The sequence below is a fragment of the Uranotaenia lowii genome, chromosome 2 (assembly GCF_029784155.1).
Source record: "Uranotaenia lowii strain MFRU-FL chromosome 2, ASM2978415v1, whole genome shotgun sequence".
NCBI lineage: Eukaryota > Metazoa > Arthropoda > Insecta > Diptera > Culicidae > Uranotaenia > Uranotaenia lowii.
The window spans coordinates 236,452,532-236,975,310 of record NC_073692.1 but is presented as its reverse complement, the minus strand read 5'-3'; the positions used below and the strand labels follow the sequence as shown (position 1 = coordinate 236,975,310).

The following is a 522,779-nucleotide window of genomic DNA, read 5'->3' as shown; positions in this document are numbered from 1 at the left end:
TTTTTTTATTGTTACATTATACGTCTAGTAGCATCATCCTCCGAACAAAGTACATTATGTATAAGCGTGCGTGAATTGTTTGTATTCTACAAACAGACCTAGATTATTTTGTTATTGCTTTGTTTGATGAATCTACGACTCACCTGACTTCATCGAATTGAATTCGCTGCTAGATTCCCCGGCAAAAAACGCACATCTTGCCCTGATTAATGGTGCTCATACTGCCTCAGGGGGGGTTCTCATTATGCCTCCACAGTGGTTGGTTTTCAGCTTTTGGCAAAATTTTTTAAAATGCATTTTTTAACGTTTTCATCTAGTTTTTCACGTTTCAGCCCGTTAGGGAATAGGCTTTTTAAGTGTCTGAACACGAAACAATAATGTAACCTCCATATTATAGCTATGTTCTATGGTTAAATAAGCGTTTTCCTTAAGGTGGCCATTATGCCCCCCTGATGGTCCCCTATCTCCCAGGCGTTTGACAAGGAGATGATAAAAAATCAGCCAAAATCAAGAGATTCGAAAAAGCCTTGTCAGTGGTAGCCAGGAGCAGTCAATTTTGTTACGAAGTTCTGGAGTATTTTCTAAGTAGAGAAAATTACATCAAATGATGCATCCTGAAAGTTTTTGTCTGTTTTGTTAACTATTACGAGACCATATTTATTTTTATTTTTGTAATATTCCGTCTCACGACATAACTTGAAGAACAAAGGGCCCTATTATATAAAACGACTCTAGTCACTGTCGAGTCGAGCGAAATGTCGTATCACGGTGAAACTGATCGAATTAAAACACCGGATCGAAGCAAACTTGGCTCGGTAAACCGTGACAGCTGAATCACGAACTTTCAAGCAGTCGACTCAGTCGAGCTACTTGCCTGAAATTCAACTCGACTCGACTACTGTAATACCAAAATGGCTCACTCGAGTAAAATGACTCGTGGCTCGTCTTATGTAATAGGGTAGATGGGATGAATCATCCAATAGTATGAAAATCCCTGAAAAAAAAACTATGTAATGGGCCCCATAATTCCTAAAACTCACTCGGTCCATAGAAACCGTTCTCCAATTTCTCGGAAATTTCACATTCGCCAGATCACGCTCCACTTGGTCTAACCACCTCGCTCGTTGCGCCGCTGCTCATCTTGTTCCTATCGGATTCGTACACTCAGAAAACTACTATTATGTATGCCATAAGATTCTCTTATGAAGTGGCGCCGTAAGAAAAATTTATGAAATTCATAAGATTGTCTTATGACGCGAATGAATTCTGAAGATGAACGCCTACTTCAATGAGAGGTTGTTGCTTTTCATAAGAGACTCTTATGGAAACACTAAATCACTTTATAATAAGAAAAATTCTAGTTATTTCATGCTGAAAACATTCACTTTATTGTTTGCCAAATTTGTTTAAAACTAAATTCTTCATGGTCACCATCAGCAGGGCATCAACAGACGGCTCCATCAAAGTTTTTTTTTGCCGCATCTTAATCTTCGACCTTTAGTTTTTTGGCAATCAGCTTGCTGAAAAGTAAAGAAATAATGTATTTTTGTTTACTAATATATTAAAAGTTCATTCCAAAAACATCAAATCGGACTTACCATTCCGGGGATAGCAATAACATTTTACATTGAAGGAAAACTATAATAACTATGAACTGGCGATTGTTTCGTACTGTTAGATGATGAAAAAAACTGATGCTATGAATGAATATGTTCATTATTTTTTCACAATGCCGTTTCTTCTATTTTTCATAAGAACATCGTATGAAAATTGAAAGAATTTCATATGACTCTTATGAAACATTATTTTACACTCTAAAAAGCGGTTCATAAGATGCATCTTATGAAAATTATAATAAGAATTTGCCTGAGTGTAGCGTAAACCTGTTTTGCAGGACAGTCGTCCGGCATTCTCGTAACATGTCCTGCCCAGCGTATCCGGCCAGCCTTCACCACCTTCTGGATACTGGGTTCGCCTTAGAGTCGCGCGAGCTCGTGGTTCATCCTTCGCCTCTATAATCCGTTCTCCTGCACGCCGCCAAAGATGACTCTTAACACTCGTCGTTCAAATTCTCTGAGTGTACGCAGGTCCTCCTCGAGTAATATCCATGTCTCGTTCCCGTAGAGAACAACCGGTCTAATGAGCGTCATTTACAGGTTTGAGGTTACACATCGTGCGAGGGCTAAGTCTTCACGACCGCAGTTGCTTGTGGAGTCCATAGTAGGCACGACTTTCGCTGATCATTCGCCGGCGGATCTCACGGCTCGTGTCATTGTTTGCGGTCACCAGTAAGCCGAGATAGACAAAGTCTTCGACTATCTCACGCTCGTCGCCGTCGATCGTGTCCTTGTTATTACTGGACAAGCGGGTTCGTTCGGTCTCGGATCCGCAGGCCAGCATGTACTTTGTCTTGGACGTATTAATCATCAACCCAATCCTTCCTGCTTCGCGTTTCAGTTTGCGGTCTCCTCCACCGCCGCATATGATCTGTCGATTTTAGAACATATTTCCTCGAAAAAAAAATATGTTACACTATAAAAATTTTATCCGAAAAACTTTTCGTTATTATTTGTTGGCCACGAATACGTTGAATTCCGAAGATGGTGATTAGCTTCCTAAAATACCTCCTAACATCTTTAAAATGGCAAGCTACATTTGTATTATGAAGTATTTAGTAACAAAACAGGAAATTTATCTTGATTCAGGAGCCAAGTTTTAAACTAAAAACTTCAATTTGGACCAAATTTGCAAGAATCCGATTTCAGTTGCAATTTTTTAATCTCTTATTTTACTTTATAGAATTTGATTAATTTTCATTGATGGTTAAAATTTCTAAATTTGCCCAAAATCTGCTAGATTAGCTCATTTGATTTGAGCATTAAATAAGTTTCCCGTTTTTTAAAGCCTTTGATTTCTTAAAGAAAAATTTTATTTGATTCTATTGTGTTGTGAGCCTACTGTGATTCAACTGAATCAAAGCAATCGAAAGATTCCTTTTAATTCAACCACGGTAAATGAAAAGTTGATATACCGGTATTTCGATAGCAACTTACTACCTTCTTCAGTGAGCGTTTTCGACAAATCGAAAACCCTCACTGAAGAAGGTTATAAGTTGCTATCGAAATACCGGTATATGAACTTTTCATTTACCGTGGTTGAATTAAAAGGAATCTTTCGGTTGCTTTGATTCACTTATTTGATGCTCAAATCAACTCTTGAGTCTAAAATCGATTCCAAAAACTTAATCCATCGAATATTAAAACAAATTGTTATAAGTAAAGAATAAAATTTTGCACTAAAAGATACTAAATTTATAGAATTTACAGTTGTTTATGAGATATAAAATGCCGAATTTTGGTGTTTCTCGGATGAGATTTTTAAGGTACTTAATATGTTAACCCTTCATTTCATGATTTTTGGTTTATGATTACTTTAGTTGATTCCTAAACAGCAACTTGGAAAATCAGCTCCGTAGAGATTGAGATTGATAGAGTTTGACATACAAACACTAAAAGAACGCCGTGAATATGCAATGGTTTCATTTGTAAACGATATTGTTTCGCAGCGTATTGACTCAAAAGAAATTCTATCAAAATTAAACTTTTATGCACCTTCTCGGCAACTCCGAAATCGAAATTTATTTTTCATTAATCACTATCGCACAAACTACGCGAAAAACGGGCCAATAAATCGCATGATGGCCTCTTACAATCAACACTGCGAAACCATTGACTTTACAATGTCTCGGCAAAAACTCAAACAATATTTTAATCGAAGAAATCTAAACTCTTAAGGAGAAATTGTAAAGCAGACACTGCTTAAACTAAGCTTGCCAGATTGCCCGGTTTTATCCGGGTTTGCCAGGATATTTGATGCAAAATTTCGAGAAAGTCCGGTCCGGCCCGGTTGCCCGGAAATCGTAAAAAAAGTCCGGATATTGCCCGGATTTTTTCACAATTTTCACAAAGAAACCAAAAAAAATCAAAGTTTTTGAGTGAGTTTCAGCAAAATCGATTAACGGTATGGAAATTTTCAACGGTTGTTTCAAATAATTTCGCTGATTTACTTTTATAAACCTTTAAATATTTAAGTGTTCAAAAAGTTGTTGGAAATCTGCAATTACATTAACAAAATATCAATTTCAATTTTTTTTGCATTTTTTCTTTGCTTTTGTATATGATAACACCTGAATTTTACCCGGTTTTTGCCCGGTTTATGGATTTGAAAAATTGAAATCCTTGCCCGGATTTTGCCAGGTTTTTTTGAAAAAATGCCCGGAATTGCTAGGCCCGGATGGGAATGGAAAAAATTCTGGCAACCTTAGCTTAGACCTATTCTTAAGGAAATGCACATGTATCCAACTAGTCTACGTTACGATTGACGAATAAATAAATAAATAGATTGTTCACCCGAAAATTGATCCAGCAATCCCAATACCAACAAAAACTACTCCAACGGAATAGGAAGCGCATTTCGTTAAGCTTACCACTTACCAGTTAAAAATGTAAATGTTGGAATTCCGTATCTCATGGCTGTCATCGAAATGAACTCTTATGTTCTTGATGAAAAAGTTGGAGTTTTATTTAGAAGACTACTTATTTGCTGGGGGGTTAATTTTACACACTCTACAGCACTATTCCTGGTCACTTTTTTATCGGATGTATCTTGTATGGGTGTTTCGGTTAGATATAACAACTCCAATAAGCGCATCACGTTTTGCTGTTCCCAACCAAAAGATTTAAAAAAAAACAACATTCGATACCAGATTGTAAAGTTGGAAAAGGACATTAGGGTTAGTGATTGGTGATTGTTTTTTTTTTGCACTATGTATCTATCAGTTATATTTCAGAAAATGGTTAAGGTGCAGATAAAGGTTAACATTGAACCCAACTCTTTTTGGTGTACCGTCGTCGGGCACACATTGATTGCTTTTATTTTAGAAATGAACAAATTACTCACTCCTTGACTGGAATACATATTTACGGCAACAATCACACACATATATTTATCTCAATGAACGCATGAAACTCTACCTTATTAGTTTTGGGCTTCAACCTGTATTGTTTCAACTGCAATTATCTGAACGAATTTGAACGAAATTGCTCAAAATATGGATAGTGTCGCGAAAAAAAAATATTTTCACAAAACTTATTTCTAAGAAAAGATGAAACTTATGACAAAGCATAATCCCTGTTTACCGACCAAAGGAAAAATAAGAGTGGTTGTACCTACGATGTATTGTTATTTGATGATGAGCAATATTTTGAGTAATGGAAAATGGTTTATTTATGCATACCAAACCGACCTTAGCAATCAAAACAATAATGGGTTGGGAAAATTAGGAAACAGATTGAAGAAAAACCATGAATAAGGATACCGAAAGTAAGGGAAATTAGTTCATGTTGTGGAGCGAATGACGCAAACTAGTGAAGATGATGTATCGAATAGTTTCAGAATGAAAACATGAATCAGCACTGAATGTTCGCTCTATAAGCTACAGTCAAACCAAAAAAACAAATAGGATTTTTATGGATCGAAGTCATATCACATTTTTTTTCCTTTAAAGATAAACTTCCGATGACTACGGTATCTAGCTTGATCAGGCGATTGATTTGCCATCAATGCGATTCATGTTCTCATTTTAATAAATTGCGAACAAAAAATAAAGATTTTCCTACTATACATCAACTTTATTATTCGTGAATCTCGATGTTCATAATAAAAGATACCGATGAAATACTAAAAAGCCAAACATAAGAAACGTTTGGCGTTTTAGTATTTCATCAGTTTCTAAGCCAATCTTTATTGAGAAGTTATTGAATGAAAAAAGTTTCCAAGTTTTCTTGATAGACAGATTAATTTTTGGTTTATTTTTAAAGGCAGCTAAATATACTCTCTGGAGCCATAGAACGAAAGTTCAAAATATCATTGTAGAAAAAGCGACGTTCATTCCTACACAAATATTTATCAGTGTCATTCCTAAAACATATTCTCGTTTAATAAATTTAAAAAATAGCAAATGTACTTACAAACAAGAATTACTTAGTTCTACCGATACATAAACCAATAGTTTCAAGAGAAATTTTACTTGCCTTTTCATCAGGAAAAATAGTTTTAAAAAAATCATAAGTGAATACTCACTATTAAATTAAATATGGAATATTTGTGTACTTACGCGCTCAAAGAGTCAGTTATTTTTTATACTTAGATAAATAGGAATCAATTTTCAGTAAGTCTACTTTGAAAACGATGGTGTAGATACGTTACGGATGATATGGGAGGGAGCTACTATTACATGTTTTCTTCTCACTCTGTTTTTGATGTTAAATACTACCAATGAAAAGACCCTAATGAAAATGAAAACCGTCACCGAAAAACTTGTTTAACAAATACTGTCACCAGTTGCAACCAGAATGAAAAGTTAATCCACTTATCTTCGTTTCTCATAAGGAACTGAAAGATTATTAAAAAAAACAGTGATGAGAAAACCTCGATACCAACTCACATACATCAGTTTTGAAACTTAAAAACTTTTCTAATTGCGATTGATCGATTTAATTGTTCATTGATTGGACATATCGGAATCTATCAGAATCATCAAATCTGCTCGGTCTCGTTAGATGATAAACATTTAACTCCTGGGAAAAGAACGCTAGCTAAATGATCGTAAACTCCGTGAAGAATGACGGTTGATGTAATTTCACGAATTTACAAATGATATAAATTTAAAATTTTTAAAACTTTAATCTGCACAATAAAGGACTGATTCAAAGATCTTATCATTCTCTTTCGAACAAAAAAAAAATTGACCACAATTACACACAGTCACGCACAATGAAAGCTTCTGGACCATAACAGAACGAATTTTGTGTTTATTTATCGAAATACGATTGCAGTTGTCCTGAATGTGTCTTTTTTTCACGCTAAAACTCAACATGCATTTAAAATTTTCAAAATAAATATAATAAAAACTGACATGAAACAATGAAAAAAGGCCAATACACCGAAATGTGCACCATTGGAAAAATTGGTGGAGCAAACTAAGCTGTAATCCAATTTATCTGAGTGACTTTACTTTCGCATTTTATTCAATTGTGAATCTGCCAAAAACCTGAATACTACATTTGATTGAAACTGTAAACTTCAACTATCCCTTAAAACTTTCAGATTCTGCCAAAATTTTTTGGAAGATACGATAATAAAAATTTCCTACGCGCCCGGATGGGAATGGAAAAAATTCTGGCAACCTTAGCTTAGACCTATTCTTAAGGAAATGCACATGTATCCAACTAGTCTACGTTACGATTGACGAATAAATAAATAAATAGATTGTTCACCCGAAAATTGATCCAGCAATCCCAATACCAACAAAAACTACTCCAACGGAATAGGAAGCGCATTTCGTTAAGCTTACCACTTACCAGTTAAAAATGTAAATGTTGGAATTCCGTATCTCATGGCTGTCATCGAAATGAACTCTTATGTTCTTGATGAAAAAGTTGGAGTTTTATTTAGAAGACTACTTATTTGCTGGGGGGTTAATTTTACACACTCTACAGCACTATTCCTGGTCACTTTTTTATCGGATGTATCTTGTATGGGTGTTTCGGTTAGATATAACAACTCCAATAAGCGCATCACGTTTTGCTGTTCCCAACCAAAAGATTTAAAAAAAAAACAACATTCGATACCAGATTGTAAAGTTGGAAAAGGACATTAGGGTTAGTGATTGGTGATTGTTTTTTTTTTGCACTATGTATCTATCAGTTATATTTCAGAAAATGGTTAAGGTGCAGATAAAGGTTAACATTGAACCCAACTCTTTTTGGTGTACCGTCGTCGGGCACACATTGATTGCTTTTATTTTAGAAATGAACAAATTACTCACTCCTTGACTGGAATACATATTTACGGCAACAATCACACACATATATTTATCTCAATGAACGCATGAAACTCTACCTTATTAGTTTTGGGCTTCAACCTGTATTGTTTCAACTGCAATTATCTGAACGAATTTGAACGAAATTGCTCAAAATATGGATAGTGTCGCGAAAAAAAAATATTTTCACAAAACTTATTTCTAAGAAAAGATGAAACTTATGACAAAGCATAATCCCTGTTTACCGACCAAAGGAAAAATAAGAGTGGTTGTACCTACGATGTATTGTTATTTGATGATGAGCAATATTTTGAGTAATGGAAAATGGTTTATTTATGCATACCAAACCGACCTTAGCAATCAAAACAATAATGGGTTGGGAAAATTAGGAAACAGATTGAAGAAAAACCATGAATAAGGATACCGAAAGTAAGGGAAATTAGTTCATGTTGTGGAGCGAATGACGCAAACTAGTGAAGATGATGTATCGAATAGTTTCAGAATGAAAACATGAATCAGCACTGAATGTTCGCTCTATAAGCTACAGTCAAACCAAAAAAACAAATAGGATTTTTATGGATCGAAGTCATATCACATTTTTTTTCCTTTAAAGATAAACTTCCGATGACTACGGTATCTAGCTTGATCAGGCGATTGATTTGCCATCAATGCGATTCATGTTCTCATTTTAATAAATTGCGAACAAAAAATAAAGATTTTCCTACTATACATCAACTTTATTATTCGTGAATCTCGATTTGAAAAAAAAAACTAAATACGTAACTTTTACAAGAAAGAAGGAAATAAATTTTAACCTTTTCGGTAAATATCTGTAATTTTTTTTTGAAGAAAAAAAAACAGAAATCAACAATGCCGAAATTGAAAAAAATAAAACAGCATCATTATGTTCATTCTGTACAAACTTAATAGGTAGTAGAGCCATTCAATAAATCATCTTGCAGTGGAAAATAAAAAAAAAACACTGTCCTCTTTTGAGCTCTGATGCTGGAATAATTTTAGAAAATTTATTATTTAATTGACCTTTAGATAGAATACACTGGACATAGTGAGATCAATTGATCCATAACCTATTTTGTTGATTAGCCAAGAAAGCGGTCTCTCCGCGGCAGGGATGAAAAGTCCAACAGCCCTTTGGAAGTTTTTTGTACTTTGTTCCCGAGGGTTGCCTCCGAATGCCATTCATCGAAATACTTGCTGAACAAAACAGAAAATAATACAAAGACATGTACTCTATGTATAAAAAAGAAGATAATTATATCAAACAAACCACCGTGAACCTCCGCCACATTGAAACAAGGCAACAATCGGTAAGTGTACTAAGTTATCAGCATAATTATTATAAAGTATATCATGAACAAAAAACCGGGCTGTGAAGCTTTTAGGCCATCACCTGCTGACCCCAAAGGGTAGTCAGCAAGGGACTTTTCAGTCAACAAACTTAATGTGACACATGCTTGGTACATTGGAATGCGACATTCAAGTGATCTAAATAAGAAAAACTTCTTTAAGAAAACCCATAACCACAAGTAGCATGTTGTTTCTCTAAAATCCAATGACTTCGATGTGTCGCCTGCGTTTTGCATTTGACCAGTGATCCTTGCACGTTCCCGATCTTATGAGGTACGCCTCACATGAACCGGAACTTTGACCAGCTGGCTTAGAACGCAAGGGAAACCAAAGAATTTCTTCAATTTCCAACATCAAGTTTGTGATAGGTTCAATATCACCTGCCGGGAGCTGGACATACACTTTCGCGCCACACCTAGCACTTGAACCGAGCTAAGTAATGAAGAGTTGTTTTTAGTTTCGAGGGTTAGACCTAATCAACGTGCTACTGCTCGATTGGTGTTCCTTCGAATATGCGCGGAGAAATTATAACGAAGTATAGACGAGTAGAAGAAATTCAAAAAGGGTACTTATCGGTTCGATCGCTCTCCCTATCGGGTGGATTATTCACGCTACTAACGACACGTGTGGGATTTGTGGGAGTTTTGTTTTAGTTAACCTTGAGCCAATGACGCTCTTGCTTATCTTGAAGAAGTAAAAATAAAGAAAAAGTAAAAGAAAACATAGTTGTAGACAGATTAAGTTGAAGCATATTGGTGACGTTAGGCTTAAGGAAGGTACGGATACAAATGCATGTTTCTTTTGGAACACGAGAACTGCTTTTCGGAATGAGTACTGACGAGGCATAGCTGGGAGTACACACTATTAAAATCATTCAGCAAAATACAAATTCTGGAAAGGGCTCCAGAGAATCAAGTATGGAACATTTGAAACAACTGAAATCAGCCTTAATAAAAGATACCGATGAAATACTAAAAAGCCAAACATAAGAAACGTTTGGCGTTTTAGTATTTCATCAGTTTCTAAGCCAATCTTTATTGAGAAGTTATTGAATGAAAAAAGTTTCCAAGTTTTCTTGATAGACAGATTAATTTTTGGTTTATTTTTAAAGGCAGCTAAATATACTCTCTGGAGCCATAGAACGAAAGTTCAAAATATCATTGTAGAAAAAGCGACGTTCATTCCTACACAAATATTTATCAGTGTCATTCCTAAAACATATTCTCGTTTAATAAATTTAAAAAATAGCAAATGTACTTACAAACAAGAATTACTTAGTTCTACCGATACATAAACCAATAGTTTCAAGAGAAATTTTACTTGCCTTTTCATCAGGAAAAATAGTTTTAAAAAAATCATAAGTGAATACTCACTATTAAATTAAATATGGAATATTTGTGTACTTACGCGCTCAAAGAGTCAGTTATTTTTTATACTTAGATAAATAGGAATCAATTTTCAGTAAGTCTACTTTGAAAACGATGGTGTAGATACGTTACGGATGATATGGGAGGGAGCTACTATTACATGTTTTCTTCTCACTCTGTTTTTGATGTTAAATACTACCAATGAAAAGACCCTAATGAAAATGAAAACCGTCACCGAAAAACTTGTTTAACAAATACTGTCACCAGTTGCAACCAGAATGAAAAGTTAATCCACTTATCTTCGTTTCTCATAAGGAACTGAAAGATTATTAAAAAAAACAGTGATGAGAAAACCTCGATACCAACTCACATACATCAGTTTTGAAACTTAAAAACTTTTCTAATTGCGATTGATCGATTTAATTGTTCATTGATTGGACATATCGGAATCTATCAGAATCATCAAATCTGCTCGGTCTCGTTAGATGATAAACATTTAACTCCTGGGAAAAGAACGCTAGCTAAATGATCGTAAACTCCGTGAAGAATGACGGTTGATGTAATTTCACGAATTTACAAATGATATAAATTTAAAATTTTTAAAACTTTAATCTGCACAATAAAGGACTGATTCAAAGATCTTATCATTCTCTTTCGAACAAAAAAAAAATTGACCACAATTACACACAGTCACGCACAATGAAAGCTTCTGGACCATAACAGAACGAATTTTGTGTTTATTTATCGAAATACGATTGCAGTTGTCCTGAATGTGTCTTTTTTTCACGCTAAAACTCAACATGCATTTAAAATTTTCAAAATAAATATAATAAAAACTGACATGAAACAATGAAAAAAGGCCAATACACCGAAATGTGCACCATTGGAAAAATTGGTGGAGCAAACTAAGCTGTAATCCAATTTATCTGAGTGACTTTACTTTCGCATTTTATTCAATTGTGAATCTGCCAAAAACCTGAATACTACATTTGATTGAAACTGTAAACTTCAACTATCCCTTAAAACTTTCAGATTCTGCCAAAATTTTTTGGAAGATACGATAATAAAAATTTCCTACGCGTATGCCGAAGTACTTTGAATACTAAGAAAACTAGAAAATTCAATCGGCTTCCAAATCGAGCAAGAATTGTAAATCTAATGGTCGTTGGTTAATTTGGGACAACTTTAACGATGGAAAAATGAAATTTAAGAGCCCCTTACCTTACAGTCGAATGTGTTTTGTTTTGTCAAGTTCATGAGAGCTGTTCTGTTTGGATATAATCATGAATATACACAAGTAATTGTAAAGATGGCATTCAGTGCATAAAACGAAGTGTACCTACTGTTTCGAAGGGTTTTTTTTACTGTTCTAGGTTGATACCTATTTGCGAATATTATCTGAAGGGATCAATCTCGCACAGCAACATAGTTCGGGAATTTATGGTTCAACTGGAATAGTTCCTCTGTTCGAACGAAACGTATAATAGAACGAAAATGAAGATGCGGTTATTGGTCTGGTTCATTGATAATCTGTCGGCCGCTTACACCTAAGATAAGAACGGTTAGTAATCGTACGTGTGTGGATGCATAATTATGCTCTTGTGAGTTTGTTACCAGTTTTACATATGAGCCAAATACAAAGCTACCCTAACATTTCTTAGAACAACTTTCTCATCGTGGATTACAATTTATGATTTGAGTAACGTGTGCTTCTCTACAGGAATTGAAAACGAATCTGAACAATTCTCTCCTATATAATTTCTACAGTTTGAAGTTCAACCTCACAAGAATTAGCGTTTGAAAAGATGTCCAAAATTGCAGATCGAAGAAAAATATGGGTGGCACTGACAGTAAACTATTGAGCAACTAACAATTTCTCCATGGTCTCGCCATATTTTTCTTCATGGTATTTGTTTTTGAAATTTCCCTATAATGAATTATGTTACCTTAGTTGTTTGCTTTACAATATCTGAAAGCTTGCGCTTTACACCTTTAAATCTTCTTCATATTATCCTAGAAAGGAGAAAAAAGAGGGATAGAAATCTCCCTGCTACAGTACGATCATACAAACGGCACGCAAAAATAGTGAAAGCTTTTTTGTTTTCTTTATAGGTAGGTAATACGTTTAAAGAGTGAAATTTTGATGACATACCCAACAAATTGGTAGCAACGTTTGTGTGTTTCCGAGTATGGGTTTTTTATCTCTTGCGGTGCAGCGCTGCAGGTTTCTCGGATGAGCGAAACCGGAGTGCGTCCAGCTACTCGTCCTATCAGTGATAGCAGCAGTTGTAGCCATATCATTTGTGATACTAGGAAATCATTGCTTATTTGTTCGCTCATAGTTTCGTGACGCGATGTAATTAGACGAAAACGACACAACCTGTCGGATATATAATGTGTACGGCTATGATTAACGACAATCATCATTGGCTGCCTCTACGAAATAGAAAACAAGAAACTACTTTCGACCAAAGGTTGTAATATCGGTTTTTGATTTGATGGTTATTTTGGAAACTAATAATTACTTGGTTTTGTGTACTTGTTTTCAATTTTAGCTTAGTAGAATGACTCCAATAATATTCCAAACAGAAACTATACATTTAACCATTCTTATTTGACCGAATGATTGAAGTAATGTAAAGCGGCATTGAAATAACTATTTCGTCCAAAATAATCATCGATCCTATGTAATTACATGAAGTTTTGAACTAAACCAATTATCCTGTAAGCTCTATTCATGGTCGATACAACTTTAATGTTTTTTTTTAATCCTGAAGTGAATAAATTAAAATTGTCAAGTCTCAGCTTGGCACGCGCAGTTATTTTTGTTGCCGTTAACATTATGGCCGAAATGATGTGACATTTGAATTCCACGCAGGGGTTATCTTACAAACTAGTCCAATAATATCAATATCTAGTGCACTTGATAACTATAATGTATCCATAAATTCTCTTGGTTCTGCAGAAAGAAAAAGCTTAGATATGAGGCGCACCTCAAAAACAACCGAAAATCTATAAATTACACTTTAAGGCCCTACGAGTCTCCTATAGATTACTTTTTTTTTCATATGGTACACCAATTACGTGGTACAACTACATTGATAAGTTACTAAAGAAGAATAAAAAATTGCCACTTGCTTGTTGTAGTAGTAGTAGTAGTTGAAGAAGTGTATGAGAGGCGTCGCCTTCGGTTCACGCCATGGAAGTCCGTCCATCTGTTCCTATGATAGCGAGGATCGACTCTCCTCAAGGAAACAGCAACGGCATGGCAAAGTTCAGCAGAGTTCCCGGACCGGTCTGTAGCACCAATGCAGTTGGATGTGCAGTCGATAGAATCGGTGATGGTTGTGGTGCTGCCGCTAAAGCTGGTGTCTGTGGTGCTGCTTGGGCCAGTGTTGCCAGACTGGCCGCCGGTGTTGGTGCTGGCGGTGCTAAAAGACTCTGCTGAATTGATCACCGGAACCGGGGCGGCAACATTCCCAACATCGGGGGTCCCGGCAGCATCATGCTCATCCCCGGAACGCCCGGAATTTGCGTTATTAGACCACCTGGGCGATAGATTTGGCGAATTGTTTGTTTTTTTTTTTGTATCGTTTCATCAAACATCGCAGGGTCACGACAGAAAGACAGAGAGAAAGAAGGAAGAGAAAACAGAACATAGCTATTATTAGCGCGCTGGACAAAAGAATAACTTCGTTTAGCTCGTGGGCGACAAAGCAAACGAATGTGGTCTTATCCAAATTATTTCAATCAAGTCAATACTAAGTTTATTTTTCACAATATAAACTGTAAAATGGACCGGTTGGCATCTCAAAATATAATTATTTGTAATAGGTACTTGATATATAGATACGATCATAGAACAAAAGAAAGGTAAATGGTATACTTAAATAACTAGAGAAAGGGATATACATAATGCAAATAAGGAGATTGTACAGGGCAAGGAAGAGTATCAAATGATAACAGGAAATGGGAAAAGACTAGTACATATCATTATTAGTACAGAATACATATCAAAAGTAAAATATAATGAAAATTATGAATTATCTAAAGGTACAAGGTGTGATAATAACGGTTAGTATGAAAAAAAGTGACACAATTGAGCAATCACGTGAGCACACACACAGAAACACGATATGGTTGTTTTTTTTTTAATTTGTTACTCGAACAGCAAAACAGCAGTGAAATGTTCAACATTACGTATAGGATATATTTAAACAGTGTTACACAAACGGGTTTCGAAAACACATGCCATATTTAGAACTAGAGATAAAGGTACAACAAAATTCAAACAACGAGTAAATAGCGAGGCAACTGGAGAATACTTATTGGAATGGCAACGCTGCTGAAAGTAGTGGTAAAAAGAGTAACAATGTCTTTGAGATTAGAGATTGGTCGCGCAGGAAGATGCCTTTGAATGTATTTAATTTTTTTTATTTATGAATTTCGTATTTCCGTTTATGACCTGCATCATACTGAAACTACTAATTAGGGTGTGTGTCAATTTTGAACTTTTTTTCGAATTTAAAAATTTCTGGGGTTGGAAAAGTTTAGCTTTCTTTGTCAAAATACACTGGATTCTTGGAAATGAGTACAGATAAGTATTGTTGAAAACGCAGATTTCAGTGGTGGAATCGAGTTATCTTTATTCATGTTTCGGCAGTCTAGTCATTACATAACTAAATACACAATTTAATAGCGATTGCTATTGTCTCACTCTCCACGTATCATCTTCCCTTACCGGGAAAGTACTCATTTCGGAATGAGTACTTTGATACTCTTACCCAGAATATCTGGTAACACTGTTGTGTTACCACGAACCCCATTTGAATAGTCTCGCTTAACCGTGTAATGATGTAAACATTTGTACCGCGTTTATCATCATCACCTGTCATCAGCAATCATTGATCCATTGTTCTCGATTGCGAATTCGACATAGCAAGAAGAACCAAAACAAACAATGTTTTTGTTCTGCCCGTGAACGCAGAAGTCTGCTGATGTTTTGGACACCGGAGGAAACCGTAAGTTTCAACAAGTATAAATGTATAATTGGCATTACTGCTCTCGACGCACTCTCTCCTTTTTCTTCAAACTCTACACACTTTATTCTCTCTCACTCTCTTACGATTTTTTTAACGATTATCTCGAAAGAAGCAGGTCCTAGACATCCCCGCTTTTTTTAAACCACTTCTGAGTGGTCAACCAAGTTGACCATTTTACTCGAAATGAGCTATGCTTTTGTCCGGTTGTTTCGATACCAGTGGTTGTATTTGGTTGAGAATGAATTGAACAATCTTCTCTCGCTCAACGCTTTACTCGAAAGCAAAGAATGCTTTGAGGCAGCGAAAACCGTAGCAAAGCAACCGAATGTTGAGAGAGTTCGTTCAATCAGCGAATGAATAGTGTCTCTCGGAGCAGATCCTCCTCATCAGGGGAGGTTTGAATGAATGTATAGAGTAAGGTGGGGTAAAAGTACGAGTCGGGTAAAACTACGTTTTAAGATTATCACAAAATGAGAACAGCAAAATTCAAAACTCTGGCGTGGATTGACAATGATTTGGATTGCCTACATCCAGAAATAAATTTTTCGTAGAAGTTGAAAATACTCCGAAAAATGAGGTAAAGTAGCATTTTTGCATAAAGGATGTAATTTTTAAAATAACGGCAAACATGTTTGAGCAATCAAAGTTTTGGCTTTCAATGAAAGTGTTAATGTGTCTATTTTATTGTTTTCAACAACTATTGAATGCCGAAGAAAGAATTTCATTAATGTGTCTCTGTTTTGCACTATAAATTATAAATCAAAAGTGTAGGGAATGAGGAGTTGGCATTAAATAATAAACACATTTCGGTTTTATCGTTTTGAATTCAGTAATAATTACGTGAAATTGATTACTTGTAGCTCCTCTTATTGAGTAACATTTCAGTTGATGTAGTATTACATGTAAATGGGTAATGTATTCTGACCTTGTATCAATTTACCCAGTTGCGGGAAAATATAGCGAGAGCGTGTAATAGAATTGAATGTGATTCAGTTAAGCAATTTTGTGAGTAACAGTCGCGTTCTAATTTGTTTCGATATTTTTAAATAAAAGATAGTGCTAAATACGCGCATGGTCACTACAAAAAGAAACCTTAAAAGGGCAATAAAAGTACGAACTGCAATTGGGGCAAAAGTACGAATGATATGCAGTTTTAATTTTTTTTTAAATGCACTGGAAACATCAGCGTATATTTTTGTACCTACAAAAATCAGCTCGCGCAAAAAATTTTGCTGAAATACGACGAGGACTGGATTTGTAAACCAGATGAATATGGACAACCAGTGGAGAACTCCAAATTCGCTTATATTGCTCGCCTTTGTATATGATTTGTATCAGAAATGATCACAGAAGCTGCTGCTGTAGGCAAAGATTGATATAAAATAATTTTCCTCTCAACTTCATGCAGAAATGTGGAATTTTGAATGATCGTACTTTTACCCCACATCATTCGAACTTTTGCCCCAGAGGTGGGGTAAGAGTACGTTTCGATAGCAGTTAAGCATTTTCGTTACTGCTATCAAATGCGTCGATCGATTATCTTCGTAATTTTTAAGAAGAGAGATAAAAGTCTAAGGAATCAAATGCTGCTCTTGGTTTTTTGGAAAAACATCTGCAAAATTTTCTAAAAATAGGATAGCACTAAGGTCGTACTTTTACCCCACCATACTCTAAGCATCGTCTCTTGTATTGCAATGCGATGCCTCGGAGCGTGTTTTTTGAATGCCTCTGATAAGATCACTGTTCTATACGTACACAACAATCGTTAAAAAAAAAGAATCCAGTGTAAATGTGTATTATTTTTCCAGATAAAAAAAAGATTGATTAGCGGGTTTATATTAAACATGTCAATGTTTTCTTCAAATGCGGTGCAAATTGAATTATATGGAGCATTTTTCAAAAATTACTTTGGCTTTAAAATGTTTGAAAAGATGAATCTGCATTTAATTGTCTATCCTAAGCAAAAAAAAATAGTAGCCAGATGACATGGTTCAAATAACCAGATTATATGGTTTTGCAACTTGAGTATGGATGAAATCAGGAGTTTTTAGGCTATTCAATTAAAAAAACAAACAACATTCAAAGACATCTCGGGCGGAGACTGAAAATTGAACTTTTTAATTTAATTTGAAAGATGCGATTCCCTTAACCATACTGATCCAAAAAGGCGATAAAATGATACCAAAACAAAAAGTGTAACAAATTAAAACTAATAATAAACTAAAGTTCAATACCCAGTAGTTGCAATAGAAATTAAAATCACATTACACCACCAGTTAAAGTACGGCATTGTGAAACAAAACAAAATACTTAAATTAAAAACAAAACTAAAATGAAATATATAAAAAATGCAACTTACGTTGGGAGAGAGAAAACACACAGCAATAATATGTAGATAACTTCAACTAACCTTTGATGGTGGGCTAGTTTTTATTAATTGGTTTTTGCTCATGAAAAGGGTTTGGATTTTTTTTTGGAAAACGTTTCTATCAAGTAGAACAGAGACAATTGTTGGCCAAGTTCGATTCCTATTGGTTTTTCACGTTACTAGCAGTAGCCTTTGTTTGGATGAAATTCTATTCATTAAAAAAAGTTGCTCTATGGATGTTAGAAGTTGCTGTAGGATTTTTTTAAGCATCATTTGATTCAAATATTTCAAGTGTTATGATAACAATGTGGAACGAATAGAATGAATGAAAATACATGGGTAACACAACAAGCAAAAACATCAATGTTTATATAATACAGTGAAAGAATTCTTATGTTTAAAAAAGAGTATGTTCATAAAGGTTTGATTAGTAACCACACCAAAACCAGAGTTTAAACAAATGTGCAGGTATTCGTATTAATAAAAAAATAAAAAGAAACTAATTTAATGATTGTTTTAAGTCAACGGTTTTAACGGCTTCCTGTTATGTTATTACATACTCGAGAGTACGAACTCAAGAGAAAATTACATTTTACTGTGCGGTTAGTACTATTTAAAAAAAACCTGTGCCAGTACTAAGATGACCAAACAATTAAAATTAGACTCCGGAATGTTAACTACAGACTGACTGAATGAAAGAACTTATTCGAAAATAGAAAACCCAACTTATCACCACCGAACAACATGACCAAGATATAATGTATGTAGATTGGTACCGTCGACACTACGCGTTAAAACAGAATTGCGCCAGTTTAGTCAATGATAATCTTGTTCTGTACTCACCATTCAAACTAAAATTAAGAAAAAAGACGAAATAAACAAAGTTTAAATATGAAACTGAGCAGACAGGAGAACGGAAAATGAGGTGGATTCGAACTGTTGACTGCGTTTTTAATAGATTTTTTTTACTAGCTCTTAAATTTGAGTAAGTAGAATAACAAAATTTGTGAGTTTGGCTTTTATAAGTTAAATAAGAAACGTATATTTAGAATTAAATAATTCAGTTGTTATATTATTATAGTCTGGTTTGTTCGATGCTAGGCTCAAAGAAGAGTCATAACCTTCAGCAGATTTTTCAGTGTGATGGGGGCTTGAATCAAACATACGATCAGTGTAACATTTCACTCAATGTGGGTAGAAGATACTGGAAAATTGGTAAGGCGAAAACACAGAAATGAACTGAGGTGGCGTTGCAACCTAGGATAAGAGAGCAAGAAAAGACCTATCGCCTCGAGTTCCGTGTAGGGTAAAATTGACCTAACGCTCCTTTTTTCAACTCACAACATAGGTTCACAACATAGTTCGATTCTATGAACTTAAAGTTAAGTTCCCTTTTTCCTCCTTGTGATTGTTTAAAACGGAGTTCGAACTGCTAACTCAAAACTGATCCCTTTTTATCCTTCGGCGAGGGAGCAAAGCTGAGTTCGACCTTATGAACTTAAAAGTTGTACTCTCTTTGTTGGACTGAAAACACTTAGCGAGTTCACTTCGAACCGGAACAGCAACCAACGAACACGTCGCAAAATTTTGTCGTTCCGGAACAATTACCGGAAGCCCATGAAGGAACGCCATAATGAAATGTCCGCCGTTATCAGCGTAAAATTGTGTCGGCAGATAGAAACGCACCATATGCGTGCCTCGGGTAAGTTCGACGAAGTAATCTGATATAGATGCTGGCTAGGATACGCTTTAGCATTATTATTTAGTACTTGTCGTCATTTCGTCTTGAGTGTGTAGTCAATCCTACCAATAGAGTGGAAAAGAAGCCAAAGATGCGTGTTTAACTTTAAGAGTGTAAGCTGTCAAAGGAAAACACATGAAAAACGTAAACAAGGAGGAAATAAAACAAAATAGTACAGCGATAAAATTCACCATAGTGGTCATATCAACTCTTATTCACAACTCCTATCTCAACCTCCCCTCGGTGCCGGCTGGGATGCGAGTAACCTAAGCGGAGATCGGGTACCCAACCTCGGTGGATGCTTTAGTCGCATGCAGACTGAGAAGGTGGCCGCACGCGTCTGTTCCCCAGATCAGGGCGGCGTGCAACAAAAACCGAGCGTTTGTTCTCCAGGTCAGGGGCGGCTCAAACAGCGTCTGTCTCGCAGCGAGCGGCTGAATTTATGAAATGCGGCTACCGCCAGCTAAGTTCAAGAGAGCAGCCCCATCGCGGGATAGGGACCTTAGGCTAACAACCTACTGCTGCCGATTTATAAAATTGATACGGAATCCGAAAGAAATGACCGAGCCGCCTCAAGCTAGAAATTCTGGGACTGGGCGAAGTCCGTTGGCTTAACACTGTAGAACACAAGCCACAGTCTGGGCAAGCCCTGCTTTACTCTAACATACGAGGAGAACATGCTACTTGGGAACGAGGAGTTGGTTTCCTGTTGAGCCCGCAGATCAATGCGACCCTCATTAGGTGGGAACCGATAAACGAAAGAATAATCGTAGCCAGATTCAGAACACGGATAGAAACCTTCCGATTGTCCAGTGTTATGCGCCAAAAAAACGTTGCCGATTTGCAGGAGAAAGAACAGTTTTCAAGTCAACTGAACAGCGTGGGTGAGGAAATTCCAAAGGGTGACATTCAAATCCACTTTAACGCAAAAATTGGCTACGAAAATCAGGACCTTGAGCGCATCATGGGGCGCCATGGTTTAGGACAGATGAGCGAAAACAGAGAGCTGTTTGTAGAATTTTATGGTAACAACAACATGGTGATCAGTGGATCGCTCTTCCCCCATAGACCAGTACATAAGGTCACTTGGGTATCCCGATGGTCGAACAGAAAATCAAATTGACCACATCTGCATCAGCCGAAAATGGAGAAGGAGCATTCTTGATGTCACAAACGAAGCGCAGATTGCATCTCACCATCACCTCGTTCTTGGCAAGATACGACTGCGAGTCGCGCGTGACCAGCGGCGCGAAGAGAAAATTGGGTGTCGATACGACGTCCGCCGGTTGGAGAATCCAGAGGTGAAAAGGGCATACGTTGAACAGCTAGAGTCCCGAGCCTCGGAATTGCCGACAGACGGAACATTCGAAGAATCAAGAATGCCTTTTTCACGACGAGCCATGATACTCTTGGTAAAGTTTGTGGAAGAAGAAGTGAATGGATGTCGGATGAAACTTGGAGGATGGTCGATGATCGGAGAAAGGCGAAAGCCGAAATTGAGCAGGCATGTACCGGGTCAGCCGAAGCAGCCGCCCGCTTACGATGTTCGGAACTGGAAAACGCAGTTAAACGAGCTTGTAGACGAGACAAGAGAGCCTGGACAAATTCACTAGCCGAAAGGAAGAAAGAGTCGGTTTTTTTTTTTTGGTAACGAAGAACGATGCACCTAGTCGAGTCAAGTAACTTTTGGTACATCGAAATCTTTGATAATGGAGGAGAAAATGTGGTCAACTAAAATTAATATTAAAATGTGCGGATCATACCACAAATGAGATGTCAATCACCAGAAAATTGCGAAAGTCAGAAAGCATTTTTTTTCTCGGGATCTAGAATTTAAATTGAAGGAACAATAATAAGTGTCGGTCGTTAACGAGGAGAGTCGAATTAGTGTGACAGTAGAGTGTCCTAGCAAAGACCGAAGACGATTCGGAGGGAGACCTTGTTGCCTAACGGCTACGAAATCGTAAAGAAGTTCGTCGAGAAGGTCTTTAAAAGTATGTCCGCGCAGTTTTTCTCATATTTCATACAATTTCCTCCTTGAGTCATGCTCAAGCGGAGCTCTCGACAATATATCGCTTTAGATTAACATAATAAAACAATTTCAAAGCAGAGGAAACCGTAAAAAATGTGTTCTAAAAATGATAAATATGAGTGTGATATGATGCCCTGACACACGCACATGAGAAAAAAACACAGCTTTCGAAAATCTCGTATTAAAATACATGCAACGCAATCTACCAATTAAGTATGGGCTTTATTCGTTTAAATATTTATCATACATGAGTAATATTTTATTTGGTACCTTGCTTTTAGAGTGTAAGAGTTATTATGCCACAGTGATGTAGAATCTTGCTCTTTGCTGGCGCTTTCACTATTCAGCGAACGAAATGAAAACAATTTACAAATAGTCGGCATACCGTTTTGTTTTGCCATGATGGATATCCGCGTGAGTATTTACCAATTCATTTGCCCAAAGTTGTTAAAGCTGAAGTTAGAATTCCAAACTTTAATACATATACCAAACTCGTGGTAAAACACAAATTGAAACGTGAATAGGGTGTTAGAAAACCGTACTAAGTAAGAAGAAAACCATCTATACGAGCACATTATAAAAGGTTTCAAAAATTTAAAAGTGCAATAACGAGAAGTTCAAATAAGACAAAACAACACTCACGCAACAAACTTTTATTTTCTAAATCTGAATAGTAAGATAAAAGTCCCAAACGACCAAACCAAATTTGGCCTATCAACAAAACCAATCGCGAAAAGCAAACTTATGGACTGACGTCCAATGAAAATCAAAATGTAATAATAGAGCGAATATCAAATGTAAACTATATGTAAAAAAACTCACATGGCTGCAACAAATGGAGTCGATTGAGATGTTGATTTTCGTGAAATGACAGTCATACACGCACGCACGCACGCTTCTGCCGATCTCAACCAATCACTTTGTTTGTTATAGTTCGCCAAAAATCCTGATTTTTTTGTTTTCCAAATTCTAGTCTTTTTTGGCCAAATATCGAAAGGAAGCAAAATTTTGATTTGGAACAGCAAAACGAAGTCGAAAAGCATGTTTTTGACAGATTTAATTTGAAATTAATTGCATATTTCCTTATCAAGTACCACACTTTGAATGGTGGGATATATATTAAAAGATTAATATGTATTCATCACGGTTACAGTTTTTTCTTGTATGTAGATTTAATTATTCACTTTTATGGTTGACAGAAGTTCCCCTCACAGATGGACGTGAAAAGGTTGAAAGATTTTCTCAAATAATTCCTATGGAGGAAAGACAAATAGAAGAGAAATGCATGTAAATAGCAGTAGACCTTAGGGATCAACGGAATATCTCACACATACACTTAGCAACAACAAAGATTTGAAGAGTCAACCAATCAGTTAGATTTTTTTTAACAGATTAAAAACACTAGTTAGCTGTGCTTATGATATCAAACTAAAGTTTATGTAGGTATAATGAATGTTTGAAAGATGAACTCTAACACATTGTGTTGCCTCTAATCTAATTTTATATATAAGAAATTGGATTTATTCAAATACTGTTGTCATTGTCGCATGTGAACTGAGATAGGGAACTCCGTACGCGTCTGTTCTCCATGTCAGGGGCGGCGTCAACTAAGTCCTGGTGGTTATAGGGACTCAAAACAGCAACATCACGACGATCCTCCTGCGAGATAGTGGGGTTAACTGCAGATGCAGAAGCGCGTGATCAGGTGGTGGCCGATTGACTTCTGAACGTGCCTTCAACATCATCATCATCAGCGTACACAACCCTCAGATTGAAGCGAATTAAGCTGGAACGTGAATACGACTGCTGCTCAAAACATGGGGCCCTATTACATAAAACTCCATTCACTGTCGAGCCGAGCGAAATGTCGTAAGGAGTGTTCATTTTATAAAACGGACACCTAGACGATAAAAAGTTGACGTTTAACCCCAAATTTGATGAAACTGGTTTCATCGTGTATAAAAGTTTGTTGACAAAGCACTGAAATATTTTTTTTGTGAGAAAGCGACTGGATTTCGTAAAATGGGATGAATTTATAAAGAAACCCGTGTTTTTATAATTCAAAAGTACTGCTCAGATGGACTATCGTGTAGAAATACTGCAAAGCTTGTGAAACGATCGAAGTCTGCGGTTTATCAAATCATCAGGAAGTTTGGAGAGCACCATACTCTTGAAGATTTGCCAAGATCCGAAACCAGAGAGCCCACAGTGAATCCACAAATCGAGAAGAAATATGTTAAGATTTTGTTGTCACATTAACACAACTCTGTTCGAAGATTTGCCAAGAAACTGAAAATTTTCGTTGGGACCGTCCGAAACATAAAACGAAGAAACCACATTAAGACCTACAGGAAGCAGAGACATCCTAAATAAACAGAGCGCGGAACGGCACGAACGAGCGAAGCAGCTATGTCGGAGACTGGATACGATTTTGAAGAAGCAAAGTAACCGTTGCGTTTTGATGGACGATGAAACTTATTGCAAACTGGACACAGCCGCTTTTCCTGGGCCGCAATTTTCCAACGCAATTGTTGGTAAGGAGGTACCTCATGATAAGCGATCCATTAAAATCGAAAAGTTTGCCAAAAAGTGCTTGTTTGGCAAGCTATCTGCTCTTGCGGAGAAAGAAGTTCGCCATATTTCACAACAGGTACCATCAATGGTGAAAATTATCGTAAGGAATGCATCGAAAAACGCCTTGTTCCTCTTTATCGTCATCATACAACCCCACCATTGTTCTGGCCTGACCTTGCTTCCACACACTACGCTTCAGCTACTCTCAAACTACTGAAATCTTTTAAGATATGTTTTGTTGAGAAAGAGGACAATCCGCCAAATTGTCCTGAGCTGCGCCCGGTAGAGCGTTACTGGGCAATCATCAAACGCAATCTTCGGGAGGATGGTAGAGGAGCACAGTCCATCGACGAGTTCAGGAAAATGTGGACAAAAGCCAGCCGAAAAGTCAAGCCGGAAACTGTAAAGAGGCTTATGAGGGGAGTTCGAGGAAAAGTTTACCAATTTTATCTTGAAAACTTTTGGCTAAATTTCTCACTTTCATCTTGTTCTGGATTAGTTGTGTAATGTTAAACAGAAAACTCTATGTAATTTGGTCAACAAATGAATATAACATCGTCAAAAAAAATGTCCGTCTTATAAAATGAACACTCCTTATTACGGTAGTCGAGTGAAATTGATTGAATTAATTTGAGTACTCGAATGACGACTATCATGTTCAAATTTTTCGCAGTCGACTCAGTCAACTATTTGACTGAAGTTTGAATCGACTCGACTACTGTAATATCAAAATGGTTCACTCGAGTAAAATGACTCGTGATTCGTCTTATGTAATAAGGCCCATGATATCAAGATTGTCGTCGGAGATGTTAACGCTCAGGTCGGCCAGGAGGAGAAATTTAAACCGACAATTGGAAGGTTCAGTACGGACCAGCTGACCAACGAAAACGGCCTCATACTTATAGGGCCCTATTTCATTATACGAGTCACGAGTAATTTTACTCGAGCGAGCCATTTTGGTATTACAGTACTCGAGTCGGGTAGCTCGACTGAGTCGACTGCGAAAAAATTCTACCACCTGCCAACGAATGGCCGCACGTAGTACCGTTTTCAAGCAACGCCTCCCACACAAGTACACATGGAGATCACCGTACCGAACGCAACCAAAGATCGACCACGTTTTGATAGACAGCCGGCACTTCTCGGACATCGTCGACGTCAGATCCTGTCGAGACACAAAACATCGAGTCAGACCACTATCTTATGATAGTGAAGATGCGCCCAAAACTCTCCGTAGTGAATAACATACGAATCCGACGAACGCTTCGGTTAAACATCGCACAACAGAAGCAACCTGAGGTCGCGGCTGCCTACGCGCAATCGTTGAAGCAGCGCTGCCGACAGAGGGCGAGCTTGGCGAAGCTTTTCTCGAGGACTATTGGGACACCGTCAAGACAGCTATCACAAGCGTTGCGAGCGACGGAACGACTGGTTTGACGAGGAGTGTAGGAGAGTGATGGATGAAGAGAACGCCGCGCGGACGGCAGTAGTGCAAACAAGAACCCGTGGAACTGACAGAGGAAGAAGCAGCGATTCCAAATTTTCCAGAAGAAAAGCGCCTTCTGGAGGAGGAGCTGGATGAGCTTGAACAACCAGAGGTATGAAGTATTCATCGAATCCCATGTAAATCGAAAACCAAAGATGGAACGCACATCTGATGAACTTTTCTGCACGCTTGGTGAATTCTGCCGCACACTTGGTGAATTTTGCTTACACTTGATGAATTCTGTCGCACATCTGATGAATTTTGCTGCACATCTGGTTAATTTCTGCCTGTTTCAGCACACACTTCAGTGTGCTACCAATGTGCTTTCTTCACGTTCAAATCCTTCATATCTCTGGAAGCAACTGCATCATTCCCAAAAACCCGAAAGTACTGGCGCATCCCGCAAAGGCTTTGTGTTGCAAGCCGAAATGTGCTAAGATAAGGACGGAGGCAGCACTACGATGAACACCTGAACGGCGCACATGCAGAAGACCAAGGCGGTAGGAGAATGTACAAGCCGCATACGGCACAATCGACCGTGACGAGCTATGGAAAGTCATGGACGATAACGGCTTTCCCAGGAGCTGATTAGACTTATGAAGGCAACAATGGATAGAACGCAGTGCTGTGTGCGGATTTCGGGTGAATTGTCCAATTCATTCGAATCGCGCAAGGGACTTCGACAAGGCTATAGTTATCCTGCATGATATTCAAAGTGGCTCTAGAAGGTGTTATTCGCAGAGTGGTGGGCAAAATGCGGGGCACGATTTTTGTCAGATCCAGTCAACTATCTGCTTTGCCGACGACATTGACGCTGATTCCGCATGTCCAAGGATAACAAGGTCACGATAGTAGCAACGTGCTGGTGATAATCCAAGACATTGGATCTTATTCTACGCCGCGCATGATTTTTTTTCCGGGATTTATTCATCCCAAGCCGCGCATGATGATAGTTGAGTCACCCGAGTGAATCCATTCCAGGAGTCTCTTCAGGTGAGCAACGTTACTTCGGATGGACTTTGGGAATGAAACTCTGTCACTTCACTTACACCGACCTTAGACCAGTTGTTCTCTACGGGCACGAGACGTGGATATTTCTCGGGGAGGACCTGCGCACACTTTGAGTATTTTAGCGACGAGCGAACCATCTTTGGCTGCGTGCAGGAGAACGGAGTGTGGAGGCAAAAGATCAACCACGACCCCGCGCGACTCTACGGCGAACCCAGTACCCAGAAGGATATGAAGGCTGGACGGATAAGCTGTGCAGGACATGTTGCGAGAATGCCGGACACCTGTCCTGCAAAACAGGCGTTCGCTGTGCTCGGATTCAGCGGAACGAGACGAGCAGGGCGCAACGAGCGAGGTGGATAGACCAAGGGGAGCGTGATCTGGCGAATGTGGGATGTCCGAGATATTGGAGAACGGTTGGACCGAGGGAATTGTTGGAATTATGTTCATCAAGTTATGTCATGAAACGGAAAACAATGTAATTAAAAAATAAATAAAATGGGCAAAAATTTAAAGACGGTACTGCGGGGAAGTGCAAACGATAACATTCCTCTGTTGAAAAATATATAAAATATTTCTACTATTAGAGAGCAAGTTCACTCGTGTTGGGGTAAAGTGGTAGAAATTTTGACACTTGTAGCACATTTTGAAGATTTTACTAAGAGAAAATGTTTTCAAGATGCTTGGCAGTCATTTTTTTTACAATTAGACCAAATTTACGTGTTTGAAGTTGTAGGCCCGCATATGACCTCAAACGTCGATAAAAAAAAACACAGCGGTTCTTCAACTGAACACAAAAACCCCGAGAAAAACTTAGGATATAAGTTAAGGCCTGTCGAGTCGTAGCAAGAGATTTTTGAGTGAATTCCGGTAGAATAAGAAATGTAACGAGGATCGTTCATGGATTTTGGCAAACAAGAAAAGACAAATGCAACAATTTGGGTAATTGTTCATCACACGGTTATATATATGTATATTCAAACAAATGATTTTTTTTATAATGTTGCTGTAGGACTACATACAGAGTTTGATGGAGCTTTACTTTAGTACTAAGGTAGAAAATAGTCTACCGTTTAAAAATGGCAAAAAGACAGAACAAAAGTAATGGATAAATAGCAGCTAGAAAGGACAAACACACTGTAAGTCAAATGAGAGGATGTTAAATACAGACCTAAAAGCTTTAAATCAGACAAAAAATTAACAGAAGGTTACCGGACTTGTTTTAATATATCATTAAGTAAAACTGTTCTTACATCACTATGGCATAATGTGCATAATCAATCGGAATGCGGATCAATCGAAATGGAACATATAGGTACTAAGATCTAGGTAAATAAGATGCGAAGGTGTTATTGGTATATTGAGTGAAAATAAACTGTTCAATTGTTAAAACCATTTTTGTAAGTCAACTGTTAGATGAGACAGTGCGCGATGGTAGCAGATATCTTTTCAACGGAATAAAAAAAATAAAACTTACATCGGTTTAGTGTGTGACACAGATAGGTGTATTTTGAAGAGTGTTTTGTGTAGGTGTTTCTTTATCGATTAATTTTATCAAATAAAAAAAACTAAACTGAAACATAACTCGCGATGAGTATGATTGTACAGTTGTTGAGACTACACGTGTACAAGAAAGAGATAAAACTACACACGAGGCAGATGGTTGTTGTTTTGTGCGAATCTTGACATGTGTTGTTCTATTGGATTGCAGTTGGTAGGTCTCTTTTCTAGTGCCTACTAATTTAATGAAACGATTTACTTGTCTGGCGCGCTCATTGGTCTATATTACAAATCCTACATTGTATATCATTATCTTTTCATGTCTTTTGTTACACTTTTAAAACGGGAAAATGTGGAAATAAAAATATATAGAATGTAAAATATTTAATAAACCTTAATAAGATAGAAATGTGAGAATTTTTTTCAAGTCGAGCTCCATTCGCGCGTGTATCGGTTTATTTTCATGTTGGTAAAAACAACAGGCGAAAGGTGTGAAAAAGTCTATCTTCGATAGTACCGGGGGTTGTACCTACCTGGACCAAGACCCATCTGTGGAGGACCAGGGCGCAGAAGGTTGCCACCTATCAGCTGGGCCCCAGGGGGAAGAGCCAAACCCTGCCTCATCATTGGAGGCATTAACTGCATGGGAGGATTTAACGACATTGGTACCTGAAAAAGAAGGAAAAATACTCAGACTTTTATATCTACTGTCCTATACAAAAATTCATCCTGTCGTCATTAATTTGTTTTGGAGGTTTGAATAACTGCTGTACTGTTAAAGGAGGGCGTCTATACTGCCGCTCATAGCAAGTCCGTCCCATTTGCGTTTTTGTCATTTTTCAGTTTATCGCTGGAATCACTTTAATTTTATCTGTAGTTACAATAGAAAATTTTGTTTTCAGCACTTTGTTCTGATGAACATTGAAAAAAACCCCAAGTCATTTTGTCCCATTGCACAAATGATCGCAAGTCGGTCCCATATGGCTTAAATCATCGCATGTCGGTCCCACTGCCATAAGGGCCTAGCAAAAGATTTTTAACAGAATTAAAACGAAAAAACAAACCTTATAAAGCGAAAAACTTTAGATTGCCGTTGCAGTGACAGATTCTGGTGATTACTTTGATTAAAAACGCATACCAGTGGCGAATTTTCGATGGAACATTTTACGATTTTTCATTGCCGTTTTTCTCAATTCAACAAAAACGCAAATGGGACGAACTTGCTATGAGCGGCAGTATATCTCTCCCTAACTATTGTTATGCAAACGACATGCAATTTAATCTAAAACTCAAAAATCCCGTACAAATCCCGATCTCGAAAACCTTTTCCAAATTAAATAGACACAATCCCTACTCTAACTTTTACCCAGAAAAAATCAATACTCACCATTCCTATTGGTACGCCGGGTCGGGCTGCGGCAGCGGAAGCAGCCGCCGCATTGGCTGCCTGAAACCGCTGGATCATTGCCGCTCGGTTCAGCTCTTCCATCTGCTTCTGGTGGTGGTTGGCGGCAGCAGCTTGCGCGTGCGCTATCACAGCGGCTTGCTGAAAACAAAACATACGATGATGCTAGATAGAAACGAACGAAATTTCACGCAGAAAGTTGTTTAGGCGATAGTTTTTATTAATTTCTGGTTGATGTGTTTCTTTATGTTTTAACATAAAATAAAGGGAATTGGAAATGAAAGGCTTCAGCAAATAAAAAGCAAAATTTTCTGAGACGAAATAAAAACGGTACGAGATGGCGATTGAATTTTGAATATTGGAAAGTCTTCAACGTTTGAAAAATTTTCGCAGTAGATTTTTTTCAGAATAATTTTTAAGATAAAAAAATTGTCAAACATGTAGTTGAATTATAACAATGTGACTACTAGCTGCGGCCTAGAATTTCTTTGATTTCGTTAGGTTACGCCAATTTTGTTTGGTTCTTAACATTTTCATTTAAGCCTTCTGAAACTATACCTTAAAGTGTCTCCTTGTTTGGCATAAAGTCATTTAGCATCAAGCCGTTTGGCATAAAAGTCGTTTGGCATAAAGTCGTTTGACATAAAGCCGTTTGGCATAATCGCCGTTTGGCAACATGGTCGTTTGGTGTAATGGCCGTTTGGCATAAAATAAATGATGGATCGAAATTTCGAGTTAGCCTCCTCACGCTTCGCGTTCGAACTAAAATGAAGTTAGGGGGTAAGCTCTGGGTAAACCTAGAAACACGGGGCCTTCCTAGGGATTTGAAAATCGGTAAATTGAAAAAAAAACTTATGTATTTTAATTTTTAGCAACATTTTATGTTACCTTATGAATTTTTATATTTTTATGCCAAAGAGCCATTATGCCAAATAACAACTATTCCAAATGGCCATTATGCCAAATGACCATTATGCCAAATGATTTTATGCCAAACGACGTTATGCCAAACGGCTTTATGTCAAATGACTTTAGGCCAAACGGCGTAGGACCAACGAACACGAAAGACATCAGTTGGGCCAAACTCGTGGATAACTAGGTTGCCTCTGCTAATAAACGGAAACGCTTTAAAATTTACATCTAGATGTTTTTCAAAATTTAAGATTTTAAAATTCATTTCTCAGATTTAAGATTTTGGATTTCAATTTCCGGATTTTAGCCCAAGGTTGCCGAAATCACAGAAAATTCTATAACTTCACATAATTTAGAAAAAAAAAATCATCACAGAATCTGTGTCATGGAACCCAGAAATTGAAAAACTTTGAAAGATTTAAATTATTTTAAATTTTATACGTGGTTTTTTTATTATTTTTTTTTTCATAACAATATAAATTTTGGATTTTTTCTAATTTTGAATTTCAAAAAATATGATAAGATTGGTATTGTCAACTGATTTTTCTAAGAAAAATCTAGGGGTAAAATCACACAAAGCTAGAATTTATTTTCGCGGAAACACAGAATTTTTTTTTTTGGTAATCTTGTTTTAGCTAATAATTTAGTTTTCGATTAAAAAATCAAATTCAAGTTCAACATTTCGATTTGAGATTCAGATCTCAACTTCCAATTTCAGATTTCAGGTTGTTTCAATTTTCAAATTAATAATTCAAACGACAGATTTCAGATTACAATTTGAATTGAAATGACTTAACTTCCAGAATAAAATTTACAATTCAGATTCAAATAAGAGAATCAGATTTGAAATTCAAGGTTCCTGATTAATGATTTTCAATTAAGATTTTAGATCCAAATTTAAGACCTCGAGAATCTTAATTAAAAATAAAAAAAAATATTCCCGACATTTTCATGCAAGTATCTCCATCTCTAGAATTTTAGATTTTGATTTCAAAGAAGATTGGAGATTCGTATTTTATTCTCGGTAATTCTCGTGCAGATTCGATGTTTCTAGATTTTTTTGCCGAACACCCATGCAGGAAAAATGCTACTTTAGACTTTCTACGAACGTACTAAAACAATAAATTGACAAATCAAATTATTCCATCAAAATGGAACCTAAAAATGTTCAACGATACCATTATGATAACACGCACCAAATAAATGTTTTCATCAACAGGAATTACAGTTAGATTACAAGTTTTTGAACAAACAAAATTGGAATACTAAGTACTTTGAACAATCAAAAAAGAGTATCATTTGGCATTACACTCGTGAAAAATTCATCTCGAAACTCACCTCATGGGGCGATAGCAACCGGCTGTCCTTGCCGGGGAAGCTGGTCACGATCGAGTTTGTCCCACTGGCCGCAGCCGCCGATGAAAGCGCCTTCAGTTGCGCCTGTTGCTGTTGTTGCTGTGCCGCGGCTGCTGCTGCGGCCACTGCAGCTGCCGTATTTTGCTGCTGCCGTTCCTGCTGCTTCTGGTGTAGTAGCTGTTGCGTTGCTAGGCTGATTTTTTTCTGGTAATGTGGTTTGCGGGCACGAATTTCCTCCAAGCTGAGATCTTCAGGCGGATGCACAATCTTGGATGTCGTACCAGTGGCGGGTATCACAGTCGAAGATTTGGACGCATCACCGCCGGCGGCCGCGTTTGCAGCTGCATTCGCTGCATTGGTCGTCGGGGGCGCACTAATCGTCGCACTACTGTTGAATTTGAAAGATGTAGGGGTTAAGGGACGATTGAAGATTGGGTGGCAAGTATCATTACCTGTAGGCTGGGAAGGTGGCTTTATTGATTGCGGGATTTGCAGATATCGTCGTCGCCGATGCCGCTGCTGCCGGAAACAGTGGCCTCGGTCCACCCATCATCGGCGGCATCATAGGCATACCCGGAGGAACCATGTAAGGCATCGCTGCCATCATTGGGTTCATTCCGTAGGGTTGTAAATGCGGGGGCATCATGTTCTGCATAACCATGCCCTGTGCAACAGGACCTGTAAAAAAAAAGAAATCAGTAAAATGCGTCCTATCAGCAGTAACGCAATCGCACATACCATCTGGTTTCGGTTTCTTGCTAACCGGTTCGTCGTCTTCCGAATCCGATCGTTGACCGCCGCCTCCACCGCCACCATTCTTTTGCCGTTCGTGCTCCCGAATATCATCCGGCGGGATACCCTCCATACCGTAGATTTCGATCTCTATGTTGGACCGGTTCGGTAGCGAGTTTGGCACCTTGTCGATCGATTCCTTGTGTACCTGCATACAGTGAATCGAGAGGCCCGGTCCGGTGTAGAGTTTCTTGTGACAGATGTGGCATTTGAAATGCTTCGCCTTCTGGTGTTGAACCAGAATTTTCTCATCGTCAAACTCCCGGTTGCAGTACCTGGTTGAATTTTGGAATAAAGGGAAGCACGCATGCGCCGGTGCGGGTTCAAATAGCTAAGGAAAATTTATGATTGAAGATTCGGATATTACGCTTCGAGTAAGTTTCAAAGAAAAATGTTCTTGATTGTTCGGGAGTAAGTTTTGAACTGAGGTGAAAAAAATGCAGGATTGTCCTTCTTCTGTTTCAAGGATTGCTTAGCTCCATTTTTGAAAGGCATGTATGTAGATAGTGTGCATACATCATGGTTTTCAACTAAACGATGTACCTACAGAGTTTTGCATTTTAATATGATGTCGTGGACTGACAGTGAAAATTAAATAGTTTTTATTAAGTGAAATAAACAAAATATGACTTTAAACTGTTAGTCTAATCTCTTAGCTTTTGCAGTCTTCGACAATTTGTTTTAAGTACAATTTTGAGAAACGTAGTTTCTCAAACATGAATCAAAATATGTAACAAAAAACCTTCTAAAAGAAGTTTTTAATCTTATTTTTGGTGGCAATAAAAGAATTTTTAAATATTCTAGAAAAATAGGTAGGGGGAAGTCGTCTACTACCGGACACTTAAGGTTTTACAGCAATAACTTCAAAAATAGATTTTTTTAAATATTGGTGTCTCTACTGATTTTAAGAGTATCAATATTATGATCACTTAACTATATTAGAAAAAAATAAATTTACAACATATTCATGTGGTAAGAGAAATCATTTTATGTTAGTTTTCACTCAGTTCCAAAAGTGTTGTCTATGGCCGGACACTACGAATTACTTTACCAAAGTTGTCACCAATGGCACAAAAACGTAGCAAAATGACTGAAATTACTTGCACAGGTCTTGTGAGTATGTGTTACCAAACGTTCTATGAAGCCAGTCATAAAAGTTATTTTGACAAACCAGAATGAAACATTTGTTTCGAAAAAACTAGAGAAAAATTGTCTATGACCGGACAGCAAAATTTAAGTTTCTCACAGGACCAAAATAGTTTCGTTATAGAATCCTTATCTTCTGCTAACCATTTGAGGGTGCTATAGAAATGAAAAAATGAAAGTTTCAAGTTGAAATCATCTATAATTTTGAATAGTTTCTTGTCCGGTCATAGACAACATTTTAGTGTCCGGTCATAGAAGAATCGCATTTTTTTAAATTTTCCTAATAATTCCTTTGAACTCCCGTTCTATTATCTTATATCTACTGTAGTCGAAAGATAACCAATCAATGATGTCGTTCATGTGCAGTTCAAATTTTACAAGCCGAAAACACTGACCACAATACAAATGCAAAGTTTAGGCGATCCTCTCCGTACTACTAGGCAAAAGCTTTAGATGCCTATTATTGGTTTACGTTTTCAGATTGGATTACCATATTTCTAACACCATATCAGGCTACTATTTACTTTATTTTCATGGTGTTAAAACATTATTCGGAAATTGTGTTTTCGAGAAATCTATGTTGTCCGGCCATAGACGACTTCCCCCTATTTGTTGAAATGTATAAAAAACATATTTTTTCTGGACTGCATTAGAATGTAAAATACAATCTTTTCGATAAAATGCATAAAAATAGTCGTACTCCGGACAAAATTGGACAGTTCGCATTTTGTGGTAATTTTAAAAACAAATTCACATTTGCGAACAAAGTACACGAGCAAAATGGTCAAGTTTTAGCTAATAATTTTCCTAAGAACTTCAAATTATACATTTGTGAGGTTGGATGTGGTAAAATTCCTTCAAAAATTAAGATAACAATGATTTACTATCGAAAATTCCGGCATAAATGTTAAATTTGAATTAAACAATAAAAATGATCAAGATTAGGCTTTAAAATTAACTAACAACATTGTAGAAAATAAATTTTTTTTTTTTTTTTTTTTTTTTTTTTTTTTTCATGCGGCAGCTTTATGAGAAATCACACGGCCCTTTTGAGGCCAAAATTACTCACCGCGGGGGAAAGCTAGGTAAATGAAATGGGTAGGATTGGGAGGAGACCGCAATACACCGGGCGGATTAAGAATGTGTCTCATTTAAACTCCGGTTGCTCTCTGACAAGTCAAACCCTGGCGAACCTGGGCTGGGCTTGCCAATGAGCCGTATTGCGAGCGGGGGTATTTTATATCAGTTGTATAATGTGTAAATGTGTAACACTGTGTCATGTGAAGTGAGCAACAAATAGTAGCTTTGGTTTGGTTTGTTTGCTGGATTCGACGTGATATTAAGTAGTATTGTGTCGTCTGAAGTGAGCAACAAATAATAGCCTTTGTAGGGCTGAGTTTTGTTGTCACAGTGAGTAATATTGTGTCATGTGAAGTGAGCAATGTTTGAATTTTGTTGTCACAGTGAGTAGTATTGTGTCATGTGAAGTGAGCAACAAATAGTAGCCTTTGTAGGGCTGAGTTTTGTTGTCACGGTGAGTAATATTGTGTCATGTGAAGTGAGCAACAAATAGTAGCCTTTGTAGGGCTGAGTTTTGTTGTCACAGTGAGTAATATTGTGTCATGTGAAGTGAGCAACAAATAGTAGCCTTTGTAGGGCTGAGTTTTGTTGTCACGGTGAGTATTATTGTGTCATGTGAAGTGAGCAACAAATAGTAGCCTTTGTAGGGCTGAGTTTTGTTGTCACAGTGAGTAGTATTGTGCCATCTGAAGTGCGCAATGTTTGAATTTTGTTGTCACACTGAAAAGTATTGTATCGTGTAAAGTGAGCAACAAATAATAGCCTTTGTAGGGCTGAGTTTTGTTGTCACAGTGAGTAATATTGTGTCATGTGAAGTGAGCAATGTTTGAATTTTGTTGTCACAGTGAGTAGTATTGTGTCATGTGAAGTGAGCAACAAATAGTAGCCTTTATAGGGCCGAGTTTTGTTGTCACAGTGAGTAGTATTGTGTCATGTGAAGTGAGCAACAAATAGTAGCCTTTGTAGGACTGAGGTTTGTTGTCACAGTGAATAGTGTTATGTTGGGCCCTACCTGTCACCTAACCTTACTCGATTCAAAAACTTTGAGCCCATGATAGTTTTCTCTTGAGATTAGCATAGATTGGCGAATAAAAATATTTACAAATGAGTAAGTCTTTAGAGATTCAAAACAAATGTGTAGCTACTCTGTAATTATATTAACAGCTTGGATACCATAAAACAGAATCTCCATTAAAAGGTGTTTAACACTGCAGCAATTGTAAAAAAATCTACGTTACACAAATAATAAAATAATTGATAAATAACCAAGCAAGACCATACTACTAATGACAATGCTGTTCCTCTAAAGCATCATCGCTAACTCTGAACATCTTCTCAGAACAACTTCCCTCAATCTGTTTCGGTTGAAAGAAATAACACTTCTATTTTTAATTTCCAATATTATCTTCCTGGACTGCCTTTATATTATTGTTTTTCAAAATCGTAACATCTTTCTTCGACTACCTTAATTGAATTTCAAGCCTAACCGAACAATAGACGAATCTACCAAAAAGCGTTGAAACGAGAAAGAATTATTGTTAACAGGAAACTGTCCAAAAAGCATTCTGATCCAATGAGCCTCTAGTTCTTGTAAAATGCTTGATTTAAGAATAATCCTTCGAAATTCATAAACCGCAAATGCACACTTACTAGAGCATTGGGGAGACGAATACTACTTACTACCTTTACCTTGTCTAGTAACACATTGAACAGTTATTAACCCGTGACCCATTACAGACTAGGATACGGGGACACATCTGGACCTACAGAATACCGGACCTGAAATATAACACTTTATTAAACAAATTGTATGAAAAATTATATCAGGTCAAACAATCAATACTGATCGGACCATATTGAACACTGGTAAGACGTTTGTTTAAAGCCGTGGGGCCAACACGTAGGTTCCGTTTCACTGGCGTTCATCAGTGATCCGTTCGTGTTCGCAAGATCTGGTGTGATACTATCACTATTCGATTCTTTAAGATCTTGCGCGACAAGGCATACCCATTTATATCAAAGTGATATAAATGAGCCTCTTACCATGCCCACGGAACATTGTAGAAAATAAATGTAAATAAATGTGTATCCTCGATGATATTTTCTTTCGAAGACAGAATGTATTTTTGAGTTGAGTAAAGAAAGTTACAATTAAATCATCCAACAATATATTCACCATTGTTTCAATATGATTTTTGAATTTAAAACGCACATTACTTTTGTAGGACTAGAACTATTTCTATACCTAAATCTGAGAGAACGAAAATTTTGTTCGTATTTTGTTTGCAAATTTAAAAAAAAGTTGTTCTTTTCCCTTCGATCGATTTTTTCCTGTATAGTGCGTTGGATAGGGGAGCCCCGAGTCTTGAGTTTGAGCTAATTGCTTTTAAAGTTTTTTGTCATTTTTTTTTGGAAATTAAAATCTAAAAATTATTTACAATTTTTTTTTAAACACATTTGGCATCATTAACTGCAAATTGAACATTTTGCAACTTAACCCCCTCGACGGCTTGTTGAGATAATACTTAACAGGTAAACAAAATGTAGTATCCAAAAATTCCAAAAAATATTAACGAATTAAGACATTAACATTAAAACCAACAATTTCTCTTATTTCTTAAGCTAAGTCATTAACATATCCCACATAAAAGCCACGGCTGAAACGGAATGTAAAACATTTTATCGATTTTCTAACTTGCAGCTGCGGCTAAGTGATAAGCCTTACCCCTCGGATTATATAATACAAATTAGTGACCCATATATTATGTTGATGCTACGCTACTATAATTTGTAGTAATAACTAAAACTAAAAATTAACTAAAAAATTTTTGTAAAAGGATACCAGCACCAGGGCTTGGACGCCTTCTTCTTTTTGCGACCCATTGGATTGGAATCTGCTACTCGCTGCTGCTGCTGACGGGTTTCCTCTTCTTCTTCTTCTCGACTGCTGCAGGTAAATTACCCGACGAATGGGCAAGGTCTCACGAAAAATTAATGAATGCACTCCCTCGGTGGAAAAATTGGACCTGTGCACCGGAAAACACCACCCGGCTAAAACTAACACCGAAAATCTATTGCCAGTTCGCCAGCGCAACGAATGCGACACAATTCGGGCACTAAAATGATCGATTTCGTAGGTTTATAGGCGAAATTAATCGATTGTACACTGCAAACTTTTGAATTTTACGACTCGCGGACCATGGAAGAAAAATGGAGACGGATCGGCGTGTTGCTTTGGCATTTGAAAGGCGACTTAAGGCAATTGCAGGCAGCTGTCAAATGGAACAGGGTGGTCCAGCGCTAAGCTAGTCGAAAACAGATGGCGCAAAATGTTAACTGAGAAAAAAAACCCAAGGAAATTGCACCCATTTAGCGTACTCTTTTAAGACTTGTCATGACACTGTCCTCTTTTTCGATCGAGAAATGGGCGTACTCTTCTTGTTGTGGAATTTTATCAATTAATGTACTCTTTTTTTGTTGAAAGCTTACAGCTTACAACAAATTACTTCAAAATTTTGTTTTAATGATCAGAGATACATTGTTAGTCGATATAAACGATTGTATATCGATTGGCATAAAGTCATTTGGCATAAAGCCGTTTGGCATAACGCCGTTTGGCATAAAAGTCGTTTGGCATAAAAGTCTTTTGGCATAAAGTCGTTTGGCATTATGGCCGTTTATAGGACCGTTAGTGAGCGCGATAATCGCCTTTGAGTATGCAAACAGAAATCAATATGCACAAAATTTGAGAAAAGTACAAGAATTTTTAAAAGAACATTCTTTATTGTCATGTAATAGCGTGTTCGATTATTATCAGAGGCAACCTAGTAATCCACGAGTTTTGCCCTAAACGCTGCCATTGTTTTGTGTTTTAATTCAAAAGTCCACTAGTTTTGCCCGAGATTTGAACCCTCAAACAGCCACCCGTAGAAGTTGTCAGTGTTTGGGGTGCATCGTCCCGGGTGACGATTTTGTTTGTTTATTCAGAAAAAGTTTGTCCCCGTGCCAGTGGAGAAAACGAAAACGGAATAAGTCTAGGGATACCATACGTACTCTTTTAAGAGTACATGTACTCTTTTTCAAGTGAAAAATGGGCGTACTCTTCTTTTTGTGAAATTTTACCAAATGTACTCTTTTTTGTTGAAAGACATTTGATCAGAAGAACCAACGTATTTCTTCCAATTTATGAAGTCGTTTTACATCTTATGCAAACACTACGAAAGAAATACAGCCTACAACAAATTTCTTTAACGTTTTTTTTTAAATAAACATGCATTTTTAATCGTTATAAACAGTGAGCGCGATAAGCGCCTTTGAGTATGCAAACATTCAACATTCGATGTACAAGAATATTTTGAAAGAAAATATATCTCGCGTGAGCTTTCATACGTCGTATGAAACATCTTAAGAATTCTCAGAAAACCGCTACAAAAGTTATCAAAACAACTTAATTTGTACTTTACATTTAGAATATCATTCGTCTCGCATCACTCGAGGAAGACGGTAGTGTTTTTTCCGCTAGTGTATCGCGAAACAAGTTCTATATATATTAGTTTGGTTGCCATCTAAATCTGTTACCGGACAAATCCGGAGTGAAGTGCCGTTACCAGGTAACAAAGTGATTGTTCGCGTTATCGAAATCAGTGACGAGTGAAAGTTTTCATCATACTCCAACTGGCTGAATCAGTGATCGTCCTCACAACAGAAGACAATAGGCTGGGCAGTTGTTCACACTTGCAGCCAGCAAGGGGAAACAATACACCACGTTTTGGTTGGACAGCAGACCGACACACGGCGGGTTTAAAAAAGTATTTTTCCGATAAAAAAATCGGTTTTTTTTTATTGATTTTTTTTTTTCGCTTCGTTCTTCCTTTTTTGATTTCGTTTTTATTTTTATTTTATTTTATTTAATTTTTTACCTTTTCACTTTTTACTTTTTATTATCTTCTAATCAAATCTCTGGTTTTGTTCTTCGCTTGAGCCCATTAATTCGGAAAGATACTGGTTAATGGATGACGACGGCGAGGCAGGTAAGGATCCCCCCTTTCGAGAGGATCTTTCCGAAGGGAATGTTTCCGAGAAACTAGTCCTCGGAAATGAGGACCATCCGTATACACCTATGTATATATCAGATACCGAAGATATTCCCTCTCCTTCTCACCAACCCTGTGCATTATCTATTTCGCCGGAACCCTTCATATTCGGCAAAACCCCTTCCCCCTCAAATAACGAGATTTCTTCACCAACCCCAAGCTCACCACAATTAGACTGTACTCCTGTAAAATTACAGAAAGTTACCCCTTCTCCCTCAAGTAATAATGAAGAGACCAAATCTGCCCCTCGCCGTCGGGTTTACCAAAATGAATCGACGGGACCCTGGGTAGTCTATTTCCGGTCCAAATCAAAACCTCTTAATACCATTTCGATTTCCCGAGACCTCGACCGATCGTACTCTTCCGTAGTCAGCTACCAGCCGATGAGTCGGAACAAAATGCGCGTTGTTGTTGGTAGCTTGAAGGAAGCAAACGCCATTGCTTGTGACGAGAGATTTACGATCGAGTATCGCGTTTACGTTCCCGCTCGTGACGTGGAAATCGACGGAGTGGTAACCGAAGAGGGTTTGACCGTCGATGACCTAATGGAATCAGGGGTTGGCCGATTCAAGGATCCTGCTCTTCCAACGGTCAAGGTGTTGGACGCGCGACAATTAAAATCAGCATTTGGCGAGGGGGAAAAACGAAAGTTTTCCCTGTCGAACTCTTTTCGGGTTACCTTTTCCGGCACTGCACTTCCTGATTACGTTGCGATCGGGAAGGTTCGTCTACCTGTGAGACTTTATGTGCCTTCGGTCATGTTCTGCCAGAAGTGCAAGCAGTTGGATCATACGGCCGCCTACTGCTGCAATCAGGCACGCTGCTCTAAGTGCGGGGAGAAGCATGAGGAAGCTTCGTGTACAACACCAGCAGCAAACAGGTGTTTATATTGCACTGGGGAAGCATCTCATGCTCTCTCGGCGTGTCCGAAGTACATATCGCGCCGGGAAAAAATCAAGACTTCTTTGAAAAATCGTGTAAAAATGTCCTATAGAGACATGGTTCTGAAGTCTTTGCCAATCGTCTCAGAGAATCAGTTTAACCTTCTAAGTGACCATGAGTCCGAAGGGGAGGATCCATGTGAAGGAACATCAACTGAGCCATTTTCAAAAAATAATGTTTCACAGGCTCCAAAAAGGAAACGCATCACTAAAACCCAAACCAGAGTAGCTGCCAGCAAACTTAATACTAAAAGAAATCCTCAGAGTGGAAATAGTAATTCTAACCCTCCTATTCAAAGTCCTCCGGGTTTTAATCCGTCCCCGAAGGACTTTCCTCCACTTTCTGGGAAGTCAAAACCCCAGGCTTTCCTTCAGAATTCAGGCCCATCAGTAGCTAACAGGAATGCAACAATTCCCAGAGAAACTGCATCTGATCCATCGTCAAATGGTTTTCCCAGCTTTTCGGCTGATGGTAAGATGAAATTCTCGGAAATTGTTGCGTTCATCCTGGACTTTTTCAGTGTACCAGCAGGATGGAGGACTATGGTTAATATGTTTGTACCCCTTTTGAGAGAATTCTTGAAAAAGAAAGCTCTCACAATGACCCTCATCGCAGAAGCAATTTCTTTCGATGGATAATTCATCCAATGAGGGGAGAGAAATTGTTTCTGTATTGCAATGGAACTGCAGAAGTATTTTACCAAAATTAGACCCATTTAAAATATTGGTACACAATTTGAATTGTGAAGTGTTCGCCTTATGCGAAACTTGGCTCTCTCCAAACGTAGATTTCCCCTTCCATAGCCACAACATAATTCGCCTGGATCGTGATGGGCAAAGAGGGGGCGGCGTTCTTTTGGGGATCAAGAAATGCCACTCTTTCTATCGTATTCCACTACAACCATCTCCAGGTATTGAAGTCGTTAGTTGCCAAGCTAGAATAAAAGGTCAAGACCTTTGTCTAGCCTCGGTTTATATTCCGCCATCTTCAAGCGTTAGCCGGAACCAATTGGCGAATATTATTTCACTTCTGCCAGAACCCCGGCTAGTTCTGGGAGATTTTAACTCCCATGGCGTGGGCTGGGGTAGCTCACGTGATGATGAACGTGCTAACATTATTTATGAGCTGTGCGACGACTTCAACATGACTGTCTTAAACAATGGGGATGTGACTCGAATTAATGGATCCCAATCACAGCATAGTATTTTAGACCTTTCTTTAGCTTCTTCCTCTCTGAGTTTGGATTGTACGTGGAAGGTAATCCAAGACCCTCAGGGAAGCGATCATTTGCCTATCAATATTTCTATCATCAGTGGTCGTAGTCCACTCGAAGAAATCAATATTCCTTATGACCTCACAAGGAATATAGATTGGAAAAAGTATGCATCGGATGTCATTGAAGCCATCGACTCAACAGACGAACTGTCTCCGGAGGCAGAGTACAGTTTTATTTCTGGAACAATTGTGGACTGTGCAATCGGAGCACAGGTCAGACGGAATGAAAGCTCGACGATACAGAAACGGCCTCCCACTCCGTGGTGGGATGGAGATTGCCCACGCGCGCGAGGAGAAAAGTGCAAGGCGTTTGTTGAGTTTCGCAGAACCGGATTGCCAGAGAAGTTCCAACGTTACTTGGCCTTGGAACGCAAGTTCAAGAACTTGATCAGGGGCAAGAAACGGGGGTACTGGCGGCGATTTGTGGATGGGTTATCTCGAGAAACGTCTTTGCACACGCTTTGGAGAACGGCACGAAACATGCGAAATCACACTCCTTCGAACGAAACTGAAGAAAGTTCAAATCGATGGCTGATACAGTTCGCGAAAAAGGTCTGCCCGGACGCAGCACCAGCTCAGAAACACTATCGGGATACAGAGAATAGTTCCGAAACGGAGGATCAATTCTCGATGGTCGAACTTTCACTTGCGCTCTGGTCTTGCAACAATTCAGCTCCCGGACTGGACAGAATCAAATTCAACTTGTTGAAGAATCTGCCAGATACCGCTAAGAAACGCTTGTTGAATTTATTCAATAAGTGTTTGGAGCTGAACATTGTTCCGTATGACTGGAGACAAGTGAAAGTCATCGCCATCCAAAAACCGGGAAAACCAGTTTCTGATTACAACTCGTATAGGCCGATTGCAATGCTCTCGTGTCTCCGGAAATTGCTCGAAAAAATGATTCTCTTTCGGCTGGATAAATGGGTTGAATCAAACAACCTGTTGTCAAGTACACAATTTGGATTCCGTAGGGGCAAGGGTACGAACGACTGTCTAGCATTACTTTCATCAGACATTCAATTGGCGTTTGCCCAAAAAGAGCAGATGGGGGCAGTATTTCTGGACATCAAAGGGGCATTCGATTCGGTGTCCATAGAAGTGCTATCTAGTAATCTTAACTCTTGCGGACTTTCACCAATTTTGAACAATTTTCTGTATAACCTGTTGTCTGAAAAAATCATGCATTTTAGCCATGGAGAAACCAAAGTTGAACGAATTAGTTACATGGGTCTACCCCAAGGCTCATGTTTAAGCCCCCTGCTATACAACTTTTATGTCCGAGAAATCGATGCTTGTATGGCACAAAATTGCACGCTAAGACAGCTTGCGGATGACTGTGTTGTTCATATCACAGGTAAAAAAGGCACCCAAATTAAACCTCCGTTACAAGAAACTCTTAATAATTTATCATATTGGGCCAGGAATCTAGGCATCGAGTTTTCGCCTAGTAAAACCGAGTTAGTAGTTTTTTCAAGGAAGCATTCCCCTCCTCAAATAGAGCTCCTTATGATGGGTAGAACTCTAACTCAATCTCTTAGTTTTAAATATTTGGGTGTCTGGTTCGACTCTAAATGCCTCTGGGGAAAACATATTAGGTACTTGACTCAAAAATGCCAAAAGAGAATCAATTTTCTTCGAACGATTACTGGAACCTGGTGGGGTGCTCATCCACAGGACCTCATCAGGTTATACCAAACAACGATACTGTCGGTCATAGAATACGGAAGCTTTTGCTTTGAGTCCGCCGCGAAAACTCACTTGATCAAACTAAAACGAATACAGTATCGTTGTTTGCGTATTGCCATGGGTTGTATGCAGTCGACACATACGATGAGTCTCGAAGTACTGGCGGGAGTCATGCCGTTGAAATATCGGTTCTTCGATTTATCGCTACGTTTCCTAATTCGAAGTGAAACTATGAATCCTTTGGTGATAGAAAATTTGGAGAGACTTATGAATATTAATCCGCAAGTAAAATATGTAAATAATTATAAAACTTTTAGTCAATTAGAAATAAATCCTTCTTTATTAAATTCGGACACGAGTCACTTTTACCCGAGTAGCAGTTCCTTGATAAGATTCGATCTGTCCATGACCGCTGACATCCGTGGAATACCAGATCACGTCCGACCCAACATTATTCCTTCAATCTTTGCTTCAAAAGTACGTGAAATTGATCCTATAAAAATGTTCTTTACTGATGGTTCTAGAATCGACAACGCGACTGGCTTCGCAGTGTATAATGAGGGCTTTGAAGCTTCGTTCAAGCTTCGAGAGCCATGCTCCGTTTACACTGCTGAGCTAGCCGCTATTTATTGCACCTTGGAACACATTCGCACACTGCCCGTAGACCACTATTTCATCTATTCGGATAGTCTCAGCTCCGTTGAGGCGATTCGATCGATGAAACTGATGAAGCGCTCTTCCCATTTCTTGCAGGAAATTTCTGGGATATTGGGCGCTCTGATCGAAAATTCGTATAGAATTACCTTAGCTTGGATCCCGTCTCATTGTCTTATACAAGGCAATGAGAAGGCGGACTCATTGGCTAAGGTGGGCGCGTTACAAGGTGAAATCTTTGAGAGGATTATAACTTACAATGAATACTTTTCAATACCTCGCACTTTAGCGATTAACGCTTGGCAGTCTAGCTGGGACAATGGCACAAAGGGACGTTGGCTCCATACGATTATCCCTAAGGTTCCGACGAAGGCATGGTTTAAGCATTTTAACTTGAGTCGCGACTTCATTCGCGTGATTTCTCGGCTCATGTCAAATCACTGCTGGCTTGACGCGCACTTGTTTCGTATTAATCTCGCTGCAACCAATGTTTGCGTTTGTGGGGATGGCTACCACGACATTGATCATGTTGTATGGACGTGTGAAAGGTATGGTCAAACGGGGCTTGGCTACTGGATACCATTAGGGCCCGAGGTAGACTACCTGGTGTTCCAATTCGAGACATTTTGGCAAACTTAGATTTTGGATATTTGTTCCCAATTTACAAATATCTCAAGCTGTCTGACTTGGTCGTTTAGTCCGCTTATCCACGTAAACTCTCCCCTTGTGTGTTCTTCATTTAATGTCTGTTTTGTTTATTTATTAGTACCACCTCTCATCCAACGGGTTCGACACATTCCTAAAGGCTGGCCAGAAGATCGGAAACTGATACCAACCGTAGCTACCGAAACCACAGCTACAGGAGGCCACCACCGGACCCTAATGGAAAACTGATATTTAAGAATAACCCCTATAAATCCCTTCCTTTTCCCCTGTTTAAAGTTTTTTTTTTTTTTAACTGTTGAGTCGCCGCGACTATTACGGCCCCCCTCCCTACTAACCTAGTGAAACGAATACACTCGGCACATTGAAACTTTGTAAAAGTAAAAGGCCTTTAATAAACTAGTTTTAAATAATAAAAAAATAATAATAATAAATTTAGAATATATTGTTCAGGCTACAAATGTTCTAAATGGAAAGAAATTGTGACTACTTTATGTCCGTTTTTAAACTTTTTTTGTAATAAAACAGTTTGTTTACATTTTGTTTCGTACGACTTAATGAAAGCTCACGCGAGATATAAAAGCCATGCAAGTCACATAACTTTCAATTGAGACATTAACAGTATTTGATTAAATTGAAATATCTCGGTGCCACCTCCCGATAGCACGAATATGTACAGTAGAACCCCGTTGATCCGAGTTCCGGTTATCAAAGCCTTCGCGTTATCGGAGCCACCATTTTTATCCAAAATCCGTGTAAAAATGTGTTTTATCATCGCGATATATTGTCATGTTATTGAATTGACGTCTCTGGAAAGTTTAATATCTAAACTTGTCAGAAACGTCGATAAAATAGAAAAATAAAATGCATGTACACTGAAAATCGAAAATACCCAAACTTGAGAACTGCCACCCGCCAAACCTAAGTTCAAGATTGACAACTTGAGTTTGTGAAAAAAACACAGCTTGCCAATAAGCCAAACTTGTCCTTCAAGCGAAGAACTGTTTTTTTGGGGGGTTTTTGGTTGTAAGCGCATCTGATTCTGTTACCTCCATCGTGGCAGATTTAGGTTTGGGGGGTAAGTTCAAAGCGAAGAACTGTTTTTTTTGGGGGATAACTTTTATTCCCGCTTCATTCGCAGAAAGTCTCACATATACGATGATGTAGCTGCCTCTCTCAACAACTCTCCGGTGGTCGAGCGGTTAGCATCCTGAGATGGTAATCGCAAAGCCATTGCAGGTATGGGTGTGATTCCTGTACCTGGCGATATTTTTTTTTATTTTGATTTCCATTTTATTGTGGTATCAGATTTTGGGGGATGAGTTCTCCTTTAAAAGCTTAACTTTGTGCTATGCCACCAATAGCCAAACCTGTAGGGAGGGAGTTTCATTCGCGTTGGCGGGGAAAGTTCTCAAGTTTGGGTATTTTCGAGGTTCAGTGTAAGTACCGAGTTATGCGCCTGGGTGATATGCAATAGCTGAGCAAAAGAGTTTGTCAATGTACACTGCCGGCCAAAAGTTTGGGATCACTCGCTAAAAAACATGCAAATTTTGATCGTTCATATCTCAGCCGTCTAAGGACATATGGCAAATCTTCTGATCACATTTGAAAGATAATGAGCAATAGCTATCTCTGAGGTATTTTGCCCATAAATAATGTTTTAGTTTTGCATCTAAAGCTTAACCTAAAGTTAGAACATTTTCGAAAAATAGCACTCAATATTCAAAGCCAATCATCTCGCGATAGGGTGAACCAAATTTCAAAATTTGAGTTGCATTAGAATCCTTATTCTATACTCTCAAAACACAATTAAAAAATTTTGAGCAAATATTTAAGAATGTATTTTTAATTAATAAAATAGACACTTAAGTTATCGTCCAAAAGTTTGGGATCACCCCTCAGTATGGGGTATCGGCCAAAAACATGTAAATTTATCTCATTCATATCTTTCTCCTCCAACAGCGAATTGCAGATCTGAAGGGTGCATTTGAAGGCTTAGAAATTGTTGTTTTTTCATAAATTCATAAAAAAATTATATTTTAAAGTGATAACCATAAAAAATAACCTGAAATTAATTGTTTCTAAGCTTTCAAATGCACCCTCCATATCTATTGTTCTAAGCTTTCAAATGCACCCTCCATATCTGCAATACGATGTTAGATGAGAAAGATATGAATGAAATAAATTTGCATGTTTTTAAAAGAATGATCCCAAACTTTTGACCGATACACCATACTAGGGGTCATGGCCGTAGGAACGGGGGGGGGGGGTTTTGGGGGTTAAACCCACCCCATGAAGGTCGAAAAATGCCAAGTGAAACATTTTTTCACAAAACATAAAATTTGAAATTTCTAATCAAATTTTGATGAACAATTAAAATAATTCAAGAGTAACAATAGTGGAACAATCCCGACTCCAAATTCTCGAAATCTCATTTCAGGACCACAATTCTACAACAGTTTTTCAAAAAACTTCTCACTTGTTGATATAAATTGAGTTCCAAATATTGAATCCCAATAAAGTTAGATTAAGCTTAACATATTGTTCGGTTTTTGACCAGATTTTGTCACTCTTTTTGCAAAATCAAACAAAAATTTCAATTGAGTCCTTAGAATTATGCATCTTGCGTCCAAATAATTTTTTTTAAACAAATTTTGTCAAAACAAACATAAAAGATTTTTTGGAAGCCTTATTATATTGTTCTGAATCGGCTGATGTGTTTATAAAAAATAATAACAGTTTTCCATGTGTTTTTCTTCTTGATTTTAATGGAATTATGGATGGAATGGATATTTGCCAGCATATTGGCCGGATTTTTGGGAAAATTTTGAAACAATATGCCCTAATTTCGCAAGGTTTTAGGATAAAATTTCCTGGATTTCCCCAGCCCGGATACTTGCGGAAAAATATCTATTCAGTAAGTATCCAGTTTATTGTTCTTCATTTTCAGTTTAGATCATCATTGGTATAGAATAATGCTTCGAACCTTGGTGTTGAATTTCAATCTAAAATGTGATTAATTTTCCATACTCGAAACTCAAAATTTCGGAATATGAAAAAAAAATTAAAATTCAAACCATTTTTAAGATTTGGATCTGAAATTTTTAACCTGAAACATGAGAAAGTTTCGTGAGTCCATAATTGACAAATGTGAAACGATTTTATTATTCACAATTTTAATTAAATTTACAAGTTCAATTACGAATAAATATTTAAAAAAATCATATTGGAAACCGTAAATTCAGAATCAAATTGACGATTTCTAGTTAAGGGTTCTGATACAAATTTCGCTTTTTGGTTCCAAATTTAAAGGATTTCTTATCTAGAATTTAGATTAAGATTTTGAGTTCAAAATGCAGAATTCAGACTTGGAACTAAAATCCAAGGTTTGTATTCAGAATTAGACCAAATTTAAGTTTTATAATCAATATTAAAATATCAATGTTGAAATTTCATTAAGGATTCAAATTGATGGAGATCGCAGTTTCATAACTTTGTTCATCAAAATATTAAATTCAATCAAAGCCTGTTCGAAACACAAACCTGGCGAAAATCACATATAAAAAGTTAGATCTGGATTCGTTTATAAGAAATTGTTTTTTTTTAATATTTAGTTTTTAAGTTTTAAAACTTGAATTACAGAATTTAAATTATCAAATATAAAATAAAAAAAGATAATCTTTAAACTTGTTTTTCATTTCCAGATAAAAATTCAGCTGGAAATTTTAGTTAAAATTATTTACATATATTGCAGATGCTTCAAAATACATGGCTCTGTCTAAATTCTTAAATTTTAATCGGTTTTACAAGAGAAGAAAATAAACCTTATTTGGAACGTAAACCTATTTTTTTACTGTTATTTCTTAATATGTGAAACATTTTCATCCATGCTTAAAATGGTTATTCTTGTGGTTCGAAAGAATTAGCTGGCTAATGTGAGTGAGTAAAAAAAGGGTTTTTTTTTGCTAAATGAAGCGTTCAAAATCCTTTTTTTGTTCCGATTATAGTCGTTTCTACATCATTCTGCTACAGTTCCTCTTCAGCCTCGAGCGAGGTCGGTCGCTTTTCGTAATCGGTCCTCGCAAGCCAAAGGCTATAGCATTTTTTCGAACTAGAACGGTGTGAAGTGAGAAAGCGGTGCGATGAGTCCATCGCCGGGTGAACCCCCAGATAGGACTATACCAGAATGGATGGATCCCATAACTTGAATGGACGCTTACAATACATCACATTGAAAGCAGCAGACGGACACAATCTTCCGCAAAACCCTTTTATCATCGGGAGATCTGTGGAAAAAACGGGAAAAATTGAAGGATTCTACGAGACGAAGAACAGCTGGTATGTCATCAAATCAAGAAACAAAAAACAGATTAGCGTACTGGAAAAGTTGACAAATTTGACCGATGGTACGCCGATCGTTATCGGACGCCATCCGAGTTTGAATCAGCGAAAATGTGTAGTGACATGTCGGGAAGTGGACCAAATGAACGAAAAAGATCTTCTTACTGAGTTGTCGTCGCAAAATGTGATCGACGTACGTTGGATCACAAAAAAAAAACTCCCAGTGCAGTTGTTGGAACTTCCACATTGATTTCACTCAGGCAAATTCTTATTACAATTTTCATAAGATGCATCTTATGAACCGCTATTTAGAGTGTAAAATTGTTTTTCATAAGAGTCTTATGAAATTCTTTCAATTCTCATACGAAGTTCTTATGAACAATAGAAGAAACGGCATTGTGAAAAAATGATGAACACATTCATTCCATCAGTCATGCATTTCGTAGTCGTCAGAATCACTCGACCATTTGTAAAGTTACTGCTTTTACTGAATACTTTTATGTGATTTTATTCTTCTAAATGGTAAGTTTGGGTTGAAATTTATTTTTAGTTGAAAATATTTGTAAGCTCAATGGGAAAATTTTATGTTTTATTTACTTTTCAGCTTGGTTACCGGCAAAAAGCGCGAAGTCGAAGGTCCGAGGCGCAATACAACTTTTTTTATGGAACCGGGTGTTGAAAGGCAGCTGATTGTCACCATAATACCATAATGTTTTTTCATACGAATGAAGCAGAAAATAAAATAAAACGAAAAATAATCTTGAATTATTTTAATTTTATGCGACATTTCTTTTCCCATAAGAGTATCTTATGAAAAGCAACAAACCCTCATTGGAACCGGTGTTCATCCTTTGAGTTCATTCCATCATAAGACAATCTTATGAATTTCATTGTTTTTTCTTATGGCGCCACTTCATAAGAGAATCTTATGGCCTACATAATAGGATTTTTCTGAGTGTTTGACCATAAACGGGACGGTAATACCGGAATTTTTTAACTTTGGATTCCTCCGAGTACGGACTAGACTATATTATCCGTTGCCATTGCTTTGCAGAAATTGCTTAAAGTACGGGCACACCAAAAAAAAAGTGCGAGAGTCCCCTCTCGTGCAGCAAATGCAGTTCTTCAAATCACGACAGTCAATCCTGTAAGAATCATCCGTTTTGCGGAAACTGCCAGAAAGAAGGTCACTCTCCGATCAATAGGTCATGCCCAATCTGGATTGCCGAAACTACAGCAATTAAAATCAGTATCGAACGTAATATGCCGATTGTAGCTGCTCGTAAATTGATTCAACAAACCAGCAGCCCAACAACATTTGCCAATGTAGTCAAGGTCGACAAAAACCAACCGAGTTCAGTAGACAATAGACAAGCGCCACCACCAACCGAAACCAAACAGAAGGAAGAAAAAACACAGCAGCAGCAGCCAACACAACAGAAGCGTACTAATCAACCAACTACTCACCTCAAACCAGCCTCTCCTCCAGGGAAACGGATTACTCCTCAACCCTCACCGGCACAATCATCGGATGAGGGAGATGACCGCGGAAACGCAAAAGGATCCCCCAGTACCCTACCAAGGGAACAGTTAATTTTAAAATCCCCCATTCCTTCCCAACGCTCTCTTCTCTCTCCTTACCCCTTCCAACCTCTCCCTAGTCTTAAGAAAACCCCTGACCCTCGGCCCACTAAACTTATACCAAAAAGTAAATGGCCTAAAAAACATAAATTATAAAAAAAAATCATTCTGCTACTCGCGACTTTTCAACGTTGCAGTTGGCGCACCAGTCATTGAAAAACTTATCTGGAACAACTGTGTTCGATAATTACTCTTGGGCTCGAACTCACGGACATCAGCTCAGGGGGCAACTGATTTACTAATTGAGCTATATCACAAGTCCCCATATTTTTTAAAGCTTCAAGGAAAAAAATCGGCAACTCCTAGGACTTATTTCCAAAAATGTATAGCTCTTAATGCTAAATAACTTTAACCTTAAAAATTTGTACTTTATACATATACATATTTCACTTGTGTATACATTGTTCAAGCAAATATGTTATAAGAAAAAAATTGTCACCAAAACCCCCCCCATGAGCCGGTTCTTCCTACGGCCCTGCTAGGGGTGATCCCAAACTTTTGGACGATAACTTAAGTGTCCATTTTATTAATTAATAGTACATTCTTAAATTTTTGCACACAATTTTTTGATTGTGTTTTGAGAAGTATAGAATAAGGATTCTAATGCAACTCAAGCCATTAACAGTATTTGATTAAATCTCGGTATCACCTCAAATAGCACGAAATATGTACAGAAGAACCCCGCTTATCCGAGCTCTGGTTTTCCGAGCTTCCACGTTATCTGAGCCATTATGTTTATCCAAAATGCATGTAAAATGTGTTTCATCATCGCGTCATATTGTAAAGCTATAGAATTGATCTTTTGGCAAGTTCAAAATCTAAATTTTGATTAAATAGAAAAATAAAACCATGTTAGAACCCAGCTATATGCAACACTAATGCAAAAGGATAAAGTTTGTCAATATATTTCTTTAATCCGAAGTTTCACTCATCCGAGGGGGTCCCTACCCCGACTACCTCAAGTAAACGGGGTTCTACTGTACAACCGTTTGCATACCATTCGGGAGCAAAGCTCGATAGATGTATGGATCTTATGTCAACATGATGGCTGGGATAACACGGGAGCTCAGAAAAACTTGAGTTGGGATAAGCGGGGTTCTACTGTTAAACGTTTCTTCTGACTTTTTGGATAAATGATCTCAATTTACCCGCGTGATATGGTAACCCTAGTGTAGCATAATAGAAAAAGTTTGAGTACAAGCATTTGAGTACAATGCAGGCTTATAATATTTAGGAGTGGGATTTTATAACTTTTATGTGACGCATAAAAAAGTTATAATCTTGAATTCTAGTCAGGGTCAGGAAACTAGTCAGGTCGTTGTTCAATGGAGCAAGTTGAAATCAGTCCAAACCAATCCAGCTCGGCAGCAGGATTCGTTTCGACCTGGTAGAAATCGGTCGAAGTCAATTGAAAAAAGAGACAGGTGATAAACTGTCAATCCATTTCTACACTCAGAAAAATACTATTATGTATGCCATAAGATTCTCTTATGAAGTGGCGCCATAAGAAAAATTAATGAAATTCATAAGATTGTCTCATGACGCGAATGAATTCTGAAGATGAACGCCTACTTCAATGAGAGGTTGTTGCTTTTCATAAGAGATTCTTATGGAAACAGTAAATCACTTTCTAATAATGGCTTGTGATATAGCTCAGTTGGCAAGTCTGTTGTCTCCTGAGCCGATGTCCGTGAGTTCGAGCCCAAGAGTAAACATCGAACACAGTTGTACCGGATAAGTTTTTCAATGACGATCCGCCAACTGCAACGTTGATAAGGTCGCGAAAGCCATAGAGATGGTAAAACGACTATAATCGAAACAAAAAAAAAAACAAACTTTCTAATAAGAAAAATTCTCGATATTTCATGCTGAAAACATTCACTTTATTGTTTGCCAAATTTGTTTAAAATTAAATCCTTCATGGTCACCATCAGCAGCGCATCAGCAGACGGCTCCATCAAAGTTTTATTTGCCGCATCTTAATCTTCGACCTTTCGTTTTTTGCCGATCAGCTTGCTGAAAAGTAAACAAATAATGTATTTTAGTTTACTAATATATTCAACGTTCATACCAAAAACATCAAATCGAACTTACCATTCCGGAGATAACAATAACATTTAACATTGAAGGAAAACTACAATAACTATGAACTGGCGATTGCTTCGTACTGTTAGATGATGAAAAAAAAACTGATGCTATGAATGAATGTGTTCATCATTTTTTCACAATGCCGTTTCTTCTATTTTTCATAAGAACATCGTATGAAAATTGAAAGAATTTCATAAGACTCTTATGAAAAATTAGTTTGGACGCAAAAAAGTGGTTCATAAGATGTATCTTATGAAATTTATAATAAGATTTCCTCTGAGTGTACTTGTTTCGACTCGTTTCGACCAGACTCCATTGAACAGACTAAAAATACATTGGCAAACCCTATACCTACATAGTCCTATTTGCCGTCAGTTGTAACACGGAGTTAGCTCAGTGGGTGGGGATTTGGGAAAGGTAAATAAATGGGAACTCAGGGTCGTTTTATGATGCAACGCGACACTTTCTTTCCGCGGAACTCGCTGCAGAGGAATCCAATGGGAATCGAACCAACCAGGGTCGTAAGCATGGGTGATTACCTCTCATGCTAGCAACCAGTCCAAACTATGAGAAATTTAAAACCGAGGCGGGCAAAGCATATAATTTCGTGAATGGAAATGTTAGAGTGAATGATGGAGGGAACGATTTCCGATAAGGTGTAAAATAACTAAGTATTCCAGTAAAGTATTCTGCCTGATTTACAATTTTACATAATGTGGGGGGGTTTTATTTTAACAAAATCTTTCAAGAGTGACGTCACATTTTTGGTATACTCGCGGTTAATTTTTGTGTGTACGGAACTTGTCTGGAGCTGCCACACCGTTAGCTAGATCGGTGTATAATAGTGATGTACTGAACAGCCAGGCGGAATTCACAACAGGCGGCTTTCCGGCGTCCCGGAAAGGCCTGGAACTTAAGAATTGTGATTCCGGCGTCGTACTACCGGATTATCCTTCACGATAGCCTCGTATTCGCCCGACAAGGTTATGTGGTGAGCCTCGTCTTCGTGGAGAACCTCGCAATGGCAAAAACTAGGTGATGTATCGGACCTAGTGCCACCAGATGGCCTCAGTCGATAGTCTGCCGACAAGGTTAGGTTGTGTTGTTTTTCTGTCTGGTAGATTTTGCGTATTTAGATGTCGTCGTGCGGTTGTAGTTTGGGAACACTGAAAATCGAAAATACCCAAACTTGAGAACTGCCACCCGCCAAACCTAAGTGTAAGATTGACAACTTAAGTTTGTGAAAAAATCACAGCTTGCCAATACGCCAAACTTGTCCTTCAAGCGGAGAACTGTTTTTTTGGGGGGTTTTTGTTGTAAGCGCATCTTATTCTGTTACCTCCATCGTGGCAGATTTCGGTTTGGGGGGTAAGTTCAAAGCGAAGAACTGTTTTTTTTGGGGGATAACTTTTATTCCCGCTTCATTCGCAGAAAGTTTCACATATACGATGATGTAGCTGCCTCTCTCAACAACTCTTCAGTGGTCGAGCGGTTAGCATCCTGAGATGGTAATCGCAGAGCCATTGCAGGTATGGGTGTGATTCCCGTACCTGCAGTAATTTTTTTTATTTTGATTTCCATTTTATTGCGGTATCAGATTTTGGGGGATGAGTTCTCCTTTAAAAGCTTAACTATGGGTTATGCCGCCAATAGCCAAACCTGTAGGGAGGGAGTTTCATTCGGGTTGGCGGGGAAAGTTCTCAAGTTTGGGTATTTTTGAGGTTCAGTGAAGTAGCTGCAGAATAAGCCAACGAAACAAGAAAAGGCCCTCTTGGACCTGCCAAAAAGGGTTATACTACCAGTGACATCCAAGTTTACATAGTCCACGTGTTTTACAAATTGAGTTTTTTGTTGTTGTTCAGTTATTTACCTTTTCTTTGTTGTTTTTTTTTGTTTAGTTCGGTTCACACTTTATCTGTTCTTGTAACAATTTCTTACTCTATAACAATAATTACATTTAAGTTTTAACATGTGCTTTTACACTATGTTTTCGTTTACTAACCGTACTTATATTTTTAAAACCGCGCACCGTACTACTTTTTGTATTTTTGTAATAGGTTTTTGTTTTGTACTTTTAGCTCTAGAATAGATAGGAATAATTTAATTACTTTACACCACAACATTTTAAACAAACAAAATTACATGAACTACAGACGACGCGCACTTCTTACTCCTAACGAGATCACAGACAGAAATAACATGCTTTAAATTGCCGATATTCGATAGACCTTGATTTTTGGCCGACGCCCATACACGCTCATTTTTATATAACCATTTATGGTTCTTAAATAACCATTTTATGATATTTACTTCAAAACCGTCAATATGGTTATTTTTCAACAATTTTCCTAGAAAGAATTTTAACCATTTTGGTAGTTTTCGAGTATAAGCCAGAAAATGGTTGAATAATTTGATATCGCCATTTTGAAAGCGGTAATTGCAGCCGGACGCCCATTAAGCAATTTTTTTTTCTTCCGCGGAACAGCATCCAGTTTCCAGAAAAATCGGTTCTCGGTGGAAACTTCGGAGATGGAGAAAGGTAAGTGATTTCTTTCAATTATACGTCGATCTCAAGATCATAAGCAAAAAATTTTTCAGGATACCGATTGGATGACGCCGGTTTAGGCACGGCAGATACACCAACAACATTCAATAGGATGAGGATTCACCCACCGGTCCATCGTTACCAGCCACAGCTAATCGAAGTAAGGAATTGTGTTTGAAACCATCCGGAAGGAGCTGGAACGGGCCGGAATGTATGAAAAACATCACCAGCGAGTCGAAGTTTATTCGCAAGACCCGCCTCCTCCACCCTCACCCCGTTAAGGATAGCAGACTAGTGATTATTGTATTCACCATTCCGCAGAGCTCGTTTCAATTCATCCATCCCGGTAGCGCTCGTGAGGAATTTTAATTTTGCTATCAGGTGATTCGGCTGCTGTTGGCGCTTGCTTAAAGCAAGATGCCAGTCATAATTTATTTAAAAAACTATCAAACTATTATAATGGGTCATAGTTTATAAGTATTATCATAATGTACAAGAAATAAAATTATTTTCCAGATGACTCTTGTTGTTTCTAAATTCCTTCGATAATTGTAATCAATTTTACAAATCGCACAAAACAGCTCTTACGGTTAAAAAATAACCATTTTTCAATTTCTACGATAATCTTCCTTACGGTTAAAAAATAACCATATTTCTAGTTCTCCCCGAAAAGTCATTTTATGGGTTCTCATGGAGAACTCATAAAATGACATTTCCCGGGAAAACGTCAAAAATGGTTATTTTTGAAACATATATGGTTTAATAGTTTCTAGCGTGTACATACGGCAAATTTACATGGTGCGTCGTTCTCTGGGTGCCCACACTTCCCCATGACGGCCCTGGTTGAGCACGACGCCCCTGGATTTCTCTGAGAAAGAGAGTGCCTGTCAGAGGTGCCAGGTCGTTTTGTCAAAAATCAGGACACCGCGAAGAAAAAATCAGGATTTTTCAGGACACCCCCAAATGGCTGAAAACAAAATGCAGTTCTGCTTAGATTGCATAACTAGAGGCGAAATATAGGTGCTGAAGACGCCTCGAATTATGCAACTGAAGCGAGAATAACCTTGGCTGGCCTGCAGTTAATATCGAAAAACCCCATTTTAATGTAATTTGAATCAAAGAATCTCATTGGTTCAACTGGTTAAACTATTTTATTTAAGATTTGTTTGATTTTCTCATCATTTAACAATAAATTTAGTTATGTTTTGGATATTTTTCAAAAATCAGGACTAATCAGGACATTTTAAGGGTCATTTTTCAAAAATCAGGACAATTCAAGCGTTTTTGAAAAATCAGGACGGTCTCTCAAAAATCAGGACAAATCCTGATAAATCAGGACACCTGACACCCCTGGTGCCTGTGCGGAATGACAGATGATTTGGGTGAAGTGGGGTGAAGTTAGCCCTTCTGTTGGGAGGATTTGTTTTTGTTTTTCCTTAAAGGACAGGGATGATCTGATTTTGTGGCGGAGCCACACAAAAACATGTAACAGACGGTTACACAGTAGTATTCGTGTCATAATTCAGGGCTTTGCACAATTTTCCCGTATGTTTGAAAACCGTACCGCTATTAACGCGCCAGCACTACATTTTACTTGGGTAGTCCGGACTCCCGACTTGCGCAAGACTTTCGACAAAGAAAAGTGAAGTACTAGAATGTCGGAAGTCTGTGTTTTGTTGCCAGTTAACCAGCGATGTTTCTAAAAAAAATTTTAAAATTCACAATATTAAGCCTACCCCATTCTGAACACTTTTTTATTTTGGGAACATGACCCTGAAAAACGAACGTGTTCGTCGAACGACTGCTCGATTTTCGCACTAGAATTTCTAGTGATTAATTGTCCCGTTCTCGTCCATACACGCCAGTGGGAAGCCAGTTAATGTGCGTGCGAAATGTCATAAACAACTCTATTCTTTTGCTCCATATCATTCAGGCGCATAGCTCGGTTCATACATGGATTTTATTTTTCTATTTAATCAACGTAATCAACGTGGCAACTTTAGATTTTAAACTTCCCAAAAACGTCAGTTTAATAGCTTAACTATATATCGCGATGATAAAACACTTTTTTACATGGATTTAGGATAAAAATATTTCGCATTATCAGAGGGCTTGTGATATAGCTCAGTTGGCAAGTCAGCTGATTCCTGAGCAAATGTCCGTGAGTTCAAGCCCAAGAATAAACATCGATCATAGTTGTACCGGATAAGTTTTTCAATGACTGTTCGACAGGTACATCGTTGATATAAGTCGCGAATGACTTAAAGGCTGATGTCATGCTGAAACAACTAGCAACGCAACGCAACGCAACGTTCCAATAAGATTGCGTTGCAACGCATTGGTATGTCATGCTGGCGCGACCTGTCACTTTGAAATTCCCTACAAATCATCACTTCTCTACATCTGATAATGCTTTGAATCGTCTCCTTTCTTTCGGGAGCCATCAAAAACTCATCAAATCACGACCCGGATTGCAAGAATGCCGAAATTTGAACAGACAAAATTCCTTGTTTTTTTGCCGGAACTAAGGATTCATGAAAATTTCATGAAATTCATGAATTCATGAAACAAGTTCGGACAGATCTTCGTACTATTGTGCTTAAAACCCGGAATCACTGCTTCAAATCGAGAAAAAACAATATTCCTATTGGATTTCCTACTAGTCGCGATACAAAACACATTGGCATCAGATTGGTCGCGCAATACAAAGCGACCAGTATGACAGGTCTGCGCGATTTCCATGGAGATCAAATGAGAGCTGGTTAGTCGTGTGAACGTTACGTTGTAGGTCGCGTTGCTAGTTGCTTCAGCATGACATCAGCCAAAGATGTTAAAACGACTATTTTCGAAACAAAAAAAAAGTGCTATCTGAAGTGGCACCGAAATATTTCAATTAAATCAAATACTGTTAATATCTTGGAGGTTATGTGACTTACATGACAATCATATTTTTTTGGAATATACTATTGTATTGTACTAATTGTATTATACCTAAATTGTATGCGTATTGATAACTGATTGCATACTCAAGGGCGCTCATCGCGTTCACTGTTCATAGCGACTAAAAATGCATGATTATTAAAACAAAATGTTAAAGTAATTTGTCGTAAGCTGTATTCCTTTCGTAGTCATTTCATAACTGTAGGGATGAGATGAAGAATATACAGAAAAAAAATCAAATTTAATTAGGAATAAAATAAAATAATAGTTGTATTCGGCAACACTGTAGATGAATAAAATAAAATAAATTTCTATGAGAACATTTGCTATTTTGGCAGCACTTGACAAACAAACAAAACAAAGTCAGTCATTGATCTATTCTTGCGAGCGACAGACGTGTTAAAGTGAATCTCTGAATTGAGATTTGAAAATCACGACACGACAATAACGTGTGAAACAACTTCATAAAATGAAAGAAATTCGTTGATTTTTCTGATCAAATGTCTCAGTAAAAAAAGAGTACATTTGAAAAAATTACACAAAAAGAAGAGTACACCGATTTCTCGATCGTAAAAGAGTGCATGTACTCTTGCAAGAGTACGTATGCTATCTCTACGCTAGATGCACACTTTATCGTAACGTTAATTCGATTCTACGACCGAAATATTGAATATTTTACCAACCTATTGATATAAAACTTATATTTTAAGGGTTTCTTGATTTACACCTGAATACAGAATCTTAACTTGGAAACCGAATTTTGAACTCTGAAACTGAAAAGTCGTCATTGATGTTTTTAATCCGAATGATTATTTTGAATATTTGTTTGGAGCATAAAGTGTGATAAAGTTTTATCAGTGATAAAGTCTCAGTTTAAGCGAGTTTTTAACTCTTTCTTTTTTCAGGAGCGGAATTCTCAATCTAGTTTCTCTATAACGATTCACAATACGAGTTCATCATGAAAATCTCAATCATTGCACAGTGGTGTAGAACATAAATCTAGCTGTACGCAATTAACAACGCCCAGGGATGAAGAGATAGACAGTCTTCAGCAACATTGTTCAGTTTTACATGGAACATATTCCAATATCAAAATTTTTTCCTAGGGGTCCACCGATAGCGAAATAAAAATGCTAACATTTTCGTTCTTCAAATTAGGACTTTGATGTCTTCGACAAAGTTGTTTATCTGATCAAAATACATAAGTTTGTTGAATATGCCAAAGTCACCCTCAGGAGTTACAGTCAAAGTAAAAACATCTCTTAAAAAACAGTTTTTTGAACTGACACGTTGCAGATTGGATAAAATGGTTCGCTGCCTTTGAAACAAAGTTGAAAAAAGTCACGATCTACATCTGGGTTTAGAAGTTGCTGAAGCCCTATAGAAAGCATTAAGTGTATTTTATTGGCAATTTTTGAAGGCTCGTCCATCGAAAAGTGCACATTTTCGCAACACCCCCTTTTTGTGATTATTTTGACGTAGAATTACGTCTTACGGCAACACAATAGGGGTACAAATTGAAATTCGCGAACGGATCTCGCGTCACGAAAAACGCCTCTTTAACGGACATCTCTTCCAAAGATCATTTCGAGATGGTTGTGTGCTGGTACACCAAAACCATTAAAGCGCAAATACGAATTGGTATAAGAAAATTTATAAATATACCTGCCGCGAAAATCAATTGGCAAGTAGTGTTACATTTCAGAGTTCTAGACGTGTGATTCCGAAATAGAATCCAAACGCTTTTAGGTTCGGAGATAAAGAACCTGGTGCTGGCAGCCAACATGACAAGACGTTGGAGAAGCGCAACGAGTCGCCTCTCCATATGGTTTTTTTTTGGATCTTAACCATGGCCATTACCTCCTTCTAGAAAGCGGTATACTTTTGCCCAGCATTAAGCACATGAGAGGCATTCTTCCCTAGAATAGTTGGTGCACTTATTACCTACACAACTGGCTAAAAGTTTGGAAACACCCTTTCAAATCATGAAATTTTTGCGGCCATATCTTTGCCAACTTATAACACGTTGCATATATTTTCTTCGTTTGTATTTGGGAAAAAATATATTTAGCATTAGCTCTACAGATCCGCAATTACCCGTAAGATGACAAAGTTATGATAAAAAAAAAATTCCAGGTATTTTTAGTTCAGACATTTTGGTAATTTTTTCTGGAACATAATCAATCTTTAATTGAAGTATTTATGACAAATTTTCTAGACAAAATTTAAATAAATATCAAACAATAAGCTTAATAGATAAGCGATACGCTGTTTAACAAACAGATTAAATAAAATAACAATTTTTTAAAGACCGATCCCAAATTTTTGGCAGATACACCATACTGCGAGGTGCACCCAAACTTTTGACCGATAACTTATGTAGCTATTTGATAGTTTGAATTCCAAGTCAATTTATTGCTCAAAATTTAACAAATGTGTTTCTTGATAAGTGTGTTTACATGTTTTAGAAGGGGGTATCCCTAACTTTTGGCCGGCAGTGTACTTTCAATTGACCTTGAAGAAAAACCAACAGATCAAAGCAAGCTTTTGTTCGTTGATACTCTGCAGGTGTGTCCACCCTTTTTTTCGTTATTTTGCTTTGCACTATGCCTACATTTTGCGTTCGCTATGATATGTTCGGCATATAAAATGAAAATTTGAGCAAATTCGGTTAGTTGCTCAGCAACTTTTGAACAAAAAACATGTAAGTTTGCTCGAGCTTGGCTTTATCGCTTATTCGATAGTGTAGCAATACTTAGGATGTTGACGCTGGAGCTGGCGCTTTTACATGTTGCAGTATTAGGGCTAGCTCACACAAGATGACAGTTGGTCTCGAGACGGTCTCTTATTTTATTCGGGACATCCTGAGATTGTCTCATGTTTCCAACAACAACAAACAACAAAGTTCGTCTCATCATAAACATCACTGTTCAAGTTGCCTAGTGTGGATTAGGCGTTAAGGTAGGCTTGCCAGATACTTTCAGAAAAAAGCGGGACATTTGACGACAAAAAAGCGGGACACAGCCGAAAAAAGCGGGACATTTTGAAAACTTCAAAAAAGCTTAATTGTATTTTGAAACCTATACGAATACCATCAGACAAAGTTGTTCATAGGAGGTATACAAGTTTTTTTTAACGCGGATTGATTTTGCTCAGTTTTTCATTCATGACTTCTAACGTTTTTTTGCCATAAACACGATAATTTTCCACGGTTGTCGCAAATTAACACGTTATTTAAGAGAAATATTTCAAGACAGGCTTGTGAACGTCGGATTTGATATCGCAAAAAAACCTTTGTGTGATAAAAAATATATTTCAAAACTGTTTTTGAAATTTGAAAACTTAAGATAACTTCCATCATTGTATACTTTGGACAATCGAGTCAAAAAAGGTGGTGTATGGCAATTAAACTAAGATTCTGTGGAAAAACTAAGATCTATAATCATTTGAAAGCAACCTCAACAATATATTCTTCAAACCAAAATTGTTTACATTGCATTGGTTGAACGTGCTTTAAGAACAAGAGTACATGATCTTTTTTCAATTGAGAAACGGGTGTACTCACGTTTTTTGAAAATTTCACTAAATATACTCTTTTTTATGAAATTAATTTGCGGCTTTATCGGTGAGGGTTAAAGAGTTGAAATGAAAGACGGATAGAATATCAGAAGAAAATTCTAAGGTGGTGAAAAGAGCGAAGAGCATTTGAAATAGAAGCTTGACCACATTTTAAATTCTTTGTCCCACACTCTTTTTTTATTCAAAGACATTTAGCAGGGAACAAACTTAAATCAGCCCTAGAAAATTATGCACCGCATATTTACAATACAAACTAACAAAGCTTTTCAATCAGTTAAACTTAACAGCTTATCTACTTAAAAATCCAGTTTTCATGAAGGCCTCTTCCAGACATTGAACTTAACTGTGAAGCCAATAACTGCCTATAAGTAAAGTATTTGTAGAAAAATTAAAGGAATTGCCTGAAAGTTTGTTTTGCCAGGTTTTTTTTGCCAGGAATTTACCACTTTGTGGCATTCTTTCCTAGTCCCAATTCTGCCAGGTTGGAAATGAACGCATCGAACAAAACAATATTCAACATTCTTTTGGAACGAAATATTTTTTTCATATTTAGTGTTGTTTTAAGCATAAAACCATAAACTACTGTCCTTTATAATAGTCAAATTGGAAATATATGGCCCTTGACTTTTCTTTGTTTGGTAAACTGTTCCTTACTCTTTTAAAAAATGATCTCCACGTATCTACTCTTTTTGTGTTGACCAAAATCTTTCAAAAAGTTTTCTATGAAAAAAGCGGGACATTTTGAGTAAAAAGCGGGACGGCGGGACATTCAACAAAAATGCGGGACATGTCCCGCTTTTGCAGGACGGATGGCAACCCTACGTTAAGGTGTTAAGGCTGACTAGAAACGCCACTTACGATAACAAGGAGAAATTAGGTGAACTAGAATTAGAAAAACTTATGAAAGGTACGAAAAAACCGTAATTCTACGTAATTCTTGTGGTTGTGTCTTATATACAACCTCTTTAACTTTTTTATGATAAGTGGAACCATTTCCATTTGAAATTAGCAGGGAAATCGGTAGGAAAAACTTCCGAAACTTTTAATGTTCTGTTGAAATTTTTGTTGTTTTAACGTAATCTTTCCTCTTATGGAAACTTTATGCCGTTTGACAGAGAACATTTCCTAGAATCTATTCACATAAAAAATATGCAAATACAACAAACTTTTTGGAGTTAATGTAATTGAGATGAGTTAGCATGTGTCGAATACTTATGTCCATCTGCTTCATGAATACTTCAAGTGAAGATTGATTATTTCCCGATCACTTTTACCAAGATTTAAAAAAAAATCCTGGAATTTTTTCGCCTTAAGCACTGTCATCTTACGAGTTCTTGCGAATTTGTTGGGCTTAATAAATATTTTTTGACAATAACATATGAAGAAAAGATATGCAATGTATCATAAATTTGGTGAGATATGGCCATCGAAAATTGTTTCCAAACTTTTGGCCGGCAGTGTAGGTACACCAACTGCTCTAGGGAAGCAAACAGCAGCGCACACATAATTTTTGGTCGCTCCATCCGGCCAATGGCCAATAATTTAATGAAACCGAGACGGCGCAATCCTTGCTCTTTTATAACTTCGCATCTAGGGTAAATGTACCCGACCTTGGCACCTAAGGCATGGTATACCCTTTTTTTCGACATTCCTACCTTCCTGTTGAGTGCACCATATAACATCCTTTGAAGAATTTACTTGCTAACTTGCTTAGAGTTCAACAAAAATATGTTTTCTCTATGGAACTTTCATTAATGTGAGTAAAATGTATGCAAAGTACTAACTGCGGTGCTCCAATTACTTGGCCGCCGTTCCAATTGTTTGCCGTTTCGATGATCCGATTCTTGGCCACCAGCAATGTGCATTAGATCTTTACCGACAATGCTCATTTGACAGTTAACAGAATCGTTGACTATTCTGAGTATAAGGCCACTGACAGAATGACGTCAGCTGAGCGTAAAGTTCTATTCGAAGATGGAACACCGGGCGCCACTCATACAACAAAAAGGCTTTTGAAAACATTGATGAAATTTGGTTGAAAGGGAAGCACAAAATAAGCTTTCATTTCAAAAAGTCGGAAGTCCAGAAATTCCGCAATGCGATTGCAACACATGGGGTTATTTTCACTACCAAACAACTGTCTTCATATTGTGGAGTTTGGCTTCATAAAGTAAGAAATTAAAAATTCCTTGAATGGTATTTTGAAATTTTGCCCTTTTGAATTTGTTAGCTGAGATTATGAGCTTCTAGCAAGAGCCATCTCGAATGCCCGGGGCGTTGCGCAGTGGTTTGAATAGAAGTTAGAATGTAAACCTTGCTAAAACATTTTTTTAATTCGACTCACATCTAATATTTTAAGGAATAATTGGTAAGAAAACGATATTTTCCTGAACTTCCAACTTCTGTTTCCAAGAAAAAGAAATTAGAACAAATAACCAAAAAATTAAATCTGATTATATGGTTCCCAAGCGATAGAAAAAGATTCCAAAACTCAATTAATTATGTATTTTATATACTAAAGTCATAAATTGCCATTGATCTAACAGTTTTTAGGTAAGAAAAACATCTTAAGTCTTGTGAGTTGCTTAATTTCACTTAATTTTTTTTTTTATTTCGAACCACTGTGTTCTGAACCACGTGACTTTTGCTCGGCAGACTGCAATGCAAATGTTGTTCGCACGCACACCAATGTACCTTCGATTCATGGTTCCCAAATAGCGATTTTTGCATTTTCAATGCTTGGATATGACTTTTAGTTAGTCGAATCTTTTATGTTCTCCAACTTATTTCGAAGCTTAAGTTGATAGAAACAATCTTATCATACAATCCAATTAGTATTTATGAAAACATTTGTGCGTAGTTTTAAACGAATTTTTAGGGAAAACATCAGCCCAAAAATACCTCTTTAATGAACATGTATTTTTTCCAGCTTCCAACACTGGTGGTGTATTTCGATTGAAGTTGCATGCCAAGAAAAGGAACAAAATTAGTTTTAAATTTGTATTCAACACCTAAATAAATATTCATTCTTTTGTCTTTCTAGTATTTTTAGATTTTTTGCCGTGTTTAACTGTAGGCATGAGTATTTATAGCAAATTTTTGAAATGAATGTCCGCGTTTGAAATCGCATGGGAATTTAACAGTTACACTAGAAAGGTGAGTTTATCTGATTTTCATACGGTGATTTCCAACATAATTGCCTCGGATGCAGATCGAAAAAAAATAACTACTTCAATAAAGTACAAACAATCAAAAAATTCGGTATGCACAGATTTGAAACAAATTATTCTCTTCGCAATGAAAATATATTCAAAATTTTTTAGCTCAATTTGGACCTAAATAAACATGAAAAGACATGTTGGCATGCCAAGAAAAGGACCATGCCAAAATAGGGCTCACTTACCCTAGTGCAGTTTGGGTCGACTGTCGGGGTTTTTTTCGCTTGGGTGTTTTGCGCACCAATTTGTATTTGTGTTTTATTAGTATTGGTGTACCAACACATAGCCGACCCAAAATGATGTACGGAAAAGATGTCTGGTAAAGAGGCGTTTTTCGTGACGCGAGATTCGTTCGCGAATTTCAATGTGCCCCCCTATAGTGTTGCCGTAAGACATAATTCTACGTCAAAAAAAATTTTTTAACGTAGGTATTGCTCTATTAACACATTCTACATCTTCGGCAAAAATATATCTTCAGCAAAAAAAATAAACGGAATATTAGGGCAGGTATTAAAATCAGAGTGACACTGATTGTGTATTTAGAAAGATAATTTTTACATTTTCACGATTGCTTGCATTTGGGTGTTTTTCTTGTAGATCAACAACGATCAGTAGTTTAAAGAAAACTTATACGTTGCGATTCTAGGAAAAAACAAATCCAAGTTGATGAATTGACACCTTAATTAATTAACGATTTTTCCAAAAATATATGCAATCTCGTCTAGCAAATTGAAATAACACAGAACTTTAAGAAAAAAACGCTGCTAATACTTTCTACTATTACCCGCATAATCAAATATCATACCCGTTATCGTTGATATTATTCTGATCTGATTCCACGAATAGTGACTATTCCAGTAATCTTCCTTAAATCTTCTACTTTTTACCTAACTTTATATTTTTCATGCGTCTTCGCTTGAAATGATAAAAAAATATTTTTGAAAGATACGAGTAATAATCTTTCAAATAAAACTCGAAGTGTGTCCTCACTGTCAACTTAGGAAAAAAAAAATGGCGTGCGCGACTTTAGTTTGTAAGCCCGTGCGTTTACGAATAATCTTCTAAACTTCGCCAAGCAAACCAAGAATGGCCATAACAGCGATTAAAATAAGCGCACCGAGGTTCACCGCCACGCAAGCGCTAAAGGTAAGTGGAAAAGCTTTTTTGATTGCCTTAAATTTTATTTTTCCAACTCTCCTATACAGCTCATCAAAGTACAGCAGATGACAGAACAAACTCCACCATCCGGCCGACATACACCGGAGCGGTTGCAGTGCCCAACGTAGGAGCGGCAGCAGCTGTGGTCTGTCTGTGAGAAATTGGAAACACAATTTAGGAGATGGCATAGGCAGCGAATTTCCGGATTTTGCGGCAGCGAAGGAAAAGTAGTTCTTCTGAAAACGCTGTAAGTATCCAGTTTTATTTCGACTTCGCTCCAATCCCCTAAGATTTTTGAATTTTAAACAGTGGCGGATCTCACCAGGAAACAGTTTATTCTCCCACGGCGAAAGCGCACCAGGCGCGGCAATTTATGTCGATGGCTAATGAACGGAATTCAATTAGCATCGAGAATCACACGCGGAAACAGGAAATTTTACGCAGCTCTCTAGGTAGGTTACACCATTCCTTATCGGTTAAATGGTTTTAAGATTTTTCTTTGTTTTGCAGGTTGAGCCTGTGGTTACGAAGGATCCCGGGTTAAAAGCATAATGCCAGCAGACGTAGCAACAACAACCATCACCACATCACCAACAGTAGCAGAAATATCATCACTATCTCTCGTCCAGCTCCTCAGCCGTCACTGATCGTATCACCTTGACCACCACAACCGGCAACAGCAGCACCAATCCAAAAGCAGTCATACGCCGGAAGCGTTTCTCGCATCACCCCATCTGTTATAAGTTGTAATTTTTTTTATCTCCCACGGCGGAAATGGCTCAGTTTTCGATCCGGATGCGAAAAACTTAAAAAAGGTTCCATGAAATCGGCAAGGTATGTTTCTAGTTTCTTTTTATAAGAATACAATAAAAATACTTTTATTTGAACATAGGAATCCAACGAGCGAATGAGCCGCAACCCAATCAATATCTGTGGATTGGAGGCAACATTGGAGAAGGTTATCTGGCCACGGATTCATCGGAACAACTGAGCCAAAGTTTGCTGAAAGAATCTCGGGAACGCCTACAGTAGGATTCTGAGCTGCAAGAGCGTATAAGCGATCATAAAAAATACCAATTTCTGCTGTCATTGAAGCAAAGGTGTTGCTGAGTTAAATGAAATGTGTCACTCCGTGCGAGGAGTAGTCATCGTTTGGTCGCATTCTTGCTTGTTTGCCCATTGAATCCCGGTTGGGGGGAATAATAACCTTGAGAACGCAGTTCAGCGTTACTGATCTTGTAGCAGCTTTAGCTGCATATTCCGGTACCTTTTCGGAAATTATGCAGTTGGACGTCGGTCAACATCGCCTGATGGCGCACCTAACCACTCAGTGGAAAGAAAAATTCGGATTATGTAACTATTTTAGGGTAAGGTATCAATCACAATAAGTACATTATTCCAGTATTTTATAACAAAACTTTTTTTTTGCAGATGGTAACATATTACCTACTTCAACCAGGGTGAAGATAACGAATCCTACTTGGATGTGGTCATGGAAATTTTCAATGTAGGACTGAGTACCCGAACGTAGAAAAAGACATACCATTAACAGTCCTAATTCTGTGCATTTTGGAAGATTTTTCTTCATTCATAAGTTTATTTACTAAGGCATTTTACTTTGATAGTTAAATTTTGTCATTCCATTATACCGCTCTATTTATTTATTTATTCCGCCAAACAGTGTAGGCTACATATATATAATAACTTAAACCTAGAGATTACAATGTTCAAATAAGCTTAATAATAATAATTTTTCTTTACATTTACAAAGTCAGGTTCTTCGGTGCCTGTTACCGTAAAAACCTTTTTTCAGCTGCTGTTTTGACATAGTTAAGTCTATATTCTCATAATGTTTATTATAACTATACATTAAACAATTAACAGGACTATATTTTCCATAATCAGTTCGAGTAGAGGTTATAATGAAAAGATTTCTTGTTCTTAAATGACGGCAAGGACAATAAAAGTTTAATTGATTTAGTAGATAAGCAGACTGAACGCGCTGATTAATTATGTCGTTTACAAAACAGATTGCAGCAAACTCTCTTCTTACACTTAATGTTTCCATGTTTATAAGCAGGCAACGTGATTCATAGCTAGGTAATTGGTTCTGAGACCATCCTAAATTTCGTAAAGCGAATAGAACAAATTGTTTCTGGACTGATTCCAAACGGTTTTTATGTAAAATTTGAAAAGGTGACCACACAACGCTACAATACTCAAGAATAGATCTAACATAAGCTGTGTACAATGTTTTTATTGTGTATGGGTCTTTAAAATTATAACTGAAACGTTTTATAAATGCTAACATACCGTTTGATTTCTGGATTATTGAGTTATAGTGATCTACAAAGGTAAGTTTTGAGTCCAATATAACTCCAAGGTCTCTAATCTTGTTGACTCTCTCGACAGGATCATCTCCCAATTTGACAATTTCAAATGACTGACATTTTCTTCTGGTAAATACAATATTTGAACATTTTGCCACGTTAAGTTTGAGCAGACTTTTAATGCACCATTTGTTAAATACATTAACTTCGTTTTGAAAGATTCTAAAGTCTTCTTCGCTATTCACTTTCATATAAAGTTTCATATCATCAGCATAAATTAGCACATTTGACTGCTTGAGAAGACAAGTTATATCATTTACGTATAAAATAAATAATAAGGGGCCGAGATGGGAGCCTTGAGGCACACCAGAAGTAACGGAGATACTTTTTGAAAGTGAACCATTAAATCTAACAACTTGTGAGCGGTTCGTTAAATAGGACCTTATCCATTTCAGTAGGTGTGAACTGAAACCCTGTTTATTTAATTTAAAAATTAACATGGGGATGTCAATTCTGTCAAAAGCTTTACTGAAGTCCGTGTATAAAGCCTGTACAGAATTACCGCGATCCATACAGCTAATATTATAGGTAACAAACTCGAGTAAATTAGTGGCTGTAGATCTTCCTTTAACAAATCCATGTTGCTTTTCAGTAATGAGTGTTTTAATTTGGTTATATATTTTTGCATTCACTATAGCTTCGAAAAGTTTTGGTATGCACGATAAAATGGCTATGCCCCTGTAATTGTTTATGTCAGATTTTTTTCCTGACTTGAATATGGGTACAAGAAATGATTCTTTCCATACTTGAGGAAAAACACCTGATTTCAATGAAGAGTTAAATAGAAAAAACAATGGCATACTCAGTTCATTTACTAGATTTTTTAAAAGAAGTGGAGGAATTCCATCAGGCCCGGGCCCTTTAGTGCTGTCTAAGGAAGAAATGGTTTTACATATTTCTTCAAAGGAAATTGATTCTACTACAGTAAGTACCGTTGAATCAGAGAGATTCTTTTCTGTGATTATAAAGAGGAGGAATCGTTATTGTCCTGGTGACTCAAATGCTAGCATTCAAACTGTTTTTATGGAAAGGAAAAAGGACCCCTGAGGGATCAATTCCAAGATCTGTTTTCCGTCAGCATCTTAGAATATCTTAAACAAGATATTTTTCTAATATTAATAACAATAATACCTTACTATACCATTTATAAATTTACCTTAAAATGGAAGGAATGTAGTCTAACAATCTGCTTGTTCGATTGAATAACTTTTATGTAGCAAATAGAGAAATATGTGTTGAAGTAAGAAAATTCGCAGTATTTGGACCTGCGAGGAATTAGGGCCTATAACAGCAAAAAATGTAATTATAAATGCCATACTAGAATTAATAAAATAATATTTAATGAATTTTAGCACGAATCGTTTTCTTTTGCAATATAAATCGTAAAAAGATCTATTAAAGATACATTGTGTCGTTCTAAATATTGAAATGGATGATTTAACAACGATTACATCTATCGTTTTGCTACAAATTTCATTAGAAAAAAGCAAAAAAAATGAATGGTTACTCTACTTAACGACCGGTTCGCTGTATCGTAAAGTGCGTCCAAACGATTCCATGTCATGGAAAAAAGACTACCTTAATCGTACATCAATAATCCTCAACTATAAAGCTAATCTTTCATGTGTCTTAGGAAAAAGATAATGGAAATCGTTATTGTATAATGCTGATTCATGCGGGTAGTCAAATATAAAGTGAGTAGATTCCTCTGTCAACCGAGAAGAATTTTACGTGTGTTTGAAATAACAATTTCTATAGCATGAGGTTTATCTTGGTTTAATATTCACGAATAATAATTTCGATTTGCTTTTGTATTTTTGGAACTCCCATATTTCGTCGGAATCCAAGTTTTACAACTTCGATCGATTTTTTGTTAATATTTTTTGCCCCTGAAATTATGCAGCAGTTCAAAGATTTTTTTCGAATTTAAGCATGGGTGATGTATATCGTTCGTAGAGAGATCTGGCGTGATCACCAGATGTTTCGGAGACTCGCAAACGAAAATCGGGCCTTTCTGATCCGGGTTTCGATGTCTTTCCTGGTACCACCATCAGGCGTTATCTGGCTACCAAGATACTGGAAGTACTCCACTTTCTCAACTTGTTGCCCAGCTACCATGAAACTGGAGGGATTTCCTGTGTTGATCACCATCGACTTGGTCTTTCTGATATTGACTTTGAGACCTGCTGTTTGCCCATCGAGCATAACAGAGCTGCTGCTTTTCGAACACTGCTGAAAATCAATAACACCAATATCAACTAGCAGTTTTGTTCAATATCAAGTGAAGCATCAGGATGCCAGAGGCAGCAAGCAGCGGGAAGATGACACGATGTTATTGCATGTTACATTGTACATGACACGATATTATTGCATGTTACATGTGACATTATGTTGCTTGATCAGGTTATGTTGCTAGGTCAGATTATGTGGCATGGTCAGATTATATCATAAGGTCGAATTTTGTCACATGGTCAGATTATGTTAAGCGGGCCACAGACTACACCACATTTGTACAAATGAGATGGAATTCGATGAAATTCTGTCGCTGTGAATACGATTTGTATCGTGTATGGCACTGTTTGAATGACCGCACAAATCGTTTGAGTGAAATCGGTCCGGATCGAATTTTTTTGTACAAGCAACCTTCTGTGGCATGGTGTATGGTGCTGCTTGTACAAAACTCAGCTCAGGCCATTTACTCAGCTCCAGCCGGGGTGGAGAGGGTTTTTGTTGTTGCTGTTGCTGTTTCCGCCAGCAATCGTTTGTGTTCGCGTGAAATATGTTCGTATCGTGTGTGGGCGAGTGTACACAGAAAAAAAATCTGAATCCTTAAAAGCACTGAAATTGAAAACCCCTAAAATTACATGACATAGAACGCGATTTCATACTGTAAATTTCCGTCACTTATGATGCTTCTTTTTATTTACATCATATGTGATGTAATTTTAAAGATTGTTTCGTAGTGCGAAATATTACATGCCGCAGAAAATAACATGTTACAGAAAATTACAAAAACTGAATCCTTAACAACTCTGAATATTGAAGAATTGAATCTTACATGACACGGAACACGATTTTCTATTATAAATTTGAAATGATTGAATCCTTGACAGCACTCAAAATGAAAAAAAAAACAAACACGAAAGCAAGTCGTAAGTTTTTTTACCTGTCGGATGTTTGTGCTGCCGTGTTGTTTGATTGTGCGTTCATTGTGGAATGGTAAGTTTTTAGAATAAGTGGTTAGATAAAGCCAAATATGCTTCAAACAATTTGTTTTCATTCTAACAAATTCTAACGTAAAGTCCCTTCCGGGAAAGGCCGCCAGATGGAAATGGTGACGATCGTAGCCATGGTTGGCAAAAGTGGCAGATAAAAAAAGTGGCAAAAGTGGCAGGCAATTTCAAATGTCGGGCCAGGTATTGTGGAGGTTAAAAAAATTTCTAAGGTTTAAAAACGTTGGGTTTAAAATAAATGTAATCTGGTGTGTACAAAAAGATTGTTTTTTTATTGAGAGATCTTCTTTGAATCATATTACTAGAAAGTAAACAAAAAAAAATCCAATTGGAACGTTCTTTTAATTCAGTGGTGTAAACATTACATCACTTTTAAATTACACGTCTGCAAATTTTACAGGCGTGTAATATCCAACTTGCACTGAAAATTCCGTCATATATGATGCTTCTTTTTATTTACATCATATGTGATGTGATTTTACAGATTTTTTTGGTAGTGTGTAGAATCAAACAATCGTCGTGGAATCATCGAATTGGCTCAAGCCATTTGTGTTTAGTCCAGAGATGTTAAAATCGTGAGTCTACATACTCGCACTTTGCCCTTCTTTGCAGAACGATTTTATGCTTATGCTTATGCTTATGCTTATGCTTATGCTTATGATACATACACAGCCAGAACTTGTCTGCATCCCGGTGAGCCGTAAAAGTACATTTACGACTCATCTTTACAAGGCCGGGCCCACTGTGCTGTATTGGACGCAGAGACAACTGGAACACAGGGAGGAAGAAACGTGGACAACAGTACCATACGTTTCCATGGTTATAAAAATACAATTTCGTTAACGTTGGGAGCACATAGCTAAAATTTAATGTGCTCCTTGGTGTTGGTTACTGGAGTTACCGTCTTCAGTGGCTGGAAATGAGGTTTTTGTGCACAGAAAATCAAAACTATGTAAAATAAATCTTTTTTTTTTCGGTAATTTTAAAGATTCTAAAATTTACATTCAGTTAAATAGGTTTTCAAATAATAATCAATGCCATTAAGAGTTTAGATTTTCTGTGCCCCATCATCTCTGATCTTTGATCTTGGTTATAGCGCCTTTTCTCGCTCTTGAAACGAAATTTGAAAGAATAGGGAATAATGATTAGTGCTATCACTAAACTTTTCAAAATGAACGGTTTCGAAAAGTTTAGTGGTGAAAAGAAGAAGTTTTTCATCAATTTATTTTACCTTTCAATAGTCTGCAAGGATCAACATTTCTTTTTTTACATAACATTATTCGTATGCGTATGCTATTCAACCTTGTTTAAAACTGATGACTGGAAAATAGTTTCATAAAATCAGCAATTATTGGGTTTACCAATCAAAAATCACAACTTCAAATTCGAAGAATATTATTGAGGTAAAAAAAAAATAGAACATTATATTGTCATCTATATGGTATCTTCGTCGTATGTGTACTTTCTTTTATTAAGTAAGATATTCATTTAAATAGCATTTTAACTCTGAATATTGAAAACCTAAACAAATGCTTACCAAGATAATCTTCCTGGGATTTTTCGAATGTGGAAAAAATCATTTAAACAAAATACTTAGCTTTGGATGCGCAAAGGCAACCGAACAGCAAACTGCATCCCATCAAGGCAAGCCGGTTAGCAAGCATGACAAAACAGGCACCATAAAACCAAGACGACGACAGCACAACATGATTTTGAATTAACGATCCGATACAATTTTTTTTCCGGATTTGCAAAAACTGATTCAAATGCTCCTTGACTTAAATTTTAAAACTAACGGAATAATAAGACTTCCCTGAACACTTCTCGGATAGTCATTAACAATTTCCAATCATTACAAAAGTTCAGGAAAACAAACAAACCGCTTCGATTGGCCTCGCAAGCCCTCAATCGCTTTCATTTTTTTCATTTTGGGGAAAATCACTTCGAACTATTCTTCAGTACTGCCGCCTCAGTAAACTTTTTAAATTCTTCTTTATTTCGGAACACTATTTCGCCGATTACAAAATAGAGGGATAAAAACCGAACAACAGCGGAAAACACGAAGAACACAAAACCCACATTTCTATAAACCCAGCACGAGCCCATAATCATAGCATTTCCAGTGAATTTGAAATAAAACATATATCCTGCTAGGTAGTATTTCCTCGCTAACACGAAAAACTTTCTGAATTTATCGAATCTCACTCCTACAATAAACAAAATTTGAAAATTTTCGTTTTCCTCGGACACTCAAACGCTAAAATTAGCACAGGCGAAAAAAAAAACACGACCGCACTCGACCCCTTCTTTGCAGAACGATTTTATTTCGTTAAACTCAAACTGCAATGATGCTCAGTGTTACCACATCCAAATCTGTACCGCTCATCGAAAAAATCTTTTTCATCTGTACCGAAAACTCAAAAATCTGTACCGAAGAAAACTAAACTCTGCATTGAACGTGTTGATATGTGAAGATTTTGTTTCCTTATTTTTAATCTTAAAACATATAGATACTTTAAAAAACTGACATTAAAAATATTTTTCATAACAAACACTTCCTAATGTTCATGATGTTTAAACATAGTTTTATTAAAACGATTTTTGAGCGTCATATTTAATACGAAATTATTCGATCCGCCATTATATCTTAAATAACTTTTCGTTCTACGGATAGCGTCCAATGTGTCAACATTCAGACGATTACGAACTTTGGTTTTATTGGCATTTACTTTCCACAAAATACGCTCAACCACTGCTGACGGGTTGGGGAGAGATATTTAATAATTTGTCGCAGATTTGGAAATCTAATTGTTCCATCGTGTACTTCCCAGTAAGGAACTCCTATCGTCAGAATAATAAAGGCTAACTTTTGACTTATTTTCTATACAGTTTTAAATATACTTGTTTAAAGCAAAATGTAGAAACTTTTTTCAGTTTTTGAAAGTCAAAAATCTGTACAAATCTTTACCAAATTTTAGAAATCTGTCATCTGTACGTACAGATTCTGTACCAAAAAATGAGCTCATAAATCTGTAACTGTCTAGATAAATCTGTACATGTGGCAACCATGCGTCCGCGTCCCCGTGTTGTTTTCCCTTTCTCTGAGAAATTTGTGCTTGAGAATCTATCGTTCGGCGAAGGATGGGACTTACAATCATAGATGCCACACCTACCGATTTTTCGGTATTCATACCGATTTTTGGGCAAATTTTTATCCAAGAATCGGTATATACCGAATACCGATTTTTGACAAAACATACCGATTTCATACCGATTTTTGAGATTTTGATACAAAATGTAAAATAAAATTCAGTGTAAGTGAGACTATCGAAATTATTGGGTTTCTGTTCAATTGAAGACGACCTAATCATATTGTTTGGTGTCAGCTTAGTAAGAAACACTTGAAGCTTTTATGATAAGTGCACATTTTTCAATATTTCAATCGAAACTCTCAAATTTTAAAGGAAAGAAGTACAGACCCCGTTCGATTTTGGCAGCATGCCCCAACATTTTGTGTTGCCAAAATCGAATGTTGCCAAAATCGAACGTTTTTTTTTCTTAATTTTTTTCTTTCATTTTTACAGAATAACTATTTTTATTATCGTTAATGTTAGTTTTAGTCAATTTCCGACAGTTTTTAGTCATTTTTTTATCATTTTTTTTTCATGTTTTACCAACTGTCAAAATCCATTCCTACTTGTTTCGACCTATTTCAACCTGTTTCGACTAACTTCCATTGAACACACATATCAATCGGACAACGTATGACGGGCGTGTCTAAAAGTGATAGATACAAGGGAACGGGAAACGAGCGAGAGAAGGGTGCGAGGAATGTGAACTCGGTTCGTCAGGCAACGATCGCTCGTGTGCATTCGTGTACGGTAAGCTTCGTTCTGTTGTTTTGTTGGTGTGATTTTATTCCTGCGAGGCATGGAAAACATAAATGCAGAACTGCCCGCATGGAACAGTATCATACAGTAACGATTCCCATTATCTTTTTCCCGAGACACCCAAAAGATTCCCTTTATAGTTTTTGGATTATTAATGAACGATTGAACAAATCGTTTTTTCATCAAATGGAATCGTTTAGACACAAATAACGATACAGGGAACGGGTTGTTAAGTAAAAAAACGATTCATTTTTTTGCTTTTTTCTAGATGAAAAATGTAGGAAAACGATGAACGATAGATATAATCGTTATCATATCGTACGTTTTATGTGCATGGGACGCTACATTGTATCTTCAAAAGATCTTTCTACGACCAAAAATGAAAAAGCAGACGATTCATGTTGCAATTTCTAAAAAAATACATTATTTATTCAAAAATGGTAAACATGGATTATAATATAAAATATATGAACCTATATTCATCTAAATTGCCTTTATAATGACCATTTTACATCAAGCTTTTTGTGGAAAGATTTATGCTGAGGGTTATGTTCAGCGTTCGCCTGCAAAACATTGAAACGAATTAATATATAAGAAAAAGTTACAAAAATCGATCATATTACCATCAATTAAGGCATCCATCCATCAATCAAAAATAGTTCCTATATTGATCCAAGACGGCTGAAAAATTAAAAGAAACCTTTATAAAAAAAAAAAATTTACACTAACTAGATTTTTGGAAAATCTATAAGATTTTCCATTTAAATTGTTGATTTCTCATTTAAATTAAAGTTTGAATACTTTTTTATTTTAGAACTCAATACTAAATCTTCGTCAGAATTTTTAAAAGAAAAGAAGGGTAGGTGATCGAGTTCAGAAAAGTTAATAGGTATATTATTTAAGTATTCAATTCAATTTATCATGATTTCTGTTTGAAAGTATTGTTCTCTAACTTGAGTTCAAATTTTAATTTTCAATTTCGAGAAATAAAAAAAAAAACAACATTTTCATGGCTTGGTTAAAAGAATTGTTAGAGTAATAAGTTTCCCAGAGTTTTTGGACAGATAATGTAATTTATAATAAAGATTGAGAATTCATTCCAAATTGGTGATTCTGGTAATGGTCAATTATTTAAAATTACTTATCCTGGCTCTTAATTAGATTGCTTATTCAAGATCCCTTTTTTTATTCTAAAAAGTTTTCTTAGTGCTTAAAGCACCTTAAAGTTCGTATTCTGCATAATTCTTTTTTTTTCATAATTCATTTGTGTTGAAGATTGATCATAAATTCTAGAAACACATTCAAAAATTTTCTAATGTGTTCTCGAATATTTATAAAACTATTTAAAAGTTTTCCACCTACCTCGTTGGAAAATATATTATTTCAAACGGCTACCAGCACAAAATTTATCTCGGCCTTGATTTGAGCCTACGGTTCCGTATTTTCTTCTTGCTTAGGTCAAATTTCAGATTTTTTTTTCAGCGGATGCTTTTAAACTCGAGAGTCGGGACCATCTTCAACTTCCGTGTGTTTTCTTTTTCTTCGACATATTTATACAGTGCATGTTACAGGTTCCTTCCAGGCTAACTTATCTTGCTCTGAAAAAAATGGAAATGAGCATAAAATATGAAATGAAAAGCCAGACTTACCCAACGTAAAAGACGGTTTAGAAGACCTGGCACATAATCGGAGTCGGTTGCTTCTATGGATCTTCCCGAAAAATTTGATCCCCTGGTTTCGGTTTAAACAAGTCCAGCACCTATGGAGATATGTTGTAATTTGTGGGAAAAGTACATAATTGTATTCAATAAAACGCCAGACTTACCCAATAACGTCGCATGAGGCGGTGAAGATTCGACACATTACTGGGACCGGTTCCTGCCGACCGATTTCGTTGCTTGTTTTTCTTACGGGAGGCCTGCTTAAGCCGTGAAACAATAATTATTTGGCCTTTTTCCGAAATAATTTGACCTCCTGGGTGCAGATCCTGCAACTGTAGGGCCATTTTGACCGTTTACCGTCAACTCCAGACTGGCCTTTCCTTTCTTTAGGTTCCCCGAGCGCACCAGTATCGGTTCCGTCGCGTCGACTTTTAAAAAAGTTTTTTTTCTTTTTTTTCTTCTAGCGACCACACATGATACACTCAAGTACAGATAAACTCAATATGGTTTTTAAGATCATTCAATTTATCTTCCATAAATAATTTTTATCAATTCTAGCAAAGACGCATTAAGAATCGAAAAATTTGTGAAAAATAAAAGTATTAAAGGACGATAACACAAATATTCACCATACATGTAATCAGAACAGAATCGTTCTAAAGATTCAGTGTACAGTTTTTGATTATGCGGGTGTACTCTTCGTTTTGTGTGCAATCACGTAATGATTGGAACGAAGATCAATTCAATCTGCACACAACAAGTTAAACTCGGAAAAAATCAGCCGAATGATTCTTTCCGAAGCGAGTTTACACACCGCTGGTTTAGTCTATGGCCCGCTTTATATGAACAAATGATGTTGCATAGCCAAATTTTTACCTCATGGTCGTTTGCATCTCATGTCGCATGCCACACGTGCAATGTCTTATAATTCATGTAGAAACGGACAAATGTGATCATTCATCGGCCAGTTCCAATAGACTACAAACGTAATACAAACAATACATACTAGAGAGAAATTTCGTAATTTTAATATATCGCCACACATTAGTAGGCCAAGCGTGGTTCGCTCAGGAGGTTGCAACCTTATAGAAGCCGTGTGGAGAACATTTCTCAGATTTAAGCTTTGGACGTAGAATTACGTCTTGCGCAACACTATAGGGGGACAAATTGAAATTTGAGAACGAATCTCGCGTCACGAAAATAACTTCATTATCGCACATCACATCTAAAGGATTATGTCGTCATCCATCACCAAGCAAAAATTAAAAAAAAAAAAAGAAAAAAAATACGGAAGCCCGCCTCTTGATGGATTTTTATTTCCCCTGCCTACTAAAAGGTATAAAAGAAAATGCTCGTCGGTCAAATTGGTTTCATTCTCTGTGGTCGATTATGTTGCATGGTTGGATTATGTCACACGGTCGGATTATGTCGCATGGTCCGATTATGTTGCATGATCCGATTATGTTGCATGATCGGATTTTGTTACATGGTCGATTTATGTCACATGGTCGATTATGTTGCACGGTTGGATTATGTCACATAGTCCGATTATGTAGCATGACCGGATTATGTCACATGGTCCGATTATGTTGCATGATCGGATTATGTTGCATGATCGGATTATGTCACATGGTCCGATTATGTTGCATGATCGGATTATGTCGCATGTTCGGATTATGTCACATAGTCCGATTATGTTGTATGGTCGGATTTTGTCACATAGTCCGATTATGTTGCATGGCCGGATTATGTCACATGGTCGATTATGTCGCATGGTCGGATTGTCACATGGTCGATTATGTTGCATGTTCGGATTGTGTCACATGGTCGGATTATGTCACATGGTCGAGATTATATTGCATATTCAGATTGTGTTACATGGTCCGATTATGTCACATGGACTGCTTGCTCAGATTATTTCTGGTGATAAGTTTACGTCACATGGCTAAATTCTGTTATATGTTTGAAATTTGTCAGTCATATATTGCCATTTTTACACTGTCATATGTTGGTCATTTCGGGAAAAACACCATAAGTTCTATTATTGAAGAAAAGAATTGCGTAATTCTACATTAAGCGTTCGTAGCTTAATTACTACCTCTTCCACTTTTTTTTTATCAGATTTAAGCTTACTTTTTCAATGCTATCAAGGAAAACAAAGCTGAAATCTGATAAAAAAAAGCTGAATAACGAGATTCACTAACACATAGCAATAGTATAAGGTTACATGGGTTTTGGTTCGCTTCACAAGCGGAAATTTGCTTAACTCTACCCCCTCATTTTCACCATCTTTAATTTCTTCTAACTTCATACCCGTCTGAAAATTTTCATAATCCTAAGATGTTCTTACTGAAAAGAACTTTTTTTTTATTTGCGTGAATTATAATTTTATATAAAAAAATGCTATTGCACCTGCTCACACCTCTGACGAGTGCGTCTGTCTGCGACACGTCTGCCATCAACAGCAATGTATTATATTTTAGCCAGCATGTCTGACCATCGTGCTAGAGCGCCAGCTCGAAAAGTGCAGGAAAATGAGCGGCCAGTCAGCCAGCATTTAAAAGCTAACAAGCACCGACAAAAAAAATTTGCTCGAGAAAAAGAGAGAAACGGGAGCAATCAAATTTTATTCAATCGTCTCTCTCGTTTTTCTGGCCACAGACCAGGCCAGGACGTTTTTGGCATTCAAGAGTACAGGTAAAGTACCGGAGCAGTTCGAGTTAGAATGTGCATTGTCGAGGAATCGTTTCGAGTTGGAACGACCGGAAGCTAGATAACGGATGGTTTTAGGAAGGATTATGTTTGTTCGGCGGAGTTAAATTAGTGCAATAATGGTGCAAGTAAAAGGGTTAGTTACCGCATGTTGAGAAAATTGATTCTCTCAGCAAAACGATAGAATTGCGCAAAAATATCGATTTGCAAAGTGTTGCCATCTCACTCAGGCTGGCAGTGGTCCTCGCGCGCACTCACACTAGCGTAGGTGGTGCGGATTGGCGGTGTCTGTCGCGAGTCGCGAGCGAGTCCCAGTCAATGTGTGATTGTTTTGTCTAGCCAGTCGACGTGTACCGATAGGGCCGTCTCGCGATAAAGTCGCGATCCAATATTGCGGCTGCTGCTGATGGTCGAGAGGAAGTGCCAGTGTGTTGGTGTGCTGGTGCGAGACCGATCAACCGCGATTTTCCTCGATGTGGTGGTGCGCGTAAATACATCGCTTAGCATAATATAGCGAAAAATTCTCTTTTGAAAAGGTTCATCACTCGGCAGACATGTTTTGTTAGACAAACGTGAAGGTTCTGTTTTGTGTCGCGCGCGCGAGATAGTTCGTTCTCACTGGTTTGGGATTATAGTTGCTGGACGGTGATCTAGACGACGAGCAAGCAAGCAAGAAAGAGACAGTGGGTCGGTCCGGGTGAAGAACGTGAAGCAGAATCAGCAGCAGCAGAAGGCAGCGCGTAGAGAAGAAGTCGTGTGAGTGTGGGGTGTGGAACACAGAGCAGAGCAGTGCGACACGGGGAATTATCCGCGGAACCGAATGGCAAATAGAGGAAACGGCAACCAAGAAAAATCGCAAATGAACGGTTCGCGACGACAGAAAATAGACACGATGCAGTGATTTTCGGATTTCGTCGAATTCGGTGAAAACAAGGTGTCACGTTGTTTGTTGTATTGATTGGATGGTTTTTTGGTTGTTAATATCGCCAAACGCAGACCACGGAGCCAGTGTCTTCGAAGTGACCACAATCAAGATTCGAGAGAAACAACATCCCTAGAGGCGGGGTGACGGAAGAAAAAAAAAGTATGATCCATAGCAAAAATGGCCTCGGCGGCTGAACAGTTTGCACCCGATTTAGATTTAGTTTAATACAATCCCCCTGAAGTTGTTTGTCACTGCTGTGATGGGTGTCTCCTTTTGCCATTTACGCGGGGTCAGGTTTGTCACAGAAGTTAACGCAAACGAGTGACCATCGAGCCCCGAAAAAACAGCCGAATATAAGTGTTAAACATTGGAGACGCTAGGAGCGCGAGGGAGAGTTACAAATATAAATAAAACGTTGCGTAAGTGCAGCACTTCTCTGCCTTCTCCATCCACATACTATATCCATCGTTGCTTCCATCGATCTACCAACCGCGAAGCTTCGAGCATCGTCAGTCACACCGTGCTTTTGTGTGTTTTCGAGTTTGGGACCACCATCGGTCGTTCGTTCGTGGGTTTTTTTTTTTCGGCAGGGTTATTTTTTATTTCGTCGACCCGTACCGAACCAGCGAACGTGAAATGGACTCTTCCTCAGCGGACTAAGAAGAGCGCATATCGACGGAAACGCAGAAATCGCATCGCAAAAACGGCGAGACGTTTGTGACTATCAAGACGACGACGACGATGAACGTACGAGAGCGTCACTGTGTGCAGAAAAGTAGAGAAAGCAAAAATTGAAGTAATTTTAGTGCCAATTAAAATTAAAAGTTTGCGAGCCGAGGCGCGTCCGCAGCCAGAGAGCGCAGATGGTGGAGACCGTGTAGAAGAAAGATACACACAGATAGATAGCCAGATAGAGAGAGCGAGCGAGAGTGAGGGGAAAGATTCTTGGCACATGGTTTCCGCTGGCTCGCCGCGCCTGCCTGGCAAGCAGCAGCTCGGTTCGCTCTCGTGGTGTCGGTCGTGTTGTCTAGTCTAGACTTGATAAATTTTTCGCAGATGCATCCTCCTATGGGCTAGTGCACTTACTTACTTCTGGTTACTGTGTTGCGTTGCGTTGCGGTACGATTAAGGTACAGGCACAGCATCCTTCCTCGTATCCGTGTGCGCCGCCGTGTGATCGGTACGGATCCGTCGTCGTCGTGGGAATGTGGTTGCCACTGCTGTGCGTCAACCGCCCGTCAACATCGTGTGTGCATCTCGCGGAATGTTCTACACTGCTGCTGGCGGCCAATTTTTGGCACACCACTTCGCTACGCTAAGTAAGCTAATGTGAACCGGAGAAAAGATGACGATGCACCAGTGAATTCGAGCTGAGAACAGGTGCAGGTGATTAGTTTCGAATAGGAAGTTGGATTCCAACCAGGGCGCTGCAAATTCTGATTGGAGGGCTAGTGATTGTTTTCTCTTTCGCTCGGTTGGTTGGGTTGGAAAGCCCAAGGAAGGAAGTGTGTCTGATTGTAAAGCAAAGGTTGTGTCACTACTGGTGGGTGCAGTAGTTGTGCGAATCTTATCGGAAAACGAAAATAATTGGTGTGCAAATAATCTTTGAAATGTGAAGGGTTGCAAGGAAAATAACCGCAATCGAGTGATACAAGTGTTGTACACATAGTCTGGGTCAAGTAGATCATTCGTGTTGTGTTTATCCTGATCAGAATGTTGTGAATACTAGCGCCTTGGATAATTGAAGGCAACAGGGGTTGGATATGGCCTGTAGTCGCTATGAAGGAATCCGAATGTTGAAATAAAAATAGAGTGAAAACAAGCTGTGAAGAGAGAGAAAAAGAAAAATATTAAGGAGTCTATTTATACTCAACAAGCGTGCTGTTGTTGCGTCCAATAGCGATAACCATTTGAGCAATTTTCGCAAGCTGATAACAAAAAAAAACGTCACAAATATGACAGAATACGTGCCACCACAGCTGATCACAGTACTGAAGACCTATCAGGACAATGCACCGAAAGGCTTGCACGGCCCCGGGCTGTCTTTGGTCCACCCTGGAAAGAGTGGCCAACGACCAGAATCCCCCGATCATGACTCCGACGAAGGTTTGATAGTGCAACCGATCACAGGACCCCTTCCTATGCCAGCACATCCCATAATGACCACACCGGATCCGGACTGCGGTGTAGTTCAGCTGACAATGCTGGAAGGGAAGAAGATCGGATGCTTTTTGCTAGGCGGCGAAATGCGGCTCTGTCTGCCACAGATATTCAACAATATCTTGATGGACTTCTCGGTCGAACAGATCAATCGAAGTATTCAAGAGCTAATGATCTATCTGTACAACTGCACCGATCAGCAGCTACAGGAGTTCAAACGAGCCAACATTATTCCGGACACGGCCAAAACATGCGGATTGATTACGCGAACAAACGCCGAAAGGCTGTGCAGTTACATGCTCCATCAGGCAGATGGCACTCGAAGTCGGAAGGGCGCGACTTCATTTCGAGTGTATCACCGCTGTTTCGGGAAGTGTGAGGGTATCTTCACCTTCGAACTGTACTCGTACAAGGAACCGGCCTGTATCGAGTGCTGCGAGTGCCAGGGAATGTTCTCACCGCAAAAATTCGTTTGCCATCAGCATGATCGACAGGAAAATCGAACCTGCCACTGGGGCTTCAATTCGAGCAACTGGCGGGCCTACATACACGTGGCACTGGACGAGGAGAATCGGGAGGCGTACGCCAAGCTGTTGGAGGACATCTGGAACCGGGAACGCGACACCGAGATGGAGCTGGAATATTGGCTCGCTAAACGAAAGGTAAGCTTTTGTTTTCTTCTATTCTTACTATAGCATAAACAGTGAGGAATCTTAAATTCGAAGATGTTTAAAAAAAGGTTATTGCAATTGAACGTCTTTCACCAGTTTCACTTTCACTGATGCACTATCACGATCAACTTCCCGAATCAGATTGCATCAGACAGGAATTTCTCAATAGGGAGACTGTGCTAGCTGAATCTTCTATTTAATATGAATTTATAAAACTGGAAGTTAGTTATTGTATCTGAACACTGAATTAATAATAACTAATTCTTTTAATTTGTTGTATGGTTCATACACTTTAAGTGTTGAAAAGCTAAAAATGGGTGGGCCGCTAAAAAAATTAAAAATAAGACATTAAAACTGCTTTAAAAAGTGGCATAGCATACCTTGGCACACACACACCACATTAGCCAACGGAAGTAAAAGTATCGTTTATTTGGCTTCCGGCATTCCCTGCAAATGTCCTGTAAAAAAGTTGTACACTAAAAATTAAATGTCTCGTAATTTGTGTTTTCGACCTGTAAAATTACGGTAAATGTACAGGACATTTGCGTAATTTTACAGGAAATAATTTTTGCTGTGTGGAATCATGAAAAACAAAACAAAATTAAAATTATTTTCTGCACCTAAATTTATGCACTACTCATTTGTTCAAAGTAACTGTAAAAAATCTGTTCCAATTTTCACCATTTTGCAGTAATAATTTTTGAAGTCTCGATCGAATAGATTTTGTATTCCAATAGAAGTTTGAGACAAAGTGTTTAATTTGTATTCAAACCTGAATTCTTGCAATGGAATATGTTTCAAAATTTTAAAATCGGAATCTGAGTACCCATTTTGTTGAATTGTTTCAAATTATAATGTTGTATTCTGTGTTAAATTAAGCAGGAATTTGCTTGTTTTGCTGTTAGAAACATAAGTTAAGGTCTTTCTAGTTTTTGCACTTTAAACACTTCTTATAAAAAGTTCCCACTCTAAATGCAAATCATTTTTCTGAGCGAAGAATCCTAGTTTACCAGGGTAGCAAGCGATTCGGGAAAGCTGGAAAATAACCTGGAATTTCAAATCAAAACCGGGAATATTATTTATGAATTATTTATTCCAGTATATTAATCTACAAATTCATAAAACTCATTAATTTCATCATGTCGAAACTTTTTCTCAGAAACTTTACAAACCATAATCGTTTATTTCAAAATTGTTAAGCATTCGGGAAGAGCGGGAAGACGTCGGGAATAAAATGCCGGGAAATCTCGGGAGTTTTATAAAAAAAAAAATATCTTTTAACACAGCGAATACATTTGTCGAGCAAAGAATCGTCGTAGACAAATTTCTCGACCATAAACTTTTTTAAGCTCACGCATTCTGTACACTGCAGTGAATGTGAAAATTTATTTTTAATCAAATAAACTTTTCACAACTGTGAAGTTTTAATACGTTAAGTCTTGGTAATTACCTTTTATAGCGTAAATATTTAAAGATTTAGTACCGTTGTGCATTTTCTTTACGAATATCTGAAAAAATTGACCTTAAAAACCTGAGTGAAGAATTAAGTGTAAGGAATTCAAAAAATTCATAATGCTGCGACTTTATGCTTCTGATGTGAATTCCTACGTTGAAATCAGACAGTTTTCGATTGAATCCACATCTTGAAAACTAAGATTTAAGCTTTATATCTATCTATATTCTATACGTGTCCAGAATTAATGATGTTCGAATCTGCTTCAGGAGTTCATTTTTTCAGAAAAACACGTTATTTTGAATCGAAATTTGGAAAAATAGCAGAAATCTAAGAAACTCATTTAAACTGGTGGAGTTATTTTGAAGAGTCCGAAAAATTATGGATTTAATTTGACGAAAAAAATGGATTGTTTTTTTCAGCTGTTTTCAATTGAGTTTAAGGTACCTTTAGCAAAATTAAAAAATAATCAACCATACTTATAGGTTTTTATTTGATTGATTAAACATTAAAAAAAACAAACAAACAAAAAAAACAAAAATATACCCCTCTGTCAGCCTTCCCCATATACCTACTGACGAAAGTTCCTACTAAAGTCACTGATAGTACCACCACTGATCATACTGACTGGACACTTAGAACAAAAATTCGATCATTTTTTGGCTATTTTTTTTCGTCAAATTCAGCAGGTTCGCAATACCGACGGCAGGTGGCGAACCTACCATTTTTCCGATACAAATGGCCTGTAGGAAAAATGTACCTGTTCAGCCCGATTTTATCTGCCCGAATTGCCTATTTTTTTCGAAAGTTGGGTGAAACTTTCTAACTGGGATAGCATTTCTTCAAATCGATCGATGCGCACTCTGGAATCGATATTGCGTACTGTTGGAAAAATTATCCAAAAAGCGAAATCGAGTGTCCAGTCAGTATGGTCAGTGGTACCACAATCACCACCATCAAGTGGCAACAGCGCCACCTACAAGTCAGAAATTCGCCAAAAGTAGTTCAGATCGTCGATGTTTATATATGGTAGTTAGGACTTTCTCCAAATGACGGCGTGCTTGATATGTCGCCTTGTTTTTTGAAGAATGAGGTATATTGGTTTTATTAATATATTTGGTTTTACGGACTCCCCGGATTCAATGGTACGTTTAGCCGCGGTCATTTGTTCGTCAGTCCATGTTTGTCTTTGCGTTTTCCTGACATAAGCTCGTGACATCTGGAAAGTTAAAATGAAAATAAACACTTTCTATTTTACCATTCTCCATGGGGTGTCCATTTTACCCGCACTATATGTTTTTTTGAAAACAGTTAAATTTAACAAAAAAAATATTGAAAAAAAAAACACTTACCTTAGATGATATCTGTTGATAAGTACTCTGAGCACAGATATTTGTACAAAAAACTCGGCGGAAAGGCGTTTAACACTTTAAAAAATGTTAGTTGTTGTAGGCCGAAAACAACATCACCACCTGGAAAGTGCACGTGTATTTTGTTTTTGTTTATTATTTTCAGTGTTTGACAGCTCTGTGTTCCATAGGGTTTCTCTAATAGCCTCTAGTGATTCTGTGATAGGGTGGCCATAAAGTTTGCACTACTTTATAAAGAAATAAGTAAGATTTCAGTAAGTTCAGATTTTTACCACCCTTGTCCATTTTACCCACACTTCCCCTAACAATTTTCGGTTAAGGTTAGGACAACTAGAATTATTTTCTTACCGTATTACCATCACCGTATTCTGAATAATCATTGATTCTCAATGTTAAACTAAAAAAAAATAAAGTCCCGTCATACTATTACGTTCAATTTGTATAAAAAATATCTTCATTTCTGGTAAGAAAATCCTATAAGCATATTTATTCGCGCATTTTGAAACAGAAAAAACCTTAAAATCTAAATCGGGAAAACCGGGAATTTGAAAATGGAAACTTGCTGGTCATCCTGGTTTACTGTACTCTGAGTTAAGAATTTAACAAATGATAGAAAAGTTGTTTTTTTTTTATAAATAAAACCAAATTGAAATGAATTGAATTTTCAACACTCCAGTATGAAATAAAAAAATCGTTTTCACACATGATGTCTGATTTTCAATCAATGATTTTTTTTACGCTCAAAAATTAGGTACTTAATCATATCTTTATTTTTATTAAAGTTAGTATTAAAGTTAGTATTCTATAGATAAAGGATTTTTTTTTCTGAAATGTTGTCTACTGTATGATTTAAAATTTTGAGGTAAACCACGAAGTTTTTTTTCCATTTCCATCCACATTTCGTGTGAAAATGTGATTCTTTTGAAAACGAGAAATCTTATATAAGTGAAAATGTTATAACCAACGTCAAAAGGGAATTGGTTTCTGAAATTCATATTTCATAGAATGAACTCAATTGTTTTAATGTTTTAATGCCATTATCGTTAAAATGTCATCAATATCAAAATACCGGTGAAGAACTTTATTTTGTTGAAAGGTTAATTTAACCCTTCATTGCATTTTTTCCTTAAAAAAAAAGCATTTCATTACAAAATGCAACAAAATACAAAGCAAAAATTCACCTTTAAATCTCGTTTCCATATGCTGGAATATAATTTTTTTGCATCTCGCGCTTGTTAATTTCAAAATTTCATCCATCCAAACATTACCCATGCAACCAAAAGTCCCATATCTACTTAAACTCGTGCCTCCAGAGTTCGAATTTCGCTGAACAAAGGTTCCAAAGGCAGTTGGTACCGAATTTTCTCGAATGTGAGCACCAAAGTCATAAAAGGTTCCTCAAATAGCCTTTTTGTGACATGGCATTCCCAATACTCAGTATTAAAGTTGCAAATAGGGCCTCAAGTAGCCTTCTATGGACTTGAAGTTATAAAAAAATCCTCAAATAGCCTTTTTGTGATATGTCAATTGCATCCACGTAGTATAAAAGTTACAAATTTGGTCTCAAATAGCCTTCTGTGGACTTCAAGTTCCAAGAAGATCCTCAATTAGCCATCCATACTATAAAAGTTACAAATTAGGTCTCAAATAGCCTACTGTAGACTTCAAGTTCCAAGAAGTTCCTTAATTAGCCACTTTTGTGACATGTCAATCGCATCATTCAGAATATAAGTTACAAATTGGGTCTCAAATAGCCTTCTATGGATTTGAAGTTCCAAAAAGATCCTCGAATAGCCTTTTTTGTGACATGTCAATCGCATCCACACAGTATAAAAGTTAAAAATTAGGTCTCAAATAGCCTTCTATGGACTCGAAGTTTCAAAAAATTCCACAAATAGCATTTTTTAGATATGTCCGCCATTTCATGAACATGAATTGTAAACGAACATCACAAAAGGACATATTAATAATTTTTTGGAGCTTGCAAATTTATCACACATTGAAAGTCAGTTGAATTCATTAATTAAATATCAAGATAAACTCAAGGATTTGTATAATTTTTGCCTAACAGTTATAAACATAGAATTCCAATTTGTTAGACCGATATTATTTTAACGGATGTTTGATTTATATGCCGTCTCGTAATGTTTCTGAGTGATACTCACCATGCGTCTTTGCTGCTGGCCGCTGGCTGCCCTTGCGGGTATTCTAGGAAAGCTTATTACCACTTCAAATTTTAGCTGTTGGTATGGCAACATCAAGGTGTGGTGGGGGGTTTAACCCCCCCATGAAGATTTTTTCCAAGTAAAATTCTCACCGTAGTAACGGAAAATTACTTGATCTTAAATGTAATTGAAAATAAGTGTCAACAAGTGAGTCAGAAATTTTTCTCGCCTCCGGCGAAATTTAGTCTTATATTACCCTTGGCTTGAAACATTTCGATCTACGATACTATTTGACGTTTGCGAATTGAAACTAACTTTGATTCTGAATTGTAATTCAATTAATCTTTTGTACAGGAACTCAAAACTTGACATACAAAAACCCTACTTCTTTTCAGAATGTGTTTTCATGAGGAATTGTAACGATATAAGAACAGAGTTTGAGACGAACCATTTTTTTTAATTTAAAAATCGATTTTTATTACAAATGTTATGCTTATATGAAATATTCTTCATGAAACCAATTTAAGACTATATTTTATTTTGCGTTTTTTGCTTCTCTAAATGCTCTAAAAAACTCTTTAGCATCAATACTAAAAGTGCTCGACCAAGTTTGATAAAAGATTCGAGTTCAAGACGCTAAATTGTACCAAATCAATCATTAAAACAAACACCAAAATGCTGTTGCTTGGAGTCAATTAAATTATGTTTAAACTTATGGTGAAACGTGGTTATGAAATAAAAACCTTCTGAAATGTTTTAAAACACTTATATTTTTCATTTTAACACACGCCACAAACGTGGCAAAGTGTCTTCAGTTAAAAAAAATATTTTGTTTAAATTTTCAAATAAATTTACCAAATATTAAAGTACAGCTTTTTTTTCAATTCTTTAATTACTTGCGAATTTTTTTAGTCAAATTATTTAAATTTTAAAAATCATTTATAACAAATCTGTCTTAATTTTTAATTCTGAATTTTTGTGCACTTGACACATAAGCCCTAAAATCTAAATTTTTAATAAGAAAAACTAAGTTTCAACCTTCTGTTCTTTCCAGGACTTAATATTTCAATTGAATTTCATATTTGAAACCAGCGATTGAAAATTTAAAAATTTATCATTAATTTTTTTTACATAAAATCGTGTTTTATGAATCGATAATGACTTTTAAATTAATCTTAAAAAGTTTAAAAAAATCGAAGTAGCAACCTTAAACTTAATTTTAATGCGAAATGTTAACTAACTTTGTACTTGCTTTGTTCTTTCAATATTTACAACAAAACTTGAAACTCCTTATTTTTCATTTTTTATCAGTTTTCATTGATTATTTGCTAAATTACACATTTACACATTTCCCAATATTTTCTTGTCAGTATAATTGAACTTGAAGTTATTATTTTGAATTTAAAAAATGAACTTTTCAAGCCGTTTATTTTGACCACTGGAGGATTTTTTTTATAAAAAAGTTTTTTGCTCTGACTTCTATCACTGGCACTTTTCAAATAATAATAGATAAATATATTCTTCTTTTAATCAAATTAAATTAAGCCATCGACCATTGAATAAATTCTCCAAAGTTCAAAATTGATTTTTTTTCATCTATCGAAAATTCACATTTTAAATCGCGATTTTAAAGTTTTTGTTCAAATTCAAAATTCTATAGCGGAATTTTTTAACCAAAACTTCAGTTGAAAATAAAGAAAATAATTTAAATAAAGATGATTAAAAATTTACAATTACTATCATTTTTCTATTTTGATTATTTTAAATTTACTTAGAAATTCTTTTAAAACAAATTTCTAGTTCAGAATAAAGAACATCATTTTGAAAAAAATCATCTTACCGAAAATTTTAAACTTTCAATATGATTTTTAAATTTGTTTTTTTGATCAATCCAGTTTGTGTGGTTATCATTAGTGAGAAACGACGTTAAAAATTCCTTTCCTTTTTATTGTTTATTTTTGGTATTGTTGTTATTTTTAGCTAAATTTGAATTTTGAACCCCCTCCCCCATGGACGGGCCCTTCGCACGGGCCTGATGCGTTATGACATTACAAAATTAAAAAAAAAACAAAAAAAAAGCTCAATTTTTTCATTTTATCTTTCATAAACAAAGTTTGTTCTAACTTACCCCTTTTTCTAAGTAGGGTAAAACTCGCATGTTTTAGTAATTTTAAAAATAACTAATAGAACCAAGAATTTTTCTGACAACGTAAATTTGATGCAATTTTTTTTAAACTGCGAGTATCCAAAGTCTATGTGTTCACAGATAAGATAACGCTAAACTCGCTCGAATCGTGGAAGTTTATCTATGTTAGATTACGAAATTTCCCGAGCATAATTATGTGACCAAAAGACAGGTTACATGCTGCGCAGAATTGTTTTCGTCTTCAGGTTTAACCTGACAAATTTATTTCCACCATCACATTCTCTTCACTAGTCCTACGCATCATCATAATAATTATACCAACCTTGAAACGTATCATCATGTTCCGGTGCATCCTCCCCGTTTTGGTTATGTTGATACGTATCTCTCGAGGGCTCATGCATCGGTAATAAACAACCACTTGGTATAGCTGGTGTACCATGACGTAACATATAATAGCTCCCTTTTTGGTTAAGGTTTCGTGTTGGTATGTACGTAGGTTTCTTACATGATGTCCGCCTCTTTATCCTTTGTTCTACGTATGTAGATACGTACGTTTGAGGATGAAAAAAGGCTCCCAAAAAGTCACGGTTATACGATAAAATTGCACACAGCGACTGGACTTGGGCTGAAACTAACCTGGCCCGGACTGGACTGGACAGGACACAGACAAACCCCCAACTCAAGTTTTTGTGGGTCGACGGACGGACAGACCGTCCTCGTTTTGGGTAACCGGACCAGCACGATGAAAGTAACGTCAAGAGCATAACCACCTTCAGTGCCCTCGTTCGTTGTGTTCTCGTTCTCGTCCTCGTTGCAGCATTTGCAATCCCCCGGTGGAACGTGTAGACATACACCTGAGACCGAAAAGCCTAACGCAAAACAATCATCGGCGACCAAGATGCGATGGGAACCAAACTGGGTTCAGCTCAACCCGGTAGTGTGTAGGTAGGAACCTATCCATGTATCTCTGTGTGCATGGTGATGCCCTGCCGCGCTTTTGGCCGAACGAATTTGGTCGCGCGGGGACGAAAGAACAGCAAAACGGATCGAGACGGAACAAAAAATGCCAGAACCAGAATATTCAGAACAAAAGGGAAAAGAACGTAATGGTAATGGTCATTATAATCACATAAGTATACACACAGATAGGGTAAAACGGGTCTTATAGCTTTATCCTCTTTTGCTCGGGGAGCAGCCAGAACTCCGGTTTTCCGAGGCTCTCGGGAAAGGAGTGTTCCGCAAGCAACCCGTCGTAAGTCCTCGTGGACGTCCTCAGCGTCGCGTGTTGGACCCTCTGCATTTTCCCCGTTCGCGAACTGTCGTTGCTTCATGTACTTGTGAAATCTTCCTTGCTGCGAGTGTGATGTGAATCTAGAACCAAAAAGGAAATAAGAACCGAAACAACAGTCACTTTTTTTCTACCAACAACGAGAAAAAGTGCAATAAGTATTCTCGCAAACAGCGATGTCTTGTTTTTTTCAGGTTCTTATTGCGCGGAGCCATCGATGGTTGTTAGAGCCCGAATGATTGTGAGGATGGCGATAAAAAGTTAGGCAAAGTTTTTTCCCGATGCCCGGCTTAATGTTGACGCTCGATCCGTGGATTTAACGAAGAGATACCTAATGGAATGGTGAATCTTGGCGCTTTTGTTATCTTCAGAACTTAGAATTTCAGAAAAAAAAATTGTCTACAGTGCATTTTACGGAGATTTTTAGGGCTCAATTTATTTTGTCTATTGAATCCGACCAAAGCGAAACTAATTTTGTCTCTAAAACCGTATGGTAGCTATAAAACTTTGTTTTGAAACATCGTATAGTTTTTTTTAAATCTTGTCAACACATTTATAAAAACAACCATAAAGGTATGAGTACTTTTAGAGACCAACTAAGAAATCCAAAAAAAAAACGGTATGACTATCACATTTACCCTCACGGTAATATTTGTAGCTGAGTTTATTACCCATTACCCATTTTGCACAAGGAATTTTTACGTAACTCTCTTGCAGAAGCTTTGATGAAACTTAGAAATAATTTTCCATTTAAGTTAGTTAAAAAAGGGTCTGAAGTAAGCATTAACCTTTGGAATAAATCTTGTAAGTCTGCCAGACGATTAAACTTTCTTGAATGATGTTCACGATAACTAGTTCTAGGCTTTTCAAACAAATAGAAGACGTTGATAAATGTATAGAATTTCTTGTCAAACCTTAGCAGATAAACTAAGAAGTTTTGTTACTTATAGTAGTAAGCTAGTTTTTATATTATATAGTTTATGTTACGATTTTTCTACTACAAATGTTTCTTTAATAAGATCAAAAAGCATTTTACTAGTTTCCCTGCTAATTTCAAATGGAAATGGTTCTACTTATCATCGAAAATAGTCACAAAAAGGGGGTGTTGCGAAAATGTGCACTTTTCGATGGACGAGCCTTCCTAAATTGCCAATAAAATACACTAAATGATTTCTATAGGGCTTCAGCAACTTCTAAACCCATTATAATGTATGAGACAATTGTAGATCGTGGTTTGTTACAACGTTGTTTCAAAGACAGCAAACCATTTTATCCAATCTACAAAGGTTCAAAAAACTGTTTTTTCAAGAGATTTTTTTACTTTGACTGTAACTTCGGAGGGCGATGGGATAGGACTTTGGCATATGCAACAAACTTATGTATTTTGATCAGATAAACATCTTTGTCGAAGACATCAAAGCCCCAATTTGAAAAACAATAAAGTTAGCATTTTTATCTCGCTATCGATGGACTCCTCGGCAAAAATTTTAATATTTGAATATGTTCCATGTAAAACTGAACAATGTTGCTGAAGACACCAAATGTCTATCTATTCATCCCTGGGCGCTATTAATTTCGTACAGCTAGATTTTTTATCTTAATGTTTTCCGGGCTAGGATTCGCACATAGATAGATTTTAACTTAAACAATAACTTGGAGACTCGGTTGCAAACGAAAAAGCTTCAAATTTGTAAATTAAAAATTCTTAAAATGAGAAATACTTACATAATGTTATTAAATTTTTCTGGTACAAACCAAGTTTTCTTACATTTTCTGACAAGATTGATACAAAGTCTTCTGATTGTTGTCAATCATCTTGTATTTTTCGAATGGTTGAAAATGTAACTGTCAACAAAAACAACCAATGACTACTTTGGTGAAATGCAAAACTGCAAAACTGAAAAGCATGCTTTCGTTGAGTGCAACGTTAAGATTTGATGAAAAGCGTCACAAATATGTAACTGTATCTGAGCGTCGTTATTTTTTTTCTTTTCAACCGAGAATACAAATATATAAACAAATAAAATACATTTTTGAATTGGCTAATATTAATATTTGGAGCGAGAAGATTTTAATTCTTCTCTCCAAGAACGGAATCTTAAACCCTTTTCGTGTTCTTGAACAATTTCTTCTTGCCGGTGGTTGAAATACAGGCTAGGGCTCCGCTAGTCTGGTGTTAAAAAAATCAGTAGTGTTTTTCACTTTGAGGTTTTGTATGAGCTATATTTGACTGAATAAAAGTCAAAGAGTCGATAATGCAGATCTTCTCATCTGCTGAAAGCAGTGTTAAGGCAGACGTTCCTTCTTATGATTAATAAACGAATAAGGGAAAATTGTATCATCCCTTTGCTTAACACCTCCTATAGAAATGTTTTTCCTAATCAGCCGCAGAAAAACAATTCCTGTGCAGCTGAGTTGTTTACGGTGTTGACGGGCGGCGGTGTTGCGGTTGCGCCAGCTGGGCTGTAAAGGAATGTAAATTAACATTGAAAAAAAAAGAAGCGCCGCCGCCGTCGCCGTCCGGGCCAACAAATTGCAAATATCGATAGGCACCGATACTGTTTGCCGACGTCTACCTGTGCACTCTGTTCTGTAGGCTGTTTTGTTTAAACGCGATATCAGCAGCGGCAATCTTGATAAAAATAAAAGCAATCAATACCTACGCTAGCATCTCCAAGGGATTGTTTGACACTGTGTATGTACCTTTGCATATTTTTTTGTTGACAGTGCAATCGATGATTAAAGTGAGTGACTACAAACTTTTCTACTGAATAGATTGAAAAGCAACGTCCGTCGTTCAGGATTGTAGTTGTTGAAAAAGAAAACAAAAACAGTTTTCAAACTTTCTAGGCGAAAATTGGAAACTTAAATTTTCATTAATATAATTAAACGTTGATTCCGATTGTTCACTTCAGATTCTAATCCCAGATATATGATCTGGGATTAGAATCTGAGGTGAGCAATCGGATTCAACGTTTAATTATTTTAATGAAAATTTAAGTTTCCAGTTTTCGCCTAGAACATTGTACATTTCTCTATACCTGTAAACAGCCTTTCAGTGTATATGTAAGCTTTTTAGTCGATTGAATGGCTTACTTAAGAACAACTTTTCAAAACAATCGACATCTTAATGCTTTTTAATTGCTTTAATAGACCACTAGAAGTAAAATGAGGTTTTGTATACGAATAACAATTTAATATTTTTGGGGCTACTTTAGGTTCAGTAAAGCTCCAATCCTGCCGTAGATTACGAAGAACGAAGTTCGTTCGGTAAACCTTTCAATTTTGTCATCTACAAATAATTTGCTCCGCAACCAGAACTTTTAAACGATGATGTGTTATCGTGTTATTTACAAAGCTGAAATTTGATTGAAATTTAGAAAATTTAGGGAATCGTTTACTTGCGCTTTTGAAATAACCACTAATATGTATGGAGAAATGTTTAAAATTGATGAGCCTTCTGTTAACCTTCTATTTCATGATTTTTTATTTAAAATCATTTCAATCAGTTAGAAATTATATGTAGACTAGAGAACCTGTATTAGAAGAAAATTGCAACATCTGAATGCTTAGCTTAAAATAACATACCTATCTGGCCATATCGCCAAAACCATGGATCGGAAGTCCTCAGCACTGTTCTCTGGCTCTTCGTTCAAGCTTTAAAGTGAACTAAATTTCAGTTAATTCGGTTCCGGGTGGATTGCAACACACGGCATGAAGGACTTGAATTTTGTTAAAATTCCGTTTGTTTTCTAACTACGAACATGAGCTACCTAACAGTGAAAAAAGATGTACCTAATCATAACTTCATATGACGAGCTTGTCCCTTTATTTAATTTAAAAGACATACACCGTCTTAGCCGATTTAGGCTTTACAGACTGAATTAATGACGTGGACAACTTAAGATTAACATTTAACACCCAGTACCGAGATGGGAATCGAACCCATGCCATCAGTGGATCAGCGATTACCGTCCTACCACGCTAACCACTCTACCACCGAGACGTATATTTACATTTTCTTTTCGTTTTTTCCAGTTGGGGGAAAATCTACTGCGATCATTTAGTTGATCTCTTGTGGTTTAACCCCATTTTTTTCTTGGTTTATAAATGAAATTTGCAGCTGTGTATATAATTATGTATATTCCTCACAAACTTAAATACTTTTTCAAGGTTCTGTATTTAATTTGTTCACCACTTCCGTGCTATAAATTCGTTAAATTGGTCCCAAAAAAAAAGTTGAAATTTTTTAATCTGTTTGTTCAACTTTTAATCAATGAAAATCCAAAACAGCCTTTTTCAAAGGTGATGGAAAGTATCACAGAAAAATTAGATACAAAAAAAAACATAAGCCGTAAGCATCATGAAATTTTCGAAAAAGATACAACGGCTCATCGACAGGTCTTGAGCCCGCAATTTCTGCTTCAGTACAACGGCGCGCTAGCCAATTACACCAAAGGTGAACGTGACGAAATTGGCTCCAATATGTGTACATGTCGAGCTCCATCGGATTGCTGGATCTTCTATCAATACACTCCATGTATATCTCGCATACAGAGATGCCAATGTGCCTGATTTTTCAGGATTTGCCTGAATTTCCAAGGCTCAGCCTGACAACCTGATAAGCCATTGAATTTCCCTAATTTTTATAGTAAGCCTGGTTTTGCCTGATTTTTGCCTGATTTTTGCGAATGTGTTGCAGAATGGGTGCATTAGATACCATTGCTGAAGTGAAAATGTGAGTCGACAACCAAAGAAAGGCTATCACTTTGAGCGAAATTTCCGTTACTTTGACGTATTATTATTTTTATTTCATCAGTCCCTGAATATTTGAAAAAAATGTTGGCAACCCTGCTTGCATGTATTCTTTGCCCACTATCTCTCTATTGCTTCTCTAGCGGCAAACCCGAAGCAATCGACCATGTGCGTGCTCGGCTAAAATCCCGAGTCGATCGGATCAGGGTTCCCAAATTTTTTTCCCAAATTCAAGGAGCTTGAAAATAAAAATCAGGAAAAATCTAGCTAGCATGAAATGATCGTGTTGAGTGCAGTTTTTGGTCACCGTTGTAAATTTTTGTGATACTGATACACAGTATTTATTGTTCATAATTCTTTTAAATCTGCACATGGTCACTGTCACTTCTACCTTTGAACGCGATATTTTTTGTTTTCATGCCTTTTATTCATCTTTTCTATCAAAGATTGACCAGCTATCACACGTTTATCTGACGAAATATAGCATTTTTCAAATATGTGGTATGTGATTCAGCAGTTAAATTTACTTTTTTGGACCTGTTTAATTTCAACTATAATATTTGAGATACTTATCAAAGTATTTTGCAAATAATCTTCATAGTAGATCGCGCGAAGTTAAGCATCAATGTGGCAGATTTCAAAAGTTTTGAAGCAAAAGATACGCAAGAATAGTTTTATAAACTTGAAACAAAATTCCGTTTTCTATAGGAATATAAAAGAATGTTTGCATACGGCAATCATATTTTCCAGTCATTTAATTTTGATAAAAAGTACATTTGTCTGAGTTTCAAACTTTGAAACTCAAACAAATCATTTATTCCGTTACTATACTAACTATTTTGTACATTATGCAATTGAATGATTGTTGGGCGAAAACATTATATGTTTTTACGTTAAACGTCTAGCTTTTGTTGTTCTTGGAATTGATTTTAATTGTAGTACTGTTACATATAAGTTCACATAGAAATTCGAAATGTGAAGACTCACATAAAGGTGTGATAACACAAGGTAACAAAATTCAAGTTTCCCGAGGTGCCAAAAATTTGAAAAGAGGGTTTGACTTATTTGCAGGTGCAATCCAAATATGCAATTGTTTTTTTTCTACCAGCTCAGGTTTTCGAAATAACTTTTGTAAGTGAGTAAAAATTCATTTGAAAACTTGGTGCATATTTGTCGCCAAACTGTAGAATAAACATGATTTTCAAAATCAAAGTTTCTACGCAACTACCCACTTTTCCGAATACTGAAATCAATTTTGACTTTGAAGTTATGACAAAAGATTCGAGTTCAGGACGCCAAAATCTTCTAAAACCAGTTTTAAAACAAATGTACCTAAAAATGCTACATCGTCCATAGAAGATTTGAATCCAACAGAATGTGAAGTGATTGAGTTCCAGGTTGGAGTGAAGACGAGAAAGCATTGCATTTCTATTGAGTTTTGAACGGATCTGTACAAAGTTCTGCTTACTGAAACATTCAATTATCGGTAAAAACAAAAAAAAAAAAACAATCAAAATCAGGCGTATTTCCGAAAATCAGGGAAAAACGAGGCTTATAAGGTTAACAGGATCCAGGAGTGGCAAACAGAAGAAAAAAAAACAAAAAAGGGGCTGAAATGACAAATTGATCTGATTAAATCACCGACCAGTGAGCAGGCACCATATTTTGTTTCATTAGAATGACCATTCTTATAACTTTTTCAAGTCGTTGAGAGAGTTTTGCGTTGGATAAGTTTACAAGTTTTACCAAACTGAGCATGCCTCATCTATGGAACAAAAGCTTTATTAATTTTGTTTGGTTCCGGCACGAATTTTTATCATAAACGATTACAAATCTTTTCATAAAGTGCTCATTTTTTTTTTTACGAGAAGTATAAAATGCTGCAGCTGCATTTCTATTTGTCTGACCTAGATCAGGATGGACTTTCAAAAATCAGGCAAATCCTGAAAAATCAGGCACATTGGCATCACTGGTGGTGATAGAGAAACAACAGAGATACCCATGAGGGTCCAAGAAAAGCAAAAGAGAAATTCTACTTCACTTTCAAATTTTTCCATTTTTGAATACATTTTGATGATTGAGTGAGGTTATTCAAGAATAACAATCACGACTCTAAACCAATGTCAAAATTTCGAAATAAAATCCCAGGTTCAGAATTCTGCTACAGTTTTTCGAAATTTTCTTAAATCGATGAAAATTAAGTTCTGAATTTAATATTTCATTTCAGAGGTTCTAGTTCCTTACAATAAAAATAAAATTTGTATTTTTACATTTGGGATTCTTTGTCCAATTGAGGATCCTTGACTTTCAGCTCGAATCATCATTAGATATTTTAAATTAAAAGTTGTTTTAAAATTCTGGCTACAATTTCGTTTTCCACTTCATTCCATATATGATAATTTTTTTTATTTGTGACACTTTACCAACGTTTTGGCATTCGTGTCAAATATGATAAAAATGATTTTCGAAACTTATATGAACTTTCAATATTTAGACAAAAAAATTCAGAATATGAAAAAAAAAACCATCCTGAGTTTTCGTTCCATTTTTTCGGTGGTTTAAAATTCCCCCCCCCTCTGAGGCGGTTCTTCCTAAGGCCCTGGCTTGACATGTACGCATACTGGAGCCTATTTCGTCACGTCCACCGTGGTGTGATTGGCTAAACGCCTTTGTACTGAATTGAGCCGTTGTATCTTTTTAGAAAAATCCATAATATTGGGTTGCGTTTTTTTTTTCGGTATCTCATGTTTCTTTAATACTTTCCATCACCCTTGAAAATGTGATATTTTTCAAGCTTTTTATCTCGTTTTGTGATGAGTAATTCCTGGGTTTTGTCCAAATGTGCCTGGATTTTTGGTCGAAATTTTGGAATCAAATGTCCGCATTTTGCTAGGTTTTTAGATAAAATAGCCCGCATTTGTCTGGCCCGGGTACATGGTGAAACAATTCCGGCAACCTTTATATAAATATTATAACTTTTTAACCATTTTTAGCCGAAACATTGATAATCTAGTTGAATGAAGGTATCTCGTTAGAAAATCTCAGACCCAGTATCAAGATTTTGATTTTGGTTTAAACATAGGATGTGCTGGAAGATAGGAAAAATTATTTTGATTAGAAATCGTAAACCAAGACAGAATTAAATTTTTTCTCAGCATTCTGGCTGAGAAAAAAATGCATTTCAAGAAACATTTTTCAGATGATCATAATTTCGTCCCAAATCTCCAACAAAGTAATTGTTCATATGTTAAGTATGGTTTCAAGGATAGACATCGTGACCTCTAAAGCTTTACAAATATGTTCAGCCTTCATTCTACATACTTTTTCCTCAACCCAAAAACGTGGACACCGTTTCGGTCTTATCACTGAACTTGTGCCGTTTACGATAGCAAAAAAAAAATGGTCTGCTAAAGTGGCGGCTAAGCAAGTGAACTGGACAGACATTGGAACCTATCGTGTTTGGTTATCAGATTTGAGAAAAAACCCCATTCACAACAAACCCACGAGACGATAAGAAGGCCTCTTACAGCTTAGCTAAACTCAGGGCACTTGTATAATTGTTTTGTGAATTCTGGAATCATCTGTTGACTCCCTGGAAAGCGCCCCAGTCTGGAAATGATAACAGCAACGTGTAAGTACATACCTAGTCTGGCAAAATAAAATTAAACCAACAACAACCGCTGCTGTCCCGGGGCAGGTTTATTCGTTTGATCTACTGGCGACGACGACAACGCGTCCCTGTTTGTTGTTTATTGTTTATTATTGGTCGCGCCAACTCTTTCGAGAGATGATGACCAATACTCGGGTAATCCACTGATAAGGGGCGAGCAAACCTTTGTTCGTGTTACATCAGGGGATAGTAAATTTTTAATCTTTTTTTCATTCATTTAAAAAGACGAAGTCCATTTCAGGATGAATCCTGGATTGGAGAGCCGTAATTCCGCGAGGGAATTGGTGAGTGTTTTTTGGTATATTTGTAACCCCCTAGTATGGAATTTATTCACCATACAAACGTACAAACACGCGCACTCGTCGCGCTAATCAGTAAGGTCAAACGTAAACAGTCTCGCGTATTTTTGTTATCAGTCCACTGTATAGCAATAATATTTCTCGTGTACGTAGATATTTTAATGGAAATTTTTTGTTCTTTTTTTGTTTAACGTCACAGCATCCAATGCTCTAAGTATAATATTGAAGAATTTTTATATTTTTTTTTCTAAAAAATTTAAGTTAGTCTCTACAATTAATAACACTCGCTCCGGCTTCATTTCTATAATCTCTGCAACCTAGTTGTTGTCAGTGTTGTTCTGTAAATTCAGAGCTAGGGAGTAGAACCCCTTTTTTGGATTAGATTGTTCGAGGACTCTTTCTGGCTTTCGCAGACTGACTCTTGCGATGATGAGTGCAGTGCATGGCAAGTTACCTACCATTTTATGTTCGGTGCGCCTGTACAGTTTACCGGATGGTGTCTCGAGGGGTGGTTGGAAGGGTGAGTTTTCTAGCCTAGATGTTCCAGCTAGCTAGTTGGTCTGGCTGATGGTCGATTTGCGTCAGAATGCAAAAAAAAAAAACACTACCGAAGAAAAGCTGTGAAATGATTGTATTTAGTTTGGCTGAAGTGCTCAAGCACTCATACACATAGAATCCACGCACCCATACTTGAACGAAAATCCCCTTCGCCATGTACGTAGGTACCGACAGTTTATTGCGAAGGTCGTGTAAATATGTTTGTTGTGTCATGGAAGCAAAACACCCCTGGTTCCGTCGTTCGATTCCTCCAGCTCCAGCTAGACTGGTTCCTCAGCCAGCTCGATGATCCCGCAAATCCATAACAGTCTGGCGATGGAAATGCAGTTGTGCGATTCATTGAGTGTTTAGAATTAGGGTAATGCAGTAAGGCACTTCCAACCACGCTAGCTAGGGGAAGCGTGTTTTGAATTTTTATAGAAACAGTCTTCTTTGATATCACTTGATTGAAAGTGTTTAGAACTGAATTCCTATTTTAATGTTTTTTGTACACAAATTTGATTAAATAATGATAGTTAGTAACAAGTAATACGAAATAAACTTCTCACAAATAAGTTTACGTAATGTTATAGCACTGATAAGCTGATATAACTCCCCCTGCGTAGGAGAAAATTATTGAGCGCCAACTAGCTCATCATTCCCGAAGCTTCGTTTCCCGATCATGTAATGATACCAATTACTAAATTTCGATTTTTTCGGAAATCATTTAATTTTCAATTGACAATTCGAAAATATTTTTCATGAAGAGTTATGTAACTTAGTTAGTTTAAATTTTAGTTTCAATGTATTGGATCAATTTCATTCTTATTGAAGGAGACTGTATGATCTTTTGAAAATTTTAACCGAAGGGGAAATTTGAAGAAATTTCAGATGATTTTAAAAAAAACTCTAATAAAATGCCTAGATTAAATCGTTCCCCAGAAGATTCTTTTTTAAAAAACTGTGATATTTTTCCTCAATAAGATGAAAAACATTTTCGCATTAAAAATCTTTAAATCTATGATTTTTATACATTTGCAAAAATAATTTCTTAAAAAATGTTAAACATTAATTTCAATTCTATCATGAAATTAATTTTTTGCAATTTTACTATCCTAATAACTGGAATCGTTTTTTTTTTATTTGAAGAGTTGATTTCAGGTACGTTTCAAATTTGTTTCCTCAAATTTCAAAGCTCAATGAATTTAGAACATTTTAACCATCGGGACCTTTTTTTTTTTTTTTTTTTCATATGTGATGAAAGAAATTAGAGAAACATGAACTATCAAAGAACGAAAGAACATAAGCCGTAAATATCATGAAAATTTCGAAAAAGATACAACGGCTCACCGACAGGACTTGAACCTGCAATCTCCGCTTCGGTACAACGGCGCGTTAGCCAATTCCACCACGGTGAACGTGATGGAACCGGCGAACACGAGCAATCGAGCTCTGCCGATCAACTGCTGGACCTTCTATCGAAACACCATGTATATCCCGCATGTGATATTTGCCTCTATTGATCTCTCTTGTTTCTCTAACCCCACCCATCGACTCGGGATTTTAGCCGAGCGAGCACATAGAAGGTCCAGCAGTTGATCGGCAGAGCTCGATTGCTCGTGTTCGCCGGTTCCATCACGTTCACCGTGGTGGAATTGGCTAACGCGCCGTTGTACCGAAGCGGAGATTGCAGGTTCAAGTCCTGTCGGTGAGCCGTTGTATCTTTTTCGAAATTTTCATGATATTTACGGCTTATGTTCTTTCGTTCTTTGATAGTTCATGTTTCTCTAATTTCTTTCATCACATATGAAAATGTGATCATTTTCAGGTACAAAGATGTACCAAGCGATTTCATAACATCAGTATTGACCTTTTTTTTACTCTGGAAGGAAGACATAACACAAATTGAACACCATAGCAACTTGTAATTTTCAACGCAGAAAAATTGAAGCAGGCTAAAAATGCTTGGTAGATGATGAAGTTTCTTTTTTTTTCTACGTGTCATTAGAACACGTGGATTAATTTTCGAATGCTAGCGCTATCACTACCAGTGAATTAATTACTAACTTAACAGTTAAAACACGAACCTAAGGTTGGTGGAAATGTGGTGCAGTGAACTTGAACAATTACAATTTTTCACCACCGCTCATTGAACTTGCGAGCACTTTATTACGCAAATCATGACACCAACCAAGGATGCTCATTCTGGAGTGAGATTTAAAATGTGGATAATAGAAAAAAAAATTCGCTTGATATAAGAATGTTCAGTTTTTAAACACTTCGCTTAAATTTTGTTTCTAAAACATCAATATTGAAAAAAAATTAATAAAAATAAAAATTTTCAATTTCAAATATTATTCTGCTAGTACCATTCCAATATATCCACGGTGCGATGGCAGCTAGCTAGATCGAGCGAGAACCACAGACTAGAACTTCTCGGGTATTTTATGTCTGAGCTGTAAAAAAAATGTTGGAGAGGTTGTATATAATACTCAACCACAAGGTTTTCGCAGAACTACGACATCTTTCAATTTCAAGAAAACTTTTTAAATTTTTAATTAAGAGTTTGTTATTTTTGATTCATTTTGCCTTTCATATACATTTTTTTTTGAAAGTTTGTATCAATTAGGACTCGAAGATTTAACAATAAGTGAATTATAAGTTATTCTAATTCTCGCAAGTGGCGTTTCTAATGAACATTAATCCCTTTACACTGCAACATGTTAACCAATTAAGCGCCAGTTCCAGCGCCAACCTCCTAAGCAATGCTATAATTTTGCAAAAGCGATAAAGCCAAGCCCGAGTTGACCTTGCACGTCTTTAGTTAAAAAGTTGCAGAGTAACTGATCAAATTCACTCAAATTTTTATTTTATATGCCGAAAATACCAAATCGTACGCAAAATGAAGTATGATTTATGAAGTATCGACGAACAAAAGCTTGCTTTGATCCGTTAGTTTTTCTCCCGGGTCAAATGAAAGTAAACTGCCTGCCGAAAGTTTGGAATCACCCTTTCAAAAACATGAAACCACACTTAAAAAAACACTTTTTTTTTCCAAATTTAGGGATAAATTACCTTGTTCTTAAAAAAAATTAAAATAGCTGCTTAAGTTATCGGCTAAAGTTCGGGATAACTCCGCAGTAAGGTGTATCAACCTAAAGTTTGTCTTCAAAAAACATGTAATTTTATTTCATCTGTGTCTCTGTTTTCAAACAACGTAGCGCTTATCTGTTAAGCTTATTTGAAACCTTATTAATTGTTAATATTTAGTTGAATTTTTTTCGTCATACTTCGAGAAAGCTTCAATTTAAAATTGATTATTTTCCGATAAGTTTTAATAAAATGTCTGAATGTTGAAAAAATGCCTGGAAATTTGTTTTGACCAAAACTTTGTCCTCTTAAGAGTTATTGCGGATTTGTTGGCTGGAATATATTATTAGGTCACTGATTTTTTAACCTTTCTAAGCCTCTAACTGTTCTTACTTTTCTAAGCCGCCGACCGTGGCCTAGAGAATAGCTTCTAAGCCAGAGGTCATGAGATCGAGTCTCGGTCATAAAGTGTTACTGAGATCATATATGTGTGTGTTTTCCTTTGATTTTTTTTAAACATTGCAGGAATAAAAAACTTTAAAACATTATATTTTGAACCATTTGAGTATTCATTTTTAAGTTCTTTTACATTGATAGTGAATGAATTTTGAAGTTTTGTATTCCAATCTGAATTCATCATCTCAATTATTTATTATTAATCCGTCTTATGAATCTAAATTGAAATATGAATTTTGAATTTTAATCTGATTCTGGGTTTTCAATTTTGAATAGCTGTTTTGGAGTGTCTTTTAAAAAACTAAGCTCGAGAACATCGAATCAGAATATGAAACAAAAACTGAGGTAGAATACTTTTAATTTTCATTTTGTCATCTTCGGAAAATAATTATTTCGAAAATATTGAAAACGCATCTGCGCTTAGTAAAACATGAAACAAATGTTGCATGGAATGAAAATCTAAATTTTAATAATGGTCCGAACTTAAAATGACGAATACTGAACGGCCGTTGGAAGAATAATTGACAGATGTAACATTCTAAAATTTTCTACTTTTTGGTGTTTACACAGCAAGAAAAAATCGTGTAAATTTAGATCGAAAACGATGCACGAAAACGGAACATCGATTTCGATGTAAAATTCTATCACGGTATATTTTTTTCGACGATGTAATTTTTGAGGCGTGTAAATTTAGATCGAAATCAATGCACGAGATTGAATCACAAAAGCCGTCGTGTAAAAATACACAGGGATGTACATTTTAAAATTTATCATCGTAAATATTGATATTTTTTCTAAATATTAAGGTTTTTGCTTTTGTCTTGAATAAATACACCGCATGTATCATTTTTAATTCACATTTATTTCCAAAACTGAACATAAAAAAACCATTCGGAAAGCGCCAGGCTGGAATTGTTGTTGCATCCAATGATTCCCAGCACGGGGATGTTTTTCGAATCAGCATGATCAGTATCCTCGAATGGTTCCGGAAATCATAATTTTTCGGTCAGTATCCTGCACACTTGAATTGTTCTGACAAAAGTTTCTTCGGATAATCACTGGCCGGATATCAGCCGCTGCGAAAAATCTGACCTTGCTGTAATGGAGAGAAAACTAATCAGTTCAACCATATTCTTCATTTCACGTCTCATAAACTTACTACTTTAAGGACTCTTAAAGTGCTTCTGTAGCTACGCCTTTGAAGTTTGAATGACTCGTTTCCGAATAAAGGCACAATTTAAATATTTGCATTCAATTTTAAATCAAACAGATATAATTTTACACTGTTTGTGATATACATTTCATTGACCGGTTGATTTTTGCGTGATGCAGTGTAAAATTAAATCAAAACAGTTTATTTCTATTCAATTTCGGAAAATCGACTAATATTACATCGAAAGAAGTTTAAAATTACATCTTTTTGTAATTACACTCAAGACAAAATAGATCACTCGTGTTTTAGATTCCGTGTACTTTTAGAAATTTTTTGCTGTGTAGAGGACATATTTCAAGTTTTTTGTTTGCCGTTCTTTGATAGAAAAATCAAATTCAATGAAAATTATGCTTCCAGCGGCGGTGAACCGAATCCAAAATACAATTTTGATTAGAGTAGAAAACCTAGCTTTTCCTGGACCGTCAAAATTCAATGAATTTTTCTTGGTGGTGAAGAATAATGTGGTCTATAACTCTTCTGAACATCGCAAAGAAAGCGCTTTTAAGGGAAAAAGTTGCTCTATCAAAAACTTTTTATGTTTTTCTAAAATTAAAAACGAAAAACAAATGTTTTTGTGTGAATGATGTATCCTAATTAGACTATTGTAACAAAGCTCATGTAGAACTATACGACTGGGCAGTTTAACAAACAAAGAAAGGTTTTACAAAATTGAATTTCGGTTACGTATCTGAAGAGCAATACACACAAATGTATTATAATAAATAACTGCTTCTCATTAAGTTTTATCAATATATACAGCAATTTTTTTATTGCTGGAAACCAGCACAATTTTGCTGGTTTTTTTCCCGCTGGTTCCAGCAAAATTTCCAGCAAAATGAATAGTTGGAAACGATCAGCAAACTCAATTGCTGGATAACCGGCAATCTGAAAAATGTGCAAATACTTGGTTCAAATTAATTTGTTTTTATTGCTATATTTTTCCCAAAAAAGGAATATCTGCATTGTTTTGTTTCATTTATTCATTTTATTTATTCCAAACTATAGTTGAAGCACACTTTTTTTTTTCTAATTTACATGTTTTTCAGCGGCTGCAAATTCGATCCCTGATTTTGCTCTGGCGCACAAGCAGCTGCATTTGGTCATTCTCGGGTCATTATTACGAATTGATTATTCTGAAAAATATGAAAATTTTTTCAGTCGTATTGTAAATTTTAAGCAAAAGGATCTACTTACAGATCAGTTCGCCTCAAAATGTTGACTTTTTCATAAGAAATCACCAAACTGACCGATACTACATTTTTACGATCATACGAAAATAACAAGTCACCGATTTGACAGACCGATTGCTGATTTTCCAGCAATTCGCATCGTTTGCTGGAAATACCAGCAAAATAAATAATGTTAGCTGGTTTCCAGCAAAATTTTGGATTTCTGATCATTTCCAGCAAAATGTTTGCTGGAAATTGAGGCAAAAAATGACTGTGTACACCTTAATTATTTGTTTATCGCAGGGGGATGGCATCCTTATTCTTTGTCATTGAATTTGACAACCATCAAAATTACGGGCCCACGATTTTGAGGTCTTATAACAAACCTAAAATTTGGCTGTCAAGGAACCGGACTCAATGTAAATCAATTAAAGGTGGGAAATCTACACTGAAAAAAAATGTTTATATGATTTTCAAAAAAAAATTTTTATTAGAAGAACTTTTTTCCGTTAAATATGCAAAAGTTGCAATGTATGGACGAATTGTAGGCAGAATGCCTACCCGAATTTCGGGATGGCAGTTTTTGGGAAATCGAGTTTTAGTTTTTAAAATGAATTTTTCTCAATGTAGGATTTTAACATTTTTTGTCATTTTTTTTTTTCTAAAAATTCAATCGTTTTTTTCTAAAACTCTCCCGTAGACCACATTTGTGTAAGAATTGTAACTTTAGAGCTAAAAATTTTCATAAAAAATTGACCTCAAAAGTTTGACCCTTTTCAAATGTTGTTCTAGATCTTTTTTGGGAAAACTAAGTATGCCAAGTGCTTCAACTACGTGAGGATTATACACATTAAAGTTTCATTTAATTCTGAGAGGGTCATGTCAGATACTGTGAAGAGTTAACGCAAAATCCGTCAATTCCTTCTTATTAAAAATGATAAAAAAAATCATCTATCAGGGATCGTTCTTTAAGTTTCGGTTTTCTTTAATGGATCGACCCTTAAACTGTTGAATTGGATCAATCATGTAGGTCTTTATCAATTTTCAATTCTGATATGCTTTCTCCTAGAATATACATTTTCAACGATATGCTGGAAATAATTTTACAAAAATAAATTAACTTATCTTGAAGAAAAGTATATAAAAATCTTTAAAACCGTTTTTCTCGATTCGTTGTTTTCACATATGGGGCAGTCTTGCCGGTAGTGGCAACTTGGGAGAAACTCAAATTAGGGCCATTTTCAATAACGATGGAGTGAACTGATTATGCACAATACCTGTAATAAACGCTAAAAGATTTTTGATGGGAAAATACCAATCCCAACTGTTTTTAAATTTACAACATTCCATGATTAAAATCCAGAATCCGAAAATTGCTAAATCAAAGCAATCGAATGATTGGAAACCTTCGATTGCTTTGATTCAGTAGAATTACACAACACATATTAGAGAGAAAACGTGAACGCAAAAACATAATTTTGCATTTCAATTCAGATGTGTCAGCATCAGAGGCATGATTTTGAACTAGACAGTACAATGATCATTTTTGGGGGCTTCTCCACCCGGCTATTGATCAACAACGTAACACACTTACGACATAGCTGAATCAGATTTTGTTTTGCAAAGCAATTTTCGAATGTTCACCTAATTCCAGACGCCATCACCGTCGTTGATTACATTTCTACGTGCCGAAAGACATACGTTCAGCAAATGATCATTCCGTAGGTAGGTACCTTACGTTCATCGATCGACCTAGCGAGAATTGCAGGTTATACCGCTTTCCGCACCTCAGCACACTCGTGGCGGTTCCCCATGTGCGTGCCTGTGTGTTTGTATGCGCATCGAGTATAAATATTTTTGTTATTATTTGCTGAAATGCTGTTGCAAAAATAGCCTTTTCCCCCATTTGCGATCGCGCGAAACATTCAGCGTATAGAGGATCAACCACAACGATTTCCTCCTTCTTCTACTCTTTCTCCCTAGCGCTGTACCCCTTCATCGACTTTCCGCGATGGGAGGTGTTTGTAATTTGAACTCTTGAGAAGCGCGGCTTCGAATTTTCACTATAAGCGACTGCGAGACGATTCGAGACGAGACGGACAGCTTATAGGTACTAATAAGCCGTATCGGTTGTTCGGACTGACATGGCCTAGTCGCGTAGTCGAGGACCGCGACTTTGCGCTAGCGACTCTGCCTGCATCGCTGGTAGACAATGTGTTTATTAATCCCGTTGTCAGAATGATTTAATGCAACGTGCATGGCGACGACGACGCTGGCCCGCTGAAGAAGACCTCCCTCTCTCGGTTGAGGTGATGACGGCCTGGTGAGTAGCGCAGCGGCTTGAGGGAACAAATTGTACCTATCCAATATGTACCTTACCCTATGACATGTGTGTGACAAGTGACTCTTCTCTACATATTTAGTGTCTCGCTCGAAACTAATGACAACTGCGATGACGAGCTGGCGATGAGGTGCTAAGATCGTTGACTTTTGCACGCACGAAGAACACTGCACTTGCCTGTCGCCATGGCTGCATTTGTTGTGTTTTTGGGTTGGAAAATTTACATTAATATTTTTTTATTTGACGACCTTTTTCATTTGGCTATTTCTTCAACAGCTCATTGTCTTAGATTTTAAAAAAAGTTGTAGCTGAATCCCCATACCGGAGTTTTCGTCAGCGCGGGCAACATTCACTGGCAAAATTTCATATTGAGCAGACATCTATCAAACATCTTCCACCTGTCGGAACCAGTACAACAGAAAGAGTTGCCGATTACCGAGTTGTTTGCAGAATTGATATGACAAAGGGGGATGGCATCCCTATCCTTTGTCATTGATAGTTGTCAAATATTTGGGGCCCAACATTTTTGGGCCTCAAACAAACCTGACATTTGGCTGTCAAGGATACGAACTAAATGTCAAATGCTTGATAGCGCACTAACACAACAATCATTCTGGTTCTTCATTGGTTGAAATTTTGACTTTTTCATCTCTGTACTGCTTTGAGAGGAAAGCACCTTAAACGTCTCTTCCAACGGATAGAAAAGAGGGAAAGATTCTTGCTCGCCTGAAAAACCTTGATATGACATTATTCATCATCTTTGGTTGCCAAATTTCGGATTTCAACTGCATCGACAAAACCTTTCGACGGTTGCTGTTTTTCATTTCAACAGCAACACACTTGAAAATGACTTAAAATAACCAAACTGTTATCATCGAAGGTCAAAAGATCAAGTAGTAGTCGTAAGGCCGACCCAAGTAACCATAAGCACTAATGACCTGTCAAAACGCTATCCAAAAACAGCTTTAGAGCTTCTCTGCTCTCTCTAAGCTATATGAGCTAGATTTGGCGAAATTGGAAGCTATCACAAAATCACTTGACAGATTGTCACCAAATTTTGTTCACGAGCACATTATACTTCTAGGTAGCTCACTGAAAATTTCATCAATTTTTATTCTTACATTCAAAGGTTATTCACAAACCAAAGTGTTGCATTCAGTAAGGAGTGTAGGTATTCGAAAAAAATGCATCACTCTGTTTTGTGAATAACTTTTGAATGCATGGATGTAAATTGATGAAATTTTCAGTGAAGTTACCCGGTAATGTGATGTTTACATATTCAAATATTTGTGATGTTCTGTGGTTTTAGAGATAGCGTCCAATAAAGAAGATTTTCGACTACAATTTTTGGGCTACAAGTGCGGCATCTATATTACATACTATGTGTTCAGTCCGACAAGCGGACTGAGAATGGACGCGAGAGTGCCGCACCGAGAGAGCACGACGGCTGCTCTCACTGGAAGCGAGATGGAATGTTCTAGGCGGTTCCATATGGCGCGAGCACATACTTGTGTGCTTGCTCGTCAGCCTATTTAAGGGCGCATTCTTTATGCGCCTAGGAGTCATTCGTTATTAAACCGCCAAACCGTGAAGATCGGCGGAAGTGTAAATAGTGCAAAGTTGTATATAAAATGTAAATAGTAGAAAAGTAAAAAGAGAAATAAATAGTGTGTAAGCCGATACTATTGCTTCCTTTCTCCGTTGCTTCGCTCCGACGCCTTGCTCCCGGGTCCAGCTGCCACAATCGGCTCTTTTCAGAGCCCTCCATCTGAAAGAGTTTGGATCTTGGTCAACTAGGCGACCGAGATCCCCCCCCGAGCCTTGGCCGCCAGGCAGCGTCAAGAAGACCTGCCTCCAATGATGGGGCAACCATGCGTGGTTGTCTCTCAAGGTCCAATCCCACGAGGGGAACGGGCCATCAGTGGTTGTTTTCCCAAGCGCTCACATCGACGCGGCCTTGGCCTCCAGGTACAGTCCGAGGACTTGCCTCCACTGGTGAGACAGCCACCAGGGGTTGTCTAGGAGAGGCTCACTCCCACGAGGGGAATGAGTCCCACCAGTGGTCGTTTTGCCAAGCGCCGCACCCACAGTCCACCAATGGCTTTTCATGGCCAAAACACTATGAACCATCTTTTTCAGGCGGTTTTTGATTACGTTTGTTGTTTCCTTAAGCTTGACCTTCAATATAACTAAAATGTTTGAATTTAGTCGAAGTTAGAACAAATAATGATTGTTCTTCTGTCCTTGTCGGCACAAAAACAGCGTATTTGACTTTTTATCACTCCACCATCGTTTTTGCGCACGATTCCAGATCTAACTTAATCAGAGTATAAACTTTGTGCGACCTTTTTAAGTGCTTTGCAGAGAAAACGGTCATATTTGTAGGAAGTCTACTTTGTATTTTTTTTTCAGCCATTCATCGTGTCAATCGTTATGAAGTACTGAGGAATTTGCAGTTTACATAGATCGTTAGCCTACTCAAGTGCTAGAAATAATTTTTCCATTTTTTTTCACTTCGTTTATCTCCAGAAAATACAGGTGAGACTTGTCAACGAAAAGTTTCTGGTTGGAAACCTGCCAGGTGACCGCTAAAGAGTTCGTTTTGCTGTCCATTACGAAATTTTTCAAAATATCTCCCCACAAGCAGTCCAAATATTTTGTGCACGATTTGAGCACCGTATTTTGTTTATTTTACCGGTGGGTAGCTTTTCTACCTGTCAGGCCCATGTGTAAGTCAGCTAGACGAACCTCTCAGAAAAAAAAAGACTTTTTATTACTTCCTATATTCATATTTTCGGATTGAGCTTGAAAAAACTCTCTCACATTCCTCTCACATCATGGAATAAAGAATCTTCACTGTTTTTCAAATTTTAGCTCACTATTGGGTCCTCTAAGACTTCTTAAACAATTTACCATGTGAACTTTAATCGAATAGCTGATTTAGAGCTGTTTTTAGGCCTCCCACTGGGACTTTTACGGATTTTTCTCGATCCTGCCCAAAAAGTTTTGTTCATGAGCTTCAGTATTGGACGCTATCTCAAAAACCACTTGCCAGATAGTCACCAAATTTTGTACACGTACACATTACATTAGGTAGCTTTACTGAAAATTTCATTAATCCATGCATTCGAAAGTTATTTACTGATTAAAATGTTGCTTATTTTTCGGCTTCTTAGAGCAAGTTCACTGGTATTGGGAAAAAGTTGTATAAATTTTGTCACTTTTTGCACATTTTGAAAAGTTTTCCATGCAAAAACATTTTCAAGATCTACGGCCTTCAAGTTTTTTAACAACACGTATTGTAGTTTCGCTTGCTCTGATGCAATAGCAATATTTCTATCACATACGGCAGAAATAAAACCAGCGATGTACCAAAATACAACGCCCAAAGATCTTGAAAACATTTTTGCATGGCAAAATTTTCAAAATGTCGAAATTTCTACCACTTTGTCCCAACACCAATGAACCTGCTCTTAGCAAAGAACAACAGTAGTAAAAATCATTCGTTTTGATTTTCAAAGAAATGTGACTGACTAAGCCGTTAACAATTAAAAAATTCAAAATATTAAACATCCAGTCGCAAATCAATATCCAGAAATCATAATTATTCAACATACCTTTTATTTCTAAGAAAACAGCGAATTGATTTATGCAAGAATTATTTTCGATTGAATTATGTGTTTTCCAAGTACTCAAAAGCTTATTGTTTGACAGCCTACTCAGATTTATTGCTGCATTTATAATTTTACCGGGGTTCAATTTCTCAAAAGCCACGAGCCCAAGAGTTTGATGATCTTGACGGACGGAGTGCGCTTTTTGGTTTTCGCGAAAAAGTGATGCCACACCGCCGCCACCGCAACACTTAACACATTCCACGCTTTCCCGCTATGAAGGTCCGCGCCGCCGTCTCGTTTGCCATTCGCCGTACGTTGCTGCTCGGCTAATTTGCGATGCGATGCAATGCGCAATAATTCTTTCCATTCAGCCCGCAGCAGACCACACACTCGATCTACTATTTTAAAATTTGGCTCAAACCAGCTAAACAAATAACCCCATTGACAATCCGGACCACTCCACGTGTGCATATGTTTTGGCAAAAGATTCACGGTCACGACGAAGCTGATGATGATGACGAAGGCGAAGGCGAAGACGACGACAACAACAACGTCGACGGCCGACCGACCGTTTTCGACGTTTTTGTGGTAGTTGTGTGGAATTTAAGGCCCCACATCTCCCTCTTTTCCCATTCCTCGGAGTTACTCCCTCTTGACAGCAGGATTTCCCATCCACCGATTTCCACGAAAGTCAAAAATACAAGAGAATAAGATTATCGAAAAAAACTAAAACGACCAAAAAATGAGCAAATTTATTCATAGAATTGTGTGGCCGTAAAAGAGAGGCAATGTTTGATAAAATAAACCCGAAAAAAATGTGTACCGAAAAATAAAGAAAACTAAAAAAGCATTAACCGGTTGTGGGCAACCGAAGCGTGTAGCGAAGATGAATAAAGCGACGAAAAAAAATCGCCACCAAATTCGCATTTGGCGAACGTTGCCTGTTAGTGGTGTAGGTTTATTCAAGTTTTTTTTCTACTCTTTGTTATCTTTCAAATAAACGAGGAATAGGTAATGTATCGTAATGCTGCCGCGATGTGAGTTTCGACGTCGTCGTTTTGGTTCCACTCACGACACGGCGGAACGTTTTTGCAAATTCACGCAGACAAGCGACCAAACTTTTCTGGATATCATTTCTTGGACAATACATGAAGGCATTCGAGTCAATTTTGTTTTAGCAAAGGCTTTTGAATGACCGATTCTGTGTGTGTTTTTTTTGTTGATTTTGCTCCTGCTTTGACAATCTGCTTCTCATGAATCGCAGGCTGTGTTTGACGATGTTTGGCAGCCAAGACGGTTGTTGAGATTTACATTCGACAGTGCTGTATGGAGCGAAGTTCACCAAACGGGAATATATCGTTTATATCGTTTTGAAAATTTCGTAACACTCCTCATTTTTATGATCAGTTATACGAGATGAAACATACCTACTACCTTTCCTTAATCCTTAAGCTAAAATGCCAGAGCTTTAGCGAGATCTGTGTTATCTCGAAACACATTTATGGCTAAAAATCGACTTTCCGGACTTAGCCGTTTTTCGAACAATCGGCCGCTGCCATCGATTGCCACACTAATCCACGTACATGTCCCAACAAACATTTTAGTTGATTGAAAACGACAAAAGTTTAAAGAAGTTATAGTGCAGCCAATAGGCCTTCTTTCAGTCAGATTGCTTATTAATCCTAATCCTCTACTGAGTGTCAATATGACACTATTGGAAGTTTGGCGACTTGTTACTTTATTCGGGTGCATCTAAATAATACAATTTCTTGGGGGACTGAGTTCTTGGAATCTATAATTTTGCATCATTACTTGTTTTTTATGGATGCACCCTGAAATCCATTAAAAGCTCTAATCAGACTTTGACTCTCAATTTGACACTTTTTGCTTAAACAGCTATATCTCGCTTGTTTTTCAATAGTTTTTTACAAAATTTATAGTTTTGGAATCCTCGTAATATGATTCTCAGGCATTTTCACCTGCAATGCTTCAATTTTCCGTTATTCAAAGTCTAAGAAAACAAAACCGAAAAAACATACTACGGAAAAAGGACTGTAGATAAGCAACGGAATACTAAAAAATCACTTAGTGTCCAAAAAAGCTGAAGTTAGAAGTTATACGTTGCATATAAAGGTATATTTAAAAAAATATAAATTTAAATCATGATCACAAAAAATGTAAAAAAGTGTTGTAAAACCGTACTTTTTAATCAATGAAATTGTTTAAGTCATATTAGACAAATTTTGAAAAGTATTAAAATGTTGACGGAACTCAGCAATTTTTGCATTTTTTTATTATCAAAATACGATACACCGAGTTTTTGACGAATTTTCAAAGGTAGCTGTTTTTCCTGTTTTTGGAACCTTTTGTCAACCTGCAATTTTTTCAGATTTTCTTGCACATAAATTCATCTTTGCGCTGGATTTTGTGAATATTTACGCAAGATTTTCTCAATCAATTTATATTCATCAGAAAGAATATTTCATATCAATTCTAGTGGTGCAATAACATTAGCGCTGCTATACTTCAAACATATATCATAAATGTAAAATTAGACGTAAATCCAGGAAATTTAAGCGGACGCTTGCGATTTTGTCTGTTTTCGCTCACCCGTCGCTTTTGAAATTAGACAAAGTTAGGCAGGTTCAGCGTTTTTGGCGCAGATAGAAAGGAGTGTTCAATGACAAAATACTCAAATAGTACGGACCAACCACCTTATGATTTAGTCGTTTTTGCCGCCCAGTCCCACCCAATTTCGGAACGAACAAGCAGCAATGCTGCATCCGCTCAAGTAAATTTTAACTCATCTTTAATTGTCCCTGGCCATTCCTTCCGTGCGGCTGAATCTTTTCGAGGCTCTGACTCAGAGTCGATCATCTTTCAAAAACGAAATACTTTTTGCGCTAAAAATTCATAAAAATCCTGTTGTTCAAGTCTATTTTTGCAATAATGAGCGCTGTGTTCAAGGGTCTGAAGCAACTGTCAAATCATAAACAAACGGACCGTATGAACTTTTTGGTACCAAAACAATCTCTCATTGGAACAACAAAACTTCTCCGAATCTGTCATCAGAATAATGAAGATCTCTGACACTTTCATTGAAATTTGAATCCGAGTCTTCCATCAGAATATCCAAACAAAATTCTAGTCTTTCATTGCAATAACCAGAAATTTTTACTGTTTATCATACTCTCTATATATTATTTTTATTTTCTCTTTGTACTTTGTCACATGATTTCACTTCTTAATATTCATGTTCTATCTTCTATCGTTTCTCATTTTCTCTAGTCAAGTGCTTAGCTTTCCTCTTCACGACAATCTTTCTTCTCTCTCTTTTATTGATCTTTTTTCGACTTCTTTTGTCTTCTTTCATCTTGTTTTCTAAATTCACTTTAAAAATAATCTTCTCTTTATAACATAGAGTGCTTATCAATTGCTGTTTAGTTTGATCTCATTCAAGTCAATTCCAATTCGGGTCATTTGATTCGGGATATAAAAAAAAGAAAATCAGGGTCTTTACCTGAAATTCAATAAGTGCAAGTATTCAATAAATATAAGTAATACAAGTTATCCAGAATATTTATTAATATTTATCATTTGAATTTTTTATCGAAGTGAAATCTTCTGAATAATGAATAATAAGGAGTCTTTTAATCTCAATGTTATCAGTCGATATCTCAATATTCACTGTATTGTGTTGTGAGCCTAATTGGTTGAATGATTCAACTAAATCAAAGCAATCGAAAGAATTCCTTTTAATTTAAATTTAAATGAAAAGTTCAGATACCGGTATTTCGATAGCAACTTACTATCTTCTTCAGTGAGCGTTATCTGAACTTTTCATTTACCGTGGTTGAATTAAAAGGAATCTTTTGATTGCTTTGATTCAGTCAATCTAAATATCAATCGAAAACAAACCGATTTTTTAATCGAAATATCAAAACTTGTCCGAGAATGGAATATCTAAATTTATTCCAAGAATTACGCAATCCATCCGAGTCTTTCATCGGATTATCAACTCCTATCCGAGTCTCGAATGGGAAAACGGAAAGTGTTCGAAGCCTTCCATCAAATTTTTTTTATCAGAATATGACTTTATTTGCCCACCGGTGATTAATTATAGGATATGTTTTCAGCTTTTGAAATATCAGAATAAATTCCGAATCTTTCATCGAAATTGACTGTTATCCGAGTCTTTCATCGAACCATAAATTTCCATCTTTTATCTTCAGAGTCGTTCATCGGAGATTCATTGAGTCTTCATTTCAATGTTTTTCCAAAACAATCCGAGTCTTTCATCGGAATAACAAATCTTATCTGAATCTTTCATCAGAATAATCAAGTTTTCCGAGTTTTTCATCGGAATATCGAAACCAAATCTGAGTTTTTCATCGGAAGAACAAGATGAATCAAAGTCTTTCATCGGAATGACTAGAAGCAATCCTAGTCTTTCATCGGAATTTGAAATATTCATCGAAAACGAGTCTTTCATCTGAATAATAAAATGAAGTAGAATCTTTCATCCGAATAACCAGACATATAATACGAATATTTCATCGGAATATGGAACATGTGTTCTGAATTTCCATCAAAATGTTAACATTTCTTTTTCTAAATCGATTCAATCGATAGAAATCTTACTGCTAAACCACAAGAACATTTATATTCCAAAAAAATACACTCGAACACTTACGAACTGCGCCATTGTCGTACTTTTGATTATTTTTTCAGATACGTTTCCAAATTTCTAGGATTTCTTTTTCTTTTCATCAAAATTTAATACCACCTTTAATCACAACATTCGTTTACAGACTGGCGAATCATTTGCGATTATTTTTCCATCATTTACTGACCAGGATTGCCAACATTTTTTTTAACCAGGGAACTGATGAAATAAAAATCAGGCAAAATCAGGCTACGTTAAAGTAACGGAAATTTCGCTCATAGTGATGTCCTTTTTTGGTCATGGCTTCTCATTTTCAATCTAATATGTGTTGTGAGCCTACTTGGTTGAATAATTCTACTGAACCAAAGCATCAAAGCAATCGAAAGATTCCTTTTAATTCCACTTTTTAAAAAAGAATTCAAGGGAATTTTTCGATTGCTTTGATTAAGCCACATTTCCACTTCAGCAATGGTGCCTAATCCGGTTCCTTACTATCCATTTTTCATCACATTCGCCAAAATCAGGCAAAATCAGGCATATTTTAAAAAATCAGGCAAATTCAATGGCTTAACAGGTTATCAGGCTGAGCCTCGAAAAATCAGGCACATTGGCATCTCTGTCACTGACGCTATCATAGCTCTCACTTTTTCATTGTACTTCTCACTTTAAACAAATCTATGTCCGATGACATAGTGAGAGCGATGCGATGCGAATTAGCGAACGCGATCAATGCGAGCTCAAGCGGCGGAACAAACTGACATCTGCTTTGCCGCGTTGAGTACGTCAGGTTTAAGCGAATCACATACATTTTCATCAAATGTAGTTCACCGCTTTGAATCGCATTCGCCGCATCGCATCGCAACGCATTCAGTATGTCGTCGGCCTATGTCAAGTTCCCACACGTTTAACTGGTTCTGGTATTATTTTCGTAGAATATATTCACCAGATTTCACACTTATGAACTTTGATGAACTTTTATCAGCGTTCCATGCCAGTTGCCTAATGTAATTTATCTAATATCTCAAGAATTGCACTATATTATCGGTGAGATATCACATAAATCTTAGATATTAGATAGCCTGCTTGTTAAAACATTGATTAACTCGAACTAGTGCAAACCGAAAATCTCTATAATAAAGATATTTTCAAAAATGATTAACTCTATTTTAATAAGTATAAGACGCCTTCCGACGGTTCTCATCTACAACTAACCGGAAGGACCTGTGACTAGGTATATCTCAGTTCTAGTGAATAGATTCGACTAGAGTGGAGAGTGCAAGAACAACGTAAAAAATACCCTGCGTGACCGTGAAGCAAGATCTGATATAACTACGGTTTTGAACCTGTTCAATGAGCGAACAGGTTATGAAACATTGGTTTTTTTTCCTTTCTGCCAGCAAGGGCAGCTGGGAAGAATTGCAAAACCAATCCGATCGGCCAGCACCAGCACCCATTATTATTTGTGGAAGCGATGTCACGCGCGCGCCCCAGCTAAAGAAACCTCGAGGTCGGAAATGATGGGATCGCAAGCAAGAAGAAATCTGCGCCATGAAGACGACAAAAAGTGCGATCTTGACACCGTGGCCACTCGTCGTTGTTCTCCTTTGCACCGCTTAGCCAGACCTTGATTTTCCTCCCAACAGCAAGGTCTCCGGCAAACCGATAAACGAAGGGGCTTGTGGTATCGGTAGTCTACCCCGGACCAAAGCACAGCACAGGTAAAGTTTGACTTAGCCATTCTGCCACGATCGACCTCTTCGAACCCCTCCTCCTCACCAAGTCAATCGCGTAGAGAATGAAGGTGATCCTGCAGAAACAAAATAAAGTAGAAAAACGCCGCATGCGCTTCGCCGCGATCGTGATCATGTTCAGCATGCTCTCCGAATGCCCTGGGTCTCCGTCTTCGTTGTCGCAACACTCCGGCGGTTCGAATCTACCACACCAAAAAGTTCGAAGAAGAATGGAAACAAAAACAAAACCCCTGCTTGTGGTGTATGTGGTGGGCATTAGGGAGGATCAAAGTTGGATCAATGACTTTTATCGCAAGATTTTAAAAAATAACTGGGAACTCTACTGTAAAACAAACAACTCTGTGACGTTTTTCATCGTTTGTTTATAACCGAACCGAACTGCACCAAGAACGATAAAAAGAACTTGAATCACCCTAATATGCTTGTATCAGGAATACCAAAAAAAAAACCTTCCAACATCACCAAACCGAAACTCCACAGCCTAAGTGAAGCAGCAAGAAGTCGAACCGACAAAAGTGTAACCAACCAGCAAACAAAACGCGAATGAACGAATAAACGCGACAGCGACAGGTCAAAGACTTTTTGGCAAAGCCGCGCGCACGGATTCGCGGTTGCGCTTCGAAACGATGACAGCGATTGTGTGCGCCGCTGCTGGAGAGATTGTCTACTACTTCTAGCTCTCTTTGGAGATCTTGACTGATGTGGAGGTTAAAATGGTTAAAATAGTGTTTTGGACTTATCATAACTGTTTACTGACAAAGTGGATCAACTTGAACTGCAGTTTAAGTCGATATTAATCATTTTCAGAACGAAAGTAGTCAACTAGATTCAGATTCCGGATTATCCAGATTTCAGATTCAGATTTCAGATTCAGATTCAGATTTCAGAGCCAAATTTCAGATTGAAATTTCAGATTCGGATTTCAAATTCAGATTTCAGATTCAGATTCAGATTTCAGATTCAGATTTCAGATTCAGATTTCAGATTCAGATTTCAGATTCAGATTTCAGATTCAGATTTCAGATTCAGATTTCAGATTCAGATTTCAGATTCAGATTTCAGATTCAGATTTCAGATTCAGATTTCAGATTCAGATTTCAGATTCAGATTTCAGATTCAGATTTCAGATTCAGATTTCAGATTCAGATTTCAGATTCAGATTTCAGATTCAGATTTCAGATTCAGATTTCAGATTCAGATTTTAGATTCAGATTTCAGATTCAGATTTCAGATTCAGATTTCAGATTCAGATTTCAGATTCAGATTTCAGATTCAGATTTCAGATTCAGATTTCAGATTCAGATTTCAGATTCAGATTTCAGATTCAGATTTCAGATTCAGATTTCAGATTCAGATTTCAGATTCAGATTTCAGATTCAGATTTCAGATTCAGATTTCAGATTCAGATTTCAGATTCAGATTTCAGATTCAGATTTCAGATTCAGATTTCAGATTCCGATTTCAGATTCAGATTTCAGATTCAGATTTCAGATTCAGATTTCAGATTCAGATTTCAGATTCAGATTTCAGATTCAGATTTCAGATTCAGATTTCAGATTCAGATTTCAGATTCAGATTTCAGATTCAGATTTCAGATTCAGATTTCAGATTCAGATTTCAGATTCAGATTTCAGATTCAGATTTCAGATTCAGATTTCAGATTCAGATTTCAGATTCAGATTTCAGATTCAGATTTCAGATTCAGATTTCAGATTCAGATTTCAGATTCAGATTTCAGATTCAGATTTCAGATTCAGATTTCAGATTCAGATTTCAGATTCAGATTTCAGATTCAGATTTCAGATTCAGATTCAGATTTCAGATTCAGATTTCAGATTCAGATTTTAGATTCAGATTTCAGATTCAGATTTCAGATTCAGATTTCAGATTCAGATTTCAGATTCAGATTTCAGATTCAGATTTCAGATTCAGATTTCAGATTCAGATTTCAGATTCAGATTTCAGATTCAGATTTCAGATTCAGATTTCAGATTCAGATTTCAGATTCAGATTTCAGATTCAGATTTCAGATTCAGATTTCAGATTCAGATTTCAGATTCAGATTTCAGATTCAGATTTCAGATTCAGATTTCAGATTCAGATTTCAGATTCAGATTTCAGATTCAGATTTTAGATTCAGATTTCAGATTCAGATTTCAGATTCAGATTTCAGATTCAGATTTCAGATTCAGATTTCAGATTCAGATTTCAGATTCAGATTTCAGATTCAGATTTCAGATTCAGATTTCAGATTCAGATTTCAGATTCAGATTTCAGATTCAGATTTCAGATTCAGATTTCAGATTCAGATTTCAGATTTCAGATTTCAGATTCAGATTTCAGATTCAGATTTCAGATTCAGATTTCAGATTCAGATTTCAGATTCAGATTTCAGATTCAGATTTCAGATTCAGATTTCAGATTCAGATTTCAGATTCAGATTTCAGATTCAGATTTCAGATTCAGATTTCAGATTCAGATTTCAGATTCAGATTTCAGATTCAGATTTCAGATTCAGATTTCAGATTCAGATTTCAGATTCAGATTTCAGATTCAGATTTCAGATTCAGATTTCAGATTCAGATTTCAGATTCAGATTTCAGATTCAGATTTCAGATTCAGATTTCAGATTCAGATTTCAGATTCAGATTTCAGATTCAGATTTCAGATTCAGATTTCAGATTCAGATTTCAGATTCAGATTTCAGATTCAGATTTCAGATTCAGATTTCAGATTCAGATTTCAGATTCAGATTTCAGATTCAGATTTCAGATTCAGATTTCAGATTCAGATTTCAGATTCAGATTCAGATTTCAGATTCAGATTTCAGATTCAGATTTCAGATTCAGATTTCAGATTCAGATTTCAGATTCAGATTTCAGATTCAGATTTCAGATTCAGATTTCAGATTCAGATTTCAGATTCAGATTTCAGATTCAGATTTCAGATTCAGATTTCAGATTCAGATTTCAGATTCAGATTTCAGATTCAGATTTCAGATTCAGATTTCAGATTCAGATTTCAGATTCAGATTTCAGATTCAGATTTCAGATTCAGATTTCAGATTCAGATTTCAGATTCAGATTTTAGATTCAGATTTCAGATTCAGATTTCAGATTCAGATTTCAGATTCAGATTTCAGATTCAGATTTCAGATTCAGATTTCAGATTCAGATTTCAGATTCCGATTTCAGATTCCGATTTCAGATTCCGATTTCAGATTCAGATTTCAGATTCAGATTTCAGATTCAGATTTCAGATTCAGATTTCAGATTCAGATTTCAGATTCAGATTTCAGATTCAGATTTCAGATTCAGGTTTCAGATTTAGGATTATTGGAAATGAGTCCATCAGGAAAGGTAAAATTCACAGAGTCTCCTGTAGCATAGTCGGTAATGTGTTGGCTTAGAAAGCCGGAGATTGTGGTTTAAAATCCTGTACAGTGCAGTCAGTAATTTTTTGGACATTTTTCGAATAGAGTTTTTTAATTTTCTTTAACTTGTCTGACAATCTAACCTCTCTTGATAAACTCATTTCCGATTAAAAAAAAAATACTAGGACTTGACTTGTCCCTCGATCGTCGACTTGAAAGAGATTTAGTTTCAATTTCCCTGATTCCAACACAGACATCAAACCCGTAGCAAAACAATGGAAATCGTCCTCATATTTTTCAATGGAGCCGTCCAAATCATAAGCCAAACACACCATCATCGCATAAACGACCCACTTATCAGGCCGAAATGCCGAACGTTGCGAAAATCGATCGAATTTCGCACATTTCTGTTGTTATTTTCGTTTGCTTCCATCTGTTTTGCATGGTAAACAGGAAAAAAGTGCCACGCAGGCCCGGCTTTATGCGCGTTGTTGTATGGCAGAAGTGGAAGATAAAAAAAAATAGCTAAACGAACACAAAAGTTCAGCGATCGGTTTCTGCCGACGACGATCGCCGCCTTCGTCTCGCCTCGTCGCCCTCTTTCTTCTACACAATGCTCACACGAGCACGTCGAGGCGAGGCGCGCAACTCGCGCGATCAGTAGATGAAAAAAAACTAGTACACTCACGCGCACGTTCGCATACGCAATGTTTGTAAACTAAAAATGTAGGTACGCAAACCTAAGGCAGGCAGACAAGGGGGTGATTCCAGTTTTATTTTCGGACAGGGCTAAGAGAAGGCGACGGGGTTGGTTCGGCGAGGGCCCTAAATGAGAGTGACCTCTACCTATGATGAAGGGATTCCTCGTCCACCTGATTGTGCCGATGATTTAAGCTGAACGAAAGTGAAATGGAAACCTTCTCGCCGTTTCTACCATCTTCGAGAACCGTCGAGAATTATTCCTAGTTGGTATGAGAATTGGACTGCTCAACTGCTGATAGATGGACGTGCGCGTCAAGTTTAGACAAAACAACGCCATTTGGAGGATTTGTGTTTCCGAGTCTCCATTTCAACCGTTTCTAATTTCGTCTGGTAGGAATTTTTGATGTGTCTACTAAATCATTGCCAATGGTTGAAGAAACTACAAACTCTTGTGAGCATTAGTCATTTTTTTATATCTAATTATGTATGTCTTCAGCTTTCGCTTATCATCAGATAGAATGTATAGATCATGTTGGCCATGCTTCACTGTCAGTTTTTCGTAAATTTCAAAAATGTCGTCGAACGAAAAAGAGCGTCGTGAATTTCGAGAATCCGGAGGTCACATCGGGACATCGGTAAGATGTTGGGAATCGTCCAATCCACGGTCAGCAGAGTACTAAAACGATACTTCGAGAACCTAACCATCGACCGGAAGATGAAGAACGGCAAAAATGGATGCTCCGTCAGTGAAAAAGTTCACAAGCGTGTAGTTAAGCAGTTTAGACGTGATCCGAGAAGTTCGGTCCGGGTTGTCGCCAAAAAGCTGAATTTGTCAAGTTCATTCGTCCAGCGGACCAAGCAGCGGGAGGGACTGCGTACATACAAGGTTCAGAAGGCTCCTAACCACAACGAAAGGCAACACATGTTGGGGAAGACGGGAGCCCGGAAGCTGTACACCGGAATGCTGACGACGAAAATGGACGACGAAACCTACGTCAAAGCGAACTTTCGTCAGCTGTCGGACCGTTCGTTCTTCACCGCAGAGGACAAGTTCAGCGTTCCGGAGGAGATTCGCAAGCAGAAACTATCCACTATTCGCAAGCAGAAATTATTCAAGTTTGCCAAAAAGTACATGGTGTGGCAACCGATCTGCTCTTGCGGATGCCCCCTGCCCCCTTCGTGACGACCGGCGCGGTTAACGGGCAGGTTTAGCTTAAAGAGTGCTTACAGAAGCGCTTACTACCAATATTGAAGCAGCACGAGGGCTCGACCATTTTCTGACCGGATCTCGCTTCGTGCCACTATTCGAAGGACGTGTTGGAGTGGTACGATGCCAACGGGGTCACCTTCATGCCAAAGGAAATGAACCCGCCCTACGAGCCGGAGCTTCGCCCAATAGAAAAATATTGGGCGATTATGAAGCATGCCCTCCGGAAGAACCCAAAAGTTGTCAAATCAGAGGGGGACTTCTAGAGAAAATGGATTTCTGTTAAAAAAAACTACAACCTGACGTTGTACAGAGCCTTATGGACGGGGTAAAGAGGAAGGTGCGAGCATCCGGGTTTGGGCTCGAAGTATGAATAAAAAGAAAATGCCAAAAGTTGTTCAATAGTTTTTATTTTACTGTCTAAAATTTTCAAAAGAATCGGTCTACTGGGCGAATTTCTACATCGTTTTTTCAGTGATGCAATTTGATGTGACACACCCTTTACGTGTCATATACATTATAGAATCATCGCATAGAACTCGAAAAACAGCATTTACCTCCAAAAGTGGAGGCATGCTTTTAACTTCTGGCTTAAGCGATAAGAATTATACAAATTGGACGATATTCAAAAGACATACACCGTCTTAGCCGATTTAGGCTTTACAGACTGAATAAATGACGATGACAACTTAAGATTAACATTTATACCCAGTACCGAGATGGGAATCGAACCCATGCCATCAGTGGATCTGCGATTACCGTCTTACCACGCTAACCACTCGACCACCGAGACGTACAGTTGCGTTCAAAAAAGAATGAAATCGCATGAAGCTGCGCACCCACTTCCAACTTTGACAAGCTGCCATTTCTCTCTCGGTATATATTTTTTCATGAAAACTTCACACAATCTAGTTCAACTATCCAACTAACACTCCACAAAATTTGAATTCTTTTCAATGACGAGAAACAAAAATACAGCTTTTCCCGTAAAAAAGGAAAATTTGGAGTTGCTTCACTAAATATGCTGTATCTTTGACAATTTTCATCGAAAAGTCTTGAAATTTTGCCCAAAGATGTAAAAATATTTGATCTAATATCAGGCCAAGTTTCGTCAAAATCGATGAACGTGATCAAAAATGGTGCCGAGTTGAAGATAAGGTTCATTATCGCCTAGCAGACGATTTCATTCTTTTTTGGACGGTTGTTTGTATGGAAAACATCGTAATCCATGTATTCTTGGTTTTTTCTTCCACAAAGTCAACATTTATTACAAAGAATGTTGTAAATTGATAGGAACTTCATCCTTGCTTTGTTTAGAAATAGAAATTGTTCCAACAGAGCTGGTATTGAAACAAAAGAGCGAATAGAATACTCGCTTAAATTGTGGATCAAATTTGTTTATCGGTATAATTAGCAGGTCATTTCTTTAACTCTGTTTTTCTTAATTTGAACCCTGTTGAAATATTTTCTCTTTCGAAATAAAGTACGAATGTAGTTGTAAGCAATTTACAACATTCTTTGTGATAACTTTTGGTTTTGTGTAAGAAAAAACCAAGAATACATGGATTACGATGTTTTCCATACAAATATCCGTCCAAAAAAGAATGAAATCGTCTGCTGGGCGATAATGAACCTTATTTTCAATCCGGCACCATTTTTGATCACGTTCATCGATTTTGACGAAACTTGGCCTGATATTAGATCAAATATTTTTACATCTTTGGGCAAAATTTCAAGATTTTTTAATGAAAATTGTCAAAGATACAGCATATTTAGTGAAGCAACTCCAAATTTCCCTTTTTTACGGGAAAAGCTGTATCTTTGTTTCTCGCCATTGAAAAGAATTCAAATTTTGTGGAGTGTTAGTTGGATAGTTTAACTAGATTGTGTGAAGTTTTCATGAAAAAATATAAACCGAGAGAGAAATGGCAGCTTGTCAAAGCTGGAAGAGGGTGCGCAGCTTCATGCGATTTCATTCTTTTTTGAACGCAACTGTACATGGCGGACTTTTTATCATATCCGGTTGATACCGACTTTAAGTAATGATTTGACGATCGTTTATTTATTTCATAAGAATTGCGATTCTCATTAACATTGTAAACGATTTGAGCTATCATTACTAATGCGATTTTATGTTTACTGGGACAGTTGCCAAGGTATGAAACTCAATGGATTTTTATGCAGTACCTGCTCAGTAAATTTTTGCGCTCATCCGAGATTCTTGAGATTCTCAGACAAATCAACAATTTAAAAAAAAACCTTTGAAAACAAATACAAAACAGTAGTTTTACAAAGTTCTACATTGACTACAATGTTTGTTAGTAACGCCTAGAAAATTGTTCCCCAGATGTCGAGGAACGTCCCACCTGCTAGCGAAAATAAAGTGTGAACAAAAACTAGAATATACCGTACTAAACAGTTCAAAGCACTCTGCTCCGGTCAACGAGTGAATGAGTGAGGGAAGCCTCTACATTGCTGGAATCTACTAAGCAACCCTGGCCAGGCCACGCGGAGCGGAACTTTGGGGGGCGGTTCTGGTAGCCGACAACAGAAACAATCCTCATTTCCAAGTTCAGCAATAGTGTGTTTTTTTATTTGCCGCTCCTGCTACACACCCACCGAGCAGCACTGCTTAGAGGGAAAGAGCGCTATATAATTTGCCTTTCCACACCACCGTCTACTATCCACTTCAGCGATGCAATTGACTTGTGATGAGCTCGCGTCGGTTCGCGAAAAAGTTCCACCCAACATGGCAGGGAGGCGGTGCGACGTCGTCGGATGATGTCGGCAGAGCGGGCGGAAGTTACGTCCAGACGCGGCAAGTTCAAACTAAGTACATATATGAATCAGCTTTCAATTCACTGCACAAAACTATCATTGTCTATGCAGGAATGAGAAATGCATTGCGGACCGCGAACAAATGAAACAGAGGCTTGATAAAAAAAAAAAAAAAAAAACATTACGCTGCATCGCTGCAGCTGCAAAACTCGCTCTACACCAAATGCCGACACACATTTGCCAAACAACCGACCAACCACCGATATGTGCAGCTATTGACTCTTCGCTGGAAAATTTCGCGAACGAGTGATACGTTTTGTGCATATCAAACATAATGTACCTACCTACTAAACACAATGTCCATTGTACCCCGATGGTCAAAACAACAACACTTTTTTCAATCGAATTAGGCCCGGGGCGGGAGGAATTGTAGAGATAGATGACACCAAGGGTAAAAGCATGTTAGTTGCACTTCTGGATATGGTTCCGTTGAACCAAACAAACGTTAGGTACATACTGGTGTCACAAACTTACAGCGATAATTCCATATCCCAGAAATAACTGAGCAATAATTTGTATTTAACTTATTTGAGATTCTCTGCAAACATTTGAGTGAGTAAAAAATGCTATACATTTTAATTTTGCTAACACTAAACTGACAAGCCGAACCGGCTTAAAGACAGCTCATTTGTAGAGTGTAGCACAAAACCTACCGTTCGTAAAAGTTCCCTAAGTGTCACAACTGGAAGCAGACATAACGTCCTTGCGCATCGCATTAACTGTTTACAAAACGCGTCTCGTAAGTCTGCGTACGAGTTTTGCCGGGTTTGTTTAGGCATTCCAAGCAATCCTGTAATGTAAAAATAAAGGCAAAAATGGTCGGAACTTGACAAATTTCAAAACATTTCCTACCCGGCCCAATTTGAATAAGACCGGACATGAATGAGCGCATACAGTCTGGGTTGTGTTTTTTCTTCTTCTGTTGAGTCCGTACAAAAACAAAACAATGGCGATGATCGTGGATATGGGAGACAAACAGACGCCTAGACAACTCCGTTGTAGCTCTAAACTAAGTTGAAGATGTGCGAAAGAAAAAGTCTCTTTTTTAATCAAAGTAAACTGAAGGAAAAACTTATCTTCATACTTTTTGGTGTTATCTGTTTTCGTGAAAAATTTGATTAAAAGTCACTAAATCATCAATTTATATATAGCGATTTTTTATGAGCAAAGTTAACGATCTTCGAAATTAACTCTTTCCTTCACATGGGAGGACAGATAACCCACAACTTTGCGGCAGCTCGAATTCAATCTGGGTAACTGGAATCATTTCACACTACACACAAAATTTTCGAGGCCGGAATTTAACAAAATTTTGCTTAAATTTGACCAGCTAGAAATTTAGCAATAATTTTTCACTAAAATTTTAGCTAACCAGAGAAAAAGTTAGCCGCCGCAATTTTTACTCAAATTTCTAGCAAAATCCGAAAAATAAACAACCGCCCAGAATTTTTATTTTCAAAATTTATATTTTTCTTTTCGAAACACAGGGAGGTTGTCAGATTTAAAATAAGAAAACACTGATGCTTTCACCTTTCACTTTAATTTATTTTCTGGATTTACACTTGTCCACCAGCATTGTGAAAACTTTTTCGAACTTTGTCAATAAATACTTTTTTTCTGGCGCCTGGATCGGGTTGTTCCGGATGTAAGTAGGTTGACCGTTCGTTTCCGGATGTTTCCATCTTCGACCAACATTAAGCATGTTCCTCTTTCGGAGACTTGGCAACCTCTTAATGAATCCCCGGCTTTGGTGTTGTATTCGCTGGGAGCGCCATCCTGGTAAAAATGGAAAATTTACATATGAAAAAACTCAAAAAGTTTGTTTGCGTCTAGATTGCTCTTTACCTGTTTGCTTTCCAGTATAGATTCGCTTGGCCATCGTCCGCTTGGTCACCAAAATCACCGCTGGCACCAAATTTCCATAACCGAACTTATGTTTTCTTTCCGGCGGTAAAGGCGGCTGTTATTCAAAAGAAAAGCGGCAAAAAAAATAGCTTTTACTCAAATCAAGCAAATTTAGCTTTTTGCTAACTCTAAAGTAAAAAAATAATTTTGCTAACGGGAAGTAACAGCGAATTTTTGCTAAGTGGAGCCTCGAAAGTTTTATGTGTAAGATTTAATAATTAAATACTGGAAAGGTTCAGCAAACCATATTTTTGCTGGAAACCAGCTAACATGATTCAGTTTGCTGGCTTTTCCAGCAAATGATCCGTATTGCTGAAAAATTTCCAACAATTGACCCATGCTGCTTGAGAAGCAGTAATCTAGCTGTCAGATTTGGAACTGGATTTGGAGTACAAAAATACGAAAAGATGATTCGCGAGTAGGCCTTGGCCTAGTGTGGTAGCGTTTATTTTCTTCTGGATGTTTTTTTATTTGCGTGTTTTTGTGAGCAGGAAATTTATTAATTTGGAAAAGTTTTGAAAGTTTTTGTTATTAGGAAAAAAATAATGTCAAAATAATAATAATAGATTCCAGTATAAAATAAGAGATCGATCGTTTCTCTTGAGCGTTTTGTTTTTGTTTCTGAAGTGTAATAGCCACCTTTTCGGAAGTTCGGAAATTGTGAACCAAAACACAACTGTGACTAAGCTAAGTATTTTCCAAGTACTTAGAAAAAACTATGATTTTCTAAATTAATAAATATTATTTGCGGATTTGCGGGGATTTGCGGAGGGACTGGACAGGTCATCAAGCGATCAGAAACTTATATAAAATGGATTGTGGGTTCAAGCCAGCCGGCGTATCTTGGCAAATTTGGAATCATTGTGTAATGGTAAAGGTAAAAGTAAAGGTTTCTTGGGTTCCTTTTCATGATTCTTTATTTGTTTTGAACAGTTGAAAGGAAGTAAGATGAGTCAAACCTGTCCCGAGCCAGTGGTAACGGACCGCTTGGTTGTGCTGCAATTATGGTTGATGAGTTAAGCATGAACAATATTTGAATGAGCAATCGAAATATCCCGTATAGTCGACGGCAAAGTTTCCGAAAAAAGCTGTGTTTTTGTGTAAAAAAAATCTGCTTTTCTGTGATTTAACCAAAAATTTTATAACGGTTTCTGTGGTGGAAAATAACATTAATTTCTTTGAAAAATCATGAAAACTGATTCTTTCTTTCATTTTACTTGCACAGTAAACGAAAATTACCGAGATCGGTAATTTTTTTTACCGAAATCCTAACATGTGTAAATCGTTACACTGTTCGGTAATTTTTTCGGTAAAAAACAAACGAACATCGGTAAATCGATTCTACATTTACCGATGTTCGTTTATTTTTTACCGAAAAAATTACCGAACAGTTTAACGATTTACACATGTTAGGATTTCGGTAAAAAAACTACCGAACTCGGTAATTTTCGTTTACTGTGTGGGGAAAATCAATAAACATAACAAATTTTATCATGTTTTTCCAACAGAAAGTTCAGAATCCATTTATTTATGTTGACATAAAAGTTGTTATTTTGGAAATACGTACAAAATTTTAAAAAAAACTGTGAAATCTGTGATTGTTTCTTAAATTCTGTGTTCTGTGAAACAGAATTTGTGATGAAAAGTGCCCAGTTTTCGAAAAGGTGTAAACGTATATGAACTCATCAACAATTAAACTAATGCCTCTATCAAAAAGACGGGTTTAATTTATTTCTAGATAATTGCAACAAGAGTTACTTTTACTGGACAGAGTTTCACTTCCTTTATTTAGTACTGTTTTTACTTATTGAATTTTTTCGGTGAGTGAAACAACTTTATTCAATTTACTTAACATTTTGGGTTACTTTTCATCACCCATCATCAGATGTTTCCCAGAGTAACCCGAAATCATACGTAAATTTAAAAAAATAGATGATTCACTCACCGAAAAAAGTCTCTAGACATCTCAAAGCAGGTTACTTTCAAGTAGCACTTTTGCATCCCGTTGTCCAAAATTTATCATATCACATTGGTTCAAAACGATCGTTGGAAATTTTACACAAGTTTCGTAGGCTAGCTTGTACGTCTGTTCTCTGTGCTATCAGCCACTGGTAGGTCAAACATACATACATACATACATACAAGTTGAAACTTAAAAACTGAAAGTTCAAAGAGTTTGGCGTTGTCCAATAGAAATACTCATTTGAAGCAAATCATTCGGTAAGTAGATTGGCAAATTTTAGAAGATTGACCATTTTTTCATTTTTTTACAAACACAATCAATATCTTTTCCTGGCTGGACCAGCCGCTGATAGATACATGAAGAGCATGAGATTTGTTCAAGATTTTGTACAACCCCAATTGTATTTTGAATTCATTATTCAAATTAAATCAAATATATAAAAATGGAGGCATTTTCTTCGTAACACCATCACGTATAAACGGACGGTCGGAATGAAGCGAAATTTGGTATCCGAGGGTTTTTTGGGTCAGAGATGGTTTTTTGTACAATAGTTTCGAGAATTTCACTTTTTATAGAAGGGGGTTCCCCTTACAAAATCAACTTCAAATGGGACACAAGCCGTTCAATTTTGTTACGAATTCCATAAAAATCGATTCTCGAGCGCGATGAAGTTAAGGACGTGTAGATGAATTAAAAGTTTTATTACGATTTATTTATTTAAAGGTAAAACGAAGTTTACCGGGTCAGCTAGTATTTCATACAAAAGCATGCTGAACTTCTTCATTTTGAAAAACATGAATACCAGTACAGTGAAACTAATTAATATGAACTGTTTTTCCAGCAATTAAGTTGACTGGTCTTTCAAGCAATCCATATTGCTAAAAACTGGCTGGAAAGTCAACAGCAAACCAAAATTTTGCTGGTTTCAAGCAATTCAAAATTTGCTGTGTACGCTAGACTGAGCTGTTATGGGATGGAATGATTTTTCCAACATTTTTTTCCAACGCGACTCCACACATGGGGTAAATGGACATGTACATACACTGCCTCTAAGAAACATAGAATGAAAATTTTAATATGCTAAATCAGGCATGTCAAACTGGGGGTTCGCGGGCCGCATGCGGCCCGCGTCCTAGTTCAATGCGGCCCGCGTAGCCCCGTCTTAAATTGTCACAAAAAATACACCACTGATTTTTATGTAAAATATTACTGAAAAAAAAACTAAAGCTGAATGTACCGATTCAACTGATTTTGGCTGCGGCCCTCTACGTCATAGAAAATTTTTAATGCGGCCCGCACACCTAAACGAGTTTGACATGCCTGTGCTAAATGAAGGGAAAATTTCTGGAAGGAAACCAGTTATTAAAACATGAGCACCCAAAATGGTTTTTATCAGTTGAATAAAGACAAGGTTAGATTTTAATAGAAACACTAGAACACTAGATGAATAATTATAAGAGTAGGAACATTTGCAATTCCAAAAATGTTTAGCATTGATATCGTTCCTATAAGTTGTTTTATAAATTAATCTGATTCCTTTCTTATCTTTTCTTTACAGGTAATGGATAACAAAATACTACGCGAATCCCACAGTTTAGTTTTAAGGTAAAGGTAATTGTTTGGTTTCAAAACTAAAAAATCATATATCAAACGAATGTATATCAGAACACTCCACAATATTGATATAAAATTCATTATGATCTGCCCAAAGCATCATTTGCCGCAGCACAGATTATCTTCCGCTCGATTTAGCTCTAGCTACCGAAGTACTCGCACAATTCCATTCCAATTGTTGAACCCAAACCCAAAGTCATCTACTAAATCCGAGAGATGTTAATCTATTTTGCCCAGCGGCAAGTTGCAGTTGTGGCGAGTTTTGTGATGCTGATGCTGCTGATGATACTGATGCAAACGGCAGGCAAAAGTACCTCAAGTTAAAACAGAAGCTGCGACTGAAATGGCAGGATCATTAAATAGAGGAAACCCTTTTGTGGATATGGGCTACCCAGCCTAGCTAGAGCTTTGCGAAACTGAACGCAATCGTGGCGCGGTTTGTTTTTTTTTTTTCGGATGGTAGCGGAATGTTAGTGGTATGCGCAATCGGCAGAAGGTGGAGGAAAGTGGAAGGATCGCCCAAAGTGTAAGGCAAATAGAGATGTACTATCTCGGAATTGCGCGTCCCCACCGGCTTCAATCCTAGCCACGGAATGATTCCGCCATCCACCAGGGTGTTCGTTCGCTCAATGTGGGAAGAGGAAAAACGGAGAAAAAAGCTGGGTAGCAAACTTTGCGTGACTTGTTTGAGATGTAGAAATAGTCATGCCATGCTGCGACGCGGCATTCTATTCCTACAACACAACTCAGATGAGAGGAACATTAAAGGGCTTGCATTTAAGCCGCCTCCGTACAGCTGTAAGTAGTAGACAGGCCGACATAGGACATACAAGTATGGCCCGCGAATGTGACTTTGGTCAATCAGTCTCAAACACACTACTTTTATAGATGTTAATTGCAATTAATTAATATTGACAATCTACGTTTCAAGTGAGTTTTACAAGGGGGTGCCGAGAGCAATAAATCTTGCTCAAGTATACTTTGTATGTTTCCCGTTTTAATGTTTGGCTGGCAACCGAATTTTAATTGTTGGTCTACAACAGACATTGGAGTCTCTGTCGAAGGGTGATGTATTGCATCGATCACCTTGTCAAGGCGACGAGGAAATTTTTTTGGACGAATCTCGATAAATTGAGAAGTCGCTCATTCGATTCTTGATTGAATAAAAAGGATTCATTGTAATCACAAGAATAATTCCAGAAAAACAATTTGAAACTTTGGAATACTATTGCAGGCTGAAAATTGAAAACTGTTAATTATCAAATTCTCTCCTAGCTTCAGGTGCGACTCGAACTCAGGAAATTTTCCGCTGATTAACTTTGTCGAAGATCGTTAATTCGTATCTTATTAGACAAAAAAGTTATTAGATACTTAACAGGGGTATGACTTTTGGAATTGATAAACAATAAAATCAAAAGACACCACTGCTGGCTGTCTTGCGAGGTATTGCATGACTACTTTTCATGCAATACTGCGAGGGGCACAAGCAGTGATGTCAATTAAATTTATTGTTTATCAATGCCAAAAGACATATGTACCTCTGTTAAACAGCTAATATTTTTTTTTGTATAATAAGATACGAATCTACGATCTTTGACAAAATTGTTCAGCGGAGAATTTCCTTTGAAGAATTTATAAATTGGCACAAACACCATAAGTGGGCTCGGTTGCACAGAAGAAACAAAAATGATGTTGATTTTTTAGTACAAAATATTCAATTTTCCCATACAAACTAAAAAGTCCAAATTTACTGATGTAAACGTTACTTAAAAATTCTGCAAAAAATCATGGATGAGCTTTGGACCAAAACGAAGCATTTAAGACCCCAGGGTTTGAGAAATTCAAAAATGACCCCTAATCGACTCAGTCTAATGTTCAATGACCGTGAGTACAACATTCAAGGTCAAAAGACATTTTTCAATTCAAGGCGTGTGTACAATGTTATTTAAAATTTGAAGTAATTGTAATGCTCTACATTAAATCTAGACATTCTAATATCTGTATAATTGACATGATTTATGCCTCGGATATCAATAAAAATCTTTCGTAGCTTAAGAATATAGTGTTTTAAATTGGCATTTGAAGATGCCTATTTGAAACACTTACTAACGGGTGCTACCAAAAAAATACTATCAGAAAAAGGAAAATAATAAAACAATTGAAGCAAAAACAAGAAACTATTATGAAGAGATTAACCACCGTAATTTTTGTTTGTTACTTTGATTTATCGGCCTAGCGGTGAAAAGTGATGTCCTTTTTAGTAGGGACATCTAAAGATTATGAAATTTTTATATAGATGGATAGAAGGTTAGAAGAAATGAAAGATGGTGAAAAATGAGCGGGTAGAATTTGTCTAGAAGCATTACCATCACATACCAAATTTTTGTTCCTCACGAGCCTACTACTATGAAGTGGTAGATACAGATAGAGTTGCATCTACCACCACACATTAGTAGGCTTAGCGTGGTCCGCCCCACAAGCGAGAACTTGTAGTGCGGACGAACAAAAAGATGGTATGTGATCGCTCAGATAAGCTCCCTTTAACTCAGAAACGCATCTATCGATGTTTAAGTCTTCTCAGTTTGTTATCTTCGCATTCGTTACATGCGGGGTTTGCATGCGAAACGGTACGGTTCGTCCGCACTACAAGTTCTCGCTTGTGGGGCGGACCACGCTAAGCCTACTAATGTGTGGTGGTAGATGCAACTCTATCTGTATCTACCACTTCATAGTAGTAGGCTCGTGAGGAACAAAAATTTGGTATGTGATGGTAATGCTTCTAGACAAATTCTACCCGCTCATTTTTCACCATCTTTCATTTCTTCTAACCTTCTATCCATCTATATAAAAATTTCATAATCTTTAGATGTCCATACTAAAAAGGACATCACTTTTCACCGCTAGGCCGATAAATCAAAGTAACAAACAAGAAACTATTTTCGACAAATCTGGAGATTGCCTTCGGCCGTATCCAACGACAGAAAACTTTGCACGGCCTTCCATAGAGCATCTCTGATCGTCATTTTTTTTCTTGTTTTCGCAGTTTATCTTTGCTGATAAGTTCATTCATTTTGAATTTATTTGTAGAATAAAACAAAAAACAGCTCGTTTTCACCATTTTTTAATTTTTCTAACTTTCTATCCGTCTATTACACTTTTTCTTAATTTAGAAATGTTCTTACTAAAACGGACATCACTTTCCATCGATAAGGCTGAAAAACTCTGTAACAAACAAAAACAAACAAACAAACACTTTTGTGGAAAATTCATAAAATATCCAAAGCGACGAAAATGACAGCTATAAAAAAAAACCAAAATAAGATAAATGAAAAATAAAAAAAAGGGTAAAATAGACAAAAAAATGTTAAAATTAACAAAAATGACAAAATTTCAAAAAAATACAAAAATGTCAAAATGGTCAAAACACAAAGTAGGCATCCGCATTTTTTTTTCATGAATTTGTGTGAGTTGTGATTCCTTTTTGCTGCCTCTTCTAAAATATTACTATGCCAAGAAAATTAGTATTAGTATAAGGCCTAACAATTTTTTTTTCCTAATAATTCCTTAAATCACCAATAAGCAAGTTTAACAAATCTGACAGATTTAAAATAATTCAATTATTAACCCTTTCATGCATGACTTTAAAAAAAAAATGAGAATAGCTATTATTGTGTCAGTGAAATAATATCATTTTAATTCGAATAACACAACTGAACAGGTTTAAAGCCGTTATTTTGAGTCTTATAAAAATTTGGTCCATCAAAGTTGAAAAATAATTTTTAAATTTGTTAATTATCTTTAAACGATTTTGCAAATTTTCCAAACATCGTTCATCAGATGCAGAAAGATGTTTGTGATTGATTAAGATCAAAACATTTGTTAGAATTTCCAAATTTTAAGAAATAATGACGATTTTCTAAAAACTATTTTTTCCAAAAAAAAAATAAAATAAAATAAATTTGATTTTTGCAATTTTTTTGCATACATTTTTCGATATCTCATACAAACATGAAAATATCGTGATAAAAATATCATAGGTTAATTTCTTTTAATTTCAAAAATATGTTTTGTGAACACAAAGCTCAAAAATTTTCACGTATTTCTAAGATATTTGAATTTTAAATAGTGTTGTTTCAATTGAAATTTGAAAAGTGACCTTAAACCTAATGCGCTCTCGAGTGTCAATGTGACACTATTGGAAGTTTGGCGGCTTGTAATTTTATTCGGGTGCATCCGAATAAAATTAATTTCTTCGGGACCCTCAATGAATTCTTGGAATCTATAATTTTGCATCATTACTTTTTTATAGACGCACCCTGAAAGCCCAGGAAAAAACTCCCTTATCAGATGAGTATCAATTTGACACTCTTCGCTTGAATCCGCTATACCTCTCTTGTAGGGGGAAGTGTTCCTAAATGCGCATGTTAGGTAATATGCGCATACAGCCGATTGACGATATGGCTAGAGATTCATCATATCTAATCAGTGCAGTTTGAGGGTAGTACACTTTTAACACATGGCATGAAAAAATTAAATTGTTATATAAAGTCGAAAAAATTTGAAAATTCAAACAAGATTTTTGTCAGTTTTGATATAATATATTGAATTTTAATTATCGTGCGTACAGATTCTGTGAACAAAAATTTTAATGGTTTTTCTTTCTTATTCATCTAGAAATCGGAAATTCAACAAATTGAAGCTTTTGGCAAAGTTGTAGATGATAAGATATTGGAATACGAGACAGGTTCTGAATGCCAATATCAAGGCAGGTTAAATGCCTATATCAAGAAAAATAGATTATTCTTATAAATTTTTTACTTCCTATCATTTAAACATTAAATCTACGCTCAAATCACGATCTTACAGCGAAAAAAGAAGAACTTTATACTGATCCGATAAAAATACAATATGAACAAAATATTACCATGAAATATGGCCATATGGCATACTTAACTATATTTCATGCAAAAGAACTAGTGATGTAAAAAATTTCACCAAAATTTCAGCATTGACGTATGCTTAACATCCGTTTCTACCATTTTCAATTAAATAATTTCAAAATATTGCGAGTGTAAATGAAATATAGCTTAAAACATAAATGTGCGCATTTAGCCCGCCGGTTTCGGAAATCGGCTATTTTGACTTCTTTTATTATAAAATTATTTTCACAAAAACTGTAAGAGATTTTAACAGAAAATTTGCTCTTACGTATAGAAAACAGATGTCCGCTCATGTGCATATAGTTTTCAGGCTCCTATCTATCGGAATATGGGAGAAAATGAGTGTTTTCCTTAATATGCGCATATAACTCGCCTCTCCCCTACATCCAATCAATTTTTACAAAATTCATAGTTCGGGAAATATCGAAAAATCCGAAAAATACGCTTCGGATAAAAGACTGTAGCTAGCACTTAGTGTCCAAGAAACCTGAAGTTAGAAGCTAAACGTTGAAAAAAATGCAAACAAAAAGTTCGAAAACCAGGAACAATTGAAAATTTGTCAAAAATTTTGTGTTTCGTATTTTGAAGATATTAAGATATGCGTCGAATAACGTAAGCTTTTCAATTCTTTTTTCAAAATGTTTTTACCGTAACAAAATCAATTTTCACAGTTCAATCAAAGAAAAGTACGGTTACACAACTTTTTAATTTGTTTTGTGGTCATTATCTTAAAAAAATTCAAAAAATTATATACTAATGTGCAACAAACAGCTTATAACTTCAGCTTTCTTGGATATTAAGTAAATTTTTTTTTGAAGCATTCTGTAGTTGATCTACATTTTTGACTTTGAATCACGAAAAATTGAATTGTGTGAAGTGAAAAATGTCTGTTAAACATTTTTAAGTATATTACGAGGTTTCCAAAACTATAAATTTTTATAAAAATCGATTGAGAAACAAGAGAAGTATAGCGGTTGAAAGGCATAAGTGTCAAATTGACACTCAAGGTCTTATTATGGAGTTTTTTTTCCTGGCCTAACAGGGTGCGTCCATATAAAAGGTAATGATGCAAAGTTAAAGATTTTAAGAATTGTTGAACTTACGATTTTCGGATCCTCCAGAGTAACACGTATTCCGGCAGAAGAAGATTCTTCTGCACACGACGAACCAAAACACATTGTTTTGGTTTTTTTTTTTTTTTTTTTTTTTTTTTAAAAACGAACACAAACACATACAGGATCTCAATGAAACATGATGTTTCCTCGAAGAGATTCCTTTTTACTTAACTCTAAAGCGTACATTTTTCGAGGATATGATGGCTAGCATCTTCCAAATGCTAAAACCACCAACCCACCGAAAGTGTACTATGTATGCCGTGACCGGGATTCGATCTCATACCCCCTGGCTTAGAAGACTTGAAGGCTATCCTCTACGCCACGGGCGGCGGCTAAAATGTTGTTGTTGGTTCTCTGTTTGTTTTGGTCAATTCATCTATTGAGAACAATAGCGATTGATCATTGATGATTGCTGATGACAGGTGATGATTATAAACGCGGTACAAATGTTTACATCATCACACGGTTAGGCGAGAATACTCCCAGGATCCGCACCCGTATATATTGGGTGATGCTGATAGCCGAGAGGGTTACTCTCGTGCTTTTGTTGTGCGCTATTATTAGCAGTTATGAGCTGATCCATGCGTCCTCTGACCCCCAGCGCAGAGGATCGTCAGAGCAGCGGCCACGAGATCCTCCAGGTCAGCCAGAAGGTGTCACTGGAGTTCGAGGCTGGGATCTCGGGTTCCGAGAGGGTTACTCTCGATGCCGACACAAGCCGCGCTGCGGTAAGCAGCGTGAGCTCATTTCCGACGGCCGGGAGGAGGACTCTCGGGATCTCTAATCAGGATTAGTCAGGTCCGAATGCTCCAGATGGAGGATTAGCCCGGATCGGAGATTGGAAGAAGCTGTTTGCCGAGAGGGTTACTCTCGTGGTGTGTAGCTACGCTGCGATCAGTACGCGTAAGCTCATCCAAGCTTACAGAACGATTTTCCTGTGTCTTTGGAGGAGATGTTTTGGGCGACGGTCAGTTGCCAGATACTATAGCATTGCATTGGATCCAGATGGGTCGCATGCAGCTGAACGTTGCCCTCCGGTTTTATGGAGCGCTCGAAGTTTTGAATCAACGGAGCGGAAAGCCATGAAGCTGCAAGTCGAGAGGATTATTCTCGTGCTTAGTAGCTGCGCTGCGGTTAGCATGCACGAGCTTGTTTTCGACAAATGGTTGATGTTTCGGGTGCTTCGGAGGAGATGGTTTCGGCGACCGTTAGTCGCTAGCACAGTCAACCAGTTCTTTCTGCGGATTCCAGCCTAGAGTGCAGATTCTCGAAGTCATCGCGAAATGAAGGCTTTAAGAGCGAGGCACGCGAAGCTGTTCAGCATTCTCAATTAACGAATTGAGGGGAGGTGTTGAGCTTACGATTTTCGGATCCTCCAGAGTAACACGTATTCCGGCAGAAGAAGATTCTTCTGCACGCGACGAACCAAAACACATTGTTTTGGTTCTCTGTTTGTTTGGTCAATTCGTCTGTTGAGAACAATAGCGATTGATCATTGATGATTGCTGATGACAGGTGATGATTATAAACGCGGTACAAATGTTTACATCATCACACGGTTAGGCGGGAATACTCGAATTGGGTTTATGGTGACACAACAGTGTTGCCAGATATTCTAGGTAAGAATATCAAAGTACTCATTGAGAAATGAGTACTTTCCCGGTTAGGGAATATAAGAATTGGAAAGTGACAATTCGCTACCGCTAATTAATATAGTTGTATTCTACTGACCTCACAGACGAAACATGAATAAAGATAACTCTATTCCACCACTGAAACCTGCGTTTTCAACAAGAATTGATTGAGGGTCTTCGAAGATTTTTTTTCAATTTTGAAGCAGCCGAATAAAGTTACAAGCCACCAAACTTTCAATATTGTTATATTGACACTCAAAAGCAGATTAAGGTTAAGGTGGCCTTTATGCCCTTATCTCCCCTAAATCAGGAAAACGATTTTTTTTTTATTTTAAAACTTTGTTGGAAAAAAGCGGGACACTTTGAGTTTAGAGCGGAACATTTTTGAAAAAAGCGGGAAATGTCCCGCATTTGCTATTTCGGAGTTAAGTTTCGATTACCTACACATTTCTACACTGACAGGTTCATTGACTGGGATAGGAATTTTTCTCGCTCAATCACAGTGGAATGTTTGGGAACATTTTTTTTTTCAAAAATCAGGGACTGATGATCAGTGATGAAATAACAATCTGGACACGTCAAACTAACGGAAATTTCACTTAAAGTGTTGACCTTTTTTTTGGTCGTCGCTCCACATTTTCACTTCAGTAGTGGTATCTAATGCAGTCCTGACTACTCATTTTTCAACACATTTGCAAAAAAACATCAGGTTAAATCAGGCTTATTTTAAAAAATCAGGGAAATCCAATGACTGATCAGGTTGTCAGACTGAACCTCGAAGAATCAGACAAGTCCTGAATAATCAGGCTCATTGGCATCTCTGCTCACAACACGCATGTAAATTATGTTGAAGCACAACCCGAAATGTTTTTGGTATTCTGTCAACGAGAAGCGAAGGGAAACTGGATTCATAACGGAGATATTTCTGGGCGAACATAAATCGTCTTATTTGGAACAGACATGTAATCTTTTTGCTGAATATTTCGCCAGCGTTTTCGTAGGCCACTTCCACTAAAATTGCAGGAGCCCTACCCTACGTTCCTAGCAACATGCTTAATATAACAAGAATATTTTCTCGGGGGATGAAATTAAAGAAGCAATATCAAAGCTTAAACCGTCTTCAGCTGTAGAACCTGATGGAATTCCGTATAATATTTTGAAAAATTGTGTTGAGGCTATGTTGAAGCCACTGTCAGTTGTCTTCAGCCTCAGTGGTTCTCAGTGGTAAATTTCCAAGCTCTTGGAAGAAGTCGTTTATTTTTCCGGTTCACTGGAAAAGCAATAAGCACGGCAAAACGAATTACCAAGGAATAACTTATCTCTGTGTCTGTTCTAAGCTGCTGGAAATCCTGGTGTCACAGAGATTTTTTTAATGCCGCTAAATCGTACATTTCTGTTGATCAACACGGATTTTAGCCGGGACGTTCGACGAACACGAACTTATTGGAGTTCTCTTCATTCTGCATTCGCAATATAGAAAAAAGGTGGTCAGGTTGACACAGTGTATACTGATCTTAAGGCTGCCTTTGATTGTATTAACCACCGCTTGCTCCCCGCAAAACAACGACATCTCGGACTCGGAGAAGGACTCATTCTTTGGTTTGAATCGTTCTTGACGTATCGTTCTCTCACTGTCCATCTCAGAAATGCTGAGTCCCGTGTGTTCCAGAATAACTCAGGAGTACCACAAGGAAGCAACATCGGACCGCTTCTATTCTGCGCTTATGACAACGACGTAACATGCGCTCTTCCATCGGGGTGTAGAATGTTGTATGCTGATGACCTGAAAATTTATCGGAAAATTGAAAGCTACAGCGACTGCTTGGAATTGCAGTAAATGTTATAAATTGCTGGAGTGGTGTAATTTGAATCGCTTATCTAATGGTCAGTAAGGCGAAATGTAACGTGAAAGCTTAACACGGAAAAGGATTCCTCTGACTTGGAATCACACTCTTCAAGATTCCGCACTTGAACAAATTTCCGTTGTGAAGGACCTAGGTGTGCTTCTGGGTTCCAAAATAACTTTTGAAAACCAATTGAATCATGTTGTAGTAAAAGCAAAAAAGATTTTGGGATTTATTCGGTGCACCACTAAGGAATTCACAATCCACGTTGCCTACGAACTCTTTATTAACGTTTAGTTCGCTCGCACCTTGAATCAGCGGCTTTCTTCTGGTGCCCCATCCACGATACCTGAGTCAATAGAATCGAATCCATGCATTCAAAATTTACCCGCTTAGCATATCGAATTTGCCCCTGGCCGGTTTTGGAAGAATCTCCCACGTACTTGCAACGAGGTTCCTGGTTTAATCTGGATAGCCTCGCTGACCGACGTGAATACCTGAAGACGGCGTTAGTTGGAAAGTTGCTATTCGGTGCAATCGATGCACCAAACATCTTTGCGAGAATTGATTTCAACGTGGTGCCTACTTAGACAACTGAGAACGTGAGAATCTCTCCAGCTTGGTTTTCATCGAACGGTTTATGGTCAGAACGAACCTATTCGTGACATGTGTGAAGTGTTCAATGATGTATATAGTGATTTGATTTTATTTGTCCAGTTATACGTTTGTTAACCGCTTACGAGCTACAATAAGTTAATTTTTGTTTTGTATACCTACCGTTTTTAAGTTAGATCTTAGTACCTATTGCTTCTATTTTGTAGATGCATTATTGCTAGTTTTTGCTTACTGATTATTGTTGTACCGTTCATGAAATCTTCATAGATGGGTTTTTGCCTAGTTCTTTTCCCATCACATCCATTTAGAGACAAACAAAGAACTACAACTCCTCAAATGGTGTTTTGTATGTTTCATAACCTAAAATTCAATTCAATAACAGGATTCAATGTGCTTTTTAGAACACCTTACTTCCGGTGAAGTTAGTTTAGACGAGGGCGACGCCAGATGTTTTGCGCTCAGGTGGAAGTGTCAGATATTTGGCAAATCCCATCAAAACAACAGCAAAATTGTCTAACTAAAACCGTCCTAAGACAGCACTCATAAATTCTATTGATCCAGGATCTTTCCGAGCCATCACTTCGGCGCGGGATTAAAGCAAGATTTATGGCTCAACCCTGGACTGGACAGGATTTAGCATTGAATCAAAATGCTGGGTGCCACCTGGCCATTGCATTCGTCGGATGATGGGATGCATTGTATTCAAAAAACAGAACACCGATCGATATTCTTTTAGCCTGTAACGTAGTTTGGTCTCGTTTTTCATCTGCCCTGGCTCTTGTTAGTTTATTTTTTTTTTTTTGGTACACTTGCTGTCCAGAGCATCCCGAGCTGGCTGCTCCACCACTAGACGATTGCCGGCAACAACGAATCATCGCAAAGCATAACTAAATATATGTATGTGTACATTTTATGTACATGCTGCTACACAATCGCATAGAACGGTAACCAGAACACAGCTCAGTTTAGTGCAGAATGAGAGTTGGAGCAGCAAAAAAAACGAAATCTTCTAGACATCACCCAGCAGTTGGGCTACAACAAGTTCAAAAACATCATCACCGACACAATTTTGCAGCATGCAGCATGGAGTGAAGATGGGAAAAAGCGGTAAAGGGTTTGGTGGGTGGGTGACTGTGAATAGAAGTGGGTGGAGGTGGGCGGGGGCTGTCGTCAGCATAACCAGCTGCAGCATTAGTTGTTGTTGCTGGAGAGAAAGAAGAAGGGAGGGTGCAGTCAGTAGTGTAGTGGGTACTTGTATGCCACTAGTATGTAGTGTAGAGAGATGCATCGACAACTAAGGAACAACTGGGTGTGCTGAGCTGCTGTGCTGTGTGTGATGGGGCATTATGTGCATCATGTGCATCGTTTTTCTTCTACTTCTTCTCCCAAAAGGGAGACGTCGTCGTCGTTCTGCCTTCAAACGCCCATCATCCAACCGGACCCACCCAAACTGAACCAGAACCCGACCAGACCAGACCCAACCAAATGCAATGCAATGTCATGACGTTGTTGTTTTGCTTGGGAAAGGGAGACGTCCTACAGCAACCATGCCATGCAATGACTGTCTTCTTGTCTTGCCTCTCGGTCGGCCATTTATGCATCTTCTTCTGGGGCAGCAGAACGTCTGGCTGAAGTTCTCTCTCTCTCTGGTGGTGCACTTGCATCTTTTAGCTGCATTATGATCATACTTTTTTTTTGTTTTTGGGAAGAAAGGGGAGAAAACGACTTTGATCATGGTGCAGAACCCGGCTTGAAAAAAGTTTATCTCGGAACCGCCACCTCCTCTCCTCCATCATTCGTTCACTTAGCAGTGCAATTGTGGGGCGGTCTTGTATCCGAGAGAGGTCATTGCTTATCAGTTTTAGAATCAATTAGAACTATGTTCGTATATTGGGTTATTCAGATCCATATTTGAAATTGAGATTCAGTTACATTAACGACAGGGAGTTAGAGTAAATCGAAATCAATGTGAATTATAAAATATGCATAAGCATTAAATTCATTAGATTGGCTCAATTATATAAGTTTCAAGCATTTAATAAAATAATTATTTTTTTTACCGCTCATAGCTACCAAAATTGAGCCAATCAAATAAATTTAATTTAAGATTAATTTAAAATGAGAATAAAAAAAAAATACAAAAATAACCATTTAATTTTGGCAACATTCGATTTTGGAACAAAAAATTCACGGGCGTGTTGTCACAATCGAACTGGGTTCCCGCATAATCAAAAACTGTATCACAAACAGTCCATACGATACATCTACGGCTCCAGAAAACGTGATGATCTCTGTAAACGTAGCTATTATACTAAACTTTTAATTCGTCAACGATCAGAACGGAACATGAACGTTTATGTTAAAAAGTGATGGTATCTGAAAAGGTGAATAAATGGTACTAACGATTTACTCCAAATTTATCAGAATCGTAAAACTGATCACGAACCGTTATCCGTAGCGTTCATGCCTTACTGCCACACTCACATAAAAAATGACTGAAAGGCTGATTATAGATGCCAGTTGATTAAAAAAACGAAACTCAGCACACATTTATGAATATATTTTTTTAGAGTTTTCAGCTCACTCATAGGAATCAATCAATTAAGTGAAATCTATGGATAAAAAATATTATACAAATAACAAAAAATAAACTCAAATTTAACAAAATACCTATTCGATAACGAATACAAATGGATGTCGTTGAAATTGATCTATAATTCAAGTTTTTATCAAAACGCCTGCAGAATCTAAATCTTAGATTAAACTCAGGCCGATGACATATCGCATTCACCGCATCGCATCGCATCGTGTTCACTATGTCATCGGCCATAGTGAGAGCGATGAGGTGCTTATTTACGGACGTAGCCAATGCAAACTCGAGCGGTGGAACAAATTGACATCTGCTTCGCCGCGTTGAGTATGTCAGGTTTAAGCGATTCACATACATTTTCTTCAAATATGGTTCACCGCATTCAATCGTATTCGCCACCTCGTATCGCATCGCACTCGCACTATGTCATCGGTCTCAGAATTTTTTTCAAGCAATTGTCATTCTAAAACTACAATTAAAAACTTTTGAAATAAAATCTCAAATAATAAAATACGCAGTGCTGGCACCACTGCCAATAGCTGTCAAATATGAAGAAAAAGAAAAATAAAACGCGGAGTAAAAGTTTTTCGCGATTTATGGGAAAAAAACTTTTAAAATAAAATTAAAAAGGATAAAAATCGGTAAGTTACATTTAAAAACATAAAAAACTCCACCATTCTTTATTAGTTTATGTTTTCTTTGCAGAAACCCGCAACTATGGCCTCCAATTGCCGATTTTTTAGAGCCACCTGGAGCTCAGGGATAGGGACCGCAATCATCTTCCAAAAATCATCGGCTGCCGTTCGATCCGGGCAGAAAAACCATCGGAACTGGTACTGGTTAGCTGCAATCTTAACGAACAAGCGCATTCCGAGTTCCCCAGCCGTAGGGACCTATCAGTACAGTGTGCTGGGTGCGGCCAGTCAAGATTTTGGCACAATTGGTCATTTTCGTAGGATGTTCGGAATAATGCCGTTACCAACTTATTATTACGCAAGCGGTGATTTAATGAAAGATGAATAAAAAGCTGTGCGTGAAATATAAAATAAAATAATATGCAAATAGTGAAAAGAAATTGTTTTTTTTAATCAAATCTTGAAACACCACACATATTTGTGTATGTGTGCGTGATCTATTCACGCACGGTTCCAAATACCGTTTTTGTAACGTTTTGTTAAATCCTTTCATAATTGTTACTGTAAATGTTTAGATAAAAGAGAACTTTAAGAAAAACTTTAGCAATAACTGTTTGATGCACTAAAAACGTTTCTACAAGTGATTTTTGTACGTTATCTCAACTTTTTGTGGAATAGTTACTCCATATAAGTGTTTTAACAGTTTTTAACAATTACATAACCTAACGACATATTAAAAATACTGTGAATTCGGAATTCACGGTTTAACCAATGTATTTCACAGTTTGAATAATCGTTTGCTAAAAGTTTTTTTACGCCTCATCAAATCGTCGTTTGACTATTTGAGAAATCGTTTGGATACAATACTTATTTATGCGGGTAGTTATACATACTTTTTATTTTTATTTTTATTATTTCTAAGTCGTATTTTTCTAAGTACAGTGTAATACACTGGTAAATTTCATGTATTTAACTCGAATAAAGTGATTTATATTAAACCATTATTGTTTTAACCATCTGCAGCATTATGAAAAAAACAGAACATTTTTTTGTTATTTGCAATAATGTTGATAACCTCTAGCTTAGAAAATTATGCAAATTGAATCGAATTTTTTTTTCAATAATTTTACTTGGTTAAGAAGTACAATACAGAATTAGGCTAAATAGATATGAATACCATATACCGACCCCGTTCGTTTTGGCAACATTCGATTTTGGCAACATCCGACGACATTACCATATAGTTTTTGCTATAACAGGATCAATATAATTTAGACAAACAACATAAATACCTTTAAACTACTGATAAACTGATAAAACTATGCACCACATTTTCATCAACCAAAGGTTCGTGTCTTAACTGCTTGGTAAGTGATTAATAAACTGGAAGTGATGGCGCTAACATTCAAAAATTACTCCACGTGTTCTAATGACACGTAGAAAAATATATAGAAATTTCATTATCTACCAAGCATTTTTAGCCTGCTTAAATTTTTCTGCATGCAAAAGTATAAGTTGCTATGGTGTTCAATTTGTGTTATGTTTCCCTCCCAGTGAAAAAATGTTCCGATTGTTGAAATGTACTAGATTCACTGAACTATGAAATTTGAGGAACAAAATTTGAAACGTGTCTACCTATGAAAATCAATTCTTCATATTTAAAAAATACTATTTCAATTAAAAGGATAGTGAAATTTAATAAATAATATCATAATATAAATGAAATTAAAGTTTAACAGTTTGTAAGAATTAATTTTAGCAAATGAATAAAAGTTATAAATTAAAATACTTTCAAATCAAAATGTTCTTTATCTTATTAAGGAAAAAATCGCAGTTCTTTAAAAAAAGATCTTCTGGTGAACGATTTAGTGTAGGTATTTAATTAGAGAATATACATTTAAGATCATCTGAAATTTCTTCGGATTTTCCTTTTGAATAAAATTTTCAAAAGATCATACACTTTTCTTGAATAAGAATTTAATTGATCCGAACTAAAATTGAATCTAAAATTTAAACTAACTGAGTTACATAGCTCTTCATGGAAAATATTTTCGAATTGTCAAATGAAAATTGAATGATTTATGAAAAAATCGAAATCTAGCTATTGGTATCATTACATGATCGGGAAACGAAGTTTAAGGAATGATGAGCTTGTTGGCGCCAGGAGCTCTGGGCGATGAAAAAATTTCTCCTACGCAGGGGGAGTTATATCAGCTTATCAGTGTTTAAACGTTCTCGAATGTTGATTAAATATAACAATAATAACAGGAAATTAAAAAAAGCATTCAAAAATTACGAGATACATAAAAAAAATCGAAAAACTAAAAAAATACAAACAAAACAATAGAAATGACAAAAAATATCAACAAAAAAATGCAAAAATGACCGAAATAACAAATTCGATAAATATATCAAACATTCTAAACATAGCAAAAACAGTTCTAAATGTGTCTGAAATATGATAAAAAATAACAAAAAATGGCTAAAAATTATCAAAAAATTAAAAAAAAAACCGTTCGATTATGGCACGGATCGATTTTGGCAACACAAAATATTCGAGCGTGTTGCCAAATACGAAAGGGGCCTGTATCTATAATATCGTTTGAAAATGAGTGGGGTTATAATCTCAATTTTTTTATTTTTCCCTGGATCCCGGGAATTCTCGAAAAGGGAAGATTTTCCAATTTCCGGGAACGTAAAAATGGCCGGGAAATGGACATTCAAATGCTTCAAATGGTTGCGAATATCTAGTCCCTAAAAACAAAAAATAAAACAATAGACTAACACTTCCACATTAAAAAGGCAAGTTTGCAATTTGTAAGGACGTAAGTAAGTTTTCAAGTGGCCAAGCGCTACGAAACTCATATTAATTTTCATATGATTATTATGATTGTGAATTTGTCAAACTTGGATGTGGAGTTGAGAGATCCAATCTTTATGAAAATAATTAAATTTTTTTTTGCAACGAGGTACATGCTATAAATTTAAAAAAACTAATAGGTACATCCCAACGAGCATAAATCACCATAAATTCGTTTCCTATTATTATAAAATTTTATAAAAGTGAGTCTACATTACGTCAAATTGACTTCAACATATTGTGAATTCAAATAAATTTTTTTGGAAACGTCGCTGGTGAACTGACAGCTGAACATAGACTTCCGGCGATCTAGTAGTCCTTTGTCGGAAGTTCGGACTTCCGAAGTAAATTTTTTACTATTGTGTGCGTCTTATGTCAAAAGAACTGTACTGAACTAAATTTGTTCATGCAATCTAATAAAAATTGGAGGATTCGATTTCTCAAATAATATATATTATCACTGTACGTAAATTATAGAAAAAGTAGAAAAAAACGGAAGGCATCCATGATCAGAGGTGCCAGGTGTCCTGATTTTTCAGAATTTGTCTTGATTTTCGAGAGATCGATCTGATTTTTCAATAAAAATTAATAAAAAACGATGCAAAAAAAACTGATGAATTAGAATAAATTGCACGAAATCTTGTATGTAACAAAATTTCATACCTTATCATTGCACAAAACCTATCAATCAAGAATTTTTTTTTATCGAGAAATTCAAAAAAATCAAGAATACAAATGGTGACAAAACTCCCATCTTCCACAATTTGATTTTTGCTCTTGTAATCTTTCGGATATTTGATATTTTTTTCGAAATTTCCATAAAATACTTAAAACTTTATTTATTTCCTCATTCGAGATTTTTGGAAATTACCAAAGGGGGTGGGTGGTGGGGGGAGTGGTGGGTTAACAAACGAAGAAATTGTTATTTGTTGCAGCCTAAGTGGTGTCCGGAAAAATCCTGATTTTTTTTTCTTCATGGTGTCCTCATTTTTAACAAAAGCATCTGGCATCCCTTTCCCTGATCAACACTTTTTGCGTTGTCCAACAAAGGTGCAAGATGTTTTTTGTCAAAAATCAGGACACTGCGAAGAAAAAAATCGGAAATTTTCAGAACACCACTAGATTGCAAAAACAAAGGTTAAATACAGGTGCTGTAAACGCCTTTCTATATGCAACAAAAGTGAGCATCTTCTTGGTTGGACTACAGTTCATATTGAAAAGCATCATATGAATGTTATCGAAACCGAAGATTACCATCCGTTAAATAGGTTTAAATATTTTATTATAGATTTATTTGATGTTATCGTATCTTAATAACAAATTCGATTCTCATTCAGATGTTTTTTTTTTGAAAATCAGGACAATTCAAGACATCTTGATGATCAATTTTTGAAAATCAGAACAATTTGTGAGTTTTTTAAAAATCAGAACGGTACTTCGAAAATCAGGTAAGCTGTATGCATGAGACTGTGTATTTATGGGATGAATAAACCCAAGTGGCCTAAAATCCCTGATTAAAATCAAAACAAGCAGAAAGTCAGAACAAAAATCCTTAAAAATCTGGACACCTGGCACCTCTGACAAAGCTCTGGAAAAATTCACATTGTAATACTTCCATTTCTGTCGCCAGATAACGCTATTCGTGTCTCCTGTTTTCCCGTTAAGTGTTGAATATCAGTTAAAGTATATCTGATTCAATCATCCTCATTTCAAATTCAAATTTAAGCTCACTGTTAGATACACAAATAACACCCGACGTATTATCTACAGGTTACGACGCTCAGCTTTTTAACTAACGGAAAACGCATTAAAATTACCTCCAATAACGCTCTGGTATCATTATAAATGCGAAATTTTATTAGTGTTCTGATTAATTCCGTTTTATCGATCACGAATTCCAAAGGCTTGAACATTTAGAAAACTACTCTAATTAAATAATTCAGAATACATACGAACATTTTACTTTTCAAAAAGCAAATGAAATCAGTAAAAGTTTAAGATCAGAAAATGTTTGCCAAAACTGAACAATAACAAAAAAGTGTTTGAAATTTTGAAAATTTTTAAAACTTTGAAGACAATTTTTATGATACTTGATAGTAATGTTTTTAGTAAGTCATAAAGTTTACAAAAAACTTCAAAAATGCAACCTTATAATAATCTGTTTTGGAAGGATGGATTTCTTTTGTTCAGTATTACAAAATTATTCTATGATAAGAACTTACTATCAGATTCAAGAAATTCAATATGTCTCGCGTGAGCTTTCATTACGTCGTATGAAACGAAATGTATACTAACAGTTTAATTATATAAAAAAAACAAAAACTGACATAAATTAGTCGCAACTGTTTTCCATTTAGAATATCTGTATTCTGGACAACATGTTCTATATGTGAGATACAAATTTTGAAGTTGTCTTGATAACTTTGGCAACAGTTTTCTGTGAATTCGTAAGATATCCCACACGACGTAGTTGAAGCTCACGTGAGATGTTTTCATTTAAAAATTTTTTCAATCACTCATTTAAGAATCTAAATTTTGGTGTTGTGAATACGAGTGATTAGCTTGATGATTTTTTTTCATTGTTGAGAATAATTGATTAAAGATTATTGATACTTGAAAAGTTAGTGATCAAATTTTAGATTTAAAATATGTCAGCACCTTGTTGTTAACAACACTGCTTAAAACCATTATGATATTTTAAAAATTATTTCAACCATAAATATTCTTTTTACTTACTAAATATTGAAGAGTGTATCTACTTTTTTATGAAACGAATATAAGTTATAACAACGTTCACTTTGTCACAACCGTATTTTTCCAGTTTGACTGAGAATTTTGAACATGAGCTATAAACCTTTTTAAAATATTCATTCATTCCTTAAACGATTAAAAGGTTTAAATCTCAACACTCAAGTTAATCGAAGGGTTTTGTTACCGAAGTTAAAAATTTTTGCTCAGCAAATCTTTAAGTCCTGCCCATGATGAAATACATCATTTTTAAGAAACTAGAGAAAAGATACTTAGCTCTAGGTTTTGTTCGGATTTCCTACAACTTTGTCTAGACCTTCTTTAACTTTCCTACAACTTTTCATTCTGGAGCTTTTCGTACGCGTTCTTAATTTCTCTCTTTATGGTAGTCACAGGATACTTGGGATTCGTCCTTTTTCATCAGCATTTTTCTCTGCTAGCTTCCAAAATTCACGTCTTTGAGCAACGCGCATCTAAAAGGAGGCATCCTTTTCTCCCAAGATTCGACCAAATTAAATCACATACACTTTTTAACAATTCAACATTTTTTCATTCAGTTCTTGAAATTGTTCATCCCCGAAAACACGTCTGCCACTTAAAGGCACAGCCTACCGAGTCGAAAAGAATCTATTTTTTTTTCAAAGTCTCTTGTTTTGAAACTGAATGGGCGATGGAATAGAGAAGTTATTCTTCCTCTCCTTAACAGCGTTGCCAGATTGAAAACCGCTCAAATCCGTAGATTTGACGATAATTGAAAAATGTACCGATTTTCGCAAAATCAAACTTGATGACCTTTTTTTTGGTCGTCAGTAGTGAACCTTCATATAAGAGAAGCGACATCTGATCCCTCTTAAAATAAAATATGTGGCAACATCGCCGAAATCTTGTACAAAAAAATCCTCAGCACTGTTTTCTGGCTCAATGTTCAAGCTCTAAAGTGAACGCTCCTTCAATCCCACAAAACAACATTGAACTCGATGCCCGAAGGATCGCGATGAACGGTATGAATGACTTGAATTTCGTTAAAAATCAGTTAGTTTTTTGACTAGGAACACGATTCACCAAAGCATTGAAAAAAAATGCACCTAATCATAAATTCATATGACCAGCTTTGAAATTATCTGATTAAACTATAACAACAATCACAATAGCTTCCTTGGTTGAGTTTTCAATAAGAAAGGTAAAAGCTCTGCTCGGATCGATTGGAATCGATTTTGACAGTTCTTTTGCTCGATTGGAATTTTGTGTTTCAGATGTCACTTCTCTTATATACAGGTTCACTAGTCGTCAGGAAGAATTTTCATTTATCCGCAGAATCCCTTGAATTTTATCGATAATCCGTAGGAAATGCTGAAACCCCGTAGATTTCGAGCAACGATCCGTAGCTCCGTGTAAAGTCTCAAAATCCGAAGATCTGGCAAGGCTGCTCCTTACGAAAAACGGATAAGATCTGTCAAAAGTTGGGTGAAATTTTAGCTGCATCTTACCTGCACTAATGCAAAACCATCACCCAAATATGGCAGCGCCTCCATAGTCTATTATCAACTTACTCGATAATGTTGTACTATGACGAATTGAAATTAATTGAATTATTATGATTTTTAACAATTTGACGAGTTTGCAAATTTAATAAAAACTTTTTCCACTCTGTTTTTATCCATTTTGTTGAAAAACTCGTCATTGAAATAAATGATAAACTTTTAAGTAAAGAGGTATTTTTTTAGTTTCGAAAATTTAATTTATTCTAGACCTTTGAAAAATAATTATAATAAAAACTGATAACGTTAATAACATTTTATTTGAAATTAATGCGATATTCGTTCTGATCATAAATTTATCATTTTACCTGACTGAACACTTCAATTTATTAATGCAGGTTCCCAATTAATTCATCCTGATTTTTGATTTTTGTATTTATAATCCTGAAACTTCGAAATTTGGCCAAGAAGTCTGGAAGCCTAATTCTGAACTGTTAGTAAGTCACTTTTATTTTTGAAGAATAATTGACAATATTGGTTTCAATAAATAAAAAGACAAATGAAGGCAACGTGTTACAATAAATAGATATTGGACACCGTGTCCATAATAATTTTAAGCAGCAAACTGAGTTTTAGTTTTTTATGCAAAAAATTGACCTCAGATTAATTTTAAAACGCGAACAGTTTCAGGTAAAATTAACGTTTCGTTTTTCTTAGAGTGCTTTGAGTCTTAGGATGGAGTACACTGTGTACTCGATTCGACGAGGAGTTTTGGATTAAATTTTATCCAAAATAAGCAGTTTTCCCGTCGCATCGTAAAAAATGCACTTATATTTTCGGTCTTAGCGAGTGTTTTTTTTTGCCAAAAGAGTTGATTGAGTTCCGCCGAAAATAATATTTTTCAGATTTTTAATCCATGGTGCAATTTTGATTTTCATCGCTTGACGATTTATAAATTTTATTTTTCACGTTGTTTATCTGTTCTAAAACTTGGGTGACAATCAACAGTTAGATTTTTTAACGAAACATTATTTTTTGAAGGAATTATTGAACTTGGAATTTAAATTTAATTTCAATTTCATTTTATCATGCAGCATGATTTGGTTACCAATTTTTAGGGAGGAAGGCTATTTTTACACGTTTTCATTGTTATATTTCTAAACTTATTACAGTCCTGAAATATTGGTTTTGGATTCATTTTTTTATCAGCATTAAATTCCTGTCCCAAAACCTGATCTTTAGGAGTCTTTCCGTGAAACGAAAGGTAACACAGTTTTTGTCTTAGATTTTGCGAACGAAGTCGTCTCGAGAGCACCATACATAGAGCAAATCTTGGGAGATGTAAGAGTTACATGGCATGGGGAGGACCCCTCCAACATTCTGCTGCGGCAATATTAACAACCGTGTGTAGACAAAACATTGAGCCGGGCAGAACTTCATGTGAGTAGTTAGTTCTTTGCATGGGTCTCCGTTTTTCTTTTCTCGGCTTTACCGGTTCCCTATTTATGAAAGTACCTATCTTTGGATAGATTTTGGTTCATTCAGTTTTTTTTTGTTAATCCGTCGTTTCAACTGATTTGCACAGAGCAACAAGGATGGGGTCCCCTGTATGCAGTTTCTCGTGTTTGCTGGGACGCTGTTAGAAGAACTTTTTTTTCAAGAGTGAGTGAAAAAATGGTGAATGATAGAAGATGAGGTGGAACTATACAAAACTTGAAGAAAAATTATAACATGCACCGGCTTCCATCAGCACAAACGGTATCTCGACGAAGGGGTTTTCTCAAGAGCGTTCGCTTGCGATTGCTACATTTTGAAAGAAGGTAGATACCTATAAGAGTGTTGTTGGGTGTTGATCGTTTCAGATCAAATTTATTTGAAGGACACTATGAAAATGAAAAACTGTTAAAATTAAGGAAATATACCAATATTTTTATGTAAAATGTGTTTGTCAATTTTTTAAAATTTAGGCTAGCTCTAACAATAAAAGTCTATGTCTGATAAAGCAACACCTGTTTTAGTTGTTTTACAAATGGAATTGAATTACATTTCTGGATACAATGTCTGCTGGATCAGCTTTAACAGTGATGTCATCTGTGACGTCATCTCCCTCGTCATCACCTTCGTAAAAAGGTAGCTAAATAGCAAACGACACTAGCACAATATTCGAATCGACTAGACGTGACAATCAATTATTCGGTCGGCTCCCTTTCGAGTTCTCGCTCCGTAAAAGCTGTATAAGAATGCGACATGAAGGTACACATTCTGGCTAAGCTTACAGACAGCTCTAACAGGCGCTTCTCGACCGATTCAGGGTTTGGGGAGACGTAAGCAACAATCTTAACTGAACGTTTGAAATCGGCTTCAGGAGGGTGAAACACGAGAGGTGTTATTTATTGTCTATCTCGTAGATCAATTGTCGCGACTCGCGACTACTTATTCAAGGGAAGGCAGGAGCATTTCTTCCAACCTAGTGAAATTCGCTTTATTTGTGCTGCTCTTCTCCCCCTTTTTCAGTCAGCCAGTCAGTCAGTCTTGAAGAGTGTCGGCGCTTCACAAAGTCAGGTCGGTTTTGCGGTTTGCGGGGCAATAGATGGCGACAACTACTAGGAAGGTACATAAAGACCAACTTCAAACCATCAATCTGCTTCGAGAATGCCAAAAATAGTGCTCGAAGGCTGCATTCTCGTGCGGCAATTAACATTCCGTTTCGATCATTCGATTCGGACTGACTTTTGGAGCCGCTTTGCAACGTTTGAAAAAAGTTCATTGAATCCTGTTCATACAGATTCCGCATTAGGTCCTTCAAAGTTTATTGAAATGGAAATTGATCATTATCAGGATTTTCCTTTGAGAACCTTAGCCAGATAGTTAGCTCCAGATTTACAAAGCTACAAATATGTCAACATAAAACTACTAGTTTTATAAGCTCTTTAAACCTATAGAAGTTTCGGCAAAACTTTGTCAATCGCAACTTCTGTTTTATAAAGCAAAATTAGAAAAATATTGTACAATCTTAAACCGTTAAAACACTATAAAGGTAGATTAATAAGAACACATTAAACAATGTTTTATCAAACAGAATTAAAACACAGGAGTCGCAAAACAACAAACAGTTCAGCCCATAAGGTATCCCACGAAAACAAACCATTGGTTTTTTTTTGCTGAAAACTAGCAAAATTCTCCCGGTTTTTGTCACGTTGACCCATCTGTAAAATTGCTAAAAAAAACAGCAAACATTAATGCTGATTGCAGCAATTCGAATCAGCAAGCCAGATTGATGGAACCAGCTTTTTCTTTCAAAACAATTGATTGATATTTCAATTCAAAATTAAATATTGAATACTGGCTGTGTATAAAATAAGCAATACATAACCATGTTCTATAATTTCTCAATTCATGATTATTTTCAATATTCGAACACCGGCTCTTGGGTGACATCTTCGTGCCAAAGCGTTGATCTTCCGCCACCTGAAAAAAGTTTTGATTAGTATGTTTCATGAAATATCTTTTCTTGATCACTCTTGACTTCATGTTTGGTTGCTAGATTAAATAGTATAATAAAAATAATTGTATTAGTCTAACCAAAAGTCGTAAAGTAGAGCCTCACATTGCTTCAGCGTGCGAAAACAAACAGACTCCAATTTGACAACTCGATTGCTGATTTTTCAGCAAACTGAAATAATTGCTGGAAAGTTCAGCATTTTACAAGAACAAGAACACTACCGAATGCTGAAAAATCAGCAATTAGAAATCTGATTACTGGTTTCCAGCCAAAATTTGGATTGCTGAACGTTTCTAGCAATTGAATTTTCCTGTGCATGTTTTTACGTGATCTGGTATAATTTCCATTATAAAGCTCAGTTCTTTTGAAAATAGATCACTTTCATTTGGTGATTCAAACTAACAGATTTCCGAGATATTTGTGTTTCTTCAGGAAAGGCAGCAGACGTTTATTCAAACACTCTTTCACGTAAATTTCTTGGTTGACAGTCCCGGAAGCTAAGAAAATGCTGCTTTTCAAGCCATAGGTACAGATGGCTTGCCAAACCAGATATTTCTTCGCGAACTTTGACAGTTTCATGTGCTTGAAAATATCTGATACCTTTCCCTTCCTTTTGCCGTATATAACTAATGTCCCGGAAGCTGCTTGTAGTCGGCTTTGACTTAAGTTTCGTCGTCCATTACCACGCAGCCAAACTTTGTCAGCATGGTCGTGTACAGCCTCCGGGATCGCACTTTGGCCGTCGAATGGTGTTTATCATCGCGATTTGGAGTCACTACCTTCTTGTTAGTCAATAGTCCGGCTCGTTTTTTTTTGGCTCGATGCACGGTTGTAGACGATACACCCAGCTTATTTGCGGCATCTCGGAGAGAGAGGTTAGGGTTTCGCTTGAAACTACCGGCAACTCTCTTTGTCGTCTCAGCTGCTTCCAGTTTTCGATTTCCCCCCGATCCAGACTTCCTGGCTGTCGACAAACGTTCCCCAAACACTTTAATTACATTTGTAACGGTTGATTTGGCAATTTTTAGCGATTTTGCCAGCTTTGCGTGTGTAGCTCGAATTTTCGCGATGCGCGAACAAAATTTTGATACGCTGCTCTTCTTCCTTGGACGGCATTTTGACAACTGAAGAGTGAATTCCAAAATCAAAATAGGAGCAACATTCTACCCACACACACCTTCAAAATTAGGGGTGTTCAGATTTTTTAAATGCAAAATTGAAAGAAATGCGTCAAGTTGATATTGACCAAATTTTGACCGTATCACCCTTTATACCACAGTGATAAATAATAGTTAGAAAAACATTTTTTTTTGAAAATCACTCTCTTTCAAGCGTCAGATTTTGTATTTTTATCAAATTTTATTGACTAAAGTTACCTTTTTTGAACGTATATTTAATTTTTCCTTATTTAAAATTTTTCTCTAAGACCGAAGTTTTTTTCGCTACAAACGATGAAATTTCTGTTTTTTTACTTACGGAGTTTGAGATTAGACGTTGAGAAAAGTGGTCGATTACAAAATAAGCAAATTTCTCAAAAGTTCCAGATCTCAATCGTAATTTCTTGAATCCCGGATAAATTTCCCCGCTATTTGCCTTAGAAAAATCACCATCAATAACCTGAGCGGGTGACTAAATAAAGATTAGTTACTTTATCGCCTTAGGAAGGGTTTCACATTCTATCGAAAGCTTATCTATATTCTTCTCTCTCTTAATAGCCGCCACCAATGGCTTCCCATTTATCTTATTAAAAAAGTAATTTCTTTTCTAACAAACAGTTTTTTAACAGTTTTTTAAATTTAAGTTTTGAATAAGTTCATTGCATTGAGATGTAAAGCATGTTTGTTTAAATCACAGAAAAAATCACAATTTCGCATTTGAAATTTTTACAGGTTTCGACGAAAAATCAGAACTTTGCAGATTTTAAAACATATTTCGTCAAAAATTACATTATACATTTTATAATTACTATACATTGCATGGATTTTCTAAATTCAATTAAGTTACCACTGGGATGGTATTTCTTAAGCTAATCTAACTTTGATAATGTGGATTGCTAGTTTTAAAGTAAAGTGACTCAATTTAGCCTTGTTTGTTTGATCTCTCTATGCAATATCCGAAAATAGTTGTTCGAGACTTTTTCATTCAAATAGAGATATTGTTTCTATCGACAACTCATGTCGAGTCATGTCTATAAGAATCTCATTTCGATCATGTCGAAAAGACCCTTTATATTGAAGAACGAACAGAGTTATTTTGTTAATGGTTTTTTGCCAGTATTTTAGCAACGGCTTAGAAATGCCTGTAATAATTTGTACCCTTTCAAATTTTTTGTTTGTTCTTCCGTCCCGGTTTCATGTATTGTGAATGTGAAAGTGATAGTTGTGCTAGTGCTAGTAACCTAACAATGTTTTTGCAAATAATAATATTACACTTTTGTTGTAAAAAGAACACAATAAATGCTCAAAACGCTTGAAAAAATTTAACCATTTATATAATTGTGAGTCAAATGCATATTTATCCAGAAAATAGAAGGAAGTACGGATTTTTTAACAACACAAATGACAGCTTTACACGATCAGCCGAATAAAAGCTGACAATAAATACGGCACATTTAAGTCCCTGATGACGATCCTATATGGATTGTAACATTGGAACGTTAAATAAATAGTCGTTTTTTGCTATTTGAACAGATTGAAAGCCAAAATATCACCTTAAGTACATTCAAACTCCAGTTTTGACTTTTACTTCAGCATTTAAGAAAACAGGGGGCATCTTCAATCCATTCGAAGCAATGACTCCGGTAGAATTCTTGGTAGTTTACTTGAATTTTATGTACATTCTTCGAAGAGAGGTGATACCGATCTGAGCGTGAATTGGACATCAGATCAACCGAAAAAAGTTTCTCGTCTGAGAATACCACGATCAGCTGCTTCTTCTTTATCTTAGACGATATTGTTTCGAGCACTCAAGTCGCAGTGCTTTAATTCTTTTTGTTATCAAATAGCACTGTGCTCATGCCTTTGATGATTGATAAGTCGTTTTTGATCAACCATTGCATGGAAAAATTCGAGATATTCGCGTCCTTATAAGCCCAAGCAATCAAACAACCTAATGAAGAAAATTAGTCCTGAATCCAGATTTATTGATTATATGCCCTTTTGTGATGTTCGTTCACATTTCAAATTTATGAAATGGCGGTCATGTCTCAAAGAAGGCTATTTGAGGAACTTTTTGGAACTTCGAGTCTATAGAAGCCTATTTAAGACCTAATTTGTAACTTTTATACTGAATGGATGCGATTGACATGTCACAAAAAAGACTATTCAAAGAACTTTTTGGAAATTCAAGTCCATAGAAAGCTATTTCAGACCCAATTTGTAACTTTTATACTGAATGGATGCGATTGACATATCACAATAAAGGCTATTTGAGAAACTTTTTGGAACTTAGAAAACTATTTGAGGACCTATTTGTAACTTTAATACTGAGTGATGCGTTTGCCGTTTCACAAAAAGGCTATTCGAGGAAACTTTTGTAACATTCATGCTAACACTCGAGAAAACTCGGTACCAATTCCCTTTGAAACCTTTGTTTAGCGAAATTCGAACTTTGAAGGCTCGAGTATTTTTGGTACGAGAATAAAAAGAGAATACTTTTGGTTGCTTGGGTAGACAGCCTCCAGATTGATCCTACTGGATTCCGCTTCACTTTCATCTTGACCGATTTTACCACTTTTACAGTCCGTGCAGACTGTGGTTTTCCACTACTCGGCTTCCGTGGACATGGCCCATCATCTAAATGGCATCCTATAGCTGCCGAAATTTGCTTGGGAGATATTTGGGCGAGGAAAAACTAATCACTACCTCCTTTGTGTTCATCTTTCCGAAATAACGTATACTGTACTATTTACTGATTTGTTTACGTTAATTGACATAAGAAGGTTACAGCTCGCCAAAATAAAAAAAAGTTCGAATTTTTTTATAGGTCATACTGCAATATTTTCAAGAAAACTGTGTCAGCTGGAAAAATCTAAAAAATCTAACCTGGGATGCGATCGAGTTCGAGTTCGAGATCGAGCAGATTTAAGTTTTATGGTAAAGCGATTATTGAAGCGCAATTTACAATTTACAAATTACAATTATCATATAAGAAGTTCTATTGAAGTTGCCTAACTAATATATCTTTGTCAAAATAGGAATACATACATATTAGAACTCAGAGTCAGAAGGTAATGTATAATACACATAGTTTGTTCAACAGACCATTTCTCTCAGTAGAACTTTCGCAGAACTATATCTTCCCACCTAGTCAGTCTCTTCTAGATTGTCATATGTGGGTCAATCAGTAGTGCGAGCGCTATAGTCTTTCCAGGAATAGAGTCTTCATTTCCGTCCTTGGCGTGTCAAAACTATGTCATTCATAGCCAGGCCATGGCACGGCGCTCGAAGGCGGCTCCGTACACATCATTATCGTCATCATCATCAACAACATCACATGTGATATCTCTCATATTAAGCTAATCATCACGTTAGTCGGACCTTAACGATCTCCGAACGAGTAAGTTCACTTTCCCCTTCTCACCCCCCGCGGGGATATAGTGGTTTTGCGTTATCACCACCTCGATGAATGCGAACGCATATTTTATACGTACAGTTACTGCTACTGTTGGAATATTTCGACCCCAGGCTTTTGCCTAAGTACCCCGGATTGTTGCTTACCAATTCTAATCTTTCCGGTCCAATCCCTTCGGGTGGATGATCGTCACTAAGTGATGCACGCGATCGATCTTTAACAGGGCTCGGAACTGCATTCTATAAATCTTAGTCCTAAATAGTGCCGGCGAAATCAGCAATTTATGAATCGCGAGCCCAAGTAGAAGTGATCTATTTGAATCCGCGGCTGAACTTGTCTCATTTAGCCGGTACACTGGTACATACCTACCTATTATAAGCCGCCGAGTTCCTCCAGGTCCGGCGATTTGAATCGATCCGTAGTAGGTATGCATTCAACAGCTTTAGCTGTTGTGAAATGAGATAAAAAAAACATCGACGAACAGAATCCGATCCTCGGCACAGGACCACGCTGGGGAAACCTATATTTATTTAAACGACGACCGACGACGGGTACATATTCGTCATTATATTTATGATTAGTTGCAATTATTATAATTATTGTGTGTTGGTGGATTTTAAGATCAACCCGACGTAGATATCTCTGCTCTGCGGCGGAACAAATGCGGAAGGTTAGTTCTTCTTGGCAGGCAGTTCTACACCGCAAATCTCTTTCAAGAGCTACATGAACGACCATAGAGACAGATCATTCGGTCTTCGTCGTCATCATCCGGAGGCTTGCGGCTGCTTAGCTTGGGACTCTAGCGCGCCGAACTTGATGAGGTCTGGTCTCGCAACTTGTTACCATTAATGTTTGTTGGAGCGGCCGGAGATACACTCGGCCAGATAAGCACACCGGACTAGCTAGCGCAAAACCCCGTCATCTAAAGCAGCAGCAGCAGCTAGACGGACGGAAAAACGAGGAATAAAATTGTGAGCGGAAAGAAATTGGAAGTTGAAAAAAACATGTGTCTGAATAAATAGGTATTATTTGATTGAATTCTGCGAAATCGTCATTCACATCGATATAATTGGAGTGCAGTGCTCTCCGTGGTCCACTGGACTGGACTGGTCACAAACATCCTCGGCTGCACCGGAACATCAGAATGGACGAACGGGCGAAAAGACGGAAGCGGATGATTGAGAGGGGAAGAAGCGAGAAACTAATGAAGGGTGCAAGGGTCTCGGGACTGTTTGAGTTGAGTTTTTCCTGCTACGCTGTACCCACTATGTAGTATGTTTGTATGTATTTCTAAGTGGGTGATTTGAGGCGATCAATCGCTGCTTGTTGGGAAAAATGTTGGAAGGAACTGGGAGCGGCGCTTGCAAATTATATGTGCTGACAGTTATCGACCGATTGCAACATACTGGCAATTGACACGATTTCGTTTGCCTGGGAAGGTGGATTGATTTTGATTTGGTTTTTGAGCTGTTAGTAAACAGACGGCAGGGAAGGTTTGGAGGAGTTGAATGTTTGAGGCGTTTAATGTTTGGAAGTATACCTAGAGGAAACTTTCAGAATGAATTGAAAGTAAATTTAAAGAAAATTTTAGTTTGAAATGCCGTTGAAATTTATTGATGTAAAAATCAATTACATTATGACACAATTTATTAATTCCGCTTTTAAGTAAAAAGTCGAAAGAAAAGTGAGGTTTTCTTTTCTGTAAATACAGAAAATATTTCCGAATGCTGTCTCAGGAAGTCTAGACCAGTTTAAAATCTTTATTTATGCACTGTATATAAGCGTATTTCCCACTGCCCACTGGCCTCTGAGTTAGTTTTGAAATTTAAAAAAAAAATTCTACCGATAGGAACTATCGAAAAGCGTCCCTTAAAAAACTATTTGCTAAGAACACTGAACTCACGGATTTCAAATCGCGTAGTGTCTTTTCCAGATAACTCGTGTGTTTCTCAATAACAAACCTCATAACAAAACGCTGACGCTTATGATTACGTGTATCGATTCCGATATTAATTATCCAGGTGCTAGAAATAATTCAACAGTGTTGAAAACGCAGGTTTCATAGGTGGAATAGAGTTGTCTTTACTCATTGTAGCCGCCACTGACCGATCCCTTACTGGCGTACGACTTAAGCGCCACTCCGTTAGGAGATCGTACGCCACGGTTTAATATGCCCGGTGAGACTCCGCTGAGGGCGAGTCCATAAATTGTCCTTAAAAGTGGTTAAGGATCGGATCAGATAGGGCTCTCCAAATAGCTAACCCAAAATGCGACGAAACTAACACATGACGAAATTGCTACCAATCAACATAAAATCCTTAGAACGCCTCAGTTATAGATCGCCCATACCTGGCAATCTCATCACTGAGCTAACGACCTCCCATTCCCCGATTGTAAAGGACAGCTTATTTGCGCATGAACCCCCAGGTCCTCCCCAGAATGGTCAAATTCTTCAATCAATAATTAAAGGAAATCATGGGATACTTTTACAATTTACAAATTTTATTTCCTACGGCATTCGAAATTATGGCATATTTAAACTAGCTAATCCTACTTGCGTGCAACTTCTAAGAAAACGCCTAAAGGTATCCCTATAATCGTGCGTGCTTTGGCGACAAGCTTATAGCAACATAGCTTGTCACGCCCGGGCTTTTATGTTTTCCAGAGGGGTTTCCCTAAACAAAAGCACGGGAATTTCGACCTCACTTCTGGCTTTACATCGGTGACGGGACTATGTTAACCGTCGGCTAGCATAAAACATAAATCGACATGGGTCTTAAATATGGACGACCCCTTTGTCGATCATTAAAGCTCTCCAATTAGAATGGACTCACCGAATGCTGCGATCCTGTTCCTCGCTGGTCGGAGATGAGAGCTGTTGGCGATGTTGAATGATGACTCCTTAGCGGTGATGAGTCATCATGCTCTCGGAATGCTGGCTGGCGAGTATTCGGCGACCTCGATGGCGATTTTGACGACCACCGACGATGTTAGGTGCTGGCTGGTTATTTAGCGCCCGCTGAAGGTGTTGGCCAACGTTCAGCGATGATGAAACTCGACAAACGAGTTGTCAAGTGTCGTTTGACCTGCGGTCAAAGGTCGACGACCGCCGCTGTGCTGCTTAGCACCGACCTTGAACGGCTGCTGGGTCGGTTTATGATTGGCTGCACACAACGATTGGCCCACGCGGCCACGTGGAGCTCCCGTCGCTCCCCCAAGACGTTATGGTGACGAAACGTCTCGCTTCCGACGGATTCGGGCGTCGGGTGTCCTCGGCGTGGCGGGAAAACTTAAGCAGCGGATTGCTGCGTGGTCCAGGATTGGTCCCGCTGGGGAAAGATATGTGCCTGCTTTGGCACAGACAAATTAAGCAACGCACATGTAAGCACGAATACGAAGCACAATTACCTTTTCGACTATATCGTCACGCAAGAGCTAACTTTCTTGGCACGCACTTTCCTAAACTAAATATGCACCTAGTCTAATGGGAAACAAAACTAATTAAATTATTGACCGAAAATTCTGACCACACTATATTACTAAAAGTCGGACTCAGACAGTCACGGCCCACGCGCACTTCCACTGCCAATCACGCTCAAGGAACGTTTGATCGTCTCCTTGAGCTCTCAGTACAGGGAAAGCGACCTTGCTACAAACGCCCTCGGCGGAAGTTCATAATCCCTGAGAGTTCTATGAGATTATCTCAAGAGATAAGAATTTCGGCTATGCATTAGAATCGCAGTAGCTAATTGGTTCTAACTCAAACAATTCAACACCTCGCGGGAGAATGTATGAACGTCTCCTCAGCGTGTCGAACCGCATTGCTCAAACCGTCGATCGCGCGAATCGATATTATGTTCGAGATCGATCGAGGGGCGGACAAACTGGGCCTACTTTAAGGCGGAGAGTAAATGTGTAATTTTCGAACATGCGGACTGCTACATCATGTTTCGTCAGTCTAGTTATTTCATAACTACACAATTCATAAGTGATTGCTATTGCCTCACTCTTCACTTATCATCTTCACTAAACGGGAAAGTACTCATTTCTGAATGAGTACTTGATATTCTTACCCAGAATATCGGGCAACACTATTGTGTTACTAAATACGGACTCAATTTGAGTAGTCTCACTTAACCGTGTGATGATGTAAACATTTGTACCGCGTTTATCATCATCACCTGTCATCAGCAATCATTTGTTATTTGTTATTTGTTTATTTTCATCAACAGATCACATATTGATCCAAATGATAAGTTAAAAATTAAAAATTAAAGACAAACTACAATTACACGGAATTTACCCTATACTATACTTAAAGCACTAAGGTTTTTTTTCGGAATAATTCCCTCGAAACGTCAAAATCAAAATGGTCGGAGAAGCGGTTAAACGTCCTTATTGCACCAATTAGCGCTGTATTAGCTCCGTAGTTATTCTGTCGGAGAGGAGCAAAGAGCTGAAGATTACGATTCCTCAAGCCACGGGATCGCACGCTGAGTTGGAGTGCTTCTAGCAGTGCAGGGCAGTCGATTCTAGACGAAAGCAGATCGGCAACAATAGAGGCCCGTGTTGCGGTCCGGCGGGCCTGCTGCGTGTCGATGTCGATAAGGCGGCAGCGGCTTTCGTAGCTGGGGAGTCGGAACGGGTCATGCCAGTTCAGGTTCCGGAGAGCGAAGCGCAAAAAACGCCTCTGGATGGCCTCGATACGCTCCGAGCCATTCTGGTAGTAGGGGCACCATACAGCCGAGGCATATTCGAGGGACGATCGAACCAAGCTGCAGTAAAGACTCTTGAGGCAATAAATATCCTTAAAGTCTTTTGTCATGCGGAATAAAAGACCCAGGCATCTGGAAGCTTTATCGACGATGTAGTTTGTGTGGATCTTGAAATCCAGCCGTTCGTCCAGGATCACACCAAGGTCTTTCATATGCTCAACTCGTACAATTGCCTCATGTCCAAAAAATAATCAGCCGATACCGGTAGCCGCTTGCGTGAAAACGAAATTACCGTACATTTGTTGCGATTCAAGGGAAGGCAATTGACATCACACCAGGCGGCGAAGATGTTAAACTGGCTCTGTAATACGTTGACATCTTCGGGGCTGTTGATGGATTGAAACAATTTCAAGTCGTCGGCAGACGCCAGTTTTGGTCCATCGAGAAGCAACAGCACGTCGTTGAAGTAGATATTGAAGGAATATGATGGGCCCTAGGTGGCTCCCTTGAGGTACTCCAGAAGAGGCACGGAATTGATTGGAAAATGATTCACCTGATCGTACAATAAGTTTCCATCCTACCAGGTAGCTATGGAACCATTCCAGTAAAGAGCCGCAAATACCGATACGATCTAGTTTGGCTATGGCTATTTTGTGGTTTACCTTGTCGAAAGCTGCGGCCAGGTCGGTGTAGATTACGTCGGTTTGAGATCCCATGGCAAAACTGTCTTGCACGGAAGATGTGAACGTCAACAGGTTTGTTGTCGTAGAGCTTTTGGGCATGAATCCATGTTGTTCGTTAGAGAAATAAAAATTGCAATACGAGAAAAATTGATCTAATACAACCAGCTCAAACAGTTTGGCGATCGCACATAGGGCAGAAATACCGCGATAATTGTTAACGTTCCTCCTGTCACCTTTTTTGTAGATCGGAAACATGTAAGCCTCTTTACAAATGGAAGGGAAAGTGGATTCCGAGAGAGATGATTGGAAGATTCGTTTTATAGGAGTCAGCATATGTGATATATAGCGTTTTAGAAAAGTCGCTGGAATGCCATCCGGACCTGCAGTAACACTGGATTTCAGCTTAGCAGTCGCCTTCAGGATGGTATCGTCATCGATTACGATGTGATGAAAGGAAGTGCTCTGACGTGGGACGTTACTAGCCGCCATAGTCAACTGGTCCGTGGATATTGAACCAGAATCAAAAGTACTACGGAATTTGTCAGCGAAGAGGTTACAAATATCAAGGTCCGAGGTCGCCGACTTGTCTTCCAAAAACATGTAGGACGGTAAGCCCGATTCTTTCCATTGGTTCTTAATGTACTGCCAAAACGATTTGGGTCTAGTTTTAAAACCACGCTGAATCCGGATAAGGTAGCCCTGGTAACAACGCGTGCATACTTTTTTATAAGCTGCGTTAAGTTTGCGATACTGGTTTTTGGCGTGGAGAGACTTGTGCCTCAAGTAGTAGCGGAGGGCTTTGTTCTTGAGTGCTTTCATTGATATATTGTTCTCGATTAGGTATTGGACAAAGATGTTAAAGGATGCTGGAGGAACAAATAGGAAACCGTAAGTTTCAACAAACATATTTCACATTAAGTATTTCACTAAATCGCAGAGCCGGATTAAGCCATCGGGGGGCCCGGGGCAATTTTTCTCGGGGGGCCCCTATGATTCCATTTTTTTTTCAAATGTTATCCCAGAAAAAACAAAACATTTCAAATGTGTAAAAGAACTGGAGATGAGTTCAGTATACTGTCTTCAAATAGCCATGTTGTCTACATTGAAGATAATTTTTGTACCTTCAAATAAAAGTTGTTAATTAATCACGTGCAAACATCGTGGAAGAGTTTAGAAATTTAAAAAATGAATGCTCTGATATTAGCTGAAAATGCAAAATTTATATCTCATTTTTGTTTCATCAGGAAATATTTACCTCATGACAATTGGGAAGTATAATGAAGATTTAAAACATAGAATACAAAATTCAAAAAAAAACTAAATAACTAAACTCAAATTCCGTAGAGATACAAATATAAGAGTTTAAGAATTAAAAAATAAAAATCAGGTTATATTTCGAACTACAATTCAGAGTCTCAAATCTAAATCATAATTTTGAATAAAGTTTTGAGAAAAAAGTATGAATTAAGTTTCAAAAAAAAGATTCAAAGATACAAGCAGAGCCAAAGCAGAAATTTCACCACATGTGAACTTCAATATTATATCTTTGAAACACAAAAAAATGTTTAGGAATATTTTTATGACTACATATAATTCTCATCAGATAATACAAAAAATTATCAAATAGTTATTCTAAATGTGGCAAAAATTTAATTGGATGCCCTCAAAGCTCAAGGGGTATAAGCAAGGTTGCCGAAATTACAGAAAAATCAATAATTCCATAGAATTTGGAGAAAATTTTCATGACAGAATCCGTGTCACAGAACACAGATTTTTGAAAATATTCACAGATTTTCTGAATTTTGTACGAATTTCCAAAATTACAAATTTTATGTCAACATACCGTCAAACGGGGCATCATGCAACAGCGGGGTTCGATGCAACATTTATATAACACTACATTGAATAAATTTTTAATTTATTGTATTGTAAAAAAGTTATCTTTTAATGATAACAAAATGATGATGACATAATTTCTCGCATCTTAAGCTAGTTGTCTTAAGTTTTTTCTTTTTATGTAAAATTTGAAAAATCGAGCAATAAATGTACAAATTTTAACATTTTTTGATGCCGAAAAAAACTTTACCCAGTATGACGGATCGGCTTGATAAAATTACCTACAAACTTTTTACAGGTTTCCTCATGTTATACCAACATTGTTGGTGTAAAAATATTTTTCGAACAATCACCCATTTTTTTAAATAAATATTTTTAATATTCAGTTAGGTGTCTGGGGTTAAATGCAACAAAATGCAAATCAAAGAAATATCTTGTAAATCCCGTTTCCATGTGTTCGGAATATGAATGTTTTGCATCACGCGTTTGTAAACATTTAAATTTCATTCATCCAAACATTTATTTTTATGATTTCAGCTTTTAGAATTTTTCGTAGTATTATTTAACCCCTAAATGTATGCAGCATACTTATTTTCAGAAAAAATGTGAAAATTTGTTTTTACAGACCCAAAAACTACTGCAATTGGTGTTGTCATGCTTAATGGTCTTTAAGACATCACAAATATATGAAAAACTATGAATTTTCGTACGTGTTCATAAGATGTTTCATTAAAAACAAAGTTTGTTGCAAGTTACCCCATTTTCTAAGGAGGGTGAAAATTGCATGTTTTTAGAAAATTAAAAATAACTGAAGAAACCAATAATTTTTTTAACTACGCCAATTTGATGCCCCAGCATCCTTAAAACTTTTGATGCATAAAGGGTACGATTAGCTGTGAACATAAGTTTTTTAGAAGCTATTGAAGTTGAAAATTGTTGCATGTTGCCCCAGTTGACGGTAAGTTTTAGATTTTCAACTTTGTTTTGGCCTAATCATGCTAAGATTGATAATGTTAGTTAATTTTTCTTAAGTAAAATGTGAAAAAGTCCCGTTTCTTTATGAATTTTCAAAGAAATTTATGCTGTTTCCATCACAGAAAAACATCACAGAATTTTCGGGTAAAATCACAGAAAGTCAGAATTTTATTTCGCAAAAACACAGAATTTTTTTCGGCAACCTTGGGTATAAGTGCAAAAATGATCGATTGAAAATAAAATCGGAATAAAGATGAAATGTTTAAATCACAGAATCAGTTATCATTGAAAAAAGGAAAAAAAAAACAAAGATCTTGAGTTCTCAAATTCAGAAAAACCTTGAAACTGAACTTCAGTAACTGAAAAACGATACAAGACTTGAAAATTGCAATGATTTGAATCTGGATAAAGATATTATTAAAAACATAGAAACATTCATATTAAATAAGAAAATTAGTCAATGATATTGGCAATTCAACTATTAAATCGTTTTTATGATTATTTTTAATGATCATTTAAAAAATGATATACTGAATTTAGGATGTTTATTTAAGTAGCTGATAAAATTTTGGGTTAAATCAGTTTAAAATGTTCCAATACGAATTTTAAGTCTAAGGCAGAATTTGGGATGGAAATTTAATAAAGAAACTCTGTACTGTTGATCGGTCCAATTAAAGCAACTACAGTTTTTAAGCATTTATTTTCAAAAATAGAAAGGGAAACGGTTTAGAATTTGCAAACCAACGGAAAATTCAATAATAATGATTTAAAAGTAAAAAATTATAATAATACCCGGTATTAACCCGGATACTGCCCGGGTAAAATTCTGAATTGTTTATCTAAAGCTTCTCTGTTCTCTTATGGCACTGTGAGCTAACATGTTTCGATAAAAAAAATGAAAATTGGAGGTGTTTTGCCTCATATTCTTCTTATTTTTTCTAATTTGGTTTACAATGTTTTTGTCCAGGTTTTGAGTTCAAAATTTTAAAATTCAATACCAAAATTTTGATATTCTCAGCCTGAAAAATGTGGGAGAACTTCTTCATTATTTACTCTAGGGGGCCCCCTTTATTTGAAAAACTTTTCTGGATATTATTTCATGGAGTTGTTGTATTTCAAGTTTTCATTCCGATTTTCTAGTTTTGATTTCTAGTTCTAATTTTGATTGAAGTAGTATGATTTAAGTAATGTAAAACTTTTTTCTTTCGGGGGGCCCCACTGAGCCGGGGGGCCCGGGGCAATTGCCCCTTTTGCCCCCCCCTTAATCCGGCCTTGCTAAATCGTAAGAAGAAAAAATCAATCCTACGAAGTTACAACTTATGTTGTGAAAACTGCATGGTTGATTTTCAATAAACTACAGGTAGTTCATTATTTATTTATCTAGGTGAAGAAATTTCCGTATTTGAAAATATTTATTTTTTTGAATTGTTTTTTACCCTCACATATATCAAATTGGATCTAGTAGTGTTAAAGATATTGAATTGTTAGTAAAAAACCAAAAAAATCTGCTTTAAATGTTGTTGCCAATAACTAGCTAAAGGCTCCACCTCTAAAATCAACTTTGCATCTCTCTAATTTAGCTATCAGTAGCCTATGAACCATGTTTAGCTAAATAGCCTTACAGTATTACTGAATTCATTTTAATAAGAATGCTGAATGAATAAAATGTGCACTCAAATTTCACATGAGAGACATAAATGTACCAACTATATAAGTATGGGAGAGTGGGGAATCATGGGCCACTTTTTTTCGTTGTTCCATAACTTCTTTATTAGAAAAGATAAAATGAAAATAAAAAATAGTATGGTTTTCTACATTTTCAAGGTATCATAAGGTATTTTTTTTTAAATTTTAATAAGTTGTTTTCCCCAAATTCTGACTGTTTGAAAAAAAGCAATATTTTTTGGATTTTAAAAAATGGTGGGGAATCGTGGGCCACCAAATCCAAATTGACCAAATAACATGCACAGTTTATAAGTTGACCCAAAACTGTGATTTCCTAATTCATTTCGTTATTTAAAGGCAATTTCAGATGATGAAATAAAAAAGAGAGCTGTGTATGATCGCATAGATTCCAAAACCTGGTTCGCAAACGCTTTGGCAAAATTTCTTATAAAGAATGGACAAAATATTTTTCGTAACTCTTCGTTTGGCATAAGAAAACTGTGCGGATAGGTGAAACGTATTATAAGTTCTGAATGTGTATAAAAACATAAAAATATAGGTGATTCAAGATGTGTGGCCCACGATTCCCCACAAGCTATGATTTGCAAATTGGTTGCGTTTGTGTGACTTATTGATGTTTCATCAAAAATTCCTTTTCCACGTGAAAGATCATGACAAAATTAATATATAAGCGTATGAGCATATTTTTGTTATGAACTTTAGGTTCCCCATCGATGAAATTAGCGGGTGTTTTTTAAATTATGTAAGTAAATTTTTCTAACTTTTTTTAGCTTGATAAATGAAAGAAGCAGATGATGCGTATTTCAGTCAACAACATATAGGAATATATGCTCACGCAAAGCGACGACGATAACAGTTGGTTTGAGATTTTTATCTCAACACACATCTGAGATATTAAAAGTGGCCCACGTTTCCCCATGGCCCACGATACCCCACTCTCCCCTATTTTTTCTCAAAGCCAACTGAGCTGACAGCTGAGAAATACTGCATAGCTGGATCAACTTCACGTGATTGCTGATTTAAAATTATTGAAAAAAATATTTTTAATCAACGATAGACAATACAGATTAAATATCAGGTTCCGTGTGAAGCTGTAATCAAAGGATTCAAAACGACTATGAAATTTGTTGGAATTTCATTTCAAGAATGTTTTACTGTTTCTATTCCTTCCACTGATGTTTTTTCTTCAAATTTGGAAACCATGTTTAAGAACTTAAGATTTATTTTTAACATTTACTTATGACATTTTAAACACTTAGTAAACTAGTGAATATAAATAAATTTTTAAACCAAACGTTGACCACAATTTTCATCCATATTGATAGGTGAGAGTAGGGTATCATGAACCACTGTTTCTCTTTGCTCCATAACTTCTTCATTATAAAAGGTACAATGAGAAAGATAAATATTATGGTTTTCTACATTCTACATTAAAATATGAGGGGAATTGTAGACCACCAAATCCAAAATGACCTAATAACAAACAAAGTTGATAAGTTGACCCAAAACGGTAATTTCCTTATTCATTTACTTGTTTTCAGGCAATTTTGATTGAGGAAGTAAGTAAGAGAGTTGTGTATGATCGAATAGTTTGAAAACCTGGCTCACTAACGTTTTGGAAAAAATCCTTATAAAAGGTTTTTTTTTCTCACCTTTTTTCAGTTATTTTTATAAAATAACTGTTATCATTATCAAACACGTTATTTTTGGTCAATTTTCGACCATTTGTAGTCATTTCTAAATTTTTTCAACATGTTTTTGAAGCATTTTCCACTTTTCTTGTTTTAATCATAATGTTTGTTTTTATTTGTCATATATGCTGTTTTTGTCGTTATATGTTAGAGCAGTTTTCCTGTTAAAATCTCTAACAGTTTTTGTGAAAATAATTTTATAATAAAAGAAGTCAAATAGTCGATTTCCGAAACCGGACGAGCTAAATGCGTATATTTATATTTTTATCTTTAAATCAGTTCCACTTGTCCACTTGTAAATATATTTTGTCAAATCTTTCCATACACAGCAAATTTTTTTTGCTGGAAACCAGCAAAATTTTGCTGGTTTTTGTCCCGCTGACTTTCCAGCAAAATTTCCAGCTATTTGAATTGCTGGAAAAATCAGCAAACATTAGTGCTGGATTCCAGCAATTCAAATAGCTGGAAATCAGAAATCCAGATTGCTGGAAACTAGCTATTTCTTTCAAAACATTCGACTGTATTTGGTGTCAAATTTATATTTCAATTCGAAATTAAGTATTGAATACTGGCTGTGCCTAGGATGAGCAATAAATAAGAATTATTGCCTTTTTGCAATTTTTTAGGTATTTATTTCCAATACTATACATTTTTTTAAAAATATAGCAGCACCGGCTCTGCTCTGGGGTGGAAGGTTTGTGAGAAAGTGTTGACCACCTGAAATAGAGTTTTTATTAGTACAGACCCTATCGTTTTTGGCAACATTCGATTTTGGCAACATTCGATTTTGGCAACATCCGATTTTGGCACATGTGCCAAAATCGAACGGTTTTTAGAAACAACATTACCTTTTAGTTTTCGTTATAACAGGAACAATTTAATTCAGACAAATACCACTAATACGTTTTTATGTTCTGAAATGGTGATAAAATGCAACAATAAAAACAAAAGTTTTTTAATAAAATTATTTAGTACTAAAAAATGACAAAAAGATGAAAAATTCAAAAAGTTAAAAAAAAAATCCAAACAAAAGACTAAAAATGATTAAAAACAACTAAAAAATGATAAAGAACGACAAAAACAGCAAATACGACAAATGAAAACAAACATTATAAACAAAACAAGAAAAGTGCAAAATGCATCAAAAACATGAGGAAAAAATCAAAAATGACTAGAAATGGTTGGAAATTGACTAAAAATAACGTTTTTGATAATAATATAAGTTATTTCGTAAAAATAACTGATAAAATAGTTGAGGAAAAAAACCGTTCGATTTTGGCAACACAAAATGTACGAGCGTGTTGCCAAAATCGAACGGGGTCTGTATCTTTCATGAAATATCTACCTATCCAATGAAAACTCACCCTTGACTTGATGTCTGCAGACCATGGTTGCTATAATATAAAGGAAAATAAGAATTATTGATTGATCTATTCAAAGTTCGTGAAATAAATTCTCACCTTTTTCTGCGTACGAAAACAAACAGACTCCGGATTCCAAACGATTTGACAACTCGATCAACTAGATCAGTTGCTGGAAAGTCCAGCAATTTGAAATTCGATTGCTGGGTTTTCAGCAAAAATGACAAGAACACAACCGAATGCTGAAAAATCCAGCAATCAGAAAACCGATTGCTGGTTTCCAGCAAAAAATTGGATTGCTGAACATTTCCAGCATTTTTTTTTTGCTGGAAATCGAGGCAAAAATTTACTGTGTACACAGCAAATTTTTCTTGCTGGAAACCAGCAAAATTTTGCTGGTTTTGTCCCGCTGACTTTCCAGCAAAATTTCCAGCTATTTGAATTGCTGAAAACGATCAGCAAACTCAATTGCTGGAAATACAGCAAACTCTTCTTCAAACCTTTGATTATAAGTGACAGCAAACTCAATTGCTGGAAACCAGTTATCTCAATTGCTGGAAATAAGAATTTTTTTTCAAAAAACAACCGGAAATTGGGATTCTAAATTAGATTGTTGATTTCAATATCAGCACTAAACCCTCAAGGCAGTCATATTTATAATCAGAAATTGGTATGTTCATTTTTCTTGAGCTTCATTTATTCAAATTTTGAAAACCAAATTAAATAACATCTGGGTTGGCCACTTTTGGTCAATTTTTGGACATAATGCTCCATCTGAAATAAAAATAAACTGATTAGTTTCTTTATGAAATTCTATATCTCTTCAAAAAACTTTCCTTTGGTTTAAATACTTCATCGCTAAAATATGGAAGGAAATGAAATTCGATGTCTCAATCGTTGCATAATCGAGAAACAAACAAACACTTTTCGCGGGCAACGAAAAATAACTAGCACAAACAAAAACAAAATCGAGTTTGACAGGCCGTTTGCTGGTTTTTCAGCAATGAAGATCAAGCGCTGGAAAAATCAGCAAAAAGGAGAATGTTTGCTGGTTTCCAGCAAAAGTTTGGCTTGCTGAACTTTTCCAGCAATTTCTTTTGCTGGAAATCGAAGCAAAAATTTACTGTGTACTTTATCTTACAAGAGAACTTCAAGAATAATTGTAACGAAAACAGTTTGATGACCAGAATAGGTTTTCCACGAGCGTTTTTTGGACATAATCTCAACTGTTGCAAAACAGTTGTTCCATATAATTGTTTTAACAGTTTTTAACAATAACATATCTTAACGACATATTTAAAATTCTGTGAATTCAGAATTTACGATTCAAGCAATTTATTTCACAGTTTGAATAAAGGTTTGCTAAAGATTTTTTACGGAATTTTTGGTTACAATCCTCGTTTATGCTCTCGATTCAGATCTCGCCTGGAGAGGGCAATTGAGATCGAAGGTGGACACATCGAGTGATTGTTTTCTAATATATTTATATGTACGACTGAATGAAGAAGGTATTTGATTCATGTATATAGAATTGCGTTTTTAATTCTTACTTACAGATTTTCGCATTTCTATGCATCAGTCTGTAAAGGTCTTATAAATTCAAAGTTTCCAAGGCTTAAACTGCAGAATACGATACATTTTTTGTTTTTTTTTCTAGATATTCAAAATTAATTCTATTTTTTATTTATCCAGTAAATATTCCGTCTCACGACATAACTTCATGAACATCATTCCTCCAACTAACTCGGTCCATGGCAACCGTTTTCTAATTTCTCGGGAACTCCACATTCGCCAGATCACGCTCCACTTGATCTAACTACATCTCTCGTTACGCTCCTGCTCGTCTGGAGCCTACCAGATTCGAAGCGAACCCTTGTTTTTTAGGACAGTCGTCCAGCATTCTTAAATCATTAATAAGTTTTTATGAAATTTGGTTTCCAGCAGAGCACTTTTTCCAGAAAGATAAGGGTTTTGAACTACTATCGGCTCCACAAAATCTATTGAATATTCTAGCACAACTGCATCCAGTAGCAACCGCAAAGGGAATGAAATCATCCAATAGGTAGGTGTGGAAATTTCCGCTTGATCGAAACTTTACGGTTTTGCAAACTGGTGCAAAATTGCGCCACAAAGGTAGGTACAATGTCGGTTTAATTTATACGACAATTGGTTATCAGATCGTATCGGCACCTTCCTCTAGTCAAAAAGTCATTGTTTTCCGTATCTCAGAGGAGGTGTGGCCAAAAGGCTTGTGCCGTGAATTAGATCTTTGGCGAGTACTTGGAACACAACAAGGCGGCCCGGGAACATTCAAACAATCCAGCCTGCGGGCCTAAATAGCAGTAAGCTTTAACTATCTCTCAAACGGCAGCGGAACAAATCTCCACGAATTTGCTGTAGAAAATCGTGCGCCACACTTCTAACAAACCAACAACCCATGTTGACCAGTTTTGATTATCGTCAGCCCCAGTGGGTCCTTAGGCACGCTTCGTAAATCTAACTGCAACCCCAGTTGAGTCAGACTTTCCTGTATGCTTTGCACTAACAGAAGGCAGCGGCAACTTCATTAGCACGCTACTCCCTTAGGGCTAATGATCACGGATCGATCGGATCGACGCGACGCCGGACCAGATGAACATCAAAGTTATTGTTTCTTACAACTATTTCGTTCAACTTGAGCCTCACAGACTGAATTAGCATACCTACTTAGTACGGTTTGGTAGCTCAGCGCTTGGACTGGAGCTGCATTCTGGGGCACTGCTTTCCAGTTTGAAGATCGCATCTCGGCACCACGAACGATTCATGACTCAATTAATTACTGACTTATTTGTTTGCTTAAGCCGATTGCTGATTATCATCGCAGCAACAAGCAGCTCAGTGAACTAGCAAATACACCTCTATTAATCACACTAATTTACCACACTGCAATCGTGCCTACCAAAATAGAATGCTCGCATTAAATTCCGAATTGTGACCGGCTTAAACCAGCTCAAGCGTTACATTATCATTCATATCTAGACGTTCAATAAAAATAGTTGGATTTCTTTCCGTTTTCAGCACTTGAAGTGCTCGTATCGCGCAAACCGGTAGAAAATTGCTTAGCAACATACAAACATCTGAACTTGGGCTGCACATTTTTGCAAATAAGTCTACCGGTAGCAATCGATTGATAGATCTGTTTATGTTTTCGACGCACTTTGGTTTGCTGCTGTAATAGCTGTCAGGCAGGTGACTTGTGAAGAATCAATTCTACCTACTCTGGGCTGACTGGAGCGGCTGTGGTGGTTTTATGGCGAGACCAGCTGACAGGTTTGTAGAGTCGGTTTGCGAAAGAAAAAACAAGAATGACATAGACGACGCCCGTGTTGAAATTTCAATTGATTTTACAACTAAACTGAATAGTGGTTTGGCATAGGTAAAACAAAAAAAAAAATTAACATTCTGCTGAAATAATGCGAGATTTCTAAACAAATATTAGTCGGAATATCGAAAGCTTCTGAGCATAAGTTAGGCTAATTGCTTCACAAGTAATTCCGAAGAATGCGACTGATTTTTAATCCTCATTTACCTTTTTTATAATAATTAAAATTTTTGCTAAGCAGGGTGAACAAAATTATGCTTGTTTTAAGTGATGCCTTTCTAGACGTTGCCCAAAGTAAATTCTTGTTTTCGGTTTTCAGTGTGTGAAAAAGATCCTTTCTAAATTGTACTGGAAACAAAAAAAAATCTTCCAATCAAAACCTGGCATCGCCATTTTCCAGCTTCATCATCAATCATTGCGGTTCGGAATCAGCAAATTTCCATATAATCAAATAGAAAACGGATTAGCATGCCGCCTTAATGATGGCGAACATGCTATCAATTCGCACTCATCACAAACCGGCGACGGACGGCTCCTGGAACTGCGGCAGTTTTCCTGCTAGTTTCCTCTGCATATTTTCCCGGACCCAGCCAGACATCTACGCAAATTAATTCATCCGACGCAGTCGACGACGATGACGATGGCGACGCGGTGCTCTGATAATGATCGATGCGCTACCGAACTGTGTGGTGTGGCTAGCGAGCTACTAGTTATACATACTTAGTCAGTTCCTCTGCTGATGCGGTGTGGAACTACACACAACACAACACTAGTCGGTTCCGATCCGAGATACTTATAAAAAATAATCCAGGAATAATTATGACCCGGCCCTCTCTCATTTGTGCATTTGCGATGTGAGTCGTCGGCCTACTGCCATTCAGTCAGCCAGCAACCAATACACAACAACGAGCGACTTCTGGAAGCAGCGATCCATCAGGAAGGGATCGGAAAAAACACAACAGTGAGCAAAAACACAACTCCAGCCAAGCAGCAGGAAGGTGCCATCGTCGGATCGGATCGGATAATGAGGCGGCACTTTGTATGCAGATAAGGTGCATAGTTGCTTATAGATACTAGCTATAGCTCGGGCGTCCGTTCACAAATATGCATGGGCTAGGCATCCGTAAATATAATTTGTACGCGCCTAGCGCGGTAACGATGATGAGAGAACACACGCCGGGATCTGGATCATCAGTACCTATTTAGGTACTAGGACTGTGCTGCGTGGTGCGTGACGTAGCGCACATGAAACATCAAAGAAAACCGAATCGGCCTTGAAAATTGTTGCAGAGATCAGAATCTCTGAATTGTTATTTAACCCTTCATATCATGATATTTTATTTTTCCTTAAAAATCATGTTTAACAGTTGGAAGTGATGAGTACATCAAGAAAAAAAAAATTGAAATAAAGTATGTACGATTTTTCACTTTTTTCATACATTATTTGTAGCTAATTTGTTACTTTATGAAACGAAGAGTTAACCGGCCTTGAATTGGTGGTATTCCCAAGCAACCTAAAGTCCTATAAACAGGTACAAAAAAGGTTACTCAGTCCCATCATTAATGTGAAGTACGTTCTACGCAGCTCAAAATTAATGTTCTTATTAAAACTTTCAAGTTCCAAAACATGGCTTGATGATCTTCTCTTCAGCTTCCAGTGGCCTTTTAACCGGGCCTTTTATCTCAATTGCACACTTGGAATCGGTTCAAATCACCTTCTCTTGGTGATTTACTGTGTTCAGTACATGGTGCCGCCATGATGCCACGTGCCGTATTCCAAACTCGACAAATTGCTCAATTGCCTCTTTTCTACATTTCCTACATATATCGCATCAGAATGATCACTCAAGTTTCAAATTGCTTATTGAAAAAAAAACTGGCCCGGCTTGGGGATCGAACCACGACCTTCGTAGTGAGAATCAATCGCGCTACCACAAGACCACGCCTAGATGTTGTTCTAACTGAAACTAAAACTCGAAGTAGTGATTTGATTTTTAAAGCACCTAAATGCACTTTTTGTGACTTAATAAATCCCGTTTTGAGCACTTTTGTGCCCTTTATGTGACTTAAGTCCCTTACAACGTACATATAAATCACTTTTTTATTTCTAGTTCATTTATGAGTACATATAGTTCACGTTTAGGAATTGGACAAAACAAGTCACATACAACGTACATATTAATCACTTTTACAACTTTCAAGTTCATTAATGAGTACATAAAGTTCACTAAAGGGAATTGGGCAGTGTATTCTCTTTGTCAGCCAATATGTTATTTTCAATGCCTTCATCTAAGTAAATATGTCACTTTTGATTGCTTGGGGGATTAGTTGTCTTCTGGAATCCTGATTGTACTAATCACATCACTTCAACTTTCACACCTCGTTTAGAAAAAAATTAAAACGTACAAGCACGATGTCCATGGAGAAAAAAGACCGAAACTATTCTATGTTCGGAATTTCAAAGCCGGTGCCTTCGGAAAATCACCCATTTATTCATTTGGAGGCGGAATACGGAACGGGAATGAATTTTTTTCTTACTGGGTAAGAGCTAAAATAACACAAAAAATCCTTGAAAATTGTCATAAACAACCCAAAATCGACTTCTAAACATATGGGTCCGACTGTAGTTTTTAGAGCAAAGTTCAAAAGCAAAATAACACAAAAAAATTAGCGAAGGTTTTAGTTGCTAACATTGTATGAATGAGAGACCGCCAATTCAACATAAAATATGAAATCGACAAGTCGACCGCGTTTCTCGGGCCCTAATGTGCTGAGTTATGAATAAATGGCAATAAAAGTAAATTATCGTTTTGAGAAAACACATCTCGAGTGAGACTCACAGTGCCAGTCATCGCAGAATCAGCCAGCGCCAGCTAGATCGTTTTGATGTCACTTCTCGTCGCCCGTCGCCGGCACGTCATGACAACAACAACTAGCTGCTGCCTGCAGATAATGTCAACTCTCTGTGTGTGGTGTGTGGCAATAGTTCTGGTTTGTTTTTGTTGTTGTTTAATGAAACTACACACGAAAACATGGAAGCAACCCTTTGCCTATGTATAATAATCGTTGCTCGGAGTTGCACTTGCCTACTGCCGTTATTTGTTTAGGGTTACTGCGTTTTTTTTTCACTAGTCAGTTGCACTTTGGATTTACGGTGATAGGACTTTTTCGGTCTGTGTTTCCTTTAATAGGTCACTTTTAGGATGACCGACTTTGAAGTTGAGTCATATAGAAAACGTATGATGAATATTTTATTTGAGTTATAATACATTTCTAAATTTAGGCAAAGCATTTCAGTAAGGTCACTTTACCCCATAAATACACAAACAATCTGTGTGGAGCGCTTTGCCTGGGGTCATTACAGCCAGCCAATATCTGGTGGAAGCGCTCGAACTCGGATCTGGATGGCCGTGTGTACAGACGGCGCGCGGCGGCAGATTTATGATCCATGTATTCTAGCAAATATGTCTTGACGGCGCGGCGGCTGCTTCTTTGTGGCCCCACTACTGCCGTTTAGCCGTATTTGCCAGACTGCGCTTCCATAGGCTTTTGTGAAACGAACAACGATGTGTCAACATGGCGACATGAGGCCGCTTTATGTCTATCACGACGCGACGCGACGGACGATGATATGACGTTGTTGTTGTCGTCCTGGACTGGAGTTGGTTTGTGCAGTGGTCTCGTGAGTGAGATATGTTCCGCTGTGGATATTTCGGAATTGCCGCTCTGATGACAAACTTGAAACATTGGCCACAACTTTGAGGCTGCCCGGCGCTCATTGGGAAATGGAACCGAGTTCCGTCATGTTAGGAAATCTTGCGGAATTTGCGATGCTCAGATCGCGCACATAAAACATCGTCACGATTGCTGGAAACAGATTTATGAAACATTGAAAACCGTTGTGTATGATGCTTTTCCGGGACTGAATTGATTCGTGGATTAGAGATTGCTTCATTGACGATAGGAATGCATATCGCGATTTATTAGGCTTATCTGATTGATAAATGTGGATTTTGTCACAAAGGGGTCATAAAGTATCCATTGATCAGCTACCGGAACTTGACAGCTTTCAGTTTCTAGTTACAAAATATGGAGTTTGGACTATGCTAGACTCAAGTTATAGGCGGTGACTTATTCGAACTCACGATAAATGATTTATCAACAACGTATTAAATAACTAATGTTTACTTCAAAATTCTTCTGATGTACACTGACAAATCATTTCACACTTTAGTGTGTCAAATTTCACACATTTTGGAAATAAGTAGACCAACACATTAAATGTGTGAAGGTACCGCTGCACACTAATGGGAAATACCGCTTAAGGAAACGAAATCTGTGCGTTTCACACATTATGCAAAAAGCGTTTAAAACAGGAAAATGTGTGAATATCACAAAACAGTTCAATGTAGGTAAACGGGAGATGATAGTGAAACTTATTTTCATTCATTTGGATATTGAAACAACATGATTTGAAATCCAATTTTTTGTTTTATTAATTCTCGCACATTTTCAGTAATTATTTAATTTAAGTGCTGCGGGGGGAGCAATTCCATGAGCTTTTTCTAACAGCCAGAACAAGCCGGCGATACCAGGCCGGATCTGAAAGAGAAATTCATGCATTAGTCGATTTAATTTCAAAATTGCAGGTGCTGTGCGGGTTTACTTGCCATTGTTCTATCATGACTTGAAGCGACTTTAGGGATGATTGCTGCTTGGCTCGCGCATGACTGTTTGTGATTTCACACACTTTTTCCTTAATCCGCGAATTCGTATAATGTGTAAATTTCAAACTTGCATGGTGTGTGAAAACCACACTCGAGTTTGACAGCTCCATATATTTGCAGATAATGTGTGAAACTATTTTGCAAAATGTGTGAAATGGTTTATCAGTGTAGGTTTTCCAAAAACTATGTTTTTTTTTTAAATAAATACTGCTCAAGCTCAACTTTCATATTGATGATAATATTTCAATTAATTTTCAACTTTTCCCTAAAATTCACGTCACTTTTTTTTTTCTCGTTTCAGGTAACAATATGTTTGCAGATCTCACCAAATCAATACGTCGTTCGAAGGTAAAATAAACATAAATTTTAAGTCCTTAGCACACGTGTCATACCCATCTGAAACAACTAGGCAACTAGTATTGGTTCCAAATTTAAACAGAATGTATGCAATCTTCAGAAAAGGGTTAGGCTTAATAGCGGCACATTATCCAAACAAACGGGAAAATGTGTTTAAGCACTGTATTTGAAAAACAATCCAACACTTTCATTTGTGAATAATTTTTTAACGGATGGATGAAAACTGATGAAATTTCCAGTGATACTATCTAGTTATGTAATGTTCACATGTGCAAAATTTTATGGCGATCTGCCTAGTAGTGTTTGAGATTGCGTCTAATGAATAAGTTTATTAACTAAAATGTTTGGGCAACATATGCGCCATCTATGTTGCACTACCGTTTTTCTAAATCAAGGTTAATTTTGTTGACTTTCTTCGTTCCCTGGGGTTTGACCTTCAAATAGCTCAAATTTTTCTATTTTTTCCAAGCTATTACAAGTTTAGCAGATTGTCCACCTTCTGCAAAAGAAAACAACATGATTAACTTTTTATTACTCCATCACAGTTTTTGCTTAATGGCATTAATTCAGATCCAGTCAAAACAGAGTATTAACTTCAAGAAACCTTTGAAATTATCATGGGAGGAAACAGGTCGCTTTTGTAGTTATTTCTGGTATATGTTAATTTTGGAAATCGTCAGCCAAATTTTGAACTAGATATATATTAACGCGCCAGCACACATTTTACTTCGTAAGTCCGGACTTCTCACTTCCAAAAGACTTCTGACAAAGAAAAGTGAAGTACTAGATTGTCGATAGTCTGTGTTTTGTTGCCAGTTCACCAGCGACGTTTCTAAAAAAACTACTAAAATTCACAATATACTTTTTTATTTTTCATCTGGTTCTTCACCGCAACATTCAGGCGAGGCTTTTTCATGAAAAATTTCTGACAGGAGATCCGCCAGATGCCCACAAGAAAGTTCGTATCGATTTTTCTTCACGAAATTTTCCAAAATTTTACCCCGTATCATTTTGCGCACGATTTAACCACCGCATTTTGTTTGTATTATTGGTGGACTGCGTTCATTCATCACAAAGACACGATGTTGGTCTATTTTTTTTTTTTTTTTTGGACGAATCAAATAGAAAAATTTACCTGCTTAACCATTTCTCCAATTGAAAGGTTTAGATGGCACCTTGTTAAACCTCTAACTTCCCTTAGTGTAATCTTTAACTTTTTTCGAATTACTTCTATAAAACGGCCGATTTTTTTAGTTAAACTGGCCTTAGACTCAACTACCATCTGGTTATGCCAAAACTTGTTTGTATTTCCATCTTGTTAAATTAATTTAATTTTTTACCAAGATATGTTTTGTCATATTTAAATTGAAATTGCACACTACGAAAAAAAATCTGTAAAATCACATCACATGTGATGTAAATAAAAAGAAGCATCATATATGACGGAATTTTCAGTCCTTGTTGGAAATTACATGTCATTAAAATTTTGCTACGTGTAAAATAAAAATTGATGTAAAATTTAGAAACGTGTAAAACAAAAATGATGTTAATTATAAAATCACTGAATATTGGAAGAAAAAATTTCCAATAGGATTTTTTTTTGTTTCATTTATTGTTATTTTGATTTAATAGTGGAATTTTCTCACTTCTTAATAAAAAATGAAATCTTTCTATAATTATTCATTTTATTAAATGGCAATTTATTTATCTCATATATATTTTTTGTTAGAAGTATTGTCAATTGCATGAATTTTTAGACTATTGAGAGAATCTGACTTGACAGATAACAATTCCGCACTCACTAACACCATCACATTCTTTGTATAAACTATCATGTGCTAAAAGTTGAAAAGGGACTATATGAAAAAAGGACCAACATCAGAGTTCAGCTACTTCAAATTATTTCTACCAAAAAATCAACTTTCATACGCACCGTTGCCGTCTTTAACAAACTGCGCAGATAGACTCCCGTGCAAATAATTTGCGCGTAGTAAAATCTGCTCACAGACCTAAACATAGACAATGACACATATCGATATTCTTTACATCTTTGGATAAAATTGAATTAAAAACAATTGCGACTGGTGTGTCAGTAAAAATTGTCAGTGAATCCATAATTTTTGGCTAATTTTTCAGTGATTCGAAAAACGCCCGAATAATGCATGATTTATTCCACTTACATTCTTGTACCCGAATGTACAGGATGCATTCTGTTTTCTGTTCGTTTCTTTTCATTTGTTGATCGGTCAATTTTCGTTAATAAACTCCTTGGTTCGCATTTCGTAATAATTTTCGCCAAAACAATAACGATTATGCCGTTTAGAAATGTGATTCGAAAATCAGAAGCGAGCAACGGCTAATTTGAAAAACTGACACGGGTTGTCTACGTGTGCGTCAGTGCGAAAATATTTCTGCGTGGAAATTATTTGCACAGGAGTCTAAATAGGTGCAATTTCCGCAATAACATTTTTACTTTTATTTTCTTCCCTGAAGTATCGGATCCAAAATTGTCGCTTCTAAAACTCCATTCATGCTTCTCGAAGATCTCCAGGAACCAGCAAGATCGATTAACTTAATCGTGGAAAAACTGTTTTAATAAAATACTCTTGTGCACGATTTGACGCAACAATTTGTTGACATTTATGTGTGCCTGTTTTCGACAGTCTGCATTTTTACATGACATCATCGCGTTCAGTGTATTGTAATATTAATTAAATTCGAATCCAATGTCCTATAACATTCCATGTCGTGTAATTTTAAGAAATTTCTATTTCAGTGCTGTTAAGAATTTTATGTGTCCAGAAAAATGTAGGAAAATTACATCACATATGATGTAACGAAAAAGAAGCATCACATATGATGGAATTTTCAGTGTGAGTTGAATATTACACGTCTGTAAACTTCAACAGACGTGTAAATATGAAAGACATGTAAAATATGTAAGACGTGTAATATTTAATTCGCACTGAAAATTCCGTCACACATGATGCTTCTTTTTATTTACATTATATGTGATGTAAATTTACATCAAATAATCGCGTTCCATGTCAAGTAATGTTTGTGTCATTAGAATTCAGTGCTGTTAAGGGTTCAACTTTTTTTATTTTGTAAATTTACATTAATAAATCGCGTTCCACGTCATGTAATGATAAAGGTTTTCTATTTCAGTGTTGTTAAGGATTCAGATTTTTTTTCTGTGTGTATCAGGTCTCACATTTTTAACGAGAAAAGGACCTTCAATACAATAAATCTTCTCTTTGTGCCGAATAAATAATAAATAAATAATAATAATGAATAAACCTACTTGGTTTAAAATCCCTGAGAAAAAAGGAAAAAAAAAAAAAATTGTACCGAAACTTGCTTGTGTTATAACTTTGATAAAAAATGTTGAAAATTTCTCGCGTTTTGTCGTGTTTCTTTTGAGCGAACTACCACTTAAAAATTGTTCGACTTGTGTCGTGTTTCATACCTTCTCTTGTTGAAAATGGACCGGTTTTTGAATAAAGTCAATCATTTTGTTTGCGTAACAACTTTCTTTTGCTACAATTTACATAAAAAACTCATATACAGTTTTTAAGTCTTGTCACAAATAACAACGACTTTGAATAAGAAATTCGCCTTTTTGAGATTAGAGGGTTTTTTGCTATCTTAGCATGTTCAAAATAAATTTTAAAAATGGAATGTCTGAAATGTTGCTAAATTTAAAAGGGACTTTGTGAAAAAAAAAAATGGATGGAGGAGGCACTTTTAATAATATTGAAAAAGAATCTCCTATTATAATTTAAATGCAAAAGAAATAAAGCTGAACTTTTCATTGTAAACAGAAAAAAAATCAAGTAAAACGTCCGCCATTATCCTTATTTTATCATAAATTTATAACTTAATTCTGATTCGCGAGTAGGCTTTGGCCGAGAGTGGTTCCTTTCCTTACTCCATTTTTTTTCTTTGACGTGTTTTTGTTAAGAGGGAAATTATTGATTGAAACAAATAGTCAAATTTTGAAAAAAAAATTTCTTGCCAGGAAAAGAATAACGGCAAAGTGTTATAGTAGATTCCGTTGCCAAAATAACAAACGTGGCCATAGACATTTATTTTATTTTATTTATCTTCAGTGTTGTCGAATGTTGTATTATTATTTTATTTTATTTTTCATTAAATTTGATTCATTTTCTGCATATCCTTCATCTCATTTCTAAATTCTTTCTCACCTCTATTCTCAACTAAAACTTTTTAGGCACTGACTTTTGTTTTTTTTTCTCTAAAACAAAATTTCATTTACCAAATATTCTAATTTTTTTTCCATATTCCACATCTTTATTCTCCAGCTTTATCCTTCAGCTAATCTCTACATTCCTTTCCCACTCTATTCTCAATATAATCTTTTATTTCCAGACTTTAAATTTTTCTCAAATACAAAAGTTTATATTCCAAATATTCCTCATCTCAATTCTACATTCCAATCTCAGCCAAAGCTTTTCAAATCTTGTAATTTTATTTAATTTCGGCATATTTTCATCCAACCCGAAAATATTCATAAGAAAAGCCTTCCTAATCTGTGCTTTTTCATGTCGCTCTGTTTTTGTTTACCAGAGCCGAAAAAATCCAATAGCTTTCTCAAACTGAGCTTTTCTAGTCACTCTGTTTCTGTTTACGATTGCTGGAGTAATTCGATAGTGTTCTTAAAAATAGCCTTCCAAACCAGAAGGCCAATTCAAAACTAACAATCAGCAGCAGGAGCCTTATTAATCTGAACTTCCTTAGCCAATTCCGTCTTTTTTTACTGGAAGGCCAAATCGAATCAGACAATCAGCAGCAGTCGCCTTAAAAATCTGCGCTTTCTAAGCCAATTCCGTCTGTATCCACTGGGAATCCAAACCCAAACAAACAAACAGTCTTAAACACTGCGCCTCTAAGGCCATTCCGTTTTGTTTCCCACCGGAAAGCAAAATTATCACAAGCAATCAGCAGCAGCAGCCTTAAAAATCTGCTCTTCCTAAGCCCATTCAGTCTTTTTCGACCGGATGGTAAAATCAAAGCGAACAATCAGCCGCAACAGTCCTAAAAATCTGCGCTTCTAAAGCTTATTCCGTTTTTATCCACCGGAAAGCAAAATCATTACAAACAATCAGCAACAGCAGCCTTAATAATCTAGGCTTCCTTAGCCATTTTCGTTTTTTTTCACCGGAAGGCCAAACAAAAACAAACAATTAGCAGCAGCATTATTAAAAATCTGTGCTTCCAAAGCCAATTCCATCGTTTTCCACCGGAAGACCAAATTAACACACAAAATCAGCAGAAGCAGCCTTGAAAATCTATACTTCCCAAACCAATTCCGTCTTTTTTTTTTTCACCGGAAGGCCAAATCAAAGCAAACAATCAGCAGAAGCTCAACAACAGTCTTGAAAATCTGAGCTTCCAAAGCCAATTCCGTCTTTTTCCAGTGGCCGTATCAGGAACAATTTTGTTCGTAGAAGTAATCTTTAAAGTTGTGCTTCCTGTGCCAATCCGCCTTGCAACACCGGAGGCCGAATCAAAAACATTTTTGTATCGTAGCAGCAGCCTTAACAATCTGTGCTCACTGTGCCAATCCATCTTTCTACAGGAGGCCGAATCAAAAAAAAATTTTTTGTGGCAGCAGCCTTAAATCTGCGCTCACAAGTTTTTGTTTTTTTTTGTTTTGCCTAGTGTTGCCCAAGGTTCTTAGATACACTAGGTTCTCCGACTTTCACAGTAAGTAGGCGAGGAGTGAGCGGGGCTCTCAATGAGTTTGTTTATTTTTTGCTCAGCTTTTCTGTGGTTTGTTGGTAAACAAACTTCATGAGTTCCGTATAGTTGCATAGCCTACATAGCCAAAATGGCTGAATCGGGAATTCGTTATTCGGGAACACCTCCTGAATATATACCCACCTTGGTGTTGCCAAAATAACAAAAGTTGCCATAGACATTTATTTTGATTAATTTATCTTCAGTGTTGCCGAATGTTTTTTCTGCATATCCTTCAACTCATTTCTACAGTTCTCTTTAGCGTTTTGTTTTTGTTTCATTCATCGCTTTTTCGGAAGAAGTAAAGTTTGGGAGGTTTTTGAATGGCTATGCATTTTTGAACGGTTTTAGAAAAAAATATATTTTACTGGTGTTTAAAAAATAGCAGCGCAGAGTTAAAACTAGCATTAAAATAAAAATTTCAAAATCCGTTGAGATGTTCAACAATGTTAAAACAAAAACATTTTTCTTTTTATCAAAGTCTTGATACTGTGCAACATCTGTTGTAGTAAAATGATTGTTATATTTATTCAGTTCGAAAGATTTGATATCAATCTCTTAGTCTATGTGATCATAAAAATCTTCAAACTGAAATTCCAACTTGAACGCAATTCTTAGAAAAAATATATTAAAAAATTTAATTTTTACAGGTTGGAAGCATCATGCGTAGAATTTAGTGGCGCTGCAATTTTTTCGCACACCACTGTACATTTGTAGTTTGAAACTTCTCTATTCAAGCAGAGATTCAATTACACGCCTACGTCTAAATTTTATTTTTTTTCCGCATATTATAATAAATTTTTGAGTAACATAAAACTGCAATGTCCTTAAAATAAACATAAAGATGTTTCAAATACAGTTCACGGTTTTTTATCACTTTGCTTTGCTCTTGATTTGCTTAAATAACACTCAAAGATCGAATAAAAATCGTTGAAGCTTCATTTGTGTATTCCATAAATCACGTGATCAGTTGGATTGATTTATAGTTGATCAGTAAAATTTTTATAGCTTTCCATAATGAAACATCGAACCTATATTATTATTCTGGATTCTGTAAGTATTGTTGAGATTAATTCCAAGATTTCTTTTTGAAATTAAAGTTATATTGTCGCCAACATATTTTTTACAGAAAGTTTAAGCTCTTTTAGCCCTCTAAAGCTGTCGGGTCGATATGACGTTCCAATCGTCGTTCCAATAACGTAAATTCAAAGCAGCTTGATCATTATTCCAGTATACTGAAGTACTGAGATTTTTTAGAGACCAATTATGCTCTATGAAAATTATAATCCAATCAATGAGAAAGAACTTAAATTTGAGCTTAGAAAATCGTTTCATTGCGAAAGGAGATACAGAAAATCAAAGACAAAATTTGATGTCTACCTTTTTTTCTACTAGAAATCTGGGATAAAGGTCAAAATGTTCATCGGACCCTCACATATTTATACATCGTCAGAAAGATGTATTCTTAAAAATTCCAAAAATCAAAGAAATACTATAATACCGCAAAGCTGTGAGAAATTAAAATTTAAAAATTGAATTGTTTTTGGGACTTTTTTCATTCGGTACCAACAACAGATAACCTGGTGAAACAAATTACTTCATTTTGAAATATTGAAAAAACTAGAATAAATTACCTACACAATGAATCTAATATCATTAAAATCGGTCAACATTTCGGCCACGATTTGTGGGAACGACAAGAAACCTCAAGTTAAATTTCCCCGAAACGAATATTAAATATTCGCAAAATTTTTGTGAACTGCTTTGAAGGGTTAATCAAGAATCGATGATTTCGGAATCATAACAAAAAATTTCCTAATGCTTATAGATCATATTTGCTTCTGTGTAATGGTTGCGTCTTGAAAAGAGATTTTTCCGATAGGCAACACAATTTTGTGGTGGCCCCGGAATTCCTGGGATCACGAGAAGTTCTCGATACGAGAGTTTACTAAAGTGGGCGAATTCGTCGAACGAATCATTGACGATATCAAGATCTTTTTCTGCCGCGCTGGAAAATAATCTACATCGCAGAGCGTGTACCTTCTCAGTTCAAGACTCAACACTCGTAGGAGGATGCCCACTACCGTAAAGTTGGTTTGCAAAATTGGACACGTGTTCGCTTTTTCTATTTTTTTTTCTAATAATGTTTACAGTTGGTTGGATAAACAGTAACGTGGAAAAGGTAATCAACCAAGGGTCAAAACTATACTTTAGGTTCCACAAGTTAAAGTGAAGATTGTAATAAAAAGTTTCAGGTTATAATTTGATACTCAAAACTTATATTTAATTGTATTCCTGTCCGTTAGTGTTCTGAACAACTTTGTCCAAGAATGGGGGCTGCGTGCGTTCTCTTCCGTCCAACAACAGCATCAACAGAACAGCTGCATCACAAATCGAGAGCTGCGCTCGGTCAAGATTAATGGCACTAAACAGAATATTATTTCCAATTAATATCAAGAACAATTAGTCGGGGCGGCGACAGCGAGCGTTACATTAATTTGTACACAACGTATGTACGTTCGTTACGTATTTAGAACTCTACTAAATGCGAGGAGGGTTGTAGTTGAGAGTGTGACAAGACAAAGGCCAACCCGGGGCGGACATTTTTTGTTGCTATTATTGCCCGACAACAGGCATCGCCATCGTGTAACTACACACATAGATAAGGGTAGAAGGGAATGATGGTAGTATCTAGAGTTATCTATCCAGATCTGAGAGTTGGAGTGGGCAATTTCTAATGTAGATCACCGGAACATCTGAGAGCGAGTTTTAATCGACCCGGTCTTGTGGCTTATATAACACTTGCCTTTCCATTTGCAAGATTAATTGTCTGGAATTCAATGTATAATTTTAAAATGGAAGGTTGTATGTAAACTTGAATACCAAAGTTATCTAATAGTAGTTTGTTGTGCTGAAAATGAAACTATCATATGATCGCCCGTTTGCAGCAAAAATCAAAAATGTAATCTCCTCAAACACGGGAGAGGAAATAAATTCATGACGAAAAAGCAACAACATCATCAACAACACCACGGCGGCCCATATAAACGGCCGCTAATGTCACATCGAATAAAATGCTGCATTTATGTTTGCGGCAGACCAAGTCTCTGGTGGCGGCCGGTGGTTCTCAACAAGCTATTGGAATACCTTAATCCTACAGATAGGTTTAAACAGGTCCGCGATGTATTTAACAATGCAAGGTTTCTTAGGAAGAAAAGTTTCGAAGAGATGACAGACCATCTATGGCTAAAGCTTATCGGATTTTACACAAAAACCGGCTTTATACACCAACAGATTCATCTAACTGAGGGCTTGGCATTGCTCCATTTTGTTTGGTCTTAATCTTACCATAACGGAAAAAACTAATTATTTTCCATGTTTCAAAACTTGAACTTTGCATTACAAATGATAAAATATTAAAATCAGTGGAAACCTTATAGGTTAAATTTATTCTTTTTTCGTGCTTTTTCAATTGAGAACCTACAATAATCAGCCGAATTTGAATGAATCGAATGAGTAAATTTAATGCTTTGAGCTTTATGTTTCTCTAAATAATCTTAATCTGGGGGAACTTTGATCACTTTTCTCAATCATTTTTTTAATATTTTCGAAATGGTTCCTTTTTCGTAGAACTGAAAATATTATACCACTTACTGTTGTAAGGAGTATAAATGCTTGCAAATTTTCAAACGTTTCGGACTAGCTACAGTTGAATGTTTGACAAAGATCTCGTTTTTTTAAATGTTTGACAACCTACCTAATTTTTCAAACCTTTTTCAAACCATAGTATTACTCAAGACGAATTGGTAATGCCATTCAACTACCAAAGCCTGATAATATTAGTTCGAATGAGTTGTTGTTTTCCTTGAAAAAAAAACTTCACATTTTCAAACACCAACGTTTACATAAAAAAAGCGTTCATGGAGACGTGAAATATGGAAAGTTTCAAAGAAATTTTAACTAGGTACCTTCAAAATTAACAAAATTTGAGTTGTATGGAACTTTCTTGTTATGTTTGTACAAGAGAGTGGCAGAATTTCGAAAACCAACCATATACATTTTAAAGATTGGCCAAAAACAGACCTGTGGAAAATTTCAGCTCAACTTCCCATTTTTTACCCTCACGAATGATTAAAGGGGCGTCAAAGAAGATCGGTAAAATCGAAATTTTTATTTTGATGTCAAATGACATAAAACGTCGAAATCTAGTGTTATCCTGGAAAAAAAAAATGATTTAAAATCGAGACTCTGAAACTTCTAGGATGTCAATAATCATCTAATAGGAGATCGAAGGAAATCGAGAAAATCGATTTTTTTAAAATTTTGATGCCAAAAGAGGCCCTTCTTGTAGCCAAAGTGGTATGAGTACATAACAGTTTATTTCGGAAAAGCACGCCCTAAAGTTTTTGTGTATGGCCACTTGCACTGTTTTTTCGATAGTTTTTGTTTTTTCGTTCAAACATAAATGTATGTGAATAAAATTAAAAAAAATAGTATGAAAATAGCAAAGTTTTTTTTTATATAATTGAGATGGATTAAGATGGACCCCAGAGAGTCGATTTTTGGCTAAAAATTTTGTTTCGAGATAACACCAGATTTAGATGTTTTATATCTTCTATCCTGATTTCCTTTGGTCCCCCTCTTAGGAGATTTTAAGAGTAAAAAATCGAAAATTTTAACGCTTTGAAGCACCCCTAAATCAAGTCCGATGAGCTGAAATTTTTCCTACGTCAGTTTTTTGGCCAATCTACAAAATGTATATGGTCGTTTTCGAAATTCAATCACGACATTTTTGTCATAAATCTATTTCCACGCTAAAGTATTATAAATATCTATTGTATTTTAAAATTCATCATTACACATCTAAGTGCATGGTTATTTTTCTGTACAGGTTTAGAACTAAGTTCGTCCTTCCAAAACCGTTATTGTCGGTATTGAGAAAATACCTTGAGGATATCAGTTTGTAACTTTAGCAGAGGCCCCCAAAAAAGATGATTTCTTCTATGTCCTCTAAGAAATTCAAAAAAATTGTTAACGTGTATTACCTTTTTTGAAGACATACTCATAATGCAAAGACCGTAAAGTTTCTTGTAAAATTCTATATGGTTTATTTGATAACTTATACCTAATCGATGTATTTTCCTCAATGTTTAATCGATATGGTTAATTCATAGACAGATCTTTATTGAGGTCATTAAATTTTCCTGAATTCGGAGCTGAAGAAAAATGAAATAATTTTCTTTCTTACTAATTACAAGTTCAATAAACATCGAAACGCTAACGTAATAACTTCATTAGAATTGATAAAATATTTTCCTTCCTTAAGGATAAACTGGTGAACCTGCGTTATTAAACTGAAATCCTGGATGCAAGATATTCTGAAGTTCTATATTTGTTCAAAATACCAAATAGAAAAAATAACTTAAAACACAATAATCTGCGTCATTCATTCATTGTAATTCAAGACGCCTAAGTGTTTCGAAAAATCGTCATATATTTTACAGTTTTAATTTTTGTTTACCATTGCTGAGACAACTTTAATTTTTACACTTTTTGTAATCACGTAGAAGAAAATATAAAAACTGCAGACCTTATCTTCTTTTTTTTTATTAGGGGCATTTTAACCTAACTTCGCTAAACTAACCTCAATAACGGTATTACCGGTCAAAACTTCACGTGAAGTCAATCATTTCCTTCTAAGTGCATGAATTTTACCAGCATACGTGTTTGTTTTAGGCCTTCGGATTCGACAATTTCGTTTTTTATGGACACCAAGTTTTACTTACACATTCGTAGCTGGAACATGGAAGTATCCGCTTTAAACTTAGGGGGCATCCATAAATTACGTACCGCTATTAGGGGGGGGAGGAGGTAAGATCGAGCGTTACGAATTGTGACATATGGGAGGGGGGGAGGTATGCTCATCGTTACGTAACGATTTTTTCCTTAAAATTTTCAGTTCAATCGCAGCTATTTTTATGTCATGCAAATTTTGCAGAATGATATGCAAACCCAAATCATTTTAAAATCTGTAAACTGATTGGAACTGGATTGTTACCTTTCCTCTTCAAAGATTCTGAGATAGACTCCTTAAAATGTGTATTGAGTATCCGTGAAATAACCGTTGGAAAACATTCACCCCCAAGAACTCAATTCAACATAAAAACGGTAATTTTTCCATTTTTTCTCAATTGATTTAAAAAAATCAATTTTGACTATTCCGGCGAATATTCCTAATTGGAGTATATGTTGCATGACATGTTATGCTCCTTGAACAAAATAAAGTAAACAAGGTACATCATTAGTTAACAAGCACAGAGAAACTCGTAATAAGACAATCAATTTATTTTATCTGAGAGCTATCATCAATGAGTACTAAGAAGCAATTTGGATAGATATTATTTCCGAGTCGAAGAACGTTGAAAAACTTTATGTTAAAATCTTTTTTTACCTTCGAAAATCATTTTCATAAGATGAGAAGATGGGGGGGGGGTAATTATCAGTGTTACGTAATTTTCATAGGGGGGTACGTCAAATCGTTACGATTTGTGACGTACGGGAGGGAGGGGGTAAAAAAAGTGCATTTTTGCGTTACGTAATTTATGGATGCCGCCTTACACACCAAAAAATGTATCTATATTTGATGTGTGAAAATTAGATATCAATTGAAATTTATTCCTAGAATGATGTAAAATTATGTGCAAAAACGCAATTCTATGGTGAAAGATATCAGTGAGTAAGAGCACCTGCAACGGTTCAGGCGTAAATATTGGTTTTAAGTGTACCAGTTTTAGCACAATTTGAAATTTTTGAATCGACTAAAACACCCACTCCCCACCACCGGTGTATGAGTAAATTTAAAACGGAAACACTTTCATTGCAGACACTCAATTATTGAGAAGAGAAAACCTTTTTTATTAGAAAAATTGCATAAGTTTTGAGTTTCACGGTTAATTGTCTTAAAACTAATTCTACGAATATTCTTTTTGACAGAACAATGATTTCAACTATTCTACCAGGATTTCATTAATTTAAAAGCAAAAATGACTACACAACGAGGAAAAAAGGTCAATTGAAACAATTCTTCAATTAATTCAATCAAATTGCTTTGAATCAATGGAATAAGGTTTTGTTAAAATGAAATGAAAAAGTAATTTTTTTTACAAGTTATTGCTGACATTGATAAAGGAAATGAGAAATGTTTATCCCAAAGTCAAAGGAAATTTTCCTTTGAGTTGTCGACATTTTTGTTTGACAAAAACTTGTTTCCCTTGTAAATTTATGTATGGATACAGAAAAATATGCTTATATTGACGAAAACTCCGAGCAATCTATACGAAACTAAAAATCTCTCAATATCTCAAATAAAACAAAAATTATAGAACAAACAATAAACATTTATTTTACCTCATCGAAAAAGTATTAAAATTTTCTTTTCGTATATTTTTTTCAAATTTTAGAACGCTGACTGGATTCACTAATTCTTTTTATTTAATTATTTATATTAAATCGAGAATAATGTGACATCTATTATTTATACTTGATATGGTTTTTATTACCATCTATTCTCAATTTATGTTACGTATAGGCTGGTTGAAGCGAAAAAAAAACATTCAAAAAATATCTCAAAAACAAACTATTATCACACCCAATGTTACCCAAACATGTGTGAAAGAAATCATTGTTGGCTAAAATTTTCTCACCGTGAACTAAATCGGTCTGTCGTATAATTTGAAATCCTGTTCCAAATTTGCATGAATTTGGAACAAAGGCGTATAACTGTTGGGAATTTTGAAATCGATAACTGTGCTAAAACAGCAATTTACGCCACCGGTGCCAGCCGGACTGTTTTAGCGTGGTCGAAAACCGTGTTTTACATCTACCGTTGGGACAGCCCTAAAAGTTGACTGAAATTTTGGTTTTGTTTGCAAGATCATTTTTTTCGGAGTCACGAAGCTGAGAAATTCAACAACCGTGTGTAGAGTAAGTTCCACAAAAAGTTGTTTGTTGTCAAAAATGCTGCCCACTCGGAATTTAAGATATGTCATTTAATTTCAATTCAATTGTTGGTTGAGGAAATTTCAAAAAATGTTTTTTTCAGGAACACCTAACCCCTGCGTGAAGCACTGTAGAGAGATTTTTATGTAAATATGATGAAAAATGCAATATTTTCAAAAGACTTTTAAATATAGAAAAAAATATTTTGCTATAGTTTGCTGGAATAATTCCTTGATTTCTGTTTCTGTGTCAAAGTTTGACTAAACTCATTCCAAAAGAAAAGTAATGTTTTTTTCATAATTAATTAAAATATGCCTTCGAATATAAGTCTTTGAAAATTTATGGCTTCAAGCATTTGTGTCTTTATCGTGGGTAATTTTTCGTCTGATGTGATGTTCAAGCTTTGTGCATCCAATTTGAAATAAATTTACACCAAAAATAAAATGTGTAGAAAATAGTTTTAAAATTCATAAGCTGTATACATTGTTTTAGATAATTATTTGAAATTTTTTCTTGTCGATCAATTTTACACCCTTATGATCAATGAGTTTTTGTTGCATTGAGTTCAATAAATTGTAACGATGCCGTCATTGCTTAGAGGATAGCGTTCAAATCTTCTGAGGCAGAGATCATGAGATCGACTCTTGGTCACAGTATACATAGTACTATTTCTGTGTGCTGTTTTTTAGCATTTGTAGGAAGCCAGCCATCATATCCTTAAAAGATGTACGCCTAGAGTTAAGTGAATTAGATCTCTTCAAAGAAACATGAAGTTTCACCTATATGAGTGTGTTCGTTTAAAAAAAATGTAGATTGTTAGGAATCTGGAAACTGCTAAACATTACTGCGTTAAACGGCAGAATATAGGTTTAGTTTAAACGTCGGTATGATCAAATAATTTGAGTTAAAACCTCATTATGGATTATTTAGCGAACTCATGCATGACTGTTTCGTACATCAGATAACTGATCGATTTAATACAAATACAAATGATTGTTTTCAAGTGACAGAGGAATACTTAACTTAGATAGGGGGAGCATTCTGTTTTCTATATATTGGAGTAATTATTAAGTTGAAATCTCCCTCAGTTTTCGAGAAAACGATTTTTATTATAGTTGTCTGAATTGCCAAACCTCAAATCGTGCTGGCTAAATGTGCCTATCTTTGTTTTAAGCAAAGTTTCAGTTTCTCTGTCATTATTATCGTATGATTTCATTGAAGATACTAGAATCTTATAACTTTTATACGACGAAGGTATAGTTTTTCTTATAAAATTATACCTTCGCCGTCTATGTCTTTTATAATTTTATGAAATAAAACAAAAGTTAGGGTGGCCATATTACGGAATCAGTTCATCTATTAGAAAAACCTTATCAAATCTGTTTTGAGATTATCAATTTTCTCTTAAGATGTTGATTAGAGCTCAGATTCGTAGTTCCAATAATAAAAATCATAAATGTATTCTATTTAGCCTGTTTCATTTTGGATAGAGACATTTTACAAACATGATGGAGACATGCAGAATCACTTTCTTATTCCACCTTCTAATGATTTTAATTATCACGAATTACGAAGGTTTAATACCTTCGTAAAAGCTTGATTTGTTTCACTTTTTAAGATAATTTGAACCACCCCAGTTTTTTTTTGGGTTTGATTACGTATAAATTTTACAAGTCTAAATATTACATCAAAACCAAGTATGAATTTTAATATGTGTTGTTTTTAAATTTGTAAACTTAGGCAGTGTCTTGTTAACTTTCTTGGAAACTTACCGAAAAATTAAAGTCTAAATATGAAAGTTAAATTGTGGTGGATTCAGATTTGTGTAAAAATAACCAAAACTAAAAACATGAAACTTTTGTTTCATTATTATTAAACGTTACGCTCACAAACCGTGAGTATTGAGAAATTTCAAGTAGGTATTTGAATTATATCTTTTTTTTTAGTACTTATTCACTTCTAGCTCTTCAGCACAGAATAATAACTGAAAATCCCTTCGTTTCAATCAACAAGAATATTGAGCACAAGATTTTTCGATGCTTGGTTAATCGTTATTGAATATTGCTCTAAAATTACTAAGAAAAGGAAAATAATAAAATCAATCATTTTTCACAGGATTTTGCTGTTTTAAGGGCACATTTATATTTACCGTGTTAAATCAACACAGACATCATTAGACTTCCGAAGTAACATTTCAACTACAAGGTTCAGTTTCACAAGTGACTAATAAAAAATCGTTGTTAATAGGATAACGAGCATAGCGGGGTGTTATGAAGCGTTTCTCTCCTTGGACATCCACATGTAACTTTTCTTCCAGTCACATCGTACAGGCTACTGAAATTGAGAACCCCTGGCGCTTCCGTAATGCACCAAAAAGTTGCAAACGGGCAACGAGCTGTGCTGATCTCGTTTTCCTTTCGGTTGCAAATATTTTCCCGCGTTTACGCGCCACTGAGCATTATCACAGAGAGAGCAACTGCGAGAGCCGGACCGGAATCCCCGGCACAGCAGCATCGCTGAGGGTTCTCGCCTGTCAACCGATAGAACCGGTGCCAAAAAACCGCCGTCGTTGTTTGTGTGCCCGATGACCTCTTTTTAAGTCAGTAGTGAATCCTCAGAATGGTGCTCCACCATAGGGAGGTACCTACATACGTTTCTCCTTCACCTTGTTGGCGACCTCCAGAGGGTTTCCTCCTCTCTCGTTTCCTCTCAGCAAACGAGGCAATTCCGTCTGCACCTTCGGGGGAGTTCCGTCCGAGTCGAAATCTCCCCGAAGACCGACTGTCTGACCAGCTTTTCCGATGAGACTGTATAGCAAAAGGGATGAGATGTGATATATTGGATTTTCATCCGAATTTCCACTCCGCTAAGCCTGTTCCGCTCTTCTCGTTAGCCACAGATGATGCAGGCAGACGACATGTAGAACGTAGAGTTCTGAAATGGGGCCGTTCGGTCTATTTTAAAAGCCCCGCCTAGGCTCCCCGCTTGAGCACAGAGACATACGACTCGGTCCGGTCGTCCGCATGTCGTTAGTTCAGGAGTGAGACGCCCCGTGGATATTTTATACAAGGATTTTCTTGTTTTCGTTAACCGATTCGTTTGGTCGATGATGCCAACAACGAGACGTTGATGGTCGAGCCGGGTCAGTTTCGGTGCGCGCGGGAAATTGTGCAGTTTTTCTGCAACTGCATCCCCGAGAATGTGGCACGGTTGAAAAATTTTCCACACGTTTGCTGCCTGCACTCACACTCGGACTCGATTGGTGGCGATTTCGGCAGTACACACGTATTTGGTTCAAGGTTGCAGATACAATCGGAGCTGTCCGATGATTTATGGCGACTTTTATCTGGAAACCATTCTTATGAAAGGGCAGTGGAAAAGTTTCCGTGTGATTGTATAGGAATTAGGGAGCCACAAAGCAAGATTTCAACTAACAATGTTGATGTAAAAATCAGGAACCAGGATAGTCAATTATATATTTTAGCGGTAGTTACTTTCCCGACTCAAATGGCATTTTTGGGAAAAAACGCTGTAGACTTACCCATTGATATTTTTTCATAACTTTTTTTGAAAATTTCTAGCGATGGGATCAAAAGTTACGTGAGATACAATATTTCAAGCATGAACCTAAAAATGCGATTTCTATAGAATTTGAGACGAATGTTTCCATAGGAAAATCATATTTTATGTTCAACAACCAGTAAATCTATTTCAATTGAAATCTCAATTCAATATCGTGAGATTTTGATTTCAATTGATCATTTATTCCATTTTTTCTTTTCTTTATTCCTTTATTCAGTCATTTCCGACTGATTTGTGGATGGAAAAATTTTGTTCTCAGGAATCGTCCAAAATTCTATAGAAATCGCATTTTTAGGTAGGTACTAGCTGATCCCATACGAACTCCGTTTCGCTTGTATGTAACTTGGAATATGTCATGAACAGTTTGCATGAAAGTCAATTGCCAAGCATTTTCCAGATGCACTTTTGAATTCACTGTTAAGTAATAATTGCAAAAAATATTGGACGATCATTCTGTCTGTCGTCTGCTACTAAATCAGAAATCAGGAATCAATTGACCGTGCCAAAAAAAAACCGTGTATAAATTTCGACCCAATCGTTACATAACAACGCAATTATTGCCAAAAAGTTAAACCCTTTTCGGTGGCTTCTTATACAATATTTGATATCTGAAATCGATTGCCCTTCCCTCAAAACTCTCGTGTGCCAATTTTCAAAGCAAACTGTTGCATAATAACGTCAATATTGCAAAAAACCGTGAACAATTAATCTATATGTACGACCCATTTCGTCGACCCCTGGCAAAATATTTGACATTTGAAATCGATTGCCTGTCCCTGAAAACTACCGTGTGCAAATTTTCATCCCAATCCGATGTATAATATCAACGATATAGCAAAAATATTGAAAGGTTAATATGGACGACCCCCTTTGCCGGCCCGTACACTGAATTTAATACCTGAAATCCATTACTCGTCTCTCAAAACTCTCGTGTACCAATTTTCATCTGAATCCGATGTATAATAACGACAATATCGAATCAACAGTGAATAGTTAATATGGACGACCCCTTTGGTCGACCCCTGATTTTAGTTTGGATAAGTGCAATCAGTTTTTTGTCCCCAATAACTCCTACGTGCAAATTTTCATCCCAATCCGATGTATAAAAACGTCAATATCACTAAGACACTGAAAATTTCATATGGACGACCCCTTTCGCCGGCATCTTACATTGAATTTGATACCTCAAATCGATTGCACGTCACTCAAAACTATCGCGTACCGATTTTCATTTAAATACGATGTATAATAACGTCAATATCGCAAAAACAGCGAACAGTTAATATGGACGACCCCTTTGGACGATCCCTTACAAATAATTTGACATCTGAATTCGATTTATCGTCTTTCAAAACACTCATGTGCAAATTTTCGACACGATCCGACAAAAAATAACGTCAATATCGCGAAAACAATATTTGTCTTCTATGGACGACCCCCTTCAGAAGGGGTCATCCGAAAATCTGAAAACATTTTTCATCCTTCCTGGTACTAATGAGCATCCATGCCAAATTTCAGACCTCTAGCTCTTAAGACGGCTGAGTCTATAGAGGACAAACAAACAAACAAACAAACAAACAAACAAACAAACAAACAAACAAACAAACAAACAAACAAACAAACAAACAAACAAACAAACATACAGAAATTGCTTTTTATATATATAGATTAGACTGCCCCAAATTTGTATGGGAAATTCAAAACCTGTAAAATGTTATGCGCTGCAGGCTAAAAATGATCCTAGGCCTAGTACAAGATCTCATGCCAAATTTGGGCCAGATCGGATCACGGGAAGGGGTCGCTCAACGAGCCTGAAGTTTGTATGAGATTTTGGGACATTTTGTTCGAGAGAAACATGAAAAACCTGTTTTTTATGAATAACTTTAGTTCCCGTCGGCCGATTTCTTTCAAAAACGGTTTTTCTTAAAGCCTAAAATATGACAAATATTTCATCCGAAGACTGCATATCGATAAGAGTTAAGATAAAAAAGTTATTAGGTTTCAAAAATGGGCCAACTTTTTTAAGGATGGTATTCATCACTGTTAATAAGTCGGGGCGGACGAACATATTGACGCCTCATTAACAGTGATGAATACCACCGTTAAAAAAATTAGCCCATTTTTGAAACCTAATAACTTTTTTATCTTAACTCTTATCGATATGCAGTCTTCGGATGAAATATTTGTCATATTTTAGGCTTTAAGAAAAACCGTTTTTGAAAGAAATCGGCCGACGGGAACTAAAGTTATTCATGAAAAACTGTTTTTTCATGTTTCTCTCGAACAAAATGTTCCAAAATCTCATACAAACTTCAGGCTCGTTGAGCGACCCCTTCCCGTGATCCGATCTGGCCCAAATTTGGCATGAGATCTTGTACTAGGCCTAGGATCAATATTAGCCTGCAGCGCATAAGATTTTCAAAAGTCAGGTCATTTGGGGCACTCTAATATAGATATAATACAATACTGTATTGTACAATACTTAACCAAACTCATGAACAGTACAACTTTCTGATGATTTATTTGAAAACTTATTTTTTATAGCCCAAACATTTGATATTCAAATGTAAGAGCTCTCCTATCGTTTTCGCTATTTATTTCAGAACAAAATAACACTCAGGCAGCATCCCTTTTAAACAAAAATGGAAAAGATCGATCCTTTTGCTTCGATTTTTTTGTCGGATCAATTCTAGAACCGGTCAGCTGAATCGATCTTTTCCAGAAGATTGAACAATTCTAGTTCTGAGAATAGAAGTTCTGGTTTAAATGAAACCAAAGGAACAGCCCAGTTAGAACACATAAAGGGTGACAAAAATTAATTGAAAATCAAGCGCGCAGCTTATGTGCAGCTCTGACATCATCTGTTTGTTGTATGTACGTAAATAAAGTTGGAGCCCATGCTCATGATGAATACGGCGGCAACATGTCTGTCATCATTTGTCATAACTTGGCATTTCGCATGCCGAAGATGAAAACCGAAGGCAGCAACAGAACGGGGCCTATTGTGCATAGAAGCTGGCAAAAAAACATGGAACCAACATATTCCAGTGAACTTCAAAACCACTGCACTACTGCCAGCTGCCAGCGGTCGTCGGTCATTCACGGTGGTCCGTTATGCAGCTCGGGCAATGATGGAGCCGTTCAAATCCACCAAGCCCGTTGACAATCCGTTAACTGCCCTTTTGGTTTTTTGTTGTTGTGTCTGATTATGAAGAACGGCTCTCGTTTCTACGGTTTTTGCTGAAGACAAGAAACAAACCGCCCCTCCCCACATCGAAAGTCGGCGAACAAATCGACCTCGAATCTACGTATGTGCGGCGCGGTATCTCGGAGGTTCACTTTGTACTTAGTTCTGATGACTAAATAGAGGTGTGCAATCTTTTCTGCATATTGTAGGTTAGGTTTGTATATGACGCATGACCGTTGTTTGCGTGTTCGCGGACATGTGTCCAAATGGGACACGAATGGACAGATCTCGGATACCTACTCTTGGCAAGTTGGCAAGTGCATCGGGCGCTGCTCATAGGTAGGTAATAAATCTGAATTTAGCGCTCTCGGCTCCGACCGATCAGATGGATGGTTGAGATGGTTGCTTCTAAATGAACTTTTGGTTGGAGAGCTGCGCTGCTGCCCGCTTGTGGCCTATCAGCAACCGGGCGGCTTAACTACAGCCAAGCATGCCATCGGGAACCATTTGTTAATGGATGACAGTGATTGGCGGTGACGAGATACACATACAGATTTTTTTTGCATCTCTCAACCCATCACCATCTGTGTGTGACTGCAAATTGTTGGTTTTATGCAGAACAAACGGTATCTAATGAGACTGCTAATGGTGGCAAATTTAAAACGGTAAATTTTCCGAAAGCCCGCAACAACACTTAATCCTCATGGACGTTTGCTAGCAAATCGTAGAATCCAGACTTGTTTTTAAGGCAAATTCCAGAAGATGTGTTGGTTTTAATCTGGCAAAAAATGTCTCTCAGCAGTTTACAGGACAGTTTTGTTTAAGAATGTTAATTATCCTATAATTAACTGCATGATAGTCGTGTGAGAAGTTTAACCTATACAAATTTATATTGATCACTCAAATTAAGTATCACTTTCGGTTTGAGCTCTCATAATTTTTTTTGAATAATCGCTATTGAGTTTCTTGACGTCCAATACTTGGGACAGGCAACGTTCAATATTCATTAAGAAAAAGAATACACATATAAGGGTAAGAGTCACAGTCATAGCGTATTAAAACTCGTGGGATATGCTCGAATTGATTCTGCATCTACCAGAAGGTCACTTGAATGCTTTAGAAAACTCCCAAAGAAGTCGTACAGAAACTAAAATTTGCATAAGCAACTCGACTAAAAATATTTCTGATTTTGTTAAATATCGATCGATATTTTATGACTTTTGTTTCGTTAGATTGCAAATGCTTAAAACGTTTTTCAAAATTCAGCTCCCAGACATAGTTCAAGTTTCATGGAAAAATGATATTCCTCCCATTGAAAATATTTCGAACATGTGCAGCCTGAGGGCTACCTCATGCTGTAGTGAATAGTGAAAAACGACTGGAAAGCTCATAGATTTGAACATCAAATGTACATGACATAACCTAATAAATTAATTTTTTTTGTACCTATATACTGCCGTTCTAAGCAAGAATTTTCACTTTTTTTGCTGGAAACGGTCTCTTTTAGTGTTAATTTTCGAATAAAAACACAAACAAGTATACTTTGTTCTGAACTTATACGAAATTTTCATCAAGGTGGTTGTCTCTATGTTTATAGTTCTACGCAAGAATGTCACACTAGAGAAAATTCTATGAAAAATGCAAATTTCATAAAAAAATTGTCTTAAGATGAGTTCAAACTGTTGAATTTAATGTTATTCCAATGTATTTCTCAAATTACGGTTTAGCATGAGTTTTTGGGAAAAAATCAACTACGCAAGCTTTAAAAATGATAGAAAAATTGTAGCCGTGTGACAGTTTTTCGTAGAACTAACATCGGCATGCGTTCTGATTCTACGCAAAAGTGTCACACGGAGCATTTTTGTCTCTAATTTGCTTTTTTTTTTTTTTTGTAGGAAATGTAATTCTTTTGGCAGAAAATATTGTAAAATGATTAACTTGAACTATTCACTACGAAAAAAATTGGAATGATAGCTGATATTTCAATAGCGTTTTTCTCGTTTGCACGTTTTTCCACTTGGGACAATCTTGCTAAGAACGGCAGTATAGGTATTATAAATTTAAAAAGCTAATACATCTCTTACGAGCACAAATCAACATAAATCCTTCTTCTATTTACGTATCATAAAATTAAATAGAAACGATTCTGACTTGCGCCAAATTGGCTTGACATAAATCCATCGATGGACTGAATCAAAGCAATCGAAAAATTTCTTTTAATTCAACCACAGTAAATGAAAAGTTAGGTAGCGGTATTTCGATAGCAACTTTCGATTGCTTTGATTCAGTTGAATCATTCAACCAAGTAGGCTCACAAAACAATAGAGCATCGATTGACTATTATTTGTGTCTTATATTAAATGAATTATGCTAAATGAATGTGCCAGTAATGAAAATTTGAAATTAAATCTGATTTCTCAAATATTTTTTTTTATCATTGTACGTAAACTGAAGAAAAAGTGATGAAAATCTATTCGAGCACAGCAGTTTCTGCGATTGTCCAACAGAGATGCCAGGTTGTATTGTCAAATACAGGGTTTGATTGATCTTTCAGGACTTCACTAGATTGCATAAACAAAGAATAAACAACAAAAGTGAGCATCTTCTTGGCTGGACTGCAGTTTATATCGAAAAGTACCATTTTTATTTCATCTGAACCGAAGATTACCATTGGTTAAATGGGTAACTATTTATTGCAGATTCGTTGGATTTTCTCATAACTTAACAACAAATGCGATCCTTATTGAGATTTTTAAATCAGGACAATTCAGGACATTCTAAAAACAATGTTTCAATAATAAGGACAATTCGAAAATTTTTCAAAACGGTCTGCGAAAATAAGGACAAATTTTGAAAAATCTAGACATCTCGTATCTTTGATCAAAGCTTTAAAAAAATCCCAGTGTAATACTTTCATTTCTGTCGCCAGATAGCGCTACTCGTGGCTTCCGTTTTCCCGTTAAGTGGTGTATATGTAAGGTTGGCAGATTGCCCGATTTTATCCGGGTTTGCCCGGATATTTAATACAAAATTTGGGAAAGTCCGGCTTAGCCTTAGTGCCTGGATTTTATTGAAAAAAGGACGAATTTTGCCCGAATTTATTTACTTTATTTGGCAAATAAAAAAAATTGTGTTGTAAAAATGTTCCCTTTATGCGTCAAAAAAAATTTTTTTTGAGTAAGTTTACAAAAATAATCATAGAAGTTTTTTTGAAGCCTTATATACGATTTAAATTCTGTCGATAAATTTTGATGAAAAAGTAATTTTTTGGTATTTTTTCTTGATTTTTGTAGAATAATTTTTGGGTTTTGTCCAAATTTGTCCGAATTAGCCCACATTTTTGGACGTCAATTTTGAAAAAAAATGCCCGGATTTTGCAAAGTTTTTTATAATAAATTGCCGGGCTGCGTGCTGAAAAAATTCCAAAGCATATCTGGTTTCGTGCTATTTTCTTAGATGTCGATCAATCCAAAATTTCATACACTTCACAAGAGGTTTTTATCGAATTCGATTCCCAGATGCTGTGTTGAAGTAGAATTTAAAACACTGTCATTCCTTTTTTCCGATGATTAGTTCATCTAGAGCAGTGGTATTCAAAGTTTTTCCATTCACCGCCCCCTTTCGCAAAATTTTTAAGCTTAAGGCCCTCTTCGTCAAATTTGTAGAAAATCTTTCAAAAATGATAATGTGGATCTTTGAAAAACCATTAGCTTTAGCCTTATGTTGTTGTAAGACTTTTAACTCAAAAATCATTCAAATTTTTATCAGCCCAAGAGGTAGGGAGTGTTTTAAGTGTAAAAATGGTCGATTTTGATTTAATAATATCAAACGATTCGTCACATTTCAAACTATCTTTTGTGATTTTTCCGATTTTCGGTTTTTTTACATACTTTTTCGTTCGAAAGAAACATGAAAAATAATATTTTTAAAATATGTATGGAAAATGGCTAATCATAATAATTTAAAAGTGTGTTTTCCCGAAACTAGCTTTTTTGCACTTATACTCTTTTGGTTTCGAGGGCCTCATAATGTTTCAAACCTCAAGTAAACTTTTCATTCTAGGTAAATTTTCCTGGACAATTACTTAAACTGATTGATTAGTTTGTTTTGAAATCGAATCATATATCTTAAAATATTCATCGTTAATTCGCATTATCGAATACAAATTGACTGAATACAAGTTAACTGTCAAACCGGTGAAATAACGTAAAAAATACTATAATTTTTTGATATCTGAATAAAAGTCAGTTTTAAAGTTTTGAAGCATTCACGGGTCTTAAAGTTTAAATTAGATTCTAGTAATTGAATTCAGGCAATTTTAGTATTAACCGAATAGATTAAAAGTTTATCCGTGGAAAATGGCAAAATTGTTTTTTATTCGATTGAAATAAAGATAAACAAATAAAATATAAAATAAAAATTCTCTTACAAAAAATATTTTTTTCGAAGGTTTTATCTGCTACGGATTTTTTGAGATAACATTTGAAAGATTATCAAGCATTGCAATCTTTAATTTAACTCTTTAGAATAACCCAAAATAATCATATAAAACAAGATCAACATGTAGAGCGTATACAAAATCTGTGATAATTTAAAAAATATTTAAGCTTGCCGCTTATTTTAACCTTGAACCTGATGTTTAGTTCTGTAACGTAATTTCAATGTTTTGCATCGAACATACTCGTTATTTGAAATCTACGTTGTTCCGTGATTCGTGAAAATGTGGATTACAATCTCACCGCCCCCTTGAGTCCTTCCAACGCCCCCCAAATTTACGAATTGAGCTCACCGCCCCCAAGGGGGCGGTAGGAACCACTTTGAAAACCACTGATCTAGAGCATTGTTTTTGGATTTTTTCATTGGGTTTCCACATGGAAATTTTTTTCTTCAAAATTTCTCCGATCATGCATGAAAACGCGTCCACTCTGAACCGGCCAACGCCTACTTTTCCATGTTTGCAATAATTTTCAATAGATATGAAAAATGAATCCTTCTTATCTTGAAATTTATTACATGAACAAAATAAATTGAAACATTGCAATTGGTGGACGCTTTTGACACGTGAACTTATTTATCCACAGAAACAACGGGTCTCTAATCCTCACTTGTAACACATTTAGAGCTCACATATTTCTAAGCTAATGCCCCCACCCGAGTGGGTACATGGATCGAAACGGCTGTATGTTGGCCACCCTCCTGCTGGTTTCCCGGCGTTAAGTATCGAATCGCGAAGGAAATGAAACGTGTAATTAATATAAATTTAATACCGAATAAATTATTACCATATAGACATTTCCCGGACATTGAAAATTGTGGTGTCGAGCTGCTGCAAATTCTGCTTTGCTGCATTCAACCAATCTATAACAACAACAACAACAACAACGACAACAGTGGTTCAAGTTCCTCGAGTCGACAACGACAAGTTGTTCTCAGGTGTAATTGCAAAACGGTGTGCATTCCGCATGATTTTCCTTAAATACCTACCTATTTAATGCCATAATTTATTTTTAATTTGACACCAAGTGGAAGTTTGTTAATCGAGCGGCAGGAAAACTTGACACTTTTCAAAGGTGCTGCTGCTTTACAAAGTTTAGCATGTGGCACCGCTGCCTGCCTGCTGTTTGTCTCTAATCTCTGGGTGGCGCGGCAAAGTGCTGTCCCTCTCTTTTCCTCCGTTAGATTGGTTAGGTTAAGTGTATTTAGTAGCTCCGTTTAGCTATTGTTTACGAGCTGCAAACAAAACCGAAACCAACCTCCACCCACTCACATCTTCTCGACACCCACCTCTTACCCAGCCGCGCGATTAAAAGCGGAAAATTGGGTGCCAATTTATTACCATCCGAGCGCATTGGATCGGATTCTAGGGCTATGTTGATACACATAAACAAACTGCATTTCTGACCTTGGCAAAGAAATCGAATCGAACCAAGCCTCCGTCTCTCGCCCACTCTTTGCCATGATGCTTCCCCCAAGTGCAACTACAGCTGCTGCAGTCGTGAATCTAGTACGTGGGGCGTGTGCGAGAGAGATAGTTGCCGTTGATGATGACGGACGGACAGACGGCAGTGCTGCTGATGGTATTGGTTGGTGCAAAACGTGAATCTGAACCGGCCGACCCAAGATGGAGACGACGCGAGACGCCCACGCGACTTTTTTTTTATAACTAGGTAGACATAAATTAAAACAAAAACGCGCTCACACCCGTTTACCTGATTGAATATCGTTTGTTTTATTTATATTAGTTCCGATGCAAATGCCCAGCGGCATTTGTTGGTGTTTTTTTCTGTCGTTGAGCCGTTTGATAGATACTGTTACGTAACTTGCAAAGGTGATATCGGAAATATGCGGGGTTGTATTTGGAGTTATTAACGGATGATAATCGTCAGATTATTTTATTTTTGAATTAGCACATCGTGTTTTAAAATTGTATGGAGCAAGAAACTTTTGCATATTAATTCATCTAGAAAATTCAATTAAGCTTGAAATAAAATATCTTTAAAGTTTTTGATTTTGTACATTTTAGCTAATATGAGTAAAAGCTTATTATTTCCTTGAAGATGGTATAAAAAAAACAAAGTTATTGGCTATACAAAGAAGCTATTTGGGATTTTTCACTCCCATCATACTGTTAACTTGCTACTTATTAACAGAAAGAGGTCCTCAAAACATAAATTTTGAAAAACTTTATATGTACATCACAAAATATCAGTTTTACGTGAAAAAAATGGTTTCTGGTGTATTCAAATAAAATAACGCAAGAAAAAGTATGAATCATACAAAGTTTTATTTTATTAGAACTTTAGTAGATCTCTGGTGATTTTTAAAAGACAAATGTTGTTTTCCCATAAAATATTTTTCATACAAAATCGTTGCGCTTAATCAAGACTATATGTATGAATAATTTCCAAATTTACAGACATTTTTTTGGGCTGTCAAAACCCTCAAAAAAGTAATAGAAGGTGTAAAAATTATGTATTTGAAATTTTCCGTACAAATCTTGAAGCGATATTGGTTTTAGACCGCTGCAAAAATTGTCTTTTGCTTCTGTATGTATTTTCGATACCTTTTGGGTCACCTAGTTCAGAGTAAAATTTTAGAAGATTTGGTTGATTTCTAATAAGCGCAACGCGTTTCAATTTTGTGTGGGAGATTAATCATTCAGGAAATTCGAATAAGCTTCAAGTTTATCTTCAATTATTGGTTTTGCCTGTTCATAATCTTGAATCTGTGCTATATATTAGATAAGTATTTCATGAAAAAGTTATAACCATTTGGAATAAAAAAAAATCCGATAACATTGTCAAGTATTTTTAAAATGGCGGCCTTCGCTAGCTAGATATACACCCAAAATAATCCGCACGTCGTGGCTACGTGAAAAACTACATAATTTTTTATCCAATTGATTTTCACGTAGCTTCGACCAATATAACAGGTGAACGCACCTCAATAAGAATTCGTACTTTATGAAATTCAGCTACAACTTATGTGAATTTCAAGTGAGTTCGATACGATGTGAAGACGAAAAATACATAAAATAATTTTAGTTTGGAAATGAAATTGGGGTTGATTTTGTTAATGCTTTTTGTTGATTTTAATGAAAGACTTAAAAGTTTTATTCAATATAATTTATTTTTACTATATTCTTCAAACAAAACACATCCATTTAGCTGATAATTCGATTTCCTATAGCTCTCACGGCCCAGTTTACTTTGGTTTCCAAAATCCTGAAAAAGGAAAAACTTATTTAAATTATAACTAAAAAATTTAGAAATGATAAATAACTCACCATTTTCGATGCGTCCACAATACCCTCTGGCATTCGTTCCAGCATGCACGAAGCTCTTCCTTCTCGATGTGCCGGAACTTCTCTTGTCGTGCCACTTTTGACCTGAGGGAAAGTATATATTTTCTTTCAGCGGGGGTCTAATTTTTTTTGCTTTGACTTACCCTTTTCTTTCGATCTACATGGGCGTGAAAATTTCAGCATAAGTACGTTGGTAAGGTTCCAAAAAAAAACACGGAATTACAGAAAAAAACCCAATGTTTAAAACTCAAACAAAGCTCAACAAGCTGATTGATGCCAACTCTTTTCTCAAAAGAATTTACAACCAAACGTTTGAGAAAATTCCACAATTGATTTCAGAAGACTTAGACTTTACGTGAAATTCATGAGGAAAAAATTAGTCACTCTGGATTTATGTAGAATCGATGGGTTGCATAAAAAGCTCAGTCTACGTGAAAAACACCGTAGAGTTTATTTTCAAATTATTTTTGGTGTAGAGCTTCAAACAGTGTTTCATGAAATGTTTTCTCCAAGGTTCTATGAATTAAACAAACTGATTTGCTATGCAAAGCAATTTTTGGGATTCTTATTTTTATCTTACCGTTAAACGGTTTCAAATTAGAAATAAATAGCCAAAATTTAAAAAAATGTATTAAAAAATAGATTGAAAAAACCTCACATTGAACTTGTACCCCAGATAATATATTCGATGCTATATAAAAACCATTTTTTCAAAATAAATTTTTGTAACGTGTTTGACTGCTTATTTAAAAGCCGCCCGTAGGATGAGAATCAAAAATTGCCAATAAGTGTTTTGATTTATACAACCTTGCAGGCCCGTGCGAAGGACCCGTTCATGGGGGGGGGGTTTCGATATTCAAATTTAGCTAATAATAATAATAATACCAAAAATACACAGCTAACAAGAAAATGAATTCATAACAATTTTCTTACTCATAATTATCACACAAACTCAAAAAATAAAAAATTTTACTGATAAAAAAAAATCAAAATTTCCAAAACAAATCACAATGAAAGTTTCAAATCAATGATATTTTCGGGAAGTCAATGATAAACTTTCAAAATGATATTCTTTAGGCTGAACTAGAAATTTGCTTCAAAATAATTCTTAAGCAGTTTAGTTTTCAAATTTGAAATAAATATTGCCATAACAAAGACTAAAAAAAATTTGAATCCTTAAAATAAATTTCAGATCAGGTAAAACATTAACCATGACAAATTGTTAGGAAAGTGATAATAATTGTTATTTACCTTAATTTATCTTAATTGACATTTCTTTTCTTCATTTTCAACTGAAGGGTTGATTGAAAAATTCCGCTGTAGTGTTTTGAATTTGGAAAAAAACTAATCGCGATTTTAAATGTGAATCAAGTTTATGGTTTTAGAATAAAAAAATTCAAAATTTAAAAACATAGACAAACTTATCGAAAATATTTCTTAAAATTTAAATAGCTTGTCTTGATAATTAGATAAATTTATTTCAAAATTTAAATAAACTGTACTATGAAATTTGGTAAAATAATTTGAAAATTTAAAAAAAAATGAAGTTGAAAATGATGGAGTTTTTAACATAAAAGAAGAATTTTTTTTACAATAAACACGACTTACCATGATACAAACTTATTTATAGAATTTAATTGATAACTCAAGGGAACAGAATTTTAGTGCTTATGTTTTAAAGTTTGATTTGGTAGATTTTAGCGTCCTGAACTCGAGTCTTTTGTCAAATTTGAACTAGCACATTTAGTTTTGATTATATGAACTTTAAGAATGTGTCAGTTTTGAGTGAAATCAATCATTGATAACTATTTAACTACCAAACCTACATTTAAGAAGAAATCCGATTCTGATTTCGTTTATTATATTTCATTCAAAAAAGAAATAATATTTTGATGATGAAGATGATTCATGTTCTAAAAAAGTAATATTAAACAGTTTTTAAAATTTGGGAAAGATATCATTACAAGAAATTTTGACATTATTGTCAGAACCAAATTCCATTTGGTTTAAAACTTCTTTACAAATTCTTTAAATGAGAAAAAGTAAACAAATAGAAAACTTCTATAACTTTTATCGCAGAACTCAGTGACTTGAAGTCTTGATGAAAGTCGATGATTGGTCCAAATCTTTTATTTCAAAATGTTATGTTTTTGTTTTCAAGTTTTACTTTCTTAGATAATTGTTACCAGTTTTTAAAAGTTATTTCAATAACAAAAGCTGATATAAAAATAGCATATTTTGATTCAGGGCACTCAAATTAGTTAAAATAACGTTTTTAATTTTTGGGATGCTCAAATATGATGCTGAAAAAAACAAAAACAATATAAAATTGAGACTGAAATCAAAAATAGTTTATATAAAGATTCCCTACTCTTATGAAAACCGGGAGACAAAAAAAAATAAGCGCCACCATCAAATATGACGGCAGAAATCCAACTAAAACACAGCAAAGAAAACTTATGTAAAACAGTTTTTATCACACGGTGGGACATATGTACTCAATTGAGAGTTTTTAAGCACAGCAATCGAAACCCCCATTTCTTTAGTGTCATAAATGAGGGTGTAGATTATTTCATGCGCAGCGCACAAAATGGGACTGCACACTACTCTAGCCAGTAACTAAAAATAGTTGAAAGATGAATTTTGAACTGGTCTCAGAGTTTAAAACCTCCTTTAATCAAATTTAAACATTGTGAACGTTAATGTTTTCATTATTATATCAACTGATTGAGTTTAAGTTTTTTCACAATAGATGATACTGAATGCGGTTAGCTCAATTTTACTGAGTCAGTAGTGTTTGATTCTTCAAAATTTAATCAAATTACGTTAGAGTGTATTTTGAATAATTTTAAATTGATTGAAAACATTTCAGAGTGCATCATGATCTGCACGCTACGATCATTAAACACAATTTGTGAGAAATGTTAACCTTTTCCGTCAGTAGGTGGTGCTGATGTTTGTAGAAAGAATGTCTTTTGGAATTTATATGAAAAATGTAAAGAGCTGGGTATCTTTATATCTACTATCTTTGCTGAAATTGGTTTCTTGAACAAAATTTCATTCAGCACAACATTTTTAAAGACATAAATGATTCTATTTCAATCAAATTTTTAGTAATAAGGTAAAGTGTATTAGATTTAAGATTTTTTTTGCTAATTCTGTGAGAGTAAAACGCTTGTTACATGGTTTCCAACTTGTCGATATATAAGATTAGTGTTCGATTGATTAATTTTGATGTTAAAATGGTTCGTTTCAAACTCTGTTCTTGTTTAGTTACACTTCTACACTAAAGACGAGCTAGGGTTCTTGTCATTCAAGTTAATAGTTTCAATACAAAAGATTCATCGAAATTTACAATTAAAAATTAGTATCAATTCATGAACGTCGTATAGTGTCGTAAAATTAAATGTCTAGTCTTGAGATCCAAGAGTAAATTCCGCCAAATTTCTGAACTGCGTGTTATCACTAATTTTTAAACACCTTTTAATGTGTATTTTTTCGATACTACGGTCAAAAATTTTACTATGAAAAAATCTCCATGGGGGGGTTAAACCCCTAAAACCCCCCCCCCCCCCCCCCCGTTCGCACGGCCTTGCAACCTTGGCAAACACATTTTATTAAATATTTTTAAAGCTTTAGCCAGCAAAGCCTGCCATTTTTAAACACTTTTCAATGGATTCAGACTTTTTTCAAAATGATTATAACTTTTTTTCGAAATACTTATCGCGTATAAACGAAAACGCGATCAGAGGAAACCTAGTTTTCCACCGGTTTTGCCCTGACTGCAGTGGTTGTGCTCGTTTATCAGAGTTCAAGTAGGCTTTGCTGTGTAAGGACGTCAAAATTATCGCTCCCTGTAAAAAAAAGTTTTTTTCCGAGGTATGAAAAAAGTATTTAAAAAAAAGATTAAAAGATCATCAAATCCAACTGATTATAACTACGAAGAAAACATTATTATGAAGTGCGCTGTAGTGTAGCTTATTGGAAAATCTCGTGAATATTTCAGTCACTGGAAAGATTTGAGAAGGGATTTTAGAAGCCCCGGTGCCAACATTCAAAGATTCAAATCAATACAATTCCCGATAAGTTATTTATAAATAACTCAAAATGATGATTCTTTTTCTAAACTAGATATATTAGGTCAATATTTTCAAAATACAGAATACGAATGCGAATAGAAATTTCGAATAAAAACAGAATTTAAAGCTTTGGGCCTAAATATGAGTGCAAAGAAATAGAATACATAATAGCACCAGATTTAAAAAGAAATTAAACCGGATTTTTAAAATAAATTTCAGATCAGGACAGTAATTACCCATGATTAAAAATTGTCTAGCAAAATGATAATATTTCTAAATTTTTAACCATATTTATATTAATTTTCTTCATTTTCAATTGAAGGATTGATTGGAAAATTCGATTAAATTGATTTTTTTTCGTAACTTCTTTATTAATCATTGATTTGAAATTTGTAACTTTGAAATATTTTTCAGTTTTTATAAAAAAAATGCAAAAATTTCCTAAATGAATTTTCAACTGTTTTCAAATGTTATTCCGAAAACGATAGCTGATAGAATTTTGGTCAGATAAGTGCCCCTAAATTAGTCCACATCATGAATTAATAGTACTTACAGGTTGATGTATTAAAAAGTTTTTCAGGATGTTTCTCTATGCCCCTATCATAGCTTTGTGACAGTTTCCACTAGAAACTTTCCAGGCGTCAGACCTCCATTCGTTTTAATTTCGATCCAAAATCAAACAATTTCAAGCCAGCGAACGGACTTTATAAGGGACTGGTTCACTCAAGATGCAATCGACCGACGACCACCACCGGTCGTAAAGGTTTCCCGAACCTATTCGGGGACGTTTGTTGAACGATTAATTTTCATATAGATTGGAATATCTGCCCACCACATCCGTGTGCTGACGTTTCTGCGCTAGCCGTTATTGGTTATGTGTCAGCGTCAGCCAGCCAGCAGTCAGCATGTCCCCGCTTCGATAACCCTTTCATTCCCTTTCCCCTGTTTTGGTCCTTTATAAAACTTTTTTTCACTAAACAACATAAATTTGGTAGTAGTAGCTGATGAAGGTTCTTGTTCAGTTGTCATATTTTTCCATAAGAATGACGTTGAAGGGTTAACAATTCGCCAGTTGTCTACTGATGATATGTGGTTCAAAGACGACGACGGAAATGATGGCATAGCGGCTACAAGCGACGGATGACGATTGGCCGTGCCTGATACACGGGAACCGACTGCGGTTTCTCAGAAAACCGAAACAACAGACTGGTTATAGGCTAAAGGCGAGTAGACATCCAGGCCGATTGAATGGAAGAGAGACAGATTGTGCGAAACCGCGCCGGTATTGCACTTTTCCAAATGAGTCCTGCCTCTTGCCTTTTGCGGCGGCGTTCGGCGTTCGGCGGATGGCGAACTTTGAAAGCGCTTTGTCACTAGCCGACAGGCGGCGCGGCCTCCAGTGAGCTGCAACAGACCCCTCTGAATATGCGAACGAGAGAACGTCGTCGAAGGTACTGAACTGTGCCTGTTTGAGCCGAATTTGCATTTTAATAATCCATGCAGCAATCACATCATAGTAAAACGATCTCCAGAGACGATTGAAACGGTTATTTGTTATTTGAGCTGTTTTTGCAGTCGGAACATTTATTAAGATGAGGCAGAAAAAGGTGCCGCAACCACCACGCCGGCGTCTCCGCAATCAGTCGATTGACACCTCCAGCGTTTTTATTTTCCCAGGGCATGGCAGCGAAATGAGATGTCAATATCAATGAATCGATTTACTGATTTGAACTTGAATGAAATGTTATGATGTTATGTTTATAGGCTGAAATATATGTTGTGAAGATTCTCGTTGCATCAATAACATGAATCATACTAAGGAATTTAGGAAGAAGTATTCTTGTAAGTGCCTGCACCTTTTAGAAGTTATAAATTTAAACAGATTAAAGCTTTAAGAAACGGTATAAATAATTAAATATTATAATAAGAGAGGTTTATGAATTTCCATATAACGCAGGTTAGAAGCCTCTTAAAAGAAAGAAAACAATCTTTTTCTTGTTTCAAGCAAATTTGATGTAGGTATTGATAAAGGTATTTGTTATCTGAATAATTCCTAGAAAAATACTCCCAAAACAACAAAACGCAAACAAGTCAATGTAATCTTGGCGTTATTTTCAAGAGCACCGCTATGAAAATTGGGGAAAGCTTTTCACAAAAAAAACCTTTTTTAAAGGTTATGAATGCGGAACTTAGTATTATTTTTGTGAATACTTAGTTGAATATTTTTGCCTTAATCAGTGTTATCTTTAGATGTTAGTTAGTTTATAACTTATTTCTGTACACGAGCTCCTAACCCACAATCGAAATCCAATCATTGATAAAACGGCAAAATTTTTGCGCATTCGGACAAAACTCTAAGGCAACCCTCAATTTTTCGTAAAAAAAATTAAGCACCAGAATTTTTTTTTCAACGGTTTTATTTTGAAACCAATTTCAGTCTCAATTTTATTTTGTATTTTTTGTTCTTCTACTCAACATTCAAACTGGTTTTGATAAATTACACAATTTTGTGACATGGTATTCACATTTTTTTGAGGTGCCATGAACTTAAGAGCTTTTGGTCTCCTGAAACTTAGGAAAATAGGTAAAAAATATTTAAAAAAAAACTCTGCACTTTTCTGACAAAACTATAAAACATCCCAAAAAAATGTAAAAATAAGGGGTTTTATCAACTTTCTCTAAGACCCCAAGAAGTTTTTTTATTTGTTCACTTTCCAATTCTGGGACATGATAGATTTGAACAACTTTTGAAAGAATTATTAACTAAATTGAATTTAAGATATTTCAAAATGCAAAAATCAAATCATTTTGCAGACTTCAACAAATTCGTTATGTGAAATAAAATCTTTTTTTTTTATTTCTTCAGTTATGCCAGAAAAAATAAATATTTCAAAACTGTAGAATATTACTTTTTTGATCTCGCAGCATCATCATCATCATCATCATCAAAATATTATTCCTAAATATAATAAACAATTTCAGAATATTTTTTAATTAGATTGGTTAGTTAAGCAGTTATCAATTTAACTAAAAACTAATTCATTTTTAATCTTAGAAGCTTCATATTATAATTAATAATTTAATTTAACAACCTTATCAATGAAATTTATCATATTTTAGAAGGCTTATTTTAAGATTTCAGGCAAATAGAAAGTTCGGAAAAATGAGAAATGAAAGAATAGAATTTGTTACGAAGCATTTTCATCAAATGTTATGTTTTTTTCGTCATGGAATGAATTTTTATTTTCATAATTTTGAAATGTTCTTATTGAAACAACATAACGTTTACCGATAAGGCGATAAATTGAATTTACATTGTATTCCAATTTTCAAATAAATTTTCGGAACTAATTTTTTTTTAAATTTTTTTTGGTTGACGTAAGCTTTAAATTTTAAACTATAATTGCGCTTGAATATTGATAAACGATTCGCTTATTTTTATTGTTTGTTATTGTATTATGAATTCTACTTTTTGGAATCGATTATGACGTAATAAATATAAATATCTAACTTTTGTAGCCTTTCATTCTAGTAACTGGAATTATGAATATAATTTTTTTCTGTGCCTTTGATCACTGGCACTCTCGAAATATTTTTTTTGTTTATTTTTACCAGTTTCATAAAATACCCGTTTAAATGTCAAAGAAGTTTTAAATAAAAATTAATCTAAAATTTATTCAAAAGCCTAAATCGAAACGTTTCGCAGTTTCAGCAGATTTGTTCTATAAATTCTATTCTTTTATAACGAATACTCATAAACTTAGTTATGTCAAAAATGTAGATGTTATCTTATAACTTTCCTTAAAAATAACAAAACTAAATTTTCTTTTAAGTTCTGTATCTTTAAAAAATGCATATCAAGATAAGATATGAATCCTTGATTGATTATAATTTGAAAAGAATTATAGTTTGAAAAGAAAACTTTGTATCAGTACTTTATTCTGATGAACATTGAAAAAAAAAACCCCAGGTTATATGACTTAAATTAGAACTGAAACGAAAAACTAAACCTTATAAAGCGAATAATTTTCGATTCCTGTTACTGTGGCAGATTCTGTCGAATCGACAGTGTCGATTACTTTGGATGAAAAAGCATTCAAGTGACGAATTTTCGTTGGGCCGTTTTGCGATTTTTCATTGCCGTTTTTCTCTTTTCAACAAAAACGCAATTGGAAAAGACTTGATATGAGCGGAGTATATTTCTATGTATGAAGTTCACTGAAGTTGCCCAGTTCAATTATAGTTGGCCATGAGAAAAATGGGGGTAATACACAACGTAAAATATTTCTGGAACGATCTAAATTTATGAAAATAAAGAATTTTCTCTTTTGTTCGTTAAATTTGAGAGGAATTAACATCATCAATGATATACCTGATGATATGTAAAACATGTCATTTAATAGATGTCCGAAAGTTTATGGCTTCATACGTTTTTGTCTTTCTGTAGTGTAATTTTATGTCAAAAGTAATGCTTCAAATCTGTTCATCTAATTTGACGTTATTTTACACAAAAAAAAATTATTTCTGTTTTCCAACTTGTTTCTTTTGATGAAATTTGTACATAAGTTTTACCTAAATTAATTTCAATCAGAAAACATCGCTTTACTTGAATGGTACGACGAATGGTTTCAGAAATTTTTGTCATTAAAACTTCAGGATAAATAATGAAAACAAGATTTATCAGATAAAAAGTGCATCTCGCGAACAACTAAATGTAATTAATCCTTACAGGCTAAGGGATTATCACACAGAGGTATTGATAATTATCAGAGGAATCAGAGGAATTATAATTATTTTTGTAAACCTTATCATTTTATAGTTATAACATGAATAACTTGGAAGAATTAAACACAAAATTAAAACAAAGAAGTGCCTTTATCAGAAGATATTTTATGTTAATCCCCCTTTCAACAAGCGAAATCTTAAAAGTGCTTGGGCTTGCAAGCTCCACCATCGATGGACCGGAAAACAATAAAGTCCATCAATGCACTCACGCATTTATTTATTATGCTAAAGATGTAAGATACATATTTTTCTATGCCATCGACCGCCGCGTAAAATTTCTAGAAGCGGTACCAACACATAAACAAACCCAGCTGGGGTCGGTTCGACATGGAAAGTAATGTTCTGTTGTTCAATTTATAGGCTTTCCCCCTTTTATGCATTTATGTATGTACTTATATTCCCCGTTTCGTGTTCCGGGGGCAGATCATTGTCATCAAGCAACGAGCAGCAAAAATATAGGTGCACGTGTAATGCGTGAACACGAGCGGCCCTCGACAATGTACTTATGTAGGCACCGCACTATTGATGCATTCGTGCTGATTGGCACAAATATTTGTATGGCCCCCACCTTAAAGAACCTAGCACAGAATGTACAATATATTTAATGTTCCAGATCAACATAAAAGTTTTCATGGAAAATGACTCAATTTTTCAAGAATTTTTCCCGTAAAGATGGTTTAAGAAGAGAAAAACCATTCTCATAAAGTCGTATTCATAAAACATAATATTAAAAAAAATAGGAATTGTTCCCATCAAGTCCCTCACAAGAGCCTGGTTTAAGCCACTAACTAATCTGGATGCCCTTCTCCCCTATGCATAACTTATATTCGCATATATTTACGACGATGCACCGTATCCAATTGCATCTCATTTTTTTGTGCGATGCAGAAAAAAAGAGATGCATTTGGTAAACGACGACATCAACTCAACTCAACGCTAGCTAGCTAGCTAGCGAACCGCCAAGGGGGAAAACCCTAGCGCTTGATGAAGTCTTGTTCGACAATGTTCTACATCGTTCTAGCATGGTATAACTTCGAAACGGGGCGGCGTGACTTGGAGATGGGGATACCACGTGGATCCCATTCCCCATATGCACAGGTAGTAATTCAAAGCTAAGCTTCAAGCTTCTTCCTTGCAGGAGGGGTCTTAAGCGCATTTGTGCTGAGGAAAAAATTAAAACTATAATGTTTTCCCGTCCCACTACTAGTTAAAATACTCTGTTTTATGTAGAAGGCATCGAAGCGAATCTAGGTGATGGTTTGGTTTAACAAGTTCTTAAAAGATTTATTGTGTTTTCATCAAAATAATTCACTCAATCGTCAGCCTTCGCAAAGAAAACTGTTCTATGAAGCGTAAATTGGAAAAAAAAATGCATTTATATAAAACCTTAACTGACCTTAAAATGATTCCACACTGAGTTCAGCAAATTTTAAATTAGCACAGCGTGGAGTCATTTGTGTTTTTCATGCTATGTAAGCTGTTCGAAAAGAAAATGCAATGTGAAAAAAAATTTAAAAATATATTTACAGATACTTACTCAACCTAAAGGGTGATACGGTCAAAATTTGGTCAAGGGAAAACGCGTGTAAATCGGTGAAATCGTTTATTTAAAAAATCAATTTAAATTTCTTTTTCAAGTTAAATTAGCATAAAATTCAGGAAAAATATTCAGTTAGGCTTCCGCTTTTCCAAATCCGAATTGCCGGGCCTTACGCTTAACCTCTGCCATCAGATTTTGTACAGTTACCTTGTCCATCTTCTTCGCCGCAGAAAGCCAGTTTGCCTTGAGCTGTTCGTTCTTAGCAGTTTTTTTGGTCTTCTTTAGGTTCCGCTTGACAATAGTCCAGTATTTCTCAATTGGGCGGAGCTCTGACGTGTTGGGAGGGTTCTTGTCCTTGGGAACCACCTGCACGTTGTTGGTGGCGTACCACTCCATGGCCTTTTTACCGTAACGGCAAGATGCCAAATCCGGCCAAAACAGTACGGAACAACCGTGTTCTTCAAGAAAGGCAGCAGACGTTTATTCAAACACTCTTTCACGTAAATTTCTTGGTTGACAGTCTCGGAAGCTATGAAAATGCTGCTTTTCAAGCCACAGGTACAGATGGCTTGCCAAACCAGATATTTCTTCGCGAACTTTGACAGTTTCATGTGCTTGAAAGTATTTGCTACCTTTCCCCTTCCTTTTGCCGTATAAAACTCCTGTCTTGGAAGCTGCTTGTAGTCGGCTTTGACGTAGGTTTCATCGTCCATTACAAGGCAGTCAAACTTCGTCAGCATCGTCGTGTACAGCCTCCGTGATCGCGCTTTGGCTGTCGTATTTTGTTTATCATCGCGATTTGGAGTCACTACCTTCTTGTAAGTCGATAGTCCGGCTCATTTTTTGACTCGATGCACGGTTGTAGACGATACACCCAGCTTATTTGCAGCATCTCGGAAAGAGAGAGGTTAGGGTTTCGCTCGAAACTACCGGCAACTCTCTTTGTCGTCTCAGCGGCTTCCAGCTTTCGATTTCCAACGATCCAGACTTCCTGACTGTCGACAAACGTTCCCCAAACACTTTAATTACATTTGTAACGGTTGATTTGGCAACTTTTAGCGATTTTGCCAGCTTTGCGTGCGAGTAGCTCGGATTTCCGCGATGCGCGAGCAAAATTTTGATACGCTGCTCTTCTTCCTTGGACGGCATTTTGACAACTGAAGAGTGAATTCCAAAATCAAAATAGGAGCGACATTCTACACACACACACCTCAAAAATGAGGGGTATTCCGGTTTTTTAAATGCAAAATTGAAAGAAATACGTCAAGTTGATATTGACCATATTTTGACCGTATCACCCTTTACGTTGTTTATTTCGAACCAATCACGGAGTGCATTCATACCATGCCAAGAGGGGCCCCAGGCAAGGCTGCCGAAATCATAGAAACATCAGTATTATCATAGAATTTTAAGAAAAAAATCGTCACAGAATCCATGTCACAGATCACAGAATTTTAACATTTTCACAGAATTTACAGATTTTCTAAATTTTGTACAGATTTCCCAAATTATATCTTCTTTTGTCACTGTTGACACTTTATTTCTGACTCTTATTCATGCAAATGAAAACACGGTAACGATAATTGACAAAAACCGTCACAGAATTTTAGATTCAAACACAGAATTCCAGTTCTTTTTTGTCAAAAACACAGGATTTTTCGCCAACCGGATCGTAGTTGATATCAAGCTTAAGCTCAATATATTTTTCGAATTGTTGTCATTGTTTCCCAACCCTAAGCTTCTCTGAGCTGTATGTAGCATTCGACAACTGTTTGTCAAGTAGGTTTCATTTGTTTGGATAGTCGGATTAACATAATTTAAATCATTCTGTGCAAAAAGTAAGTTAAACTAATAATTGGTTTTGGTTTTATGTCGATTTAAGTAAACCCCGTCTAAAGGCGGATTTGGGCACTAGAGGGTCAATTAACACTCTCCTTTGTACTAAGGTTCAAATAGGGGCAACTAGAATGCTATCACGATTCTCATTCAGATCCTGGTCTTGTAGAGATACAAATTGAATATATGAATGTTCCCAAAAAACTGTTCCCATTTTTATTAAAAGAAGTAATTATAGAATAAATTAACGACTGTTCACGCTGAAACACCCTAAAAATAGTGTTCTGAAAATTCATGTACTACTGTAGTAGTTTTATAGCAGCATTGAGATGAGCTTTTTGTATTGTACTATCATTTGCATTGTTTAGTAAATAAGCGATAGGAGAGAGTCTCCACAATTTAGGCTCTCTTAGGTAGATTATTTTGAGACTCTAATAAATCTGCCTCTTGGCTCTTAACCACCGCACGGGACGGTCGTACTCATTACAGTCCGCGTGTTTTATATTTTTATCCGAGCCCGTCTAAGTACGTGAAAGTCGTCAAGTGTCCGTTGTGCTTTTCTGTGGCCACCTCACTAGCCCCTCGAGCTAGTCGAGGATTTTGAACATTCATAAGTGGTCCTTCGAGCCGGATGTGATCTAGTTGTCCGGAAGTACAGTTTTGTGCTAGTGAAGTGACCTCAGAAAACGCGGAACTTGGACGTTCACCCGCGAAAGAGCATCGGAACGATTTTCCGATCACAAAATGGTGGACTTGTGAACAACGTGTTCTGGACAATGGAACATTGTGTCTGCGGAACAATTGTGGCTTGTTCCTTGAAAATTGCGAACAATTTGTGCGATCAATGTGATCCGAAAAAAAAATCTTAACTAATAAACGAACTATAAATGCAAAAATAAAAACCCGATCCATGTGCATGAACTTTGAGCGATCGGTACAGTTGAGTGGAAATTGGAATTTGGAACTTAACCCTCGATCACAAGTGCATGAACGATCGAGTTATTCGGAGCAGTTCCTAAGAAAAAGTGCAACAAAAGAAATAAGAAGCGGTTTGCATGGTGCAGTAGAGTGGATGACGTTCTGTGCAGGTCGAAAGAGCTCGAGAGAATTTGCCATTTTGATGCCAGTTTGATCCCCCACGAGGCTGGATTGCTGGATATGTATGTATGATATGCCAGCATGATTTGATGTTTTCAGGGTCGGTCATAAAACGGTGGAATCGTTGATTGGAAGTCAGGTAAGATCGTGCAAGTGGGTGCGTTGTTTCTGGAAGTTTAGTAGAAAATTGAATTTTTGAGCATTTTTCCTTTTTCGCAATGGCGGCTGAGAAAAAGATCCAGGTGATGTCTTATTACCGTATGATAGACTCCATTGAGTCACGAGCGGAAAAATTGCTTTTATTTGTGCGTTCTTTTGATACCGAGAAGCAGGAAAGTTCACTTCTCGAAGACAAGCTTGAGTCGATCGATCAGATGCGTTCTTTATTGCATGAAACTGAGGTTAAATTATATGGGGTTATTAAGGAGGATGAGGTTGGGTCCCTGCAGATGACGATTGAGAAAATTGAAGATTTGTTTGATGATATCCGCCACCGAGTTCGAAAGATTATCCGGGAAATCGATCCTCCCAAGCCGATAAGTGCCCCAGCAGCGGTCAATTCAACACAACACTCCCATACAAAATTGCCAGATATTCCCCTTCCCCGATTTAATGGCCAATTGGAAGACTGGCTAACATTTAAGTCCCAATTTAATTCATTGATTAAGCGTCGTGAGAGTTTGTCAGAAAGTGAGAAATTATTTTACTTAAAAGCTGCCATCCAAGATGGTTCAGCCCGTCATGTCCAGTCCTCCGAAGACAATTTCTCATCACTGTGGAAGGCATTGTGTTCGGAGTTTGAGAATAAGCGATTGTTGGTAGATAGGCATATTGCTCAGCTGTTTCATCTGAAACCTTTAGTTCGTGAGTCTGGATCCGCATTACGAACTTTACTGAGTGACGTTACTCGTAACATTAGAGCTTTGGCTAATCTTGAGCTAAAATTAGAACCTTTATCAGAACAGTTTTTGGTTTTTCTGGTATGCGCGCGATTGGATACCCGCACCAGAAAGGATTTCGAGCTTCAGTTTACTGATCATTCCTTGCCATCTTGGGAGAAACTTCTCGAGTACCTACAGTCTAGATGTAGATGCCTAGAGAGCATAGACCAGGATAAACAAGAGGTTCAAAGCTCAAGCATTCGAGGAAGATTCGGGCACAATGAGCGAAGTGGGTCACACTCATCTAAGGTTTTAGCAATCAATACCGGCAGGTCATATGGTAACCCTGTTTGTTTTGCATGTAAGGGGAATCATTATTTGAGCAACTGCGAAGACTATCTGAAGCTACAATTACGCGATCGTATCTCGAAGGTGCGCAGTCTTGGATTGTGCATGAACTGTTTTAGTAACCGACACCATGTTAGAGACTGCAAGGGGAGCTCCTGCAAGAAATGTGGAGGCCGTCACCACACTACGTTGCATGAAAACAATGCTAACCAGCCAACTCAACCAACACCTACCCCGCGTAGGACCCCTGAGATGCCTACAACTTCCTCAAATGCGCTAGTAGCTTCCGTTGCATGTACTAATTCGCAGCCAAAACAGTACATTCTCTATACCGCAGTTTGCATGATAGAAGACGAGTTTGGAAATTTGATCAGTTGTCGTGTTTTGCTCGACAGTGGGTCGATGCATAATTTAATATCCACGCGTGTGGTAAACGCGTTGCGCTTGCGAAAGACGAAGGTGAACATGTCCGTTGTGTGGGGCTGAAGATTGACTATTCCAGCAGAACAATAACTATCGATTACTCATTCACCATTGAGCACATCATAGCGCCCCTCATCAATCGATAAACACTCTACAAACTCTCCAACGACATCTCTTCCTCTCCCCCACGTCTACGCACGTCCTCCCACGTCAGTCCAGTCGTGTTCTCGCTCCACGTCCGAAACGACGCGTCACAGTGCATTCATAGTGTTAAGCGGAATCGATTCCTTCCGCAGGTTCCGAACTTGCGCAAGGTAAGTAACAGGAATCTCCCGTTTAATTACTCGGCCGTAACCTGGCGCCACATTTGGCGATCCTGCCAGGAGCTGTTCATTTTTTGGGAACAGAAAAGTTTTAATCCAATGTACATGGCCGAGAGAATCTGTTATTTTAATGTTCTATACGGCAGCCATTTTGAAAAACGTGTGAGATCGAATTCCTTTAATAAATCGTTTTTTTAAACGCTGCTGGATATCAGATTAATTCTAATGCATGAAATGATTCGAAGTGATTTTCAATTTTGTGGAATTTTTTTGTGCTACTTTTTAAATTTATTTTTCAGAAACACATTGACATTGTAGGATTACTTGCTCTAACCACCATTTTGCTGAGGCTGCCCCCTTTTTTTTTTTCTTAAGTGATATATCTCCTTGTGAGATTTCTAACGATGTTACCGTTCAACCACGATTTCACGATGACTTTTATTAAAGTGTGGCTGGTGGTGCTGGTCTGGTCACCTGGTGCATGGCACGACAGGGACCAGTTAAAAAAAATGCAATGAAAATTTTGTGTGTGACACGACTGAGAATTTCGTCGATTTAAAAAAACAAACAACTCTTGAGAACAGATGAAGCGCGACGTAGTTCTTCGCTAGTTAAAAAATGTTGCTACAAAAGATTTCATGTCCGGCGCGATGCATATTGACAATGTGATTGTAGAAACTGACGCGTTGCAGACTTCCGTCAGTGGTTGGGCTTCCTCCTGATTTACTTGAGGATGTGATTTAGAATCTGACGCGATGCAGACTTCCGTCAGCGATTTGGCGCGATGCAGACTTCCGCCTGGTTTTATTGAAGATTTGATTTCAGAAACTGACGCGCTGCAGACTTCCGTCAGCGATTTGGCGCGATGCAGACTTCCGCCTGGCTGTACTGATGATTTGGTTTAGAAACTGACGCGATGCAGACTTCCGTCAGCGATTTGGCGCGATGCAGACTTCCGCCTGGTTTCATTGAAGATTTGATTTAAGAAACTGACGCGATGCAGACTTCCGTCAGCAATTTGGCGCGATGCAGACTTCCGCCTGACTGTACTGATGATTTGGTTTAGAAACTGACGCGATGCAGACTTCCGTCAGCGATTTGGCGCGATGCAGGCTTCCGCCTGGTATCATTAATGATCGGATACAAGTAACTGACGCGATGCAGACTTCCGTCAGCAATTTGGCGCGATGCAGACTTCCGCCTGGCTTTACTGATGATTTTATTTAGAAACTGACGCGATGCAGACTTCCGTCAGCGATTTGGCGCGATGCAGACTTCCGCCTGATTATGTTGATTCGATTTAATAAACTGACGCTATGCAGACTTCCGTCAGCACTTTTAAGCGATGCTGACTTCCGCCTGGTTATATTGATGCCGTAATTGTGGAATCTGACGCGATTCAGAATTCCGTCAGCGTTTTGGCGATTTAAGATTCGTTTTTAAAAACTGATACAATACAGACTTGTCAATAGTTTGGCAAATACTGGCCGGTTGAAATGATGATAAGATTGCAAAATCTTATGCCATACAGACTTCCGTCAGTAGTTCAACGAGAAACTTACTTCCGTATGAATTGTTTGTTTTGGATATTTTGGTTCGGCTGATAACCGACAGAATGCAAATTAACGCCTGCATTTTCACGCGATACTCACATTCACCGGGATGTATTGAGAATTCGTAGGCTCCTGACGGCAGAAGATTTCCACACATAAAATTGAATAGAATCAGAATCAGAATAGAAAATCAGACTGAATATCAAAAGGGAACTTGTGAAAGCTAAGAGAGCCCCTATTGATGAGCGATCAAATTATTGTTCTAATAGTAATTAAAATAAGCTTCGTGAGATATAAACATTTGTTAAGAAAAGTAGAAGAATTTAATTGGATAGCCGCCGAGAATGGCCACGGCGTGTTCTTCGAATTTACATAGTGTCCTTGGCGCACAGTTTGTTACGTAATACACGATTTATTATTACATTTCGCAATTATTTAATAGCATTACACAATCCTTATTATTTATTTATTTACACGCGATCCTTAAAAGTAGTAATATTGGTGGTACTGGCGAATTGCAATGTTTTACTCTTAAGGTTAGAGTTGTGAGTTATTTAAATTTCATTTGAAAACAGAAAGTACAAATATGTTTCAAGGACGACGAAAGAAACAGTCGCTGATCTCCAATAAACTTGAACGGACTTAAGCCAACAGAGGAAAATAAATTAAAATAGAAAAGATAGAACATGATAAAAAAATGATAAATAGTCTAGATTACTATCGCCTATTTGCACAGTATAGCACCTTACAGCTTGAACAAATTAAGGATTTGGCAGACCTGCAAATCAGTAATGTAATGGCGCACCATTTTTTTTTCCTTTTCAAAATCACTGATCATAATTTTTTCGTGTGTACGTGTGCAAGCAAAATTCTGATATTCCTCCCCCAAAAAAACTAGCTTTCAATGTTTGTGCTTAGGGTAAGCACAGGCACGAACTTAAAACTATGGGCAAACATCAAGATCGCTCGGACAAAGCCTAGCGTCGAATGCATCGAGTATGACCAAAATGAGAGTTCATGAACCATAGAGAATCATATTAGGAACGAACATCAATGAGCCTAACCCACAATATGGTTAACGAATTGCAGAAATATTGAGGCTGGGATACTTAAGCTTGTTATGTGCAGTATAATTATTATTAAAAATATGAAGAAATCCAGTTGAAAGATGAAGCAATGTTTTAAGAAGTTGCAAGATGTGCTAATGTTGCTATGTGGTTCAATCGCTTGACGAATATAACATCTCTATATTTGTTACTGGAGACAAGATAGAATTGATAATCGATATAACATAAGACTTGCAGGATAAGCAGTAGGACATGAACCAAAAGCTAATGATGGTAAGAGAATCAAGCGATGTTTATAACTGATCAACAATTCCTCCAACAAACTAAAAAAAGTAAAGTTGAAAGTCACGTGCTACCATTTGTGTCGTCCAAAACAATCTTATTTAAATGAAAAATATCAATAAGTGCGTTTGGTTGTTGTAAATTATTACAATGCCAGTCCTATAGCTTCAATTAGCACCCCAATAGCCTTATTATCAATAGCGTTCACAAACATGGTGAGGCGATTCGTTACATTTGAAATACTCTTCAAACTCACAGGTTGAATGGACAACCGATTATTGAGATAGGAATCAACGATGACTTTTTTTTAAAGATGCAATCCTTCGACCGGTAATTAAAAAAATGGGTTAGCTTGGTATTTGTTGAAATTTGAAACACACAGACATAAACTCCAAAATCTAAGTGTACCCTCTTCTTGCTGAACGTGATTGTGTTTTTGTAGAAAGTAGATTAACGATTTTGTCGTAATATACTGACAAAAGGCGATGCAAAAACGTATAACGGTTTTTTTTTTTTTTTTTAATTTCGTACGCAGCATGGCACTCGGAGTAGTTTCATATCTTCATTAGCAAGCTACTTAAGCTTGAGTTAAATTTTGTTTTTTTTTTTCAAAAGTGCGACAATGTCATTCTTACACAACAAGGTTGGGTCTGAAAATGCATGATCGAATAATAATTGGTCCCTAATTAAGTCAGTCAAAAAAAAAAACTAGTCCAGTAGAAGTCGCGACAAACGCCCAAAAATGTAGTGGTTCCATGTTGAAGTTCAGTTGATAGCATGCAACTCAATATTACACACGATTTTTTTTCTAACCTGAGTTTTTTTTTGCTTCAAGTATCCTAAACATTCTTTCATTAGCTAGTAGATTGTTCAAGGCACAAAAAAAAAACGTGCTACATGATTTACGTTTACTTTCTTATATAAGGAAGTTTTTCAGCATACAACCGCATTTTTCTGAAAGACCATGGCATCATAAACTTGATCTTACAAACACCGAAACGCGAACTCTCAACCGAATCATGGCCGGGCACGATTACAGTAAATATTGGCTTCACAAGATGCGACTAGCAGACAGCCCAAACTGCGAACAATGTGATCAACCTGAAACCGCAGAACACATTATCTTGAATTGCAACCTATACAACGACCTTCGAAAACAATTCAACTTCGATGGCAAATTCAACAACATTTCAGACTTACTCAAGACAAAAGAAACATTGCTTTTAAAAGAAATTGTAGAATTCCTTAAACTCTCAAAGATGAACTTGTAAAACTATTAGCAAATCTTCCTAACAAAACAAAACTCTGTCCGATAACGTAACAACCGAACAAATATAGAACACCGCTGGATATATGGTCATTGTCACCAATCCATTCGTGGATTTCCACAATCCACAACTAAAAAGAAGAAGAAGAAGAAGAAGAAAATGTTGAGAATACCTAGCAGTAGCACCATTCATAACCTTCGATTGAGAGGTACAAATGAAAACCTATTTTATCACGATAGAATCGTTAGATCATTTCAGAAAGTTAAGAAAAGCACATATGTAGATTAGGTGATCAACTTTAAACAAAGCTTATCAATGACCTCTGCTATTATGATGATTGCATAAGATATGACAATTACATTGAACATGTTTCAGTCGAAAGTTCTAAGTGCCGCGTTTGAGGCATATGGCTTGATAGATGAGAATTTGCTGTATGTTTTCTTATGATTAACAGTTGTTGTCGTAAGTCTCTTTTCTGTAACAATGGTTAACTTCATTGAATGTTTTCGCGATAGCCCTCACTCCAGACTAAATGCAACATCTAAGATGTAGACACCATACTAACCGCGACAGCGAGAATGTACTACACTCTAAGCCGCTACAACCCAAAACAAAGTTGTAATGCCGCAAAATCGGATGAAACTGGCTCCCGACGAAAATAAGTTTGGGTGGGTTTTCCCAAACTTGAGAATGAAGCCCTATTCTCACACCCCAAAATCGAGAATGCCCATTTGGAGGAAAAACGATATATTTTTACTGGAAGAATAAAGGGAAAAAGATAACGAAAAATAAGAAAAAAATATTCATTATTGAACGAATTTTTATTGAATTCTGCAATTGCACAAAATTAAAAATTACAATTACGATTGAAATGACCAAATTTAGATTTTATCATTTTCAGCTTCCCGGATCAGAAAGATGTTTCGTTTTATGTAAAACTACTGATCTTAGGTGGGATAGACCCGTCGGTTCCGGAAAAGTACCTCAGTGTTAAACTCGAACGATTCCTTTTTATAATTTGCTCTAGCTTCATGGCTTTTGGTTATTCTTTGGTCATTCATTAATGGAAAAACTGCTTTTGCCCGGGTGAACAACACCATCCTGCCTGTCCGAACAACCGGACACCCTTGAGAGTTATCAGCTGCTGCCTGTTGTGCTTGCCCGGAAGACCCAATAACACCGCATCGGTTTCCGGTTTATTCAGTTTTGGCAAAAGTAGCATCAGCATTACAGCTAGCTACAGCTATGAAACTAAAAGACAATACTGAAATAAATTAACCTGATTAATTCTGGATTGATGACATGAATTAAAAATTTTCTCACCGTTTTCAGTCGCAAACAACAACACCATATAAAATCACCAACAAACAAAAATTACGTTTTTTGGGGCATCAAGTTCAAGCTATGAACTTTATTTTGGACACCCCAAAATCAAGAAAGCCGACTGAACTTCGTTTTGGTGTGGTGGCGTTCTCAATTTTGGGTTATTTATGTTCTGCGTGTATGCGACCGAAATATTTTATTCAGTCCCCTAAGGAATCAAATTGGTGATTACCTTTGAAGACTCAGCACGTTAAGCATCTAGTATTTCGAATCTTTTCAGCAGTCAGTCCAGTTATCTTTGTAAAGACGTTATGTCACCAAACAGCACCAAGAAATCGAATGAGAGAGCCTATTCACCGCAGGAATGATCCAGTGTCAATCGCACTTCTGCAAGAGCCTGTAAGCTGGAAATGCAGTATCCTCAGAATATCGAATATGCTATCGTTCCGGCACTTGGTTAACCAATATGACTAATCACCAAAAAAATAATGCAGGAACATGAACAGCAAGAATGCTATGCAATTTGATTCCGGTTGTTCAAATTTGAGACAGGTAAACTATTTGCTTGTTTAGTCTGCTTGATTCGTTTTAGTTTATCTTACACGCTCCAGGTGAATTACTCAAAAAAACTCAATAAATCACCTAGATTCCAGAAGCACTTATGAAAAAGGTGTATTAATGTTCGTGTGTTGGAGGAAAAAAATTATGTCGTCAATTTTTTTTTCATTTTTGAATTTGATTTACAAGAACATTGCGATCGAGCATTGGGGGAACATATGACCCTGACGATGAAGTTTTTTTTTAACTTTTTTTTCGAGAGTGAAAGGGAGTTGTGGGGCTGAAGATTGACTATTCCAGCAGAACAATAACTATCGATTACTCATTCACCATTGAGCACATCATAGCGCCCCTCATCAATCGATAAACACTCTACAAACTCTCCAACGACATCTCTTCCTCTCCCCCACGTCTACGCACGTCCTCCCACGTCAGTCCAGTCGTGTTCTCGCTCCACGTCCGAAACGACGCGTCACAGTGCATTCATAGTGTTAAGCGGAATCGATTCCTTCCGCAGGTTCCGAACTTGCGCAAGGTAAGTAACAGGAATCTCCCGTTTAATTACTCGGCCGTAACCTGGCGCCACACGTTGAAGGTATTTCCGGTGCACCTAAGATGATTTCAAGTCAGGTCAAAGTAAAGATCCATTCCACCTACAAGTCAGACTTCACCTACAGCACAGAATGTTTGGTCATGAGCAAAATTACAGGAAACTTGCCAATCAATTCGTTCAATATTGATCCTGGGCAAATTCCGTCAGAGATGGTACTCGCAGATCCGTGGTTTAGTCAATCACGAAGAATTGATATGCTTCTTGGAACACAAGTGTTCCATGAAATGTTTACTGGGCAAACCCATACCATAATTGAAAATCCTCCTTGTTGGTGCGAAGAAACCGTTTTTGGTTGGGTAGTAGGTGGTGCTATTGAAAGACCAGAAGTTGATCGAACGATCTCTAATGTCTGTAAGATCGTTACGAATGAGGCGTTGAGCGAGCAAATTAGTAGATTTTGGGAAGCCGAGTCCATTCATGAGCCTCGAATGTTGACTCAAGACGAAAGAGCCGCAGAGCAAAGTTTTTCCGATACTTGCTGCCGATTGGAAAATGGTCGCTATGAAGTAGGTCTGCCATTGAGACCCAGTATAAAGGAATTAGGTGACAGTCAAACGATAGCTTTGCGTAGATTTATACAGACAGAAAAACGACTGATTCACGACCAAGATCTTTACGACCAGTACCGAGAATTCATGTATGATTATGAAACCCAGGGCCATATGATTAAATGTGACACCAATTGCTCAGAAGGATATTTTCTGCCACACCATGCGGTGCTTAACTTGGCAAGCACCACGACGAAGACGCGTGTCGTTTTTGATGCGTCTGCAGCAGCTTCAAGGGGAGGTTCCCTGAATGATCACCTTTACGTTGGCCCTACCATTCAGCCCAAGCTCGCCGAAATCGTGCTACGATTTCGGGTGCCCAAGATTGTATTTACGGCAGATATTACGCAGATGTTCAGGCAAATTAGAATCCGAGCAGAAGATCAGAAGTACCAACAGATATTTTGGCGTCGCCAGCCGAACGAATCTTTAGAGGTGTTCCACTTGACGACAGTAACGTATGGGACAGCCTGTGCGCCTTTTCTGGCTACAAGAACGCTTGAACAGCTTTGCATGGATGAGAAGGAGCGTTTCCCCTTAGCGTCGAAGGCGGGAACCGAAGATGTCTACATGGATGACATCTTGAGTGGAGCGGACACATTAGAAGATGCCCTGAACCTGCAGACTCAATTCGTGCAAATGACCCAGGCCGGTGGGTTCAATCTCCACAAGTGGACGTCGAATCATCCCGAATTATTGAGGCAAATTGATAGTACCGAACACGAAAGAGCGTTTTTCGAAGATGAGAAAACCACAAGAACTTTGGGTTTAACCTGGCAACCCAGAAAGGACGTATTTTTGACCAGATTGCACGAAATTGAATTCCACCTGGGACAGACGACAAAAAGAACCATATATTCTGACATCGCCAAGCTTTACGACCCACTGGGACTGCTGGGTCCGTTGATTTTCGCTGCGAAAGTACGAATGCAGAAAATATGGCAACTGAACGTAGACTGGGATGAAATATTGGCACGAAACGACGCTGAAATCTGGGAGGTTTTCCGTAACCAGTTGAAAGAGATGGGTGAAATAGTTGTTCCTCGTTGTGTTTTTCCCCATTCGAACCCGCAATCTGTTGAATTGCATGGATTTTGTGACGCCTCCAGTCTGGGATATGGAGCTTGCGTCTATGTTAGATCTTGTGATATGACCAACTGTAAAATTTCCCTCCTTACCTCAAAATCTCGAATCGCACCCTTAAAGAACGCTAAACTCACGATACCGCGATTAGAGCTAAGCGGTGCGCTTGTACTTGCACGATTGATTTCCAATATAACGCACAACCTTAAGATTTCATTTTCCAGAATCATCCTCTGGTCCGATTCCACCACAGCACTGTCCTGGATAAAGACCGATCCTAGCCGACTCAAAACCTACGTAAGCAACCGCGTCATCGAGATACAAGAGTTGGCTAAAGGCATTGAGTGGAGATACGTGGGGACGCATGACAATCCAGCAGATGTAATATCTCGAGGATTGTTACCTTCCGAGATACGAGATTGCGAAATCTGGTGGTCAGGCCCAAACTTCCTGTACCACGACGAAGATGATTGGCCTAAAAGATTTCAGCACATCCCGACCGAGCAACTTCCGGAAACGAAAAACCCAAGCATGAGCCTCACAGTTACTGACCCTCCTGCCATGTTTTACCTGTTTGCGACGGAGAACAACTTTAGAAAAATGCAGCGAATAATGGGATTAGTTCTACGATACATCGACCACATACGACCCAAGAAAGACAGACAGCATCGATACGGCGTCCTACGTATTCCAGAGCTACAGCGAGCGACGGTTGCATTGGCCAGTATTGCGCAACAAGAGACATTCCCCAACGAATTCAGCTGCCTCGACGCCGGAAAGGTAATTCACAGTAAAAGTAAACTAATCAGCTTATCTGTGTTTTTAGATCGATCAGAATATGTTCTGCGAGTGGGGGGTCGAATTCGTCACGCACAACTGCCCGAAAGTCAGAAGCATCCTATTATTCTGCCAGCCATGCACTGTTTCACTCACGCCGTGATTCGTGCGTATCACGTTGAGATGTTGCATGCCGCTCAACAGCTTCTACTTTGCGGATTACGCCATCAATTTTGGATTCTGCATGGCCGCAGTACGGTGCGAAGGGTTATTCGCCGGTGTGTCACTTGCATGAAAGCAAAACCGGTAGGAATGCAGCAGAAAATGGGTGACCTACCCTTTGCGCGATTGGAAGGTGTGCATGCATTCTACAACACTGGGGTAGATTTTGCCGGACCGATCTATCTGCGACAGCATAACAAGCGTGGGACTGTTTCGTACAAAGCATATGTGGCCGTCTTTGTATGCTTTGCTACACGTGCGATCCATCTAGAGCTAGTGGGCGATTTGACAGCGGATTCCTTCATCGCCGCACTACACCGATTTGTGTCCCGTCGGAGCAAGTGTGCCAGATTGTTCTCCGACAACGGTCTCAACTTTGTGGGCAGCCGCTCAAAGTTACGAGAAATGTACGACCTGTTTCAGTCCCAGCTCCTGAAAGATAAATTGAACGACTTTTGTTCGAAATCAGCCATCGAATGGAACATGATCCCACCAAACGCCCCACACTTTGGCGGATTGTGGGAGGCCGGTGTGCGCTCTGCCAAGTACCACCTCAAGCGCATCACTGGAACAGCGAACATGAACTTCGAAGAATACACTACAGTGTTGGCCCGCATCGAAGCGCTGCTCAACTCGCGGCCTATCACTCCGCTGCCCGAGGACCCACAAGATTTGCGACCTCTGACTCCTGGTCATTTCTTGGTCGGCCGCCCTCTGACAGACATCGCACAACCGAGACTGGTCGAACGCAAGGAATCAACACTATCCCGCTGGCAACGTTATTCGGAAATGGTCCAACATTTCTGGGATCGTTGGTCTCATGATTACATCACGACGCTACAGAACCGCAACAAGTGGCATGTGCGGTACCCCGTGAAAGCTGGTCAACTGGTCATCATTCGAGAAGACAACGTGCCGACAACAGCGTGGCGTCTCGGCAGAATTGAAACGGCTATTCCTGGACCCGATGGTTTGGTGCGCGTCGCAGATGTGCGTATTGCTGATGGGTCCAAAGGCACCAAGATATTCCGACGTCCGATAGCCAAACTGTGCCTGCTGCCAATCGAGGACAACGAGGTAGAACCTGAACACGACTCCGAAGACGGCAACGAGAATTCCGAAGATAAGAGAAGTGATTGAAATTTTCTATTTCAATGGGGGCAGCATGTTCACGCTGAAACACCCTAAAAATAGTGTTCTGAAAATTCATGTACTACTGTAGTAGTTTTATAGCAGCATTGAGATGAGCTTTTTGTATTGTACTATCATTTGCATTGTTTAGTAAATAAGCGATAGGAGAGAGTCTCCACAATTTAGGCTCTCTTAGGTAGATTATTTTGAGACTCTAATAAATCTGCCTCTTGGCTCTTAACCACCGCACGGGACGGTCGTACTCATTACAGTCCGCGTGTTTTATATTTTTATCCGAGCCCGTCTAAGTACGTGAAAGTCGTCAAGTGTCCGTTGTGCTTTTCTGTGGCCACCTCACTAGCCCCTCGAGCTAGTCGAGGATTTTGAACATTCAACGACATTAGAGAATATCTTTCAAAGCTCACAAGAAGATCCTTTCAAATGAAAGAAAGTCAAATCACTTTATAAATTATATACTTGATAAATTTTCCTAAACCCTTCAAATTTTTTTTTTATCAAGGACATTAGAGTGGTCCAAAAAGGGGGTATGTTTCCGAATTCGAACCTTGAGAGCTAAAATTAATCCTAGGCCCAGCAGAAAGCTCAATGTCAATTTTAAGCTCAATAGGTCAAATATTAGGAGGCACTCAACGACGGCTTTTATTGCAATTTGACTCGATTTGTTCTCGTGAATCTGAAAAAATTACTGCTTCGACTCTAACTTGAACAATTGCTAATGGATCGTTCATCATTTTTTTCTAAAGCTAAAGATTTTTTTGTTTAAGCACATAGTAACTTTTTTTTGTCGCTCATGCCACTTTATTGTCTTCAATGCATTTATGTAGAATCGTTTAAAGAACTTCTTAGCCAAAATTTTTGTCAGTCTCCAATTGCTAAATTAAAAAGCGAAAGATTGATTTTTAAAGATTGGTTTGAACAAACCAAGTAACATTCTCATAAGATCTAGAGCTTATTTCTTTTAATTTTGCATTCAAAAACCTGAACACCCCTTATTTTGAAGGTGTGTGTGTGTAGAATGTTGCTCCTATTTTGATTTTGGAATTCACTCTTCATGTATGTATGTATGTATGTATGTAGTTGAACCCACCAGTGCTAGTGGCTGATAGGTCTTTCGACCCGAGGCAGTACGGGAAGTCTCGATCGCGCTTTCAAATACTGTTCATGCTTAACTCATCAACAATCATTGCAGCACGACCAAGGGGTCCGTTACCACTGGTTTGGGACAGGTTTGACTCATCTCACTCCCTGAAAACTGTTCGAAACAAAGAAAGAATCCTGAAAAGGAGCTTAAGTAGCCTAATCAAGATTCGAAATTTGCCGAGATACTCCGGCTGGCTTGAACCCACAATCCATTGTATATCAGTTTTCCGCTCGTTTGATGCCCTGTCCAACCCCCCACTAATCCCCTTTAATAGAGTTAAGCTATTTTGATTGTAGGAGTATAGTATAAGAAAAGTCGCACATTTTTAACATCTTACCTCGTACCATTTTAAAAGGATACTAGAACGTCTTCAATGAAAGGGTACTTCTTTTTCTCCCTAAATGGCTTCAAATTTTCAATCTTTGAACTGATTCGCTTCCAAAAAATCCATAAATTCCATTTGAGTTTTGATCATTTCTTCAATCAAATGATACCTTGAACAAAATTATATTGGTTATTACTGAATTTTCCTGTTATATTAATATTTTCTCAAAATACAATTAAGAGAAATAAAATTAAAAAAATGGAAAGTTATTTTTTTAAATATTTGAAACGTTTTGATAGAAATGAAGTGAAATTTAGTGAAATTATAACCATTATTTTAACACTTCGACTACCCCAAAGACCATTTTCTCGATGAAAATCTAATTGAGTTTATAATATCACATAAAAAGTTGAAATTAGAGAAAGTTTCATATTTGTTTGCACTAGTTTTGGTTTAAAACAAACTCTTCCTTATTTGTTAATAATTGAACAAAAGTTAACAAAATATAGATAAGATAAAATAAAATAAAAATAAAAAAGTTTGAAATTTATTTTAAGCTTAAAATCAAACAAATTTATTTATTTGATGAATTTTTCAACTTCTCTCTAATGTCTGTCTGTTCTAGAAGCTTTTCATTCTTCCAACTTAAAAAAATCTTTGAAGTGTCTTAGAATATGCACACAAATTTTAATGGAAGTTCATAACGAAACATAAATTCAAAAAATCTCTATCGCTCCAGTTCTGCAAAATCTAAATCAATGAACTAATTCACTTCATTGATCTAGAACCAAAAATAAAAACACCAAAAGAACTCGTTGTCGATCTGAAAAGAAGCAGAAGTTAAAGTTAAAGGGAATACTTAGCTTTAAGACTATCAAATGGATTTTGCTTGAAGCTCGAATAATCCTTCGGGTACCCATCGTCTATTTGACCTATGCTGTAGCTAGCTCCCTTGTACCGGTGTACTACAATCTGCTGAAAGGGAGCTTCCTAATCTCCACTGTTCGATTCTCGCACACTCGATGATCTTCCGCTTGACGACCGACGTACACTCTTGGAGCGGAAGTCCGTGCCGGATGACTCGGAACAACTCTTGGACAGAAATTGCTTGTTCCATTTAATGTCTTCTACACCGACCTGAATAGGATTACTCTGGATTTTGACATTTTTATATTAAAAATTTCAATTGGAATTTAACTAAATTAAGAGCGTGAAAAAAAGACGTCATTCTCCAGTCGATGACTACTTCGATCATTTTGGAATGCACTCTTCAGTTGTCAAAATGCCGTCCAAGGAAGAAGAGCAGCGTATCAAACGCATTCAGCGCATCGCGAAAATCCGAGCTACTCGCACGCAAAGCTGGCAAAATCGCTAAAAGTTGCCAAATCAACCGTTACAAATGTAATTAATGTGTTTGGGGAACGTTTGTCGACAGCCAGGAAGTCTGGATCGGGGGAAAATCGAAACCCGGAAGCCGCTGAGACGACAAAGAGAGTTGTCGGTAGTTTCAAGCGAAACCCTAACCTCTCTCTCCGAGATGCCGCAAATAAGCTGGGTGTATCGTCTACAACCGTGCATAGAGCCAAAAAACGAGCCGGACTATCGACATCCAAGAAGGTAGTGACTCCAAATCGCGATTATAAACAAAATACGATGGCCAAAGCGCGATCCCGGAGGCTGTACACGACGAGGCTGACGAAGTTTGACTGTAGTATAGGAATCATTGTCCATGTTCAAGCTCATAATTTGAAACTATAATGAGAATACGAGATAAGCATCTCTGATCAACACCCAATATCTGAATCCGGCATCAAGTTTCAGAGTCATGATCAGAAGTCGATAAGATCCGAAATAAAGAACCGAGATCAGGATCCAGGATCAGGTCAGATTCAGAATCAGGGACCGAATTGACTACAGAATCAGGGTCCAAGATTAACACCAGGAATTAAATACAGGCTCAGGATCGAAATCTAGAACAGGGTCCAGGATATAAATTGGAATGACGGTTCAAAATCATGATGAGGATTGAGGTTCAAGCAAAATCCAGAATCAGATTAATGATCCGAGATCATTGTGCAGGATCCAAATCTTAGATCAGGTACCGCTATCTGAATGCGGGATCAAGATTCAGGCGCCAGGAACTGAAGCCATAATTCAAACCTAGATCTTGGATTACGATCAGGTTAGGTAAAGTTCCGGGATCAAGATGAAAATGAGAATCCAGAATCGTAATCTCACATCAGAATCTGAGACCGTGTTCCGTAATTCTGATCCAGGATTAGGAATACCATTAGAGTTCATTAAATATCAGGATCAGAATCCACGGCCCATGATCTAGGATCAGGATTTAAATCACAATCCATTTGTAGGACCAGGGTTCAGGATCAAGAATCAGAATCAGGATTTGTAACAGAGTCCAGAATGAAAACCCGAGAAAGGATCTTGAATCAGGATCAGAGAATCGTGGATCTGGAAATAGTACGAATAAAACAGAACGAGATCAGAATAAGCATAAGAATCGGAATCTGGATCAGGTTTATGATCAGGGACTTTCTTTAGTTTCTGATTAGGTTGAAAATCTTGGTTAGACCAAAAATCGGGATCAGGTTCTGAAACAGAATCAGTATCAGTTTCAGAATATGGCTCCGGAACCTAATCCTGATCCTTTTGTAAACAGTTAAGAAGTTGTGTGACACAATCTGAAGGTAATAACAGAAATTTTCAGCAAAAGCAATATTTTTCAAATTCTTAGGATGAATTTTAAATTGGTATTGGTATTCTTGAATTTTGAACCTTAGCGTGAATTGTTGCCACAAGGAAAAGTAGGCGATGGTTTACTGGGATCGCACGTGTTTTCGTTCGCTCCATCGCAGTGAAAATTATATTTTTGAAGTTTAAGGAGTTTATTATTGTAAAGTAGTGGTTTTTTCTTGAATAAGTTGATAATGCAAAGTGATCAATAATTGCATGTTACATTGTTTGTGCCCGACCCGATTCTCCATCGATTTCGTCAAGCAGGTGACATCGTTGGATGATTCGCTACAAGAGGAAACACACTTGCTACTTCAACAATCGGCGAGTTCGTTTCATTATTCTTTTTCATCATTTATTCTGAACTGAACTGTTGTTGCAATCCGGGAGTTTTTACCTGAAAATTCTCAGGAGCCTTCTCACCGGATGTTGACAAGATTTGACTGTGTATGTATCATAAGCATAAGTATAGGCATTGTGAATTGTTGCCACAAGTATAAGTTTTTTCACCTGATTCCCGGATTTCCGCTATATTCCAAATTTTTTTTTTAAATGAACCCATTTTGAATCTAACACCAAAGTTATAATCTTCTCATGCTGGAAAAATTGGCATAAAAAGATTACTTTACGTGAAAAAACCAGCACTGGTGAAATTGGAGTTGTAAAAATTTGCTCATAAATCATATGACAGAACTTCCGTTTGAGTTTACTATATTAGACAAAAATATATAATTTTGTACTCAGGGACTCTTTAAATTAATCTAAAACATTCATAACTGGTTCAGATGATGGATATCCATCGACGTTTTTAATTAAATGCAAAATAAATGAGGGTTTTACAGAAAACTTTTTTCTCGCCCCTCGAAGACTTAATATGGCTCTTCTTTTCCATGAAAAAAAGAGAAAAAAAACTTGCTTTCTATCTACACAAAGGTGATTCACATAATGGGAACTGTTACAACTTTAATGAAGGCAACTGATTAGAGAAATCGGATAATCCTATCTTATCCAACGGAGGTATAACATCACGATAAGCCTACTTCCGAAGAAGGCGCTTAGGCACAAAAAAAGTGAACATCTCAATTTAAAATCCAATCTGATCCAAGCTGATATCGACATGTTTGAACCTAGGACCAGCTCTGTGATTAGCACAGTTTCGATACACACCTACGCAAATAACGATCGGCTTCGAGCATAATTTTCGATAAAACGCCTCCCCTCTTTTCAATTGCTAAGCCGCTAAAAGAAACATAATCCAATAATGTTTGGTAAACTCACTCATTCAAATGCATGCGTTTGTGCCCTTTCATTCAGAGTATAATGCATCTTTTACTCAGGGCGTGTTTGTATGTGAGCACATTCTGCTCGGATTCAATTCCGATTTACACTGTTTTGAGGAAGGTATACAAAAAAAACCGTCGATCGCTTCGTGAAAAATCAGCGGATCCAACAAACAATTTAGCCGCATGACTGAGAATCGAAAAGCGCACTCATCGACTATGGACAAACGGCAAAAAGGTTTCAATGAGCCCCTTCCTAAACCCAAACAATCTTGTTGTGGCGTTGCTTATCGGTTAAGCCGCCCCGGTGTGAATTCCGATCGATATGAATTGTAGCAAACCTGAACGAACAAATGTGAATTCGAATGACTCTATAATTTGTAGTTAGGGACTCTGCAGCGGCGGCACCTCTCTTGCTTGGTGATCGCGGCGTTTGTTAAACCTAACTATTGAAGAGATCACTGCATATCGGCGTCGTCGTTTGTTGCCGAGTTGCAACTGTTGTTGGAAAGCGTGTATGCAAATGTAATTGACCGTTACCACTCTAATTACCTCGCGATTAAGGCTATAATCTTTGGCTGGGAACGGATTTATTTTTAGAAACCGTTGCGAGTAGGTTAGATTAATCATCATCATTATCATTAATACACCACACCTGAATGGGGGAGGCAACTTATGCGTGTAATTCGGTCATTTCTGTTACTTTCTTTGATTTACGCATCGTTAACATTTTATCATGATGATTCACCGGAAAGACCTTCGGCTAGTTCCGATTAGCTTTTACAACGTTTGAATTGTTCATCGACAGAAAAACTTCAAAATAACTATGTCAAAAAGCTATGCTAATGTGCCACGCACGATATTTTTTTTCTCGTTTCATACAACGAAATTTTATAATAACAACCGTCAGACAATACCCTTGAAAAATACCTCCAAAAAATTTCGAAACGTGGAACATTTCGAAAAAAAAAACAATTCGACGGAACAATAGCGAAAAAATTTCGTATTCTTTTTATTTTGAATTGTAATTTTTTTTTTTAAGTGTAAGGGGGCTTGTGATATAGCTCAGTTGGCAAGTCAGTTGCTACCTGAGCCGATGGCCGTGAGTTCGAGCCCAAGAGTAAACAACGATCACAGTTGTACCGGATAAGTTTTTTTTAAAGACTTTTCGCCAACTGCATCGTTGATATAAGCACGGATGACATAAAGATGTTAAAACGAATATAATCGATAGTGAATTTTTTTTAGTTTTCGATAACTTTTCAGGCAAAAGTTTCTGTTGAAGGTCAGTGCATTCAAAAAGGAATATTATCTTCTTTTTTCCTCGCACTATAACCAACACCGACCTCAATCGCAAGTTGGTTCCATTGAATCAATTTAGACCGAGTGCTTATTTTCATGAATTGAACCTCTCTATCGGTTGGGATCAGTTTTTTCTGTCTTGTTAGAGGTGGCCTCTCCTTGGTTTTTTCTCTTCCAGTTTCCATCTTGCATCTGCTTCTATTTGTCACCGGGTGGCGGGCGAGGGTTGAGCAGAATTCAAGTGATAAGCTTTTGTCTTTTTATCGAGTGTATCTTTCAAGGGGATGGCAAAAACTAGAAACATATGTTCATCACCGCAGTGCTTTGAGCTTCACATAAGAGAGAAGAATATTCAAATTTGTCCCCCCACAGTTTAACCTAGATACTAATTGAATTCTCTTGTTCTGCTTTCTTTCTTTCGTTCCAGGTATGGCATCTATCTGCGGATTTTGAACTCTGAACCGGAGACGACACATATTGGAATCGGAATTTCTCTGACCGACCACCTAGTTGAGTAAGATGGGGTACGGTTGGGATTTGCTATTCAATTGAATTAGTAGTTTATTTTATGCTATCTTTCCTAAATATGGGATTTCGTTTTATTTTTTTTAAAGAATGAATGTCACTTATTGCAAACCAAGAAGGTACTGGTCATGATTTATTATAAGACACATCGCGGTCCCATTAATTTTTGTAACGTTAGATAAAAAATATATGTTATCATCTTTGAGAGTGCCATAAAGGAATATACATATAACCTATTAAATATAAATTAAATATAATAACGTAAATTTTCAAATATGCTGAAAGTTTGAGAATTTTCTTTCAGATTTTGATTTATGTTGTGATACCAGGTGTTTTACACGCCCACTTTAAAACTAACAGGCAGTTATTTGTGCTGACTGACTGATGAAATTGTTAAGCATTTAAGTGTTGATGCAATTATTTCATTAGAACAGGTGTGAAATAGCATTTACTGAGAACATAATTTTATTGCGAAAACTATCCAATAATATACTCAATGATACAATTTTAATTTAGGTTTTAAAATAGTCTATGAAAATGCAGATTAAGTAAAATGAGAAAAACAGCAACTTTTCAAAACTCATCTGAAATCTGTGTTTCAACTTTGACCCTCATCCGTACCAGAAACTTTTACCCGTTACAGTCCCTGGAGTGTCAATTTGACACTCCTAACTAAAACCGCTGTATCTCTCTTTCTTCTCGATTTGTATAGAATTTATATTATACTCAGCTACAATAATTCATTTTTCCGTTGTTTGAAGTTAAAGGAAAAAAAATCCTATACATGCTTCAGAAAAAAACTCTTAGATCAGCTACAAAATGCTCGAAAATTTCACTTAGTGTCCAAGTAAGCAGAAGTTATATTTCTTGAATTATTTTTTTCAAGATCACGACCACCAAAAATGTAAAAAAGTGGTGTAAAACCCGTACTTCTCAATCAATGAACCGTGAAAATTTTTTAGGCACAGTAGATAAATTTTGGAAAGTGTAGTTATTTGAAGTTATTTGACACATTTAGGCATCTTTAGATTCTCATAATACAAAACACAGAGTTTTGACGAATTTCAAACGTAGCTGTTTTTTTTAAACTTTTTGTATAATTGCAATTTCTATTTCTTTTTCTTTGCACTGGATTTTATAAATTGGCAATTTTATACCGGTTCTAGTTAATAGCATAAGCGCATACTTCACAAAAAACATTTCAAAGCTTATCTACAGATGCTTTCCCGAAGCATGTATCGGATTTTTTTAGACTTTGAATAACGGAAAGTTGATGTGTTTAGCTGAATATTGCCTTAGAAACGTAACACTATAAGTGTTTTACAAATTGCAAATAACACACGACGCATTACAGGACACGACACTTAACGTTTTTACTAACGGAAAAAGGAATTAAATTTACCTTTTTTGTCGACCGGTTTCGGGCTCGATGTTGCCCATCTACAGGACGATGTCCGACTGACTAGATGAAGGAAAAACACTAATACATGTTCATACTATCCAATAGTATTCGTCGAAGGGTGGTCGGTTTGCTTGCTTTGTGTGCGCTTTGCGTACACATTTTTTTAACTTAACCTTATCCCAATTTATACGGTGATCAAATTCTGACGCGTGGGCGTCTACACTGGATTCGTTGCTCCTGCTGTTATCTACTGCGTTTTTGTGCTCTTTAATTCTGGTTCGAAATTTCCGTCTGGTTTGACCAATATAGACGGCCGGGCAGTTTTGACATGGAATCTCATAAATTCCAGATCTCTCTTCCGGTGGCACTTTGTCTTTTAGAGAAACCAGTCGATCTTTCAAAGTGTTAGAACTTTTGTAAGCCACCTTCAGACCATGTTTGGAGAGAATCTTACGGATACTATTTGTCAGTGGAGGGTGGTACGGCAGGCTGACTCTTTGGGATTCATCTCTTTCTGGTTTGAATGTGGTTCCTTTTTCCGTTAGTAAAAACGTTAAGTGTCGTGTCCTGTAATGCGTCGTGTGTTATTTGTGTAGCATAAGTTTTTACGTTTAGCACAACCATTAAAATGAGTGTTTTACAAATTGGTTGAGAAATAATAGAAGTATGGCGGTTTTAAGCGAGCAGTGTCAAATTTACATTCAATAACTGATTTGGGAGTTTTTTTAAGAATTGGTAGGCTGTGACCGATCGAAGATGACACGTTTTTTTGTAGAATTTAAAATGTTTCAAAATGTAAATTATTTCATGTATTTCATGCAGTTAGTGCTAAGAATATTGTTTCATAAGAAGTGATAAAGTGACTGCAGTTTCAACAGGATACCTTCGTTACCCTCCTCCTAAAGTTGGAGAAGCAGCGTTTCCAGGAGGCCTATCACAGGACAGCGATGGAGTTTTCCATGGCCCTTATTCTGCGCCGCGCGTGACGTGATGATAGTCGAGTCACCCAAGTCACTCTATTCTAGCAGTCGGTTCAGGTGAGGATCGTCACTTCGGATGAACTTTGTGAGTTCTTACCCTATTCTCGTAGTCACCGTGGGTGAGAATTGTCGCATTCGGGTGACGATTTTAGGTGACAATTGTCGGTACCTTTTCAGGTGGTGACGAGATAGAAATTCAATGAAAAATTTATGGAACAAGGAATAATTTGGCTCTAAATGTTCAACAATATTAAAGAATGACCATTTTAAAAACAATTTTCACGAACAAATCTAGAATCGCTGAACTAATTCGGCAATCGGTGAGGATTGTCGTTACCTTTTCAGGTGGTGACGAAATAGAAATTTAACAGAAAATTTATGTACGTGGGAATGAAAGGCCCTTAATAGTTAAATTAAATTGTTAACACTAATTAATTAAGTATAAAACGTTTTATTGAAAAGTCTTTTAAAAATTTGGAAGAAATTGCAAAAAGCTTCTCGGACACTAACACCGATAGCAGATTGTGAGGCAGCTCTCCCTCGAGGAACCGGACCGGCTTCAGCGACAGCTACGGATCCAGCAGGAATGTGTTCGGATCGGCGAGGGTCATCACTATACACTTCATGGCATCCTCCCGGGCATAGCTGGTAATTTCGTCCGTGTACTTTCCGAGCAGCTCGATCATGACCTTCGAGGCCAGCTCACTGTTTGTTTCCTCGAGGGGAATTGATAAAATAATCAGTTTAATGTTGTTTAGGGTAAAAACTTGTTGTTGATGCGAATAATAGCACTTTTTCTGGGATCGCAAAAACTTTTTTGGTGAAATTGAAGGTCATCCAACGAATTTCACGCGAACAGCATTTTTAGCAGCTTGTAGCACAAAACGAAAACCACTTTACTTACCTGATCACACTTTGGAATTTGGCCTCGAATCCGCTTCTTTATGTACCGATTGGTTCGGGCGACATATTCGGGTCTTCGATTTTCACATTCGATGGTTCCTCCTTCGGTGCAGGTTCCGGACTCATCCTTTGATAATGCACTTGGACCACACCATTTGGCCCCGTTTTTTGTCAAGCAGCTTGCCATTGCCGTACAATTCGATTGTGGCCTTTTAAAACCCGGAATTCCAACTCGTTTTTTTGAAAATTGATTCGGAAAATCCGAAGCGCGACCAAAATCAAAACAAAACAGAACAAGTTTGGCCATTTTGATAGATGTGTTCATTCAGTCACTCACATATGAATGAACCTCTGTCACTTTACCCATATCGACTCCGGGAATAAGGTGACAAATCTCACGGTGACTCCGAGGTGAGGTGACAATCATCACGCCACGCGCGGCGCAGAATAAGGGCCCATATCTCTTGTACATCGGAGATCGGGGTTTGATAATATTTTGGTGAGTTCGTTCCTTTGTGGGTTTTCTTATTTTTGAAAACTCACTTTTCTCTCAACTTAGAATTGTGAATCAGAAAGTGATTTTTAACCCAATACCACAGACAAACAGACAGGACACTCTAAAGAAAAATCAATTCATTTTTCGCAAGAAGGATAGCACTGCCATCTGCTGGCGATATTGCAATTAGAAATTTGGCGTTTACGTAAGAATGTAATCAACCTATTTATTTGTCTGTGCTAATACTATTCTGAAGGAAATCTTTGTTAGGAAAAAAATCTTTAGTACAACGTGATTCAAGAATACTTAACAGAATACTTTTTTCTATTTCACCTAGCTTTTGGATTAAGTCTCCTAATTATTTGGGAATATTATGATTAAATTTTCAATCTTTAAAAATTCAATCCCGAAAAAAAATATTTCAACGTACTTAACATCACAATAAAAATATTTTCTTGTTAATTTACTTTATGCATAAATAATCACGCCATTTTAAATGAAAAAAGCATTTAGTTAACCAACTCGAATTATTTTTTTGTGTTTTTTTTTCTGAAATCTGAAAGTCAAGAGGAGATTCATTTTTCAGTTTTGTCAAATAATTGGAAAAAAACACATTAAGTAAACACACACTTTTATCTGTGTTTTGGTCAATATAAATATTCATATTGACCAAAACACAGATAAAAGTGTAAGTTTACTTAATATGATTTTTTCCAAACTATCACTGATGAACGGGAAGTTCATAATTTTCAAGATAAATCAATGGAATTGAAGAGATCAGATTACGAACGATACAAATAATTTTTATTTTGATTTTTAAAGTGTTTGACACTGGCAGGAAACTTCAATGATTGAATCTTTAAAAATACTCAAAATTTTGACAAATTTAAATTAATTTCTACGTCCATGTATCCATTGCAGATGTATTTTTTTTTGTTAAATTTGTTCTATAAAAATTGAGTTTTACAAGAATTTAATTTGAAACTGATTCAAATTCGCTAAAATAATGAAATTTTGATTTTTTTTATCAAAATTGCTTTACCTAAAAACCGAGAAAAATAGAAATTTCTATTAAAAAAATTAGAGAAATGAGAAATGAGAAATGTGATAATGAGGAAAAAGTTTGAGATATTCATAACAGGAATTAAGGGGTTTCTTTGAATAGTTAAAAATCCCTAATATTTGTTGAAGGTATATTTTTATTTAAAATAAAATATTCAATTCGATACGACGTCCGCCGGTTGGAGAATCCAGAGGTGAAAAGGGCATACGTTGAACAGCTAGAATCCCGAGCCTCGGAATTGCCAACAGACGGAACAGTCGAAGAACAGTGGTGTGGAATCAAGAATGCTTTTATCACGACGAGCCATGGTACTCTTGGTAAAGTGTGTGGAAGAAGAAGTGAATGGATGTCGGATGAAACTTGGAGGATGGTCGATGATCGGAGAAAGGCGAAAGTCGGAATTGAGCAGGCATGTACCGGGTCAGCCAAAGCAGCCGCCCGCTTACGATATGCGGAGCTGGAAAAGGCAGTTAAACGAGCTTGTAGACGAGACAAGAGAGCCTGGACAAACTCCCTAGCCGAAGAGGGAGAAAGAGCCGCCGCCAATGGAGATATCCGATTACTTTATGACATTTCTCGCCGCCTCAGTGGTGCAAGGACAGATGCAAGAATGCCGCTGAAAGACCGAGCAGGTCAGTTATTGACCGATCGAACAGATCAGCTCAAACGATGGACTGAGCACTTCGAACAACTCTTCCGAGTCACGAATAGCGATGGCCAACAGAATCCGCAGCTCGAAGCGCCAACAGTAAGTCGCATAAATGGCGTCAACTCGGAAGCGCCTTCGCTGGCTGAAATAGAAGCGGTAATCAAGAACATGAAATCCAACAAAGCACCTGGGATCGATTGCATCCCTGCTGAAATGCTGAAAGCCGACCCTGCCCTGTCAGCACAAATGTTGCACCGTCTCTTCGCCGACATCTGGGATACTGCAACATTCCCGGCCGACTGGATGCAGGGTATCCTCGTAAAGGTCCCGAAGAAAGGAGACCTGACAGAGTGCGGTAACTGGCGAGGCATAACGTTGATCTGTACAACCCTCAAAGTACTCTGCAAAGTGATCCTGAACAGGATCCAGGAGAAAATCGGCGCTACACTCCGACGGCAACAAGCTGGATTCCGATCCGGACGATCATGTGTGGACCACATCACAACGCTACGAATCATACTGGAACAAATCAACGAATTCCAGGACTCTCTTCTGCTGGTGTTCGTTGATTTCGAAAAAGCATTCGACCGACTTAACCATGAAAACATCTGGGCGGCTCTAAGGCGACGAGGGGTCCCAGAGAAACTAGTCCATCTCATCGAAGCACAATACGAGGCATTTTCATGCAAGGTCTTGCACGATGGTGTCTTGTCCGAACCAATCCCGGTAACTGCTGGAGTGAGACAAGGATGTATTTTATCACCGCTACTTTTTCTCATCGTAATGGATGAGATTCTGACTGGATCGATCGACTGTGCACCGAACCGAGGATTGCCGTGGAATCCTACAACAATGGAGCAACTGAACGACCTTGACCTGGCTGACGATATTGTTTTGCTCGCCCAAACACAACCGGATATGCAGAGCAAACTCGACGACCTCACCGAAAGTTCCAAGGCAGCAGGTCTCAAAGTCAATGTCGGAAAGACCAAGTCTATGGAGATCAACACAGCAAATCCCTCCAGTTTCATGGTAGCTGGGCAACAAGTGGAGAAAGTGGAGTGCTTCCAGTATCTTGGTAGCCAGATAACGCCTGATGGTGGTACCAGGAAAGACATCGAAACCCGGATCAGAAAGGCCCGATTTGCGTTTGCGAGTCTCCGAAACATCTGGCGGTCACGCCAGATCTCTCTACGAACAAAAATCCGAATCTTCAACTCAAACGTCAAATCCGTATTGCTGTACGGGTGCGAAACTTGGTGCACATATGCGGTGACGACGCGAAAACTGCAAGTATTTGTAAACCGCTGCCTGCGGAATATCATCCGCGCTTGGTGGCCTGGCAACTGGATCTCGAATGAGGAACTACATCGCCGGTGTCATCAAAGGGCGCTAGAAATCGAGATTCGGGAACGTAAGTGGAGATGGATTGGGCACACACTGCGAAAAGATGAAAACGAGATTTGCAGAGAAGCGCTAGATTGGAATCCAGAAGGTCATCGAAGAAGAGGCAGACCCAGAAACTCGTGGCGGCGAAGCCTAGCCGCTGAAATCCGAACTGTCGACGAGAATCTTGACTGGGACCAGGTGAAGACGCTGGCTCCGGATCGTCAACAGTGGAGGTCTTTTACAACGGCCCTATGCACCGGTGGATCGGCGCGGGATCATTAAGTAAGTTAAGTAAGTAAGATTTTTTTGTCGAAAAATCTTACTTTTTAATGGTATTCTAGACCAAGGTCCAATGAAGGGTACAAGTCCAGTACCAACACAGGAACAGTAGGTCCAAAGTAGGAAATTTTGATCATCCATATCTTTGTAAATCTGTCAAAAATGGCAAAACCGAAGATGAAAATTCTCATTGAAACTTGCAGATAACACCATTAACTACGAATGGGGTTTCTAAAAACCACAAAACACTAGTCCATGTAGGAGAATAACATGGGTTTATATAAATCACCGCTTGAAGGGTCCAAAGTAGGGCATTTGCTATTTGCTTTTCCATGAATTTCCCATACTAAATGTTTAAAAAAAACATAATTCAAAGGATTTGTAAATGTTTACACTTAGTGCAAAACTTCTTGCTATCTTTTAAGTATTCATCCTTTGACTTAAAACCTTCATTTAAGTGACCGTTAAAATTTATTACAGTGTTGCCAGAATTAATTATGATTTTATTTGTGGAAATTTTTCCCATTTTTTCATAATTTTTTCAAGGCATTTTAGTTTTGCCTCAGAGTTATCCGATTTCAGTGAATTTTTGTACAGTTTCCTGTTTTGATTAATGGATCAATTTAGGGGATGGAAGCAGCAAAATTTTGGCTTCTGAGAATATCCATATAGTTAAGGACTACTTAAGTGTTCGCATAAAAAAGCACGAGCAAGAATTTCATGAGAATTTTTATTAACTCTTAATCAATTAACAAAATTTTATAAATAAGCATTTTGGGAAAATTATGTTCAAAGGTTTTACACATTAAATTTAATATTGCGGCTCAATTTAAAAAAAAAAGTTCAAGAATCATTAAATAAAAGAAAATTGCAAATCATATTCAAAATAAAATGAAGAATTCCGAATTTCAGAAGTTGACGTAAATTCTGAATTTTAACTATTGCCAAGTGAAAAATTTATGCATACGATGGCTAAGTAGTGACCGTTTTTGAAAAATAGTTTCCTCTAAATTTAATTACGTAGCTTAAAATTCTTAAATGTATAAAAGATGAATGGTTAAAAAATCCAAACTCATCACTTTGAGTAGATTAACGAACGTTTGTTGGTGTAATTCGACCCAACGAATAGAAAGTTAAAATAAGTTAAAGAAAGGTTGCCAGGTTGCCCGGTGTGCTCTGACATTTAATACAAAATTTGACAAAAGTCCAGTCGCCTGAATTTCATTTAAAACAGCCTGGATCTTGCCCGGATTTATTCACTTTTTTTTGCCAAAACAATACAAAAAAAACAAATTGTGTTGTATTTTTTTTTATTTGTGCGTCCAAACGAAATTCTTTGATCAAGTTTCATAAAAATATTCATGAAATGTATTTTGAAAGCCTAAAATACTTTTTATAAAATGCTGATGAGTTATGATGGAAAAAAAATCAGTTCAGTTGAGCAATTCCTGGGTTTTTACCAAATTGGGCCGGATATTGCCCGGATTTTTGGTCGACAATTTTGAAATCAAATGCTCGGATTTTGCCAGGGATTTAGATAAAATAGGATTTATCTGGCCTGAATATGTGCTGCGATAATTCTGGCAGCCAGATGAAGATTTTGTAGAGATTTGTGATTGATGAACGATACAGATTAAACTAGTTAAGGTTAAGTACCCAAAGAGGTACCGAAATATCTGACATTGCAAATTAATACAAACCTTGAAGGATTATCAATTTTGAGTAAGTTTTTATTGAGTTTTATTTTTGAATATACATTTGTATCTAGCACAAATTTCAGAAGACGGTATTCGATTTTCATCATTTCAATTGGAACGTGTTATCTAACAGTTGAGTACTTTGACTTCATACATAAAATTAGCACGATTTTTTTTTTTAATTTGGCTCAATTATATTAGTTTCAAACAGTAAAAAAGAGAATTTATTCGTTTTATTACAGTTTAAACCTTACATAAATGAGCCAAATAAGAAAAATTATGCTAATATTATGTTATACATTACTTTGATCAGTTTGGAATAAAAAAAATTAAAGGTGACAAAAAAACCGTTTGATTTTGGCAACACAAAATTTACGAGCGTGTTGCCAAAATCGAATGAGGTTTGTAAATCAAGGTTGCTGAAATCACAGAAAAACCTGTAATTTCACTGCATTTTGAGCAAATTTTCATCCCAGAATCTCACAGAACACAGAATTTGAAATATTCGCAGATTTCACAGAATTTTTAAATTTTGAATGGATATCCAAAATCATAATTTTGTTGACCAATATAAATTGAGGATTTTTTATTTTGAATTAGGGAAATATGATAAGATTGGTAATGTTTATTAACTTTTCCCATCTAAAATGTTAAAAAGACCCAATTTATTAACATGAATTTTCAATGAAATCAAAAGCCATAGCATCACGGAAAACCATCCTTGATTTTTTTGGGTAATATCACAGAAAATCTGATTTTTTTTTCTCAAAAACACAGAATTTTTTTCGGCAACCTTGGTCTGTATCTTTTTTATTACACAGCTAGCCGCAGCGGCGGCAACATTAACAATGACTTTTAGTTTCTGTAGATGGTTGAAAATAAATAAGAAGACCGAAACGTAAACAACGTTACATAATTGAATCACCGAGAAAAATCGATCCAATAAACAAGAAGAGGAGATGATTATCAAACTCAATGATACAGTGATTTCAATAATATGAATAATTTTTTATTTGATTTTTTTTTTCAAAAGTCTCACAATGAAACCATGGATCTTAAAAAATTAAATTCTGAAAATAACTACATTGATTAAAACCTTGGTTATTATGACCAAAATCGTTCCAAAAATAATTATTATTTTGACTTTATTTCAAATAACATATTATAATCAAACGAATTAACATGCTATTAGGATATTTGTCATTGAGGGATTTTTGAAGGTTTTCTTTTCGATTCTAACAAAACCTTACCAGGGCCCTTAAAAAATAAGTCGCAATTAGGGTAAATGATCTTGAGCGGAACTAATTGGCTCAATTCGACGCAACTCGGAACAGTTGACCAAGCGGTATGGATAGGGGTTATATCCGAACGAAATTGTTTTTAGTTCAGTGGATAGATCTTGGTTTCTGCTTTCTAATGATGATTTGTAGAATAGTTTAGAGTAAACCCTGATCACTGTAGAGCTGTTTTACTGAAGAAAGAATTCTGATCTTGAGCGGAACCACGCTGATCTTGAGCGGAACTAAAATATGATCTTGAGCGGAACCATTTTGTACTGTCAACATCTTTGTGCTGCTATCATTCCAAATCTTTGTGTAACTATGAAAACTTCGATTAAATATCATCTTTTAAGATTTTAAAGTTCAAAAATTTATGTTTTTACATAAATAACAAAAACTTAGCCTTCCAAAGTTGTTCTCAAAATATCCGTTCAAATTTATTTCTTACTTTAAAAAAAATCACTTTGATTCACTGTATCTTATTTTGAAAGAATAGATTCTCTAGACTCAAATTTTAGTGTTTTAAAATAAGGTTCGTTAGTGTATTTGAGTGATTATTTGAATGTGCGTGTTTAGGGTCATATTGCCCCGAACAACTTTTGAATGTTACGACAAAGTCAGTAATACAAGGGAAGATGCCTTAAATTACAGATGTTGCAAATAAAACTGTACATTGCTCTAAATCAAAGTGTTTTGAGAAAAAATTCTGATTTTTTGTACTTTTTTCTCAAAACTCAGTGATGGATTTCGGTGATGCTAATTTCTTTAATTTAATTGAAAATTTTTGATAAATTGCTTCTTTTTTATATTTTAGTTGGGAAAACTCAGTTAACATTGAAATTCTTATCAAAATTTCCTAATTCATAGTAAGAAATCTTAATAATTTTGGAAATCTATTCAAAATTCTAAAATTCTGTGAAATCTGTGAATATTTCATATTTCTGTGTTCAGTGGCACAGATTCTGTGATAAAAATTTGCTCAAAATTCTATGAAATTTCAGATTTTTCTTTGATTTCAGCATTCTTGCTCGAAACAACTTATTCATAGAACAAAGTTTATAATAAATTCCAGTTTCTTAGGAATCACGATAAAATTAATTCATATTTAAAAAAATATATGGAAAGCATTTAGCTCAATAGATAAAATACTTATTTCCAAAACCGATTTCCATGAGTCTAAACATCAAACAGTAGGGAATCAGATAGGTTTTCAACCAGGCCACCAATTGAATCGTTAAGTATTATAAAATAGCTAACCAGATGTGCTTTGCAACACATTTTAGAACTGGAAGAATTTGTGTTAAAAATAATTTGAATTTTTGTTTATTAGTATATCGTTTGCTATTGGAATTTCAACATCAATGATCAAGAACTTCCTCTTCAATCGCATGCTTCTTGGAGATCGAATAGTAATGGCTATGGAGATTGATTTTCATTCAGGAATAATGATTTTACTTTATTAGCTTCATTAGTTCTCGAATAATGCCAAAAAATGTGTATGAAAGCCTTCCTCCACCTGACCATCGTCCTTCTGAAAGAAAGAATCGAAAACATTTCCTGTACTCCAATAAATTTAACATTTTGAGTGCCTGGTTTGGTACGCTGTGACACCAATTAAATAAATTTTTAGTTTTATTCGAGCTTAATTTTATATTTTTTCTGTCCCTAAAGCTGATATAATAAGAAAAATAGAAGGGTGTTGCTTACATTCAGGGGTAAAACCTGCGTGTGAGACATAAGGCATAAGGCCGCGAACCTAGCGGTTTTTTTCGGAAGCTGTAGTTCCACTCAAGATCAAAGATGGTTCCGCTCAAGATCATATTTTACTTTTAAAAACTAAGCGATTAATTGATATTTCAATGGAAAACTTGTTACAAAAACCCGAATAATGCTTTTTAAAGAATATTTCTACCATTTTAATCATTGAGAATCAGTTTATAGCGGCCAAGAGTTATATAAATTGACGTTCAAAGTCAGCATAGATTGGTGAAAATTGCAGCAGAAAAGCGTATGTTTTTAAAGCTTTTAATAACGTTATTTCATTCCATAAATTTTAGCAAAAATGACAAAGATTGTATGAAAAGATCTTAAAAAAGTGTTTTATGAACATCTCGATAAGATTCATAAATAACCATTGCCTAGATCTTAGGAAAAGTAAATGGTTCCGCTCAAGATCAGATTTCGACTAGTTCCGCTCAAGATCATTTACCCTACTTGGCTACAACATCTTAATAAACGGCTCACAGATGAAGCTCGTCGTAAATATTCCAAAATGTTATAATTGTACCCTTTTTTCACACCGCTTGGCAAGCAAAAAAAACCAAAATACATCGCTTAAGACCAAAATGAACAGGAGGATTATGTTTCCTTTTTTCGTCTTTTCAAATCGCAATGCGTGAATGATTTTCATTAAACGACATCCCGTCCGTCGCCCGATGGGACACCAAACGCAAAATGTTGTCCCCTCGCGGATTTTTATTTTACTAGAGTGTGTCAATTTTAAATATCTGTTATCTCAAAACGCGGTCTTATTTTTTATTTTTGATTTTTTTTAAATTATCACTTCTTAGAGCAAGTTCACTGGTGTTGGGAAATAGTGGTAGAAATTTTAACATTTTGAAAATTTTACCCTGCAAAAATGTTTTCAAGATCTTTGGACGTTTTATTTTTTTACAGCCCTGTTTCTATTTCTGCCGTATGCGATAGAAATATTGCTATTTTTGCATCACAGCATGCGAAAATACAACTCGTGTTGCAGAAAAAATTGAAGGCCACAGATCTTGATAATGTTTTTGCATGACAAAATTTTTAAAATATGCAAAAAGTGACGAAATTTCTACCACTTTTTCCCAACACCAGTGAACTTGCTCTTAGTGTCTAAACTTCTAAATGGTATTTTTTTTGTTTAATTTTTTTCTTTTGGAAAATTCATCGACATTTACTTTTGAACCAACTTACGCGCTTCCCGAAACTCTAAGAACGAAGTAGTCCTTGACATATTCCACCACAATCCCAGTGCTTGGGAGTTGACGAATTGAATGTCATCAATTCATCCTCAACCCCTAAGATTTTCGGAAAAGGTTTCCCATTCCTGAGAATGTGATTTCCTTGAATCAATAATAACTGCAGCTCACTTACTTCCTCAATGAATGGGAGCCTCTCTCAATATGATGGAACGATGTTTTTCCCGTATTGATCAGTTGGGCCTTTGGGAATTCGCTGATCCGTGGAAGGTCTTTTGTTGTTTCCTCGGAAAAGAAAATCGCTTCTTGGTGAAGCACAATTTCACTCATTCATTCATTGAGTATTTCCTTCATTCATTGACACCTTGATTGAGTGAAGCGATGCACGACGGGATTTGGTGCTGCGTAAAAATATTGTGATGGAATACAATGGAACGCATTAGGTACTTCAACAAGTGACAGAGGGAAATTGTACCTACCAAAAACATTTGAGATTATCTTCAATGATTTGTTGAATGAAATGTTTTTTTAACATCGATGAAACTCATTGTATTCAACTAGCAAAAAGTAAGTAATTCATGAATTCTTAAATTACAAACAAGAAAAAAATGACGTGATTTCGGTATATTTGTCCTTAAAACTCTTCTCATTCCCCAAAACCCCTACTTCAAGCGATAGTTCCAAATCAATGAACCAGCAAGCAAGTAAGCATGTTTTTCAGCCCGACAAGGCGGCCAATGTTTCCCATAAGATATCCCCAATTTGGGGCCAGGATTCTTGGCATCAGGTTATGGCTCCCGCAGAAGCGGGAAAGTGATTTCCAAGGCGCCTGTTGTCTGTCGCCTCTGTTGTGTTTTCCACACAGTCTGGAACTTTTCTTCCACCCAGTTGCTCAAGACAGTTGCTTTTTGCCGCTACTTGATACAGAAATCCGGGAAGCTGGAGCTTCCGGATTGACGGAGTAACGCACTGATTAGTAGCGGTTCCAACTGTTTCCCAATCCCATGGTACAATTTTATTGGTAGATAATAACAGGAAAAACTGTTTCTCATTAAGTAACCCCGGACAATAAGCATTCAATTGGTTATCGAAATCTGTCAGCACTCTTAATATTCCACCCTGTGGAAAGACTGGTAGGGCGTCGTTCTACGCAGCCATTTTTTTGGTTGGGAAATGCGTGCTCCCTGTTACAAAGACGGCACAACAACAGAAAAAATACCCCAAGGCGACACCAAACTCGAATCGGGAAAAATCGATACTTTGTCCCCAAATATAATCGCCTTGAAATGGGAACAAAACAGGCATATTGGAATAACCAGCTTGAAGGAATAGGAAGGAATGTCGCCTTTTTTTGGTTCGATTTGCGTTGGAAACGCGAGAGGGTTTTTTTTCTATTGATTCCCTTAAAATTATTCGAAATATTACCACAGCTTAAATTATAATTTTCTTCTTGCACTTAACTTTCCTTAACAAATGAACTTTTTTTTTAAATATTTCAATTTCTTTCCAGAGCATTCCGAGTGACTAAAAAGCACCTGGAACATTTTCAAATGATAAGTGCTATTCTTAATCCAGGTGTTATAGAAACACAATTAAGACTGACAAAGCTCTAGCATCATGGTTTGATGGTTTCTGAGCCGATTGATGATAAACAATCAAGCCAGCAAACAATCGATTGTTTTTATACATTATGTATTTATTTGAATGTCTACAATATTTAAGACCGAATTCTTATTTCGTCTCACTTCTCCTTCCACATTTTAACCCGAAGGGGGGGAAATAAAGTTTTAAAATTTCCATATTCCAGAATATTTCAATTTCAAGTGCAAAAAGCAAACCATGAACGCTGGTATATCTGTACCATAGTCGGTATTGCATTGTCTTCCGTGTTAAATTGACACCGTGCTGTTGAGGAGTTGCGGAGCCGCATGAGCATACTCTTCCGTTGAGGTTGGATGGTTTTGATCCTCACTAGCTTACACAAACACTAAACTGGCTCTAATTTATTCGGTCCGTGCGATAGCTTAAACTTTTGATCGATTCAGATCCTTTCCGCTACTGATCGGCTACATAAGATGCTTCAGTTCGACGGCCGATTTTATGGAAAACCTAAAAGAAACCATATGTTTGTAATTTTAAAAATAAATCAGTAATTCAGCACTATTTGAATTACCTTACCTGCTGTATCCTTTATTTTGAATAAATTTCACCAGGCCTCCCTTTTGTGGGGCGGCAGCTGTCCTTCAACCAGCGAAAATTCCGGAGAAATTGACAACAAATGGGACGAAAGCAGCAAACCAAAACAAACTTTCGGTTGCTATGTCTTTCGACGCTGCATTGTGATGCGAAAATCGTCGGGTGCGTCACTCCAGTGTTTTAGTACTTAACGACAGCGTTGACAGGTGACGCGACGCGACGTCTGACGTGGTATTGTGCGGGCGCCTTTATGCTCGAAGTGTAGCACACTAGCGGCAATTGAAAAAACGATATATCTCGTATTTGATCCACAATGTGTCAATAACACTAAAAAAACTCTATAAACTTCAGTGGTTGTTTAAACATTCCAAACAAAAGAAAAACAATTAAACGTCATCAACCCTAAAGGCGCATAAAACAGAACTCTCACTTTTATTTTTACAATCATTCACATTCAAGTATTTTTTCAGTTTTTTTTCTTTTCGATTTTAATAAGGTGAAACATCTAGATTTCGACTGGCATTGATTAATTGTAGAGTGTCCATTTACGCGTTCCCGGGAATAGGGAAATCTGACAATCCCTTTCCCGGGACTTCTCGGGATCCCGGGAAAGAGAGAAATTAAAGATTTTTACACTCTATTGCATACGAAACCTCATCTATATAATATTTTTAAAATATTTAGTCAGTAGTATAGCAATAAATTTTAAAACTTTTAGCAATTATAAAATCCAAGACCCAAAAACAAAGTACTTTAACTGACAAACTTCACTGCAAAAATTTAAAATAATTGAGAAAGAATTTTTACTATCGATAGAAGTTAGTTTAGCTAGACTTCAAGTTATTCATCAAATCTCGTTAATTTTCAGATCACTATCCTTTTGTTTCGAAATATGTTATTCCTTTTCCGATGATTTTGCTACTTTCAACAGTTTGCGAAACGGAAATTTTAAAATGATGAGTGTTGCAAAATAGAACATTCAGATTCTTTTCGTAGCGTATCCTTATTGGAGCTAATTGGTTCAATAGATTCTTTATCGTTTTTCACTTTCACACTCAGTTGTCGAACGGAAAAACTTTTTTTTCCAAATTCGGTTTTTAGAAGAATAAAATGTTTAAGTCTAACCCATATATCAAGGTAGAACGTAGAACCACGTAGAATCGTGTAAATTGTTAGTAATTCAGCATTTTTCATTGGCCTTGATAATTCCTCTGATTTTTAGCGTTTCCCGTGATTTGGGATTTCCCGATTTTTTTTTATTTCCCGGGAATTCCCGGTCGAAATCCCGGGTATGACACTTTAGTTAATTGTGGCATTTAGGCTATGGAATTTTGTTCCGCCTGACTAAATAAATTGTTATTCCTAATGTTTATTTATCTTTTGCATGGGCTAAAAATGATCTTTTAGGTACCCCAAACTTCCAAAATTCACTCCCTAGAACTTTAAATAGGATTAAAATCTGGTCACTCCGTCAACTGGTCACTAAACAACACACATCAAAAGAAATTTTCCTCTTGGAAAATCCTCCCAAAGTCTTCTAGAGGACATCAATTTCGGCATTATTTTGTTGAAAGATAAACTTCAAGAATAATATCCTTAACTTTTCTCAAATTTCCATGAAATATGACTTTGAATTTGCATAGATTGAACCGCTTTTGACCCGGTACTCGAAGTGGAAGACTGAAATAAAATGGCAGATTTTTAAACAGGTTGTTAAGACACGCGTTGAAGAGTTTCTTCATTGTAGAATACAGGGCGAACACGAAATTTTTGCAACACCGAAAATGTCATGCCAATTTTCTTATAATGCTTGAAATTAAACCAAAATTTTAGGGTAGTATCATACATATATTTTCTTAAAAAATCAAAAGAAAAGTCCTTACAGTGTCATCCGGTACTAGTCTCTCAGTTTTTTTTCCATTTTCATAACATGTCGTTTAAAATGTATAGAGACTCGGTAGGCTGTGGAAGAACAAAGCGGACGCGTTTTATTCTGACAGTAAAAACTGCAATTCCGAAAATTGAAAATTTATAAAGTTTGTAAAAAATTATTGAAGACCGAAGCTTTATTGATTAGAATTTTCTGAAGAAGCGAACCCGATAGTCTCCCCAATATCAGCTGATCCATCTCAGTCAAGAATTTTCGACACCTGGAAGAAATGGTCAAGAGTCGGCCCTCCGTGAGTGCAAGCAACGGAAAACATCAGGAGGAAATCCAATTGATTTATTGATCGAGTTATCTTCATCACCAAATCCCCAAAAAGCTAAGTACACTTTTATTCAAAACATGAATACTTAATAAAATTTCCATATGTTGGTTTTCCTTTTTAATCTTGTGTAGAGGATGGTAGTATTTGATCCATTCACTTAATTTTTTCCTCTCCAACCTATTTTTTTCATATGGTACAAAATGAAATGCTTATTAAATGAAGAACAGTAATTTAAAATAAATTTTCATACAAGCTCATATTTCAAAAATATTAATAAAGTGTGAAAAAATAAAGTGTGCAAAAAATAAAGCACATGAGGTTTAAAATTATAGTTCGAACTTTCCATTTAAATTGTGTTTTTTTCGTATTTCAAGTTCTTTTGCTGCCTGAAAGGTAGCTAAAAATTGATTAAGTTGGAGTAAAAAGCGTTAGGAAGTTTAACTCTATGTATCTTCGTTACGATAGCTAATCTACCAAAAATTGTACATCCTAGATTTCTTTTTTCAAATTTTCATTTGGTTTTTATTGATAGGGAGAACTGTTTTTTTTTCTCCTAACATTTAAAGAATCATTTAACACAATCTAGTATTGCTTTTATTTGAGGAATTGGATATACTTTTTTTCCTTAAAACACAAGTTTTTTTGAGCTGTTAATTGTTTGTTCTAAAAGGCTAAAAATTTTGGAATGTAACTCAAAATGCATACAAGGTGTTCAGAAAAATAGTAGTTTGATGTAGTGTTTCTAGTTTTGTAGTAACACGTAGCGATGGTTTTGCACAATCAGCGCAAAAAGTTTTTGGAGTTTAAATGGCAAATATGGAGTTTAAATATAGTTTGTTGATTTAAAGATCAAATTCAGATAGTTTTGTGTCATGAAATTGATAACAGTCCTCGGCCGGAAGCGTAGCAGGAAAAACCGATCGTATTAAGTGTAGTACGACCATTTTGGATTCTTTTGATATTAATGATTAATGAAAATATTGAGGCTAGTTAGAATATTGTACTATTAATTTTCAAATAGTAAGCAAAGGTTTTCAAAAAATATCTAATAATACCCCAACACTTGCTAAAGTACATTTTCAAGAATATGATGTGTCAATTTTATAAAATTTGATCAATCAACGTTAGATGCTTGTTTTGAAAATTTATAGTACAAACATTTATTAGGGAAAATAGTAAGGGGTTTATAGTAAATTTTAACATAAATATTGCGAATTTTCTAGCAGGCCCTGCAATTTTGATGGGATCGTTTTAGATATATTTCATGTTTATTTAAAATATTTCGGTAGGTATATAACATTAAAATATCAATGCATTTGACTAAAATTACGTCAAATTTAATTTTTTTAAAAATTTTTGTTTATCAGCCTCAATGGTAGAGCTAGATGTTTCAGTAGGAAACTTTAGGAGAATAGGAGGTGTAGGACGAAATCATCACCCGCATCACCCGCAATGCTGGCCAAGCATCTCCCAGGGTTTACCTTTCCCAATTACCTGTTACAAACCTCCCCACGTTTATGGGTGGATCGTAGAGATCTCTGCATCTACTTGTTAAATAAACGTGAGTCACTTAAGTGACTAACATTCCTTCCCCTTTTACCCACACAGTCCGCAGGGTTCGGTCAGGGCACCTTCAACATTCTGTGGGGACTGGTTTTTCAGTTTAAGAGATTAAATAATCTAAGGCAACGAACTGAAAGACTTCAGTTTCTATTGAAACTACAGGTTGGAAAGTGTAACATCATCTCAAAAGAGAAGGTTGTACAATTTAAAAAAACTGTAATTTCATAAAACGGAGAGTTGCTGAGTAGCGCCAACCGAAGTTTTAGGCGACTGTTCATGCGAATGCGAATGCGAATGCGAATGTCGTTTAAAATGTATAGAATTGGCTTCACACCACTTCAGGAAACTTTCAGAATAGTGGCATGATGAAAAATCTGGCCAAAATAGCGGAGCTTCGTCGTGCAGCTGCGAGAACGGCAAAAGGCGCTTCTCGAAGCACTCAGATTTGTAGATCTCGCCATTCACTGTGTCCTTTGGCACAAAAGGCTCACTCCTTAGTCCGCAAGAGCAAATGGCCTGCCAAACGAGATATTTGGAGGCGAACTTCGTTGAACTTGGTTGAATGGTGAAAGTTGAACATTATTCCCAACTGCCGGTGTGACAGGTCAGGAAATTTCAGGTGTTTGGAAAAAATTTGTCCTCTCGAAAAGTCAGCAAAATTTGGTTGATTTTAACCCAATGGTCAAAAGATATGCCCTGTTGAATGTGTCGCAATAATTTCGTGTTCGCGCTTTAACATTAAAATGTTCTTCCTACAATCCTGGCAATTTCCGGGCAAATTTGTGGAAAACTTAGTCATGGTTTTAATAAAATTCAGTTAGAAAATCACTTCTAAACGAATCATGAGATTTAGAAATGAAATTTAAAGCCTCCAAAAAACCATTCATGTTCGTTTTTCTAGAAGGTGCTCAAAAAATGAAGTTTTTGGACGACGAAACCTATAACTATGAAATTTAATTTGAGTTTTTTATTTGATTTTGTCAATAAAGGGAATAAATCCGAGTGAAACCGGGCAATCTGGTAAGCTTATTGTAGGATTCATACAACGATAGAAAATTAGGTGAAATTCTAAAAGATGTTCCTAAATTTTTTTTCGTTTTTAACATTGTTGACATTTCAACATGCCAACAAGCTCAGCTGGCAAGTCAGTTGCTTGTTGAGCCGATGTCCATGAGTTTGAGCTCAAGAGTAAACATCGAAGTTGAATCGGGTAAGTTTTCAATAACTGTCAACGTTGATATAAAGTTGCAAATGACATAAAGATGTAAAAACAGCTATAATCGAATAAACAAAAAATTAGAAGATTTTTTTTTTTAAATTCATGCCTATAAGGCTGATGATTATGAACCTTTTGCAAAAATGAGAATTTTTCATAATTCTAAACTCGTGAGTCGATTTCGAATTCGTAACTGTACATTGACTGATGCAAACAGAGTCCAAGTCACGCGGTTCCCCATCATCTCTCGTGACACCAAACAGACGACTTAGTAGTCAAAAGGCCCGAGAGACAGCACATCGCATTGCAAATTTATTCTAAATAATTGCGATATGATGCTGCAGCGCAGCCGGCGAGGTGATAAGAAGAGTTATTCATTTCGGTATTCGTATAACTTATCAGCTTTCTATGACGTGCTTGTCACTCGATCGTCGTTGAAGTCGTTGCTTGAACGCGCTGAACTGACCTACCCGGAGAAGATCGCCTGTGGCTGCCGGCAGGCAGATGACGATCATGATGAGTGTGATCGCTGCTGGCTGGCCGACCAACCGGCCGGAGTTGAGCGTTGTGCTGATTTGATTGACAGCTAGTGCTAGTACGTATTGCGGAGATTCCTATCGCATAGTTGAGCGGTCTAATGTGCGTGTTGCTTTTGCATGTCTTTTGTCGGTTTTTTTTCTCCTGCTATCCGTCAAACGTACGTATTATAAATTGATATCGCGAGGTTCGTGATATCAATCGGTTGTATCTGTCTTCTAAGAATAATTATAATCTAGAAAAGGGGGATCCAGGAATATTTGTTTTCGCAGGCAATTACCCCTGCTCGTCATTTTTACGTTCAAATCTTGAGGATGTCTGTCCTCACCCGAAAGGTCCTGGCGCGAAAAAGTTTCTGAATTGTTGCTATGCGCCAGCACGAGAGTGAAGAAACCACACAAACACGTCTCACCCCAACGCCGAATCACTTCGTTGGTCGCTGACGATGGGAACAGAAAAACAACAACCAGCTCAGGGGTTGAATTTCCTTTGTTCGCGGTCACACTTTTGCCACGAAAAACCAACAACTCGACGAACGCATCCCCGTACACGACGACGACGCCGTCGACGTCGTCAACAACAACAACGACGACGACGCCATACCCACACCCATCATCCATTGGCGGTGCCACTCGGTACACCAACTTTCATTCAATAAACTTGATGAGTCGTTCCAATGTCACGATGTCAGTGACACTCTGACAGATTCCGAGGAGCACGGAGAGATAGGGCTACGTTATTTTATCATCAAGCTTCCAAACACGCCACAATTTGTTGGTAATGGTAATGGAAATATAGTTTTTAGAAACGTTTTCATCCTTCCCCAACAGAAGCTGGAAGAGTAGGTGGAGATTTCCTATAATTTCATATCCCGAACCACCCTTATACAGGCCAACATCCCTGGGGGTGTCAAAATTCGTCATGTCAAACTGTCTGAGATTGACGGATTTTATCTTTTGGCAGTGTTTGCCTTCTAAAATACATCACCTCTGGGTAGAAGGAGAGAAAACGTAGGCCGAACAATTGTCGAAAACAAAAAAAAAGAGAGCAACTAACGAGAAAGTGACCATCAGCATCATCATCCCCCTTACTCGGTGTTGTTTTATAAGCCAAGTTCAGTTAGCGTGTGGTTGTAGGTACTTTACGTTCTGAATCAACTTCATCATCGTCAACAGCGCCACGATGGGGTATGATATCCTTTCATAAAACGACGTACGGATGATGGTTTTGTTTTTCCCTTTTTTATTATTGCAAAGACACAGCATCTTCCCAAACTGCGTCATTTTTACCGGAAACAAATTGCTTCTGGTAACCAGGGATTGCAGTGTGGTTTTACGTTTCACCACACGTCCAAGCGTGTGGAATGGAAGTTTTTTTGCAGTGTCTGTTTTAAAAGCTTACAATTTGTGAAATAATAAATTTTATTAAACATGTTTAAAAAGGTGTTGTGTGAAAAAGATGTTTTTGCAGAAAAATCTAGGAAAAAATACGCCTGAAGGTAGGCTACAAAATACATCGATTTCACGTTTCCGATTCATATGTCGTATTGCAATTTCGAATTTATGTTTAGATTTATGATTCATATTATAGATTCTGATATGAAATCACTAGAAAACTATTCAAAATCTTTAGTTGTCAAATTTTTGCATTAAAAAGTTTATTTGTGAATTTTATCACATTCTATTAACTTTTCTGGGTAGAAAAACTTTGCTGGTTTGATTCAAGGCTGGTTTTATTCTGCTGTGTCATCGATTGGAAGAAAAAATCAAGATGACAAAGGACTGATCTAATCTAATTCAGCTTTCTTGTTCGAGGCAAGAAAATGGAACAAGGAGTGTCAAAAATATCTCATCATTTCCATTACTATTCATTCCAAATGTTCTTAGGGTGATTCTACCGGAATATGTCACGTCAAAAGTCACGGATCAATACGTGTTTTTCAGCATCTATATCTATGTTTTATTGACATTAACTTAAACTGCTTTATTCGAAATGAGTTCATCAAGAAAGGATAGATTGAGAAAAAAGTTAGAGAAAATTAAAAACTTTTTATTTGGAAAAAATTACTGGCTGCACTACGCTGGATTTGAACCCGCAATCTTGCACAGTGACGAATCAATTCTCCCTGCCCGGGCAAGATTGAAGCTCTGCCCCAAATTTACTGGGTATACTACAGACTCCTATAGTATGGTCTGTAATGCGTTGGCCTAGAAAGCCGGTGATTGCGATTTCAAATCCAACACAGTGCAGTCAGTAATTTTTTCGACATTTTCAAAATATTTTTTTTCTCATTTTTTTTAACTTCTCTGTTAATCCAACCTTTCATGATGGAGTCATTTTCAATTTAGGATCAACGTATGTTCATATTTTTATTCTTTAACCAATTTTATTTTTAAAAAAATAAGCAAACGATCCACCCTAGCCATAATTTACCCAAAGTACAATTGAAGGACATGGGCCACTGACAGTTACATCTCCGGGGGTCACGTGGGGGTTAGCTTACTTACATAGAGTCGGGCAGTAGCAGCAGCCATCTGGGGTTTGATGTAATTCGGTCATTGCTATAGAATGGACCGTCACAAATCGTGAATGGAGCTGGAGTTGGTGGGTGGCTCCCGATGAAAACTCGTTCCATCCATCCATGGTAGTGGAGCTCGGGACCTTTTTTTCCTGTTGATGCTCGAAGCACACCAACTTAATGGGTCAGCGGTCGAAAATCTCATAATGGTTTAAAAATAAATTCTATGATCACTCCGCCCCAAATACTTAGAATGGGTAGCAGTTCTGGTCGGATCGTTAACCCCAAAAGTAACTTGTTAAGTAACAATTTTTGTAATAATTTAAAAACTATGTATGGAAACTGCCTCAAGAAAAAAATAATGGCAATCATGAAATAATTCTGTAAATATAAAAATTTTGTTAAAAAAATTTAAAAAAAAACAATTATTTTTTCCTGTCATATTTTGATTTCCTTATTGATCAGATCCTGACTCTAAAACATGAATCTGAATCTGAATATTTCGTAGTATTTTCCACCAGAAATTCACTTAGATATTTGAAAAGTTAAATATATTAACTGAAAAATAACTTCCTTCCAATATGGAGTAAACTCGTCGAATAAATTCGACTTGAATGTAGAAAAAAGTGTATTTCCAAATTTTTTATCTGTTTTCAGCATATTAAGTAAATTTGATTCACTAATCAAGATAACAAACTGTACATTTTACTTTGATTGGACAACTCTAAGGCGACCCTCAAATACCTTGAAGTAAAGTGAAGTAAAATGAAGATTTTAAGTCTCGAAACAAGTTTCTAGCAGATGACAGGTAAATGTGAACTGTGCGAAAAAAGTTATAGGTCTTTTCGGTTTAAATTTTTCAAAACATTTGGTATGGGAATAAACGAAACTATCCGAAACTTTTTTCGCTTGATTCTTAGTTCTTGAAAGTTGCGAAAAAATTGCATAAATAATTATTGATTATAATCAACGAACGACACTAAGTTCAGATTTACCAGCACTGATACAAAATTTTTAATGATTGATACGAATCGAGAAGAAAAGAAGGTTAAAAGTTGATAGTTGATTTGTTAAGTACCGTCAACTAGGGCATCATGCAACACTTTTCAACTTCAATGACTCCTAAAACTTTAATGTTCACAGATTATCATACCACTTGTTCATCAAAAGTTTACAGGTTGATGGATTATCTAATTGACGTAGTCTGAAAAATAGTTCGTTTCGCCAGTTATTTTCAAAATAATAAAAACTTGCGATTTTCACCTTACTAAGAAAAGGGGTCGGTTGCAACAAACATTGTTTTTAATGAAAAATCGAATGAAAACGATTGAAAATTTATATTTTGATATATTTGTGAAGTCAACAGGCCTGTAGTACCAATTGCAGTAATTTTAGGTTTTGTTCGTATTAAATTTTTCATTTTTATTGCCAAAAATGTTTTTAAAGAAAAAGCATAAGAGTTCTGCATACATTAAGGAGTAAAATATACTACAAAAGGCTTCAACTAGTTGAAATCATAAAAATTGATGTTTGAATGGATGAAATTTTTGAAATTAACAAACGCGTGATGCAAAACAATCATATTTCAGAGAGTTTTAAATATTCAGTTAGGCTCCCGCTTCTCCAAATCCGCATTGCCGAGCCTTACGCTTAACCCCTGCCATCAGATTTTGTACAGCCACCTTGTCCACCTTCTTCGCCGCAGAAAGCCAGTTTGCCTTGAACTGCTGCTCGTCCTTAGCAGTTTTTTTTTGTCTTTTTTAGGTTCCGCTTGGCAATAGCCCAGTATTTTTCAATTGGGCGGAGCTCTGACGTGTTGGGAGGGTTCTTGTCCTTGGGAACCACCTGCACGTTGTTGGCGGCGTACCACTCCATGGCCTTTTTACCGTAATGGCAAGATGCCAAATCCACCCAATACAGTACGGAACAACCGTGTTTCTTCAGGAAAGGTAGCAGACGTTTATTCAAACCCTATTTCACGTAAATTTCTTGGTCGACAGTCCCGGAAGCTAAGAAAATGCTGCTTTTCAAGCCACATGTACAGATGACTTGCCAAACCAGATATTTCTTCGCAAACTTAGACAGTTTCATGTGCTTGAAAATATCTGCTACCTTTCCCCTTTCTTTTGCCGTATAAAACTCCTGTCCCGGAAGCTGCTTGTAGTCGGCTTTGACGTAGGTTTCGTCGTCCATTACCACGCAGTCAAACTTCGTCAGCATCGTCGTGTACAGCCTCATCATCGTGATTTGGAGCCACTACCTTCTTGTAAGTCGATAGTTCGGCTCGTTTTTTGGCTCGATGCACGGTTCTAGACGATACAACCAGCTGATTTGTGGCATCTCGGAGAGAGGGAGGTTAGGGTTTCGCTTGAAACTACCGGCAACTCTCTTTGTCGTCTCAGCTGCTTCCGGTTTTCGATTTCCCCCCGATCCAGACTTCCTGGCTGTCGACAAACGTTCCTCAAACACTTTAATTACATTTTTAACGGTTTATTTGGCAACTTTTAATAGTTGTCGTACCTAGAAACTTCGGCGTTCTTATCTGGTAGGTTTGTTAATCTACTGCTGCACAACCACGTTAAAACCCCAACATGGCCAGGAGCAAAGATCGCCAATGCTTCTAAATCTTTTAAATTCCCGAGATTGGAAAATCTCGAGTCAGACCTTTTACCCAGCTAACTTAAAGGCAAAGATAATAGATATAAAGATACCCAGCTCATAAAATTTTTCATTTAAATTTCAGCAGACATTCTTTCTACAAACAGCAGCACCACCCATTGACGGAAAAGGTCAACATTTCTCACAAATTGTGTTTAAGGATCGTAGCGTGTACAAAAATGACGTTTACTCAAGATGAACCCTGATATGTTTTCAATCAGTTTAAATTTAAAAAGTTCACAAACTTCTTAAAAATGTTTGAGTTTCGATTCCCTCAATATGAACACATTTTCGCGGTGAAAATCGAGGGAATCGTAATTAATTCACTTTAGGATAAGCTTGCCAGATACTTTCAGATAAAAGCGGGACACTTAAGAAATAAAAAAATAAAACTTAATTGTTTTGTCAAACCCATACGTATACCATCAGTCAAAGTTATTCAATGTTTTTTTAAACGTGAATTGATTTTGCTTAGTTTTTCTTACATGACTTTCATTTACACAGTTTTTTGCAATAACCAGGGTTATTTTCCACGGTTTTCGCAAATCAACACGTTATGTAAGATAAACATTTCAAGATCTGCATGTAAACGGCGGATTTAATTTCGCGTATAAAAACTTTATGTAATAACAAATTTATGTCAAATTCGTTGAAAATCTTTGAAAACTCCAGAAATCTGCCTTCAATTTATACTTTGGAAAATTTAGTCGAATTATGCAGAGTATGGCAAATTAACTAAGATTCTGTCGAATAACTAAGAACCAAAAATCATTTGGAAGCAAATTAAACTATATTTTCTTCAAATTTAAGTTATTTATATTGCATTGGTTGAACGTGTTTCAAGAACGCTTAACTGAATCAGAATCTTACTGTAACTGTAGGGTGAATCAGTATTGTTTTACGTACACTCTGAAAAATGTATGTTTATTTTGAGAAAAAAGATGTATTCGAATGATTTTTTGTGTTGAACCAATGAATCGAAATTTGATTTTTTTTCCATTAAAAGTCAAAGAACTTGGAAGAAATTTTCCATGAAAAAAGTGGGACATTTACAAAAATGCGGGACATGTCCAGCTTTTGCGGGACGTATGGCAACCGTGCTTCAGGAGGTTTTTAACTCTGATACCAGTTCAAAATTCATCTTTTAACTACTCCGCTTCGATTCCATTATGTTAAAAAAAATTGATTGGTTTTTTAGATATTGGCTAAATAAGATTTTTCATTTTAACCTTGAGGGGTAACGCGTTAAATTTGTACATAACAATTCGAAACGTTGAACTAAAATCAAGATCTGAATTTAACTACACATTATGATGTATGATAGAAACCGCTGGACCAAATTATATAAATATTTTTTGATTTCCTGAAGTGTCATGTTTAATTTAGAAAAACATTATTAAATCAATAATTCTGAAAATCAGGCTGAAATTTAAAATTCTAAATCAAGAGCGTTGCATTGAAAATAGGATTTTGTGCAATCTTTTTCAGTCACAAAAAATGTATTTAGACAAAAAATATACTGAAAATTATGCTAAATATTGATCTGACATGTCGCACAAGTGCAAACATGAGTTGTTGTTAAAGTCGCTTTTGATTGTTGTGTAGAAAAACTCTCAATTGAGTACACGTTTCCCATCGTGTGATAAATACTGCTATACATGAGTTTTTCTGCTAACAGTGTTCACTGTAAGCACTGTATTTGATGGTGGCGCTTATTTTATTTGTCTCCCCGCTTTGAAAATCTCAAAAATCTTGGTTTAAAAACATTTTTGCTAATGGGAATGCTTCAGATAGGTTCAAATTAGTTTTCGCGTATAAATTTGCCCACAAGTTCATTATATGGCAAGTTAAATTGTATATGGTAAATGATCTTGAGTGAACTAAGCAAAAACTGATCTTGAGTAGAACAATTTACTTTTCTTTAAATTTAAGCAATGGTTATTTATTAATCTCGTCAAAATGTTGAAAAATAACTTTTCTAAGAAACTTTCATACAAATTTCGTCATTTTTGCTTTGAATAATTAAATAATATGATAGATATTATTAGTTCATTGAAAAATGCGCTTTTCTGCAGCTATTTTCACCAATCTATGCTGACTTTGAACGTTAGTTTATGTAGCTCTTGACTGGCATTATTTGGGTTTTTGCAACAAGTTTTCCGGCAAAATATTAATCAATCACGTGTTTTATAAAATTAAAATATGATCAACCGTTAGGTGCGCTGCCTTATGCATAATGTGTAAGTGTAAGTTATATCTAACACGCAGTTTTGCCCCTTAATGTATGCAGCATAAAAAGTTTGAAAATATCAAGACCACTTTGAATATTAATCTGAAAGAAAAGCGTAGAGGACAACATAGAAAAGAAACAGTAGGTATTATCCTTTTACTAGGAATACCAACTTGGCAATTAGATTTGGAAAGCCGCCGATTCATCGAAGCAAAAATAAGACAAGCAGCTGATCTCATCTAAATTGAACACTTCAAAACCTTGAGCGAACAGAAGAAGGAATTTATTGTTGTTCAATGCAAATTTTGTATTATTATAATCTTTACTTAAATGCAACAAAAAATATGAGGTATTTGTTTTTTTAATGATCAGAATTAAAATTCTTATATACTAAAGAGCTGAATTTTGAAGAAAAAAAAAACTAAATTTTGATTTTTGAAAATCGGTCTTTTCAAAATAAGATACAACAAAGCAACTTTAAAATTGGATGTCTTTTAGTAAGTAAAAAATAAATATGGAAATTTTTTTTGAGCAACTTTAAAAAGTTGAGTTTTTGTTACGTAAAAACATTAGTATTTAAACTTAAAAAGTTTTAAAGATGATATTTAATTGCAATTTTCACAGTCACACAAAGAAAATCATTGAGACAAGTTAAATATGTTGACAGTACAAAATTATTTGAATTCTTTCTTCAGAAAAATGGCTCAAGAGTTATTAAGATTTGCTCTTATAAATTCTACAAATCATCATTAGAAAGCAGAAACCTTCATAGATCAATCCGCTGAACTAAAAAAATGTAAGGGTTTAACCCATACAATAACCGCTTGAACAACCGTTCCGAGTTGCGTCGAATTGAACCAAGTTGTTCCACTCAAATACATTTACCTATTTGACAATTGTTAATTTGGCTGTTGGATGAAGACAAAAGTTTTCATCACTGGAGCAACCATGTATGGAAGAGTTTACAAGGAGTAATATTTATCTTCAGAAGATAGTTTTGTCATTTATCCAGTCACACGAAGGCTCCGTATAGTTCTGGTCCGATCTAGCTATGTACCACGGAACCCGGGATAAATTGGAATATTCAGTACCCGCAAAAGAGTCTTGATGTTTTTGAAAAAGTATTAATCCACCATACCATAGTTTTGTTCCATCGAAAGAAGTCCAGCGAAAATTTAAAAAACCTGGCAAATCAATCAAAAACATCATCAGATATGGCGAGGTAGTGGAAAAAATGGCCGATACGGTTTATGTTGCCACTGTGCAGAAATTGATGGAAGGTATTTTCCCAAAAGGTCGAAAATTCATCAAAATAACAACAATTTTTTTGTATTTTTCCCTAAAAGTTTTTTAAAAACCATACAAAAACATATTCTCACCAATCCTCATATAGAAATCTGAAATTGTATGCGACCCAATACTAAGTGGTAAAAGCCTTATTTGTCCTCCTGTCCGGTTTTAGCAGATAACTGGAAATTTATCTGCCTAAATCGGACAGGGGCACAAATACATTTTTCAGCAAAATAATGACTCGAAAGTAACAGAAATGTAATTCTCTTTGAATGTTATTTATGATAAGAATCAAAGGAAGGGGCTCCAATTATAGTTATCCAAATATTCCAATTTATGAGAAAAACACTGGAAAACAATAACAAGGTGGTCAAAATATCTATCTGGTCCAAAATAAGTCCGTTACCCTAATCTGTGTTATCATAAAAGGATATTCGGTAGCATTGTACAATCTAATGGAGTGATGGAATGAAAACTCTTTCAATACATTGAAAGTTTGACACGTGCATGGCAAACCCATCAGTTGACATTCACAAAAGTATCGATATACTGTATCGTTATCCTTTTCGATACCGAAAGGAGATTAGTTTTTGCCCGAGATTCTTGTGTTGTTCACCTTCATCAACACGAACAATGGAACGGACATTTTATTTCCAGCAGGTTGTCAATCCTGTATACAAAAGCAGAATGTCGGATATCGGAAAGGATGTGGTAATCTGAAGAAGCAGAGGTTTGAGATAAAAGTTACTGTCTCTAATTTGATGTTCTTTAAATTCTTATCGTTCTCAACACATAAGAGATGAAAGTGCTGCCGAATCTCGGTGATGGTATTGCATTAGTGCAAGTGTGATGCAGCTAAACTTTCACGTAACTTTTGACAGATCTTACGGGTTTTTGTTAAGGAGAGAAACAACTTTTCGATTTTTTCGCCCATTAAGGATCGCGGTGAAATTTGAGCAGGGAAACACCAAAATTCTTTATACTATATTTCAGAAACCACTGGAGAAAATGCTACAATTTCAGTATCGTTTAGCAACCGAAAGTGTTGTTTTCAATCAAGTCCAATATAATTTCATTATTAAATTTGAAACATTATGTTATGCTTCTAAATCCAGCACACTTGCGGGAAGCAAAAAAACGAGATATCTCGTATTTGATCCGCAATGCGATAATAGGAAATTCATTAAAAATAATCTTAGTAAAAAAGATATCGGTAAACTTTGTGTATTTAGTTTTTAGTGTTTTAAAAGAAATTACAAAACCAAACGTTAAGAATTGGATTTCTGTCAAAAGTTTGTATGCGAGTCCTAGACTCTAGGACACAATTCTATTGCACAAAATAAGATCTATTTATGTTGCTTCGACATTTGTTTGCCCATATATTGAGCTCTTAAAGCATAAATCAGAAATCCCTGGGATTAAGTCCCCTCCTCCTATCTTGAGCGAAACACCTGGCATTTTCCTTCCCACAAATGTACACCTTGAAGGAGCGAAGGTTTTGCTGATCCAATTAACGTTAATCGAGTTCGACTTTCCACCAGTAAAGTTTATTCAAACCAACCACAGTATATTGGTGGAAGTACGTTCCTAGATACACCTACAACAAAGAGTAGAATCCCGGGTCGCCTCCGGCGGTTCAAAGCGGAAATGCCCAGTCTGATCCGACAAACTGTGATCCTAATGCTTTATTCATGTTCTTGTGTGCTCGGCATTGGCTTCCATTTTTTTCTCATTCGTGTTTGTTTTCTCTTTCATTTCAGGTAACGTTCGAACGACGAAACATTCAAATGTGTTTATAACGAAATCGTAAGTTATGTACCCGAGACAATCCCACTGTGGGGTAGTGGGATAGAATTTGGGAACAGGTATTTATGTTCAACAGTAACAGAAGAGGTCAAAATAACTTTCCTACTATAGTACTGTCTCTGGGTGATCGATTGGTACAGATTCGCAGTAACTGTGAGTAGAAGTTTTGTGGTTAAATTCATTTTTTTTTTCTAAAATGCTAGTCCAACATTCGTTGCAAATGTCCTAATTTGAGGTAGGAACGGATGGGGGGAGGCGGGATTGGAGGGGAGGAGATATTCACCTCCCCCCCTCCTTCACGAGATTTCATGACGCATTACTCTTAGTTGAAAATTTTCGATTCAGAACCAGATTTAGACTTTCAGGTCAATCAAAAATCATATATTTATTACAATATATTCATATCCAAAATTTTGAAATCAAATTTCAGCGAAAAAAGTCATCGATTGCAAATTTTTAATGAAAAACAGAAGTGTATTTGAATTCCAGAAAATCAGATTACTTTTATTGAAAAATTGAATTCTGAATTACTTTCAGGGATCAAATATGTCTGCTCATACGCTTAGAAACATTTATTGAAATTTCAATTTGAAATTCAATTGAAATGAAAAAATCAATTTCGAGTGGTTTTACCGGCATTTTTAGTTCCATATTGGCAAATAAAAAAGAAGTAAACTCCCACCAATTTCGCTCTGCCAGGAAATTGATATAAGCGCCCAGTGTCACTTTCCCTTCGTTCGACTGATTACATTTCACTTTCCGACAGGAAGATTGGAATTTCATATCGATGTCATATCAATACATTCACTCGATTGCAACATTGGGAGACTGACTTGTAGGCTGAATGACTGCCTGACTGACTGATTGACTGACTATCTGCCAGGAAGCAGCGGCCTGACTTTCCAGAAGGTTGGTACATTTATTCGGAAGGTTTATTTTCCTTCGCCTTGTCTTGAAGAGCAGGTGAATTCGACAAAATGTCACTCAAAATCGATCCCGTGGCGCAGTCACATGATGTTTTACTTTTGCTGCTCGTTTTGTTTTCGTGGGATGAACGAACGAAAATTCTCCCCGAAAAGTAACATCCAGTAAAATCACCCTCCAGCTAGATAAAACCTAAAGAGGTACCTACGAGAAACTTTTTACCATCATCGTCAAGGTGCATCCAAATCGGTTAGCGCTCTGTTTTTGGGGGAAGGGAATTTAGCAAGTGACGAGGGAGGAGGTGGATTTTCCTACCAGACAATGCTCCGAAACTGGGTTGTCCGATCACATTCTGGAACCCAGTTTCGCTCCTGTCAAGTGTGGTCTGAGGAGGGGAGAACTTGCTCGATTCATGCAACTCGTAAGCTTACCTTCAAAAACAATGTTGTAGGTAACAACATCTGTCATGGCCCAGAACAGCAGAAAGTTCAGACGGGACAGGACAGGAATATTTGCCATGGGGTTGTATTTTTTTTGTTTTGTGAGTGAGCTTGAGGGTTGTGCATGACCCAGTTAATGCAATGTTATAGGTCACGAAAGAAACGTTACACTGCCTTCTGCTCCAGGCCATTCGTAGAAGTATGGAAATTTCCTCACATTTGCTTTATGATGACAGTAATCGTTTTCGAAATTCATGCTCAATAAGGATTTGAGCATGCTTTATGTAACATTTTAATTTACATATTCATTATACATTATAATAAAATTCACAAAATAATAATCAAAAATGGGAGAAAAACAAATTTTAAAAAAATAGTGGCTCCAGAGAGTGCCGAATATTGTGGCCCAAAATTATACAATGTCTGGGATTTTGGGAGCTCAAGCTTCAAATGATAGCTTAGGGTGTAAGAAACAATATTTTATATGGCGGCGACTCAGAAAAATGATGTTTAGAGGTCGCACTGGTTCGATTTTTGGAAAAAGGCCATTTTTTCGACATTTTGTCCTAATAGCATTATTAGATCTTGAAAAAGTGTCAAACATGTGTCTCTAATATTTTTTAAATTTTCTTCATAATGTAAGTTTTAAACTAAAAATTTATTGGGACTGTTTTGGACTCTCAATTTGTAGGTAAGATTTTTTAAATTACGCAATACTAAGAATTTTTGTGAAAAGAAATTTTATAATTCACGTTCTCCGATTTCTGGAGACCAATTCTGGTAAGCACAATAAAAACACCAGAGTATAACACGTTTTAGCAGCCATCAAAAAGCAAAACTCATTCTCATCGTTCTCGGGCGATTAAAACACGCATGAATCGCTTTCTTCTATTCCACTTTTTTATACTTCTAAAATCCGATTATCTTGAAACATTAAGCTTCATGTTTATCAATCATCTATGGTCGTTTTGGAAACTTATCAAAATTAAAATCACACTGATGAGCCTCTTAACTATTGTTTGATCTGTTTAACACGCCAAACGTGACCGTAAATTACGACAAAACTTTCAACAAGAAACTCTTTTGATTTTCATCTTAATCACACAACTTATTACACTTGCGTACGTGAGCGTTATTCTTGACAAAAGACGTGAGTCCAATTCAAATTTTTCGCCTTTTTAAACCACTGTTATGGAAAAATTTCTTCAAAATTTGTGAAACGCGAAGCTTAAAACTTTAAACGTCATGTCTTAAGCACGGATTACTTCGATCTCATCACCTCTATCCCGGTCCTATTTCTAATAAAGATTGCTTCATTTAGAATTGGAACAAACATTTGCTCATATTGTGGCGCTCCTGGTGGACGGATTTGAAAGTTCTTGGCGCCCACCCTGGATTTTTCAGCTTCACGTATGGATTTTTGAAATTCCGCAAATCGATTGTACTTCGTAAACAATCAACATGGAAACCAAAAGAAGGGAAAAAATGTGCACAGTTACTAAGATAATCCAGTCTATTGTGGTATGCACCTATGCTAGCAACACAGCTAAAATTGCCCAGAAATACCGCATGGCGTGTTATCAAACGGTATAAGGAAACATTGACGACTATGCGAAGAAGGGAAGATAGGGATACTATCTAAATATATAGAAATGTTCTTTCATGACTTAGGAGGGGACATATTACAATAGACCAACTAACAGGTCGCAAAAAAAGGTACCCAAAAAAATCGGAAGCCTCAAGCCAATCGTCGCGGTCGGTAAGATTTTGAAGACGATTATGAGGAATTTCAATCTGTCGGACCGTGATTTGGTTAGAAAATTCGGTACCGTGAGGAGAATTCGCCTCCGGGAAGGAATCAAGTCGTATCGAGCTAGCAAACAGCCAAATCGGACCATAAAACAGAATAGTGTGGCCAAAATCCGTGCTCGAAAGCTACACGACCAGGCGCTGACCAAGTTCGACGGGTGTCTTCTGATGGACGATGAAACCTATGTCAAGACTGACTTCGGGCAAATCCCAAGTCAAAATTTCACTCAGCAACGGTTCGAGGGGATTTGGCAGGGCATTTGCAGCCCAGGCAAAAAAAAAACGAAAGCTTTCGTTACAAGTAAGACAATGACGTCGGAACTTTACCAAAAAAAAGTGTTCGAAAACGAATTTTGCCGTTCATTCAATTCCACGACTATCCCGTAATGGCCACATTTGGTAAGCTGTCATTACAACAAAGTCGTTCAAGAATGGTATGCAAAGAAAGGGGTCCAGTTTGTTCCGATAAACCTTGAGAAATACTGGGCAATTATGAAGACGAGAGTCAAGGCAAAAGGAAAGGTTGCAAAAGACTTCAATCAGACCTGGTTGAATAAGATAGCTTTAACGATGGACGAAGAAAATATGCGTATGAAGAAAACGTTACATTTGTATTAAGAATGATCTTGAATTCAATTATAAATTACTGAAGTACAGGCAATTGTTTTTGTTCGAATTCTATCTGAAGCAGTGCAGGCTTTAAATAATGAGATGTCACGGGGTTGCTCTTTTGCTCTTTTCAACATCTCTAAATTCTAAACTTTTCTCTCCACCTTTATGAATTTTCAATTCTGATATTCTTCGGATAAATCTTGAAATTTGGTCCAAAGATGTCAAAATGTTTGATCTAGCACTCGGCAAAATTTCGTCAAAATCGATTAACGCGATCAAAAATGGTGCCGGTTTGAAAATGAAGTTCATTATTGTCCAACAGCCGATTTAATTCTTTTTTTTTGCGGATGATTGTATGGAAAACATGGTTATGAATGTTTTCTTGATTTTTCTCTTACAAAACAACAGTTTATTACAAAAAGTGATGTCATATGATAGAAATTTCATTCCTGCTTCGTTTGGAAATAGATTTTTTTTTTCAACATAACTGGTATTTAAGCGAAAAAACGGATATAATACTCGCTTTAATTGTGTATCAAATTTGTTTATCAGTGCAGGTAAACCCTGTTCTTCTTATTTTAACTCTGTTGAAACATTTTCTGATTACAAGGATTTCAATACAAACATCCGTCCAAAAAAGAATAAAATCGCCTGTTGTGAAGCAATTCCGAATTTCTCTTTTTTACGGGAATAGCTGTTTCTTTGTTTCCAGTCATTGCTAAGACTTTAAATTTGGTCAAACGTTAGTTGGATTGTTGGTTTCAACTGTGTGAAAATTTTATTAAAAAAATGTCAACCGTGAGAGAAATGACAGCTTGTTGACAGTTGGAAGAGGCTGCGCAACGCAGTTTCATTCTTTTTTTAACGCAACTGTATCTTCCATCAAAAAGAATTGATTGAAAAATACGAGAAAACTGCACCGCAGATGAGAATTACTTCGTTTCAGTGATATTGTTTCATGTTTCACTCATTATGTCTTTTATCAATTAAAATGCATGCAGTCACCCCATGTTAGAGCAAGTTCACTGGTGTTGGAAAAAGTGGTAGAAATTTCGTCCCTTTTTGCACATTTAGAAAATTTTGCCATGCAAAAACATTTTCAAGATCTGTCGCCTTCAAGTTTTTTTACAACACGTGTTGTATTTTCGCATGCTGTGATGCAAAAACAGCAATATTTCTATCACATACGACTGAAATAGAAACAGTACTGTAAAAAAATACAACACCCAGAGATCTTGAAAACATTTTTGCATGGTAAAATTTTCATTCTTTTTTGTCAAAATTTCTACCATTTTTTCCCAACACCAGTGAACTTGCTCTTATGCTATGTTATGGAAACACATCAGCCATATGATTGTAGGAAATTCTACTTAATAGAAATACGACGAAGATGGCGCAATTCTAGTAATCTAGTAATCACATTTTAAGGATTTTTTTTAAATACAACCAGATTCTTGTTTTATTTTTATCAAAATATCCCATTTTTTCAAGATTTATTATTTATTTCAGGGATTCACATCAATTCTCTCTAAAAAGATAATTTTCGCTATGTTGAATACGTTTTTCTACATAGAATGAAGCTGTCCCACTTTAGCATTTCAAATAATTTGTGCTGGAGTTGAATACATTTTTTTTAATTCCGATTCACCACCACATCAGTAGTAATCCCATGTTAAGGTAGTTTTAAGCTGCAAAAAAATCCTAATTATAATATATAATGTGAAATTTAAATAACGAAAATTTTCTATTATTCTTTGTCCTACTTCGTCCTTCTGTAACCATTTACCGGAATAAGTTGAAAGCCTCGAAGTTGTCAGACTCCATGTGTCTATAAACGATCAGTTCGCATACAAAATTTTACAAAACATTCATCGAAACAAAAGAGATCTTAATTGAGATGCATGGACTTAGAGCACGATTCCCGTTAAAGATTTTCTTCCATCATGGGCATGTTTTCCTATATCTTACTCATTCGATATTAGTAGTCCCATGTAAAACAAACTGGGCGTCCAAAAATACGCCATAAATTTACGGACTACACCCAACAAACCCAGCCAAGCAAAACAAAATGCCACGTCGATATACGCATTCGATGCGGGTACACAAAATTTCTCGATTGAAACCAGCAGCAGCTCTCGGAACAGCCTACACACGGAAACAAAAAGAAAATGGGAAAAACAGAAAACGACGACGACGGCCTACAATTTCCGGCACCGGCATCGGTTTGGGTTGGGTCCTCTCTCTTCGTATTCCCAAAATGCCTCGCCCTGAAAGAGCACCCTCGAATCCTGGGGATATCATGTAATTCCTTCACACTTCAGGCCCTGCATGCCGGCCGTTTTCGTCTTCGTTCGTCGTCTCAGTTTTATGTATTTACGCATTTCGGTCCGTGCTCTTTGGCCTTTAGATCCGTACAGACACAAGGCACCTAGCACCGAAAATTCGGATCCCAGTCCTTTCCCGGTCCAATGCCACTTGGAAAAAATCGTAATTCCTCCCATCCTCGTTTCGATCCTCCGAAAACTGAACGCAAACATTATAACTTCGACTGCGCTTCATATATATAGCATCTCCTTAACGCCTTTATTTACGAGATGGTCTGTCTGGTACGGCTCCAATTTCGGATCCGGCGGCGCCCCCAGTCAGTCTTCCCCACTTCCACATCACCACAGACCATCCGCCACCCACCACCTACCATCATCATCGTCATCGTTGGATCCCGTAGCACCCAAACGAGGCCTAGGGTTCTATCCTTCTAAGTAAATTCTACCCTGAAACTGACGAACGAACGAACCAAAACGTAGCGAAGGTATTAACATGAAAATCGTTCCTTCTGCTGCCGGATACACATTTAGGACTAGGACTTTTTGTGTGGCGCAGTCTGGCACAGCCGAAATTTTCTACCCCATCCCAAGCCGCCGGAAGGTCGCCACCCACTTTGCCGCCCCCTGAAAAAAGCCGGTGTAGTGGTAGTGCCAGGGCGGCCGGAAGTTTTCATTCCGTATTGTAGGTCCTACGTGTTCGTGATGATGATTGGATTCGTCTGGCGTAGGAAGGTACGGAAGTGAGAAAGAGCGTGCGAGGTAGAGAATGAGAGCGAATTTTTCACGCCTCTCAGAATGTTCTAGAACGTTGGAAAAGTCATGTGTAAGGTTCGGTATTTAGCTTACATCAGGAAATATAAACAAATTATCCTTTTGTTTTACAAATACGTGCTTAAACTATAAATTTTTTTAGACTGAGTAATAAACTTGTATAAGAATCAGACAAAATAACGTTTGACGTTTACCATATTGCATGCTTCCAGTATCATTGTCGATCTTTTTGGTGCATATTTGGTATTCATGCATATTTGGATTTGAAAAAATTTCAAAAATTGATCAATAATTAGAACATTAATATCTAGTGTAGAAACGATCATTTTGAAAGAGTGAGAGGGTGGAGAGGTGCTGCACACTACCCCTTCTCCTTCACTTGGATCTCATTGAATTAAATCAGAGCTTTTTGAAAAAAAAAACATAATTAGAAAAGAAATCAAAACTTTTCCAAACCAGTTTCCATAACAATTTATTTCAATACCCTTTGATGAAACTTCAATCTGCGAATCTAAATATTAACACTAGAAAGACCGCACCAGTCAAAATGACTGGTTGGACACTTTGTTTGTTGAATATCTTTTAAACACTACGCTCTAAAAATTCGCAAAAAATACGACTTTTCGTGAATTTTGAATTTTTACAAAACTGTGTATTTTTTATTTCACCAGCTCTTTTAATCAGCGAGAAAAAATTCGCCATGGACACTCGGACCGTGACCAGTCAAAATGACTGGTAAAATTCACAACTCTATAACTCAAACAAGATAATTTTTTTTCGCTTGCTTTTGGTTTCATTTGCAATCTACACTCAAGACAATGAGCGCTAGTTGATTTATGGTGGGTAGAATTGTGTCATTCGTTATGAAATTATTGATTTTCGATGCGAAGTCATGAAAATTTGTAGAAAAAGTTCTCGGATTGACCGCTGTATGGCGCTTCAAGCACTTTATTTGGCGAAATTTCATCAAGATTTGTAAAAGTTATGTTAGATTTAATACATGTCCATTCGAGAAATCGAGTAGTTTTAGGTGATAAATATGTTTTATACTAAACAAGAATGAGTAAAATAATTATGAACTGTGTGCTCATTTATTCAAATTTGAAGACACCATCTATGAAACTGAATAATTTAAATGATATTTCAACATAGGTGCACGGAATATTTTTTATATGTTGGTTATCAACCATGGGTGCACGGATTCACCGCAGTTTCTGCCCAAGTATGTATTCACATGCTATCTTAGATTATTAGGTTCGACAAATTTCCAATGGAAGTTCACTTACAGGTATTCCGGCACCCGTGTATATACATGGCCAGCTGGCAACGGATTGAACATTCTTATTATAAGAGGAAACAAATCTTACCTGTTGGCAACTTATGGGGTACCGCTACCGCGAATCAAACCCAGTACGCCTGATATACCTAGACCAGACTCGCGCCAGCCTATCTGATAGACCACATCGGCGCTAAGATATTTCAACATGGGTGCACGGATTGGCTGGAAATTCGCCGTTGAAAATTATATAGATAGTATAATAGTTTTCAACTTGCTTCAGAACACAAAATATTTTTGAGTTAGATATGATAGGTATTTGAAATGCAATATTGATCAATCAAAAAACTTTTAAGGAAAACCAAATCAATGTTGATTCATTATTTTTATTTTCACTGTTTTCCGTCGCACGACATAACTTGATGCATATAATTGCTAAAATTCACTCGATCTATGGTAACCGTTTTCCAATTTCTTGGATATTGATCAGATCTTATCAGATAAATATACGATTGCAAAAACCTGTTTTTAAATAATAAATAGATAAATTTATTTTTTCGAGATATGATTAAAATATTTTTTTCCAGGAATGAAAAAACGTTACTTAAAATAAAAATCGTTATTTAAATCATTATGTCTCAACATGAAAGACATGGTTTCGATTTTGGTTTAGTTAAGATTTATAAAAATGCTTTTTTAAAAATTTGCAAAAAGTCCAATATTCGATTCAAACGCAGTGAATCTGTGCACCCATAGTGAAAAACCATGTATTTAACACAATTTTTCATTTGAATCTATAAAAGTCTTTATTCTTTACCTTTAGCATGCAAAAAAAAGATTTTGGATGAATGGCGGTGAATCCGTGCTTCCATGGTGAATTGTTCTACTTATAGAAAAAGTTTGCTTCAAAACCTACAATATCAGGCATAATTTATAGGCAACGTTTTGAAAAATTTCAGAGCGGTGGATGCTAGAAAATATCTACTAAAACAAAATTGAAATGAAACCGTGCACCCATGGTCAATACCCATAGTCATCTAACATGATTTAATAATTAAATTGATAATGTGTTTTAATTTTTTGATAATTATTTAAAATATTCATTTTATGACATACACGCATTCGTCAACTATGCGATAATAAGTTGATTCCGTGCACCCATGGTGAAAAAATAAAGTCTGCTTCATTTAATATTGGAACAAATTCTTTTGCTCATTGTGGCGCTCCTAGTGGACGGATTTGGAAACTTTTTTCACCCACGTGTCGGGAAATTCATTACCTTTCACCATGTATTTATGTCATAACACCAAACGATAGCATTTTGTAAACAACCGCCATGGAAGCCGAACGGAGAGATCAAATTGTGCACAGTTTTCTTGAAAATCCATTGTTGTCGGCATCGAAGCTAGCTAAACAGCTTAAAATGCCCAGAAATACCGTATGGCGTGTTATCAAGCAGTACAAGGAAACATTGACGACGGCTCGGAAGCCGCATTCGAAGCGTCGGAGTGGAACTGTCGACCGGAAACTGCGTGGGAAAGTCATCAAGGCCGTCAAGAGGAATCCCAATCTTTCAGACCGCGATTTGGCCAATAAGTTCCAGGCCGCTCACAGTACGGTGCGACGAATTCGTCTCCGGGAAGGAATAAGGTCATTCCGAGCCAGCAAACAGCCAAATCGGACGCTGAAGCAGAACAATGTGGCCAGAATCCGTGCTCGAAAGCTGTACGACCAAGTGCTGAACAAGTTCGACGGATGTAAAGTCTGCTTCATTTAATATTGGAACACAAACAATTGCGTGTATTTCAGTCATTTATTAACGAATTCATAATTTGTTTTGCATACAAATGTAGCATTTTCTTTACTCTTTCATAAAAAAAAATTAAAAAAATTATTCATTGCTGTTTCGAAGAAATTCTCGTACTCGTACTCGTAAGAAAACTGTGCACAATTTGATCTCTCCGTTCGGCTTCCATGGCGGTTGTTTACAAAATGCTATCGTTTGGTGTTATGACATAAATACATGGTGAAAGGTAATGAATTTCCCGACACGTGGGTGAAAAAAGTTTCCAAATCCGTCCACTAGGAGCGCCACAATGAGCAAAAGAATTTGTTCCAATATTAAATGAAGCAGACTTTATACAAATCCACACCGCTAAACCGATCAGCCTGAAATTTGGCACAGTTAGGTGTTTGGACCATGGTAAGGTTTTAGTAATAGTTTTGAGCCCCTCCCACCTGAGAAAAGGGACCCTCCCATGCAACTTTCGTTTTTTTTTCACACGAACCAAAAGTCATGGCACCCATTTTGCCAACCGATTTTCGTTTCCCTTGGCGGGTTTGTTTTCACCATCACCAAGGGATGGGCATTAGAAACGCAAACGACCATCCAGAGTTCACGTGTACTGGATAGCTAATCAAAGCCTGCTGATGATAGAAAAATTCATTGCGAAATTTTGGGCGGGCTTTTTTCTTTCTACTGTTCGTAGCACGGGTCACAAGCACGTGGTTCTTGGATGAAATAATGAGCCTACATTATGGATGAAAAAATACCACTCGCATGTTACGAATATATTGATGAAAACAGTGGTTTTCAAAGTGGTGCTTACTGCTCCTGGAGGGTATTGAGAGTCTACAAGAATACGCAGTATGTAATGTAAATGCAATGATTCATCTTCATAATGAATTGACTTCTTCTGCTGAATAGCTATTTGAACGGAATGCTGAAAACTAATGACCGTTTTTTATAAATTTCAGCTTCTAAAAACCAACCATTTTCATATTATTGGAAATCCTCATAGAGAAAGAAAAAGTTTTCGAATTCAGAGTTATAAGCTGAAGGCTGCGAATTCATAGCTTTGATAGCCGTCAAGGAATGTAAATGGGGGAGTAAAAAATTGTACATGCATTATCTAAAAAAAAAACAAATCCAACGCATGAAACTTTATGTAATAAAATCTGAGGTTTTAGATTTATACCATTCAATTTTATTGGTAAAAATTCATTAAAAAAAAACCTAAATCGAATGATACGTAAGAGATGTTAAATTGTCAACTCTTCAAGTCTTTTCAATAATGAATGGGATAATTGTGTCCAAGAATAGGCAAATTGAAATAGATCTCAGATTTTTCATACCATTATAAAATGAAATCTTATGTTTTGAATTTGTCTTGGTACATCTTCATACCTGAACATGATCACATTTTCAAAGGTAATGGGAAGTATTAGAGAAACATGAAGTGCGGACAAGCGGAAATTGCGAGTTCAAGTTCTTTACGGTGAGCCGTTGAATGTTTTTCGAGAAATTTATTATATTTACGGCTTATGTTCTTACTTTCTTTGATATCTCATGTTTCTCTAATATTTCCCATCACCTTTGAAAGTTATAAAATGAACGATTTTGGTTCCTAGACGATTTGTGTTTGATAATTTCAAAAAACTTTTAGTGGATCTTTCAACATTCAGGAAAAAGTATCATAAAACAGTATCACATACAATTCGAGACATTCAAAGTGAGTCTTCAACAAGGTTCAGAAGTCTATTTAGAAATTTCTAAGTAAATCAAACGTGAATATACTATTGTACGGGGAGATCATCTATCTTGAAATGTAGTATAAACTCCAGAAGAGATTTTCATTAGATGGGAAAGGGGAAAGATAAAAAATAACAGTTTTAATATTGGAAGATAAAAAATACGGCCAAATCTATTAAATCTCCATAAAAAAGGGTGGGTTAACATGTTTTTCGTGATAGGATGAATAAGCATACATAGGAAATTGTCACTTCATAACTATGAGTTTTTCAATATTATGCAAACGATAAACGCAGTTAATAATCTCAATCAAAGCTTTAAAAAGATTTACATAATTTACAAAGTTAACTTGACCAAACATGGGTCAAACTTTTTATGATTATGAATACGAAGCTTCTATAATTTCTAGAAGTCAACGACTGATTTTGATTAATATTTTAAATGAACCCGAGCAAGGCCGGATAAAATCAGCTAGTAATTCCTAAAATTCACTCGGTCCATGGCAACCGTTCTCCAATTTCTCGGGCACCCCACGTTCACCAGATCACGCTCCACTTGGTCTAACCACCTCGCTCGTTGCGCCCCCGCTCGTCTTGTTCCTACCGGATTCGTAGCCAACACCTGTTTTGCAGGACAGTCGTCCGGCATTCTCGCAACATGTCCCGCCCAGCGGCATGTGAAGGCAGGCCTTCACCACCTTCTGGATACTGGGTTCGGTTTGTGGTTCATCCTTCGTCTCCACACTCCGTTCTCCTGTACGCCGCCAAAGATGGTTCTTAGCACTCGTCGCTCGAATACTTCGAGTGTACGCAGGTCCTCCTCGAGCAGTATCCATGTCTCGTGCCCGTAGAGAAGAACCAGTCTAATGAGCGTCATATACAGGTTACACTTCGTGCGAGGGCTAAGTCTTCTCGACCGCAGTTGCTTGTGGAGTCCATAGATGGCACGACTTCCACTGATAATTCGCCTCCGTATCTCACGGCTGGTGTCATTGTCTGCGGTCACCAGTGAGCCGAGATAGACAAAGTCTTCGACTATCTCCAGCTCGTCGCCGTCGATCGTGACCTTGTTATTACTGGACAAGCGGGTTCGGTCGGTCTCGGATCCGCAGGCCAGCATGTACTTCGTCTTGGACGTATTAATCATCAACCCAATCCTTCCTGCTTCGCGTTTCAGTTTGCGGTAGATCTCTTACACCGCCGCAGATGATCTGCCGACTATATCAATGTCATCGGCAAAGCAGATAAGTTGACTGGATCTGTTGAAAATCGTGCCCCGCATTTCGCCCACCGCTCGTCGAATAACACCTTCTAGCGCCACGTTGAACATCATGCAGGATAGACCATCACCTTGTCGAAGCCCCCTCGATTCGAATGATATATTCGAATGAACTCGACAATTCACCCGAGATCCGCACACAGCACTGCGTTCCATCCATCGTCGCCTTGATCAGTCTGATCAGCTTCCCGGAAAAGCCGTTCTCGTCCATGATTTTCCATAGCTCGTTACGGTCGATCGTGTCGTATGCGGCTTTGAAGTCGATGAATAGATGGTGCGTAGGGACTTGGTGTTCCCAGCATTTTTGGAGGATTTGCCGTAATGTAAATATCTGGTCAGTCGTTGACCGTCCCTCCATGAAGCCGGCCTGATGACTTCCCACGAATCTGTTTGCTTGTGGCGTTAGGCGGCGGAGTAGGATTCGGGACAACACTTTGTAGGCGGCGTTGAGGACAGTGATCGCTCGGTAGTTCTCACAGTCCAATTTGTCGCCCTTCTTGTAGATGGGGCATATTACCCCCTCCTTCCACTCCTCCGGTAACTGTGTAGGCACATTTCAGCTTGCGGCACGAAGCCTTTGCAGGATGCGTTCAGTTTCTGATAGAACTTTCGTGTTTTTTGGGAACGATGCAGCTGCTTCAGCTCCTCGAGCTCCTCCTCCTCCAGGCGGCGCTTTTTCTTCTGGAAAATTCGGACTTGCTGCCTCTTCCGCTGTCGGTGATTTTCCACATTTCGACGGGTGCCTCTTTGTACTACTGCCGCTCGCGCGGCATTCTCTTTGACCATCACCCTCCTACTCTCCTCGTCGAACCAGTCGTTCCGTCGAGTTCGTTCCACATAACCGATGACGTTCTCCGCGGCACTGTTGAAGGCTGTCTTGATGGTATCCCAACAGTCCTCGAGAGGGGCTTCGTCAAGCTCGCCCTTTGCCGGCAGCGCTGCTTCGACCGATTGCGCGTAGTCTGCCGCGATCTCGGATTGCTTCAGTCGTGCGATTTTAAACCGAGGCAGTCGCCGGTTTCGTGTGTTGTTCACTACGGAGAGTTTTGAGCGCATCTTCACCATCACCAGATAATGATCTGACTTGATATTGGCGCTCCGACAGGAACTGACGTCGATGATGCCGAGAAGTGACGGCTGTCGATCAAAACGTGGTCGATCTGTGATTGCGTTTGGTACGGTGATCTCCAGGTGTACTTGTGTAGGAGGCGGTGCTGGAAAAAGGTACTACGTACGGCCATTCGTTTGGAGGCGGCGAAATCTATAAGTCTGAGGCCGTTTTCGTTGGTCAGCTGGTGCGCACTGAACCTTCCAATTGTCGGTTTGAATTCCTCCTCCTGGCCGACCTGAGCATTAAAATCCCCGATGACGGTCTTGATATCATGTTTTGGGCAACGGTCGTATTCACGCTCCAGCTGCGCGTAAAATTCGTCTTTGTCGTCACCGGTACTTTCGATGTGAGGGCTGTGCACGTTGATGATGCTGATGTTGAAGAACCGGCCCTTGATTCTCAACCGGCACATTCTTGAGTTGATCGGCCACCACCCGATCACGCGCTTTTGCATCTTTCCTATCATTATAAAAGCTGTTCTAAGCTCGTGTGTGTTGCCGCAGCTCTGGTAGATGGCACGACCATCTGGGTACGTTCGTACCGTGGAGTCCTTCCAGCATACCGCTACGATGTCGAATTTGCGGCTCCTCAATTCGTCGGAGATTTCGTGGGTACTGCCCACAAAATTTAGAGATCGGCAGTTCCATGTTCCAAGTTTCCAATCGCTAGTCCCTTTTCGTCGCGTGGGTCTTTGCCGATTTCCATCCGGAATTTGTTGTTCGTTGCTCGTTGCTTATGTTTTTTGTAGTCACGGGCTCGCAAGTTCCGCAGCTAACCCCACTATCTCGCAGCAGGACCGTCGTGATGTTGCTGTTTTGGGTCCCGAAGCTCCCTAACTCCCTAACTCAGTCTGCTTGCGACCAAAGCATCCACCATATTCCCTCGAAATACTCTACCGTGAAAATAACAATAAAGCTCCATCATTTTTGAGCTATTTTTGTCGTTTTTTTAGTTTTTTGTTTGTATTTGTTATTTTATGAAATTTTCTTCATTTAGGTCATTTTTGAGTACCTACTTAATATTTGTTTTTTTTTTGTATTCTACCCATATTTAAGAACATAAAATGTATAAATGGTGCTTGTGTAACTTATATCGATCCTGTATAACGCATCAAAAGTTTTAAAGTTAATGGGACTTCAAATTGATATAGTCAGAAAAATATTGGTTTCACTAACTATTTTTGATTTTCTCAAAACATGCGATTTTATCTCTTTCTCAGGAAAAGGGGTCACTTGAAAGAAACTTTGTTTTTAACTGAAAATCAAAAGTAAACGTTTGAAAATATATAGTTTTTGATAAATGTTTGAAGCCAAAACGCATAAAACACTATTTGAGGCCCTTAGAGCCAAAGGGGTATAAGTGACAAAATGGTCGATTTTGGGGTAATGATGCCAAACGATTTTTTTCAAATGTCGAACTAAATTTGGTAATTTTTTTCAGATTCTTTGTATTTTATTTATATACATTTAAGTTTGAGAGAAAAATACAAATTTTCGAAAAATATATTGAAAATGGCCAAACTTGAACCTGTATGCACTTATACCCCTTTGGCTCCAAGGTCCTCATATGCAATAATTTTGTGTTATTATGTTTGTGTTTGTGTTATTAGAGTGTTTGTGTTATTAGAGTTGTAACATGGAAATACTATGCTCTAAAATACTCTAAATACAGATCGGACATTTGCATGTTCCAGACTTTCCTACTTCTAAGTTTCTTTACTTAAGTGATATATCTCCTACAAAACAAACCAAATGATTTCAGTGACCGTTATTTGAACACCCGGTTGATTGAATTAAAGCAAATTGGCTTTAAATAAATCCTCAAATTATGCCAACCTAATTATACCGCTTCGCTCATTGCAGATAAAACATGCAAACCATTTGCACCAGAGCAAAATTCAGTGATCCCTGATGATAGATCCTGTAGAAGCAACGACATTCATTCGCCTAGGAGTTGCCCTAGTTTCGCTTCGTTTTTTTTCATCTCTCGTTCATTCCATCAAGAGCAGACTTTGCAACCTCCCATCCTCCTCTCCTCACCGAAACCACCGTCATCATCACTGCCACCAACATCATCGTAGGACCAAGGTACACAACAACCTTCCATACAAAGTTTTATTTTGCCACTGTCCTGTAAATAAACCACCGCACACAATACGATCTAACGACGAGGAATGGGGGGATGATATAATAGGTTAGGTGGGAAAAACTGGGCTAGCATGCTGGCAACCCATTTGGGTGGGATGTCTGGCTTTTGGCTGGAAATTTCAGGACGCTCTTGATTTTCCACAATGATGGTTCTGATGACGGTCACTGACGATGATGATGATGATGTTGATGACGGACGGATAACGACGAAGACATTGATACAGAACCACAAGTTGAGCGCGTGTCGGTATTTGTGTTACTCAGCTACTGAATTGAGTGGGGGAGATGAGCGTGGAAAAACCCTCTCGCTCTGGGAGAATTTTTCATTTTTCAGTGTATGGGAATTTTTGTCCCATCAGACATTGTCAACAGACCCGAGTAACCGACTTCTGTGCCATGTGGTGTGCCCGACGACTGTGTCATGTGCGTCATTCGCAAGAAAAACGTGCATGTCCCTAAACAAGATTGTTCCCTGGATGGGGTCAACTAGAGAGAGAGGGAGAAAAGCTAGCTAAGAATTGGCGTGGACATTAGATTATGTTTTTTTTTCTTATCTTTGTATAGAATCAAAGGGTTATGATTTTATGATTTAAGCAACTATAAAAATTTGAAAATTCATACAAGGTTTTGATACTTTTTGATGTAATATTATGACTTATAAAAATTATACGTTGAGAAGCTTAAAACAATAACATGGATGGTTTTTGTTTCTTATTCGAATGAACATAAAAAGTAAAACAAATTTAAGCTTTTATGAATGTTTCATAATGATTAGAAAGTGGAATAAGAGAGTGTTTTTATGCCTTTATCAAGTTTGTATAATGCCTCTGTCCTAAAATACCAGATTAAAAAGAATAAATATATGATTTTTATCATTAAAACTTCAAATCTAAGCTCTAATTAACATCTTAATAGAGAATTGCAGATATCAAAAAAAATTTGATGAAATTTTTCTTATGGATGAACTGCCTCTATAATATGGAAACCCTAACTTTTGTTTTATTTCATAAAAATATCAAAACCATAGATTTTTATAAGATTTCAGCTTTGTCGTATGAAAGTTATCAGTTTCTAGCAATTTCATTGAAACTATTACGGCTATTTTGTTAGAAAAACAGAAATGTTGCTCAAAACATAAATAGGCGCATTTAGCCCGCACGGTTTGAGGTTCGGCTTTTTAGACAACAGTTATAATAAAATCGTTTTCTAGAAAACTGAAGGAGATTTCAAAATAAAAAGTAAGTGCCCCAAATGAACCGACTTTTGAGAAAGTTATGCGTTGTAGGCTAATATCAGCTAGTGCAAGGTTCCATGCCGAATTTGAGTCAGATCGAATCACGGGAAGGGGTCGCTCATCGAGCCTAAAGTTTGTATGGTATTTTGAGACATTCTGTTCGGGAGGAACATGAAAAATCAGTTTTTTATCAATAATTCTGGTCAACTTCGGTCGGTTTCTGTTAAATACGGGCTGAAGCCTAATGATGACAAATATTTCATCCGAAAACTGCATTTAGATTAGAGTTAACATAAAAAGTTATTTGGCTTCAAAATAGGCCGACATTTTTAAGGATGATATTCATCATTGTTAATACCATTTCGTCAAATCATGAGTAATGACCGATTTCGATCGTTTTTGTTGCGTTAGATAGTAAAATCTCTGATTTTTCAAATATTTGTTTGTGAATAATATTCACGTGTTAGTTCGCAGAGAAGTCCAGGCGAAACTTTAGGGGGGAAAATTAAATTACTTGATCCCCTTTTCTTGTTTTCATCAAAAATATAGTGAAAATTACACCCCAAAACCCCAATTTCGCTGTAAAATGCGCATAAGTCAAATATGATGATTATGAACGACTTTTGTTAACCAAAAACTTAATTGTTGAGCATAAATTTTTGACAATTTTTCATTAAATTACATAGCTACAGCGGCTAAGGAACATGACTTTCAGTACATTTTCGGTTGCAGTTTTTGCACACTTCAACAATTTTTTTCCATAATTTGGAAACATTTTAGACTGACTCAAGGCTTCATTTCTATACAATTCTTGTTAAAATGGTTTCATATTTAACTGAAATAACTCAACTTATACGAAAAGTAAATATTGTACATATTTGTACGTCTTTAGTCGATGTTTATGTTTCAGCTCTTCTACCTAACTAACAAAAGATTTTTTTTTATTCAATCCAAAATGGTTGTAACAATCAGATCCACCAAATCGAAAAAAACATGGACCAAGGATTTCTAATGCATCCAAATTGTGAATTTTTCGGAAAATAGTTCCATTGACAGTTTTCTTTCGTTTCTAAGATTCTCCTAGCGATAGCATTTTTTGTATCAAGAATGAAGGTTTCATCGTTTTATTGGCTGTTGATTAAAAAAAAGTATTTTATTCGGGTAAGAGTCAATTGTGTTGATGTTTGGAATTCCTGATTCGACAAATTTATTACGTTCAAATGAATCGATCAATCTGCTACCGAGCGTGCTTCCTAAATTAAAAAAATCTCAGTTATTTGTGAAACAATTTTAACAAGAATTGTAAAGAAATATAGCCTAACCTTGAGTCAGTCTTGAATTGTATCCAAATGTGATAAAATGATTGAAGTGTGTAAAACTGCAACCGAAAAAGTACTGAAAGTCATGTTACTTAGCCCCTGGTTATGCTATTTAAGGAAAAACTGTCAAAAATTCTTCCTCAACGATGAAGTTTTTGGGTTAGCAAAATTCGTTCAAATTTAACTTAGGGACATTTTATAGCAAAAAACGGGGTTTTGGGGTGAAATTCCTCGAACTATCGCGTAAATATTATGCACAACCAAATATTTGAAAAATCAGAGATTTTACAATCTAACGCAACAAAAACGATCGAGATCGGTCAAGATTTGACGAAATGGCATGCATTTCAAATTGAGTGTTCCGGTCGGGATGGTCGAACATTTTAACATCTGGTGGTAAAAAGTGGTTTATATCATTCTTAAAAATGTCAGCCTATTTTTGAAACTTTTTTATATCATCTCTAATCGAAATGCAAATTTCGGATGAAATATTTTTCATAGTTTACGAAAAACTATATTCAAAAGAAATCGGCCAGAGGGGACCAGAGTTATTGACAAAAAACTGGATTTTCATGTCCATCCCGAACAAAATGTCTCAAAATCTCATACTAACTTCAGACTCGTTGAGCGACCCCTTCCTGTGGTCTGATCTAGCCCAATATCGGCATGGAACCTTGTGCTAGGCCTAGGATCAATGTTAGCCTAGAGCGCATAAGATTCCACTGGTTTAGAATTTTCCATTCAAATTTGGGGCACTCTACTGTACATGCAAGTATAGTTTTTGTACATATATTCGATGTAATATTTGATGAAATCAGTATTCGGCTTAATAGGCACATTTAGCCTGCTTCTCCCCTTCCGATTTGATACTATCAATTTAAAAGAGCTATTTTTACCTTACCTTTTACGAGTACTGCCCAATGGCATTTCGTGGCAAAAACACTTTTCAAAATTGTTAAATTTTAATCTAAATTATCTTGCCATTTCTCATAAATGTTTAAAATCTGGCTTTAGGAAAATATAATTTAATTTTTTTTTCAACGATGATTCAATAATTTGATTTTCATTGTGAAGTAAGAAAATCAGAGGGAAAACTCAAAGTTTTTTTTGCAAATCTTAATCATTTTTCATGATTTTTTACATATGAATGTAGATCGATGTTAATTTGTAAATATTATTAAATTTTTTTAGTACTGTTTTAATACTCTCTTTTTTGGTTTGGATTTTGGGTATTTTTTTTTAGACTCGAATTAGATCTGTTTCGACTTCTGACACTGAATTATGGATCAAATTTTGAGTTACAAAGTTACCTATTTTATGTTCAAAACTCTGTTTACCATCTAAGCATGATAGAAAGAAGAGGAGTTTTTCTTACGTTTCCATAGTTTCCAATTGTTTTTTATTTTCAATGAAGAAATTTTCATGGAATCACATAGCTGATACCATTCTATTCTCAAACTAACTAATCTCATTCTTAACATTTTAATAAAAATATCTCATAAATCAATTTAGGGTTCTTCTTCTAATTAGGTACAAATAAGACGTTCTCGTGATGTAACCATAAATATGCAATGGAATGTTTCATCACATTTCGTTTATTTGTTTGAAGTATATCAAAATTTGTACCGCCATATCGTTGAATATAATTTTTCTTAAGTATAATATGCCATTCTATTTCGAAGCCTTCAGAAACCGGTCATGATTATTTTGTTGAATTAAAGATTTTTGTGTGATTAATACATATATCCGGGCTTTTTTCAACAATATTCGGGCAACAACGGAAAATCTGGCAAGCTCTGGGTAGATCTGCTTGAAAAATTTCGAAGTTGCCTTAATTGTGAAGCAAAAAAGACTTTTTTTTGGCAATATGCGCCTTACCGGCTTATTTCGTTTTTTTTTTCACCCCAAAAGGAAGATCAACAATCACATCCAAGTATTCATTTCACTGATGCCAAGTGAAGAGTACAGTGGCTATGAAAAAGGGCGTTAAAAATTCCTGCATAAAGATGGATGAGCATCAGTAAGCCTTGATTGCTTTTGGCGCCTTCCTTTGTTGGGTAATTTGAATGAAAAAAAAAACATGGAAATCGGTTGCCATGACTTTTATTTGATACGAATAAAAACTAGAAATTAATTATCAATTCCACGAAAATATTTTCGAAATCCGTCCTGTTCTGTTCTTCGCGAAGACTAACACAACAACAACAAAAATTGCACGCAAATTTATCGTGTACGTACATATTCAATTACTCCATTTTTACCACCACCATTTTCGTTTTACCTTTCACTTAATAAATCGTAGGAAAACATTTAACTTCATCATCACGTCTTTAACTACTTAGTGCTCGTAAATCAATACTATGTAAATAAATAATGCTCGTAAATCAATGTTCATGAAAATCGTCATAAAATTGTTCGAACTGTGGCCCCTTTCAAGTTAATTTCGCATTGGAGCCCCCCTTCCATAAAAAGTGAGATTCTCGAGGCTATACAAACCATCTCTGACCCAAAAAACCCTCGATTAGCAAATTTCACTTCATTTGGACCGTCCGTTCATACGTGATGATATTACAAAGAAAACGCTTCCATTTTTTTTATAAGATAAGAAGATAATTTTTTTTTATATCCAGATAAAAGTTCTTGCCAATGATCCAGGATTTGATTCATAAGAAAAAGTAACAGAGGAAAAAAGTGGATAAAGTTTTTCATTCGAATTGCAAACCAACTTCAAATTCTTCCCAGCTTTAAATGTATGTTATTGTCCTGGGCTGATACGTTCACTAAAATTCAAATATGAGTTGTTAACTTTAAACACGCCCCAACTTTCACCAATACCGTGCCAAAAGGATAACAACTTTGTATTCGAAGAGCGGCGATGAGCACCAGAGAGGAAGTTCACGAAATAGACTTGTGTGTTGTGTTGTGACATGTGATGGTGGAGCACGACATAGCTTACCGTCTAGAGCAGCCAGCACAGCAGTGATGTCCTAACGAAACAGCCGGATGCCGATGATGTGGCAAACGACGAAGAGAAGCAAGAAGAAGAACAGCCGTTGGAGCAGCCATGATGAATGAGTGAGATGGAATTTCTGACAGTGGCAGACAGGCAGAATCCGAATGAAAATTTTCAGAGGGATGATGATGATGGGGGGGGCTTTTGGTGTGGTGGCGTCAATCGGATTCGACTGGCTGGGGGATGTGGCAAGAGGACGATGGGGATGTTCAGCAGGGGCCAAGGCGACACCGTAGCCATCGTCGTCGTCGTTGTCGGCGTCGGGAATCGAGAAAAAAGAGATGTCGTCGGGACGGCCTGGCGCGATTATGTGTGTTTGCGCGTAAAATCAATAGTTGTCGACGACGGCCGGACGGCGAGGAAGAATCAAGACGACTCGCCCTGTAGGCGCCTAGCTTGTTACACTTGTTGTTGTTGCTGCTGCTGCTTTTTTTATTGCTGGGCTGTACGAGGTTTTGATATTGGTACAATATATCGAATCCTGACTCTTTCTGCCAATATTCATCTGCTATCTACTATCTTATTCACTCCCACGTGAAATGTCACCGATGAAATGAAAAACAATCCTCAACGCACCAAACGAGTGAAATTTCAAGCACAAACAATCCTTTCTCCGTTCTCAATCATCCCCCCTTTCCGCAGGGCAAAACCTGATAACCATCTCACCGGACCGACGCTTTTCTTCGACTTTTCCAGGAAAAAAGGTTACGGACCATCTCACGGAGCAAAAACAAGCTGCTGATGATGAGGGTGTGAAACGGGTATATTTTTTTTGTCTTCCCTATCCACCATTTTTGTCGTCCTGATTGACTGTCTTTCGGATGTTTGGGCTACGTTCTGGTGCTGGCTTGGAGGACGTTTAGCCGCTGCCTGGCTGGCCCAAATACTGGCTAATCCAATTAGGCCCACCAAATTGGAACAATTTCCTGATTGTACACGTGGGATGAGTTAACACTTGCACAAATTATTATTGGTCGTCCCAATACTGCCAAAGGATTTTGTGTGAAAAAGCGCTTATGTCAATTTGCACCTGATCCCGCAGCTGTTCATTCATGCACGTTATAAATTTTTCCATTATTTGGCAGCGACAAAGTTATTCAATTGTAAAAATTATTATTTGCAATAATTAAACGAATTGGGAATTCATAAAGTTCATATTAAATAATTAATTATATTAAAAATTTAAAGTTCGATTGTCGATTTACAAAAAAAACCTGAATTTTCTTACCTATATTAAATTTTAACTAAACCAATTCAAGACCATTAAAAAGATATCCTAAGCTGAGGTTTTTGATTTAAATTTTGTATGTAATCAAATTACAAATTCATAAATACGAACATAATAAGACACCTCATTCAGACTCCAAATTCACACTCAAAACCCAAATTCAGGGTCCAGATTCATAAATAATGAACCGAAAAAGAAAGATGTGTTTTAAACTTTCGTGATCAAGTTCTGCATGGCTGTAGTCAATATATTTTTGGCAGTTTTTATTGACGAATATGTTGTATATCATATTCGAAATTTAAAAACTTTCATTGATAATTATATGTTAAACGATTTCAAGTTTGTGTTTAAGATTATGTATACAAGAAAATCTCATTATAAGGTTGCAATACAATTTTTCTTGTATTTTATATAATTTTTGTACATTCGATTCTCTGACATTATCTAATTCACAAATTCGATATACATATTTTTGGTGAATACTTTTCCAATTTTCTCGAAGGTGTTTAACATTATCGTGATAGTTTGCTAATCAAAAACTGATTTAAGGCAATTCAATATGTTTCAGTTTCTCTGGAAATTCCACATTTTATTGCTAAGGGAGAACTGAAGTAGGCTTTGACAGAACAGGACGAAGATTTTTTTTCTCGAGTGTGTCAAAATTCTTGTTCTGAGAAAAGTTTTCTTTTAAAAATTGCACATTATTTATTATTGCTACAAGATGAAGAAATGTGATATTAATCAGTTGAAAGTGATTTGGTGTGATCTGATAAATTGCCTAGCTTAGATGGGGCTCGGACTACGCCTTCCGGACCACCCAAAGTATATTTCTCGATCAAACTGAGGTCCGGCCAGTGGATGAAGTCCGGTTTAGTGGATAAAATTGTTTTAATTTATAATGTATAATTCAGTTCAAAATTAAATTTAATTTCTATTTTATTTATTAAATGCTTTATAGCAACTCACGAAAAATTTAACCAAGAATATTCTGCCCCCCCTCACTTTCAAAGCAACTTGCATGCAAGATCACGCTAGAAAAAGCTTCTTTATTCTCTCTTCTCTCTCTCTCTCTTCTCTCTTCTCTCTTCTCTCTTCTCTCTCTTCTCTCTTCTCTCTTCTCTCTCTCTCTCTTCTCTCTTCTCTCTTCTCTCTTCTCTCTCTTCTCTCTTCTCTCTTCTCTCTTCTCTCTTCTCTCTTCTCTCTTCTCTCTCTCTTCTCTCTTCTCTCTTCTCTCTTCTCTCTGATCTCTTTCAGCTAAATTCACGGCTAATGAAGCTTTTTCATTTAACTGCAGTGGTGTAAGTTCTTTTGTCATATCATTATTCAATACTTTAGCAATTCAAGATTATGATATTTTGACCCCATTTCACTCAGAGAGACTTACTTTTCAAAAAAAGCTTTGATTCTATACATATTTATTACTGTTTTTTTCTGTTTCATTACTGTTTTAATGTTCGATGAATGAAGAATGTGTGGAAGAGAAAATCAAATGTATCCACTTATTAAACCTCTTCATAAATAATTTTTGGCTTGGGTCACCAAGCATCAGTTAGCGCAACGCGTATCAATTTTGTGCGGAAATTTGTATGGAAGAAAACATTTTAAATCATCCAAATAATTCAGATGAGGTTGAAATGAAATATGTCTGAAATTTTTTGTTTTGACTATTCTTAAGCTTCATTTTATGCTTACATGACAGCATCTTAGCATTTCATAATAGAATCAGAATCCATTGAAAGTATTTGAAAATACTTTGCTTGCTAGAGCTTTTGATAATTTCATGAAATGTTTTTCTATAGGTTTTATAAATCAATAAATTTCTTGGCTATGCAAAGCAGTTTTTGGAGATCTTTTATTCTCATCCTACGGTTAGACAGCTTTCAAATAAGCAGTCAGAAACGCTAAAATATAAAAAAAAAATATAATACCGATTATCTTTTCTTGGGTACAAGTTAAGTTTGAGCTTTGTTCACATGAATTGTGCTGCAAGAATCAAGAAATATTTTTCTCCAAAGCTATATTTTTAAACTTTAAGTCCATCTCTGACGATTTTTTAAAGAAAAATTTTGTTTTCTCATACAATTTTCCATACAAAATTGAAACTCATTCAGGACTGGATGGATTCGCTTTTTTGGCAGAAAAAAAAACAACCAAAAAAGTTATAGGTGTAAAAATTAAAGAATTTGAAATTTCCATACAAAGCTTACAGCCATACAAAGCTCCTTTTTACAAAATTTTTTACCTCGGCCAATCACAGAATAGCAACCATCATTGGCAATGTGGATCTCGTTATTCTGAGCCATGCCTGAGATAATCGAATTCGAAATTATTCAACATAGATTATGAATAGATACGAAAATTTAAATGTGGGATGTAGACTGAAGTGTATTAATATCTATGTTCATCAACATTCCGTAAAATTTCTAAAACATATAAAAATAGTTTCAAGTTCAATGATTTATGGCGGATGTAAGTAGTCAATCTAAACTTAATTCAACATTTTATTGTTAAGGTTTCGTTTCAAATATTAACGTACTTATACTACACAACTCATCAATAGAAACTTTATTGTTAAAAAATTTCTCGCGAATGATCACATTCTCGCGATAACATTGAATTTTAGTACAAATCCATTTTCTGAACCAGTTTTACTAAACAGCTATTATTGCAGTGGAGCAAATTCAATAAAAAATCAGCAAATACAGCACCTCTTCCGGATATGTAGGTCAGAGTACATGCCATTACAGAAGGAAAAACTGCCATTCATCAAAATTCTACGAATGGAAACAAAGCATTTGCCCTCGATGCCGCCGGAATGATTAAAAATTAAACAACCAGGACTTCCGCCGCCCACCAATTGCTTCTGATTGCTGGTAGGGAAAGTTATTTAGAGGGGTGGTACTCATGATAATTTCACGCCCGTTTCCCCTCAAGACTTCCAATATTCCGCTTGTGCGCCCCAAAATGACAAGGTAAATATCCATACCGAAACACCACTCACACAATGTATAGGATGAAGGTATCTAGACAAGTCAGGTCCTGCCTTGGAAACATTTTTGTGCATCGTCGGGTGAAACGTCGATTTGGAAAATCATTCCCGGCTCGACACGAGAGCGTCAATTGTAGGCTGCCAGCAACAATGTTTACCCGGAGTAAATATTCAGCCCTGCCGGCCATGTTTCCGCGTCATTCGTCCTTCCTTATTCACTCGATCGTTTTATTTTGAAATAACGCGGAAAGGGGGTTGGAAAACGACTATCATTTAAGGTAAAGCCTGGATCTACTATATTCAATGATTTGTTTCTGTTATTACTGCGAAAACCAAGGGAAACGAAGAAGAGCGGAAAACATTCGAGTCAGTCAGTCAGCCAGTCAGTCATTCAGTTATTGAGTCAGGTCAATCTGTCTGTCCATTCAGACGCTCAATTTAGTCATGCGATATACGAGTTCGATAGACAGCTTAGGTAGGTTTGTTGGTCACGTTAGACCCAGTGAGAGAGAGAAAATTCACTATGTTGAATTCTGAATTGATAGGAAAAGTGTTATGTTTTCAATGTTGAACTTCTTTCTCAAAGTAGGTTCTACAGCATTGAAATGTTTCAGAATTGGAAACTTAACATTTTTGTTAGTGAAAACCGAATGTTAATCAATAATTGTTGCAGGTAATAGCTGAAATTTTGTTGTTTTTAATTTTAGTTCTGTTGGATTGAAACATTTTCTTTTTCTGAACAAAGCAGTAACAAGGTTTCTTTCAATGTACAGTTTTTTTTTACAACAATATTTATTGCTGCATAAACGAGTATTTTGACTAATTTTTTTAATAAATTTTTATCTCAATTTGTCCGATTTGATTCTGGAAAGGAAAACTTAATGTGTGATCTAGACCGTGGTTGCGGGGAACACATCTGTATTTTAACCAGTAATTTTTGTTTGTTTCGATTATAGTCGTTTTATCATCTTTATGTCATTCGCGACTTATATCAACGATGTAGTAGGCGAACAGTCATTGAAAAATTTATCCGGCACAACTGTGACCGATGTTTACTCTTGGGCTTGAACTCACGGAAATCAGTAAAAATCTGTTATTCTGAATAAGACCCAAAAAATGTTTATTTACAGTGATTTGTGATTTCAGCAACCTTACAGTGAAGTTATATTGATAAATCTAATGATTTACATGATGATATTGATAGATTTTTGACAAAGGTACAAATTAAGGCACATTAGCATGTCTTTCAGTTTAAATGTTGTTAAATCCAGAGCATAAATTTTTCAAACATAATAGTTGACGTAGTTGCTGATTTTCCTTCACCATCACGTTTCAGATCTCATTTGACTACCTGTCATGCTTCAAGGGACTGGAAAAGCTTGACTATCGTCATGGATTTCTATTCTTGTGACCCATGTTATTTTTCAAATGACGGTCGTCAAGCAAGATGACGGCGTCGGTTGAAAGCATTTGTGTGTGATTCGAAAAAAATTCGAGTATATGGATTGCTTGTTGGACTAACTGCCAGTGTCGAGGACAAATCCCAAGTAACACAGATTATGCCAACTAGCATTAGGAAGTTTTATTATGGTTTAATTATGGCATTTTTTTGTGCAGCTCGTTTTATGGCGGTTTTATTATGGTCATGCAGAATGCTTATAATTTTTTTTCGACCATATGTTTTTAGATGGTTTTGAAAACGCTAATAAAACTTTTATTAAACATGCTGTTTTAGTTATTTTGAAAGAGTTGTGAATGCTTTTTTTAAACTATAATAAAACACAAACCTAGAAGTTTGCTCCAAGCTTTCTTTTGCATGTTCTATAATAGCACTCAGTGCATGATTATTAAACCGCCATAAAACTTAGTGACAGTTCTCGATCAAGATGTCAAAACATGACACGCTCAGATTAGATAGCACATATTTGAATTGGAACTCCCATTTTTACACATTTTTGGTAAGTTATGCGTGTTGGTTTTGAGTTAAAATAAAAAAATACATCTTTGAAAACTTGAAATCACCGAAAGTCTTTACAATATGAGTATTGAGTGAACGGGCCCAAATAGTAGGAAAAAAATTGTAGCTTGACGCCATCATTAATTCAAGATGGCGGCTTCCGCTTTTATTTTCAAAGCTGTAAATTACTGAAAATATCGTGAAACCTTCACAATATGGTTATTAGGTGAAAGTAATAAACGAGTAGAAGTCAAATTTCGTTGCCCGTCGCCATCTTAAATCCAAGATGGCGGCTACCACTCAACTTGAAAATACTGTAAATGACTGAAAATCGCATAAAACCTATATTATAGGGGTATAAGTTGAAAGAAATCAACCGGTAGAAGTTGAATTTCGCTATCTGACGCCATCTTGAAATCCAAGATGGTGGCTTCCGCTAAACTTTAAAATGTAGTAAATGACTTAAAATGACATGAAACCCAGGTGGTAGTGGGTGGAATGGCTTAACGAGTAGAAGTCGAGTATTGCTATCTTACGCCATCTTGAAATCCAAGATGGCAGCTTTCTATAAACTTTAAAAATGCTATAAATCATTGAATATCGCATGAAACCTCCAAAATATGGGTGTTTGTCAATTGGGACAAGCTATAAAAAGTTTATTTTTGCATTCTGTCGCTATCTTGAAATCCAAGATGGTGGCTTCAGCTGAAATTAAAAAAATGTAAATGAATGAAAATAGCATGAAACTTCCAAATATATTGTATTGGGTGCTAAGGCTAAATGATAGACGTCAAATATCTCTTTTCGCGTTTCTCTGAAAATCTGTAAGTGACTGAAAAAACCACCACAATACAGACCCCATTCGTTTTTGGCAACATCGAATTTGGCACATGTGCCTAAATCAGACGGTAAACAGAAACAACATAACCTTATAGTTTTCGCTAGAATAAGACCAATACAATTTAAACATAATAGCATGATAGGAATAATAGAATTACATAAATGGCAAAAAAATCAAAAACTATAAACAAAACAAGAAAAGTGCTAAATGCATTAGAAACATAATGAAAAAATAATAAAAGTGATTTAAAATTATCTAAATTGTCTTAAAATAGTAGTTTTAATGTAGTATTACGTGAAAAAAGTTGTGTTCAAGCGATTTTCATTGATTAACAATATTTTAAATTCAGTGGAAGCTGCCATCTTGGATTTCAAGATGGCGTCGGAATTAAAAAAATCGACTTCTAGTTTAGCCCTTTCACCCAATACCCGTATAGTGGTGGTTTAATGCGACTTTTTGTCATTGTCAGCATTAAAAGTTGAGCGGATGCCGCCATCTTGGATTTCAAGATGGCGTCTGATAGCTAAATTCAACTTCTACTCCTTTAGCCCTTTCACCCGATACCCATTTTGTTGGGGTTTCATGCGATTTCAAGTCATTTACACCATTTTAAAGTTCAGCGGAAGCCGCCATCTTGGATTTCAAGATGGCGTCAGACAACGAAATTTGACTTCAACTCATGATTTATTCCACGGGTCATTCAAAACCAATCCCTTTTCATTCAAAAAGTCTGTCCTCATTTACTGTACTAATGATTAACAACTCAGAAATGAGGAACTCAACACGCAGCGAAAAAGTTTTTTATTTCAAAGGAAAGTGCCGCAAAAACAAAGGATTTTTTCCTTTGGTTTTGGGACAAATAAAAATTCTTTTGGTTCAAAAGCATTTTCCTTTGTTTCAAAGAATTTTTCTTTTGAAAAATCTTTGAATCAAAATCTTAATACTTTGAAACAAAAAACAGTTTCATTTGATACAAAGTTGTTTTCGTTCGCTACAATGTTATTTAGATTTAGATTCAAAAAGATTGGTTCATTGAACCATTTTCCATTTATTCCAATTGGAGGACATATTTCCTGTTGTTTTGAAATTTCTATTAGGAATTTCAAAAAATAAAAAGAATGAAATTTATATGTTAAATTTATTTTTATTTACAACAGATGAACACTTGGCCACAAACTAGTTCACTAAAATCGATCCGGTCCAAATTTTTGGCGACCTGACCGCTGGATTTGGAGCGGTGTCATCGTGCGCAGTTTTCATCTCGGTTGAGGCATCCACGGAAACCATCCTTCGGCTCTGGTTCTGTAAAAACGCAATCACTTATAGAAAATCTTCGATATTCACTCTTTAATTAACATACTTACCATACTTCATCCTGAATCCTTCCAATATAGCTAACTCTGACCTACATATTCACAAGACCGGCCAAACTTTATTCGATTTTCCGGTTTTGTATTCTTCTTGCAAGGCAAATCAAAATATCTTTTGAATCAAAGGCTGAAGTTTTTATTTAAAGGAATCATTTCTTCAAGTTAAAAACATTTTCCTTTGGTTCAAAAAAAGTTGACTTTGTTTTAAAAGAAATAAGCTCAATTAACATTTATTTAGAATCAAAGTATTTGCTTAAATTCAAAATCCAAAAATATTTAGTTCAAAGAATTAATTCTTTGTTTCAAAAAATATTTTTTTGAATCAAAAACTAAAGTTTTTGGTTCAAATAAAACAGGAGTTAGATTCAAAAAAATGAATGTTTTGAAACAAAATCATTTTTGTTTTGGTTCAAAAGCCTAGTTTTCTCTGCGTGAACCTTAGCGTGTAATTGGTTGGCTTGCGAGAGAAACGTCAAATCGTAGCTTTTTTTGGGGTCATCATTAAACCATAATAAAACTATGAATTGACTCACGCCATGTTGGTTGCAAAATCGAAGGGCACAAAATGACGCCATGTTGATGGATTCACAATTCAAACATTGGAAAATATTTTTTCAGGCCTTTTTCCATCAATTCCATCATGATTGACCATCAGATTTAACGAGGCGCATTTATTTTAAGATACTATTTCATATACATTTTACCTTAAATCTTGACTGGCAGTAGAAAAGAAGCTCAATATATGGTTAAAACATTGGTTTTTTTAGCTATTAATTTTACCAGATCATATCTGAATAATGCAATCATCATTCATCAACCATTATGATTGCTGGAAAAAATAAAAAAAAAACTCCGAGAACTGACAGAACCGAAAAAAAAACAAAAATTTCTAACATGTTTTATAATAGCTTTTTAAAAGCTTTGGTGACCAATATTGATGACCAACAATTATATGTCTTGATGACGTTTCTAGGGTAGGGCCAAATAGCCTGATTTTGGCTTTATTAGAGTCCAGGTGATGTTATAGAATGCGCTTTAGCTTTTTATGAAGATTAATGCGATAGTCCAAACGATATTTTGCTGACCATAATAAAGCTAAAATTGTTACTTGGGATGAAATTCAGATTTAAATAATACTAAACATTTTGAAAGGCTAAATAAAAAGCACAAAATAAAAGCTATGATTTTTCCGACGCTTCATTTGACTGAAGGTTGAGGCAAGTTTGTTGGCTTGGTTACTCATTTGAAGGCGTCTGTTTTGAATGCGACTGCTTTTATTTTTTCATAGTCACAGTTTTTTGACTGACGACGATGACTTTTCTACGCTCTGGCTTAAATCTATTGCGGTATGAATTTTGAGTTTTTTATGCCATTACTTTGCAATTATAGGACATTTTTTCATGAATTTCGCTTTTGGAAAAATTCGGGTTTTACCGTTTCTACCGGTTTTTGTCGAATACAAAAACCATAATACCGGATTTGAAAAAAAAACGGTAAAACCAACTACCTACCCTAGTTCTTACCTTTTTTTTCATATAGACAGGTTTTCATTTCCAAAATATCCTAATTTTTGAATATCAAAAAGAAATGGCAATAAAAATAACACCTGAACCACCTTAAACTATTCAAATGGAAAAGAAAAAATAAACTTTCGCTGCAGACAAACAGACAGGGCACTCCATTTCCATTCTTCGAAAAACTCCAGAGTTTTTGTGTGCGGAAAAAGTAAACCTACATACAAAACCCTCAGCAAATTAACCTCGATGAAATATCCCGCGGGAATACCACAAAAGATCAGCAAAAATTGCGGAAGTGCGTTTTGCCGCCGCCCTTGGCCTAGAGGATAGCGTTCAAGTCTTCTAAGCCAAAGGTCATGAGATCGAATCCCGGTCACGGCATACAGAGTACACATTATGTGGGTTGATGGTTTTAGCATTTGCAAGATGCTAGCCATCATATCCTCGAAAGATGTACGCTTAGTGTTAAGTTAAAGTAATCTCTCCGAAGAAACGTCAAATTTCATTGAGATCCTACATAGGATGTGTTTGTGTTCGTTTAAAAAAACAGAGATAGGATTCCTGAGGAGGATAGATCCTGAATTTACGAAAGTCCATGCAGCAGTTGCCCGGCTATTTATATTGGTCAAACTCGCCGTAAATTCAAAGTCCGTCTCAAAGAACACAAAAATGCCGTTGACAATGGGAGGATAAATGAATCGAGTGTTGCCGCCCACACAACAGAGTTTGACCATTCCATTGATTGGAAAAAGGTCAAATTTAGGAAGTTTGTACGAAAAACATCACATCTGAATGCTTGGAAGTCGATGTTCATCAGTACCGCCGAAAAACCGTTGATGAACGAAGATGATCCGCCGATCATTTCACCTCTCTTCAACCTGATCAACCAAAAATCCGCATGAATCCAATTGCGTTCGACGAATACTTCATCAAGTATGAAACTGGAGCTGTAATTATCCTTTGTGTAATCAGTCGGACATCGTCCTGTAGATGGGCAACATCGAGCCCGAAAACGGTCGACAAAAAGGTAACTTTATATCCATTTTGCATAAAGTAAGAACGTTATGTGTCGTGTCCTGTAATACGTCGTGTGTTATATGTAGGGAGAGTGGGGATACTTGATCCCTTTTTCTTATTTTCACCATATCTTTTTGGAAAAATTTAGCAACTCGCACTCTTTTACATTTTCTGACAGCGTGTAACTTCAAGTTTCTATGCTCCTAAAATTAGAACGATACTTGAACCCATAGATGAACTAGAAGCATTTTCGTGGGAGTAAAAAAATTGCGGTATTTTTGAAGTTAGGGGAGACTTGATCCTTTATTCAGGAAGCCCTAATCCATGGAAAAAATCTAACAAAACCCCAAGATTTTTCGAATTGGTGGTTTTAGATCCCATTTTCATGTTCTGCAAGCACAACCTCTCCAACGACCAGCATGGATTTATGCCTCAACGCTCAACTACAACTAACTTACTAACCTTTACCTCGTACGTGCATGAAAGTTTTGCAAAGAAATCCCAAACTGATGCCATCTATACCGATCTGTCTGCCGCATTCGACAAGGTGAACCATGATATTGCCATCGGAAAGCTCGCGCGTTTAGGATTTTGTGGATCTCTCATCCGCAGTTACCTTACGGGACGTAAATTGACAGTTCGTACGGGTAACTGTTTTTCCAGGCAGTTCTCAGCTTCATCAGGCGTGCCTCAGGGAAGTCACTTAGGGCCGTTAGTATTCCTAATTTACTTCAACGACGTGCTGCAACTCCTCGATGGACCAAAATTGGCGTATGCCGACGACTTGAAACTGTACTACTCTATCAATGGCTCCGAGGATGTGAACTTCCTGCAGAACCAGTTTAACCTCTTTGCCTCCTGGTGTGATGCCAATCGCCTACCTTTAAACCGTGATAAATGTGTAGTAGGGTGATTTGCCAATCGTTGTCCCCTAACCCATTGTTGCACAGCATGACTTAAATTGTCAATATTTCAGCTGTTTTTCAACTTTTCCTCAAAAATAATACCGAATCGTGTAATTCGGAATGTTTTCTGATGAAATGAGGCTTTTGTGATATTTTCTGCTGGTAAGTGTGTATCTTACGACAGTTTTGATTTTCCTTGTTTTTTTTCGCGCGGTTTCTGTGCTAATTGTTAACAAAAACCTTAACATTCCTTCTACGGCAAATAAGGTTTTACGTCAGAACAAAACATTTTTCGTATCAGTTTTCTATACGAAACGTTTGTTTGACAATTTTAACACCATGATTTTGAAAAAAAATTATGATTCATACTTAAGCAGAAAATATGTTGGATCGTGCAACAATTGGACCGCTCAATCTCCTCCTGCCCCATTGTTGTACATAATTCCGCTGTAAAATTTGTTTGGAAATTTCAAATTTATTAATTCGTAAACCTCCAATAACTTTGTTTGGTTGTTTTTACAGCTAAAAATAGCAATAAAAATTTTGGAAACGATTGATTAAGTCGTGAATTATAACAACGTGTTTTGAATTAGTAAGGAGGCTTGTACGGAAAATCCAAATTTTCATTCAAAAACCATCAGAGATGTACTGAAAGTTAAAAAAACATATATTTGTAAATTTAAAATATTTCTTGGTTCTTGCAATACATTGCATGTGAACAAAAACTAAACCTATCTTGTACCCTAGAAATGATATTCGTTGTAATACAAGAAATTCAAAATAGATAAATATTTTTTTTAAATTTTAGTGTTTTGACAGCTAATTTCAAAACTGGTTGACCGGATGAAAATAAGAATCGCATTATACTGCTTTGCATAGCTAATAAGTTTGATGATTTAAAACTTTCGCAAAAACATGTCATGAAATTATTGAAAGCTTCAGAAAGCAATTCCTGCAATTTTACAATACTTTTCAATGGATCACAAATTTTTATTTCGAAATGCTTATTACTTTTTTCATGAAATACTTTGCTTCTTCTCATGCTGGCAAACAATTTATCTTAAGAATGGGAAAAATCAATAATTTCAACCAAAATTCATTTCGAACTTATTTGAAATTCTTGTATATGCGAAAAGTTCTTCTTGCATACAAATTGTCATACAAAATTGAACACGTTCATTGACTACATGCAACTAAAACAACTCGAATTGTCTATTGATATGGCATGTTTTTTTTCTGAATAAGTGGATATTTACGTCCACTTAGAATTTTCACATTTTTTGCCCGCAATTTTCATTTTCAATAATTAATTCTTTAATTCAAAGACACTTTATATATCCATAAGTACATTTTTTCTACAATATTAAAAATGAAGTTTTGACCATTTACTCAACATTTTATGTAAAGAATCTAAAAGCTGTTCTGAAAAAAAAATTGTTTCTCTAATTTCGTGACGACAAATCTAAAAGAATTTTATTCCATGTCAACAGCGATCCCCTTGATATTGTTATGAATATTGTCAAAATATTGCACAGGAGGAAAACTACGACCCTTAATCCCAAAAACTAGAAGTCGAAGGTTGGAAGACCCGAAATATTACTTATCTGACGTGCAATTTTCTCAGGAATTCGAATCTGCTGTCGAGTTGCCGTCACTGGAGACATCTATGTGAAGCTTTATTTGGCCCTTATCATCCAGAAAAATAAACAGTCATAGCTTTGTAAAACTTAATTTAATCCAAAACAGTTTTTCAGCCGGAAAACTCTTGGGAAGCATTTCTCTGTGATGTGATTGTTTCCTGATGAAGATTGATGAAATGCTACAGAGGTTATATTAATTACAAATAAACCCACTTATATTAAAAAGATATTCTAATCAATTAGCTTTTCGAATTTCTTCAATTCAAAATTCGAATTCAAAATTCTAATACAAAATTGTATATCATGAGCATAAATCAGTCAAACGATCTGAAACTTTGGGCGTGGTTGTGTCCATTTTCAAGTTTTCAATTGAGATTCATTATGTAAAAATCGATCGACTTCCAAGTGAGTCCTTCCCGAGCAGATTTTAATGGCAAAATTATAGCAAATTTTGCTATCACGCCCTGAGAGTTGAATTTGCTCTCATTTTGCTTGACATAAGGTGGTACACAGCAAAAATGAGAGCACAAATTTTCATACTTGGTTAGCAAAGTGATACCAAATTTTGCTAAAACTGAGACCTTAACTACACCTCGTTTCTCGAGAGCTTGGAGAGCACAATGATGTCAATATAGGGCATCACATATTTTCCAAGGATAGCAAAATTTGACATCATTATGCTGTCAAATCTTTTGAAAAAATGTGGTGTAAATCAAGTCTCAGTTTTAGAAAAATGTGGCATCACGTTGCTAACGAAGCACGAAAAATTTGTTTTCATTTTTGCTGTGTACCACCTTATGTCAAGCAAAATGAGAGCTAATTTGACTTTCAAGGCGTGATAGCAGAATTTGCTATAATACCATACTATTTTTCTCGGGTTTAAATTTCTTTTGTCGCTATTCAAAATTCCTAGTTTACCTCGTTTAATATTCGCCTTCACTTATGCAATCTTAAGATACCATGCGATTTGCATGGCAGAGATATTCATAACATGTGCATTGCATTATAAGGCCATTGTAACGCCGCAATGTATGCAATAAAGATGACATATTTTTCACCACTGAATCTCATATTTGGATTAGCACATATGATAACACAATTTAATAACTGAACAGAAAAAAATATATATTCTTAACATTAAAATAACGGTGATTTCTTTTTATCATTGAAAAACTTTCCATTCAAACAATTTGGGAGATGTTCATCTCCCAACAGTTTAAACTAATCAAGTCGAAACCTCGAAACCCCATATCTTTTGGTGTAGATTTTTGTACGAGAGCAATTTGAAATGTAAAAATATTCACATAACTGGAGAAAAAGGTTGTTTTGTTGTTTTATTTGTCATTTTATATCAGAAAACGCTTTAAAATCTTATTGTAACGTCGTGAAGTAAAGTATGAAACATTTGATCAGTTTCTAGTGTTCCCCGCTTTTTTGTGTAAAGAATAATCTTGAGTATTTTGCTATGAAAGTTTGCAAAACTGAAATCGAAATCCTAACAAAATCACTGATAAAACTAAATGATGTCATGCTGAATAATCAGATAATCAAGATCATCTTATTGTGGTTTTGATTATAGGGTGTTTGATCAATATTAATGAAAATTGTAATTGGATTGGAAGCTTGCTTGATAATGCTGCATCATCGCGAAAACATCTGAACACATCTTTTGAAATAGTAGCAGAATCTCGATTGCCAATACACAAAATCATCGATAAAAATATAATAACTAAGGGGGCGAAGAATGAAGAATGATATACTAAGACTTTAGAGCGCAAAGCTTCAATGAACCAATTATCTTAAAAACTAAACTTACCGATTGGTCGCAAATTGAAAGTCCACGTCCATGCTGATTGCTTGGTTTCCAACATCAACACGTCACAGCTCTGGAAATCCAAAGAAGGTGAAGTGCCTCGTTACTAGACCAATCTCCCGGAAAAGTGCCCCGTCAACTCGAAAAGGATAGCACCATAATCGACCGGGACCAAGGTCAGCAAGAAATCCATCACTATCAAGTTGCTCATCTGCCAGCTGCCATCCGATTTGGTTCGAGAACTGCCGCATAGTTTTGAGCTGAAGTTTGGTTGAATGCTTTGAAAGTATCAACCTTTCTTCGTTCATCCGAATTTCTTTCAAAGTTCCATTGCAGTGCATTGTCCAATCCATTCTGTTGGCCCTTTAGTTTGACTGCCCAGGTCGATAAACTTGCTGTGACCGCACTTCCGCTTTCGCTGATAATTTCTTTTTCCTAAAAGTACAAATGTAGTCTCCAGATTGGAATGGAAATAATAAGGAAACCATACTCACTTGACGGAAGCTGATTAAAAAATTTCACGTCACAACGCAAACGACGAGAAAAACAATCCGTGTCCAGTAGGTTTGTAGCGGTGAAACTGCAACGGAAGATGGTTCTAAAACAATGTAAACAATCATACTGAAATTTTGTTTACATGATTTGCGTCCAAGAGTGGATCGGTGACTGCGACTGAATGTCTATATCGTTTTGCACCGTTTCGCATCGCATTCAATGTGACGAGATACGATGTGGAACGACAGACGCTTGCCGCAGTTCTTATGCATTTCCGTAGCGATTTTTTTATGGGATTTCCATAATTTGGAATGATTTATCCCCAATATATTTCCATTTCCAAAGGGTATTTTCCAGTGTTGAATCATGTTCGTCATTTCACATCGCATTGCTCTCAATACATCATCGACCTTCCATATATATAGATGTTGCGCAGTGTAGTTTGATAAACGTTAAAAACTTCGTCAAACTTTCCAAATTTGAAAAAATGCGATTTTTGAAAAAAATATTTTTGAAGTTTTGTTTCAACTAATGTTTTAATGTTTTTCCAGAGGTCGTCCATATTAATTATGTTTCCACTGTTTCTAGCAATATTGATGTTATTATTCAATAGATTGCTTTTCATAGACTCGCCATTGAAAAGCTGGTTCACATGGGTCTTCCCCCTTGGATGACCGAATGGCTTCAATCGTATTTGACCGATCGAAGAGCGTTTGTCAAGATCAATACATCACGTTCGCGTATTTTTTACTTGACCTCAGGTGTCCCGCAAGGCAGTATTCTAGGCCCTTTGATATTTGTTCTTTTTGTGAACGATCTGGCTTTCCGTCTGAAATCCTGTATGCTGCTATATGCTGATGATCTTAAGATCTACAAAATAATCTCATCGGTTCTAGATTGCCACGCTCTTCAATCTGACATCGACGAGCTTCTCCTGTGGTGCTTGGAAAATGGGATGCAGCTGAACATAAAAAAATGCAAGTCCATAATTTTTAGTCGCCGTCAGTCCAATGTCTGCTTCGAGTACAGTATCAACGGTATCAGCATCGATCAAGTCAGCTCCATGAACGATCTGGGCGTCATCGTAGATAAAAAACTAACGTTCAGCGACCATATCAGTGCCATCACAGCGAAGGCTTTCTCTGTTCTTGGATTCGTGAGGCGCAATTCACAATCTTTTCAGGATGTATACACTCTTAAAGCTGTGTACTGTTCCTTGGTGAGAAGTGTATTGGAGTACGCCGCTTGCGTGTGGGCTCCTTACCATACATCTTGGAGTCTTCGAATCGAAAGAGTGCAGCGATCATTCATTCGTTACGCTCTCAGGTCACTTCCGTGGAACGACCCCATCAATCTTCCGGATTATGAGAGTCGGTGCGTGTTGATCAATTTAGAAACCCTCTCTTCCAGACGTGTAAAACTAAAACGGCTTTTTGTGTTTGATCTGGTTACCGGCAACGTGGATTGTGCAGCTCTACTTAATGAAGTATGCTTTCTTGCACCATCCAGACATCTACGAGGAAGGCAACTTTTAGCGCTAGGCATGCACCGCACTACTTACGGACAGAATAATCCTCTGACCAGCTGTTTTCAGTGTTTTAATGTTGTGAACAATTTGTTTGATTTTACTGTTTAAGATCAGTCTGTAGGAAATTTGAATCCAAGACGGTGTGTGAAATAAATAAAAATTTGCACACGGGAGTTTTAAGGGACGGGCAATCGATTTCAGATATCAAAGATTGTGTAAGAGGCCACCGAAATGGGTTTAACTTTTTGGCAATAATTGCGTTGTTATGCAACGATCGAGTTGAAAAATTATACACGGGGTTTTTAATGGACGGTCAATTGATTCCTGATTTCAAATTTAGTAGCAGACGACAGAAAAATCGAGAATTTTTAATCATCCATTTTCTATTTAAATAAACTATTGAAATTTTATAAAATCAGGAAGACCAGTCCAAAAATAAATATTTTGCCATTTTTTTTAATTATTAAAGGGTCCTCTCGGTTTTGGCACTCAATGGTACTCACATTTACTGGATCAGTAAAGTTTCCAAAAGCATCACAAATATGTTTTCACCTTCTTTAATGTTATTCAACTACACAACAACAACAATACAAATTATATAATTTAGTATAATTTCAAATACATTACAAATAATTTCAAATACATTTAAAACAAGAGACAAATGAAAAAGAAAAATTTTTATAAATATTATGAATAAAAATTAAGATGCTAAGTCTGAATAGAACAAGATAACATAGAATATGGTCACGGATTTTTAAAAACAGAACAGTTTTGAGAATAACGTCTTAATTGTAACGTAAGAATTTGTAAAAAGTTTTTTTGGATAAATAAAAAATGTATTAAACAGATTCAAGCTGACGTTAGAAAATTTGCCGAATAATATTTTCGTAAATATAATTTTACTTTGGTTTTCTAAAACAATTTGAGGATACCTTAACGATGCCAAGTTTTGCTATCATCGCAAATTTTACACAAAGTTATGCCACCAGTTTTATCATTAAACCTTACTTTAAATTATGCTTGCTAATAATACATTCTTTACCACGTTATGCTTCAATTTTCATTTAAAATTTGTGTTTCACCAAATTAAATATGATTCGATGATAAATAAGTTTGCTATTGGGTTATATACAGCAAACTATGCTATAAATTTTGTCTCGGGTTTATAATGTGTAAGAAAAAATTGACACCTGATTTATGCCTCGTTTTGCTTTCAATTTAATTCTATACCAATTTTTGCTGACGGTTTGCTGTTGATACCAAAATGTGGCTTCAGTTTGCTGTCAAATAAAAATATATGAAAGCTTAATTATGCCTTAATTTGCTCTCGTACAAAACTTAACATAAAAAAAATGCTATCAGTTTGCTGTTGACACCTTATGATGGTCTCAGTTTGCTATCAATTTGGGCATCAAAGTCTGCTCGGGTTAAACATTTGTTTTATAAAATCGCATCTTCTTCATAAGGGTAGAAGGGGGCAAAACAGATCACGTTCTCTAATCTTTTCACCTGTTAATAGCCACTTAAAAATTAAGCATTAAATATCTTTCAGTTCATTCTATGGGATTTTAAAGACATAAAATTTTATGTTGGTAGGACATATAAAAAAAAGGCTCAACACTGGGCAAATTATGTTATTTAACCTCCACTCAAATGGCTTTGGGTAAATAAAGAGGTGGGTTTAAGTTTCTGAGAAAACTTCACATGTGATAGATGCTATTCCAGACACTCAAACCGGCGGCTTTGTGTTTTTTTTTGGCCCGAATTGGAATTGGAAAGTGCATTGGACTGTTTATATGGAACACCCCCCCCCTCCCCCTCATAAGGGGCCGTCTAAAAATTAGATTGCATTTGAACTAGAAGTTCTCATAATAAGCTTCCGTAACAAATATCAGCCTATTCGACCTCATGGTGACTGATTTTCAAAATGTGCAACCATTGGAAAAAATCGGACAACATTATGCACGACGCAAAATTTGCCTGTGCAACTATTGGGCAAAGACAAGCTGTTTTAAATGATTTTTTAAATTTTTATGTCACTTTTTTCAAACACTTGAACCTTTGGATCTTGTTGACCAATCCTGTATGAGTGCATCGACAAAAAAAATCGAGTGAATTTGGTTGAAATGACTAAAATACAGCATAAACACCAAAATCATGTGCTTAGCTGTGCAACGATTGGCAAATCACCCTAATACCATTTTCCCGCAAACGACGCCCGCTCTCAGCCGTTTATTTCCTTGGAAACGATGCAATCTCTCGAGCTCAACACGTGAAAGATCTTGGTGTGATCCTCGACGCGCGGCTGGATTTTAAGAATCACACCAACTATATCGTTGACAAAGCCTCCAGAAGCCTGGGTCTTCTTTTCCGCATGACGAAGGACTTTAAGGACATCTACTGCCTGAAGAGACTTTACTGCAGTCTGGTTCGATCGATCCTCGAATATGCTTCTGCGGTTTGGTGCCCATATTATCAAAACGGCTCTGATCGCATCGAAGCCATCCAACGACGTTTTTTGAGGTATGCCCTTCGACATTTAAACTGGCAAGACCCTTTTCGACTTCCCAGCTACGAAAGCCGCTGCCGCCTGATCGACATCGACACGCTGCAAGCCCGCAGGACCGCCACTCGTGCTTCTTTCGTCGCTGATCTGCTTTCATCAAGAATCGACTCTCCTGCACTTTTGTTAGTTCTTCCACTTAGCGTCCGACCTCGTGGTTTGAGGAATCGGGATCTTCAGCTCTTCGTTCCTGTTAGACTAAACAATTACGGGGCCAACTCTGCAATAATTGGTGTCATCAAGACTTTTAACCGCTTCTCAGAACATTTTGATTTTGACGTTTCGAAGGTTTTATTCCGAAGAAGAATTCTTAGTGTTCTAAGTTCAGTGTAGATTTGTATTTGTTTTTAGTTTTTAATTTTAAAATATCATTTGGATCAATATATGATCTGTTGATTTAATAATAAATAAATAAATAAATAAATAAATAAATAAACCCTTATGACATTGCATACTTACGGGCACAATTTTTTATAAGCAAGAGAAAATCAATTATTTTAGCCCTTTTCTTCAGATAATTGATGGATGAATATTAGCTATTGGATAAATATTAGTAATCTAGTAATCAGTAATGACCATGATACATTGAGAAGAAGAATATACCAGGATCATTTGTACCCATATATTAGGGATCAATTGTACCCAAAATCAACATTTTAGAAAACTTTTTCTGAAAAAAGTTGGGAGTTTACCATCGCTTTGAAAATATTGTATTTTGAAGTTCATTTTACACTCAAAAGATTGATGTATTGGAATAAATATTTTTGTTATAATATTTCCATGTTAGGAACATTTTAAAATGATGAAAAAAGATCTTCAAGTCACATTTTGTGAAATTTTTCAAACAAAGTTTAATAACCCAAAAACTTATTTTGTTAAAATTTTTTGAGCTTCAACTATTGCTGTTTTCTCCCCTATATTCTCCCCTATAGTTAAAATTCTTACGTAAGAACAAATCATTTGAAAATGAGATAAATTTATTGTGCCCTAAATCAAGTGTATTCTTTCAATTTCAATATCCATCCAATTTCCGACTGAGAAGGATTTATCTGATTTGCTCCACATATAATTTCAAACATTTTCAATATAAATTTAATAAAAAAAAGCACATGAAACAAAACCTAATAAAAGATTCAAGACTTCAATTGCTATTACTGTAATTTATTCATGTTTTATGGATTTTGATGATGTCGTGATACTCTCAGAAGGGAGCAGCATTGAGCGTATAAAAAGGATTTTTAATAAGTTACGTGGGTGTGGTTAAAGTCTATTAAAGAAGCTTAAATGCGCTCCAAGTTGTATCTTAACTAGATTATCATCAGAACGGGCAGTGCTATTGAGATCTAAAGATATCTTAGAGAGTTGTCCAGTGTATATAACATTACTTGATAGTTTTCCACAAAAAATTGTATACGCTTTCACAATCGGTGTTGAATAGAATGATTGATAAATGGGACATCGTCTTTGTGTAAAACGCAGGTTTCAGTGGTAGAATACAGCTATCTTTATTTATGTTTCGTCAGTCTAGTCATTACATAATAACACAATTCATCAGCGATTGCTATTGTCTCACTCTCCACTTATCATCTTCTCTATCCGGGAAAGTACTCATTTCTGAATGAGTAATCTGATAAATCCACTCATCCTTATCTACCAACTCGGTAGTGTTACTGCTAACCACAATATAAGTTAGCAACGGGTTGCGTGTACGATGATGACATTTGTACCAGTTGTACCGTGTACATCATCATCAACCTATTGTTCTCAGCAATCATCAATTGTGGACAAAAATTAACAAAACAAACAATGTTTTGGTTCCGCTTGGCAGCAGAAGTCTGCTGCAGTTTAAGGCCAGACTAATACAAACAAGACTCTCTATAGAAAATTCTAATCCATTTTTTCGCATAATTCCACTCAATTTATTGCACTGCCATCTGGTATCGACATTGCCCCTAACGAATGAAATCTTCAAAAATTGTCGAAGTAGCCATGGAAAATATTGATCAGTCAAAAAATAAACATACAAAAACTCGAAGAGGAAAATCTTCAAAATCGTTCGATTTTTGAAACTTAATCGTGTCCGTCGCCGATATTGCCAGTAATCTCATTTCGTGAAAGCGGAACATCCCCGGAAGTACGCAGCTAAAGGAGACATAAAGGAGGTCCAAAATAGTAAATAACTTACGTTTCCACTGGTCAAATTTTTTTTGTTGGTTTTTAGTTGGAGAAGATAGTATTCTTGACGAGACGCCTGGATGCGACGAAAGAAGCGCGGTAGCACCCACCCATGACTGGTCGATTCTATCGCTTCCTTCTAGGACCCGGTAAACATGAATCGGCAGAGAGGTAACTCAAATCGACAGAGAGATCGTATCGATCTCTCTAACGATTTTGCATCATCTGATCGGCAGAGAGGAACACACCATACGCGTGCCTTGGGTGAATGCCACGAAATAATCTAAGACACGCCCTCCAGAGAAACACACGAAAACATTCCGAATCGTGTTTGTAAATTTCTCTTCGAGAAGCGCGTGTGCCTGCCTGCGAAGTCGACTGCTACGATTGAAAGCACGCATATAAAAAAAACACGGCCACACCGTACGAGAGTACGATTCAAACTGATTTCGCATGTACGCATTCGTATTCGTTGCCTCTAGGTATCTCGGCAGGAAAAACCGAATGAGAATATTTGCGTTCTTGGAGTGTCGCCGAAATTAACCGTTTTATTCTAAGTTCGGTGACTCAACTCTCAATTTTTTGCATGCTCTGTCGATTTTTGAGAGGACGCGCTTACTGGGGATGAGCTTTCAAATCAGCGCGCACCTGGAGCTTAGGTAAAGGTCGGGCTAAATTATCAAGCCTCTCGTATAGTGCGGTGTTATGCACACAATGCTGAACGGTCGATTTTTTTTTGGTTCACACAGAAATAGTCTGTGGTTAAAGGATGCTGGAGGAACGAATAGAAAACCGTAAGTTTCAACAGTCCTGATAACGTAAAAGCTGATATGTACATGCTTTTCGCAATAAAATGTGTAATTAACATATTCTCAGCAACCTCAACAATATTACACCTCTTCGAAGAAGTAGATTCAATGACAAGGTGAGCATCACCATCAACTCGAAGTTTAAAGCTACAGTATATGCATGTCGTCGTCGCTGTCAATGGCGCCACATCAAAAGTCTTATTGGCGCCGGAAGTTGGCAACTTTACGCCGCCGTCCAGAGAAAGCAGCACGGCTGCACTTTTAACCTTAAGCTGGTATGCCGTAGGAGAATGTATATAATTGCACATGATTGCAATGAAAATGCATGTAAACATCGGTCAGTAAACTATAACATTCATTCATAAAACTGGCGAGAATGAATGGATGCAAGGTGTTGAAACTCCACAAATAGAATTCTCACTGTGTCGTTTGGATTTTTGTTTGGCAAATAAACACGTCGTGTTATAGGATACAAAATATGTGTTGAAAATTATTTAAGTTTAATGCGCTTATTCCAGTATTTGATCCTTCCATTGGAGACAATGGCTGGTTTCGAGTCAAAATAAGGACAATTTGTATCATGATGGGATTTTTTCTTTAAAACAAAAAAATCCAAGAAAAATGTAATCCAGCAAACACGTGCCGGCACCTTCAGCTCCTCGATTAAAGTTTGCAATATATATTGGATCATTAAGTGCAATTTCCTATTACAAGCAAACGATAATGATGGCTATCATCGGAACCGGCTGCCTCTTTCCTTTCTGTGCTGCTGAACTACTTACTGCGTATACTTTAAATAAATCTAAATTATGCACAACATCTCGGCCCTGGAAAAGTGCATCCATCGGAAGAGTGATGAGCTGGATCTATCTGCGCGGTGCGAACCAAAGTGGACGACGATTATTACCAAGCGCCATTTATACGATTTACACCTCCCAGCTTTCCCGAAACTGTTGACGAAGATAGCGTTCATATTGTAGGTTGGTGAGTTTCAGCTGAATAAAGGCAAAAAATATTCTTCACTTATTGATAAAACGGCCACTCTGTTACATTACAATGGAATGGTAGGTTACTTAGAAAATTCTTATAATTGTTCGGGATTTGACCAGATCGAACTTAACGCCATCAGCATTTTTTTTTGAGTCACTTAAGTTTAATGTATTTTATATATTTTCAACAACTTAGACGAAATATGTAAAACTAAACGATCAGAACCAATAATTTATAATCCAAGAAACATATCTCAGTGAACTATTTAAGTTTTTTCGCTCTCGCATTAGAATAACATTGGTTTCAAAAATTTTAGTTTATTTTTTTCATGCCACATTTCTTCAGTTTGCCCTTAACTATTGCCCAATATTTCTCGATGGGACGAAAATCTGGACAGTTTGGTGGATTGATACTTTTTTCAACAAAATCGATCTTGTTCTCCTTACACCACTTAACGACATCCCGGCTTTAGTGGCAGCTTGCCAGGCCCGGCCAGAACTTCACCGGACCTTTGTGGGACTGAATGAATGGCAAAACCCTCTTCTAAAGACATTCTTCTTTGTAAACATTTCCATTCATTGTGTCCCCAGTGATGAAAATCTTAGTCTCTTCCCACAACTACAGACCCCTTGCCAAATCATCAACTTACGAGCAAATTTATCTGCGAAAACAAACTTGAATCTACCCGCAACATTCCCTTTACGCTTCGCAAGGTAAAATTTGTTACCGGGTATTTGTACAAAATCCATTTTGACGTAAGTTTCGTCGTCCATCAAAATGCATCCGATGTACTTGGTCAACACTTTCTCGTACAACTTCCTTGCCCTGGTTTTGGCAACCAGGTTTTTTTTTCAGCGTCCTGTTGGGGTGTTTGTTGCATGATACGACCGCAAGCCTTCTCGCAAACAAATTCGTCGAGCTGTACTGTGGTTCGTCTTGAACTTTTTCGCCAAATCACGCAAGGAGATTCCAGGATTATTGTGAACTGATCGAATTACCTTTGCACGCAGCTTCCGGTTATATGTTCCACTTTTACGCCTGGTTTGTTTTGCTCGATCCACCGTAAAGGTCTCCCGGTAACGTTGCAGCACCGAATTTACAGCCTATTTTGGATATTTCAGGAATTTCGCGATCTTTACCCTCGTCCACGTCGGTTTATCTACGTGAGTGTGCAGAATTTTCTCTCGCCTTTCGCGTTCCATCGTCGATAACTTTTGACTGACTGCTTCAATCTTGATGAAATTTTCACCACTAAGTAAACAAACCATCCGGATCAAAACACTGTCAATAGATTCGCGATGTGACAACAAGGGGAACTGCAGTAAATGAAAAGATGCGACCAGATTCTATGTGAAACAGACTTTATGATTAAAATGTATAAAATTTACCATCGGTCTAAGTCGCGGGCAGTTAGGACTCTTAATCCTTCATCGATAGATCCGTTTCTGAGTTAAAGGGAGCTTATCTGAGCTACCACATAGCATGGGTGACTACACACATCTTGCATTGGCTGATACAAGAGGTAAAACTGATAATCATAACCAACACGGGATGCCAAAATAAGTACCTGGATTCAGTACTTATTTCAAGTGTTACTTTTGAAAATCAGTGTGGTACCATATTGCACACCGCGGCAAGTCAATGTAATCATGGTAGGGATGTTCTGTAACAGCAAAACAAACTCTTTAGGTGCAGAGAACTCATACGACCCATAGCTTATCTGAGCTACCACATATCATCTTTTTTTTCGTTCGCACTGCAAGTTTTGCTCTTGTGGGGCAAACCACGCTTGGCCTACTAATGTGTGGTGATGGATGCAACTCTATCTGTATCTACCACTTCATAGTAGTTGGCCCGTGCTGAACAAAAATATGATATGTAATCATAATGCTTCTAAATTAATTCTATCCGCTCATTTCACCATCATTCCTTCTAACTTCCCAAGCAACCAAATGTCTCGTTAAAGAGGTCAAACACAGCTTAATCAGCGTAATCAATGTACTGAAGATCGTTTTATTCAGCCCAAAATTTAAGTTCTTATTGAAACTTGCGTGATCTGCCACCTGATTTCCTTCAAATTAGTTTGAATCTGATTGCACTTTTTGTATGCATAGGTTTGATGATTGCTAAAACTACAAAACTCAAATATGAATAAAATATTTGAATTAACATACGATTATCAGTTTTAATTGAGCTCATCCATGGGTGTCATCAAATCATGAGAGTTGTGGACGATTTCTGTAAGTAGTTACTCAAAAGAGAACATAATTCCATTAGCACCCAGATAATTTCCCTTGAAAAAAAAATAGCCCGCACCAGTGCATCCCTGCGTGCGGCCATTTGTGTTCCTAGGTAATTCCGTGTTATGTGTTCCATGTAAGTTTTGTAATTGCAATCGGAAGGTTTCATTGACTTGTTGCACACTACCTATATGTATGTAAGTAACGACGACGAAACGGTAGCCTTTGAAGTCGTCCGACAACAATCAGCCAGACATTCCTCCTTCCTCACTTCGCCTTGCTGGGCTAGGTGATCGCAAACAATGTCATTTTAGCACACACTAATTACATATTCCAGTCGAATACGACCGACAAGCCCTTCTTTTCCGATCCAGAGATTCATTCACGAACGAAAGGCCGGTTTTGTACGAATGGCTCATTTGCATTTGCATCATATGCATCTTCTGTATACCTAGCTACTTGTACGTTTGATGACTCAATTGTATTGTTCCTATTTTGCAATTCTTAACTATCGTTTTATTGCATGGAGATCATAATGTACATGCTCAAATTTAAATGCTCGTTTGGTTTAAACTAAAGTTTATAGTGAGTCATCACACTAATTTAAAAAAAGTAATCTGTTCCATAAAATGAAAAATGAAAAAAAACGTAGAATTATTTTTAAAATTAAAGCCTCAAATAATTTCTAACAATACCATCTCCCCACGAGTCTCAATTTCAATGTTCCATCGGGGGGTTTCGTTCCCCTCATCGGATTCTAAAAGAAATCCGTCAGCACCCTTTAACATTTATATGTCAACAGATCCAAAAGTAGAGCAAAAAACTTCCACTAATTGTATGTCCTTTTTGTACCTCTCCCTTCTTTCAGGTATGGACGATTTTGCCGAGTTAAAATTCTGATTACGGAAACATCAACATTCACCAGGTAATCTTGAAAATAGGAGGAGACTGACACCAACAATGGACCATTTCTTGATGACGGGAGAAAGTCTCCCTCTCCGGATTAAAACCTAAGAAAAAGACTTTTTATCCCCCCATTTTTTTAAACTTATCCCCAAGGCTTCTCAAACGGCAAAAGAGGGAAAAATATAGGTAAGGCTAAAACGTACTTCAAAGCTCAGGTTGGCAAGTTGAGGAAAGCCAGTTTCAAGAAAAAATGTGCCACCGCACACAAACGTTCGCGAAAAATCCCTGCACTCCCTGAAACCCGGTTGATATCTTTGGAGTAGGTGTAAGAAGTAATCAGAAATTGCATCCTTTCTATTTTTCAAGACACCCTCGGGGATGAAAAATGTTTTAAAAAATGCAACAAAAATACCTTGGCTTCTTGAAGCTTGTAGATATGCACCTAGTGCATAGCGACCATTGAATGGATGAAATGCATTCATTCTGAAACACGTCTTCAAAATGAAGTGGTCGAAGTCGAGAAAAATACTGCTACCTATATGTTAAGAGAGTAGGGGGATAATCCCAAGAGCGAATGATGGCACTTGTAAAATGGAGAAACTTGATTTTTTTTCGTTTGCAGCTATAAAACGAAAGCTTTTTGTTTTCCTAGCTCCCTCTAGTGATGAATATTGTAAGAAAAAAAATTAAGAGCGATTTTTGAAGATAGGATAGATCCAAATTTCCAAAACTTCTACCCTACTTAAATTTCATAATAAATATTTTTTTTCTTTAATTTTCTAAATTCATTGCATAAGAGTTGTGAAACTTGAGTTGTTGAGATTTCCCTTTGAGATCAAAATGAAACTTTGAAGAGTATTTTTTCAACGAATAAATTACCTATAATTGATATTTTATCTCTGAAACCAGCTTGGCATTTTTCAGCAAGACATTATAATTTTAAGCCGCTAGTCAAAACAACTTAATAGCTTACTTTATTTCGAGTCACTAACAGCTTACTCAAGGTCAACAGGTTAAAAAAAGGAACGAGCAGATGTGGATAAAAACATCCAAAAACCTTTTTTTAATAAACGCCGTAAAATTATTTTCATCACATAAATTAGAGCCAGAGACGATTTCAGAAATACTGTCCATTTTAATATTACGAAAGATCATGAAATGTTAATTATTTTCAGTTTATTGTACTTCTGTGATCTGTGCTTTGATTTGGAAAATATTTGGAAAATTTACCAAAATTAACAGTGTCATTTGAAACTTAAAAAAAATGCAAAATAACTAATCTACAGGAGAAATAATTTGAGCAAAAAGTAAACTTTTATAATATTTATAGTTATTCACAACTTTCAATGTGATCTTTACTTATTGTTGAGCATAAAAAATATCATACTCGTTTTTCGCTAACACAGGTATACAAAATAAACTTTTTTCCGTGTTGCTTTGAATATTTTATTACGCTGAATCCAAATACTCAATTTCGAGTTCTTAATAGCTCTTACTTCTAACCCAAACATCCTGTTTTTTTTGCGTATCTGGGCTGGACAATTTCGGGCATTTTTTTTTTGGTGAAAAACTTGGCATTAACTGTTAACATTAACTATTCCATCTCAAACTTTCCAATCCAAAAACGTAATATTGCAGCAAATCTGAGCAAAATCCGAGCATAATTTGAAGAAATGAAACATGAAATGAATATCATTTTCCATCGAAGCACATCATCAGAGTTCAAATCATGTGAAAAGCTCCAATATTTTTTCTTTTTTATTTTGTTGTTTCTAACTCTTAAAGAACTCGTTTTCGAATACAAAAATCAATACTTTACCACACTCTATTTAAGTTTTTTGTTTAGTATTGCAAAAAATATCAATAAATCTAGGCAGTTTTCCACAAAAACCGGGCATTTGGACCGGGCCGAACTTGTCTTGAAAATTTCACTAAATATCCAGGGACGCCCAAGTAGAACTGGGAATTCTGGAATTCTTATTTTAACCATCAAGAAATGCACTCTAAGAAAAAATTGCAAATATTTTGAACAATCCTACAATGCTTTTATGGTTTCTTAATGATTTTTTTTTCGTCAAGGAACAGTTTTCTTTCGAAGACCACTAGTTCAGTATTTGGCTTTCCGATGAAAGTTACAGAAGTTTTGTTTATAGAAATATATAGGAATTTATGTGAATTGAAAAAAGAGATCGTCATTATTTTCAACGGAAAAGTTTAAAAGTTTGCCAGATTTGTTCAATAAATTTTTGTGTGTTAAATTGCTCGATATCAAAACCCAGAAACAACCTCCGTAATGCTTAAAATTATGATGAGTTCGTGCATTAAAAATTTGTAAAATTTGTGATTTTTTAAACCATCGTAATGGACCTGAATGATAAAAAAAGGTCCTAAATAAAAAAAAAAACCATCGTAAAAAAAATCATCGTATTCACAATTTACCGCAAGATTTGAGGACGTTAAATTCATTGAAAATCAGTTTGTATAACATAAGCACCATAAATGCTGTTCCTTTGTGTTAATTGTTTAATTCAGAATCTGAATGCTGCATTTTGAACCTAAATACAAATTTTTTATTCCTAATTTGAAAATTGATTTCTTAACCTAAGTTCCAAACAAAAATTCCCAATAATTATGAACCGAACAGACATAGTCCTTAACTAGAAATCTCTTATTTGAATTTTGAACTTTTGATTTTCTATATGATTTTTTTTCCTAAATTATTTATTTGTAGCTCAACGGGTTAATCCGAATGAAAATTCCGAATGATGAAACTCTGATATTTCATTTCTGGATCACCATTATGTTCCGTCAACAAGTTTCAATTCTTCACAGGGCCGTAGGAAGAATCGGCTCATGGGGGGGGTTTTGATGACAATTTTTTTCCTTTAATATTTGTGCTTGAACAATGCATACACAAGTGAAAAAATGTACCCTACTAAGTACAAATGGTTCAAGTTAAAGTTATTTTGCATTAAAAGTTTTGAAAATTAGTCCTAGCAGATATTTTTTTAAATGAAGCTTTTAAAAATATAGGTAGTTGCCAAGTAAATCAGTTGCCTTCTGAGCTGATGTCCGTGAGTTTGAGCCCAAGAGTAAACATTGAACACAGTTGTCCCAGAACTCCCAGATAAGTGATAAAAGTCACGAGTAGCGCAATGATATCGAAACGATTATCATAATCGAAATAAAAAAAAAGGATTTTGAACGCTTCATTTAGAACAAAAACTTTTTTATTTACTTACATTAGGGAGCTAATTCTTTTGAATCAAAAGCATAACCATTTTAAGCAGGGCTGAAAATGTATCAAATATTCAGCAATAAAAGTAAAAAGTAAGGTTTACTGTTCAAATAAGGTTATTTTCTACTTTTGTAAACTCGATTTTAATTTAACATTTTAGTTAGAACCTGTGATTTTAAAGCATGAAGAATCTGCAATAAATGTAAATAATGTTAAATAAATTTCCAGCTGAATTTTTACCTGAGGATAAAAAACAAGTTAAACAATTATCATTAATTTTTTTTAATATTTCATAATTATAATCCTGTGATCCCGTAAAAATTTAAATCTAGATATTAAAAAAAAACAGATTCTTTGAAATGAATCCAGATCTAATTTTTTATGTGTGATTTTCATCAGGTTTGTGTTTCCAAACTGACTTTAATTGAATTTTTTTTAAACCAAGAATTAAAGTTATGAAACTGCGATCTCTTCCAATTTGAATACTTAATGAAATTTAAACATTGATATTTTAATATTGAATATAAAACTTAAATTTGAGCTAAATCTGGATACAAACCTGGAATACTATTTCCTAGTCTGAATTCAGCATTTTGAACCAAAAATCGAAACCTTAATCTAAATTCCAGATAACAAATCCCATGAATTTGAAACCAAAAAGCGAAATTTGTATCAGAATCCTTAACCAGAAATCTTTTATTTGATTCTGAATTTATGGTTTTCAATATGATTTTATTCAATAATTTATTCGAAATTGAACGTGTAAATTTAAATAACATATTGAATGATGAAATTGCTTCACATTTTTCAATTCTGAACTTTCTTATGTTTCAACTTTGCATAAAAATTAAGGATAAATATTTCAGACCCAAACCCAAACCCCATATTCTGAAATTTAAAAATTCATCATATTTTAGATTGAAATGCATCACCAAGGTTCAAAGAAGGATTCTTTACCAAAATGAAAATAAAGAACAATAAACTGGATACTTACTTGATTTTTTTCAGCAAGTATCCGGGCTGGGCAAATCCAGGCAATTTTATTTAAAAATTTTGCGAAATTAGGGCATATTGTTTCATAATTTTCTCAAAAAGCCGGCCAATATGCAGGCGAATTTCGGAATTATTTCATTTAAATACAAAAAAAAACTCGTGGAAAACTGTTTTCATTTAATTGAACCACATCAGCCGATTCAGAATCATATTTAAGGTTTCCAATAAATCGTTTATGTATATTTTGACAAAATTCGTTTAAAAAAATATTTGGATGCAAGATAAATAACGCTTATGACTCAATTGAAATTTTCGTTTGATTTTGCAAATAGACTGAGCAATTTTGTTCAAAATCCGGATAATCTGATAAGCTTAGTCTAACTTCATTGAGATTCAATATTTGGGACTGAATTATCATTTTTTTATTATCAACAATTGAGAAATTTTTTGAAAAATAGATGTAAATTGTGGACCTGGAATGAGATTTTGAGTCGATATTATTATACTATAGTTACTCATGAATCATTTAAGTTGTTCATCAAAATCTGATTAGATATATCAAATTTGTCTTGGAATTTTTAGACCTTCATGGGGGGGGTTTAACCCCCAAAACCCCCCCCGTTCCTACGGCCATGATTCTTCATAAGAATTAAAATTTAAAAAATTCAAATCCAAATCTTAAAAATGGTTTGTTATTTCAAATATTTTCTTTTAATATTCCGGAATTACCAACATGGAAAATAAATTTATTTTAGTTTTGAATACAAAACCAAGATTCGAATCAGGATTTTCTTTCAATGATGAACCGAACTTAAAATCAAGAATAATAAACTGGATACAGATTGCACAATCCATTCACAGGCAACAAATTTCGATTTAAAAAAATGGATCCAGAACGTCGAGAATTGTTTTAACCTAAGTTCACCAGATATTTTTCGCACTTATCCGGTCAGGGCGAATACGGGCTATTTTATATAAAAACCTTGCAAAATCCGAGCAATCGATTTCAAAGTTCAAACAAAAATCTGGGCAATATCAAGGCAAATTTGGGAACTCTGCAATAAAAATCAAGAAGAAGAATACTATAAAAAAAAATTTTCAAAAAAACACATCAGTCAGTTTATTTGGATAAACTTGGCTCCAAAAATTGTTTTGGACGCAAAATATATAATTGGAAACGGCAATTTAAACGGCAATCTAATCATATAGAAAAATTCGATATCGGGACGAGGAACTGTACCCAAAACTCATGCACCAATTTCTATTGTCAATAACTTTTAATAGCCTCTTTCGAGTATAATCTTCAAATATCTATCAACAAGTGAATAACTTTTAATAGCCTTTGTCGAGTATAATCTTTAAATACCTATCAACAAGTGAGACATTTTTTGAATAACTGGTTTACATAAGTCAAAAAATTATGTTCCAAAGAATGATCGCACTATTGATGAAATGCCTTCCATCAGGTTCTGCACAGCAACTCATGGATGCTGCCTTCCATTGTTTCTCGAATTCTCCCATGTTCTGAGCAACTATCCCCTCTTTCCTTAAGATCTTCTTCACAATCGGCCAGTATCGTTCAAACTGTCGGAGATCTGGTCAGTTTGATGGATTGAGGTTTTTCTCGACGAATTGGATGTTATTATCTGAAAACCACTGCAGTACAGGCTTGGCGTAATGTGCAGACGTCAAATCCGACAAGAAGAGAGGGAAAATTGACGCTTTTTATAGAAGAGCAGCAATGTTTTTTTTTTCAAGCATTCATCTTTGTAAACTTGAACATTTATTGAACCTTTTGTGAAGAAAATACTTGACAATAGAACACAGAGGCACAAGAGTAGCTTGCCATACTAAAACCTTCTGCCCAAATTTGTCCATCGCAATTGTGCAATCGGCATCATCCACCTCCTCGTCCGTCGATTTGTGGCCTGGGAAGCTTTCCTTAATCCTGTTTGACGTAGGTTTCGTCGTCCATTGAGATGCACCTGTTACTGTTGTTCAGAATCCGTTCGTAAAGTTTCCGTGCCATTGTTTTTGCTAGAATTTTTTCCTCTATTGATTTTTAGATACCTTCCGCTTCTTGTACGTCTTCAAGAAGTTTCTGGCCTAGATTCACTGTATCATCAAAATGCTGGTTTTGAACTTTTTAGCTCGATCACGCGTTGATACCGATCGCTTACGTTTGATATGAGTGACTACTTTAGCAGCCAACTGAGGCTGGTTGGAACCAGGTCTTCTTCCGGATCTAGGCAGATCCTATAAGGAGGACTCGTTGCCATAATTGTCGATGATATTTTTCACACTTGTGTACTTTGAACTGTTTTTCGGTGCACCAAGTGTGCAGAAATTTCTTTCTACTTTCAAGGTCAACACGAACCATAGCGAGGATGAAAAAACTAATCCGAAAAAACTGATTGCAATACATTTTTTCAGCATGTAAACAAACTTTTACTTGTATGTACACACAGGAAAAAATTCACCCATTTAAACTAATTTAAAAAAATGCTTATGACTTTTCGATATAGTTCTTATTATACTTTTGGAATGTAAGCAGTGGTGTGTTCGCCATATGGATTACATGAACGTGGCCGGTATCATGATAAGTTTATTTTGAGTAAGAGATTTCTGAAAACTGTACAAAGATATAGCGTTGCTTGTACCAAGCAATTTTCGGGTTTGTTCGAGCTTATTACAACCTATAACTCTCTGAATAGAATTAAACTAAAATTTCAACATAAAACCTCAAAAGAAGCTCTTAAGTTAAACCCTACATACCTATCGCCTCATAAAGTAGCTAATTTTGATAAATGCCTGGGGATATCTACGAATTTTGTCCGAAATCAACTTTCCTGATGACAACATTTCTCCCAATTTAGGCAAGACTAAAGCCTTCATCTAAAAGAATTAAATAAACTTGTGAAAAGATATTGAAACACCATTCCGTTGGAATAACATTCCTAAAAGATTTGAAATGCAGATTTCAAAGTCCATAATAATTGAAAAATAAAAAAAAAAGTTGAATCCTAGATGTGTCAATTCTATGGCTTCAATGCTTCTAAGCAGCATTGCTTCGTACGCTTAGTCCATATAATTGGCCGCGAAAACAGAACCTCCCGCATCAAAGCTGTTTAGAAGTCACTGTACTGTACTTTTGCGCGTTGATTTCTGATATTGAGCACACCTGAGATTTCACATCCTTCATTCCGACTGTCAGCTTTTGTTTGCTCAGCAGCCTGCAGTCAGTGCTCTGCTGTTGAGGATATGAAGAAAGGAAAAAAATCCTCTAAAATGCTTATTTCGCATTGGCCGTGTGGTTCTTCCATGTGGCAATGCGGGAATGTGTTTGCTGAGGTGCCCTTACTCAGCTATGCCCCGGGTCAATGCAACACCTCAACACCTCAAAGCTGTCTACGTATAGCCACGCTGTGGTGAAGCCACCTTTTGGCCACCCTCTTGGGGTGCAAAAATTTATCGCTAGTCATACATACGTAAAAGTGTTGGCTGAAGGCAACAAACGGTGGCATTCTCCGGGTTGTGTTGTTGTTGTTGTGTTGTGGTTCCATTCCATTCCATGCAGCCAGCCAGGAGGGACCGAAGCATGATTTATTATTCACCACAAAACCAACCTTCTTTCTTCTTCTTCCTCGGTGCAGAAATAATCCACACTACTGACCGACATTCCTTGGACCGCGGACAAAGTCCGACCGACTGAACGACCTGGCTGCAATATATCGATTGCATCATTTACAGACGACGACAGTATGCCACACTGCACGGTGGAGTATTGCACCATCATCATCGTCGAAGGAGACCAAAGGGGGTTCGGTTCTGGGCACCTCAGCAACAGCATTGGTTATTTGGAGTGGGCAACCGACCTCTGACACCCATGCCAGGACAGTTGGACGAGTCGACATTAGAGGAGGCGCTCCAGCTTAAGGAAAGCAACAGTAAAAAACGACGACTCGGGCTCGGGTGCCTGTCACTTGGCAAGTAGTCTGGAATCAGAACAGGATAATATGGCTATAGAAAAGTAGAGCCATATAGCCAATTTATTCAGTTCGTCGTTGTAACCTGAATCTTGGACAGTTAGCCGGTCAGGGTTTTTTTTTGTTTTCTAATCCCACTGGAAGGTCTCTGTATTTACATGTCGACTGGCCGAGACAGATAGAGGGACCAAATTGAAGGAATATTGGCTTCGAAGGATTATTGAAATTAGAACAGTTGCTGATACTTTTTACAGTTGGATTCAGATATCGTAGCTTTCATTTCAAAGGTTGAATAAAGATGAGCTTTATTTTTAAATTTTTTTTCTTCTTTGTATAATTTGTTTTCAAAGTTTCAAACATTTTCTAGCTTTATTATCTTGACGGATGCCACTTTCGTGAAAAAAATTAAGTTGATTCATAATACACGCGTTTCAAGAGTACATACGAAATCCAATTTTATACCAAGAAAATGGCGTGCGATTGTCCAAAAATTGGTAACTAAAACGACGCAAATTCACATGATTGTTTCAACTGTGTTTAGTCAATTGAAATTCAAAAAGATTTATAATCTAATGTTAAAAACAAAATTTACTGCTTGCTATGAAAAGTTGGTATCATTTTCATGATCCCTCAACATATAAAAAAGTGACGCTTTTCTTTACCAGCTTGTCATTCCAATTTTTAATGGGAACAGAAATCTGGAATTGTTATTAATTTTTTAAAGATGATTACAAATTCTGGTCTTAGATTCATATGACACATTGGGAGTTTAAACATTTGTATGATAATGTGATTATTAAAAATTTTATAATCAATGTCATAACGTTAGGAATTCAAAGCTATAAATGTACAATTTTCAATATTTTCAATATTTTACATTAACTGTTTGAAATATCTGCTAAGAATTCAAGTTCAAGTAGACGTTGCCTTGCAAGGACTTCAAAATTTACGCTCCGTGATTTTTTTTTTTTTTCAAACCAAATTGAAAAAATGACAAGATTGACAAAATTGATAAAATTGACCAAATTGACAAAATAGACAAAATTGACAAAATTGACAAAATTGACAAAATTGACAAAATTGACAAAATTGACAAAATTGACAAAATTGACAAAATTGACAAAATTGACAAAATTGACAAAATTGACAAAATTGACAAAATTGACAAAATTGACAAAATTGACAAAATTGACAAAATTGACAAAATTGACAAAATTGACAAAATTGACAAAATTGACAAAATTGACCAAATTGACAAAATTGACAAAATTGACAAAAATGACAAAATTGACAAAATTAACAAAATTGACAAAATTGACAAAACTGACAAAATTGACAAAGTTGAAAATTTTGACATAATTGAAAAAATTGATAGAATTGACAAAATTGACAAAATAAACAAAATTGAAAAAATTGACAAAATAATTAAAATTGACAACATTTACAAAAGTGACAAAATAAACCAAATTAACCAAATTGACATAATTCACAATATTGACAATGTTGACAAAATTGAAAAAATTGACCAAATTGACAAAATAAAGAAAATTGAGAAAATTGGCAAAATTGTCAAAATCGTCAAAATTGTTAAAATTGTCAAAATTGTCAAAATTTTCAAAATTGCCAAAATTGTCAAAATTGTCAAAATTGTCAAAATTGTCAAAATTGTCAAAATTGTCAACATTGTCAAAATTGTCAAAATTGTCAAAATTGTCAAAATTGTCAAAATTGGGGACCGTTCACTAATTACGTAAGCACGATTTAGAAAATTTTCAACCCTCCCTCCCCCCCTGGTAAGACAAAGTAAGATTTTTCGAAACCCCCCCTCCCCCCCTAGTAAGATCTTACGTTTTTAATTCCATATAAAAATTGACACGATTTTTTCAAAAACCAGCTAAAAAAAATTAAAAATGTGTCATCCATGCTTCAAAGCAGAGCACTTTTTAAGTAAAACTTAATAACTGCATTTGAAAAGCATAATTTATACAAAACAACAGATGAAATGTCTTAAACGATTACAGAAAACATTAAATTTTAAGGACATAGTATGTTCGGGGCTATAATAATTTTCAATAAATTTCCACAATCGAATAAACATTAAAAAAAACTAATTTCCGATTTGAAAACAAGTGAGACATCAGGTTAGCACAAGGTACAAAAAAAAATGTTTTGTTTTGGAACTTAAAATCATAAAAATCCTTAAAAACATATTATTCTGTACTACTAGAATTGGTGCGAAAATGTTTAACGACAATTAAATTGCTAATTAACCTAAAAGCTGAGATTCACTTCAGCGAAAAGCGATAAAATTTTACGATTTTTTTTTTTTGGAGAATAGTTTGTAAAATTTAGAGTTGGTAGTGGCTTAGTTGGTATCACTGAAAAAACTGTCTAGAAAGTTATTATCTAAAAACCCCCATATCGGTTTTCAAAGACTTCTACTTGATGAAGTCATTTTCAAAATAAAATGTTTTCAAATCGTGGTGTAAGAACGCACCATTTCCCTTTTTGTTTCTAAAAATATCTCAATTTAAAAGATTGTTATGATGAAAAGCGAATAGCGACGATCTTTTTTAAATAATGTGATTCAGTGTTTCTGGTGACATGTTGGTTTGAATTGAATATTAATTTTAAAGAACCAGCAACTTTTTTATTAATTAAAAGAGATTAAAATATTAATAACATAACATCAAAAATTACCAACAAATAGGTAGTGAGAAATAAAGATAAAACCTGAGTAATATGGTTTCGTATGGCTGTGACAAATTATCAATGTAACATTCTTACGTAAGATTTTTGGAAACCCCCCCTACCCCCCTAGTAAGAGATCGTAAGCAAATAAGAAACCCCCCCACCCCCCCTATGTGCTTACGTAATTAGTGAACGGCCCCTTGTCAAAATTGTCAAAATTGTCAAAATTGTCAAAATTGTCAAAATTGTCAAAATTGTCACAATTGTCAAAATTTTCAAAATTGCCAAAATTGTCAAAATTGTCAAAATTGTCAAAATTGTCAAAATTGTCAAAATTGTCAAAATTGTCAAAATTGTCAAAATTTTATAAAATTGTCAAAATTGTCAAAATTGTCAAAATTGTCAAAATTTTCAAAATTGTCAATATTGTCAAAATTGTCAAAATTGTCAAAATTGTCAATATTTTCAAAATTGTCAAAATTGTCAAAATTGTCAAAATTGTCAAAATTGTCAAAATTGTCAAAATTGTCAAAATTGTCAAAATTGTCAAAATTGTCAAAATTGTCAAAATTGTCAAAATTGTCAAAATTGTCAAAATTGTCAAAATTGACAAAATTGACAAAATTTCAAAATTGTCACAATTGTCAAAATTGTCAATATTCTCAAAATTGCCAAAATTGTCAAAATGGTCAAAATTTTCAAAATTGTCAAAATTGTCAAAATTGTCAAAATTGCCAAAATTGTCAAAATTGTCAAAATTGTCAAAATTGTCAAAATTGTCAAAAATGTCAAAATTGTCAAAGTTGTCAAAATTGTCAAAATTGTCAAAATTGTCAAAATTGTCAAAATTGTCAAAATTGTCAAAATTGTCAAAATTGTCAAAATTGTCAAAATTGTCAAAATTGTCAAAATTGTCAAAATTGTCAAAATTGTCAAAATTGTCAAAATTGTCAAAATTGGCAAAATTGTCAAAATTGGCAAAATTGGCAAAATTGTCAAAATTGTGAAAATTGTGAAAATTGTCAAAATTTTGAAAATTGTCAAAATTTTCAAAATTGTCAAAATTGTCAAAATTGTCAGAATTGTCAAAATGTCCAAATTGTCAAAATTGTCAAAATTGTCAAAATTGTCAAAATTGTAAAAATTGTCAAAATTGTCAAAATAATCAAAATTGTCAAAATTGTCAAAATTGTCAAAATTGTCAAAATTGTCAAATTTGTCAACATTGTCAAAATTTTTATAAATTGTCAAATTTGTCAAAATTGTCAAAAAAAATTGTCAAAATTGTCAAAATTGTCAAAATTGTCAAAATTGTCAAAATTGTCAAAACTGTCAAAATTGTCAAAATTCTCAAAATTGTCAAAATTGTCGAAATTGTCAAAATTGTCAAAATTGTCAAAATTGTCGAATTGTCAAAATTTTCAAAATTGTCAAAATTGACAAAATTTTCAAAATTTTCAAAATTTTCGAAGTTGTGAAAATTGTCAAAATTGACAAAATCGTCAAAATTTTCAAAAATGACAATAAATTGTTTCATTTATTTTTTTTACTTCATTCATTTAAAAGTAATGCTGTGTTATTTTAATGATTGAAAATATATTTGCGTTGTTCGAATAAGAATGCTTAGAAATGCAAAAATAATCTAGACAGATTGTGAATAAATGTAACAAATATGATGCTCATTTCTGGTTTTCTGGCTGTTTAGACCAAATCATTACGGAATATCAAAAGTGTTTATTTCAGCAAATTCTTACCTTATAGATCTATTGAAATTGTTACTAAAGCTTACAGTCACGAGTTCCATTCATGAGCGGACAAAAGTGAGCCAATCAATCGAGAAGGGGGCTTGAGTGTATAAATCGGTATGGTAAATTATTGCCAACCAATCTGCAAGGTGCAGAACACGTTCCCTTACGAAAATTACACCTTGAATAGGAATGGCACTGGCGTATATTCCTAATGAAATGACCATTTAAGCCTAGCAGCTTCAGCCCTCTACTAACTAAACCAGTGACACTAGAATTTATGACTGAGAAATAATTAAAATATTTTCCTCGTGAGAGTAAGACCGTCGATCGTTGATTGGCTGATCGATCGATCGATTGATCTATCTATCCTGTATCGACTGTTACAAAACCAACTAAAACAGAAAGGGATCGTGAAGGTATGGCCGATTTACGTACCAATTAGTTGAGGGATTTGCATTGAGCGTATAATAGGTTGTGCTGCTGATGTTTAGTTGATGATGCTGGAGTTAAGATTTGAATACAGTTAAATGGGTCTTAAAGGGATCCTACGAAACGTTCGTTTTGAAAAAAAATGATAGTTTAAAATGTGAATGGAAATTTAAGCCAATACTAGTCGATAAAGATTCAAGAAAAAATATCCAACTAGAATTGATATCTGCACAATAAAATTGAAGAATTCAATTAACGACGCCGCGCTGATTTGTTGACCCCGTTTGTTCTTCAATTACCACCCTGAACATGAATCGCTTAGTGTTTTAACACCCACCCTGAAACCGGTCAAAACAACAACAATCATTGCTTAATGTCTACATTATGTTGTACCAGGTAAACAAAGCTTATTTCCGGTTTAAACCCCATTGAACAATATGCTACTTATAGCAGTTCGATCATGTAAGGGGGCGGGGTCGATAAGTGAAATTTACAATCAATTAGAGTCCACGCATGATTGAGTACATTTATCGGTTGATTCATTGGCGGAGCATGAACATAAAAACCCTGTTCATCGGCGAGCATGGCTGAAATTTATTCAATGTTAGAACAGAATTTCCGATACATTGTTTAAGCGTTTGCTTTCTTTGAATTTGTTGTTTTTTTTAACGGTTGAAAATTCCTTTAAACAAAGCGATTTAAGAACAAAAGTTAATTTTAAAACTATTTATGAACTCTCGTTTCTTTTAATTTGCCAGATCAATCAGATGATCAGGGAAAATTCTCATCATATGTAGAGATACGAAAGAATTCATTGATCTGGGCATCATGAAGGGGCTTCAGTAGTGCACCGAAGTGAAGTGACCGGACTGAACGCCATGAACTTAATTTCGAGAAAATTGAGTTCATAATCAAAAAGAAGGTTTGAAGAACCTCTTAGCTGATTGAAACTATGATTTCAAAGTAGGTAGTCGATGATTCCTCTGCATTCAGCCACACACAAATACTGTGGCTGAATTCAAAGGAATAATCGACTACTTTGAAGTCATAATTGAGTTGAAAGTTCACAGCTCTACAAATCGCTACCATTTCATACGTTACCTATCTTATTTTATCATTTTATCAACAAATTTAGACTCTTTTATAGGCATTAAGGCTATACTGGTTGATAATTGATACCTAGTCTAGTAGCTAATTGGATTTTAATAACGATATGTTTACACTCAGTTCCTTCTGATCGAACCAAAATGTTGAAAAATCTGGAAACCTTTACAATTTGTTCTAAACTTAGAAGCCTACTAAAAGGCGCTTTGTAGGCGAACACAACGAGTGTGACTGATGCTCGAAAAATTGCATTTTTCGTTGAGCCAGAGTAAACCGAGCCATACAAATTCCCGCCTTTCTAAATGAGAAGTATTTTAGATTTTAACTTACCGGTTGTGTTCTAAAAGATGATAAGCATCTTCTTTAATCATTAAACGTTAAAAATCTCACCAATCCATGAGGAGATTTGGAAAATAAAATTCAAAGGACTCAGTTTGGTCTGGCTGAACAAAAATTTAAACAAATACTGAGGATCCGCAAAAATTAATTTTTGGCCACGAGAGCGTAGCTCATCATTAAAATAATCAGTTTTAGATAAGGTTTAGGCCGAACAACAATTTTGAATCGAAAAACGGAACGAATTGCATATTATTCAAAGAGAAACCAATTTTCTTGAGCAAAACGTTCTTTTTATTTTTCTCTTTAAGGTGGCTCTCTGTTCACTTTAGCGCAAAGCATTTTTGCAATTTCCACTACCTGCAACATTGATTTTTTTTTCATAAAACCTTTAAAAATTGAAAAAATGTCTTGATTTTCACAAAGCAGGTAGTTTAACATGTTTTGTATCCGCTGCAATAAATAACTCATTTTTTCAATTTGGCGTTCAGTTCGGTCTGGTCGAATCCCGACCATACCACAATGGGGCATCTCCATGCTCCATGCGCCGCGCGTGACGTGATGATTGTCACCTCACTTCGGAGTCACCGTGAGATTTGTCACCATATTCCCGGAGTCGATCCGGGTTAAATGACAGAGGTTCATTCTAGGCGAGCGACCGAATGACACATCTGTCAAAATGGTAGAAATTGTTCTGTTTTGATTAGTTTTTGCTCGCGATTCGAATTTTCTGTCCTGATTTTTGAAGTTGTTAGTGAGAATTCCGGTGCGTGAAAGACCACCAATGGGTTATATGGTGACAGCAAGGAACATAGAAGAAAAAAAAGCATTTTTATGCCCTCAAGAGTAAACCCCTGAATCCGGAACCTGCGGAAACAAACGCACAATTGACGGCTGCTGCTGCTTTAATCAACCAGTGCACAAAAGGCTAATTAAAGTAAATTAAATTGTTTTTTTTTTATTAAAGCATTGAACCAAATGAAAGAAGCGAATTCAATTGATTTTTATATGACTGGTTATTTTTCTTATAACCTCCCAGGAAATTCATTTTTGTTTAAATGTTCTGACTTGTCGCTTATTGATACCGGTAAACCTCACCTGTATCCTTCACTTGAATTCCACATTATGAAAAATATTAGCATGGCATATTATCATTCAAAAGTGAAAATAAAATTAAAAGTACTAATATTTGATTTTCAAAGTTTTCGTCATTTCATCGTTTTAATGTTTCGCAAATCAAATTTCAATTAAAACTGAATTTTGGATTTCATTAGGAGATCATACTTTCCATTCAGTATTGCAATTCAAATAACATATTTTAGATAGCAAAGGAAAATGTCAAATTTAATAAATTTGTTTCATTTTGTTTAAAAAACCATCATTTATTAGTATAATTAACTATTTAGAACCTAACATTCTGATTTACATTAATTTTCGATTAAATTCCTTTCTCGTCACCACCTGAAAAGGTACCGACAATGTTCACCTAAAACGTCACCTGAATGCGACGATTCTCACTCACGGTGACTACGAGAATAGGGTAAGAACTCTCAAAGTTCATCCGAAGTGACGTTCCTCGCCTGAACCGACTACTGGTATAGAGTGACTTGGGTGACTCGACTATCATCACGTCACGCGCGGCGCAGAATAAGGGCCAAACATTAATTTATATAGGGTAACGGACCTATTTTGGACCGCTTTGGGAAGTGGCTATGCTATTTTCTGAAATAAAAAAGCATATGTGACAATTTTCGACTGCTTTATCCGTTCATTAAGAAGATCAAGGATTTTTCTATCGAAAAATATAGTCGTTTGTAGCAATGTAACAAGATTTAAGCCTAAAACACGTTTCTTCAATCATTACTCTGGTCAGTATTTTGGACCACCAGGTTTCTATTTTGGACCACCCTTTGGACCTATTTTGGACCACCCTTAAACTAAATAAGTTTTTTTCTAAATTTTGCCATATTTCGACAGCGATTGATGCGCAATTATACGAATTATTCAGAAAATTTTGTCTTTTCTTATTGTTATAGGCTAGCCAAGTTTTGTTTGTTCGAATATGATAAAATGTTATGAAAATTCAGACAGCACACTGAAATCTCGACGAAATTTATTCAGCAGTGTTCAATACTGGCCAGTTGGCTGATCTTTAGGCTCAATTTTCAGAACGCAAATCTCCTTCAGGCGACCCAATTATAAGTTGAGAAAGTCTGACACAAGGGATTTAAATCAAGAGAGAATTCTTTGCATTTGGAGTGGTAATGATCAAAATTCCACAACTGCTTCACAAATTGCAACAATTTGCAACAATTAGCACATTTTCACTCTTTCTGAGCACTGGTTTCTCTCATTTGGACTCAAACCTTCTGATTTTCTCTAACAAATTGCCACAAATTCAATCATTGGATGCACAATTTGTGTGATCATTGACGAATTTTCTCCCTTCATTTAAGTTCCCCGGTTTGACATCATGAACTTTGCGACATCAATTAATGCATTTTGACTTCCAAAACCGTAGTGGATTTGGTTTGGCTTCAGTTCTGTAGATAGTTTCAAAAAGATAAATATGTGCGAGATTTCTTTTTAGCCATCTAAAAGCCAGATTTTTTCCCAAAAAATCAGTTTAAAGTTTGGTACTAACTTTGTTCTAGGATAAAACATATCTTTGGAGTAATTTTCCAACAGTTTTTTTTTAAATTGCATAACCACAGGGGCTGAAAAACTAGATTTTTCGTACTTTATCGCTTTTAAAATTTACACATTTCAACCACCTTTTCCCAAGTTTTGAAACATATATAGCTATAATTGAATATATTATTTGATAAAATTGTTCTAATATTAACTGAGATATTTCAACTGTTACAAAAATTAAACTCGTTGCATATTTGCCGATTTGTTGCCGTTTTTTCCAAACCCCTCCTTTAGACGGATTTTATACTTCGTTTCTTCTACCTACCCAAGTTTTTTTCCTCGAAAATCATTCCTGACTGCACTCATTTCACTGGCAATCCTAAATGGTTCAAACTTTTATACCAAACTTTCAATAATTTTTCATGAAGCATAAAAAACAATGACTTAATAAATAAAATTATTGCAAGTCCAAGTTTTCATGTTTTGAGGTTTCTTTATGCTGTAGCTTTTACCAACTGCTTATCAAACAGTTGCCACTGATGAAGATTTTTAGATTCGTGATTCAAAACAAAGTGCACAAAAAGTAAGTTAAAACTATGATAGGCTTGGTTTTATGTCGATTAAAATGAACCTCGTCTAATGGCTTTGGCGAGTCTATTAAATAAAATTATGCTTAAATTCCAAATTTTATTCATAATGAGTGATTGAAATAGTGTGCATAATTCTTCCATATCGTCGTACAATGTCTCATTACGTTCATGAACATTTAACAGCAAGTTTAATACCCAGGTCATCAAGTTTAATACCCAGGGGTGGTCCAAAATAAGTCCCTAAGGAATAAGATAGGACCTATGTTCGACATGGGTCAAATTGCTATTAAAAACAGTTATTTTGCTTTTCGAGCTTGCAAAATAGTTTTCACGTGTTTTATCATAGCTGTGAACATATTTGTATTTGTAAAATTCATCAAAGCTATGGAGCAAACCTCTTGAAAGTTGACTCCAATAATGGTACGTCCTCCTGAAATGGCCCTGATTCGGTCCAACTGTGAAAAATCAAAACTTTATTTTCAATTTTCTCTCCGTTAACAGCTTACTTAAATAAAATTTTAGATGTGATTAGAATCATAAGAAGTAGCTTTAACTATATTTGTTCACAATTTTTATGAATAACATGATTTATGAGAGGAATATTGGCAAAAAGCTACAAAGTGGTCCAAAATATGTACCCGGTCCAAAATAAGTCCGTTACCCTATATATAGAACTCATTTAAAAAAATGAAAAATTTCTTTCAATATTTAATACAAGTTAGTTATCATATTTTACCATAACTTGTTGGCATATTCAATCAATTATCCAACTATGTCAAAATTTAAATGTGCATCGATTTTCAATGAAAATCTCTTGAAAATATTTCGAGTTTTGTCATATTTTTGATTATATTGTATGGAAGCCCCCCTTTACAGAAACTAAAAACGCCTGATAATATTTTCAATCAATTCATTTCCTCATTATTACATTAATCTTATATTTTTGCTAAATTTGATCAAAATAGTTTCAAAATTGTTCGAGTTCCGTCACGTTTTATATGGATTTTATATGTTACTTAATATAACATTGTCTTGATGTATACGGCTGTTCGAAACCATTTGATATTTTTTTTTATCGTTGATGCAAATGAGCCGAATTTCCTAAAAATGAAAAATGATGAAATCATATTCGAAGCTATAGGTTTGCTAAAATGTAAAAAAAAACCAATAGCTTTGAACATAATTTCATAATTTTTAATTTTCAGGAAATTCGGCTTTTTAATTTTGGTAGTACTTACAAGTCAAAAAAAAACAGATGAGGTCCAAAATCAGTTTCTTACTTTTTAAAATGAATACAAATTGAACGTCAATTGAGGAAAACATTGACTACTTGATGAGATAGAAGGTTGTGATATTGCAACACACGACGTATTCGCATTGTGTACATAATTTAGATGTATAATTGCAACAGAAATCTCTAATACTAAATACATCATCTCCAGAAATGACATCGTCCATCGTTACATCTTTTTTTTTTGCTGTGTACCGTTTCCAGTGTATGTATTAACCCATGGCTTCTTAATTTCTTTGTCATTCTCACAAATTAATAAGGTATCCCTTCATAATGGCGCATTACACTTGCACTTCCGCATGTGGAGAATTTCGAAGCATTCTGCGCTTGCGTTTGAGATCGTTTTTGTTGAGATGAGAGCTTTTCCGACCTTTCTGGGCTTTCTATCCACAGTCAGATGCTCTTAGGGCCTTTTTTTAAACCGGACACTGTAGAATTAGCGAATTCTCGCTTTTCCTCAATGTCGCAATGTGCTCTTTCGAAAACATTTTGAAAATTTTTGTGCATTGAATCAACTGACAGCATTTAAACAATAAACATCAATGTATTTGTGCGTCTATTGATTTTACTCAATTTTCAAAAATTATCAGTGTGGGCCGATTGTAAATTTAAAAAAAAATCCTTTGGGGTAGAATTTTTAATCTGTATTTAAACTGGAGGGAGTAGCATCTCTATTAATGTTAAACAGTTTCAATGAAATTTGATGGCCGTGCATCGTATCACGAATGCGCATTTCGCTCTTAGTTCTCCTATAGTCAGGTAATCAAAATAGTATTGATATGCTTTTATCATAAATATGGTGTGACTAAGTATGATGAAAGACTGAAGCATTAAACCTAAATAATGATTTCGATAGAGGTCATAGAAGCCGATTTTTCCAATCGTTGAGATAGGTTAGGATAAGTCTTAAATATTTTTTAAAATAAGCGCTCTACGCCTACTAATCCTCCCATGGATGAGAGATCATAACTACAAACAGCTACTAAGTATTTACAAGCCCCGCAACAGTCGGCTGCCCATCGAATGATGATTGATTTCCGACGGGGGATGTATCGTTTAGGCTCCAATTCAATTGTCATTAGCGCACCACACAGGTGTGTGGCGGCAGCGGAATCAAGCCAAGCGCCAAACCAAGCACCAAGAACCCATCCCCGCACACATGGCATGGCACGCATCGCAAAGCCTCCTCGTCAAAAAGGCCCTTGAGCGTGGAAATTGCTTCTGATGTTGATGTTTTGTTTTGGGTTGCATGCATTTTACACGCCGCTAGATCACACACAAACAACAGTTGTAGGTAGGTAAGTATACCAACTGGTTAAAATGGCAAACAAGAAGTCTTCGGCGGATCGAGGCTTCGAGGAGTGGAAGGGATGAAAATGATGATGATGATGATTGGTGGCTGGGATTAGTGGCACCAGAGGGGCGGACACGAGGCGCGTTAGAGCGAAAAATTAGCCATCGGATATGCGACCACTTGTTTGCTGCGCGTGTTTCAGTGCGCATGCGAATTTTCCTTTGCGCTTTCCGAAGTGAGCCACATTTCGGGTAAACATATTTGCGTGAGTAACCGACCGTGGGAAGGAAACTTTGTAGAACATTATTGGAAATCAATTAATTACCCATTAATCAAGGGGCCGCTGCGGGTAATTAATCTCTTTTTGAAGTTTTGCGTCACGTTTGAGTTCCAGTACAAGCGGTTGCTGCTTGTTGGTGCATATACGCAAATACGAGCGGACTTGTTCGTTGCTGACACTGCGCGCAGGTTCTGGTGATCTAACTAGGTCACTGAGAGCGCATCTTCAGTAGGTTTCAGCTGATCCAACCACCATTTAATTCGCTAGGAGAGACATTGGAAGTGTCTTGGCGGGGGCGATCTACGACTACCGGTAAAACGATTTTCGAACATCGGCGGCATTAATATAAACCGACAATAAAACATATTTATTGCATTTTAAATTTATTAATCCTGTCGATCAAGGACTACATGCAAGTGAGTTATGCACGATAGATCGCATGGAGCTTAAATAATTTAATACTTCTTTTATCCATCTCCTAAAGATACATACATAAGCGGCACCACTCCTATAAAAATGGTGTTCACGTTTTGTAATGAAGCTTAGCCACATTATCGATTATCCCAATACAAGTAGGGCTACGCAAGTGGTTTAATTGGACATAAAGTAGTTTAATTGGACATAACAAATAAAATTGCAATTATAACAAACCTGAGTTATTGGGGTTTATTTTAAACGATGAATGTTACGCAAACAAAGTCATTCTCTCTAGCAATACAATTGTAACAAGGCTGTTTTTTTTCCTTGAAGCGTTTTAAGGTCGTTATTTTGTATCGATTTTTTTTCATAATAATCGAATTTTCAGTTTTAGTTTTCACAAATGTTTTAACGTTCATACTGGTTTCTTTTTTGCGAAGCATTCATAGCTCAGATTGATTGATAACTAAAATTTTAAAAACTGAAATACTTTTCTCACAATTTTAAATATTCTCTTTAAATATTTCTCTAATTTAAGAAACTATCTCATATTTATAAACATTTATAAACATTAACGGGGGGGGGGTGATTTCATAACATCAGTATTGATTTCAACAGAGCAACTTCTTCCTGTGTAACTGGTGTGCTCGGAACCTTGAGCTGCACTGATTGCTTCTTCATCTGACCGTAAGTTGTGGCAAACTCGAAGCAATCGACCATGTTCTCGCTCGGCTAAAATCCCGAGTCGATGGGTGGTGAACAGCGTTGCCAACATTTTTTTTTTCGAAAAATTAAAACACATTATCAGTCTAATTATAAAATCATGTTAGATGGCTATAGGTATTGACCATGGGTGCACGGTTTCATTTCAATTTTGTTTTAGTAGATATTTTCTAGCATCCATCGCTCTGAAATTTTTCAACTTGTTGCCTATAAATTATACCTGATATTGTAGATTTTGAAGCATACTTTTTGTATAAGTAGAGCAATTCACCATGGGTGAACGGATTCACCGCCATTTATCCAAAATCAATTTTTTTGCATGCTAAAGGTAAAGAATAAAGACTTTTATAGATTCAAATGAAAAATTGTGATAAATACATGGTTTTTCACCATGGGTGCACGGATTCACTGCGTTTTAATCAAATATTGGACTTTTTGCAAATTTTTAAAAAGCATTTTTACAATTCTTAACTTAACCAAAGTCGAAACCATGTCTTTCATGTTGAGACATAATGATTTAAATAACGATTTTTATTTTAAGTAACGTTTTTTCATTCCTGGAAAAAAAAATATTTTAATTATATCTTGAAATTATAAATTTATTTATTTATTTAAAAAAATGTTTTTTTCAATCGTATATTTATCTGATAAGATCTGATCAACATCCAAGAAATTGGAAAACGGTTACCATGGACCGAATGAATTTTAGGAATTATATGCATCAAGTAATGTCGTGCGACGGAAAACAGTGAAAATAAAAATAATGAATCAACATTGTCAAATGTATACGTTGATTTGTTTTTTTCTTAAAAGTTTTTTGATTGATCAATATTGCATTTCAAATACCTACCATATCTAACTCAAAAATATTTTGTGCTCTGAAGCAAGTTGAAAACTATTTCTTTCGATATAATTTACAACGGCGAATTTACAGCCAATCCGTGCACCCATGTTGAAATATCTTAACGCCAATGTGGTCTATCAGATAGGCTGGCGCGAGTCTGGTCTAGGTATGCCAGGCGTACTGGGTTCGATTCCCGGTATCGGCAAGAAAACACTTGGGTTCAAATCCCATAAGTTGCCGACAGGTAAGATGTGTTTCCTCTTATAATAAGAATGTTCAATAAGAATGTTCAATCAGTTGCCAGCTGGTCAGGTATATACACGGGTGCCGGAATACCTGTAAGTGAACTTCCATTGGATGTTTGTCGAACCTAATAATCTAAGAATGCATGTGAATACATACTTGGGCAGAAACTGCGGTGAATCCGTGCACCCATGGTGGATAACCAACATATAAAAAATATTCCGTGCACCCATGTTGAAATATCATTTAAATTATTCAGCTATGAAGATGTCTTCAAATTTGAATAAATGAGTACACAATTCATAATTATTTGACTCATTCTATTATAGTATGAAACATATTTATCACCTAAAACTACTCGATTTCTCGAATGTACATGTATTAAAACTATCATAACTTTTACAAATCTTGATGAAATTTCGCCAAATTTTGACAGAAAGTTTGACTATAGTTGAGCAACAAAACGGACTAAAGAAAATGGGAGTCAAGTGCTTGACTTGCCACACAGCGGTCAATCCCAGAACTTTTTCTACAAATTTTTATGACTTCGCATCGAAAATCAATGATTTCATTACGAATGACACACTCCTGCCCACCATAAATCAACTAAGGCTCATTGTCTTGAATGTAGATTGCAAATGAAACCAAAAGCAAGCGAAAAAAAATTATCTTGTTTGAGTTATAGGGTTTTGAATTTTACCAGTCATTTTGACTGGTCACGGTTCGAGTGTCCATGGCGAAATTTTCCTCGCTTTTTAAAAGAGCTAGTGAAATAAAAAATACACAGCTTTGTAGAGATTCAAAATTCATGAAAATTCGTATTTTTTGCGAATTTTTAGAGCGTAGTGTTCAAAAGATATTCAACAAACAAAGGGTCCAACCAGTCATTTTGACTGGTGCGGTCTTTCTAGTGTTAAATAAGAATTAACGGGAATATTTCGATTGCTTTGATTCAGCCACATTTTCACTTTTTCTCTTCAGCTATGGTACCTACTTTAGTTCCTCACTAACTACCCATTTTTCATGACATTCGCAAAAATCGGGCATATTTTCAAAAATCAGGGAAATTCAATGGCTTTTCAGGTTGTCAGGCAGAGCCTCAAAAAATCAGGCACATTGGCATCTCTGGTGGTGATACAGAAACAAGAGAGATCAATAGTGGAAAGATCACATGCGGGATATACATGGTGTTTCGATAAAAGGTTCAGCAGTTGGTCGGCAGAGCTCGATTGGCGATGGGCGCGCTCGAAATCCCAGTATACGGTTTCTCATGTGTTAAACAGAGAAAGCAATTTCCTTCACTCCAATTTCACTCCGAGTAGCTATCATTCTTATGGGAATCTGTGTAAGAGTAAAGAGCAAGCTTTATTCTTTTTAGATGGCCCAAGCCCAATTGCTCGTGTTCGCCGATTTCATCATGTTCACCGTGGTGAAATTGGCTAACGCGCCGTTGTAATGAATCGGAGATTGCAGGTTCAAGTCCTGCCGGTGAGCCGTTGAATCTTTTTCGAAAAATTCATGATATTTACGGCTTATGTTCTTTCGTTCTTTGATTCCTCGTATTTCTTTAATTCTTTCCATCGCCTACGAAAATGCGATATTTACATTATTACGCAATGAGTTGGAATGAAAGTTTGCGCACAGGATTTTTTAAGAGACGGAAATCGATTGCAGGTATCAGATTTTGTGTAACAGCCCGGCAAAAGGGGTTGTACATTTTAACAGTTCAATTGGTTCAATGATTTAGCAGTAGTTCGTTGTTATGCAACGGATCCAGACGAAAGTTCAAACACAAGGGACGGTCAATTGATTTCTAAATTAGAATTAGTAGCAGACGGCAGAAAAAGATGTAAGCTGTTTTGATTTTTCAATATTTTTGCAATAATTGCGTGATTTTGTATAGAATCAAGACGAAATTTCATACACGGGATTTTTTTTTGGAACGGGCTGATTCCTGATTTCAAATTTAGTATTTTGCAATAGAAACACTTTTCGTCCGGGTGAAGTAGGCGATGACTTGTTGGTATCGCACGTGTTTTTTTTCGCTCCGCCACGGTGAAAATTTAATTTTTGAAGTAGTTTGTAATGTGAAATGGAAAATTCTGAAATCGTTAATTGGTTTATGAAGATACGTGAGGTGATCCTCCGCATTTTCCGGGGATAGCAGGGGTTTTGTTTCTATTGCCATCTACCATTTCAACTCAAAAAGTAAAATTCCGGAAACATGTTCAGACATAGTAATGATGTGTTGGGATAACTATTATCCTTTAAAACAAGTAGCTGGTAAGGAAGTGAGAAACGCATAAGAAAGCGCTTGAAACCGTCGTACAAATACGGGGATTCTTCAAATTATGTTGCACATTAGAGCAAACGCACCAATAAGTGAGTATACGCGGCCCGGTTTTGCTCATTTCAGCGGACCGGTTTTGGGATACACACTCTTTCGCGCACCGGGCGGAAGCATTGATAATTTTTAAATTTAGCATTGCACTGAGAAAACTTTTGCAGAAAATCTTGATAACAAATTAAAACGGACCGAGTAAATTTTCGGAGCCGTGAGTTTTTCAATTTCGCATGCGGTGATTTGGTGGTCAGTGGTAAAGTTCTTTCTATCTTGCGATTACTGGCGGCGGTTCGACTGTTGGAATATTTATAATTTAAATAATGGAAGAGTTGGTGAGTTAAAATTTTACATATAAGAACAGCAAAAGAACGATAACTTAAGTGCAGTTATTTTAATTATATAAATTGAGTAAAGTTTTTTTTCAAAAGAAATGTTGAGGTTAAAGAAAATGGCGGCTCAAAAAAGGAAAATTCTAGTTTTTGGGGCAAATCCTTTGTTCATTCGCTCTATTTTCCTTTGCCTTTGCGTCAAAAGTTTGGCTTATTAAGGGACTGGATTCCGCTGGGGTTAGCTACTATCCATGACCTTTTAGTTAACATCCTGTGAAAACATGCCGCGTACAACATCACCAGGGGCAAGCAGCTTCAATCGACAAGCAAACGGGTCCGGTGGCGGGTGCAGCCGGATCTGCACCGGATAAAATGCGAAACTTCCAAGTACCGGATTGAAATCTTCGCCACCGAGCCACGGTAGCTGCCGCGAAGATTTCGATCCATGAAGCGGAATTATGCGGAAATCGCGATGGGTATCGAAGCTTCGGTTCGTCAGAATCAATCAAGTGGATCAGTGGATTTCACACACCCGAGAAGATCGACAATATGGATAAAGATTACGCCGGAAACTTATGTATTGGCGGAAGAGTGTGGAATAATGTTGCTGCTGTACATCGTTCTGCTGACCAAGGGTCTGGAGAGCGTTTTAAGCGAAGTAACTGATACATGGGATCTATGGCTACGGTAGCCTGGCGTTGATCAATCTCATGTTGACGGGACATGCAGTCCCGTACGTTTGAGACAACGAGCAGGACGTTGAAAGATTGAAGTTGAAGTGTTGTAAGCCAGCAGTCGAATATAGGGTTGATCGCCCTGATGGAACGCACGCAATATTCGGACGGACCACTGATTCGTGAAATGCGGGATAAGTGGAAATTTGAAATTGAACTGCAAAATTCAGGAAAAAGGTAGTTCCTCTAAAAATTGAATTTTTAGCTGCTCAGTTCTTATATTTCAGTGCCTTGGTATGCTCCAAAATATCTGATAAATTGTGAATTTTACACTCAATCCATGTTCTTAAAAATTAAACTCAAACTTCGAGCCCCTTCAAAAATTAAAATTCAATCCAGTGGTTACCAAGCTGGTGAATATAAGACAATTTCCCATTTGATTATTTTGCAATCTTAAATATTTTAATTCGAGTTTTTTAATTTCAGTCAAGGAATAGCTTCACAAAAATTCAGATCATTGGTCTATTAGATTAGTTTAAGAGATTACGGTTATCTTGTACTAAATTTGTTTTAGTATTGTTTAAAAAAAGATCTGTTTTAAATTGGTAAAATTTATACATATGTATAATAAAATATCATTATAAATTGGAATTTCGATTAAGAGTCAGTATCTGCATTAGGATTGTTCGATCTTTTAAGCAGATTTTCAAGAGTTTGGATCGTAAGTAGGATGACGATTTAAGATTGCTTCTAAAGAACCGTACGTTTCAGTTTCTTTTTTCGTTTTGTGGTCTTAGTTCTTGTCGAAAGTTAACTGATCCGATAAAAATAATGGCACAACTATAACAAATCTACCTATATAACCATGTAATTTCACTTCTAGTTCACACTATAGTGCTATCTTTCACTGGATCTTTCACTGGATGCTTTTTTCACTTTTTCGGCTCAGGCACTAGAAAATCTCCGCCGTCTGATCGACCCTCACAGTGGGGTTTCTTCTGACCGTCCGCTTCAGCCGACTTCCAAATGCAAATTGACTCCCCGGGTCTAATAGGATAACGCGGACTAAAAACAGCAGAAGAAAAAACGGTTCTTGTTTTACCTCGGCTGATGATGTTTTTTATAATTGATGCTGCCCTTCTCATGCCGCAGCCGACTCAAAAAAGAAATACTTATCACTTATTCCTCCTCCTCCTTCCGTTTCTTCAAGGTTTTGCTTTTGCAGCGAATCCTTGGGCCTTCTCTCACCGACTGAATTTTTACCTATTCCGGCCGTGTTCCTCAAAGTTAACAGATTTCGCAAACCGTTTAGACTATTCGAACGCGTACCATTTTGCAAATTTCTCTGGCAATGAAATGTTAACAAACTCTACACGCTGAAAGTCGTTTGTTTAACTCAGCATTAAACGGTAGAATTTTTTCAGTGCATGTTTTGTCACGCCCCTTTCTAGTGAGCGAATTTGGTGATTTTGTCGGTCCCGACGGCAACGGCCCTATTTTTCTCACCCTCATACTAACCCCCGGTGCGGTATGAAAGTGATCAAACTCGTGAGCATTTTCACTTTGCTCGCGATTGCTGCGGATGCCCTTAAAACCAGATTTTCTTAGCTAAAGTAGAATCAGTCAGTGGTAAGATTTTGAACAATATGATTTTTTCCTTCGTTATCATTCGTTACTATGACAACACATTTTAATTGTTCGGGATATTGTGTCAGTTATAGTCACAAACTGTAACCATGACTGACACTGGTTCGCTATTGAATAATGTTGAAATTTAATCTCAAAGGAAGATTATTTTTATCAAAATTAATTTTTACAAACTCATTTTTTATAAGAAGGGGTAGCAAAACACACCGGGTCAGCTAGCCCTTAATAAATCATCATTTTTTTTGTTTCTAAGATTTCGGATTTTCAATCCGGATTCCGGATTTTTAATCCTGATTCACGCATTTTATTTTCATGCCGAATGCAGATTGAATTAGCGATCATTAGTTCTATTTCTAAATCTAAAATGTTAATCATGTTGATTTGTATTGAAAGAAGTATTTTTGGATTCGTATTTCTGTATGCTGATTATACCGTTCAAGTATTAACCTTTATAGTGTCTTGTCTGAAGTATAAATTTCAGGGTTATTTTTCGGAATATTGGAAAATGATTAAATTTTGGATTTTTCCTGTAAATAGAAAGTTTCCGACTTTTTTCTCACTTCTATTGATTTAATCATCTAAAAGTAGAGAACTTTCATTTATGTAAATTCAGCAATAAATCAATTGTGAAGGATACACCCAACCTTTTGCAAATACAGTCCCCGAAAAATGAATCCAGCACTATTTTTATAAATCTAAATACTATTTAATCTTTCAAGATAGATCTTGATACCCAGCGCCAATCATGTCTAAGCCAATTCTGTAAAAATCCTTCTAAAATATTAAACCAACATTTATTTCCTATTCACTCTTACAATGAAATGTAACGACAACGAGTGTTGCTAGCATTTCCGTAATTCATCGGCATTGTTTATCTAAACAGAGTTTGCTACATTTACTTCATTGATAAAACCGACATTTTTCACACGAACTGCTCCTTGTTGTTAGTTGATTGGTAAGCAAAAATGTTTTTCAAAAACAAACTAGACGTGTCAATTAATTGCCGCAGCTTGGGAAGTATAGTCAACCATTCTAGCGTTGAGCTACTTACATATAGAAAGTAAGTTTGTTTTGTTTAAACCATTTTAAAACACGAAACCGAGCGACATAGCAAAATTTTGCAACAACTTGGGCGCCTTCAGACTTCTGTCAGCAACATTTTGATTTCTTTAATTGTTGACGATTCTGTTATGTTTTTTTTCCTTTTATTGCGTTTTCTCTCAATGAACGGTGGAAATATCGTGTCAATAAATATCATTATTTTATCAAGCCTTTTATTTTAGTTCCAGTTACCCTATTCAATAAACTTATCAACCTTCCACCTCAGCTCATCAACTTTGATGCATCCACCTACACACGACCTGAAGACGACTACGCAAGGCCGCCGGTCGGCCAGAAGCGTTTTTTTTCTGGCGTTCGAGAAAGTTTTGTTTTCAAATGTTCTGTTTATGATTCTACTTTGAAAACAAGACACAGTTGGGCTTGGAAAAAAAACTTCCCTCGTTGACTTTTGTTATTTAAATCTAGCTGTAGCTATCAATTTGTGTACAGCTCTTGTTTGTTTGTTTTTAGAGCTTGTTCTTGTTAGTCATTTTTATCTCAATCTACCTTGCCGTATAGTTTTTAGAAAGTTCTAAATTTAATCATCACATTAATTATATTATTATATGTTGCTGCTTTAAATTTGGATTTAAAAAATGACTAATGAACAAACAGTAGATTTCATCAATTTTTATTGAGAATTTCAATCCTGAGAGAAAAAACTTGAAGCAATACTTGTTGTTCGATTACATGAAAACATCTGAGCGTAATTACTTTCATGATGACTGTTATTTAATATAATTTGAAATTCAAACAGTGAACTTTACCCAAAACATCGGTTTGCTTCAAACATACAGTTAAGGTTCTTACACCTTTAAAAGCCACCAAAGGTGAATTTGATCGAGTTCATCGTGGCAAGCAACTAAGAAATATTATTTCGCAGAATCCAATTACCACCCGTAATGACTGCCGATCGAATTGAATGGGTTCATTCACAATTCATCGACATGTTTCCCAACCTCTCGAATGGAGGTAGGCACCTTCCTTCATAGATTATAAACTCCTAATAACCTACCCCTGCCCTGCAGGAGCTCAGGTTCAAAGTGGCTTTACCACACTCAGGTCTCAGATTTGCTACGGAACCCCAATCAAGACAACACCTCGGTTGATCATCGCCGAGCGGAGTTGCAATTTGCCAAGTTGCTTGCTTGCTTGCAATTCATACGTGCCATTTATTCTATTGGGTATTATATGCACCCAGTAGTATTTCCGATTGCAACCTGGTTAGAATGAAGGATTGCATCCTAATAGCCTGACGAGCTAAGAAGACATTGATCGCGCAACTATATAAATATAGTAAGAGTAGGAGCTAGAGCTAGACTCAAGTCTCCCGCCAAGTTGCGTATCGAGCATCGTCGATAGATCAGTAGAACCTACATAGGCATATCTAGAGATTGACCCGGAGACCCACAGGTGGATGATAAATTATCGATTCGATGAAGCCACGACGACTGCCGCTGCTGCTCAGTCGATTTTGTTCAGCGGCATCAGTTGATATTTGTACAAATTTGTTTCGACAAATTACACTAGTCATAGACAGTGTATTAAGGTTTCAGATACAACATCGAGTGATTGCTGATTGGCGTATTAGGCTGCGGTAGAGTAGGGGAAAGGTTTCCTAAATGGGCCTATCGGGTTAAATGACCCTACGGCTGTTTGATGAAATGGCTGACTAGACAGCTTATCTGACCAATGCATTTTGAGGGTGATACGCTTAGAACATAAGGCAAGAAAGAATGTTATGAATTTACAAACCCAAAAAAATTTAAAAAATCATACAAGGTTTCGATACATTTTGATGTAATATTTTGACTTTTAAAAATTATACGTAAAGAAGCTTAAAAAAAACTAGGATGGTTTTTGTTTCTTACTCAAATGAACTTAAGAAATTAAACATATTTCAGCTTTTGTGGAGGTTTAATAATGATTATGTAGTGGAATAATAGAGTGTTTTTGTATGCCCCCATCATGTTCGTAAAATGCCTCCATCGTAAAATAACAGGTTAAATAGAATAAATAAATGATTTTTATCATTGAACTGTCAAATCTAAGCTCTGAATAACATCTTAAGAGAGAATTGAAGATCTAAAAACAGATTTGATAAAGTTTTTCTCTTGGATGAACTGCCTCCATAGTATGGCAACCCTAACTTTTGTTTTATTCTATAAAATTATAATATACATAGATTTTTAGAAAACTTCAGCTTTGTCGTACGAAAATTATTACTTTCTTGCAGTTTCAATGAAATTATACGGAAATATTGTCCAAAAACAGAAATTTTGTTTAAAACATAAATAGGCGCATTTAGCCCGCACGGTTTGAGGTTCGGCATTTTAGACAACACTTTTAATAAAATCATTTTCTTGGAAACAGAAGAAAATTTTAACATAAAAATTACTCCAATGTATAGAAAACAGATGCCTGCACACGTATATATAGTTTTTGTACACAAATTCGATGTGATATTTGATTAAATCAGTGTTCTGCTTAATAGGCGCATATAGCCCGCTCCTCCCCTACACTTAAAGCTAGCAAGATTTATAGCGCGTGTGGCAGAAAAAAATAGGATCACGTTCTATGGTTGAGGTGAGGCGGCTACATTAAACTCGGTCGGTAATTTGAATATTGGTTCTTGCAACTTAGTAGGTACTCCTCTCTCGTGAAGATAGTTTAACTCGAATATGGTTGAAAAAAAACTTTTAAATATCATATCATCGATTTTTTTTTTTTTGACATACCGTCAACTGCAACACATTTCTACTTACATAGCTTCTTAAAACGTTATATCAACAAATAATCATGCCATTTTTCATACCATACCAGTTTTAGGGTTAAGGGACTTCAATTTGACAAAGTCAGAATGATTATTAGTATCACCAGTTATTTTCAATTTTCTAAAAACATGAAATTTTCACCTTTCTCAGAAAAAAAACTTGCAACCAAATTTGTTCTAATGAAAAATCTATTGAAAATGTTTGAAAATTTATATTTTTTTTAAATTTGTGATGAAATAACGCAGAAAACATCATTAAATTTTACAGTAATTGTTGGTATTTTCAAATTAAAATTTCTGACAAAAGTGATTGTTTTAATAATAATAATAATTCATTTTTATTCGTGTAACATAAGATACAATCTTTTTAAAGTGTTACAGTTGGGTTGGTATTATATAATTTCAATCTCAATGTTTCTGATGCACTTGTTGGAAAAAAAACTGACGGTTTGTTGGAAAAAAAACGGTGGTTGGTTTTGGTTGTTTTAGCTGCTACAAATAACAATAAAAATTTAGGAAACAATTCATTCTGAACTAGCGCAACGAGTTTAAATTTTGTATTGAAATTTGTTTGGGATAACAAAATTTTTCATTCAAAAATCTCCAGAGATGTAGGGTAGGTAAGTGCATAACGAGCACCCGGGGCATAGTGAACACTCCTCTTTTCTACAAAAGTACGCATATAAATAAATTTTCATGAAGAATAGTTTCGTACTTCCTATAGTATTAATTTTTCACCAAAGAAGAAATCTCCATATCATCTTTACAGAAATATTTGAACAAAAACATCTAGGTCTTCAAGTGACGAAAATATTATAATTTTCAAGCACCAGGAAATAAGCTTTTATGATCTTTGAATCATCTTAATCTATAATGTACGCACTGCAACATGATATTCCTCAATTTTCAAAATCATTTTTTTTTTATTTTTCACTAAACTCAATTTTAAAACACGTTTTTACTTAATTTGTTGACTGGCGGGGAACAGAGCACTATTAATCGGGGCACGATGGGCGTTTTCTGTAGTAGCATATAAGAGCGAATTCAACTCGTTGTATTCAACTGAATGATAGATCTACAGCTTCACCAGTTTACATCTGACGATTTGGTCTATTGGTAAGATGTCGGAGAGGTTATCAGAGGACTCGAGTTCAATTCCTGTTCCAGGAGATTTTTTTTTCTTTTACCATTCATGATCGATTATTTTGATTGTTGCATTATATGGCTAGGACCATCTTGGCAGGTGATGCAATGCACCAAAAATATAATGTATGAGTGTGTGAATTGTTTTTATTCTACAAACAGTCATACATTATTTTAGTATTGCTTTGTTTTATAGATCTACGCCTCACCGCTGAAAAAATATCACCTGGGACAGGAATTGGATTCGAGTCTACTGATTACATCTCCGATATCTCCGATCCAATAGGCCAAATCTTAAGATGAAACAAGTTAAGCTGTCGCTCACCGCGCTCCGATTAATCTTGCTTATACTGCCCCAGTGGGGGTTCTCATTATGTCCCTACAGTGCTACAGTGACTGGTTTTCAGCTTTCAGCAAAAAAATTAAAAATGCATTTTTAAACGTTTTTATCTACTTTTTCAAGTATCAGCTAGTTAGGAAATAGACTTTTTAAGTGTCTGAACACGAAACAATGATGTAAGTCACATATTAAAGCTGTTTTGTATGGCTAAATGAGCGTCTTCCTTAAGGTAGCCATTATGCCCTTATCTCCCCTACTAATCTGTGTTTAGGTTATTTGATTTGAGCAAAACTATAGGTTTTAAATTTCTTTAGAAAAAAAAAACTTCTTCTATGCTTAAATCAAGTGAGATAAATCTACCCAACTATTGAGCAAATTGGGTGGTGTTTTCCATCGATAAAAATTGTAAATCAAATTTTCAAAAATAAATGAGGTTCTAATTTTACGGTGCAAATTGGATTCTTGCAACTTGATCCAAATTAAAAATTCAAGTTAGTGATAAGGCGCAATATTAAAAAGTTCCACCTCTTATAATCCAGGAAAAAGTTAAAATAATTGGACAATATAGGATGTTCGGACGCAAGTCTTAAAAAAGATATGTTGTCTGGTCAACAGTCTGGAACGAACTCATTTATTTCTCTTTTAAAACAAAATAACCAATATCCCTTTATTTATTTTTTTTAAAGACATACACCGTCTTAGCTGATTTAGGCTTTGCATACTGAATAAATGACGTAGACAACTTAAGATTAACATTTAACACCCAGTACCGAGATGGGAATCGAACCCATGTCATCAGTGGACCAGCGATTACCGTCTTACCACGCTAACCAGTCGACCACCGAGTCGTACCTACTATAGGATAGGCATAGGGGAGAATGAGGATACTTGATCCCTGAGGATACTTGATTCCTTCGCTATATCTCGAAACAGGAATGTCTTACAAATATCAAATGTTCTAGAAAAATGTGCCAATTAGAACAAAACAACAATGCTGTTATCTCAACCAATTTTAAAAATTTTATTTTTCGAGTTATTAAGCTTTGTTTGAAAAAATTCAATAAAATGGAATTTGAAGAGTCCAAAAAGATATATTTTTCTTCTAAATGGATCGTGATCATTGGTTATCATAAAATTACTTATATCTGTTCAATAATCAATGTTATCCATTAATATTCTGTTAAAAAGGACTAAAATACTGTAATTATCTAAAAAATAGAAAATTGCGCCTTAAAGTATGCAATGACTTCAGGGTAGTAGACAAGCTTTTAGAATCTCTTTGTCTGATACTTACAAGCTGTGAAATGAGAACTTATATGGCAAAAAATAATCAAATGACCTTTTATCATCATATTTTACTAGATTTTTGCTTAGGGTCAGGGAACCCTGAATTAGGGATCAAGTTTTTTAAGTAAAGGATCAAGTCTTCTGTAACTTTAAAAATATCACTTTTTTTTCGTGTCACGAAAATGCTTCTATTTATCTACGGGTTTATGTGAAAATTCATAAGACGGCGAGTAGCTTTTTTAAAAAGTTCCAATGAAAATAAGGAAAATGGATCAAGTATCTCCATTCTCCCCTATACACGATAAATCGTATGTATCATATTTGGGTGGCTACTACTACCCCTCGTCCCTTAAGAATCGTTTCACATTGATGTTTTTAATCTAGCTCTTACAACAGATTATGACGATGATTTTAGAATCTATTTGATTTACATGAAGCAAAACTCGAATCGTCGATCAACCTGAAAAAGAAAAACTTGCTTTCTGCGAACAAAAAATCAGTTTATTCATTTAGCTAATCATTTTTAAAAATGAATTTTTAGTTTGTTTCTTCATAATAAAATTAAGGATTCTTCTTCCTATCTTTCACAGATAACAAATTAAATCATTCCTCCATAAGTAATTTTCCGGTAATAATATAATCAGTGCAGTAAAGAAACAGGATAAAATCTACAAAATCCTCTCTTGAACAAAATGCAAAAATAATACAATAAACCGCGAAAATTACGAGAAACTTTAATTTATCGGCCTTAGCGGTGAAAAGCGATGTCCTTTTTAGTAGGGACATCTAAAGATTATGACATTTTTCATCGCTAAGGCCGATAAATTAAAGTAAAAAATTTAAATTACGGTGGTCAATCTCTTCATAAAATTACGAGAAACTATCACGAGCAAATCCAAAGCTTTTTTAGAAACAATCTCACTTTTTTGGTGTTCAATGAAGCAGCAACAAAAGCAGCCTAGTATACCTCGTTTTCTGGCTTAAATAAAGTAAATTATAAATTGTTTTTCCTTTAAATGCACTTTCCGCACTTTCCTGGTAGAGTAAAAAAAAAATACGGTGATCAAAAACCTTCGATGAAAAATATATCACGTGGCCACAGACCGCAAAGGGAAGTGAATGATCTAAAAGTGAAATGAGGTTTTCCAATTTACTAAAAAAAATCTTTTTTTTTACTTCATCGAATAAAATTCTGCTTTCGCTCGCATAAAAGTTCCACAAAAATGTTCAAATTAAAAAAAATTCAAAAGGAACTACAGCTCCTTTGAACATTAAAAGGACACAAACAAATTCGACTTTCAAGATCATCAGTCAATGATCTCCTGCTGTTTGAATTCCTTAACGAAATCATGATATTTTAAAAACTAAACTCATTTCTAGACCGAATCTGAATCTGAATTTTGAACATGAATTCAAAATTTGAATTTTTAACATAATTCAAAATTTGAATTTTCAACATGAAATCAAAATTTGAATTTTGAACATAAAATCAAAATTTGAGTTTTGAACATGAGTTCAAAATTTGAATTTTCAATTCCAATACGATCTCAGAGATGTACAAAACGATTTGTGTATCAAAATGTATCAAAAGTTTGGAATTTTTAAATATGAACCAAAAAGTGAAACTTGGTTCACTTTGGTTCAGGGTTCTAAAACAAGACATCTTTTATTTAAATTAATATGTTTTTGGTTGAAATCTGAAATCATTGTTTAAATTTTCTTTTATTTTTAATCTGACTTGTAAATCCAATTGAAAAAATTAATTTCGAATGATCAATCTGATTCCGAGTTATTAATTCTAGATAGCCAATTAGTAACTCTTAAAGTAGATATTTTTCATAAGAATTGAGTTTAGAATTTCGTATCTGAATGGGTCAGGATGATTTCCAATCTTCTTTTTTTCATATTCGGCAGAGGTCGGCATTAAAACGCTATTCGATAATTAGTCCGCTACATTTTTGTTCACTTATTTATTTTTTAACTTAATTTTGGGAGAACTTACGGATAAACAAACTACATCATCTTGTGGTGAATAACATTTATCAGCAATCTTGGTCGAATAATTACCCCTTGTGGAGTTTGTTTATCCGTTACTTCACCAGAAATCTCGTGAGAAAATATATTTGTCAGCAAAAAAGTAGCGGACTAATAAGCGATTAGCGATTTAACGCCAGACACCTGAAAAAAGCATGTATCAGCATTCTTTCTTGACTGATTGCTTTTGGTGGAGTTTATTTATCAGCTAGCATTAAATTTTGGTGAAAAAATATGTGAAAACAAAAATTATTTAACAAAAATGGAACAGGCAAATTAGTGATTAGCGTTTTAATGCCGAACACCTACATATATTCGGAATACATATATTCGGTAAACTATTATCTAAATATTGAAAATGCATATTAGATTAGATTCCAAAATTATGAATCAAAATGCCAAACATTCTAAAAATATGGAACCAAAACCTCTGAATCAAGTAAAAATACCTCATTTCAAATAAAATATTCCAGGATTTCTACCAATAAGTGAAATATTTTTGAAAATTGTAGCAGAATTCTGAACCTCGGATTAGTTTAAGAAGTGTTAGCATAAGTTTTGAATAAAAATTATTACTTTCGAATAACCTTACTCAATCGTTCAAATTTGATTGGGAATTAAAAATCTTGAGTGTAGATAAGAATTCGGTTCGCTTTCTTTTTCTGGACCCTCATGGGGGATTTGAACTTTTAGACATGGTTATCGGCAACCAGATCATAAATTCGGAGAAGTATTTCTTAAACAGGCTTTATTTTTCAGCATTCTAATATTGGAAATATATTGGAAACATAATGGAAAGAACAGTCAGTCCAATCCCAATTTCGGATGAATGACAATGCAAATAACAAAAATGACAAAAATGACAAAAATAACAAAAATTTCAAAAATGACAAAAATTACAAAAATTTTAAAAATTACAAAAATTACATAAATGACAAAAATTACAAAAATGACTAAAATTACAAAAATTACAAAAATTTCAAAAATTACAAAAATTACGAAAATTACAAAAATTACAAAAATTAAAAAAATTTACAAAAATTCCAAACTTTACAAAAAATACAAAAATTACTAAAATTACAAAAATTTCAAAAATTACAAATAAAGACAAAAATGACAAAAATGGTTTTTCATTCAGAACTTCTAACTAGAAACTTTTATCGAATTTATTGTCCAAATCGCCTGATTAATTAAATTGAATATCAAATTTCAATCACAGTCATTATTAAATAAGGAATCCATTCAGTCAGGTTGCGATAGCTCCGATAACCTAGCTGCTGCGCGAGGGATGCAATATTTATTAGATATCGTTACTTACCATTATAATTACCGGCTTTAATCTAGGCAGGCGGGGCAGGCGTCTGCCAGGTGCCGCTTTGATGGAAATGCAGCTGAGCAAAGAATGTTAAAAAATTAATACCAATCAATAACCGTTCTGCTGTTAGTTCACAATACCCCTGATGGACGACGATAATGATGGGTTCATCAAGGGCCCGGTTCTGCTCCCCCGGGGAAGAGAGAGAGAGTTGAAATTGACTCATGGCAGCGGACGTGAAACCTGTGAAGAACCGGGGAAAGCATTTCCAGTTTCTGGTATCCGACTCTAAGGTCTATGCAAAACCCGAGTGCTGCAGAAGCTCTAGTTTCTGTTGGTGTGTTTTTCTTCCGGGAAAAACTGTCGAGAGAATCAATTTAAACATAATCATCATTAATCATCGAAACTTTTTCGAGGGCTTGTTTTCGACGGTTTCTGTTGGCTGCATTAGAGTTCTCGTAAAAAGTGCGTTTTTTCTTTAAGGATAGAAAAACCATCCACCAAAATATTTCCCCATAAAAATCTGAAGAAAATAAACTCTATTATTGTTAAATCATCTCTTATGTGTATTTTTTCACTAGAAAACAACCCTAATAATTTTCTTTCATTTTATCTTTTCAGGTAAAAACAACAACTTGGAATTCATGCTCATTCTGGTGTGAAATGCTAAAGGTATTTATATTTTTGAAAAAAAAAACAATGAAATCGAAATGAGACCAAAAAAATTAAATTAAAACAAAACAGATTGATGGATAACGTGCTGCTTTTAAACTTACCCTTTTTCTGATGTTAAAACGATTTTATTAGAAACTGAAGGGAAACTTAATTGAAACTAAATTTAAATTGAATTCAAACAAAATGAAAACAAAACGAGAAAGAAAAATTGAATATTGGAAGCAAATTTAAAGTGAAGTAGCTACAAGCTTAAGGTCAACTGAACAGTGAGTGAATTGTAAGTTAAATGTAGGCTAAATTGAACTAAACTCAGTACATTAGTCATTTATTTTGTATTTTACTATAAATTATGAACGTTCTCCGAAAATCTAAATTTAATTGATTTATTGAGCAATCGGCTTTAATTGTGACTCTTAGCATCCATCAATCCAGCTCCTTCCGTGGACTGATTGAGTAACACGTTTGTGCACGTCACGTCATTGTGACAACCCGTGCTGCATGCATGGCTGGCATCTCGTGTGCCCCTTAAATGGATCGATATGAATGCATTAAATGCACTCGAGTGCCTCGTTTGAACTTCCCGCGCGCCAGATGCAGAAATCCGATGCAATATAATACGTCTGACTGGCGGATGGTGGTCCGGCCACCAAAAGGAGTGTTCGACAGTCAACGGCTAATTCACAACACCCACACCTCAAGTCAAGTCGGGGTTGGTTGATATTGTTCCGCGCTGATCTGCTTGGAGTAATGAGAAGAGGAACGTTAGCTTAACCCGAAAGCTCCTCTCCCTCGCCGAAGCCATGTAAATGAGCTTCTTAATTAGCATGGCAGCACCCAGTTCCCATTCATTCGGCCATCGCATCCACCGGGGGTTGCTGGAGTGCCATTTGATCAAATCAATGTCTCTATCAAACAAGGTCATCTGGTATAGTATCGCGGCCCAAGTATTGGACCCTCAACATAGAGTAGGGAAAATGTCACCCATAGACGCGGCTCGTCCAAGATTGACAGATTTTAAGGTTTAACTCTCCTACGACTCGTCGTGGGAGGGAAATTATTGTTTCTTTACAGCGTGACGGGCAAACTTGTTATAGCTAAACTGATTACCTATGAAGAATTTAATAAAATTACCATGATTTCAAAAAAGAATCTTATTAGAACAATAACTCAGGAAACAATTCATAACCGGAACCAAAACATCATCAACATTAATGTCCTCAATATCGAAATCAATAACTATAATTAGTGATGAAATTATTAAATCCCCATGAACGATTAAAATATAAATAAAAAAACATTGAAATGGTTGAATATATTCGGATTTTAAACCCACTGTTCACTGATTTATATTTTTGAAGTGGTATCCGATTTCATCGCTCTTCCCAAACCGTTTTGCTACCTGAAAAATGCATTTGCATTTTGTTGTTAAGTACGATTCGTCCGTACGCCGACATGCATACGTATGAGCATCTGTTTGACGGAATCCGCTCCGGGGAGTTCTGGTTGACTCGGTGGCACCCACAGACACCGTTTATTTCTTAAATCCCGTCTCTTCCTCTAAATCCGCAGCAGTCTTCTCGATGGCTTAAAAACTCGCAAGAGATTCGTGGGGGTGTTGCAATCTCGTGGATATACTTTCAGTTGCATCCGCGAAGTCGTACCAAGTCACCAAGAGGTGCGCGCTTGACGAGTAGATCTTGACTCCCAGATAGATGGAGATAGATTGTGGTTTGCACTGAGCTAATAACGCTGCGGACATGTGTTACCGATTGCTAATGCTCGCTCAAGTTGAACCGCACAAGTTGGCAGGAGCAGCACCGTGATGTAGATTTTTTATAGATTAGGGACGTCGTCTAGGGTGTGGATATCTAGAAAACTAATATTTTATTTTCAATTCTACTAAACTTTTTTATTCTTGATTGATCAAAATTTGAAAAAATAAATGTTTTCATAAGAGTTGTACAAGTTATCATAACTTAGTTCAATTCAGGACAAAGAATCTTTGATCTCGATCCTGGCAACACTTAACTACAAACAAACAACATGAATAGATAATCTAGTTATTCAATCAAAATTTCCAACGATTAGAACCAGCAATACTCAATACTTAAATTTTTGTTTAAATTCTAAAGCTTTTACCCAGTCTTTTATATATGATGTTCTAGCTGGATTCCTTTCCAAAACAAATATTGACATTAAGAAGTTTGAAATTTATAAGTTTGAGTGAACTCAATCATGATGAACTAACCACGGGGATGCAGTTCACTTCAACCCGTGTGAGGCACATCTCTCAGATTTAAGCTTTTTTTCTCAGATTTAACCGTTTTTTCTCAGATATAAGTTTTTTTTTCTCTGAATTAAGCTTTTTTTCTCCAATGCTCTTAAGGCAAAAATAGATTAAATCTGAGGGAAAAAAGCTTAAAAACGAGATTCACAGTTAACAAAAAGATGTTGGTCGCACGATACACAGAAAAATCTCATTGCATTGCATCCCCGTGGAACTAACAAACCAGCATGGGAAACACAAATTTATTTTGAATCTATTCATCACCTTCAACTCAATCGAGAATTAAGTTTTTGCCTAGATGTTTTAGTTTTGGAAATTAAATTTAGCATACAAAGCTTGCAAGTATTTTTTGCCTCAAGAACTTTTGTGCAAGGTTTTTTGCTTCCTCTGGCTTGTATTCAAGCTTTCATTTATTGTTTCAAACTTTTTCAATTCTCGAAAAGTTTAGGTACACAACCAACCGAGGAGATTCGAAGCTTGACCAATAAAAACTTTCGAATCAAATGAAGGCACAAAAAATAACATTTTTATCACTCTAGATATAATAATTTTTATTGATTTCAAGTGATAGAAAATTGTAGAAATTGCAAATTGACAAAAAGTCACTTTTCAAAGTTTTTCTACTACGACTGAAACAATTATGAACCATAATGGTTAAAAAGAACGTTTTTCACATTTTTGCGGTTGATCTTAACATTAAAAAAAAAAATTGGTTGCTTGTCCACAAGTATCAAAGATTAAGCAAACTAGCGTTTGAAAGATTTATTATGGTTTTATTTCAGCATTTTACATGCAGAAAGTTTTATGATTGTTTTATTATAGTCATGGAAAATGCTTAGATTCTTGATTCAAACTTTTTTTTCAGGTAGTTCTGATATAACTTATACTGTTAAGTTGTTTAGAAATAGTTACGAATGCTCTATTTAAACTCCAACAAAACATAAACTAAGAAGTTTGTTCCAATCTTTTTAACATGTTTTATAAAGGCACGCAGTGCTTGATTTTAAAACCGTAATAAAATTTGGCAACAGTTTTCGAACAAGACGCCAAAGCAGGATACACTCAGGCTGTATTATTTGAATTGAAATTCCCATTTTACACATTTTTGATAGGTCATGTGTGTTATTCTTGATTTAAATAAAAAGAATATATGAAAATTTATGTAAAGCTGTAAAATACTTAACAATATTTCTACAATATAAGTATTCAGTGAAAGGGCCCAACAAGTGTAAAGTCTGTTTCACATAGAATCTGGTCGCATCTTTTCATTTACTGCAGCGCCCCTAGATGTCACCTCGCGAATCTATTGTCAGTGTTTTGATTCGGATGGTTTGTTTACTTACTGGTGAAAATTTCATCAAGATTGAAGCAGTCAGTCAAAAGTTTTCGACGATGGAACGCGAAAGGCGAGAGAAAATTCTGCACACTCACGTAGAGAAACCGACGTGGTCAGGGGTAAAGATCGCGAAATTCCTGAATAATCCAAAATCGACTGTAAATTCGGTGCTGCAACGTTACCGGGAGACCCTTACGGTGGATCGAGCAAAGAAAACCAGGCGTAAAAGTGGAACATATGACCGGAAGCTGCGAGCAAAGGTAATTCGATCAGTTCACAATAATCCTGGAATCTCCTTGCGTGATTTGGCGAAAAACTTCAAGACGAACCCCAGTACAGCTCGACGAATTTGTTTGCGAGAAGGCTTGCGGTCGTATCATGCAAGCAAACACCCCAACAGGACGCTGAAACAAAACCTGGTTGCCAAAACCAGGGCAAGGAAGTTGTACGAGAAAGTGTTGACCAAGTACAACGGATGCATTTTGATAGACGACGAAACTTATGTCAAAATGGATTTTGGACAAATACCCGGTAACAAATTTCACCTTGCGAAGCGTAAAAGGAATGTTGCGGGTAGATTCAAGTTTGTTTTCGCAGATAAATTTGCTCGTAAGTTGATGATTTGGCAAGGGATCTGTAGTTGTGCGAAGATTCCAAGATTTTCATCACTGGGGACACAATGAATGGAAATGTTTACAAAGAAGAATGTCTTCAGAAGAGGGTTTTGCCATTCGTTCGATCCCATAAAGGTCCGGTGAAATTCTGGCCGGCCCTGGCAAGCTGCCACTACAGCCGGGATGTCGTTAAGTGGTATAAGGAGAACAATATCGATTTTGTTGAAAGAAGTATCAATCCACCAAACTGTCCGGTATTTCGTCCCATCGAGAAATATTGGGCAATAGTTAAGGGAAAACTGAAGAAATGTGGCAGAACCATGAAAAAAACCCGCTCAAATGGAAAAGTGGTGAAACAAGATGGCGAATGAGGTTACCAGCAGTACTGTGCAGAAAATGATGGGTGGTATCACAAAAAAAGTTCGAAAATTCATCCGAAAAGCTGATGAATGATTTTGGTATATTTTTTTCCTTAAAGTGCAATAAAACCCCTACAAATTGACATTTTTAATTTTGTTGTACGTTATTTCTTTGAGGAGAAATGATCTTTTTTTAACCGACCAGATGCTATGTGATGGCGGCTTCCGCTTTTCTTTTCAAAGCATTAAGTGACTGAAAATGTCATGAAACATCCACAATGTTAGTATTAGGTGAAAGGGCTAAACGAGTTGAAGTCGAATATCGTTGTTCGACGCCATCTTGAAATCCAAGATGGTGGCATCCGCATAACTAGAAAATGCTGTAAATCACAGAAATATGATGAGCCTTCGCCAAAGTTTTTCAGCGGAAATTTTCTTTTAGAGAATTTATATATTGGCCCAAAAACCATTAGCAGGCTCGGTCAAACAGAAGAAACAAAAATGATGATGATTTTTCAGTACAACATATTCAATTTTCTCATACAAACCTAAAAGTTCAAATTTAGTCATGTAAACGTTACTTAAAAATTCTGCAAAAAATCATGGATGAGTTTTGAGCCAAAACGAAGCTTTTAAAACGCCTGGGTTTGAGAAATCCAAAAATTACCCCAAATCGACTCAGTCTAATGCTATAGCTCTATCGAAGTTGGGCTGACCATAATAAAGCTAAAATTGTTACTTGGTCAGTCTTTTCCGAGGCATGTTTTTTTCGGATTTTTTGTTGCTCAGACTTAGACTTTTCGTTATTCGAGGAAAACTGAAGTGTTTTAGATTAATATTATCTAGAAATCATATTTCAGTTACGTTACGAGGTTTCTAAAACTATAAATTTCATTCAAATTGTTTGAGAAACAAGAGAGATATAGCAATTTCAAGCAAGGAGTATCATATTGACCTTAATTAAAAAATCAGACCAACTCATCAACTGAGACGATTTAGTTAGATACGTACAGTACCGTTCATAATTGTATAGAAAATGGAAGCACGCGCACTGTCACTTCGAATTTGAACTTCCATAACTTTTTACTCTGATAATATTTTTTGATCAAATTTTCTGCGTTAGATAGATCAACTATCACACTATTATATCACACAATTTGAGCTTTCTGGAGTTTGTGTGGCCTGAGATACAGTAATTCTACGAAAATCGGACTTTTCAGACTTTTCTCATTCAAACTGCAATATCTCAGAAACTACGCTACATTTTTTATTGAAATTTTGCAGAGTGATTGTTGAAATGTAAAGCTAGCATGTCTGAAGTTTTTGAGAAGTTTTATCGATGGGATCAAAAGTTACGCGAGCTACAATATTTCAGGCATGAACCTAGAAATGCGATTTCTATAGAATTATGGACGATTCATGAGAACAAAATCGTTTCATCCACAAATCAGTCAAAAAAGTTCTGGCAAAAGCAATGAAGGAAAGAAAAAATGGAATTAAAGATCTATTTGTGTTTTAAAATCAGAATCTCGCGATATTGTTTTGATTTTTTGGTTGGAATAGATTTACTGGTTGTTAAACATAAAATAGGACTTTCCTATGGAAACATTCGTCCATAATTCTATAGAAATTGCATTTCTAGGTTCATGCCTGAAATATTGTACACAGCGTAACTTTTGATCCCATCGATCGAACTTTTCATAAACTTCAGACATGATAGCTTTACATTTCAACAATCACTCTGCAAAATTTTAACAAAAAACGTATTGTAGTTTCTGAGATATTGCAGTTTGAATGAGAAAAGACCAAAAAGTCCGATTTTCGTAGAATTACTGTATCTCACGCCACACAAACTCCAGAAAGCTCAAATTGTGTGATATAATAGTGTGATAGTTGATCTATCTAACGCAGAAAATTTGATCAAAAAATATTATCAGAGTAAAAAGCTATGGAAGTTCAAAGTCGAAGTGACAGTGCCCGTGCTTCCAATTTCTATACAATTATGAACGGTACTGTACATTGGATCCTCTTTATTCTGGCCTCTACTGTCGTGTATACATGTTACAATTTTATGTGTGTTTCGATTTTTAACTCCTAGTTCTGGTGGAAACGCATGGTATTTCGTTCCTTAGACGGTGTGGTCGATCGTGATTTTCCCCATATAAATGATTTGAATTTTCCGTGTGGGGGTGGAAATGGGCTACTTTTCCGGCTCGCCAGTCCAAAACAATTCGATTGCACGTTCAAAAATTCCATAGGACGAAATTTGCAAATTGCAACTCAAGCGGCTATAGTTGCATGCCGTTCAGAATAATGTTATGTAGGTACATAACAATTGCTAACGAATAAGGTTGGCCATGGGTGAGTACTCACGTTTGTTGCTTATTCAGATGGGGGTTTTGGAGAAATCTAATCCCTCATTTTTGACTCCTCGGCGGTTAAACGCCGTCGCAATCTCCTAGTGGTGTGCTGGTGCAGGGCGAACGGCTGATGAAATGTTCATGCAGGTAACTATGGCTGAACGCGTGGTTGGATCTAATGTGATCCCATGCGTTCAGCGAAACTTTTTGCCAAGGTTCTCCCGGCTTCCACTGCTGGCTGAAGAACTTACAAAATCCGATGATTACGGTTACGTGTAGAAGAGCAATTACCATACGCGACGTCGTACGCACTCTGGGAATGATGTTTCGATCCCGGCGGGTTTCCTTGTCGTCTTGGCAGGGTTTTCAGCTTGACTCGGTGGGATGAACTTCTGCGACGGGCTGTAGCGGTGAGGTTGTAGTGGGCGCCTCAAATCTGTCGCAGTAATAGTGGGTGGTTCTTATCGTGTGACATTGCACAAGCGTTTTCTCACCTTACCTATCAGAATATGCACCTTTTCTCGGCTTTAAAAAGCTTATCAACAATATAATTCCTTGTACTTTTTAGCCTTAGTGTAAGCTACGCGTAAAACAAAAAAAGAGACTGATTAATAACCGAAACACTGGTCCACGGATCACAGACACTGGACTCTAAAATTACCCCGCGAATCGAACGGTCTTCACCCAACTGAACTACAAGATAAAGTGATTCAGGAAGTCGCATTTGGAATCCGCCTTCTTGAATCTAGTTCAACTTTGTACCGGAGCTACCCGATACGAAGACCTAATCGGGAAGTTAAACCAATAACTCTCTTATCCGCGAATTTACAATGCAGCCTAGTCTTCCCCTTCCAAACCCGAGTTCAAAGACCAAACCATTTCTCTTCCAAACTTAGGTGCACAAAAGCATCCCGATAGAGGTCATTCACCTGATGCACAACAAGTTTGCAGTCGGTGATCATCGGGAAGATGACTCTCTAAGCCATATTTTCTACTCCAAAAATGTGTCGGGTGATCGAATAAATCTACAGGCGCGCTTTTGATGTTAATGATGATCAAATTAATGATTATTTTAGGGCGGTACCTGGCAGGAGGATTTATTCGCTCAACTTCCTTCATTGTTTTTACTCTTCGTAATCATTTTTTGAATTCTATGTTTTAATCGAAGGTAATTTATAAATGATTAAATTTAATATTATTGTTTCATTTTATTTAGTTTCTAATTGGCTCTTAATTAATTAATTTAAAAGTTTTAAAGGAATTTCTGTGGTTGGTTTTACAAGTAAATAGTGTACCCGTTACAACCTCTCTAGCAGAAGCTTTGAAGAAACTAAGAAATAATTTTCTATTTAAGCTCGCTATCCTCTCCAGCAAGTCCAGATTGCCTGAAAACACCACTGCCAAAGCATGGGTAGCCATCACGTCTACCAAGTATAATCCACAGCCACGTCTGGTCGCCATGATCATCGCCACCGTGCGATTCATAAGACACATAGGCAGGCCTCCGAGAACGAATGCAATGAAATGAGTTTCCTTACTACCATCATAGATCTGATGGTTTTGGCAAATCTTGCACGTCCTGTGTTCTCTCTGATCTGTGAATAGTTCAACTTCATACGTAGGTATGTAGGTACATGAGGTGATATGGTGTAGGGCTTACGTGTGCCGAAATGTTGCAAGGGGGATCACAACTCAGATAGGTTGGTTGATTGGTAAGCAGCTTGCTAGGAATAATCGTCATCAGTAGTGTGGCAAGAATAAGCCACGAGGCACATACTTTAATAACGGTTACAGGGTCAATTGAAAGTAAAATTGATCTTGGTTGCAATTTATGCAATGCAATGATCACTTTTTGTGTGAAGCGGTGACTTGACAATTATGTTCCAAAGTACCTACTTGACAAGCCCGTGTGGACGGACATACTTTATTGTATCGACATGACAGAATTTACGGCAGGTTTGTGGACAATAATGAATGCATGGCGATATAAATTAAGCTTAGGGAGGATTCTTAATTTATTCAAAGCTTTAAAGAAATCTCCTCATTAAGCAGTCCTAAAATATTGATTTAGAAGTAAATAACATAATATATAATTGAATTTAATCCACCAGTTTTCGCTAGGAAAAAGTTATGTTTGTTGGAAAACGCAGCTGATCCAAATGCAACAATCAATGACAGTCGGCTTCAGAATTTTAAACCCAGAACGCTGCTACAACAACATCTGGTTCATGTAAACAAAAATATATTCAAAGTGTCAATCTGCTAACCATGAATATGCATGCACACAAATCCGTAACGAATTTTGTGCTGACCTCTTGGACCAAGAAACAGGAAGGGCCCGCGTGGCCAATTCAAAAGCATTCGGCCCGGTAGAATGTTAATGGCCTATTGAGCAAAACTTGCGACCGTCCATTCGGCGTTGATCCACACGACGACCAACCATTGACGACGACGATGACGACGACGACGATGCTCATTATTCATGCTTCGCACGGATAAAACGCGGATTGAACCCAATCACCCCCAACTTCGGATTCAACCGTTGTAGGTATAGCGGCTACACGTGAACATGCACAGGTGAACGAACATACGGGCCAGGCAAAAGACCGAAGGAGTGTCCACGGGACGAGATCCGTTCTCTCATCTAAGCGCCTGTCATTGAGCCACACTTGAAAAGCCTCGCGTGTATGCGGAAAATGCATTTTGCAATCGATTAAAATAATCCAGCGCCATCGCTGCCGCCGCCGCCGAAGCATTCAGTAGCTGGTTGCAATCGTTTGTTTGGTGGGTAGTTGGAGGTTTTGGACTCTGAATAAGTTTTGGCGCGGGGGTACGTACCTCTAACTATTCGCGCGTGCCATTGCAACTGAAAGGTCAACTCAGATGCATGTTGGCCGTCTGATCTGAGACAGATTAATTTCTGTTTCTGGGGGAAGACGTGGGATTTCGAAATGATTAATTTTATTTTTTTCTACTGGATTAAAAGGGACATCGGTTGCAGTATTCAGCAATTGTTAAAGAATATATGAATAACTAAAAACATTCAAAAGGGTTCTCTAGCAAGGTTTTTGTACCCGACCGGAAGAGAAAAACAAGATTATATCAACATGAAATATTTTGATATTTAGTATTTTCATATCAAAATGAGATATAATTGAGAACGCGTAGGATGTTAAAATATCTCAAATTTAAACAAAAAGTCCATTCAAGAATAACTGAATCAAGGCCGTGCGAACAGGGGGGTTTTAGAGGTTTAACCTAGGGTTACCATATCTTGCAATGCCAAAACGAATACATTGAGAAAAAATTGTAAAGACAAACGCCATTTATTCAAAAAACATGATGTTTTAGGTTATTGAATAACCGCCAATTCATTGCAAAATACATAACTTACATGACAAATAAATACTTAGAATTTTAAGTTGAATTATTCAAAGTTTTCGAGTATATGCTGAGAAAGCACACCAAAGTTGATAAAAAAACTGCATTTCACAAAATGGTTTTTTTGAATAAATTTTACGATTGCTTTAAAATATTTTTGCTGATTCTTGTTGTTGTTGTTGTTATGCATATTGTCTACTGTACGGAAGTTTATTGCATACTTAAAAGCGCTTATTTTGAACGAAAAATTTCGATTGAAATCGTGAATGTACTCGTGATTCCCTCCATTGGTATCTATCCTTCAAAACATTCAACATAAGAAGCAAAACTGAAATGTTATGCAACGAATGCATAAAAAGTTGATCTCTTATTTATAAGGATACAATATTTATGTAGCGGAAGAAATAAGTTAATTTACATTAGAAAGTTTTTATCAATATAATTAAGCGGATTATATAAGAAAGTTTTATTTAATTCCTTTTGCAAAAGAAGAGTACATTTGGCTTGTCTCCGGCGGAATTTAACATTAAATCATCCTAGAATTGCGACATTTAATTTTACGACACTATATGACGATCACAAATTTCTGATTGTAAATTTCGATTTACAATTCAATTAACGGGCTTGTGATATAGCTCAGTTGGCAAGTCTGTTGTCTCCTGAGCCGATGTCCGCGAGTTCGAGCCCAAGAGTAAACATCGAACACAGTTGTACCGGATAAGTTTTTCAATAACGATCCGCCAACTGCAACGTTGATAAAGTCGCGAATGCCATAATGATGGTAAAACGACTATAATCGAAACAAAAAAAAAATTCAATTAACCTTTTGTGTTAAAACTCTAAACTTGACATACAAAACCCCTACCTCGTCTTTAGAATGGATTTTGATTAAGAAGTGTAACTAAACAAGAATGGAGTTTGAAAAGAACGATTTTAACTTCAATATTAGTTCATCAAATATCATGTAACAGGTATTTACTTCTCACGATGGTCATCAGAATTAGCAAACCAAATCTAAAATCTAATATCCTCTACTACTCTACTTATTACTTAAAATGATTTGAAAAAAAATTGTCTGTGTCATGACAAATATTATGCTGATATGAAATATTCTTCATTAAACCTATTTCAGCTTCAATTATTTTTTTCCCTTGTTCTTCTCAATGCTCAAAACTCAATCACTTTTAAAAAGGTTTTGATACCCAAGGCTACAACATTTACATATTTCCAAGGTGCAATAAATTTAATACGTAATTTTGACTAATTTGGGTGCCCTGAAATATGCAATAGCTTTTGAAAATAGATTAAAATTATTTAAGAACGTTTTGCGCGTTCTTGACAAAACTGTAAAATAAAAACATATTATTCTAAATAAAAGATTTGAACGAATGTGACATCTTTCGTTAAGACCTGGGGGAGAAAGACTGAATAAAAAAAGGAAAAAATCTTTCAAACGTCAAATTTCTCTCATCAATCTACCGACCAGTGCGAAGGTTCAAAATTTTACTTTCTTATTTAGTGATTTTGAATAAAACTTGTTTGATGCTGAAAAGCACATGTTCTGAATAAAACAATGATTTAATTAGGTTGTGTTTTGCTCTGAAAAATTCTTGCATGATCAGGAGTATTGAGTCGCTCAAATTTCGATAAAGTTTTGAAGCTGTTGAATATAAATGGTTTGATTAATGGTTGTTCTGAAAAAAAGCTAAATCTTAATTTAGCACCTAAACAACTGAGTTACATGACTCGCAACACGAAACTGATCATCTAAAGTTAAAACTTGAACGATTACAAATCTTTTCAACATTTGCTGGCTTTTTGCCGAACAGTAAAAAAACGATACAGAAAACGATACAGCAAATTTCAGTCTTCTTCCCCCAGGTTAAAACATCATGTAAATCTGAGTTCCGCGAACAAAAAGTTATAGAGTTTTTCTTTTTGTTTTTTTTTGCCTCGTTTAACGAATTTTTAAATAAGTTTTAAATCAAATAGATTTTAGATAATTTTAAGCATAAATCTAATCGTTTAACAGGTTTCCAGAAATTTGCTAAATGAAAACAAGTTTTTTTTAACTTACTGCAGGAATGTCAAGAATAATTTTACCAAAGCTTCTTTCCAATTTTTTTTAAACTGATGGTTTTAACTTTTTAGATCATTCATCATCATAAAAATATTATTTCTCAATTGAATGAAGTATAATAAACAAAACCAGAATCAGATTTTTTCTTAAATGTAGGTTTGATAGTTAATCAGTTACCAAATTGATTGATTTCACTAAAAACTGACACGTTTTAAAACTCCAAATCACCTAAACTAAATGTGATACCTAGTCCAAATTTGACAAAAGATTCGAGTTCAAGACGCTTAAATCTACCAAATCAATCAATGAAACATGTGCACCAAAATGCTTCACCCTTGACTTATCAATTAAATTTATTTAAAAAAAAAATCCGTCTTAAATGGTGAAAAACTTATCATTTTATCCTTCATATTTTATTCTAATTTTCAAATAATTTTCTGAATTTTCTGGAACAGTTTTTTCAAATTTTTGAGTAAATTTATCGAATTTTTAAGTCAAACTTTTTAAATTTTTAGAAATATTTTTGATAACTTCAAGTATATTTTTCAATTCGGAATTTTGGGTGTCCTAAAAATATAAACCTTTAATTTTTATCATTATCAAAAATTCACATTTCATTCCACGATTATTTTTTTTATTCAAAAAACTACAGCGGAATTTTCCAATCAACCCTTCCGGTGAAATTGAAGAAAAGAAATGTAAATTACGATGAATAAAGATAAATAACAACTATTATTACTTTCCTTATAATTTATCATGGTAAATTTTTTGACCTGATCTGACATTCATTTTCTTAACTTTTCTTAAATCTGTGTTTTGAGAATATTTATTTCAAATTTTGAAACTAGACTGCTAAGAAATCAACAAAGCAAATTTCTAGTTCAGAATAAGAAACATAATTTCGAAAATTGTATCAATTACTTACCGAAAATATCATTGATTTGAAACTTTCATAGTGTTTGTTTTGCAAGTTTTGATCTATTTTAATAGAACAATTTATTATTTTTGGAGTTTGTGTGATAATTATGAGTATGAAAATTATGTTAGAAATCCATTTCCTCATTAATAGTGTATTTTTGGTATTGCTTTTGTATTCAATTTAATTTGAATTTTCGATTTAGTTAAAAACTCATCCATGATTTTTGCAGAATTGATAGTAAGGTTTACATAAGTAGATCACGAGGCACCAGTGGTGATGTCAATTGAATTTATTGTTTTTAAATGCTAAAAGACATACCCCTGTTAAACAGCTAATAACTATTTTGCGTAGTAAGATACGAAGTAACGATCTTATGAAAATAAAACTAATTTCAAAAACAACATGAAATAAATTAAAATAAAACCATTCTGATAAAGTGTCTAAAATGTAAAAAAAAACAAGAAATAAATGACAAAAAAAGTCTGATATAAGAAAAGAAGCTGTATTAGGCTCAAATGAATAATTTTGTATTTTTTTTTAGTTTTACAATTTTTGGTACATTTTATTATACCTGTATCCTTAATCATTCATGCTATTTTTGAAATTTTTATCATATTTGTTATTGTTGTCACTTTTGTCAATTTTGTCGTTTATCTACTTTTTTGTGTTTGTCATTTTAGAAATTTTTGTCGTTTTTTTAGCTAAATTTTTCATGACTTGTAGTATTTTCCTATTTTTGTTATCTCATATGTCATTTTTGTCATTTTTGTAATTTTTGTAATTTTTGTCATTTTTGTCTTTTTTGTCATTTTTGTCATTTTTGTCATTTTTGTCATTTTTGTCATTTTCGTCATTTTCGTCATTTTCGTCATTTTTGTCATTTTTGTCATTTTTGTCATTTTTGTCATTTTTGTCATTTTTGTCATTTTTGTCATTTTTGTCATTTTTGTCATTTTTGTCATTTTTGTCATTTTTGTCATTTTTGTCATTTTTGTCATTTTTGTCATTTTTTGTCTTTTTTGTCATTTTTGTCATTTTTTGTCTTTTTTGTCATTTTTGTCATTTTTGTCATTTTTGTCTTTTTTGTCATTTTTGACATTTTTGTCATTTTTGCCATTTTTGCCATTTTTGTCAGTTTCGTCATTTTTGTCATTTTTGTCATTTTTGTCATTTTTGTCATTTTTGTCATTTTTGTCATTTTTGTCATTTTTGTCATTTTTGTCATTTTTGTCATTTTTGTCATTTTTGTCATTTTTGTCATTTTTGTCATTTTTGTCATTTTTGTCATTTTTGTCATTTTTGTCATTTTTGTCATTTTTGTCATTTTTGTCATTTTTGTCATTTTTGTCATTTTTGTCATTTTTGTCATTTTTGTCATTTTTGTAATTTTTGTCATTTTCGTCATTTTCGTCATTTTTGTGATTTTTGTCATTTTTGTCATTTTCGTCATTTTTGTCATTTTTGTCATTTTTTGTCTTTTTTGTCATTTTTGTCTTTTTTGTCATTTTTGACATTTTTGTCATTTTTGCCATTTTTGTCAGTTTCGTCATTTTTGTCATTTTTGTCTTTTTTGTCATTTTTGTCACTTTTGTCATTTTTTTCATTTTTGTCATTTTTGTCATTTTTGTCAGTTTTTGTATTTGGATTTCATTTTCAAACAATTCTGTCACCAAGTGAGGGTGCGATTTTCGGCATTCAAATTTGTTTGTGGGTGTATGAGCCATAGAAAATAGTCTTCACAGTTTTCTACTTAATTGGGTAATATAGGTACTTCGCTGAATATGGATGCGAATAGCTGCGAAGGTCTCATCTAGCGTTTAACTGATGATATAACAGAAAATCTTTAGCAGTGGAGTTTTATTACTTAATGAACGCGTAATAAAAAATTTATCAGAAGATTAATAAATTGAGGAAAAAGTAAAACCAATTTCTTTTTCAATCTATATTTATCTGTTTTTTTCTTTTGTTTTCGTAGATTTTTTTTATTGATATCAAAATGATCATCACTTATCAATTAGTACAATATATCACCTCTCCAAAATTGATTATCAGAAAGCAATATATACTAACAATAAGTTTTATTTTTATTACAGGTAGTAACTATTGATCGTCCGGTATGTATAAAGTATGCAGGCATGAAAATCAAAGTTATTAAAAGAACATTTCGTAAGTGGAAACAATTACTTCAAAATAGATTACCTACGTATTATTGAATCGTAGAGTTTTGTTCAATATTTACTGTATAATAAAAGGCGTTGTTCTAAATTTGATTTGTTATCTCCAAACCTGGAATTCAAATACAATTTTTGTAGCCTGACGTGAAATTTAAAATCTGTTTAATGGTAGTTCGGAAGAATGCAACTTGCTAAACACAAAACAATGTTAAAAATATTAAACGACAAAATAATAAATTGTTGAGTACAAAAGAAACATGTGCAAGCTCATCTCTGCTCACAAATACCTAGTTTTCCAAATAACGCACTTTACAGCTCATCAGCTTCTAAAGTTCAACAATAATATGCGTCTGGTCCCGAGGACAAATTATTGAAAGTAACGAAAGGGTACATGAACGGAAAATTGTCATTTCATCCATTTGGCAGTCCAGTCCCGCGTCAAGTGTTTGCTCCGGGCGTCGATGACGATTGAGACTGGCAACAAATCTTTAGCACTATCAAAGCACCAAGCACCATGCCATGCTGCCATTCATTCGGTTGGGGGAGGGCTTGCAGCTCGATTGTTCAATTTAGTGGCGATAAAATTCGCAAGTTAACGACTTTATTTCAATGCTAAATCCGTGGAACGGGTGAGTCTCGTCAGGAACCGAGCGATTTGTTCAGAGTAGTTGTACCTACTTATTTATGGCAATTTTTTTAAAACTATTTTAACTCTTAAATCATTTGATATTTTTGGTTAGCCATCCCAATTTGAAATTTTATTTTGAAATTTAACTCTAAGTTCTACTTTCGACTTCCAATCATAGTTCTCAATTTCGAATCATGAGAATAAGTTAATCCAGTTTTTGAACAATGATCATGCGATTTTTTTTTTTAACATTATCCTATAATCTCGACCGGACTGGTTAAGCCAAACCAGAAAACAATAAAAACTATCCTCATACCTTACCCTGAGTCTGCCGATCGGAATTGAATTCGAGTTCATGTCAACTTTTGTCCGGTTGCGCCTTTCGTCGTTGCTGCTGCTGCTGTCAATGCTGTATGGGTTTGGAAGTGTAGTTGAGCTGAAGTAAACCGAATAACGACATTCTGAATGAAGCAATTTGGGAGAAAATTTATCTGCCAACTATTGACTTGACAGCGATGAATGGACCAGCTTCGTTCTGAGTAGAGGTTGCTGACCGATGACGCTCTAGAGCAGCTCATTGTTGGATAAAGCTATTGCGGATTTTATAGAAATTCTCTGGCACTTTACAGCTAACCGCAAATATGGCATAATCTCACGAAAACTGTTGTCTCTGGGTGGCCAATGGAGATTAAATGTAATCTACGTGGGCAACTTGCGTCCCATAAATTTTACAAGTATTATTAAATGTCATTTTGAATCGATACTAAAAATAGAATTCGTTTCCTTGTGCAGAAAATTTTGTAGGTTTACAATAAATGGTGTACCCTTTAGAACTTCAAGCAGTAATTGACTTTAAAATATCTTGAAAGTTAATTGAAACTTATTGAACTTTGTTTGCCGAAGCAAATTTATTCGTTTGCATAGATCCCATCAACGAAACGATCTAATCTCAATCAACCCATAAATTGTAGGCACCGTTTGATACAAAGTTTTAAAGCCAATTGATCCTACTTGTGGTCCTAGTCTCTTTTTTAGACTAGTCTAGTGCCATGGAAAAGATTTTTCCTACGAGTACTGAACTGCTGTGGGCTCCGTTCCTCATCGATCGGTGGGACTTGGTCATTATTCAACCGGTCGTTTATGTATATGGGGCAGAATAAATGAAATTGCAGCATCAAGGAGTGGCAAAACTAATGAACAAACGAAGCAAAGAATCTTATTCTAAATAGCATCACTACACCCAAAATAATTTTCACTTAAAAAATAAGTGACATCGGTAGTAAATTCTCGCCATACGTAATTTCATTTGAATTTTAAGTGATGGGTCAAGTGAATTCACTTAAGTGACCGGTCCAGTGAATTACACTATGACGTTCGAGTGAAATTTATCTGAATGTCTAAGTAAGTTTCTAGTTAATTATCTCTCGCGTTTTTAAATAAAAGAACATTTATAGAACACCACTTCGATTTCAAATACTTACATTACGCTTTCGCCATAAATTTATTGATCGGAAAATTCCATCGTAATCCCAAGGCAGATCGGTTACTGCGGATAGTACGACTTCTAAATCTTCCCTGCTGCAAACCAGAAAATCTGTCCAGTTCAACCCACAAACTGGAACATGATAACACCTTTAAATAACTTTTTCTTACATCACGTTTAACACAAACTACCGCCAAAATTGCCTAGTAAAGAATTGGGAAAATCCAAATCAAGCATAAGCTCTAAACGCTGCTCTTTAGAATTTGCCATTTTGAACTCTGAAAATAAACACAACTACAACCCGACATTCACTTGAAATTCAAGTGATGGGGAAGTGAATAGTTTTTCTCACTTCAAATTCAAGTGACGACTGAAGTGAATGTGGATAAATTCACTTGAAATTTAAGTGACTGCCAAGTGAAATCTATATGTCGCACTTGAATGGAAGAAAATCACTGGATCCTTGTTTTTAAGTGAAAAATCATGTGTATTTTAAGAGTGAATTTGGGTTCAGTGTACTGCAAGGATTGTATTTTTTTTATTTTCGGATACTCAAACCGAACATAAAAGAGAACTTTTATTAAATACTAACTTTTTTTACACGGTCTTCCTCGGGTTAACATGAAATAAAAATCAAAATAAATCGTTTGGCTTTTCAAAATTTTGGAAGCTTTGTATTCATCATTTTAAAAAATTTGGCCCATGTTTGACCATGATAGTTTTGAAAGTTTTGTTAGTCTTTTGAAAGGTTTGATAGGAATTATTTCTCGCGTGAGCTTTCATTACGTCGTATGAAACATTTTAAGAATTCACGACCAGAAAACTGCTGCATAAGCTATCAAAACCACTTTAAAATTCATATCTGACGTATAGAAAATGTTGTCCAGACTACAAATATTCTAAATGGAAAAAAGTTGCAACTATTTTATGTCAGTTATGTATTTATATATAAACAAACAGTTTCATTCTGTTTGTTTATATTTTGTTTCATACGACTTAATGAAAGCTCCAGCAAAATTTATAAATTTTATCATTTTGTATTTAGTTTGAATTGAAATTTAACATGAATGCTTATCCATCTTTTTACGATAACATTTTTGTGCAGTTCCGCTTCCGCAGCTGAACGAGAGGCGCGCGTCCTTCCTCAGTGACAGCGTTGCCAGATCTAAAGATTTTAAGCATATCTACGGAGTTTCGGATCCATGTTCGAAATCTACGGATTTTCATCATTTCCTACGGATTTTCTACGGATTATCGAAAAAATTAAAGGGATTCTGCGGGTTCATGAAAATTGTGCTTGACGACCGAAAAAAGGGTCATCATGTTTCATTTTGCCAAAATTAGTACATTTTCTTGATTTTTGTCAAACTTACGGACTCGGTTTGCAATCTGGTAACGCTACTCAGTGAACGTTGTTTGCTAACTGACGACCACTCAGCCGTCGTGTGTGTGCGTGCTGTAAGGATGATGGAGGGAGATTGCCGACTCGGAAAGGCCTATCAGCCGAGATAGAGTCGTGCTCTCAATTTTCGACTGCACATCTCCCTCCTACACAAAAATGAAAAAAAAACAGAAACAACTATTTGCAAAATTTAAAACTGATAATGCGCAAACACACGGATATTTCATTTCTTTTCATCGATCCTTATCCAAACAACTTTTTTAACGGCAGTTAACATTTTCTTATGTGCTTATTCATGTCAATTATTATTATTATTATTATTATTAATTTAATTTAGGACATTTTACCAACTTTTGGCATTCGTGTCCGAATACTTATTCATGTCAATATTTCAATCTTTTGTTATCAGAGCTGTTGTCAGCTAAGCTAATGACTCCCAGTAAATCTTTTGTTTGAATGCCTACCCTGAATCAGTTAATTTTCATCGAAGTTTGAGTAAACTGACGAATGTTTCTAATCTACTTAGAAGCAAACTTGCTCGAATCACTCAAATATCATAGTAGATATTGTTTATTACTTGTGACATTAGAGAACTTTCTTCAATTCTTGGATCAGATTTCTAGAACCTCTTTCACATGTATCTTATTCCAACCAAATCGCTACTAGTATCAGACCTCCGTAATACGTAGATCAAGCTGAGGCATGCATCGTCGGGATGCTTATTTTTCTTCTTTAATGACTGACCAAAGAATTTCCAACGTCACTTCATCCTCAAAAAGCTAATTAAATGATTCCATTACATTTGTATTTTCTCACTACTACTATGCATACTTAGAGAATGTACTCTCTAACAGAGTATTATCGGAAATATCTTTTCTTCAACTCAATGAATCTCGAAACGAGAAATGCCCTCTCAATCATTGTGGAACGTTGACAAAAGAGAGTTATACGACTTCAGCAGTCTCGATTTGTCATTCCAGTCTTTCCGAACTGAACCACACGAAAAGGTTATCCAAATAGAATTTTGTTTACTCGACATCTTGCTCCAGACAAATTTCAATTTAATCCCGAACCAATTCGCTATCAAATCTACTTTTTGTACTGGACAGTTCCAACTGGCGCTTTCAAACCAACGTTTTTATATTTAAATTACGCTTTCTTTAAGGTGTGAACCTTCATGCTGGTCACACTGATGGTCATGCTGGACACTCTTCTAGTTGGTCCTCCTGATCCAACTTACTTACTTACTTAATGATCCCGCGCCGATCCTCCGGTGCATAGGGCCGTGGTAAAAGACCTCCACTGTTGACGATCTGGAGCCAGCGTCTTCACTTGGTCCCAGTCAAGATTCTCGTCGACAGTTCGGATTTCAGCGGCTAGGCTTCGCCGCCACGAGTTTCTGGGTCTGCCTCTTCTTCGATGCCCTTCTGGATTCCAATCTAGCGCCTTTCTGCAAATCTCGTTTTCTTATCTTCGCAGCGTGTGCCCAATCCATCTCCACTTACGTTCCCGAATCTCGATTTCTAGCGCCCTTTGATGACACCGGCGATGTAATTCCTCATTCGAGATCCAGTTGCCAGGCCACCAAGCGCGGATGATATTCCGCAGGCAGCGGTTTACAAATACTTGCAGTCTTCGCGTCGTCACCGCATATGTGCACCAAGTTTCGCACCCATACAGCAATACGGATTTGACGTTTGAGTTGAAGATTCGGATTTTCGTTCGTAGAGAAATCTGGCGTGACCGCCAGATGTTTCGGAGACTCGCAAACGCAAATCGGGCCTTTCTGATCCGGGTTTCGATGTCTTTTCTGGTACCACCATCAGGCGTTATCCGGCTACCAAGATACTGGAAGCACTCCACTTTCTCAACTTGCTGCCCAGCTACCATGAAACTGGAGGGATTTCCTGTGTTGATCTCCATCGACTTGGTCTTTCCGACATCGACTTTGAGACCTGCTGCCTTGGAACTTTCGGTGAGGTCGTCGAGTTTGCTCTGCATATCTGGTTGTGTTTGGGCGAGCAAAACAATATCGTCAGCCAGGTCAAGGTCGTTCAGTTGCTCCATTGTTGAAGGATTCCATGTGGTCCACACATGATCGTCCGGATCGGAATCCAGCTTGTTGCCGTCGGAGTGTAGCGTCGATTTTCTCCTGGATCCTGTTCAGGATCACTTTGCAGAGTACTTTGAGGGTTGTACAGATCAACGTTATGCCTCGCCAGTTACCGCACTCTGTCAGGTCTCCTTTCTTCGGGACCTTTACGAGGATACCCTGCATCCAGTCGGCCGGGAATGTTGCAGTATCCCAGATGTCAGCGAAAAGACGGTGCAACATTTGTGCTGATAGGGCAGGGTCGGCTTTCAGCATTTCAGCAGGGATGCAATCGATCCCAGGTGCTTTGTTGGAATTCATGTTTTTGATTGCCGCTTCTATTTCAGACAGCGAGGGCGCTTCCGAGTTGACGCCATTTATGCGACTTACTGTTGGCGCTTCGAGCTGCGGGTTTTGTTGGCCATCGCTATTCGTGACTCGGAAGAGTTGTTCGAAGTGCTCAGTCCATCGTTTGAGCTGATCTGTTCGATCGGTCAATAACTGACCTGCTCGGTCTTTCAGCGGCATTCTTGCATTAGTCCTTGCACCACTGAGGCGGCGAGAAATGTCATAAAGTAATCGGATATCTCCATTGGCGGCGGCTCTTTCTCCCTCTTCGGATAGGGATCCAACGTTAACTCATAAAATGAACCTACAGAACACTCTTCATGATGGTCCCCCCGATCCAACGAAAATTCATAAAGTGAACCTACAGAACACTCTCCATGTTGGTCCTCCCGATCCAATGTAAATTCTTAAAGTGAACCTATAGAACACTCTTCATGTTGATACCCCCGATCCAACGTAAGTTCATAAAATGAACCTTCAAAACACTCTTCAAGTTGGTCCTTTCTGATCCAATGAAAACTCAGAGTGAACGTTCAGAACACTTTCCATGTTGGTCCTCCCGATCCAACGCAAATTCATAAAGTGAACCTTCAAAGCACTCTCCGTGTTGGTCCTCCCGATCCAACACAAACTCTGGAAGTGATCCAACAGAACACTCTTCATTTTGATCCTCCCAATCCAATGTAAACTCATAAACTGAACCTACAGAACACTCTCCGTGTTGGTCCTCCTGATCCAACGTAGATTCAACTGATCCAACGTTAAACTTCAGAATACTCTTCATGTTGGTCCTCCCGATCCAACATAAACTCATAAAGTGAACCTGTAGAACACTCGTCGTGTTGGTCCTCCTGATCCTACGTAAATTCATAAAGTGAACCTTCAGAACACTCTTCATGATGGTCCTCCTGATGCAACGTAAACTCATAAAGTGAACCTTCAGAACGCTTTTCGTGTTGGTCCTCCCGATCCAACGCAAACTCATAAAGTTATCCTACAGAACACTCTTCATGTTGGTCCTCCCGATCTCACGTAAATTCATAAAGTGAACCTTCAGAAAACTTTTCATGTTTGTCCTCCCGATCTAACGTAAATTCATAAAGTGAACCTTTAGAACAATCTTCATACTGGTCTTCCCGATCCAACGTAAATTCATAGAGTGAACCTTCAGAACACTCTTCATGTTGGTCCTCCCGATCCAACGTAAATTCATAAATTGAACCTTCAGAACACTCTTCACGTTGGTCCTTCTGATGCAATGTAAACTCAGAGTGAACGTTCAAAACATTTTCCATGTTGGTCCTCCCAATCCAACGTAAATTCATAAAGTGAACCTTCAGAGCACTCTTCATGTTGCTCCTCCCGATCCAACGCAAACTCATCAAGTTGTCCTACAGAACACACTTCATGTTGGTCCTCCTAATCCAACGTAAATTCATAAAATGAACCTGCAGAACACTCTTCATGTTGGTCCTTCCGATCCAACGTGAACTCAGAGTGAACGTTCAGAACACTCTTTATTTTGTTCCTCCCGATCCAACGTAAGTTCATGAAATGAACCTTCAGAACACTCTTCATCATGGTAAAAGGATGAACATTTACTGATTTTTTCTTCAGTCTTGTTCACTCCCCAACGAAACTTTAAGTGATTCTCTCATTAAAATCAAAATTCCATAAAGATAGAATACTTAAGATTTGGATTATATCATAATTCATTTTTAACATTTAATTTCTCTAGCTACCGTACGCTTAAATCGCTAAGTGATGAACACTAAACTCAATTGATATTACTGCTTGTGCCCCGCGAATTATTGCATAAAGAGTAGTTATGAAATACCTCACTAGGCACCCACCAGTGATGTCAATTGAATTTAGTGTTTATCAGTGCCAAAAGACATACCCCTGTTAAACAGCTAATAACTTTGTTGTTCAATAAGATACGAAGTTACGGTCTTGGACAAAGTGGTTTAGCCGAAAATTTCGTTTAGAGAATTTATAAATTGGCACAAAAACTATTAGCAGGCTCGATTCCACAGGAGAAACAAAAACGATGATGATGTTCCAGTACAAAATATTAATTTTTTTTCCATACAAACCTAAAAATTCAAATTTACTCGTCTAAACGTTACTTTAAAATTCTTCAAAAAATCATGGATAATTTTTGAACCAAAATAAAACTTTTTAGATCCCAGCGTTTGAGAAATTCAAAAATGACCCCGAATCGACTCAGTCTAATCTATGAATTTCGTTAAATAATGAATAAATTTTTATAAATTCCGAACATGGATCATAATAGCTTTATTTTACAAGAATTGTGCACCTAATAGGCAACAAGAGAGTTTTAAGTTAAAGTCCTTTTTTTCTGCACACTCAGGTTCTTTAGACGCAAATTGACATTTATAAGAAACACTGGCTGATTTCCGCAATTGCACGCTTAACGAAATTTGAAGTTTTATGTAGCCTATTATTGGATATGTACTCTGTGACTATTCAAACTATTCAGCAAAAATAAGCTCAATACAAACTAACCTTTTTCCAAGACCTCTCAGTCGAAGTCCCGGTCTCCGTCGATGCATAGTCATACCACAGAGAACAGACGTACAAGCTAGCCCACGAAACTTGTGTAAAAATCCCAACACCCTTTTTGATTTTGTGTGAGTTTATATGATTACGCTTTTTCGAAAACTGGGCACTTTAAAGTTGATTTGTGACTTTTGAACGGCGCAATAGATGGCACTGTTTGTAGTCGATTTCTAGTGTAGTTTTTTGGTGAAAGCATTTGAAATTTTACACACTTTTTGACGATTTTTTGTTCGAGCTTGTACGTCTGTTCTCTATGGTCATACTTTGCAAAATACATCAATCGGAAGCAATTGAAAGAGGGAACCTCACCGCAGAATCTATTCAATCATCTTAATTAAGTTAGCTAGGGTGCTGTTTCTATCTGTCTGACTCTAGTTATGTATCTAGCTAGAAGGCTCTCTCGGCAGGAGGGCCTGACTAAAGCAAGAGTGTAGTGATACCGATCGGTTGGTATAATTAGCTTTTCCTAGATCGCAGTCGAAGATTGAAATTCTAATAAGACCTGGCTGGCTCGGCTAATTCAGGAGCAGTGTGAGATAGATAGGGCATCGGTTCTATGCTCTAACTAAATGCAATTGGTGTTTTTTGTTTTGCTACAATGTCTCGAGTTAATCTCGTTCGTAGGCTCATGAAATATTTATGAAAAATCGATCACGATTGATAGATCAACTCCTGGGCAGAATGAATCCAGTTCAGATTGAAAAAAAAATTTAGATAAACTTAGCGAAACGCTATTAATTCTTTTATAATCTTTCGGGGTACAGTTGTTTGGTTAATGCCATGTTTTTTCCGAGGAAATTAGGTACAGCCTATAAAAACTGCGATGTGGATTAGTAAAATAAAAGGTTTGCAATATTAATTAAATTTGACCAGATAATATAACTCGAAAGCGAATTTGTAAATGTATTCCTACAGATTTGGACTAATCTCAAAATGCACATACTGGGGCAGGAGTGGCTCAAGTTGGTTTACTGGAATTGCAGCCACACACACGATAAACGAAACGGTCTGGAATGTGGGGGCGTGATGGTAATAATTTAATAATAGAACCACAAACCACCGACCTGCATCGGGTCTTGTCGGGGTGTCAAAGTAAAAGTGTGGCAGCTAAGTGCATGCAAACATATGCATGATGATACATGTACCCAGGTAACCTGCCTATTTAGTGAGGGTGCAGTTTTTCCGGTGCCGGAATTGGAATTGCAGCACCTGAATCCATAAATCTTCGACCGAAATGCAAAATAGCTAGGAGGGAGTGTGTAAGGAAAACGTGTGAAAACCCGTGGGAAAAAGCAGTTTGAAGAAAGTCAACCTCCAGGAAAAATGTGATGCTTTGGCTTCGATTATGCGAGTATGAGGTTTGAGTCAAGGGATTGGTGTTTTTTTAGTTATAAGATGGGTAGAATCAGTAATTTGTAAAGTTATTGACACATTCACTACATTTGACTGATGATGATACGATATCCAGTTGTATATGAAACCTTGTAACGTTGAATCCGCACTAAAGCTTAAACAAAAAATGCTTGAAAAATAATAACTTGTTCTCAAAATAAAATGAACTGAGTTACGTTTATTTGTCTTAACTATTGAATAATTCAAGCCATTAAAATTCGATAAGTAAAAAACGAAATTCTTTTCTCATATTTACCACGCACGGCATTTACTTCGCTTAAAATACTCGTTGACCAAAAGTGTCCAAAGTCAGCTAGAAATTAATTAGTTTCAACTAGCCAAACCATTAATTTTGAGGTTTGTAGCCACATATCCTTGGACTTGGACTTGCCACAGCCTCTTTCAAGTCACATCCAAAATGCGCGATCAATATGGGGGCGTAACTGCATCATAGACGTATACGTAGTGCAGCAAAACCACAGGGAATGATCAGTCAGAGTCTCTCAGCGGGTACGCAGCGCAACAATTCGATCCGATTCGATCCCAGGCGTACTTGTGTACTCATTGACTAGGTACCTACCTAGTAGGTACGTATGGTTTCAATTAAAGTCACCGAGCTGTCGGTACTCGTGAAGATCGAAGTTTATTACTGGCAACACCGCGTGCGGTCTTCGCCGTTGAATGGGTGTTGATGATCGCCATCAGGAATGGCCTAATGACGTTTGGCGCGGTGGGATCGAACCCCAACCATTTGGTTTCTTAGGATCGCGTACCTCACTATAAGTGTTGTCCTTTTCGCGTGGAGATCGACTCCTGTTGTGGGTACGATGTTCTTTACATAATAAATTTTTATTTATTAGGAAACAACTAGACGAACCAATGAATGACCGAAGAATGTTTACGGGGTGGTTTGATCCGAAAATTGCACAAAAAATGCGCGATGTGGGCGTTTGGAATTGATTCTGAACCCTAACGAAATTATTAACCGGGTATGGCGAGCGAAAAAGGTGAGCAAGCTCATTTTTTATGCGCTTGTTTAATATTATTAGCTTTTCTCGACGTCTGAAGAGGAGATTAAAAATCGATAATGACTTTGTTACGATTCATTTGTGTGTCTATAATTTTCGTTACCATTTTTAGATGAAAAAAACATTAACCAGTTTTCAGAATCAATCGTTTATCCATGGTTCAAAAGCACATGAGAAAAAAATGTTATGTTATGAATTGATCATAAATTTCTGATAAATGGTCTGTAAATGGAATTAAAAAAGATATGACAAAACTGACAAAACTGACAAAAATGACAAAAATGACAAAAGTGACAAAAATAACAAAAATGACAAAAATGACAAAAATGACAAAAATGACAAAAATGACAAAAATGACAAAAATGACAAAAATGACAAAAATGACAAAAATGACAAAAATGACAAAAATGACAAAAATGATAAAAATGACAAAAATGACAAAAATGACAAAAATGACAAAAATGACAAAAATGACAAAAATGACAAAAATGACAAAAATGACAAAAATGACAAAAATGACAAAAATGACAAAAATGACAAAAATGAAAAAATGACAAAAATTAGAAAAATGACAAAAATGACAAAAATTAAAAAATATCACAAAAATGACGAAAATGACAAAAATGACATAGATTACAAAAATGACAAAAATGACATTGTTTACAAAAATGACAAAAATGACAAAAATGACAAAAATGACAAAAATGACAAAAATGACAAAAATGACAAAAATGACATAAATGACAGAAATGACAAAAATGACAAAGTTTGAAAATTTTACAAAATTTATAAAATTTACAAAATTTACAAAATTTTCAAAATTTACAAAATTTACAAAATTTACAAAATTTACAAAATTTACAAAATTTACAAAATTTACAAAATTTACAAAATTTACAAAATTTACAAAATTTACAAAATTTACAAAATTTACAAAATGACAAAAACTTACAAAATTCACAAAATTTACATCATCTACAAAATTAACAAAATTTACAAAATTGACAAAACATACAAAATTTAAAAAATATCCAAAATTTACAAAATTTACAAAATTTACAAAATTTACAAAATTTACAAAATTTACAAAATTTGCAAAATTTACAAAATTTACAAAATTTACAAAATTTAAAAAATTTACAAAATATAAAATTTACAAAATTTTCAAAAATTTACAAAATTTACAAAATTTACAAAATTTACAAAATTTACAAAATTTACCAAGTTAACAAAGTTAACAAAATTCACAAAATTTACAAAATTTACAAAATTTACAAAATTTACAATATTTACAAAATTTTCAAAATTTTCAAAATTTTCAAAATTTTCAAAATTTACAAAATTGATAAAATTTACAAAATTTACAAAGTTTAAAAAATTTACAAAATTTACAAAATTTACAAATTTTACAAAATTTACAAAATTTAAAAAATTTACAAAATTTACAAAATTTACAAAATTTACAAAATTTACAAAATTTACAAAATTTACAAAATTTACAAAATTTACAAAATTTACAAAATTTACAAAATTTACAAAATTTACAAAATTTACAAAATTTACAAAATTTACAAAATTTACAAAATTTACAAAATTTACAAAATTTACAAAATTTACAAAATTTACAAAATTTACAAAATTTACAAAATTTACAAAATTTAAAATTAACAATATAAACCAAATTTACAAAATTTACAAAATTTACAAAATTTACAAAATTTACAAAATTTACAAAATTTACAAAATTTTCAAAATTTACAAAATTTACAAAATCGAATAATTTACAAAATTAACAAAATTTTCAAAATTTACAAAATTTACCAAATTTTTAAAATTTAAATTTTTTACAAAATTCACTAAATTAACAAAATTTACAAAGTTTACAAAATTTATATTATTTACAAAATTTACAAAATTTACAAAATTTACAAAATTTACAAAATTTACAAAATTTACAAAATTTTCAAAATTTACAAAATTTACAAAATTTACAAAATCGAATAATTTAAAAATTTACAAAATTTACAAAATTTACAAAATTTACAAAATTTACAAAATTTACAAAATTTACAAAATTTACAAAATTTACAAAATTTACAAAATTTACAAAATTAACAAAATTAACAAAATTTACAAAATTTAGAAAATTTACAAAATTAACAAAATTTACAAAATTTACAAAATTTACAAAATTTACAAAATTTACAAAATTTACAAAATTTACAAAATTTACAAAATTTACAAAATTTACAAAATTTACAAAATTTACAAAATTTACAAAATTTACAAAATTTACAAAATTTACAAAATTTACAAAATTTACAAAATTTACAAAATTTACAAAATTAACAAAATTTACAAAATTTACAAAATTTACAAAATTTACAAAATTTACAAAATTTACAAAATTTACAAAATTTACAAAATTTACAAAATTTACAAAATTTACAAAATTCAAAAAATTTACAAAATTTACAAAATCTACAATATAAACCAAATTTACAAAATTTACAAAATTTACAAAATCGAATAATTTTCAAAATTTACAAAATTTTCAAAATTTAAAAAATTTACCAAATTTTTAAAATTTACAAAATTTACAAAATTTACTAAATTTACAAAATTAACAAAGTTTACAAAATTTACAAAATTTATATTATTTACAAAATTTACAAAATTTACAAAATTTACAAAATTTACAAAATTTACAAAATTTACAAAATTTACAAAATTTACAAAATTTACAAAATTTACAAAATTTACAAAATTTACAAAATTTACAAAATTTACAAAATTTACAAAATTTACAAAATTTACGAAATTTACAAAATTTACAAAATTTACAAAATTTACAAAATCGAATAATTTACAAAATTTACAGAATTTACAAAATTTACAAAATTTACAAAATTTACAAAATTTACAAAATTTACAAAATTTACAAAATTTACAAAATTTACAAAATTTACAAAATTAACAAAATTTAGAAAAATTACAAAATTTACAAAATTTAGAAAATTTACAAAATTTACAAAATTTACAAAATTTACAAAATTTACAAAATTTACAAAATTTACAAAATTTACAAAATTTACAAAATTAACAAAATTAACAAAATTTACAAAATTCACAAAATTTACAATATAAACCAAATTTACAAAATTTACAAAATTTACAAAATTTACAAAATTTACAAAATTTACAAAATTTACAAAATTTACAAAATTTACAAAATTTACAAAATTTACAAAATTTACAAAATTTACAAAATTCACAAAATTTACAAAATTTACAATATAAACCAAATTTACAAAATTTACAAAATGTACAAAATTTACAAAATCGAATAATTTACAAAATTTACAAAATTTTCAAAATTTAAAAAATTTACCAAATTTTTAAAATTTACAAAATTTACAAAATTCACTAAATTTACAAAATTTACAAAGTTTCCAAAATTTATATTATTTACAAAATTTACAAAATTTACAAAATTTACAAAATTTACAATATTTACAAAATTTACAAAATTTACAAAATTTACAAAATTTTCAAAATTTAAAAAATTTTCAATATTTACAAAATCGAATAATTTACAAAATTTACAATATTTACAAAATCGAATAATTTACAAAATTTACAAAATTTACAAAATTTACAAAATTTACAAAATTTACAAAATTTACAAAATTTACAAAATTTACAAAATTTACAAAATTTACAAAATTTACAAAATTTTCAAAATTTACAAAATTTACAAAATTTACAAAGTTTACAAAATTTACAAAATTTAAAATTTACAAAATTTACAAAATTTACAAAATTAACAAAATTTACAAAATTTACAAAATTTACAAAATTTACAATATAAACCAAATTTTTCAAAATTTACAAAATTTACAAAATTTACAAAATTTACAAAATTTACAAAATTTACAAAATTTACAAAATTTACAAAATATACAAAACTTAAAATTTAAAAAATTTGCAAAATTTACAAAATTTACAAAATTTACAAAATTTACAAAATTTACAAAATTTACAAAATTTACAAAATTTACAAAATTTACAAAATTTACAAAATTTACGAAATTTACAAAATATACAAAATTTACAAAATCTACAAAATTTACAAAATTTACAAAATTTACAAAATTTACTAAATTTACAAAATTTAAAAAATTTACAAAATTTACAAAATTTACAAAATTTACAAAATTTACAAAATTTACAAAATTTACAAAATTTACAAAATTTACAAAATTTACAATATAAACCAAATTTACAAAATTTACAAAATTTACAAAATTTACAAAATTTACAAAATTTACAAAATTTACAAAATTTACAAAATTTACAAAATTTACAAAATTTACAAAATTTTCAAAATTTACAAAATTTACAAAATCGAATAATTTACAAAATTTTCAAAATTTACAAAATTTACCAAATTTTTAAAATTTACAAAATTTACAAAATTTACAAAATTTACAAAGTTTACAAAATTTACAAAATTTATATTATTTACAAAATTTACAAAATTTACAAAATTTACAAAACTTACAAAATTTACAAAATTTCCAAAATTTACAAAATTTACAAAATTTACAAAATTTTCAATATTTACAAAATTTTTGAAATTTACAAAATTTACAAAATTTACAAAATTTGCAAAATTTACAAAATCTATAAAATTTACAAAATTTTCGCATTTTACAAAATTTACAAAATTTACAAAATAAACCAAATTTACAAAATTTACAAAATTTACAAAATTTAAAAAATTTACAAAATTTACAAAATTTACAAAATTTACAAAATTTACAAAATTTACAAAATTTACAAAATTTACAAAATTTACAAAATTTACAAAATTTACAAAATTTACAAAATTTACAAAATTTATAAAATTTACAAAATTTACAAAATTTACAAAATTTACAAAATTTACAAAATTTACAAAATTTACAAAATTTACAAAATTTACAAAATTTACAAAATTTACAAAATTTACAAAATTTACAAAATTTACAAAATTTACAAAATTTACAAAATTTACAAAATTTACAAAATTTACAAAATTTACAAAATTTACAAAATTTACAAAATTTATGAAATTTACAAAATTTACAAATTCCGATCGGGAATTCCCGGGAATCAAAATATTCCGGAAATTCCCGAATCCCGGAAAACGATCGTATATCCCAGGAATTCCCGAACCGAATAATTTTGCTAAACCTGCTGCTGATGATGTAGATTAATAAACACATATGCTGTACATTAGCCTCTAAAACTCATATCTTCAACTTAAAAACTGATTTCAGACAATAACAAAACGATGAAAATTCGACTTTGAACGAGAAATAGGGATATTCTCTATCACAGGGTTTTCAAATGTGTGAATTTGAATTGAAAATTAACGAAATTTGGATTTTTTTTTTCGAGTTTAAAAAATAACCTCGTCTCCCCTACAAAAAAAATAATCTAAAAGAAATATTTTACAAAATTCGGAAAGCATGATACAAACTGTAATCTAACAAACTGTGTTGATGATCGTTTCATCGAAAAAAAAATTATCTTAAAAGCGAAAAGAAAATGAAATTTCTCAAAATTTTGTCATTTATATCTTAAGTGTCATTATGTTTATTCTAGTCATTTAAAAACCATTTTGGTCATTTTTTATGTTCGTTCTCTTTTTTCGTTTTCTTGATATTTAGGTTTGTTACGTTTGCTTTATATTTATTTTTGTAAATTTCCATGCATGCCTTTATTGAAAATGCATTGCAATATTAAAATAAAAATTAACTTGACGAGCTAAATCTATTTCTTGGATTTTATAGTCGTGCTTGCCTCGAACTCCTTTTTTATTAAATTCTAGACCCTGTATTTTTATTGTAAATGCTCTTTTTAATTTCATCTTTATAATTATTGAGAATTTCTTAAAAAATTGAGGTTTATCTATTAGAGATAGATATTGTTTTTTGGTAATGATGAAAAAATGTTGATCTACAACGTTGATTAGTTGCGAAAAATGAACTGTGTAATTTCTTATCTGATCAATGAATTGTACATAATTGATATTCAATGACCATTTAACATTTCAAATGAAATGGTATAAATAGAAAGAAATTACGCTCCTCAATTCAGTGCGCATTTGTTTCTAGATTTCGAACCAAGTTACAAAGTTTGTTTTATTTCTTTTACAAGACCAAACACTACAACTTCTGACAGTTGATCGATTCTCGAGGGAAGCTAGACATGGTAATAATTTTTGTACAACGGCCTATAAAAATGGCGCAGAATTTATGTGTCATCCCGAAACGCACTCCGTCTTCGAAGGTTTGATCACACTTTATAATGTCGCCTCAATAAAATACACAAACGACAAGTTTGAGCGCCCTTACTTCACTTCGTCCGTCGACTTCCTCGACTGAGCTGTATGTTTGTTCGTATGACGAGTTCGGGATCAAGAAAACGAAGAAAAAAAAGAATTACACACAGTCCAGCAGCATCTTTCAACAACAAACCCCATTAAATTACACGGAATCTCCTCCACAATGCGCGACATCCACAACGCAGCGCGGAGACAAAATTCTTGGCGGGAGTCCGCACGAAATATGGCTTTCTAAAATTAATTTACTTTCCGCGTTTCTTGAGGAAGAGCGCAGCAAAAGACAAAGTTGGGCTGAAGATCTGTTTTCTGTACCAAGATCTGTGTATTCATCTTCTGCTGAGCTGAGTAAACGTGTGGCATTCGCCGGACAAAAAGTACCTACTCCTACTCCTAAGTAATTCGGATGGATAGGATCTCGGTGATCTTTGGGTTGGCCTGGTCACTTGTTCGCTTGCTTGCAGATTGTGGTGGTGGCCTAGAAGTAAGTAGCAATGGCTGCGAGCATTAGCAGTTGACATGCCAATGGACAAGATCTACGATTGCCCACACCGAAATTGTTATTACAGCTGTCATCCCACGGCACGGTTGCCTAAACCAGGACAGAAGGCAGGACAGATCTCTCGCGAATGTGTCGCCTTCGTCGCACATTGGATAAATGGGCCTTTCCGTGAACAAAAATATTGCTACTTACCTCTTCCTGGCCAAAAGATTTCGCACCGCGAGTAGATCAGCCAGGGGTGGTCGCTAGGATATTTAAACTTTAAGAGCTAAATTTTACGATTATAATCCAATTTTGTTCAACGAAAAACTTTATCGTTGAGAAAATTTTGTTTGATCATTCAAAAGAAACATTGCATAACCACAAGAGCTAAGAAACAGGTTTTCGGTTATAGTTTTTACACACTTCAACAATTTTAAAATATACAAAATTCTCGCAAAAAAATTTACAAACAACTAATATTTCTTTTTATTTTTGAAGCATGTAATAAATTAATCAAATAAGCAATTTTAAACAAATAAAACACATATACACATTGTTTAAATCAAGCAACAATAAAACGATATTAACCATCATAACCGATATAAGAAAAGCAATAAATAAGAGAATCTGAAAACATCAAAAACCGTGAATGGACCTTTTTTGGAGAAAATTTTTTTTTGTGAACATCAGAAACCTTTAGCTATTAGTCAGTCTTAAAAAGATTCCAAATTTAGGGACTATAATCGTTAAAGTGTGTAAACCTTCAACGATATTTTTCTGCGAATAGCTATCGTATACTTGACAAAACATTCGAAAGACACTTAGAATATATTCTATGAACTGCCTCACGTCCGGGACTATTAATAACGTTTTTCAAATTTTCATCACCTAAAGACTTTTTTTTCACAGTTATTGTTACATATTTCATAACTGAATTATTAGCTTTTAAGATAAAGCTACTTGAAGCAAAACGTATTTAAAAATTGTTTTCAGCCCAGGAGCGGTTCTATAGATACCGCTGGGCATCATGCACCAGCAGTGTTAGATGCAACATTTGTATACCACAACACTTATTAATAATTAATTTTTTTATTCGTGTAACATAAGATACAATCTTTTTTAAGTGTTACAGTTGGGTTGGTGTTATATAAATTCAATCTCAATGTTTCTGATGCACTTTCATATCTAACTAAAAATCATTAATTGCTACCGTATTACTGCAAATCTTGATAGTGTAGCTTTCTTGAATTCCGATTTCGATATAATGGATTATATTTGGGTAGAAAGATTATTCCAGTTCGATATGCCTCTTATTAGAAACGAATTGTTGTGATAGACAGAACTATGAGGTGGAATAACAATATCAATAGTTCTAGAATTTCTTACAGGAACGAAAAGTTGTTTAATGTTATTCTCATCTACTCTAGTTACTATTCTATGGACTATATTGTATGATCTATATTCATAAAAGCTATGGAATGGGCGGGCAGCCAATCAGTTTTATTTGAAGATGGGAAACACTTGAAAATCTTGATAATCTATAAACATAACAAAACAATGGATGAATTTAGTTTTTGAACAGTTTCAGTTTAGTTTCAATATCGAGATGTTTTGTGGTCAGGTTAAGCTTTTTCAGAGTTCCATAGATTTTGCTACATTTTTTATCAACTTGTTTTTTCCACGACAGTTCATGGTCGAAGACAATGACAAGGTTTTCAGCATGATTGGTGGAATCAATTTGAGAGTTAGTCAAATTAAGTCCTGGATATTCTGAAGTTCTATGCAATTTATTAAATGGCATAGAACTTCAGAATATCCTAAACTTAATTTGGCTTACTCTGAAATGGTTTACACCGATTATTTTGACATTATATATTTTTTTAATAAAATGTAATAAAGTTATCTTTGTATGATAACAACATGCCCATGACACAGTTTCTCACATCGTGAGATAGTTTTTTGGAAGGGATTGATTCTCATAGAAAATTTAAAAAAATCGAGAAATAGATGAACTTTTTTTCATTTCTCGATGCCGTAAAAAACTATAGGGGAGAGTGAGGATACTTGATCCCTTTTTCTTATTTTCACCATATCTTTTTGGAAAAATTTAGCAACTCGCCGTCTTTGACATTTTCTGACAGCTTGTAACTTCAAATTTCTATGCTCCAAAAATTAGAACGATTCTTGAACCCGTTGATGAACTAGAAGCATTTTCGTGAAAGTAAAAAAATTGCGATTTTTCTGAAGTTAGGGGAGACTTGATCCCCTATTGAAGGAAACTTGATATTTTATTCAGGTAGCCCTAATCCTTGTATAAAAATCAAACAAAACCCCAAGATAGAATGTTAATTGACTATTTTGGTCATGTTTGTTTTCATTTCACAATTTATAGCAGACATAAGAAGTAAATTCTATCACTTTGTCTCAACGCTAATTACATTGTATACTTCAAGGCGCCATTTTTTTATAATTAAGAGAAAATTAATTATTTTTGCTCTTTTCTTCAGACAATTGTTTAATAAATATTAGTTTTGGATAAATATTAGTAATTTCGTAATCAGCAATCATAACGATCAATTCAGAAGAAGAATATGCCGTTTGGAGGGGGATCAATTGTACCCTACTCTAGGGGATCAATTGTACCCATAATCAACATTTTAGAAAACTTTTTCTGAAAAAAGTTGAGAGTTTTCCATTGCTTTGAAAATATGGCATTATGAAGTTCATTTTACGCTCGAACTATTGATACATTGGAACAAATACTTTTTTCATAATTTTCCCATGTAAGGAACATATTAAAGTGATGAAAAAAGATCTTCAAGTTACATTTTGTGAAATTTTTCAAACAAAGTTCAATTACTCAAACAATTATTTTGTTAAAAATTTTCAAACTACAAACATTGTTATTTTGCTCATTTTGGCACATTTTTCTAGAACATTTGATCTTTGTAAGACATTCCAGTTTCGAGATATAGCTAAGGAATCAAGTATCCTCATTCTCCCCTACCCAGTATGACAAATTAGCTTGATTATATAACCTACAAGCTTTATTTTGCTTTCATTATCTTATAGTAACACTGTTGGTGTTAATATATTTTTCGGACAATCATCAATTTTTTTTTAAATAACTATTTTTATAATTCAGTTACCAGTCTGAGCTAAAATGCATCAAAATACAGTTAAAAGATTTTCCTTTTAAATCTCGTTTCCATATGCTGGAATTTGATTGTTTTGCACCACGTGTTTGTTTATTTTAAAATTTCATCCATCCAAACAATATTTTTTTATAATTTCATCTATTAGAATTTTTTGTAGTTTTTTTACCCTTAAATGTAGACAGCACCTTTATGTACTGCAGCACCTGTGATCTCAATAAATTGTATTTTTCAATAATCATCAACTATGTTTTATCTAGAGCTACATTTTTTTTAATTCTCACTGTAGATATTTAATCTTAAGCTACGGATATCCAATACACAACTATGATGTAGGTTTATAAATTCCAATTTTGATTCCAAATGCTATTTGATTACAAATCAAGTTCTTAATCGCAATTTCAATTCTCAATTTTGAATTGAAATCTGAATCCAACGGATAGTTTTCAATAAATTTTAATCGAATGGAAAATTCAATCAGAATAAAAATTACTTTCTGTGAGTTTTTAATTTTTTATGTCGATAAAATAAAAGCTTGTTAATTTGAATACAAAATTAGATTTAAAAACATTTGAAATAATAAATTTGAATTGAGTTCCCGATTCTCAATAAAAATATGAATTAAGTTTCATCGTGATTTTGTATTTTATTTTTCAATCAGAATAAGGGTGTGAATTCGAATCTGGAATATGAAACATAATAGTAATATCGGTTTTTATATATTTTGTATGTTCAAAATTTTTATTTCAGATCAAATTTAGATTTCAAATCCAATTTTTGTTAGTAACTATTGTTGGTTTGTTGGCTTTTATGTCTAGCGATAAAACTTGTATAATAGGATGTTTCCATTTGTCTTCTTGTGTTATCATTAACTCTCCCAAGCATATGGTGATTGGTTAAGATTGCATTTAAATAATTTTAAAAACATTTTCATTTATTTATATCTAAGCATGAAATATTCTGTAACCTAAAATTTCTGGTGAAATTTATAGAGGAGTCGTCGCTTTGTGTAAGCATGTTTTTCTATATGTTGTTGACTTATATACGTATCATACACCGAAAAAATTCTTCACATGAGCGCTACGTGAAAATGTACATGGATTTTTGCCACCATGAAAATCACGTGAAACCTACGTGAATTTCAGGTAGCAAACAGAGCTCGCGTTGCAAGCAGAGTTCACGTAAAGTTCATGTGAGTTGTAGGTGAATTCCATATGGAGCGTACGTGTATTTGATTTCTTCTGCTACATGCATTTCACGTAGTTTTCATTAAAATATTTAATATAGGGAGTTTCTTCAAATGTTTTAAATAATTTTTTTAAGTTTGCGGGAATTTTTTATTATCATGAATAAATGATAAATTAAACACGATCATCACAAAACTTTAAATTTCCACTTTCAAACTAACTAAACTTCACTTCACTTCACCATCGTCTCGAAAATGTCATTTGGTGTGTCCCTTTAGTGGTCGTCCTGGCTGCTCCAGTTCCAATTCTGTAAAAATAACAAATGTTCTGAGAAGAAACAAACACATAACAAAGTTTTTATTACTTACAAAAATTCAGCTTCTCCATCACCCAGAATTTTTTTATCTGTCAGCAGCAACTGTGGGATCCACGCCATATTGTGCTGACTATTTTTTCACATCGATTTTACTTTAATGAGCCATTGAGATTTACGTGAAAACACATAGAATGCACCCGACCCAACTATATTTGGCGGATCACTGGATTTTCACGTAAATCGGATGTGTTTTTGTTTTGGAAACAAACGGCTTTGTGAATTTCACGTAAATATCAAGTGATTTTTTATTAGCTTCTAAGTGCTTCACGTAAATCGAGCAAAAATTCACGTAATGAGCGCCTACGTGAAAATATAGGTGAATTTAACGTTTCCTTTTCGGCTGAGTGTATGCTTCTTTTATTTAAGGGGGCATCCATAAATTACGTAACGCTCCTAGGGGGGGGAGGGAGTAAGCTCGAGCGTTACGAATTGTGACATAGGGGAGGGGGGGAGGTATGCTCATCGTTACGTAACGATTTTTTCCTTAAAAATTTCAGTTTACTTAATCGCAGCTATTTTGATGTCATGCCGCAGAATGATAAACCTACCATAATTTGCTTAAAATTTGTAGGCTTCAACATGATTGAAACTGGTTTGTAACTTTTCCCCTTTAAAGATTCTGACATTCAATTTATTTTATCAAAGAGTTATCATCAATGAGTACTATGAAGCGATTTGGATAGATATAAATTCCGTTTTGTAAAACGTTTAAAAAAATCATGTTAATTTTTTTTATCTTAGAAAATCTGTATTTAAAAACATGAGAAGATGGGAGGGAGGGGGGGTAATTATCAGCGTTACGTAATTTTCGAAGGGGGGTACGTCGAAGCGTTACGATTTGTGACATACGGGGGGGAGGGGGTCAAAAAAGTGCATTTTTTGCGTTACGTAATTTATGGATGCCGCCTAACTAGCCTAGAAAAATTTACTTACATAATTAAACAATCACCAATTGCATCCATGGGAGACCTAAATTACATAACAAAAATATGCTCATACGCTTATGATCTTAGTTTTGTCATGTTCTTCCACGTGGAGAAGGAATTTTGATGAAACATCAATAAGTCACACCAACGCAACCAATTTGCAAATCATAGCTCGTGGGGAATCTTGGTCCACCTATATTTTGGTGTTTTTATATACATTCAGAACTTAAAATACGTTTTTTCCTACAATTCCCTTTTTTCTTTCCTCATCTGAAATTGCTTCAAAATAACTAAATGAATTATAAAATTTTATTTTTAAGTCAACTTATAAATTTTGAACATTAACTAGTCAATTTGGATTTGGCGGTCCACCTTTTCCCAAAATTTTTCAAATTCCAAAAAAAATACTTTTTTTAAAACAGTCAGAACTCGGGAAATTAATGTATTTAAAAAGTAACAAAAATGTCTAATGATACCTTAAAAATGTAAAAAACGTTTCCAATTTTTTCATCTTTTGTAATAAAAAAGTTATGAAGCAAAGAAAAAAAAATGACCCATGATACCCCACTTTCTCCTACGAAATAGCATTAAATCATAAGCGCGCCTCAAAGAAAATCAAGGTTGACCACATTTCAAGCATTTTTTATTTAAAAAATAATAATTTCAGGAACATATTAGTTTGCTCAAATGATATTTTTTTTTTCATTCAAATTTCCTATACAAAAAATAGTACTGCAAAAAATGTCAATTTCAATTAACGTATTATAAGAGTTTTAAGACAGCTTGAATCACAGCTTCGTTTGACGTTTCTATAAATGGAATACAAGCTCATGATGGATTTATCCATTTTTGAGTAAGAGAAGTTTGTCGTAATAAATGAGAACATTTCGATTTTTTGCTTGGCAAAAGGCATTCATGCAACTATTTGTTTTGTTTCCTTTTGACTATGAGGATGGTCATTTATCTTTAAATAACAAGTATGTATTGTTATCAAATAACCACAGACTGTTTTGGAATAGATCATTTTCTGTCATCGAAAACCTGGCCTCAAAGCTAAATAATAAGGATTCGTATTTTCATCGTTTTAAGAAGATTTACCGTAGTCAGTGTTAGTATTTGCTTTTTATGTTTTTTTTTTGTAGAAACTAGCGAAACGTGGACCAAATAATGTTTCAATTTTATTTTTTGTTTTGGGTTTTCAGTTAAGTTAAGTGCTAAAACTCAGAGGAAGAATGACCCTGCGTGGTTAAACTCCTCAATAAATAAATAAGAATTTCTTCTTCTTCTTCTTCTTCATGATTTTTGGTTCGAAACGTTTTTTATACAGGGTGGGGCAGAGTGGACTCCCTGATTTGATCGGTTAACTGTATAAAAACCACATAATATTATTAAAAAAGCTTTTAAATTCTGAATTCTACATGTAATACCATTTTTTTATTAAGTTTTAAAAACGATATCGTCCAGGTGACGGCTTTGACGAGCGATGCACATATTCACATTCTGTCGCACTTGTGTGTGATCCATTTCCTTTTGGTTTTTAGCATCAGGAACACTATCATGACGATTCAAACCAAATCGTATACGAAATGCACTGTGGATAGCCTCCACACTATCCTTATTTTTGAAGAACGTTTCGACTTCAAAACCACGATGCTTGCCAGTGCACGGCATGGTGACTAATAAAAATGGCGTCTTTCCCCCTACCACATGAAATCACTCCGACTCCGCTATCCCGCGCGCGCGCTCTTCAGCGGCTGATTGAAACTAGGGAGTCCATTCTACCCCACCCTGTAGTTTAGTTAAATAAATGACTTACGTTTAGTTTCCTTCTGCCTTATCTGTGTTCGCAACTTTGGTAGCACGTGTTTTGTATGCTTCGTGCAGCACGTGAGCTGGGAAGATTAGTTTAGGTTAGGTTACATTGGAACTATGCTACTGTTTAAATTTACCTGATTGGTAGTACATATAACGGTTATGGTTTAGAGAATGTGCATACCACTTACAACTGCTTGTAGCTAATCTAACTGACCAAATTAGGAAACTAGAATTTACAGACAATATTTGCTTAAACGATTCACAATTTTACCTCGGCACATAATTCACTTGCACACTTGCTCTACTTCTGGTTTTTCGTTTGTCAGACCTGCGGTTACTTTGATCACACTTCGTGATTCGAATTCTGATGGACGGCAAGTGCCAAGGTGGCTATTAGTGAAAGGTGCTTCACTCCGGATGGTTGTGACGCCATCACTCAAAATCCTTTCAAAACAGGTTTTGCTATCTCAAAAAGAGGTAAAAAAATTTTAAGCGTTTATATGTACGTTCTTCTCGATATTCAAATCATCTGTCACTTAGTTTTATCATGCCTATATCCTCTGTTCCAATAAAACAGTTTTTCAACTTGGCTTGAACGCTAGTTTTAAAAGAGCATTGAATGCTTTATTGAAAATGGTACCAAAGCCCTAATGAAAACAGGAAAGTATATGTTTTATGCAATACTTTTGCAACTTTTTTTACAACACTCTTAAAATAGAGTTTAATCAAGTTTTAGCAAAACTTCCAGAACTTTTTTAAAACACACAATAAATGAAGCATTTCCTATGTTACAATAAAACAGTTTTAAAAATTGGACTCAATGGAAAAGTCTTCATAAAACAATCATAAAACTCAAAACAGCCAGTTGGCTCAATCTGTGTTACTTGGGAAACCCAGTGATAAAATTACATTGAGATTATAGACTACTAGCCGTACTAAACACATTTGAAATCACATAAAACATCTATAATAATTGTAGCCTCGTATCTAAAATAAATCATTGGCATTAAGCGTTTTAGTTGATGTTAACCGTTTAACAAGTGAGAAAATTTTGAAAACTTGTATCGAAATTCTTGTCTGAGATGAGTTTTTGAGGCTTTTATCTTGAATGTGAACCCGATTAGAAGAGAAAAACCAAATTATTTCAAGATGAGATATTTTGATATTCAATTTTTTCCTAACTGGGTGAGTTATAATTTAGTACTCGTAAGATGTCAAAAAATTTCAAATTATATCAACAAGTTCACACAACCATAATCAAATAATATCAACCGCTGTAATAATTTAAACAAAATTATAACTCAGTCAGAGATAGTATATATTGACTACAAATCTTATGAGAATCGAACTCATCACTTTTCCAATCCCATCCCATTCTACCAGCTGCGTGTCTTTGCCTACTGCTCTACCTGAGCTTGTTAGGAAGTGGATGTTTATTTTCCTACTTATACTTCATAGGCCGATGCAGGCTGCTTGTTTAGGGACGTTCTTCAAGTGCGCAAAGACAGGCAGCCATTTTGAAAAAAACCTAAACAACAAATCTCATATCAAAACTATAACTGGATCAGATATAAATATCTCGCTGAGATTGGTTTGAGTAACGATTTTGATATGCTCTTCTGATCGGGAACTCATATTATAATTTTCGAATCACAAATTTTGATTAAGAATTTTCAGTAGAACATCTCATGAGACGTTCATGAACCTTCATGGGGTAACTCTCAAAACTCCCCCGTTGCTACGGCCATGACATACGCCTATTGTCGCAATCCCGATCGTCTTAAACGTGTATTCAGTGTTTATGTATAATGAATACTTTTCGGTTCAAGTAAGTGTTAAAACTTTGTTTAGTTATTTCGCATACATCCGACCCCTAGTGCCAGCCCTGGTCTAACCGGTAGCTCGGTGACCATTTCTAGTAGCAATAATTCGCCTGCTCGTGCTACAACAATATTAATTTATGGGGCAATTCTTCTTCGGTGTCGGACTGTGCGAACTTAAATCTGTTCAACGATAGGTATGGCGAATTCCTTCTGCTGCAAGATCGCTGAACGAATAAACGTAAACGGACAAACACAACAAACAACGAATGGGCGCGTAATTGATGGACATCATTATCCTGGTTCAATTGCGAATAAATTTCGAAATAATCTGTCGCCTGATGAGTTGAGTTGGTGGTTTTTTTTCTGCGCAAACCGTTTACGAAAGAAGAACGCTTTGGTGCAGTTTTGATCTTTCTCTCTGGAGGAGTCAATGGAGGTTTTGATCGTTGGAAGGGTATTATTATTTCCTAATGATATCTTTGTATTTCTTTTTTCAATAATTGGCCATTCATCATAGCTCTATAAATGACTGACGAATACTCAAGGTCATCAACCAGGAGAAAACCTTAATGAAATCCGGTAATTTAATGCTCTCACACACATTCTCCATTGTTGATCCCCTTTTTGCGGTGAAAATATCTACCGATTAGAAGCTGAGTGAGAGCAGTCAGCGAAGGGTCGCAACATTGTTGCATGGAAAAGAGCCAAGCATCTGGTAAATTTATTTGTCCATCAATTATGTCTTTGTGATGCAAAGTCTGGGTAATGCCGATGAATGTCACGAGTTCGAGAATATATTCTTATGAATCGAATCCTTTCATTCGCGTGAGAAGGTCACACATTTGCGTTTCCGCGAAAAAACAGAAGCTTGAATTCTTGAATCAAAGGCTTGGAATTAAATTTAAGTAGATCAGACAATATTGAAGACGTTTTTTCTTCAATTTCGTTGAACGTTTGAAAAACTAGAAACTCGTTATACGGCAATTTGTTTTTTGCCCAAAACGAAAGAACGAGTAGAATCCCAGAATTTATTTCATTTGTTTTTGATCACCGAAGCATAACTTCTCGGCTAACGTTCAGTCAGCAGAAGCATTAGGTTTCATTTGCACTCTATAAAAGTAGCACTTGGCAAGAGCGCATTCCAGTCAGTGAGCTCTCTGGCTGGGTACGACCTCACATCATCCCCCCTATATTGGTTCAAATCCTGACATGTACCGAAGTATCAACCCATTCCAGTTCCATCCGATTTAAGTGCCAGTTTTATGGGATTTTTATTCCACCCGGCATCGGCCACAAATCGATTCCGAGAGCGAATCACCGAGCTAGACCGGGCGGACATTCTGCTAGCTTACTTAACGGAGGACACTAGCTGACTGTCATCTGGTCCAGTCCGGTGATGACATTTCGGGCACCCACCGTAAAACAGTCACAACACCGAGGGCCCATAAAGTTCCGGGATCCAGACGTGTGCTGCTGAACTCGAAATCTATAAAATGAAGCCCGATTTAAAGTCTTTCTATCTATTGGGTGCATTGAACAAATCTGAATATTTTGTGCATAAATTTACCCAACAATTGTACATTTTATTCCAAGCGTTTGAATTCCGGTTCCACTTTGTTTTAGATTTCGATTCAAGAGCAACAAACTTATTTCTGGCCGAAAAGTTCATTTAAAGAGTTATCATTAAGATTAAAATAAAGAATTGGACTCACATTGCTTATTCAGAATACAGATTCAGATTCAGATTTCAGATTCAGATTTCAGATTCAGATTTCAGATTCAGATTTCAGATTCAGATTTCAGATTCAGATTTCAGATTCAGATTTCAGATTCAGATTTCAGATTCAGATTTCAGATTCAGATTTCAGATTCAGATTTCAGATTCAGATTTCAGATTCAGATTTCAGATTCAGATTTCAGATTCAGATTTCAGATTCAGATTTCAGATTCAGATTTCAGATTCAGATTTCAGATTCAGATTTCAGATTCAGATTTCAGATTCAGATTTCAGATTCAGATTTCAGATTCAGATTTCAGATTCAGATTTCAGATTCAGATTTCAGATTCAGATTTCAGATTCAGATTTCAGATTCAGTTTTCAGATTCAGATTTCAGATTCAGATTTCAGATTCAGATTTCAGATTCAGATTTCAGATTCAGATTTCAGATTCAGATTTCAGATTCAGATTTCAGATTCAGATTTCAGATTCAGATTTCAGATTCAGATTTCAGATTCAGATTTCAGATTCGGATTTCAGATTCAGATTTCAGATTCAGATTTCAGATTCAGATTTTAGATTCAGATTTCAGATTCAGATTTCAGATTCAGATTTCAGATTCAGATTCAGATTTCAGATTCAGATTTCAGATTCAGATTTCAGATTCAGATTTCAGATTCAGATTTCAGATTCAGATTTCAGATTCAGATTTCAGATTCAGATTTCAGATTCAGATTTCAGATTCAGATTTCAGATTCAGATTTCAGATTCAGATTTCAGATTTCAGATTCAGATTTCAGATTCAGATTTCAGATTCAGATTTCAGATTCAGATTTCAGATTCAGATTTCAGATTCAGATTTCAGATTCAGATTTCAGATTCAGATTTCAGATTCAGATTTCAGATTCAGATTTCAAATTCAGATTTCAGATTCAGATTTCAGATTCAGATTTCAGATTCAGATTTCAGATTCAGATTTCAGATTCAGATTTCAGATTCAGATTTCAGATTCAGATTTCAGATTCAGATTTCAGATTCAGATTTCAGATTCAGATTTCAGATTCAGATTTCAGATTCAGATTTCAGATTCAGATTTCAGATTCAGATTTCAGATTCAGATTTCAGATTCAGATTTCAGATTCAGATTCCAGATTCAGATTTCAGATTCAGATTTCAGATTCAGATTTCAGATTCAGATTTCAGATTCAGATTTCAGATTCAGATTTCAGATTCAGATTTCAGATTCAGATTTCAGATTCAGATTTCAGATTCAGATTTCAGATTCAGATTTCAGATTCAGATTTCAGATTCAGATTTCAGATTCAGAATTTAAGTTTAGATTCAGATTTCAGATTCAGATTTCAGATTTCAGATTTCAGACTTCAGATTCAGATTTCAGATTCAGATTTCAGATTTCAGATTGAGATTTCAAGGATTTTTAGAAGGCAAGTCAGTTTCCTCATGAAACGATGTTCGCGAGTTCATCGAGCACAGTTGTACCTTTTAAGTTTTTCAATAACTGTCTGCCAATTGCAATGTTGACATACAGTTGCAAATGCTTTAAAGTTGGTTTTGTTTCAAATTCTAGAATACAAGGCTTATTATTTTCATTCTAGCTTTTAAATTTTATATTCAGATTCAAGTTCCTCATGGATCGTCTGAACTTTTATCTACTTCTCGTTTCGATTTGGAATATTATTTTCAACGCCCATATATGATTATGACGATGAATAATTGAAAAGGATCTGAAAACTTTGATAACGATGCCAACTACCGGTTTGTCCAACCTAATTGCCCAGAGCTTCCGTATAATGGTTCTTTCATGACCTTCCAGAAATAAACAGTCCTTTCGCCTTAAGCTCAGCATAAAGTCAGTCAGAACTGACTTTTATTCTTCTGCTTCGTTTGCGCTTCCTCGAACAAGAGTCCTCAAATTATTATTCCTGAACAGGGGATCTTGATCTCGTTGGGAAGGTTCCGCAAAAGTATGACAAGCTGCTCGAAATGTGTGCAAACAGCCCGTAGAATAGCTGCTGATGGGCAGCAATCAAGTAAAATTATACAGATTTGTCAAAATAGCTGGACCAGTTCCAGGTTTTAAATTGTGTCGGTTTCAAAGGAAGGAGGATGCAACATTGTATACCGAGCAAGAAAAAAGGCTCTAAACCAAAACGGGAATATCATATCTGCTAAAACAACAACAGCAACACACACTGATGGCCACCGGATCGTGTTTTTACAAAAACAACAACCAGCCCGGAAGGGCCATTTTAATGCTCACTCTCAGTCGATCTGACAGTCCGAGTCAGTCAGTCAGTCAGTCAGCAAGTCAACCCGGTTGGCTTGCCGGATTCTGATCTGATTGCCCGGGCCTTCGCTCGTTAGAAAGAAGTTAAAATGGTACCAACATAAAAAAAATCCATCCAGCATCCCGCTTTTTATCCTGGGGCCTGCCGGCCGTTTGAAACGTTGAGCGAACTGGAACCCATCAGATACAGATCGGGGGATACAGTTTACACTTTGTTAATGGGCGTATTTTATCGACCGAACACAATGTTAGTTACCCACCTTGCCGATGCAGGGTTTGTGACATTTGCGATGCAGTTTGCTCAAGCCTTCATGTCTATTAGATGTAGTCAGATGTGAGTGGTTCCGCAGAATGGCTTAATAGCCCTATGCAATTATGGGTGCTAAATTGTAACTAGGGAGGTGTCACTCACATATAATGCTAGGCGGTTCTGTTCATACTAGAAATCAATAAACTAAGAGAGATTTAAATCAATTTTACTCCGATTTTTTTTCAAAAAAGTATTAGCCTGAAGTACATTCAAAAAGGTCACACAACGGATTCCAATAAAGTGAAAGTTATGTTTATTAAGTTTTTGTCTGAATCCTCACAAAGAAGGTACGGTCAATACTTTTTATTTTTTTTGCTCCTGAGTTTATGCATCACCTTCATGCTTTAAATTTAAAGGCTGCCACCAAGGAATATTTCAAGAAGGTAGTGCCAAGGCAGCCCTGCTTTAGCATTGGTGCAGACTGTGTCGTCACAATTACGAAAAATCTGTTAATTTACTAGGAAGTTAGCCTATTTTGTTGATAATTTGGAGAATTTGCTGGAAATTTTCCACTTTGAAAACATGTTATTCTGGAAGGATTCTTGCTCTTCAAGATCGGTACAAAAAAGTTGGATTTTCGACTAATTTTTATACAAAATAGACCATCGAAGTTCGAAAAAATGGCTGATTTTTCCTACTCAAGTTTAAAAACCTTTAAAATTGTGTCAAGTTCTTGCGAGTGGAATTTAAAATTGTTGAAATTGTAAAAATTTATAAGGTACGGCAGAAATGCGGTTTATCGCCGCCCAGCGCAGTGGAACTTAATCACAACCCGTAGGGGAGGAGCGGGCTATATGCGCCTATTAAGCAGAACACTGATTTAATCAAATATCTCATCGAATATATGTACAAAAACTATATACACGTGTGCAGGCATCTGTTTTCTTTGCATTGGAGTAATTCTTATGTTGAAATTTTCTTCTGTTTCTAAGAAAATGATTTTATTATAAGTGTTGTCTAAAATGCCGAACCTCAAACCGTGCGGGCTAAATGGGCCTATTTATGTTTTGAACAAAATTTCTGTTTTTTGGCAATATTTCTGTATAATTTCATTGAAACTGCTAGAAATTAATAATTTCCGTACGACAAAGCTGAAGTTTTAATAAAAATCTTTGTATATTATAATTTTATGGAATAAAACAAAAGTTAGGGTTGCCATACTATGGAGGCAGTTCATCCATGAGAAAAACTTTATCAAATCTGTTTTTAGATCTTCAATTCTCTCTTAAGATGTTATTCAGAGCTAAAATTTGAAGGTTCAATGATAAAAATCATTTATTTATTATATTTAACCTGTTATTTGAGGATGGAGGCATTTTACAAACATGATGGGGGCATACAAAAACACTCTTTTATTCCACTATATAATCATTTTTGAACATCCACAAAAGCTGAAATATGTATAATTTCTTAAGTTCATTTGAGTAAGAAACAAAAACCATCCTAGTTTTTGTTTTAAGCTTCTTTACGTATAATTTTTAAAAGTCGAAATATTACATCAAAATGTATCAAAACCTTGTATGATTTTTTAAATTTTTTTGAGTTTGAAAATTCATAAAACTCTTTCTTGCCTTATGTTCCAAGCGTATCACCCTCAAAATGGATTGGTCAGATAAGCTGTCTAGTCAGCCATTTCATCAAACAGCCGTAGGGTCATTTAACCCGATAGGCCCATTTAGGAAACCTTTCCCCTACCATTTGTGGTACTAGCAACGTCTGCGGAATTTTATTTATTTATTGGATCCTGTGCTTCAGCCTATCTTTACTAGTCTTAACATTTTTTTTTTAGAATAAGCTAACTTAAATCTATTTTTGATTTGTTCTCTGGACATTTCAAGCTTAATTACATTACGTAAATAAAATGTTTAACAATACAGCAACAAATCGAAATAAAATGAAATAAAATCATGTGATGGCTAAAACGGAAAATGATAACCTCAAAATGAAATGTCAACGCGACGCGACGCCCAACGGACTATTGTACACCCGCCTTTACTCGATTACGAACGTTGTGGTGGAAAAAGTTTTTACTGAACAGAAATATAGCCGATGGATCAAACAATGTTCTAAGTGATGTTTTAAAAAATAGAAGTTTGAATGATCGCATTATTATTATTGTAAGGTCTTTCAATTCAACGAGTTTTTTTCATTATTGAGCCATAATTGCTATTTATCACAATCAGTGGGATGAAACTAACTACAAAGAACAGACATCGGGCCTCGAACTAAACTACGTCGAATCCTTGTGTAAGAATTTGAATTGTCGGCTATTTTAAAACCGTTAAAGTTGACCTGATTTCGCGCCACCTCCATGATGTAGGGTCAGCTAATATCGATTTTAATGTGTAAAAAAATGTCAGCGTGTGAAAAATTAAACAATTGTTTGCTGCACGCTGCTTTTTTGGTACTCAAAATTGAGTTTGACCGTGCATGTGTTTCAAAACATAGTTTGATTCTATGAAATTTAAGTTGAATTCAATTTTTCTTCTTGCGATGGTTTGAAACGTAATCTCATTTGTGCCATTTTTGCCGAACTGCATTTTGGGATGCTGCAAATAAAGGAATAAAAAAAGTTCAAATTGGAGTTCGGTTGTCGAACTTAGTTTTGAGTATGCCTGTTAAATAAAAGTCAGTTTTGCAATTGTCCAGTCAAAATAAAAGTTAAGCTCTTAAATTGTGCTGTTCACATTTTGAGCAATGGAGGCATAATAGCAATAGAAAGATTGCTTTTAATTCAACTACGGTTGCTTTACTACAGTTTTATTCAATGAAGTACGCCCAAAACACCTTTTGGAGTAAGTAACTGTAATGATTTTGTTATTTTCACAGAAATTTCACTAATGTGTATCGTTAAACTTGCTGTGCTGATAGTCTAAGTACAGTAAGCCTGGGTAAAGATATTTAAACTTTATAAGAGAACTGTTTTATTTTCCTATTTTTTAAAACCATGCAGTATCAAAAAATAATTTATCATAATCAATCAATGAGATGGTTTAAACTAAACCTGGGTTTTTGTAATAATTGATGTAGTGATAAATTACTGGCTCACGTATAGCTAACAACAAATGTTGATCACTACATATAAATACCATATAATTATCTATAACCGAAAATTTAAAGCAAAATACACTGACTGCATGAGTTTTTGTCCATTTGGAATCACCAACATTTTATCAATATTTTTAGAATTTAAAATGTAATATTTATGTTTACTGATAGTAAAAACCCAGCACAAATAATCAACTTAACTTGTTTATACGGAGAATTGCGACTGCAAAGCTCGAAATTCAACTTCCAATCCAGCCACAACATTGATTGAACAATATGGGGCCAATACTGAGAGATAGCGAAAAAAGTGAGATTGAAATAAGATATGCATTTTTTGAAATCATGATGCAATTCGATAAAGAAATTAGAAATTTGTTCTCACAAAAATGTGTAACTGTGCCATATATAACACTGGCCTGCTTTGATATGAGCTATAAATATAAATTTCTGAACGTGTCTAAAAAATGAAAAAAATATGTGTACTCTGAGCGACATCTAATATATGTTTGGCAACCTACGATTTTGATTTGAAACTGCGGTTGGTATTTTTACACACGGTTTAAGTTCCAGCCCGAACTCTGTTCTCTGTGCTGGTGAGTTCACAACCAGAGTTACTGAAGAATGTTCGAGCCATAGGTGTCATGAGATCGATTATAGGTCCTCATCATCAATTACTTTGAAATCGTATGCTTCAAATATAAATAGATTTTTTAAGTGTATGTTGAAAAAAGTTTAATATGCTTAAATATTATGCATAGTTGATAAGGAATTATGAAGCAGTCAATTGGAAAATTTAGGAAAAACTGGTCAAAAAATCGTCACTTCTCATTGAAAAATATACATGACGTTTAGAAATTTCAAAAATTTAAAATGTTCAAGAATAAAAAAAAATCCAAAATTTTATAGTTTTATACTGAATTACTTTTAAAAATGTCGACTTAGCATACTGAACTTTCACTGAAACTTATTTCTCAATCCCAAAATGTATTTTGATAACTGTTCACTGTTTCTGAAACTGTATTATTATATTTAAGAGGAGAAATCACCGTGAATTTGTTTTATGAACTGTATTATTATATATTTATATGTTTTTATAAATGAATTGAAGTCCATGCAGAATCCCAATACAATGATTTATTCCCACTCTAGATTTAAATATTGGATCTGATTCATTGGTAAATTAAAAATCAAAGTACAAGTTTGGATTTCGAGATAGATGATGTTTTTTTTCTGTTATTCTAAAAAAAATCTTTGATAAAAACGCATTGTATGAGTATTTGATTTTAAATTTATTGATTTTTTGGTGAAAATAGTTCCTGAATTTTCCCAATTTCTCTGAAGACGTAAAAACTCAACCGTAAATATACAAACTGGACGATTATTTATTTATTGTACAATCCAATTTCCAAATTAATGTATTACTCATTTAAATCATGCATAAATTTTTCTGTTTCGTATTTCAACCTTTCTTAGGTATTGTTCAAAGCTTTAAAACTAAACAGATCAGAATGCGTATGTAATGACTTCTAAATGAGTTTATACACTCATTTCCACTAGCTAGCACTAGCTGAAGCTAATCACATCATTTAAGGCAATGATTATTTAGAACCCCGGCACTTCATTTCGGTGATATCTACATTCCTAAGGTTTATGTTTATGTTTATTTGGTAACAAATCAACGGATCACATGTTGATACCAATGATTAAATGGATACAAAACAAAATAATAATAATTATAAAAAAAGTTTACACAAACTACCTAGACCTGAACGCTATTAAAATTTTTCTCCTAAATGAATCCCTCGATGTTCCGAAATCAAAGTGTTCAGAGACGTCCTGATCACACCGATCAATGCACTATTTGCTCCGTAGTTGTTTTGACGAAGGGGAGTGTAGAGCTGTAAAATCCGGTTCCGTAGTCCTTAAGGTCGGACACTAATGTCGATTGATTCCAGAAGCGAAGGACAGTCAATTTTCGATGTTAAGATGTCGGAGACAACAAGGCCCTTGTGACTACTCGACGAGCTTGTAACGTGTCTAGGCCAATAAAGCCGCAGCGGTTCTCGTAGCTTGGAAGGTGGAACGGATCAGACCAGTTCAAATGGCGTAAAGCATACCGCATGAAACGTCGTTGCAATGCTTCGATCCGATCAGCGCCATTCTGATAGAAGGGGCTCCAAACTGCCGATGCATATTCCAGGATGGAGCGAACGAGGCTGCAGTAGAGGCTTTTCAAGCAGTATACATCTCTGAAGTCCTTCGTCACGCGGAAAATAAAGCCTAAACATCGAGAAGCTTTATTCACTATATAGTTTGTATGTGTCTTGAAGTCAAGTTTTTGATCAAGAATCACACCTTAATCCTTGATGTGGTTCACACGAGCAATTAAGTGGTCTGAAAGGAAATAATCGGCGGAAATGGGATGCCTTTTGCGCGAAAAAGTTATGACGGAACATTTATTGCGGTTCAACGCCAGGCAGTTGTTGTTGCACCAGGTAGCGAAAAGGTCGAATTGTCTTTGTAGTGAAGCAGTGTCTTCGGGGCCTTTGATTGCCTGAAACAATTTCAGATCAACAGCGTAGGCGAGTTTTGGTCCGTCAAGCAGTAGAAGAGCGTCATTAAAATAAATAAGGAACACAATCGGTCCTAGATGGCTCCCTTGTGGAACCCCGGAAGTAGCAGGGAGTTGTCTGGAATACGAATCCTCAGTCCGAACGGTCAGTTTTCTTCCAATCAGGTAGCTACGGAACCAGTTCAATAGGCAACCGCAGATTCCAAGACGTTCGAGTTTTGCAATAGCAATTTCATGATTAACCTTGTCAAAGGCGGCGGACAGATCTGTGTAGATTGTATTCCGTCCGGGCCCGAGGAAGGGAGTTTTTTATTTTAGCAGTCGCCTTCAAAATGGTTTCCTCTTCTATGGCAATGTTGTGTAGAGAAAAGTTCAAGGAAGAGACATTTCTTACAGCGTTTACTATTTGATCTGCAGAGATTGGTTCATTAGCGAAAACACTAGAAAATTTTTTAGCGAGCAAATTACAAATATCAAGGTCCGAACAAGCCGTCTCGCCATCCAGGAACATATAAGTTGGTAGTCCAGACTCATTTCGCTGATCCTTGACATGTTTCCAAAACGATTTGGGACGTTTCTTGAAGTTACGTTGCAGTCGCGTCAGATAGTTCCTATAGCATCGGCTGCTAGCTTTTTTATACGCAGAATTAAGTTTACGGTAATTGTCTTTAGCGTCTTGTGATTTGTTCCTATTATAATTGCGGAAGGCTTTGCATTTTAAAGTTTTCATCTGGCGTAATTCTTTGGTGATCCAGGGAGCTCTTGAATTTTCATTCACCAAACGTTTCGGAACATGACGATCAATAATGTAATTAATGACATGTGAAAAAGTTTCAGCCGCGGCATTGGGATCAGAAAGTGTAAGCTCGGATTCCCAGTCTACAGAGTCTAACACATCAGAGATAGCTTGAAAGTCAGCGTTTTTATAATCGAGAAAGAATGCAGCTGGGTTTCTAGAAGAAATGTCCAAACCGGAAACTTCAATCGAGATGAGCAAAGCTGGATGATGACGAACCAATTTGACCAAAGGCACAGAAGCTAATTCAATTGTCGGCATTCTAATTTCTTCATTCACGGAACATAGATCCAGCATACGTCCGTTTTCATTCTCGACGCTATTGATCTGACGGAGAGTGGATGTGCTTAAGGAGTCAAAAATAATTTCGGAAATTGCCGAAAATGAGGAACGAGCTGGGTCAGGATACAAAAATCCGCCTTGAGAGGGACACCATTTGATACCCGGTAAATTGAAATCACCAATGATTGATATGTCGTCTTCAGGTGAGGCAAGCGACATGACTTTGGTGAGGCAGCTGGAAAACGAATCGGTAATACTCACATCTCGTGTACGATCCGGAGGGATATAGACCACACACACAAAGAGCTTCCGGTTACCGAGATCGATGCGGACCCACACAGTTTCCAGATCATCCCAGGAATTGTCGTAGATAGACACAGCTTGCAGAGTTGATTTGATGGCCAGTAAAACTCCGCCTCCGGTTGACTTCAGACTGTTACTGGGGCCACGATCGCAACGAAACACGACATAGTCAGAACTAAATACCTGACTGGTGAAGGTCCTGGCGTTCAGCCATGTTTCGGTTAGGGCAATAACATCATAGCAGCAGCAGGAAGTGGCCAACAAATACTCATTAACGCAAGAGTTAATGCCACCGACATTTTGGTAGAAAATGCTAATATAGTCAAGCCGTCCAGAAGGCATAATGGGAAGTTGTTCGCTGGAAGGTAAAATTCCATCACCAAGCGGAAAACTAATCGGAACTGTGTACTTGCCTGCGGAGGCAGGCTGGAGAACCACGTCACCACAATCGATCTCAGGGCCGGGACGACTGCTGACGGTGGCTGGAATCAGCGCGACTGAGTCGATGGGTGTCCCCTGAACCCAAAAGCCTGATTCGTTACGTCCCGGTGTAGTTAACCCAGTAGAGATGGTGATTTTTACTCCCGACACGTGGATATTCAAAACTTTGGCAGCGTTGTATTGGTAATGAAAAGAACTACTTTCCTTTTTTGTTTAGATTTTTAAGTTAACGTGTATTTAAGATATTTACGATGTAAAAAGACATGGTAAAAATAATTTTGCACAATCACCTTGGAAATTCTTCATTGTCTGATTGAAAACTCACAATCCGTTGATTTTTTCTGTTTTTTTTTTTGGTCCGAATGGTTGAGTATAAGCCATTCTATGATGCTCCCGAAGTTCAAACCAAGCATCGGAGTGGGGACCTTGATCTCAAATATGTATGGGTAAAAAGACTATGGTTATTGTGAATAACTGAATGCAGACCCCTAAACTATGCAGCAAATCCGTTTCCGGCAGTCAAAAAGTGTAGCCTGACCAGTGGGCACCCAGCAAATACTATACCTAATAGTGAGCAGTTCCATGGATCGCAGTCTGTGCAACAGGATTTACGCAATGTGACAGATGTGTTCTGATGAACAAACAAATTTATGGTAGAACCGAATTTAAGAGGTCAAATTCATCGACATGCCTGTTGATGAAAAGGTTCCAACCAGATTCCAGTTGGTTTTTTCAGGTGAAATGGTGTAAAATATCATGATTTTGCAAAGGTTCTGCTTCTGTGGTAAAAAAATAGATCAATACATGACTGAAAATAGTGTGCGAAGATAAAAAAGAGATTTTATGATAAAGCAAGTGTATTTTTTATAATCGAAGATAATTTTTTTTATATATATTTTTATATTCAATATGATATTAATACCTCCATTTCCTTCATAGAAAGTTTTTGGAACAAATCAATAGTTTTTTTTAAATACACACGTTTGTAACTGCCCGGATTCTAAATGATCATAGCCTTGGTACCTACTAGTACACATCTAAGTATTTCGCGTCATTCAATTCTTCTCAGACTCCCCATGGAGAAAGTGTGGTTCCAAATCGGGATTTCAAAACCAAACCATTTAAATCAGAGAAAATTCTTCACCATTAGGTATGTATAGTGAATGGTGTAGCAGAATGCTGGAGAAAATCGCTAGACAACGGCTACCCTATGTAGGGTGTTTGTGTCATGTCTCGGCATTAATTTCATACAGGCTGATCCCCTGGTCTTATAAAAACTCAATCAAATTCTTCAACACACACACATGAGTCCCCCTACCTTCACGGTTGTTCATTCATGAATGATTTCCAATAAACGGCCGAGGGGTAAAGGAATGTTCCTCCCCGAAACAGATTTATTCCGCTCAATGCTAGAGCAGAGGATTAACAAATAGTTCGTCTAGCAGACTTTTTTTTGGCTTTCTTCTCGCTGATTGACAGTAGCCAACTAATTTATGCACTCTCGGATTTTTTTGCCGGGAAGAACAACAGTGACAGGGTCTGGGGTGGCAGGATTCAGACCCGCTATTCATATTCAAAAATATCTCGGAGGAATGGCTTTGGGGTGGAGAACGCTAGAAATCAAAAGAAAAGAGTACGGAGGTACTGCGCAAAAAGTTTAAGGTTGTTTTATTGGGTTTTGGTGACATATTGTAGATGGCTGCTGAACCCTGTGTCTCATGTAAAAAAAAGTAGTGCGGAGACTGAGGAATAAAAAAGATCTATAAGATTTCGAAAATCATTTGCATAAATTTAGATTGGCAATAAAAAATTCGGACGTGTGTCAAAATTGGGAAGGGCTTTGTCGGGGGGTTGCGGTTTGTTATTAGAACTGATTGATTGGGATCAGTTTGGAACAAAAAGGAACAATCCAGCTACTGTTTGATTCGACTGAAGTTTTAAAAAAGTGTTTCATCAAATAAGACCTGGCTGAGCCGTTTCAATTAAAGAAATTACAAAAAAATCAGACCTGGTCAAACCATATATTGGAGAAAAAAATGTTATTTTCACTTGAATATGGTCACTAATTCTCAAAGTTCAAGTCTCATCATGAGTTTAGATTTGGGAGTATGAATTCGGATACCAAAAACCCTCCATCAGAAATCATTGTTTAATCAAATTTTTCTGGGTTTGTAAATAACTTAATTTTTTTCTCTTTCTTTTCAGGTAATTTGCAATTGTCCTTTCTTAAGACTGCATAATTGATTCGCCGTAAGTATGTGAAAATTTCTATTCACGTTGCAAAATACTTGTATAGTAAGTATAAGTTCTCGACATTTTATTATTACATCAATTAATTTGATTCATAAACTTGGCGTGTTCTGCACAAGTCTGTTACTTAATAATTATTCGATCTGAAATCATTTTAACTTAAATGTTTTCATAGTTTTTTTACGGTTTTAGGTCAAATGATATGTTCCATTTTGAGATAGAGTTTTATAAAACCTTTACTAAAGCTGGCTTGCTATTTTACAAAATCATTACAACTTTAGGAAAAATATGAATATACTCATGAAAATTCCTACCAGACAAGTGATTCCAAACCTGAATTTTTCCTCAAGTAACATTAACAATTTGAAATACACTAGGATCCGCTCATTTTGCTGCTCAACTGATGCATAGATTCAGGGGTTAAAGCAATGCCAAAAATATTTCAATAATTATTATCGAAAGTCCTGCAACAATAAGAGGAGCGCTTTCTGTAGTTTCAACTTTTTACTGCTAACTAATATCAGTACTACACTCAGAAGAAATCTTATTCTAAATTTCATAAGACACGTTTTATGGACCCCTTTTTTGAGTCCAAAATAATTGTTCATAAGAGTCTTGTGAAACTTAATTTCATATGAGGTTCTTTTAAAAGACAGAAGAAACTGCAGTGCGAAGATAAAATGAACACATTCATTCAAAGACAGAAAAAAGCTTCCTAAGCATTTGAGAAAAGTAATCCACTAAGTGTTCGTGGCATTGATTTTTCAATAATATGTTTATTTTTCAAATTGTATTATTTTCATGAATGTCAATAATATGTTGAAAATATTTACAAACTTTGAATTTTTGTCCACTCTCCAGCTTACTGGCTGACAAAAAACGAAAGACCCATGGACATGGCTTTTTAAAAAAACAATCTTATGAAATTTCATTATCATTAGAACAAATCACAAAATTATCTTATAAAAAAAACAAAACGTCCTCTTTCAAAGAGGTGTGCATCCTGAAAGTTCATTTCAGTTATAGATAATCTTATGATTTTCATTATTTTTTCTTATGACGCCACTTCATAAGAGAATCTTATGGTATACATATTAGTATTTTTCTGAGTGTAAGAAAAAAAGAACAAATTTTGATGATATATTATTGATTTATACTCAAATTTAAAAAATCATGAAAAATTATTAAGATTGGCGAAGAAAACTTTTGAGTTTCATTTAGGATTTTTTTCTTCAACATCACAATGCAAATCAAATCATTGAATCAACGTTAAAAAAAATTAAATTTAATATTCCTGAAACCAAATTTTGAACATTGATGAGAGAAAACAAGAAAATTCAGAATAAAATTTTACAATTTTGAATTTAATTTCATATTTCTCATTTACAAAATATCAATTCGACGATCCGAAATTTTTACTGAATCTTAAAACGAGTATTTTAATTTTAAAAATGTGAGTTAAAGGAAGAAATATAAATGCTATAATTCTCTACTTAATTTGTAGTTTTCAATGGTTTTTTTGTTGCGAATCAGATTTCGATGAATAATTTTAATTTTCTAATTTTCGTTATTCAATACTTAAGCATTACATTTTGAAAAATACTATAAAATGTAAATTTAAAAGCTGATCATAGAATTCAAAGTAGATCATCAAATGCATTTCAGAAATTTAGCAAGTTTAACGAGAAACAGAATGTAACATGGAAATTTAAAAAAAATATTTTAAGCATAAAGAAGCCACGAAATCTCGTACCATGAAAAGTGTTGTTTGTAAACACTGCAAATAGTGATGTGGCATGTCTGCAAATTTAGTAAAAGGTGAAGAATACTTGTAAAATCATTTTAAAGATAAAAGAGAAAAGCAATTGTTTAAAACTGCTTTTATTGGCTATAACATTATTACGATGATTTTCGCCCCTGGAGATAGGCACTGTCGTGATTTTACGATAAAATCTGCGCTTCCTAAGCCATACCGCTATTTACACCGGAAGGCCATAAAAATAAACAATCAACAGCAGCAGCCTTAAAAATCTGCGCTTCTTAAGCCAATTTCGTCTTTCTCCACCGGAAGGCCAAATCAAAACAAACAATCATAGCAGCAGATTTGAAACCTACGCTTTCGAATCTCCTCGTCTTATTAACCAGAGAAACAATTAATCAGAGCAGCAGCCTTAATAATCCGCGCTTTTCCATTCTTTCCATCTTATTTACTGGAGGAACAAACAATGAAAGCAGCAGCCTTAACAATGTGCGCTTTCTATACTCTCCGTTTTATTTACCGGAGCCGGAGACGGAGAGGATGGAGAAGCGCAGATTGTTAAGGCTGCTGCTTTGATTGTTCGTTCCTCCGGTAAATAAGACGGAGAGACTAGAAAACGCAGATTGTCAAGGCTGCTGCTCTGATTGTTTGTTCTTCCGGTAAATAAGACGGAGAGGATGGAAAAGCGCAGATTGTTAAGGCTGCTGCTCTGATTGTTTGTTTCTCCGATAAAAAAGACGGAGAGATTCGGAAGCCCAGGTTTCAAGGCTGCTGCTATGATTGTTTGTTTTTATTTGGCATGTCGGTGGAACATGTCAGAATGGGCTTAGGAAGCGCAGATTTTTATGGCTTCTGCTGTCGATTATTTATTTTTATTTGGCCTTCCGGTGAAAAAAAAAAGACGGAATTGGTTTAGGAAGCGTTGATTTGTAAGGCTGCTGCTGATTGTTTTGATTTGGCCTTTTGGTTGGGAAAGCTGTTTCTAAGAATACATTCGGATTATTCCGGCTCAGGTAAACAGAGACAGAGCGTCAAGAAAAGCACAGTTTGGGAAGGCTGTTGCTAAGAATGTTTTCGGATTGTTCCGTTTCTGGTGAACAAAGAAAAAGCGACAGGAAAAGCACCGTTTGAGAAGTCTGTTGCTAAGAATGTTTTCGGATCGGATGAAAAATATACAGAAAATAAATAAAATTTAATGATTTGAAAAGCTTATGCTGAGAATGGAATGTAGAATTGAGATGAAGGATTTTTGAAAAATAATATTTTGTATTAGAGAAAAACAAAAGCAGTAAATAGAAGATTCTATTTAGAATAGAGGTGAGCAGGAATGTAGAGATGTAGATACGCAGGAATTAATAAAAAAGTAGGATGGCGAATAAAGCTCTGGAATATGGAATAAAGATGATGGGTATTTGGTGAATAAAATTTTGTTTTAGAAACAAAAACAAAAGTCGATTCGTTAAAAGTTTCAATTGAGAACAGAGGTGAGAAGGAATGTAGAGATAAAATGAAGGATCCCAGCAACCATTTTTGCAGCTATAATTCTATGCTGTTTTGATATATGTTCCATATACATAGTAGAATGATCGTATGAAAGTTAAAAAACAGCATTCACATACCAAAGTGAAGGCAATATACATACATATATTTCATTTCTTTCTAAAACGACGAAAACTACATCAATTGGACGTTATCCGACACCTTATTCGTACCTATCGAAAGAATGCAAGAGAACGCAAGATTTTGCTCTCGTAGCCTTCAAATTGTTGCCAGCGACCATATTTTCCTGTTCTCTCATTGGTCAATATAACTCAATTCCCATCTGGTTTTTAGCCACTACTGGTTACAGTTAGAACAAGATTTTTTCACTTGAATCATATTCGATTTAAACTGACTTCTGACGACATTTTATACGATCTTTTCACTATGCAGTTGGAATTGCGATTCTCATCACCTAGTTAACGCACATTCAACATTTTGACAGCATATTGTTGCCTGTTGAAAGTACTATCAGACCTATTTTTTTCACAATTATAAATTTATGTGTTTCTGAGATATTTACGATGCAAGAGAAAAAGAAAAAAATTACTTTGCACAGTTTCCTTTAAAATCCATCATTTTCAAATTGATAGCTGACAAAACCGTTGATTATTCAAAGAATTATTGTGTAAAAGTAGTGGAAAAGTATGCAAACGCTGTCAAAAATGTCCACTAAGTTCAAATCAAGCATTGGATAGAAGCACATGATCGGCAATTGCGGTTTAGGGTCATCAGGGAAGTCAAGGTTCATACCAGAATTTTTAATTTTTAATAAGCAAAAAACTAAGTGTAGATCGTTAAAAAAAATTCTCTAAAAACCCGAAAGTGTTGCCTAGTTATTAGTCATTCAAATCTAACCTCAAACAACAAGTTTTTGCTCGTTCCATAGCTCATAAGCTGGATGAACGAAGCCGACACTATGAGACAGATGATTTCTGATGGACGACAAAACTTATGAAAAACCCTATTTCAAACAAATTCCAGTGTTTGAATCCCACAACATGTCTGCTCGTGGTAAGGTCCTTAGCAGATTACAGTTTGTATTTGCTGATCGTTTTGTAGAAAATATAATGATTTTCCAAAATTCTGTTCCTGTAGAAAAGTACAACCCACCCACTAAATTGCCCTTAGTTTCTTCAAAAGAGAAGTATTGGACCAAAAACGAGCAGAAATTGAAGAAGGAGGATGCACCCACCTAAAAAAACAGATTAGACGAAGTCTAAGTTGGAAAAACTGATCAATATCATGACTGAAAAAAGTGTGAGCCGGACGATAGGAGATACCATGAATAAAGTAAACGTTTTGCACACAAAAACTGATAAATATTTTTTTTGATATTTTTCATGAATTATCATAAGATTACCTTTATTTCCTCCATAGAAAGTATTTCGATCAAACGAATAGTTTTTGAGATACACGCATTAGTAATTGTCCCATTTCTAAATGCACTAAGCTTTATGTATGTGTTCGTTAAAAAAAAAACACTGAAGACAAAGTTGATCTTTTCTTGTAAGTAATAGACGTGTCTGATTGAATCTTCGATTTAAGAATCGTAAAATCACGACATGACAATAAACATTTCTTCGAATATATTTGAAGATGATTACAGGGAAAGCAATAAACATAAAATATCTACGAAGCGAAAAAACAATGCATTGATCCATGTTCAATATGATGGAAGCTGAAATGAACGTATTCCTTGATTAATACGCTACACAGTAAACGAAAATTACCGAGTTCGGTAATTTTTTTACCGAAATCCTAACATGTGTAAATCGTTAAACTGTTCGGTAATTTTTTCGGTAAAAAATAAACGAACATCGGTAAATGAAGAATCGATTTACCGATGTTCGTTTATTTTTTACCGAAAAAATTACCGAACAGTTTAACGATTTACACATGTTATGATTTCGGTAAAAAAATTACCGAACTCGGTAATTTTCGTTTACTGTGTATTGTTCCTCCTCCACTTGGAAGCTAAGAAAATAGATGTTTAAAATTGAAATTAACAAATCCGATCTACTTTTTTTCCCTTTGTTTGAGTTAAGGCCCACCTAATACCCAAGCAACCAAAAGTTTCGTTAAAAAGGTCGAACACAGCTTAATCAGCGTAATCAATGTGCTGAAGTTCCTTTTATTCAGCCCAAAATTTAAGTTCTTATTGAAGCTTTGAAGTTCCGTTACAGATTTGAACGGCCTTCTATTCAGCCTACAAGTAAACGTTTAATCAGCGAAAACAAAAAATAATTCTCCTCTCCTCTCTTACTTTGTTCACCACCAGCCCATGTGGCGCTGCCGGTTTCTCGGCATCCATCTTTATTCCTCCCATCACCTTCCTCAATTGATCCTACTTAATTACTTTTTTTTAACTTTGTTCGATACATGCTAGCACGCACGCCAGTTCTGCTAGACAATTATTTGATTCACTTACTCAAGCAATAAAACTACCTAATGGAAAAAATTAGTCCTGGTACCAGATTTGAACCCGATCCTCCGAGATGATAGCCAAACACGCTGCCACGACGCCACGCCTAGATGTTGCCTTACCGGCAGCTAAAATTCGAAGTGGTTATAAACTTCCTAGATTACCAGCAAGGGCAGCCAGCGGCCAGCAGCAAAGACGCACACGGAAAAATCGAGTTATGCATAAAATGTATTGCGATTACACCTTCAGAATAACTTATCGGTTGTTGTTCAAAATTTGTATATTCCCAATTCAATTTTGGGTAACTTTGGATTGCCGATATACAAATCTGAGCTAAAACTCGTTTATTCAGCTCTGTATAAAAAGTTAGCTGTTGTTGGAATTATGTAGAAAGGGGATGTCAAAACTATTCGCACGGCGCCATCGAAAAGTTAGCTGCTCATATTTTTTTAAATTTGGCAATTGATAGCCGGAAAAATCATTGTTTGGATGATTTATTCGTTGGCTTAATAATTTATTTCGGGCCCTTGTTCGTGTTTGCATCGAAAATTGTTAACGAAATGGTGGTAAGTAAAATTGAAAACATCAATCGTATGCGGAGGAAAACATATACAAAAGTATTCAAACTGTTCCGCCTCTAAATAGTTTTCTTTTTAGATGTTCAGCTGGCAAACTCTCCGGAACCGAAATATCAAAGAATAATTTTAGAATATTGAGAACGGATCTGAGCTGACAAAAGAGAGCCGGCAAGATCCGGAAATAGTAGGTTCGGCAGTTTATGATTATGCAGGTGATTCGGATGATGCCATCAGTGATGGATTTGGTGGTTTTCTGACGGTGGCGTAATCAGCTAGTTAAAAAAGGTAAGACACTTCAAATTAGTTGCTTCCATTTGTTCTGACTTTCCAATTTGTTTTTTTCGACCTGCAGCATAGATGTTTGATGGGGTGCACCAGTGCCGAGGAAGCTCTTCGTAAGAAAACAAAGAGAGAAATCGCAGGTAAAGCTGGAAACGATCCAGAAGGGACTATAGATTTGTCCGGAAATTTTTTGAAGTCAATCCGCATCGTCACCCAGTGCTAACTTCGACGGACCGGCATCGACCAATTCTGCCAAAATAAGTAGCTCTATTGCATCCAGTTTTTCCTTATCATATTAATTAGTTTATTTTTCAGGAAAGACCAAACTATTCGACGGTATTAACGGAACTCTGGTGTCACTTGAACCCGAAATCGTAATGTGCCTGACACCAATGGTGTTGGGTTTCAGAAACTCCGGAACCAAACTGGAAAAAAGGAGACGATATCTGTTGAGCCATTGTCATGTATTAAGTGTGCTGGCAGAAAAAAAGTTGGCTATATCTAAACAAAATGAAAAAAAAAAAACAAAGTTCCGGCACAAGGATGACCGCTATTATATATTGAATAGACAATAAAGTATTTATTGCTACGCATGAGAAATCATTTTTGTATTTTTTTTGAGAAATTTCATTATTTTTTACTTTTTTGAACGAATTATTAACAAGCATGGGCATCCCTATGTCAAAATATACAGAATTGACTAACTGGCTGAAAGCTTTCGAATGTGTAAAAGCTTTTTGCTCACGCTCTGTGTAAAGTGCCCAAACATAAAACTAAGTGGAGACACTTTTCTCGAATCTGTATGGATTTTTATACAGATTAGAGTAACTTTGGTTACCGTGCATGTTGATTATTACTAAGAAACATTACGAAACGGCGTATAAATAAATCATCCGTTAAAATAATATAGGTTTAAAAAAATGGAATTCCATGTTTATAACTGTTAAGCATAAAATTATACAAATTCTTGAGTTTATCTTCATATTTTATTAATAAATTGCTTCAACTGACTTTCAATGTGTGATAAATTCGTGTTAAGTAAAGTAAATACAGTTTCACGAAATTTTATAAAGCCAAAATATTTACTCTTTTCAAAAACAATCATTTGCGAGTTAACTTTTAGTTGTTCTCAGTTGAAGTTTCAATATTAATTATACATTTCAACAATTTCCAAAAAAAAAAGATTCATTTATTATATGCCCTTTTGTAATGTTCATTAACATTTCAAACTAGCTGACCCGGTAAACTTTGTTTTACCCGTTGCTTAATAAATCGTTGGAAAATGTTTGGAGTGCTTTAACTTCTTCGTGCTCGTGAATCAGTTTTCATGAAAATCGTCTTCAAGTTGTTCGAGTTTTGTCCCGTTTCTAGTTGATTTTGTTTAGGAGCCCCCCTTCCATAAAAAGTGAGATTCTTGAAACTATTATACAAACCATTTCTGGCCCGAAAAACCCTTGGATACCAAATTTCACTTCATTGACCGACCATTCATACGTGATGGTGTTACAAAGAAAACGCCTCCATCTTTATATATAAGATTCATGAAATGGCGGACATGTCTCAAAAAGGCTATTTGAGGAACTTTTTGGAACTTCGAGTCCATAGAATGCTATTTGAGACCCAATTTGTAACTTTTATTCTGAATGATGCGATTGACATGTCACAAAAAAAGACTATTTGAGGAACTTCTTGGAACTTGAAGTTCACAGAAGGCTTTTTGAGGAACTTCTTGGAACTTGAAGTTCACAGAAGGCTATTTGAGGAACTTCTTGAAACTTTAAGTTCACAGAGGGCTATTTGAGACCTAATTTGTAACTTTTATACTGTGTGGGGGCAATTGACATGTCGCAAAAAGGCTATTTGAGGAACTTCTTGGAACTTCAAGTCCATAGAAAGCTATTTGAGGAACCTCTTGTAACTTTTATGCTCACATTCGAGAACATTCGGTACCAATTTCCTTTGGAACCTTTGTTCAGCGAAATTCGAACTTTGGAGGCACGAGTTTGAGTAGATATGAGACTTTTGGTTGCTTGGGTATAATTTGACAGACATTACATAAATAGTTCGTAAACTGTTCCGATTCACCCCATTTTACGGTACCAATCCAGTTCCATGAACATAGATAATAATGAATCGTTTACTTGAATGAACATTATTTTTGTGAAAATTCAAATGATCAACAAAGTTTGCTGGGTTAGCTAATTTTTAATAAAACCGTTGAACAATTGTAAGTAAATTTTCTTTATACTGTCAGTGCAATAGATAAAAAATTGCAGATGAGCACGTAGGTAACTTAACAGGAAATTTAATATAATAAGATCAGAACAAATTCTTCTAATCAAATTTTATGTTTTTTTTATAAATGCTAATCATTTTAAAACGTGCCTCGATAGAGTGGTAAAATATCTGCTATGAAGGCTTTTTTATTGATATTCTTCTCCAGGTGTTATTGACCACGTCCTGTATTGCTCCACAAGATGCTCCAATTTTCCATACTTTATGATCACTTCAAGCCATATAACGGCCAGCACTCGATCTATATTGGTCCATATTTATGAATAGTGGAGCACAGTCGAGATGCGCTTTTTACGACTTGCAATTTCCATCGGATCTAACATTATAGAGTAGAGGATCACAAAAAAAAATCTGAAGTCCGGCCGAAGTGAGAATGCAACGCGCAGCCTCTGCCAAAGATCTTGTTGTGGCTAATCCACACAGATAAATGCCACTTTTCATACACCCTGGCACAGCATATTTTACCATAGCCAATCGGCGGATGTTGCATTTGCACGCACTCAGGCAAGGAAGTCAGTTACCGTTTCCCGAGAGGAGACTTGTTGTTGGCAATTTTTGCCACCTTTGCAGCACGATCTCTCGACTCATTCCGTACGTCAGTCCTAGCTAAACTAGGGGTATCAAGGACTGATGGAATTATAGCTAATAAATGTTCCAATAGCCACATGGATGTTTTTCCTCTTTTTATTTGTGCTGAAGTTGATTTAAGATAGATGAAAGCACAGGTTGTATTCAGATTAACACCCGCTCTTGATAGCGAGACGAGGCTTGGTTTTAAATCTGCAGGTCTACAGATTGCACTAAACCTAGACTCTTCCGTGGCCTTCATTATTTGCCTCATCATCATCACCACCATCGTCTTGATTTTCAACCTCTCAGAAGCTTCCATCCCGGGAACGATGCATCTCTCAAATCCACGGCAATTTAGCCAGTGAAAAAGAAATCTATTTTCCTTTTCCGTTACTTGGACTTTTGATCTTTTCAGTGGTGCTGATTCACTGAACAATTTGTTTGAAACTCTGTTGATTATCTAATATTATCTAATATTTTAGATTCAGATTTCGTATTCAATTTTCGGATTCATATTTAAAATTTTATTTTGTTAAATAAGTGAATCACCTTCTCATTGATTCTGTGAATTACATTAATATCGGCATATATGTATAATAAAATGTATATTTTTGAAGAAAGACTATCAGGTTTGAAAATTGATTAAAAAGATTAGTAAGAAGATTTTTTAAAAGGTTTTCCACTGGAAATGTTGGAAATGTTCTTTTTTCTTTTCAAGATCTGTAAAAAAAAAGCTTTTAATTTTTCGCTCCAATAATACCGATTTTCCAAAATTAAAAAATTAACAAAAAAGATTTAAGATTCCATTCGCTGAGTTCAGATCCAGATTCAAACAATTCCTTCGATAAACGAAAATCATCAGCACTGAACTGATCTAATCAGAGTGCTTTCTTATCTTTAATCGAACGGTGAATAAGACTTTTTATTGAAACCATGTTCATCTGTTATTATGCTTAATTTGATCGATTCTCCGAGAAAATTTCAGTAACTTGTTATCCTGGATTATACCAGACGGGAAGTGCAAAGAATTCGCTACTGTTACTGTCACTTTGGAAAGATAACTTCAACTATGCCATGCACTGCCGGCTGTTAGGAAGTTTTTTTCTGATGAGAACTGCCTGTCAGGCGAGCTCCCCTGTAACTGATCACGCTTAAATATCACTCCCGGTACCAACTTTTTTACTTTCGAACCTGGCCAACTCACAGTGGATGGGATGGCATTTCCCGTCACCTTTTAGGTAGAGGAAACCGTCCATTCCCGGACAGATCTCAGGAATGATGAATGGGTCGAGTGCATCTTACTTGGTTCCCTTTTTTAGTGATGCCAATCTACTGCAGAAAACAGACCAGCATGTGTCTGTGTGTTTGAAATTATGGCCAAACCGGGAATCCGGGATGATAATGGGTGCGCGCATTTCTCAGCGTGCTCACCATTTCTTCCGCGTGAAATGGAGTCATCAAGTGGTAGCGGACGTGGACATTGTCCAAGGGTCGTTGACCAATTTACAATCAAATTCCCCCCTAAACTCATATGGTTATTTTAATCTAAAAAACATTAAAAGATTTATTAAAAGCTTAGACATGAACAATCAACCAAAGGCTTTTTCCACCTATACCTCCAACTTTTAAATCGCTTGATGAACAAATCGGCAACTACCCTAGAAAGTCGGAGAATGTCATGTAACAGTTTCCTTGCTACCAGAAAGTTGAATTACTTTTAGGGTCTGATGAAGATGTTAGCCGTTGGTCTGTGCCAAAGAATCTGGCAGCCAGTTGATGAGGCCCGGCTGATGATGGTGTTGTGCGATTGAGACAGCGCAAATGATGGTGGACAACCGGTAAATTCTGCCGAGGGTTTTTGTCTGGAAAACCTACCTATGTAAGTGCGGGATCAGTCCTCGAGAAATGTTCCCACCTTTCCCCTTTACCTAAGACGACACGAGAGAAAACTTGTTGTGATAACTCAATTTATGAAATGACAAGCTAGCAGCTTTGTGACAAAGTACGATATTTGTAGGTAGCTAACAAGTTTGATGAGAAACATGCGATTACTTCCCAATTTGAGAAGTACAACGGTGGAAAACAAATTGATTGATACATTGAGTTATTAAAATTGTCTAACTGACTTAGATGTTTCAAAATATAATCAACTTTAATTGAAAACAAGTATAATTGTGAATCATATCTGTAAATCTATATTATCTAGGCAAAATCTGAATCCTTGATTCAATGGAGAATAATAAATAAAGTCTGCTTCATTTAATATTGGAACAAATTCTTTTGCTCATTGTGGCGCTCCTAGTGGACGGATTTGGATACTTTTTTCACCCACGTGTCGGGAAATTCATTACCTTTCACCATGTATTTATGTCATAACACCAAACGATAGCATTTTGTAAACAACCGCCATGGAAGCCGAACGGAGAGATCAAATTGTGCACAGTTTTCTTGAAAATCCATTGTTGTCGGCATCGAAGCTAGCTAAACAGCTGAAAATGCCCAGAAATACCGTATGGCGTGTTATCAAGCAGTACAAGGAAACATTGACGACGGCTCGGAAGCCGCATTCGAAGCGTCGGAGTGGAACTGTCGACCGGAAACTGCGTGGGAAAGTCATCAAGGCCGTCAAGAGGAATCCCAATCTTTCAGACCGCGATTTGGCCAATAAGTTCCAGGCCGCTCACAGTACGGTGCGACGAATTCGTCTCCGGGAAGGAATAAGGTCATTCCGAGCCAGCAAACAGCCAAATCGGACGCTGAAGCAGAACAATGTGGCCAGAATCCGTGCTCGAAAGCTGTACGACCAAGTGCTGACCAAGTTCGACGGATGTACTCTGATGGACGATGAGACCTACGTGAAGGCAGACTTTGGGCAAATCCCAGGTCAAAAATATTATTTAGCGTCGGCTCGGGGGGGTGTACCTGCAAAATTTAAGTTCGTGTTTGCGGATAAATTCGCCCGCAAGTACATGATTTGGCAGGGGATATGCAGTTGTGGACAGAAAACCAAAGTCTTTCTCACTGACAAGACAATGACATCAGAAGTCTACAAAAAAGAGTGCCTACAGAAACGGATTCTGCCGTTTATTCGTGCCCACGACCGTCCAGTAATGTTTTGGCCGGGCCTCGCAAGCTGCCATTACAGCAAAACGGTTATGGAATGGTACGCAACGAACGGGGTCAGCGTAATACCGAAGGACCTCAACCCCCCAAACTGCCCCCAGTTCCGGCCGATAGAGAAATACTGGGCAATCACGAAGCGGAGGCTTAAGGCAGAGGGAAAACTTGTTAGGAACATGACTCAAATGAAGAACTGGTGGAATCAAATCGCCAAAACGGTGGACGAAAAGGGTGTGCGCCGCCTAATGTGCCGTATTACGGGAAAAGTACGAGAATTTCTTCGAAACAGCAATGAATAATTTTTTTAATTTTTTTTTTTATGAAAGAGTAAAGAAAATGCTACATTTGTATGAAAAACAAATTATGAATTCGTTAATAAATGACTGAACTACACGCAATTGTTTGTGTTCCAATATTAAATGAAGCAGACTTTAGGTTCAAAATCAATTTATGTTTATCATGTAGGTTTGTGGGTTCATCAGTTATTAATGATCGATTTTTTTCAAAGTGATCAGTTTCATAATTTTCACCCGCCAAATTACTAAAACAAAAGCTTATAGACAAAATATGGCAAATGAATCGAATTCAGGACGTCAAAATCTTCCAAAAAAATGTCATTGAATCATTGCCACTAAAAACGCTATTCCTGAGTGTAATTAACCAAAAACTTTCCTTAAATGAAACGAATTGAGTGGATAAACGTAACATTTTTTTATATCCACTCTGATTTCTCAAAACGCCTCCCACTAATTGAGCTTTCCACTGAAGAGGTAGTACAAATTTTTAAACATAGAGAATTTTGTGAGAATAACTGTAAGCTTAGCTCGTTTGAAGCCTCATATCCACCTTAAATTATTGAACTTGAAATGCTTCATTTACAGGTTTTTTTTTTAAATCGATTCTAGAGGAACTTCGTAATTTTTACATTTATTTTCAAACTAAACATTTCGAATTCCATGATCGCTGGCGTGGCTAAGCAGAACAAGTTCCACATCGCCAATGGTTGCTACTCCGAGATTAATCGAGGCCATCAATTTTGCACAAAGTCCAGAAGAATGGTGCTTGGGATTAGTAACCATTCTCATTGTACAAAACTGATGCTCTCCCTTTCGTATATGATTTATATGATTAATAACGGCGCCGGCCACGTCCTAGTAGTCAATGGGGAAAAAGGAAGGATTGTTAGTAAGATCCTCTTTAAATTTAACTAGCAACCTCTCGCTTTTGCACTTCAAAAAAATTTTCTAAATTGTCAGAGCCAGACATAAAATAGTATCACAAACTAAGATTTGTGAGAATAACTGTAAGATGAAGGAAGAATAGCATTCATTTTTTGCATAGGAGCAAATTAAATCTATACGAAAATCGATTATTTTCAATTTCTGGCATTTTGGACCTAAGTAGGCTCTAGGTCCAAAGTAAGGTCTAAGCTGGGGTGAATTCTCGATTTTTTTTTCTTATGAAAATGCGAATGTTATTAATTTTCTAAAATCAAACCTAACTTGTACACCAGAAAAGGTATTCAATCTTATACAAAAATATTTGTTCAATTTCTTTTAATAATATTTGTTCAATTTCTTCTAATTTTGATCGTCTCTGACTGCTCATTCAAAAGCGGGTTAGTTGTAGGATGCAAAAAAATAGCAAAATCAAGCTTCAGAATAAAAAAAAAAACAATATTTTATCCCAAGCTCAAGCTTATATGAACTTTTTGCATAATTGTGTAAAAAGTAGTTTATAAGATCAGGGTAGGCTGTGGCCGTCGATGACGGACGTGTTTAACTTTGGAAGAAAATTTTCGAGTTCAAATTCCAGTTCTAATCTAGTTAAAGTGTTGCTGAAGTTAATTTCAAGTCAAAACCGTAGGTATTCCGTAGGTATTCCTACAAGACGGAGAAATTTTCAAGAGGTCCCAAACCCTCCTTTCAGAAGTTTATTTGTCTTGTCTTCCTGGAATGCTGTCGGTCACTCATACTAATCGGGGATGAAACCTTCGGAGTCATTTATTGATGTTTGGAGTTCGGAAAACGTTAAAGCTAAGTATTTCATATTTGCTAACTAGTTAAAGCTAAGTATTTCATATTTGATTTAAAATCAGTTGATCAAAACTTATAAATTTAACTTAAATAATAAAATGTTATCAATGTGAAAAATATTCACAAATATTCATGCCTCATTAAAAATGCCGCAAAAAACATTTCGTAATTTTTTTTTTTAAAACGAACACACACATATAGGATCTCAGTGAAACGTCATGTTTCTTTGAAGAGATTTAAATTCTACTTAAGACTAAGCGTACATCTTTCAAGGATATAATGGCTAGCATTTTACTAATGCTAACACCACCAACCCACACAAAGAGTACTATGTTTGCCGTGACCAAGACTTGATCTCATGACCTCTGGCTTAGAAGACTTGAACGCTATCCTCTAGACCACGGTCGGCGGCCATATTTTGATAGAATAATTTTCAATGTTTTCAAACTAATCGTTTTTCACCAATTCAAAATAAAATTTAAATCAGTTCTGTTACAAAATTGGTACTTTTTGGTTTGAAAAAATGGATTGAATTAGTCAATAATTTGTTTAAAATTTCAAAATTTGTCATCAATTTGTCCTTATTCAAATGTTCGAAACTTTAAAGCGATCGTTATTCATTTATATCATGATTAAATCATAATCAGGGCTTAAGTTCAGTCTTGATGTTTCTGATCAATGCGGGAATTCGTTCAATCAAAATTACTGAAAAAATAAACAAAGCTTTTATTCTCTTCATTTCTCTTTTTAAGAAAAGGTAAAACGTTCTATTTGGCGTTTATTTCTCCAATAATTCAATTCATTATTTTTTATTTTAATCTATTTCTCAATGTTTCTCCAAAATATTTTAACTTTTACACTTTTCATACGTTTTTAAATTCCTACATAAATATGATTTAGAATTCGTATATCATTTCGAACTTTGAATTATGTGAGCAACAATTATAACATATACAGATGAAGATGGAAATCAAGTTTATGCGATTGATTTCGAATGTGTTGTAGTCATAATCACCTTTCAAAATTGATGTTTCTTATTTTGCTAAAATGTTCAAATAAATTAAATATATATTCCAAGAGAAAAGGCTATCAGCATAACACTAGTCAAAAGTGTTTAATAGTTATTTCCTTTCCCTCACATTCCCAACCAAATTTTTTTGCAAGGATGCAGAGGTGACCTCGGTCCTTAGGCATAAAGTTGTTCTTTTATCCCTTTCTCATTTTTCCTAACCTATCTATTGGCTACTAGGACGTGGCCGGCGCCGTTATTGATGTTTAAAGAGAGAGCATCAGTTTTGGGCATTGTGAATGTGCAGCCAATCCCAGGTTCCGTTCATTTGACCTCTGAACAAAATTGATGGACTCGGTCAATCATGGAGTAGCAACCATTGGCGATGTGGAACTTGTTCTACTGAGCCGCTCTTGCGATCTTGGAATCCGAAATCTATTGATTGTATTTAAACCAAATTTACACCCATAGAAGAGGTTGCAAAAATCCAATGCCTATTTAGCAAATCTCTGTGCCGATAATGCGCTGAAATGTGCACTGTGCCGAAGATGATATGTTTGAAAAACCGTAACTGGCATAAGGACTCGGCTTCCAACTAAAATGATGCATGACCACTACATTGAAGCGAAACAAGAAAAACATGTTATGGGATTTCTTTCCTATTGGATAATTCACCCCAGAAACAAGAAAAAAAACTACAGCGCCCGCAGGGAGAGTTGAACTCAACTCACCAATTATATCGTCTTGCCAGTCCGACATCTTAACTAGTGTACTATTTGAGCTTCATGCAGGTCGAGGGATATTTGTCATAGGCTTTCTGCCACCGAACAATCACAAAAAATCGCACAACGGTGGCTTCCCGGCGTTTGGCCGCCTTTCAAGGTAGTCCTTTGTCTTGCGATGGAAACGGCAAAGGGAACGGGAGTGAAGGAACGGGAAACCCATTGAATGAGAACTGTGCTTTGCTTACTGCCTGCTTTTACATATACACGCTACATATACACAGCTGCTAAAGCCGGGCAGCTTGGCCGTTGGTTGTTTGCCGGTGAATTGAAGGAATGTTTTTGTTGTTGCTTTTGCTACATACACACGCACAGCTTAGCCGTGGTTGTTTGCCGGTAGATTGAATTGAAGCAATGTTTTTTTGTTGCTTTTACTGCATACACACGCACAGCTTGGCCGTGGTAGTTTGCCGGTGGATTGAAGGGATTGAATTAGAAGGATGTTTTTGTTGTTGCTTTTGCTACATTCACACGCACAGTGGTCGGTTGGCTGGCTGCCTGGTGTTGGCCGGTATTTATTTCCATCCTTCTTCGTCTTGTGATGCGATAGGGAGGGACGTGAAAGCGTTTTTATTTTGTTTCTTTCAGACATACGCAATTCGGTTAACTTGTGAGATTAATGCCGGTGGGAGCAAATCGAATCAGCACCGATCGCGTTATCTTCTTGTACCAATGATGCTATGTAATTGACTACACGCCATTGGCACAGAGGCTGAATTTTGGGTGTAGAAATCAATCAAAGAGTACACTAGAATACTTTTAAATTCATCATCAAGACTTTTGAGGGTGTATTTCGGGTTCAATGGTTCAAGGTGGATGTGAGTAGTCAATCAAGCTAAGCTAAGCTAAGCTAACTGTGTAAAAAGTAGTTCATAGCTTTTGCTACACCCATAGAAGAGGTAACAGAAATCCAATGCCTTTTTAGCAAATCTCTGTGCCGATAATGCTCTGAAATGTGCACTGTGCCGAAGACGGTATGTTTGAAAAACCGTAACTGGCATAAGGACACGGCTTCCAACCAAAATTATGCATGACCACTACATTCAAGCGAAACAAGAAAAACATTTTATGGGATTTCGTTCCTATTGGATAATCCATCCCAGAAACAAGAAAATAAAAATAATAACCACAGCGCCGTGGAGAGATTCGAACTCAAATCCCCATTCAAATCGTCTTACCAGTCCGACATCTTAACCAGTGTACTATTCGAGCTTCATGCAGGACGAGGGATATTTGTCATAGGCTTTCTGTCACCGATCAATCACAAAAAAACGCACATCGGTGGCTTCCCGGCGTTTGGCCTCCTTTCAATGCATATTCCTTTCTCTTTTGATGGAAATGGGAAAGGGAACGGGAGTGAAGGAATCGGAAAACCCATTGAATGAGAACTGTGTTTGCTAAGCTTTGCAAACTTTGCTTACTGCCTGCTATTACATACACACGCTACATATACACAGCTGCTAAAGCCGGGCAGCTTGGCCGGTGAATTGAAGGAATGTTTTTGTTGTTGCTTTTGCTACATACACACGCACAGCTTAGCCGTGGTTGTTTGCCGGTTGATTGAATTGAAGCAATGTTTTTTTTTTGTTGCTTTTACTGCATACACACGCACAGCTTGGCCGTGGTTGTTTGCCGGTGGATTGAAGGGATTGAATTGAAGGATGTGTTTTGTTGTTGCTTTTGCTACATTCACACGCACAGTGCTCGGTTCGCTGGCTGCCTGGTGTTGGTCGGTATTTATTTCCATCCTTCTTCGTCTTGTGATGCGATAGGGAGGGACGTGCAAACGTTTTTATTTTGTTTCTTTCAGACATACGCAATTCGGTTAACTTGGGAGATTAATGCCAGTGGGAGCAAATCGAATCAGCACCGGTCGCGTTATCTTCTTGTACCAATGATGCTATGTAATTGACTACACGCCATTGTCACAGAGGCTGAGTTTTGGGTGTATCAAATTGACTCTCTAGACGGGGTGATGGTTAAGATTTTGAAATTCTAATAAATTTTTAAATAAACGTTTATGTATTTTCAAAAAATCACTTTTTTATTATCGTTTTCCTACTAATTTTGGTTTTTAAAAACGTTTAGAATCTTGTAATTGAATTTTATTGAAATCTAATGCTAAATGAAATGTATTGTTAAACTATATCACGTCTCCGTTTAGAATTCTGCTACAGTCTTCAAAATTTTCTAATTAATCGATGAAAATTCAGGACTGAAATTCATATTTCAAATTAGATTAAACTCATATCAGAGGTTCTCATATCATAAAAATCAAAAATGTATTTTCACATTTGGGATTCTGTATCCAGTTGAGGGTCCTTGATTTTCAGCTCGAATCGTCATTGGAAATTCGAAATGAAGTTGTTTTGAAACTATGGCTCGAATTTCGTTTTCCATTTCATTCCATGTATGATTAATGATTTTCGAAACTCATATAAATTATCACCATTAAACTAGAAACCATCTCGAGTATTTGTTCCGTTTTCAGATTCGAAGTTCTTAAACATATTTTTTATGCAGAATTTAAACATAATAAAGCTCTAAAATGGCGTTCCAGAATTGTAAAACTGAAAATCTGACTCATCATTCGAATTTCATATTTCAATCCAGATTCACAAGTTGAACTAAAAATGAATAGTTGAAAAAATGAATATAGATTGAAACCCAAAACTTCAGGATTTCAATTATATATTCATGATTTAGGGCTCTAAAACAAATTTCACTTCTTGGCCGATATTGACAATTCTGGTATGAAATTTTTATTCAGAAATGTTTTTTTTTAATTTTTCAGTAATAATATTGAAATTCGGAAACAGATTAAAAATTTAAATTTATATTCGAAATACAGATTCAAATTAAGCTCGTAAATGAGTTTTACAATCGAGATGAAAATATCTATAAGACATTTTTTGTTGAGGAGTTTAAGTTGCAAGAGATGACATATTAACAATTGATTGTTTATTCAATTCCAAAAATTAAAATTTATAATTAACGTCAGATTTTTACACAATTCAGATGAAAATCATAAATATAGAGTGGAATTTGAGTTTATTTTGCAAGTTTTGATTTGTTTGAAAACCTTTTGTTTATTTAAAAAAAAAATTATCCACAGGGATCCAATTATGGAATTCAAAATTTCAAACTAAAATAATAAAGTTTAGTAGCGTTTGTAAGAATTTGATTTGGATCTCTAAATCCAAATCTCTAAATTTCACCTTCCAAAATTTGAGTTCTTTCTAATCTATGCTCAAATCAAATAAGCTAAATCTTCCAGACTCTTGAGAAAATTCTATGATTTAACCATCGATGAAAGTGTAATCCTGTGTAAACTATTAAATTAAAAGAACGAAAAATAAGAATAGCAGGTACAAATATATATTTTTTCAATTTTATCCATGCATTGTTTTAGCAAAAATAATCATATCATAAAATAAGTCACCAAGTTAAGATTCGAAATTGAGAGTTTCATATAAACATCTCTTAGATCAAAGGATAGTTGAAATAAAAAAAGCTATACAATGAATAAATAATAACTTAAAAGAAGAAACTCAATCAAATGAACCTGTTTCAAATCATTACTGTTGCGCAGGATCCCCCAATCTCATAATGAACTTAATGCAAGCTTAATGTAAGAAAATAATCATTTTTGTCATTTTGTTTATTTTAGAAGTAAATAACTTCCAATTATAAAAAAATCAGTCTTCAAAAGACAAAATTTTCAATATTTCATGTATAATTTATAAGCTCTTGGTCTATACTTAAAAGTTACTCTTATTTTGAAAACAAATGTACAATCATGTTCAGAAAAATGATTCAAAATACTTTGTTGTACTGTTTATAAGAAGAGATTTTCCTTCTAAAACATCGTCAGGTAGCTGCTGGAATACTTATATCCTCCGGTATCCTAGTGTAGATGAATAATTGTTCAATTTATACTCACAAATACGGACGGATTTATCCAGATGAAATATATTTCCAGACCCCATTCAGGAAACCGAAAAAAATGTTAAAATATGCAGGTACGACAAAAATTTAAATTTTACCCCTCATTCTTTCCATTGATGACGCAGGTAGATAATCTACAAAAACCAACGACTGTTTAAAGAGTTTTATTCAGGTCAAATCTTCTTAATATTCTTCCTTAAGTAGGAACAAAATTCCACCGCAATTTTCCAATCTATTCCGATAGGAACAAGAAATTATGGAGCTCAGTTCAAAGGAGGTAATCGTTTACGTTTTACTTGCCTTAGACCTCAATCTGTAATTAAGACAAATCAATGCAAATCGTTAACTGACATGCAAAACCAACATCAACGTCTCGTCGATGTCTACAATGCTGAGCTGAGCTGAGCGATTGATTCAATATTTATGACCGCTCAATCAATTCGATCAACCGACTGGCAAAGCAGCGACCATTAGCAACAATGTTGCCACGCCTAGAGCAAGCAGTTTGACATACGAGTAAATTGGTAAGTGAACGAGCCATCACCTATTCAAAAATTCTGTTTCAAACCACTGCCCACTGAATGCAGCCGATGTCGTTGATGAGCCATGGATTAACATAATCTGGAACTATTTGTTACCCTACCTAGCTATCGAATCGGTACGATACTAACGACAAGATGTTTGTGACTATCGAAGAACAACTTATCGAATGAGAGGCTGGTCAGTTAAACACAGAGTCCTCCTTTCAGGTGTCTTCTTCGTCCTGCACATCTGCAAAGTGTGAAGGTGACGATTTGTATTCTTTATCAGCCAATCAACTCAATTATGTGACAATCTCGGGAAGATAATTGACCACTGGCAGACGTCTGTCGCGTCGTCAATAGCTGTCATCATCTGGTAGATTGTATTGATCTTCTCCTTTCTAGTTAGTGGAAGATGCATGGTTAATTGTGCATGGTCATGGGATCGTGTAAAAATTGTTCGAATGAACGATAAGCTCTGGCTTTATAAGGCGATCAAAATTACATTAAATATCAATGTCCGTATTGAATAGCTTTACCTCTTAACTGGGTTTTATCAATATTAAAAACTGTCATGGTGAGAATTTATTATGATGTGGTTGGTTTTGGAGTTCATCTGTTACAGAATTCTCGTTTTTTCGCTTGTCGTGATTCTGCTACACCTAGGAGCATAACCTAAATGTCATAAAGTTGATTATGGAATTTGCACTGATAACACAAGTTTACAGCATTTTTGATCTAAGTAAACTGTACCTATAATTTGAAATCGGGCGCTGTATCCGAAAATGAAATTCAGAAAAATCTCAGTAGAACAGTTTTAGAGTTATTCTCCAAATATGAAATTTTGTCTATTCAAGTTTGAAACTCAAGCAACCTCTCCCCATGGTCAGATTGTTCTAAATGTTTCTATTCTATGATAAGTACACCGCGGTTCTTTAAATTATTCAAAAATGCAAAACTTACTGTTAAAGGGTGATACGGTCAAAATTTGGTCAATATCAACTTGACGTATTTCTTTCAATTTTGCATTTAAAAAACCTGAACACCCCTCATTTTGAAGATGTGTGTGTGTGTAGAATGTTGCTCCTATTTTGATTTTGGAATTCACTCTTCAGTTGTCAAAATGCCGTCCAAGGAAAAAGAGCAGCGTATCAAAATTTTGCTCGCGCATCGCGAAAATCCGGGCTACTCGCACGCAAAGCTGGCAAAATCGCTAAAAGTTGCCAAATCAACCGTTACAAATGTAGTTAAAGTGTTTGGGGGACGTTTGTCGACAGCCAGGAAGTCTGGATCGGGGGGAAATCGAAAACCGGAAGCCGCTGAAACGACAAAGAGAGTTGCCGGTAGTTTCAAGCGAAACCCTAACCTCTCTCTCCTACCTACCTACCTAAGGGTCCAGCGCCGATTGACCGGCGCATAGGGCTGAGATAAAAGATCTCCACTGCTGGCGATCCGGAGCCAGCGTCTTCACTTGCTGCCAGCCGAGGTTCTCGTCAACTGTGCGGATTTCAGCGGCTAGACTTCGCCGCCACGAGCTTTTGGGCCTGCCTCTTCTTCGATGCCCATCTGGATTCCAGTCAAGCGCCTCTCTGCAAATCTCGTTTTCATCTCTTCGCAGCGTGTGCCCAATCCATCTCCACTTACGTTCCCGAATCTCGATTTCTAGCGCCTTTTGATGACACCGGCGATGAAGTTCAACGTTTGAGATCCAGTTGCCAGGCCACCAAGCGCGGATGATGTTCCGCAGGCAGCGATTCACAAAAACTTGCAGTTTTCGCGTCATCACCGCATATGTGCACCAAGTTTCACACCCGTACAGCAATACGGATTTGACGTTTGAGTTGAAGATTCGGATCTTAGTTCGTAGAGAGATCTGGCGTGACCGCCAGATGTTTCGGAGACTCGCAAACGCAAATCGGGCTTTTCTGATCCGGGTTTCGATGTCCTTCTTGGTTCCACCATCAGGCGTAATCTGGCTACCAAGATACTGGAAGCACTCCACTGTCTCAACCTGTTGTCCAGCTACCACGAAATTGGAACGATTTTCTGTATTGATTTCCATCGACTTGGTCTTTCCGACATTGATTTTGAGACCTGCTGCCTTGGAGCTTTCGGTGAGGTCGTCTAGTTTGCTCTGCATGTCTTGTTGTGTTTGGGCGAGCAAAACAATATCGTCTGCCAGGTCAAGGTCGTTCAGTTGCTCCATGGTTGAAGGATTCCACGGCAATCCTCGGTTTGGTCTACAGTCAATCGATCCAGTCAAGATCTCATCCCTTACGATGAGAAAAAGCAGCGGTGACAAAATACATCCTTGTCTCACTCCAGCAGTTACCGGGATTGGTTCGGACAAGACACCGTCGTGCAAGACCTTGCACAAAAATGCCTCGTACTGTGCTTCGATGAGATGGACTAGTTTCTCTGGGACCCCTCGTCGTCTAAGAGCAGCCCAGATGTTTCCGTGGTTCAGTCGGTCAAATGCTTTTTCGAGAAGAGAGTCCTGGAATTCGTTGATTTGTTCCAGTATTATTCGTAGCGTTGTGATGTGGTCCACACATGATCGTCCGGATCGGAATCCAGCTTGTTGTCGTCGGAGTGTAGCGTCGATTTTCTCCTGGATCCTGTTCAGGATCACTTTGCAGAGTACTTTGAGGGTTGTACAGATCAAAGTTATGCCACGCCAGTTACCGCACTCTGTTAGGTCTCCTTTCTTTGGGACCTTTACGAGGATACCCTGCATCCAGTCGGCCGGGAATGTTGCAGTATCCCAAATGTCAGCGAATAGACGGTGCAACATTTGTGCTGACAAGGCAGGGTCGGCTTTGAGCATTTCAGCAGGAATGCAATCGATTCCAGGCGCTTTGTTGGATTTCATGTCCTTGATTGCCGCTTCTATTTCAGCCAGCGAGGGCGCTTCCGAGTTGACGCCATTAATGCGACTTACTGTGGGCGCCTCGAGCTGCGGGTTCTGTTGGCCATTGCTATTTGTAACTCGAAAAAGTTGATCAAAATGCTCAGTCCAACGCTTGAGCTGATCTGTTCGATCTGTCAGCAGCTGACCTGCTCGGTTTTTCAGCACCTCTCTCTCCGAGATGCCGCAAATAAGCTGGGTGTATCGTCTACAACCGTGCATCGAGCCAAAAAACTAGCCGGACTTACAAGAAGGAAGTGACTCCAAATCGCGATGATAAACAAAATACGACGGCCAAAGCGCGATCCCGGAGGCTTTACACGACGATGCTGACGAAGTTCGACTGCGTGGTAATGGACGACAAAACCTACGTCAAAGCCGACTACAAGCAGCTTCCGGGACAGGAGTTTTATACGGCAAAAGGAAGGGGAAAGGTAGAAGATATTTTCAAGCACATCTGTACCTGTGGCTTGAAAAGCAGCATTTTCATAGCTTCCGGGACTGTCAACCAAGAAATTTACGTGAAAGAGTGTTTGAATAAACGTCTGTTGCATTTCCTGAAGAAACACGATTGTTCCGTACTGTTTTGGCCGGATTTGGCATCTTGCCATTACGGTAAAAATGCCATGGAGTGGTACGCCGCCAACAACGTGCAGGTGGTTCCCAAGGACAAGAACCCTCCCAACACGCCAGAGCTCCGTCTAATTGAGAAATACTGGGCTATTGTCAAGCGGAACCTAAAGAAGACCAAAAAAAAACTGCTAAGGACGAGCAGCAGTTCAAGGTAAACTGGCTTTCTGCGGCGAAGAAGGTGGACAAGGTGGCTGTACAAAATCTGATGGCAGGGGTTAAGCGTAAGGCCCGGCAATTCGGATTTGGAAAAGCGGAAGTCTAACTGAATATTTTTTTCCTGAATTTTATACTAATTAAACTTGAAAAAGAAATTTAATTTCATTTTTTAAATAAACGATTTCACCGACTTACACGCCTTTTCTCTTGACCAAATTTTGGCCGTATCACCCTTTATAGTAAAGTAACCATAACTTCTTCAATTTTCAACCAATTTTTATAAATAACCACTTGAAGTTATATAAAAGAAAATCAGATTTCTTAAATTTTACTAAAACAAAATTTACACCAAAAAAAGCGTTTTTTATCATTTTTTCTATCATAAAGTCACTAATATCAACAATACTGTCGATCATACGCAAAAATGAAGTTAAGATGATTGATAGCAAATTTATTGACCATTAATATGCAAAAAAAATAATTTTAAATTAATGTTTTGCATTCCGAAATTTTTGAGTCTAAGTACAAGTACTTTTTTAATTTTTCAAAATTTCACATTTTCAGATAACTAAAATACTGTTTCTTCTGAGATTTTTTTGAATTTCATTTTTGGATTCAGCGCCCGATTTTACATTAAAAATAAAGGTCAGCTTATAAAGTTTTTTTTTTTTATTTTATAAACTAGTGTACTTAACGCGTTATATAAACGCAACCCTTTATACATCTCAAAGATGCTAAATTTGTAAAATTTGAACCATGCCAAAAAAAATCGTATATAGACCTTAAGAAGGCCTTGGACACTCCTAATTTTCATATATTACTGAAAAAATAGGAGTGCTATGGCATAAGAGGTGAGGCGAAGTGCTTGGAAGTTGATGTTCCACAAGGCAGCCATATAGGACCTTTATTGTTTTCACTGTACATCAATGATCACAGCAAATAACAGCTGCGGGGTATACCTACCTCTTCTATTTGCTGATGATACAGCCTTATTTTATCCTTAAACTGTCATAACGCTGTTATAACCAACATGGAAGAAGGTTTAAAACTCCTTCATGACTATTGTTCAGCTAACCTCCTGACCCTCAATCTAGCTAAAACAAAGTACATGATTTTTCACTCTCCCAGAAAAAAAAATGAACTTAATTGTGATCTCAATCTATCTAATGCAACTATAGATAAGATTACCAACTTCAATATCTAGGAATAATTCTAGACGAAACTCTTGTCATGGTTCTGCCACATTGATCAACTACAAAAAAAAATCGCGGAGTTTAATGGAGGGTGAATGGGTTTGTCCCACGTCATATTTTACTTAAACTTTATTTTGCTTTTGTACACTCCCGTTTATACTATTTGATAGCTGTTTGGGACAGAGCGTCATTGTTTCTTGTTTCTCGTCTAAAAAAAACCCTTCAAAACCGTAGTCTGAATACCCTATTCAATTTCCCTTTTCTCTACCCAAATTATACAATTTATTCTAATCGTTCTCACAATATATTTTGCCTAGAACTGAGGTGAACTTCATAAATTTGGCATTGGATTTGTCAAGTTTAACTAGTCGTCTGCTCTGCGCTGAGGACTGGTACATTCTGAAATTTATGTTTTACGTTATAATAATAAAGAAAACTATCTAACATTGCTAAAACCGGAAGCCGATTAATTCAAACTCCAGCTCTCATCAGGCTTTCGAGCAAATACAACAGTGTAAGAAATGCTTTTCCTGTTGAAAACCAATACCCTGAGATACTCAAAAATGACCTCAAATCGATTCAGACTACTGAACAGCATCAATTTGGTTCCCTAATTTTCGCTTAGAAACCAGTTGTTTCAAACAACAAATCCTCAAAAGTCAAACCTACAGGACCAGCAGGCGACGATGCCAACAATAAAACGCCATCCTTGTCGCCAACTCCGACGCCATCGCGACGGCCTGCCCAAATGGGTAAATCTGCTAGTCAGTTCTAATAGCTATCGCTAGAGCTGAGGCAGAAGCGCCAACAAAAACACATCCTACGTTCTTCGTTGTTTGTTTTCTCCGCTAATGCACTAATGGTTCTATGCGGTCATATATCATCTTCTTGTGTCATCTGAAAAGACAGGAATCGCCGCGGGAAATTGCACGGCGCTTTGCTTTCCAGTGAATGGGGTAACGTGACAGCGTTGACCTCTTAATTCGCACCACCCTACTTCATATAAATAATAATGGCAGCTCGTGGAAGAAATTGGATGCCGCCAACATCATCAACATCATTGAAACATTTCTGAAAGACACGCGTCTCTCCCGAACTCAACTAACGATGGCCAATCATTAGCTTTGCTTCTTCGAAAAACTAATTAGATCTCGTTCCGAAACAACATGCCAAGCCATATTGTCGGAAGAGATTGATCGCTTGAAAAGCTGACTTCCCTGCAAACGGACGACCTACCACGAGAAACGAAGAGCCCAGAGTGGACATAATTAATATTTTTCTAGCAAACCGCCCTCATTTAGCGTTCAATCAAAAGCTCGCGAATGCGCTAATCCTATTTGCACCTTCTTCGAGTCGAGGAAGAATCACCCGGACTGAATTGATGGATAACACCTTTCCACTTCTGACTGGTGACGGTCCATTCAACTGTCTTGTCGAATTGAAAAATCTCCATTTGCCGATTCGCTCGCATCTCGTCTTGTTTTCCACTGGAGTTGAACAACAGTTACATGGGCGAGCCTTCATTAGCATTCGCAGTTTTGCGCCACCTGTCTCGGAAATCTGAAGGCTAGAATTGTGTGGCGTTTTGCAAACGAAAAATAGCAGCTAGCTAGGTCACTAGTCATATATTTAAAAGAGATATCTCGGTAGGTAATTGTCACTGTTTGTACCGGAATTGGATGATCGGGGATTTTCGGGAACAATTGATTTACACTCAATTAACTGGACAAACTTATATTGGACGAATAAAAAACGCGACGGTTCGGATGGACAAAAATTTATTTTTAGCGACGATCAGACACAGAACAAAAGGATCAAACGGAACGAGTGTGTACTGATCAACAGTTTATTGGGTTCTGACTTTTACGTTGTGTCGTATGGGATGCGATTGGATGGGATGGGATGGGATTGCGTTGCGATGATTGTGCGATGAATTTGTGTTGAATTTCTTCAACTCAAAACAACAATCTGGCTTGCTGATCGCCATCTTCTTCAAGTATTTTTCCCAATTCTCAATTGTCGATTTGTCCGGGAGGGTGCCTGCGACTATCCACCCAAACACGGAGTTTTGCAGATACGGACCGTCATACATCAGCTTTAATTTTCCATCTAATAGCAGATTGAAGAAATGTTCTGCACCGATGATGAGATCGATTGTTCCTGGTTCCCAGAATTGAAGGTCGGCGAGATGAATGCTTCGCGGTAGCTGCCAATTTTCATAAGAAACTAGTGTAGCTGGAAGTGGTGCTGTCAACTCGGGCAGGATAAAGAATTTCATCGAAATGGGGGAAATATTTGAGACATTTGAACCAACGGATGCTTTCACCATCGTGTTTGATACAGCTTGCGATCTCCCGATGCCCTGTACGGTAAGGTTCTCTGCTACACTTCGTAGCCTAAGTTGTTGGCTGAAACGAGAAGCCATGAAGCAGAACTGAGAGCATGAGTCGAGCAATGCTCTGGCAATACGGGTGTTTACATATGAGTCCTGAAAACTAACAATGCAATGGCGCTTCAAGAATTTCGTACAATAAAAAGCTCGATGAAAAATATCACTACAAAATGGACACTTTACAATGGACGGAACTGCTGGCTTTCTAACCTCAACCGTGATCGGCTCATCACAGTTATCTGGCTCCTCTGGTTTCCGATGTGAAATAGATTCAAGCACTGAGCAATGCTTGCGTAGGAAGAGCATCAGGTCATCAAATAACGGAACTTCCTTTGAACTATGGTGTGTTTCCCACTGGCGCAGGGTGTGTTGATCCAAGCGGGAACACACCATGTGAACCAGAAGGGTGCTCCACTGGTCAGGTTTCTCTCCCACTTTTTGTAGCATCTGGAGGTTTCGCTCAAAATCGCGGATAAACTTGTTCAGCACTTCATAGCTCTCATGCCTCAGGGAATCGATGGAGAACAGTGAGTCTAAGTACGATTTTACCAGCAGTTTCCTATTTTCGTAGCGCTTTTCTAATGTCGACCAAGCCACCTCATAGTTTGCTGCTGTTATGTCTACTGACGCAATTGCTTGTAAAGCTTCATCTGTCACAGCCGAACGTAAATAGCAAAATTTATCTGTGTCGGAAAGTTGATTGCTTGAGTGGATGAAACTTTTAAAAGAGTCTCGAAACGTTACCCACTCCTTAGTTTTTCCACTGAAGAATGGCAGCTTGATTTCCGGCAGTTTCACTCTTGCCAAAGTTGAGGAAGCACCCGAAAATACAGATGTACTGGAAGCGGAAGTTTCGTTGATGGATTCACGAATTGATGACAACAGGTGTAAAAGTTTACTTTTCAGCTCACAGTAATCATCTGCAAACTGGACCAAAATTCTGACGTTCTCTTCCTCCCTTGCTTGGTTCAATACCACATTATAACTCAGCTCATCTTCAGTATCACACAGGTAGTCAGTAATAAGTTCTATTTCCGTACGCACTATTTTGAACTGTTTGTTAGCATATTCTAACAGTTCTAAACGAACACTTGCTAGCTCTGCGTTATCACTTCCAGTCAACAGAAACTGACGCACCGAGTCCAATGTTACACGCAGATTGCGTTCTTGCTTAACTAGCTCGCGTATATCACCAGGCATGTTCACAAGCAAGGAGGGTCCTTTCACTCACTAGTTTCACTTTCACTGTTTCACTGTTAGTACCGACTGTTTCTACTCAACGTCTCGAGCAACCGACTTGACAGGAATTTTATTGACTAGCTGATGTGCCACCAAAATCAGCGCAAACTCCAAACAGGCCGTGTTATCCAAAATCAGCCATAACTCATCTACTTGATTCGGAATATTATCCAAACCAGCGTTTAATTTCCAAAATTTTCTCGACCAACAATTCAACCAGGAAGGTGAAAAAACCTTATTCTAAGTGATGTGTGGGATTTACATGCGATCAATCACCACAGACCGTTAATCAAAGCAAATTTGTACTTCCCTGTATTCCTGTAGTCAAAGATGATCCAAGGGAACGGTTGACCAACGAACAGCAGAGTAAACAGCACGACCCAGAGCAGCAATAGGATGGATAACAGCAGAACCGGTGATTCCAGACCGGTACGGCACAGCAAACGGCAACTTAAGACCCACTTTTTGATACCATCCAAACAACTTGTTCGCGCCACCCGTCCACAGAATAACGATGTACGTTTTGTGCACAAATCTCCACGCTCAGCAGCGTGCTCACAGGTCAACGAACTGACACCGCTTGTCCAGCTTTTGTCCCAACTCATAAAGCACGACACACGACACAGGTCACTGCATTCCACGGCGGCTAATAAGTCCCGACATCCGGCTATCGAAGGACCAATGTTTGTACCGGAATCGGATGATCGGGGATTTTCGGGAACAATTGATTTACACTCAATTAACTGGACAAACTTATGTTGGACGAATAAAAAACGCGACGATTCGGATGGACAGAAATTTATTTTTAGCGACGATCAGACACAGAACAAAAGGATCAAACGGAACGAGTGTGTACTGATCAACAGTTTATTAGGTTCTGACTTGTACGTTGTGTCGTATGGGATGCTGCGCTAGCTAAATGATATGAGATGATTGTTATAAGAAAGGATCGATGAGTCTACTCTTCAATTGATGAAGCTGATTTACTGTAGGGTATGCAATGACCGGATTTTTGTTCTAACAGGCACTATAAACGAAATGTTGATAACACATTTTTTAAGCTGAAGAATATCGATATTTGTTGATGAATATACGGAGTCTTAATTATCCCCAGTACCTCCCAGTATCCCCCCCGCGAGAGTTGACTTTTAACTAGTCTTTCAATCGAAAAAAAAATCTCAACAACAAAATACACTTATGCCAGTTTATACAGATTATTACCGTGACTGCGGGTAGTGAAAGTAGTCATGCAATACCTCTCAAGGCACACAGCAGTGCAGTGGTGTCTATTGAATTTATTGTTTATCAATGCCAAAAGACATACCCCTGTTAAACAGCTAATAACTTTTTTGGCTAATAAGATACGAATTGACGGTCTTCGACAAAGTTGTTCAGCGGAAAATTTCCTTTGAAGAATTAATAAATTGGCACAAAAACCATTAGCAGGTTCGGTTGCACAGAAGAAACAAAAATGATGATGATTTTTCAGTACAAAATAGGGGAGAATGAGGATACTTGATCCCTGGGGATACTTGATTCCTTAGCTATATCTCGAAACTGGAATGTCTTACAAAGATCAAATGTTCTAGAAAAATGTGCCAAAATGAGCATAATAACAATGCTTGTAGTTAAAAAAAATTCAACAAAATAATTGTTTGAGTAATTGAACTTTGTTTGAAAAATTTCACAAAATGTAACTTGAAGATCTTTTTTCATCACTTTAAAATGTTCCTTACAAGGGAAAATTATGAAAAAAATATTTTTTCCAATGTATCTATCGTTCGAGCGTAAAATGAACTTCATAATGCCATATTTTCAAAGCAATGGAAAACTCTCAACTTTTTTCAGAAAAAGTTTTCTAAAATATTGATTATGGGTACAATTGATCCCCTAGAGTTGGGTACAATTGATCCCCCTTCCAAATGGCATATTCTTCTTCTGAATTGATCGTTATGATTGCTGATTACGAAATTACTAATATTCATCCAAAAACTAATATTTATCAAACAATTGTCGGAAGAAAAGAGAAAAAAATTATTAATTTTCTCTTAATTATAAAAATTAGCGCCTTTAAGTATGCAATGTTATTAGCGTTGAGACAAAGTTATATAATTTTCTTCTTATGTCTGCTATAAATTGTGAAATGAGAACAAACATGACCAAAATAGTTAATTATGATTCTATCTTGGGGTTTTGTTTGATTTTTATACAAGGATTAGGGCTTCCTGAATAAAAGATCAAGTCTTCTTCAATAGGGGATCAAGTCTCCCCTAACTTCAGAAAAATCGCAATTTTTTTACTCCCACGAAAATGCTTCTAGTTCATCAACGGGTTCAAGTATCGTTCTAATTTTTGGAGCATAGAAACTTGAAGTTACAAGCTGTCGGAAAATGTCAAAGACGGTGAGTTGCTAATTTTTTCCAAAAAGATATGGTGAAAATAAGAAAAGGGGATCAAGTATCCCCACTCTCCCCTACATATTCAATTTTCCCATACAAACCTAAAAGTCCGAATTTACTCATGTAAACGTTACTTAAAAATTCTGCAAAAAATCAAGGATGAGTTTTGGACCAAAATGAAGCTTTTTCGACCCCAGGGTTCACTGAAATGCCAAATATGAAATAAGAGAATATAAAAAAAAGTCAATCAAAAAAATCATTCGAATGAATTTAAAATTAGCTAAGATCGATGATTTTGGAACATTTTTGATGGAGAATAAGAGCTTCGTTTGCATTTGCCTGCAATTGCTGTGATGTACATTACATATATTTTTTACTAATCACATCAAACAATTAAAAAAAAATGTCATTGATGTTCCTTTTTTATCGTAATTTGCCTTTTAAGTTTTCTGTAGTATTATATATTTTTGAGATCGAAGGATAATCATGGATACGAAATCAAATCTATCATCAAAATCTATTATCAAATCGTTACTTTCAGAATAAAAGCAAATAAATGAATATAATAAAAAAAATAGAAAATTGATTTCAGTATAATATCTCAGATTTGGAATTCATTATTAGCCATAATTGAAAAATAAGTTATGAAACTCGAAAATAATATCATGAAATTTATATGTGTGCGTGTCTAATATCTTAGTGCCATTAAACATAATATAAAAACATAATATTCAAATCATATTTTGAATTTTGTTTCCGAACTCAGCTGAGTTTCAAGGTCCACACCAATCATACTGTCAATATTGTTTCCAGATCATTCACACAATGATAATTTTAATTAAAAGTGGTTATCTAGTTTCAGATTAGTTCAGTTGATTATTTCATTTGCAATTGCCTTAAGGCACTTTTTGTTGCTTTATGCTATCAGAATCGCAGATTCAAGTTGTATCAAAGAATATGGAAAAAGTTGAAATAGAAAATGTGTGAAAAAAGTTTATTTTTTCTCCAATTTTGATTTTTTTCAAAATACCTCAAGTTTCGTCCAATGAGATCAAATTGAAGGTAAAGGGGCAGTGTGCAGTTTCTAAAACAACCGACTGATAGCTCTTTTTATTGATCGATTTTTGAAATTTTGTAAAATCACACCATCACAAATCACAAACAAAAAATCTTGGGAACTGTCGGAAACTTGAAAAAACAGTTAACCCTTTCCTGCCCACGAGGTTTTTCACGTTTTAAAAAAACAACTTAAATTTCCAACTAAAGTTCTCGAACAAAAGACTTTTTTTAGGCTACTTTATGAGATCCATTAAATAAATTTGGGGTTAGAGGTGGATTATATATGCTTCATTGGGAAGATGACAACACATAGAGTGCGAATGAAAAACAAAAAATAATGGCAAAATACATGGAATTTCATCACCTCATTGATCACAAACTTAAACAATCCTATTTTGTAAAATACTTCTTTGGTATACCTATCCCTCATAAGTCTAGTTTTTGAAATTTTTGAAATTTTCATTTTTGCCTTGAACAATGGCCGCCATGATACTTTTCGCCGTAAAAACAAAACATGTCGTTTTTCGAAAAAATCACGAACTTTTGCAAGTATTTCGAGACATGTGGTCATTTTAGCAGATGATTTTGATTTTCATGAGTATTAACAAAAAGCTTCACAAGAAGAAAATTTATATGTTTTAGTTTTATTCTAAGTAAACCATTATTTGACTTTGCTTGTATAGGCAATCTTTTGCACGTAGTATCCTTATTTGAGAATAATTATTAAAACTTGTCAATCTGCCAAGCAAAAACTAGTGAATCGATTTTCTTAAAATTTTGTGCAATGATTTTCGCTCATATCTGCACATTAAGTGAGTAAATGGTGTTGATCCAAAGAGCCCAGATCAAATACAGGCTTTACAAAGTTGTGGATCAGTGTAGGTACTTGATATGAATACAGGGTCCGGAAATCCCAGATAATGGCTTCACTTGAACTCTTTAATACCAAAAGTGGTCATTTCGATGAAGAATTTTTCTATTAGAATTTTTTTTTTGTATGGGTTTATGAGCTACCTGGCTGACCCGGAAAGGAAAAACAGATCGGGGGACAGAAGAGGAAAATTTATATGAGAGTAGAATAGCTTAGAAAAGGATAGCGGCAACAGAGCCCGAGGGTTCTGAAGCACCAGTTGAGGGAAGCGTTAAGATAGTGCTCGACGGACTGGGACAATTGGGCCCTACTTGAGCTTCGAGTTAACCCAACCTCCAATTCAACCGAGCAGTAACAGTATGATAACATACGCCTAAGTCTCGATATCATTGTCAGAAGGGTTCACTATCTTACCGTAGTTCAATTTTCCCTACCTGTCACCTAGCCTTACTCGTTTCAATAAATTTGAATTTTTGATTGTTTTTACTGAGATTAACATAGATTAGCTAATGAAAAATATTTCCAAATATGTCAATGTAAAGAGATTAAGAACAAATGCGTGGAAACTCGGAAATTATACAAAAAAAAAACTAGAACGACAAAAAACAGAACTAAAATCAGAATCTGCCTATCTGAATCTGAGGCGTAATAATTCTACAGAAAACAAAAAGTAATTATACAGAGTTTTGAGAAATTCAAAAAAAAATCAATATGATTGTTATAACACTTATCAACAGTAAATAAAATGCATCATCTATTATTTGTGATGTTTTCACTAAGGAATACTACCATTGTTTGGAAAATTATAGATTTATCCATCATTTCCACTATCATACGCACCGCTATGAGGTTGATTTTTGTTGATATTCTTTTCAGTAAGATTAAAAAAAAAAAATAATAATAATAATAAAAAAACACTCACCTGCGACGAAGAACGTGTCTTATCATATGCTTTGCCTGTTTAGATTTTTTGTTTTTAAGTGAACTCCTTTACAAATAAAGGATCTGAAATATAAAACTTTATTAAGCAAATTGTATGAAAAATTATATCAGGTCAAACAATCAATTCTGACCGGACCATATTGAACAGTAAGACGTTTATTTAAAGCCGTGGGGCCAACACGTAGGTTCCGTTTCACTGGTGTTCATCAGTGATCCGTTCGTGTTCGCATAATCTAATGTGATACTTCCACTATTCGATACTTTAAAATCTTGCACGAGAGGATCTATCCATTTCTATCACGGCTTCTTTCTTCTTTGAATTTGAAATATAATTTAACGACAGACAAATCTACTACAGAAAAAAGTACCTATTACAACGTAAAAGATTTTTTTTAGAAATCTGTTCAAACATCATTTTCATCCAATGAGCCTCTAGAACTTGTAAAATACTTGGTTTAAGAATAAGCCTCCGAAATTCATAAACCGCAAATGCACACTTACTAGAGTATTGGGGAGACGAATACCATTATATATCAATTCTACTTCTATCTACCATATCAGTACTTAATTGTTAACGTTCTCATTCAACTAATTATGATATCTACTATAAAATCACCCGCCTATCCAGTATCCTAAATAGACTATCCTAAAAGATTGATTACAGTTGTTTATCTTTCACAATACTATCTGTTCTGACCTAATTTGCGCATGGTGGTCAACAAGTGGAAATATCAACTTATATACATATAATTGTGATATTTCCACTGCGCAACGCTCTTTTTGTCCGATGGAAGGGAGGGCGAGTGTTTCAACTCCCATTCACCTTATCAACATGGATCATCAAAGAAAAAAAATATACGTCATTATAATTATTAAACCACTTTTAAATTATGTTTCTATGATCTCATATCGAATAAGGTTATGTGCTACCGCCCTGTCAGGTTCATGTTAGTTTTCGAGCTTGTTTCCAAACCGTGAACTTCCATAAACACAAGAAAGCACAACATCGCCGTGACCCAATAGAGCCTAGGGTACGGAAGAATTTTTCTATAAGAAAAATGCATTTTTATTTTTTATTAAAATTAAAAATATATATATACTAAGAAAACATCATTGGTGTACGATAAATTTTCAAGTTTTTCACATGTTTCACAAATCATATCTCATCGACAAAACTTGCGAAAGCTAATACGTTTCTTTTTTTTTGCTTTTAAGGGCCTCGACGACGGAACCCTGGTGACGATCAAAGGCGAGCCCCTGAGTGACATTCCACTGAAGAAACCAAAGCTTATCACCGATGCCGCCCTGTACCAGTTCAGCCGGCAGCCCAGTTCAGCATTTCGTCCATGGACACAGAAAGCACAAAAAATCGCGCAACAGCAGCTGATGCTGCAGCACATGCAAACCTTCGGCAACGGCAATGGTTTGCTAAATGGGGCCGCTATTGGATCAGGTGCTGGTTCACCTGGAGGGATCCTAACGCTCAGCCGCGAACCACCGGTGCTGCAAAATCCGGAGAGTGTGGTGCGGTTGTCCGAAAGCGACAAGTTCGAACGTAGCTTCCAGCCAAATGTGGCGCTTGCACCACGAAAGACCATTCTCTGCAAGGAACGGGAACGAGAGCAGCGGGAACGATTATCGGAGAAGGAGCGATCTGGAGTGATCAAGTGTGATGTTCAAATTAAGCAAGAAAGTCCACCCACGCCACCGGTGGATGTGATACGATCAGTCATTAAGTGCGAAGTAAATATTAAACAGGAACGACCGGCGACGCCACCACCACCTGATATGTCACCAGGCCCTCAAGTACCTTCAGCACCGCAATCTCCTACGCTTCCTCCGGTTGGAGCGCCAATGCTCGTCGGCGGTCCCATCAAGTCCGTTCCAATGTCCTACAGTCCTGTTGCTGATGTGCATTCGGGATCCAATGAAATCACGTCGTCCACGTCACCCGTACCTCCCTTGGTCAGCATTGCCACCATCAACGGTTGCATCTCAGAAAAACCAAAGCTTCTAGTGAAAGAGCAGATAAGTCCACCTTCGCCTGGACGATCGCCACTTCACAGCGAGGACCTGCATCATCACCATCGATCTCACCAACCACCTGTTATATTGAAAAACGGCAACGGACCTATGCCAGGAGTTCCGGGTGTACAGATAGCTGGAAATCCGGAATTCGAGCTCTCTACGGATACGGACGACGACAGTTTAGCAGGAGAACCAGACAGTAGCAATAACTCACCATTGGAACTCATCGGCGAGGTCATGAAAGATGTGGCTCATGAAACCAGGGATCAAATACTGCATATATTCAAGCTTCTGATACAGGAAACGACACAAATCCGCAACGATCACATTCAGTTGATGCAAGATCAGAAGCAAAAAGATGCGCTGATAGCAGATCTCCAGCGGGATAAAGACAACCTTCAAGACCAAGTGCACGAACTACAGCAGCAACTTAATCGATCTCTCATCAATATAGCTGCTTCTGAAGCCAACGCCTTACAGATGCAACATCAACACCAGCAGGAACTGGCCGCTGCGGCTGCTGCTGCTACGAATGGATCGGCACCATCCTCAACACCTCCCTCCCCTCTATCGTTGGCCTCCAACGGTAGTAGCAGCCAAATTATCATCGAAAAAATCGAACGACGGAACAGTTTTCCTGAGAAGTCCGACGTGATCATGAAGCCCTTGAAAAAATCCCTCCGTCGAAGTCCAGACGATTCGGTGCTCATGCTTCAATCGCCTCCTCCACCGCCACCGCCCCCAGTCAGCTTGTCAATTACAACCAAACCGTCGGATCCTTTGGATGATGACAAAACTTCCCTGCAGCAGCAGATCGCATCATCCCCGGCCGTTGCCATCAACGGTGGAAATAGCGTGATCAACTCGCCCTCACCACGACCTCCTTCCCGACCGGCATCAACAGCATCTACAGCTTCCAATGCGTCAACTGGAGTGCTCCAGGAAAACAGCACGGGAGGCAGTCGACAGCCATTTTCGTCATCCTCCTCGAGCAACGAGATGATGAAAAACGGAAACAACTGATAGTTGATCATCTACCTTTGAGGTCAAGGGTCAAACTACAAATGCCTCAGCAATCTGAGGGAGTTTCGCAGAAATTAAACCTCCAGCTTTTGTTCTCTTGCTCGAGCTGCGAATAGCATACCCCTGGTGGTGGGTAGCTAAAGTACGAAACTATCGTACTAATTTGAGAGAAAGAGAGAACTGTTAAGCTTTATTGTCGATATTTTCCCACCAAATAATTTCTGTTCTGTTTTAAATTAGTACGACAAACATAAACCATTAGGATTATTAGGTTCGAAAACAAAAACCAACTCAACCAAGCACGATCGATGAGAGAACGTTTACAAAAATCTATTCAATAAGAGCGATCCCAAACTCAAATGAAAACTTTAGAACCAATAGTTCAATGTAGTTGTTTGTTGAACCAATAACCCGATAGAGGAGCAAAACTACAAAATACAAACAAAATTGTAAAAGTTCTCCTACCAACCAAACCGATAGGCAATGTAGAAAGACCTACTCAAAGATAAACACAAACTAGAGGAAGAACCTTTGCGGTTCGTTCTTGTTGAGCGTCATGCTAAAAAAGTGCATGGAAGAACCACGTGTAATATTACCCCAGAAAAAGAAACCGAAAACGTCGACAAGTGCTAAATTATTACTCATAACCACTAAGTGGTTTCAAAAGTTTTACGCGGTGACTTGTAAAAACAAAAGGATTTATTTCTAAAGTAGGAGATTCACAAACCGTTTCATAGAATGCGCATTAAAATGTAGTTTAGCAAAGAAAATCATATTCTCCCCCATTTGTAAATGGTAGGCACCATCTGATAGGAAGGATCGTTCAAATCGCTCTTGTGTTCTCTACAGCCATTAAAACAGGACATTTTCACTAGTTTATCACTTCTCTAAAATCTTCATAGTGGTCAGTCGAAATATTCTCTCTGTCAATAACTCCGCCTAGTTTTGTCCGTTTGTACTATTTTACTTTTAACGTGTATAGCCTGTAACTATGTAGATATGCTAAGAACTGCGATATTTTGTAAATATATACTAATTTGTAGCTCACCGTTTTTCTGTTAGGTTTTTTCGGACAGGAAAATTGTGCATTTGTATTTCGTTTCCTTAACCATTTGCCACGAACGGGGGCATTCAAAATGCCTCTCGCCTAGTTTAGTTACAGTAAACAAGTTAAGAATAGAGCGAAACAAAGAGAAAAAAAACCGCTCACACTTTAAGCAACAAATAAGAAAACTAACAAACAAAACGAATCGATATCGCTTTTCAAAAAAGTGTTCATCTAAAATGTTTGGTTTCAAAAATCAAACTACGTACTCCTTATTTAAAAATGCATAAAACAAAAAAATCCAAGAGAAGAAAGTCTTTAACGAAAGCAAAATCATACTGCATAAAAGTAACTGTTTTGTCGACAAGCTTTTCCTAAGTTTAGAACACACAAAAAAAACGAAACTTCTTATGTCAAGAACAAAACGCCAAACACCACTACTGGTTTTTCTTTCGAAACATAACGACAAACATTTAACTCGACAAACGGATTCTTCATACTTTGTTTGATTAAATATTTCGAATCAAAATGTTTCAATTTTCACTACCGAAAATATCGGAAAAAATACATTTCACATCTAAGAATAAATGTATATGTCGAATATTAACGGTAGTCCATATTTGATTCATTTTCAACGAGATAAGTGAAGATTTAAAGGGCTTGGCTCAGCATCTTCCTGAAAGAAAAAATATGTTTCAGTTTGTCAATTGGCCACATTTATGATATTAAATTTATGAAACACAATAAGTATAATTTATTTATTTATGCTACCCTCGTATCGACTAAGGACTGCGGTATTACTTCTTCGTACGCCCGAATAAAGCGTCCTCTTTTCGGCTCGGAAGAACCCCGCGAAAAAAAAATTACACTGCTACTACTACATAATTTGGTTTTGTGATTTTACTTTGGTTATAGAAAAGCAATTTTAAAACACGTACTACTACTTAGTCATTATAGTTTTCGCTTAGGACAAAAACAAAAAGCTGCAAACACTACTCTGTTCCTTCTTATTCTGAATAGAAACCAAAAATATTGAAAACTTTAAAAAAGTCATCTAATAAGAGTATAGGAAAACACACATACACTGCGAACTAATCTTTTAGGACAAGTTTTACTTTCGAAATTCACCGGAAAGAAATACTGAATAGCTGTAACCTAAGTTTTGGAAATTCAAAAACAAACGAAAAAAAATCACCTTCTCATTTCGATTCAAATTGTTGCAAACTGCTGTTGAATTTCTAGTGCATTTCGGAATGCATGTTTGATTTTTATTTGCTTTTCTACGAACTAGTTAATGGATTCGTTCATTTGGGATTTTAAAGTTTTGTTGTAGTGCCAATTTTGGAATATTCATTTCAAAATGTACTCTCAGTTTGTTTTTTTTTTTTTAATTGATGTATGATTTTGGTTTTTATCGAATAGTTTTCACTAACTCTATAGTTCGATTTCCCAACACCGCCAAAAAAGAGCAATGTAATGTTTATCTTAGCTCGTACTCTCAAATAGTAATTGCCTGGAAAAGGAAGAGCGGAAGACGTCTCTATTAAAGTAATATAAGAAACAAAATCAAAAGTGTGTAATCAACACCAGTCGACAACAACACCTGAAGACTCCTGATGAGAACAAAGAAGTACAAATTAGTCAATACAACTTGCTTTTAAGGTGCATCTCGTATACACTGTTAAATGATTATTAAGTACGTCAAAGTTAAAAGATAGCCAAACCTGTTAACTAGAAATCCCTATCTTGTAGATGATCGACAATTGTTGCATCTTAAGCCATCCTTTGGCAGCGCACAAGTTGTTAAGCAACTATTACTGTACAACTACATTTTTTTTACTCTACGAGCACATTGTTTGATTGAAAATGTATGTACAATACATACAATGTGAGCTAAACCAGTAACCGTCTCTTACAGTGTACGACGATTTTCGATTAATTCAGTGTTTGGAATCTAATGAGAGCAATTAAAAATCGGTTAGCATAAGAATTCGCAAGGTTCGGAATTGAGAAGTCGAATGTAATTTCAATGTTACAGATTTGATTTTTACCTCCCTGAAAAACAAACTAGTAATTACTCATTTTCAACACTTTTAAAAATCTACTCGCCTAATTTAGGTTCCAATCATCTGGCGCTAAAATTGAGGATTTCCACTGTTGACGATCCAGTGCCAGCGCCTTTACTTGACACCAGTTCAGAATATCGTATCCACTTTTTTTTCTCTGGCTTGGAAGCTTCCGGCCTTTTCCTTGACACTTTTCGGTTGGCGTATTTTTTTTTGTTAAATCTAGCACAACATGCCCGCGTTTTACTTGCCGGAATTTCTTTAAATTCCGTTGAAAGAACGCAATTCTAAGGCTTTTGAATATTATTGAAACTCTATCCAAACTGTGAAGACGAATGACTGATTGAATAATTTAACGCTGCTAAATTCAAACACTGAACTCAAATGAAAATATGCAGCCATGACGTTACAATCAACTGACTAGTTACCATGGCGATTGTTTACCGTTTGTTTTCTAACGTCAATGATCTTCTATCAGCGGTGTTCAAGCTCGGTTTGGCTCAATCTATTCCTTACAATAATTTCATTTGCCAATGTTCAAATGGCAACGATTAAAAAACAGTTGAAGGAACATAGTTCATCAGCAACTTACGTATTTCCTGATAGAAAAATGACAATCCTAATTATTGCTGTAATGATAAACTGAATATGTTTCATTTCTTCCCACAACCAGCGAATGCAATAATTTGAATCGAATCAACTCATTCTGAAAAAAGTAGAAACGAGTATGATATAAACCCAACAAAACTAGCGTTTCACAGACATATTTTAAGGACAAACAATGTACAGAACTGAATTTCGAAGCAGTAATTTACACCAAAATTTATATAAATAACAACTGAGAAATCGATAGAAAAAAAACACTGATCGGAGTAAGCAAAAACGTATTAGAACATAAAGCAAAAAAAAAAGTGTTATATATTCAAAGACTAACTCAAACAACAACAACAAAAACAAGCAAAATGGTTATAAGATCGAATTTAATATGAAATTAACAAATTAAAAACCAGCTAGAAGTTCTTTCTCCCACATTGAATCACTCACTCATGCACTCCATCTTGCGAGACGCACTCTTTCCCCAGTAATCGTATATCTTGCGTTTAGAGGTAAATGAATTGAACAAAAAAAACAGAAAAACAAAACCAATTCCACATTGTAAAGGAAGTAACACAAACACAGAAACATCAATTTGATAACTGTTTATTGAATATAGTCTAATTGTAGCGAAACAAAAGAGAAACAAATACGTCAAAAGATAAAATCAAAAGTCAGAAGAACGAACGGGACAAACAAAACAAACAAACAAAAATACCAATATATTTCTACAAAATTTTAAATCTACAGACAGAAAAAACAATTTCAGAAAATCAATGCATATTGCGAAGATATATGAGGGAAAAGCAGACAGGCAAAACGAGAAATAAAAAATAAACAAAACAATTCGAAGACATCACCCTTGAGGAGCATGCAGACAAAACACTGAAGATAATAAATTATAAAGACGAAAACGTGATGGAGCGAAAAAATAACCACGAGTAGAAATTAAAGAATAGAAAACCAAAAAAAGGTTATCCGACTCCGCAATGCAATAGGATGCACAGAATTGTGAAGCCAATCTCGAGTACAGTGCGAAAGAAAGAACGAAACAGAAACATACAGAATCTTTCTTTCATGATGAAAACAATAAAAAACATAAAACAACCAAGCAAATGTTGTTAATTTTAATGGTAAAACTTTTATTTTGGCTGTGCTTTTCAAAAAAGGAACTACTGTAGTGTTTAATGATCTTATCGGTTAATACATTTTTTTTTACGAATTTCATAATTTCACTGAGTTAGGTTTACTCATGATTCGTTGCCTGTAGGAATCTCTCGTTTTAAGGTTATACTGAACAGACAGACACACTCTCCGAAACAAAAACAATGAAAATAATAAACTCACTCAAACACACACAAACACTCACATCAGAGATGAATCAGTCAGGTCAGTTAATTCAAATGAACACTACTGGAAGGTGTTAGTGCTAGATCGAACTGTTCAAGGTTCGATTAGCTCGAAAGTTATTATTGACTCATAAAGTAGTGTGCGAATAAACACACAGAAACAACACAAAATGTAAAAAAAACGACTTGGTCACTCTAATTATTTATTTTAAAAATTAATTTGTATAAATTTGCCATTTAAATGTTATCTAGTAATTATAGCAAAAGGATTACAGTACTACAAAGAATGTAAAGTAATATGCTACAACACAAAACTGTTTCAACTTCACTAAAATTGAACACAAAACCAGAAAGAAGACAAAACAAATAACTACTAGAAGATCTAATAAATCAGTAAAAAAAAAACAAAAAACAAGTAAGCAAAGTACCCTTAAATCTAACAAAATAGGACAACAATACAAACACTAAAAAAACATTGTTGAGAGCATTAGGAAACATGAGGTAAACAAACGATTACATAAAATATATAGTATATATACCTATAGATCAATGCAACAGAAAAACACAAACAAAATGTAAAAATGAAGAAAAACAAACTGACTTGTGCTTGATTTACAGCCAGAACAACAACACTCTTAACAACAGTCCAACCAGCAGAAGAGGAAAGTCAAAAGTATGAATTGAAAACGAAACTTGTTTGTGTAAGACAGGTAGAAACAAAACGGTAACAAAGTCTAATGCTTAATGAAATCAACAATTAATAAACAGAATCACATACAGAAAACAGACACACATTGTTACAATATTAATAAAAATCAACAAAATTTCAACCAAACCAACCAACCAACAAAGAAAGTGTAAGGGACAGAAGCAAAGTTACAATGCAGAATGAGGGACAGGATAACACACATACAACAACTGAATCGAAAAACACAGAAAACCACACACTCACATAAGTACGTGAAACATGAAACATCAACTTTGAAAATTATTATAAAAATAATTTAAAAACACAGAAAATTAATGAATTATAAAACATGAAAATATATTTGGTGTTTTTTGCATATGAAGATATATCCGAAAAATCATTTTTTCTTCTCTCTTATAAATTCTTACCTCGATATAAGGCCTAGATATGTACCATGAAACATGGCCGTATAGCGAAACGCCGTATAACGAATCACTGATTTACATACCAATTCATACAAATTCAATAGGTTCAAAATTTCAAAATTAACAAAACGCTCTATCGGGAGAGCGCGAAAATATACCCCCAAATGGTTTTAAATGCGCCCACAGCCGTTTGACGAAATGTCTAACAACACATCTAATGCATTTTGAGAGTTATACCCAGAAAACATTTTTGTAGCTATATTCTTATGCCGTTTTGAAATATGTCCCATATACATTATAGAATAAGGTTACCAGATATTTTTTAAGTACCTATCCGGGCCGGACAAATCCGGGCATTTTTTATAAAAACCTGGCAAAATCCGGGTATTAGATTTCAAAATTGACGACCGAAATCCGGGCAAATTTGGTCAAAACCCAAAATTTTTTAAACAAATATCAAGAAAAAAATATTGAAAAAAAGTTTTTTCATCAAAGTACATCGACAGATTTTAAATCGTATAAGAGGCTTCCAAAAAACCTTTCATGATTATTTTTTTTATAAAACTTTCTCAAAAAATTCGTTTTGGAGGCATAAATTACTAATTTGTAAAACACAATTTGTTTTTTTTTGTTTTATTTGCCAAATAAAGTGAATAAATCCGGGCTACATCCGGGCATTTTCCAATGAAATCCGGGCAACCGGGCCGGGCCGGACTGTTCCGAAATTTGGTATGAAATATCCTGGCAAACCCGGATAAAACCGGGCAATCTGGCAACCTTATTATAGAATGATCGTATGAAAGTTGAAAAAAACAGCATTTAGCTACCAAAGTGGGGGCAATATACATAAATTTAATTTCTTTCTAAAGCGACCAAAACTACACCAATTGGGCGTTATCCGACACCTTATTCGTATACCTACTGGAAAAATGCAAGAGAGCGCAAGATTTTGCTCTCATAGCCTTCAAATCGTTGCCAGCGACAATATTTTCCTATTCTCTCATTGGCCAATATTACTCAATTCCCATGTGATTTTTAGACATCTGGATGCACTTTTGATTGCAGAGAGAACATGATGATGATTTGATTTGAAATTCGTTTATATGAAAGGGTGCCGTGCGCTATTCCGAATAAGCACCCTTAAACACGATGATGATTTTCTCACTGGAAGCCCACGCGGGAGAAAAATCATTTCAAAATTTACAAATATGGCGGACTTTCTATCATATCCGATTTAAACTGACTTCAGACGACATTTTATACGATCTTTTCACTATGCACATGTGCACAGCGCACAAAAAAAAGAGCAAGTTGACTTATTTCGAAAATATGCTCAATAACACGACCAATTCGAAAGTGTGGAAAAATATTAATACAATATTAGGGAAAAGTAAGAACAACACTCAAATAATACTCAATGTTGACAATGTGTTGCTTGAGACAAACAACGAAGTATGCGAAGCGTTCAATCAACACTTTTCGAAAATCGGTAGTGTTCTTGCTAAGGACATTCCTCTAGAAGCAGGTTCGGACCCGCTGTCCTCCACAACTCGTGTTCAAAACTCTATTTTCTTACACCCGGCAACTCCAAACGAAGTGATTGTAATAATTAACTCACTCAAAAACAAAAAATGCAGTGGTCGTGATAAAATTTCAGCTTCTCTTCTTAAAGATAATTATGATGATTTTGCTAGGATCCTTTGCCAATGTTTTAACAAAATAATAGATACAGGACGGTATCCTGATAGCTTAAAAGTAGCCAGAGTAGTACCTATTTTCAAATCAGGAGATAGCTTCGATGTTAATAACTATCGCCCAATATCCACATTAAGTGTGTTTAATAAGGTTTTCGAGAAAATGCTGATCAACAGAATAAACAAATTTTTAAACGAAAATGACATAATATACAATCTACAATATGGATTCAGAGCAGGCTCTAGTACACTAATAGCTACGTGTGAACTAGTGGATACAATTATTGAGAATATCGACTCTAAAAATTTGGTAGGAGCTTTGTTTTTAGATCTAAAGAAAGCGTTTGATACACTAAATCACGACATCCTGTTGCGCAAACTAGACTCATACGGTATACGTGGAATCGCGAACGATATAATTCGCAGCTACCTAACAGGTAGGAAACAATATGTTTCCATTAATAACACATATAGTTCGTTACAAAACATAGATACGGGAGTTCCCCAAGGGAGTAATATTGGACCATTGCTGTTTCTACTTTATGTAAACGACATTCAAAAACTTCCTCTACATGGCGTTCCGAGGTTGTTTGCTGATGATACAGCACTTTTTTATCCAGGAAAATGTCCAAAACATATTGTCAAACAAATCGAAGACGATCTTAGGGTCCTTTTAAAGTATTTCAATGCGAATCTCCTCACCTTAAACTTTCCAAAGACTAAATATATGATTTTACATTCCTCTCGTAAAATCGTACCGTTTCACGATGATCCAGTAGTCGTTAGATATGTAATCGAAAAAGTCTCAAATTTCAAATACCTTGGACTTTTGATAGATGAAACCTTATCTTGGAAAAACCATATTACTTATCTGGAAAGTAAGGTCTCATCACTTTGCGGAATCCTCTGGCGAATCAAACAATTTGTACCGAGTCATATACTATTAAGATTTTACTACGCCTTCATTCATTCTATATTTAATTATCTTATTTCAATATGGGGACGAGCATCGATTTCTCTACTTGCACGTCTCCAAACTTTGCAAAATCGTTGCTTGAAAATCATTTTTGGTCTTCCTTTACTATTTTCAACAAACCGGCTTTATTCCAATTTATCGCATAATATTCTACCACTAAATAAAATGTGTGATCTGCAAACCCTATTATTTGTTTTTGATAGTTTACATTCAGAAACGAACAGAAATATAAGCTTTACCATCGGAGAACGATTGCATAATACTCGTCAATCACGTCACCTTCAACGCAGTATTTCAACAACAACTCTAGGTCAATGTAGAATATCGTTTATTGGACCTACTAAATACAATACATTGCCAAACCATATAAAAATAATAAACAATCGACTTGCCTTCAAATCCAAATTAATACTCTATCTCAAAGAAACTCAAATTTGATAACCATCAACCATCATATTAGTTTTTGTTATTTTGATATTTTTTTTTTGTTTTTACCTTTATCTATTTTTAAGACAGCCTTAGTTTAATTTAGAATAACATTTTTTAACTTTTTTAATCTAGTAAATATTTGTTTTGTTGTGGATCTCTTAAAAGGATATTTCATCCACTGAGATTCACATGTAACGTTATCACCATATTTATTCTCGTCCATTCTCTCGCAACTAGTTTTAAAAAATCATTGGTTCCCAGCATGAGTAGAGTTTTGTTCGCGTTTGTTATAATTTTTGTGCTGTCGACATGCTGGGAACAGAAGCGTCCATTTCCAGGGAACTCAAATGAGTTTTTTGGTGTGGGGGAGTGTGGCGGGCAACTTAAAAGTATTAACATTCAAAAAAAAAAAAAAAAATTGCGATTCGCAACATCATTGTAAACGACTTAAGTTATCATTTCTGATACGATTTCATGTTTGCTGGGTATGTTTTGAACATATCAGGCATGAAAGAATTTTATAAATTTACAAACTCTAAAAAGTTTGATTAAATCATATAAAGTTTAATTCTTTGTGATGTAATATTTAACCTTTAAAATATATATTTACAGAAGCTCACTACAAAAATTTGCACCCTTTGTTTGTGCTTTATCTAACGTTCGCTGCACCTTTTTTAGAACAACCCCCTAATCGATAAACTAGACGATACACGCAAAATAATTTTCACTTAAAAAGTAAGTGACATGTAGTAAATTCTCGCCATACGTGATTTCATTTGAATTGGGTCAAGTGAAATCACATAAGTGACCGGTTAAGTGAATTACACTATGACGTTCGAGTGAAATTTATCTAAATTTCTAAGTAAATTTCAAGTTAATTATCTCTTGCATTTTTAAATAAAAGAACATTTATAGAACACCACTTCGATTTCAAATACTTACATTATGCTTTCGCCATAAATTTATTGATTGGAAAATTCCATCGTAATCCCAAAGCAGATCGGTTACTGCGGATAGTGCGACTTCTAAATCTTCCCTGCTGCAAACCAGAAAATCTGTCCAGTTCAACCCACAAACTGAAACCTTTAAATAACTTTTTCTTACATCACGTTTAACACAAACTACCGCTAAAATCGCCTAGTAAAGAATTGGGGAAATCCAAATCCAGCATAAGCTTTAAACGGTGCTCTTTGGAATTTGCCATTTTGAACTCTGAAAATAAACACAATTATATGAGGGATGAATGACATCCAGATGTTAAAATCCTAACAACCCCCTGGCAACTTGACAGTTCTGGCGAGTTTCGTGTGCCGGATTAAAATTCGCAGATGTCGCATGTGTACCGCTTGTTTACATACTCTTCGAGCCATGCGTATGGAAAGGGCACATCATCAAATGTGGGGCGAATCATAAAATTCGAATGAATAAAAAAAGTTTAAATCGGAATTATTATTCTCATTCAATATTCTACCTATTTATTTATTGTATAGGAACAGTTTTCCATAAACCGAAAAATGATCTGCTATAATTTGAAAGTTTTGTTATTCTAAAATATTCATGTGTAACGCAGTTCATGAAAACCACTCGATGATTGTTGTGGTAATGTTTTGTTTCACATTTATTGTCTACGATCGTCATCAATAGTTTCGGTGGAAGTGGTTCTTGTCCCAAAAAACTGCCGTATATCAGAGAATTATTTTTATGAGTCCAGAAGTTTTAAACCTAATAAAGGACACACAGATTTACATCTGTGTGCCGTTTGCTTCGACTGAACTTTTGAAAACAGATTCACTTTACGTATAACTGAGCTTATTTTAAATTCGAATCGGTTTTTCATTTGTTGAATCAATTAAAAGAAAACATATTTCCATATGCGCTCTTCCGACATGTTATGTCGCTTGATTTTCGATTTGACAGAACCAGAGAACCAGAAAAAACTGCCACACGCGATTTGTATAGGAAACGTCAAGTTGCCAGGGGGTTGAATCCTAAAGACCAAATAAATTTAAAAAAAAAACACACACACACAATTACAACCCGAAATTCACTTGAAATTCAAGTGATGGGGAAGTGAATATTTTTTCTCACTTCAAATTCAAGTGAGGACTGAAGTGAATGTGCATGAATTCACTTGAAATTTAAGTGATTGCCAAGTGAAATGTAAATGTCGCACTTGAATGGAAGAAAATCACTGGATCCTTGTTTTTATGTGCAAAATCATGTGTATTTTAAGAGTGAATTTGGGTTCAGTGTACATTAAGAATGCTGGAATGGAAGACGAGAACCTGAGGTAACTAAAGCACAGTTACAAGAGTCCATTGCCAATCCCTGACGGAAGTTTTTCCCTAAAATCGGAGATTCTTCACCCAAATAAATCCAATAGCTTAGCTTAGCTCAAGATCAAGAGTTTTCGTATTAGTAAAAACAAAATAGTCTTTCATTTCTGAAAAAAAAAATTATACTCAAATCAAACAAGCCAAATCTTCCAAACTATTTTTCAAATTCAAAGATTTTAACCTTTGATGAAAATAAATAAAATTTTCAAAAATAAAAGTAAGCGAAAAAAATCATCAGATTTTCGGATCAAATTTTCTTGATGCAAACTTGAACCAATTCAATAATTTTAGTATAAAATTTGGCTTTGAAAGAAACTGCAATACATTGCGGACCAAATACGAGATATTTCATGTTTTCGCTTGCCGCTAGTATGCTAACATAATTCAAATGTTATGAATCTAATAACGAAACCTCATTCTACAAAATGTAACACAACACAGTATTTTGTTCATTTGTTTCTGAAACTGAAATGACAAATTTTGGTGGTGTCCGTAATGTGTTGTTAATGTTGAGCAATACACTTGAAAAATATAGATTTTTTTGCAGATTTTTTAGGTGAAGAATTTTTTTAACAGTTAATATTTTTCATAAAGAATAAATTCCATAATGAAAATCCTGTAGATGATTTTTTTTTAAATTGAGCTTAGAGGATAAAACTAAAAACCCAAATTTGTGATTTTCAGCTAAATTGTTTTTATAAACTAATTTTGTATACAAAATTGAAGCAATCTTAACACATTAAGGACCGCAAAGAAATCTTTGACGAGAAACACAGATATTCGGCAGAAGCCCATGAACTAAGTTTTATAATTTAAGCATTTTTAAGTAACGGAAAACGTTGTGTTCAATTTTGTCCAATAAAGTTCAACACTTGAATTCAGTCTATTCGAGTTATACTTCGAAGTGTTGCTCACTGTTGGCAAGTGAAAAAAAACGGTATTTTTCGCTTCATGATCTCTTGCATTGCTCAACAATTTATGTAGATTGTAAAATTCATTTACAAGCTAAACCTTTTTCTGTATTTTGAATCTGCATTCTGAATCTGAATTCAAAAATTGCGCTTTGAATGTTTATCCGAATTTCCATACGATGTACGATTTCCGAATCTTATTTCACGTTAGAATTTTATGAACCAAGTTATAGAGCCGTTATTCATGAATCTTTTCATTAAATTCTTTAGTTCATGTTTAATTTAAATTCACTTTTCAAATTATTTATTTTTAATCTGCATTGTGAATCAGAATTAAAATATGAATTTACAAAGATCTGAATGTTACTTTTAAATTTTTGATTACCATTTTGAAGCTTTATTTTTTTTTATTTTGTGTAAAAACTATGTTCAAGAATTTAGAATTGGAATATAAAACGAAATTTCTCTTTTTTTCATATTCGGAAAACTATTATTAAAATATAGAAAATGCATATTATCTCGAAAAATATAATTCAAATTTGATATGAAATGTAAAACCGAATTTGAATCAGGATTTCGAAGCAACTTTTCATTTCTAATTTCTTATGATTATTCGAACTGAAAACCAGTATTCTGAACTGCATGCAGAATCCTAAATTCGAAAAACTTTACGATGCACTTTCGGTTATGAGAATTATGGAATCAGAACCCCCGAAATGCGTTTAATTTAATTCGAAATTCGATATTCAGACCTGAATTCCGATGAAAAAGTGAGAAAATTTCGAAAAATTGTAGCAGAATTTTGGCCTTTGATTGAAGGTTTGAGGTTTTGGCATTCGTTTTTAGTCTAGTCTAGTTTTTAGTCATCTCGGATTATAACTATATCCGTCTCTGTTCTCTAGCGAAAATTTGGAGCCGGAATGATATTTCCTGTTGATGATTAGGCTTTTCAAAGTTGTACAATTTTTGAGTGGATGACGCTTGGCGACGAACGAGTTAAACCGTAGACCCCAAAATGTATGGTTTTATGAAAAGTATGTCTTACTTGTTCAAAATCAAATTACGATATTAATCACTTCTAGTTCGAGTTTGCTGGTGTGGCTCAGTAAAACAAGTTCCACATCGCCAACGGTGCTTGTGATTAGCAGCTCATTCACACTGCACAATACTGATGCTCTCTCTTTGAACGTCAATAGCGATGCCCACCACGTCCTAGCAGCTAAAGGATAGATTGGAAAAAAGAGAGATTTATGAAAATTTATTTTGTGGACCAAGGCTACCTCTGTATCCAAGCAAAACAATTTTGTTTGGGAGTGGGGTAAAAGGAATAAATTGGAGGACACCTTTGAATGGTGTTACGATGAACCATAAAAATTGTATTCCTAACTCCTATTAGTTCCTATTGAAAGATTTCAGTTCATAAGAAGTAAGAAGGCATGAGTATGTTAAGTTTAATGGCAACAAAATATTAACTACTATCGTAAAGAAATGAACTATTTAATAATAAATAAATAACCTTTGATTCTATTACCATTCATAATTATTCGGTGCATTCTTCATGGCAATAAATGTAGACAAATATGGATAATCTTTAAAGAAAGATATTAGCACCAAGAGCATTATTGTCAGCATATGCGAAACCTGTCTGTAAAATTTGAAATTCAGCAAGCGGCTGTTGCATCTTAAAGAAATATTGAAACGAGTAAAAAAAAAGAAGTTTCAAAAGATGCTGTAACGCAAGGATAGATTGAAATCAATACAACTTATACCCCAATATTTCTTCATATTCTCGAATTTTCAGTCTGGGATTCAAAATTTTTTCTCTACGATTGTTTTTAAGTAAATTAAACTGTCCATAGTAATGCAAAATGCATTTCGCGAAAAAAAAATAGAAATAAAATATATGATTGAAATAAAACTGTGTAGTATGAAGATCATGAAACACACGATTTCGAAAATTAAAATTCTGACTGAAAATACATTTTAATAGGGTTGGGTTGTATTATACCCGTTTAATCTCATGGCCCTAGTATAATTGAAAAGGGCAGTCAAAGTCACTGGCCCTTAACCCGAGCTGCCCGTGTAGCAGCTCAAGTAGAAGAAGAAGAAGAAGAAGAAGAAGAAGTATAATTGAAATGCTTACAAAAATGAAAAAGAAATATTGAAGGGTGTCCACGATGAAATTGCCACACACCAAATTGATTCGCCAAATTCGAGTTTTCATTCGGTTGGCATCAAATTTCCAAGGATTGAAAAATAACTATTAAACTTCATTTTACCATTTTTTTCGTATTTCATTTTCAGTCTATACGCAAATGCCCGCACCTTGGCCTTAACCCCGGCCATAAGATTCTGCACAAACTGTGAATCAACCGTTTTTTTGCATGTAAACGCAAACTTTCTTCAGTTCCTCGACTGTTTTCGCTACATTAGGTCGTTTAAGAAGGTGCTGCTTCATAATCGCCCAGTACTTCTTGATGGGGTGGAGCTCCGGAGTGTTGGGAGGGTTGAACATTTTCGCCACGAAGTTGACCTTATTGTCCGCATTCCACTTCAGCACGTCCTTGAGTAGTGGCATGAGGCCATATCCGGCCAGAAGATTATTGGGACGTTGTGGGCCTTCAGGAGAGGAAGCAGCCGCTTTTGGAGGCACTCTTTCATGTACTTTCGTCAGCATGTTGAGGTACAACTTCCTGGCACGCGTTTTGGCGGACTTGTTCTGCTTCTCGTCGCGATTAGGGGCCTTTTGTACCTTAAACGTTCGAAGCCCTTCTGGACAAAATTTCGGCATAGATGCAGCTTCTTAGCCACATCCCGAACGGAGGCGTTTGGGTTTCGGTTGAAGGCATTGGAGGTCACTTAATTGGTTCCATCTCAAAAGTTTATCCAGTTTTCTTTCGCGCAGTTTCCAGATTTCGAAATACGTTGACAGGAAAAACGCGACGTCGCCACAGCCTCCTTTGTTTTGTTTGTTTCGAGTATAGTCGTTGTCATTCGCGACTTATATCAACGATTCAGTCATTGAAAAACTTATCCGGATCGATGTTTATTCTTGGGCTCGAACTCACGGACATCGGCTCAGGAAGCAACTGACTTGCCAACTGAGGTATATCACAAGCCCATTGGCCAGAGCCTACCTTTAGAGCATCTGTACCCGTGGTCTATTTTTGGGTCTTATTTATACAAGAATTAAACCAAAGAAATTAGATCCAATCCAATGAAAAAACTGGCAACCGCATTCGTGTTCCATTCACTGTCAAACGGTTTCGAACTGCGTCAAATTGGATCCAAATCTCAGAAGTTTTGAATCCTTATACCGGTTCTATAAATTTTTTAGATGAAACTAGTAAAATTGAACATTGATGCAGTTGCTTGGGTCGGAATTTGGGTCTAAACCGGCTGTTTGAGCCACGGATACAGGTGCTCTAACTTCACTCAAATAAATTTAAATGCCAACAGTTAAGTTGCTGCAACGAAGTATTACGGTTCGCCCTCTTATTAACATAGTATCCGACTAAAAGGAAACACTCGTAACAACAAATATTTTAAGTAAGAAGTCTTAATAAAAACTACTGTTTTGAAATTTGTAGGCGTTGCTAGTCATTCGAAGGAAGTCGCAGTGACCTTGCTGTAGATTGGTTAAATAATGTTGCAGTGGTGTTCGTGGGGGCTATGGGTGCTAAGGGTTTCTCCTTGGCGAGGTAGTTCACCCAGCCACCCTAACCCGGCGAATGTCATGGCGAAAAAGTTTGTTTGGCAACAACCAGAGGGCCACCAGGAGATGTGAGCCGCTAATGTAGAGCGAACAGGCGAAATATGCGAGCGAAAAACGAGGGCAACGATCGGGGATGGTTCAAGGCCGTTCAAGAATGAAATGACCAAAGCATTTTCCGATAGTTCGCGAATGCAGAAAGATCAAGTTCCAAAAGATCTTCATCGCTTTTTAAAGACACGATCAATTGAACACTAAATTTATGCTTATGCTTATGCTTATGATACGTACACAGCCAGATCTTGTCAGCATCCCGGTGAATAGTAAAAATACATTCACAATTCATCTTATCTAGGCCGGGCCCACTGTGCAGTATTGGACGCAGAGACGACTGGAACCAGGGGAGGAAGAAACGTGGACAACAGTACCATACGTTCCCATGTTTATTTGATATTAATTCGTTGGGAGCATAGATGCTAAGATATTTCTATGCTCCTTGGTGTAGGGCCTTGCTATTCTTCCTTCAGGGGATGGAAATGAGGTTTTTCTACATGAAGTTCAAAATTTAACAATACAATAATTAAAGAAATTCTTCTTTAACCATCATACACTGTTTAATTTTGGATCCCTGTACCTTCATCTCAGGTCATCGACCATGGTTATAGCGCCATTGCTCGCTTTTGAAAGAGCAGAGAAATTATTAATACAGCACCGATATTCTTAGAATTTTTCCATTCTAAAGATTTCAGCGCCAAAAAGAATACATACACATATGAACACACATTTACATGTTAGAAATATTTGTCTCTCTACATTTGTCATCATTAATTAAATTAAAAACAACAAATTATGTTGTAAAACTAAGCTTCTCAAAATGAACGAAAAATTAAAACAAATAAATTGAAAATCAATTTATTCCAACCAGTCGATAGATTTTTACTATGAAAAATCAAACCTTCAGTTTAAAATGAATCTATTTAAAATCTTGAACATCATTTTAAAGTGTATGATTACAGAAATTTTCATTGATACTTATCTTTGTGATGTTCTCCATAGGATACATGAGATTAAAAAACTGGAAAAGTGTCAACAGCAAAACACAGCGTCATATGTAGATGAAAACGACAAGCGCAAACACTTATTAATTTAATTTTAAAATATGCGTAAGTCAATAAAAATGTAAAATCTAAGAAGAAAACAATCGTAGCCAAGACATTTGGTATCATCCATGAAAATAATTTATAACTTAGTAGGAAATCCATTTTTCATTTTGTAGAGCTTCTAATGGCAGGCTACTTTAATTACTAAGCACTCGAACTGAAATTTTTTATAAGTTAAATAAAAGTAAAATTTTGGAATAAGAAGCAGGCGAAGTTTTTGCGAACAGTTCCGCCCGAAGTCTCTTGCGAAACTCAATAATTTGAAGAAAACATAATACTAGAATATATGTTTCATTAAAGTTAAAAGAGGGAAAACTTTTTTTCTGATTATAATTTTTGCTTAGCAACTGATTTCAGAAATTTTTTTTTTTTTTAAATGTACCAACTCGGTCAATTACAAAACTTATCCATTCCATTCAATCCTCCGTTGCGTGTAGTCCATATGTGACGTTTACTTTAGCCTGGACCAAAACCTTATCTAAAAGTTTCCCAGCGTCATCTTCGTTCATTTTTTGTAAACTTTTTTCGACGCTTTCGAACAAACGCCATCGTATTGTCATCCAAAGACCATAATTCATTTCACAAATAACTCTCAAAAACCCATTTCCTCTCACAAACTCCACCATGATGTAAACAAATTACGAAATAATATAAAAAATCATGATAAAGTTATTTTAATACTGTGGGAGAATGACATAATGAAAAGCAAAAACAAATAAATAACAATAATAAAACGATTAGTTTTTTAGAATGTACTTAGCTTGGTCAATTACAAAACTTATCCATTCCATTCAATCCTGCGTTGCGCGTTGTCCATATGTGACGTCGACTTTAGCCTGGACCAAAACCTTATCTAAAAGTTTCCCAGCGTCATCTTCTTTCATTTTATGAAAACTTTTTTCGACGCTTTCGAACAAACGCCATCGTATTGTCATCCAAAGACCAAATTTTCCAAAACTAAAATCACAAATAACTCGCGAAACTCCGTTTTCTTTCACAAAACTCCACTGTGAATTCACTCCCGGGCACGGCATTCACCGATATTACGAAAAATAAAAGTTTTTCTTGGGCTACAATCTATATAAAATCACTCCTTTTTCTTCCCGAAAATTTCGCATCAGCCACAAGCCAGTGCTCCCGGGTCTCTCCAAAGACACGATCAATTGAACACTAAATTTATAAACAAAATTTTAGTGGTATCAAATATAAGTCTGATATTGGTCAAACTTGTGGACATGTGATATTGGTTAGCTTAAAAGGATACTCAGCTGACGGAACATCAGGTAACCATCCGCCATTTTGTTCGTTGCCTCAAAAAACCGTTCCCTTATTTGTCCTGAACATCAACAGCACCCCGCTGTTCCGAGATTAAAAGCCATTTAAACTTAACTCGAGAGCGCCGTGTGCTAAGCTCTACGCCAACTAATTAGCCTAGGAGTCTTACCTTAGTCTTCCCGAACTTCCTGCAGTTTAGCTAACAGCTAGTCTTACAAATTTTAAATAAAAAATCACAACGCACGTGGTGGTTTTTCATTACGTTTTTTTTTTTTTCTTAAAATCCCTTCTGTTTGATTGCTAACGATCATTTGAATGGCTAATTTTTGTTACAAAAATGTCACATCCAAAAATAAAAGATTAAGAGGAAGAAATAAAGAGGAATGCCTGAAGAAATCAGATGATCTCGAAACTGTTTTTACCAAGAATATGGAACATGGAATATCTTAGAAGGGTTATAGTTGAACCTGGCCAATAAAACAAGAAAAGGTTTTTCACTAAACCCGTTTTAAAACAATCCCCATCAAAGAAATAGGTGTGATGTTTACTTTATTCAAATACTTTATTCGTACTTCTCAGTAAATCTAACGATTGCTAGAAATTTGACAGTACATCTTAAAATTATTCTAATTCTTAAGCCCACAAATGTCCGCTTCAGTCGAGCGTGTCAGCAATTTGGCCACAATTTAGTCTTGGCTTTTACTAACTAGGAATTTCATCTCAGGCTGAGTGACTTCTCACTAGACACCGTTTCGATCGAATCCTTCATCGGTTTCGGAAGATGAAATTCTATGTGGCCCGGGTCCCTTGACGCGATCCTGGACCTCAACGAAGCTGCTCTTAATTTCATCAAGTGCCTTTCCAAGTCCGGTCTTGATCATATTGAACTCCTGGGTCACCAGCGAAAGACGACCAAGCAGATAGTTGAGATTGGAATCTACTTCCGACATGCGACCGGTGATGAGAGAAACCTATGAAGTAGAAAGTTGCGATTAGTAATTGTAGATTTTGATTGTTTGTAATTTGACATTTACCTTTCCTTCCATACTGTCCATGGTTGTTAGAGTGCCGTTAACGTATGCTTCCGTCTGCTGCTGTAGACGATCCAAAGCTTGTTTGCTTGATGAAATTTCCTGGTACATGATTCCAATTTGACGCCAAACTTGACTGATTTCGGTTTCGATCTTGGAGCTAAGGTTGCTTAGAGCTCCGTTGTGATTATCGAGAATGGTTGCTCCAATATCGTCGAATCGCTTGGTAACGGTTGTGTTGAGATCCTTTGAATTGGCCTTCACTACTTCTGTAACCTCTCGCAGAATCTGATGAATTCCATAATCAATTCCACGCTTGGCATCCAACACATTCTCTCCCGTTTGCAGCAAGAATTTCTCCAACCGACTCAATGCTGCGATTTCCTCCTTCAACGTACCGATATCGTTTTTGGTATTCGCGAAGAATGCTTCCGTATCAACGATTTCTTCCGACAGGGTCTTCAAGATTTCATTGACCGATGCCTGCAATACTTCGTTGTTCTCCTTGATGCGCGTGGCCGTTTTGGAGAAGCTCTTGTCCGATGCGGTCAGCACCTCCAAGCGCATGTCTTCGATAGCGTCCAGCGTTTCGTTGATAAGCTGCTTCATGAATGCCTTATCCGGAGTTTCATGACCACTGACAGAGCCAACGGCAGTCGATGCTAGGCTGTCCTTGACGCTGCTGTCGATTGTTTCCAGCTTCTTGATAACGCGCTCTTCGAAATCAACATTCGAGTGCGAAATCACAACCGGATTGTTGTAGTGCGAAGACAGCTTCTCGGAAATCTTAGCGATCACTTCGTCCGAGGTGATCAGTTGTGAGCTCACCAGCTTCTCCGTTTGCTCGTACAATTTGCTGTTGGTAGACTGATGAAAGCGACCAATTAGATATTTCATTTTTTGTCAAAAACATATTTCATTAATTCTACGCATGAAACAGTAACATTTTATTTGATTTAAAATGATGAAAGGACCTGTGGCGAATGGTCAATTTTATTCTGAATTATGAGTATTTAGCTGTAACGACTTATATCAAGATATTTAAAGCTTAATACTATTTAGATCATGGGTGGCCAAACCATAACCCGCGGGCCACATGTGGCCCGCGACCAATTTTTTATGGTCCGCGAAGCTGATTTTGGAACAGTCATGTTTTAAAAATTGATCGATTTTCTTGGTCTGCGTATATCATTTGGAAAAATATATCTTAATCTATTCTAACTAATTTCAAAACAAAGATATGAAAATCTCTTGAGTGATATAAGCCAAAGGGGTAAGTGTTGTGTTTGGCCATTTTCCGTACATTTGTTGAACATTGGCAAGAATGCGAATATAATTTTGAAAATGTTAAAAATTCAACTTGGAGAATCGTTTGGCGTTATTTACTCAAAATTGATTATTTTTGAACTTGTACGCCTTTGACTCTACGGGTCTCATATAATTTTACAAAAAAGGTTCCCATCCCTGTATAAAAAAACAATTACAATTGCAATTTTTAAATTATAACATTATCTGTAAATTCTATCACACATTTTTCAATGATTCCCAATTGGATTTTGGTGACTACACGGCATTGGTATGAAGAGCATTCAAGCGGACTCTAGTTTTGATATTGAGGAGTTTAGATAGCCTCTGAAAAATAGTAAGATCGTAACAAAATCGTTTAAAAATCCTAAAAAAACACCGAAGCATATCAACACCATAATTAAAACTATACATTTACAACAACTTCAACCATCAACGTAATATGAATTCTATTTCAACAACATTTCATCCATCCAAATATAATAACTTTTACAAATTATGTAAAACATCGAAAGTTTGCTATGTGTGCTTTAACAGAAAAGGGTATATCTATGGAAATTAAACCAAATCCAAACTATTTTAAATGGCATCTTGCTCTGTATTTATGAACATCAATAATGAAAAACTAGTCAGAATTTATAGTTGAGTAGTAAAATTCAACTACCTAGAACCGGTTTGATACTGACAAATCTCTCAGAAGAACGACTTTTTTTACCCAGAATTTACGATTGAAAAAGTTGCGCATTCGGTTCGAGTTTGCGATCGGGTACAGACGTGTTTTGCGCCGCGGAGGGAAGAAAAAAGTTAAAACAAGTGGTTTTTCGGGATGCAGTCGGTGTGTTTGCTTTCAAAGCTGTTGTTGAGTGTTTGCTGTTGGCAGATTGTGCGATGCGATGCAGTTTCAAGTGCGGGTCTGGGTGCTAAGGCTGTAGATAACAGTGCGGTTGTCGGGCTTGGCATTTTCGGGAGCCATTTTTCCTACCAATTTTGATCAGAATGATGCAACTTGAGAAGAACATTGAGGGAAGTGTTTATTTGGGAGAGGGCGGCTAGAGTCCGGAGATTCGGTTGTTGCGCGTCAGTGTACAGGTGGAGCTCGAATTCGAATTCATATCCGAAAAATTGATGTTTGGTGTGGAGGAGAAGAACCGGTTTGGATTATTGCGTGTTTTTTTTATGGAAATCATCATGAAGTGCTTAATAACAGTGTAATTAGCATTTTTGAAGATTTGCGATATCAAGCTGAGTGTTTGCGGGCGATTTTTAACGATTAGAAAGTGATAAAATGGACTCTCTGAGTAAGGAAGGCGGCGTGTTAAGTTGGGTGGGAGAGGGCGGCTAAAAGCCATCTATTAAAAATACGCTCTTTGGTTACTTCGTGGGAGAGCGAAAGCATCAGCGTGGTCTTGGAGGTAGCGCCAGCAGGTGATTCCGGTTCAGCCTGCTTCGATTGTGAAAATCGGTTCGGTTTGAGTAATATTAATTCCACAATAAAATGGTGCTCAAAATTTAGGGGCCGCACGCAAGATGAAAGTGGGAAGAAAAAAAGGTTCTTCAAGTGTCAAAAGAAAGCAGGGGAGCGAAAATTGTTTAAGCAAAATTTAATTTAGAGAAAAAGAATCTTTATTGGGTTAAGTGTTAAATCTAAAAGATGAAAAGCGAAAATGAGGGGAGTGAGGGGATTCATCGATATTTTGGTGTTGTTGAAATCAATAAAATACTCAAGTGAAAAAATGCTGAAGGGTAGAGAATTAGGTTAATTTTTCAAGTACACAAAGAGAAGTAGCTTGAGCAGATGAATAATAGATTTGCCTTTTATTAGGTAAGGTAAGTTGGTATGGTAACAAGGTAAGATGTTAATTTGTAAGTGAAAATTCAACATTCATATTTATTTATTAAAGAATGATCGATCATCTGCAAACTGGCCAGGTATATACACGGATGCCGGAATACCTGTGGTAAATTTATAAAATTATTCATTTTATAAATTTTTGACCAGTTAGGGAGTTGATCGAAACATTCATCCAGTATATACTCAAACAGTGACACGACATACATTCATCCAAGCCATGGTGCCGGGTATGTCATATACTGCATTTTAGATATGCAGAATATTTAGTCTAAGAAATGCAGAGGTGCACATACTTTGGTAAAACTGCGGTGAATCCGTGCACCCATGGTGGATTACCTACATACATACCTACATACAGAATTTACGATTGAAAAAGTTGCAATGATTGAAAAAGACTCAAATTCGTATCCATTCTGTTCATAGAAGGCTTTCCAAGTTCACTTGTCAAATCGAGACATTGAAAAATTGGAAAGAGTTGGATTCAGTTGAGGTTGAGGTTCGTACTTATAAAAATCTATATTTAAGATTTAACTACAGTTCGTTGATAAAATTTTACTTTTAAAAGTCAAAAGCTTGTGAACGCTTCTTTTTTTCAACAATATCATTCTGCGTTTTTCATTTGTCTATCAAATTTTTCTAAGCAGAACGGTGAACTTCAAAACTTTGTAAAATGGGCTTTCTTTTTTTATAGACCATAAAATTTACTTTATGTCCATTAAAGTTTACGCCATTAGACATTTGTGGGATGAATAAACCGATGATATTTTAAATGCCTTGAAAAGATTGACATACATACATAAGCTGAGAGGGATAATTCATTTCGTATTGCGTAATATTTATACTATTTTTCAAATTGAGCAAAATTGGTAAAAATATGCAAGTAACAAAAACGATTTTTTAAGATGAAACTATACTAAAGTTGTATAAAGTATGTAAAAGAATTTTTTTTAGCACGTATCCGGGCCGGAAAAATCCAGACTATTTTCATCTAAAAATCTGGCAATATCCGAGCATTTGATTTTAAAATTGTCGACCAAAACTCAAGGCAATATCAAAGCAAATCAATAACAATAAAAACTTGAAAAAATGTCTATCAAACGTATCAGCAGATTTTAAATCGTATTTTAGGCTTTAACAAAACCTTTCATGATATTTTTTAGTTCGAATTGGCAAAGAGCATTTTTCAATAAAATCCGGGTAACCAACCCAAACCGGACTTTTCCCAAATTTTGTTTTAAATATCCTGGCAAACCCGGATAAAACAGGGCAATCTGGCAAGCTTAATCTTTACTTTACTTTACTGTGACCTAGACAAGTTTCTTTTATAGCGCTTTCAAAAATTTATTTTTTTAATACTCTAGAACAATTTTTTTTGGCCCGCCAGCCAATCTCATTTTTGAAATTTGGCCCGCCTGCTGAAAATGTTGGCCACCCATGATTTTGATGATTAGAATTTAGATAAATTAAATATATGCAATCTGAATTTGTTTACCTTTGTTCAAATAATAAATTAATTTTTTTTCATCCAATTTTAGAAATAAACCCTTATTTTTACAGAAAATAAAATTAACTTTTAACTACAAAAATGCGTATGGAGAGGAGAAAATACTCAAAGGGGTATGAAGTAAATAAAATGAATCTCAAAATACTGAGATCTGGACTGGCAGCTCTCATTTCTGTATGATAATAATTTTTTCTTACTTCTGGACTCTGGATATTAGCAAAATTTAATGGAAAGAACGAACCCCCACAAAATATTTTTATATTTTCATAATTTCAAATGAAGAATATGATTGAATGAATTTCCAGGATTATGGACATTCATAACGAAAAAATTTTGCAATCCATAGGTAGTTCATTCATTCATAATATAACAAACAGTTTCAAATCAAAATAAAGATAGTAATTTTAAAGTTCAGCACTCAGAGTTCGACAAATCGTAATTAAAGGACTAGAATTACAATTTTTGAAAGTTTTTAATTTTTTTTGTTATTTTTGTTCATTATAAATAAACAATATTTGATATTTCTTTGAATCCTACAATTTCTAAATTATCTATTTATGTATGATTCACGTTCAATTTGCAAGTTTTGTCATTTTTTGTTTTCATTTTTTTGCAGATTTTAAAAATTTAAAAAAATTTAAGGATTTTTGTATTTTTTTTTTTTCAAATTTGAATAATCTATTAATGCTTTATTAATTTTTTTTTTTGTAGAGAAATGAATCCTACTGAGTTAGATGAAATTTCAGGGACTAGATAAGAGAAAATCGATATTGAAAAACATGCGAAAAAAAATTCGCCTTGTCTCCCGGTAGGACTTGAACCCACATCTTGCGCCTCTCCGGGGCCCATGTATTAACATTCTACTACAGGAGACCAACCTGGCGTATGAATATTATACTGGTAGCCAAACACCGAAATTGGCTGGATATCAAAATACGGCAAACGCATCATTTCTCATCATAGCTGACAACCCGTGCAGGATATGAGAAGGCAATGCAAATCTTGCCGTGCTTAAAAATGTCCAAACTTGATTCCAACTACCGTAAGATGAAATGATGGGAATAGAAATAGACCAAGAAAAATGATTATGATCACATGGGAGAACTATTCCCTTCATTCCGATAGACATCGACACTCAACCAGTATAATATTCATACGCCAGGTTGGTCTCCTGTAGTAGAATGTTAATACATGGGCCCCGGAGAGGCGCAAGATGTGGGTTCAAGTCCTACCGGGAGACAAGGCGAATTTTTTTTCGCATGTTTTTCAACATCGATTTTCTCTTATCTAGTCCCTGAAATTTCATCTAACACGCTTGGATTCATTTCTCTACAAAAAAAGTTTCGCTGACTGAATGTTTGAGTCAAGACCCATCTCTGGGTCGCAGTTTAAAAATGCTTTATTAATTTTGGTTATTTTTATAATTCTTTTGTCATTTTTTCCTTTTGTAATTCCTGTAATTTTTGTATTTATTGTAATTTTTTGAATTAGTTATCTTCGTAAAATATGTAATTTTTGTAACTTTTGTAATTTAAGCAATTTTCGTAATTTTTGTAATTTTTGCAATTGTTGTAATTTTTTAATTTTTTGTAATTTTTGTCATTTTTGTAATATTTGTAATTTTTGTAATTTTTGTAATTTTTGTAATTTTTGTAATTTTTGTAATTTTTGTAATTTTTGTAATTTTTGTAATTTTTGTAAATTATGTAATTTTTGTAATTTTTGCAATTTTTGTAATTTTTGTAATTTTTGTAATTTTTGTAATTTTTGTAATTTTTGTAATTTTTGTAATTTTTGTAATTTTTGTAATTTTTGTAATTTTTGTAATTTTTGTAATTTTTGTAATTTTTGTATTTTTTTTTTTTTTTTTTTTTTTTTTTTTTTTTTTTTTTTTTTTTTTTTTTTTTTTATTTAGGACCTTTTTTATCATTCAGGTCCGTGCAAATTTTTACAATTACAAGATACATTCAGATTTTCTCATACAGGTTAATTGTTTTAAGATATTCTATCACTTTCTGCGCCATTTCCGTATCATCGGCCAGTGCTTCTCGAAGATTTCCTGGAATGCCATGATTTGTTCGGTGTTCATCTAGTTGATCACAGTTGACGATGATGTGTTTGACTGTCATGGGTTCGTTACATCTGGGGCATAGTGGCCGGTCTATTCTGTCCAACAGGTACCCATGCGTGAGCTGGGTATGCCCGATCCGGAGGCGAGCTAAAATCACGTCGTCCCTTCGATTGCCTAGAAACGCTGCTTTGAAAGGTAGTATGGTGTTTTTCACTTCTCGCAATTTGTTGTTTAAATTCGTGTGCCACTGCAGCTGCCATCTCTTCGTGATTTGAAGTTTAACGATTTTTCGGACTTCTGAAAAGTCAACGCTTTGTTCTGCATCCTCTGGAAGCTCCAATGCCTTTTTGGCTTCCGTGTCTGCTTTTTCGTTTCCGGGTATTCCGATATGACTGGGAATCCAACAAAAAACCACTTCGGCTCCCAAATCAGCAATCTGATTAAGTAGCATTTGAACGCAGTCTTTCCATTTGGATTTGATCTTGCACTTTTCCAGGTTGGTCACTGCGCTCATTGAATCAGTGCAAATAAGATAGGCTTGCGGAACTTGTTGTTCAACTACCCACGAAAGCGCTTCCTTTATTGCTTCGCTTTCCGCTGTGAATATGCTGCAGATATTGTTCAGCCTTCTTTGTGTCACGAAGCCTTGGCTTACTATGCCATATCCGCATTTGGAATTTTGTTTGGAGCCGTCCGTATAGATTGCCCTATGGATACGGTAGTTTTTGTGGCGAAGTTCGTTAAACAAGTTTCTGAGTTCACTTGGTGTTGCTCCTTGAGAAAGTTTGCTATGAAGACTTTTGTCAATGCGTGGTCTAATTCGCTGCCATGGGGGACATACTGCAATTTTGAAGGCAGTTGTTCTTGGTAACTGTATCTCTAATTCATTCATCGTGCTTTGACCTCTGTTCCGAAAGGAGTTTGGTTCGGTCATGGGTCTTTCTCCCCACCTTTCATCAGAACTATCTGCGTCATCACTAAGGCTGCTGCTATTACTGCTAAGGCTGTTATCAGTAATGTTATCGTCTGTTACGGTACTCACTACTTCAATGTGAGGCTCCATGTGAGGGACAGCTAATCGTCGAGCTGTGTAGAGCACTGTTCGCTGGTCAATGAACATTTTCAAGCTAGGGATCCCAGTTTCAGCATGAAGGCTTTCGATTGGGCTTGTTCTAAAGGCCCCAATTATCGCTCGGAGTCCTGCGTTGTGTACGGTTTCTAATGACTGGAGAACTTTGCTATCCAAAGCCGATAGAATAGGAGCAGAGTATAATAATTTTTCTAATACTGTTGCACGGTACAAATTTAGCAGTGTGCTCCGGTCTCCGCCCCACGTCCTGGCAGCTATACTGCGGATAAAAAGCACTCGTTGTTGGCATGCCGCTTTTACCTCTTCAGCATGGATTCGGTACTTGAGATGTTGGTCAAGAGTGACTCCCAAGCACTTGTAGCTATTTTTACGGGGCACCGTGATCCCGTTCATTATCAGCCTTCCTTGGTTTGGCGGTTTTTTCTTTCGAGGACTGCGGAAGATGACAGTTGCGCTTTTTTCCGCCGATATTCTGAATCCAGTTTGTGTTTTCCAAAGTTCCAGTTGGTTCAAGGCTACCTGGAGCTTATTTTCGGTATCTTCAGCATGCTCTCCTGTTGCAATCAGAATCACATCATCGGCATAAATCAAGCATTGTACATTTGATGGCAGGTGGCTGGTAATGGTATTTATTGCCATAAGGAACAGCGTCACGCTTAGAACCGATCCTTGACACAGGCCAGTTTCCATAGTTTTGCTGCTCGAAACCTTTCCATTCAACGAAACTTGAAATGTTCTTTTGTACAGCATTTGTTGGAGAAATTTCAGCATTTTTCCGCCAATAAGCCAATAGCTGGCTAACTGCTGTAAACAAAGCCTACGCCACGTTGTATCGTAAGCTTTGCTGATGTCTAGGAATGCCACTTGAGCAATTTGATTTTTGCTAAAGGCTTGGCGAATGATTTCCTCCAGAGTGCAGAGGTGGTCCGTGGTGCTTCTTCCTTTCCGAAACGCGTATTGATGTTCGTATAAAAGTCCTCGAGTTTCCAGCAGGTGAATAAGGCGATTGTTAATCATCCTCTCAAACACTTTTCCCATGCAACTGTTGAGGTAGATTGGGCGATAGTTCAGAGGGTCAGAGCGCTGTCCTTTGCCTTTGAAGATGGGTACAACGAGCGAGTTAGTCCATTCTTCCGGATAGACAGATGTGTCCCACAGCCTGTTATACGTGTCCAGCAGTAACGCTTTACCATCTGGGGGAAGATGTGTTATCATCGCATAATGAATGTTGTCCTGCCCTGGTGAAGAGCCCTTCAGCCCTTCAAGTGCCTCATCTAGTTCATATTGGCTGAATATCCTGTTGTGTGGACCTGGGTCGGCGGATATTTGCAACGGTTCAGATTCCACCAGACGTTTGTGGTTTAGGAACGCTTCATCATAATTAACTATGCTGGACACTTTCTGAAATGCGTCGCCTAGTAGTTCGCATATGGACGTGAGCTCTGTTGCTATTTTTCCATCGTACAAGATGGAGCTTATTTGGGTACTTCGGTTTTTTCCTTGTACTTTCCTATAGCTTTCCCACATTTCCTTTAGAGGGGTCTGTGAGGAAAATCGCTCTGCAAACTTTTGCCAGCTTTTCCTTTTGGATTTAACTATGGCTTCTTTGGCAGACTGATGTGCGTTTTGAAAAGCCTCCTTTAGTTGTTCTGGGTCGGATCTGTTGGCTTTTAACTGCCGTAATGCCTTTCTTCTGGCTTTGACGAGATCGTTGATTTCTGAATTCCACCATGGAACGCACTTTTTTCGTTGGGTCCCTTTCGTCTTAGGGATTGAAATCTCCGCCGCCTCTAACATGGCTTTGGTTAGCTTTTCAGCTTGTAAGGATACGTTTTCATCCCTAACAAAGTTAAGTACTTCCTGGTATAACAGCCAGTTCGCGTCTTCGATTTTCCACCTCACTCTGCTATTTTGCTGTACTGCATTTCCAGGGAATAAAATATTGATCGGGAAATGGTCACTACTGTAAACGTCAGGCAGGACATTCCATTCTAGTTGTCCGGCTAGTTCCTCTGAGCACAATGCCAGGTCTATGCACGAAAAACTTCCATGACGCTGGTCGACGTAGGTGGGTTCTCCACTATTTAACATCACTAGATTGTTTTCCTCCATAAATTCAGCTACCATTCTGCCACGCGTACTAACGTGGTCAGAGCCCCACAAAGGGTGGTGGGCGTTGAGGTCCCCGACCAGCAGGATGGGTTTCTGGATCTGGTTGATTAGGTCTGTTAATTGTGTGCGGTCGATATTCTCACTTGGCGGCAGATAAATATTTAGAACATTCACATTGAATGGAGCTCCTAATTTTATGGCTACTGCTTCCAATGCAGTTTCGAGCTCTATCTCTTCGCTGTCAATCAAATCCTTTGCGGCTATGACTACTCCGCCTGATGCTCGGCTTCCGGTTAATCGTGGTCGATGGAGTATTTTATATCCAGAAATGCGGGGGTGGTTTTGAGGTTTACACATTGATTCTTGGAGACAAATCACACTTGGTTGATGCTCTTGAATTAAAATATCCAATTCTGCTTTCTTGGGCATTAGCCCTTGGATGTTCCAAGAGATAATTGGGAGGTTGGGTGAAGAACATATACCAGAACTGGCAGAGTGATGAGTAGGCTGACGGAACACAGGTTGAGGGATGACGTCCCCGCTCCCGCTCCCGCTTCCTCGATCGTCTTCTCCTGTATTCAGAAGTGGGGGGGCTACTATTCTTTCACCGGTCCCCAACCAGTTCTGGATATTTTGCCGTTGTCTAGTAGTTTCAGTCATTCCATTTGGGTTTCCTTGGGGATCGCGTTGGTTGGTGCCGTTAGTTCCAATATCGATATTCCAAATTCCGTGGTCGTGTCCATGTTCTAGTGCAGGGTCGTTTATCATCGTATTACTTTTTGACTTGCTGGCCATTTTTATTTTTTGGGGGTCGACCTCTCCGTTTTACAGTTGATTCTTGTTGGGATTGGCTCTCGAATGCATCATCGGATTCCATGGAAAATGGTAGCGAGTTTTTTGAGCTCAGCTTTTGCTTTTTGAGGGTTGGGGTCTCGTCCACTGTTATGGGGGTTGCTCTAGCTGTGGAAGACCTTTGAACCTGTTCCTGTTCCGTTTCCATTTCTATCTCAGATTCGCTTTCTGAGATTTCAAGATGCTCTTCAGCGGTTTTGAGTTTGGCTTTCATGATGTTAAATTCTTTGGCAATAATACGGAGATTTTCAACTTCTTTTCGAAGCATTGAAATTTCGTCGTTTTCAGTTGATGGAGATTTCTTTTTAAGATCAGCAAGTTCTTTTGTCAATTTGGCAATCTGGATATCTTTTTCTTGGTCTCTACGCAGTGTTTCGAGACGTTGTTGCGCACCACAGACGTTGGCGTAGGAATTTTCCGCATGTTTACGCGCGTACTCCTTCCTTGCTTCGCCGAACGTAATTCCGCTGTCAACTTTTGTCTTGACAATTTCCTCTTCTTTTCGATATATCGGGCAGTTCCTTGAAATTGGCGAATGGCTGCCTTTGCAATTTTTGCAGAAAGGTTCTGCTTGACATGGATCTTCGTTTTCCAGTTCATGTTGTTTGGAACAGTTTCGGCACGTTGGTTCACTGTCACATTTATCCTTAGTATGTCCGTAGGCGCAACATCGATAGCAAACCAACGGAGATGGATAAAAGAGACGGGTTCGACAGTTAATAATTCCAACACGTATTTCTCTTGGGATTACGGTTCCAGAGATGGTCAGTACGATAGTTGGGGTATTGACTCTGGACTTGTTTTCCATTCGCGTTATCCGGCGAACTTTAAGGACTCCTTGAGAAGCGAGTTCTTCTTGAAGTTCTTCTTCTTTTAGATCACAGGCTTCCTTACAGCTTATTACACAACGGCTCACATTGAACACAGGATGGGGAATGATCCGAATTTTTGTACCGTCGATCAGTTCGCTCATTTGAGTAAGTTTTGCTGCCAACTTCGAACTGCGTGTTTTAATAACGTATTTCGTCCCATTCTGTTCGGTGTACGCAGCTTCAATCTTGCCAATAGACTGGTCCAAAGATTTGCTGATGACGAATGGATGTTTAGGCAACGGATGTTTTTCGTCAGCTGGGCATAGGGATAAGATGATAAGCTTTCCAAAATTCCCTGACCTATCCAAGTACTCCGGCAAGGTCCTGTCGTTTTTATCGGGCGGGTCGCCTGTTGTGGCTACCCCCGGGGGAGTAGCTGGTGCAGCCATGGTGGCTGCGTGGTGATAGGCTTCTGTTCTAGAACTTTCGATCAAGAGCCCTTCGCAGAAATATCAAGTCGAGAAATGCGTTCTCACCGTAGTGAGTAACGTCTACCCTTTAACCTTCTCAATCTTCGGTTCACCCAAGGGTTAAAGGTCCAGGTGACCGGATTTGCGTTTCCGCCTTAACGGGTAACGACTACGCTTTTCCCTTTGTATGCTACTTTGGCCAAGCGTTAAAGGTACAACCAAAGTAGGGACGTTTTACCCTTTTCCCAACGAGACTTGTCCAAGACGTCCGAAAGGTACAAACAAGCTCGGGTTAAAATATTTTTATCAATATTTAGATGGATGTGGCGTTTTGCACAACTTTCTCCTGCAGGTAGTTCGATGGAGACTCGTGGTGTTTTATGTATCCAATAACAACGTAGAGCTTCCACTACTTGACAGCAGATGTCTCACCAGCGACAAAGAGACGTTGCTGTTGATGGAGCTTTTTCGCTTGCAACTAGAAGGCTAGAGATGTAGCCAAGCAAGCTTAACTTGCACACAATGATGCATGTAGCTGCTGTCTAGTTGGCTTGTGTTTTGCTAACCACTTTGCACTGAAATATCTAGCCGAGCGGAACGAATTGTTTTTGATATTGTCTTTAATAACGCACTTTATAAGAAACCTCCACTTCTATCTAGCACTACGCGTACCGTTTACCGATATCGAAGTGAACTTAGACGCGGCGAAAACGATTTTCACACGGAATTTGTCTATTAAAACCAGACCGAAAAAACTTTGTTGTTTTCGATACCATAGATACGAAACCTTGTTGTAATTTTTGTAATTTTTGTAATTTTTGTAATTTTTGTAATTTTAGTAATTTTTGTAATTTTTATAATTTTTGTAATTTTTGTAATTTTTGTAATTTTTGTAATTTTTGTAATTTTTGTAATTTTTGTAATTTTTGTAATTTTTGTAATTTTTGTAATTTTTGTAATTTTTGTAATTTTTGTAATTTTTGTAATTTTTGTAGTTTTTGTAATTTTTGTAATTTTTGTAATTTTTGTAATTTTGTAATTTTGTAATTTTGGTAATTTTTGTAATTTTTGTATATTTTGTAATTTTTGTAATTTTTGTAATTTTTGTCATTTTTGTCATTTTTGTCATTTTTGTAATTTTTGTAATTTTTGTAATTTTTGTAATTTTTGTAATTTTTGAAATTTTGTAATTTTTGTAATTTTTAGTAATTTTGGTAATTTTTGTAATTTTTGTAATTTTTGTAATTTTTGTAATTTTTGTAATTTTTGTAATTTTTGTAATTTTTGTAATTTTTGTAATTTTTGTAATTGTTGTAATTTTTAAATTTTTGTAATTTTTGTAATTTTTGTATTTTTTGTAATTTTTGTAATTTTTGTAATTTTTGTAATTTTTGTAATTTTGGTAATTTTGGTAATTTTTGTTATTTTTTTAATTTTTTGTAATTTTTGTATTTTTTGAATTTTTTGTAATTTTTGTAATTTTTGTAATTTTTGTAATTTTTGTAATTTTTGTAATTTTTGTAATTTTTGTAATTTTTGTAATTTTTGTAATTTTTGTAATTTTTGTAATTTTTGTAATTTTTGTAATTTTTGTAATTTTTGTAATTTTTGTAATTTTTGTAATTTTTGTAATTTTTGTAATTTTTGTAATTTTTGTAATTTTTGTAATTTTTGTAATTTTTGTAATTTTTGTAATTTTTGTAATTTTTGTAATTTTTGTAATTTTTGTAATTTTTGTAATTTTTGTAAGTTTTGTAATTTTTGTAATTTTGGTAATTTTTGTAATTTTGGTAATTTTTGTAATTTTTGTAATTTTTGTAATTTTGATAATTTTGGTAATTTTTGTAATTTTTTGTAATTTTTGTAATTTTTGTATATTTTGTAATTTTTGTAATTTTTGTAATTTTTGTAATTTTTGTAATTTTTGTAATTTTTCTAATTTTTGTAATTTTTGTAATTTTTGTATTTTTTGTAATTTTTGTAATTTTTGTAATTTTTGATATTTTTTGTAATTTTTGGAATTTTTTGTAATTCTTATAATTCAGTCATTTTGGTAATTTTTTCTTATTTTTGTTCCTTTTTTGTAATTTTTGTAATTTTTGTGATTTTTGTCTTTTTTTTTTGAAATTTTGGTTATTTTGAAACTTTTGTAATTTTTGTAACTTTTGTTATTTTTGTAATTTTGGTATTTTTGTCATTTTTGTTTTGATGACTTATTGATCTAAACATCTATAGCTACCCACCTCGATAGTTTCCCGTTCCGATTTCAGTTCCGCGATCTCGCGGCGCAACTCCCTTACACTTTCCGTCAGCTCGTCCAGTTTTCCTCCCTCGGCATACTCCTCGCCACCTCGGCCAGATTCGGAATGGGCTCTCGCTTCCAGGGCGTGTGCATTGTCATTCAGCCAGCGCAGAATTCCCTCCAAAGTTTCGCTCAGCTTCTGCTGCTGGATTGCATTCTTCTCATCTTGCTAATGAAAGAAGAAAATAGAAATAAAATACAGCGCATTAGACGACAGACAGCCTTTCAAGTGGCTTTCGATCGCTTCTGGAGAACCCTTGGATCTTTGCGAGCATAGAAAAAAGTAAATAATTCAAGCACCCTGCAGAAGCATTCAAAAAAAAACCCTTAAAAGATCATCTGCAGAATGATAATTAAGTATCACAGCACAACCAACAACTTACGTTCAGAAGTGCCGTCTCGATGCTGCTGACGCGCTCCTCCAGACGTGTGATCGTTCCCTTCAGAGGGTCAAATATCCGCTGGTTCTTTTGCAGAGTGATCAGCCCTTTCTTAACCTGTTCCCCGAGAGATCGCTCCCGTTGCTCGTGCCGTTCCAGCTTGTTGTCCAGTAGATTGTACGAGTGCACCAGGGAAAGGATGGCATCACGAATTTCTTGATTTCTGAAACGTCATTCAAGGTGAAAATCATGATTTATTATTGGCTTAGTTCTATGCGTTGGATCAAGTAAAACAAATCATATTTCTAAAATCTATGATTTCACGGTGCACCATCGACAACAAATCAATAATATATTTTTTCTGTTGAGAATTATATAGATTACATATAATATTTTTGTCTTCAAAGATACGAAATTACGTTCTTCGGCAAAGTTGTTTAAGAAGGGTGGCCCAGTTCCAAAGTAGATGGAAAAGTTATTTCTTTAGATCATGGCCACAAAAAATGTAAAAAAGTCGTTTTAAACCATACTATTTTTAAATGAATCAACCTTTAAAGCTTTTCCAGTTAAAATTTTGAAAGAAAATTGGAAAATTGACGTAATTTGAGACATTTTGGCATCTTCAGATTTATAAAACACGAAACATGGAATTCTTGACGATCATTCAAAGTAGCTGTTTTTCGAACTTTTTATCAATCTGCATTTTCTGAGAGTATTCTAACACTTAAATTCAGCTTTGTGCGCAAGAAAGGAAATTTCATACCGGTTCTAGTGAAGTGTGAAGTGATGTTATAATCGGTACAATGCTTAACCAAAATGTGATAAATATTTTTCTAAAAATAAATCCAGAAATTCTGCGGTAATGCTTTGCGCACAGTGCACTGCAGTGGTTCAAAGTGGTTTTGCCGCCGACCGCGGCCTAGAGGATAACGTTCAAGTCTTCTAAGCCAGTGGTCATGAGATCGAGTCTCGGTCACGGCATACATAGTACTCTTTCTGTGGGTTGGTGGTATAAGCATTAGTAAAATGCTAGCCATTATATCCTTGAAAGATGTACGCTTTAGTCTTAAGTAGAATTTAGATCTTTTCAAAGAAACATGAAGTTTCACTGAGATCCTATATGTGTGTGTTCGTTTAAAAATCCCCAAAAGACCAAAAAAATCGAAAATGTGAGTCCAAAAGATCGATCCAAGATCGACCGATCCTAACTGATCAACTGGCTAATACGATACCTGAATGAAAAAGTGTGCGTTTAATGTAGGGAGATACCAAGAGTAAGATATGAATATTTCCTGTTAAAACCTTTATTTTTTTTTTCTTATTTTTACATAAATCATCACACAGTGGGTAAAACGGACACTTAAAATATTTCGAAAATTACAATGTTTCGCACAAATTCAATGTCCCACAGACCCATCGTTCATTTACATCAATCACGGTCTCATAATAGTAAACAAAATAAACAAAAACTTCGATTTTCTTTATTTGATGTTATTTTCTCTCCTCAGAAAATAGTTGATAACTCTCAATATTTTAGAAAATTTCCACCATTTTCAAAGATGGAGTATGTATTAGACTTCTTTTGAACCATCTGGAGGAAAATCAGTGAATTTCGATCAAAGGGCTTGAGCAACAAACGTTTTGAAAAAAGGTTGCTAAGGCTTTTAAGACGGGCACTTCAAGGTCGGGTAAAACGGGAACATGAGCTTTTTCCAGATATTTTAAATTTCCTTCAGTTCGATCCACCATATGTCTTCTAAAGACCAAGAGCAATGTCGATCGAAAAGCACCCAGCATCTCAAACAGGCCATAAAAACTGTAAAAACTGAATCCTCGATGAAGCCAGCCCCTATTAAATACGAAATTTAAAAAACACACTATTTTTCCAAAGCGGACGCGTTTTTTTCTGACAGTAAAAACAGCAATTCCAAAAATTGTAAATTCAAGTTTTCAAAAAATATTGAAGATCGAAGCTTTATTGATTAGAATTCTCTGAAGAAGCTAACCCGATAGTCTCCCCAACATAACCTGATCCATCTCAATCAAGAATTTTCGACGCCTGGAAGAAATAGTCAAGAGTTAAACATCGGCCCTCCGTAGGTGCAAGCAACGGAAAACATCAGGAGGGAATCCAATTGATCTATTGATCGAGTTATTTTCATCACCAAATCCCCAAAAAAGCTAAGTACACTTTTATTCAAAATATGAATACCTAATGAAATTTCCATAGGATTTTTTTTTTCTTTTTAATCTTGTGTATAGGATGGTAGTATTTATTTCATTCATTTTTCATTTTTCTCCTCTCCATCCTATTTTTTCATATGATACGAAATGAAATACATATTGAATGAAAAACAGTAATTTAAAATAAATTTTCATACAAGCTCATATTAAAAATAATATTAATGAAGTGTGGAAAAATAAAGTGTGGGAAAAATAAAGCACATGAAGTTTAAAATGATAGTCCGTACGTTCCATTGAAATTGTGTTTTTTTCGTATTTCAAGTTGAGTTTTTTTTCTTTTGCTGCTTGAAAGATAGCTTAAAATTGATTAAGTTGCAGCAAGAAAGCGTTAGGAAAGTTTAACTTTATGTATCTTCGTTACGATAGCCAATCTACCAAAAAATGTACATCCTAGATTTTTCTTTTCAAATTTTCATTTAGTTTTTATTAGAGATGTACCGAATATTCGGTCGGCCGAATATCGCCGAAAAACCGTTAAGCCGAATATACGGCTCACCGAATAGTTGAGCTAAGTATTCGGCCGAATAGGCCGAATAGGCCGAATATCTTCTAGAGACTGGTAAATTTTTCAAATATTTTTTGATAATTTGTAAAATATCTTTGAAAAATGTTGCAAAAGCTACACAACCATTAAAATCTTATGGTTTCAGCTAAACATCTAAGGTGTATCCGCGTATCTTTCACTGTAGATCGTACAGCAGGATACTGAACGGTATCGCTTTAATAAAAAACTCAAATTCCTCTTTAAAGTTTTTTAGATTTTGTGTTCAACTTTTCAGAAAGTTTCAAAATATACATAAATTTTGCTCTTTTTTATTTATTTTTTTTCAAAAATCGTTCTGAATGCCTGACCGTCTGGATACGTGTGGTTGAAAGTATGGTTTGCTAATTTTAAGATTATCTATCTTTTCAACAACTATTTTAAAGACATCTTGCTCAAATTCGACCTTCATCTAATTCAATATCAGAGAAACAATTTCAAAAAGCTTGGCACCTGTTTCGATATGTTTTATCCCAGATTTCACAGGAACGCAATCTCTTTGGTGATAAACACCCTAGAAGCGACTAGTCATCTGATGACTTTTTAGTTATTGGTGACATTTTTAAAATCAGAAAGACCCCTACTTAAAAAATTTCTTGTAAAATATCATCCGATAATATCATTTGGTTGAAAATAATAGACTTAGAAAACACGAGGGGCATTAATATGAAAGAAATAGAAAGCATTGAAATAATCGCTTAAGGTTTTTTCATTGAAAACTCAATAGAATATTCAACCGAATATTCGGCCGAATATTCGTTTGGCCGAATAGTTGAAAAGGTCAATATTCGGTATTCGGCCGTTCGCCGAATACCACTATTCGGTACATCTCTAGTTTTTATTGATAGGGAGAACTGTTTTTTTTTTCTTTTAAAATTTAAAGAATCATTTAACACAATCTAGCATTGCTTTTATTTGAGGAATTTAATATACTTTTTTTCCTTACAACACAGGTTTTTTTGAGCTGTTAAGTGTTAGTTCTAAAAGGCTTAAAATTTTGGAATGTAACTCAAAATTCATACAATGTGTTCAGAAATATAGTAGTTTGATGGAGTGTTTCTAGTTTTGTAGTAGCACGTAGCGATGGTTTTGCACAAAAGTAGCGCAAAAAAGTTTGTGGAGTTTAAATGTCAAATATGGAGTTTAAATATAGTTTGTTGATTTAAAAATCAAATTCAGAAAGTTTTGTCTCATGAAATTGATAACAATCCTCGGCCGGAGGCGTAGCAGGAAAACCCGATCGTATTAAGTGTAGTACGACCATTTTGGATTCTTTTGATAATAATGATTAATAAAAATATTGAGGATTTTGGCACCTTATATATTTTGCGAACGTTTTGACCATTTAAAGAGAATTGTCGTTGTTTCACTTCGACAGTAATGGTTTTTTTAAGTAGAATTTTTTTAAATAAAAATCAGAAATTGAGATGTGAATTTCGCAAAATTTAAAACATTTTTTCTGCTGTATAGATGTTAATAAAAAATGAAAACGTATTAGATAAAACTGTATTTGACTCTTTTATATTTTACTAGCATTTTGTATAATTTATTGCTCTTTTCTGAAGATAACCTTCCCCAGTGTACTCTTTGCACCTGGTTATGAACCCTGGTTTAAAGCAACACATTTTTTCTAAATTTTTACTTTATACTTTGAATAAATGTTGAGTTTTGTCTTCCAATTTAGTAAAAAAGTGGTCTTTAAAGATTTCAATTAGCATTTTGTATTTTACAGATTTTTTTAAAGGGGGGCGTTGGGATCAAAAATTCGACAAAAGGGGGCGGTGAGTGGAAAAAGTTTGAAAACCACTGCTCCAGATGGTCGGATTTTTTACAAATCGAGCATAATTTAGTTGATTTTTTATTAATAAGTTAATTATTTTCAAATAAAAATACAAAAAGATTGAAAAAAAATTAAAAAAATTTTTGGTTAATCTTTAAATGATGACAGTAGTAATTTTAACGTATTATCCCTCAAAATGTTGCTATTCAAGTGATAAGGTAAAAGTTTGATGCAGATACTGAAAATTTATGATTGTAAAAGTCGGAACAACACAATATCGTTTTTGAAAGTGTACATAAAATTTGAAGACTCCAAAGAATGGTTCAGTATAACCACAGTATAACTTTATATTTCGTGACATGAATTCAGTAAACTACCCTGTTCTGTTTGAACTGAGTGACTTCACGTCACAACTTCAAATAAGCATTACTTCGTTCGTTGTTGTTCAATCGAGAAGCTCCGTATATTAAATTGTGGGTAATTGTTTTCCTTACAACTCATTTGAAGACACCGATATTCTATTTCAACAGAGAGAACAGGAAATCAAAGATGTATGTACTAAAGTCCGAAATGGGTAATTCTAGCGTGAATTCACGTCACAAAAGTAATTAATCACAACATAAACAACTTATATTTTAAAATGACCAATTTATATTCATTTTAAAGGAAATTCAATTTGCGACCGTTTGCTACATTTTTTTTCATTTTCAAGTGAATTGGTTGACTTCCAGAATGATAACAGTGCAGAAAAGTCCGGAAAAGCGATTTCACGTCAAGGTGGAATGTGTCTTATGCCGATTATATCAAGTGTTTTTGAAATCCAAATGACGATTTTAAACATTATACAGCCAAAATAAGCAGTTAAATGGCATTTTCATATTATTGAATTCCTATATACCATAACATAAAGCATAAAAATGTCATGAATAAAGGCGCTCTAGGCTTTTGAATGAAAACTTAAGGTTCTGAATGATTTCTAAAAAAGCGTGATAAAAACGAAACAATAACCGTGATAAAATCGAGCGTGAATTTGACGAGTATTGATAAAATCGAGCAGTGAAAAAATCGAAAAACTACTGTACATACATTTATTAGGGTAAATAGTAAGGGGTTTATAGTAAATTTGAACATAAATATTGCGAATTTTCTAGCAGGCCCATCAATTTTGTTTTTGTTTTGAAGATCGTTTTAGATGAAATTTATGTTTATTTAAAATATTTCGGTATATAACATTAAAATATCAATGCATTTGACTAAAATTATGTCAACTTTAATTTTTTTTATCAGCCTCAATGGTAGAGCTAGATGATTCAGTAGGAAACTTCAGGAGAATAGGAGGTGTAGGACGAAATCATCACCCGCAATGCTGGCCAAGCATCTCCCAGGGTTTACCTAACCCAATTACCTGTTACAAACCTCCCCACGTTTATGGGTGGATCGTAGAGATCTCTGCATCTACTTGTTCAGTAAACGTGAGTCACTTAAGTGACTAACATTCCTTCCCCTTTTCCCCACACAGTCAGCAGGGTTCGGCCAGGGCACCTTCAACATTCTGTGGGGACTGGTTTTTCAGTTTAAGAGATTAAATAATCTGAGGTAACAAACTGAAAAACTTCAGTTTCTATTGAAACTACAGGTTAGAAAGTGTAACATCATCTCAAAAGAGAAGGTGGTACAATTTAAAAAAAAACTGTAATTTCATAAAACGGAGAGTTGCTAAGTAGCGCCAACCGAAGTTTTAGGCGACTGCTCATGCAAACCGAATGCGAATTTAAAAAAACACACTATTTCGCTCCTGTGCTCGGACCAGTTGGTTCTATTTTGGTTTAAAACCGATCTTAAATAATAATTAATCAAGTATGTACTTTTACAGAAAATTTTCCGGAAAAATGTACCTTTGGTATGCAGTGTCCGTTTTACCCGAGCGTTTTTGAAAAGTGCGATGCAAGCATGTTTTAGATTGCTATAGAACAGTCTTGATGAAAGAAATTCACAAATGCCAATAGTTTATGCAATAGCTAACAACATAAACTGCCTATCTGCACGAAAACTGTGATGAAAAAATCAATATCTAATTTTCTATGGCTATTCTACCTAAGGGTGTGTCTTACCCGACTTTCCCCTATATTGAAACAATCACAGATTTTATCTTAATAGGTAATTCAAATTACCTAAAGTTTTTGCTTGCAGGTATACAATAAAAAAAATGAATCGACGTCAAGGCATGTGAGAAATAACTTGAACTTCAAATTTTTAACAAATATGATCATCTGCTTTACAGACGTTGAAATTAAGTATGTTATGAATCATAATATTTTTTAGGTCATTTATTTTTAATGGCCCAAATTTGTTATGATGCTTAAATTTATGACGAATTTAAGTTCCATTTGGTAACAAAATGAAACGAAATACATCAAACAAAGAATTTGATTATTCGATCAGAGAACGTGTTAGCACTTCAGCTGGAACGCAGGGATTTCCAATGAGCCGTGAACTGATGCGCTGCAGGCGTTCGCTCATCTTTCGACTGTACTGCACATGCACTGATCTAGCATTTCTGTTGCGTTCCCCAGAGACGTTTTCCTTCCTGCCTAAACTTGGCTGGATGGTGGTGCAGAAGATCTTGCATCGCGCTAACCAATCTGTCACGAATGAACTCCTGCCTCGCACAAGGCGGATGGATCATTAAATCATCCCGGCCAAAGTTCGTAACAAAAGCGTAACGAAGACGCTGAAACTCAACACATGTTGCCCTTGTTGCCTGGCACTTTGGTCGCAAAACCCTTCGTGTTAACCGCCATAAAGAGCAAAGTGCATCCATCTAGGTTTCAGTGTTGGGAAAATCATCAGCAACACCAATTTCTCTATTTAGTCGTCGTAAACTTGGTTCCAAGAGATCTTTCAACTTGTAGCAACATCAATTATTACCAATTAGAGGACTCTCAGCGGCACCGCAGACGGGTCGATCTTATGGATGAAAATAAACTCAACCCGGTTAAGATGTGTATATGGTATATGTTCCAATTTGGATAAGTTCTAAACGTTTAATGAGTTCATTGCCATCGACTCGAGATCCCAAGGCGGATTTTCGGCCGCTTAGAGCCGCCAGCCTTGAGAATTCATTGGGGAGGGAAAGCCACCACATGTTTGAATTTAGATGTTGTACACTTGTTGAGTAAATAAGATTTCAGAGAAATATGATTGATCTTTTTGTCGTGAGAGTCATTTATCAAAGTGCCATTTTAGTTTAAAAAAAATTAAACAAAATTCAGCCATTCTTCTGACCTTCACAAGGATTCATCTTTCACCCATGTACAAAGTCTAAACATTAACGACAGAGTGTCAGCCACCATGAATGCAAGCAATGTTTGCGATTGTTTCCAGATCCTAATCAGCTGGTTGTGTGGAACTTTGGAAATATTTATAAACTAACGATTTCACAAATAATAACTAAACAGTCACGAGACTTACGTTACATCTACCCGCTGCTGGGCGAATACTTGCGATGTTATCACACTGACTAGGACTAGCACCAATATGCTGGCGTTTACGGCCATGGTTTGTACTTATTTCTGTAAATGAGAAGAAGAGGAACACAGAATTAGAATTTTTGCCAAGCTATAATAACAAAACGTTTTTAATCAGCTAAGCTCTATCCTTCGAAATTATGAGTATACACTAATGATTATTGTTGAATTGAAAGTGCTGTTTATATATCTTCCGGATCAAAAGTCATCGAGTTGGTATGGATATAAAAATAAACACAGAAAAATAAAGTAACTAATATGTACTTGTGAATTTAGTGTTGTTATTTTGATTTGTGGATGAGTGAAATGTTATGTTGTCATGTGTTAGAATTTTAAATGTTACGAAAATGCTTTAAAAAAATGGTCAACAGCAATAAAAAAAAACTACGGCGATCGGGTTTCTTTAATATGCCATCATAAAGGGTGATACGGTCAAAATTTGGTCAATATCAACTAGACGTATTTCTTTCAATTTTGCATTTAAAAAACCTGAACACCCCTCATTTTGAAGATGTGTGTGTGTGTTGAATGTTTCTCCTACTTTGATTTTGGAATTAACTCTTCAGTTGTCAAAATGCCGTCCAAGGTATCAGCGTATCAAAATTTTTCTCGCGCTTCGCGAAAATCCGAGCTACTCGCACGCAAAGCTGGTAAAATCGCTAAAAGTTGCCAAATCAACCGTAGTGAAAGTGTTTGGGGAACGTTTGTCGACAGCCAGGAAGTCTGGATCAAGGGGAAATCGAAAACAGTAAGCCGCTGAGACGACAAAGAGAGTTGCCGGTAGTTTCAAGCGAATCCCTAAACTCTCTCTCCGAGATGCCGCAATTAAGCTGGATGTATCGTCTACAACCGTGCATCGAGCCAAAAAACGAGCCGGACTATCGACTTACAAGAAGGTAGTGACTCCAAATCGCGATGATAAACAAAATACGACGACCAAAGCGCGATCCCGGAGGCTGTACACGACGATGCTGACGAAGTTTGACTGTGTGGTAATGGACGACAAAACCTACGTCAAAGCCGACTACAAGCAGCTTCCGGGACAGGAATTTTATACGGCAAAAGAAAGGGAAAAGGTAGCACATATTTTCAAGCACATGAAACTGTCAAAGTTTGGGAAGAAATATCTGGTTTGGCAAGCCATCTGTACCTGTGGCTTGAAAAGCAGCGTTTCATAGCTTCCAGGACTGTCAACCAAGAAATGTACGTGAAAGACTGTTTGAATAAAGACTGTTTGAAAGACTGTTTGAACTGCTGCCTTTCCTGAAGAAACACGGTTGTTCCATACTGTTTTGGCCGGATTTGGCATCTTGCCATAACGGTAAAAAGGCCATGGACGTGCAGGTGCTTCCCAAGGACAAGAACCCTCCCAACACGCCAGAGCTCCGCCCAATTGAGAAATACTGGGCTATTGTCAAGCGGAACCTAAAGAAGACCAAAAAACTGCTAAGGACGAGCAGCAGTTCAAGGCAAACTGGCTTTCTGCGGCGAAGAAGGTGGACAAGGTGGCTGTACAAAATCTGATGGCAGGGGTTAAGCGTAAGGCCCGGAATTTCGGATTTGGAAAAGCGGAAGCCTAACTGAATATTTTTCCTGAATTTTATACTAATTAAACTTGAAAAAGAAATTTAATTTGATTTTTTAAATAAACGATTTCACCGATTTACACGCGTTTTCCCTTGACCAAATTTTGACCGTTTCATCCTTTATGAGACAGATGATTTCTGATGGACGACAAAACTTATGAAAAACCATATATCGAACAAATTCCAGCGTTTCAATCCCATAACATGTCTGCTCGTGATATGGTCCCTAGAATATTAAAGTACATATGTGTTGCTGTTTTTAAAAGCCTCAAAAGAATAATCTTGTAGGTACCCTTCACAATCTACGATGTATACTAACCGATTGAACTTTAATATTAATATCATGTTGGTTTTACTTCGTTATTGTCTGATTTTGCCAGCAGAAACACCACTAAAAATGCTTTTAAGTGGCTCAAAAATAATCAAGGCGTTGCCGATATTCCTGCTTCTCCATTCGGTCCTGGTCACTTGGTTTCGAGCCGCGACCGGTCTTTGAAGGACCTTGGTTTCATGGTTTGGGCCTCTTGATACAGTCAATCCGTATCGCCGATTCCAACAAAAACTTCGATTTTTAATATTCCTCCTTCCAGTTTTTTTCATTCTTGCTGATTCTGCTGAGTCTCTTTCTGTTTCTGAAAGATTCGACCTAAAATTTTTCGCTCTTTTCTAACGACTAACTCAGATCTCTTCATTCATTTCTGAAGCATAATAGGCGATGGAAACGGTGACGAATTTTGGTGATGGTTTTCCATTAGAGCAAGTTCACTGGTTGGGTTGGTTGGGAAAAAGTAGTAGAAATTTTGATGTTTTGAAAATTTTACCATGTAAAATTGTATTTTTTTTACATCACTGTTTCTATTTCAGCCGTATGTCATATTGCTATTTTTGCATCACAGCATGCGAAAATAGAACACGTGTTGTAAAACAACTTGAAAGCCGCAGATCTTGAAAATTTTTTTGCATGGTAAAGTTTTCCAAATGTGCTAAAAGTGTTAAAATTTCTGTGAACTTGCTCTTAGTGCAAGTGGGATGCAGCTCAACCAACTTTTGACATATCTTACGGGTTTTTCTTAGGGAGAGAAAGCATACCTTTTCGTTTCCATCGCCTATTGATGAAAAACTATCAAAATCATACTCTTAAGATGCGAAACTGTGCGGAAATTATTAAAAATAGAATTGATCCTTTTTGTAATTTAAATTACTACAAACATATCATTTCAGAAATACCCTCAAACGTCCGGTCCGTACAATTCCTGACATTTTTTTCTTGAAACCTGGCAAAATTTTCAATTGAAAAACCGGGCAACACTGAGAAAAATCCAGGCATTGTTTGAAAAAGTACTAGAGTAAGAAGAAAGAAAATAACCTGAAATAACTCCAAAAAGATTTGTTCTAGCACCCAAAGATAGAAACTTATGATAACTCAATTTGATGTTTTTGCTTAATTGTGCAAATAACGTGAATAAAACCGGACAAAACCGGGCAGTTTTCTTCGAAATTCGTGCGTCCACGTCCGACCGGACTTGTTTCCATTTTTTTTTTCAAATATTCGAGGAAGCCTAGATAAGGATATTATGGATTATCTATTATAGGTACTAAGTGTTAAAAATTCATAAAAGCTTTTTAGTCGAATGAATGTTTAAAAAAAACATTTCGTAATGGCGAACAGAGGCCATTGATAACATAATTGCGACAAATGAGAAAAACAAGAATCCCAAGAATATTTCAAAAAAATTTGTTTTTTGATTCACATGAATGTTGAAATGAATCTTTAGCTTAATTATTTAATCAATTTGTCAAACGTTGGTCATGACTTGACAGACAAATCTGGAATTTTTACATTTCATCAAATAAATAGTGGAAGCCGTTTGTAAGGAATACGTTTCTAAAATAAGACGCAGTAACTACATTTTTGTATTTCAGATTCTAATCTAAAGTTCATTTGAAAACGTTTAAAAATAATTTAACATCGAGGGCCGCACGAAATTTATGAAAACCGGGAGTGTGGATTACATAAAAACTAATAATAGGTACCGTATTTTTTTATTTAGAACTTACCTATTCCTTAAAAAAATCAAAACATTCATTTATAAAAACTCTGACATGATAATTCGCCCACAGTTGCTATAAAAACCCAATTTTGACATGACATAACTTCAATGACATCAGATTTAATTAAGAATCAGATTTAACATTCTTTAATAGAAATAATAACATGGAATTGACATTCAAGAAACAAATTTAAATTTATGGAGAAAGGTTAAATTCTTAGTAGGCTTCCAAAATGATATGAATTTTCAAAATAACAAAATCTGATTATTTAGACGGAATATTCGAAACAAGAGTCGAAATAGGAAATGTCGAGAACTAAAATGATAATTTTAATTTCGAACTAATAAACATAACCAGAGATTAGAGAACATCTATAATAAGAATCTAAAACCCAAAATTCCTATCGGTGGATCGTGCTCTTAGTTACAAAACTATCTGAGTTTTAAAAAAACTAGACCATTTTTCATTTGTTTCTTTAAACTCAGTAGAAAAAAAAATCTGAAAAAAATCCAGGTAATTTCATCCCAGTTACCCCTTCCCCCCCAACCCAGCAAACATTTTTGTAACCATATTATTATGCTGCTTTGATATACGTTCCATATACATTATAGAATTATCGTATGAAAGTTGAAAAAACACCATTTTCCTCTACAATGCTCCTTACCGCTTTATTGCGCTTTTTTTCACCCCAAAAGAATGATTAAAGATCATCGGGCTTGTGATATAGCTCAGTTGGCAAGGCAATTACTTCCTGAGCCGATGTCCGTGTGTTCGAGCCCAAGAGTAACATCGATCACAGCTGTACCGGACAAGTTTTTCAAAGACTCTCCACCAACTCCATCGTTGATTAAAGGCGCGGATGAAATAAAGATGTTAAAACGACTATAATTTTAACAAAAAAAATTAAAGATCATCCAAGTATCCATTACTGGTATCACGTGAAGAGTACAGTGACTATGAAAATGGGCTCTAAAACTTCCAACTTAAAAATGGACGAGCATCAGTAAGCCTTGATTTCTTGTGGCGCCTTCCTTTTTTGGGTGATTTGAATAGAAAAAAATATGGAAATTTGTTGCCGTGACTTTTTTTGATACGAATAAAAACTTAAAATTTATTATCAAGTTCCTCAAAAATATTTTCCAAATAATATTTTTGTCATGTTCCGCTCTTCGCGAAGACCAACACAACAACAAAAAATGTATGCAAATCGGATGAACCCTGCAGATGCAGATTGTATACGTTCATATAATGCCTCCATTTTTATATATTTTGTGTATAGCATTAAACCGAATAGCGACACTTTTTACTAGCGAGATTTCTGTCATTTGCAGGTTTGTTATGGTTTTTTTTCAGTCCAGTAGGCGATTTCAACATAGTACACAAACATCTTTAACGTTATTTACGGTTCATTTTTCTAAACAGCAATCGCATGCTTCAAATCTCCTAGGAAACTCGCGATGCGTCGTTATGATTTTCAACGTCGTGACGTATGCGACATGTCGCTAGTAGGCAAAGCTGCTATGGTTATTAGCGCTCAAATTTTGGTTTTCATCTGCTGATAACATAAATTAATTGAAAATATTGTTGAAAGTCTAAAATATGATTTAAATCCAACTGATTTGCTTCAATAAAACATTTTTAACTATTTCGAGGTTTTGTTTTAACTTTTCATCTTTTACTTTATTGAATAGTTTGATGACCATGTTTTTAATCACAGTTTCTTTTAAATATTCGGTTCTTCAATATAATCACTGAACACCACGTTACACATAACACAAATTTTTATTTTATTCGCTACAAAAAGGACCTGGATTTCCCCTGGTTTTGGATTTAACAATTTGATTTTAGAAGTCCGGTTTTAGGGAAAACGTCCAAATATGCAGATCCGGATATGTCCGAAAAAAATCTGAAACGCTTAGTATAATATGATAATAACTATCACCCTTAAGATCAGCAAGAACTCCTTCCAAATCTTGGCAATTGATCACTAGGGTGTCCCAAAATTGCATAACTTCAGGGAATCTGGGGGCTCACCCTCCAAATGGTAGATTAGGATGTGCAGAACAAACTTTTGTATGGGGCCGACTTAAAAAAATCATGTTTAGAGGTTCCGCAAGCGCGATCTTTGAAAAAAGTCCACTTTCAAAAGATTTGATTTTAAATAAATTATGGGTCCAAAAATTTTCATAAAACTTATTTATTTTATATTTTTTTAATTTTATTTGGGTTAAATACTACACGTGAAAATTGAAAAATGATCCAAATTTGTATGAAAATGTAAAACAAGCAAGCTATTTCGAAGAAAAAAATTTTTTTGGTCCAAAAATTTTGAATTCAATTCACCAAGATGTGTACCAAGCGTAAAAACTTTTTATCACCTATGGCATCAAAAGATGCGGATTTTTGTGCACTTAAACTTTGCTGAACAAAACATGTTGTTTGTATCATCGTGTGAAGAGCTATTCACGGTTGAATCCTTAATAAAAATCACAATTTAGGATATATTTTTTTTAATTTATCAAATTTGTCTTGATAAATACCTACTTTAAAATCAAAATACTTGCAAAAAAGACTTGAATGGTTTAAGGAAGTCATCAGAAGGCCATATGCCAAATTTGAGCGCAATCGGACAACAGGAAGGGGTTGCAATGAATCTCAAGTGTGAAAAGGATTCTGAGACATAGTGTTCTAAAACAGCATAAAAAACTGGTTTTTCATCAAACATTTTTTTCTTTACCAATCGATTGCTTGATTATGTAGATTTTATTAAAATTTCAATCAAGACTAACATTTCACCTCAAGACTGCAACTCGATTGGACTTAAGACAAAAAAGTTATGGCTGCTCAAAGATTGTATTTTGGTTACAAATTGTCCTGTAAAACGCAATGAGTAAAATTTACTCATTCTGTGTTAAACGACAAATTGCCACAAAAATACAATCTTTGAACAGTCATAACTTTTTTGTCTTAAGTCCAATCGAGTTGCAGTCTTGAGGTGAAATGTTAGTCTTGATTGAAATTTAAATAAAATCTACACAATCAAGCAATCGATTATTAACGAAAAAAATGTTTGATGAAAAACCAGTTTTTTATGCTTCTTTAGAACACTATATCTCAGAATCCTTTTCACACTTGAGATTCAGTGCAACCCCTTCCTGTTGTCCGATTCCGCTCAAATTTGGCATATGGCCTTCTGATGACTTCCTTAAACCATTCAAGTCTTTTTTGCAAGTATTTTGATTTTAAAGTAGGTATTTATTAAGACAAATTTGATAAATTAAATAAAAAATATCCTAAATTGTGATTTTTATTAAGGATTCAACCGTGAATAGCTCTTCACACGATGATACAAACAACATGTTTTGTTCAGCAAAGTTTAAGTGCACAAAAATCCGCATCTTTTGATGCCATAGGTGATAAAAAGTTTTTACGCTTGGTACACATTTTGGTGAATTGAATTCAAAATTTTTGGACCAAAAAAATTTTTTTTTCTTCGAAATAGCTTGCTTGTTTTACATTTTCATACAAATTTGGATCATTTTTCATTTTTCACGTGTAGTATTTAACCCAAATAAAATTAAAAAAATATAAAATAAATAAGTTTTATGAAAATTTTTGGACCCAGAATTTATTTAAAATCAAATCTTTTGAAAGTGGACTTTTTTCAAAGATCGCGCTTGCGGAACCTCTAAACATGATTTTTTTTAGTCGGTCCCATACAAAAGTTTGTTCTGCACATCCTAATCTACCAGTTGGAGGGTGAGCCCCCAGATTCCCAGAAGTTATGCAATTTTGGGACACCCTATTGCTCACGTTAGTGAAACTAATAAAAATTATTAACTTCAAACGTTCGTGACCTTTTCATCAATCATCGGTTGGCTCGAGATTTGAATTTAAATAATCATATTGATAATTCATACGACTTGCAAGGCATCATAGAATGAGCGCCGGGTTCAGAGATTATCAATCCGAATAGCTACTCTATTGTAACTGGTAGCAGTCCTATCGTAGAATTTCGTTAACCATGCGTCACAATAATTAAATCAAGTGTTACAAGCACAATAACAATTTTAATTTTATTGTAGGTACTTCTAAAGGAAATACTCACCGTTAGCTACAATGTGGTCTGAAGTTACACAACACACTTCCTGCTCGATCCGGTAGGACTCTTAATCCACGAAACACGTTCGGTCCTTTGGCTGGACCAACGAAGACTGGCACTGCCTTAGTGACTCGCTGCTGTATTTCCTACTTCAGCTCTCCTCGAATGATCGGTCTCGCTGCGTTCGAATAGAAAAACACACATTTTCCCACTTTAGTAAGGCGTCTTACGGGACAAAGCACTCAAAACACAGACAATTTTCTCGTCTTCTTCACACTCTCCCGAAATGGCATCCCGCAGTTTGTAGCATTTCCTAAACCTTGGAAGAAGCGCAGCTCACACATCTCAGCGCTTTCCGATACAAGTCATACGCAAAAAAAACCTAAATACCCACCCGCCTAACCAAAAGTACAAGTATATAGTCGTCAAGGCAAAGGAAAACTTCTCAAATTACACCAAATCGGCTCCGTTGCCACCACTTGACTCCGCTCATCGAGAATCTTATCACCAGAAAACCATAAAATGAAACATGAAATCGTAAGAACCTCAAAAACAAACAAACCTCTTTTCAATACACTTCTCATCCCGAGATATCACACGCAACAGTTATGTTTTTTTTTTTTTCAAACGGCTCAATTATGTTTAAATTTATCTAACTTTGACCGAATCGCCGAACCAGAACGTGGGAGACTAAAATTAAACAACTGTTTGTCTCATCTCCTTTTCACGGGAGCCCCCGACTTACTTGATGCTAACCGATCGAGCACTGGACAAGTACTGAACATATTTCAATTTGAATCCCACATGCGACGCGCGCAAGGATGCAATCTGATCGGGAAGCTGCTGTTCGTTTTGGAGCTTGGTTTGTGGTTTGTTTTTCTTCCTCCCGTTTTGTTGCCGCCATCGTTGGTGGAAAAACAAATTCTGAGCAGAACGATCGTACGTTTGAGGCAGTTTTATAAACGATACAGCAATGTCAAATATTATTTAGTTTCAGAAATTTGAATTGGAAAACTTAAGGCAAATCGAAAGTTTTCTTCCAGAAATTTAGATTGAATGATGAAAAACAAAACGTTATGGTCCTATACATTTGAACTCTGAAAAATCCACCAATTATACACCCAAAATAATTTTCACTTAAAAAATAAGTGACATCTGTAGTGAATTCTCGCCATACGTAATTTCATTTGAATTTTAAGTGATGGGTCAAGTGAATTCACTTAAGTGACCGGTCAAGTGAAATAAACTAGGAAATTCGAGTGAAATTTATCTGAGTTTCTAAGTAAGATTCTCACGCGTTTTTTAAATAAACAAAGAACATTTATAGAACACCACTTCGATTTCGAATACTTACATTACGCTTTCACCATAAATTTATTGATTGGAAAATTCCATCGTAATCCCAAGGTAGATCGATTACTGCGGATAGTGCGACTTCTAAATCTTCCCTGCTGCAAACCAGAAAATCTGTCCAGTTCAACCCACAAGCTGAAACATGATAACACCTTTAAATAACTTATCCTCACATCACGTTTAACACAAACTACCGTCAAAATCGCCTAGTAAAGAATTGGGAAAATCCAAATCCAGCATAAGCTTTAAACGCTGCTCTTTAAAATTTACCATTTTGAACTCTGAAAATAAACACAACCGACCCAACATTCACTTGAAATTCAAGTGATGGGGGAGTGAATATTTTTTCTCACTTCAAATTTAAGTGACGACTGAAGTGAATGTAGATGAATTCACTTGAAATTTAAGTGACTGCCAAGTGAAATGTATATGTCGCACTTGAATGGAAGAAAATCACTGGATCCTTGTTTTTAAGTGAAAAATCATGTGTATTTTAAGAGTGGATTTGGTTTCAGTGTAATAATTACCGTAATTCGGGGTAAGACTGATCACTTTTTTCAATATTTTTCGATTATTTTTTTCTTTTAAGGAGAATGTGGCATGTTTTATATTTTTAAAACCAGTACTGGATTCCTATGAACGTAAGACATAGTTGCAGAAATTTAAAAGACTATTTTAAATTTGATTTAAAAATCGATATCGTCTCTGTTCAGAATTTGATGCTTTGGGGTAACATTAATCAGTCTCTGTTTTAATGGTTTTAACAAGTTTTCTTGATCATAAAGGATACAAAACACCTTCATCTTATATATAAAAATGGAGGCATTTTCTTTGTAACAACATCACGTATGAATGGTCATTCGGAATGAAGTGAAATTTGGTATCCGAGGGTTTTTTGGATCAGAGATGATTTGTATAATAGTTTCAAGGATCTCACTTTTTATGGAAGGTGCTAATACAAATTCAACTTTATTTGTTACGATTTCCATAAGAATCTATTCGCGAGCACGATGCAGTTAAGGACGTGTAGATGAAATTAACCCTTTGATGCTGTATCCGGAATCGACCGGGTGGTTCCTTCGGACATTGTACAAAAAACTCGCGAAGATTAGGCACAAAAAACTAAACACTTTATTAACGGTTTACAACAAATTTTATTCCGCACGGAGCTCGAGGTATAAGTGCGATCGCGATGTGGTACTAAACACAACTGATCTTCCCCAGTATACTTTGACGATACTGAGGGTTAGTGTGGTGATTATCTCAAACAACAGAGAGCGATCGGTCCTGAATAGTATCGACCGAGAACCTGAGCTATTGTTCTGTGATCGGAGCTTTTATGCTGGACAGTACCTCAGTCCGGGTTGCCGGTTCTTCCGTGAACATGCCGGCCACCATTGAAATCTTAGGGATTTCAATTAATAATTTGTTCAATTAGATGTACAATAACTTTCAAATAATTAACTTTACAAAAACTGCCTCATTAGAAATATTCAACTTAAGAACCTTAAATACATTATTCTTGAGTAATCACGTACTATACTGATTGTTGGATGTTTTTTAAAAATTGACAATTCCGTTTGATCAAGTTGATCACTTCTATGTTCCTAGGATATGCTGCAAACTTTCTGCGACGATCTTCGGTGGCGATGTGGTATATTGCACCTCCCCATGGTGCATTCGAAATGGACAGAGTGGAGTTTCCTTCCGGTGGATGTTTAGATGTGGTTCGCTATGGTTCTGATTGATGTGGTGCCGATGTCGATGTGGTGTTGAACCTATGATGACGTGATGTGGACCGATGATGACCTTCTTGGTGCGCTGCTTGGCCTGGATGGGTACGTCTTAGAGTCGTCCATTGCCACGTGTGCCCACGTGACCCAAAGGGTGCGAAGCGCGCTGAAAAATATGAGAGGGTGCTTTTTCACTTGAATTTATGAACACTTAAAGAACTTGCCTGGAACGGAGGCCTCCTGGCCTCCGTTGGGTGCCTCCAGCACCGATGCCGACCACTGAATTCGTGGTGAATAGGAAAAATGAACCATGCTACCTCTAACAACTACGTGCTGCTACTGCTACGACGCTGGCCTCCGAAAAAGGTTGATCAGACCATCAATGACCTGTCGATCTTGGTGCAGATGCCGAACGGTGGTACCGACGCTCGGACGAGCCGTTGATTGTTATGTAGATGCGTTCCCTTGCTGTGAATTATGAACAAATCGGCGAAGTATGTGGGGTTGAGCGGATGCTCTAGGACGACACGTTTGTTTAAACCAGAAACCAAGTAGCCACATGCTGAAACCTGAACCAATTGTGATTGACGAGTAGGCGATCGTGACTGCGATGAAAACGTAGCGATGCTCGTTCCGGAAACCGGAACGAAGAGGGAGACTCTGGGGGATGAACATTCTTTAAGTTTTTTGCAATACAATATAAAAAAAATACGTAACTGGGAGCGGAGGCCCCAAGTGGGAACCTCCGCGACGCCGCAGCGCCTCGATGAAAGCACCTAGTGCTTCTGCGATGGTAGTTCCTCGAAGTTGTCCCGAATTGGCAGGACGCATATTTTAGAAATTCCCCGTTTGAGAGTGGTATCCTTCGTCTTCACCAGCACTACCCGGACGTGTCCGTCTGAGCCCGGAATGCAGTTGGTAACACGGCCTAGACACCAACTTTGTTTCGGCATATTCTCCTCCATGACCAGAACCATCGTTCCGACGTGTAAGTTGTTGCGTTTCTTGGTCCACTTAGTACGGTTGTGTAGATTAGATAAGTATTCTGTTGACCACCTCTGCCAGATCCGCTGCACGAACATTTCTTTTTCTTGCCACAGAGACAGTCTATTTTGTGGAAGGTCTTGAAGATCAGGCTCTGGGAATGCAGTGATGGGTCGGCCTACTAGGAAATGTCCCGGAGTAAGCGCTTGGTAGTCATCGGGGTCGTTGCTAAGTGGAGTTAGCGGTCGCGAATTCAAGATAGCAGAGATCTGGTGAACTACAGTGTGAAGCTCGTCATACGTGAGTGGATTGTTGCCAACAGTTCTTCGAAAATGCCGCTTGAACGATTTTACGGCCGCCTCCCAAAGGCCTCCGAAGTTTGGAGAACGGGGTGGAATGAATTTGAACTCGATGCCATCTACTTCTGCTTCGGTGATAACGGTATGTTGGAATTGTTGATCTACGAAGAGCCTCTTCAATTCTTGAAGTTCACGATCAGCGCCGACGAAGTTCTTAGCGTTGTCGCACATAACTAGTCTGGGAGTGCTCCGGATGGCTGTGAAGCGTTTGAACGATGCAAGGAAAGATTGAGTCGACAAATCAGCAACGATTTCCATGTGAACCGCCTTGGTCACCAGGCAAACATATATGGCCACGAAGCATTTTATTGGAGATGTTTTTCGAACTGGGTATTTAACGTAGAAAGGACCACACAAATCAACGCCGACCTTGTTGAAAACGAAGTCCGCATTCACCCGTTCTGGTGGGAGATCTGCCATCAGTTGCTGCTGTACCTTGGGTTTATTCCGGAAGCACGAAACGCATTCGAATATTACTTTGCGAGCCAAACTGTCGATGTGAATTGGCCAAAACCGCTCTCGACCTGTCGATATCAACAATTGCTGCCCCGCATGGAAGTTTTTCAGGTGATAGTGACGCATGATAGTTTTGGTCAAAGGATGTTTCGGGTGTAGAATAAATGGATGTCGCCTGTCTTCCGAAATGGCAGCGTGACGCAGCCGGCCACCGACGCGCATTGTTCCATCCACGAGCACAGGATTCAGCGAAGTAAGGGGGGATGATGTTTTAATCTCGTGGTTACTGCGCAAAGCCTTCATCTCTTCGGGGAAGGTCTCACCTTGGGATAATTTAACTAGCTCTTTCAGGGCTTCGTCCACTTCCTCTAGTGATACTTGACCAATACGTTTAGTATCACGATTCTGCTTTTTGGAGTTGTGGATGAATCTTCTCAGCAGAGCAACGATTCGAACAAGACGTGGCAAAGAGGAATGTAAATCGAATACAAAACTGGGTGATTGAGCTTGAGTCGGCAAGGATGATGATGGTTTTTCTTCAAGCAGAGAGTTGTCGATTTCTGATGGGTGTTCAACAACTGTTGGCCAAGTTGATCTGTCGAATTTTAGCCAGCTTGGGCCCTCAAGCCACAGTGACTGGTACTGCAGCTGTGCCGGACTCATACCTCTGGAGATGATGTCTGCCGGGTTCTCAGCACCAGCGATGTGGTTCCAAATTCCGCCTTTGGTGATGTGTTGTATTTCCGACACTCTGTTGCCCACGAATGATTGCCATCGGGATGGAAGTGAAGCGAGCCAATACTTCACAATCATGGAGTCGGTCCAAAAATACGCAGAAATCGTGAACGGAATACTTTTTCGCAGTTTGTCGTACAGGTGGGACAAAAGAAGGGCAGATGATAGTTCTAATCTGGGAATCGATTGCTTTTTCTTCTTGCGAGCCAAATCTTCTAAGGGTGCCACCTTAGATTTTGCTGTGACGAGCCGAACAGTGATTGACCCTTTATCTGATATACAGCGAAGGTAGATACATGCTCCATACGCTGCTTCTGAAGCGTCGCAGAAACCGTGGAGCTCTACACTGGTCAAGTTTGCAAGATAGCCCGTCCACCTGGGCACAGAAAAAGATTTCAAAGCAATCAAATTGCGACGGTACTCCTCCCAGAAAATTTGCATGCTATCTGGAAGCGGATCATCCCAATCAGACTTGTGCTTCCAAATTTGTTGCAAAAATATTTTCGCTTGCACCACTACCGGTCCAATCAATCCCAAGGGGTCGAAAACACGTGCAATGTCGGATAAAACAGATTTTTTCGTGATGGGAGCAGAATTCCAGCTTGGAGTTGCAAATTTGAAGCTGTCCGATGATGGTTCCCAAATCAAACCCAACGTTTTTACTGTTGCAGTCGATGAATCAAGTTCAAGTGTTGTTCTTTCGTCTCGCAGCTCTGAAGGGATGTTCGCTAATATTTCAGAACTATTAGAGCAGTACTTTCGGAGAACGAATCCTGCTGAGTTAGTCAAAATGTTGACTGCTGACACAAGCTGGGCACCCTCTTCTGGATCATCAGTTCCTGTCATCAGATCATCGACATACACGTCCTTCTTGATCACTGCTGCTGCTGCTGGATAACTGCTTTCACCATCCTCGGCCAACCGTTGAAGTGATTTGGTTGCCAAGTATGGCGCCGTAGCAGTTCCGTAGGTAACTGTAGTCATCTGGTATGACTTCACAGGTTCGTCTGGAGAAAACCGCCACAAGATGCGCTGAAGTGGTTGATCGGACGGATTCATGCGAATCATTCGATACATTTTCGCAATATCTGCCACTATTGCAATTTTGCGGAACCGGAAACGAAGAACGATGGAAAGCAGGTCGTCCTGTACTACTGGGCCGACCATAAGTGCCTCATTGAAAGAAATCCCCGTCGACGTCCGGCAAGAGGCATCAAAGACTACCCTTAACTTGGTGGTGGTGCTGTCAGGTTTCTGTACAGGATGGTGGGGCATATAGTATGCCAGCTGGTTCGGTTCTTCTGATACCTCAATCATGTGACCCATGTCGATATATTCTCGAATAAAGGCACAATACTGCTGCTTTAGCGCCGAGTCCCGCGCTAATCGTCGCTCCAGACCTTCGAGTCTTCGAAGTGCTGTGGCTCTCGAATCTCCAAATTTGTCGATAAGATATCCTTTCTTGGGCAACGAAACAACGTAGCGTTGATCTTCATCTCGATAAGTGGTTTCATTGTAGAACTCCTCGCACGCAGATTCTTCTACAGACAACAAGCTTTTGGAAATGCAGGATTCTAATTCCCAAAATCTTGTCAATGTCTCTCGAAGCTCAACATTTGAGCATGGATGGGCAACAGATCTTGGAACAACCTGATGACTGTTGGGTACCCGGCCAGAGATAACCCAACCGAACACCGTCTGCTGCAGAGTCGGGCCGTCCTCGTCCAGTTTTCTACGGCCATCCGCAAGCAAATCGTAGTAATACTCCGCTCCGATGATGAGGTCTATCGGTCCTGGTTCGTAGAATTCCGGATCTGCCAACGTGATATCCGCTGGAATATTCAGCTGCTCTAAACTAACAGATTGAGTTGGAAGTTTGGAGGTGAGCTTGGGAAGAACATGAAGCTCGATTATCTTCTGGTAAGATGAGATGTTGTCATCCCTTGGCAGAATAGTGGCGTGAACTCTTTTGTTGGATCTTGCCACCGAACCTCCAATGCCAGCAACGGACAGGAAGCTAGAGGCTTCAACCAGCTCCAATTTTTTAAAAAGATTTGTAGTCATAAAGCAATATTCTGAGCACGAGTCAAGAAGTGCTCTTGCAAGCAAAGAATTTCCATGTTGATCAGTAACGCGCACCAAGGCGGTTGACAGGAGGACTTGATGAATTGAGGTGTAGGTGTTTATTGGTAATGCATGTGTGTTGAAGAGGGGATCTGTGGTGTGTAGTGGGTTTGATAGCAGTGTTACTGGGTATGAGCTTGATTGTGCACTTCTCTGGTTGGTAGGTGTGGTCGTGTTCTGGGCATGTGGATGTTGTTGTTGTTGTTGTTGTTGTTGTTGTAGATTGGTGAGTTCAGATGGTCGATTCGGCACGTGTGGATTATTCGGAGTAGGCGCACTGTTCACTTTCACTGGATGCAGCAGGGTATGATGCTTGTGTTGGCACTGGCGGCAATGCCCACGGGTGCAGGCACGGAGCATGTGCGACGAAGAAAGGCAGTTAAAGCATAATCCATTCCGTTTGACCTTCTCATGACGCTCGGGAACTTTCATCTTGAGGAATTTTTGGCATTTGAAAGCTGAATGTTGCTCATCACCGCAAAAGGGACAACGATTTGATGATCTGACCGTTGTGTGGCTGACGGAAAACCTAGGATGTTTGTGCTCAATCATGATTGGTTTGACAGGGGCAATGGATTGCAACACAGCGCATTGTTGGCGAAGAAAATCCATCAAATCGTCGTACGCAGGAACCTCTTTTGATGCGTGGTGAGCCTCCCAAAGACGTAAGGTACTGGAGTCGAGGCGAGAGCATACCATGTAAGATAAGATAGTACTCCAACTCCCAGTTTCTTCTCCAATCTTCTCAAGTTGAAGTAGGTTGCGGTCGTATTCAGCAATCAACTGGCTTAACGCTTCAAAACTCTCCCTTCTTATTGGTTCAATGCTAAATAAGGCATCTAGATGGGCCTTCACGATTAATTTTTTGTTTTCGTAGCGTTTTTGAAGCAAGTCCCACGCTACGGAGTAGTTCGCTGCTGTCACATCTACAGAGCCAATCTCTTGAAAAGCATCTCCAGTCAAGGACGAGCGGAGGTAGGTGAATTTGTCCATAGTTGAGAGTTGGTCATTCAAATGGATCAAACTACGAAATGTGTCGCGAAATGTGACCCACTCGCGAGTTTGTCCGCCAAAACTAGGTAAACGAATTTCGGGTAACTTTACTCGCGGATTCGTTCCCGGTAGGTTGCTGGTAGGAATTGAAGGTTGTGAAGTGACGATGGAACGATCGGTTTCAAGAGGCAGGAGTGACTTCAAACTCGCCTTAAGATCGCAGAAAGTATCTTCAAAAAAGTAGGTCTGAACCGCGCTAGCATCATCTCGTTTTTGTTGCCGCTCAAGACGCTGCTCAGGAGTTTCCTTTGTCTCCTCGTCTTCCTCTTCCTGGACGATCTCTAGTTTGCGTTGAACGGTGTAAAATTTTTTCATCGAAGCATCCAACATCTCCAATCTAGTAGCAATTTGTGCTTCATGCCTCTCCGCCTTGTACTGGTCCAAGAACTTTCGTATTCCATCGAACGTTGACTTTATCTGCTTCTCCTGCTTCTTGAGGTCCTTTAATTCACTAGTCATCTTTAAAGTTGAACTCTCTCACTCACAAAGTAAAAAAATTTTATTCACTTTACAAGTTCAGGTTTTTTTTTAACTGTTGTATTTTCAGTTTCAATACTTCAATACAATGCAAAAAGTATCGCACTTAAAAATGTTCATTTGTAACAGCACTGTAGCAAAGTATTGCTGAAAAGCACAATTTTTTTTTTTTAAGTTCACTTTTAATCACTTGTATATTTTTTTTAAGTTCACTTTTTATCACTTGTATTTTTTTTCACTCTGAAATCCACTGTTTGACGCGCCGTCTTACGTATGACAATAGGGCAATGAACTTTGGTGACTGCAGCGAGGGGGAATCGACCAAGTGAAAACAACAAAACAACGAATGCCAGCAGAATCGAGACCAATCGTCAATCAGCGGAAAATTTACCAGGGATTTATGGACAATTTATGATTAATTGATGTGCAACAAATTAAAAATCCAAATTTTATTGAAGCTCGGTTGTACATAAATTTTATCAAACCCACAATTGTTCACACATAACAACACCACAGATCACATGCAATACAAAACCTGAGGGTCGTTGACCCTTGCGTGCACCGTAGTTGCCGAGAGCAATATTGACCAGGACCGATGACCAATGGGACCGTTGACCGTTGGAAAATTGACCGTCGTCTGTATCGTTTACAGGATAGTAAACGTGATGGCGGTTATTGTGGCGTTCTGATGCCGATGATTGCCGCCAACAGTACAATTGAATAGCCACTTTTGTTAACACAAAGGGTTCGCACAACAGAGTACACACTTTACAATATACACAATGTCCGATTCAGTCCGATCTTTAAATTGTCCACCGGTCAGTCATCCGGTTCGAAGGACCAAATTTATGTATCCGGAATCGACCGGGTGGTTCCTTCGGACATTGTACAAAAAACTCGCGACGATTAGGCACAAAAAACTAAACACTTTATTAACGGTTTAGGGGCCGTCCACATACCACGTGGACAACTTAGGGGGGGGGGGGAGGGGGGTATGGAAATGTCCACGCTTGTCCACGAAGAGGGGGGTAGGGGTTTGGGTCATGTCCACGTGGATATACTTACTTTCAAAATACTTTCTATAGGTGAATAAATATTGAGATGTTTAAATCAAAATCTTAAAATTGCAAAGTGCTCCAGTTCAAGTTTAAACAATTAGTAGCTACTTGAACGCAAGTGATGCAAGTGATAAATATGATAATTTAGTAATATAAAATTGTTAAGATTATTATTTATCAGGAAATTCTTATTCGTTTTTATTTTCAAAATCAGCCTTTTCAATAACAAAAAGGCTTTAAGTGGTGTTTTCTAACTGTCAAAACATAGGTATTTCAAAAAAGCTTTTTGAAATCTGTCCACGTGGACATCCGGGGAGGGGGGTGGGGGTTTGCCAAATGTCCACGCTTGTCCACGGAGGGGGAGGAGGGGGTCAAAAATCTCATTTTTCTGTCCACGTGGTATCTGAACGGCCCCTTACAACAAATTTTATTCCGCACGGAGCTCGAGGTATAAGTACGATCGCGATGTGGTACTAAACACAACTGATCTTCCCCAGTATACTTTGACGATACTGAGGGTTAGTGTGGTGATTATCTCAAACAACAGAGAGCGATCGGTCCTGAATAGTATCGACCGAGAACCTGAGCTATTGTTCTGTGATCGGAGCTTTTATGCTGGACAGTACCTCAGTCCGGGTTGCCGGTTCTTCCGTGAACAGATGCATAGTGTTGTTTTAAAACAACACTAATTAAATCAAATTTATCTCGAAAACGCATTGATATTCACGGAACATTCCTTCAATAAAGTTGTGCTAAAGATTACAGGAAATCAGTTCAGGATGTTGTTAAAACTAATTTTCCAATCATATGTAAGTTATTTGAGAAGGTATGCATACAAGTTGACTTTTTTCACTGTTGTTTTAAAACAACATTATGCATTAAAGGGTTAAACTTTTATTACGATTTATACTTTAGAAGGTAAAACGTAGTTTACCGGGTCAGCTAGTAATATTTAAAAATGCTAGTTTATCAATTTTACATTGCTTTTTAATGTTTTCTTTTAAAAACATGTCGGTATCGAATTTTGAATACGGCGAATGCGCCAACTGTAAACAAATCCAGATAATCACATAAATGCGTTAAACTCTTTATTTTACATCCGAAAATATAATCTCCTTTTAATTTTTCTTATTTTAGTGAAGTTAAATTTATTTTTTTAAATAAGGCGAATAGCTTTTTTATGAGTGTGTAATCCCACAGTTCATTCGCGCATTTCCCCTCAAAAAGGGCCAATAGTTATTTCGAGATGGAAAAAGGGCATTGAATTTTTTTAAATTTGTTTTCCCAGGACGAGGAGAAGCACAAATCAGCATTTATAAGATCGTTGAATGTGCTAATGTGTTAATGTGATCATTTGGACCCGCTTTCAAGCCGAAATTTGCTTGAATATTGCTTATTTAATGAGTGATCCAAAAGGCGAACAGTCATTCTGCAATCCAAAAGGGCGCTCCAATTTGGCGAATGAACAAAATGAGAGCACCAGTCTGTGGTAAAAGGGCCCACAGTTATATTTATTAATTTTTTGAAGTAATAAGTACGGAAAAGCTATATTGATCGATCGGGTGATGAAATTAAATCAATTTGAAAGCGTTTTAGCGACTTATTTAGGAAACTGATTGTACGCAGCTAAATAGGAAATTGATTTTATTTTCTGAAACTTGGAATGCGTTTTTCTCAAAACAAAGGTCTTGGCGCATTCGCCGTATTCAAAATTCGATACCGATTTATAATCAAAAAATGAACAATGTTGCTGCATACATTTAGGGGCAAAATTATAACAATTACTGAATAGTTTTAGCTTCAACATACAAATGAAATTTTACCTTCACACATTCCCCTAGGCCCTCCCATTATATCCATTTTCATTTTCCATTTGTCCAATACGGGCGTACTCTTGAAAAATGTCCTTATTTTTGTAAATATGAAAAATTCATCATTAATTGACTATAAAAAAGCACTATAACTATTCATATATAAAGAAAAGAAAAAGTTGCTCTTTAACATTCAACAACCCGTTTGCTTCTAAATGCTTTTTGGAATCAACAGGAGAGTTGTTTGTTTGCGAGCCATGGAAAAAATAAATATTTTAAGATTTTAAAATTATATTTTTTTTTATATTTTCTTTTTTTTTAACAGAAAAAAAATTCAAATTCAAACCAAATTTTGCCTATTTGATACGCAATTAAAAGGCTTTCAAACGTAGAAAACAGATTTCAAAAATTCAAACTATAGATCAGGGGCGGTCCTAGAGTTGGCTCTTTGGGAGGGGGGGGGGAGTGATTTTCCAAATTTAGAAAAATCTGTCAATAAGAAGGATCGTAAATATCTGTCGAAAAACCTTTATTTTGAGAAACAGAGTGCAGGAATGGGGGGGGACAGTTGTAAATAAGACTTGTATTTTGTAGGTTTGTAATTTGAAAAATTGAACTTGGAGAAAAATAGTGAAAACTTTTAACAACGTTTCTCAATACACTTATTTTGATATCCTTTTATAAAACAATCTACGAATCTTAGATATTCGCTGCGAAAAAGTGTTAATAAAAAGATATTTTTTTGTAATTCTTACAATTGCTAGTTTAAAAATTATAACTTTAAAAAATTCTTTAAAGAATTTTCCGATATAAATGTCATTTCACAAATGAAAATTAAAACACGCCTTTTCGAAGATAAAAATGTAAAAACAATCTCCAAGTTATCCACAATATTTTTACTGGGCATCTTCATATCAGCGTAAGACCCTCATCAAAATTTTAATGAATCTCATTTTGCAACAATTCCAAAACAAGTTTTTGGAGCCTATGCTTCAAAAACTGATTTTGGAAATAAATTTCTGAACTCGATTTTTTATCATACTAGCTGACCCGGTAAACTTCGTTTTACCTTCTTATGTAATCGTTATAAATGTTTGATTTCATCTACACGTCCTTCACTTCATCGTGCTCGTGAATCGATTCTTATGGAAATCGTAACAAATAAAGTTGAATTTGTATTGGGACCACCTTCCATAAAAAGTGAGATTCTTGAAACTATTATACAAACCATCTCTGACCCAAAAAACCCTCGGATACCAAATTTCACTTCAATCCGACCGACCGTTTATACGTGATGGTGTTACAAAGAAAACACCTCCATTTTTATATATAAGATTTTATCCATTATCTCTAGTTTCAGAAGAAGTATTTTCATTATTTTTAGAACATTGAATAGATATCGTTAGAGATGTACCGAATAGTGCGAACGGCGTAATACCAACTATTTTTTCGCTTTTCAAGTATTCGGTGAAACGAATATTTTAAAATAAATAGCATGAACATGAAAAATCGTAAATAAGCTTCAAATGTGTTCAAAAGTACCGTCTGCATCACCGAATATTCGGCGAAAAATACCATTGTAGGTAATATTTTAAAAGTGATGATAGAATTGATGAAAATAAATTTCACTTTTTGCATAAAAAACAAACAATGCGTGAACAACCACATACATACCCAGGTAACGCGAGCCTCTTACAGCTTTGGAGCAAAAGCACTAATCAAAGCAGGTGAAAAACACTATTTTTTCGAGCTTTGTATAGAATTTGAAACATAACAGATATCAAGTTTCAACCAATAATATAATTTTCAACTTTTTAATGTTATTTTTTATTACCTTAAAATCCCCATAATTGATTTTTTTTATAATTTCAATCATAATTTGGTCTCAGAACAACTTTATCGTAATCATTTCTTTCTTAATTAACTTAATTTTGAAAGTTTCAAATTAAA

General features: G+C 36.1%; 4 protein-coding genes and 3 long non-coding RNA genes across 10 annotated transcripts; 2 read left to right on the top strand and 5 right to left on the bottom strand.

The window, feature by feature from the left end:
- Positions 1-7,820: 7,820 nt before the first annotated feature.
- LOC129748537 (BUB3-interacting and GLEBS motif-containing protein ZNF207) lies at positions 7,821-38,282 on the bottom strand. 3 transcript variants are annotated; one of them, XR_008737758.1, is made up of 8 exons: positions 37,902-38,282; positions 32,780-33,108; positions 32,494-32,719; positions 32,024-32,429; positions 29,756-29,938; positions 28,902-29,037; positions 22,623-23,053; positions 7,821-14,165 (listed from the first exon to the last, which is right to left on the bottom strand). XR_008737758.1 is itself a non-coding variant. In XM_055743191.1 (7 exons), exons 1-7 carry the CDS (start codon positions 37,940-37,942, stop codon positions 14,071-14,073), a joined length of 1,416 nt encoding a protein of 471 aa, XP_055599166.1. In that variant the 5' UTR covers positions 37,943-38,282; the 3' UTR covers positions 7,821-14,070. The 3 variants fall into 3 exon arrangements, 2 of the variants coding, with proteins under 2 accessions (XP_055599166.1, XP_055599168.1); XM_055743191.1 differs by lacking the exon at positions 22,623-23,053; XM_055743193.1 differs by lacking the exon at positions 22,623-23,053 and having other exon boundaries at positions 29,756-29,914.
- Positions 38,283-67,249: 28,967 nt separating this feature from the next.
- LOC129742094 (uncharacterized) lies at positions 67,250-68,484 on the top strand. Its single transcript, XR_008736507.1, has 4 exons — positions 67,250-67,337; positions 67,396-67,719; positions 67,778-68,252; positions 68,317-68,484. It is a non-coding gene; the product is annotated as an uncharacterized LOC129742094 (long non-coding RNA).
- An 8,362-nt stretch (positions 68,485-76,846) lies between these two features.
- On the bottom strand, positions 76,847-78,542 carry LOC129750035 (uncharacterized). The gene is made up of 5 exons (XR_008738262.1): positions 78,224-78,542; positions 78,048-78,157; positions 77,761-77,996; positions 77,022-77,079; positions 76,847-76,961 (listed from the first exon to the last, which is right to left on the bottom strand). It is a non-coding gene; the product is annotated as an uncharacterized LOC129750035 (long non-coding RNA).
- Positions 78,543-80,735: 2,193 nt separating this feature from the next.
- Positions 80,736-464,515, top strand: LOC129750189 (uncharacterized). The gene is made up of 2 exons (XM_055745439.1): positions 80,736-84,518; positions 456,578-464,515. Exons 1-2 carry the CDS (start codon positions 83,652-83,654, stop codon positions 458,411-458,413), a joined length of 2,703 nt encoding a protein of 900 aa, XP_055601414.1. The 5' UTR covers positions 80,736-83,651; the 3' UTR covers positions 458,414-464,515.
- Positions 232,657-233,348, bottom strand: LOC129750190 (uncharacterized). Its single transcript, XR_008738328.1, has 2 exons — positions 233,178-233,348; positions 232,657-233,118 (listed from the first exon to the last, which is right to left on the bottom strand). It is a non-coding gene; the product is annotated as an uncharacterized LOC129750190 (long non-coding RNA).
- A 13,101-nt stretch (positions 464,516-477,616) lies between the features above and the next one.
- On the bottom strand, positions 477,617-509,482 carry LOC129746689 (uveal autoantigen with coiled-coil domains and ankyrin repeats). Of its 2 annotated transcripts, none has more exons than XM_055740538.1 (7): positions 509,432-509,482; positions 508,693-508,864; positions 500,891-500,991; positions 492,858-493,077; positions 492,416-492,643; positions 478,108-478,971; positions 477,617-478,044 (listed from the first exon to the last, which is right to left on the bottom strand). In XM_055740538.1, exons 3-7 carry the CDS (start codon positions 500,974-500,976, stop codon positions 477,814-477,816), a joined length of 1,629 nt encoding a protein of 542 aa, XP_055596513.1. In that variant the 5' UTR covers positions 500,977-500,991; positions 508,693-508,864; positions 509,432-509,482; the 3' UTR covers positions 477,617-477,813. The 2 variants fall into 2 exon arrangements, with proteins under 2 accessions (XP_055596513.1, XP_055596512.1); XM_055740537.1 differs by having other exon boundaries at positions 509,249-509,470.
- A 3,066-nt stretch (positions 509,483-512,548) lies between these two features.
- Positions 512,549-517,942, bottom strand: LOC129742430 (uncharacterized). Its single transcript, XM_055734328.1, has one exon. The coding sequence runs from the start codon at positions 517,940-517,942 to the stop codon at positions 512,549-512,551; it is 5,394 nt and encodes a 1,797-aa protein (XP_055590303.1).
- Between the last annotated feature and the right edge of the window lie 4,837 nt (positions 517,943-522,779).

Coding starts and splice junctions, on each gene's coding strand:
- LOC129746689 (XM_055740538.1), bottom strand. CDS start 500,976: ATGGCCGTAAACGCCAGCATATTGGTGCTAGTCCTAGTCAGTGTGATA. Junction 492,644..492,857: donor TCGAGACGGCACTTCTGAAC/GTAAGTTGTTGG, acceptor TTCTTTCATTAG/CAAGATGAGAAGAATGCAAT. Junction 478,045..478,107: donor TGGACAGTATGGAAGGAAAG/GTAAATGTCAAA, acceptor TCTACTTCATAG/GTTTCTCTCATCACCGGTCG.
- LOC129748537 (XM_055743191.1), bottom strand. CDS start 37,942: ATGGGTCGCAAAAAGAAGAAGGCGTCCAAGCCCTGGTGCTG. Junction 29,939..32,023: donor GGTTGCTATCGCCCCATGAG/GTGAGTTTCGAG, acceptor GTTTCTATCTAG/CATCATCGTATGTTTTGTTT. Junction 29,038..29,755: donor CCGGCGTACCAATAGGAATG/GTGAGTATTGAT, acceptor CTTCTTTTTCAG/GTACCAATGTCGTTAAATCC.
- LOC129742430 (XM_055734328.1), bottom strand. CDS start 517,942: ATGACTAGTGAATTAAAGGACCTCAAGAAGCAGGAGAAGCAGATAAAG.
- LOC129750189 (XM_055745439.1), top strand. CDS start 83,652: ATGACAGAATACGTGCCACCACAGCTGATCACAGTACTGAAGACCTAT. Junction 84,519..456,577: donor ATTGGCTCGCTAAACGAAAG/GTAAGCTTTTGT, acceptor TTTGCTTTTAAG/GGCCTCGACGACGGAACCCT.